At 37.2% G+C, this 576716-nt stretch overlaps 1 protein-coding gene and 1 non-coding gene across 2 annotated transcripts; both read right to left on the bottom strand.

Annotated features, from left to right (window-relative positions):
* Window positions 1-33959: 33959 nt before the first annotated feature.
* Window positions 33960-34123, bottom strand: LOC133074829 (U1 spliceosomal RNA). The gene has a single exon (XR_009697237.1). It is a non-coding gene; the product is annotated as a U1 spliceosomal RNA (small nuclear RNA).
* Window positions 34124-332164: 298041 nt separating this feature from the next.
* Window positions 332165-576403, bottom strand: LOC133074640 (catenin alpha-2). Its single transcript, XM_061168566.1, has 11 exons — window positions 576329-576403; window positions 550360-550512; window positions 431133-431225; window positions 430383-430539; window positions 423864-424064; window positions 404971-405122; window positions 396739-396852; window positions 389024-389205; window positions 379653-379758; window positions 375604-375738; window positions 332165-332710 (listed from the first exon to the last, which is right to left on the bottom strand). Exons 1-11 carry the CDS (start codon window positions 576359-576361, stop codon window positions 332423-332425), a joined length of 1614 nt encoding a protein of 537 aa, XP_061024549.1. The 5' UTR covers window positions 576362-576403; the 3' UTR covers window positions 332165-332422.
* Window positions 576404-576716: the final 313 nt, after the last annotated feature.

The following is a 576716-nucleotide window of genomic DNA, read 5'->3' as shown; positions in this document are numbered from 1 at the left end:
ATCCAAGGAGAAACACGCCAAGACACATCTTAATCAAACTGTCAAAAATTAAATATAAAGAAAACATATTAAAAGCAGCAAGGGAAAAACAACAAATAACACACAAGGGAATCCCCATCAGGTTAACAGCTGACCTTTCAGCAAAAACTCTGCAAGCCAGAAGGGAGTGGCAGGATAGACTTAAAGTGATGAAGGAGAAAAACCTACAACCAAGATTACTCTACCCAGCAAGGATCTCATTCAGATTTGATGGAGAAATTAAAACCTTTACAGACAAGCAAAAGCTGAGAGAGTTCAGCACCACCAAACCAGCTTTACAACAAATGCTAAAGGAACTTCTCTAGGCAAGAAACACAAGAGAAGGAAAACACCTACAATAACAAACCCAAAACATTTAAGAAAATGGGAATAGGAACATACATATTGATAATTACCTTAAATGTAAATGGATTAAATGCTCCCACCAAAAGACACAGACTGGCTGAATGGATACAAAAACAAGACCCATATATATGCTGTCTACAAGAGACCCACTTCAGACCTAGAGACACATACAGACTGAAAGTGAGGGGATGGAAAAAGATATTCCATGCAAATGGAAATCAAAAGAAAGCTGGAGTAGCAATTCTCATATCAGACAAAATAGACTTTAAAATAAAGACTATTACAAGAGACAAAGAAGGACACTATATAATGATCAAGGGATCGATCCAAGAGGAAGGTATAACAATTGTAAATATGTATGCACCCAACATAGGAGCACCTCAATACATAAGGTAAATACTAACAGCCATAAAAGGGGAAATTGACAACAACACAATCATAGTAGGGGACTTTAACACCCCACTTTCACCAATGGACAGATCATCCAAAATGAAAATAAATAAGGAAACACAAGCTTTAAATGATACATTACACAAGATGGACTTAATTGATATTTATAGGACATTCCACCCAAAAACAACAGAATACACATTCTTCTCAAGTGCTCATGGAACATTCTCCAGGATAGATCATATCTTGGGTCACAAATCAAGCCTTGGTAAATTTAGGAAAATTGAAATCGTATCAAGTATCTTTTCTCACCACAACGCTATGAGACTAGATATGAATTACAGGAAAAGATCTGTAAAAAATACAAACACATGGAGGCTACACAATACACTACTTAATAACGAAGTGATCACTGAAGAAATCAAAGGGGAAATCAAAAAATACCTAGAAACAAATGACAATGGAGACACGACGACCCAAAACCTATGGGACACAGCAAAAGCAGTGCTAAGAGGGAAGTTTATAGCAATACAAGCCTACATCAAGAAACAGGAAACATCTCGAATAAACAACCTAACCTTGCACCTGAAGAAATTAGAGAAAGAAGAACAAACAAACCCCAAAGCTAGCAGAAGGAAAGAAATCATAAAGATCAGATCAGAAATAAATGAAAAAGAAATGAAGGAAACGATAGCAAAAATCAATGAAACTAAAAGCTGGTTCTTTGAGAAGATAAACAAAATTGATAAACCATTAGCCAGACTCATGAAGAGAAAAAGGGAGAAGACTCAAATCAATAGAATTAGAAATGGAAAAGGAGAAGTAACCACTGACACCGCAGAAATACAAACGATCATGAGAGATTACTACAAGCAACTCTATGCCAATAAAATGGACAACCTGGAAGAAATGGACAGATTCTTAGAAACGCACAACCTGCCGAGACTGAACCAGGAAGAAATAGAAAATATGAACAGACCAATCACAAGCACTGAAATTGAAACTGTGATTAAAAATCTTCCAACAAACAAAAGCCCAGGACCAGATGGCTTCACAGGCGAATTCTATCAAACATTTAGAGAAGAGCTAACACCTATCCTTCTCAAACTCTTCCAAAATATAGCAGAGGGAGGAACACTCCCAAATTCATTCTATGAGGCCACCATCACCCTGATACCAAAACCAGACTAAGATGTCACAAAGAAAGAAAACTACAGGCCAATATCACTGATGAACATAGATGCAAAAATCCTCAACAAAATACTAGCAAACAGAATCCAACAGCACATTAAAAGTATCATACACCATGATCAAGTGGGGTTTATCCCAGGAATGCAAGGATTCTTCAATATACGCAAATCAATCAACGTGATACACCATATTAACAAATTGAAGGAGAAAAACCATATGATCATCTCAATAGATGCAGAGAAAGCTTTTGACAAAATTCAACACCCATTTATGATAAAAGCCCTGCAGAAAGTAGGCATAGAGGGAATTTTCCTCAACATAATAAAGGCCATATATGACAAACCCACAGCCAATATTGTCCTCAATGGTGAAAAACTGAAACCATTTCCACTAAGATCAGGAACAAGACAAGGTTGCCCACTCTCACTACTATTATTCAACATAGTTTTGGAAGTGTTAGCCACAGCAATCAGAGAAGAAAAAGAAATAAAAGGAATCCAAATCGGAAAAGAAGACGTAAAGCTGTCACTGTTTGCAGATGACATGATACTATACATAGAGAATCCTAAAGATGCTACCAGAAAGCTACTAGAGCTAATCAATGAATTTGGTAAAGTAGCAGGATACAAAATTAATGCACAGAAATCTCTTGCATTTCTATACACTAATGATGAAAAATCTGAAAGTGAAATTAAGAAAACACTCCCGTTTACCATTGCAACAAAAAGAATAAAATATCTAGGAATAAACCTACCTAAGGAGACAAAAGACCTGTATTCAGAAAATTATAAGACACTGATGAAAGAAATTAAAGATGATACACATAGATTGAGAGATATACCATGCTCTTGGATTGGAAGAATCAACATTGTGAAAATGACTCTACTACCCAAAGCAATCTACAGATTCAATGCAATCCCTGTCAAACTACCACTGGCATTTTTCACAGAACTAGAACAAAAAATTTCACAATTTGTATGGAAACACAAAAGACTCCGAATAGCCAAAGCAATCTTGAGAACGACAAATGGAGCTGGAGGAATCAGGCTCCCTGATTTCAGACTATATTACAAAGCTACAGTAATCAAGACAGTTTGGTACTGGCACAAAAACAGAAATATAGATCAATGGAACAGGATAGAAAGCCCAGAGATAAACCCACACACATGTGGTCACCTTATTTTTGATAAAAGAGGCAAGAATATACAATGGAGAAAAGACAGCCTCTTTAATAAGTGGTGCTGGGAAAATTGGACAGCTACCTGTAAAAGTATGAAATTACAACACTCCCTGACACCATACACAAAAATAAACTCAAAATGGATTAAAGACCTAAATGTAAGGCCAGACACTATCAAACTCTTAGAGGAAAACATAGGCAGAACACTGTATGACATAAATCACAGCAAGATTCTTTTTGACCCAGCTCCTAGAGAAATGGAAATAAAAACACAAATAAACAAATGGGACCTAATGAAACTTAAAAGCTTTTGCACAGCAAAGGAAACCATAAACAAGACAAAAAGACAACCCTCAGAATGGGAGAAAATATTTGCAAATGAAGCAACTGACAAAGTATTAATCTCCAAGATTTACAAGCAGCTCATGCAGCTCAATAACAAAAAAACAAACAACCCAATCCAAAAATGGGCAGAAGACCTAAATAGACATTTCTCCAAAGAAGATATACAGATTGCCAACAGACACATGAAAGAATGCTCAACATCATTAATCATTAGAGAAATGCAAATCAAAACTACAATGAGATATCATCTCACACTGGTCAGATTGGCCAACATCAAAAAATCTAGAAACAATAAATGCTGGAGAGGGTGTGGAGAAAAGGGAACACTCTTGCACTGTTGGTGGGAATGTAAATTGATACAGCCACTATGGAGAACAGTATGGAGGTTCCTTAAAAAACTAAAAATAGAACTACCATACGACCCAGCAATCCCACTACTGGGCATATACCCTGAGAAAACCATAGTTCAAAAAGAGTCATGTACCAAAATGTTCATTGCAGCTCTATTTACAATAGCCAGGACCTGGAAGCAACCTAAGTGTCCATCATCGGATGAATGGATAAAGAAGATGTGGCACATATATACAATGGAATATTGCTCAGCCATAAAAAGAAATGAAATGGAGGTATTTGTAATGAGGTGGATGGAGTTAGAGTCTGTCATACAGAGTGAAGTAAGTCAGAAAGAGAAAAACAAATACAGTATGCTAACACATATATATGGAATCTAAGGGGAAAAAAAAAAAAAAAAAAAAAGGCCATGAAGAACCTAGTGGCAAGACGGGAATAAAGACACAGACCTAGTAGGGAATGGACTTGAGGATATGGGGAGGGGGAAGGGTGAGATGTGACAGGGTGAGAGAGTGTCATGGACATATATACACTACCAGATGTACAATAGATAGCTAGTGGGAAGCAGCCGCATAGCACAGGGAGATCAGCTCGGTGCTTTGTGACCACCTAGAGGGGTGGGATAGGGAGGGTGGGAGGGAGGGAGATGCAAGAGGGAAGAGATATGGGAACATATGTATAACTGATTCACTTTGTTATAAAGCAGAAAGTAACACACCATTGTAAAGCAATTATACTTCAATAAAGATGTTTTTAAAAAAAAATAAAATAAAAATAAACAAAAATAAAAAAAAAAGAACATAGGTCATTCATGAACACATGCATTTTATATTCAAATTATTTTTTGTTTTACTGTCATTGGCCAGTTTATACAATGGACATTGCTAGAATGACAACTATGGCCAAATAGCAAATCCACGCTCAAAGATGGAGCTTTAATGAGGAGTATATGCATGAAAAAAAAAAAAAAAGTTGGAGCTTTAATTCAGTTTAGCACATTGAAAAACTGTCTCAGACTTTGAATGTGATTCCCCATAGAGACAGCTCTCCAAATATTTTGAGTCTCGCCAACACCACCTGGTTTATATGGCCCTTGGTGATAGTAATAGTGTATTTGTTAAATTATTATTCTCATTACTTGATCAATTCACATACCACTTCATCTTCATGATAAAAGGATGTTCAAACCCTACTGACAATAGTGTTAAATTCTCTACATCCATTTCCTTATCTTTCCAATAATGAATGGCATGCTACTGTTTAGGGGTGTGTGTGTGTGTGTACCCATGTGCTCTATCTTTGAACATATTTCACATAACTAAGAGTGCCATATAAATGCAAGGTTTGCTATGACTGGTTTTGACACAAAATCAAATCCAAGGGAAACTCCTTAGATCTCTGAACAAGCTGATTTACAAGAAGGAAGCAACCCTGCCAAGAATTAGGTACAAATGACTGGGAATTTCTGCAAGTGAAATTCTTTCTTTTTGTCCTCTTTTAGTTAAAATAAGAAAGCAAACAAATAAAATCCTGTATATTTAATTATGATTATATAAATTACATAATTGCAATAAAAAGTAAAACAGTACAAGAGCTAAAACTGGAAAGTAAAAGTACTTCAACCTCCTCCTTCCTACCTCTCAGCAGAACCATTATAAACTGTTTCTTGCATATACTCCTTATAACTTTCTTTGCAAAAGCAAGTGCACATATTTACATATATATATATACATATATTTATAAATCTTTCCTTTACACATATAGCAGGATGCCTTAGCAGAAGAAGCACGTGCCCAAATTTAAATTTGGTATTTTTATTCTTATTTGGCAAGAGAAATACACCGGTGTAAACAGATAATCACCTTATAATTACAAACAATAGGTAAATGCACAGTGACTCATCTCATTGTCCAAGCAAGCGGGGTATAGTAAGACTTCTGATGCCCCATCACCTTAGTAGTCATGAAACAAGATTGGTTTTCTAGGTCCATGAGATGGCAAACTCCAAAACCTTTGTCAGCATAGCCCTCTGAGTTTGGCTTATTCCTGAGGAACTTGTAGTGAATTTAAAAGAAAAGAGCTAGACCATAATAACCGCAACTTGGGGAAGTCCGGCTTATCACTGTTGAGGAGGAGGGACTGGCTTTCGTGAAGACCTCTGGGGCTGCTGCAGGTATCCACACAAGCTTGTGCTCATAGATGCCATAGGCAAGCTTTGCTTGTTGAATTCTGCTTGTCCAGCCTTTAAGTGTGATAATAACGAACTAAATGAACTCATGTTTTCACGGTCTGACCCCTGTAGACTAAATCAGCTCAAGTATTCTTAGGACTTCAAGTTGGGGAGGAAGAGAGAAGAGCAAAGGCATTCGAAAGGGAAATCTTGAACCTTATTCTTAGAGGATTTGTGGAGGGCTGCACAAATAATTTATATAAATGAAATAAGATTTCTACTTCACTGTTATGTTACAGAGAACTCTACCATGAATGTAAGTAACAACAGGGATCTGTTCATTTTGACCTATTGTTAATTCTCTTAACAAATTACATGCACGTTAGCTAGTTTAAAATTTTAAAGTTCTATCCATGTTTGTATAACAAATTTGGGTTATTGTATTCAGATCATATCAACTTTCTTTTCTCCCTTCAAACATCTCCAGTATCTTTTCCCATTAGCACATGCTGCAAAATATTCTCAATTGCTGCAAAATATTCACATTTTACAAAAGTATCATGAATTACTTTAAAAATGTCTGACTGTCATTTTCTTTGCGCATACAAAATAATGCGGCAATAGCTATGCCTATACATGTGTTTACGTCAATGTAATTCACAGGTCGAATCCCCAGCAGATGAATTCTTGGTCAAGAGATGAGTCTCTTTCAATTTGATAGCTATTGCCAAATGGCACTCCGAATGCTATCCATTTATACACCTAGCAATGATGTATGAGAATCAGGATTTCTTTGTAAGGAAAATGACCCATTACAGATGTGTCTCAAAGTTCTGGATGATGTTACTCAAGGTCAAGACCACCCATCTTAAAAACCCTCCACTCCCACCCCCACAAAGCACTAACTCAAATCAATTATTTCTGCATAGTAAAGAGACTAAGTGGACATTTTCTCCTTAAGTCCCTACCTCTGAGGGACAAATTTAGCTCAAAAGTATATTTTTTTCATATAAAAGCAGTAACCAATTTTCTTTTGAGCACCTCACACTCACAATTTCGCAGGTACAAATGTCAAGGAGGTGTGTGGTACACCTGCTGATTCACACCTCTGTCAGAGAAAAGCACTTCAAAGCAGCCAAAGGTGCTGGCCCAGTTTCACTTGCACCCCACCACTTTCTCCTCTACTCCCCCCTAACACCTCCACACACAGATGCTGCTCACACCTTCTAATTTGTGACACCTCAATTTAATCCTGCCAATTCATTTACTTTTCACACAGGCATGAGATACTGACATCACCAAGAAAGAAACAACTCTTGGAGAGGTGATGTATTTCCAGAGGCTATACAAACAGGAGTAGAGGACAGTTTCAGAATACTTGCACAGACAAAACTTTTATTCTTTAGATCAAATTTGACCAAAATGACCTTCTTCAAATCCATCCACATTTACCTGCTTCAGCTCTAATCATTGTCCATGTCACATGCTTTCTTTTCCACATGGGATCTTCCCCTTTCTTGATGATAATCAAAAGAGTAGCTATCATTTGTGTAAAAGAACGTATAAAAGAGATTTGGGGCAATGCTACTGGGCTTTCTGTTTAAGAAAGTGAGTCTGGAATGAAGATCATTTCACCTGTCTTTGACTTGAAGTTTTTGACATCATTGTAGCACTATTGAACTTTTTACCAGATTGCTACACCAGAATTCTGGAGTCTGATTGCTAGTGTTTGAATTCATAATAATCCTTACTATACCTAGGATATTAGGGAGTTACTTTATTCGTGGTCAGACAAAACTTTCGGTATTGGGCATATTGAATGAAATATACATGTTTGCTGCTCATGTGGAATTTATGTCATGGGAGTGAAGGCATAAAATTAATGAGTAATTAATACAGAGAAAAGAACATGAAGAAAATAAAATAATATAATATGATAGTTTGGTCTAGGCTCTGTAGAGAGAAACATTAGAGTGGTAATGGAAAGCATCTTTAAAGAGGTACCATTTGAGCTGATGCCAGAGTGATGAGGCATATGAAGAACATGGAAAAAAGAATACCAGGCAGATAAAATACCTCTAAGCTGGGAATGAGCTTGGTATATTAAACATATATATTTTTAAATGGCCATTTCAACTGGAGTATGATGAGCAAGGGTTAAAGGGAGAAGGCATGATATCATGTCCGAGGAACAGTTGGGCCAGCTTATAGGCCGCAGTGAGGAAGATGGGCATGAGCTATTAAGAATACAGACTCATATTATCAGCTCCAACTGGAACAATTTGGTGAAACCTGCATTTTCTCTTGCTTTAGAACATTTTTAGTCCACATTCTCCATGATTAATATGGAAGCTTTCTGCCTTTGAACGTTTACCTTCCTTACCTATTTATTCTAGACATGGGGTCTAATCCAAGTGAAGTTTTAGTACCAATGGATGATAGATCCCTCTGGAAAGTCTTCCTCTTCATTGGCTGATACCATAGAGCACAATATGCCAAGAATCTACAAAAAGTTAAAAATTTTTGATGATACTTCTGAAAATGTTTTTGCCAAAGAAAAACACATATCCAAGCCCAAGTTCAAGTGGTGGAGAAATAAATTCTACACTCCACATCTTAATGAAGGGAACTACAAAATCACATTGCAAGGAGATCTGCATACAGGGATGAGATAAATTTGTGGCTATTTTTCGTCATCTGCCACACTTTTAGAGCAATAATGTCTAATAACAAAAATGATAGCAAATGGCATTTTCCTCATTTATAACTTTAATAATAATTATTTTAATTTTAACTATAGTGTATGATGTTGGCTACAGGAGAGAATATTCACCTTTAAAATATCTTTTCTTTGTGTGTGTTTTTTCTTTTACAATTCTGTTCTTCTCCTCCTTCTATGATTACTATGTCTTCTATGGCTTTTATGTTTCTAAATTTGACTCTTTATCTCACTCTTCCTTCTACTTCACTAAATATGGATATCTACTTAATTCTTTTCTTGGCCTTCCCCCTACATATATTTTTTGAAGAGTTCTGATACACCTCAATGCTTTACATATCTTATCTATGAAATAATTTCTAAATATTCACCTGCTTTTTCAGATATACTCTGATATCCAATTTTCTAAATTACTTGATAGACATTTCCACTTGTGTAGTGTTCTATTAATTAAAACTGAACAAGTATAAAAAATATATTCATTTACCTTACTCACTTTGTTCTGGGTCATTATGTCCAGAAGCTGAAATTTAAACTTTACTCAAATTATTTTCTCTTCCACTGTAGAAGCTATTTTTTCTGTCCTTCATTTATATATAAATTCACCTATTAAGAACTGATCAAAGGACCTACTTCTTTGTGTCATTATTGGAATAGACAGCCAATGGAGCTGAACTACATTAGAACAACAATATATGAGGTCCTGAATTTGATATCCTCAGAAATTTTCTGGTCTAAATTCTAACCAATCTTTTCATATTTAACCTTCTTTTCATTTATTGGAAATACCACAATACCTTTTGAATAATATCTATTCCCACTTTTTACTTTTAACCTGGTAAGAGCTTGTTTCTATTGTTTTTAACCTAAGAATTCTAGCTGATTTAACAATTATTACTAAACAAATGGTACAGTCAATAGATTCTCAGAGACAACATAATATATTCTCTTAGGTTGGAGTTTAAAAATAGGTGAAATGCAATAAGAATCTTATTTATATAGCAAGGATAAGAAAGTGATAGTCCATGATCAGTGACTCTTACTTGTGTGAACCTAAGATAAGGTCATCACTGGAGGTTAAGACCGAGGAGATAAGGTGGGTACTCCCATACTACCAATTTAAGGACAATGAGGAGAAAAAGGAAAATAGAAATTCAAGATGGAATGGCTGATTCTAAATGGCATTGGATAACTGGACAAGAGAAATCTAACTTTAACCTCAAATCCTTCCCTCAAGTCGGGAACTGAAACTGAGCAAGTATGTGACATTACTAAAATAATTTCTTATTTCTTACAACTACAAAGCTGACATTCCTGAAAACCAAGGTCACAGAGTTGTTCTGTGGGTTAATGAATTATAACTCCAGTTGAATGCACAACATTGTCAGATCTCTTATATGAAAGTCAAGATCCTGAATTTTTTTTAAAGTTATAACCTAATAATTGTGATCAGGATTTCTAGGAGGACCCAGAGGACTTCTAAAATGTTTTCCAAAAGAATTGCCTTGCTTGAGGAAGTCATGACCCTCTTTTCACTTGGAAACAAAAATTTGCATTCAAAATTGTGTGCAGAGTGAAAAGCAGAATCAAACCTCTATCCAGAAAAAAATAAAGTAATTCACTAATTGTATGATTTTAAAATAGTGGATAATTGATTTAGTGGATGATTAATCAAGGAAGAAAGGGCATAATTTTTAATCAGGCTCAATGTATTGATATATCTGCACTTATAGGAGATTCTACATTACATAAGGTGCTGAGGCATTTGGTTGTTTTTTAACAGTTTGCTATATCATAATTTATGGTTAGCCAACATAAGTGACTTATAAGGCCAGAGATAAATTGGCATAATGTAGGCAAAGATATTTAAATGCTTGCAAAAACAGGAATGGTGTGCTTCCTGCTTTCTTTCACTTTTTTTTCACTATGTTATCTGACAGTTTTCAGAACACTTCTATTTTCCTTATCATCAGGAATAAATTGATGTAGAAAACACCAAAATGTTTATAAAATTATTTTTAGCCATTTTCTGTTGGCCAGAAATTTTGGTAGGAAGGTTTGCAGTTAAAATTGGACACCTCTTTTCAGTAGAACTGAGAGAAGATTGTGAAATGGAGGTGGAAGCAATTAACCTGCAGAAAGAAAATGGATCTTTTCAGCATTATAGGCATAGCTGATAATGGGACTTAACTATGGTGTTTAAGTACAGATATGATCACATAAATATATTTTAGGAAATAGTTTGATCCATGGAAATCTCTAGCTGTGGTTAACGTATCATAGGTAACTGAGGAAGAATATTAACAGACAGCCCATAAAGGTTTTACTTAATTTATTCATCTAAAACTACTTTGGTTACAATACTCAACTAATTCCTAAGCCTGAGTAAGGTCAAAGACACTGAGCCTTGAATGAAGTTAGTGTTTGTCACTTACAATCAATGACCCTCATTTGACATAATCACCTTATGCACCATTTTTGGCTGAAAAGATATTTCCTCAGTCTCATCTGGTGATTCCCACTTGGTCATCTGATGAATTAGTCATCCACAGAGTCTTCTTCTGCAGGGTCTGAATAGGAAGTGAGGAGCTGTCTATTCCACTACAGAATTATCATACAAGAAGTACATCATTAGCCTAAGAAACCATAGAATCCTAGGATTTAGAGAAAAAAATAATTAGATCATAGATTTTGGTAAAAATTGGTGTACTTGTGTGCAAGAGATGAAAATTAAACTGTACATGCTATCAGGGAAAATTGCCAACATTTATTGCTTCTTCTAGATACTGGAGAATAAACAAAGAAATATATTAATACTTGGTTTCACTGTAAGCAAGTAATATGGCTGACAGTTATTTGTGAGAACTATTTACTATTAGTAGCATATTACCATATGCACAATAACTGTTATATGTAATATGAGTATGTGCCAGATTAATTTTGAAAATTTTTATTTGATTATAATTCTAAACTCTGCTCCTTGTGTTCAGTTTTCTGTTGCTAGGCTGGCATATCACCTGATCACAGTGTAAAAAACAGAAAAGAACATTGAATGTAACATTTTATAAATGTTTGCTAAAAGAAATATGCCTTTTTTCCCCACAACATAGACATCAGAGGTAGTTTTCATTTTTTATATCCTATATAGATCTCTATGCTGAAAGCTCTGGAGGAAATAGAACAGGAAAGACAGAAGGAAGGTTTCATATGTCATCTATCCAGTGCAGGCTAGGTGCAGGTATATTTGAGATGGGTCCCTGAACGCTATGGTTGATCAGGTGGGAGTTAGCTGAGGTCAAGAAAGATTAAGGATAAACTCATATTTAAAAAAATATGAAGGGGATCAAAGCTAAGAAGCCAAACCTATTGTCAAATCCATAGGGGAAACATAACTGAGATTAGACAAGCAGGTCAAAAGTTTAAACAAAAGTGAGATTGGCTTATCAAACATTTTGAATGTCTGCAGTGTTCTTTTTGTCTTGGGATACGTACCCTGAAGAGTTTACAGCCTAGTGGGCAAGATGTACATATAAATAGATCATTATAACACAACAAAGGAAATTTAATCTTAGAAAATGGCAGATAATATTATAGACCCAAAAGAAAGGGTCATTTAAGGTAGTTGAAATGGAGAAGACAAAATGCTTTCTGGAAAAAAAAAAAAAAAAGGCACAAACAGAGACTTAAAGAATATGTTTAGGAGTTAGATATATAACTGACATCTGTGGGATGATTTGGGGACCCTTCAGGAAGGAGAGTTAGGATACCCGAAGAATAAAAGTCAAGAACAAAGAATGCTGAAAATTATGGGCAGGTAAGTGCTGCTAGACTGAAGTGCAAGGGAGAATATGGCAAGACTTGATGGTGGAGGTGGTGGAGGCCAGAGGAGGTGGGCAGAAGAAGAAGGTGATATCTGATATGCCATGATGAGGAACTCAGGTAATAACCTGTAGGTGATGGATCATCATTGAAATATTTGGGGGATTTTGTTAAAGGATAAGTAACTTTCTGTAGTCTAGGACTTCCATTAAATAAGCATCCTTTGCCTCTCTCCTTATCCCTTACTCACTACTTCCCACTGGGTATAAATGGAATTATCTAACAGATGAGTCTAAGGGAAACTGATCTGCCTCTTCTAGGTTATCTCTTAGGAATGCCTGTCTACTGAGAAGGTGTTTTCTGGCCTGCTCCTCTGTTGAGTGATTAGCTTAGAAGGAAAAGATTTGACACTATGGAGGAGACCAATTTATCCCACTGTGCCTCTGACTTGGAGGAGTTACTTGCCTAATTTAGAGGAGAGTGTTAACCTGCCCTTTTACTCTGGATATGAAACCACATTCTATAGTCAGCTTTTTTATAATAAAACTAACATTTTTATCTCTAACTAATTTGTGCTAACACAGGTAGGGAAAAAATAGTTTACTGACATTAAAAACTTCAATAATTTTTTTCTTTTAGGTGGATCATTGGTAGTTAAGTAGAAAATGAGTTTTAGAAGTACTAAGTCTGTCAAGAAAAATCAATAACTTCTTTTAGAGATCCAGGTGAGACATGAGGTTTAGTCATGTGCATAACAAGGAAGAGGTAAAGTTGAGAAACATTTAGAAAGGAAAATAAGATTCAGTGAATAATATGTGACAGTGTAGGAAAGGACATATTAAAGATGGCATCTGAATCTTTAGCCTTAGTGACCATGTGAATAGTAGGACCACCAACTCATAGAGTAACCACAGGAGATCTAATTTAAGAAAGAATTTAGGTTGGGATTTGAGTTTACTTTGTGATATCCAAGTGGAAATGTCTGATTGAAATTGGATATATGAGCCCAAGAGCCCAAAGGAGGTGACTTGGTTGGGAGGTGGTAAATGAAATAATGGAAGTGAGTGAAGTTACTCAGAAATACTCTAAGGAGTGAGAAGAACAGTGGAATGAGGACAGACTATGGACAAAAACAACATTTAAAAGACATTTTGTAAAATATGAAACAAAGGTCTACAGAAGGAGGAAAACCAAGATAGTGTCACTTAAGCAAAGGGAGTAACATTTTTAAGAAAAAAGATAACCAAAGATATCAAAAGTTACAAACAGGTTTATTAACAGAAGTATTGAAAAACTGTATTGAATGTAATACCTAGTACCACCAGTGATATTACAGAGTAGTGTTAATCTATTGTTAAAGATGAAATGACCAAACTCCAAAAGAATGTAGAATATAATGGAAAATAAATTCACTTATATTAAAATTAAGAACTTCTGTTAATTAAAAGATGCCATAGTGAAAGTGAAAAGGCAGTCTACCTTCTGGAAAAAAGATATTTGCAGCACCCACAACTAATAAGTACCATATACAGAAGTTCTATCATCATCAACAAAACGTGTAATGACTCAAGGGAAAAAAAGGGGGAAAAAAGTGAGCATTCAATTACAGGAGAAAAGCATGAATGGTGGATAAACAAATGAAAGGATGTTCAATCTCCCCAGTAACTAGGGAAATGCAAATTATACTCAAAATAATACACTCTTTTTATACTTACCAGATTGACATAAAATTAAATGACTGATAAAATTAAACATTGGCTGGGATACTTAGCAAATTAGGGACTCTCATTCACTGCTGACAGGAGTATAAATTGGTAAAACTCTTTTGGAAATATTTTGGGCTTTCTAGGAAAACTGAGTATGTACAAGCCCTAAGATCCAGCTATTCCATTCAAAGGTTATCTCAGTGTCTAGAACAAATCTTATACGAGAAGATGTGTTTAGAAGATATGTTTATATCATCATTTTTATAATTGAAAAATACATATAATCATAACTTCCTTTAATAAAAACTGATAAAAATGATATATGGTACCCCAGCTATAAATCACAGCTGTGCATAACAACATGAGATTAAACATCTTGGTAATGTTAAAAAAAAAAATCAAGAACTAGCACAGTTAGATAACACATTAGCAAAACTAAACAATACATTGTTTAGAGATACACACACAAGTGGTAAAACTATAAAGGAAAGGCAGGGAATTATTAATTTAAGAGTTAGAAGAACAAGCACCTGATAGATGGAAGGCTTTGGAAGAGGCTATGATGATTGAGAGGCATGGAGGGACTTCTGAGGTACAGGTTATGTATGTTTATTGATCCAGGTATATGGGTACACAAGTGTTAACCTTATTTTTCTTTAAAATGTACTGCTACACTTCATATACATACTCTTATAATGTATTCCATAATTTAAAGAAAAATTTTAAATAAAAATGAATGGGATCTTAGAAGCAGCTCATTGCTTTATAATAGCTTGAAATTATTAAAAGAACTATTTTAAGAAAAGTCATAGTAAATGGGACTTCTACATTTTGCAATATGACAGATGAGATATTTTGGAAACAAAAAGCTTCTGAACAGTTAGAAATACAAATGCAACAACATTATTTTACACGTGTAGCTGAGCTTGCAAAAGAAGTCAAGAAGGATTCATGGAGGCCTAAAACAAAGCTGGAACTGAAATCTAGAGTAGTAAGCATAACTTAAGCCAGAACTACGGGGCTACTGATAGCAGTGTAGACTTAGAATGGTTGCCACAGGGGACAGGAGACAAGTCTTACAGCCAATACAAAAAGGGTGGTGGAATTGAGAACCCTGCATTGAGTTGGAACTCTCAAAAAGCTACAGTCTCGGGAATTCCTTAGCAGTCCAGTGATTAGGACTCCCCACTGGGGGGCACAGGTTCGATCCCTGGTCAGGAAACTAAGATCCCACAAGTAGCGTGGCTCGCCAAGAAAAAAAAAACAAAAAACGGCTACAGTCTCAGTGAAAATCCAAATGAATGGAATAAAAACAAAACAAACCAAAAACACAGTGACGTATAAATTCTTTGTCTCTGACTTGGGTCAATGTGGGATGATTATATCAAGAAATGTTGCTGTAAAGAGAACAGAGATTTAGCTCAAGAGAAAAAACCATAAGCAGTAAAGAAAATAATATTGTAATACATTATTTACCTTTCTCTTGTCCCAGGTGATTTTACAAGTAGATTCTAGCAAAAGCTCAACAATACATATAATCTCAATTTCATACAAGCTGTTTCAGGGAAAAAAAAGTATGGTAGTCTTAACCAATGCAGAAAATGTATTATCTGAAGTTCAACGTTACTTTGTGATTTCAAACTCTCAAAAACCATGAATAAAATAAAAATCCCTTAACTAGAAAAATGCCATGCAACAAAAACAAAAACCTGTTCAATGAAGAATAGAGCATTTGCTGTGTATCAGAAATAAAGCTTGGGATGCTTTGTTATCACCATAGGGTTCATATTTCCTTTATATTATGATAATTCAAGAGAAAATATAAAGGATGAGGTTTAAGAAGGAAAAATAAAATTGTCCATATTTTCAGACAATGCAATCATCTACATAGAAAATCCAGCAGAATCTACATCAAACCAGAAATTTTCAGTGTTCTGGAATCCAAGCCAAATGTTTCAAAAAGAGAATAATCAACAGAATCTAATGTTGGGAGGCTAAGTGATATAAAGTATAAACAATGTTTGACTTGGCATTGTGCAAATGATTGGTGTCCTGGACAGGATTAATTTCTGAGGAGTGGTAGGAATAAATAGATCAAGAAAGGCAAGAGAAGAAGTGCATAGAGTGAGTTTTCTCAATTCTCTCAAGGAGTATTGTTGTACAGGAGAGTAGAGAATTGTGGAAGCAGCTGGAGGGAATATGAATTTGTATTTTTTTAAAGATGGGAGTTATATGTTACAGATCAAAGTTCAAGTAAAATGAATTTGTAGTGACACAGATCTGCTTGGTTTGATGCTTTGCCCCAGCAGGTACTCAGAATGAAGAAGGGTGGGGGGGTTAGACTGTACATTAATCAGGGCCCTTCTCCATGCTGAGCAATAGAGCAAGGCTCATTAGTTTACCTCATGTGAGAATATAATTAGTGACATACCATCAAGGGCATAAGAGTGAAAAATTATAGAAAATTTTGAGTACTATTTTACCCTTATATTTATAATGTAGTTTTTAATTCTCTTTATTTTTAATTATTAAGGTAATATATGCTCGGGGTGGTATGCATGTAAGTATTCCCCCTAATACATATGAAAATCATAAAGTCTTTACATTTCTTCTAGTTATCTCTCTTTTTTTTTTTTTTTTAAGCGATTATTAGCCAGCTAGGTAGCTATCCTATATGGTTTTTTTTTTTTAATTAATTATTTATTTACATATTATGATGTAATCTTAAACTCCAGTAGCATTTTGAAGAAATTGAGAAGCTAAATATCAAATGTATATGAAAATGCAAATAGATTTTAGGTTTTGGTATAGGTGAAATATTTGTGTGTGTGTGTGTGCAAATAGACACATCAATTTTGAAAAACAACAAATTTTGTCTCCCTGATTTCAAGGTTTACTATAAAATCACAATAATCAATTCAGGGTGGCATTGACATAAGGAAAAATAAGGAAAAATCAGAGAAACAGAAATATACCCACAATTGTGTGAACAATTGATTTTTAAAAAATTATTTATTTATTTATTTTTTTATACAGCAGGTTCTTATTAGTTATCTATTTTATACATATTAGTGCATATATGTGTCAATCCCAATCTCCCAAATCATCCCACCATCACCCCCCCCAACTTTCCCCCCTTGGGGTCCATATGTTTGTTCTCTACGTTTGTATCTCTATTTCTGCCTTGCAAACCAGTTCATCTGTACCATTTTTCTAGATTCCACATATATGCATTAATACACAATACTTGTTTATCCCTTTCTGACTTACTTCACTCTGTATGACAGTCTCTAGGTCCATCCACGTCTCTACAAATTGAACAATTGATTATTTTTTTAAAATATTTATTTATTTATTTCATTTATGGCTGTGTTGGGTCCCCGCCTCTGTGCGAGGGCCTTCTCCAGTTGTGGCAAGTGGGGACCACTCTTCACCGCGGTGCGCGGGCCTCTCACCATCGCGGCCTCTCTTGGTGTGGAGCACAGGCTCCAGACGCGCAGGCTCAGTAATTGTGGCTCACGGGCCTAGTTGCTCCCCGGCATGTGAGATCTTCCCAGACCAGGGCTCGAACCCGTGTGCCCTGCATTGGCAGGCAGATTCTCAACCGCTGCGCCACCAGGGAAGGCCTCTTCTAGTTATCTCTTGTTCCATTTTCCTTCTTCCAATGAATTTTCAACCTTAGAATTGTAGTTATACGTTCTGCATATGGCAGGTTGAAAATAAATTGCACCACTTGGAATTATATACTGTAGCAGCCTTACTTGTTATTGTTCTTTTTCTAGGTTTGTCCACTATAGACTTTATCCTGACTTCTTTATCTAAGTTCTACTGCCATAAGCCAGTTGTAGAAATAAGAATTTCAATGAAGATTTCATTTCACGAAGGAGGACTGCAACGGAAGCAACCTCTTAAAATTGATTAATAAACATATTTACTCTAAAAATTCACCTGCCATTTCCTCCAGTGAGAAATGATTACCAACTCTGCCCAGAGCGGCTTTTGTACATGGTGAGAGAATAAAAAATATCATTCACCGAGTGTTTTACCAAACAGAGGACCTCCCAAATAAGACCTCCACCCAAGAAGCTTTAACCATTCTCAGCTTATTTAACATGAAATATTTTATGAAACATAGTCAAATCTTATGCAGCAATCCCTCTTTCTACTTTTCTCTGAAAGAAGAATGGGCAATATTAAAATTTATTCTCCTAATGTCCAGAACAAATCTACATACATTATGATTTTTATTTCTCTTTATTTGAATCTTATATATGTGCATGCGTGTAAAATTTTTTTAATGTGATCGGTATATTCATACCATGTGTCAAAGTTTTGGACTTGATTTGGTTGTTGTGGTTTAATAATATATTATGACTATCCTTCCATGTCGGATTTATATCAACCTGTTATGATGACTATAAAGCATTCAATGTGATATATAACAAATTTTTAAACAATTTAGTAATTAAGGTATTTTTCCTCTAACATTTTTCTAAATGCAAGAATGGCTGCAAATGGGTTCCTTGAAAATATATTTCTGAAGGCTTATGAAACACTATCATGAATCTATAAGAGACCAAGTGTGTGGGGCTTTGTCCTTGCCTACCCCTAGCTTTAACCAAAGGAGCTCCACTTTTGTCTGTTGTACACATTGAGCTTCCATAAAAGCTAGTTGATAAAAAGTTTCTGCAGGTTGAAAATTAGATAAACAATAATAAAAGTTAAAATAACTTTATTATAATATGCCATATCTGATCTTCATGTTAAAAGGTAAGAATGGGACTGTACCAAAGTAATTCCAATGCTTTCCCGAGAGATGTCCCATAGACTTCGGGAAGACTTTGTACCTTTATTATCCCACGGTTGGCTGTTTTTTGGTAACATTTTGCATAAAGCCCCCATTTATCATTCTTCCCAATTTGGTTGAAGACTTTTCCAATCTCAAGTAACACATATTCTTTTGTTAGATGTAATCAGAATTTGGAAGCATCAAAATGATCTAACTGTTGAACATCTAGAACGATCCAGGTCAATGTAGTTTGAGAAGGAATCCATCCTTGGAAGTCCACTTAAAAGCATTTTGACACAGTTGGATACCGCATGTGTGATCTACCTCTAAGGGCTGTTTTCCACGTACGTGTGTGTGATAGTTACGTTTGCACAAAAGACCTTTTGGTCAACAATACTAAGTGACCTTATACATAAAGCTATTCTCTTTGGACCCTAGCATCTCACTTTTTGAACCACAGGATTTGGCTTTAATGGTCTCCCCAACCACTTTCAGCTGTTACCTGGCAATGATATTTGAGAAAACACAGGCAGAATAGGGCTCCAAGTATATCTCCTGCAGAAGAAAATAAGCCAACTGTTGAACTGTCCTGGGCTAACTCTGCCTTGACTTTCTCCAGATCATTCTACCTTCAGCTGTTTTAAAATATAACCTTGGCAATCAACTATGATCTTGGTAGTATTTTAGTATATAAGAAATTGCTGGAAGCCACAGAATAACTTGAATTCTCCTGGCCAGAATCTTTTCCTGGATCTCAGGACATGTTTTATCTGCTCAGTATTTTGACAGTTCTTAAATCCAAACTCTCTTCCCAGATAACAATGAGGCTGCATAAATCAGAACACAGTTCTCTCTGTTTTTCCCAGCATGCAGAATTCACTCTTAATGAGCAAATTCTCTTGGGGGAGGGAATAGTTTGACATAATTGACACCAACACTAGGACAAAGTTGTGTCCTAGAAGCTGTCTTGGAATTCAAATGAGAAGACCTGTTTTCTAGCCAAGAGTTGGCTGCTTGCCAACTGTGAAACTGAGTTTTTCATCTCTGGAATGGAAAGGTTCTCATCGCCTTGCCTCAAAGAACTATACAACATGGGGCTCAACAAATGGTTTGTAAACATGGACGTATTCTATAAACATGAGAGGTGGATTTTTTCTTTTTTTCCCTTTTCTTTTTCAGTTTCCCCAATCATGTTCCCTAGAATAGTGGTTTGCAAGGTTTCAGTCAATGGAGATTTATAGTCTTCATTCTTTGAAATGGTCATCTTTATTAAGGCTTGAATAATCGTATATAGGCAAAGGAAGGCTTTTATTCCTCCCAGGAATTGTTTTCCCTTAACGTTGGTCTGGGAAGTGCTGTCATCAAGAAAAGTCCTAATCAGATGAAGCAGTGAGAGCCCATCTATAAGAGGAAGGAAATCATGATAAAAAAAAAAAAATAAGAAATACAACTTGATTACATCAAAGTCAAACCTACAAGCTTAATCTACCAAAATCTAGCTCAGTGGCAGACATGAAGTAGGTGTTTGAAGAGTACTAAACAGTAAACCAAATAAAAAGATGATCAAAGGTGAACTCTGTCATTGGGAAGCTCTGAGAGCAACCAGGACGGTTAACACACAAAAACACAAGATATGCAGTAGCTATAATATTATTTATACAGATTTATATGATGTAATATAAGAGAAATGTGACAAACATTATGAAAGCAGAAAAGAATAACTGATTGGCTCTGCCCACAGAAATTAGACACACATTCACCAAGGGTCAGTCATTCCTTGTGAGAAATAAAATATTGCCTGCTATATCAGTAAACAAAGGATGTCATAGTCATCAGCAATTGCAACCACCTCCTAAGGTGAGCTGGTGAGCCCTGAGGGAACTCAGGAAGGAAACAAAGAATACCTGTCATCTAGCAGCCATCAGACTACAGACATTCCCAATGGTAGGCCCTGAGGAAACTCAGGATGTGAAAACACAGCATACTGGCCCCAGATAGCGGAGGTGCATATGAAAGAAATGATTTCAGTGGGCCCAGACTCTTGCATCTTCCCATACATAGAAAAGTGCTAAATTCCTTCACTTGAGATATCTAGTTTTCTTTTATTGATAGTAATTTTTTCTCCTACTACCCATCCTTTGTTGCAAAACTCCTATATATCCTAACTCTCTTCTTGCCTCCTCAGAGCAGTTTTCTCAGGGTCACTTGAGATGCTGCCTCCTCGGTTTGAAGTCCTCAGTATGTCCTCCAAATAAAACATAACTATCAACTTTTAGGTTGTGAATATTTTTTTAGTTTACACTTGGACCAGCTGTGGGTCTCCTAATGGTGACCTCAAAAGGCTGACTGCAGCTTCCCATATACCCTCATGCCATTCAGTTCTCTTTCTCTCCAGATAGGAAAAGGAAAGAACAAATACTGGATGAGATTTTGGATGGTAGCATTTGGAATAAGTTTACAAGGAAACTCTCTTCTTATATGTTGGAAAAAATGTAAGACCCAGATTCAGCTAACCTAGTGTGTCCTTGAGGACGTACATGTTCTCAGCAAGTTATTCCTATTACTTACAAGAAATCCCACAGGGACAGCTACACTCCTTCCAGTTATCACTTCTGATCAGAGTGCCTAACTGTCCATTGATTTGCTGACAGCTTGTAATAAAAATTTAAAAATCTACCACATGTCTTGAAAGGGAAAAAATATCGACATTATATCTTTATCTTTTTCAGGCTTGAAGGGGATACATTTAAAAAATATAAACTTTAGACACCAATGAGCACTACAAGGTCATAGTTTGGCTGCTTATGCATGTGTTGTGAGATTAATAAGGAGAACTCATCCACAAAAATCTCTATGACCAAAAGAAAATCGAAAATAATTGCCTATGACAACGCATTGTAGTTCAGTTCTTTAAGTTAAATGTTGCCACTCTCAACTCTTTTTTCATTTTAAAGTGCAAGATGGGAAGAAAGAATGTTTTGATTACATTTTCTAAAGGGAATAAACTTATTTGCTCACCTAACATTTATAATCAGAGAGAACCCTCTCTGTATTATAGGTTCCATGACAGTCCAGAAGCTTACCTTTCTTCCCCTCTCTGTTTACTTTCACCGGAACCCTGTATGCAGTCTGCATTTTAATAGGCACCTAAAATATGCATAGTATGAATAAATAAATGCAGGTATTATCGATGGCATGCACAAGAATGTTCATAATAGCAAACTTTTTAAAAAACAGAGAAACCTCCCAAATACCCGTCAACAGAAGAATAGATAAATGAACTGTATTATACTGACACAGTGGAATATTATACAACATTCACAACAAATCATAGACACACATGACAATATGGATAAATCTTAACAATGTGATACAAAAAGGTAAATCTCAAAAGATTACATATAGTCTAATATCCTCTTGGTAAGATTAAAAGAACTAAAGTAAAAAATAAATAATTTTAGGGACACATAGGTATGCAATTAGAAATTATGTACATAAAAATGATATTAGGTACAAAGAAATATAAGAGAAAGATGAACATAGGCTTTGGGGTGATTGTTCTCTCAGATAGGGAGGGGCCTGGGGGATAAGCTGCTGAAGGAGCATCACACAGCTATATATTTATAGATTTTTACAAAGTTGTAAGTTTTTGTTTTGAATGGTGAGTTATAACAACCAATTAATTAAAAACATAAATAAATGTGCATGGTGAGAATGCGTCATGAACCAAGGACTATTACTAATTTAATTATGTGACCTGAGGTAAGGTAATCTCACACACACACACATGCACATGCACACACAAAGAATGGTGATTGGATGGTGGACAGACAGCATGGATACATGAATTCATGCATGAATAATGCATGAATTCCCCTTACAATATGAGGGGAAAAGGGATGTCACCAAAATTGGGCAGTGGGGTGAGGCGAGGTAATAAAAAGTGGAGGGGGAGAGAATCATATTCCATGGGGCTGCTGATTCCTTCAGAAACTTGATTTCAGTAAACCAGAGCTATGGTCAGAGACTGTGGCCTTGAAGAGAAGTCATATTGTTAAGCATATTCAATTTCCATTATATTAATCTCCAAATATTATGCTTTGTAAATCCTCCAAGATCATATAAATTTTTATATTCAACAACAAAAAAGAAGATACCTAGTGGGGTATACAAGGAACAAATAAAAAACTATATCTTTAAGAAAAATATAAGCCAGTAGTTAGTACTAGACAGAGAATCAAAGCAGAGTAATATAATAAGGAATGACCACATTATGACATCTTTGTATGTGTAAATTTCTTTTTCTCAACCATTTTTTCCAACCATTACTTTTCATTTTCTGACTGTTCTCTTATAGTCTAGTTCTATAATAATCATAGGAATGTGGAAATATTGGTTTTGCCAGATTCCACATATCCAAGGAGACAAGAAATTAATTCATGGTTCAATATTTTCCCACTAAAACTGAATTCAAAATACTACTGCACTGAATTTTAACTAGAACCTCCTTAGCCAGTCTGAACCTAGAATGATTGTCTTCTGGTGTAAATGTGAGATTTGGAGTAGTATTTTGGGGTCAGGAACACTGCAGGCATCCCTCTTTCAAAGAACATTTTATATCTATTCCTTCCCTGGAAGACAAATATCCTCAGTAAATATTTTACCTAGAGTTTTAAAAATGAAAGTGTAAAAATCCCACCGTTAAGTTTGTCTTTATTTTTCCTACTCAGTCTCAATTTTCCTGATGTATTACTGAACTTAAAAAAAAAAACAAAAAAAAAAAACAAAACAGGTTTTCATAGGTATTTAGGATTGATACAATAAAAAAAAATTAATAGTTGTGCAAGGTCTAAACAGAGTTCATCCTTTAATTTCCAGACACAATCAAGTAGGAGTGACTGTCACATCCAATCCAACACTCCCTTTGAGCATAATTTAAGCTAGACTCCAGCACCAAATATTCTCTAGCTGACTCTAAAAGGTTGCAGGGAATGGCAGCTCAAATGCCTGCCTAATCAGGCTGTTTTTCAATCTAACTGTTGTTATCTTTTTCGGTTTTTATTTCCCTATTTCTTCTTTAAGCCACATTTCCTTTCATTGCCTTAAAGTGATTGCACTGATGGTATCAGGCTTTCTGTGGTAGTAAATAGGGTATCATCTCAGGTTACTTTGGTCTTGTGGATACACACTTGCCTATTTATTTCACTGTCCTGTTTCCTCCACCCTGATGTTTCCTAGCTCAGTTCTCTGATGCAACTCCTCATCCACCTCCCACAATCTGTGAACTCAAGAGTGTCATTGGTCTAGTTATAACTGTGCTTGAAATGATCCATCAACTGTCTCAGCCTCCTTTCTGACCAGCAATCTAGAGTTCCATCCATATTACCTGCAGTCTTCATTACTGACCAGTCCTGTGTATCCTGGTGCTAAACTTTGGTGCTAAACATAGGTTTCTGGGGAATCCTAGCCCTTAATATTCCTAACCATGTTATTCAGTCAGTTTTCTCCCTACTCCCTCATGCTAACATGATACAATGTATTTCTTAGTCTGGCATTAAACATTTTACAATCTGGTAAATCATAACAGATTAAAATCTCATTTCACAAGATGTATCAAAATGAAAGTTTCTCTCTAGCCAGGTTAGACTCATCAGCTCCAAAACCACATTATAATTTCCTTTCTTTGTTTAGACTGTTCCTTTATCTAGAACACTTTTGACTATGGGTAGTTGAGTGTCTGGATCATGAGAATTACTGAAGAAATACTTGTTGGTTTACTGCTGTGTTCTGTGAATTCATTGGTTCAATAATATATTGAATATATTATTGGTTCAATAATATATTTAACTATATATATGTATAACTGAATCACTTTGCTATACAGTAGAAATTAACACCACATTGTAAATCAACCACCACATTATAAATCAACTATACTTCAATAAAATAAAAATTTTAAAAAGGTATATATTTAACATTGATTATGTGTTAGGCACAAGGATACAACAGTGAACCAAACAAAGTCCTTCTTTTTAAGGAATGTATACCCAGGGGAAAGAGACAATTAAAAACAAGTTTACAATGTGTCAGATGCCTATAAGTAAAATGGATCAGGCTAGAGGTGGGAGAAAAAGGAAGAGAGTATTATTTTAGATAGAAAGGCCAAAGTTCTATGATGAGGGGAAACAAGCAGAGACATGAAGGATACAGAGGAGTGAGCATATAAAAATACAAGGGGAGAACCTCCCAGACAAGAGAAAAGCAATGGAAAGGCCCTGAGATGAGTGGTCATTGTACTTGATAACAACAAGGAGGAGAATGAGGAGTGAGAAGAAGGGTTGTTATTTGGGGAACCAGCTATTGTAGCCCAAAGAGTCATGTGGCAAAAAGGATGTTCCCCTCTGCATACCACCTCTTAGGAAAGACAAGTGGATATTTGCTGAGGAAGAAAGAAAGGAAGAAAGAAAGGAAGAAAGAAAGAAAGAAGGAAAGAAAGAAAGAAAGAAAGAAAGAAAGAAAGAAAGAAAGAAAGAAAGAAAGAAAGGAAGGAAGGAAGGAAGGAAGGAAGGAAGGAAGGAAGGAAGGAAGGAAGAAAGAGAGAAAGAAAGAAAGAAAGAAAGAAAGAAAGAAAGAAAGAAAGAAAGAAAGAAAGAAAGAAAGAAAAAAAGAAAGAAAGAAAGAAAAAGAAAGAAAGAAAGAAAGAAAAAAAGAAAAAGAAAGAAAGAAAAAAAGGAAAGAAACTGGGAAAGAAGAAGGGGAGGAAGGAAGGGTGGGAGGGAGGAAGGAAGAAAGAGAGAGGAAGGAAGGAAGGAAGGAAAGAAGGGAGGAAGGAAGGATGCAGGGGAGAAGGGAAAGAAGGAAAGAAGAAAAGGAAGCAAGCAAGAAAAAAAGAAAGAAAAAAATTAGTTTGCCCTCATGTATAAGTGATTACTTAAATGAACCTAAAATTTTTGTCACAATCTTTACCTGGCAACTCTTAAAAACTCTTCACATTGCTTCCTCGCTTCTGGCATTTAGTTATTTTATGATTTAACCATTATTTTTTGTATTCCAGAATTTAACTAAGATATGTGTAAGTTAATATTGTCTGGCATGCAGTGAATATTTTAGCTCAGGGGATATTAATTCATATTATTAACACAATAACAGTATTTTCTTTTCACTTTTCAATTTGGAAATTTTTTATTATATAGGTATATGTTGTGTCACTAAATTCATCTACCACATCACTTTTTAATTTTTTTATTGAGGTGAAATAACTGTAACATAAAATCAATCCTTTGAAAGTGAACAATTCAGTGGTATGTAGTGTATCACAACACTATGAAACCACCACCTGTAGTTCCAAAATTTTTTCATCACCCAGAAATAAAACCTCATAACATTAAGTAGCTATTCCCCATCCCCTCATTTCCATAGTCCCTGGTAAGCACCAATCTGTTTTCTGCCTCTCGGGATTTAGCTATTCTGACTATTTCATACAAATGGAATCATACAATATGTGATCTTTTGTATCTGATTTCTTTCACTTAGCATAGTATTCTTGAAGTTTATGCAAGATATAGCATGTACCAGTATATCATTCCCTTTTTTAATGATTGAATAATATTGCATTGTGTGTATATAACATAATTTCTTCATCCAGTCATCCCTTGATGAACATTTCATTGTTTTAATCTTTTTATTATTGTGAACAGTGCTTCTTTGAACAATCAGGTACAAGCGTTTATTTGAGTACCTGTTTTTATTTTGGGGGGTATATACCTCGGAGTAGAATGACTGCATCTCATGATAATTCTGTATTTAACTTTTTGAGGAACTGCTAAAATATTTCCACAGTGGCTACACCATTTTACATTCTTGCCAACAGTGTAATAGAAGGGTTTCAATTTTGCAACATCTTCACCAATACTTATTTTCCATCTTTTAAAAATCATGATTATTATAGCAATCCTAGTGTCTGTGAAGTGGTATCTCAGTGTAGTTTTAATTTGCTTTTCCCTGGTGACTAATAATGTTGAGCATATTTTCATGCACTTATTGGCCATTTGTATATCTTTTTTTAGAGAAATGTCTATTCAAGTCCTTTGATCATTTTTAAATTGGGCTGCTTGTCTTTTTGTTGTTGAATTGTAAGTTTCTTTTATATATGCTCTGTGGTACACCATTATCAGATACACGCTTTGCAAATATTTTCTCCCGTTCTGTACATACTCTTTTTTTTTCTTGATGATGTCCCTGATGCAAAAAAATTTAATTTTGATAAAATCTAATTTATCTAATTTTTATTTTGTTACTAGAATTTTTGATGTTATATCTAAAAATCCATTGCCAAATCCAAGGTCATGAAGATTTACTCCCATGTTTTCTTTTAAGCAATTGTGGTTTTAGCCCTTAAATTTATGTCCATAATCTATTTAGATTTTATATTTGTATATGTTGTGAGGTAGGAGTAAAACTTTATTATTTTGCAGATGGGCATGCAGTTGTTCCAGCACGATTTGTTAAGGAGACTATTCTTTCCCTAGTGATTTGTCTTGGCACTCTTGTTGAGCATCAGTTAAACATAGATGTATGATTTTATTTATGGACTCTCATTTTCAATCTATTAGTCTGTATGTCTACCTTACCCCAGTACTACACTCTTTTGATTGCAGTAGCTTTTTAGTACGTTTAAAAATAAGTGTAAGTTTATTCTCATTTTTCAATATGGTCTTGGCTATTCAGGGTCCCTTGCAATGCCTTATGAATTGGAAGATTGGTTTTTCAATTTCTGCAAAAAGAGCCATTGGAATTTTGATAGGGGTTACATTAAGTCTGTAGATCACTTTCAGTAGTACAGATAAATAACAATATTAAATCTTCCAATCCATGAGCATGGGCTACTTTTCCATTTGCTTAGGTTTTCTTTAATTTCTTTCAGCAATATTTTATAGTTTTCAGTATATATGTACTTTATCTTCATGGTTAAATTTACTCCTAAGTATTTTTTTCAATACTATTTTAAATGAAACTATTTTCTTAGTTTCTTTTTAGGATTGTTCCTTGTTGATATATAGAAACACAACTGCTTTTTGTGTCTTGATCATGTACACTGCAACTTTGCTGAATTTGTTCATTAGCTCTAGCAGATTTCTTGTGGATTCTTATGGATTTGTATATATAGAATCATGTCATCTTCAAATAGATTTTTGCTTTTTCCTTTCCAATTTGGATGTGTTTTATTTATTTTTCTTACCTAATTGTTCTGGCTAGTATTTCTGATACAACATTGAATTGCACTGGTGAAATATGTGCATCCTTGCCATGTTCCTGATCTTAGAAAGTTTTAGACTTTCACAATTGACTATAATGTTGGCTGTAGACTTTTCATAAAAGTCCTTTGTAATGAGTGCTTTAACTATGGAAGGATGTTGGATTTTGTCATATGCTTTTTTCTGAGCCAATAGAGATGATCATGTGAGTTTTTTCTTCATTCTAAAATGGGGGCAGGGTATTACACTGATTGATTTGCTTATGTTGAACCACCCTTGCATTCCTAAAATAAAACTATATTTATAAAGGTATTGGTCTTTAGTTTTCTTTTATTGTGGAGGAGTCTTTATCTGGCTTTGTTATTAAGGTGATTCTGGCCTCATAGAATGAGTTATAAATTGTTTCCTCCTCTCTGATTTTTTGGAAGGGCTTTAGATAGATTGATGTTAATTCCCCTTTAAAAATTTAATAGAATTTGCCACTGAAGCCATCTGGTCTTGGATTTTCCTCTGTTGCGAGATTTTGATTGCTGATTTAATCTCTTTACTTGAAATAGACCTGGTGAGATTTTCTATTTCTTCTTGAGCTATTTTAGGTAATTTGTGCTCCCAGGAATTTGTTCATTTCATCTAGATTATCTAATTTGCTGGTCTGCAATCATCTGTAGCATTCTCTTGTAATCATTTTTATTTCCAATAGTAATCTCCCCACTTTTATTTCTGTTTTCTTATTTGTGTCTTCTCTCATTTTTAGTCATTTTAGCTAAAGATTTTTAAATTTTGTTGATATTTTCAAAAAACCAAACTTTGATTTCATTAAATCTCTCTATTGTTTTTCTATTTCATTAATTTCTAACTTTGTCTCTCCTTTTGCTAGCTTTGGGTTTAGTTTACTATTCTTTTTTCTAGTTCCTTAAATATAAAGTGAGGCTATTAATTTGAGAACTTTCTTATTTTTTAATGTAGGCATTTAATCTGTAAATTTCCCTTTGAGTACTGCCTTCACTGTATTCCATAATTTTAGTATGCTGTGTTTTCATTTTCATTTATTTCAAAGTTAGATTTCAAATTTCACTGTGATTTCTTCTTTAGCCTATTGGTTGTTTAAGAATATATCATTTAATTTCTACATATTAGTGAATTTATTTCTGTTATTGATTTTTAGCTTCATTCCATTTTGGTCAGAAAAGATACTTTGTATGATTTCAATCTTTTTAAACATACTGAGACATTTTGTTGTATAATATATGGTTTATACTGGAGAATATTCCTTGTGTACTTGAGAATAATGTGTATTCTGCTCTTTTGAGTCAAGTATTCTATATGTCTGTTAGGTCTAGTCAGTTTATAGTGTTGTTCAAGTTCTATATTTCCTTACTGATCTACTCTTTAGATTTTCTATCCATTACTGAAAGTGGAGTATGGAAGTTTCAACTATTATTTTAGAGTTGTCTGTTCTTCTCTTTAATGTTGTCAATGTTTGCTTCATATATTTGGGGCCTTTTGTTTGCTACTCATATGTTATAATTGTTGTATATTCTTGATGAACTGACCCTATCATCAATATATAATGCCCTCCTTTCTCCCTTATCATTTATCAGAGCTCTTAGCATATTAATGATAGTTGTTTTAAATTTCCAGTCTGATAACTCCAACATCCCTACCACATTTGAGTCTAGTTCTGAAAGCTGCTCTGTCTCTTCAAACTGTGTTTTTTTACCTTTTAATATGCTTTGCAATTTTTTTCTTGATAGCCAGACATAATGTATGAGGTAAAATGAACACAGGAAATAGGCATTTAGTAATGTTAGTTATGTGATGGTAAGGTGTGGGGGAGGAGAAGTATTCTATAGCCCTACGACTAGGTCTCAGTCTTTTAGAGAGCCTATGCCATTGTACTGTGGACTTCACAAGCACTTCTCAGTTTTTAACTTCTGTAGGTAGCGTAGAATGGCTAGAAAAGGCTGGAGTTTGATATTTCCCTTCCCCCACATGGAAGGCTAGAGTGAGCTGGAGTTGGGTATTTCCCTTCCTCCAGTCAGTTAAGCTTGGATAAATCCCAACTAATTTAGTTTCTGATAAATTTTCTCTTGAGGGCCGTCCTGGTTAATGATAGAATATTCTGCACATTTCAAAGTGGCTCATTTCCCCTTGTCCTGCTGGAAGCACAAAGGGCTTTTTTATAATATTTTTTGTGAGAATGCTGTTGCGCTCCTGGAGTTAAAACTCACAAAAGTGTAAGAGTCCCCCTATGACTGGGTAGCCTTGGAATTTTTACCTCTCAGACTTGTCCACTCTGTGCCTCTTACAATTCATCAATTATAGTTCAGGTTTTACTACCCAGTACTGGTTCTTGCAGAGGTTTCTGCTCAGGGGTTTCTGCTCCAGTAAGCTGTGAAAATCTGTATTCACTTGTCTGTCTCTCCAAATTTGGAGACATTGGTTTGCCCTGTGAACTCACTTCTTTGATGGATCTTACAAGAGTTGTTGATTTTTCAATTTATTCAGCTTTTTACTTTCTTACTGAGATAGAGGGACAACTTCCAAGCATGTTACATGCTGGACCAGAAACCAGAAGTCCTCTTTTGTTTCTAGTAACAGTTTTTGACTTAAAGTCTATTTTGACTGATATTAATATAATCATTCCAGGTCTTTTTTGGTTGCTATTTGCATGGAATATAATATTCCATCCTTTCACTTTCAACCTACTTCTGTTCTTGGATCCAAAGTGAGTCTCTACAAAGACAGCATATAGTTGGATCATGTCTTTAAATTCATTCGCCAAACTTTGCCTTTTGTTTGAAGAGTTTAATTCTTTTACTTTTAAATTATTTTTCTACAAGGAATGATTTACTTTTGCCGTTTATCTGTTATATTTTTTTGTTCCCTATTTCTGTATTCTTTACTGTATTCTTTGGTGTTTAATTCTTTTTCGTGTTCCATTTTGATTCTCTTATTCACTTAATGTATATTTTTTTAGATATGTTCTTAGTCATGATCATAAGGATTACAATTAACATCTTAAATTATAAAACTCTAGTTTGAATTCATATCACCTAAATGTCAATAACATGCAAAACTCTGTTCTTACCATCACCCATCCCTTTATGTTGCTTATTTTCACAAATTATATCTTTATACATTGTATGTTAATTAACATAGATATATAATTATCATTTTATGTACTTGTCTTTTATCACATAGGAAATAAAAGAGAAGTTAGAAGTCAAAAATACAATAACACTGCTTTTTACATTTACCTATATAGTTATTTTTATGGGAGTGCTTTTTTCTCCATGGTTTCCAATTACTGTCTAGTGACATTTTTTCTCAGCTTGAAAGACTCCCTTCAGCATTTCTCACAGGGTAGGTCTATTAGGGACAAACTTCCTCAGCATTTGTTTATCTGGAAATGTCTTAATTTATCCTTCATTTTTGAAGCCAGCAGAGTTTTGCCAGGTATGGACTCCTTGGTGGACAGTTTTTTCATTTAGCACTTTAAAAATGCCATTTCTCTCCCTTCTGGCCCCCATGGTTTCTAATAACACTACCTCTGTTAATTTTATTGAGGACCACTTTTACATAATTAGTCAGCTCTCTTTTGCTACTTTCAAGATTCACTCTTTGTCTTTAGCTTTTAACAATTTGATTATAACATGTTTGTGTGTAGGTGTCTTTAAGTTTGTCCTTCTTGGAATTCATTGAATATCTTAAATTTGTATATTCATCACTTTTTTTGTCAATTTTGGGTAGTTTTGTGGCCATTATTTCTTAAAATATCCTTTCTGCCCTTTTTCTCTCTCCACTCTTGGGATAACTGTAATGCATATTTTGGTATGCTTATGGTGTCCCACAAGTCTCATTTTTCTTTATTCTTTTCTCTTTCTGCTCCTCAGATTAGATAACTTCAATTGAATATAGGTTCTATACTCAAGTTCACTGGTTCTTTCTTTAGCCTGCTCAAATCTATTATTAAAATGTAGTGAGTTTTTCATTTCAGGTATTATTCTTTTAAGCTCCAGTATTTCTGTTTGGGTTCCTTTATAAATTTTAACTCTTTATTGGTATTCTCTGTTTGTTCTTACATTGTTCTCCTGGCTTCTTTTAACTCTTTGAGCACATATATTAATGATAGTTGATTTAAAGCTTTTGTCTAGTAAATGTCTGGGCTCTGTCAGGGCCAATTTCTGTTAACTTCTTCAGTGAATGGGCTATAATTTCTTGTTTATTTATGTGCTTTGTATTTTGTTATTGCTGTTGAAAGATGGACATTTGCATAGTGTAATATGTATATAATTCTAGAAATCAGATTCTTTACTCTCCTCAGGGTGTTTTTGTTGCTTGATATGGGTTGTAGCTCTTTCTTGTTTAATGATTTTTCTAAACTACAGTTGATTCTTGAAAAACGTGGGGGTTAATTTGCATATAACTTATAGAGGACCCTCTGTATCCATGATTCCTCCACATCCATGGATTCAACCAACCAGAGACCATGTAGTACTGTAGTATTTACTATTGAAAAATATTCACAGTGGATCCATAACAGTTAAAACCCTCATTGTTCAAGGGTCACCAGTACTTCTGTAGTCTCTATTCTTTGTCACATGAGGTCTCTGCAGTCTCTTTTCCTTTAGTGATGCTCAGTGTTTTGGAAGAGAGAGAGAAATAACCTCCCAATTCCTCACACTGTGCTGGAGTACTGCTTCAAATTAGCCAGGCAGTTTACAACTCTGCCTTAGCTTTCCCTTCTTGCTTGCACTGAGGCTAGGGATCAGGATCACTAGAGGTGAAAGCATAGGGTCTTCTCAGATTTTTCTAAGCATGTTGCCTGCCTTGGGCATGCATGTGACTTTCTAAATTCCCCAGTATACTTGAGTCTTTTTGAATGCCTTAATTTCCCAAAGACTCTATCCCTAGCTTTTCCTCCCAGGATTCAGGCACATCATGTTTGTCTCAAATGAACCACCCCACCCATCCCACCCCCAGAGTTTTGGCTTAGGTGCTTGTCTTACAAAGTTTTGGAAGAATGCCTTCTGCTTTCCTCTCAGGAATAATGTTCATAATTTGAGAAACAAAGGCATACACTTGTCTCAGCCCTGCAGCCAGTCTCCTTCCGGCAGTCAGAACAGACACACACAATTTTTTGTATAAATAAGGTCTCTCTACTCCCCCTGCTCCCTCAGAAATGAACAAGACCACTGCTGAGCCAGGGTGGGGTTGGGGTTCAGGCAAGTAAAAATGCCACAGTTTCTCTACCACTTACAAGTTACCTTTTTCTTCAGCATTCACTTTGTTACTTTAAATCTTTCTTTGACTGGTTTCCTGAGTTCTGATAAAGTTGACTGTCACAGTTTTTGCTTGATTTTTCAATGTTTCTGTGAAGGGACCGCCCCTTGGAGTTACCTACTCCACTATTTTAGCTGATGGTCATTCATAACACATCAGTTTTTGCACTTTATATTAATCTATTTTTACTTTTTTTCTGAGTTCTGGGAGATTTGCTCAAGCTAGTAAATATGTCTATATATCTATATCTAGATACATCTATATGTATATATATCTCTATATTTATAGATATATAGATTTTACCTTTTTTATTTCATTTTCTGTCTGTGTTTACCCCCTCCATTGTTTTTGTTTGTTTGTTTGTTTTTTAAACACGAGGGGAAAGCGCGAATGCAGTCCTCCACTACCACAAATTATGCAGTCGAGTTTCCCACATTTGGGGAAATTGCAGGGGTCAGCACATCCAGAGTGCAATGGTTAAGACTCACTCGGGGAAAACCACCTTCATGATCATGTTATCTCCCCCAACAGGTAAGTATATCCATTGAGTTTTTAATTCAATCATCTATTTCATATTCAGTCAACCTTTTCTGCTCTCAGATTTCTTGCTTTGCTAGATATAATGACTCATGGAATCCACATGAGACCACCAAATTAAATATTTTCTAAAAACTTCTCTTATGCTTTTGCCATATTAAAGACTGGTCCCTGATTTTGAACAAGGTAAAATTTTCTCACTCCAAATTCATTCTCAGCATAACGTGGCAGGAAGGGGGACCCCTTTCAGGGCCTGAGAGTGGGCTCTTGTCTAACACTCAGAAATGAATTGCCCAAGGAGACACACATGCTGACAAAGCAAGAGACTTTATTGGGAAGGGTTCCCCCCACCGGCAGAGAGCAGTAGGGTAAGGGAACCCAGGAGAACTGCTCTGCCATGTGGCTCGCAGTCTCTGGTTTTATGGTAATAGGGTTAGTTTCCTGGTTGTCTCTGGCCAATCATATTGCTTGGCCCATAGTCTGACTCAGGGTCCTTCTTGGTGGCATGTGCATCTCTCAGCCAAGATGGATTCCAGTGCAAAGGATTCTGGGTGGTTTGTCATCTTCTCCCTCTTTTGGCCCCCCCCAAATTCATGGCAGCAGTACCATGTTCCTTATCAGGACCTCCTGCTCTGAGACAACTGAGGCAAGTGGTTATCATTGTGCCTTGCCAAGGTGGGTGGTTTCAGTCAATGGTTCCCTAACAATAGTTAATAAAAATTTTTCCAAGAAGGCAATGTTGCATTTTTCTGTCCGTTTTTGTTTTTTGTTTTTATTCAGTTTTAAAAGTTTCTTTTCTTAGGTCTCCAAGGCTATCTTATTAGATAAGTGAAAGATTTTCATGAGTCCATCATCAAAAGCTATTTATAATGATAGTCTGTATATCCTTAGCTATTTTAATGCTATACATTATGTCTCTTGATTTTCCTGATTTTAGTTCAGGAATTTATTTTTCTCTAAGGTACTAGATATAGCTATTACAATCATTAAGATTCCATTATATTATTTTAATCAAGTAATTAAAGAGAGAGAGAGAGAATCCCTATCTATCTCTGTCTATATCTACACCAGCAAAATTTTCTGAACTTTGAAACATGAGGAATTACTGAAAGGTAGAGAGAGGCAGCATTTCTAGAAGCACTGCAACTGCTTGGGTGAATATGGGAAGGGGTAAAAAGAACTCCTGAATACCCAAAGGGGAGAAGATAGAGCCTACAGAAATATGGATTTGTAGGAAATCAACTGGACCCAAAGGTTATTTGTTCCACTTCACTTCCTCCAAATAGAAAACATGCAAATCCCTCTTTTTTAAAAAATAGTTAATTTTAATGAAATAATAATTTAAAAGGAATTCTACATAAATACAAGATTTTACATGTCTTTTTGTAAGTTGTTCAAATGTTTCATTATGTTTGGAGACAGGAAATTCCTCCTGAGATCTAAGTATTACACTCTCATGCTGCTAAAACACACACGCACACACACACACACACACACACACATTTTAAAAAAATATCATCCAGTACTTTACTTTTTCTGCCTGCTCTGAATCAGTGGAAGGTTTGAATGTCCCTATCAGTAAATTAAGGGAATTAATGTAAAATCCTGGGGCTCACATGACAATGTTGTAGTTGTCCTTGCTGACTTTTCGATTCATGTCAGAAAGGCTCAAGATCAACTAAAATTCCAATTAAAACAAAGTGTAATAAAGTTCTGTAAAAGGCTGATTTCATTAAATGCCAGCAATAAATACGTATTTCTTTTAAGAATGAGGCTTCTCTACTTCATGAAGAGAACTTTTATTTTCTTAATTACTGAATAAACAAGGCAATTTTAGGCGTGACATAGTTTTAATTCATTCCAAACCTGAATTCTGAGATACCTTGGGGATTTTTCATCTTGCTTGGCTATTATAACAAACAAGTCTCTTTAACAAAGTTCTAATTTTATTTCCCAGATGCTTGATTTAAATATTGTTTAGAGCAGTGGTTCCCAAATTTTGCTGCACATTAGTATCACCTGGGGAAATTTTATAACTCCTGATGCCCTGATTGCACCTCATACTAATTAAATCACAGTATCTATAGGTAGAAGCAAGGTATCAGAAGTTTTTAAACATCGCCAGGTGAATATAATGTACGGCAAAGTATGATAAACACTGGTTTAGAATTTTCATATGTTAGTGTAGATAAAAATTACTTTAAATATTATCATTAGATTCCTGGTTCCCTCTCCCCAATAGTCTGATTCAGTGGGTCCGATGTGGGGCACTCCAGGTGATTTGGATGTGAGTGAGCCACGCGCACAATGAAGAAATACTCTTATAGAACAAAGAGCTACTCAAAAAGCAGTCCTTGGAACCACAGCATCAGGATTAACTGTGAGCTTGTTAGAAATGCAAATACTTAGGCCCTACTGACACCTACTAAATGAGAATCACTGAAGCTGAGGAACAGGAATCCATGTTTTTTTTCTTCAAGCTTTCCAATTGATTCTTATGCACATTTAAGCTGAGAACCACTGGTGTAGAGCATATAAAACATAAGTATGTTCCTTTTTCTCAGGTACTTTTCCTAATCTGAATTACCTGTCTTACCAAAGAATGGATAATTGGAAAAAAAATAACTTATTAAAATGTGTTGTAACTCAGATAAGCTTTGGCTCTGAGGGATGTTGATAATCCAGATGAAGCCAATGAGAAAAGCAGAACTTAATTTGGGGGATAGAACTAGCTTCAAAGGGATGTGGCAAAATTAGACTTCTTGTCTAAGCCAACATAGGTTCTAGGCAATAAAAATCTTCCATCAACAGTGATCACAGAAGTCTGTTATGAGGCAGGGTTAGTGACATCTTTGGAGCAAGTCCCAGTCATGAATGACACAACAGATTTATAAGTCAAGCTCTTATCTTGCTATCAAGCTCCATCTATTCACAGCTTTACTTCTTTCCCCAAAGAAAAGACTTTATTAAGACTAAAGCCCACATTAGGAAAGCAAAGAGGGGTTATAACAAGGTCCTGTCTTTATGGGAATGCAGATGTTGAAGATTAATCCAGATACTCCCAAAACTAACTAACTAAATAATTATTTATGACAAGATTAATTTAAAATTCCACTTGGGGCATTTGGACTAAATCTCTGGATTTAGTTTCAACACCTGTTTTAGAAAAGTATTAGAAGAAAAAATCTCTAAGTTTTACTCCTGCTATGAATAATTCTGGTTATGTTTCCCCAAATTCTATTTTAACAGGAGAAGAGATCCTAGGAAAATAATTCATAGGAAAATAATGTAGATATAAAGGGAATTTTAAATAGCAAATGATGGTTTTAAGTATCTATGCTAATTCCTTGTTGCTTTTCATTTGGGGAGATGATGAGGGTGAGGGTTTCATTTAGTTTTCAGATGGGTAATATTTTCATAAGGTCAACATTTTAAAATGTATTAAAGGGTGTAATAAAGGGTCTGACTCCATCTTTTTGATGTATGACTGCTGCTTTTAAGCCTGGCCCTCTTCTTCCTCTTTATTCTACATCTGAATAGGCTGATGAGAAAGTTTGTACTGTCTCCTCCTTTGGTGACTGTGGGAAGTTCAAACCTGATAAAATCCCAGCCCAGGCACATATGCTAACCACCATAAAAGCCCAATCCATTCTTTCTGCCTTGCTCAAGTCAGCTTTTGCCTTCCTGCTCTCCCCAGGAATTCCTTGCATGAGTAATAAATCTTCTTATAACCCCTTGGTGTGTGGTGTCATCAGTCTTGGCATACAAACCAAAGTTTGGGTGGGACCTATCTTCTTTTCACTGAATGTCCAAAACAGTGGTTCTGTCAGCAGGATGTCTAGACAATAACCACCAGCAGCAGAGGTCTCTTCTCTTGCTTTAGTTTGCTATCTGGCTCTGCTGCCTGCATTTGAGCCATTATTTTGAGTAGCTGCTTACTTTGACCTGTGTTGCTGACTGCTGTTAAGTTTGTGTTTTGAGCTGTGCTGCATTGTGCTGCATTTGCTTAGTTCTATGGAGCCTCTGTCATACACCACTATGAGATTGAAGCTCTCCTTACAGTGGCCCTGGGTTGTGTGTCACAGCTAAACCTATTGTGTGATTTGATTCCAGCATAAGCTGTGAGAGGTGTTAGGCTCAAGAGAATGACTTTTACCCTGTGACCCTTGGTTTTGTGTCCCAACCCAGCATTGTCTTCTGTTCAGTAGAGGGTTCAGGGAAAGACTCATACCCTATACAATATGTGGACTCACTCGCATTGAGGAAAATCCTGTTTCTATCTTGAGTTCCCTCAGGGCTCACCTTTGGGATGGCTGTAATGTGATGGCTTGATGGCTGCAACATCCTTTGTTTACTGATATGGCATGCAACAATTTTATTTTTTCATTGATAGAAGGAAGGACAGAAACCTAGATGCAAAGAGAAAAAGCTGAAACAAATGTCCATAATTTAACCCAACTGGAAATCCAAAATTTACCAAAATAATTTATTCAACAAAAAGATAAAAGGGTACGAATTTCCTGTTATGCCTCCACATCATAGATTCTGAATTAACTTCAACATCTCCTAAAATGCATCAGTTGGCAAGTGTTCATGGCCTTAATCAACACTGGAGCTCAAACTAGAGTTACATCTGGCTATCCCAGTAAATTTAAATAGGGTATCTTAGGGAAGTTACCAAATATTAAAGAGAGAACAAATAGTTATGTTTCACCTTAACCATCAGAACTATCATCTTGCTTAAATTTCCTGTGATCATAGAACATGTGGATGAAGAATGTCACCTGCCATATCAGCAAACAAAGGATGTTGCAGCCATCAAGCCAGCAGCCACTGCAGCCTCCCCCAATCGGTGCACCCTGAGGGGATTCAGGATGGGAAAGAAAAGGATACTGGCCCTAGATAGTTAAGGTTAATATCAGAGGAATGACTTCAGTGAGCCCAGACTCTTGAATCTTCCCTTACATAGAAAAGTGCTAAATTCATTAACTTGAGATGTCTGGTTTTCTTTCATTAACTGTAATGTTTTGATGTTCCAACTACCTGTTTTTTGTTGCAAAAACCCCTATGTATCCTGGTTCCTCTCTTACCTCTTCAGAGCAGTCCCTTGGAGCTATCTGAGAGGCTGTCTCCTGGGCTTAAGTCCGTTTTGTCTGCCAAATAAAACATAATTCTCAACTTTTACGTTGTGCATTTTTTTTCAATCAACACACATATGCCCTAAAATATCCCAAAGTTAGAATGGATGCTCTGAGCTAATGAATAATAAAATAAAATAAGTTTTGATTTAAAGTTAAATTAAGTCTTTGGAACTTACACATTGGCTTGACAAAATGGGAACCCACGGACCAGCCCCCCCCTTCCTCAAGTAAAATACTTAATATGTCCCAATATAAATTAAAACAGACTTTCAGGGATTAAAACTCATTATACAAGAACTATTTAGTGAAGGAATGATTATCCTCACTGCTTTTCCATTTAATGGTCAATTTGGCCTGTTCTTAAACTTGAAAAGAATGAATGGTGGATTTTACTGTAACCTTAATTCTGTGGTATCACCGACATTATTAAAATTACTGACTACATCCAAACAGCAATTGATGAATATTTTGCTGTCATAGACTTGGCTAAAATGTTCTGTTCATGCATATTTCAATATCCTCTCAGCCACCGCTTGCCTAATTTTCAGTGTGATATATAACACCTTTACCTGACTTCCCATGAGGTACCTCAACAGCCTTGCCATCACACACAATCTTTCCAGGCAAGATCTTAACCACATCCCACTTTCTCTGGGAGCACAGGTATGGCCTCACATTGATGACATCCTCCTCTGAGGAAATCCATTTTGAGGCCGGAAAAAGATGGGTTCCAGACTGGACATTTACAGCTAGCTTCCTGTTTACATTTCCTGAGGCAGGAGGCAAGTGGACTCCAGGCTTAATATTTACAACCGACCTCCTGTTTGCACTTCAAGATGGAAATAACAACAGGAACAGGTTAAATAGCTGGACTTTGCCTCCTGTGTACACTTTAAGATAACAATCATGGCAGGGACAGAGAGGGGCTAAACCCTGTTTGAGTAAAGGATCAAGAGGTCACATATTTCCCATCCTTGGGGCAAGGGAGACATTGCACATGTGAAGGAAGGCTCCTTGTGGGTCAAAAAGGAGGGGGTGCCACCCCATAATAGGTGATGTCAAGGCTCCCCATAGGCCTCTGGGCTGGAATCCATCTTGGGAAAAAAGTTGCACATGCATGTTGGGGAGGGTCCTAGGACAGGTAAGGTGTGGAAAAAGAAACCAGATAATTGGCCAAAGGTAAACAAAGACCTGGAAGAACTGCCCTATATAAATGATTTAACCACCTCTTTACTGTACTCCCCTTCATTAGGGAGGACGCACACACCCTTTCTTTCTGGGTGTGTGTTTCTGCTTAGCATCTGTCTTAAATAAACAAATTGTTTCTCTGTGTGCTCTCCCACTTGTTGTGCTGTATCTCTAATAATACACTTTGTACCTATTTTTACAGTTTTTGCCTCCTTGAAGTATTCTTGTTTTCAAATGGAGGCAAGAGCCAGGGAAAATTTGCTTCTGGCCTCTAGCCCTTGCTGGTCTAGGGGCTAGGAATCCTGGTTTTCATCCAGGCTAACCAGGTTCAATTCCTTGGCAGGGAACTAAGATCTCACTGCAAGCCACTGCTCACTGTTATCTTTCCGAGATCAATTTGACACACTCATTTGGAACATACAAATACTCACAAAAGAGCATACGTACCAAAAAGTAAATAAACTACTATGCCACACAGAGTGCAAGGGTTTAACTCTGGAAAATTACTTGGTAAACCAAGGACCACTCAGTCCCTGATACTTATGTTAAGGAACAGCTGTCGACTCTTTCAGCATACGAGATGTTCAAACAAGCTCAATATCTTTTAAACATTTTTAGTTTCTAAGTAAAATTTACAACTTTACAAATAGATTTTACATATCTATTGATGATGTTATCTGCAAGTTGTCCCAACTTGAATGGGGCCCCCTCCAACAAAAGGTTCTAGAATCTGTCCAAATTTTATTACAATAGGCACTCTTGTTAGTACCCCCATAACCTCCTTTATGGAGGCTTAGCAACTTTGTCTAGGTGACCCACGATGGCCATACATTGCCTTTTTTGTCCCCATGCTATATACCATTAGCTGGCCACATACTGACTCTCCTGGAAATAGAGGCACTCATAGTCCTTGAACCTGTGACCCTTCCTGATGCCTGATAGCCGAACACAATTTTATGAATAGTCTTTCATTTCAGAACTGATTTGTGATGCCTCATTTATTGAATACTAAATTTCCATGTATATCTGGATCTGTGTTTAGACTTTATTTTTTCTATTGATATTTATATATCTATTCATGAGTAATGCCACACAGTATTAATTATTGAAGCTTTATAGCATACATAGTACTTAATACATAATAGAGTTAGTCCTCATTCTATTTCTGACTCCTGATTAATACTAGAGCTTGCTAATTTTTCAGCCCCAAATCTCTTCCTAAACTTTACTGCATATTAGAATCTTCTGGGAATCTTTTAAAAACCTCAGTGCCCATGTCTTATCCCATACAAATTATATCAGAATATCTTGTGGTCAAAGGCATGCATTAGTATTTTTTTAAGTACCCAGTTGATTTCAATATGTACTAAGTTGTGAACCACTGCCTTAGGTAGATTCAAAGAGCATAGAGGCCCAGATTGCTCACCAAGTCAATCATGATGCAGATAGTATGTCCTTTGGTCCAGGTGCTCTGAGATCAAGCCCTTTGGTATGGTGAGCAAGGTTCTCTATGACACCTACTTATACAAATTTACTTGCTTTTGTCAATTTCCTGTTACGGCTTAGAGTTCCACCACCATACACACTTAACAGATGCCCACTTGTGTCATCTTATTGGTATGCTTATTAGGTAAACAACTATTGCTAAGGACATGTTGCCACCATATCTTCAGATACTGTTCTTAATCTGCTTTATTTCATTTCCTCCAACTGTCTGTTGTTGGATGTTTCTACCACCATAGCCATTCATATGTAGGTCTATCTAATCTTGAGTTCCCAGTGTTCCTGTCTAGCATAATTCAGAGAGACCAAGCCCTTAATCCCAATGTAATTGAGACCAACTCCCTTACTCCTTGCAGGATTATATTGGAGTACTCACTACTTTGATTTAAGTTGGGCGATGCTACCGTGTCATATAACCTAGAAGAAACATTCAAACAAAAAATGCATATCTGAGAAACAGAAGTAATACTTTAAGAATCTCAAAAGAATTATCAGAACAACTCCTTTGGAGGCTTGTTTATTTCCTAAGATCCTTAACAAGAGTTAAAACATTTATATTTCACAATAAAGTTTCCTAGTTTTATTTTTTAATTGCATCTTATCTCATTCAAGACTTGGCATAGCTTCCAAGTTTACTAATTTGTGATTGGTGTTCTAATTATTAGTGCACTTTGCTGAACCTCTCCAGAATGAAGCCAACTCCCCACATTTGGTCAGGATTCTTGTAAGGTAAGTATGTCAGGTGGACATAAGTGTAAAGAACTCAAAATATTTTTTTAATTAAAGCCAAGCAATCTCAACAGCTGTTTATTTTTTATTTGTTTGGTTTTAATTAGAACAAGGAAATAAAATTCCATTTGTTCAAATTAGTCTTAATTGCACTTCCTCAAATTTATTTTCCCTGATTTTATTTTCCTGCAGTTAAGTACTCTGTGATAATACACAGTGGTATTGTTTGCTTTTATCTGTTGCCTACAGTTTAATTTTATACATGACTTTCACATTAAGGGATCTGAATTTTATTTTATGGGCATTTATTTATTTACCTAGTTTGCTGCTCTTTTTCACTGACTGAAAATCTTCCCACATTTATTGTTTAAGGTAAAATATCGCAATGCACTGTTTAATAAGATGGAGCTCCTATTATTATTATCACTCTTCCCTTCCCCCATCTATAAGTGAACAGTAGTCAGCATCACCGGGCGCAGGTGAGACATCTCTGGCAGAGGATCACAGATATCCCATTCTCTTGATCACCTATCGATAAACTCTCTTGATGTGGGAAGTAGCTTGATGTATCCATAGTGATGTAGTTTCAAGAGAGGGTTCCAAGTGCCCACTGACCATCCTGCCCTCATTCCCAGTCTACACTACATGACGCTTGTTGATATATAACAGAGACTATTACACCACATTCACCAAGGCATATCTCATGCCCCTCTACTGCAATAGTCAATTTAAACACAGCTCTTCAAGGAATTCCCTGAAAATAATGATTATATCATCTCTGTTTATTAACATACTTAATTTATCCTTGGTTCTGTGTAATCACATCTTACATTCAATGCAGTTACTTCAATATAATAAAGGCCTAAAGACACCAGGATAATTGGGAAGACCACAGGTTTTACAGTGAGGCAGAAATGGCTCCCATCTGAGCCATAGCACTTAAGAGCTGTGTGGCTTTGGACATATCACTTAAACCTTCTGAGGTGTAATATCATCACCCATAAAATAGGAATATAGGACAATCCTAGTTGGTTATTAGGAAGATTATATATGAGAGTTGTTTTTAAAAATTTCTTCTCAGCAGGATAATTTCTAAAAATGAAATTATCCATCGAATTTGTAAACAGAAACCCAACATGGAAAATAGATTTTAAAAACTGAGCATCTTATCAAAAATTTGGTGTCGTTGAATAATTTCTTAAAATCTTTAAGAAAGAAAACATAAAGTATAGAGAAGCTGTAAATGAATCAGACTCTACTTTGTTCATTCAAGACACTTCTTTTGAATGCCATACCTTGTGTTTGACACCGTAATGTGTGCTGGGGATACAGTGGTGAGCAGGACAGAGCAAATCTATTCCCTCAGGGATTTTAAACTCTAGTTGGGAAGAATGACAGGTGACAGACAAACAAATGTATTTATCATATCTATCTGAGAGTGATAGATACTTTGATGAAAATAAAAGTGAGGTGATGTGATAGAGAATAAAGAGATTTTCATTTATTTGTGTTATTTGTCCTTTGATTTTCATACTTTTTTAAAATATTGAAGTATAGTTGATTTATAATGTCACATTAGTTTCAGGTGTACAGCACAGTGATTCAGTTATACAAATATACATATATTCTTTTTCAGATTTTTTTCCCTTATAGGTTATTACAAAATATTGAGTATAGCTCCCTGTGCTATACAGTAGGTCCTTGTTGGTTACTTACTTTATATATAGTAGTGTTTATATGTTAATCCCAGCTTCCTAATTTATCCCTTCCCCCTGTTAAATTGTATCTTTTTTTTTAAGATTCCACATATAAGTGATATCAAATGATATTTGTCTTCCTCCATCTGGCTTACTTCACTTAGTATGATAATCTTTATATCCATCCATATTGCTGCAAATGATATTATTTCATTCTTTTTGATGGCTGAGTAATCTTCCATTATATATAAATATATATATATATATATGTGTGTATATATATATATATATATATTATATATATATATATATATATATATAATCTTCTTTGTCCATCTGTCAATGGACATTTAGGTTGCTTCCAGCAATATCTTTTTAGATCTGTCTCCTAGAGTAATGGAAATAAAACAAAAATAAACATATGGGACCTAATTAAACTCAAAAGTTTATGCACAGCAAAGGAAAGTATAAACAAAATGAAAAGACAACCCACAGAATTGGAGAAAATATTTGCAAATGATGCAATAGTGGGAATGTAAATTGGTACAGCCACTATGGAAAACAGTATGGATGTTCCTTAAAAAACTAAAAATAGAGTTACCATAAGATCCTACAATCTCACTCCTGGGCATATATCTGTAGAAAACTATAATTTGAAAAGATACATGCACCCCAGTGTTCATAGCAGCACTATTTATTATAGGCAAGACATGGAAGAGATTCATTTCTGAAAGGATGGAAAGATAAGACTTCAGGAGGTGAAAAATTTGAGCAGAAACTTCCTTAAAGTGAGGGAGGTATGTTAGTATGTGGAAAAGAACAGTATATCAATATTTGGAGAAAGGATGTTCAAAGCGAAAGAACAACAACACACATGTGCTGAGGCAAAGTTATTGTTTTCCATTTGAGGAAAATCAAGAAAACCAATGTGACAGCAGAGGAGGAAGCTAGTGGAGAGTGACAGGAAATACAATCAGAATTAACCAGAGGCTGTACTAGGTAAGGTCTTTATAAGTCATGGTACGGGGTTAGGATTTTATGCTGAAAGAGATGAAATCCCATTGAGATGTTTTAAGAATAGAAGTGGCATGATCAGACTCATGCTTTTGGAAGATCAATTGGCCTGTTTGAAAAGAGTCTGTACAACACAGTGTAGAAGCAGGATTATCACTAATCCACTAATCCATGTAGGAGATGATATTGAGCTAGTGAGTTAACACTGGAGACCTGTACAATGACATGATTTGAGATATATTAAGAAGGAAGAACAACTGATTTGCAGATGGATAGGATATAAACTCAAGGGTATCAACAGAGTTTAGAACCAGAACAAAAGAGAACCAAGCAATGGTGGGGAAAAAAGCCACCACTCTTCCTTTCCAGGAGGATTGCAAAGAAAGCTTGAAGAAAAAGAATATTTGAAAAGTCTTTTACATGTTGCCATGTGATAGCTATAGGGATGTGGGTCACTGGAGAAAAATTAAATGTTAGGGCATGAATCTCCCTATGAAACTGTGATTTTGTGTGCCTTTGGGAGGAGGTGTGGAGATAAGAACAGAACTAATAAGTCCATTTGCCATCATTTATTTTACTTCACTTCACTAGCAATGTCTCCAGAATGTTTGTTATTTAGAGTCAGTGGTCTTGGATGTGATTGACAAAGGGATTCTTGAACATGGTTTTGAATGTCAATACGCAGTTTTTGATACATATTTTATAGTTTAAAAAAATAGTATAGGTTTATAAAAAGTGTATAGCACAACTGAAATAATTAAAGGCATGGTCCCCTCAGAACCTCCCAAATTTTATCTCCTTACTTCATATCACCCACAACATTGCTACCAGAGTTCTTTGTCCAAAACACATAAATCCTGTGTGAAACTACTTGTAAGAAAATCACTCACAGATCAATGGGTACAACCACCATGGAAAACACTTAAGAAAACACCTCTTTAAATGGATTCTTCACATACCCTGTGATCCAGTATTATATTTATTCGAGAGAAACACTTACTTAATCAGGAGACATGTACACAAATGTTTTTAGAGCTACTGATAACCATAGAAGAAACCTGAAGTCACTGAAATGCCTATTATTGTGAGAGTAAATGAAAAACTGTGACATATCAAACAACATAACATTTCTGCACTCAAAGCAAATGAACTACAGAGGCATGCAGTGATATGGACTTTAATAGCACAATATTAAAGAAAAAAAGTAAGTCCCCAAATAAACCATAAGTGTGATACCTACTTTCTAAAGTTAAAAACAAAGTAAACTTTTGAAATTAAAATGTAATTTAAGTAAAATCACATTAAAAAGAAAGCAAGGGAATGATGAACACAGGATTTAGGATATGTGCCCCATGGGTGTGGGAAATCAGGGGATAGGTTAGTAGAAGAAATATAACTCAATGCAGGTTATTGTTAAGGTCCTAACTTTTGTTTGGGATGGTTGGTCCATGAATAATTATAACATTTTTAAAATATCTAATTAAATATCTTAAAAACTTAAAAAAGAGAGGAGGTCACTTATGGACCAACAGATAGAATATTTCATGGATCAAAGATTATGTTTTATCCAAGTCAGTGTCAGATCCTTTTTAGAAAACACAGATGACTCCTATTCTCCACAGGAACAGAATCCAAACATTTTTATTTATACAGGCCTATTTATGCAATATTATTGCAAGCACACCCAAAATTCATACAAATAATGATTTAAAAATTATATACATATTTATAAATATGTTGACTTACAAATTTTAAATAATTTATACACTAGAATTATCTCATTTATAGTTATAAGTTTACCTCACTTTACATAATGTGTAATTTATACCTCAAAACATTTATTACCTCATAATTGACATTTTTAAAAAATTAAAATAAAATAAACATATTATCAATGTACTTTTTTTTTTTTTTTTTTAAACATCTTTATTGAAGTATAATTGCTTTACAATGGTGTGCTAGCTTCTGCTTTACAACAAAGTGAATCAGTTACACATATACATATGTTGCCATATCTCTTCCCTCTTGCATCTCCCTCCCTCCCACCCTCCCTATCCCACCCCTCTAGGTAGTCACAAAGCACCGAGCTGATCTCCCTGTGCTATGCGGCTGCTTCCCACTAGTTATCTATTTTACATTTGGTAGTGTATATATGTCCATGACACTCTCTCACCCTGTCACATCTCACCCCTCCCCCTCCCCATATCCTCAAGTCCATTCTCTAGTAGGTCTGTGTCTTTATTCCCATCTTGCCACTAGGTTCTTCATGACCTCTTTTTTTTTTTTTTTTTCCCTTAGATTCCATATATATGTGTTAGCATACTGTATTTGTTTTTCTCTTTCTGACTTACTTCACTCTGTATGACAGACTCTAACTCCATCCACCTCATTACAAACACCTCCATTTCATTTCTTTTTATGGCTGAGTAATATTCCATTGTATATATGTGCCACATCTTCTTTATCCATTCATCCGATGATGGACACCTAGGTTGCTTCCATGTCCTGGCTATTGTAAACAGAGCTGCAATGAATATTTTGGTACATGACTCTTTCTGAATTATGGTTTTCTCAGGGTATATGCCCAGTAGTGGGATTGCTGGGTCATATGGTAGTTCTATTTTTAGTTTTTTAAGGAACCTCCATACTGTTCTCCATAGTGGCTGTATCAATTTACATTCCCACCAACAGTGCAAGAGTGTTCCCTTTTCTCCACACCCTCTCCAGCATTTATTGTTTCTAGATTTTTTGATGATGGCCATTCTGACCGGTGTGAGATGATACCTCATTGTAGTTTTGATTTGCATTTCTCTAATGATTAATGATGTTGAGCATTCTTTCATGTGTCTGTTGGCAATCTGTATCTCTTCTTTGGAGAAATGTCTATTTAGGTCTTCTGCCCATTTTTGGATTGGGTTGTTTGTTTTTTTGTTATTGAGCTGCATGAGCTGCTTGTAAATCTTGGAGATTAATCCTTTGTCCGTTGCTTCATTTGCAAATATTTTCTCCCATTCTGAGGGTTGTCTTTTTGTCTTGTTTATGGTTTCCTTTGCTGTGCAAAAGCTTTTAAGTTTCATTAGGTCCCATTTGTTTATTTGTGTTTTTATTTCCATTTCTCTAGGACCTGGGTCAAAAAGGATCTTGCTGTGACTTATGTCATACAGTGTTCTGCCTATGTTTTCCTCTAACAGTTTGATAGTGTCTGGCCTTACACTTAGGTCTTTAATCCATTTTGAGTTTATTTTTGTGTATGGTGTTAGGGAGTGTTCTAATTTCATACTTTTACATGTACCTGTCCAATTTTCCCAGCACCACTTATTGAAGAGGCTGTCTTTTCTCCACTGTATATGCTTGCCTCCTTTATCAAAGATAAGGTGACCATATGTGCGTGGGCTTATCTCTGGGCTTTCTATCCTGTTCCATTGATCTATATTTCTGTTTTTGTGCCAGTACCAAACTGTCTTGATTACTGTAGCTTTGTAATATAGTCTGAAGTCAGGGAGCCTGATTCCTCCAGCTCCATTTTTCGTTCTCAAGATTGCTTTGGCTATTCGGGGTCTTTTGTGTTTCCATACAAATTGTGAAATTTTTTGTTCTAGTTCTGTGAAAAATGCCAGTGGTAGTTTGATAGGGATTGCATTGAATCTGTAGATTGCTTTGGGTAGCAGAGTCATTTTCACAATGTTGATTCTTCCAATCCAAGAACATGGTATATCTCTCCATCTATTTGTATCATCTTTAATTTCTTTCATCAGTGTCCTATAATTTTCTGCATACAGGTCTTTTGTCTCCTTAGGTAGGTTTATTCCTAGGTATTTTATTCTTTTTGTTGCAATGGTAAACGGGAGTGTTTTCTTAATTTCACTTTCAGATTTTTCATCATTAGTATACAGGAATGCAAGAGATTTCTGTGCATTAATTTTGTATCCTGCTACTTTACCAAATTCATTGATTAGCTCTAGTAGTTTTCTGGTAGCATCTTTTGGATTCTCTATGTATAGTATCATGTCATCTGCAAACAGTGACAGCTTTACTTCTTCTTTTCCGATTTGGATTCCTTTTATTTCTTTTTCGTCTCTGATTGCTGTGGCTAACACTTCCAAAACTATGTTGAATAATAGTGGTGAGAGTGGGCAACCTTGTCTTGTTCCTGATCTTAGTGGAAATGGTTTCAGTTTTTCACCATTGAGGACAATGTTGGCTGTGGGTTTGTCATATACGGCCTTTATTATGTTGAGGAAAGTTCCCTCTATGCCTACTTTCTGCAGGACTTTTATCATAAATGGGTGTTGAATTTTGTCGAAAGCTTTCTCTGCATCTATTGAGATGATCATATGGTTTTTCTCCTTCAATTTGTTAATATGATGTATCACGTTGATTGATTTGCGTATATTGAAGAATCCTTGCATTCCTGGAATAAACCCCACTTGATCATGGTGTATGATCCTTTTAATGTGCTGTTGGATTCTGTTTGCTAGTATTTTGTTGAGGATTTTTGCATCTATGTTCATCAGTGATATTGGCCTGTAGTTTTCTTTCTTTGTGACATCTTTGCCTGGTTTTGGTATCAGGGTGATGGTGGCCTCGTAGAATGAGTTGGGGAGTGTTCCTCCCTCTGCAATATTTTGGAAGAGTTTGAGAAGGACAGGTGTTAGCTCTTCTCTAAATGTTTGATAGAATTCGCCTGTGAAGCCATCTGGTCCTGGGCTTTTGTGTGTTGGAAGATTTTTAATCACAGTTTCAATTTCAGTGCTTGTGATTGGTCTGTTCATATTTTTTATTTCTTCCTGGTTCAGTCTCGGCAGGTTGTGCATTTCTAAGAATCTGTCCATTTCTTCCAGGTTGTCCATTTTATTAGCATAGAGTTGCTTGTAGTAATCTCTTATGATCGTTTGTATTTCTGCAGTGTCAGTGGTTACTTCTCCTTTTTCATTTCTAATTCTATTAATTTGAGTCTTCTCCTTTTTTCTCTTGATGAGTCTGGCTAATGGTTTATCAATTTTGTTTATCTTCTCAAAGAACCAGCTTTTAGTTTCATTGATTTTTGCTATTGTTTCCTTCATTTCTTTTTCATTTATTTCTGATCTGATCTTTATGATTTCTTTCCTTCTGCTAGCTTTGGGGTTTGTTTGTTCTTCTTTCTCTAATTGCTTTAGGTGCAAGGTTAGGTTGTTTATTCGAGATGTTTCCTGTTTCTTGATGTAGGCTTGTATTGCTATAAACTTCCCTCTTAGAACTGCTTTTGCTGCATCCCATAGGTTTTGGATCGTCGTGTCTCCATTGTCATTTGTTTCTAGGTATTTTTTGATTTCCCCTTTGATTTCTTCAGTGATCACTTCATTATTAAGTAGTGTATTGTGTAGCCTCCATGTGTTTGTATTTTTTACAGATCTTTTCCTGTAATTGATATCTAGTCTCATAGCGTTGTGGTCGGAAAAGATACTTGATACGATTTCAATTTTTTTAAATTTACCAAGGCTTGATTTGTGACCCAAGATATGATCTATCCTGGAGAATGTTCCATGAGCACTTGAGAAAAATGTGTATTCTGTTGTTTTTGGGTGGAATGTCCTATAAATATCAATTAAGTCCATCTTGTTTAATGTATCATTTAAAGCTTGTGTTTCCTTATTTATTTTCATTTTGGATGATCTGTCCATTGGTGAAAGTGGGGTGTTAAAGTCCCCTACTATGATTGTGTTACTGTCGATTTCCCCTTTTATGGCTGTTAGTATTTGCCTTATGTATTGAGGTGCTCCTATGTTGGGTGCATAAATATTTACAATTGTTATACCTTCCTCTTGGATCGATCCCTTGATCATTATATAGTGTCCGTCTTTGTCTCTTGTAATTGTCTTTATTTTAAAGTCTATTTAGTCTGATATGAGAATTGCTACTCCAGCTTTCTTTTGGTTTCCATTTGCATGGAATATCTTTTTCCATCCCCTCACTTTCAGTCTGTATGTGTCTCTAGGTCTGAAGTGGGTCTCTTGTAGACAGCATATATATGGGTCTTGTTTTTGTATCCATTCAGCCAGTCTGTGTCTTTTGGTGGGAGCATTTAATCCATTTACATTTAAGGTAATTATCGATATGTATGTTCCTATTCCCATTTTCTTAAATGTTTTGGGTTTGTTATTGTAGGTGTTTTCCTTCTCTTGTGTTTCTTGCCTAGAGAAGTTCCTTTAGCATTTGTTGTAAAGCTGGTTTGGTAGTGCTGAACTCTCTCAGCTTTTGCTTGTCTGTAAAGGTTTTAATTTCTCCATCAAATCTGAATGAGATCCTTGCTGGGTAGAGTAATCTTGGTTGTAGGTTTTTCTCCTTCATCACTTTAAGTATATCCTGCCACTCCCTTCTGGCTTGCAGCGTTTCTGCTGAAAGATCAGCTGTTAACCTTATGGGGATGCCCTTGTGTGTTATCTGTTGTTTTTCCCTTGCTGCTTTTAATATGTTTTCTTTATATTTAATTTTTGATAGTTTGATTAATATGTGTCTTGGTGTGTTTCTCCTTGGATTTATCCTGTATGGGACTCTCTGTGCTTCCAGGACTTGATTAACTATTTCCTTTCCCATATTAGGGAAGTTTTCAACTATAATCTCTTCAAATATTTTCTCAGTCCCTTTCTTTTTCTCTTCTTCTTCTGGGACCCCTATAATTCGAATGTTGGTGCGTTTAATGTTGTCCCAGAGGTCTCTGAGACTGTCCTCAGTTCTTTTCATTCTTTTTTCTTTATTCTGGTCTGCAGTAGTTATTTCCACCATTTTATCTTCCAGGTCACTTATCCGTTCTTCTGCCTCAGTTATTCTGCTATTGATCCCATCTAGAGTATTTTTAATTTCATTTATTGTGCTTGTCATCGTTTCTTGGTTCCTCTTTAGTTCTTCTACGTCCTTGTTAAATGTTTCTTGCATTTTGTCTATTCTATTTCCAAGACTTTGGATCATCCTTACTATCATTATTCTGAATTCTTTTTCAGGTAGACTACCTATTTCCTCTTCATTTGTTAGGTCTGGTGTGTTTTGACCCTGCTCCTTCATCTGCTGTGTGTTTTTCTGTCTTCTCATTTTGCTTATCTTACTGTGTTTGGGGTCTCCTTTTCACAGGCTGCAGGTTCGTAGTTCCCGTTGTTTTTGGTATCTGTCCCCAGTGGCTAAGGTTGGTTCAGTGGGTTGTGTAGGTTTCCTGGTGGAGGGAACTAGTGCCTGTGTTCTGGTGGATGAGGCTGGATGTTGTCTTTCTGGTGGGTTCGTCCACGTCTGGTGGTGTGTTTTGGGGTGTCTGTGGCCTTATTATGATTTTAGGCAGCCTCTCTGTTAATGGATGGGGCTGTGTTCCTCTCTTGCTAGTTGTTTGGCATAGGGTGTCCAGCACTGTAGCTTGCTGGTCGTTGAGTGAAGCTGGGTCTTGATGTTGAGATGGAGATCTGTGAGAGATTTTCGCTGTTTGGTATTACGTGGAGCTGGGAGGTCTCTTGTGGACCAGTGTCCTGAAGTTGGCTCTCCCACCTCACAGGCACAGCCCTGATGCCTGGCTGGAGCACCAAGAGCCTTTCATCCACATGGCTCAGAATAAAAGGGAGAAAAAATGGAAAGAAAGAAAAAAAGAGGATAAAATAAAATAAAATAAAGCAATTATAATAAAAAATAAGAAAAAAAATATTAAGAGTAAATTTATTAAGAAAAAAATTTTTTTTTAATTTTTAAAAATAGATTTATTAATTTTTTATACTAAAAATAAGAAAAAAATTATTTAGAAAAAATTTATTAAGAAAATTTTTTTTTTAATTTTTTAAAATAAAAAATATGAAAAAACTTATTAAAAATTTTTTTAAAAATAGAAAATAAGGAAAAAATTATTAAGAAAACATTTATTAGGGAAAAAAAAAATTTTTAAGCCAAAAAAAAAAAACAAACAAACAAAAAAAAAACGGACGGACCTAACCCTAGGACTAACGGTGAGAGCAAAGCTATACAGACAAAATCTCACCCAGAAGCATACCCATCTACACTCACAAAAAAAAGGAAAAGGGGAAAAGTTAATATATCCTGCTCCCAAAGTCCATCTCCTAAATTTGGGATGATTCGTTGTCTATTCAGATATTCAACAGATGCAGGCACATCAAGTTGTTTGTGGAGCTTTAATCCGCTGCTTCTGAGGCTGCTGGGAGAGATTTCCCTTTCTCTTCTTTGTTCGTACAGCTCCCGGGGTTCAGCTTTGGATTTGGACCCGCCTCTGCATGTAGGTCGCCTGAGGGCGTCTGTTCCCCGCCCAGACAGAACGGGGTTAAAGGAGCAGCTGATTCGGGGGCTCTGGCTCAGTCAGGCCGGGGGGAGGGAGCGGTACGGAGGAGGCAGGGCGAGCCTGCGGCGGCAGAAGCCGGCGTGACGTTGCAGCAGCCTGAGGCGCGCCGTGCGCTCTCCCGGGGAAGTTGTCCCCGGATTACGGGAGCCTGGCCGTGGCGGGCTGCACAGGCTCCCGGGAGGGGCGGTGTGGAGAATGACCTGTGCTCGCCCACAGGCTGTTTGGTGGCGGCAGCAGCAGCCTTAGCGTCTCATGCCCGTCTCTGGGGTCCGCGCTGATAGCCGCGGCTCGCGCCCGTCTCTGGAGTTCGTTTAAGTGGCGCTCTGAATCCCCTCTCCTTGCACGCCGTGAAACAAAGAGGCAAGAAAAAGTCTCCTGCCTCTTCGGCAGCTGCAGACTTTTTCTCGTGCACCCTCCCGGCTAGTTGTGGTGCGCTAGACCCTTCAGGCTGTGTTCACGCAGCCAACCCCAGTCTTCTCCCTGGGATCCGACCGAAGCCCGCGCCTCAGCTCCCAGCCCCCGCCCGCCCCGGCGGGTGAGCAGACAAGCCTCTCGGGCTGGTGAGTGCTGCTCGGCGCCCAGCCTCTGTGCGGGAATCTCTCCGTTTTTCCCTCTGCGTCCCTGTTGCTGTGGGATCCGCGCTGATAGCCGCGGCTCGCGCCCGTCTCTGGAGCTCGTTTAGGCGGCGCTCTGAATCCCCTCTCCTTGCGCGCCGCGAAACAAAGAGGCAAGAAAAATTCTCTTGCCTCTTTGGCAGCTGCAGTCTTTTTCCCGGACTCCCTCCCGGCTAGCACCGAAGCCCGAGCCCCAGCTCCCAGGCCCCGCCCGCCCCGGCGGCTGAGCAGACAAGCCTCTCGGGCTGGTGAGTGCTGGTCGGCACCGGTCCTCTGTGCGGGAATCTCCGCTTTGCCCTCCGCACCAATGTGGCTGCGCTCTCCTCCGTGGCTCCGAAGCTTCCCCCCTCTGCTACCCGCAGTCTCTGCCCACGAAGGGGCTTCCTAGTGTGTGGAAACCTTTCCTCCTTCACAGCTCCCTCCCACTGGTGCAGGTCCCGTCCCTATTCTTTTGTCTCTGTTATTTCTTTTTTCTTTTGCCCTACCCAAGTACGTGGGGATTTTCTTGCCTTTTGGGAGGTCTGACGTCTTCTGCCAGCGTTCAGTGGGTGTTCTGTAGGAGCAGTTCCACGTGTAGATGTATTTCTCATGTATCTGTGGGGAGGAAGGTGATCTCCGCATCTTACTCTTCCGCCATCTTGCCTCAATGTACTTTTTTTCTTCCTTTTTTTGTAATTAGAGGCTTAGAGGTCCAATTCCAATCATTGTTTGATAAACAGAGATGGCAGTGAGAAAACAATCAAATAATGAACATAAAATCCATCATCAATGCACAACCATATTGTTACTCATTTTATTGTCCTCTCCTAGCAGTCTCCAAGTAAACTTTGAGCTTGTGAATAAGAGAGATTGTTGACAAGTAATAGGAAACAATTAGGAAAGTGTTTTTTTCCTTGTCTTATTTCTTCATTAGTGAATTGGAAGCACTGTAAGTTGCATAACTCATATCCATTCCTCAAGATTCCTTACTAATATAATCCTGATTTTATTTATTACAGCAATATAATCAGCTCCAATACCCCTTACAGGTAGGCATAACATTAGATGTTCAATGAGATGACCTGGATCTTCCTGTGAAATCTTTCTCTTTTTTAATAAATAGGTTCAGGCATATCTCACATCTACCTTCCTTTCTATATTTACTTTGAACATGATGTCTGAGGTTGTGATAATGACACAACAAGCATGATAGTGACATCAACAAAATAGGCATGGGAAAAGTAACATACTTGGTTGCCAGATGACATCCTTGAATGTCTCAATCCAATACCTGTAAATGTCTACCTATTATTTTGAAAAAAGGAGCAAATAACACAAACAAACAAAAAATCTGTTTGCTTAAGCTATAATTTTTCTGTTAGCAGGTTAATACAAGCTACGTGAAAAATATGGTACGAACCCTGATAATGGCATTGAAGTTGAAATAATTGATAATATGGTTCTTTAAAATGGCATGTGGATATGAATTATAATAGAATAATTTTAAAATTACAACATTTGCACATCTGAACTTGTGGACTATAATTCATTAATTCACTTTTTAATACTAAAAATTGTTAATAATAGAACATGATTCATATAAATACATATATAATATAAAGAGACATATATAATTGTAAATGGTTTATTATTTCTGAAAATTTTTATTTAACCCACTAAATTACTTCAAATTAAAGACATGGTTCTAAACCCAATACATTGTGATAATTTTAATGATCATATATTTAAAAATCTAACTCATGATAAAAATGAAGAATTAAATGGAAAAACTGGATCCATGGTTCATGTCATGAGCCACATTTTGCAGTCTTATCCACCTATGAAGCAAAAGTTTCTTATTGCTATTGAAATTTGATAGGCAAATTTCCCTTATTACACTTAGTTGTTGAAAAAGTTGAATACTTTAATCTTTTACAGAAGTTGGAAATTCTATTTCCAAGTTCTTTGAGAGGGCAATTTTGAAAAAATTTCTAGTTGCTATACATATTTATTGTTTTCAGAGATAAAAATCACATGACAATGAAATATTTCCAATTACTTTTATCTTTTCCATGTTGAGAATGTTAGTTTTGCTTATAATTTTAAAACATCTTCTTTATATTCAAGGGTGGTATTTTGGCTTCCCTTTTAAAAATGCAGCTAGATAGAATACTATTGAAAATACCTATTACATAAAAGTACAGCAAATTTGGTACTACACCTTCTTTTTTAAATATTTAACTTTTTTAAGCTCAACAACTCTGTAGTACTCTGTCCCAAGATAGCCAGTGAATTGTGTGTAGAGCAAAAGAATTTTTAGTTCAAGTACTGTACTTTGAAGATGAAGCGCCTACAGGACCACCTCCAAAATGACTCAGTAGAGCTTGTAAGACCATTGTTTCATTGGTCCCAGCCTCCTTTTTGAGACATACATGGAACCTTTCCTCTCTTCTAAATGCATCATATATCTAAACTTCCTCCAACTTCCATTTATTTTCCTAAACGTGGTGAACTGTTTGTAACTCCATCTATCTGGAAAACTCTCACTGTTTCACCAACATTCAAAATAAATGACACCACTTCTTTGAAATATTTCTTGAAGTTCCTATGCAGAATTAATCTTTGCATGGTTTGTATATTCACAGTTACTGACTAATCTCTAAGATTACATATTACAATATATTATAGTTATCAGTACAAATGGCTGCTTCCCCTGCCAGACAGTGATCAATCCAGAGGAACTAAAACTTTCTACATCATGAACTAATTTTATTTAACTCTATGCTTCCTCTATAGCATCTGGTACATAGGAGGAATAAGTCCTTGTTAAATGCCAAATAAATGAATGAACGAGTGTTTAAATAAATCAGTGAATGATTAAATGGAATTTAAGAAAGGAACATTGAATTCTAGTGAAAATTCTGATGAAGTTAATTCAATTTTAGCAAGTTTGGGCACTTGATCTATGTAGATAGTTGGTACCAATAAACTCTCTGCACTCCTCCCTGGGGTATTTCAATAAAGAAGCAAAATAATCTGTCTCATTTCAACTTCTCATCAACATATGTTTAGAGAATCATCCTGTTATTTGTTCTGAGGTTTGAAAACTGAAAAGGTAATGGGAGAAATTAGTACTAGATTTAATAGAGATATAATATACATGTGACATGGATACTGGTTTCCAGAACCTATTCTTTTTATAGGAAACATCCAGCAAGCACCCAGTTAATGACAATCAAGTCAAGACATGCCTGACACATGTCCCAAGAAAGCTGTGGAAGAAAATAAGAATAACTGACTTCTGATTCTTTTAAAGATTATGTTTTCAAAAGGGCTTTATAAATTTAAAAACACCATCAATGGTAAGAGATTGTTCAGAGTGTTATAGGGGGAAAGTTTTGGCAGGCCAATGGAAAGAAAGATCACTTCTTGAAAAAGTTCTAGGGGGTAAGTGGATAGCAGTTGAGCTGGGGCTGGAAATGATTTCATACTCTGTAGCCACACACATAAAGCATCACAGTTGTGAAGTTGCCTCCTTGACATGATGGATGTCACGACAGCTTTCATTTGGCCATAATGGTCAACATTAGAGCATAGAATCCTACCTCATGCCATTATTTAATATCTCTCTGAAAATTATAAGTCCTGAAGGCCCACACTGTTGTTTTATTGAGAAACTTTTAATGCATTGACTCATCTTCGAATATGATGGATCATTTTGTGTGCCCAGCCATGACATCATTTCCTAATTTGATGTATTAAGTAATGATACATCCAGCCTTCTTAAGTGATCACCTTAATTATGACAATGTATAACTATGATCATTAAACTAATGACAGCTGTCACCATCAGCCACAGGAGTAACAGATGAGTTACAAGATCAAATTTACATCAACTTCATAATGTCTGGTGATTGAGAGTAAGGAATAACATAGCAGGATTAAGAATATATCTCAGAAGCTTTAAATATAAAACATAAGATAGTGTTTGTCCTAATTCTCCAGAACAATAATGGAATGAGGCAATTCAGCTCCCAAAGTTAATTCAGTGAGCAAAATGTTCATGAACAATCCAAGTCAACAGATTCAACCAATCTTTTGTTTTTCCACTAGAGAGTTAGACCAAGTGAAAAATCAGAATGTGACAATGGGATGCCTGAATATTAACATTTGTTGTACATAACCTGCCATTCCCCATTACCTTTGTAGATGTCATCATTCAACTCCATCTTTTCAAGCAAAAGATATGTGGCATCCACCCCTCTTCCCAGGGCCTAGCCTCCCAGACTGCCTTACCTTTGCTCAATACCAAAACTAAACTTCCCTATCCTGTGTCTCCTAACAGGACCTGTCCTCTTCTTTTTAAGGTTATCAAGAACTAATTTGTGTTAATAGTCAATGAAATATATTTATCATATTTGGTCAGAACTGACTGGGAATAGAAAACATACTATTATAGAGTTAGTCTTGAATTCTGAGCTGAACCACTTCTAGAATCCTAGAACCCTTTCTTTTTTCTTGGCTATCAGGAAGCTCAGAATAAGCTGCTTGGTCAGTTCCCCTGATATCATTATTAACTTATCCCTCCAGAGGTTTTGGGTTTTGTTTTGTATCATTTTTTTCAAGTTTTATATTTTAACTCCAAATGCAATTTTACACTATTTCTTCAATTTATATACATGTTTTGTTATAATTATACTCAAATCAGTAGAATATAATTGAATATTAATAATGAAATACAGAACTAGAATAACTTGGATGCCTATGGAAAATTCACAGAGTTAAGTACTGATGGCAAATTGATGGGAATCAAAGTATGCCTAACTCTTTAAAATTATAAGTATAGAGTTAAGTGTATAGTTCAGAAGGAATACTTTTACTATATTCTGTACTTATCAGACCATATTTAGAATATTGAATTTGAATCTGAAAACCATATAAGAAGACTGCTAACTATTGGAGATAAATTTTTACAATCAGAGAAGCATCATGAGAAAAAGGGCTGTCTTGAAAGGCCTTGGAATCTTGTTGGCAACTGCCCCACTTAACCCCCCAGGAGTCCTCCATCTAAATAAGTTAGATTCAGGAAAATGCACTGGTTCATAAGCGCCAATGTATATTTGTCTTATATGCCTCTTCAAGTATCAGCCTTCTTGCTGCTTTTGAACTTGTCAGATGTGACAGGGTGACTAATGTTTGTAAAATATTCCAAAAAATTTAAACAAACACAAGCAAAGCATGCATGTAGTAGGTCAGCAAACACATGAATACCCAGTTGAAATGACTGTCTCTGAGCTAGGGTATTCTCTGTATCTGGAGAAGAGTTGATAAACTTTACTCTGGAAGGTAAAACCCTCTGGAGGTTTTAACCATGTGAGTAGCAGGTTTGTTTTTTATTTTTTATTTTGATTTTGTTTTAAATCAGGAGGTTCAGAGTAAGTGAGTAGAGGGACTTAATGTCTTCTAATTTTCCCAAAATTTAACTTCAGAGTGTGATACACAGGTTACTACTATGGCTTTTCCCAATACAGTAACCCCAAATTTTTTCTATTACCTTTAAAGTATGATTTAAGTTCTTCAGTCTGGTAATCAAAATTCTCTAAGATCTGTTCTCAAGAAAATTACTCTACTGTCTATATTTCTCACCCAATATAAAATTGGGATAAAAATATGTACTGATTTCCTCAACTGTAGATTGAGGCTTAAACAAGTAAAACAAAGATTAAATAATACAACATAAAGAGAGGGCATAGTCATTGAGAAACAGCCATCATCATCATCTTCTTCATCACTATCTTCATTATCAGGTATTTCATCATTCCACAATATTTATTGATCTCTTTCCTCAGAACACACACAATTCTGGGTACTGGAGAGAGAGAATATTAATCCATTGACTCTGAGTAAAAGAACCATAACATTCCCAATAAATTTTGTCATAGAAAATAATTTTAATGATTTGCTACTCTTCACATTTCAGAGAAAAGGTGAGTCACAAGAAAACCATAAACCATCAATATTAACGATTACAAAAGAATAAACTACTCAACTTCTTTCAATGTTCTGAGGCCAATGTCAATGTAGTCTCCCACACCTTCCCTCTCTCTCCGATCTTGAGCAGTCTTTAAGAGAGGTAGAATCACAGAGTGGTCAGGTTCTCATACTCTGGGGTCTAATGACCTCGTTTGCATCCTGGTTTAGCTGCTAACTATCAGTGTGACCTGGGTCAAGTTACATACTTTCTTTGTGCCTCAGTTTTTTATATTGTAAAATGGAGATTACAAAAATGCGTTTACCTCATTGGGTTGTTGTGAGGATTAGTGATGTAAAATACCTAAAACAGGTCTTAACACACAGTAAGTTTGAGATGGGATGATGATGATGATGATGATGATGATGGTAATGATGAAATGATTATGGTAAAGTGAGAATTTATCTTCAAAATGATTGCTTGCAAGATTTTCCCTCATAAATACAAATCTAATGACATTTACTAGGCGGAGATTACTGAGACTAAATAATGGTGTTAGATATTTAAAGCAAGATTAAAATAAGAACCACACAAAAAGCTATTTCTCAGGTGAGATTTTAGTTAAAAATAAATTACTAAGATCACTTCTACCTTCTCCCCAATTCCTAAAACGTCAACTAGTGAAAGTATATTAGATAACTATTGCTGTGTAACAAATTAATCTGAAATTTAGCAGCTTAGAAAAACACACATTTATTATCTCATGGTTTCTGTGGGTCAGGAATTCGGATAAAGTTTATTTATTTATTTATTTTATGGCCGTATAGTTGATTTACAATGTTGTGTTAGTTTCAGGTATACAGCAAAGTGATTCAGATATATATATGTTATATATCAATATACACATATATGTGTGTATATGTATATATATATTCTTTTTCAGATTCTTTTCCATTATAGGTTATCACAAGATATTGAATATAGTTCTCTGTGCTATACAGTAGGTCCTTGTTGGTTATTTATTTTATATATAGTAGTGTGTATCTGTTAATTCCAAACTTCTAATTTATCCCTTTCCCCGGCTTTTCCCCTTTGGTAATCGTAAGTTTGTTTTCTATGTCTGTAAGTCTATTTCCATTTTGTAAATAAGCTCATTTGTAACATTTGTTTAGATCCCACATATAAGTAATATCATATGATATTTGTCTTTCTCTGTCTGACTTACTTCATTTAGTATAATAATCTCCAGGTCCATCCATGTTTTTGTAAATGGGATTAGTTCATTCTTTTTTATGGCTGAGTAATAATCCATTGTATATAAATACACCACAACTTCTTTATCCACTCCTCTGTTGATATACATTCAGGTTGCTTCCATGTCTTGGTAAATAGCGCTGCTATTACTGGGGTGTATGTATGAACACTGGGGTGCATGTATCTGTGTCCTCCAGCTCATGGTCTCTCACAAGGTTTCGTTCATGTTGCTAGCCAGGGCCACAGCCATCCTGAGGTTCAACTAGAGCAGAATTTGCTTCAAAGTTCACTCAGGAGTTGCTAACAGGATTCAGTTCTTTGAAGATGTAGGACCGAGAGCCTTAGTTCTTACTGGTTGTTGGCTGGAGGCCAGGAGCCTCTCCATTAGACCCTTCATAACATGGTAGCTGGCTTCCATCAGAGCAAGCAGAGGGCAAGTGAAGATGAGCAAAATAGAAACCTGAGTCTATCACAATCTAATCTTGGAAGTGCCATCTCTTTACTTTGGTCAAATGCTATTCTTTGGAAACAGGTCACTATGTCCAGCCCGCACTCAAAGGGAGGAGATTCCACAGCTGTGAGAACAATGTATATGTATAACTGAATCACTTTGTTGTACACCTGAAACTAATACAACATTGTAAATCAACTATACTCCAATAAAATTTAAAAAAAAAAGAATAATGGAGTGGATATCACTGGAGACCACATTAGAGACCACTTACACCAACCTTATATAAAAGATATTTCATTCATGAGTTGCCTACTGTAGAAGGCTTGATATTCTATGCAGACTAATGTAACCTGGTCTAGAGGGTCATGAAGTGTTCTGACTGCAATCTTTTAGCTGTCAAACTTAGGAAAGATGGTAAATAAGAATGTTCATTTGTTTGCTTGTTGAATGCTTTTGTTTTTTATATTTTGAGGGGAAGAAGAAAATGCATTTTCAGGTTGGACTAAACTCAGAAATGCTTTCTTTCCCACTGAAAGCCAGAGAATTATATAATAGTCTTCCCACTGTTGTGTTACAAATCAGAAAAAGAAGGAGAGGGAGAGAAAGAGTGAGAGAGAGAGAGAATCAGAACTGAAGAGGCAGAGAGCAGAGACAGCACAGCTTAAGAGAAGACCCTTCCAGGGTAACACACAGTGTAGCCAGAAATCTTCAGAACCTGACAAAGGAGAATGCACACTCAGATCCAAGCATCATACAGACATATAAATCAGATAGGTCTCTAATCACAATCAATAAGAACAGTAATTAAAACTCATGGATCATTCAGTTTGTGACAGACACTGTTCCCATTTCATAATTTTTAACTCAGTTTAATCTTTACAATAACCCTATGTAGGTCTTATCATCATTCTCTTTTTGTAGATGAGGAGACCTCTGCATAAACAGGTAAAGGAATTTGCCCAAGGTCATACAGCTTGTTAATGGCAAAGCTGGTATTTGAACAGAGACAGCAGGTTCCAGATCCTGTGTACCAAACCACTGGTGAAGATGCTCTACTTAAAATGTGGCAGTACCAGTTACGGTCCTGTCCCATGTGCATGGAACAAGAACAGCATAGGGCAGATGTAAAGTTAATGGCCTTGAACAAGAAAAAACGTTCAAATAAGCCAAAGCAGAGTTGTTTTTTTTAGCTGCACTTGGTTATAGTTTCACCAATCACCCATGACAACAAACACTGTTCAGGTGAGTAATCTGTTGATATATATAGTTACATAGTTATGTAATACAACAAATTTAAATATATAGTTTATCATTCTCGTTCTATGGGGTGAGTTCAGTTATTCTCAAGTAATCTTTTCATTGTTATGATAAAGCTCTTATTAATGATACTTTAGTATTTTAACTGATGATTAGACAAATCTTGACCATAAAATATTATGTTGTTGTCTGTAGTGGGCAAAACTTATAATCAGTAATTCATACATAGCAATATCTTTAAAAGGCTTATTCTCTCCTTAATGTATAAACATTACCCATCTCTTCTCTCCTTTTCTCTGTCTCTGTCTTACACACACACACACACACACACACACACACACACGCTTCTTCTCATCTGGCAGGGGAGTGAGAGAAGGAATAAGGAAATTTGCAAAGTCAAATTACCCCCAAAGAGTGCACTGACTTTCAGTTATATTCTCCCTAAATTTATTGACCACCCAGCATGTTCCAGGAAACATTCTCTTGATATCCTAGCACAAACACAGATCCTTATTTTCACAGTGAAGTCACAATAACTCTGATGCTTTAGAAGTCCACTGAACCTGAAAGGAGATGGTGGCCATGACCAATGTTCCCATACAAGGTACAACACACAACAGGTGATTCTGAGAAAGAAAATAACTGAAAAGCAGGTTGCTAAGCAGATAAAAGAGGGTGAAGGCAGGGGAGAATAGGACTAAGTCACCTCACCCCGCTGCTTCCTGTGTTTCCCTTCCCTCCTCCTACAAATGATTACTTGTTCCTTGGGGATTTTCGATTAAACAGGAACCTGAATACATTAACCTTTTCTGTTTACAATACATTCATCAGAACAGCCTTGGCATGCCCTTGAATTCCAGGGCTGGGCTCAGAGGGAAGCTATCATGATATCCAGCAAACCCTGGGCAAAATTTATCCAGTGAGACTTGGAGAGCCTATACTGGGGTACATAAATGAAATAATTTGTTTAAAAAGGGATCTTTTATAATTGCAATTTTGAGTTGGAGTGAAGTTCCAGAACTATGTTTATTTGATTAACTCTTCTCTAAAATAAGATTATACTAAATAGCCTGATATCCATATTTTAAATACTTAATACATGTGGGTAAAGCCTTATTATATACACAGAAATTTCACATGTATTATCTCATCTGATCCTCAAAACAACCTGTGAGGTAAGGAAGAGAAAAGAAGGAAAAATACAAGAAAATATTATTAAATGAGATATATACTAGGCACTATGTTAGGGGCATATATTTTTAATATTTTCATTTTTATAGGTGAAAAAGTCAAGATCCAGTAAAGCTAAAATGACTGGTTTCAAGATCTCTTAGGGTAGACGTTCTTGGGCACTGTGAATAAGACTATTCTTTGATATATGGGACCTCCCTGGATTTGCAGCCCATTTGGGGTTTCTGGCCCTACATGTGAAGCAGCATTGGTACTCCCCAATCAATTTGACAATTAGAAATGCCTCCACACATTTTCACTTGCCACCCATTAGAGTAGGTGTGGAGAGAGGGGCATATATACAACCTCTGAGAATTGGGATTACAGCCTGCACTGGCTGATGCAAAGATCTGTTTGCCTATATCTGCTGAAGAGCTTTCCTCACTTTCTTGTATTAATATGGGCTGAGTGGGCAACTTTGGCACACTGGAAGAATTGAGACCTAGTCCAGAGTCAGAAAGGTCAGTGTATGTATGTATGAGGAACATGCTTTAGGGGCTGATAATGTGGGAAATGGTGAAGTAGTAGGAGAAAGAAAGTTCTGGACAGGACAGGTGGCCTGGATAAGGAGTTTGAGTGTGATTCTGGAAAGTGGGGCAGGATTCAGTAATGGTGTCAGTGTAGGTCCAAGATACCAAGACAGACATAGAATGGAGATGTTTCTTGAGGAAATACCTATGAAGTTAGAGGAGAAAGAGCAAGAGTAGGCAGGGGAAGCTTTCAGACCTCCATGAGAGTCTTAAGTCCCAAGAAGGGTGATGGAGAATGAGGAGGAAGAACCCCAGACTACAGAGCAGTTCTGAGAGTCTCAACTAGCCAGGTAGGGGGTCCAGAGTGCAGTCGTCTCTTAGAGGAGTTGGGAGAGTCTCAGGCAGAAATGTCTCTGCTCTAGTAGCCCTCCTGTGCTCAGCCATGGGCTGGGAGTATCCGGGGAGAGTGCAGCCTAGGTGGGAACGCTGAGGCAGATCCCAGGGGTTCAGCACCGGGCTGTCAGCACACTATATGGCTCACAGCAAATTCTCTCTTGAAGGGGATCTGAGCAGCACCGCTATGGCTGCATCCATCATGCATCAGAGGGAGGGTCCTCCAAGGAAGGAAGGGGTGAGATAAAAATGTCTCTGGGCATTGCTGTAGCAAAATTAAGTGTGCTCTGCCTCTATAAGTAAATGAAAAATGAGGGCAATAAGGGAAACTCTAAATGGCCACACCTGTGCAAACAGGACTACCTGCTAGCCCTCTCTGTCAATCTATGCATGCAAGACCAGTGTTACTTGGAGGCAGAAGATGCAGTCAGATACCAGGGAGGATTTTGGAAACTTCAGAAAGAGGGGATGTGATCCCAAACCAGCTCCTCCACTCACATCTTTACTTCTACCTTGCAGTATTCTGCCTTTTGTTAACGGGGTAAGATGAGGCTGTCAGCCCAATTCCATTCAAGAACATTTTTCATTTTAAACTTATTCATTGATGTACTTATAACCAGAAGTATTTTCCCAAAGTATTTGAGGTAATATATGGCCAGCGGCACTATAACACACATGGTAAGAACATGGGACACTCTGGTGAAACCGTCTGTAGGGGGCAAATTACTATTCTTTAAGCAAGAAGGAGGATCTTGGGTAATAACTACCTGTAGCTGAAAAACTGGGTACTTGTTAATAGGGGCAGAAATAGGTGGGATAATTGCATAAGAAAAGGCAGGTAGAAGAAATGGACACACATCACATTTTTGCTGAGCTCCAATACTACATATAAACTAGGCAAAAAAGTGTGGCTGAAACCCACGTTGTCCCCTGATCAGCAGTACCAGCATCATCTGGAAACTTGTTGGAAATTCCACATCTTGGGGACCACCTGAGAAATCCTGAATCAGAGATTCTGGGATGGGGGCCAGCAATCTGTGTTTGAACAAGGCCTCCGGGGAATTCTGGTGTACAGGCAAGTTTGAGAACAACTGGCCTAAATAATGTTCATACAGTGACTTTCACAACTTGACATCTCTGCCTGTGTTACTGTTACTCAGTCCTTGAGTTAATTTTTCCTTTTTCCTTTCCAGTTGCATGTGTCCCAGACTCTTATTCCCTGCATTTTACTCCCATCTGCATACACACACACACACACACACGTATGTAAACACACATACACACCCCACATGCACATTCAGGGACCACACCCTTGATTTTTAATTTTCCATGTATAAAATATGCATCCATCTGTCTTCAGAAAAAGTTCATAGACACCTCAATTATCCTCATGGTCTGGACCCCAAACTAATCCAACAGCTTTCCAAGAAAATCCTGTTTCCCCAAATGAAAGGAAATAATATTTGACTTCTCCCCTACAAGTAGAGATAGATCATATCTGTGTCTTCATATTTTGATGGGTCTTAGAAGAAATATAAGGACTGTTTTTGGTTCGGAGGTGGTGGTTGAGGGAAGGTGGATAATGTTAAATCCATTCCTCTTAACACCTGTTTTTTCCTAAAAAGTATGTGTGTAAGACAATCCCCAAAGAGGTTTGGCTACTAGAAGGGAAGTGAAACACTAGAAGCCATCCTTGGGTGAAACTTTTCTTACAAACAGGAGGTAGAGTGGGGTCAGTGATACGAGGTAAATTCAGAGTTCTTTATGTAGTGAGCTAGATAACATTATATTGCATGCATTTTCCTTTTTATTCCCATTTGGTTCTCTGTTGGTGTTCTTCCTTAAGTCTTTAGTGAAACCTTAGCCTCCTGTGGCTGTTAGAGAAAACAAGAAATTGATTTGGTATAAATGCTTGGATAGTTTTCAAGAAAAAGAAGAACACATTTGGGGGCCAGCATGGTTGTGGCAACAATAAATACTGTGAGAGACCCCAAGTGATGGTAAACCTCGCAAAGAAAGTAAATTCCTTTTAGTATATTTGCCTTTGGGTTCTCTTTCATGGTCCCCAAGTCCAGGAAATTCTAAAAGCAGTGGAAATTAAAGTCCAAAATATAATTTTAAGTCATTTGCATGGTCTGTATGAGGCCCATAGCATGTACTGCAAATTGCTTCTGAAAAGCAACTTTCGGTCCTGCAAAAATACAGTCGTGAATTGTTGGCTGAAATTAGCTCCCTCACTTAGCTACAAGAGCATAATTACTCACATCAAGGAAAAGCAGACCAGACAAGCAAAGAACTTGCTGGGAAAAAGAAAAAAAAATGTACCATTGAGCCCTGGTAGACTGAAAACTGCTAAATGGTTTGTCGGATCCAATTTTGATGATTATTTAGCAATCTCCTACCTGCAGCATCAAAGTTCCCAGGGCATATCCTAAATTGAAGGATATTTGTAATAAAAAGATAGAAGCCTCCAACTCTCATTTTTACCAAACATTAATAAAAATCAAATTAGAAGCAAGTACCTTGAAAGGCTACCGGCAAAAGGTTTTAGTATTGTAACAGTGTGAATCTGATAAGAAAAGGAAATGCTCTCCTCTCTTTTTTTTATTATACGAATAATATAAATACCACTTTTTTTTTAAAGTTGTGAAAAAGACCAAAAAAATCCCATATCCTAATACACCTAGAAAGCATGGATTCTATTTTTTTTTCACTTTGCAAAGAATACATAAATATGAAAAGCAGCCACCGTGATTAAAAGCTGCACAACTACCTCAAACCACAATAGATAATCTGACTCCAAATGCCCTTTTCATTATTCTTAATGAAATGCGACTTCATTTTCCTACACACTCGAAACTGTGTTAGCTGAGATTTCAAACATGTAAATGAAGCTGAAAGCTCCAAAGAAAACCTCCATTCTCTGTTTCCAAAGGCCATGTGAGGACACCAGCTTGTACCAAGTGAACACATGGGAGGCATAGAAGGGAGATGGTGGGTTATTAACTTTTTACTTTATCTCTTTTGTACTTAGGCTTGTTCTCTGGTGGATTTTGTCTCATATGCTCTCATGAGTACAGTTAAAACATGTTCTAGGTCATATTGAACTAGATATCATTTCAGAAAGACTTCTATTTTAAAGTGACACCCTCCAGGACCAATGCCAAGGTCCTCAGAGGTCCCTTTGTGCTCTACTCTTTTATTATCTAAATACAGGCACCATGGTACTCCCAGAGGTTCAGTGGAAAGATCATTGGATTGGGTACAGGAAAACTTGAAGCACAAGTCCAGTCCAAATTTTTCTTTAATATATGTATGCTGTTAACCAAAAAGGACATAAAATAAACAGGCAAATGCTCTATTACCCTTTTATGGGTAAACAGCACCAGAAAATCTGATCCCCTTGTTTATTCTATCCCTCCTGTTTCCTTGCTTTATTTCTCAGTGGAAAGGGAGTTTGGGGTTATGGGCAGGTAGGATTAAGAATGTAGGGAAGAGGGTTTGGGAAAAAGAGTTTGGCATCAAACATGATGAGAGTGACTTGTACCCCTTACAAGCCTACAAGACCACACATACCTGACTCCTGATTCTTCTCTCATCCCACTCTCCCCCTAGGCTTACTGTTGATAGAGCAGGCTTCTTTCTTTTCCTTGATATTAAGATCATTTTTTTTAACTCTTTGCTGAATACCATAATTGGAATGTTCTTTGCCCAAATTTTCATGTAAGTAGTTAAAACCATTGTTCAGGTCTGAACTTTGATCTCACCTTCTGAGAGAATCCTATCTGATCTGCTTATGTAAAATGACACCTCCACATACATGCACACACCCTCTGTAGCCTGTTCTCTTCTATTATTTTCTCCATAGCACTTACAGTTCTCTAATTTTATCTGGTGTGTTTAGTTGTTTCTTTGTCAATTGTCAGGCCCTCCCTAATCACACCAGGATGGAAGCATCATTTGAGCAGGGATCTTGTCTACCGTGCTCACTGCCCCATCCTGTGGTCTAGTATAGTGTAAGAGCACTGTTTCCCTTACCACTAAATTCTCCATATTGCCTCCTCCTCAGTTGCTCAAAATATGTACATTAAAAATTGAATTGTCTACTGAGCCTGCGCGTCTGGAGCCTGTGCTCCAGACCTCCAGGCCTCTCTGTGCAACAAGAGAGGCCACGATAGTGAGAGGCCCATGCACCGCGATGAAGAGTGGCCCCTGCTTGTCACAATTAGAGAAAGCCCTCACACAGAAACGAAGACCCAACACAGCCATAAATTAATTAATTAATTAATTATTTAAAAAAAGGTTTAAAAAAAAATTTGAATTGTCAGAAGAGTTAAGCATGATCTCTACCCCTGATTTGCTTATAATTAACTTGAGGAGATTTGTATTAAACATACACAAAGCTTAGTAGTAAAAGACTCACATAAGATTTCAAGAAAAAGCCAGAGAGCCATCACAAAGCCTAATGAGGCAGCAGAGCATCCAATGAGGGTCTTTTGTCTTCTAGGATCAAAAGGCCACTAGAGAATTTTTTTCCCTTATTTTATTTTCATAGGCAAATGGGAAATATATTTATAAAATCATTTTCCTGAGGGTGGATTTCTTCACATGTCTTTAAACTTTTTATTCTGCTTCTGCACTGTTCCTTAGCTTATTCTCTCCACTGAAGTGAAAACACTAATAAGGGCTGACATGCTCAATGCCATTTTAAAGATACTTGGAATTACAGGATTCAGATGTGTCTATCTACTGCTTTCCTCTTGCTACACGAAGTATTTATTTATTCAAGTCTATTCTTCACTGGCCTGAGAAATCAACATTTGGCACCTTATGTGAAGTAGCCCAGGGCTCACTCAGAAAATTGCTTTTTTTTTTTTTTTTAAGAAAGTAGGAATAATCTCAGGGTTACATCCAACTCTTCATTGGACACTTTCTGGATGTATTAGATATACACAGTTATAGTTTCCATCTGAGAGAAACACTCAGTGTTTCTGAAGAAGTCCTAGGAGGTTCCTTATTCATAGGCAGATGTGTTCTGTAATGCAAGATGTTGGTCCTTTTCCCACAGCTGATTAGATGGGACCAATTTAGCTGTGGCCCTAGCCACAGTTTAGCTGACCTCATCTAAGCTTTCTGAGCTTCATATTTGTGTTCTCTAATGTAAAATGATGACCCTTATTTTCTTCATCAGGCTGTACTGTCCCTGCATAATGAATGAATGTGAGTCAGAGAGATCTAAGGATATCTACCCTAGGATTTCAAAACTTTCAGTGGATCCAAAAGAAGAAAAATGACTACTTATACATTTACAGCAATTTTAGTCTAGTTCTGCTAGCAAGCAAAATAATTCAGTTTGGAGAAGGGGGTAATAATTCCCTTATTTGAGGATCAAAATTTTTTGGTTACCCAGAAGTAATGTCTAGAGCCTGGATTAGACTGGAGTGTTTGAGAGAAATAAGACTTCATTAATGCTGCTTTTAAAATGTTAAAATGCTGCCTTTAATAGGAGAGGGTATCCTGTTAACTATCTTTCTCTAGTGGGGACTGAAAAAAGTTTTTAGCTGTTTTTTTTTTTTTTTCTTTTTCTCTTGTTTTAGATCTAAAGGTGGAAAAAGATACAGAAGCAGAAACTAAAGAGAATTAGGTGGATAATATGCTAGAAGGTCCTCAGAAGAAGAACTAGTCCTCAGGAAGTCCCTATGAGGGTAGATTTCTGTCTAATGAATTCTAGGAGAAATTCTATCTGGTACCAAGTCTTAATTTCTTTTCATTCTTTCTCCATTAGTAAATTCATGTGTTGCTGCCAAGACTTCAGCAAAATCTACAAGATACTAAAATTTTGTGTTAATAGTGCCACCTTAGTGACAAATGTTTATGTGGACACTTCAGTGGTATGGAGAAGCCATGAGTCAGTAAGAGGTAACTCAATTCAGCCTAGATCATCATAGGATCATGTGACAGCATAGGCACTCTCTTGGAGTGCGAGGTTTCCCAGAGAGGAACTAAACATCCTGCAATCACAACATGGAGTTAAAGCAAAGGTAGTCTCAGAAGGTGGGGCAACTTGATGGAGCACAGGTTACATAGGTGAAAGTGCTTCAGAGACTTTATTACAGGAGTATTTTAAGAAATATCAATCCTTCAAAGATGAATTTAAGGGCTCATAGCCATCTATCCATATGGCTATAATTTTTGGTAAAATTTGTCTTATATTTTAACTACATTTGGCTGAGGTCTTTGTCCTCTCCACTCTGATTTCTCCCCTCATTCTACTCTCTGTCTTGTAGAGTGACATTGGAAAGAATGGGCATCTTTAGGATATCACTAAGGGAAAATTGAATTGGGAATATTACTGCGATATGGAAAAGCATTATGAAACTTTATAACAAATCAATGAAGAAATTAGAAATATCCTAAAGATTAGCAGACATCGTGAGATTATACCCATTTCCCCCCAGTGCCTGAAGCTGCTGTCCAACTGCCACTATTTTCATATTTTTCCTGGGATCTGTCATTCATAGCCAGAGAATATAAACATCTGCCCCCTTACACAGAATGAATCTAAAAATGACTGAAGATGTTGGCATATCAATTCTCCAGCTCCCACACCCCTCATCAATCAAGTTGGATACATCTGAAGCACCATTTACACTGGCTCCCACATTCCCAAATTAGTTTACGCTCAGTAACCCATAATGGTTAGTTGCTTGATAATACACCCTATCATTGTCTCTTTATGATTCTCTGTCTCGCTTTCCATTCCTTACTGATACTTCCAAGAATCATTTCCCAAATTAAACTACTTACACTGGAATTCTTATTTCAAGTCTGCTTTTAAGAGAAGCCAAACTGAAATGGGTACTTTCTTTTGTCATCTTTGTATCTATTTCTTTTTTTACTTAGAAAACAATCAGATAAAAAATAATGGAAAATGAAACAGAAGCTGTAAAGATGATCAATAAAATCAATAGAGATTTGAATTGCAACAAAATTGAGAAGTGAATTATAGCAAAAAGATTTTTCAGATCATGCCAGAGCAGTATTTCTTTAGGAAGAATAATAATAGGTTCTTGGATTTTTAGGAATCTAATTAATGAAGGAGATTTAATCATAAGAACACCTTAGAAAAATATAAATGTTCTGCTGATTTCACACGGAACACTAACACAACACAAGACTAAAAATAAACCACCACAATGATGACACAGTGACACGTGGGTTAATGTGCATCATCAATTCAAAGAGTGTTGAAGATGAGCACAAAGAAAATTTGAAATGCCCAGATACTTAACAGTTCCTTGATGGGAGAGGCAATCTGCCATGGACACTGTGCATCCCCATATATTCTTGCTGGGTAAAACAGGAATGAAAGGTCCTGACTCTCTATATGGGCCATTTCTCAGGGTTGTGTTTGCAGTGAGCAAACTTGAGGGGTGAAGTAATGTCTCCCCTTGGACAAATAGTGGGCTTACTTCCATGTACTATAAAAGTGGTGAATCTCTCAAGCTTTCCTATAACACAGCTCACAGCATGTTCATGCAACCATGATAAGATCTTTGCATAACCCGCGTGGAGGGTATAGTGAACCTGCCCAAATCTGTACAAACCTACATTAATCTCTAGCTGCTGCTTTTGTTGTGAGTAATAAAGTCCTTTGTCCTTTGTCTCTGACCCACCATAAGGTCTCTGTCACAACTACCCAACTCTAGCACTGCAGTGCAAAAGCAACCACATTCAATGCAAAAATGAATGTGTGAGGCTCTATTCCAATAAAACTAATCATGGACACTGAAATTTCATTCCATATCATTTCGATATGCTGTGAAATATTATTTTCTTTTTGATTTTTTCAAGCATTTAAAAATGCAAAAACCATTCTTAGCTTGCAAGCCATAATTTGTGAACTCCTGCTTTAGACCTGAAAAAGAACTAGATAAACTAGATTAATATGGCCATACAGTAGACAAAACTCAAAAATCAAAAAGATGTAAGGCAAGAATATGAATGCTATCAAGAGAAGCGGGGAAAGGAAGGGGTTTTATTCTATAAATGCATGTTTTCAGGACCGCATGCTTGAAGACTTCTACGTTCTGAGCATATCTGTTATTTCTATTCTCAAGGATACTGTAATAAAAATAAATCAGACTCACATAGCCTCATCATTTCCAGTTTTGGGACTCACTGCTGGACTGAGAGGTGGAGAGATGCACTCTCTCGTAGGTATTTGATCAATAGATGAGTATTGTAGTGGCTGGCGTGACATATTATCTCAGCTGTCCCATGATGTTACTTCCAAAGAGGCTAAAGGTTGTCTTGAGTAGGGAGTAGAAAGGGGCATCTCTATGTTCTATATATCAAGGATCCTCCTGATATACCAAGAAATTGTACAGTACAAAAGAAAGCATGACTAAGTTAACATTCTAGTTTTACTATTAGTTGTATGATTTTGTACAAGGTAATTACCCTTTCTGACCTTCATTTGTTTTCCAATCTGGAAGATGGGGAAAATAGCAATATCTATTTCACCAGACTCGTGTGGAGATTAATGATATGACATATATAAAATGTCTAACCAACTTCTAGACCCTAAGCAAATGGTTAATAAGTGTTAGAAATATCTACCACTCCTTTCTTTCCCATGTCAAGTCTTTGCCCCTAATGAAAAACATCTTCAGTTTGCTTCAGGACTGGTCCTTATTCATGTTTTCTTTTTTCAATTTAGTTAACTGTATTCCATGCACTGTGCCAGGTGCTGGGATTACACAGGTAAAAAGCACTGTCTTGCTCTCAGGAGGCTCACTGTTTGCAAATAGGAGTGGGAGAGGATGGAGAAAAAAAAGGTAAGCAGATAGATGCATACACCATGATTTACCATCAATGTAGACATGGTATTTTAAATATATCTGGGGAACAAATAATACTGGACTGGGGAATGAGACAAGAAGAGAAGGGAAAGAAGGAAATCAGGAAGCCAACGTTCCTAATGTCCTACTATGTGCCAAGTATTCTACCAAGAGATGTATATATGTTAGCTCACCTAAATAGTCGATTAGACAGGGAAAGATCTTGAATTTTTCTGAAGATTATAAGCTATAGTTGAGCTGAAAGAGTGCTAGGAATGTGCCTGGTGGAGAACAGGAGTGTTCAGACCTTGTGCAAACTCCAGAGTGGCACAGGGAGCTAGAGATGAGCATTTAGGGAGTGGAGGGTTTGGCAGGGGGGAAGCTTTTTTAAAAATACAATACTAACATACAAAAATTCTTTAAGAATAATAGAAGGAATGTCTATGTTCCACCATTCAATTTAAGAAATGAAATTTTGCCAGCAAAGTTATAACATTCCTGGTTGTACAGCGGTTCTCAAGCTAGCTCTGAAAGTGTCCTTACCAGCTCTCAGAAATTGTTCAATGGCTGCAATTGTAGGAAGGGGATCAACAGAACAGGGCTCCAGATCCCTCACATTAATTTCAGCTCTGGCTTCATAGATATGACTCCAAGTTCTGCAATTAAAAGATTTCAATGTATCATTTTAGCCAAATAGTGTGCAAAGCTATTTTAAAAAGGTGTCAAAATCTCCTTCTCTAGACGTTATTAAATATAATACAGAAATCCTTGTTCCCTGAGATAGTTTATGTGTGGAGCTGCCTGCAGACAGGGCTTTGGTCTGAATGATCCTTTTATTCAGTTTTCCTTATTTTAATCTTATTACTAAATCTCTAGTTTAATGCTCTTCTGTTTGCTGTGAGAGCAGGCAAACTAAAGTGTCAGATAAAAACTGAAATTCCTAGTCTGATGCATTTTATTGAAAGAGAAGAAAAATGTTAAATAGGATTTTATTATGGTAAGAAAACTTGTGCAGTGGAATTATGTCTACATAAGAAAAGAGAAATGGGAAATTGAAGTTGTTAACTAGATCATTCAAGTACCTCTCAGATACTTTTTCTACTGTTAACTATTTCAAGTCAATAATTTTTGGCCACATTTAGCTGACTTCAAGTCTTTGTTTTGAATAGAATGGACCTATTTTTTTTTAACTTAACTGCCAGACAAATGTGCCTTACTTTGGCATTAAACCAAAGGGTACGGATATAATCATTGTGGAAATGATGTATCTTCAGTGTTTAACTTTGCAATCAGCATTGCTGTACGTACTATAGCACATGATGGAATGCTGACTTGAAACAGAGTTCACCTTTCAGGGGTGGACACACATCGGCCTCATTTTTCCCAGGCCAGGAGTGTAGGAGTTCACAAAGGAGGAACTGTCTGTCAGCAGGAGGCAGCTGTGAAATCTGTTTTAAGTTATTAATTAGAAGTGACATTTGGCCTTCAAGTGAACCAAGCATCTAACTGCCACAAAATCAGCACAGTGAAGGTATGCTTGCCAAACATAGCTACCCTAGGTCCTGAATATGTCAGCAGGGTCCTCAGGTTCTTAAAAGTTTATGTAAATTATTTCAGGCCATTTGTCCTGATTTTTATTCCAGAATATATGTTACCCATATCCACAAGAAATCCAATATTAGGAATGGCAGATGCATTTCTCAAGAGCTTTTTTTTGGTCTGTTGGGACCTGGTGAAATACACTGGTTTTAGAGCCAGAACAAGCAGGATTTAAGTCCTGACTTCATGTTGGTTGGTAATATTGAGTGGTTTACTTAATAACACTCATCCACAGCTACTCATCTACAAAAGGGGGTTAAATACCCTTCTCAAAAGCCTGTTGTGACAACCAAATGAGATAAAATATAAACAACATCTGCTCTCATTAAAACCAGGAGCAAGTTAGTTAGCTCTCTATACCCAGTTTGTTCACCTATAAAATGGGTATAATATTAGTGCCTAGCTCACAAAGGTGATGTGAAAATCAAATTAATACACACACACATACAAATACTTATGTTAATGTGAATATATAGCATATTTGTATATATTTGTATTTGTACATATGTGTGTATACTAATTTAATTTTCACACCTTTGTGAACTAGGCACAAGTTAACCCCATTTTATATATTTATAAAATACATATTTTTATAAATTATCCCCATTTACATATTTATATATGTAAGCATATATATATACATATATATTCTCTGAATATGAAGTAAACTTATGTGTCATATATATAAATACCTCAAATGAACCTATCATATTGTAAGGGCTCAATGAAGGAGCCTAACAATGAAGGTAGCTGTTATTTAATGGTAATCTTATTGTTTACACTCCATAAAAGAAATTATTTTTATTATTATTATTAATAGTCTTGGTCTAAGAATTGACTAGCATTCTTCTATAGGCTGTCCTGTGATCAATGGTAAGTTTTTTCATGGTCATAAAGAGTTAATCAAATTCAGTCTCTCTAGATCCACCATCTTTGACAAGAAAAAAAAAAGGGATACAACAGTTTCCCTTGATGAACCCTCAAGACGAACTGTGTTCACAATGAATTTTTAGGTAAATTTTGGAGCAGGTAAAAGTCGACATTTTCTGCCTTCCAAATCTCATTTTGCTTCTCAGATTCTCCTTTTGCTTTTCCACCCTCTATGGTCAATGCTCGGTCCTTCCAGTTACCTGGGAAACAGCTTATGTATTTCACCTCCAGTTTCCCCTGCCTCCCTGCCTTGGTCCTTTCAGACTTAAGTTCAGCACTTAAGTCAGCTTTGCTTGGATGCAATTTCTCCTTGTCTTTGATCTACTAATTAGCATGAACAGCTTTTCCACTTAGATGTCAAGGATATATTCGATTCTCACACCACTTACACAGTGCATACTGTCCATTAGGATCTGCACTAAGCACTAGCAAGATGGAATGATTTGAGATGACTTTCCAACCCTAACATCAAGGAGCTTAAAGTTTAGTTGAGGAATTATGAAACAAACAAGTTAAACAATTAGGAGAATTTAACAGAACAGAATTGAAAAAAGAGAATTGAAAAGAACAGAAACATGTTAAACTGTTGTGTCTCTAAGATTCTTATGAGAGACAATTGTTTGGTATTGAGGAGACTTCTCCCATTAAAAAAAAAAAAAGAAAAAATCTAAAACCTATGTTATTAATGGTAATTTGCAATTCAGTGGGAAAAAAAACCCTCTATTCAAACATGAAATGTCTGTAATCTAACACCTCTGGATAATTTTAAACATACCTAATCAGCATAAAAACTGTTGCTAAGAAAAATGTTAAAATGAAATTCCTAATAACTATAAACTTTGTTAAGGGCTTACAATGTGTTAGCACTTCACTGGAAAATAGGAGAAACAAGGGCTGCTCCTCATAGTAGGGAGACAGCAGGAAACCAGGGACTTATTCACTTCCTTTCTGTGTAAGAATAAGAGGAAGATTTTTCCATTTACATAAAGGATGACACCTCTAAGGTCAATCAATCCCCAGGTGCTCAGGAGTAGAGAAAAAAGGAAAGAAAGGGTTGTCCCTTTGAGGGTGCAGGGATTCAATGCATAAGAACAAGTCATTCATAAGTCAAGTACTCCCCAAGTATGGAACTGCAGGTGAATGTAATAAATAACAATGTCCTCCTCTGTACAGTGAGGGCTTTGAACTGGATGATTTCTCATTTTCCATTCAGCTCTACTATACTAAGTCTCCTTGTAGGACATTCTAAGACTGAAATGGTTGGTATGGATCCTTCATGCATTATGAGTTGGGAATAGGGAGCGTCAAGAATGATGCCAAATGTTTTCGTGAACAGGGAGGAGAGTACACTGAGTCTTGAGAGGGTCAAGAGCATTTGTCTATGTGCAGAGGAAGCAGCAGGAATTCATGAGAGGGCAACCACAGGAACTAAGACTTGGGGGTGCATTCAGGAAGATTAAAACTGACACAGAAGATCCAAGGGAAATAACAGGAAAAGAGCTTCTGGAGGGGTCCGGAAAAGAAGACAGCTCTGTTTATGGGAGAGCTGCTCACCCTACAAAGTGCTATGGAGTTTGTGCCAACATCATAGAAGTTTCACCCCAAAGGACCCAGCAACGTGATTCCTTCAAATTGAGGGATTTTCAAACACTTTTTTCTCACTCCAATTATGACAACACTAGGCATCCTGTTGTTAAACAATAACTTTCAAAAAGTGGTAAAATCATGGCTTTCATACAGGTGTAAAAATAAACATGTGTTAAAAGTTTTATATAACTCATTATTAATGAAAGAACTTATAAAATATCACAAACAGTTCACCAGATGTATTTATAGATCCACAATTTTAAATGAATGCACAAATGGAGGCAAACTGGCCTCTTCCACAGTGAGGGAGGGAAGTCAACTGATAAATCTGCCTGTCTGTAGACAAGAATTATTTTGTATTGTTATCAGCTACAATCCACAGAGTTATAAAATAACTCAAAGACAATGAAAGAATAAGATGAGGTAGCCTGGAAAGGTATAATCTTAAAAATGCATAGTTTCCTTTGAAGCATGATTTTTTTCTCTAGGCAGCTCTGACTATTTTTAATGTAAATTATGTTTATAATGCTGGAACCTCCTCTGAAAAGCCTTGATTTCAATTATCCATCCATAGACCTAGGTCTCCATTGTAGAATTTATATGCCAAGATAAGAATAGCTAACAGTTTGCAATTATTCAATGAGTTCTCTATTTTAACTATAAATAAATGTCAACACTTTTCAGAGAGTTGTTTTGACAGTAAAACAGAGGAGAAAGAAGTATGGTAGATGATAGATTCCATCAGAAATGGAGGAATAAGACAAAGTGGAGAGTGGCAGGAAATGAAGGAAAGAGCAACTCTGATGAATTTATGAGGAAGTAATGTCTAATCTGGGACTAGAAAGATGAGTGTCTGACTGGGAATTCAGGAGGTGAGTGGGCTTTAGACAGAGGAGCACGATTTTGAAAGTTCCAGAGTAAATGGGAGTATGGACCAATGAGGAACCCACGTGATGTTGTCAGCATACAGATGTAGCCAAGGAAGGGAAAGATGTAACATGGAAATGAGGCCAAAAAGATTTTTTTAAAACAAACCATATTCAGAACATAGTTATTTCATTTATATTTGAATTGTGTTCTCTCTAACGTATAGGGCTGTTGTGTTTTTTTCTTTCTTGAGACTTTATTTTTTAGAGCAGTTTTGTGTTTATAGCAAAATTGAAAGGGAAGTATTGAGACTTCTCATACACTCCCTGCCTCTGCACATGCATAGCCATTATCAATATCACTCACCAGAGTGGTATAATTTTTCCCAAAGATAAGTCTACATTGACATAACATAATCATCCAAACTCCACAGTTTACCTTAGGGTTCACTCTTGGTGTTGCATATTCTATGGGTTTGGACAAATATATAGTGACATACATCATGCATCATAATATCATACAGAGTATTTTCACTGCCTAAAAACCCACTATGCTCTGACTATTCATTCCCCTCACCCCAGCAACCACTGATCTGTTAATTTCCATGCTTTTGCCTTTTCCAGTTCATATAGTTGTAATCATACAGTATGTAGCCTTTTTAGATTGGTTTCTTCACTTAATAATACACATAATATCTATGTCTTTTCATGGCATGATAGCTTTTTCTTTTTAGTGCTGAATAATATTCCATTATCTGAAGGTACCACAACTTATTTATCCACTCACCTAATAAGGATATTTTGGTTGCTTCCAAATTTTGGCAGTTATGAATAAAGCTGCTATAAACATCCCTGTGCAGGATTTTGTGTGGATGTAAGTTTTCAACTCCTTTGGGTAAATACCAAGAAGCTGGTATTATTGCTGGGTCCCATGATAGGAGTATGTTTAGTTTTATAAGAAACTGCCAAATTGCCTTCCAACATGGCTGTACCATTTTGCATTTCCACCAGCAATGTATCAGAGTTTCTGTTCCTCCACATCCTTACAGGCATTTGGCATTGTCAGTGTTCCAGATTTTAGCCATTCTAATGGGTGTGTACTGGTATCTCATTTTTGTTTTAATTTGCATTTCCCTGATGACATATGACATGGAACATCTTTTCATATGCTTGTTTATGGAAGAGATGAAGGGAATCACTGGCATTGAGCATCTATGTGATCCAAAAATAAACATTCAGTGTTGAAATTCAATAATATCATTGAACAAATAAGAATGGAAAAATAAAATCAATTCAATTATGTAACAGAACCCGGCCTGTTACATCTGCTAACAAGATGAAACCCTTAACTATTTGCCTGGAAATTAAGTAAAGGTAAAAAAAAAAAATCATGTTTAGATTTATATTGTCCAGACAATATATTTATGAATTCAAAAAATGCTAAAATTTGTTTATAATGAAGAAAACTGCAGACCCAAAGGGAATTAATTTGTCTGAAGTCATATATCTGAATGGTGGTATAGTAGGTACTTCCTAGACTTCTAGTCTCATACACCCATTCCAAGCCCACTCTGCTACCTAGGGAAACACTGCATTAAAGACGTTTAAACTTTTTGTAGGGGCTCACATAGTCTTTAAAATGTGACTGGACATCTCTAACTCAAGAAATGCTGTGAAGCATTTCATAAGCACTTTGACTGTTGAACCAATAGAGGATGTAACGTTCCTGAACACAAACATTGGAAAATGTCGTTTTGTGCTATGCTTCCTCTTTATGCAGTCCTATTTGTCCTTCGTTTCTCTCCTGTGTATGTTAATACATGTTGTCTTCTAAGAACAAAGATCATAATAAGAGGTATAATGAATAATGAGTGGTAGCAGCAGTAGATTGATACTCCAAAGAGTAGAGGAGATAGTAGTAGTGTACAAAAGTAACACTACTGACCCGCACCCATCAGCAGGGATTTTGTTGTGAGTTACTTTCAAGCTAAGCAAACAGCTCTGAGCCTTGAGCAATGGCTGATTAAAGGTAAATAACAGAGATTATGGCAAAAGAAAATAAGACACTCACCTCTCATCAATTTTTAAAATCAACACATTCTTGGTACCCACGTCTCCTCCATTCTGATTGCTTTTTCTCCTTTAAGTATAAGAATATCAAACACATCTGAAATTATGAAGAATTTATTATATGCCAGACCAAATTTAAAGCACTTCCCATCCACTCAAGCATTTATTTCACACCACAGTCCTATGAATTAAGTGTAAACATGACCATATGTATTATATAGGTGAGGAAACTGCCAGCTGTGGACCTATGATTTAAAAACTGAGAGTCTTGTCCTTATGTGTAATACTCTTGTTCCCAACTAAGTCATCTCCAAACATGTTTCCCTATCAAACCTCCAGAAAAGCAAGCTAAATCTCATTCACACTGAAGCTGGGGGGATCATCATTGCCATGAGATTAAAGGTCGAAACCTTAAAGACATGATGAAGTGAGAAGGCAAAATCAACATTCAGAAACACAAAACAAAGGAGGGGTTTTCTTATTGCTGGAGGTCTGGTGGTAAATGGGATAGAAAGATGCAGGGTTGGAGAGAAGGAGTCAGAGAGGTTTTTTTGCCCCTTAAATAAAACTTCAAATAAAAGAATAAAGTCCCTTTGACACATATAAAATAATGAAACAGATTCACAGACAATAAAGAACAGATTTTTGTTTGCCAAGGGAGAGGGAAGGGGAGGGAGGGATTGGGAGTTTGAGATTAGCAGATGCAAACTATTATATGTATAATAGATAAACAACAAGGTCCTACTGTATAGTATAGGGAACTATATTCATATCCTGTGATAAACCATAATGGAAAAGAATATGAAAAATAATGTACATATATGTATAACTGAATCACTTTACTGTACAACAGAAATTAACACAACATTGTAAATCAACTATACTTTAATAAAATAAATATTTTAAAAAACGAATGAAAAGTTGTACAGGAATCCCTGCTCTCTTTAACACCAGTATGCAAACTCAGTTCCACTTATTTTTTTTTTGTAATGAAGAAGCCTAGGCGCTGTCAAAGCCAGCAGGAAATGAGAACACAGTGTTTCCACTTTCTGCACCTAATCATGACACCCAGGCTGAAAACAAAAGTTCCAGGTACTGTCACTTGTGATCACAGCCATCAGGACCAGAGGAAGGAAGCTGAGACCTCTGATACTGACCAAATTTGAGACAGCAGTTGTTTCACATCTTTAAGACGTGGATGTGGTTGCAAAGCAGTGCTTGGGAGAGAAAGGCAGTCATGGTTCTCTGGTTCATCTCGGATCCCGTGTTGTCCAAGTTGAACCCCTGTCCCTTTCCATTTACCACGCCAGTCTTGACAAAGCTGAATGTTGCTTTCCTCCTGCTTTAACCTGCTTCAGAAATGCTGACCTTGTTAAGGCAAGTCCTTCTCACATTTTTTTTGACATTTATTTTTTTTTATTCCAGTTGACAGAACAAAGTGTTAGGTACAGACTTAATAGATATCCAAATTAGTCATTCCCAAAATAATTTCTTGCTAATTGGGTAATTATTTTATTTTATATTGATGGGGGAAGGATAAATGCACTTCAATTACAGGGCAAAAGAAAAAATAGTCAAGTCAATTAATACATAACTTCAATATTCATTTATGAAATAACCAGGATTGAGTGTCCCCTACAACCCCCATTCATACCTACTGGGGAATGGAAAATAGGTAAGGAGGGGGTTGGTGTTCAGGCTCTGTTAATTACGTATACCAAGAGCTAGAATGGGGGATCAACAATCTTGGAAAGAGCACATTTCCAAGGGATGGAATGATCAAACTCTTTTTTGGTTAATTTGTATCTTTCCCTTAGATTTCACATATACTTCTTTGCTTTTGATTTTTAGGATTTTTTAATAATAATTTTTATACTGTTAAACTACTAGTTTCCTGTTGTTACTGTAAAAATTTTCCACAAACTATGTGGCTTAAAACAATTTATTATCTTACACTTCTAAAGGTTAGAAGTCTTAAATGGGTCTCATGAGCTCAAATCAAGGTGTCTGCAAAGTCATATTCCTTCTGGAGGCTCTAAGGCAAAATTCACTTCCTTGCGTGGAAAAGGCAAGCTTCCAGAGGTCACTTACATTCCGTTGATCATGGCCCTTCCTCTGTCTGTAAACCCATCACTCCAACCTCTGCTTCCATCATCAAATCTCCTCCTAGACTGGAACCTCCTGCCCTCCTCTTAAAAAGACACATGATTCTGTTTAGCTCACCCAGATAATCCAGGGTAATCTCCCATCTCAAGACCCTTAAGTTTATCACATCTGCAAAGTCCCTTTTGCCATTTAATGTAACATACTTACAGATTCTGGGGAATAGGACAGGGACAACTTTGGGAAACCGTTATTTTGCTTATCGTAGTGACTTTCCTTCAGTTAGCCCAAGAACTTGCTCACCTATTTTATACACTGATGCTCTTCTATCCATCTTTTCCTTCCTCTGCTCAGCTCTGTATCACAGGAAATTTTACTTCCAAGTTACCGTGTTCTTCCAGTTTCAGGTAAGTTTAATTATGAAATGGGAGGCAATGATGCAAGATTAAAGAGCTTGGGAGAGGGAGAAACAAGGGTATTTCTCCCCCTCTGTTTCCTGTGAGTGTTCTGGTATTGGTTGCACATCCTTTATCTCCAGCCCCTGTACTCAGATATCATTATCATCCTCCATCGTTTGCCAGATGATCCTGTTGTCCCTCTTGCTCTAGGATTAATGGCAGCTTCTTGACAATTGATAATGTCTGAGCTTTATCCCATCCCCTGTATGGTTTCTTAGCTCTGTCGTACCTATAATAACCTTGAGTTAAAGTTAGTCTGTCTAGGATTAACCAAGATGGCAGAGTAGAAGGACGTGCTCTCACTCCCTCTTGCGAGAACACCAGAATCACAACTGGCTGCTGGACAATCATCGACAGGAAGACACTGGACTTCACCAAGGAGGATACCCCACGTCCAAGGACAGAGGAGAAGCCACAGTGAGATGGTAGGAGGGGCGCAATCAGAGTAAAATCAAATCCCATAACTGCTGGGTGGGTGACTCACAGACTGGTGAGCACTTATACCACAGAAGTCCACCCACTGGAGTGAACATTCTGAGCCCCACGTCAGTCTTCCCAACCTGGGGGTCCAGCAACGGGAGGAGGAATTCATAGAGAATCAGACTTTGAAGCCTAGTGGGAATTGATTGCAGGACTTCGACAGGACTGGGGGAAACAGAGAACCCACTCTTGGAGGGCGTACACAAAATAGTGTGTGCATCAGGACCCAGGGGAAGGAGCAGTGACCCTGGGGGAGACTGAACCAGACATAACTGCTGGTGTTGGGGGGTCTCCTGCAGAGGCGGGGGCTGGCTCTGTTTCACCGTGGGGACAAGGACACTGGCAGCGGAGGTTCTGGGAAGTACTCCTTGGCGTGAGCCCTCCCAGAGTCTGCCATTAGCCCCACCAAAGAGCCCGGGTAGGCTCCAGTGTTGGGTTGCCTCAGGCAAAACAACCAACAGGGAGGGAACCCAGCCCCACCCAGCAACAGTCAAGTGGATTAAAGTTTTACAGAGCTCTGACCGCCACAGCAACAGTCAGCTCTACCCACCTCCAGAGCCTCCCATCAAGCCTCTCAGATAGCCTCAACCACCAGAGGGCAGACAGCAGAAGCAAGAAAAACTACAGTCCTGCAGCCTGTGGAACAGAAACCAAATTTACAGAAAGATAGACAAGATGAAAAGGCAGAGGGCTATATACCAGATGAAGGAACAAGAAAAAACCCCAGAAAAACAACTAAATGAAGTGGAAATAGGCAACCTTCCAGAAAAAGAATTCAGAATAATGATAGTGAAGATGATCCAGGACCTTGGAATAAGAATGGAGGCAAAGATTGAGAAGATGCAAGAAATGATTAACAAAGACCTAGAAGAATTAAAGAACAAACAAACAGAGATGACCAATACAATAACTGAAATGAAAACTACACTAGAAGGAATCAATAGTAGAATAACTGAGGCAGAAGAACGGATAAGTGACCTGGAAGACAGAATGGTGGAATTCACTGCTGCGGAAAAGACTAAAGAAAAAAGAATGAAAAGAAATGAAGACAGCCTAAGAGACCTCTGGGACAACATTAAACGCAACAACATTCGCATTATAGGGATCCCAGAAGGAGAAGAGAGAGAGAAAGGACCAGAGAAAATATTTGAAGAGATTATAGTCGAAAACTTCCCTAACATGGGAAAGGAAATAGCCACCCAAGTCCAGGAAGCGCAGAGAGTCCCATACAGGATAAACCCAAGGAGAAGCACGCCGAGACACATAGTAATCAAAGTGGCAAAAATTAAAGACAAAGAAAAATTATTGAAAGCAGCAAGGGAAAAATGACAAATAACATACAAGGGAACTCCCATAAGGTTAAGAGCTGATTTCTCAGCAGAAACTCTACAAGCCAGAAGGGAGTGGCATGATATACTTAAAGTGATGAAAGAGAAGAACCTACAACCAAGATTACTCTACCCGGCAAGGATCTCATTTAGAATTGATGGAGAAATCAAAAGCTTTACAGACAAGCAAAAGGTAAGAGAATTCAGCACCACCAAACCAGCTCTACAACAAATGTTAAAGGAACTTCTCTAAGTGGGAAACACAAGAGAAGAAAAGGACCTACAAAAACAAACCCAAAACAATTAAGAAAATGGTCATAGGAACATACATATCGATAATTACCTTAAATGTGAATGGATTAAATGCTCCAGCCAAAAGACACAGGCTTGCTGAATGGATACAAAAACAAGACCCATATATATGCTGCCTACAAGAGACCCACTTTAGACCTAGGGACACATACAGACTGAAAGTGAGGGGATGGAAAAAGATATTCCATGCAAATGGAAATCAAAAGAAAGCTGGAGTAGCTATACTCATATCAGATAAAATAGACTTTAAAATAAAGAATGTTACAAGAGACAAGGAAGGACACTACATAATGATCAAGGGATCAATCCAAGAAGAAGATATAACAATTATAAATATATATGCACCCAACATAGGAGCACCTCATTACATAAGGCAATTGCTAACAGCTATAAAAGAGGAAATTGATAGTAACACAATAATAGTGGGGGACTTTAACACCTCACTTACACCAATGGACAGATCATCCAAAATGAAAATAAATAAGGAAACAGAAGCTTTAAATGACACAATAGACCAGATAGATTTAATTGATATTTATAGGACATTCCATCCAAAAACAGCAGATTACACGTTCTTCTCAAGTGCGCACGGAACATTCTCCAGGATAGATCACATCTTGGGTCACAAATCAAGCCTCAGTAAATTTAAGAAAATTGAAATCATATCAAGCATCTTTTCTGACCACAATGCTATGAGATTAGAAATGAATTACAGGGGGAAAAGCGTAAAAAACACAAACACATGGAGGCTAAACAATACGTTACTAAATAACCAAGAGATTACTGAAGAAATCAAAGAGGAAATCAAAAAATACCTAGAGACAAATGACAATGAAAACAAGACAACCCAAAACCTATGGGATGCTGCAAAAGCAGTTCTAAGAGGGAAGTTTATAGCTATCCACCCTACCTAAAGAAACAAGAAAAATCTCAAGTAAACAATCTAACCTTACACCTAAAGAAACTAGAGAAAGAAGAACAAACAAAACCCAAGGTTAGCAGAAGGAAAGAAATCATAAAGATCAGAGCGGAAATAAATGAAATAGAAACAAAGAAAACAATAGCAAAGATCAATAAGACTAAAAGCTGGTTCTTTGAGAGGATAAACAAAATTGATAAGCCATTAGCCAGACTCATCAAAAAAAAGAGGGAGAGGACTCAAATCAATAAAATCAGAAATGAAAAAGGAGAAGTTACAACAGACACCGCAGAAATACAAAGCATCCTAAGAGACTACTACAAGCAACTTTATGCCAATAAAATGGACAACCTGGAAGAAATGGACAAATTCTTAGGAAGGTATAACCTTCCAAGACTGAACCAGGAAGAAGCAGAAAATATGAACAGACAAATCACAAGTAATGAAATTGAAACTGTGATTAAAAATCTTCCAACAAACAAAAGTCCAGGACCAGATGGCTTCACGGGTGAATTCTATCAAACATTTAGAGAAGAGCTAACACCTATCCTTCTCAAACTCTTCCAAAAAATTGCAGAGGAAGGAACACTCCCAAACTCATTCTATGAGGCCACCATCACCCTGATACCAAAACCAGACAAAGACACTACAAAAAAAGAAAATTACAGACCAATATCACTGATGAATATAGATGCAAAAATCCTCAACAAAATACTAGCAAACAGAATCCAACAACACATTAAAAGGATCATACACCACGATCAAGTGGGATTTATCCCAGGGATGCAAGGATTCTTCAATATACGCAAATCAATCAATGTGATACACCATATTAACAAATTGAAGAATAAAAACCATATGATCATCTCAATAGATGCAGAAAAAGCTTCTGACAAAATTCAACACCCATTTATGATAAAAACTCTCCAGAAAGTGGGCATAGAGGGAACCTACCTCAACATAATAAAGGCCATATATGACAAACCCACAGCAAACATCATTCTCAACGGTGAAAAACTGAAAGCATTTCCTCTAAGATCAGGAACGAGACAAGGATGTCCACTCTCACCACTATTATTCAACATAGTTCTGGAAGTCCTAGCCACGGCAATCAGAGAAGAAAAAGAAATAAAAGGAATACAAATTGGAAAAGAAGAAGTAAAACTGTCACTGTTTGCAGATGACATGATACTATACATAGAGAATCCTAAAACTGCCACCAGAAAACTGCTAGAGCTAATTAATGAATATGGTAAAGTTGCAGGATACAAAATTAATGCACAGAAATCTCTTGCATTCCTATACACTAATGGTGAAAAATCTGAAAGAGAAATTATGGAAACACTCCCATTTACCATTGCAACAAAAAGAATAAAATACCTAGGAATAAACCTACCTAGGGAGACAAAAGACCTGTATGCAGAAAACTATAAGACACTGATGAAAGAAATTAAAGATGATACCAACAGGTGGAGAGATATACCATGTTCTTGGATTGGAAGAATCAACATTGTGAAAATGACTATACTACCCAAAGCAATCTACAGATTCAATGCAATCCCTATCAAATTACCAATGGCATTTTTTACGGAGCTAGAAAAAATCATCTTAAAATTTGTATGGAGACACAAAAGACCCCGAATAGCCAAAGCAGTCTTGAGGGAAAAAAACGGAGCTGGAGGAATCAGACTCCCTGACTTCAGACTATACTACAAAGCTACAGTAATCAAGACAATATGGTACTGGCACAAAAACAGAAACATAGATCAATGGAACAAGATAGAAAGCCCAGAGATAAACCCACGCACCTATGGTCAACTAATCTATGACAAAGGAGGCAAAGATATACGATGGAGAAAAGACAGTCTCTTCAATAAGTGGTGCTGGGAAAACTGGACAGCTACATGTAAAAGAATGAAATTAGAATACTCCCTAACACCATACACAAAAATAAACTCAAAATGGATTACAGACCTAAATGTAAGACTGGACACTATAAAACTCTTAGAGGAAAACATAGGAAGAACACTCTTTGACATAAATCACAGCAAGATCTTTTTTGATCCACCTCCTAGAGTAATGGAAATAAAAACAAAAATAAACAAATGGGACCTAATGAAACTTCAAAGCTTTTGCACAGCAAAGGCAACCATAAACAAGACGAAAAGACAACCCTCAGAATGGGAGAAAATATTTGCAAACGAATCAACGGACAAAGGATTAATCTCCAAAATATATAAACAGCTCATTCAGCTCAATATTAAAGAAACAAACACCCCAATCCAAAAATGGGCAGAAGACCTAAATAGACATTTCTCCAAAGAAGACATACAGACGGCCACGAAGCACATGAAAAGATGCTCAACATCACTAATTATTAGAGAAATGCAAATCAAAACTACAATGAGGTATCACCTCACACCAGTTAGAATGGGCATCATCAGAAAATCTACAAACAACAAATGCTGGAGAGGGTGTGGAGAAAAGGGAACCCTCTTGCACTGTTGGTGGGAATGTAAATTGATACAGCCACTATGGAGAACAATATGGAGGTTCCTTAAAAAACTAAAAATAGAATTACCATATGACCCAGCAATCCCACTACTGGGCATATACCCAGAGAAAACCGTAATTCAAAAAGACACATGCACCCGAATGTTCATTGCAGCACTATTTACAATAGCCAGGTCATGGAAGCAACCTAAATGCCCATCGACAGACGAATGGATAAAGAAGTTGTGGTACATATATACAATGGAATATTACTCAGCCATAAAAAGGAACGAAATTGAGTCATTTGTTGAGACGTGGATGGATCTAGAGACTGTCATACAGAGTGAAGTAAGTCAGAAAGAGAAAAACAAATATCGTATATTAACGCATGTATGTGGAACCTAGAAAAATGGTACAGATGAGCCGGTTTGCAGGGCAGAAGTTGAGACACAGATGTAGAGAACAGACATATGGACACCAAGGGGGGAAAACTGTGGTGGGGCGGGGATAGTGGTGTGTTGAATTGGGTGATTGGGATTGACATGTATACACTGATGTGTATAAAATGGATGACTAATAAGAACCTGCAGTATAAACAAACAAACAAAACAACTAATACTAAACTTTCATTGGGTTATTTGTATGGAAATATGTTAATATAAATGTTTCAGACATTACATGAAATTTCTAAAAATCTTATATGTTCTGGTATAATGGTATAAGTCATAATCCTAGTTATTACTTTAAAATGTATATCTCAGAAATAACTAATTTTCTTGTCAACTGCATTATTATGAACTTTCATCAAATCTTTAACCATGGTCATTTTTAAGTCTTTTGTCATTTACAGACAGTTCTGGGTGTACTCTGATGCTTTTGTAAATATGTTCCTATAAAAGGGTTTCATCTTCAGGAAATTCATGGAAAAGACTCTGACAAGTACGGGTTTCTGGTACCTGACTGTACTGCTGAACTGAATGAATAAGCATTTTCAGAACTCTAATGAAAAACTGATGAGCTCATAAAAGTGCTAACAAAAGATCAAGATGAAAAAAAAAAATTAATTACATGGGACTGAGTGAACTGATGAGGATGAGTATAATTTTTGTGACTTTCTGGTTGAATTTAAAAAAAGAAAAAATCCCACAAGAACTCAGAGGCAAAGAATATACAAATCAATTTTCACTGCAAAGTAAAGGAGCTGTTGCAGTGGAGGATTACTGGACTGAATGTCAATATTATGACATAGTATGAGTGTGTTTCATGTTTGGTAATTGCAATCATTGTTGCTTTTGTTGTGGTCATCCATGTACAAAAAAAAAAAAAAAAAAAAAAAAAAAAGTTAGTCTGTCTAAAAGACCTAGAGTAGTTTCTGTTTTATGAACCAAACCCTGATTTGTATACCAACCTAGGATGAGCTGCAATTGGTGAATTTACCCATGGATTAATTAGCTCTGAGATGGTGGCCACAGTGACTCTGCCCCACAAGGTAGGAAACATTATGCTGCCAATGCATAGAAGAAGCAGATGGCAAGGCTTGGACTCCATTGCATTTATACTTGACTCTTCCTTACACATCTCTACTACCCATGAAATTAACATGCTGTAGTTTGATCTCTTATGTCAGATTGTCTGAAGTCTGCAAGGCGACCCTGAATCATACAGCTAGTTTGACAGTAGCGTTTAAATGAGAGCACTTCAACTGGTGGCCAGGTAGGAGGTTTCCTTGCTCATATCCATGAGATCTGAATGAGTCCATCTACTTTTTCAATATCACTTCAGTTGTAAAAGAAATAGGGATTATTTTGAATGAAAAAAAAAAGGCCCACTTGGAATCTAAAAGCATATTTTTCATTAGATTTAATGTCAAGATTTTCCAAGGCAAGCCAAAATAGCCAATGAGGTACATGATTAGACAACATTCTCAACATGGGGAGACAGTTCTAAATTAATCGTGACTTTCTGGCCCAATTTCCCTCTCTCCTGGCACTCAGACTCCTTCTTTGAAGCCTTGTAATGAGATATTTTGTAGAGGTAGACTTCAAGAAGAATGGATTCCACTAGTTAATGGATCTTGTTTCAGCCAAACAGTCAAATGTGGCACAAGCTAGGATTAGGAATACTGAACTTTCCATGACCCCTTTTACATTGTCAGCATAATTAAGGACCATGGTGGAAGCATAACCTCTGTCTACCAAAGCACAATCAAAAGATGTTACCTTTCCACTAAGACGTTGTAAACCTGCCTAAAACTGTCATTTGCCAAATGTAAGCTGGTGAGTACATTTGGCAAATGAAAAGCCCTCAGTGACTATAACAAATATATTACAAGTAAGAAATTATGAAGATAAAGTTTCACACCAATTCTAGGTTCTTAGATACCTAGCCATAATGAAGGAAGAGGAGGAGATGGAGGAAGGAGTGGAGGAGGAGGTAGAAGAGGAGGAGGAAGAAAAGTAAGACACACATAAACAAAATTGGTCACTCACTTGGAATTCATACAATTGCTTTACTTTTCTCCCTGACCCCACAGCTCATAAACAATAATTATGGTGGAAAATTTTTCTCTCTCTCTGAAGGACCACATTTTACATTTAATATTGAGAAATCATTTAAATGATTTTTAAAAATTAAAAATTGGAAGAGACCTTCAAGATGGCAGAGGAGTAAGACATGGAGATCAACTTCCTCCCCAAAGATACATCAGAAATACATCTACATGTGGAACAACTCTTACAGAACACATACTGAACGCTGGCAGAAGACCTCCTCCTGCCCAAAAGATGCCCTCAGGTGACCTACATGCAGAGGTGCGGCCAGACGCAAAGTTGAACCCCAGGAGCTGTGGGAAAAAAGAAGATAAAGGGAAATTTCTCCCAGCAGCCTCAGGAGCAGCGGATTACATCTCCACAATCAACTTGATGTAGCATGCATCTGTGGAATACCTGAAGAGACAATGAATCATCCCAAAATTGAGGCAGTGGATTTTGGGAGCAACTGCAGACTTGAGGTTTGCTTTCTGCATCTAATTTGTTTCTGGTCTTATGTTTATATTACTTTAGTATTTAGAGTTTATTATCACTGGTAGATTTGTTTATAGATTTGGTTGCTCGCTTCCTTTTTTTTCAATGTATAGATTTTTTCCCCCCTTTTTCTCATTTTGTGAGTGTGTATCTGTATGCTTCTTTGCATGATTTTGTCTGTATAGCTTTCCTTTTACCATTTGCCCTAGGGTTCTGTCTGTCCCGTTTTTCTTTTTTTTGTTTGTTTGTTTTTAGTATAGTTCTTAGCTCTTGTTATCATTGGTGGATTTGTCTTTTTGGTTTGGTTGATCTCTCTTTCTTTCTTTTTTTTATTATATTTTAATTTTTTAAATTTTTAATAATTAAAATTTTTTTTATTTTAATAACTTTTATTTTATTTTATTCTATTTTATTTTATTTTATGTATTTCTTTTTTTCTCCCATTTCTTCTGAGCCGTGTGGCTGACAGAGTCTTCGTGCTCCAGTCTGGTGTCAGGCCTGTGCATCTAAGGTGGGAGAGCCGAGTTCAGGACATTGGTCCACCAGAGACCTCCCAGCTCCACAGAATATCAAACGGAGCTGGAGGAATCAGGCTCCGGAATGTCAGACTATACTACAAAGCTACAGTAATCAAGACAGTATGGTACTGGCACAAAAACAGAAATATAGATCAGTGGAACAGGACAGAAAGCCCAGAGATAAACCCACGCACATATGGTCACCTTATCTTTGATAAAGGAAGCAAGAGTATACAATGGAGAAAAGACAGCTTCTTCAATAAGTGGTGCAGGGAAAACTGGACAGCTACATGTAAAAGAATGAAATTAAAACACTCCCTAACACCATACACAAAAATAAACTCAAAATAGATTAAAGACCTAAATATAAGGCCAGACACTATAAAACTATTAGAGGAAAACATAGGCAGAACACTCTATGGCATAAATCACAGCAAGATCCTTTTTGACCCACCTCCTAGAGAAATGGAAATAAAAACAAAAATAAACAAATGGGACCTAGTGAAACTTAAAACCTTTTGCACAACAAAGGAAAACATAAACAAGATGAACAGACAACCCTCAGAATGGGAGAAAATATTTGCAAATGAAGCAACTGACAGGATTAATCTCCAAAATTTACAAGCAGCTCATGCAGCTCAATATCAAAAAAGCAAACAACCCAATCCAAAACTGGGCAGAAGACCTAAATAGACATTTCTCCAAAGAAGATATACAGATTGCCAAGAAACATAAGAAAGGATGCTCAACATCACTAATCATTAGAGAAATGCAAATCAAAACTACAATGAAGTTTCACCTCACACTGGTCAGAATGGCCATCATCAAAAAATCTACAAACAATAAATGCTGGAGAGGGTGTGGAGAAAAGGGTACCCTCTTGTACTGTTGGTGGGAATGTAAATTGATACAGCCACTATAGAGAACAGTATGGAAGTTCCTTAAAAAGCTAAAAGTAGAACTACCATACGACCCAACAATCCCACTACTGGGCATATACCCTGAGAAAACCATAATTCAAAAAGAGTCTTGTTCCACAATGTTCATTGCAGCTCTATTTACAATAACCAGGGTATGGAAGCAACCTAAGTGTCCATCAACAGATGAATAGATAAAGTAGATGTGGCACATATATACAATGCAATATTACTCAGCCATAAAAAGAAACAAAATTGAGTTATTTGTAGTGAGGTGGATGGACCTAGAGTCTGTCACACAGAGTGAATTAAGTCAGAAAGAGAAAAAACAAATACCATATGCTAACACATATATGGAATACATAAAAAAAAAAAATGGCTTTGAAGAACCTAGGGTCAAGACAGGAACAAAGATGCAGACATAGAGAATGGACTTGAGGACACAGAGAGGGCGAAGGGTAAGCTAGGATGAAGGCAGAGAGTGGCATGGACGTATATACACTACCAAATGTAAAATAGATAGATAGTGGGAAGCAGCTGTATAGTACAGAGAGATCAGCTCGGTGCTTTGTGCCCACCTAGTGGGGTGGGATAGGGAGGGGGGGGAGGGAGATGCAAGAGGGAGGAGATATGGGGATATATGTATATGTATAGCTGATTCACTTTGCTGTAAAGCAGAAACTAACACACGATTGTAAAGCAATTATACTCCAATAGAGATGTTAAAAAATTTAAAATTAACAAACCAGAAATTAAAATATTGGCTCTATTTGAAGAGTTATATTATTAGTTACAGTGGGAAAAAAATGATTATAAAGGTTCTCTTTGAACACTTTCATTTTTATAGACAAGGAAACTACCATAGCAAGGTGATCTGATTGGCTCACTGTTACCCAATACACATGGCAAAGCTTGAGGAGGGCTGGGATTCATACTGCACTCATCTAAATCTTCTTGCTGTAGTCTTTTCACTATACAAAGATTTACAGTATGATTCCATATACAGATTTCAACTTTCAAATAAGAAAAACTAGGGAAATTTTGTTGCTATTGTCCCAAATAAAGTAGACAAACTGGATGGATTTGAGAGGCACAAAAGAAAATCAAGTTACCTGTGAATTTGTGACAGATGGACTTTATTTCTTCTAGCCACAGTAATGAATCCTCCAACTTAACTTCACACTTGGGCAATTACCCACGAGCATCACAACAGTGAGCAGAATAGTGTTAAGGAAAGTTGAACAAAGAATATTCCATGTGCTGATTGATTTAAAGAGAGCCATACAACTGGAGCTGAAGGGAATGAATGGCTCCATTGCTGCATTCATGTCCCAGGACACTGTAAACCCTTCTCAGCCAGGCATCTTTAAGACCTGACTCAAGTACGTGAAAACCGAAAAAATGTTGATCCTATATTTAAGGATAAGAAGTTATAGGGTTACTGTGTATCTAGAACACAGTAGGCACTTGAAAATTATTTGTTGATTTAATTTACAAAATAGTTTATAATCTTATGATTATTAGAATTTTTATTGCTATAAAAATCATTTTATTTCATTGGTCTTCATGTTTTAAATTTCTATCATTTGCACTAAATAAAGCATTTTAATTATAGAAAAACTAAAAATATAACTTAAAAATAGGAAACAACTCTTAAACCTACTAACCAAAGATAACCATTAACATTTTGTTACATATCCTGTCTAGGTCCTATTCTCTTTTGGTACCAAACTATTTTTTTTGTAAATAATCTTATATGTATATTTGAAAGTCTTGTAGGAAATCATTTAAAGAAACAAGGCAAATTTTCTCTCATTATTTCTCCTAAAAAATTGCCAATTATTCTTGTTTCATTTTTCAGAAATGTTTATAATATTTTTTTCCAATTTCTAAAATAATGACATCGAAATGTAGTTGAGAAATGTAATAAATTTATAAATTAATTTGAAAGATAAGTAAATGTTTAAAATATGGAACCATTCCATGAGGGAATGTGTCATTGAAACAAAAGATGTAGTTGTTGGTTTGTCTATATTTCTAAAAGGTTTCCTACAAGTAAAAAAAAAAACATAAAGAAGATGTGGTACACATATACAATGGAATATTGCTCAGCCATAAAAAGGAACGAAGCTGGGCCATTTGTAGAGACGTGGATGAATCTAGAGACTGTCATACAGAGTGAAGTACGTCAGAAAGAGAAAAACAAATATCGTATATTAACGCATATTCGTGGAACCTAGAAAAATGGTACAGATGAACCGGTTTGCAGGGCAGAAACTGAGACACAGATGTAGAGAACAAACGTATGGACACCAAGGGGGGAAAGCGGTGGGGGGTTGGGGTGGGGGTGTGATGAATTGAGAGATTGGGATTGACAATATATACACTAATATGTATAAAATGGGTAACTAATAAGAACATGCTGCATAAAAAAATAAATAAAATTAAATTTAAAAAAAAGAAAAAATATAAGCAAGAAAACACATAGTTGGCATGTATTTTATTTGTCATACATACACTGATTTAATTATATATATATACTGATTTATATATAATAAAATCAGCATATGTATATATACATGTATATATTAAAAGTATATATATATATAAACGTTTATAAGTTTATATATATATAAACGTTTGCATATATAAGTGTATATATACAAACGTTTATATATATAAGTTTATATATCTAAACATTTGTATATATACACATATATGTGTGATTGTATGTTTATATATATATATATATATATATATATATATATATATATATATAAACTTTTTGCTTCCAAGCAAACTTATTTGTGTAATGACCAAGACCTCCCACTGTTTGGACACTTTCTGACAGTTCAACAAAAGAATGTGTCTGTGCTGGACTTGATCTCACCCATAGAGAATACGCCATGAAAACATTCCACTTAATACTTGTCTGTTTTTGCCACCACGTTGATTAAGAGGCACCAAGTTTTCATTAAAGAAACGTGCTAACTTTTAGGTTACCAAAAATTCCTATTGCCACAAAAGTGATGAGAAGCTCAATATCTTCTAATTTTCACTATGTGATGTTTAGTAATGCATCTATTGGGCATGTAATGTAAACAATTAGAAGGTTACATTTAGTCAATCAGTGGTGAAAGAAAGAGGAAGCAGCATCAAAGTTATCAATAAGATAATAATCAAAGTTATCATCTGCCCCTTGCTTGGGTCAGAGTCTGTGGCTAAGGGATCCAGTCCAAATTAAGTATTTTAACAATTTCTTTCCTTCAAGTCATGTACTTATTCCTACTTTTAGGTGTTTTTGAAAGCAAAAACAATCCATAACTTGTATACATAATTAAATGGAAGAAATTTATTATTCTTAAACAAAAGAATGCTTTTTTTTCCCCCCAAGTGTGATAGCTTTTGGTGGTACACCCTCTTCCTGCCATTTGCCCTATAGTTATAGATATATCTTGCATTTGACCCAGAATGTGCTCAAGACTGTATTATTTCTAAACTGGTGCTGTGATAAGGACAAAATACTTGGATGTATACTCCCTGGCTCTGATGATTCTAACAGTTTCTTTGTTTAGGTCAGCTATACATAGAGCTAGAAGAATGTTACTTGAAAAGAAAGAAATCTGACTTTTTTTTTTTCAACTAAGTAATGAAATTGCTCCTCTAATTACTTAAAAACAAGGAAGATGAGGTCAAGTCTACTAGTGCTCAGATTTTAAGCTTCAGGGAAATTCTAGAACCGGCTGCTGCCTTTTAAACAACAATGGACATCCAAAGCAAACATCTCAGTCTAGAGTTAAGATCATCCAACAATGTAGAAATTTCAGGGTAAAAATACATCCAGTTTTTTCTTGCTGAGCCATTTATTCTACATTTATTTGGCCTGTGGACCAACCAGGCCATATTTCTAAATATAAAAGTAGGATGGAAGTAGGGAGAGAAACCTTTTTGTTCTAGTTTCCATAAGGATTCTCTCAAATATATCTCTGCTCATTTATTTCCTTCGCCATTGGGGAGGTGAAGGATATTTCTGATTGATAAATTTGGTGAATGCTATTTGACATGCTTAATGCAATTCAGCCCTTCTTCTTACTGGGTGGAGTTAACCTCAGACAGGGATTATTTTTGACCATTTCTCCAGGGCCAATCTTATCTGTGGGCTTTGGGTACCTATGTCTCCTTTGAAAAATCTGCCTATTCCTGGAGTTCAAGTAAATGGCCCATTTGGCTATCACATCAAGATACTTCTTCCTTAGCCTTTCCAAAGAATAAAACTGATCTTTAATATCTTAGCTCTTTTACTCTTTGTCCTTCCTCTCAATATGTTCAGAATCCAGAAAAGGAAAAGGAAAAAGGAACCCAGGTTATTTTTGAACTCCAACAAGGGATGTGCCACACCAGTCATTAAAAATGTTAATATCAAGGAATACTCTGAGAGCATTAAGTCTTATACCCTGAGCCAGCAAGCATGTACAGGCTGAACATAGGATATAGACATTGCCAAGAGCTAAACCCACAGACACCATGGTCCCCTCTGGTACATATTTAGTCTCATTTCCCACCATCTCAACAGTTAGGAATTTTGTCACTCTCCCTACAGCATGACTCAAATGGAGAATAAAGAGTTTAGACAACTCATTTTCTGACTAGTTTATCTATCAGCTAATGACCAGATCAACCCTGAAGAGTGTCAGGAAACTTTAAAACCATTGCCAAATATTTGAGTTTAGCTCTAATTTGAGATAATCAGATTACATTAATCATTATTTTATTTAGAATCCAGTTTCATTTCCCTTCTATGTCATTCAAAATCAATTAGGATCAATCAAAGCTTTAAAATCCAACAGAAATCCTCAAACATGTTCTGTTTTTAGGGATTCATGTTTTTATAAGTCAAATTTCCATTATAATCAACTGTCTCTCAATTGTTTTGTTTTTAATGATTTTAATTTTCTCTTTATACATGAATTTTTCAGAATTGTTCCTTTTAGTAAAGACATGCCTTTCTCTATAAGTGAGTTTCCACCCATAGAAAATAATCTGTTGGTTAAGTATTTGGTCAGTAACATTAAAAATGAAACCATGAAAACAAGATCTGGGTTAAAAGCAAACTCCAAATAACCCAAGAAATTATGGTAGAAACAGTAACTCTTACTATGATAAGAATTTTTAGTACAAATATTTACATGATCCTTTCTAAACATCAGGCTTTCAGCTAATTCATAATTTGCAAGAGCTTCATGCAAAAGCCATACAATGCCATACATATAATTTTTTAAAATGCTGATAAAAATTTCATTACTTGTAATGAAATAGTAATTTCATTACTATATTCTTGTATAGAAAGACTTGGTAGGCCAAAAGTGTCAATCATCTCTAAGTCATTCTAAAAATTTACGTAATCCAAATAAAAATACTAATACTTTTTGGTAACTGGAAAAGTAATCCTGAAGTCCATATGAAAATAAGCAAATATAACTTAGAAAATTAATGTATTAAAATATAATCAAATCTATTGTAAAATAATTAAGGCAATGTAATACTGGTACATAAATAGACCAACTAATCAATGCAACTAGAAAATCTAGAAGTAATGCCCCCAAGTATGTTGGATTTTAGTGAAGATTATATGAATAATTTATCAGTTCTTATTGAGGGAACTTGGTAGCCATCTGGAAAAAATAGATTATTGCCTCACATCTAAAACCAAAATAAATTCTAAATAAATTTTAGAGTTTAATGAATAAAAACAACAACAAAACAATATAAAACAAAATAGTGTAGGAAACAAATACGTATATATAGCTTATAGCAAATAAGGCATAAATGAAAGATGTTTAACCTCTTAATAAAAGTATAGGAAAACATATAAGTATAAGTATAAGTATATAAAAAGTATATAAAAAGTATATATAAGCATATAAAGTATATAAGTATATAAAAAGTATAAGAAAACATCTCAGAGTTTTTTTTCACCTATTACATTGAAAATGTTCAAAATGCTTGATATTCATGGTGAAGGTAAGGAAAAAGATACATTCATAAAATGAAGATAAAAATAAAATACAGCCCAGTCCCCATCACTTCGGTACAGCATAGGCATAGAAAAGAGTCACACGGTAAGCATCATTTAGTCCAAGGCAGAGCTCCATGCCTCCCAAAACAGCAAGTCCACCTTCCCCAGAGACTCAGGCTCAGAGCCAAACTGAACACACAAAGCAGCAAGCCCAGAAAGAAGTCTGCCCCAAGCCTCAGCATGTTTCCCCCACAAAGCTTCAAGCTTCCTAACTGCAGCCTTCTACACCCTCCACTCACAACGAGGCCAACTTCCAGGCTCTGAGCCACCCGGGATCTTCATTTTATGAGTGGGAATGTGGGAATGTAACTTGGTCTAACATAATGGAGAACATTTCACCAATATATCAGTATTAAAAATGCACATATTCTTTGCTCTATAATTCCTTGTATTTTACTATATCATATGGAGAAATAATATATATATAACAAACATTCATATAAGATTATTCATTGTGATTTTGTTCATAATATCAAAGGACAACATATGCTAAAGGTTGGGCTCTGTGATATTTTTATGGTGTGACTGAGTTCTGTAAACCCAAATTACTAAAGAATAGATTGAATACATTACCTTTTTGAAAAGTAGTAAATAATTTACCTTAATATTTTAAACTTTTACCTTGGTGCAGAAACATGGTGTTGTCAGAGGGGGAAATTTCCTCTTTTATCCCTCTTGAGTTCTTGTGCAGGGACCAATTATAAAATCATGAAATTGACATAAAACAGATTAACAGGAGAAAAAGAAACAAATTTTAACTTTTGCTCATGAAGATCTCAAAGCTAGGACCTAAGAAGTGGCCATAGCAGGCAACATGTATACTTTTTAGACAAAGAAATAATGAATTTATGAGGAATTTGACAGGAATAAGAAACTTAGACTTTGGGTATCCAATAGTGAAGAATTTAAATAGGGTTTGGGTGGGGTAGTAAAATAAAGAAGTAATATGGTTTGTTTATACAGGCTTCTCAGACCCCCAAATTTTCTATCTCTGGTGATAAGGGTGTCCTTCTACCTCCAGATGCCAAGAGGGCACCTTTCATGTGAGAGATTTATTTCCTGCTTTCAGGGAGACAGAGAGAAGGGTTAACATGTCCCTCCTGCATCCTCTCTTTCTTAAGTTACTTTAATTCAAAATAATCAATATGCCATCAAGGAACATTTGGGGGCAGCCTTCCCTGGACCCCAACATAATTAAGATACTTAGACCTCCCTGACTCTTCTCAAATTAGTTTTTACCTCACAGACTGTTCTCTTGCATGGAGTCATTAGTTCCTATCCCCATGATCTGAAGAAAGTTAGCTTCTATTTAATCATGTGTTCTAGAAAGGTGAATGCACTGAGTTATTTACATGTTGGGAAACTTTTAGTGTACTATTTTCCAAAATGTACCCTACGGAACTTTAATCCTTCAGGATACTTTAAGAAAAGAGGCCACCTGAGTAAAATAAAGTATGATATCTATTGCATAAACCTCCTCTTGAGTTCAATTGGACACATTTACACATTAAAGGCTTTGAGAAGTTCTGTAATAAAGAAACAAATGTAATCATGTTTAATTTAGTCCTTTCTAAAGTTATCTGGTGACAGAACCTTCTTTTTCTTGGTAAAAATAAATTTAATAATCTATGTAACATACCCTTTGGAAAACCTGCTTAGTCTGTAAGATTTGACTTCAGAGTCCTCATGATGGTAAGATGAAGAATGTGTGGATTCAGAAGCAGGAGAGCATGAGAGGTGAAGTACTGGGAGTGATATCCAGAGTCAGTGACTTTTGGGTGGTGATGGGGTGGGAAAGGGAGGACCCGGAGCATGAAAAGGATATTAGTAAACCATGGGATATTCAGAGAGGAGAGAGAAAGTGCAAAGAAAATACTAATTTCTAACTTCACATTTTATCTACTTATTTAGTTTACTACTTCAGAACTGATGGGGACAACCACCTCATGGGGACAGTAGGCACAATGCTTTAGGGTAGTCAAATGGTCTCCCACCTGCTCTGTGAGAGATTCTGTCAACTCTCCCACATCACTGTGGAGGTGCTAATCAGGTGCTGAATTTGGGCTTGCATGGTGATTGTCTGGTCCGAACTCCATTCCTTTTATCTACTTCTTAAGGATTACATAATCACAGACTGTCAGAGCTGGAAGGAGCAGTAAAGATTATGACATGTAATGCCTCATTTTTATAAAAGTAAGGAAATTGCAAATGGAAAATAAGGACAAGTTTGTCCCAGGGCACCCAGTGAGTTAATGTTGAAGCCACAACTTGTTAAGAATGCAAATTGAATCAGAAGACTGGATTCAAATATAGGGTGTGACTTTTATTAGCCTTGTAAGGTTAGGCAAGTTACTATTCACTGAGCTTTAGGTTTTTTCCTCAAATTTTTTTCAAAAGCAGTGAATGAGATAAAGTGGGAAAAATGGATAGCACATCGTTGGCAGAGAGTGAACAATAAATGGCAACTAAGAGTAGTGGTAATTATTATGAGTGGCATCAAAGGAGAAAGGAAACATGCAAAATGCAAGTTCAAATTGAAAAGCCAGGAGGTCCTCAATCTCTATTTTGTCTCCTTGCTTCATTTATTTGAGTCACTATCCATATTAGTCAGAGTTCTCCAGAGAAACAGAACCAATAGACATGAGTAATGTAGTGTGTATTATGTGTGTATATGTTTATCTATGTCTGTATCTATATATAGGGGTGGGGGAGAGTGACAGAGACAGAAACCCAGAGAGAGAGAGACAGAGAGAAAGAGAATGAGAAAGAGAGAGACAGAGTGGTTATAAAGCATTGTCTCACAAGATTATGGAGGCTGACAAGTTGCAAGGTCTGCCGAGTGAGATGTCAACATGGAACCCCAGGAGATTCAATGGTGTAGTTCCAGGATCAGTCCAAAGGCTCGAGAAATAGGATAACCAGTAGTTCCCACCTGAAGGCCAGCAGGCTCGAGACACTGGAAGAGACAATATTTCACTTGAAGTCCAAAGGCGTGGAAAACCATGGTCTCAGTTCGAAGCCAGTCAGACAAGAGGAATTCTCTCCTTCTCAGGAGAGGGTCAGGATTTTTGCTATATTCAGGCCTTCTACTGATTGGATGAAGCCCATCCACATTAGGGAAGGCAATCAACTTCATTCAATCTAAAGATTTAAATGTTAATCTCTTCCAAAAACACTCTCATGGAAACAACCAGAATAATGTTTAATCAAATATCTGGGCACACTGTCTGTGGCCCAGTCAAGTTGATACATAAAATTAACCATCACACAATGTCTCAATTTATAAGTGAGATAGTATAGTAACAGTTCTCATATGCCCCATCACAAATCATGAAAAGTACTGCTTACTTATTCATTCTTTCATCCACCCATCCTTCCATCTATCTCTCCATTCACACATCAGTTAACAAAATTTACTGACCATCTGTCAGTTTTAGGCATTGTTCTGGCCCCTTGATTCAGTGTTTTAGCAACAAAACAGAGAAAGTGAAATGGGCTTTTGATAGCCCATTTCAAGGATTTGAAAACAACTTGAGGTAACCAGGGGGAGGAATTACTTGGGAACATTTCTTAGGTATGTCATAAGGAACAGAAAGATAATTACTGGGCTTGAAGAAAGCCTAAAAGTTCATTTATCTCTACTCCTCTCTCTAAGGCTGTTATACTGCAAGACAAAGAAATTCAATATAATACTTTGTGAAAACAAACCTGTGCAGAATGCCTTTGAAATGAACACTGACTTCCATATCTCGGTCATTTTCATGGTGTCAATCCTACATATTCTCTCCCAGGTATTTTCTCCTGAACATTTATATTATGGTGCATAATTAAAAAATGCAATTTTGGTGTTGTAGGAGTATGTAAATTTTAATCATTTGTGCATACAGACGGCTATTTCTTGAGTTCACCTTGAATCTCACTCACACACTGTGAATAATATTTTGTTTTGGAAAATGAATGAGCACATGTAAACCTGGTGTTAATAATATATATTTTAAAAACTATGCCTTAATTAGAATCATATCATTTTTACATCTGCTATGTGTCTGCATCAAGTCTTGGTGGGTTGAACTGTAGAAAGTAGGAAGCTCTGGAATTGATCCCTGTGAGTCAATTATGGTAAGAGACGACTTTGTTATCTCTTATCTGGAATTCAGCAATGACATCTCTGCTTTGTCAGCTGGCTCTTTGATGGGTCTTATCAACATGGGTAGTTAGAGGGAGGTTCAGGGATGGAAGAGTGACTGCTTCTTCCTGTTTGATTCTTCTTTGCTTTCTGTCCCTGTCGGTTTAACCTGAAAATGCTTTGTTACCCCAATAGCAGCAGTTCCTTCCCATCATAGCAAATGAACTCAGTTTGCAGGGCTTTTTTTCTTTACTTTTTTCATTTATTTATATATTTTTAATAAAATATTGTATACACTAAAGTTGTATAATATGATTATTTGATATACATACACATAGTGAAATGATTACTACAGTCAAGCTAATTAACATAACATCATTTTACATTGATACTATTTTTTTGTTTGATAGTTACTCTCAGCATATTTCCACTGTTCAATACAATATTATTAAGTATAGTCATTATGCCTAGACATTAGATCCCTACGTAACTTCAACTTTGTTTCCTTTGACCAACATCTCCCCATCTTCCCTGTCCCAGTCCCTGTTGACCACCATTCTACCCTCTGCTTCTATGAGTTTGAATTTTTTTTTAGATTCTACATATAAGTGATACTCCATGCAGCATTTGTCTTTCTCTTACTTACTTCACGAAGTATAATGTCCTCCATATTGATACATGCTCTCATAGAAGGCAAGATTTCCTTCTTTTTCATGGCTAAATAATATAATAATTATATAGATAATGTATTCTTTATCCATTTACCAATCAATGGAAACTTGGGTTGTTTCCGTATCTTGACTACTGTGAATAATGCTGCAATGAACATGAGAGTGAAGATATCGCTCCAAGATCCTAATTTCACTGTCTTTGGGTATATACCCAACAGTGGGATTGCTGGATCATATGGTAGTTCTATTTTTAATTTTTTGAGAAACTTTTGTACTGTATTCCATATTGGCTGTATCAATTTACATCCCCATCTTTTCTCTACATCCTTACAAACACGTGTTATCTTTTGTCTCTTTTATAATAGCCATTCTCACAGGCATGAAGTGGTATCTCATTGAGGTTTTGATTTGTACTTCTCTAATAATTAGCAGTATTGAACACTTTTCCATGTACCTGTTGGCCATTAATGTCTTCTTTGAAAAATGTCTATTCATGTCCTTTGCCCATTTTTTTTTTTTTTGGCAAAATGTTTTTTTTATTTAAGGCATGGTTGACCTTCAAGGATGTGGTCATCGAATTCTCTCCAGAAGAGTGGGAATGCCTGGACCCTGCTCAGAGGGCCTTGTACAGGGACGTGATGTTGGAGACCTGCAGGAACCTGATCTCTGTAGGTGAGGATAACTTCACTCCAAAAGTTGGGAGGGTATCTTTGCATTTACCATTGTTTGCCTTTTGGGATCACCTGCCTTCCTTAACTGAACTCAAAGCCATGTTGACTGGGCAAGAAAAGTTTTGTGATGTAGCATCAGGAGTTTTTGGGGGTTTTTTTTCAATTTTATTTATTTATTTATTTATTTTTGGTTTCGTTGGGTCTTGGTTGCTGTGCGCGGGCTTTCTCTAGTTGCGGCGAGCGGGGGCTACTCTTGGTTCCGGTGCGCGGGCTTCTCGTTGTGGTGGCTTCCCTTGTTGCAGAGCACGGGCTCTAGAGCACAGGCTCAGTAATTGTGGTGCATGGGCTTATTTGCTCCATGGCATGTGGGATCTTCCCAGACCAGGGCTTGAATCCGTGTCCCCTGCATTGGCAAGCAGATTCTTAACCACTGCGCCACCAGAGAAGTCCTCATTTTGTACTTTTCTATGCATAATAAATGGTCTTGATTTTATTTCTTTAATCATCAGGTCTATGTATTTGATGTTGCTCTTAGTGGTTTTGTTTCCTATTTTCCATGTATGGTTGGTTGATTGGGGAAGAGCCAGCCCCCTTATGGTAGAATTGGTGATTGGTTCTTTTTAGAGTTCTTTATATAGTCTCGATATTCTACTATGGTGTAGATCAGTTGTAAATATTTTCTCCCATACAGTAGATTACTTTTTTTTTTTTAAACATCTTTATTGAAGTATAATTGCTTTACAATAGTGTGTTAGTTTCTGCTTTATAACAAAGTGAATCAGTTATACATATACATATGTTCCCATATCTCTTCCCTCTTGCATCTCCCTCCCTCCCACCCTCCCTATCCCACCCCTCTAGGTGGGCACAAAGCACCGAGCTGATCTCCCTGTGCTATGCGGCTGATTCCCACTAGCTATCTATTTTACATTTGGTAGTGTATATATGTCCATGACAATCTCTCACCCTGTCACATCTCACCCTTCCCCCTCCCCATATCCTCAAGTCCATTCTCTAGTAGGTCTGTGTCTTTATTCCCATCTTGCCACTAGGTTCTTCATGGCCTTTTTTTTCCCCATTAGATTCCATATATATGTGTTAGCATACTGTATTTGTTTTTCTCTTTCTGACTTACTTCACTCTGTATGACAGACTCTAACTCCATCCACCTCATTACAAATACCTCCATTTCATTTCTTTTTATGGCTGAGTAATATTCCATTGTATATATGTGCCACATCTTCTTTATCCATTCATCTGATGATGGACACTTAGGTTGCTTCCATGTCCTGGCTATTGTAAATAGAGCTGCAATGAACATTTTGGTACATGACTCTTTTTGAATTATGGTTTTCTCAGGGTATATGCCCAGTAGTGGGATTGCTGGGTCGTATGGTAGTTCTATTTGTAGTTTTTTAAGGAACCTCCATACCGTTCTCCATAGTGGCTGTATCAATTTACATTCCCACCAACAGTGCAAGAGTGTTCCCTTTTCTCCACACCCTCTCCAGCATTTATTGTTTCTAGATTTTTTGATGATGGCCATTCTGACCGGTGTGAGATGATACCTCATTGTAGTTTTGATTTGCATTTCTCTAATGATTAATGATGTTGAGCATTCTTTCATGTGTCTGTTGGCAATCTGTATATCTTCTTTGGAGAAATGTCTATTTAGGTCTTCTGCCCATTTTTGGATTGGGTTGTTTGTTTTTTTGTTATTGAGCTGCATGAGCTGCTTGTAAATCTTGGAGATTAATCTTTAGTCAGTTGCTTCATTTGCAAATATTTTCTCCCATTTTGAAGGTTGTCTTTTGGTCTTGTTTATGGTTTCCTTTGCTGTGTAAAAGCTTTTAAGTTTCATTAGGTCCCATTTGTTTATTTATGTTTTTATTGCCATTTCTCTAGGAGCTGGGTCAAAAAGGATCTTGCTGTGATTTATGTCATAGAGTGTTCTGCCTATATTTTCCTCTAAGAGTTTGATAGTGTCTGGCCTTACACTTAGGTCTTTAATCCATTTTGAGTTTATTTTTGTGTATGGTGTCAGGGAGTGTTCTAATTTCATACTTTTACATGTACCTGTCCAATTTTCCCAGCACCACTTATTGAAGAGGCTGTCTTTTCTCCACTGTATATGCTTGCCTCCTTTATCAAAGATAAGGTGACCATATGTGTGTGGGTTTATCTCTGGGCTTTCTATCCTGTTCCATTGATCTATATTTCTGTTTTGGTGCCAGTACCAAACTGTCTTGATTACTGTAGCTTTGTAATATAGTCTGTAGTCAGGGAGCCTGATTCCTCCAGCTCCATTTTTCGTTCTCAAGATTGCTTTGGCTATTTGGGGTCTTTTGTGTTTCCATACAAATTGTGAAATTTTTTGTTCTAGTTCTGTGAAAAATGCCAGTGGTAGTTTGATAGGGATTGCATTGAATCTGTAGATTGCTTTGGGTAGTAGAGTCATTTTCACAATGTTGATTCTTCCAATCCAAGAACATGGTATATCTCTCCATCTATTTGTCTCATCTTTAATTTCTTTCATCAGTGTCCTATAATTTTCTGCATACAGGTCTTTTGTCTCCTTAGGTAGGTTTATTCCTAGATATTTTATTCTTTTTGTTGCAATGGTAAATGGGAGTGTTTTCTTAATTTCACTTTCAGATTTTTCATCATTAGTATATAGGAATGCAAGAGATTTCTGTGCATTAATTTTGTATCCTGCTACTTTACCAAATTCATTGATTAGCTCTAGTAGTTTTCTGGTAGCATCTTTAGGATTCTCTATGTATAGTATCATGTCATCTGCAAACAGTGACAGCTTTACTTCTTCTTTTCCGATTTGGATTCCTTTTATTTCTTTTTCTTCTCTGATTGCTGTGGCTAATACTTCCAAAACTATGTTGAATAATAGTGGTGAGAGTGGGCAACCTTGTCTTGTTCCTGATCTTAGTGTAAATGGTTTCAGTTTTTCACCTTTGAGGACAATGTTGGCTGTGGGTTTGTCATATATGGCCTTTATTATGTTGAGGAAAGTTCCCTCTATGCCTACTTTCTGCAGGGCTTTTATCATAAATGGGTGTTGAATTTTTTCAAAAGATTTCTCTGCATCTATTGAGATGATCATATGGTTTTTCTCCTTCAATTTGTTAATATGATGTATCACGTTGATTGATTTGCATATATTGAAGAATCCTTGCATTCCTGGAATAAACCCCACTTGATCATGGTGTATAATCCTTTTAATGTGCTGTTGGATTCTGTTTGCTAGTATTTTGTTGAGGATTTTTGCATCTATGTTAATCAGTGATATTGGCCTGTAGGTTTCTTTCTTTGTGACATCTTTGTCTGGTTTTGGTATCAGGGTGATGGTGGCCTTGTAAAATGAGTTAGGGAGTGTTCCTCCCTCTGCAATATTTTGGAAGAGTTTGAGAAGGATAGGTGTTAGCTCTTCTCTAAATGTTTGATAGAATTCGCCTGTGAAGCCATCTGGTCCTCGGCTTTTGTGTGTTGGAAGATTTTTAATCACAGTTTCAATTTCAGTGCTTGTGATTGGTCTGTTTATATTTTCTATTTCTTCCTGGTTCAGTCTCGGCAGGTTGTGCATTTCTAAAAATCTGTCCATTTCTTCCAGGTTGTCCATTTAATTGGCATAGGGTTGTTTGTAGTAATCTCTCATGATCGTTTGTATTTCTGCGGTGTCAGTGGTTACTTCTCCTTTTTCATTTCTAATTCTATTGATTTGAGTCTTCTCCCTTTTTCTCTTGATGAGGCTGACTAATGGTTTATCAATTTTGTTTATCTTCTCAAAGAACCAGCTTTTAGTTTCATTGATTTTTGCTATTGTTTCCTTCATTTCTTTTTCATTTATTTCGGATCTGATCTTTATGATTTCTTTCCTTCTGCTAGCTTTGGGGTTTTTTTGCTCTTCTTTCTCTAATTGCTTTAGGTGCAAGGTTAGGTTGTTTATTCGAGATGTTTCCTGTTTCTTGATGTAGGCTTGTATTGCTATAAACTTCCCTCTTAGAACTGCTTTTGCAGCATCCCATAGGTTTTGGGTCATCGTGTCTCCATTGTCATTTGTTTCTAGGTATTTTTTGATTTCCCCTTTGATTTCTTCAGTGATCACTTCGTTATTAAGTAGTGTATTGTGTAGCCTCCATGTGTTTGTATTTTTTACAGATCTTTTCCTGTAATTGATATCTAGTCTCATAGCGCTGTGGTCGGAAAAGATACTTGATACGATTTCAATTTTCTTAAATTTACCAAGGCATGATTTGTGACCCAAGATATGATCTATCCTGGAGAATGTTCCATGAGCACTTGAGAAAAATGTGTATTCTGTTGTTTTTGGGTGGAATGTACTATAAATATCAATTAAGTCCATCTTGTTTAATGTATCATTTAAAGCTTGTGTTTCCTTATTTATTTTCATTTTGGATGATCTGTCCATTGGTGAAAGTGGGGTGTTAAAGTCCCCTACTATGATTGTGTTACTGTCGATTTCCCCTTTTATGGCTGTTAGTATTTGCCTTATGTATTGAGGTGCTCCTATGTTGGGTGCATAAATATTTACAATTGTTATACCTTCCTCTTGGATCGATCCCTTGATCATTATATAGTGTCCTTCTTTGTCTCTTGTAATAGTCTTTATTTTAAAGTCTATTTTGTCTGATATGAGAATTGCTACTCCAGCTTTCTTTTGATTTCCATTTGCATGGAATATCTTTTTCCATCCCCTCACTTTCAGTCTGTATGTGTCTCTAGGTCTGAAGTGGGTCTCTTGTAGACAGCATATATATGGGTCTTGTTTTTGTATCCATTCAGCCAGTCTGTGTCTTTTGGTGGGAGCATTTAATCCATTTACATTTAAGGTAATTATCGATATGTATGTTCCTATTCCCATTATCTTAAATATTTTGGGTTTGTTATTGTAGGTGTTTTCCTTCTCTTGTGTTTCTTGCCTAGAGAAGTTCCTTTAGCATTTGTGGTAGAGCTGGTTTGGTGGTGCTGAACTCTCTCAGCTTTTGCTTGTCTGTAAAGGTTTTAATTTCTCCAACAAATCTGAATGAGATCCTTGCTGGGTAGAGTAATCTTGGTTGTAGGTTTTTCTCCTTCATCACTTTAAGTATATCCTGCCACTCCCTTCTGGCTTGCAGAGTTTCTGCTGAAAGATCAGGTGTTAACCTGATGGGGATTCCCTTGTGTGTTATTTGTTGTTTTTCCCTTGCTGCTTTTAATATGTTTTCTTTATATTTAATTTTTGAGAGTTTGATTAATATGTGTCTTGGCGTGTTTCTCCTTGGATTTATACTGTATGGGACTCTGTGCTTCCAGGACTTGATTAACTATTTCTTTTCCCATATTAGGGAAGTTTTCAACTATAATCTCTTCAAATATTTTCTCAGTCCCTTTCTTTTTCTCTTCTTCTTCTGGGACCCCTATAATTCGAATGTTGGTGCGTTTAATGTTGTCCCAGAGGTCTCTGAGACTGTCCTCAGTTCTTTTCATTCTTTTTTCTTTATTCTGCTCTGCAGTAGTTATTTCCACTATTTTATCTTCCAGGTCACTTATCCATTCTTCTGCCTCAGTTATTCTGCTATTGATCCCGTCTAGAGTATTTTTAATTTCATTTATTGTGTTTTTCATCGTTTCTTGGTTCCTGTTTAGTTCTTCTACGTCCTTGTTAAATGTTTCTTGCATTTTGTCTATTCTATTTCCAAGATTTTGGATCATCTTTACTATCATTATTCTGAATTCTTTTTCAGGTAGACTGCCTATTTCCTCTTCATTTGTTAGGTCTGGTGTGTTTTGACCCTGCTCCTTCACCTGTTGTGTGTTTTTTGTCTTCCCATTTTGCTTATCTTACTGTGTTTGCGTCTCCTTTTCACAGGCTGCAGGTTTGTAGTTCCCGTTGTTTTTGGTATCTGTCCCCAGTGGCTAAGGTTGGTTCAGTGGGTTGTGTAGGCTTCCTGGTGGAGGGGCCTAGTGTCTGTGTTCTGGTGGATGAGGTTGGATCTTGTCTTTCTGTTGGGCACGTCCACGTCTGGTGGTGTGTTTTGGGGTGTCTGTGGCCTTATTATGATTTTAGGCAACCTCTCTGTTAATGGATGGGGCTGTGTTCCTGTCTTGCTAGTTGTTTGGCATAGGGTGTCCAGCACTGTAGCTTGCTTGTCATTGAGTGAAGCTGGGTCTTGATGTTGAGATGGAGATCTCTGAGAGATTTTCGCCGTTTGGTATTACGTGGAGCTGGGAGGTCTCTTGTGGACCAGTGTCCTGAATTTGGCTCTCCCACCTCAGAGCTTTGCCCATTTTTTAAACAGGTTATTTGTTTTCTTACTATTGAGTTGTTTGAGTTCCTTATGTATTTGACACATTAACCCATTATCAAGTATATGGCTTGCAAATACTTCCCCCCAGTCTGTAGGTTGTCTTTTCACTCTTTTGATTGCAGAAGCATTTTAGTTCGATGCAATCCCATTTGTCTATTTTTGCTTTTGTTGCCTGTGATTTGGGGATCAGATCCAATATCAAGAAGAGTTTTCCCTATGTTTTCTTCTAATAGTTTTATGATTTTGGTTCATATATTTAAGCTTTTAATTCATTTAGAGTGCTTTTGTACATGGAGTGAGATAAGGGTACAATATCGTTCTTCTGCATATGAAATATCAGTTTTCTCAATACCATTTATTGAAGAGACTATCTTTTCCTCATTTTGTGTTCTTGGCAACTTTTGTTGAAAATCAACTGACCATATATGTTTGGATTTATTTCTGGACTCTCAATTCTGTTCCACTGGTCTGTGTCTATTTTAATGCCATTGTTATGCTGTTTTGATGACTATAGCTCTGTAGTATGTTTTGAAATAAGGTAGTGTGATACCTCCAACTTGTTATTTTCTTTTTGCTCAAGATTGCTTTGGCTATTCATGGTCTTTTGTGGTTCCATATGAATTTCAGGGTTTTTTTCTATTTCTGTGAAAAATGCCATCAGAATTTTGATAGAGAGTACATCGAATCTGAGATCACTTTTTTTGATTACTTATTGTAGTATGGACATTTTAACAATATTACTTCTTCCACTCCATGAACACAGGATATCTTTCCATTTATTTGTGTCTTCAATTTCTTTCATCATTTTTACAGTTTTAAGTGTACAGATCTTTCATCTTGACATATTTATCCCTAAATATTTTATTTTTTCTTTATTGATGTTATTGTAGATGGGATGGGATAGTGTTTTTTGTTTGTTTTTTTGTTTTTTTTTTTCTTCTGGGTAGTCTGTTGCTAATGTGTAGAAATGCAATTGATTTCTGTATGTTAATTTTGTATCCTGCAACTTTACAATTCATTTATTATTTCTAATAGTTGTTTTGGTAGAGTATTCAGAGTTTTCTGTATATGAAATCATATCACCTGCAAACAGACAATTTTACTTCTTCCTTTCTAATTTGGTTGGCTGTTATTTCTTCTCCTTGGCTAATTGCTCTGTCTAGGACTTCCAATACTATATTGATTAGAAGCAGAGAGAGTGGGCATTCTTGTCTCCTACCTGATCTTCAAAGAAGAACTTGAACCTTTTCACCACTGAGTCTGATGTTAGTTGTGACTTGTCATATGTGGCCTTTAATATGGTACATCTTTCAACATTTAATTGTTGAGAGTTTTTATCATGAAACAGTGTTGAATTTCATCGAATTATTTTTCTGCATTTATTGAGATGATCATGACTTTTGTCATCCATTTTGTTAACGTGATGTATCATATTTATTGCCTTACATATGCATCCCAGAGATAAATTCCACTTGATTGTGTTATATAATCCTTTTACTGTGCTGTTGAATTTCATTGGCTAGTATTTATTCAGGACTTTTGCATCTATGTTCGTCAGGGATATAGGCCTGTAATTTTCTTTTCTTGTAGTATCCGTTTCTGGCTTTGGTATCACAGTAATGCTGGCCTCATAAAATGAGTTTGGGAGTGTTCCCTTCTCTTTAAATTTGTAGAAGAATTTGAAAAGGATTGGTATTAATTCTTATTTAAATGTTTGATAGAATTGACCTGTGAAGTTGTCAGGTCCTAGGCTTTTATTGATGAGAGGTCAGTTTGCAATTTTTCAGACACTACCCAATTAACTTCATTGTGCTCACCTCAGAGACATTAGCACATCAAGCCAGTATGTCCTCCTCAGAGATATGAATCCCAACCTCATGAGGTCCCTTCTCCAAGATCAGAGATGCCAACCCCAGCTGAGCAGCACCCCATCCTCTGTTGTCTGAGTTTCAGCTATTAAGCTTCTAAGTTTTAACAATCCTAGTATCTCCCCTTCGTTATCTCATGCTTAGTGATGGAAGCTGTGCCCTATAGCTGCTACTTCCTTGATACCTTAGATGTCCTCATGTTGCCTTTTCAGTTACCTAGCTAACAACTGTTTACCTAATTAAGAATTATTTATATTAAATTCTCTCCATTAAAATAATGTGTGTGTTTTTTATCTCCTGAGTGGATCCTGACTAATGCCTTAATCATCTGGAAGAACTAACCTGGCATTAGGACTAAGAATGTTCTACCTTGATCTTAAGTGGTAAAAGTTAGGGACCTGTATATCTTACCAGGATGGCACTCACAGGGAAGCACAGAGTCAAATAAAGGAGGGAGGAATGAGAATATTTTGGTGAATGTTTTGGCATCTTCATTGGGATGGGACCCAACCAGTAGAACTGCCATAAACTCTCCCCTTCTAGCATCTGAGAGTCTCTGAGTTAACGTATGTCAGTTCCCAAATTGGCACATAGGTAAATAGTGCCATTTCCCCCTTTGACTACAAAGAAAATTGTACCATCCAAATGATGAAATCGGCCTAGTTTACCTTCAATGCATTCCCATTTCCTCTTGCCCTACTCACCTTTCTACTCACATGTAGATGTCCAATACTCTAATTTTCTTCTCTCCCTACCTATCTTTACCTGCTTTCAATTAGCCATCAAACTGAAGAGCACAAGAGCAATTCATTAACAGATCAGAAAGGCTTAAGAATGGTATAAACACAATGCTACTCCTTTCAGTATTATATGTAATCTGAAAGGGGGAAAGCTTTTATTGGAAGAAACATATTCCCAGAAATTGAATCTGAGGTATAAATAATAGATATATGATCAAGTGGAGTAGGGTGGATATTTTAAGTAGGACTATGAGGAAAATTCCTTCTAGCCCGCACATCATAAGGAAAGAAATTATTTTACCTTACAGCACTCATTGGTCTTGAGTGTCATTTCCTCTTAAAGAATCTTCATTAATCTATTTGTTGACATTCTTCATCAGTGCCTTAGGTACTGAAACAGATTCTGAAAGCAGCAAGTATCTAATAAATATTTTTTTTCTGGATAATTATCAAGGGCTAGGCTACAAAATAATTGTATTGTCTTCTCATTATGAGCAGGGACTACCATCCCACTCTCTGTGCTGCTCTTATCCATCTAAGGTCTACCCTGAATTTTCCCCAAACTTTCAAAGAAATTTCTGAACAGAGACTTCTTAGGAACCAGCAAGCAAATATGGCATTAAACACTTGATTTCTTGTCTTAGGTTTCATCCTCATACCAATATTGAATCAGTCAACTTTGAAGAGAAGAAAAACCTATAGATTCGAATCGAGTTGCAGAATAATACCAGTTCAGCATGTGCCAAGAAAGATGAAAATCTTTGTCCTTAAGACAGTCAGTGAAGGTTGAAAAGCTAATGACTTTCAGTCGGATATTATTTTTTTTCCTGTTGAGGTACACTGTTCTAGTCTCAAGAAAAAGAAGAAGGAATAAAGAAGCCAGGAACCCCTGGATTGCTAGAGATTTATCTCATAGTCCAGGACTCAGCATTTGTAGCATACAGCTACAGAACAGCATAATTAAGGAGAGACCAAGGGCCAAGTTGCACAGTGAGTAAAATGACTGAGCTGATGTGCAGGTAAGAGAACAAAATAAAAAACAATTTATATGGGGAAAAAAGTGAGTCAAAATTATGGAATGAAGCTGATATCAGAATCAGAGTATCTAACCAAACTGGAGGGCACAGTAGAGTCTACCATACAAATAGGCTGGCCAAAGTAGGTGTGAAGAAGTCCCTGCTGGGCAAGACAGTAGAGTTTCAGAGCCTGACAGCAAAAATTTTCAGGATAAGCCTTTCAAAATTTTAGCCTAGAAAGAAGAAATAGATACAAAGTAAAGAAAAAAAAGTATGTCTGGAAACAGAACACTAACATAATATTAGTACTAAGACTATAGTTAGGTGTCATACAAATATGGACACAACAAATTTATAAGATCAGCACTCTCATTGTACCCATTTTATAGACAAGAAAACTTAGTTTACTCAAGTAATTTGCCCAAAATTAAACTTTTATTAAGTGTCATGGGATAAAGTTAAGCCTGGTCCTGTTTAATATTAAAGATCACATGTTTAACCACTATGCTAGTGGGTCCATTTCCAAAAACACAACTGGGGTATGACTATGATTGCCAGAGCAGTTATCATCTACTGTCTGCTATGCATGAAAATTCTACATTTGCTACCAATTTTCTGATTACTGTTTATGGTAATGGTTTCTGGAAGAGCCCATTGAATCCCAATACTGGGGAAGACCCAGCAATGTCGAGAGAAGTGCAATCAGAATTAAAGAAAAGAAACACTCTTTAATTCAAACAATTGAAAGTAGAGAGCATCTAAATAATGAAAGAAAATGGGCAAGAATAAGAGCATACAACTTACTCCATTCCCATCTCAAGTTTGATGGGAGGTTGTTTCTGTACAATATTTACATAATGGAACATCATCAAAAATAATGTTAAATCTTTACAAAATAGGTTTTGAAATGGACAGAGTGATGTAGCCTGATATTACAAGGGAACTAGGCCAGAGTTTCTGACATTGATTTTCTGAAGGATGGAGCCACTGAGGATGCCTTCAGAGTGCCTTGTGCAGATGTGTTAAAAAAGATAATCTTAGAAATCAAAAGTCATACCTTAGGATTCTAGTCAGAAATGGAATTGTGAGCAGGCTTGACCCAACTTGCCTAGGATGACATGTTCAGTAGCTTATGATATCTCTACATAGAGGCCAAGTCCCTTAACCCATGATCCCAGATCCACAACTAATTAACCCGAATGTTATCATTGTTCCACTCTGTGCCAGCCGAGGAACCACATTTTAACATGATCTTCAGATGACTGGAAGGAGAAATCCAAATTGAACACTCATTGGCCTAATAATCTCAGAGTTGACTAAAGCAGGGATACTCAAATTCTTCCAATGAAGAATTCCGAAGAGCTGCAGAGAGTTGATTTTTAACCTAAGACTCTTGGGAAGAAAGAGGAAATGGCTAGTGTAAATGTAAAATTTCTATGAACTCTGATGTGTTGTCCTAAGATATATACTATTGTAACTTTCTACTCCACACTGTATCTAGACTTCAATGAAAAATTAATATTTAAAATTACCTAACATTTTAGAAAATAAATTATGCTTGTCCTTTGAATTAATATTTTACTCTGGTATATGTTTGTATGCCCCCAGGAGTACATGAACCTGGGTATGGAGGAATTAAGGTTCTCTTTTTAACAGAGAGAAAAATGTTAGAAATAAGACCATGAGATTAGGGTTTGCTTCTGAGTGGTTCAGTGATCAACACAAAACTCATGACTGTAAATGGGATTCTGAACACAAACATGCTGACAATCTCTAGGGAGAGAGGGTGGATGGATTAGTGCAAATCCTCTTCTACTATAAGAAAAAAAATCATATCACATAAACCTCTTCAAAACAGACCACACATCTTTCACCACTTTATATATTTATTTCCTAAGTGCCTTGCTCATAGCAGATATCATTTGTTCAGTGATTGGTGATGATGAATGCTTATCAGTAATAGATTATCAATAATGCCAAAAATCTTGGCTCTCTGTGCACCAATGCCTAACAGAAATATGGAGACAGAGTTTTTGGAGGAAAAGAAAGAAAGCTTTATTTCTTTGCCAGGCAAGGGGGAAAACACAGCAGGCTAGCACCACAAGAACTGTGCCTCCTTCTCTGAGGAATAGGGAAAGGTTATATAGCCCAGGGCTCGTGGTCTGGAGTAGGTGATAAGGCTCAAAGTAATAAAGATCTTGCATGTTTTTTCTTCGGCAAATTCATGGCCAAAGCTGTCGTCCGGTGGCACAGCAACCGGGTCTGGTGTCCCTGAAGTTATCATCCCATGACCTTATTTCTGAAATGAAGAGTACTACAAGGGAGTGTAGGGGGAGAATAAATGCCAGGTGCAAAGAGTAATTCATATGGAGTCAGAGAGTAATAAGCTTTGTGAAGGACAAGTCTAGCTACAAGTGTTTGTTAGTAGTAACAGCTAAAGAATAAACAAGATTGTTCAACACTTTCAGGCCTATTTATGTTGTTTCCCCAGCCTGTTCATTGTTTCCTTATTTTCCTTGTTTATCAGAAAAGTCTCATTTCTATTTTTGCTGCAACATCAGCATTGTTCTCTCATTTCTCATTAGGAAAAAAAAAAAAAATTACTTTTAATACCACCACATCTTGGTCTCTTGTGCTCTTATTAGATCTATTATATATCTCCCAACCTAAATAATTCTTAACCCTTCAAGGATCAAATCAAGTTCCATATCCTCAAGGAAACATCTTGGTGAGAACTCTAATTTTTTTTTGTATTTTGGAAGATGAAAAGCAGTTTAAAAGCAACTCTAATTCAAGTTAGAAATGATAACATCATCAGTGTCACAAATAAAATGCTAATGGTAAATAATGGAAGGAGAGTCCAGATGAGAGAATCTGTGAAGGCTTCAATGGTGAGGTGGTCTTTGAGGTGATTTCCTAGAATGATAGGTAGAATGCAGATTTTTGGTAAACATTGAAATGTGAAATGGGGTCAGTCTAGGAGAAAAAAAATGCAAAGGCAAAGCCCAGAGGTAAACACAAGCTCAAACTGTTTTGGTCCAAAAGAGTGAGAAAGAAAACCATCCTTTTTTTGTGCTGCCTTTTTGTGCCAAGCTTTGTACATATAGAATTTAGTTACTTCTTAAAACAGACATGAGTGGTAGGTGTTAGTGACCCATTTTGCATATTCTTGTGATTAGAATACTGACACTTAAAAGGAATAAACAATTCAAATGTTACATCACAAGAAGTTTTAAAAAATCTGGTGAACTACAATATTGATAAAAGTCCATTTTATACATTATTTTGTGTATCCTGAATATTGAGGATTTCTCATCAGAATACTGAGAAGATCTTTTCTGGCCCATGTCTTCTGCTGGATAACACTAGTCTCAATAACTCCATACCTATCCCACAAAGGTTGAACTTTCTTCTGAGCAAAGGATTCCTCTCAAAATATCTGCAACAATCATAAATAAAACAACAGCTATTCACAAAGATTCTTCCTAAATTGTTTTTCCCTAACTACTCAGCTGAACTTCATTCCTTTGTCTCCTTGAGTTTGCAGAGGTTTTATGAATAAGTTTCAGCCCAAGCAATGAAAGTTTAACTGATCTGTTCCTCTTCTGGGACAGCCACCTGTTAAGAGAACCACATATTGAAGTTGCCAGAGCTTATATCAGGGTCCTTGAATGACTGAGTGAGTAGAGATATATACTAATTTACAACACATACCATAGACTGTTATGTGAACTAGAAATGAACTCTATTTCTTAAGTCAATGAATTGTTTTTATGTCTCTTGTTACCACATACTAGCCTTTACACTAATAAAACCATAGTACTTGAAGGCAGACAAAAGCATTCTGTTTTTTCTAAATGTTTACCCATTTTTGGACTGACCAAGGAGAATTAAAGCAGCAAATTGAGATTCTTTCTCAAATAGCCCTATCTACATTATGTTCAGGTTGAGTATTGCGAAGGTATGAATCATCCACTTATAAGTTTCAATTTCTCCCCCCTTTAATCTAGAATATGGGCATTATCTTACTTAAAAAATGAGATCTTCAGTAAAGATAAAATGATACAGAATAATTTCATACACTGAGATCATTGAAAGTGGCTTTAAAGTCGTTTTAATCTTATCATGCATTTAATTTGACATCATCTTTTCAAATATACTTGGCTAGAAATTTTTTAGTTACTGTTTATTCTCCACTGGGGGATAATGAGATAGTTCTTCAGTGATCACCGAAGACTTAACCATTAAAAAGTACTTATATGTTTCTCTAGTCTGTTTGGTGCATTTTATTCTGGAAACTATCAAATGCTGTTATACACATAATGTTAAGAAACAATATTCTTGATTATATTTAAGGAGATTTTTTTCCCTTCAACATAAAATCATCACCCTCCCTCCTAACAGGTTGAAGATTTCATTAATAAAACTACTCTAGGAACCACCTAAGAAGTAACTATTCTTAATTGCTTATGACTTCAGTTTACATCACAATAAGTGATATCTCCCTTTCTTTTGTTTTGTTTTTCTTTTTTTTTACATTTTTTTTAGAGTATAATTACTTTACAGTGGTGTGTTAGTTTCTGCTTTAAAAAAAAGTGAATCAGCAATACAAATACATATATCCTCACATCTCCTCCCTGTTGTGACTCCCTCCCACCTTCCCTATCCCACCCCTCTAGGTGGTCACAAACCACAGAGCTGATCTTCCTGTGCTATGTGGCTTGCTTCCCACTAGCTATCTATTTTACATTTGGTAATGTATATATGTCCATGCCACTCTCTCACTTCGTCCCAGCTTACCTTTCCCCCTCCCCATGTCCTCAAGTCCATTCTCTAGTAGGTCTGCATCTTTATTCCTGTCCTGCCCCTAGGTTCTAGATGGACTTTTTTTTTTTTTTGATTCCATATATATGTGTTAGCATAAGATATTTGTTTTCCTCTTTCTGACTTACGTCACTCTGTATGACAGACTCTAGGTCCATCCACCTCACTACAAATAACTCAATTTCATTTCTTTTATGTCTGAGAAATATTCCATTGTACATATATATCTTCTTTATCCATTCATCTGTCAATGGATACTTAGGTTGCTTCCATGTCTTGGCTACTGTAAATAGAGCTGCAATGAGAATTGTAGTACATGACTCTTTTTGAATTATGGTTTTCTCAGGGTATATGCCCAATAGTGGGATTGCTGGGTCGTATGGTAGTTCTATTTTTAGTTTTTTAAGGAACCTCCATACTGTTCTCCATAGTGGCTGTATCAATTTACATTCCCACCAACAGTGCAAGAGGGTTCCTTTTTCTCCACACCCTCTCCAGCACTTACTGTTTGTAGATTTTTTGATGGTGGCCATTCTGAATGGTGTGAAGTGATACCTCATTGCAGTTTTCATTTGCATTTCTCTAATGATTAGTGATGTTGAGCATCGTTTCATGTGTTGTGGCAATGCGCATGTCTTCTTTGGAGAAATGCCTATTTAGGTCTATTTATGTCTATTTAGGTCCATTTTTGCTTTGGGTTGTTTGTTTGTTTTTTTGATATTGAGCTGTATGAGCTGCTTGTAAATTTGGAGATTAATCCTTTGCCAGTTTCTTCATTTGAAAATATTTTCTTCCATTCTGAGGGTTGTCATTTCATCTTGTTTATGGTTTCCTTTGCTGTGCAAAAGCTTTTAAGTTTCATTAGGTCCCATTTGTTTATTTGTGTTTTTATTTCCATTTCTCTAGGAGGTGGGTCAAAAAGGATCTTGCTGTGATTTATGTCATAGAGTGTTCTTCCTATGTTTTCCTCTAATAGTTTGATAGTGTCTGGCCTTACATTTAGGTCTTTAATCCATTTTGACTTTATTTTTGTGTATGATGTTAGGGAGTATTTTAATTTCATTCATTTACATGTAGTTGTCCAGTTTTCCCAGCACCACTTATTGAAGAGACTGTCTATTCTCCATTGTATAGTCTTGCCTCCTTTATCAAAGATAAGGTGACCGTATGTGCATGACTTTATCTCTGGGCTTTCTATCCTTCTCCATTGATCTATATTTATGTTTTTGTGCCAGTACCATACTGTCTTGATTACTGTAGCTTTGTAGCATAGTCTGAAGTCCAGGACCATGATTCCTCCAGCTCCGTATTTCTTTCTCAAGACTGTTTTGTTGGCGATCCGTATATCTTCTTTGGAGAAATATCTATTTAGGTCTTCTGCCCATTTTTGGATTGGGTTTTTTGTTTTTTTGTTATTGAACTGCATGAGCTGCTTGTAAATTTTGGAGATTAATCCTTTGTCAGTTGCTTCATTTGCAAATATTTTCTCCCATTCTGAGGGTTGTCTTTTGGTCTTGTATGGTTTCCTTTGCTGTGCAAAAGCTTTTAAGTTTCATTAGTTCCCATTTGTTTATTATTGTTTTTATTTCCATTTCTCTAGGGGCTGGGTCAAAAAGGATCTTGCTGTGATTTATGTCATAGAGTGTTCTTCCTATGTTTTCCTCTAATAGTTTTATAGTGTCTGGCCTTACATTTAGGTCTTTAATCCATTTTGAGTTTATTTTTGTGTATGGTGTTAGGGAGTGTTCTAATTTCATACTTTTACATGTACCTGTCCAGTTTTCCCAGCACCACTTATTGAAGAGAGAGAGTGGCATGGACATATATACACTACCAAATGTAAAATAGATAGCTAGTGGGAAGCAACCGCATAGCACAGGGAGGTCAGCTCTGTGCTTTGTGACCACCTAGAGGGGTGGGATAGGGCCAGTGGGAGGGAGGGAGATGCAAGAGGAAAGAGATATGGGAACATATGTATATGTATAACTGATTTACTTTGTTATAAAGCAGAAACTAACACACCATTGTAAAGCAATTATACTCCAGTAAAGATGTTAAAAAAAAAAAAAAAACTGTTTTGGCTACTCAGGGTCTTTTTTGTCTCCATACAAATTGTTAATTTTTTTGCTCTAGTTCTGTTAAAAATGTCATTGGTAGTTTGATAGGGATTGCATTGAATCTGTAGATTGCTTTATGTAGTATAGTCATTTTCACAATGTTGATTCTTCTAATCCAAGAACATGGTGTATCTCTCCATCTGTTTGTATCATCTTTAATTTCTTTCATCAGTGTCTTATAATTTTCTGCATACAGGTCTTTTGTCTGCTTAGGTAGGATTATTCCTAGGCATTTTATTCTTTTTGTTGCAATGATAAATGGGAGTGTTTCTTTAATTTCTCTTCCAGATTTTTCATCATTAGTGTATAGGAATGCAACAAATTTCTGTGCATTAATTTTGCATCCTGCTACTTTACCAAATTCATTGATTAGCTCTAGTAGTTTTCTGGTAGCATCTTTAGAATTGCCTATGTATAATATCATGTCATCTGCAAACAGTGACAGCTTTACATATTCTTTTCTGATCTTGACTCCTTTTATTTCTTTTCTTCTCTGATTGCTGTGGAAAAAACTTCCAAAACTATGTCGAATAATACTGGTGAGAGTGGACAAATTTGTGTTATTCCTGATCTTCTTAGAAATGGTTTCAGTTTTTCACAATTGAGAAAGATATTGGCTGTGGGTTTGTCATATATGGCCTTTATTATGTTGAGGCAAGTTCCTTCTATGCCTACTTTCTGGAGGGTTTTTATCATAATCAGTGTTGAATTTTGTCAAAAGCTTTTTCTGCATCTATTGAGATGATCATATGGTTTTTATGCTTCAATTTGTTAATATGGTGTGGCACATTGATTGTTTTGCATGTATTGGAGAATACTTGCATTCTTGGGATAAACGCAACTTAATCATGGTGTATGATCCTTTTAATGTGCTGTTGGATTCTGTTTGCTAGTATTTTGTTGAGGATTTTTGCATCTATGTTGTTCAGTGATATTGGCCTGTAGTTTTCTTTCTTTGTGACATCTTTATCTAGTTTTCATATCAGGGTGATGGTGGCTTCGTAGAATGAGTTTGGGAGTGTTCCTCCCTCTGCTATATTTTGAAAGAGTTTGAGAAGGATAGGTGTTAGCTCTTCTCGAAAGGTTTGATAGAATTCGCGTGTGAAGCCATCTGGTCCTGGGCTTTTGTTTGTTGGAAGATTTTTAATCACAGTCTCAATTTCAGTGCTTGTGATTGGTCTGTTTATATTTTCTATTTCTTCCTCATTCTGTCTTGAAAGGTTGTGCTTTTCTAAGAATTTGTCCATTTCTTCCAGTTGTCCTTTTTTTTTGGCATATATTTGCTTCTAGTAACCTCTCGTGATCCTTTGTATTTCTGCAGTGTCATTTGTTACTTCTCCTTTTTCATTTCTAATTCTATTGCTTTGAGTCTCCTCCCTTTTTTTCTTGATGAATCTGACTAATGGTTTATCAATTTTGTTTATCTTCCCAAAGAACCACCTTTTAGTTTTATTGATCTCTGCTATTGTTTCCTTCATTTCTTTTTCATTGATTTCTGATCTGATCTTTATGATTTCTTTCCCTCTGCACACTTTGGGTTTTTTTTTTGTTCTTCTTTCTCTAATTGCTTTAGGTGTAAAGTTCGGTTTTTTATTTGAGATGTTTCTTGTTTCTTGAGGTAGGAGTGTATTGCTATAAACTTCCCTCTTAGAACTGCTTTTGCTGCATCCCATAGGTTTTGGTTCATTGTGTTTTCATTGTCATTTGTTTCTAGGTATTTTTTGATCTCTTCTTTGATTTCTTTAGTGATCTCTTGGTTATTAAGTAGTGTATTGTTTAGCCTACATGTGTTTGTATTTTTTCTCCTGTAATTTATATCTAGTCTCATAGCATTGTGGTTGGAAAAGATACTTGATATGATTTCAATTTTCTTAAATTTACCAAGGCTTGTTTTGTGACCCAAGATATGATCTATCCTGGAATGTTCCATGAGCACTGGAGAAGAAAGTATATTCTGTTGTTTTTGGATGGAATGTCCTATACATATGTATTAAATCAATCTTGTTTAATGTATCATTTAAAGCTTGTGTATCCTTATTTATTTTGAATTTGGATGGTCTGTCCACTGGTGAAAGTGGGGTGTTAAAATCCCTTACTATGATTGTGTTACTGTCGATTTCCCCTTTTATGGCTGTTAGCATTTGTTGTATGTATTGAGTTTCTCTTATGTTGGGTGCATAGATATTTACAATTGTTATATCTTCTTGGATTGATCCCTTGATCATTATGTAGTGTCATTCTTTGTCTCTTGTAATAGCCTTTATTTTAAAGTCTATTTTGTCTGATATGCGAATTGCTACTGTAGCTTTCTTTTGATTTCCATTTGCATGGAATATCTTTTTCCATCCCCTCACTTTCAGTCTGTATGTGTCCCTGGGTCTGAAGTGGGTCTGTTGTAGACAGCATATATACAGGTCTTGTTTTTGTATCCATTCAGCCAGTCTATGTCTTTTGTTTGGGGAATTTAATCCATTTACATTTAACGTAGTTATCGATATGTATGTTCCTATTACCCTTTACTTAATTGTCTTGGTTTGTTATTGTAGGTCTTTTCCTTCTCTTTTGGTTCCTGCCTAGTGAAGTTCCTTTAGCATTTCTTGTAAAGCTGGTTTGGTGGTGCTGAATTCTCTTAGCTTTTGCTTGTCTGTAAAGGTTTAATTTCTGTGTAGAATCTGAATGAGATCCTTGCTGGGTAGTGTAAACTTTGTTGTAGGTTTTTCCCTTTCATCCCTTTAAATATGTCCTGCCACTCCCTTCTGGCCTGCAGAGTTTCTGCTGGAAGATCAGCTGTTAACCTTATGGCAATTCTTTCGTATGTTTTTTGTTGTTTTTCCCTTGCTGCCTTTAATATTTTTTCTTTGTGTTTAATTTTTAATAGTTTGATTAATATGTGTCTTGGCATGTTTTTCTTTGGACTTATACTATATGGGACTCTCTGTGCTTCCTGGACTTGACTGACTATTTCCTTTCCCATATTAGGGAATTTTTCCACCATAATCTCTTCAAATATTTTCTCAGTCTCTGTTTTTCTCTTTTTCTTCTGGGACCCCTATAATTCAAATGTTGGTGCATTTAATGTTGTCCTAGAGGTCTGTAAGACTGTACTCATTTCTTTTCATTCGTTTTTCTTTTTTCTGCTCTTCAGTAGTTATTTCCACTATTTTGTCTTCCAGGTCTCTTATCCTTTCTTCTGCCTCTGATAGGCCAGAACACCAAGAATCTTTCAGCCACACAGCTCAGAAGAAAAGAGAGAAATAAAGAAAGAAAAAATGAAAAGAATAAAGTTATTAAAATTAAAATTAAAAAATAATTATTAAAAATAAAAAAATAAAAGTAATAAAACAAAAAGAAGAAAAAAAAAGAAAGAAAGAAGAGAGTAACCAAACCAAAAGACAAATCCACCAATGATAACAAACACTAAAATTTATACTAAAACAAACAAACAAGCAACAAAGAAAAAAACAGACAGACAGAACCCTAGGACAAATGGTAAAAACAAAGCTATACAGACAAAGTCACACAAAGAAACATACACATACACACTCGCTAAAAGAGTAAAAGGAAAAAAATACATATATCTATATATTTAAAAAAAAGAGGAATAGGGCAACCAAGTCAATAAACAAACCTACCAATGATAATAAACTCTAAATACTAAACTAAGATAAACCTAAAACCAGAAACAAATTAGATGCAGAAAGCAAACTCCAAGTCTACAGTTGCTCCCAAAATCCACCGCTGACATTTTGGGATGATACGTTGTCTACTCAGGTATTCCAGAGATGCAGGGTACATCAAGTTGATTTTGGAGATTTAATCCACTGCTCCTGAGGCTGCTGGGAGAAATTTCCTTTTCTCTTCTTTGTTCGCATAAAGAAACTGGGATTCAGCTTTGGATTTGGCCCCTCCTCTGCATGTAGGTCAGCTGAGGGCATCTGTTCTTCTCTCAAACAGGACGTGGTTAAAGTAGCAGCTGATTCAGGGGCTCTGGCTCACTCAGGCTGGCAGGGGAGAGGGAGAGGTACAGAATGCAGGGTGAGCCTGTGGTGGCAGAGGCTGGCATGACGTTGCAACTGCCTGATGTGCACCATGTGTTCTCCCGGAGCAGTTGTCCCTGGATCACGGGACCCTGGCAGTGGCAGGCTGCACAGGCTCCTGGGAGGGGAGGTGTGGATAGTGGCCTGTGCTTGCACACAGTCTTCTTGGTGGCTGCAGCAGCAGCCTTAGCGTTTCATGCCCGTCTCTGGTGTCTGCGCTGATAGCCACGGCTTGCGCCTGGCTCTGGATCTCATTTAGGTGGTGTTCTGAATCCCCTCTCCTTGTGCACCCTGAGACAATTGTCTCTTGCCTCTTAGGCAGTTCTAGACTTTTTCCCAGACTCCCTCACAGGTAGCTGTGGTGCACTATCCCCCTTCAGGCTGTGTTCACATAGCCAACCCCTGTCCTCTCCCTGGGATCTGACCTCAGAAGCCCAAGCCTCTGCTCCCAGCCCCCACCCATCCCAGCCAGTGGGTGAGCAGACAAGCCTCTAAAGCTGGTGAGTGCTGGTCAGCACTGATCCTCTGTGCGGGAATCTCTCTACTTTTCCCTCTGCACCCCTGTTGCTGTGCTCTCCTCTGTGGCTCCAAAGCTTCCCCCACCACCCACCATCTCCACCAATGAAGGGGTTTCCTAGTGTGTGGAAACTTTTCCTCCTTCACAGCTCCCTCCCAGAGGTGCAGGTCCCATCCTTATTCTTTTGTCTCTGTTTTTTCTTTTTTCTTTTGCCCTACCCATGTACGTGGGGATTTTCTTGCCTTTTGGGAAGTCTGAGGTTTTCTGCCAGTGTTCAATAGGTGTTCTGTAGGAGCTGTTCCTCATGTAGATGTATTTCTGATATATTTGTGAGGAGGAAGGTGATCTCCACATCTTACTTCTCCACCATCTTGAAAGTCTTGTTCTCTCCCTTTCTTTATACCTTTCAAATTTGCTGAAGTGAGGTAGTCTCTCTTTCATTTTCTTTTAGATACTTTTCCATGTGAAAAAAATTGCTTAAAGTTACTTAATTATTTTTTTTTATTAAGCAAGCATGTGTCTCTATTTTGATCTATTTTCTTGACACTTTCCCCATAATGACTGATCCCTAATGAAGTGACAGTGTTAGTCAGTAGCACTGTGCCTCCTCTCTTGTTTTCTTTTATCCCCCTTTGTAGGTTCCTGGAGTACTTCTGTACTTGATCCTGATAGTGGGGATGAAAGATAATTTGAGCATTTGAGTAATACCATGTTTGAGTTATTCAAGACCCATAATGCCTATAAGGTACTGTTTACAGAAGTATGGGCAAGATTAAAAATGACATCAACATGACATAGTACAGTACTCCAAAGCTACTTACAGCAGAGTTGCCACTTTTGGTATAAAGGAGCACGGAGAGGGAGAAGTTACCAGATCTAAGACATGAAAGGAATAGGCAGAGGGCTTACTAGTAGAAGCTATGACCTTTGGTAAAAACACATAGTCAATTCACTGCAACCTGTCAAAGAAGGAGCTGAAGAAAAATACACTGAACTCATCGTCATCCCAACCTCCACTGCTCTTACCAGAGCCTCTCATTGGATAAACTCAACATGGTCCATTAATGAATACTCTAGGTTGGAAAAAATCAGGTTGGAGAAGTATAGAAACCAGTTTGTGTAAGATGCTTTGCAGATAGCACAGAAGCACAACAGCAGCTGTGTAATATACAAAGATATTTAACACAAAGGGTCAGAGAGAATAGCTTCTAGATGATGGCTTCCTAACCCACCCATTTAATAGAGCTGTGGTGTAATCTATAATATGGTGACTAGTCAATAACATGGTGTTGCAAATTTGAAAGCTGCTAAGAAAGGAAATCTTAAAAGTTTATACCACAAGAAAAAAGTTTTTGTAACTTTGTGTGGTGACAGATAGTAATGACATATTGTGGTGATCATTTCAGAATGTATACTAATGTTGAATCATTATTTTGTATACCAGAAACTAATATAATATTGTATGTCAAATATATATATGGTACTTTTTAAAATAACCAAACTTTTTCATATTTTCCTCTTTTTGTCTGAATTATTTCATGTCTTTTAAAGAAGGGGAATACATGTGGTACATGATTAAAGGTTTCAAAGGGGGACTTAAATTTTACTTGTGGTTAAAAACAGGGCTTTTATTACTACTCTAAGTGGGATTACAGACCCCCACATACAAGTTAAAATAATATTAGAGGGTCTTGTTTTTGTATCCATTCAGCCAGTCTGTGTCTTTTGGTTGGAGCATTTAATCCATTTGCATTTAAGGTAATTATCGATATGTATGTCCCTATTACCATTTTATTAATTGTTTTGGGTTTGTTATTGTAGGTCTTTTCCTTCTCTTGTGCTTCCTGCAGGTAGACAGAGTAAAGTGAGTTTATCAATAAAGTTCACAATGTACCTAATCATATATGAATTATAATCTTCAGTGTCCTTCAGTGCACAAGAATTATAGGCTCACGAAAGACTTTGTATTGAAAATCCTTGAGGACACTAGGTAATTAAAGATTTTTTTAAACAATTTAAGTAACAGGGACTATGTATAGACTTTAGGAAGTACCACAAATTTTGAATCAGAGACAACTAAATTTTATACCTATTCCATCAATCAAATCTTCACTTCTCCATGAATGGGTCCCTAAATATTGACATGATATGATAAACTGCAAGGAGTTATCAAATAATGTCTTACTTATGAAAGCTAAAACACCAAAAATCACAAGTTATTTTCTTTTTATGTTTTTTTATGGAAATGAGAGAATTCAGTTATACCTATGTCATCCAGATCACTTTCTGGCTTTCTTAATGAGAATGGAAGAACTGAACTCTGGAATTGTAGATAACCTTGGGAGTATACATAAGAGTGGCCCAATCCACCTGAGTGTCATCAGTCATGTGACAAAGAGGAACAGAGACTGGAAACCATTGCTCTTATTAGAAGTAATTTGAGAAAAGTGCTTAGTATTCAGCCTTACTGATAAACTACAGAAGAAGACTAGGCAGATAGAAAGAAAAGTAACCATTATTATTTCATACCTTGGAAGACCTGCCAGCATACAGGTCTCTATCAGGATGGACATGTCAAATCCCATGACTTCAAAAAGAGGGGCAATCAAGCACAAGTATTATCTCTATAGAAACTCTTGTTCTAGGTAATTTCCTTCATCAGCTGTAATGCCAATCCAGGCCAGTCATAAACAAGAACCAAACACATATATCTTTTCTGACATTGCCCTTCATCATGGGAAAGAGAAGTGCCTGTCCTTGATTAACACTGCATTGTTGAATTTGATCACAGAGCAATCTTTTTTTTTGTAGATATTAATGGACTAGAATATGATGCTTGAATTTTTTCTTACATCAAAGAATAAAAGTGTAGAGAAAGGAAAGAAAGTTTTCCTTCAGAGGAGAAGAAACGGTCTTAGAAACGTAGAACATTTTCATGCTGAAGAAAAATCACAAAATTTCCATGTACATGTTAATAAAAGCTTTGGATGAGGGCATGAGTACATTTAGGTCAGGAAGGAAATACTTCAGGGAGAAAATCAGTGAGAATGTAATTGTTTGGTGCACTAAATATTACCCTGACTGACCTGAAATAGTTAATATAGCTCTAAAATCGTAAATTATTTCCAAGGAGATGATTTTAAGCAAATGTTCTCTGAAAATGCAATACCATATACTCTCCACCTTCATTTATCACACAATTTATGTAGAATCACTTTATAATGAAATCCACAAGGCAACCAAATAGTTTGATTGCATCATAATTTTGTGATAATAAATTTGCTACTAGACGTTACATTTCCAGTATGCTAGAGCTAGAGATAAAATTCAGCTAATGCAAATGCTGCTGTCGTGTATATGTAAGCAAAAGGAAGTGTTCAAAGGAGAAACAGAAATGTGGCATGCACACATTATTCTTACCCACTGATTCTCCAAACATCTTGTGTTCTAAGTCTTGGTGGTTTTATTAGGAATTTTGAAAATTCAGGCAGTTGGTGACTAGGCTGCTGAAAGCTTAGAAATACATAATGGAGAGGGAAGTTGAATGATAACTGCAACCTCATGGCAGGAAAAAGATTGCAAAGAGCCCATTGTCCCCTCCCTGCTCACACTGTGGTCCACCTGGTCATGCAATATTATGTATAGTTCTATGACTATTACATAGGCAAGGACCAGAGAAAGTACTATATTATGGAGAATTCGCCATATGCAAGGCATTATAACCAGATACCATTATCATGAATTGCCACTTGGAAATTTTCTAGCAGATGCTCTGCCTGTAAAATGAAAATGTAGTGGCTATAACAGATATTATAGAAAGCAAAGACATCCTAATGCAGAGTAAAAGAAGCTGTCATTAGGAATCACAGGTCTGGTGAAACTTAAATATATTTTAACTGCAATTGTTGCAATGAATTCAGTTCTAGATGGAGGCTGATCTCCTAATGGAAACATCCTTCCCACCCCCATCCCTTCCACACTCCATAAATTGCTTCCTCCTCTGTGTTTCTGTTCTGTTTCTGTTTCATATGTATTCATATGGCTACTGTTGCATTTGTCCAACTCTACTATCATTTTATGTATGTGTGCATAATGGTTATAAGCAAATGGAGTACAATTATTGGTTTTATTGATTAATGTACTTCCCATCAGCCCAAATTATGTCAAGGGTTGAACCAAACTCTGAGTGGACTCAAGGAACTTACAGCCTATTGAAGGATGCAGGAACATAGGGATATAATGACACATGCTAAAGGAAATAAGGAAAAATTTGAGGTATTAAGGGAGCATAAAGGAGAGTAACAACACCCTGCCTCAGAGAGTCAAAGAAGGCTTCCTGGAGAAGGGAACATTTGCTTATTTTATAAACTAATAGATAAATCTAACTAGATTACTAGTCTGGAGAAGAGATGGAAAAAGTCAGTCTAGACAGAAGGGAAAGCACAACCATGTGTAAAGACCAGAATATTTTCAATAATGCTAAATTATATTGAAAAGCTGAGTGACAGGAAATGAGGCTGTGCATCATCAGATAGGGGTACATGGTAGAAGATGCTGTAGGACTTGTTAAAAGAGCTTAGACTTTATTGTTTATTGATGGGCAGTCAAGGAGAGATTGTTTTTCAAGGCAGAGAAATGTCATATACCTATAGTTACTAGAGAGCTGTGCAAAGGATGAATTTGAAGTGAATAATACTGGAAACCAGGACCCGAACTGGTCTTAATAATCACTGTACTAATTCATATGAGAAACTGTGGGGACCAGAAGGAAGGTGATAATGGAGGTGAAAAGACAGATGGGGCGGTGCCTGGTTCTCCACTTCCACTTCACTTTAGAGCACCTACAGAGCTTTTAACTATCCTGATGCCCAGCGCCCCGCCTCCCCCACCACAGACCATTTAATTAAAAATTTACACTGAAGCATGGGTCGTTTTAAAAGCTGTCCATGTGATTCCAATATGCAGCCAAGGCTGCAAACTCCTGACTAGAGACACTTTTAAGAGGTAAAATTAGCAAGTTTTGGTGATTGATGTAGGACATAGAGAGAGACAGGTGTTAAGTATGAAACTCAGATTTCCAGCTTGAGAGACCGGGTAGATGTTGGTACTAGATAGGGAACACAGTGAGATCAGTTTACGTATGATATCTCCGGAGTGATTATAAGGGATGCAGGTGATGTTCAGGAGGCAGCTGGTGGTATAACAGAACAGAGGGAAGGGGTGTGTGTTGCAAGTTTGCAGATGAGCAGGAAGGCTCTCTCTGAGCAAGGGCACTATGTGGTTCAGAAAAGCAGAAGACCCTTGAACCTGTTGAATACTTCCCAGAGGTATATGGTACCAAATGAACTACAACTGAGGGACTTCCCTGGTGATGTAGTGGTTAAGAATCCACCTGCCAATACAGGGGACACGGGTTCGAGCCCTGGTCTGGGAAGATGCCACATGCTGCGGAGCAACTAAGCCTGTGCACCACAACTACTGAGGCCGCATGTCACAACTACTGAAGCTCACATGCCTAGAGCCCACGCTCCAAATCAAGAGAAGCCACCGCAATAAGAAGCCCGCACACCAAAACGAAGAGTAGCTCCTGCTCGCCACAACTAGAGAAAGCCCGCACGCAGCAACGAAGACCCAACGCAGCCAAAAATAAATAAAGTTTTTTAAAAATTAGCATTCAAAAAAAAAACCAAAACTACAACCGAGTGTCTGAAAAAGTTATATTTACTACCACCTCTCTGAGCAAACCAGAGAACATTGATGTAGGATTTGACAAGCACGCAATTCAAGGATTGCCCCAATCACAGAGATACAAGTGTTTCGTGATTGATTGGTTAGTATTTAGCTGTGGAAGCATGATTATCAGAGTGTGTCTGTTGTTGGTGAGCTGACTTTCAGAAGCAAATTAGTGAAGCAGCTGTCATTCATTGACTGGGTTCCAAAAGAGTTCTGGTAGTAACTTTCTATTGAGGGTACTGAATAATTAATTACTTTCCAAAAAAAAAAATCTTTTATCTCCTTGTTGACACTCGTTACTGAATACTCATTTCCTATTATATTAATTTAAGCATTGATTTTATTATTTCTTTTCTACTATACTTAGACATTTTTGTTTTGTTTCCTATTGTCTAATATTTTACATCTTTTATTTTCAGCCTTTCTTCTTTACAACTAGAAGCATTTAAAACTGTAAATGTCACTCTAATTATCACTTTGTGCCCCACAGTTTTCTTTTTTTTAAAGATCTTTGTAGATGTTAATTCTTTCATTAAATCAGGTTTATTGAGTTTCAATTTACAAACAATTATATTCACTCTTGTAGATGTATAATTCAACAAGTTTTTGAAAAATATATTCAGTCATGTATCTCCACCATATTGTCGATGGATACAGAATGTTTCCATCAAACATCTCTCTGATTTCTTGATACATATTGCATATTCTTATTTGAGAGTCTCCATTAAATGCATTAAATAAATGGTATCATTGTGTGACTAATTGTACTTTTTATTTTCCCCTTGACTTTTCACTTCCTCAAGTCCTGACTTTCATTTCATCTTGGCCTCTGCAAAAATCTTAGTCTTCTCAGCTCAGTCAGTCATGAATTTAAAAGTATTGTTTTAATACTTTACCAACCTTCATAGTTTGTTGTAATCAAGAATGTCATTCAGAGTATCTATTCCATTATACTGTGGGAAATAGAAACCAGCTTGTGCCTTTTGAAAATGATCTCAGGAAAATCTATTTGTATAAAAATTCAAAAACCACTGAACTAAACCTCATAAAGTTTGTTACCAAATGCTTCAATGTAAAGTAGCAAGAATTTAAACAGAAAGATAAAAAAACCAACGCTAAAACATTTTAAAGTGTTAAGGTAAAAGCTAATGTGAAAAAAAGCAGTCATTTACATAGATTCAACCCAAATCAATTTAGCAAGAACATTTAGACTAGACACTCTTCACACCTTCTATTATGCTAAGGAGATTTAAAAAAAGTGTCAATCACAATTCCTGCATATGACTAACAATCATAAAACTATTAAACTTAAATATGTCAGTGCTCACGTATCAAATGAGCTAACGAGATATCAGGACTCTACATGCAAGGAAGGTGTAGTTGCTGGCAGTAAGTAACCCACACATCCCTCCTTTTCATCTCCCCTGCCTCCATCCCTCCAGCTTCACTGAAGTGGATTGAACCAGGTCTTAGAAGTTGAGAGAAATTATTGAGTATGTGGTGGTGGAGAAGGGGTGATGGGACTCTAGGCAAGGGCAAAGTTGAATAAAAATCCCAGAGGTGAGAAGGGACATGGAGAGTCCAGGCTGGATTGGGATCATATGTGGCATCATGACAGCCCATATGGCATATTGATACGGAGTGAGAGAATGTGAGCTCAAGTCCTGTCTTAACTACTGTTATTACACACACACAAGGGAAATATAGAGCTGGATTGGAAAAAGTCTTGGGCAATTACCTAAACTGTTCAACCTTTGTCCTTAAATAATTACAAATATAACTCATTAAGCAGGGAGTTGGCATGATGCACAAGAACAAAAGCAAGAAGACCAACTCAGAGGGAAGGGAGGTATTCTGAGATATCCTGAGATCAACTAAATTTCATGTAAGAGACTCCTGTGCAACTTCTCATTCCAGAATATATACATATTTCCTAATAATTGATGAGTCTTATTCAGACATATTTTACATCTGAAGTTTAAATGCTATTACTTGTCTAATTCAAGCAGGACTCATACATTAAAAATGTTTTGCCTTACTTGCAAGGTTTCCTTATATGTGTGTTTTGTGAGATCCACTTCAGCTGTGATGAGGAATAGGCACGAATATCATGTATTCTTATAAATAATACACACAATATTATTTATTGGCACTAGTGTTATAATAAACCTGCTAGTAAACTCACAATGAATTATGTATAATTCTCTTGAAGTACAATTAACCCATAGATTTGATGTTGATCACCTTTTTTGTTTGATTGTTTGATTTGTTTTTTTTTTCCATTTTCATTGTATGGTTTAGCTAAACACTAAGACAATGATACATGTATTTGCTTTCTGCTGAAAATACATAGTATCTTTGATGTTCCCTGATTATGGCTGCCATTCCTTTAATCAACAGCAAACAAACTAACAATTTATTGAAAACTAGACACACCCCAGGCTCTTCACATATGAGGATCAGGATTCATAGAAACACTACTAAGTAAATACATGCACACTCCCCTTTTTGAAACTGCTTTGGACTTCAAATAACTTGCTCAACTTTGCATAGTGGAAGAGAAAACTGTTTGGGGAAAATATCAGATGTCTGAGCCTCTCTACTCCAATCACTAACCATGGCACTTTATAGTGGTTAAAGCTCTGGTTCAGGAGTGCAATGGAAATATTGTTTATGAGTATGAACATGAGAATGTGAAGACTGACAGGCAGGAAGTCATTTGTGTGTGTGTGAGTGCATACAAACATGTACACACATACATACACAAACACACACACAAGTTGGTAGTCTGAACAGCTATTTAGAGACATCTTTGAAATCTTGCTTGTACTACTAAATAAAATATTTTGTCAACATTGAGAGGCAGAATACAGAGAATATGGGAGAAGTAAACCTATGATGGAAATAAGATGGATGGAAAAGAAAATCTCCTCACCTTGGGCAGACATTCTGACAGGTGAGAAGGATAATCCAATTCTCTTGTTCTTCATGGTCTAAGTCATGGCTGCACATTAAGTGGATGTAAAAACTGAGCATCCCAAGATAGGAAAAGTTCCCTGTAAAACTTCCAGGGTTCTAAAGGTTTATCCCTATTGACCACTACTCTACCCACAAAGCCAGAGCCGCCCATGACTTTTCTTGCTACCTGTAGGAGAACCCTTATGTCACCAACACCAAATGTTTATTTTTATCTTTACTTCTTTTTTTGTACATGAAACAAAGACTTTCAAGCTGCATTCAATAAGACTAAAGGTTGGTGGGCTGCTGAGATGTGTATTTGAACAAGGAATTTTGAACAGATGGACTAGTGGGCTTCTACTACCCTTCCCTCAGTGAAGCAGAACAACTTCATTTTATTTATGTAGATATTGAGATGCTGTACAATATTTTATTTTTTAAAAAGTTGTGATGCTAAAATTAGTTGAAAAACATCTGTGCTAGTAGATTAATCAGATACAGTAAATGCTATTGATTTTAGTGCCTTAAAGTTTGAGGGAATTATTAAAATGATTTTCAAATTGCCAAGACAGGCTGAGTCACACCCTGGAGACAGCCATATATGTTGCCTAAAATAAGACTGGCTGATGCTGGAGCAGACAGTTGGTATTCCTTGATTTAGCTCTTAAACTTCCTTTTTGTTCAGTTTTCTGGCTCTACTCCTGACTGGTAGCTCTACTCCTAGCTAGATACCTCGTTTCTCTAAACTTCAAATATGATTCTCTCCCTTGGTACCTTGCCTCCATGACAGATAGATTGATAAATCTCCACACATACTTTTAAAAGGTTTAAAATAAATTGGTGTTTTTGGAACAGATATGCAATATAACAGCAAAAGGTACAAGAAGGTATAAAATAAAACATAAATTTCCTTTCAACTGAATCTCCCAGCAACTGAGTTTTCTTCTCCAGGAGCTGCCACCAGAGTCAGATTCTCATACCTTTGTACAGAGACATTCTCTGCATGAGACAAGTGAACATGTGTATTTTTTTCCCCTTTTTAACAAATACACAACATGCTCTTCTATACTTTGCTTTTGTCACTTAGCATACATTCTGAAGATTTTCTAAATCCATATCTGATTAATTCCCTTGTTCTTTTTTTAAAACAAACACTTCCATTATAGAGACGTTCCATAACCTATTTAAACAGTCCTCGTATTTAGGATTTTTTTTTTTTTATGTTGTGCTATTACAAACAATGCTGCAATGAATATATGCATAAATTTATGAAAGTATGCACATAGAACAAATTCCTAGAAGTGGAATTGCTGCTTCTGTGTCAAATTTTCATAGATACTGCCAAATCATTTCTATAAATATAGTACCATTTTAGATTCCCAGGAAAATATATGAAAGTGCCTATTTTACATACCCTCACCAACACAATGTGTTTGTAAACAGTTTAATATTTGTTAATAGAAAAATAATGTAGTTTTAACTTATATTTATCCTATTATGAATGGGTTTGAGCATATTTTCACATATTTAAGGGCCATTTATTTTTACATTTCTCTAACCTGTCTAAATTTTTGGCCCATTTTAACTTGGGCTGCTGTTATTGGTTCTTATTGATTTATAGAAAACTTTTATCTATTAAGAAAATTAATCCATTTTCTTTTATATGAATTGAAAATTTTTGTTTCTTACTTTTTTATTCTTTTTGCTATGTAGGATAGTTTTAGAACTATATATCAAAATCACGAGTTTTTTTCTTTTATGAAGTCTATTTTATTCCATAATTTAAAAGAACTTTTCCATTCCAATATAAGACAAAATTTTTCCAATGTTTCTTCTTGTACTTTAAGTTTTATTTTTCACATTTAAGTCTTTAATGCACCTGGAATTTATTTTTTGTATAAATTGTTAAGAAAGGATATCTCTACTTAGTTAACTTTATCATCTATTTTTCCACCTATGATTTCAATATTAACTTTATCATATACAAAATTCCTATTTTTTTTCTCTTTCTGAACTTTGGGGGCTACTCCATTAATCTATCTCTTAATGTACAAATTAATCACTGTTTTATCAAAAGATATAGTATAATATCTAATAGGACTATCACCCATGACAATTCTTTTTGAAAATTTTCTGGGGTTTAATTTTTTTTTTTTTTTTTTGCTTTTTTAAATATAAAATTTAAAGTCATCCTGTCTAATTGCTATTGGTATTTTTATTGAAATCATATTAATTTTATAGAATGATTTAGAGAGAACTGACATTTTTATGGTATTTAACATTCTTAATCAGAAGCACAATATGTTCAATAACTTTCTATTTTCAAGCCTATTTTTAAGTCCTTCAGCAACATTTGAATTTCTTAATCTAGAACTTGTCCACTTCTTAGCAAGTAAGTTCTTGAGTAGTGTGTTCATTTTACTTTTTTAAATTGCTTCAGTATATGGGGTCCTTTCTTCCATTGCATATAGTCTATCTGGATGTTTCTATCTTTTACATAGTTGTTTGATGATTTCCCTTTAGTATACTCAAGTAGATATAGTTAACTCAAGTGATGCACTTGAGATATGTTTGTGCATTCGTGTTTGTGTGTGTGTGTATTTATTTTAAGTTAATCTCCACCATAGGGGTAGTTTATTAGCACTTGATGTACAATTATCAGAAATATACGCTCAGGAGATTGGTTCAAGATGGCGGAGCAGAAGGATGTGAGCTCACTCCCTCTTGCAAGAGCACCAGAATCACAACTAACTGCTGAACAATCATCAAGAGGAAGACATTGGACTTCACCAAAAAAGATACCCCACATCCAAAGAAAAAGGAGAAGCTGCAATGAGATGGTAGGAGGGGTGCAATCACAATAAAATCAAATCCCATAACCTCTGGGTGGGTGACTCATAAACTGGAGAACACTTATACCACAGAAGACCACCCACTGGAGTGAAGGTTCTGAGCCCCACGTTAGACTTCCCAACCTGGAGGTCCAGCAACGGGAGGAGGAATTCCTAGAGAATCAGATTTGAAGGCTAGCAGGATTTGATTGCAGGACTTCGACAGAACTGGGGGAAACAAAGACTCCATTCTTGGAGGGCACACACAAAGTAGTGTGCACATCAGTACCCAGGGGAAGAAGCAGTGACCCCATAGGAGACTGAACCAGACCTACCTGTTAGTGTTGGAGGGTCTCCTGCAGAGGTGAGGGGTGGCTGTGGCTCACCATGGGGACAAGGACACTGAAATCAGAAGTTCTTACAAGCACTCATTGGCATGAGCCCTCCCAGAGTCTGCCATTAGCCCCACCAAAGAGCTGGGTAGGCTTCAGTGCTGGGTTGCCTCAGGTCAAACAACCAGCAGGGAGGGAACCCAGCCCCACCCATCAACAAACAAGTGGATTAAAGTTATATTGAGCTTTGCCAAACAGAGCAACACCCAGCTCTACCAACCACCAGTCCCTCCCATCAGGAAGCCTGCACAAGCCTCTTAGATAGCCTCATCAACTAGAGGGCAGACAGCAAGAGCAAGAAGAACTACAATTCTGCAGCCTGTGGAATGAAAACCACATTCACAGAAAGATAGACAAAATGAAAAGGCAGAGGACTATGTACCAGATGAAGGAACAAGATAAAACCCCAGAAAAACAACTAAATGAAGTGGAGATAGGCAACCTTCCAGAAAAAGAATTCAGAATAATGATAGTGAAGATGATCCAGGACCTCAGAAGAAGAATGGAGGCAAAGATCGAGAAGATGCAAGAAATGTTTAACAAAGGCCTAGAATAATTAAAGAACAAACACCTAAAAGATTTAAAGAACAAACAGACAGAGATGAACAATACAATAACTGAAATGAAAAATACACTAGAAGGAATCAATAGCAGAATATCTGAGGTAGAAGAACAGATAAGTGACCTGGAAGACAGAATGGTGGAAATCACTGCTATGGAACAGAATAAAGAAAAAGGAATGAAAAGAAATGAAGACAGCCTAAGAGACCTCTGGGACAACATTAAACACACCAACATTCACATTATAGGGGTCCCAGAAGGAGAAGAGTTAGAGAAAGGACCCAAGAAAATATTTGAAGAGATTATAGTCGAAAACTGCCTTGACATGGGAAAGGAAATAACCACCCAAGTCCAGGAAGCACAGAGAGTCCCAGGCAGGATAAACACAAGGAGAAGCACACTGAGACACAAGGTAATCAAACTGACAAAAAGACAAAGTATTGAAAGCAACAAGGGAAAAATGACAAATAACATACAAGGGAACTCCCATATGGTTAACAACTGATTTCTCAGCAGAAACTCTACAAGCCAGAAGGGAGTGGCAGGATATATTGAAAGTAATGAAAGGGGAGAACCTACAAGCAAGATTACTCTACCTGGAAAGGATCTCAATCAGATTTGATGGAGAAATCAAAAGCTACAGACAAGCAAAAGCTAAGAGAATTCAACACCACCAAAGCAGCTCTACGACAAATGCTAAAGGAACTTCTCTAAGTGGGAAACACAAGAGAAGAAAAGGACCTACAAAAACAAACCCATAACAATTAAGAAAATGGTCATAGGAACATACATATGAATAATTGCCTTAAAGGTGAATGGATTAAATGATCCAACCAAAAGACACAGGATCACTGAATGGATACAAAAACAAGACCCATATATATGCTATCTACAAGAGACTCACTTCAGGCCTAGGGGCACATACAGACTGAAAGTGAGGGGTTGGAAAAAGATATTCCACACAAATGGAAATCAAAAGAAAGCTGGAGTAGCAATACTCATATCAGATAAAGTAGACTTTAAAATAAAGAATGTTACAAGAGACAAGGAAGGACACTACATAATGATCAAGGGATCAATCCAAAAAGAAGATATAACAACTATAAATATATATGCACCCGACATAGAAACACCTCAATACATAAGGCAACTGCTAAGAGCTATAACACAGGAAATCGACAGTAACACAATAATACTGAGGGACTTTAACACCTCACTTACACCAACGGACAGGTCCTCCAGACAGAAAATTAATAAGGAAACACAAGGTTTAAATGACACAATACACCAGATAGATTTAATTGATATTTATAAGACATTCCATCCAAAAACAGCAGATTACACTTTCTTCTCAAGTGTGCACGGAACATTCTCCAGGATAGATCACATCTTGGGTCACAAGCCAAGCCTCAGTAAATTTAAGAAATATGAAATCATATCGAGCATCTGACTACAACACTATGAGATTAGAAATCAATTACAGGGGGAAAAAAAACATAAGAAACACGAACACATGGAGGCTAACAGTACACTACTAAATAACAAAGATATCATTGAAGAAATCAAAGATGAAATAAAAAAATACCTAAGACAAATGACAATGAAAACATGATGGTCAAAAACCTATGGGACGCAGCAAAAGCAGTTCTAAGAGGGAAGTTTATAGCAATACAATCCTACCTCAAGAAACAAGAAAAATCTCAAATAAGCAGTCTAATATTACACCTAAAGGAACTAGAGAAAGAATAAACAAAACCGAAAGTTAGTAGAAGGAAAGAAATCATAAAGATCAGAGCAAAAAAAAAATCAAATAGAAACAAAGAAAACAATAGCAAAGATCAATAAAACGAAAAGCTGGTTCTTTGAGAAGATAAACAGAATTGATAAACCTTTAGCCAGACTCATCAAGAAACAGAGGGAGAGGACTCATATCAATAAAATTAGAAATGAAAAAGGAGAAGTTACAATGGACACCGCAGAAATACAAAGTATCCTAAGAGACTACTACAAGCAACTCTGTGCCAATGAAATGGACAACCTGGAAGGAATGGACAAATTCTTAGAAAGGTATAGCCTTCCAAGACTGAACCAGGAAGAAATACAAAATATGAACAGAACAATCACAAGTAATGAAATTAAAACTGTGATTCAAAATCCTCCAACAAAAAAAATCCAGGACCAGATGGCTTCACAGGTGAATTCTATCAAACATGTAGAGAAGAGCTAACACTGATCCTGCTTAAACTCTTCTAAAAAATTGCAGAGGAAGGAATTCTCCCAAACTCATTATACAAAGCCATCATCATCCTGAAACCAAAACCAGACAGAGATACTACAAAAAAAGAAAATTACAGGCCAATATCACTGATGAATAGAGATGTAAAAATCCTCAACAAAATGCTAGCAAACAGCATCCAACAGCACATTAAAAGGATAATACACTATGATCAAGTGGGATTTATCCCAGTGATGCAAGGATTCTTCATTATACACAAAGCAATCAATGTGATACCCCATATTAACAAATTGAAGAATAAAAACCATACGATCATATCAATAGATGCAGAAAAACTTTTGACAAAATTCAACACCGATTTATGATAAAAACTCTCCAGAGTGTGGATAAAGAGGGAACCTACCTCAACATAATAAAGGCCATATATGACAAACCCACAAAAAACATCATTCTCAATGGTGAAAAACTGAAAACATTTCCTCTAAGATCAGGAAGAAGACAACTATGTCCACTCTCACCACTATTATTCAACACAATTTTAGGAAGTCCTAGCCATGGCAATCAGAGAAGAAAAAGAAATAAAAGGAATACAAATTGGAAAAGAAGAAGTACAACTATCCTTGTTTGCAGATGACATGATACTCTACATAGAGAATCCTAAAGATGCTACCAGAAAACTACTAGAACTAATCAAAGAATTTGATAAAGTTGCAAGATACAAAATTAATGCCCAGGAATCTCTTGTATTCCTATACCTTAACAATGAAAGATCAGAAAGAGAAATTAAGGAAACAATCCCAATCACCACTGCAACAAAAAGAATAAAATACCTTGGAATAAACCTACCTAAGGAGGTAAAAGACCTGTACTCAGAAAACTATAAGACACTGATCAAAGAAATCAAAGATAACACAAACAGATGGAGAGATATACCATGTTCTTGGATTGGAAGAATTAATATTTTGAAAATGACTATACTACCCAAAGCAATCTACAGATTCAATGAAATTCCTATCAAACTACCAGTGGCATTTTTCACAGAACTAGAACAAAAAAATTTAAAATTTGTATGGAGACACAAAAGACCCCGAATAGCCAAAGCAGTCTTGAGGGAAAAAAACGAAGCTGGAGGAATCAGACACCCTGACTTCTGACTATACTAAAAAGCTACAGTAATCAAGACAATATGGTACTGGCACAAAAACAGAAATATAGACCAATGGAACCAGATAGAAAGCCCAGAAACAAACCCACGCACCTATAGTCAACTAATTTATGACAAAGGAGGCAAGGATATACAAGGAGAAAAGATAGTCTCTTCAATAAGTGGTGCTCAGAAAACTGGGCAGCTACATGTAAAAGAATGAAATCAGAGCACTTCCTAACACCACAGACAAAAATAAAGTCAAAATGGATTAAAGACCTAAATTTAAGGCCAGACACTATAAAATTCTTAGAGGATAACAAAGGCAGAACACTCTATGACATAAATCACAGCGAGATCCTTTTGACCCACCTCCTAGAGAAATGGAAATAAAAACACAAATAAACAAATGGGACCTAATGAAACTTAAAAGCTTTTGCACAGCAAAGGAAACCATAAACAAGACAAAAAGACAACCCTCAGAATGGGAGAAATATTCGCAAATGAAGCAACTGACAAAGGATTAATCTCCAAAGTATACAAGCAGCTCATGCAGCTCAATATCAAAAAAATAAATAAGCCAATCCAAAAATGGGCAGAAGACCTAAATAGACCTTTCTCCAAAGAAGATATACAGATTGCCAACAAACACATGAAAGGATGCTCAACATCACTAATCATTAGAGAAATGCAAATCAAAACCACAATGAGGTCTCACCTCACACCCGTCAGATTGGCCATCATTAAACAATATACAAACAATAAATGCTGGAGAGGGTGTGGAGAAAAGGGAACCCTCTTGCACTGTTGGTGGGAATGTAAATTGATACAGCCACTATGGAGAACAGCCTGGAGGTTCCTTACAAAACTAAAAATAGAATTACCATATGACCCAGCAATCCCACTACTAGGCATATTCCCAGAGAAAACCATAATTTAAAAAGACACATGCACCCCAATATTCACTGTACCACTATTTACAATAGCCAGGTCATGGAAGCAACCTAATGGCCCATCGACCGACAAATGGATAAAGAAGATGTGGTACATATATACAATGGAATATTACTCAGCCATAAGAAGGAACAAAATTGGGTCATTTGTAGAGACGTCATGGACCTAGAGACTGTCACAGAGAGTGAAGTAAGTCAGAAAGAGAAAAACAAATATCGTGTATTATCGCATTTATGTGGAATCTAGAAAAATGGTACAGCTGAACCTGTTTGCAAGGCAGAAATAGAAACACAGATGTAGAGAACAAACGTATGGTCACCAAGGGAGGAAAGTGGGGGCTTGGATGGTGGTGGGATGAATTGGGAGATTGGGATTGACATATATACACTAATATGTATAAAATAGCTAACTAATAAGAATATGCTGTATAAAAAATAAATAAAATAAAATTAAAAAATTTAAAAAAAAGAAATATACACTCAAAATATATTAGTTGATCACTTTGAATATTGTTATTTAAATAGCCCAAAGCTTTATAGGTTAGTAAAATAGATGTCAGAAATGTGTATTACCTAGTTAGATTAATGGCGTTTGAGAAAAGTGATCTGGCTGTGAAGCTCTTTAGGAATCCCGCTGCCTTAGCAGAAATGAAGTAAGAGATTCTCAAGAAAAGTGAGCCCTGTTTCCCAAAGTTTTGTAGCAGCTCCTGAGATGTAGGGCCTTATTCACCTTATGTTCCTCTCCTTGATGGAGCTCTCCGTGGAATGACCCAATTGACTGGCCCTCCCACTAGAATGCCATTATGTCCACTTCACATTGAGCCTTTTGAGGTAGATATTGGTCAGCGTGTTTCTTGCTTTGAGAAACAAAAATAGTACCATGACAACTTTTTGAATTATTGCTAGTAACTGTTTATATCTTTGTCAGAACTTGATCTAAGACCCAATTTCACTGTTGAGAAACATGAGGTAACAGGAACTGATCCAGGCTAGCGCCCTGATGACCTTGGACAAATCCACAAAGGCCACATGAGAAAGGGCTTAACCACAGCCGAACTTGGCAGAATGACCTGTGATCCTCCTGGAACACAAGAGCATCCGGGTCTTGTGAGGAATTGCTATAAGGCCATTTCTCACCTACCTATGTCTTAGAATCAATCTATGAGATAGTTTCTCATCCTCTCCCAGGTTCCGATGAGGTATGAAGAGTTTTGCCTTGCCCGCATCCTCATAGTACAGTTGCAAACTATAAAACTGGTGAGCTGCAGCATGTAATCAGCAACTCAGCAGCAGGGTGCCCTAGCACTCATGTTGCATTGTCATCAGTCCCCTTTGGTTTTGGTGTGGTCCTGTGGAGCAGGAAACATAGTGAGCTAGTACCTTTGTTTTTTGTGTTTTTATTGTCCATGTAAGCAATAAAACATCTGAATCTGAAAAGGGCTCATTGTTCTTTACCATCCAAATCTGTCAGACTTGCTGGGAAGGTGTCAGGGGAGTGAAGTTCTAACTTCCAACTACTGCTAATGATGAGAGGCTACTGCTATTTCCTGATATAATCTAACACTTGTTGAATAGATAAAATAGTTTTAGATCCTAATATTAGTATATGTGAAGGATATTGATTTTTATACAGTTTTGGTCCAGCCACCTTACTGAATCCCCTTAACATCTATAATAGATTTAAGTGTTTCTCTTGGGTTTTCTAGTCTCTGTTGCTCCGAGATGACACTGGAATCCCTGTTAAAGTTTTTCTTTAACCAGTTTGGTTGGAGTTAGCCTAGATACTGTTGATTCTCATTATTTGCACTAGTTATGCTCTATACAGCTCTCCGGGTAGATTCTATTTTCTTTGTTTTACAAAAGAGAAAAGGAGGTTCAGAAATGTTAAGTGACTTGCCAGAGGCCACCCTCTAACAGGTGCCAGAGTTGGGATTCAAACCCCATTCAACTGGCCCAGGACTAATGTTTCTTGCACTACACTGCACTGTTCTGTACCACTTCTATAATTGGTCATCTCTGAATGGGAACCAAACAAAAGGCAAAGCATTACCTTGTTCAATGTCAGCTGGGAACCTATGTGTCAGGCAACTTAAAATTTTTACCACTTTGTGCATGTCTGCAAATGACTGGGGAAATGCCAGTAGTATTCATTTTGAGGTTATAAACAAATTATAGTAAGTAGGTAAATTCACAAATATGGATATGTATTCTGATTCCAAGTAACATGCTAGTCTTCACATTTATTCAGGAGATTAAAGGCTAAATGCTATCAGAAAGAGAAACCCAATTCTGAATTTTGTCTGATACACTTGGATATTAGTGCTGCTAAAAATTTAGCTGCAGAATATTAGTAACTGATCCCTGAACTGATAAGGTAAAAGTCTAGAACCAAAGTAAAGTGTTTCATTAACTTAGTGTTATGACTTACAGGATTTGACCAGGGGGAAGCAAAGGTGTTTCATGGGACAAAGACCAGGTATTGTGCAGTAATACAACTCACACAAAAAATATCTAAATGAAAGGGGCTATAAAATAATTTTAAAATTCAAGGGGAGAAAAATAAAGATAGATATATATAGTTATATCTATCTATCTATCTATCTATCTATATATATATCTTGCCAGTAAAACTGAAATTAAAAATCTCAAAAGAAAATATTTTTGTTCAGCATTTCAAATGAATAAAAGTTACCTAAGAGTCAATTGTAATTATCAATGACTTCGGATAAAGATTTCTAGTACCCCACACCCAACACAGTCCAATCACCCAGGATGCCATTCACAGGCAAAGAAATAATCTCCTGTGAGTTATGAGGTATATAGTTATAGGCCTCCTGTGGGACATTTAGAAGATTCCTAATAGTTTAAACACTTCATTACCTAGGAGGGGTAACTCCTTAGTAAACATTAGTGTAGTAATCCCCCATAATCTGTGGTTTCAGTTACTCACAGTCAATCATGGTCCAAAATATAAAATGAAAATTCCAGAAATAAACAATTCATAAGTTTTACATAACGTGCCATTCTGAGCAATCTCGTGCTGTCCACCCCATTTTGCCTGGGACATGAATCATCCCCTTGGCCAGCATATCCTACACATTAGTCACTTAGCTGTCTGGGTTATCAGATCAACTGCTGTGATCTTGCAGTGCTTGTATTCAAGTAACCCTTATTTTACTTAATAATGGCCCCAAAACACTGGAGTAGTGATATTGGCAATTTTAACATTCTCTTACTGTGCCTAATTTATAAATTAAACTTTATCATGGGTATGTATGTATAAGATAAAACAGTATACACAGGGTTCAGTACTATCTGTGGTTTCTGGCATCCATTTAGGGTCTTGGAACATATCCCGTAGAGATAAGGGGGGGATTTCTATAAGCATTTATTTGACTAACTTATTCAGTCTCTATTGTTGTGTTTCAGAGAGAAGGATCCTATGCTATTATGCTATTGGACTATAGTTAGTGTGAGTGCATTTTAATGCAATTGAGAAGATAATAATATTTAGCCATCATTGGCTACCCAGTTGAAGTTTTAGTGGCCAAAAAAGCAACATGAAAATATTTTGGCAATATTATGACAAATTCAAGAAATTACCTTGTTCCTGAATTCATAATATTCCCTAGGACTTGATTATGGTAAATGGCAACAGCTCTTGCCTTAGTTTCTAGGCTCCCAGACTGTTCTTCTTTGGCAGTTTTGTCTATTCAGTGCCTAAGGGAAACCCTGCATCCCTGCATTTTAGGATTTTAAAATAGAGATGAAGACCCATAAAAACCATAAGACGACCAACAACAGGTTTAAAGGCCTAATAAGAGATATAGACCATAGTGCTTTGAAACTGAAAACCAGATTTTGTACAGTAATGTTGTAGTGTCAGGATGGGCATTATTTTCTGGAAAAACAAAAGGTTGAGTTTTAAGAAGGATCTTAAAGGATTCAGCTTTGAAATAATAAAGGCCTGTTGCTAATAGTCAATTTTTCAGTTGAGGGTAAATTCAAGTTTCCTTTAAGATCTTCCCTGATGCTTTCTACCCCATGAACACCTTCTCAGAGTCTGCTATGATAGCCGGAAAATGCTGCCATCTGGGTCAAACAAGTAAAAATGAGACCTACTCTGACCAGTCTACTCTGACTGATATAGAAGGCGGGGGCAGGTTTTTTGTACTTAAATGAAAAATACAAAGTAGCTCTCCCTTCCAAGAGGAACTCTAGGTCAGATAAACTGGATGGTGCTGAACATGTAATAGAAAGCAACAAGAAAGCACAAGCAGCAGAATCCAAAACAGAACTACTGGCTAGTCTATCAAATGTCTGCAAACCAACATTGGTGATTCTTTGGTTCCTATACAGGCCAAAAAGTATCAGAAGATGAGTTAGAGAAAGTTCCAAGAAACAAATTATCCTGGTTTCCAAGGAAGCAAAATAAAATATTTAATTAATAACAATTAAAGACCAAGGGAACACTAAACATGGCATCCACATTTATTGCCAACATAAGATTTTAAAGTCTCTGAAATTTTCTATCTCTCAGGTTGAAAGAATGGAAACTTAGATGTTTAAATAAAGGTCAGACAAATTTAATGGGAGACACCACCTAAGTTAAAATTTGAAATATTCATAACCCTTACAAAAACAAAATAACACATTTTAACATAAAATAGAGAATCAAGTTTCTATAATCTCTCTTCTCTCTCTCTTTCTGTCTCTCTTTTCTCCCCTCTCCCTTCTCTCCTCTCTATTTTCTCTAGTTGTTTTTCCCAGAAAGTAACCTGAAACTTACTACATTCAAGCAAACCAGAAATTTCTCTGTGACTGTCATGATTTGTTCCTCCTAAAAAGATTTCTAAAAATAGAGAAATCTGAGAAGGAAGCTTAGTGGATTCTTAAATAGGCTCTTAAAAAAAAGTATCTGAAACTTAGAATTAGGCAAAAGAGAATATTGGATGTTTTTTCAGTGCAGTGATGGCCTGTATGTTTGATTGACACTCTCTTGACTGTGTTATTTACAACTCTGTAAGGCCAAGATTAACTTGTAACTTTTAGTTCAGTAAACCTGCAAATAATTTTTGTCTTTGTAAAAAACAAAACCTCTAATATTGCAGTTTATTATTCTCTAGGACTTTATTTTGTATCAAGTCCAATTGTCTTTTCCTAAAATCCCTTTACTAAATTGCTTATGAATACCAAGTTCCTCAAATTCTCATTTCAACTGATCTTAATATCTTACTGATTACCTCATTAATTTCATATGTTCATTTTACATTTGTATGAGTCATGATTTTACGTTGTGGAAAATTATAATTTAACAAGGTACTGATAGGTGTTTATTAATTTGGTGAAACCAACTCACTAAAGTTTCACGTCTTTTGTTGGAAAGTAGTACCCAGAGGTGACCAAGTTCTTGAGGAATGATTCACGCTAACCGATCTTAAAAATAGGCTAATGGATAAGCCAGTTATAAATATATTTATAGACCACAGGAGGTAGGTTGTACTTGTGTTCAAAAGACTTGCACTGGCTAATAAGACCCCTTAAATCTGGCTATCAAGAAACACAAAAAGTCATGTTAATTTATTAAAACACTCCTTGGGGAGACAAAAAAAAAATCAGAACTACAGGATTTGGAAGATCTTGAATGAAATATCTCTTTGTCTATGGAAGAGTCAGCCAACTATTTTTTCTTCCCAGTCTGTTGTGCTTGTTATCTCCATTTGCCACTGGCCCTTTTCTTTCATGCTTTTTCTACCTTGTTCTCTTGCCCCAGGAGGCTGATCTGTATGGGATAAATCAGCTGGGCAGCACTTCCAGTTAGTTTTAAATTAAATTCACCAGTGGGAGGCACTAGCAGGAGACTGGAGTATGAGAGGAGAGAAAAGCTGCAGTATTTTATCCCTGTGCCCTCCCTGCTTTGGTGCCAAACCTCACCACCACCACCACTCCCACCATGAGCCCTTCCCTCTATGAGTCCACCTGTCATCAGGATCCTGCATAATTATTTCCTTCTCCTTCCCTTTCCTGTGGGCAGTAAACAGTAGTCTCTGGATGCCTCAATATTACTTGTCCATTCCCTTAATCTGGAATGCTTCTAAGCATTTATGTAAATATTTGCTTCATTAAAATTTCTTTATTTGAACCATCTCTCCTCCTTAACAGCGCTCCATGAAGAAGCCAGAGTCAGTTCTTCATCCATACCATTTGCTCATATTAGTTCTCTTTTTATAAACTTTATGACCCACCTTACTGCTATCTTTGCCTCATGTATTGTCTGTCTCCCACCATCCCAAAGTACTAAGCAATATTTCCTCCCTCAAATCACATATTCAGTTGAATTCGGTGTCTCCAAAACATTCCATAACCTTTCATACACATTCTCTTCTGCCTTTCTTAAACACCCCTTTCCCTATATTTCCCAGCTGTAAAAGGACTAATACCTTTTTTTATATCAATCTGCCAATCCCAGATTTTCAAAGAGCGTCATGGTCTTTAAGTGCAATAGATTTGGAGGGGGAGGAATGTTAATACCTTACCTACCTCTGTGCACCAAAGCACTCCTTGAATATCAACTCATTATGAAATTGAACAGCATATTATACAGCCCCAGCACAGCATCATCTATATCCCTTGTGCTTTCTAAACATTGAATGTTCCCTAGTCAATGGTACTTCTAGTACACCTACTACATTTCATTAACATTGTGCAAAAATAGCACCTTTACATTCAAACCGTCTAAACTTTTGCCATGTCAACCTTTTTTTTGTCATTCTTTAATGTTATTCTTGTGCCACAAGTTTCAGTGCACCCAACCATCCCTCAGACCTAAATCACAACTCACTTTTCTATGGTCACTTTTGATGGTGTGTACTTTTTCTACCTAATCAACACCTCTGAGGCCTCCTGCCTGCTTGGAAACAGTACCAACTCTAAATTATTCTTATCATGTTAAAAATGAGTGATGTCTGCATTATAAGGCATTTTCATATCTCTTACCATTAATTGTGACACCTGCAACACTTATCTTGAAGAACCAGCTCAAACAGAACCTTCTCTGTAAGTCCCTTCTTGACTGCCTTTGGTTCTAGATAGTGTTTGCTTTCTTCTCTGTGTTACACAAACTTTGTAAATGTCTCTGTTATAACACTCTTACATAGCACTGTCATATGTTTACACATCTGTGTCTCTTGCTATATTACAAATCTTTAAAGACTAAGCCGTGTCTGAGTTATTTTGCATCTATAATTCCTAACCCTGTGAGGCCTGCCACTTAAAAATGTGATCAATAAAAAATTTGAATAGATTTAGGGAAGGCCTAAATGGTATTGATTAGGTTACCACTTGCTTTAGTGGTATTCAGCTTGAATATATAGCTTGGTTGCATTAATTGGACTTGGGTATGTTCCAGGTCTCTTAGTCACAGGGATACCTCCAACTGATTGATCTTTTTCCCATTCTGAGCTTATACTTGGTGGTTTGACACTTAGAAAGTAACTTTACCATTTACTTTGAGGGCATATTTTTGTAGCCAAGCTAAGCTAAGTCTTAGCTTGTCAGTGCAACTGACAGGGAGCTGAGCACGTTAATAACTACCTTTGTGAAGTGGGAATCCTCAGTGAATCAAATGGGCTATTACAATCGTTTGTCATTATCAGACAACTCAGTTATTTTCTTTGGTTCTGAGTTGAGGGATACAGCTGATCACTCTTATTTATCTAGAACAAACCTTCCTGACTGGGAGAACATATGCCTGTATCCACAGAGATCATCAGTAGAGGTATTTCCTTATGGTGACCACTAGTAGCATCTATAGTGCTTTGCAAACAGTGAAGTGTTGCCTCAAGATAAAAAGCAATGATACTTGTATCACTTGAATTATTTTTAAAAAGTCATTTTAAAAATATACCGTAATGTGACACTCTTCAGAGTAAGGCTGCATACATTCCAGGCTGCATGGGTCCCTCTTCGTTTAGACAGATCTTCTCATTGGTATATTGTGGATAACTGCTAATAATATGATCTTGCCTTCCAGGGAAGGTGTGAAAAAATAACTAATTAAGAAAGAATATATCTTTGGTGGGGCTAATGACAGACTCTGGGAGGGCTCATGCCAAGGAGTACTTCCCAGAACTTCTGCTGCCTGTGTCCTTGTTCCCACAGTGAGCCACAGCCACCCCCTGCGTCTGCAGGAGACCCTCCAACACTATCAGGTCTGGAGAAGATGCTCAGAATTTGCATTTTTATCAAGTTCTCAGAGAAACTTTAAAAAATAAGTAAAAGAGACAAGCCTCATAGATAGCCTCATCCACCAGAGGACAGACAGCAGAAGCAAGAAGAACTACAATCCTGCAGCCTGTGGAACAACAACCACATTCACAGAAAGATAGACAAGATGAAAAGGCAGAGGGCTATGTACCAGATGAAGGAACAAGATAAAACCCCAGAAAAACAACTAAATGAAGTGGAGATAGGCAACCTTCCAGAAAAAGAATTCAGAATAATGATAGTGAAGATGATCCAGGACCTTGGAAAAACAATAGGCAACTTTCCAGAAAAAGAATTCAGAATAATGATAGTGAAGATGATCCAGGACCTCGGAAAAACAATGGAGGCAAAGATCAAGAAGATGAAAGAAATGTTTAACAAAGACCTAGAAGAATTAAAGAACAAACAAACAGAGATGAACAATACAATAACTGAAATGAAAACTACACTAAAAGGAATCAAGAGCAGAATAACTAAAGCAGAAGAACAGATAAGTGACCTGGAAGACAAAATGGTGGAATTCACTGCTGTGGAACAGACTAAAGAAAAAAGAATGAAAAGAAATGAAGGCAGCCTAAGAGACCTCTGGGACAACATTAAATGCAACAACATTCGCATTATAGGGGTCCCAGAAGGAGAAGAGAGAGAGAAAGGACCCAAGAAAATATTTGAAGAGATTATAGCTGAAAACTTCCCTAACATGGGAAAGGAAATAGCCACCCAAGTCCAGGAAGCTCAGCGAGCACCATACAGGACAAACCCAAGGAGAAACATGCCGAGACACATAGTAATCAAATTGGCAAAAATTAAAGACAAAGAAAAATGATTGAAAGCAGCAAGGGAAAAACGACAAATGACATACAAGGGAACTCCCATAAGGTTAACAGCTGATTTCTCAGCAGAAACTCTACAAGCCAGAAGGGAGTGGCATGATATACTTAAAGTGATGAAAGGGAAGAATCTACAACCAAGATTACTCTACCCAGCAAGGATCTCATTCAGACTCAGTGGAGAAATCAAAAGCTTTATAGACAAGCAAAAGCTAAGAGAATTCAGCACCACAAAACCAGCTCTACAACAAATGCTAAAGGAACTTCTCTAAGTGGTAAACACAAGAGAAGAAAAGGACCTACAGAAACAAACCCAAAACAATTAATAAAATGGTCATAGGAACATACATAGCGATAATTACCTTAAACGTGAATGGATTAAATGCTCCAGCCAAAAGACACAGGTTTGCTGAATGGATACAAAAACAAGACCCATATATATGCTGTCTACAAGAGACCCATTCATACCTAGGGACACATACAGACTGAAAGTGAGGGGACGGAAAAAGATATTCCATGCAAATGGAAATCAAAAGAAAGTTGGAGTAGCAATACTCATATCAGATAAAATAGACTTTAAAATAAAGAATGTTACAAGAGACAAGGAAAGACACTACATAATGATCAAGGGATCAATCCAAGAAGAAGATATAACAATTATAAATATATATGCATCCAACATAGGAGCACCTCAAAACATAAGGCAACTGCTAACAGCTGTAAAAGAGGAAATTGACAGTAACACAATAATAGTGACGGAATTTAACACCTCACTTACACCAATGGACAGATCATCCAAAATGAAAATAAATAAGGAAACAGAAGCTTTAAATGACACAATAGATCAGATCGACTTAATTGCTATTTATAGGACATTCCATCCAAAAACTGGAGATTACACTTTCTTCTCAAGTGTGCACGGAACATTCTCCAGGATAGGTCACATCTTGGGTCACAAGTCAAGCCTCAGTAAATTTAAGAAAATTGAAATCATAACAATCATCTTTTCTGACCACAATGCTTTGAGATTAGAAATGAATTAAAGGGGAAAAAACGTAAAAAACACAAACACATGGAAGCTAAACACTACGTTACTAAAAAACCAAGAGATCACTGAAGAAATCAAAGAGGAAATCAAAAAATACCTAGAGACAAATGACAATGAAAACACGACAATCCAAAACCTATAGGATGCAGCAAAAGCAGTTCTAAGAGGGAAGTTTATAGCTATACAAGCCTACCTCAAGAAACAAGAAAAATCTCAAATAAACAATTTAACCTTACCCCTAAAGGAACCAGAGAAAGAAGAGCAAACAAAACCCAAAGTTAACAGAAGGAAAGAAATCATAAAGATCAGAGGAGAAAAAAATGAAAAAGAAACAAACAAAACAATAGCAAAGATCAATAAAACTAAAAACTGGTTCTTTGAGAAGATAAACAAAATTGATAAACCATTAACCAGACTCATCAAGAAAAAGAGGGAGAGGACTCAAATCAATAAAATTAGAAATGAAAAAGGAGAAGTGACAACAGACACCACAGAAATACAAAGCATCCAAAGAGACTACTACAAGCAACACTATGCCAATAAAATGGACAACCTGGAAGGAATGGACAAATTCTTAGAAAGGTATAACCTTCCAAGTCTGAACCAGGAAGAAATAGAAAATATGAACAGACCAATCACAAGTAATGAAATTGAAACTGTGATTAAAAATCTTCCAACAAACAAAAGTCCAGGACCAGATGGCTTCACAGGTGAATTCTATCAAACATTTAGAGAAGAGCTAACACCCATCCTTCTCAAACTCTTCCAAAAAATTGCGGAGGAAGGAACACTCCCAAACTCATTCTATGAGGCCACCATCACTCTGCTTCCAAAACCAGACAAAGACACTACAAAAAAAGAAAATTACAGACCAATATCACTGATAAATATAGATGCAAAAATCCTCAACAAAATACTAGCAAACAGAATCTAACAACACATTAAAAGGATCATACACCATGGTCAAGTGGGATTCACCCCAGGGATGCAAGGATTCTTCAATATACGCAAATCAATCAATGTGATACATCATATTAACAAATTGAAGAATAAAAACCATATGATCATCTCAATAGATGCAGAAAAAGCTTTTGACAATATTCAACACCGATTTATGATAAAAGCTCTCCAGAAAGTGGGCATAGAGGGAACCTACCTCAACATAATAAAGGCCATAAACGACAAACCCACAGCAAACATCATTCTCAATGGTGAAAAACTGAAAGCATTTCCTCTAAGATCAGGAACGAGACAAGGATGCCCACTCTCACCACTATTATTCAACATAGTTTTGGAAGTCCTAGCCACAGCAATCAGAGAAGAAAAAGAAATAAAAGGAACGCAAATTGGAAAAGAAGAAGTAAAACTGTCACTGTTTGCAGATGACATGATACTATACATAGAGAATCTTAAACATGCCACCAGAAAACTACAAGAGTTAATCAATGAATTTGGTAAAGTTGCAGGATACAAAATTAATGCACAGAAATCTCTTGCTTTCCTATACACTAATGATGAAATATATGAAAGAGAAATTAAGGAAACACTCCCATTTACCATTGCAACAAAAAGAATAAAATATCTAGGAATAAACCTACCTAGGGAGACCAAAGACCTGTATGCAGAAAACTATAAGACACTGATGAGAGAAATTAAACATGATACCAACAGATGGAGAGATATATCATGATCTTGGAGTGGAAGAATCAATGTTGTGAAAATGACTACACTACCCAAAGCAATCTACAGATTCAATGCAATCCCTATCAAATTACCAATGGTATTTTTTACAGAACCAGAACAAAAAATCTTAAAACTTGTATGTAGACACAAAAGACCCCGAATAGCCAAAGCGGTCTTGAGGGAAAAAAACGGAGCTGGAAGAATCAGACTCCCTGACTTCAGACTATACTACAAAGCTACAGTAATCAAGAAAATATGGTAGTGGCACAAAAACAGAAACATAGATCAATGGAACAAGATAGAAAGCCCAGATGTAAACCCACACACCTATGGTCAACTAATCTATGATAAAGGAGGCAAAGATATACAATGGAGAAAAGACAGTCTCTTCAGTAAGTGGTGCTGGGAAAACTGGACAGCTACATGTAAAAGAATGAAATTAGAACACTCCTTAACACCATATACAAAAATAAACTCAAAATGGATTAGAGACCTAAATATAAGACCGGACACTATAAAACTCTTAGAGGAAAACATAGGAAGAACACTCTTTGACATAAATCACAGGAAGACCTTTTTTGATCCACCTCGTAGAGTAATGGAAATAAAAACAAAAATAAACAAATGGGACCTAATGGAACTTCAAAGCTTTTGCACAGCAAAGGAAACCATAAAGAAGACGAAAAGTCAACCCTCAGAATGGGAGAAAATATTTGCAAATGAATCAACAGGCAAAGGATTAATCTCCAAAATATATAAACAGCTCATGCAGCTCGATATTAAAAAAACAAACAACCCAATCCAAAAATGGGCAGAAGACCTAAATAGACATTTCTCCAAAGAAGACATACAGATGGCCAAGAAGCACATGAAAAGCTGCTCAACATCACTAATTATTAGAGAAATGCAAATCAAAAGTACAATGAGGTATCACCTGACACCAGTTAGAATGGGCTTCATCAGAAAATCTACAAACAACAAATGCTGGAGAGGGTGTGGAGAAAAGAGAACCCTCTTGCACTGTTGGTGGGAATGTAAACTGATACAGCCACTATGGAGAACAGTACGGAGGTTCCTTAAAAAACTAAAAATAGAATTACCATAATATCCAGCAATCCCACTACTGGGCATATACCCAGATAAAACCACAATTCCAAAAGACACATGCACCCCAATGTTCATTGCAGCACTATTTACAATAGCCAGGTCATGGAAGCAACCTAAATGCTCATCGACAGATGAATGGATAAAGAAGTTGTGGTACATATATACAATGGAATATTACTCAGCCATAAAAAGGAACGAAACTGGGTCATTTGTAGAGACGTGGATGGATCTAGAGACTGTCATACAGAGTGAAGTGAATCAGAAAGAGAAAAACAAATATCGTATATTAACGCATATATGTAGAACCTAGAAAAATGGTACAGATGAACCCCTTTTCAGGGCAGAAATTGAGACACAGTTGTAGAGAACAAACGTACGGACACCAAGGGGGGAAAGCTGTGGTGGGGTGGGGGTGGTGTGATGAATTGGGCAATTGGGATTGACATGTATACACTGATGTGTATTAAATTGATGACTAATAAGAACCTGCTGTATAAAAAAAATAATAAGTAAAAGAAAGGAAAATAAAAAATTAAAAATTAAAAAAATAAAGAATACAGAAAATTGTCAAGAGCAACAAAGCTATTACTCCTGGGCAATGTTGAATACCAAATAGAAGAGAGGCTTAACATTTTCCAATTCTCTCCCTGGAAATATCCAAACTTACTTCTTTAATCTTAGTTCTAGCATTTTATCTCTTGTTCCACAGGCAAAAAGAAAAAAATATATATATATTAGAATCACCACATGTTTTTCTTGTTTTGCTTCCACCACCCTTGTGATTTCTCATTAAAGCCAATACAAAGTACTTGCGCCCAACTCTCCCTCATTCCTGAAATGTTTGTTAAGAAAACTTGAAATTTCTCTAACCAGAAACCCCAGTACTGTGCTAGGCTCATCCAATACACATTTGAATATCACATGAAATCTGCCTTTAGACAATATACAATGCAGTTGAAATTACACATTGTTTTTAATGCATGTTAATAATGTATGGCTTGTTTATGATTACAAATTAGGTTTTTAGGTCTATATAAGTATACTGAGGGGGAAAATCCATGGTATTCTTTATTATCTAGCTAGGAATTGAGCTTACTTTCTTTTTAGGTCCCTTCCTTCCTTTCTTCCTTCTTTCCTTCTTTCTGCCCACCCTTTCTTTTCTTTTTGTACTCTTTTGTTTTTGCTCTAAACTCTCCACTCCAGCTCATACAATTACCTTACTCCACTCACCATATGATCACCGGTTTCAATGTGGAGATATTGGTCATGTCTGGTACTGGAAGTGATTCTTGTAAGAAATTAGTGTCATGAACTCTCAGGATGATAGGTAGTATTAGGGTTATTTGACCATCCTCTCATCAGAATAAGTGAAAGTAGGTATTGACTGAACAACCAGAATCATCCAAGAGGTGGTATCCTTCTTATCAGTTAGATTACAAAGGGTAAATAAAATTTTCAAAATAAAATAATGCAAAGGCTTCAGGCAATCCTTTTCCCATGTCTCAAATCTTGGGTCAACATTTGTTCAGTATCGATTCCATTCTCAAGCAGATATCTCTCTGTGGTTCCCAAGTGATCATCAGCAATCCTTGGATTATGAGATTGAGGATATATCCCTGCACCCCAAGCATGAGAGCTGCGATTCACTCCCAGCAAATGTTCCACCTCACCCAACCACTGAGCCATAAAGTCATAAGACACACACTGGTTTTTCTAGTCTGTATACCTATAATCACAGGTGGAAGGAAGAAGAGAAGAATGAATGCTGGGAAGACAATAAAGATATCACAGTGCCTGGTTGTAGTGGCTATTTATTCATGCCTCAATGGACCTAATCACTCTTATTTGTTTTTACACATAAGGGACTCTCCTCTAAAGATCAAGAACAAAACAGTATAACTGTTTTGATATTCTTGATGCTACATTATTTTGCCATTTTGCCCTCCTGACGAGGCTGCTTTTGTGCATTCAGCAACACTGTCAGTTTCACAGCATCATACATTTTTTTGTATCTTCCTTCAATACACTGCATGGGGCTAAGCACACAATAAATATGTAGTAAATAGGTGGTGAATTGGTGTAAATTACTATCTAGCAGATTCTTTTTCTCTACCAGAAGGCAGTGTATCTTTTTCAGTTTATTCATCCTGTACCAAGCAAAGATATCCAAGATCTGTGATGATTTAGAGCCTGTTCTAACTGCTTGACTTTGAATTTATCATTTAGTTTGGGGCTTTACTTTTTTGAGAAAAAAAACTTACATTTGGAACATCATTTTTGTTCTGCTTGCGTAATTAAAATTTAAGTGACAGTAATTTTCATTTGGACTTTGTCAGCTCAAAGTATTCATTTGTGTGATTCTATGTTTGCAGGCCTGGTGCAGATTGAATTTGCAGGTTAAGATCACAGATTCACTTAATAATGTAGAAGTCATAAGAGTAATAACATTAGGAATTATAGATGCTCAGGAAGGAGAAATGAGCTTGTTTTATAAAAATAAGCTCCTGAATCTCTATCTTTGAATTTTTTTTCTTTTCTTCTCCTTCCTGCCCACACACACCTGTTGGTAACTGTGGGAACATACTTAACAAAAAGGAAGAAACCAGAATCTCTTTGAGCATTCGTTTATTCAGTCACATTCAGCCATGCTATAATATTTGTTGCATGGGTACAACTTTGACTGAATTGGCTTTCAACATCTGGATGAAAAGAGGAACATTCATACAGTAATAACAATGCTACCTGGACTGCTTCTCCAGGGTCATTTGCATGCCACACTCCCTGGACCCATACGCTCCAGCCACACTGACATTTCAGTGCTTAGAACACATCTCAGGCCATCCTATGTGCTGTGGCCTCTGCCTGGAATGTTCTTTTTCTTTCTTTTCACATGACTAACTCCAACCTGGACTACAGCTCTCAACACAAATATCACTTGCTCAGAGGCTTTTCCTGACCCATCAGTCTAAGTCAGGCCATTGTGCTTTAGCATGCTGTAGTTTTCCTTCATAGGTCTTGCTGTGTTTATAATTAAATGCTTCTCTGTGTATTCATTTAGTTGATATCCACCATTTATACTATCACAAGGAAGAAAAAAACACCTGCTTTGTTCAAGACTATATACTCACAGCATAGAACTGTTCTTCTATAACAGGTACCTAATCATTATTTGTGTTTGAAAAAAAATGTAACTTTAGGTCTCTTACTGAGTAATCTCAACAGCCATCTAAGGCTGATGGTGGTATACTTTCCAAAGGTGAGTGCCATTATTATCTTCCTTCCCCGTATGTGCTTACTGCTCCAGCCATCAAGAGATGAAATGTATTTTCCCTTCTTTTGAACCTGAGCTGACCTTGAGACTTGGCTTGGCCAACAGAATGTTGAGGAAGTGATTGTGTGTCAATTTCAGGCCTAGCTTTTAAGAAAATGACATCTCCCTTTTCCTCTCCCTTAGAAGCTAGCCACATAATGAAAAGACTAAGAAGGACTATTGAATGTTGACACATTACACAGGAAGAGACAAAGGCAGAGACAGACAGAAACAGAGGCAGAGGCCACATGGAGGAGTACTGAGGTGCCAAACATGTTTGGGACTCCTTCTTGGACCTCTCAGCCCAGCCCAGCTTCTAAATAAATGCAGCCAAGATAATGACCCCAGTCAATGCCTAGAGGGGCAGAAGAATTTTCCTGCTGAATTCTGCTTGTAGTCCTAACAGCAGAATCATAATAAATAATGATTCTGTTGTTCTTTTAAGTTTGAGGTGTTGTGTTGTACCACAATAGAAAACTGAAACTGTGGTCCACCAGGAATCTTCAGCATCTCTTTCAAAGAAAAGAAAAGTGAATATCAGAGAAATTTAGGTTATCTACCCAAGGTCATATAGCTAGTAGAAGGTAGAACTCAGATAGTGTTATACATATTTTTAATTCTTAGTCCAGGATTTTATCTTCAGTATCACTTGTACTTTACTGACAGTCAAATATATTCTCTGAATTCCTAAATAACTGCAATGTTGGAAATATGTATTATATTTGGTAGCATACATACTATAATAACAGTGTGATTGAGTGATCTGTAAAAAGGAGAAACAAATAGACTGGGAGTCAGAAGACCTGGGTTAGGGACCTAAGTTACCACCTTCAGCTCTGAGTGCAGTTACCTCCTCTGTAAAATAAAGATCATAGAACTCATCTTCAAGGTCTGTGATGAACCTTAAATAAGAGCTTATATTTTAAAGTCCTTTGTAAGCTGTAAAGAGCTATAGACATATTAACAAATAATCATCCATAAATTTTAGAATCTGATTCAGAACACTTTAAATTATTTAAAGGTTTACCCATTTTGCAATTACCATTAACCTTTGGGGTATTATGTTTATACTGATTCATTAGAATGAGAATGACACTGTTTCAGTTATAATTCTAGAGGAAACTTATGCTTTGAGGAAGACATAAATTATTTGTCTGAACTTTAGTAATGATTAAACAAAATAGCCTGATTTTTAATTAGGCACAGTACAACTCACTGAATTCTGAAAGCTACCCAACACCTGGATGGACCCCCATTCTCTATATGCCATAGGCTCAGGGATAAAATTCATTGACAGTTACAAACCACTCATATCTAAAATCATATTCCAATAACTGATACTGAGGGTCAGGGCCATCCATTAATCATATGACAGATAAGATAGATTTTTGCTTACACCTGAGGGAAGAAGGGCTAGTATGAATACTAGATGATTTAAAAAAAAGGACCAATCCCCCAATGCTTGGTTGTAAAGAGAAAATGAAGAAAGGTAAAAATAGCTGGAAGAAGAAATATCTTTTACCAATTTCATATTTTGGCCAAGCATCAGAGCATCTCAGGGTTAATTAGGTGAAAATAATCAGTATTATATTTTCATTAGTCGTTGGCTTCACCTAACTTTGTCTGACTCCTCAAATACTTCTGCATAACCATCTAATTATCTCTGCTTCCCTTAAACATACGACACAAAGTGGAAGGCAGTGTTAATCAATTTTGTCGATAACAAAACCAGATAATTCAAAAATAGTTGTAGCTGACCTTGATGCTTTTCCTGCAGATTTGTGAACTGAAACAAATAATGGCAGCAGCTGCAATAGACTAACTAGTCTTCCAGGATATGAATCTCTGTTGATTTTACAACTTGCAGCCATATATCACTTCCGAAACCCAACTAATCCTACTACTCTTACTCCTGTCACCTCGATGAGTAGTTCATCTTCCTCCATAACATTAAGGGAGAGAAATCTTCTAGACGGGCAGAAAACAATTTAAGCTCAGTGATACCTAAAAAAAGAAAAACAAATTGACTCTAAGCCATCTAGACTGCAGCCCAGAGATGAGGGTGGAGTAGAAATTAAAACAAAAAACCTCCAGCCATAGTTTATTTTATATATATGAAGTTTCAAAGAAATATTGCAGAAAGGAATGGAATCCTGCAAGACACAGAATCAAATCTAAACCCAAAGTTTTCTTATTTGACTCTGTTACAGATTGAGGTATAATTGGATATATATACCTCTTGCCAATCAGGCCATTCAAGTACCTGAAAAGTAAGACCAGTCCAGAGATTTCCAAAATTCTCTATTCATCAAAAGCACCAAAGGACTCTGTGAAAAATATAAATTTGTGGAATCTGCCCTAGGCATTTTGAGTTTTAGCCAAGTAAACAACTGGACTAAAAGTTCCCTTACAAGCCCCAAGGTCTGTGTGTTCCATTCACTGTCTGCACAGAACCCATTATCATAGACATACAACCAAAACTCTGTAAAATCTAGAGAGGAAAACACTCATCAAGTTTTCTTTTATAAAATAGGAATTTTGACAACATATAGAGCACGTGGGAACAACTTGAGAAAGAAGTCACCATGGACTAACTTACAAATGTTTTTCCTAAAAATTAACACACTGTTGTCTAAATTAAGGGATGGAGGACAACATCTGGAGGCAAGGGCAGGGCATGGAAAGTGAGATCAACCTCACTCTCTTTGGGCACTTTTATCTTACAAGAACTGAGAACATTCTGACTCAGCAACAATGGGCCTATAAGAATAAGTGTTAGCTTGTGTAATAAAAAGCTTGGAATGATGCTTGATGTGAATTCTCAATAGGATAACTATATAAATTGTAGCCCCAGTCAAGTTACTTTTGAAAATAAAAGTGGCTTTATTTATACTATTTATTATATTATAATTATATTTCTTTGCAGCATGAAAATAAATATAAACCAGGAGTATCATAAACAAATTTAGGTTCAGTCACCCCTACTTCTAAATAATAAGTACTTACTTGTAAATAATAATAAGGGTTTCCTTCAGCATGAGAGATTATTTGCAAAGTCTGAGGGAGAATTTCCTAATTTGGAGGAGCAAGAGCATGAGACAAATGCTCAGGGTTCATAAGGTCATAATGAATCCATTTTTGTCATTCCCAGCCAACAGACATTGAAGGAAATACTGGGGAAGTACATGCAGCCACATGATTAAGAAGTCTGTGGACAACTGACCTGGGTCCATCCAATCCTCACCAAGGTAGCCAATATATTCCAAAGCCAGAAAATTCCAAACTCTAGGAGTACTATATATCATCCCCAGAATGTAGCATTCCCCCCAACTCTAGTAGGCAAAATTCTAGGAAGAATATCAGAATTACCAACAGTATACCTTGAATACAAGATAAACAGAACTCTAGTGCTGAAAATTTTGTTTTTAGTGTAATAATTTCTAGTAAACAAAAGAAAAATAATTGTGTAGAGACAATGCTCTCTAGTTAGGATTGCTCATAACCATAGTTCCCCCCTTACCCTCTTCAGACTAAGTTAACAACTGAATTGGTGATAGATAATTATACAATCTCCCAGTTCAACTTACTTTGAAAGAATCGAAAAATGCTGAGTGAAAGAATGCAAAAAGAACCTCCCCACACTGGGGAGGGGTGGGGGGGTGGATGTTAGAGTTGGGGATTGGTAATAGTCCTGGAGACATCTGCTTTGAACAAGGTATAAACAAGGTTGAAAGAAATAATAAGATTACAGTAATGGTTGTACTTTATGGTGAACAAGAAAAAAAAAGACTATTTTTATTTTCCTCCAGCTATTGCCTTTGACATTGCCCTGGTACATTTCCTTTCTCTGTCTCTTGGTAATACTATAAGCAGATCTCATTTCTGACTGATCACTCTCCGGTTTAAAACAAATTAAAGTCCAACAAAGTTTAATTTAAAGCAGCTGACTCCTATAAATCTAAAAATTTCTTTTCTACCCCAAATTCATACCTGACTCATGGCTTAGGGAATTTCTATGGAGAAGAAAACCATGATCTGTCCATGTGCCTTTCCTTCATCTTCTTCTGCTGCTGAATCTTCCAGGGCCAAGTTAGTGGAAGGAGGTTTCATGGGAAAAGAGAGAAAAATATGCTTCACCAGTATTGATGTAACATTGTCAGTGTCCTATGTGGCAGACACTCAATTCCTGGATAAAGTTATTGATATCTTGTGTAATGTATTTGTGGGTTTATTTAGAAGTACCATATGGATTTCTGCACAATAGAGTTTCCTGATTTGGGGGATAAGTTTTTTGAGTGAATCCTCACAGTCTCCATGTAAGTGCTGCTTGTAATAGTACAGCCCATATCCTCTTACCATTCAGTCCCTTTCATCTTGACAAACCATCTTGGGTTGAGTAATCTTCAAGATGACTAGGTAATGGATAACCTCCATGGAAAACTCAGGAGATTCTTGGCTTGCCAAATGGTTGGCAAGTGGTACAGTGCTAATGACTCCTCTGTCAAAACTTTTCTTCCTGTGCTGTTGTAGCCAGAAGCCAGACTTTAATAAGGAAGGGCAAAAATAGTCATTTTGTTCATATAGTTCTCTAAATTCCAAGGATACATGAAAGGCTCTCCCAAGAAGTTTGTTTGTTTGTTTTTGTTTTTTGTTTTTTTACCACAGGGTGGGTCAGTTTGTTGCAGTTCTTCAGCAGGCATGTAGACAAAAGATGTCAGTATTCCATTCTTCCCCAAATCCCCAATTTCTATAGGTAGTTTTCTGGGAGCTCTCCTCACTTGAATTGGTTGTGGTTGGAACAATTCTTCTCTCTTCCACCATAAAGAAGAAGATAAGGTCCAAGGCTTACACCCACTAACTAGTGCTATATCACATTATCTTAATACTTCTCTCTGGTTTCTAGTCTCCTCATCACTATAAAGATGGTTGGAGGTGGATGCTTGTGTAACTGACAAAGAACTCAATAACTATATCAGTTTTCTATTACTGTATAGCAAATTACCAGAAATGTGGCAGCTTAAAACAATATCTATTTGTTATCTCACAATTTCCTATGTATCAGGTGTCCAGGTATGGCTAACAGGTCCTTGGCACAGGGTCTCACAAGACTACACTCAAGGTGTTGGTTAAGCTGTGTCCTAATCTGGAGGCTCAATTAGAAAAGAATCTGCTTTCGTGCTCATGCAGACAGTTGACAGAATTCATTTCCTTGCAGCTATATGACTGAGCACACCAGCTTCTCACTGGATACAGATTGGAACCTGTCATCAGGTAATAGAGGCTACCCACAGTTCCCTGATGTGTGACCCTACTCATAGGTAGTTCTCAATATGGCTATTTGCCTTGTTATGGCTTGGAGAAAAGTGTCTCTCTGCAGTTGGTTAAGATGCAGGCTTAGAAATGGCATCTTACATATTTTATATACCATACATAGATTAGATTCAGTCATTCTGACATATAATGTAACCAAGGGAATGACATCCCATCACCCATGCTATATTGTCCCGGTGAGAAACAAGTCACAGGTTCCCCTCAAATTTAAGGGCAGGGAAATATACAAGGGTGTAACATATTGGGGATCTCCTTAGGGTGTGTCTGCCAAAATAGTTAAACCAGCCCTGCAGAGATTTGTCTAGAAACTCCATTTAGAATGTGCTAGTGCTTATCTATTTATTTCAGCTTTGAGCTTTACCTGAAATTCAAGGCAAAAAGAAAGGTCTCAGACAACTTTCTGTTACAAAAGACAAAGGCATTAAAACTTGTCTATGAAATGAAAGAAAAATTTGAACAAGACATGCAACATATATGGGAATTGCTTATGTTTGAAAAAGATTTAGTCCAAGTATCAACAGCACATTAGATATAAATTTATTTGTGATCTTAAAGAAATTAAAACACAGCTAATGTAAAGCAAGGAAAAATAGAAGATAAGAGAAAGCATTACAATAAGAAATAAAAATGACCTAGTTAAAGAAAGACTTTAAGGAAAGAAAAAAAAAAAAAAGCCAAAGCAAAATTATAATATTATTAGTAATAAAAAGGGAATCAACATTGTAGAAAATACAGCAAGTGAAGTGGACAACAAGCTTATGAATGATAATTAAAAGTAAGCATAAGTAAATAGAAACAAAAATAAACAAATGGGACCTAATGAAACTTCAAAGCTTTTGCATAACAAAGGAAACCATAAACAAGATGAAAAGACAACCCTCAGAATGGGAGAAAATATTTGCAAACGAACCAACGGACAAAGGATTAATCTCCAAAATATATAAACAGCTCATGCAGCTCAATATTAAAGAAACAAACAACCCAATCCAAAAATGGGCATAAGACCTAAATAGACATTTCTCCAAGGAAGAGATACAGATGGCCAAGAAGTACATGAAAAGCTGCTCAACATCACTAATAATTAGAGAAATGCAAATCAAAACTACAATGAGGGAGCACCTCACATCCGTTAGAATGGACATCATTAGAAAATCTACAAACAACAAATGCTGGGGAGGGTGTGGAGAAAAGGGAACCCTCTTGCACTGTTGGTGGGAATGTAAATTGATACAGCCACTATGGAGAACATATGGAGGTTTTTTAAAAAACTAAAAATAGAATTACCATATGATCTAGCAATGCCATTACTGGGCATATACCCAGAGAAAACCATAATTCAAAAAGACACATGCATCCCAATGTTCATTGCAGCACTCTTTACAATAGCCAGATCATGGAAGCAACCTAAATGCCCATCGACAGATGAATGAATAAAGAAGTTGTACATATATACAATGGAATATTACTCAGCCATAAAAAAGAATGAAATTGAGTCATTTGTTGAGACGTGGATGGATCTAGAGACTGTCATACAGAGTGAAGTGAGTCAGAAAGAGAAAAACAAATATCATATATTAACGCATATATGTGGAACCTAGAAAAATGGTACATATGAACCAGTTTGCAGGGAAGAAGTTGAGACACAGATGTAGAGAACAAACGTATGGACACCAAGTGGGGAAAACCCCGGGGGGAGAGGAGGTGGGATGGTGGTGTGCTGAACTGGGCAATTGGGATTGACATGTATACACTGATATGTATAAAATTGATGACTAATAAGAACCTGCTGTATAAAAAATAATAATTTTTTTAAAAAGTAAGCATGAGTGTGCCTAATATGTTCATCATTTCCATGTAATCAAATGATAATTTCATTCTCAATGCTGATAAATTGAGAAATATAGACTTAAATGCTTTGTAGAGAATTAAATATAACCATAAGGAGAATGAAAATTCATCTATAACATATCATTTTACCAGAGGAAAAATATTCCTGGCTTACACAATGCATAGGAAGAAAATTGAAACAAGGAAGTAGAAAACAAAATAATGTAGCTGAAATAATAGTAATAAGCCTACTATGATAATAAGTTTAATGTGATTAACCTTCCTATTTAAAGAAAAAAATAATCCATCTATATTGTGCAAAATACAATCCCACCTAAAACGTGGATCCGGAAAGTGCAATACATTTAATAAGACTGACCCATTTCAAGGCTAGGAAAATTAGATGCCACTTTTGATAGGAGTAATATCAAATGATTTGCAGATCGGTTTTACTACTGTTACACATATCTCATGCTCCTGTTACTGCATCTTCCTGGATTGTATCATAGGAAGAAGGGATTAGAGAAAATAGAGAGTCCTTATAATCTGGCTGTTTATAATTTCTTCCATGGCAAACATCCATCTTTCATGAGACAAACATCTTTCAAGTGTGTTTGTAGTATCTTTGGAGATTACTTCTGACGCCACCTTCTACATTGCTAATTCCCTGAAGAAGTATTGCAGTTTTGGGCTAAACCCTCGCAAGCTTCCTCTCTGTGTCCTGACTATATTCTTACCACCGCCCACAGGCTCCTACTATAAATCTCTATTCATTTAGGCAAGCCACTGTATTGGGAAGGCACACTAGTGCTCTGTAGGAGTTACTTCTGCACTGGTAACAAATGCCTCTGCCTGGCAAATGGCAGAAGTGATGCTTGCCCAACACTCTCTGCTCTTTCCTTGGCTTGCCATCCCAGGCAGATCCAGTCTGCTTCCTTCCTTCGGTATTCTCTGTGGAAGAAGTGGGTCCCATTGCCTTTGTTCTGTTCTACCCTCAAAACTCTTGGGACACATGTAAGTTTTTCCCAAATCTCTTTCCCCATGGTTCCCTCAGTCTCATGTACATGCTTGGAGTAGGGGACAGGGAGGGAAGCCAAATATATCTATACTTGTACAAACTCCTTTCAAAATATCAAACATTATGTAAATCTAGTGTTTTCCATAGGCTGGAGTTTCACGATTGTGATAGAGTGAGGCAGAACCAGTTCTGATATCTTTTGTAAGTTCTGCATGGATGTGTCTAGCACTTATCTTTAAAATATATAAAAATTTCTCAGCTCACAAAGCTAATCCTGAGCCAAAAGCCTGAGTAAAGAGAAAGTTATTTTTTAACATCTCATTATAAAGTAATGACATTTGTTAAGTGTTCATGTTACATACACTCTATATCTAAAACCTCACAGTATGCTCACAACAACTTTAAGAGGTAGGCATTATTGTTATGCCAACTTTACTGGCTTAGGTGGGGTAAGACAGGAAACATATTCTGACAAGGAGATTTTCCCACAAGAGGTTCACTGGGGCATGCTTCTAGGAAAAATATCTGTGAGCCGTTGATGGTAACAGGACTGGTCAGGAGAAAAGTTGAACTTCCAGGCATTTACAACAGAAGCCTCAGCTGATCCCAGATGGAGCTCCAGAGCCAAGGTTATTCTTCAGATTCATCCTGAATTAAATCAAAGGGACCTGGACTTTGTATCTGCACATTGACCACTCATAAGGTCAGGGAGTTCCCTATGATTGAGGGTAATTCCTACAAAGGGACTCAACTGTGCATCATTGTCAGATGGGGGAAGGAGTGCCTCAGTCCTGAAAGCATGGCCTGGGTACTGGCCCACATGATGTATTACATTTACTGACAAAAATTGAGGTTTAGGGAATTTAATCATATTCTTCATTTTTACACAGCCGACAGTTTATAGACACAGGAAATCAACAGTGCACTAGCTGACTGTATATATTCTCCTCAGGTTGGCAACTTTGCCCAACCTAAAATCAGGTGTGATGGGAGAAGAGGAAGCAAACATGAAGACACATACAGTAAGAATAAAGGACATGTAAAAACAAATGAGAAAGAAACAGAACAAAAAAATGTACCCTAGAAGAAGTGGGAAATTGACTAGATCATTGACATTGAAGAAAATTGAAAAGTGAATAAAGATCTCCTGAGGAAAAAAGCACAATGACCAGATGTGTTTAGAGATGAAGTTCATCTAACTTCTAAAGATTGGATGATTTCAAACTTTTTTAGAATCTATCAGAATTTTCAAAGTTTAAGAGCTTACTTAGTTCATATTTTGAAGCCAGCCTACTTTTAATACTGAAATCTGACAACAGTACAAAAAAGAAAGCTCTAGATCAATTGCATTTATGAGATGAATTGCAATTATGAATGTGTAAACTATACATCCAATTATATTTTAAAAAATACTATCTAACAAGTAAAATATTTTATGGACAGGTAAAGTTTATTTCACAGACTCAAAGAGTAGTCAAAATGTTAGGAAATTTATAATATAATTCATTTTTGAGAACTGAGGCCATCTGTGTCACCATGACTTAGGTAAGACTAGACCACCTATGCCAACATATCTTGGCTATTTGTTCCAGGAAAACTTGGCCCAGGAAAGATAAGACTATAAACCAATAAATTATTTCACTATCTGTCTGCAAAATTCCCTCAGAACAAATTATCAAAGACAGGGTCTGCTGACTTGGCCAGTTTACATTTTTTTTTTTTTTTAATTTTATTTATTTATTTATTTATTTATGGCTGTGTTGGGTCTTCGTTTCTGTGCGAGGGCTTTCTCTAGTTGCGGCGAGCGGGGGGGCCACTCTTCATCGCGGTGCGCGGGCCTCTCACTATCGCGGCCTCTCGTTGCGGAGCACAGGCTCCAGACGCGCAGGCTCAGTAGTTCTGGCTCACGGGCCCAGTTGCTCCGTGGCATGTGGGATCTTCCCAGATCAGGGCTCGAACCCGTGCCCCCTGCATTGGCAGGCGGACTCTCAACCACTGTGCCACCAGGGAAGCCCGGCCAGTTTACATATTAAATGACATTTTACTTACCAAACTTACCTTAAAGCCATTACTTTTCTATGACTACCAATCCAAAACTATTATATCTTAAAATGTACCTGATTCCAATCAGCGCTCCACCTTGAAAGAGCTACCTTAAACCAGACAACAAAGCCCTATAATTAACCCACTTCTGACGAATTTCTTCTGAGACACTGCTAAATCTCTAATAAGCGGTTTTCTCCCTTAATGCAGTGAACTTAAATAAAACCTGTAAACATTGCAGCTTATTTGTAAAGCTTTATTTGTAAAATTGTCAAAACGTGGAAACAGTCAAAGTGCCCTCAGTAGGGGAATAGTTAAACAAACTAACAAATCTGTACAATGGAATAGTATGTAACAAAGTAAACAAATTATTGATATACTTTAACTGTCTGGAAGGAAATCCAGAGCATTAAGCTGAGTTAAAAAAAAGCCAATCTCAAAAAATTACACACTGTATAATTGCATTTACAAGCATACATCAGAGATATTTCAGGTTAAGTTCCAAACCACTACAATAAAGCAAATATTGAAATAAAATGAGTCACATGCATTGTTTGGTTTCTGAGTGCATATAAAAGTGATGTTTACACTATACTGTAGTCTATTAAGTGTGCAATAGCATTTTGTCTAAACAAAGTACATAGCTTAATTAAAAAAATACTTTATTGCTAAAAATTGCTGTCATCTGAGCCTTCAGCAAGTCATAATATTTCTGCAATAGTGACATCAAAGATCACTGATTACAGCTCACCAAAACAAATATAATAATAAAAAAGTTTAAAATAGTTCTAGAATTACCAAATGTGATACAGAGACACAAAGTGAGCAGATGCTATTGGAAAAATGGCACCGACAGACCAATGCAGGGTTGCCACAAACCTTCAATTTGTAAAAAATGCAATATCTGCAAAGTCTAATAAAGTGAAGCAAAATAAAATGAGATGAGCCTGTATATAATGTTTTTTAAATGACAAAATTATAGAAATAGTAAACAGAATAGTATTTGCCAGGATCACAGGAGTCGGATGGGTACAACTATAGAGGGGTAGCAGAAAGGAGGTCCCTGTGGTGATGGAACAGTTGTATATGTTGACTGTGGTGGTGATGGCATGAATCTGAACTTACACATGTGATACAATTACTTAGAAACACACACAGGCACAAACGCAAAAACCACTATTACCTGCTAAAAGGGCATTTGATAAATTTGGCAGTCATTCCTAAGAAAAATTCTAAGCAAGTAAAATGTAAAGACGGTAACTAACTATAAGAATTCCATCTAATGAAAAGAAATAACAAATCTTACCCAAAATAATAAAACAGACTTTTTCCATTAAAACAATTTATTTTGCAAAATGTTTAGGAGTAATTGGACAATATGTAATTTTCTATTAAAATAGTGTGTATTACTATGCCATATTTTGATACACCAGTGAATTGACAATCAAAATGATGAATTATTGATTAAAAGTAAAACAATTGACAACTTTTAAAGAAGCAATAATAATGAAGACAATTTAATTGCTGGTCCACTATGCACTAAATCAAAATAGTCAAGTGAGTCTCAAGCAAAACACAGAATATACAAATACATTTCTATTAGTAAATTAAAGATTGCCAATTTAGCTTCAGGAAAACAATTTCAGCCATCATATTAATATATTTGTTTAAATTTTAATGGGATTGTAATTTATTTTGAATTTTACCCTTTGCTTTGAGTTTATGATCATAGGGGTGCCTACTTAAAGACTTTAATGGAAATACGTATTTAAATGAAATTATTAAGAATAATTTAATTTAGCACTAGTACTCATGAGGATTTTCTCTTTTTTTAACATCTTTATTGGAGTACAATTGCTTTACAATGTTGTGTTACTTTCTGCTGTATAACAAAGTGATTCAGCTATATGTATACATATATCCCCATATCCCCTCTCTCTTGTGCTTCCCTCCCACCCTCCCTACCCCACCTCTCTAGGTGGTCACATAGCACCGAACTGATCTCCCTGTGCTATGCAGCTGCTTCCCACTAGCCATCTAGTTTACATTTGGTAGTGTATATATGTCAATGTTACTCTCTCATTTCGTCCCAGCTTACCCTTCTCCCTCACTGTGTCCTCAAGTCCATTCTCTACCACTGAATCGTTATTACTGTCCTGCCCCTAGGTTCTTCAGAGCCATTTCTTTTTTTTTTAGATTCCATATATAAATCCACATAGATTCCATATGTGTTAGCATAAAGTATTTGTTTTTCTCTTCCTGATTTACTTCACACTCTATGACAGACTCTAGGTCCATCCACTTCTCCATAAATAACTCAATTTCCTTTCTATTTATGGCTATGTAATATTCCATTGTATATATGTGCCACAATTTCTTTATCCATTCATCTGTCGATGGACACTTAGGTTGTTTCCATGTCCTGGCTATTGTAAATAGTGCTGCAATGAACATTGTGGTACATGACCCTTTTTGAATTATGGTTTGCTCAGGGTATATGCCCAGTAGTGGGATTGCTGGGTCATATGGTAGTCCTATTTTTAGTTTTTTAAAGAACCTCCATATTGTTCTCCATAGTGGCTGTATCAATTTACATTCCCACCAACAGTGCAAGAGGGTTCCCTTTTCTCCACACCCTCTCCAGCATCTATTGTTTGTATATTGTTTAATGATGGCCATTCTGACGGCTGTGAGGTGAGACCTCATTGTGGTTTTGATTTGCATTTCTCTAATGATTAGTGATGTTGAACATCCTTTCATGTGTTTGTTGGCAATCTGTATATCTTCTTTGGAGAAATGTCTATTTAGGTCTTCTACCCATTGTTGGATTGGGTTGTTTGATTTTTTGATATTTAGCTGCATGAGCTGCTTGTATACTTTGGAGATTAATCCTTTGTCAGTTGCTTCATTTGCAAATAATGTCTCCTTTCTGAGGGTTGACTTTTTGTCTTGTTTATGGTTTCCTTTGTTGTGCAAAAGTTTTTAAGTTTCATTAGGTCCTATTTGTTTATTTTTGTTTTTATTTCCATTTCTCTAGGAGGTGGGTCAAAAAGGATCTTGCTATGATTTATGTCATAAAGTGTTCTGCCTAAGTTTTCCTCTAAGAGTTTTATAGTGCCTGGCCTTACATTTAGGTCTTTAATCCATTTTGACTTTATTTTTGTGTATGGTGTTAGGAAGTGTTCTAATTTCATTCTTTTACATGTAGCTGTCCAGTTTTCCCAGCAGCACTTATTGAAGAGGCTGTCTTTCTCCATTGTATATTCTTGCCTCTTTTGTCAAAGATGAGGTGACCATATTGCGTGGGTTAATCTCTGGGCTTTCTATAGTGTTCCATTGATCTATATTTCTGTTTTTGTGCCAGTACCATACTGTCTTGATTACTGTAGCTTTGAGTATAGTCTGAAGTAGAGGAGCCTGATTCTTCCAGCTCCATTGTTATTTCTCAAATTGCTTTGGCTATTCGGGGTCCTGTGTTTCCATACAAATTGTAAAATTTTCTGTTCTGGTTCTGTGAAAAATGCCATTGGTAGCTTGATAGGGATTGCATTCAATCTGTAGATTGCTTTGGGTAGGATAGTCATTTTCACAATGTTGATTCTTCAAATTCAAGAACATGGTATATCTCTCCATCCGTTTGTAACGTCTTTAATTTCTTTCATCAGTGTCTTATAATTTTCTGCATATAGGCCTTTTTTCTCCTTAGGTAGGTTTATTCCTAGGTATATTATTCTTTTTGTTGAAGTGGTAAATGGGAGTGTTTCCTTAATCTCTCTTTCAGATTTTTTGTCGTTAGTGTATAGGAACGCAAGAGATTTCTGTAAACTAATTTTATATCCTGCTACTTTACCAAATTCATTGATTAGCTTTAGTAGTTTTCAGGTAGCATCTTTAGGATTCTCTACATATAGTGTCATGTCATCTGCAAACAGGGACAGTTTTACTTCTTCTTTTCCGATTTGGATTCCTTTTATTTCTTCTTCTCTGATTGCTGTGGCTATAACTTCCAGAACTAAGAGTGAGCACCCTTATCTTGTTCCTGATCTTAGAGGAAATGTTTTCAGTTTTTCACCATTGAGAATGATGTTGGCTGTGGGTTTGTCATATATGACCTTTATTATGTTGAGGTAAGTTCCTTCTATGCCTACTTTCTGGAGGGTTTTTATCATAATCAGTGTTGAATTTTGTCAAAAGCTTTTTCTGCATCTATTGAGATTATCATATGGGTTTTATCTTTCAATTTGTTAATATGGTGTGTCACATTGATTGTTTTGCATGTATTGGAGAATACTTACATTCTTGGGATAAACCCAACTTAATCACGGTGTATGATCCTTTTAATGAGCTGTTGGATTCTGTTTGCTACTATTTTTTGAGGATTTTTGCATCTATGTTGTTCAGTGATATTGGCCTGTAGTTTTCTTTCTTTGTGACATCTTTATCTAGTTTTGGTATCAGGGTGATGGTGGCCTCGTAGAATGAGTTTGGGAGTGTTCCTCCCTCTGCTATATTTTGAAAGAGTTTGAGAAGGATAGGTGTTAGCTCTTCTCTAAATGTTTGATAGAATTCACCTGTGAAGCCATGTGGTCCTGGGCTTTTTTTTTTTTTTGAAGAATTTTAATCACATTTTCAATTTCAATGCTTGTGATTTGTCTGTTCATCTTTTCTATTTTTTCTTTGTGCAGTCTTGGAAGGTTGTGCTTTTCTAAGAATTTGTCTATCTCTTCCAGGTTGTCCATTTTATTGGCACATAGTTGCTTGTAGTAATCTCTCATGTTCCTTTGTATTTCTGCAGTGTCATTTGTTACTTCTCCTTTTTCATTTCTAATTCTGTTGATTTGAGTCTTCTCCCTTTTTTTCTTGATGAGTCTGGCTAATGGTTTATCAATTTTATCTTCTCAAAGAACCAGCTTTTAGTTTTATTGATCTCTGCTATTGTTTCCTTCATTTCTTTTTCATGTATTTCTGATCTGATCTGTATGATTTCTTTCCTTCTGCTAACTTTGGGATTTTTTGTTCTTCTTTCTCTAATTGCATTAGGTGTAAGAATAGGTTCTTTATTTGAGATTTTTCTTGTTTCTTGAGGTAGGGTTGTATTTCTATAAACTTCCCTCTTAGAACTGCTTTTGCTGCATCCCATAGGTTTTGGGTCATCGTGTTTTCATTGTAATTTGGTTCTAGGTAGTTTTTATTTCCTCTTTGATTTCTTCAGTGATCTCCTTGTTATTTAGTAGTGTATTGTTTAGCTTGCATGTGTTTGTATAATTTACAGTTTTTTTTGCTGTAATTGATATCTAGTCTCATAGGGTTGTGGTCAGAAAAGATACTTGATACAATTTCAATTTTCTTAAATTTGCCAAGGCTTGATTTATGACCCAAGGTATAATCTATCCTAGAGAGAGAATGTTCCATGAGCACTTGAGAAGAAATTGTATTCTGTTATTTTTGATGGAATGCCCTATAAATATCAATTAAGTCTATCTGGTTTAATGTGTCTTTTAAAGCTTGTGTTTCCTTATTTATTTTCATTTTGGATGATCTGTCCATTGGTGAAACTGGTGCGTTAAAGTCTCCTACTATTATTGTGTTACTGTCGATTTCCCTTTTTATGGCTGTTAACATTTGCCTCATGTATTGAAGTGCTCCTATTGGGTGCCTAAATATTTACAATTTTTATGTCTTCTTCTTGGATTGATCCCTTGATCATTATGTAGTGTCCTTCTTTGTCTCTTGTAATAGTCTTTATTTTAAAGTCTACTTTTGTCTGATATGAGAGTGGTTACTCCAGTTTTCTTTTGATTTCCTTTTGCATGGAATATCTTTTTCCATCCCCTCACTTTCAGCCTGTATGTGTCCCTATGTCTGAATTGGGTCTTTTGTCGACAGCATATATACAGGTCTTGTTTTTGTATCCATTCATCTGGTCTGTGTCTTTTGGTTGGAGCATTTAATCCATTTACATTTAAGGTAGTTATCGATATGTATGTTCCTATTACCATTTTCTTAATTGTTTTAGGTTTGTTTTTGTAGGTCTTTTCCTTCTCTTGTGTTTACTGCCTAGATAAGTTCCTTTAGCATTTGTTGTAAAGCTGGTTTTGTGGTGCTGAATTCTCTTATCTTTTGCTTGTCTGTAAAGGTTTTAATTTCCCCATCAAATCTGAATGAGATCCTTGCTGGGTAGACTAATCTTGGTTGTAGGTTTTTCCCTTTCATCACTTTAAATATGTCCTGCTACTCCCTTCTGGCTTGCAGAATTTCTGCTGAAAGATCAGCCGTTAACCTTATTGATTTTCGCTTTTGCCTTATTTGTTGCTTTTCCCTAGCTGCTTTTAATATTTTTTCTTTGAATTTAATTTTTGATAGTTTGATTAATATGTGTCTTGGTGTGTTTCTCCTTGCATGTATCCTGTATGGGACTCTCAGCGCTTCATGGAATTGACTATTTCCTTTCCTTTTTCAGCGAAGTTTTCAAGTGTAATCTCTTGAAATATTTTCTCAGACCCTTTCTTTTTCTCTTCTTCTTCTTGGACCCCTATAATTCTAATGCTGGTGCATTTAATGTTGTCCCAGAAGTCTCTGAGACTGTCCTCAATTCTTTTCCGTCTTTTTTCTTTATTCTGCTCCCTGGCTGTTATTTCTATCATTTTATCTTCCAGGTCACTTATCCATTCTTCTGTCTCAGTTATTCTGCTATTGATTCCTTCTAGAGTATTTTTAATTTCATGAATTGTGTTGTTCATCATTGTTTGTTTGCTCTTTAGTTCCTCCAGGTGCTTGTTACACATTTCTTGTATTTTCTCCATTCTATTTCCGAGATTTTGGATCATCTTTACCATCATTATTCTGAATTATTTTTTCATGTAGACTGTGTATTTCCTATTCCTTTTTTTTTGGTCTGCTGGGTTTTCACCTTGCTCCTTCATCTGCTGCATATTTCTCTGTCTTCTAATTTGGTTTAATTTGTTGTGTTAGGGGCCTCTTTTTCACAGGCTGCAGGTTTGTAGTTCCCATTATTTGGTGTCTGCCCCCAGTGGGTGAGGTTGGTTCAGTGACCTGTGTAGACTTCCTGTTGGAGGGAACTGGTGCCTCTGTTCTGGTGGGCTGGGCTGTATCTTGTCCTTCTGGTGGACTGGGCTGCATCCAGTGATGTGTTTTGGAGTGTCTGTGAACTTAGTATGACTTTAGGTAGCCTCACTGCTAATGCGTGGTGCTGTGTTCCTGTGTTGCTAGTTCTCTGGCATGGGGTGTCCAGCACTGGAGCTTGCTGGCCTTTGGGTGGAGCTGGGTCTTAGTGTTGAGATGAAGATCTCTGGGAGAGCTCTCACTGATTGATATTACATGGGGCTGGGAGGTTTCTGGTGGTCCAGTGTCCTGGACTCGGTCCTCCCATCTCAGAGCCTCAGGCCCAACACCCAGCCAGAGCACCAAGACCCTGCCAGCCACACAGCTCAGAAGAAAAGGAAGAAAGAAAATATAATCAACAGACAGAATCCTAGAGCAAATGGTAAAAGCAAAACTGAACAGGCAAAATCACATAAAGAAACATACACACACACACTCACAAAAAGGGAAAAAAAGAAGGAAAGAGAGTAAACAAACCAATAAACAAATCCACCAATGATAATAAGAACTAAAAACTAAACTATGATAAACATAAAACCAGAAACAAATTAGACACAGAAAGCAAACCCCAGGTCTACAGTTGCTCCCAAAGTCCACTGACTCAATATTGGGAACATTCATTGTCTATTTAGGTATTCTTCAGATGCAGGGTTTATCAAGTTGTTTTTGGAGATTTAATCTGCAGCTCCTGAAGCTGCACAGAGAAATTTCCCTTTCTTTTCTTTGTTCACACAGCTCTTGTGGTTCAGCTTTAGTTTTGGCCCTGCCTCTGTGTGTAGGCCGTCCTCAGGAGTCTGTTCCCCACCCAGACAGGAGAGGGTTAAAGCAGCAGATGTTTAGGGCTTTCTTGCTCACTCAGGCTGGGGAGAGGCAGGGGTACGGTAGTCATAATTGGAATGCTGGGTGAGCCTGTGGCGCCAGAGGCCAACATGACATTGCAACAGCCTGAGGCATGCTGTTGTTCTCCCAAGGAAGTTGTCCCTGGATCATGGGACTATGACAGTGGTGTGCAACACAGACTCCCGGGGGGTGCAGGTAGTGAGCTGCACTTACACACAGAATTCTTGGTGGCTGTGGCAGCAGCGTTAGCAGCTCATGCCCATCTCTGTGGTCCAAGCTGACAGCCATGGCTTGCGTCGGTCTCTGGAACTCACTTAGGTGGTGCCCTGCCTTCTGTGGGCACATGAGGAAGGAATCCCCTCTCCTCGCACACCCTGAAACAATGGTCTCTTGCCTCTTTGGCAGGTCCAGACATTTTCCTGGACTCCCTCCCAGCTAGCTGTGGTGCACTAGCCCCTTTCAGGCTGTCTTCACGCAGCCAACCCCAGTCCTCTCCCTGGGGTCTGACCTCTGAAGACTGAGCCTCGGATCCCAGCCCCCACCTGCCCCAGCAGGTGAGCAGACAAGCTTCTCAGGTTGTTGAGTGCTTGTGGGCACCAATCCTTTGTGTGGGAATCTCTCTGCTTTGCTCTCTGCACTCCTGTTGCTGTGCTCTCCTTTGTGGCTCTGAAGCTTCCCCCCACCCACGCCCCCATCCCCACCAGTGAAGGGTTTCCCTAGTGTGTGGAAACTTTTCCTCCTTCACAGCTCCCTCCCAGAGGTGTGCATTCTGTGCCTATTCTTTTGTCTCTGTTTTTTCTTTTTTCTTTTGCCCTACCCTGGTATGTGGGGATTTTATTGCCTTTTGGGAAGTCTGAGGTCTTCTGCCAGCATTCAGTAGGTATTCTGTAGTAGTTGTTCCACATGTAGATGTGTTTTTGATGTATTTGTGGAGAGGAAGGTGATCTCTATGTCTTACTGCTCTGCCATCTTGAAGTCTCCCCCTCATGAGGATTTTCTAGAAGTTCCCTTCTCTATACAAGTTTGATGAATATTATTATTTTTCCAGCATATACTCTGGGGAACTATCCATCACACAACCAGAAAAGATTGAAACTTTCTTGTAGGATTATACTATAATAAATCATCATAGGTCCAATTTTGTGTCATAAAACTATAACAAATACTTAAATGCTAATTTGATAAGCATGCCATAAACACACTACAAAATAATTTCGTATCAAATGATTGAAGCCAAGAAATAAAATTTGTGACCAATAGATTTACAAAAGAAGGGAAACACACAATCAACATAATTTATTGTAGGAGTGTGAAACGCCATTTTATAAAAGCTTTAAAGTGAGAAGCAGTGTGCTGAATATTTTCTGTAACTATGCCATTAAAATACAAGCTTTTAAAAATTAAGTTCTTTTCTGCTTTTTTATGAGATTAATAACATGAAGAAGAATTAAATTACACAACTTTTAGTTTACATCTACATCATAAAGAATAAATTTAAAATAAACATTGTCACTGGTGGTCATGAGAGACTTAAGGTCTGTGATAGGTGATGAGATACAAAGGAAGGATCCACTCATTTTCATTTTATTTACATTTTCAATTCCAGAGAAGTTATGTTTGAATACTGAAGTAATTGCCAAATCTAAAGTCACTATTGGTAATCTCTAAGATATCATGGATATTGAGAAAGGTAAAATAAAATCTTTTGAACATGAAAAATTTGTATCTTGATTTTGATAGGATAAATTTAGTTTCTCAAAACCATAAATCGATAAAATTGACATTAATTAACAGCAAAATTCTGAATTACTATTTTAAAGAGAGAAATTGACAATGTAGAAAATAGCAATTACAGTGCACACATACAGATATCTGTATTATATTCCTTCTATTTGCTAGACTACTGAAGAGCTGAAGCCATTTAAAACAGGGCAGGAGAATGAGGAAGAATATCATATGGATAAACTTCCTGATCACCATTGTCAAGATTAGGTCACCTTAGATTGAAGGACAAAACTAGGTTTGGATGCAGTTCCAGGGAGGTAGTTGAATGGACAGAGTATGACAAGCAGTATGTGAGTGACTATGGAGGAAATACTCAAAAGGGTGAACTTAAGTTCCAATTCTTAAGAATATTTCATTCTCATTGGAACAAACACACAATTTTTAAAAGATTGTTAGTTATTCTTTTGTGTCCACAATATGCTGCTTGGTGTTTTGTACATAAAGCCAACAAGTTATTCTGAGGATCCAAGTGAGGGTTCATAATTAACATGCCTACGAATACAAAATAATAGAATAGGTTTTCAACCTAATATACCCAATCATGTACCTCCCCTATCTTTATTTCCATTCATAGTTACCATTCCATAGAGACTTATTTATAGTCTCTACTTTAAATTCTTTATATTCCATAAATTCTTCCACTAGCTCTTACCTGGATTTGTGCCATTATTCTACAAAAACTGTTGCCATCGCAATCATTAATGACATTTACATAGTTAAATCCAACAGGTACTTTTCATTTATTTATTTGCTTGACTCAGAAATATTTGACATTACCAACCATGTCATCATTCTAGAAAAACTCTTCTCCCTTTAGTTCTGACAACCAGATCTCCTGATTTTCTTCCTACCTCTATAATCATACATATTTAACTAGTTGGCTGGTTTCCGACTTCTGCTCAATCTCACTGAAACCTTATCTTGGAAATTCTAGAGAAATTCTATCCCACTCATCTCATCTCTCTCATGGCCTCAATTACCATCTATTTGCTGATGACTGAAAACTTCCAAATCTATATAGACCAAACATATAACCTGTTTACCAGATCCATAAAATGCCAACTGTCTACATGACCTCTCATCTTAGATGCATAGCAGACATCTTTTTTTTTTCCAGGATGGAGTTTTCCTTTGGGTTTTGAGCACCCATTAATTAATTACGTTTTTTAAACATCTTTATTGGAGTATAATTGCTTTCCAATGGTGTGTTAGTTTCTGCTTTATAACAAAGTGAATCAGCTATACATATACATATATCCTCATATCTCCTCCCTCTTGCATCTCCCCCCCACTGTCCCTATCCCACCCTTCTAGGTGGTCACAAAGCACCGAGCTGATCTCCCTGTGCTATGTGGCTGCTTTCCACTAGCTACCTATTTTACATTTGGTAGTGTATATATGTCCATGTCAATCTCTCACTTGGTCCCAGCTTACCCTTCCCCCTCCCCGTGTCCTCAAGTCCATTCTCTATGTCTGCGTCTTTATTCCTGTCCTGCCCTAAGTTCTTCAGAACCTTTTTTTTTTTTTTTTTTAGATTTCATACATATGTGTTAGCATATGGTATTTGTTTTTCTCTTTCTGACTTACTTTATTCTGTATGACAGACTCTAGGTCCATCCACCTCACTACAAATAACTCAATTTCGTTTCTTTTTATGGCTGAGCAATATTCCACTGTATATATGTGCCACATCTTCTTTATCCATTCATCTTTCGATGGACACTTAGGTTGTTTCCATGTCCTGGCTATTGTAAATAGAGCTGCAGTGAACATTGTGGTGCATGACTCTTTTTGAATTATGGTTTTCTCAGGGTATATGTCCAGTAGTGGGATTGCTGGGTCATATGGTAGTTCTATTTTTAGTTTTTTAAGGAACCTCCATACTGTTCTCCATAGTGGCTGTATCAATTTACATTCCCACCAACAATGTAAGAAGGTTCCCTTTTCTCAACACCCTCTCCAGCATTTATTGTCTGTAGATTTTTTGATAATGGCCATTCTGACCGGTGTGAGGTGATACCCCATTGTAGTTTTGATTTGCATTTCTCTAATGATTAGTGATGTTGAGCATCCTTTCATGTGTTTCTTAGCAATCTGTATATCTTCTTTGGAGAAATGTCTATTTAGGTCTTCTGCCCATTTTTGGATTGGGTTGTTTGTTTTTTTGATATTCAGCTGCATGAGTTGCTTGTAAATTTTGGAGATTAATCCTTGCCAGTTGCTTCATTTGCAAATATTTTCTCCCATTCTGAGGGTTGTCTTTTTGTCTTGTTTATGGTTTCCTTTGCTGTGCAAAAGCTTTTAAGTTTCATTAGGTCCCATTTGTTTATTTTTGTTTTTATTTCCATTTCTCTAAGAGGTGGGTCAAAAAGGATCTTGCTGTGATTTATGTCAAAGAGTGTTCTTCCTATGTTATCCTCTAAGAGTTTGATAGTGTCTGGCCTTACATTTAGCTCTTTAATCCATTTTGAGTTTATTTTTGTGTATGGTGTTAGGGTTTGTTCTAATTTCATTCTTTTACATGTAGCTGTCCAGTTTTCCCAGCACCACTTATTGAAGAGGCTGTCTTTTCTCCATCATATATTCTTTCCTTCTTTATCAAAAATAAAGTGACCTTATGTGCGTGGGTTTATCTCTGGGCTTCTTAAGTTCAATATATCCAAACTGAACTTATCATCTCTCCACTCACAAAATATACCATCCTTTGGTGTTTTATAATTTGATCAACAGTACAAACAATCCTCACACTGCTTAAGCCAGGAATTTAGAAATCATACTTGATCTCTTCCTTATCCTCCCTGCCCACCATGCATTTCTTCAACTTTCAGTGCCTGAACACATTGTATGTGTACATATATACTTATATAGTAAATAAATGAAACTTTCATTTATATCTTGAGACTAGATGATACAGTTTCACAAGCTCAGAGGCCTTTCATGTTGCTTAGATGAAAGCACATAATTTAGCCACACTAGTATATATCCTATAAATGTTGTGTGTTTAAGGGCTATGCTGAAGCTTGAAATTCCATCATTACATATGTTCCTATATTCTAGGGTAAATACACTTTTAGGACTTATTTAAATGTAAATAAATAATACTTATTTAATGTAATGTTTTAAATGTAATTGTAATACTATTTAAATGTAATAGTTATACCTTTTTAAATGTAATAGTTAATGTAATAGTAATTATTTAAATGTAATAGTAATACTTTTTTGTGGGGGGTGCAAGGAATAGTGACTTATTCAGAAAGTCAGCAGACCAAGAAGATGGTAGACTTGTGTCCCCAAGAACCATCTTGCCCGAGTTAGTGGAGGGAGTAAAGTCAAACTTTTCCTGGTTCTGGTCAGCCTCCAGAGGGGATGTATTAATTTCTTCCTCCCTGCAGTCATTCACAGGTGGGACTGTCAGGATATTTCCTGTGGACAGGAACCATATCAAAGATGGCAACATCACCAGATTTCAGGAATTTGGGGCCATCTTCCATCTTTTTCCCAGAACTATGATCAATTTGTGCTCTCTAGTCACAGAATGTAGCCTTGAATCCAAACCACTTTTCGAGAAATGCATTCAGAACCAGAGTGAGAAGCGTACAGATAACTGGATGCATTTCTTCTCTAATGTTGGAGAAATAGGTAGACTATTTTCTATATGGTATGAAATCAGGCTGCACAAATGTTTTTAGGTCAATTCTTCTTCCCCTTAAATTATATTCTTCTAATATATTTGTAAAGAGTAATGGCTAAGTAGGCAGGTTGGTTTATGTATGTTGCTGGGCCACATGCTTAACCACAGCTACTATGGGTGGTGGCATTCTCTTCCCCTTTTATCTCTATCTTGATTGGTGGCTGGTGACAATGTACGTTCAGAGATTACAATTTTCCCCAGTATGTTCTTGTTACCTTCAAAAGGGCAGAGCCCATACCTCACTCCTCCTAACAACACTACCACCCTAATTTTATTTGTGTAGTTACAAAAATTTAAGGGAGAACTAAAGAAGAAGACAACAAAAGAGAAAATATACTTAATTTTCTATGCTAATTATGACTTCTACCATAACCCAAGGTAAAAAATCCTGTTTAGTTTGTCTAACTATGCATAACAGGTTACACCAAACCTCTTATTATCTTTGAATATATCTGGTTTCATATGTGTTTCTAGAAAAATGGTTTTTGTTTTTAATGATGAAATTCTTTGCTTCAGAATACCCTTTAAATGCAAAACACATTTTGTAGGATACGTCCCACATTCTGGTTTCATCTAAGCAACATAAATGATTTCCAAATGTGTGAAAATATATCATCTGCTTCCTTGAGATATACTTCAAAGTTCCATTTATTCATTATATATACATAAATATGTGTATGTGTATATATGCATGTATGTGTATATATGCATATAAAATACATATAAGTATAAATAGAAATATATATATCTTATTATGCTCAGGAATACATTGAGATTTGAATACATTGTGGGCAGTACAAATGAGGGAGGAGTCAAGCATGATTCCCAAGTTTCTGGATTAAGCAACATGGTGATTATTTGTGTTGTTTATTGAGCTTGTTTTTTTATTATAACACAAATGTCTAGAGTCTTTGAATTCAGCAGGGGGATTCTTTCTTGGAGTCCCTCATATGTTTGTAGTCAGATGGTGACTGAGACTGGAGTCACATGAACATATGTTCTTCAGTCATATGTTTGGCATCTGGACTAGGATGGCTGGAACAGCTGAAGTCTATTCTGGCATTTCTACTCATGCATAGATTGAGCTTCTTCACAGCATGACAGTCTCAAAATATTCATTTTTCTTACAAGGTAGTTGGCTGCTCCCGTTTCAAGCATTCCAAGGGACAAAGTGGAGGCTGCCAGTCTCTTATGTCCTAGATCTAGCACTTGATACAGGACCATGTCTGCCATATTCCATAGGTCAGAGCAATCACAGAACTTACCAGCTTCAAGAGGACATTCCATATGTCACTGGGAGAATGAAAGAATTTGTGTCCATATTTAATCGACCATAAGGCTCAGTAAGGTAAAACATTCATAAAGTATGTCAAAATGGGCTCAACCTGTTTTTAAATTTTCCACTCTGTCCTTAGGTCTGCAAATTTTCACATGCAAATATTTAACTACTCTTCTGAAAATTCCATTCCTTACCCAAAAGTGTTGGTTTTGTCTTTGATCCATCATATTTTCCTAAAAGTACATTTCCCTTAGTCCAAGTCACCCACTCTAAGATAAACCTTCAAGCTCCAGCAAGACAATCCAGGGTGGGTATTGGTACTCAAAATCCTATAGAACAGGATCATTTCAAAATGTGTTCATCAGCATGAATTGCTGATTTTTAAAGAAAGAAACTCTTTTCTTAAAATTAATTTTTATTAGAGTATAGTTGATTTACAGTGTTGTGTTAGTTTCTGCTGTACAGCAAAGTGAATCAGCTATACATATGCATATATCCACTCTTTTTAGATTCTTTTCCCATATAGGCCATTACAGAGTATTGAGTAGAGTTCCCAATACTATACAGTAGGTTCTTGATAGTTAACTTTTTTATATATAGTAGTGTGTATATGTCAATCCCAATCTTCCAATTTATCCCTCCCACCCTTTCCCTCTTGGTTACCATAAGTTTGTTTTTTACATGTGTGAATCTATTTCTATTTTATAAATAAATTCATTTGTACCATTTTTGTAGATTCCACATGTAAGCAATATCATATGATATTTGTCTTTCTCTGTTTGACTTACTTCACTCAGTATGATGATCTCTAGGTCCATCCATGTTGCTGCAAAGGCATTATTTTTTTTCTTTTCCATGGCTGAGTAATATGCCATTGTATATAGGTACCACATCTTCTTTATTCATTCCTCTGTTGATGGACATTTAGGTTGCTTCCATGTCTTGGCTATTGTAAATAGTGCTGCAATGAATGTTGGGGTGTATGTATCTTTTCGAGTTACGGTTTTCTCCGGATATATGCCCAGGAGTTGTATTGCCAGATCATATGGTAGCTCTATTTTTAGTTGTTTAAGGAACCTCCATACTGTTCTCCATAGTGGCTGTATCAATTTACACTCTCACCAACAGTGTAGGAGGGTTCCCTTTTCTTCACACCCTCTCCAGAATTTAATGTTTGTAGATCGTTTGATGATGGCCATTCTGACAAATGTGAGGTGATATTTCATTGTAGTTTTGATTTGCATTTCTCTAATAATTAGTGACTTTGAGCATCTTTTCATGTGCTTTTTAGCCATCTGTATGTCTTCTTTGGAGAAATGTCTATTTAGGTCTTCTGCCCATTTTTGGATTGGGTTGTTTGTGTTTTTGATATTGAGCTGCATGAGCTGTTTGTGTATTTCAGAGATTAATACCTTGTTGGTTGCTTTGTTTGCAAATATTTTCAACCATTCTGAGGGTTGTCTTTTCATCTTGTTTATGGTTTCTTTTGCTGTGCAAAATCTTTTAAGTTTAATTAGGTCCCATTTGTTTATTTTTGTTTTTATTTTCATTACTCTAGGAGGTGGGTCAAAGAAGATCTTTTTGCGATTTATGTCAAAGAATGTTCTGCCTATGTTTTCCTCTTAGAGTTTTATAATGTCTGGCCTTACATTTAGGTCTTTAATCCATTTTGAGTTTAGTTTTGTGTATGGTGTTAAGGAGTGTTCTAATTTCATTCTTTTACATGTAGCTCTCCAGTTTTCCCAGCACCATTTATTGAAGAGACCATCTTTTCTCCATTGTATATTCTTGACTCCTTTGTCATAGATTAGGTGACCATAGGTGTGTGGGTTTATCTCTGGAATTTCTACCCTGTTCCAATGATCTATATTTCTGTTTGTTTGCCAGTACAATACTGTTTTGATTACTGTAGCTTTGTAGTATAGTGTGAAGTCAGGGATCCTGATTCTTCCAGCTCCCTTTTTCTTTCTCACAATTGCTTTTGCTATTACTTTGGTATTTTGTGTTTCCATACAAATTGTAAATTTTTTTGTTCTAATTCTGTGAAAAATGTCATTGGTAATTTGATAGGCATTGCATTGAATCTGGAGATTGCATTCAATCTGTAGATTTTCACAATATTGATTCTTCCAATCCAAGAATATGGTATATCTCTCCATCTGTTTGTGTCATCTATGATTTCTTTAAACAATATCTTAATTTTGTATCCTGCAACTTTACCAAATTCAGTGATGAGCTCTAGTAGTTTTTTGGTAACATCTTTAGGATTTTCTATGTATAGTATGTCATCTGCAAATAGTGACAGTTTTACTTCTTCTTTTCCAATTTGGATTCCTTTTATTTCTTTTTCTTCTCTATTGCCCTGACTAGGACTTCCAAAACTATGTTGAATAATAGCGGTGAGAGTGGACATCCTTGTCTTGTTCCTGATCTTAGAGGAAATGCTTTCCATTTTTTACCATTGAGAATGATGTTTGCTGTGCGTTTGTCGTATATGGCCTTTATTATGTTGAGGTAGTTTCCCTCTATGCCCACTTCTGGGAGAGGTTTTATCACAAATGGGTGTTGAATTTTGTCAAAATCTTCTTCTGCATCTATTGAGATGATCATATGGTTTTTATTCCTCAATTTGTTAATATGGTATATCACATTGATTGACTTGAGTATATTGAAGAATCCTTCCATGCCTGAGATAAATTCGACTTGATCATGGTGTATGATCCTTTTAATGTGTTGTTGTGTTAGCTTTTCTAGTATTTAGTTGAGGATTTTTGCCTCTATATTCATCAGTGATATCTTTATCTCATTTTGGTATCAGGGTGATGATGGCCTCATAGAATGAGCTTGGGAGTGTTTCTTCCTCTGCAATTTTTAGAAGAATTTGAGAAGGATAGGTATTAACTCTTCTCTAAATGTTTGATAGAATTCACCCGTGAAGCCATCTGGTCCTGGACTTTTGTGTGTTGGAAGATTATTAATCGTAGTTTCAACCTCAGTACTTGTGATTGGTCTGTTCATATTTTCTATTTCTTCCTGGTTTAGTCTTGAAAGTTGTACCTTTCTAAAAATTTGTCCATTTCTTCTAGGTTGTCCATTTTATTGGCATATAGTTGCTTGTAGTAATCTCTTATGATCCTTTGTATTTCTGTGGTGTCCATTGTAACATCTCCTTTTTTATTTCATCTTGAAAAGTCTGAAAGAAACTCTTAATTCAGGCCCACCCACCCCCATCCACTCTCTCACTGACACATACATACACATGCATCTCCCACCACCCAAGGGGAAACATTAGTTTTTCAAATTGGTACAATCAAAGCTACAGCTGATAAGTTGAATGACATTAAAGATCCAGGAAATAAACATTAAAGATTTGGATGGCCCAGTCTAAGAAACAGGGAACATGTATTATAGAAAATAAGATACTTTCATTTCTTATCATCTAAAAAAGATCTTTAATAGTGCCAATTATTACATGGTGAAATATAGGACTAGCATTATTAGAGATTCCATGCTGCTAAGAATGAATTGTACCCTTATCTTCACAGTATGCACTTTCTTTTGGATATAATATGGCCCCTGATATTAGCTTATCTTTTATCTTCCCACGTAAAATTTTTTCATCCATATCTCTTACAGGTTATATACTCAAAATGGTTAAAAAATACTTATAGACATGGATGAAACTATGCCAATGTTTATTATAATATTTAATTTATTAATATAGTTATGTATGCATATTTAAAATACATATTACAAACAATAATATATTAATCTAGCAAGTTTTTATTCATATTTCATGAATAAAACAATTTTATTCTAATTTTTCACATGCATCTTCAACTTTAGTATAGGTATAGAGTCTAGTTTTGAGTCATCACAGATCTCCAGAATATAACATATTCCCTTCTTTCTAAGTTGTTTGAGATACAGCATTTTTTATAATCTGAGCTATAGGGGTTTTTTTTCACTAAAATTGTTGCTGTAAGTAAGAAGTAACTGCTTAATGATATACAGTTGTTTCTATTTATCTCATTAATTTTGTGTCTTTTCAAAGTCATCACTAATATATTCCTGTTTATAGTGGTCATTAAAATCTTTCAAAACACCAGCTTACAAGGATATCCAACATTTGCAATTGTGAGTTCATATCCCTAGGAATAATTACTAAGTTTATGTTAACTTTATACGCTTCCTTTTTAATCAGTTCCCTGAAGTTAACCCAAGAGACATCCAAAATTAGACTTGTATGATTTTTTATTTTTACCAAACAGTAACTATTCTCTCAAATTAAGTAATTAAAATAGCACTCTAAATGGGAAAAGTTGTAAGGACTTGTATATATAGTAATTTTGGATCAGTCAACTTTTGCTGTGTTTTGCTGAGGTAACAACCTTATAATCCTAATGGCTTACAACAACAGGTTTTATTATTCACATTATATGTCAGTTTCATACCATTCTATTTCATGTTTCAATATCTTCTTTATCCTGAAATTCAAGCAGAAGAAGTATGCCCTACCAGTGAAATGTACTCACATTTCATTGATCAAAGCAAGTCAGATCACCATTCGCCACATCATTGGAATAAGGACATACATATACATTCATCCTGCAAAAAAGCACTACAAGTCACATAGCAACTAGTGGGGATATATAATCCTATCCCAGAGAGGGCAGCAGATAAGTAGGATCAAGAACAAAATCTAACACAAACTTTTCTGAGAACTGTTTTTGAGGAGCAACCTTGTCTTATATTTATGCATTTATTGAATCTCTTAATATCTGCTCTTAGCTACACAAAGATCCAGCTGAAGCACTGACCTGAACACTTCTTAGGGATTACTTAAATTCTTAGTAAAAGTATTATCCTCTTCCCTAATCTGGCTGGATGTGGTAGAGTTTGTTGATGAGAGAACAGTACAATTTAAATACAAGGAACACTATGCTGTCATTTCTATGGCTATAAACTTATTTTTGTACTCCCAAAGTTGCCCTTCTCAATTGAATCCTTTGCTTACCAATGTTAGAAATTAATTACATTTAGTATCTTAGTGGAATTTAGTTGTAATTTTGCTGGAGTAAAAAACTGCAAAATCTGCTCTTGGGACATGTTTTTACTGTTTTTTTTTATAATTAATTCTATCTGGATCTCATAACATTTATTATTTAACCATAAAAATCATACAAACCAATATAATTGCTTAGGTGCTGGTCATCAATCTTTTATGGAACTTTGAGAAAACATAAAGAGGCATAGAATTTAAGTGGTGTTTCACAGATTATTTTCCCCATTAACACAGCCCTCAAAGTTTAGCTCAAGTATAGTATGGTGATTAAAAATACTAGTTTTGTTTCATACACGCTGGATTGGGATCACTAATCAGGTGATATTGAGACCTCTCATTTAACTTTCTATGCCTCAGTATCATCATGGAAAAAATAGTTTGTGTCTCTTGATGCATTGTTAGGATTAAAAGAGACACTGCATATAAAACTCCTGGCCTATCGCAAAATAAATATCTGATCATTGATAGCAATTTCTGTACATGGCAATTATTACTAACATCATCTGAATGATTCTAAAGATTGAGTTAATAGGTATTTGTAAATCACTTAGAGCAGTGTCTTTTATATAAAATAAGTACCATTGAAGTGTTAGCTATAATATATCATCATGTATTTTTACCATCAAAATATATACACTCCTCTTTCCTGGAATTTTCTACCTCATGGGTAACTAAAAATACTCGTGGGGAAAGATCCAATCACCATCACATTTCACCTCAACATATTGAGACATAAAATATTGACATTCTCAAAAATCTACTTTCCCATCACACCATTCTCCCTTTGTCCTTCTCTAGCACTTCTCAGCCTGGCAGTGTGGGAGTCCAATTTTTCAGGCATTTAGTTTAGAATTAGATAATATTAAGTCAAATCCCAACACTGTCACTTAATATTTCTAACATCTTGAAAAGTTATTTAACTTTTTGTAGCCTGAATCTGTTCATATTTAAATTACAGATATCATTTATTTCATACGGGTTGTTGTATGGTTTAAGGGAAATTATGAACTAAAGGAAACTAACATCTCTTGAATATTTACTATTGGAAAAGGAATGTCCATACATGCTAACAGAAGTAATTCAATTTAAAAATAATAATGGACTACAAAAATTCACTCAATGGTAAATACTCCTACTTCCCAAAATTCTGCAAACTAAAAGTGACACTTTACATATTTAAGGGATATTTCAGCCTTTGATACTTATCAAGGTAACCTAGTCCTAAACCAACAGTATAGACTGTGTTTAAGAATATGTTTCCTTAGTATGCTTATCCTTCAAGACACTTTATGAAAAAGGATTCCTGGGTCATATAAGTTTGAGAAACAGTGTACACTATACACACTTTATCATGATTCAAAGTAGTATTTTAAAAGCTCTGAGAAATTCTGCCAAGGAAATATTTACATGTAGGAAAATTCAAGTAATAAACTTTATTATGATCCTAACTACATTTTACATATAATCATTATTAATATCTTTGAGTTCTGTAAAAGACACTTGGATATATGCCTATTCTTCCACCTTATTACTTGAAGTCACTAGCATACATTGAAAGAGATGTGAGATTGGGAAACACAAGGAGACAGAAAATGTCATTCCTCACACAGGAAAAATGGCATAAGAGAAACTCCTGTTTTAAGGTATCAAAATTATGCAAAAAGTGTGTGAGAATATACTAAAGAAGCCAGGGTTTTTTAGCTTGTAATTGAAAGACACAGCTTTGGTCAAAATAATTGGACACCTGGGAAGTGAACACTTGTTTCTTAACTCCTTTTGAAAATTATATTTCCAAATTGCATGAAGAGACTTCTGTGCTGTCTATAATGGAAAAGCTTGCAGCAGTTATCCAATCAAAACCAATCATATAAGTCAGATTAAATTAAAAAGAAACCTGATCAAAGGCCTCAGAAACAGCCAGGACTTGAGGGACTAGGACCTGGAGAGAAGGAAATATCATCAAAGTGAGCCTAACTTTCTAGGTGTTGCTCTTTTCCTCAGGGCTTTCTCTCATTTATGAATGAAGAAAGAGGCTGACCAGCCAGGCAGAAAGTAGTTACTGAGATACGGAGAAGCTAACAGAGCTTTAGCAAAACTCACAGGGCTGAGCAGAGAAGATTGCCAAGGCAGGCAGGACTGAAGGATCCAGGTCCCAGAAGGAGGGAGACACAAAGAAGTGAGCCTGACACTAGGCACAGGACAGGTTCCAAATTTCCCCTCAAGAAATTTGCTTGTAGAGCTTTGCAGACACCAAAAGAAAGTGGCTGAATATCTGAGCAGAGATTCTTATCATCTTTTAGTCCCAGGGAGGAAAAAATGAAGTTCAGGACCCACAGAGAGGGAGAACCCTGGATAACAATGCAAGCTCTCAGTTTGTATCTCTGCAGGGCTATCCCTGAGAAATACCATAGAACCAGTATTATAACAAGTATCACAAATACTGCAAAGCAGCCTCATGTCCCTGAGTCCATCAAGGTGATCTGTCCCTCTGCTGCCTGCCAGAGAATAGGATGAACCCCCCTGAAAAAAATCTAGCATCATCTTAAGACACTACAATTTTATATATATGTAATTCAGCATTCAATTAAATTTAATTATCAAAAATTGACCAGGATTAAAAAATCAAACAGATATAGAAACTGAACTATAGCTGACCCAGATATCAGTGTTATTAGACACGGACTTTTTATTAATTTTGATTAATATATTCAAAATAATAGATGACCAAAATTTAGACTTTCTTCTAAGAACTAGAATCTATAAAAATGAATGGAATGGAAATTGATTCTGCAACTGAAAAACACAATAGCTTAAATTAAGAACTCAATAGATGGGCTCGATAACAGGTTGGATACAGCTAACGAAAGGTTTGGTGAGCCAGAAGACAAGCCATTTGAACATATCCCTCTGAAACACTGAGAACAAAAAGGATATAGTCTTATGAGGTGAAGATTTGCTGAGAAGAGAAACTCAGGTCCCTGGCCTTAGAACACACTGATTTAAAACATGGGTTATGCTAAAAGTCTTTCAGTGAACTTGAGGGCATTTACTTTACAGAGGGCATCTTGTTGTGTTATTATTGTTGTTGCTATTGTTATTTGTTTCTGCCTTCACTTATGATTCCTTCCTTTGAAGTTGCAGTAGTTTTTGGTTGTAAAAGGACCACCTTCCCAAAACACTGAAAATTGCCTGGACCCACCCATTATAATAAAAAAGATAAGATAAACATGTTTAGACAACATGGGTGAAAAATTGGTTATAAATAAGCCATACAATTACTGCTTAACACTAGAAGAAACTGGTGAGAAGTGAAGCTAACTCATTGATGTTTTATATATTTTTTAATGTTCTTCATTAAATTCCAAAAATGAGGATTATAAGAAGGACACCCTTGCTTTTTCAAAGTTATACTTGACCTAAGTAAATCTAACTTTGGTTATAACACCCACTAGAAGACAGTAGGAATTACTCCCAATTATTAACTTTCTTTCTACAGTGGAAATCATAAACTCTACGGTATTATGTATACCCTCATCTAGGTTTCTGTGTAAGTTTTCCATTCCCTTCACTCTATCTTCTAAAGGGTGAGGTAGGTAAATAATATAATTTATTATAGTTTTCATAAAGCTGGCAAACTGCTGTTTAAAATAACCCAGGAATTACACTCTATTTCTTTCTAAGCAATTAAAATTATTTCATAGAGTTGGATTGTAGATTGTAATTTGGGAGGAGTGGGGGAGAAATCAAGAGTTTTCGTAAGGTGTTCTCAGAAAGAAACATTGAATTAATTATCTAATATTTCCCAAGTATAGATAGGCGATGGTCTTCTTTCTTTGGAGAACAAAAAGACTGACCTGTTATTGAGTATCTGGAGTTTGGATGTAAGAAGAATTAATATAAAAGTGAAAGATGCCAATAAGATGTTTGGATCAAAGAAGTAATGAAACCGTGCACCTCACATTGGGCCTTGAACCCACGTGCTGGGACTCAAACCCAGCCAAAACCCAGATTGGGACTCGAACCCAAGCAGCCAGGACTCAAATCTGGCCAAAACCCAGATTGGGACTTGAATCCACATGGCTGGGACTCGAACCTGGCCAAAACCCACAGTCTTCCAACTGAGATCACACACTTGGTTTCAGGACTTAATGAAGCTCAGGTTCTTTCACATCGCAGAAATAATTCAGTGAGAGACAAAGTGATAGGTAAGAAGTGGATTTATTTAGAGAGAAACACACTCCACAGACAGAGTGTGGGCCATCTCAGAAGGTGAGAAAGGCACCAGGGTATGGGGTTGTCAGTTTTTATAGTGGTGGGTAATTTCATAGGCTAATGAGTGGGAGGAATATTCCAGCTATTTCCAGAAGGGGCAGGGATTTCCAGGAATTGGGCCACTGCCCACTTTTTGATCCTTATGGTCACCTTAGAACTGTCATGGTGCCTGTGGGCGTGTCATTTAGCTTGCTGATGTGTTACAATGAGCGTATACTGAGGCTCAAGGTTTAGTGGAAGTCAACTTGTCCACCATCTTGGACCCATTTGGTTCTAATCCGTTTATGTCATGTCCTCAGGCTATGTCATTCTTTCAAAGGTTATGCCTTGCCCCCTTCCCTCCTGTTTCAGTAATAGTTAAGATGAGTGCAGTGTATATGACTTCTACATTATGAACTGAAACAGTAACCACATGCATCATTTTTTCCCTGCAACTCTGTGCCTTGAGATGGCATTGTGTCCTAGAAGCCTCACATAGCCAAGCCACTGAGAAATGGGATTAGGTAACTGCACATGAAACTGAACTGGAGCCCGGAGGCAAAAACTCCAAATGACAGTAAACAGTGATGTCCCCAGAAAGTGACTGGACATTTATTCACCCAGTGAACTGTAAAGAAACAAATCACTTTTCTTATGGTGATAGAACCAGGGAACTAGAAAATCTGATTAAATAGTTCACAATCAACAGAATGCAATTGGCTAGATCAACAGAAATCTTTGAAATTAAAAAGGCATATATACTTCTTTTTAAGACTCAAGACTCAGGATAGAATGGAAACATTCAAGATGCATAAGTTCTCTTTCCAATCTTGTGATATGAGTTAAAGACAAAATCCCATCAGTGTATTAGCGTTGTTCAAGCAATTCATAAAGGTGCATTTACGCTCTGTTACAGGAAAACCACTGGAGAAATTAGGTTAATCTGTGCTCAGGGTATGCTAGGGGAAAGTATAAAATATATTCATAGCTCTACACATTTTTCCCAAGAACTTCAAGCACTTTATAGGCTCTAGAGCCAGAGCTGAGGAGCTTCCCCTGGTCCTTTTGGCCACCATCTCAAGCTGCTGTTGAACTGAGCTTCTGCTATTTCGGGAAGGGGCAGGGATTTATAGTAGGCACCGCTAAAATTCAGATTCTAAGGTGTGTCCGTTGGGTTCTTCACCAACATTGCATTTCCCGAGGAGACTCTCACAACTGCAATGATGCAAGGACCTTGCCATAATTGATTATCAGGGAGGCAGACCATGTTTAAGATGGACTTTTATTCAGCCTTATGCAGAAATTCCATTTCAGCACTGTGATAATCCAATGTACTCCTCCTCAATCATCTGAAACAACAACTGTTTCTCTCTGAAAATAGGTTGTGAGGACAACCAGATCTTCCCTAGGACAATCTCTTGGGTTGTTGTGGGTGTTTGTTTCTTCCCCATCCTGTTGTTTGTTTCTTTGGAGCTGCAAGCAGTTCATAGTTGAAGTTTGTGTGTTTGCAGATCTGATGGGAAAATCAGGTATTGGGGAAAGCAGAAAATGGGAAAGCTGAGAATGAAGCTTAAGAAGCTGGCAGTGTATAACAAGTGCCTTAGGGGAAAAGCTCAGCCTACTTCAGGATTGGGGGATCATTTTAGAGCACACAGGTTGGGGAGGGAATTCAGGTGTGTTGCTAACAGATTACTCTCCTCCATGCCTTTGAGGCAGGGCAAAGTCCCAAACAAATCCATGTGGTCAAGTAGAGGACCATGAACATTCTCAAGAAATCTGTCTCAGTCCTAGAGATTTCAATCTGAAAATGCTGCCTTTTCTAACCAAGTTAGAAACAGCAGCTTTCTCCCATCAAAGATTAGCTCCTTGCCGTATGGGAAACCCTCCCTCAGTCTTTATGTTAACCAACTATTATTCTCATCCTTTCACTACAGACCAACACCGAACAATCCCACACAGCTGGGAGTGCACTTTGACAAGGAGAAAATATAGAAGGGAGGAAGAAATGGTTACAAGGAAACATTGTTTAAAATATTTCAATACTCCTTGAAAGCTAACAAGGAGCATTGGTGTGTGGTGAGAAGACTGCAGCCTCTCACTCCCATTTGCAAAGGAGAAAAAAAGGGGGGGGTGGTGGTGACTAAATTTATTGAATGAGAGATGGAGTTTTCAGAAATTGCAAGATATTACTTTAGACTTCTTCCCTAGTAATATGAGTGAGCACAGGATCAGAGATCTCAATGGACTTAGATGAGGTATTTAGCTCAGCTGTAGGTTTGAGAGATCATTAATAAGCAGCAAAGAGAAATTTTTGTAGAGGAGGAATGGAAATAAGTTCCAAATACAGTTTTGTACTAGAATGTGGAGGACTCTGAATGAAAGTCTATATATTTGGGCTATGACCTCAGCAGGTAAAGAGGAGGGTCTGAGCTAAGACTGTGGCCTGAGAAAGGCAGAGAGAACATTGGGTGTGCAAGTGAATTACTTGGGACTCCTTTGGATGCCAGTGGCAAAATCCTAGCTCAAACTGGCTTAAGGCAAAAGGGAAATGTGTTGGTTCACATAACTGAAAAGTATAGGGAACACAGAATCTAAAACATTGCTTGAAAAGACAGCACAACGCACTGATTAAGGCAAGCACTCCGAAGCCAGATGGCCTGGGATTAAATCCCAGTACGGTTATGTATTTGGTGTGGAACTCGAAGCTACTCATTCAGCCTTTCAGTGAATCAATGTTTCCTCTTCTCTAAAATGGAGATATTATTAATAACTTTCTCATAGAGTTTTTGAAAAGTTTAAGTAAATTTGATATCCAGTGCCTGGCACATTTGCTGTATTCACCTCAGGACTCTTTCCCATCTCTCCTCTCTGCTTTCCTCAGGTGGCTTCATTCTGGCAGGTTCTTCTCATTAGGTAGCCAGCTGTCAGTTTTCTTCCTGTCCTCACAGCAACCCCAGTAGAAAGCTTCTTTCCCCAATAGTTACAAGACCTTTGACTTGCTCTGATTGGACTGACTGGTGAGTTAGAATTAAATTCCTGGGGATACGGGGTGTAGTTGGGTGTGGGGGTGACAGAGGGTGGACAATTCTGACTTGTTATGCCTCAATCAAATGCTTGCCTTGCAGCTGGGAGTTCGGCTCAACTCTTCACCAACTCTGTGGACTAAGTATAGAGTGAGATGCTTTCTCTAGGAAAAATTGAGATGTGGTTACCAGAAAAAGAGAAAGTAGATTCTAGGTAGATTTAAAACAACAGATGTGTGTCATAGCCCTGAGAAGGAAGTCCTGACATGATTTCACACTGGTTGGGAAGCATGGGGTGAAGAACAGGAATAGACTTTTAATAATTTCACAACTGAGCCTCAGTTCCTCTTTCATCAGTGCTAAAGTTGTCAAAATTGTCAAGCTGGTTAAGTTCCTTGGTGATGTTCCAATATTTTTCTTTAAATTAATAATTACTACCATTTATTCAGTTCCTGTTGGAGCCAGGCATTGTGCCATAAGTTTTACTTACACACTCTCTAATTCTCTAACCTAACATAAATTTTGCCATCTTTATTTGAAACCTGAGTACTTGCTGATCCCCCGAAGTTGACTGTCAGGACTTAAACTCAGGTCCATCTGAACCTTAGAGCCTTGCTCTTTCTCCCACATCAGGAGGTCTCCTTTTATGCATGCTTTTCTTATTTTTTTATAATTTTTATTGCAGCATAGTTGATTTACAATGTTGTGTTAGTTTTAGGTGTACAGCAAAGTGAATCAGTCATACAAATACATATATCCACTCTTTTTTAGATTCTATTCCCAGATAGGTCATTACAGAGTATTGAGTATAGTTCCCTGTGCTATACAGTAGGTCCTTATTAGTTACCTATTTTATATATAGTAGTGTGTATATATCAATCCCAATCTCCTAATTTATCCCTCCTCCTGCCTTTCCCACCCTGGGAAGTTTGTTTTCTACATCTGAGACTCTATTTCTGTTTTGTAAATAAGTTCATTTGTACCATTTTTTTTAGATTCCACATATAAGCAATATCATACAATATTTGTCTTGCTCTGGCTGAAAAATATAGTTCAAAATGATACATGCACCCCAGTGTTCATTGCAGCACTTTTACAATAGCCAAGACATGGAAGCAACCTAAATATCCATCAACAAAGGAAAGGATAAAGAAGATGTGTTACATATATATATACAATGGAATATTACTCAGCCATAAAAAAGAACAAAATAATGTCATTTGCAGCAACATGGATGGACCTAGAGATTGTCATAGTGAGTGAAGTATATGCGTCCTTTCTTACCGCTCATCACCCCACCAACAAAATGTGCCACTCCCTCTATCACCTCCTGGCAGTCAAGTCACACCCTCTTTCCCTCTCCACTCACCAAACTGTCTTCTCAGAAAAGCCTCGGCCATCAGTCACATTCAGTGACTGTCCATCTCTATGTCTCCTCTGTCAAGGTCCTTGGCATTTGAAACCACATTTCTCATGGTAGACGGAAAGGCTTTGCTCCTGGTTAGATGACCTCAGAGTTCATCAAGCAGATCAGGGGACAGATTTGGGGCCAAGTATTCCACCTAGCTAGCTCCCTACTTCAGCCAGGTAACAAGCCTTATTTCGTGTTGCTGAAAGAGGGCTGTTATCCCTGTTGATAAGTCAGGATGAGGACCTTCAGAAAGCCTTTAGCAGCTCTGTCTTTGAGTGACTAACATTTATGGCCATCTATCAGCAACATTCTCACACAGACCCTCTGCTTCAGACTAGTGAGTCCCTTCAGTGCCCCTTCCATTGTTCCAACCTCAACTATATCACACCAGACTCATCTCCTGAGACCCCACCCCTTTCCTGCTTCTCTCTATCAGTTCAAATCTTCTCTCCATCAGTTCAAATATTCTCTCCATATCTGACTTGTGCAAGAAACATTCTTAGATTTCTCTAACTCATACCTGCCTTTTCTTTCTTCAGAGTCATGTAATTTTGTTGAACCACACAACCTAGTCTTTGATTCTAAACATCTTTTCTGTTTTCCAAACTAAATTACATACAAACAGGACCAGGTTTGTTTGATTGTTTGTTTGTTTGTTTTTCTGTTTTGTTCTCATTCTACTCAATGTCCCAAAGAACCTAGCCCAGGGATGGGCACATGGCTGTCAATGAATGGGTGAAAAGCCTGTTAATTTTTCTAATACATAAAATGTTAGTTTCCTCGCTCTTTTGTTTCTCAGCCTGTAACTAAGTTGGCTGGGGCTGTGACACCACCATTCTATGTCTTCCCCCTGCTTTGCTGTTGCTCTCCACCAGCATAAAAGCAATTAAGTCTCAGGACTGAGTCTTATCTAAAATATTCTGGTGCCATAAAGCAAGGATCTCTTTTATTGCCCTGTCATTTTTCTATAGAGAACAAACTAAATCTACTATTAGAAAGAAAATGCAATAGATTCTAGAAGTTTTCCCAGTATATATAAAAGAAATCATAAATTCTCTGTTTTCAGAGTCACAGTTCAATTGCAGTAGTCCAAAATTTATGGCTCTGAACAGAAGTACAATTCCCATCCCCATCACTTCATGTCTTTTCTGTTGCCCTGCTTAATTTACAGTTATTCAATAACAATTAAAATGATACTCTCATCCTGCTCAGTTACAACTGAAAATCATTATGTGCTGATGGCTTCTGGGTGATGCTGTTGGGAGGAAAGGTGGCTGTAATCCCTAGTCTACATCAGGGCGATTATCCAGACATGAAGACTGAAGAGCTGATGGGACATGAGCCTACAGAGTAGAAGAGGCCAAGATAAGGAATTTGGTACAGGGGTGGGGGAGAAGGAACAGACTTGAACAGCTGTCTCTATCATGTTGCCTCTCTTCAGTGGACCTGAAACAGTAATTGAATTTTGGAGCAGTCCATCTCAGTTTGCTCCAAACATTCTAAAGCCTGTCTGAGATTGCTTCATTGTCTTACTCACCTGGGAAAAGGAAAAAAGCAGCAGAAGGGGTAGGAGGTGTGCTGAGTGACTAAAGCAATAGACTATGGTCATGTACTGTTTGGAAACTGATATTCTGAATAACCCAAGAGAGACATTTGGGACTTGACTCATTCTCCATGATTACACAGAATGGTAACAGCTCTGATGTGAGTGAGCTAGACAAGGAGTAAGGAAGCCCAGGTCCTAGTCCTGTCTCTGCTCCTATTCAGCAGTGAAAACAGAGGTAAATCCCTTACCCTCTCTCATCCTCAGTTTCCGCATCTGTAAAACTAGGAGATGTGCAGGAGTTGCAAATTCAAATGCTTTCAGTGACAAGAAAGCATTTCAGGAAATTCAATGGCTCAAGAATAAGAAGGGCTTAGAACAAAGGCAACTGGGATTTACATACCTAGTCTAAAAGCATTTAGCTTTCAAATTCAAGTTTTAGAAATAAACAGTGCATATCTTCAGACCTCTGGTCAGTTTTTGCCTCTAGACTAAATCATCTCTTAATCCTTTCCTACTCAGGCATTCTTTGAACACAAATTCCTGACAAAGCAAGATCTCATGGTCTGACCAACTTACCATGTTTGTCCTAGCATCTGACAAACCCAGCCTGAGACACATTAGTTGCAAATCATAATTTGTTGAGTGGCTGGCCATTTTCCTGTAACCTTTACCTTAACAGAGTGAAGTTTTGTTTTGTTATTTTTAGACTGCTTCCTCATTTAATAGTTCTTGGCTTTCATCTGTTTAATCACTTTCCTTGCCATCCATCTAGCTTGCCCTCAGCTAAACCTTTCCTGAACTGTGAGGAGCACAGTTGTTTATGGTTTTATCTGCAATACCTAAGGTGACCTTAGTAACAACAATCCTTCCATAAGCAAAGAAGCTGGCAGTTATCTAGTAGCCCTGGCAGAAAGATCATCTTCAGCCCTGCTGCAAAACTTCTGCTCCCTCTTTTAAGAAGCAACCCTTTTCCTGTCTTGCCCCCACCCCTTTCCAAATTCCTGATTCAATAATCCATTCAGCTCAATGGCTGATTCTCTTTGTCTTCCCTACAGAGCTGACCAAAACTCTGAGCTGCTTCCAAGTTATTTCATGAAGACTCTCTAGATCAGCTCCTTGAAAAGGTTGCAGAGCAGATCAGGAGCTCTCTTAAAATTGGGCCAGACTTGCTTCCTAAACAGCTCCAGGGAAATTTCCCTTATTTGCACTCCAACCACACAAAATGCTTACTCTTCCTTTTGGCCTAAAATGCTTGCAAGACAATCTCAATATTCTTTTTTTATAAAGCCTCAAAAGTTTTCCATAGAATCCATCGCAAGGAAAAATCTTAAACCTAATCCCAGAAGTATCTGGGTGACTCTTCCACATTGCAGGTGAAGATTGAGTATTATACATTTTGGAGGTGAGTTCTCATACATTCTTCTGTGACTGAAAATACATAATATGTTTGAAATTGGGGTGCTCAAAGGAATTTTCTTTTGTTACTTTCCTGCACTTAAGGCCCAGAGCAATAAACAGAGTTCATTAGTGATCTCCTGGTTAAAGAAACAAAGTCTCAGAATTACAACAGGTTGTCTCTCCATTTTGGAGCTTCTCCTTATTGCTTTGCCTGAGATGTGTTTTGTGCAATTACATTGTATTTAGCAAGCTGTTAAGGACTTGGGAAACCTATTCTTTCCCTTAAATGGATTGAAAACCAATACATGTAACAGTTTAGGAAAGGAAGATGGCCCAAAAGGATGGGGACAGTGGGGTTCTTTGGGAGCAGAATAAGGTGAATTCCCATGGGACAATGAAGTATGGGTGGAATTTGAATGGAGGGATACAGGCATTGGTTGAGCAGAAAGAAGTGATGGTGAGAGAAGTGGTCTGACTCTAAGGAGGATGTGTGTTGAGACCAAATGATAATACAACAATTTCTGACAGGAAGGAATATATTTAGAATAACTTCAAAGGCCAGAGAAAAGCAGAGAAGATATGATGTAGTAAGCAGAAAGTGGTGAAGTATCTTGAAGACAGTGGTAATGTTATGAGAGAAGAGTTGTTTATAGTTGGAAGTGAGCTTACTTCTGGTATTTGAAACATGGCTATTTAGATCTACATTAAAGTCCTTCTTTCCTTCCCCCAACCTCTTGCTTTTTATGATTGAAGACAAGGAAACTTGAATGATCACTACCTTATTGAACTTCAGGGAAAAAAAAAAGTTTTTTAGGTTTTGTTTTTCCTTATGATGGGATGATATAAAGTGGTCATACTAATGAAAATAAAGTGTTCCCTAGGATTTTCAGTTTCTAAGTAATGATTTCATACCTTGAATGGTATCTAGAAGCGTCCACTGACTATGAAGTTAAAAGGACTCTTTTACTGACGTGGTCTTTTGCAGTCCATGTCATACTTGGGTTTTTATACAGTCCTTTAATCCAACTCTCAGTATTTCCATCTGTAAATGGGGTTAAATATGCTGACATTTCAAAATGTTGTGAAGAATCAATGAGATAAGCATATGAATGTATTTTTCCCAGTGCAAATGATTATGCCATTAGTTAATTTCAAACTTGCCTCAGAAAGTTGAAGAGAAGTCTCCATCTGTGTGTACCAATATGCTTTGTACAGTGAGAAGCATAAGAAGACAAGTAAACAGCAGCTGAATCATAGTCTGGTTCTCTCCTGGGAGACTCATTCAGGCCTGTAGTATCAGAGAGTATACAGAGTCAGGGACAGATGCGTTCTCCCTGTGCTATTAAACCAAACAAAGGGTCTTAGGTAGGATTCCTCCCAAACCTAACCTGATAAATTATCTGGAATATTAGGTGGTTTATTTTGGATGTGATTTCAGGAAGCACAAGTAAGGGAGTGGGGAAAGTGAACCAAGGAAGGGAAAAAAATCAATAGTGGGTGTGCTATTGAACAAGCCCCCATTGTGGACAATTAAGACTCATTCCAACTGGGTCCCTCTTAGGAGTCTGTAGAATGTGTTTGTTTCAATATTTTCATATGAGTAATGGGAAGCTGGGGCATTTGTCCATCAACTCCAGTCCATCATCTGTTGACAGGCACTCCTGGAAGTGTTAGATCTCTGGTCATTCTGGGCAGCCATTATTGTTGACCATCATTCATTCACAGTTCTAGAGCAAAGCCCTCAAAGAGACACAGGCCTTGAAGAGGAGGCTTTCTTTCATGACACTCTCACCTCAGCTGTAGGTGAATTCAAGGGTGAGGTCAGGAGACATGAGGGATCCACAGCTTCTGTTACAGGAAGTATGATTTGTTTAAACATGGGAGGCAGCAATATCACAGAAAACACAGTTATTCACAAAGAAATTAATCAAAGGAAGTTTCACACAAGTGTTGGGAATGGATGGTGAGATGAAGAAATAATATTTTGGACATGAAACCTCAGAACTACTGACATACTGACTTCAGCTTGCTCAGGGTCCCCCTGGAAACAAGGACAGGATAAAGAACACTTTAATATAAAGTTTAAGTCTCTGTCAAAATGGAGCTGACAGGCTCAATGAAAATTATGGCTTAGCAGTTCCTAACTATCAGCTAGAATTTGTAATTTCACCCAGTAAGAAACTTGTATATATTCCAGGTTGTGTTAAAACTTTAAACAGACATCTTTCAGATGATCAACAATAAGGTAAGGGAAAAAAAGCCAGAATGGTTAGAAATGTTTCACATAAGTTTCTGAAGGAATTGGAAGAGAGAAAGATCAAAATATTTACATTACCAAGGGCATGAAAATGGAAGAATATGAAAAGTGCCTCAGATCTAGAGGAAAGAATGCAATAATTCTTTCACAAAGTCATAGGGCCCAAGACTGAAGCAGTTCATACAAAATGTGGGATCCTTAACATAATTACAAAAGACAATGGTGTAAACCTTAATCACATCCTGTATTAAGATGCAAAAACAAATAAAAAAGAACCTCAGACTGTTCAGAAGGTTTGGAAGGAAGGAAGGAAGGAAAGAAAGAAGGGAAAGAAAGAAAGAGAAAGAAAGAAAGTGAGGGAGAGAGAGTCAGGGAGTCAGAGAATAAGAGAAAGATCGTAGAGGGCATTAACTGCATTTTATGACCGTGTCTTACCCTTAGGAGTAGCTATGTCTCACATTTTAAGTATCAAGTTAATTAATTAAATGACTTAAAGATTGATTGAATGTCTAATTAATTAGTTAATTACTTGACCTAACCATCCATTCAGACAAAATAATCATGGTAACAGTTATGTCTAAACACTGCCTGATTTTGCCAAGGTCAATGTGTAGAAGTCATCGCAAAGCAGATTCCCAGTGCACACTGCAGAGTTCACAGTGGCCCTGAGGATAAAAGAATCATTTGGAACTTTTCTCGGTTGGCACATTCTTTCTCAACTGACACTGGGCTCAATTCCTGCCCAAAGCTTCCAAAGTTAGGTTGAACTTAAAACATTAGGACAGAATATTCCAATTACTAATTTTCTGACACAGGAGCTGGTGCAATTGGAACCAACCTCAATACCTACATAGTCCCACCCACACCTTCACTGGGGGCATGACAAAAATGTCAAAATTTGTCTTCAAGCCAGAATGTGAAGAAGTACATGCTTACCGATTATATGAAGATTTCAAAGTCCACTGGAACTTATGCCTGCTCTTCTTCTACACTTCCATTTAGAACCACTTATAAATCTATAAAGCCCTGCATTTGTTAAATGCTTTGACTAAAGTAATAAGAAAGCGGATATGCTACTGTGTAAATATTATTTATAGGAAACTCTCCTAAAAGGAAGTAAAGTGTACTAAAATATTCTAATTTTTTCTTAATATCATGACCACATTAATATTTTTAAGTACTCCAGATTATCAATGTATAAGTGAACTTCTTTAGTCTTTGTAAACTTATGATCTATTTGATATTTAACAAAAAGGTGAAGTTGGTAAAACTGCCTTGGTATTTGAAAGAATACTTTTTTAGGACAAATTTAATGAAATACAAAAGCTCTCTTTAATCATAGTATAGTAGAACCAGAAAATTGCTCCAATTCCTTTAGAGCATGGGTTGGCAAATGACACCTGGAGCTGGCTGGACAAATCTGGTTTGCTGCCTGATTTGGTAAATAAAGTTTTATTGGAACATAGCCAAACCTACTTGTACATATTGTCTGTGGCTACTTACTGGCTACACTAGTAGAGATGAGTGTATGAAATGATGATCATTACAACATCAGTTACAACAGAAATCATATGAACTAGAAAGCCTAAAATATGTACTATCTGGCCCTATAGAGACAAAATTTTGCCAACACTTGCTCTAGACCATCATGGTAGCCACTAGCCACCTGTGACTAATGAGCATTTAAAATGCAACTGGTGTAACTAAGGAACAGAAGATTTAGTTGAACTGAGATGTGATGAAAGTATAAAATATAATGGTCCCCCAGAGAAACAGAATCAATAGGATGGATGGATAGAGAGATAGATATATAGAAAGATAGATGATAGATAGTAAGTATATATATATACATATATATATACTTACTGTGTATATATATGTATATGTGTGTATATATATATATATATAGATAGATATAGTTACTGTGTGTATATATATATATATGTATATATATACAGATGCATGGGACTGAATTCTTCTGGAAACTTAAATGCACTTGCAAGAGGATTTGTCTTCTGATCCTCAGGAAAAAGACACAGCACTGCCAAAAAACTTGATTTCAGCCTTATGAAAACTGGTATAGAAAACCAGGGAGCCACTCTGTACCTGGACTTCTGGCCTACAGAACTGTGAGATCATAAGTAAGTGTTGCTTTTGAGTTTCTTTTTCACTCTATTTTTGTGTATATGTGTTTTATTTCATTGACTTCTGATCTTATGTTCCTTTTCTATTGTTTACTTTAAATTTAATATTCTTATATTTTCCTATCTTCTTAACATGAAAATTTATATAAATTATTTAAGCTTTCTTTTCCAGATACCTGTTATTCATTTTTAGCTTAATTTGCCTGTGATAAGAAAACATATTTTATATGACTCTTTTAACTTTATGGACTCTTGTTATAACCCAGAATGTTGTCGAATATGGTGAATATTCCATGTGCACTTGAAAAGAATAAAAGTGTTGCAGTTGTTTGGTGGGATGTTCTATAAATGTCAATTATGTCAAGATATAGAGGATATAGGTCCTCTATATCCTTATTGATTTTCCATCTTTTTTTTCTATAATTGCTGAAAGAAGTATTGAATTATCTAACTACAATTGTGGGTTTCTAATTTCTTTTTGTTCTATTAGTATTTTGTTTCATGTATTTTGAAGCTCTGTAATTAAGAGCATACACATTTGGTATTTCTTTCTTTGTTGAATTAATCTTTTTGTTACTACTAAATGTTCTATTTTATCCCTGTGGCATTCTCTATTCTGAAATCTACTTTTTCTCATATCAATATAGCCTGCTCAGCTTTCTTTTTATTAGGGTTAGCAATATATATATTCCTCTTACTTTCACCTACCTGCAAATTTATATTTAAAACAAAATGGATTTAGTTATGTCTTGCTTTTTTTTTCTGGTCTGTTTTGACCATTAACTTAGAATGTGTATACTATATTTAATGTAATTATTGACATGCTTTTGTCTAAGCCTACTATCTGTTTTTGTTTTATATTCTCTCTTGCCTTTTTCTTTTAATTAATTGAACACTGTTATGATCATTTTGTCTCCTCTTTAAAATTTTTCAGTGGTTGCTCTGCATTTACAAAATAAACTTCTAACTTATCACAGTCTACCTTGAATATTATTTCACTTCCCACATGGTCTAAGAAACACAATAAGTATCTTTCTATTTTTGCCATATTTAGTCCTATTGTTGTCATACATGTTACTTTTCTCTATATTATAAACTCCTCGATACATTATTATTTTTGCTTTACATAGTCAGTTATATTTTACTATTTTACTAAATGATAGGAAAAAATCATCTATAATTACTCACATTTATACCACTTCTTGTGTTCTTCCTTCCTTTGTGGTGATCTGAGATTCCTCTGGGTAATATTTCCTTCTTTGTGGAAAAAAATTAACATACTTATAGTCAGAATTACTGGTGACACATTCTCTCTGATATTTTTTTTAATATATTATTCACCAAAGCCTCGGTGTGAACTCTCTGCATACTTCCAGACCTCTTTCTCTGTACCATCCTCTTCTCTAATGCTCTGCCCTATGAAGTCTAGTTTCTTCAATCCCCCCAAACTTGGATCTTTTTTTCCTCAGTTCAACAAGACCACTATGCTCTAATGGGGTCACCTCTCCCTGCACAAAAGTTGAGGAAGAGCCTCTAGGCAGAAATACAGGGCTCACCTCTTTTTTTTCCCCTTCTCTCAGATATCAAGGTACTGAGTTGCCTGTCTGGCCAATGTGTGCTTCATTTGTTTCATTTATTTGTCCAGTGTTTTACTTGTTTTCAATAGGTGAAAAAATTCTATACTAGTAATTCTACCATAGCCAGAAATGGAAATTTCTGTAGATGACTCTCAAAATTTATTTCCAAGTACGACCTTCCCCATTTTTTATGTTAATATTTAACTACATTTGTGAGAGAACTATTTTATTTTATTTGTAGAAAAACAGCACTGTGAATAAGTATTTCTGAAAACTCAGTGAGAAGATTTTTTTAACTCCAGGATATTCCTGAGATGAAGCATCTGTAAAGTCTTAGATAATGAGGTTAAGTGATTACATGAGAAAGAGCAGAGTAGGTGAGGTCAGAAGCTTCAATGATTTTACACATAGAGCTACAAGATTCATATTCCTTATACAGTAGTTAATGTATTCTGTGTTTATTGATTTGCTTGACCAGTACTTACACAAGGGGCATAAAAAAATACAACAGACAAGGAAACAATACATCACTGTGTCATCTCTTTATGCAAAGACACCCCCCCAGATGCAGAACTTGGAACAAAGTAGGCATACTAAAATAGGTATCTACTGTGTCAAGTATTTTATAGCTGTTGCTCCAGTGCATGCTGAGGTTGTATACTCCTGTATAAAGTGTAACTGTGTCCTATGATTTTGAACAAGTCTGCATGTTACATTTTTATTTAAAATATCCCACCTTGGAATTTCAAAACCAACTGCCTAAGTAAAAGTTGGGAGAAAATGAAGCTTGAAACAGATGTATATGTAACACTAGTTTAAGAATAGATTTCACGGCAAACTAAGTATGGATTAATTGTGGTTGTGACCATCAAAAAAGCTGAAACAATCTATGACTGAATCTATAGATCTTAGAGTTTGTCATACAGGGTGAAGTAAGTCAGAAAGAGAAAAACAAATACTGTATGCTAACACATATATGTGGAATCTTAAAAAAAAAAAAAAAAAGTTCTGAAGAACCTAGGGGCAGGACAGGATTAAAGATGCAGACATAGAGAGTGAACTTGAGGGTACGGGGATGGGGAAAGGTAAGCTGGGACCAAGTAAGAGTGGCATGGACTTATATATACTACCAGATGTAAAATAGATAGCTAGTGGGAAGCAGCCGCATAGCACAGGGAGATCAGCTCAGTGCTTTTTGACCACCTAGAGAGGTGGGATAGGGAGGGTGGGAGGGAGACACAATAGGGAGGAGATATGGGGATATATGTATATGTATAGCTGATTCACTTTGTTATAAAGTGGAAACTAACACACCATTGTAATGCAATTATACTCCAATAAAGATGTTAAAAAATATATATGTATAAGTAGATTGAAAGTTAAAGGATGAAAAATATATCATGCAAATGTTAATAAAAAGAAAGGAAGTATATCTACATTAATATCATACAAAGTAGACATCAGAGCAAAGAAATTATATAATGATAAAAGGTCAATCCCCTAAGAAGGAAAAGCAAACCTAAATTAGTATGCACCAAACAATAGAGCTGCCAAATATGTGGAGCAGAAACCAATAGAACTGAAAAGAGTATAAAAAATTCACAGTAGTGGTTTAATATATTAACACCACTCTCAGAACAACTGATAGAACAGCTAGATAGAAAATTAGAAAAGATAGAAAACTCAGTAACACCAGTAACCAACAAGATCTGATAGACATTTATAGAACACTCCACCCCACAACAAAAGATGATTATACACTATTTTCAAGTGATCCCAGAACATATACCAAAATAGACCATATTCTGAGTCATAAAATAAATTTTAATAAATATAGAATAGTTGAAATCATGCAGTCTAGTTTTCCATCCACAATGGAAGCAAACTTGAAATAATAAAAAGATAACAGGAAATCTCCAAATACTTCAAAACTAAACAAGACACTACTAAACAATCCATAGATCAAGAGAAAGTCTCAAGGGAGATCTAAAAATTAAATTTAAATTAATGAAAATGAAAATAAAACAGAATATGTGTGCCAAAATGAAAGTTGTGTTGAGTAGAAAATTTACGTCACTAAATGCCCACATTTGAAAAGTGAAAAGATCTCAAACGAATAATCTAGGATTCCACCTCAAAAACCTAGAAATAGAAAAGCAAAATGACCTCAAGAAGGCAGGCAGAAACAATAAACAACAAAGAGGTGCAGAAATCAATGAAATTAAAAATAGAATAACCTCTCACTGTTTGCAAATCACAGAGGAGACTGAAGCTGGATGAGATTACCTTGACCATGATGGGGCAGTGTTTCTATGTGAAGCTTTGAGGCACCTGGACTGGGCTTTACAGATGCTTAAGATGGACAAATCTGCATTTGATTTGGAAACTCAGATGCAGCTGACAGTTGTGGAAGGGAAAAATCCTCACCTGACCATTTCACATCAACCTTGGTTTGACAATGAGTATAAGTTCGAGGGTGTGCTCATCTGATAAGGAACACCCTGAAGTAATCTTCTCACAAAGTCTTCTCCTTGGTCACAATGTGTGTTTATACTCCTGGCACAACCTGTACTATAAATTATACATCATGGCAGAAGGCTGTGATTTCCGCCACAGCGTTTTAACAATATAATTGTGGAATGTGATTCAAAGTGTATGTGCTGTTTGTGCGTAAGTGCTCTATCCACCATCATTAAAATTCCCATCCTCTCTGGCAATATTTAGAAGAATGAATACATTAAATGGATAAACACTTTACAAAAAAAAAAAAAAAAAGAAAAGAAAAATAGAGAAAATCAGTGAAACAAAATGCCGGTTCTTTGAAAAGATCAATAATTGCAAAATCCTCTAGGAACACTGACAAAATAAAATGAGAAAAGATAAAAATTATCAATATCAGCAAAGAAATGGAATATTACTATAGATCTTGCAGACAGCAAATGCATAATAAAGGAACACTACAGGAAATGCCCTCCAGTACCAACCATGTTGTTGCAAATGGCAAAATTTTACTCTTTTGTATGGCTAAGTAGTATTCAATTTTGTACATGTACCACTTCTTTATCCACTCATTTGTTGATGGACACTTAGGTTGCTTCCATATCTTGGCTACTGCAAGTAATGCTGTAATGAATATTAGGGTGCATGTATCTTTTCAAATTCATGTTTTCATTTTCTTTGGATATATATACACCCAACAGTGGAATTGCTGTATCAAGTGGTCAGACCCAAAAAATACTGCTATGATTTAAGGGAATGAGTGTTCTACCTATGTTATCTTCTAGGAGTTTTATGGTTTCTGGTCTTACCTTTGGGTCTTCAATCCTTTTTCAGTTTATTCTTGTATATGGTGTGCAGAAATGTTCTAATTTCATTCTTTCTTTTCTGACTACTCTATCTAGGGCTTCCAATACTATGTTGAATAAAAGTGGCAAGAATGGGCATCCATGAATTTTCCTTGATCTTAGAGAAAATGTTTTCAAATTTTCACCATTCAGTATGATGTTAGCTGTGTGTTTATAATATATATGACCTTTATTTGTTGAGGTATGTTACCTCTATACCCACTTTCTGGAGGGTATAAATGCATATTGCATATTGAATTTTGCCAATAGCTTTTTCTGTATCTATTGAAATGATCATACATTTATTTTTCAACTTCTGAATGTGGGATAGCACATTGATTGATGTGCAGATACTGAACCATCATTGCATCCTGAGATAAATCCCACTCAATCATGGTGTATGACCCTTTTAATGTTTTGTTGAATTGATATGCTAATGTTTTGTTAAGGATTTTTGCATCTATGTTTATCAGTGATATTGGCCTATAATTTTCTTTTATGTGATATCTTTCTCTGGTTTTGGAATCAGGGTGATGTTGGCCTCATAGAATGAGTTCAGAAGTGTTCTAACCTCTGCAATCTTTTTGGAATAAATTGAGAAGGATAGGTGTTAACTCTTCTCTAAATATTTGGTATAATTCACCTGCGGTCCTGGACTTTTGTTGATTGGGAATTTTTTTTTTACTAATTCAATTTCATTACTGGTAATTGGTCTCTTCATGTTTTCTGTTTCTTCCTGGTTCAGTCCTTGGAGATTGTACATTATAGGAATTTGTTCATTTCTACTAGGTTGTCCATTTCATTGGTGTATAGTTGTTATAGGAATTTGTTCATTTCTACTAGGTTGTCCATTTCATTGGTGTATAGTTGTTCATAGTAATCTCTCATGATCCTTTGTATTCCTGTGGTGTTAGTTATAACTTTTCCTTTTTCACTTTTGATTTTATTGATTTGACCCTCTCTCTTCTTTTTCTTGATGAGCCTAGCTAAATGTTTATCAAATTTGTTTCTCTTTCCAAAGAACCAGCTCTTAATTTCATTGATCTTTTATATTGCTTTGTTATTCTCTATTTTATTTATTTCTGCTCTGAGCATTATGCTCTCTTTCCTTCTACTATCTTTGGGTTTTGTTTGTTCTTCTTTTTCTAGTTCCTTTAAGTGTAAGGATAGGTTGTTTATTTGAGATTTTTCTTGTTTCCTGAGATAGGCTTTTATCACTATGAACTTCCCTCTTAAACTGCTTTTTCTGTGTCCTATAGATTTTGGATTGTTGTGTTTTCATTGGTTTCCAGATTTATTTTTATTTCTTCTTTGATTTCTTCAATGATCCATTGGTTGTTCAACAACATATTTTTTAACCTCCATATGTTTGTGTTTTTGCAGTTTGTTTTTTTTTTTTCTTTCTTGTACTTTATTTCTAGTCTTGTAATGTTTTGGTCAGAGAAGATGCTTGATAGGATTTCAGTTTTCTTAAATTCACTGAGATTTGTTTTGTGGCCTAGCTGCAGTCAAACCACTGTTCCACAGGGCTGAGGCCCAAGAGGTTCTAATGAGAGTGCTGTCTCACTGGTGAGCAGAGTGAGGTTACCCTATTCATTTTATGAATCTAGTATATCCCTTATACCAAAACAGAAAAGACAGAAAAAAAAAAAAACTAAAGAAAAATATCACTTATAAATATGAGGCAAATATTCCTAAAATATATTAGCCAATAAAATTCAGCAATATGTAAAAATAATTTTAAGCCATGACCAAGTTGTATTTGTTTCATGGTGCAAGTCTGGCTAAATACTCAATAATCAATCTATGCAAACCACTATATTAATAAGCTAAAGAATAAATATCATATGTTCATATCAATTGCTGCAGAAAAAGCGTTTAACAGAATACAATACTTCCTCATAATAAAAACTCTTGAAAACATAGAAATAGAGGGAATTCAACTTGATAAAGTGCATCTACAGTAAACCTAGAGGTAACATTATATTTAACTCTGAAAGACTGAATTCTTTCTCCTAGGATTGTGAACAAAACGATGATGTCTGCTCTCACTGGTCTTATTCAACATAGTGCTAAGAGTTTTAGTCAGTGGAATAAGCAAGAAATAAAAGATTTCCAGTTCAGAAGGAGAGAAATAAACCTGTCCCCATATGCCAATAGCATGCATAATTCTTGGAATAAAAAAATCTCAAGCAATCTATAAAAATATTTCTAGAGCTAATAAGTGAGTTCAGCAAGGTTTCAGGATAAAAGTTAAACACAAAGCCATCAGTTGTATTTCCACATACTAGGAAAAAAACACATAGACAATGAAATTCAAAATGTAATACCATTTATAATAGCTCCCAAAATGAAATTCTTTTGTGTAAATCTAAAAACAAACAAATAAAGAAAAAGCTTGTATAAGACTTGTATGCTGAAAACTATATAATGCTGATGAAGGAAATCAAAGAAGATGAAAATAAATAGGGAAACATACCATGTTCGTGGATTGGGAAAATTAACGTAGTAAACATGTCAATTCTCCCCAAATTGATATACTTCTTTGACACAATTCCTATCAAAATCCCAGCAGTCTTTGGTAGATATATAGTAGATTATCCTAAAATTTATTTGGAAAAGTCACAAAACTAATATAGCTAAAACAATTTTTAAAAAAGAATAAAAAGTGAAGAATCAGTATACCCAATTTCAAGACTTGTGAGACAGCTATAATAATCAAGAACAGGTGGAACTGGCAGAGAGACAGACACATGGATCAATAGAACAGAATAGCGAGCTCAGAAATAGACCTGTATAAATATGTCCAACTGATGTTTGACAGAAGTGCAAAATAATTTTAGATACTATTTTTAACAAATGGTACTTGAGCAATTGGACCTATATAGGCATTTTTAAAACCCTAAAATTTGACCTAAATACATAAAATTTAACTAAAAATATATCACAGACTTAAATAAAATTTACAAACCACATAGCTAACAAAGTAGAAATATCAAGAACATATAACTTAAATCTCAATAGTAAAAAATGAAAAAGTCTGATAGAAAATTGGGCAAAAGATATGAAGATACATGCTACCCAACAGGATTTACAGATAGCAGCCAAGCACATGAGAATATGTTCAACATCATTAGCCACTAGGAAAATACAAATTAAAATCTCAATGAGATATCGCTAAACATCTATCAGAATGGCTAAAATAAAAAATAGTGATGGCACCAAATGCTAGCACTGATTCACAGAAAGCAGATCACACATAATTTACTGAGTGGAATGTAAATTGTACAATCACTCTCAAAAACACTGTGGCAGTCTCTTAAAAACTAAATATTTAACTACCATAGGACACAGCAATTACACTCCTGGTCATTTATTCCAGATAAATGAAAACCTATGTTCACACAAAAAGCTGTATACAATGTTTATAGAAGCTTTATTCCTAACAGCAACAACAACAAGAACAAATGTTCCTCAAAAGGTGAATGGGTAAATGAACTGTAATACATCCTTACCATGGAATACTATTCTGCAATAAAAATAAATGAAAGTATAGATACCCATAACAACCTGAATGAATCTCTGTAATATCACATTGTGTGAAACAAGCTAGTCCCAAAAGGTTATATATTGTATGATTCGATTTACAAAACATTCTTGAAATGACAAAATCATAGAAAAGAAGATGGTTCTTGTCAGGGGTTTAAGGAGGGGTTTAGGGCTGAAGAGAAGAGGATTTGGCTACAAAAGGACAACATGACAAATCCTTGTAGTAATGGAAATGTTCTTTATCTTGACTGTATCAATGCCAATATCCTGGTTGTGATAATAGTTTGCAAGGTTTTACCGTGAAGAGAAAGTTGTAAAGGGCACATGAGATCTTTGTATTATTTCATTCAACTACATGTGAATCTATAATTATCTATGAATGAACAGTATAATTTTAAAAAAAACCAAAAGTGTATTAGGAGGCAGAATCAGATTGCAGTGGGTTAGAGCTAAGGTGAGAGGAAACTGAAAATGGGGAAATATTATGTTGTCACCTAAGGAAAGCCTGATATTTATTGGTTAAATTTATATGCTTTTCTTTATCTCACACTACTTAAATGTAGTTATTCACCCTGATTCAGTGCTCAGTTCTGTGTTCTTCTCCTTGAGTGACCTCATACATTCTCATGATTTTAACTGCCTATATGCTAATGATTTCCAAATTGACATTGTCGGCCCTTTCTCCTCTAATTTCCAATTCATGCAGTCCATTGAATATCAGACATACTCATGTGGACGTTCTGCAGACACCTTACTCAGAGCAGAATTCCTCACTTTTCCTCTCTTGCAATCTCTTTTTCATTTAGTGTCACCACCATCCAACTGTTCAGCTTAATTAGTAACCTGGGAATTATTCCTGATTCCAGTATAGCTTTCAGACCCCTTGCCATTCAAACATAAAGTTTAGACACTTCATTTTCATGTTTATTTTTGCCTTGTTCATGTTCTCATAGTTCTCTACTATAGGGTACTACTATTTTTCTCTAACTGGTTTCTCTTCCTTGAGATTTTCCCACCTCAAATTAATCCTTTATACATCTCCCAGAGCTTTCTAAATTGCAAATTACCTATGTCATCCCCCACAACTCACAGAACAACACTTAAGATCCTTGTCAAAGTATAAAGCCCTTTATGATCTGGTCCCTTCTACCTCCCCAGTCCCATTCATGTCTTCCTCTGCCTGGAACTTTACACTCCAGTAACATTTAAATTGCAGGTAATCATCCTATATTATATTTCTTGTCTTTTGTTGTAATAAACCTCTGCTAACAATGCTCTATATCTGTCTCTACCCAACTCTCCCACAGAAACTATTGCCCACTCCTCTTCATCTGTTTACTTACTCTTCAAGGTTTTTCTTTTATAAATTTATTTATTTATTTTATTTTTGGCTATATTGGGTCTTCGTTGCCGCACGTGGGCTTTCTCCAGTTGCGGCAAGCATGGGGCTACTCTTCGTTGTGGTACATGGGTTTTTCATTGCAGTGGCTTCTCTTGTTGCGGAGCACAGGCTCTAGGTGTGTGGGCTTCAGTAGTTGTGGCTCGCGGGCTCTAGAGCACAGGCTCAGTAGTTGTGGCGCATGGCCTTTGTTTCTCCACAGCATGTGGGATCTTCCCGGACCAGGGTTTCAACCCGTGTCCCCTGCATTGGCAGGAGGATTCTTAACCACTGTGCCACCGGGGAAGTCCCTACTCTTCAATATTTAAAGATCACATTAGGTGTCATTTCCTTTTCTTGTCCCTAAAAGATTGCAGAGTTGTTCCTCCACCTTTCCACAGAACTCTATATACACGTTTATCATAACCTCTCATAGATACTATTTATGTATCTGGTTTTCCCAATAGACCGGGAGATTTTCAAGGGCAGGAAGTATGTCCACAACTCCAGGATAATGATGTGAAGTGAATGTAGAACTTTTAAAAACTATTCCAGCTTTTATTTCATAAAGACAACCTTTTATAAACTCCCAGAGCCCACAGTATGAGGAAGATGCAAACTTGTCATTCATTCATTCAACCAGTATGTACTGACTACCAAACACTGTGTCAGGGACCAGAATACAATGAGGAAAAATCATGCTTTATGGCCTCAAGAAGCTTATGGTTAAGTGTAATGTTACTCTGAAAGATACCATGAAATGGAAAAGATATAATTCTAGAATAAGTTTCACAAGATCAAAACGATGATTGGGTAAGAAGGTATCAGTGATACTATGGAAAGCCAAAGACCCAAAAGTTAGAGTTAGGCCAAGAGTCAGATCCACCAAGTGAAAGAGTAATCAGGTGAAAAAATAAGTATCTGGAATGAGTGTGGTGGGAGGAATTGAAAGAGTTGAGTTCTAAGCAAAAGGATACAGCATGATGATTAAAGAAAAAAGTTTTCTGACATACATGGCTTGATTTTTATGGATGGACTGAAATACAAGACGTAGGTGGTGCTAATTCTGAAGACGTAGGTGGTAACATTGTGACCTTAGAGGATCTTACCTGCACCCCACATCAGTGAGACTTGGCCCCACTGAGTACAGGACATTCTGATCCCTATTGTTTGAACTATTTTTCTAATGGGGTGCAGTTTTCTTCCAAAAAGCAGATATCTCTCTATATACTGTCAATCTTGACTCTATTTACACTGTTAAAATAACGAACAAACAAAACACTTGGTCATCTCATTCCAGTACTAAGCCACCAGCAGGTTATATAGCTTCTTCTACAGAATAAGAGTATCAGGAACTTCCTTTTTCCTAGGATGAGGTCCTATTGAGCCCCCTTGTTAAGAATGAATTCATTATACCAACAGGGTAGAGTGGAGGAATCTTGTCCAAAGTACCTGCATCTCTTCAAGAAATGTCCATATCCATCCTTTTAAGTTCTTTTCTTTTTTAATGTAATTAGGAATTCTTACAGTGGCTCCTGTCTTACCTCACCTTCCAGGTAAACTCTACTTCTCCATAGCAGACTTTCTACATTTTCTTTGGAGAAACTATTCTCTTCCAGAATTCGTAATGTTTCTCTGCTCCTGTTGCTGCTAGAAAGTTTGAGTTTCATGAGATACATACTTACTATAACAGAATAAAAGTGGTAAGAAAAAAATCAGAAAATAATAAAGAACCAGCCAATGAAGGATGACCCCTGACCCTGCTTCCATGTTCAGAGTCTGGAAACTCTGCAAGTGACAGAATTCACTTGATTTTTTTTATTCATTAATTCATTCATTTTCATTCAAGAAATATGTGTTAAGTACCTACTATGTGGCAGACATTATTAGGTTCTCGATTCCCACCTCTGTAGACCTTTCAGTCTAGTGGGCTCTGACCTTCTGGCAACAAACTGCCTCTTAATTCTCAAGTCATTCATATTCACAAAGGCATACAAAGGGGACCGCAGAGCAACCTATCATTATCTAAGGAATGAGAGCACTTCTTTTTTTTTTTTTTAAGATTTTTTTTTTTTTTAATTTATTTATGGCTGTGTTGGGTCTTCGTTTCTATGCGAGGACTTTCTCTAGTTGCGGCAAGCGGGGGCCACTCTTCATCGCAGTGCACGGGCCTCTCATTAGCGCGGCCTCTCTTGTTGCGGAGCACAGGCTCCAGACGCGCAGGCTCAGTAATTGTGGCTCACGGGCCTAGTTGCTCCGCGGCATGTGGGATCTTCCCAGACCAGGGCTCGAACCTGTGTCCCCTGCATTGGCAGGCAGATTCTCAACCCCTGCGCCACCAGGGAAGCCCCAAATGAGAGCACTTCTGGCTTTATCGCTTCTCACTCTCTTGCCTTGATGTCCCAGGTTTAGGTTTTTCCTGTCAAGATCCCCAGCACCTCACTCATTTAATCCAAATGGTCATTCCTTGCCCCCTGCATCCAGTATATGAGGTAACCCAAGATGACATGAAAGCAGGTAGCATTAGCAGTAACCAACAATAGACTACCAATTGTCCAATTAGGGTTGATAATCTCATTGCTTTGATTCCAGTATCAAATACACTTCAAAGTGAACTATAACATCACAATGTCCAAAAAGCCTTAGCTTTTCCCCAGTCCCTGCCTTATTGGTCTGACACATCCTCCCTTGGTTTTCTGCTTTATACTTCAGTTCATCCTTAAAAGCAAGAGTGCTTTCCTGAACTTCAGCCCTTTTGCCTGGGGCCCTAATACTCTTCCAAGCTCTTGCTAACTTCATCCCCAGGAGGGCTACTGAGTCCTCTTCACTCTCTCTCACTCACTTGCTAGACTCTCCTTTCAATAGTCCAATCTCCTGAAACACCACTATTCTGCCCACCACCTGCTTCCACCCATCTGATTTCAGGTACTTCCACCATCTGTAGCCCTGCTGTTATGTCCATCTATGAGCTCTGTATTTTGCCAAGTAGTGGCATACCTCCAACAACAATTATGATGCACAGATGGTTCAAGGGTGGGTTGAGATGTCCATTTTGTTTGTGATATTTCTTTCCATAAGAGAGCAAAAAATTCAAAATTAAGCAGTGGTACAATGAATTGAAGTAATTTACAGATATTTTTAATGCTGGAGAAAAAATAATGATCCGATTAAATCTTCCCCTAAGAAATCATTATTCTATTGCATTCATCCAAATAGCAGTGTGTGATTTTAATTATTATAATGGAACATAATTGTCACTAAACTGAGGAGTTAATTATTCTGAAAATAATTGTGTCATTCTTCTACAAATAAAGTTATACAAAAATGTATTTTGTGGCTCTGAGTGTTGAATAATACCAACACAGCCAATATATTTACTCATGTGAAACCTAAGCAATAGTCACTTGTGATTCACCCAATTTTCTCCCAAGAGTTGATTTTGCAATTTTAAACTTGCAAATTAGATGGTGGCTGCATTATTTCTCTAACGGGAGATACAAAATTCTTACAGAAGTGCTTCAGAATTGGCATTTGCCATCTCTCTTAAATTCCACCATCCAGTTGGAGCATTGTTATGGGTCTCATTGAAGCTGTCTAGTTGTTTGTCTTTTCTTTCATAACTCTTGATCCATGGGATGATTTCCAGACAATACAGCAGAGACCCAAAGACATGAAATTATCAGACAACAAATTACTCTCAAATGAAGGCCAAAATTGTATCACTAGGGAAAAATTGTGAATAATTTCTAGGGTTAAGATTGAATTAATGACTCTCATCGAATAAATTAAAAGAGTCTTAGGGGAAAATAATGTAGAAAAAATATTCGGTAGCTTAACTCTACCTCCTTCTCTGGGAATTACTTCAATTATTTAAAGCATCATTGCATAACTTGTTTCTAGGTTTCTTTGTGTTGGTGTGACTTACTTGGCCCCAATACCACCACACATATCACCCCTCCCACAGCCTATATTCTGGGGCCTTGGGCCTCTTTGCCTCCAATATTAAGAGTTTAATAAGAGCCCTAGTCTCTCATGTAAACTGTTCTCTGAGTACTTGAATCCATTAGGGACATTAGAATGACTTGTTATCATGAAAGCCTTTTAGCTTAAAATTAGTCTTCAGTTGTCAGTTAAGTGTCCTAAAGTCAAGATAAGGAGAAGGGAGCTACATAATCTGGAACTGGTCCCAACAAATGTGTCAGAGGTCAGAGAACAGATGAACTGAGTGAGATTCAAGCTTTAGGGGAAGGAAGAGTCAGGTAAAGAGTAAGTGAATATAAAATACCCTTTGGGCTCCACTGATATCAGCATTTGCTATTACTGAAAAAAAACTACAAATTCAGAATTTAAACACAAGATACAAAGAACTGCAAAGCAAGAAGAAATAAGGGGCCAGGGACTACTACATACCACTTCTTTAACACAGCAAAGTTACAGACTTTCTTTTATACCTGATTATATTCTAAGATTTGCCTAGTGGTTAGCATGAAATGTGAGACTCATGACACTCAGGTGGTAAAGATGAGAAAATATAGCATGCAACAGGGCACTGTGAGTAGCAAGAGAGAAGACAAAATTCAGGAAGAGGTTTGTCATGGAAACTCAGGAAGTAGAGTATTTTAAGAAAGAAGGAGAAGTCAACTATATCAAATGTTGTTCAGAATCAAGTGAACTGAGGAGAGAGAAATGCTTATTGAATTCAACAACCTATATGTCACTGGTGACTCTAACAAGACTTGATTTAGTGGAAAGATGAGGGTAGAAAGCAGATTAGAAGGGCTGAGGGGTAAGTGGCATGAAATGGAGATAATTAGTATAGACATGGGGGAGTAAAAATATGGGGAGAAAGAAGAGTGGAAATGTTGGTTTATTTTTGGTTTTCTATTGCTTGGAAGAGACCTAAGTGTGTTTAAAAATAACAATTCAGTTCAGACGAAGTAGTTGTATATATAAGAGAAAGAGAAAAGATTAAGCAATAAGGCATGGTTCCTCAGCAGGCTAGCATTCAAGGGAGCAAAGCATAGGTATAAGGCTTGGCCCTAGATTTGAGGAGGGGCAGTTCTTGGCTCTGTCATTAACTCTTCAGAAGAGTGCCAGAGGTCAGTAATTCCATTCTCTCAGCTGAGACCTGCTTCTCTCTTCCTGAAACACCAGCAGCATATTCAAGGTTTATTCCTAGGAGCCTTTTTCCAATTTGAGATGGGGATTACATTATTTTTACAGTGATGAGAAACCGGTAACTCCACCTGCTGCCAGATAGAAAGGCAAACTTGAGGTAAGCCTGAAAGTGTGCAGCACATGCATGATGGTGTGTCCCTAACCACCAGTGACAGCTTGTGTTTATATTGCTTACATATCTTTATCTTGGAAGCAGGAGCCTGAGCTACTTACTAATGGAGAATGGAGAAAAACAAGGTCAAGCTACAGACTAAGTGTCATTTCTGAGATTCATGGGAAAAAAAGATTGGAATGAAATTTTTTTCTTCTTTCTTTATGGCACATGTCACACCTTTGGCACAATTAGTGGCCCTGGGTTAGTTACTCCTCAAGAATAAAGTAAACTAAAAGAAGAGCCCATCAGTGGCCTAGGACAGGGATCCAGAAATGAAACTAAGCACACAGGCAAATTTTCCACACTTCCTGATTTGTAAATAAAGTTTTATTGAAACACAGCCATGTCCATAATTTATGTATTCTCCATGGCTGTATTTGTGACACAATGGCATAGTTGAGTAGTTGTGACAGAGACCATATGATTCTCATAGACTAAAATGTTTATTCAGCCCTTTTTATAAAAAGCTGGGGAGTCCTCTGGCCATGAGCAAGGGGAGAGCCATGCAATGCCCAAGATCGTTGACAGAGAAGTAAGCAAGAGTTCCTACTTTGCTATGAGGAGAAGCTTTCAGACAAGTGTCATGGTTAGAATCCACAGATTCAACCAGGAGGGCTGGGACTTAGAGATAGGGCCCAAGTTCTATAAGTGTTCAAATAGGTCTTGCTCCTCTCTTCTATTAGAGGGCTCAGTTTTCTGAGAAGGATGTGGGTTATGAGAACAAGACAAAATCCAAGAATTAATACAGGAATACAAGGCTAAAGTCGAAGCAGCATAGGGCTGGACCAAGGTCACTTTTAGAAAAGAGTCTGGTGGCACTGAACCTAAGGCAGAAGGGGCTGGGCAAAGTGAGATGGTCACTGTGTTGAAATAGGCAGACATCCAAGATCCTTAGGATCTGTTAGTTCTTCATAAATGAAAATGATAAAACATAACCTTGACTTCCTCAATATTAGTGATAATAATTGCTAACATTTGTCTAAAGCCAGGAATATATACATGAGATATATATCTATAGATATATAGATATATAAAATTTCTGTATCCATGTATCCATTGATGGATGCTTAGGTTGTTTGCATACCTTGGCTATCATGCTGCAATGAACATGGGAGTACAGATATCTCTTTGAGATTATGATTTCATTTCCTTTGGATGTATACCCAGAAGTGGGATTGCTGGATTATATAATGCTTCAATTTTTAATTTTTTTAGGAACTTCCATACTGTTTTCCATAATGGTTGTACCAGTTTATATTCCCACCAACAGTTGAAAAGGATTCCCTTTTCTCCGTATCCTCCCCAGAACTTGTCATCTCTTGTCTTTTTGATAATAGACATCTTAAGAGATGTGTGATGATATCTTGCTCTATTTTTATGGGTTCAGGACTTACATTCAAATCTTTAATCCATTTTGAATTGATTACTGTGAATATTTTAAGGTAGAAGTCCAGTATCATTCTTTTATATGTGAATATCCAGTTTTCCCAACACCATTTATTGAAAAGATTATATATTTGTTCTTGGTTTCTTTATATATTTGTTCTTGGCTCTTTTGTAAAAAATTAATTGACTCCATTCTGTTCCATTGGTCTATGTGCCTTTTATATGCCAGTGTCATAATACTTTGATTACTACAGATCTGTGAAATAGATTAAAATTAGGAAGTGTGATGTCTCCAGCTTTAGTCTCCTTTCTCAAGATTACGTTGACAATTCAGTGTCTTTTGTGGTTCCAGAATTTTAGAATTGTCTGCTTCTATTTATGTGAAAAATGCCATTGTAATTTTTATGGGGATTGCGTTTAATCTGAAGATCACTTTGGGTGATATGGACATTTTACCGTTATTAGTTGCCAATCAATGAACATGGAATATCTTTACATGTATTTGTATCTTATTCAGTTTATTTAGTCAGTGTTTTATAGTTCTCAGTGTACAGGTCTTTCATCTCTCTGGTTAAATATAGTCTTAAGTATTTTACTCTTTTTTATCTCTTGTAATTGGGATTTATTTCTTAATTTTTCCTTTGAATACTTTGTTGATAGCATATAAAAATACAACTGATTTTGCATATTGCTTTTGTATTCTGCAATTTTACTTGACTTCTTTATTAGTTCTAAAACTTTTTTGAGTAAAGTCTTTAGAGTTTTCTGTACATAAGATCATGCCATCTGTAAATGGAGATGATTTTACTTTCAATTTGTATTACTTTTATTTCTTTTTCTAGTCAAATTTCTCTGGCTAAGACTTTCAGTACTATTTTGAATAAATGTGCAAAGAGTGAACATCCTTGCCTTGTTCCTGATCTTAGAGGAAAACCTTTTATCTTTTCTTTTTAACATCATTGAGTATGATATTAGCTGTGGGCTTATATATGGCCTTTATCATGTTGAGGTCTTTTCCTTCTACATACAGTTTGAGAGTTTTTGTCATGAAAAGATGTTGAATTTTGTCAAATGCTTTTTCTGCATCTATTGAGATGTTCATATATAATTTTCTATCTTTCATTTTACCATTATTTTACATGGTATATCACATTGATTGATTCTGCGGATGTTGCACCATCTTGCATCCCTGGAATGAATCTCACTTACTCATGGTGTACGATTCTATCAATGTACTGTTAAATTTGGTTTGCTAATACTATGTTGAGAATTTTTGCATTTATGTTCCTCAGGAATTTTGGCCTGTAATTTTCCTTTCTTATAGTGTCCTTGTATGATTTTGGTATCAGGGGAATGTTAATGAGTTTGGAAGTGTTTCCTCCTCTTCTATTTTTTGGAAACACTTTAGAAGGATTGGTATTAATTCTTGTTTAGAAGTTTAGTAGAATTCTCCAGTAAAATCATATGGTCCTGGGATTTTCTGTATTGAGAGGTTTTTGATTGATTCAATCTCCATATTAGTAATTGGTATGTTTCAATTTTCTGTTTCTTCATGATTCAGTCTTTGTGAGCTGGATGTTTCTAGGAATTTATCCACCTCTAGGTTTTCCAATTCATTGGTGTATAATTATTCATACAGTTTCTTATTATCTGTAATATTACTGTGTTACCAGTTGTAATGTTTCCTTTCATTTTTGACTTTATATATTAGAGTCATCTTTTTTTTCTTACTTAGTTTAGCTAAAGGTTAGTCAATTTTTTTCCAAAAAACAAACAAACAAAAAACACCTACTCTCTGTTAAGTCTCTATTTCATTTATTTCCACTCTGATCTTTGTTATTTCTTTCTTTCTACTAACTTTGGGCTTCATTTGGTCTTTTTCTAGTTCTTAGAGGTGTAAATTTAGGGGTACGTATTTGATGTTTTTCTTAATGTAGATGCTTAATTGTATTAAATTTTCATTTTCATTTGACTCAAGATATTCTTTGATTTTTTTTTCTTTTGGCCTTTGATCCATTGGTTGTTCAAGAGCATGTTGCTTAGTCACAATATGTTTGTGAATTTTCCAGAATTCTTCTTGTAATTGATTTAAAGTTTTGTAGCATTAGAAGGAAAAAATGCTCAATATGAGTTAAAACATCTAAAATTTATTAAAGTTCATGCCCCAACCTATGCCAAGAGTCCAGGCAAACCTGCCCTGCCCTGGGGTGGGGCTCCACAAAAGAGCAGGGGTGGTGGAGGCTGGGGGAAGTGGTAAGCTTTGAGGGGCAAAGGAAGCTTGCACCTGAGGCTGCATCTGAGCAAAGTGAGGGAAAGAATTGAGGGCACCTGCACAGCAGCACATTGGAGATAGCTCAGACATCTGTCTATGGCCGATACAGCCAAGAGCCCACACAGGCTACACCCTTGCTTTGGCACTCCTCCCAGCCTCAGCAAAAGGGTCCCAGTGCAGGGAGAGAGGAAAATAACACTCTTAAGGGGAACAGAGCCAGCTCAGACCTGAGCAACAAGATTTAAGATCCAACTTGGGATAAGACCCCAGCCCAGATAGGGCAGTGAGGGTCACTGAGTAGAGGGGAAGTCCTGCATCACATCCAGCTCCAGCTCTAGCCACTCCAACTCCAATCCCACACCCTGCCAAGGTGATAGCACACCTTGAGGAATGACGTGGCTTACCTCCAAGTCAAATCCAGCTCTCCCCCCAAAGGCATTGAGTACACCAAGTCTGTATAGGGAAGTTCCCACATAAGAACACCCCTTTAAGACTGCAATAGGTAAATGTTTCACAGAAATTCATAGAGTCAGAAAAAGCTAAACAAAAGGAAAAGGAAGAAAAACTGCTTGCAACTGAAGGAACAAGAGAAAAACCCTGAAAATATAATGCAATGAAACAGAAATAAACACTTTAGCAGATAAAGGATTCAAAGCATTGGAAATAAAAATGTTAACTTAATTAGGGAAAAGAATGGATAAACACAGTGAAAATTTTAACAAGGATCTACAAAATATTAAAAAAAAAAAGACCCAATCAAGAGAAAAGTATTCAATAGCTGAGATAAAAAACACACTAGAAGGAGTAAATAGTTGAATAAGTGATAAAGAAGAACACATAGGTGATCTGGAAGATAGAATAATGGAAATCACAGAACCAGAACAGCAAAAAGAAAAGCAAATTAAAAAAAATTTGAAACCATTTAAGGGATCTCTGAGGTAACATTAAGTGTACCAACATTCACATTATAGAGCTTTCAGAATGAGAAGCGAGAAGGGGATGGAAAATGTACTTGATGAAATTATGGCTGAAAACTTCCCAAAACTGAAGAAGGAAATAGATATCCAGGTACAGAAAGCACAGCGGGTTCCAAACAAGATGAATCCAAACAGACTCATACAAGATATATCATAATTAAAATAACAAAAAGTTAAAGAGAGAATTATAAAGGCTGTAAGAGGAAAAAAAGATTAATCAATAAGAGAATACCCATAAGGCTACCAGCTGATTTCTCTGCAGGAATTTTACAGGTCAGAAGGAAGTGGCATGCAATATTTAAAGTTGTAAAAGGAAAAAACTGCAACCTAGGATACTCTACCCAGCAAGACTATTATTTAGAATAAAAAGAGAGAAAAAGAACTTATTAGACAAGCAAAAACTAAGATTTCATCAATACTAAATCTACCCTAAAACATATGCTAAAGGGCCTTGTCTAAGTGGAAAAAAAAGTGAGAATTTATAGGAAAGGGGAAGTCCCATTAGGAAAGGCAAATATAGTAAGGACTGAGGATCAACCACATAAATAAACCAGTAAAACAATTGAAAGACAAAAAATTGTAAAAGCAACTATAACCAAAATAAATAGTTAAGGGGTAAACATGAGGATGTAAAATATGACATAAAAATATAATTTATGAGGAGGAGAGTAAAATAAATGTAGATCTTTTAGAATATGTTGAAACTTAAATGACTACCAGTTTGAAACAAGTATATACATTTATAGGTCAACATATATGAACCACATGGTAACCGTAAACCAAAAACCTACAATAGTTACACAGAAATTAAAAAGAAATGGACACAAGCATACTACTAAAGAAAATCGTCAAACCACAAGGGAAGAAACAAGAACAAGAAGAAATGAACAAAGAAGAACTACAAAATCAACCAGAAAACAAGTAATAAAATGGCAATAATATATACCTATCAATAATTACTTTAAATGTCAGTGGACTAAATTCTCCAATCAAAACACATAAGGTGGCTGATTGGTTAAAAAAAAAAAAAAAAAGACCTTTCTATATGCTGCCTACAAGATACTCACTTCAGATCTAAAGACACACACATCCTGAACGTGAGGGGATGCAAAAAGATATTTCATACAAAATAAAACAAGAAGAAAGTGCGGGTAGCAATTCTCTCATCAAAACAATAGACATTTTTTTTTTAAAAAAAGGCTATAAAAACACAAAGAAGGGCATTATGTAATGATAAAGGGATTAATACAAGAAGAGGATATTACACTTGTTAACATACGTGCACCCAATACAGGAGAACTTAAAAGTATAAAGCAAATACTAACAAACATAAAGGGAGAAATTGAAAATAATATGATAGTAGTAGGAGATTTAAGACCCCACTTACATCAATGGACAGATCATACAGACAGAAAATCAATACAGCAACAGTGGTCATAACTGACACATTAGACCAGTTGAACTTAATAGATATCTACAGGATATTCCAACCCAAAACAGCAGAATACATATTCTTTTCAAGTACGCATGGAATGTTCTCCAGGATAGGTCATGTGCTAGGCCACAAAACAATTCTCAACAAGTTTAAGAAGATAGAAGTTATATCAAGTATTATTTCTTACCACACCAGTATCAAACTGGCAATCAATTACAGAAAGAAATAGTGGGAAAAGAACAAACACGTGAAGACTAATCAACATGCTACTAAAATAACAATGGGCCAATAAAATCAAAGAGGCAATCAGAAAATACCTCAAGACAAATGAAAATGAAACACAATGTTCCAAAATCAGTGGGATCTAGCAAAAGCAGTTCTAAAAGGGAATTTTATACTGATACAGAGCTTCCACAAGAAACAAGAAAAATCTAAAATAAACAACCCAACCTACTACCTATAGGAATTAGCAAAAAGAAGGACAAACAGAGCCCAAACTTTTCTTCCTAACAATGTGATTAGAACATTTTCTTACACCATATACAAAAATAAACTCAAAATGAATTAAGGACCTAAATATAAGATCAGAAACCATAAAACTCCTAGAAGACAACATAGGCAGAACACTCACTGACATAAACTATAGCAATATTTTTTTAAGATCCATCTCCTAAGGCAAAAGAAATAAAAGCAGAAATAAACAAATGGTATAATTAAACTTAAAAGGTTTTGCACAGCTAAGGAAACCACTGACAAAACAAAAAGACTACTTATGGAATGGGAGAAAATATTTGCAAATGATATGACCAAAAAGTGGTTAATATCCAAAATATATAAACAACTCATGCAACTCAATATCGAAACAAACAAACAAACAACCCAATCAAAAAATGGGCAGAAGACCTGAATAGATATTTTTCCAAAGAAGACATAGAGACAGCTAACAGGCACATGAAAAGGTGCTCAAAATATATAATTATTAGAGAAATGTAAATCAAAACCATAATGAGTTATCACCTCACACCTGTCAAAATGGATATCCTCAAAAGGTCTTCAAATAAATTTTGAAGAGAATGTGGAGAAAATGGAACCCACCTTTACTGTTGAAGGGAATGTAAATTGGTGTAGCCAATATTGAAAACAGAATGGAAGTTCCTCAAAAACTAAAAATAGAACTACCATATGATACAGCATTTCCACTCTTGGGTATATATATCCAGAAAAACAAAAACACTAATTCAAAAAAGATACATGTACCCCAATACTCACAGCTACATTATTTACAATAGCCAAGAAATGGAAGCAACCCAAGTGTCAGTGAACACACAAATGGATAATGAAGAAATGGTAGAATATGTATTCTGTTGCTGTTGGATAGAATGTTCTGTAAATGTCTGTTAAGTCCATTTATCTAATGTGTATTTTAAGCCCAACGTTTTCCTTACCCATTTTCTGTCTAGTTGATCTATCCATTGTTGAAAGTCTGATATTGAACTCTCATACTGTTATTGTATTGTTGTCTATTTCTCTCTTTAGATCTGTTAATATTTTCTTAAAATATTTAGGTGCTCCAATGTTGGGTGTATAAATTTTACAATTGTTATATTCTTTTGTTGGCTTGACCCCTGTATTATTATATAATGACCTTCTTTGTCTATTGTAACAGTGTTGGCTTAATGTCTATTTTGCCTGTTTAGTTACCCCTGCTTTTTTTTTTTTAATTTCCATTTTTATAGTATATCTTTTTCCATTCCTCACTTTCTGCCTATGTGTGTTCTTAAAACTGAAGTGAATTTTTTGTAGACAGCATGTAGCTGGGTCCTTTTTTTTTCAATCTTTTCAGCCATTCTATATTTTTTGATTGAATAATTTAGTCCATTTATATTTAAAGTAATCATTGACAGGTATGGATTTACTATTGACATTTTGTTAATTGTTTCCTGGCTGTTTTGTAATTTGTTTGTTCCTTTTTTCCTCTCTTGCTCTCTTCCTTTATAATTTGAAGATTTTCTAAAGTGGTGCACTTTGATTCCTTCCTTTATATCTTTTGTATATCTAACTATAGATTTCGGTTTGTGGTTATAATGAGGCTTACATAAAACATTTTACAACAGCTTGTTTTAAGCTGATAAGAATTTCAAATGCATACAAAAGCTCTACACTTTTACACTCCCCACATTTTATGTTTTTGATGTCAATTTACATCTTTTTATATAGTGTATCCATTAACAAATTATTGTAGTTATAGATATTTTAATACTTTGCTTTAAACCTTTATACTAAAGTCATAAATGATTTACACACCACCAATAAAATATTAGAGTATATGAATTTAACTATATATTTACCTTTACCTGTGAGTTTTATATACTTTCATATATTTTCCTGGTACTAATTAACATCCTTTTATTTCAGCTTGAAGAACTTCTTTTAACATTTCTTGTAAGGTTAATTTAATGGTGATTAACTCCTTCAGCTTTTGCTTGTCTGGAAAATTATCTCTCCTTCAATTCTGAAGGATATTTTGCCAGATAGAGTATTCTTGATTGGCATTTTTTTTCTTTCAAGACATTGAATATATCATCCCACTCCCTTCACCTCAAAGTATTTGCTGAAAAATCCACTGATAGTTTTACTGAGGGGCCTTGTACATAACAAGTTGCTTTTCTCTTGCTGCTTTTAATATTCTATTCTTGTCTTTAACTTTTGGCAATTATAATATGTCTCCTTAGGTACCTCTTTGGATTCATCTTCTTTGGAACTACCTTGGATTTCTGGATCTGGAAGTCTGTTTCATTTCCCAGGTTGAGGAATTTTTTTAGCCATTATTTCTTTGAATAAGCATCCTGCCTCTCTCTTTCTCTCTTTCTCTCTCTCTATATATCTCTATCTCTTGCTCCCTCCCTCTCTCTCTCCTTCTTGACCACCTAAAATGCATGTTGCTCTGCTTGATGGGACCAATAAGTCCCTTAAGCTAGCTTCACTCTTTTTATTCTTTTCTTTCCCTCCTCTGATTGAACAAATCCCATTGTCCTGTCACTGATTCTTTCATTCACTTGATCAAGTCTGCTGTTGAACCACTTTATTAACTTTTTCAGTTCAATTATTGTGTTCTGCAGCTCCATGATTTCTGTTTGATAATTTTTTGTATTTTTCTGTCTCTGTCAAAATTCTCACTTTCTTCCTTCTTTGCCCTCCTGACTCAGTGAACATATTTATGACCATTTTGAACTCTCTATTAGGTAAATCCCCTATCTTTTTTTCACTGAGATCAGATTGTAGAGGTTTATCTGTTCCTTTGTTTAAAATATATTCCCTTGTTTCTTCCTTTTTTCACTCTTTGTGTTAGTTTCTGCACATTAGATAAAATAGCTACCTCTCCCAGTCTTGACAGACTGGTCTTGTGTAGATGAACCTTGGCAATCTGCCCAGCCTGAGCTTCTGGTAGTCTTTCAAGTCTTTGCAATTGTCCAAACCACCATCTTTGTTCTTAGTGGCTCCCAGTATTTGAGGGTGTGCCAAGCCCTGTCAGGGTCCCAAAGTGGAGGATTACATTCAACACCCAGATGTAGGCTAATTAGAAGCCAGACCCTCAAGCAGCAGCTGGGAAAGTATGTGGTTAAGCCCGTTCCAGGAAGAAACTGGGAGAAGGGCATTTTTGCTTGCTCCCTCTGTGCTGAGCCTGAGCATAAGGTCGTTAGGGAGGGGGTGCTCTTGTGCTTGTTTTAAAACTGCTTCTTTGTTTGCTTCTTTGTCCTTTGTTTGTCCTTTGGTACTTGTGAATGCAAACCCCTTTGGAATCAAAGGCCATAGTCCACAAAATTTGTGGTGCCAGATGTATATACAAGCTCCTTCCATAGAGATGCTGGCAACCTGGTTTTATCATTGGAGCAAGATGAAGGGAGAAGGCAAGGAAAGTGTCCATCAGCTCCCTCTGCCTCTGGAGAGGATTGCAGCCAGACCATAGATACATGCTATATTAACAGTCTGACCCTCAGGCAGCAACTAATAAAATATGCAGTCAAATCCCTTTCATTGAAAGACCTGGAGATTAGCATTTTTGTCTGTTTCTTCTGTGCTAAGCCTTGGAGGGATAGTTACAGTGAGTGCTCACATGCACGTGCATTTTAAGTTTGCTATGGTCCTCTGGATCCCATGGACGTAAGTTATTTTGGCTTTAAGAGTTATGTGTTTGTGGGCCCTGCTCCCTGCATAGGAGCCTTAAAAGTTGAGACACTATATGTGTGGTCCAAATCCTTCATTCCTCAGGGAGAACCTGAAAGTTAGGAATTCCCTCCTGATGGTATGGCGCTGTATCAGAGGTGGAGTTTATAAAGAGAGTATGTCTCAGTTTTTCCTACCCATTTTGAAATGGGTATTTTCTTAATCACCCAATGTATAGGAGTCACTCAGCTAATTTCTGGATTTCTTTCAGAGAGAATTGCTACATGCATAGCTATAAATTTGGTGCATTTTTGAAAGGCAGGAAGTTCAGGAGCTTCCTCTATTGTCATCTCGGTTCCTCCCTTCTAGAGATATTTTTTATACTTTACTTTTGAACAATCATCAATGCATTGGGTTCCAAGTACTCTCCTAAAAATATGAACTTTTCTTCTGGCTTTCAATAACATATCTTAATAGATCTCATTCACATCTTGATACTTATTTTTCTAAACCAGCTACTTCATGTTTTAACTTCTCATGATCCACATATAAGTCTCTCCCTTTCTGTGTTTTCCAACATGTTGGTTTATCTCCCCTGGACACCTTTTCTTCACCTCCTTGAGTCCCACCATTGTTCTCACCATCCATTTGCCTTGTGATGCTCAATGAGGAAGCTGTTGTTATTCTCTTTGGACTGAGAGAGATTTAAATCATTGAATATCAGCTAAACTAATGGTAAAGCCAATTGACATATGAATAGTTCCAGGATTTGGGCATTTATATTGAATTTATACTATGTGTCAGCTATAAATTTGATTAACATTCTTTTATATTATTTTGACTTTTATTTAAATATTTACTGATCCATGACTGTTTACCAAATACTGTTCTTTGAGCATGCTGGTATGCAGCAGTGAACTAGATGGACAATGTTATTCTTGTTCTATCTATAAATATAAAAGTGATGTGGATCACCATGTCAAGTGTCACTTCTCCCTCTGGAACTCAAGATTTATGATGTTCTCACATTTGAGAAGAATATTTAACAACTTCTTTTAAATCAATGGAGTTTTGTCTTAAATTCCACGTTTTGGGTTTAGAGGTTTTACAATGTTCTCATTGGCCTGGGTGCCATGGTAGAATTCCTGAAGTGCAGAAAGCAGCATAACCAAACTTCTTGAACTTTGTCCAAGGGAAGTTATTAATAAACTTTAGGAAAATGTTTTTCTTGGCCCTCTTATTACCGTTTAATCCTTAAATGTCTTAATGACATTGCAGGTCATAAATGATTCCCCAGGAGATTTGTATTCATTGCAGGTTGAGAAAGAGATTGTTGGAGTTGTGATAACATTAAAGGTTCTTTAGAGGTTCTGGAACATGATAGAGAAGATGACATAATGTAAGAATCCTGAGCTTTGGCACCAGACCAAATTGTATTTGAGTGCTGGTCTTTAAGTCATTAGCTGTATGATTTTGAAAAACCACTTAATATTTTGGGTATACTTGTCTTCATCTGAAGAATAAGGATAAACAATAACTGCATTTCAGGTGTGCTGTTAAAATTACACGGAATGAAAGTGATTGCAATATATTGCTGCTTTGTATTTTGAAATCCCTCTCATTTGCGATCAAATGGTTCTAACTATGAAGAGAAGGTGGTTACAGAGGAAGAAACAGTAAAATCATAGAAAGCATCATGGAAATAATGGGTAGTTGTGTTAAGCGGTAGATAAGTTAAGGTAAGGCCAGCTGTAACAGATAAATTCCCAGAAATCTTAGTGGTTCACTATAATAAAACTCAATTTCTTGCTCAACTAACAACCCAACGAACATGTTCAGTCTGTAGCCTTCCACATGGTGATTTAAGGGCCTAATTTCTTTCCATCTCATGGTCCCACCATCTTTTAGAGCATCTGAGTCATTTACTTCTAGCCAGCAAGTAGAAAAGAATGAGGATGGTGTGGTAGGTCTTTTAGGCTAGGTCTGAAAGGGACACCCATCATTTCCACCACATTTCAATAGCCTCTGTCATATGATCACACCAAACAGAATGATTGGGAAATACAATCAACCCCTATGCCCAGGAAGAAAGGGAAATAAGTGTGGTAAGCAGTTAATTTCTGCCAAATTGGTAAATACTGATCACCAGGGGAATTTGATTATGGGAGAGGTGTGCCAACATTATGTACTTAAATTATTAAATTTAGGAAAAATTGTGCTGGTTGTTGGGATCTTAAAAGAAAGAAAGACCTTGTGGAGACAGAAGAAAAACAAAATTGGATAAAAAATACACAGAACTTGAAATGGTGTGCATTCTTTTAACCGCAAGAGTAAAGGTAACCAAAAATCCAGAAGAAATCTGATCAAATAGAATTTAAGTTTTCATTCAAAGCTTTAACTTATAATATTGACATTCTAATAAAAATAAATCCATGCACACAAGTAAAAATTAACTAGTTGTAAGGACTGATATTACTAAGTTAGTTCCACCTGGGAGAAATTCTGGATAGAAAGATAAGAATTGAGGGAGTTATTTCAAAAATTTTTTTGAAAAAAGGATTGTGTCATGTTGAGGAAAATTAAAACTTAAGGTTTAAAAGTTACTAAAAGTTAAATGAGTATCAAATTCTTCAGGCAATTTTTGGTACCACTCACTTTGAGCTTGGTAAATGTTCAATGATATGACATACAGCTGCATATCCACCTTATTTTTCCTAAGTCTACTCTGGGATAGCTCTGGGGAAGGAAATCCCCTATAACAGAAAACTTGACCTAGGAAATTTACACTCAGATTTCCTGTGGTTCAGAACAGTCTAGACAGTCTGCTTCTTGGGTTGCTTTTCCTACCTATCAGTGTCCTGGAAGGTTGAGAGCAAGAGCAGCAAGTTCACAGAAATGAAAAGGAAGTTACATGTCAGGACTTCTTCCTCATCTTGATTTCTTTCTTCTTGCTCAGAGGGTTTTACTTTTCTCCTAACACTGGAGGTTTGGGGGACATTAAACTGTCTCTGTTGCTTATTTCTTTTTCATGTCCGTGATTATTTTTATCTATAATGAATAAGAAAGTTCCCTTGTTTTAGGAAGAACCTGGGTTTGACCCAAGTTTCCCTGGATCTCAAAGAAAGAATTAGAGGAAGATTTCATTTGGCAGAGGTAATCCCTTTCCTTGGTGTTCCAATTCTCTGGCCATAATGCCCTGAATGAAACATCTAATTTTCTTCAGCTTTTTTAGTCTCCAATCTCTCTCCCCTGCCTATTTCAGTATTATATCAAAAATTACAACTTTGCCAAAGAAGTAAAAAAATCAGTGAGAAACTCAAGTAAGATAAAGACAAACATGGATGAATTCCTGAATGGGGAAAGCTTTGGAGCCCACAAATAATCAAGATGAGCAAAACTTATGGACTAAATCCAGCCTGCTTTGTGATTTGTACAGCTAAGGATGCAGCCACACCTATCTATTTAGGCATTGTCAATGGTGGCTTTCTCACCACGACAGAGGTGAATCATTTTGACAGAGACCATATGTGGCCTCCTAGACTAAATTTTTAGTCTTGGACTAAAATATTTACTATCTAGCCCTTTGGAGAAAAACATTGTTGATCCCTGAACTAGATTGTCATAGATCAGGGGTCCCCAACCCCCGGGCCACCGACCGGTAGCAGTCGTTGGCCTGTTAGGAACCTGGCTGCACAGCAGGAGGTGAGCAGTGGGAGAGGGAGCAAAGCTTCATCTGCTGCTCCCCATTGCTCCCCATCACTCCCCATCACTCGAATTACTGCCTGAACCACCCCCACACACACAACCCCCCACTTCGTCCGTGGAAAAATTGTCTTCCATGAAACCGGTCTCTGGTGCCAAAAAGGTTGGGGACGGCTGTCATAGATGGAATTGAAGAATAATCCAGGTATAAAAGAATAGAAGCTTTATGGCAGAGAGGGAAATTTGAGCATGCAGTCTATCTTTATAGTAAGTAAACAGCAAAAAATACACAAATATATATATACATGTGTGTATATATACATGTATGTATATGTATATCTATATACTTGTGTTACCTTTTAGTTATTTCATTTATATATTATATGCATATATATGTATATTATGTATATATGTACATATAAAAGTATATTCAAATATAAATTCATATATATGAAATGAACATCTGCTCTTTGAGAATAGTGATCTTATGTTTTAATTTTTTTTTTAATCCTTTCCAGTACTTAAAGTAGGTCTAATGTAGGAAGTAACAACATTTCTGGCTAACCAAATGCACTTAACTTCAAAAAACTTTATGACTACCCATGTCTCTATCTCTAGGCACTTATCTTTGTTCTTAGTTTGGGCAAATATTGACTGTTTTCAAATGGAAATTCTTAGAGGAACTTGCATTTATCCTTGCTCAGTTAATGAACAGAGGACATTCTCTATTCTTCTTCAGGGTCACTAAACTGGAACTTGTCTTGAGAATTAAATGGACTTTAATTAAAGCTTAAATATAACAAGAATGTTTGCCACTTTTCATATTTTTCTTGTGGCCAGGCTTCAGTGATAATGCGACTAAGGTCATGGACCTGATCCCCATGTGGGCCACTTAACTCTGATCTATTCCAAATTTTAAAACATTATGAAGCTTCTACAATGTGCCAGGTACTGTGCAATTCATTAACACTATAAAACTGAATAAGACACAGCTACTTTCTTCAAGGATCCTAGAACCTGGTGGAAAAGATTGGATAAATCTGGTGCATTAAATGACTGAAGTTATAAGTAATGTTGTAAGAGATATAGACAAATTGCTGCAAATATTCAAGAAGGAAAGAATAGGAAGAATTATGAAAAAATTTATAGAAGAGCCTGTATTTGCAGTGTGCCTCAAAGGCAGATACTATTTCATTTTTAGGTAGGAAGATGAGGCAGGGAGCTTTGTAAGTAGAGAGTAGCTGAAAAAATATGTGATATATTTAGTAAATACCACCAGATTCCAAGTTTCTCAGTGTATGGGCTATACATATGAGAGTAATGAGATTAAATGTTTATGAAAGCTTTGTGGAGATGTTTAGGGAACTATGGAGAATTCCACAATTTCCATGTTGGTTTTAAAGTGCAGGTAAAATCTCCAATGAATTTATCTGGTAGGACTGGAATTGGAAGAGAGATAAGGGATGAACAGACAGACCTGAAAGTCTTCTACATAGAAGTTGTTTACACAGATATTATTGTGACGGACCCAATACATCCAGAGATGCATGTATAGAAAGAGAAGTGATGAGTTCTTACAATAGAACCTTGGGTCATGAATATGTTTGAGAAAAAGTGAAGTCATCTTTGGAAACAGATACTGAAAGAGCCCAAGAAATAATGTGGATCTCCAGGATAGTTTCATGTCCAGGGAGGAAGAACACATTTCAGGCAATCTTATCACAAATAGCAGTAAAGAAGCCTGGGAATATGCATAAAAGCTTCCATTGTAAAACATGCAGCCAAGATAACATAGTAAATGACAGTAAAATTAATAAAAATGTAGAAATGTCACCCTAAGTATTAACCAGAAATCAGAGGCTTAAGAATTTTAGGAGCATCCAGAGCCAGCTAAGTGTTACTGGTTTTGTTTCAAGGGAACAAATTTGGGTCAATCCTTCTAAACCAGTCATAGCAAATGGGAAAAACTAACCTAATCATGTATACTTTGTCAGGAAGAAAACAGGTAGTAGGCAGCATGAAGCCTTTAAAAGAGAGATCAGATGGCTTTATTTAAACTTTAATTAAGTCCATTTATGTCTCAAGATCAGATGGCTCAAATTTGTCAATGCCTATATATGTCCTGGACAGAGAGGGCTTTCAGAGGAGCTGATATGTGTAGTCTCTCCTCCTTATCAGGTTTATCCCACTTAGATGGCTCTGATTATCCTAGTTCTGTAATTTCTACAATTAAGAGCATAGGGATAACTCTTCACGTTGGGTTTCATGGCCATAATGCAATGTTTTGATGATAAATTGGCCATTTGTTTAGCTTGCAGAATAGAGGGTAAATTTTGCTGACTAGAATATTACAGTTCACGTCACATAATATATTAGTAAATTGGCATTCTGATTTATACAAACTATTAATCTCTGGATATATTGTTGAATATGAGTGTCTGGATCTGCCTTCATGAGAACCAGACATGAAAAGTAATACACTACCCAACGATTTCCATTGAGCTCTTCAGAGCTAGGGATACTACTCTTGTGCTACTGCTGCTGAGTTAATAGCACTGTTTTGGTTACTCACCGCTGTTTAACAAACCATCCTAAACTTCAGTGGCTTAGAACAACAATTTATTACTTCTTAGAAATCTGCAGTCTGGGCTGGATGCTGCTGGGCAGTTCTACTCCACATGGTACCTGATAGGGTTGGCAATGTAGGCTTGTGTCTTCACTCATGTGTCTGGGATGGTTAGAACCAGGAGGGACCAGATGAGCATCTCTCTCTTCTTCATGTAGTCTCTCTACATGTCTGACTTGCACTTTCTCAGAGTAGGTTGAGTCTCAGCTTAGCTGAACATCTTACATGGAAGCCAGTTTCCAAAGGAGAGGAAGCAGAAGTTGGCAGTTATTTTAAAAGCTAGGAGAAACTGGCACAACATCCCTTCTGCTACATGTTATTTGTGAAAGTAAGTCAGATTCAACGGGAGGTGAAACAGACTCCAGCTTTAATGTGAGGAGTGACATGCACATATAGTATAGAAGGAATTGATGGCTGTCATCTCATATACACAGGGCAACAGGCATGTAATAGACACTCAATAAATGTTGAATAAATGTGAATAAATGAGTCAGTGGCTTGCAACAAAAGAACTCTTCTACTTAGAAGAAGGTCTAATATTCTTTTTTGGAATTTATATATGTCTCAAAGGAGCCTTATTTTTGTATTAAATACAGTTGAAAATTTAATTTTTCTGGATGACAGTATATTCTTTAGCTATTTGTAAAAAAAAAAAAAAAGAAAGAAAGAAAGAAAATCAAGAGAGACCTTCAGAATAACTCTGAAATTAAAACATTAATAATAATAGTAGTAATAACTAATACATAGAGTGATTTCTATGTGCTAGGAATTATTATAACTCTTCTATGTTTAAAAATTATAAAAATCCTACTTTTTGGATAAGGAAACCAAAGTACAGAATAGTGAAGTCAAAATCACTTTGCTGGTAAGTGACAGAGTCTACATTCAAACCTAGGTCTGAACCACTATGCTGTGCCATCTCTCCTACCTAAAGGAAATAATAGGTTTTACATTGGAATAAATTATTTTCCTTTCCATTCATCCTCATCATCTTCCTATCCTTGCCTCCTAGCTTCTCTGTCCTCAGTAACAGTAGAATTTTAATTATTGTATAATGGTGAGAATAGTGATAAATTGTCTTCACATGATACTTTGAAATACATGAATACATGTTTACTAATTATACCTCTCTACATAACTGGGAGTATTTGACTGGGGAATAGGACCCAATTAGCTGACTAATGTATGCCAACTTTCAACATACCCACCTTAGAGAACAAAGGAGGAAGAATGGAATATATCAATGAGAAATTGTTAGGATTTAGGTAGTGAAATAAGTTTATAGGAAGATTGGTATTAATACATTTCATTTAGGACTTCTGATGCTCATTTCTTCAAACAACACACAGGAAATCTAAAGAGAATCAGACCCAGAAAACCCCTGGGAAGATTTTCATTTGTTGAAGATGTCTTCCTCAACTCTGAATTCAGATCATAATTATACAAGTACTTACTTTAACCAACATGTCCAGTCAAATCAAACAGTTATTTTACTATGTGTCTTGTTTTTATATATAAACAAATTTTGGAAAACAACCAAGTGCTTAGATTTGATTGATGAACATAAATTTTAACTTTATACCATGGGTTTGAATTCTAAATCCTGCCTTCTCTCTAACTGGTTAAGTGAATTTAAGAGTACTAGTTAATATCTCAAAGACTTTCTCCCTCTATAAAATAAACAAAACTGTACTTATCTCATTGTGCCTTAAAGAAAGTTAAGAAAGAGAACTCATTTAAATATCTATTTCTATGCCTGGCATATGTAGTGTGAGTACTTTATAAACGGCCATTTCCTTAATTTAATTTCAAATTATTACTTATAAAATTACTTGCTACTAACATGTTTTAAAATATGAATATTTTGAGACCTTTTGTGTTAGACTTTTTTTAAATTATGTAGTTGGTCATAATGATAGTAATACCACATTTTATGTAGGTTTTGCAGTTTAAAATATGATTTTATATTTCCTGGAATTTTTGCAACATACTTTTAAAAAGCAATAATTGATATCCCTATTTTCAGATGACAAATATGAAGGCCACTGAGATTTAGTTATTTGCCCAGAATTCAGGTCTTTCTCTAGGACTCAACCACGTATAAGGTAGACATAACCTTTAAGAGTGCTTTGAAAGGAAAACCTCTTATGATGAATGTGATATTGAGAAATTTTACCAAAGTGGGTTTTGAATCCCAGCTCAATCCTCAAGCTACTGTCTCATCTGTTTCCTTTCTCCAAATTATAAAATTCTTAAAAGTTCTCTCTACTAGACTACCTCCACTGCTTCCTCCTCCTTCCTTCTTTACTTTGTGCTAATCTGTTCCTATACCCATCACAGCAAAAAAATCTGATATAGAAAGTTAATTTCCAATTATTCCATTCCAGCAGGACTTTCCTGAGTCTCAATCTTCCTTGATTTTTCTATTGCAATTAACCCTAAAGATCACTTCCTCCCTGTGCTTGCTTGTTCTCTGACTGCTCTTTCCCTTTCCACGGAAAAATATACAGGTAGTCTAGATGGCTTTTCCTTCTACTGTATTCTTCTCTTGATTGAATTCATCCATGCATTGCTTCTACTCTGATTCTTATATTGATGACAAAAAAATCTACATCTTTTGTCAAACCTTCTTATGTAGCTTCACTTCCATAGTTTTAAATGTTTCTTGCCCGCCGCCACCAGGGTGGCCAACTGAAAGAGAGATTTAAAACCGACTCAGAAATTTTAATGATTCTACAAGGGCAGTACTGAAGGCCTAAGGAGAGGTGAGCATATGTGAAAGGCACGGAGATGACTCCTATTTTGACTGAAGAATAAGAGGCATGAAGGCAAGAAGTTGGAGATAAATTTACCAAGAAGTTAGAGTGAGATTATGATGCCACTCCAAAGATTTTGGACTTGCTACTGCAAGAAACTGATAGAAAGAACCTCTCCTTTCCCCTTTCTTTCCTGCTTTCTAACCTTGGATCTCTGCTTTTAAATCTACCAAACTATTTGAATATACGGTGGCAGCACTTAATAAGAATGAACCTGTAGCCCCTTAGTTCTGTTCTTTAATTATGTCTCAAGTAATTTAGAATTATTCTGTATTGTACCATACTTACCTTTCAACTCCTGATCTCTTGTCTCTTTTCCTGCCTTTGACCTTGTATCAGAAATGCAATGCAAGCATTGGACTTGGGCTGGACGTGCTCAAGTGCATGCTTTTATTAGGACATTACACTACCCTTTGTTGACCTCAGTATACATGGGAACTAAATAATCACCTATGCTTTTTCTAATTTTCTAATTCCTGGGAGCAAATGCATTTTGATCTCATGTGAATCAGACAAAACAAAGTGTTTGGCTGAACTAAAAATGTTCTGTTTCCCACATATGTAAGCACAGTATCTCTTGAAAATCACTTCTTGAGTAAGGCCAAAGAACATTTCACCTGCAAATCTATCAGGTCTCTACTCAAAAATCTGTGTAATGCATACAGTGGAGTCAGATTCTGCGAGACTCTGAATTTGCCCAGACCTTAGTTTCATCTCATTCAGATGCAAACAAAAAGTCTGTAATGAGAGAACTCATTTGCAAGGAGCTTTGTGATCCAGAGTTGTCAGGGCAAGGGGAGAACCGAATGTTATTACTGATTCCAAACTCAGTCCTCTCTCCCTCTCAGTCCTTTGAATCCAGTACTAATTTCCAGCAAACTCAGGATTTGAAGCCTCATTGTCTATTCAGGCAAACTTTCCACCTGGTTGTCATCCACTTGAGGGCCTGACATGCCTTTATTGAATGAGATATTTTGCTTTGGGCAAATAAAAATGCCTGAAAGATTTAAATAGAACATTAAATTAGTTTCAACTGCTTTCTTCAATGCCACCAGAGTCTTGGAGAAAACAGAGTGAAACAACAAATCTAGTTCTGCCTTTTGCAAAATGCGTCTGTGTATACAGACAATTCTGATTATCCTCCTGATGAATTAACCCTCTGGGTTACTAAGCTGCCTTGTCCTAAAGCTAAACAAGAGCAGTTCTTGGCTCTTGTTGCCCTCATAGCAACTCTTTTCATTAATAGGAAAAGTTACTATTTTAACAAGTATTTGTTGAACAACACATATCAGGAAACGGAACATGACTGAGTTTCTACCATACAACTCTCACTCTGCCAGGGTTAGGGAAAGATGCTCTGCTAAAAAAGCTGCTTTCTAACTGGACAGAAATTAAACATATCATGGGGACATAATAATACATAGAAACCACCAGCTTAAATCCAAGACCAGAAGAAGCTGGTGTTAAACAGAGGTGCAGCAGAGTGCTGTGGTAAGTACTTAGGAATAATCAGTTCTGTACAGGGGCTATGAAAGACCTTTAGAGACAAGGAGCATTTGAGCTGGTTTATGAAGACCATATGGAATCTTAAATGTAGGCAGATGGGACAAGTGTTCCTGATTGGGGAAAGAAAAGTCCAGAAGCATGAAAAAACCTGCCACATGCAGGGATTCCCCCTCTGCAGCCAGAATATCCCTCATTGAGGGAAGTAATGAGGAATGAAGCTGCAAAGACGGATGCCAGAGTGATCTGTTTCAGTGGATGGTGAATACTTGCAGATTAGGGACTTAAACGTGAGGCAAAGCAACTCTGAAACTTTATCTCCATGAATCCTCACAACAGCTGATATCACTGGTGATGAGAGAAAACAAAAATATCATTTCACTTGATATTCTATTCCCTAAGGGAGAGTGTATTAACTGGGAGACAAAATATTGGCCAGAATTAAAGTCTATTTAGGGCATGTACATATTTTGCTGGCCCTACTTCTGATTTGAAATCGAGAACAACTTAAATTATAATAGTTATTATTTGTGGTGCCCTCTCTCTCTAGAGAGAGAGACAATGTGTGTGTATATATGTATATATAGAGAGAGAAAGAGAGAGACAAAAGTTGTGTGTGTATATATATATGTGTATATATAGAAAGAGACAGAATGTGTGTGTGTGTGTGTGTGTGTGTGTGTGTGTGTATATATATATATATATATATATATATATATATATATATATATATATCTTCCAAAGTGGTAGTAATAATACTAAGTATCATTTATTGAAGAGTCACTGTGGGCCAGGTACTTTATATTGTTCTCATTTGAATGCTAACAATTACTCTGCAAATTAAAATTATTATCCCAATTTTCAGGGGAGAAAATGGAGTAAATGTTTAGAAAGTTTAAACATGTTGCTCAGGACACACACTATTTTGTGATGGAGCTACAATCTAAACAAGAGAGCCTCTGATACATTGATAGAAGACTTTCCATTACACATGCTGTTTGCAGAAATAAGTGGTGCTGAATAGTTTGGATGTTTCAGGTTGTTAAGTTATAAGTCTACAAATATCAGAACTTTCTAAATTTTTATTTTTTTCAAGGAAATTCTTTGAAAATGTGCTATCTTTTACTTTGCCTTTTATAGCAGAGTTTTGAACATAACAATCCTTTTCTTCATGAACTCTCAGAAATCTTTTAGTGGACAAATATATCAAACAATAGTTCCCTCCAATCTTCCTTATTCTTCTTTCTTATGATCCTCTACTAAGGCCTCTTTCTTCTATTGCTCATTAAAGGACAATGTTCCTCAAATCATTATCTTCTCACTCTTCTCTTATTGGTCTACACACACTCCTTGTATAATATTATAGTCTCACAGTTTCAATTCTCCCCTGTGGTAGCCTGAACAATGGCTTAATCTCCAGAACCTGTTAATATGTTACCTTACATAGCAAAAATGACTTTTCTGATATGAATAAGTTAAAGATCTTGAACTAGGGAGCTCATCCTGGATAACCTGAGTGGCCAAATGTAATCACAAGGGCCCCATGGGAGGCGAGAGGGTCAGAGAGAAAGATGTAAGGACAGAATCATAGATAAGAAAGGAGAATAAATGCTATGCTGCTGGCTTTGAAGATGATAAAAGGGGCCACAAGCTAAGGAATGTAGGCAGCCTCTCTAGAAGCTGGAAAAGGGAAAGAAATGGATCCTCCTCTAGAGCCTCCAGAAGGAATGCAAGCCTGCCAACACCTTGATTTAGCTCAATAAAACTGACTGTGAACTTCTGACCTCCAGAACAGTAAGGCAATAAATTCATGTGGTTTTAAAACACTAAGTCTGTGGTGATTTGTCACAGAGCAATTGGAAACAAATATAGTTCCCATATACTAAGAACTTCCAAGTCATTGAGTCTAGTTCACATCTCTCTCCTGAACTTCAGAACTTAATATAAAACTACTTGCTGATTATCTCAACCCAAACATCCCACAAATACATAGTCACACTGAGTCCAGCCATCACTGCCACCCACCCACTGAATTAGCAAGAAACCTTAGGAATCCTCTTTGACTTCTTCTTTGCCAATACTCAGAGCCAAGCTTTGACTCAAAGACGGTCTTAATCTACCCTAACATAAACTAGTGAAAGATTAAGCCACAGCTTTGCTTCATAGAACAAATCATAATTTTAGCATGACATTCATTCAAAGCTTGCTTGCCATTTATCTACCAAAATGTTAAAATGTCTCAATAAGGCACGGATAGTCTCTAGCTATAAGACATGTAATTCATTGGTGAACTTTGAAATATGAGCTGGCTCCAATGGGAAAAAAACCCATAGAGATATAGACTAAATGTAGAGAAAAAAAATAGAGTGGTAAATGTAATTTTCTAAAAGAGTCTTTCCGCATGGTGACTAAATGAACTTACATTCAAGAAATGTCAGTCAAATCCACACATCACACTTCAGCTCATACCTAGGGAATCATATTCAGTTCTTGATGACACAGTTTTTTGAGTGATACCAGAATAACTGGGTATTTAGAGGAGAATGACCAGAAAGGAGAAGGAAATCATAAAATTTTTATATGAGGAATGAAAGAAAAAATAAAAAAGATTCAGTGGGTCTAGAATATTAAAGTGTTGACATGGCATGAACTCAGAGGTTCAAACTAAAACAAAAATCTGTAAATGCATTTTGGCTTCCCAATAGTTGAGGACGGAAAGATTACCAATAGTAGTTAGATATTCATTATCATCCATATGGAATGACTTATATGGAAAAAGAGGAAGCCTGGCATTTTTATTAGCAATTAAGATTAAGCTGAATAACCATTTGGTACCAAAGCTATTGAGAGGAAATACTATGCAGTAGGAACAAATGGACTATAAAGTGTAAAAAAGAAAGCCTTGATTTGCATTCTGATTTTTCAACTGCTTCATTGGCATGTGAACATATGCAAGTCATTTTCCATCTCAGAGCCTCATTTTTCTTCTCTATATATTGTAAATAATTTCTTTAAAATCAGTGAGTTTTTTGTAAGAATAAGTTAAATAATGCATGAAAGCATTTAGTAAACTCCCTGTCACACACATCAAATTTCAATAAATGGTGGTATTACTAGAAGTGGGAGAATTCAAACACTGGATAATACATTAGTCTAGATGACCTTTAAGATATTTCTTAAAATATGTTTCCAACAAAATAGATCACTAGAAAAAAATTTTCTCTAGAAATAACTGTGAAATGCTGAAGAAATATAACTAATACACTTTAAAATGTAGATCTGAGGAAATAGGAAAACTAGGGAAATGTCCAAGGACCAGCACTCAAAGGAGAATGGAAACCAGAGTGGTTAGGCTAAAACTTTGGCTACCCTAAGAACATATGCCCATCTCACTAACCATGAGGTTTAGTTTATATGGCCTCAAAATGACAGGAGATAAATATTAGGCTTGTGTGAAATGGGGAGATAAAGTATGATCTTATGTCAAAATCCTTGATGCATTGAATGAGAAATAAATTCTCCACATAAGAGAGAGGAAAAGGAAGATTGAAGATCTCAACTCAGACTCTAATAAGGAAAAACAAAATAAAGACATTCTCTCCAGAGAAGTTATAAACCTAGGCCTGACATCACTCAGGCAAGTGAGTGATACAGGACCTACCCCACTGAGTTGTCACATAAAAGGAGACCTAAGCAACCTAGGCAGAAACAAAGACAAATCCATCAGGTCACATTTGACCTAGAACACTTAAGATTCTCCAAGGTAAGTATCATCCAAAATGAGTTCAAATTACAAAATTAAAAACCCATAAACAAATCACCATAAATGACTAGGCAGAGACCATACTGAGTAAAATTAAATTTGAAAAAAAATCACTCATAATTAGATACAAAATATAAAATAATTATGTTTACAATGATTTAACAACTAAAATAAGAAAGTAAAATATGAGGGGAAAATCCACTGTTAAATACATAGGCATACTTGAAAATCACCTATTAGAACTTCTAGAAATAAAAACTAAGGTCTTTGACATTTTAAAACATCAATGAATTCTTTAAATATTGCATTAGCACAGCTGAAGATAGATTTAGTAAACTGGATATTAAATTTAAAGAATGTACCCAGAATAAGCCACAGAAAGATAAAACAAGGAAAATAAAAGTTATATTAAGAAGTACAGAGAACATAAGAAGGTTTAAAATACGTAATTTGAGATAAAAGAATAAGAATAAGGAGAATATAGAAATATCATATTTGAAAAAGGCTGAGCCTTTTTCAGAATTTATGGAAAATAAAAATACTCAAGTTCAAGAAACACAAAATGCTCAAATAAAACAAATACAACTAGATCCACATTTAGGCATGTTGTAATGAAACTGCAGAACATTATTTAAAAAAAGAAGATTTTTCAAAGGTGCAAGAAAGAAAATGTGATGTATTCATATTTTTTAAATTGACATGTAACATGACCACAAACGTAGTGGCTTAAGACAACACACATTGTCTCAAGGTTTCTATGGCTAGGGGGTCTGGGCAAAGCCTAACTATATCCTTTGGTTAGGTCTCAGAAGGATGCAATTAAGTTGTCAGCTAGGCAGTTTTCTCACCTGTATCTTGGGGTTCTCTTTCACGCTCATTCATATTGTGTGCAGAATTCAGTTCTACACGGTTGTAACACTGAGGCCATCAGCTCCAAGAGGACTGCCCTCACCATACACAGTTCACAAATGAATTTTTTGCTTCTTTAAGGCCAATGGAAAAGCATCTCTCTCTTCAGGAATGTCCCAGTATGTCTTTTGTGGACTTTCACCTCATTAAATCAGTCTCACACAGGATTAATCTCACTTTTATTTACCTTAAAATCAACACACTTGTCACTTTAATCATGTTTGCAAAATCTCTTCAAATTTGCCATGTAATGTAATCTAATCTTCAGAGTGTTACCCCATCTTAGTCACAGAACCTATAAAACCCAAGAGGAGGGGATTATACAATGTGTGTACATCACGGGTGGGAATCTTGGAGGATTTTTCTGGAATGGAGTTACAAGTATAATAATAGTAGTTCAACAGCAACCACAGAAACCATAAGACAATAAAACTCTATTTCAAAACATTGAGAGAAAATAACTCTTAATATAAATTTACCAGGGTAAAACTAAGTTTTCACCTAATCACTAAAGTAACTCATAAAAATGTATATTGAGAAGGAAATGAAACACTGAAGGAGGAACTAAAAGACTAGAAACAAAGGTAAGCAACAAAATTATAAAATGTATGGGTAAATCAAAAAAACTTTTGACTAGACAATAACATGTAAGACAGGATGGAGATGATTAAAATAAAATCCAAATTTCTGAGTTCAGGGTGAGGAAGTGATATTGACTAAATTTAGTATCCTTAAAATGACATATACATGTTAAAACTGTAGACCTATTCACTAAAATAATAGAATTTTATTGCAATAGTTGTAAATAAGTAGAAGCAGAAAAATAAGGGAGAGGACATAAATAATCCTGAGGAAGGCATTCAACGAAGGAGTAGGAAAAGAGTCATAGAAGAAACCACACACACAGAACCTACAACATCATATACAACACCTGGAACCAGCTTGCTGACTGATACACAGGAGCTCTGTAAAAACAAAGGTAAGTAGATGTAGATTCTTGGCCAGGTATAGGTCTAAATTTTTTGGTAAAAATGCATCCTGTAGGAATAGTCATCAGATGCTTAAGAGAAGTAACTTCTTAACAACTGTACCATATTTATATACCTCCCTTCAAGCTGCGGGCTCCAAGGCAAATTCCAGGAACAGGAGAGTCTTGGAAATTCACACCAGGTGTCCACCCACAGTTCTCTCTGATCAGAAGAATTCGGATAGCAATTAACACCAATAGCAGCAGTAAGGAAGGAAGACATCCCAGACATTCTAGAAGTGCTCCCACCTCGTGTCACTCACTCCACTCTGCTAGAGAAACCCATGGAAGGAATGACAGATGCACCATTGATGATAAGAAGTGGGGGAGCCTCATGGACCAAAAGTATGTCCTTAAGTCTTTGAACTTTCTCTAAGGATAGCTTTTTGGGTGGCCTTATACTCTAGAGATTAACATACTAAGTGAAGGAAATCAGACAAAGAGAAATATGATATGATATCACTGACATGTGGAATCTAAAAAAAAAAAAGTTACAAATGAACTTATTTACAAAACAGAAAAATACTCACAGACTTCAAAAACAAACTTATGGTTACCAAAGGGGAAATGTGGTGGGGGAGGGATACCTTAGGAGTTTAGGATTAACATATACAAACTACTGTATATAAAATAGATAATCAACAAGGAACTACCTTATAGCACAGGAAACTCTACTCAATACTCTGTAATAACCTATATGGGAAAAGAATCTGAGAAAGAATGGATATATATATAACTGAATCACTTCTGTACACCTGAAGCTAAGACAACATTTTAAATCAACTATACTTCAATATAAAATAAAAATTAAATTTAAAAAATATCTAAAGATGCTTTCAGTTTCATTGTTTTAAAATTCACCTAAGACTATTTACTCTTAAAAGTCTCCAAATAAAATTCATGCCCTATACTCAGAATACAGATAAACCTCCCCAGCCCTCCACCTGAGGTTTTCTTTCTCTACTGTTTTCTAGATAAATCGATTTCTCTATTTATAGCCATATTCGTATATAAGGATATAACCATATGTCTTTATATATATATACATATATACATAAACATATATATATATATATAGCTACATTCATATTTATATCTATTTATAAATTCTTTCTATTCCTATCTTCTCACTCAAAGCAGAATCATCGATTTACTTGCAGGGTCCATTTAACTAAATATATTTTTCTCTTCCCTGTTCCCAACATTTTGTCCATTCCTGAAAGGCAGGACAGTCTTTGCCCAAGGCTTAAACAGATAATTTTCTCTTTAGCCAAGGAAACTGGAGAGTCAGTTGCCTCACAATGTAATCAGCTATTAAAGGGTTAGGTGTCCCCTTTTCATCACAGGAATTGATATTTTGCTACCTGCCACCTCCAAGGGACCATTAGATAAAAGTTTCCCCAGTAATTGCTGTAGGGTCTACAGGATTTCACAGGAGATGAAATTATTTACCTGACGATAAATCAATACCCTTCTCAAAAGAGTTTCTTATACATTCAGCAAAGCAAAGGTGACTTTTTCTTTCATCTTTATATTTTCCTTTCAAATCTTCTGTGCTCACAGGTAGCTTGGTTTTTTAAAAGACATGGAGGAATGTGCATGAGATTTTACGTGTGTGTATGATATGTAAGAGCGTGTGCATGTGTGTGTGTGTGCATGTGTGTGTGTGTAATTGTGTGTGAGTGGAGAATACTATGTGTGCTGTGTGTTTCTGAATATTAGAGTATATTTTCTGGCCCAGAAATACATCCCAAATGTGCTGTTGCTCCCTTATACTCTACACTGCCAGGTGATGTTTTGTCAAATATTCTCAGCTATCAACCACCACAATGAACACATGCAAAGAAAATCTTTGCTTTCCAAGGGACTGTTGGCAAAGGAAGGTCATGGGAGGATAGTGCTGGCTTGTACACTTTTCTGGCATCACAATATAAGCTCATGCCATGAAGGATCATTGATGCCTTACACTATGTCTCTAAACTGGACTGCTGTCACATAACCTGAAGTTAGAGGGCATTATATGATGATGCTTACCTGCCCCGGGTCTCCTTTTTTGGGGGGGGGGGAATAAAAAGGGAAAAAATAATCTATGTTATGTTTCCTCCTCTTTGTGTAAGTTCTTTAATCTAACTCTTCCCTTTCGAAGATGTTCATATTCCCACCACCACCCAAATCTAGGCCCAATTATCTGCCTGACTGTTTTGTAGCCACCTTTTCTTCCAACTTCCCTCCAATCCATCATGTCTGTGTTGAACACATAATAATATAATGTTCTAAAATAGCACTGAGTGCTCACAGAACAACACACATACTCTTTTGCCTAAAATTCAAGGGCCTCCACAATCCAGCCCCAAGACCACTTATCTAGTTCTATCCATCAGCACATAAGTGACCCTCAGCTGTGGCTGCACATAAGAGTCATCCAGGGTCCCCAGACTAGAGCAAGTATATCAGAATATCTGCAGAAGATAAGGAGACCTACCATCCCTCTCTTTCAAAGACTGAGGGTTTTTCTGGGACTCAGAATTTTCAGTGCTAAATTCGAGAAAGTCTTGGGCAAACTGATGAGTCTGGTGGACCTGAGCCTTTCCATCAGAATGTTTTCCTGTTGTTTATGAGGCTCCTCAAAAGGATGTTTGCATGTTCCCTGTGTTCAACCAGCTTCTCCTCACCTTCATCAGTTGACTCTGTCCTAAACTGATCTTTTCTCTGAGTCTTCTGCATGTTGTTCACCTTCTCATGACAGTGTTCTCTCTCTACCCGGGTTAAATGCAAGGTTTCTCCACAGTTAGTAACAGAGTACAAAAGCCCTATACTTCATATTTGATGCTTCTGCTTTGCTGTCAATTAGCCTCCACAGGAGAGATAAAAGCCCTGCTCTCCAACACCAACAGAGAGCATCAAAAACCTCCATACATAGAGGTTCAACTTTCACCACTGAGAAGTCCTTTATAAAATAATAGTTAACATTCCAGTTGAAAGCTTCATACTTGGCATCAATCCACTATGTAGAGTCTTCACTCTGAACAATGAATAAAATATTTCTTCTATACTGAATGACTAGACAGTTATTCTGGTGGCTATTTCAAAACAAAATGATATATTTCAAAGTAATTTGCTTTCTTTATCTATAGAAACTACTAGAAACATTTAAATTTAGTCCTTTTGAAAAGTCTATTTCCAAACACCTCACTACAAATACTTGCTGTATATGAAAATATATTTTTCTATTTATGTATCCATGTCCTGACATCTCTCTATCTACATATAGTAGGCATAATAGAGATCGTGTGAGTGTATGTATTTTTGCATTTTCTCCCCATTTTTTCTTACTCTTCCACCTTTCCCTATTTATTTTGCCAGTTTTCCAACTAAATATCTCCGCTAAGAAAGAACACAGAACAAAGCAAGAGAATAAAATACATTAATTTTTCACTCTCAAAATTTCAAATATATATTTGAACTCACAAAAAAAGTATTTGAAGTGTCCATACTTTTTTAAGTTTTATTTTAATTGAATGAAGGAGTCTTTAAATTCTCTGTTGCTTTACAATTTTCAAAAGTTTCACACACATGATTTCATATAATCCCATAATAACCTTTTTTTAACTCCTGTATCCCTATATTGCCCCTTCCCCCTTCCCTCTCTCCACTGATAACCATTAGTTTGTTCTCTATATCTGTGTCTCATTCTTTTTTGTTTTATTCACTACTTTGTTGTATTTTTTAGATTCCACATGTAAGTGGTATCATACATTACTGGTCTTTCTCTGTCTGACTTATTTCACTTAGCATAATGCCTTCCAAGTCTATTCATGTTGCTGCAAGTGGCAAAAAAATTTTTTTTATGGCTGAGTAGTATTCCATTGCATATATATACCATATCTTTTTTATCCATTCATCTGTTGTTGGACTTTAGGTTTCTTCCATGTCTTGGTTATTGTAAATAATGCTGCTATGAACATTGGGGTTCATGTATCTTTTCAAGTTAGTGTTTTTGGTTTTTTTGGATATATGCCCAGGAGTGGAATTGCTGGGTCACATGGTAGATTTGTCAAAAAATACCTAAATATAGAAGTGTCCATACCTTTTGAATTTGAAGAGTTTAACACCTGAAGGGGCTCTGAGTCCTTGCATTATGTGGTTGGGGCAAAAAGACAATGAAATTTAAATAACTACTACTGATGTAATTTCATTCGTATTCATAACATGGTGAAATATTTAAGTTCTACAAATACACATTATGTAGAAGAAAAGAGGGGGAATAAATAAAAGAAATATATATACCAGACCAAATTTGCAAAGAGTGTTTATTTTTCTGTTTCTGGATAAAATCACAATGCCTTGAACATATTAAGTGTTTGATTAATATATGTCAATAATAAAAGCAATAATGAGACCCATATAGAAAAATTCATCTCTGCTGTTTCTAGATTGTTGAGCTTGAAACTTACAACTTGCCCTGTTTTAAATTATTAAAAATTATCTCCATGTGCTAAACCTATTAACACTTGTATTTTGTTTAACTCTCACAGCAATCCCATGAATTACTTATTATTTACATATTTTATACAGAGATAAACTCAAACCCATAGAGGTTATGTAATTTTCCAGGGGTCAAAGACTAAGAAAGTTGTAAAAATCAGACACAGACTCACATTTTTGGGCTCAGAGAGTCAAGTTCTCTTCACAACACCACATGATCTCTTGCAACTCTTCTTGAACTCATATATTTCCAGCTCTGTCTTCTCTGGATCCCAGTAAGAGCAGAAGCCAATATCCCTGGTAAGTTGTAAAATGGTTTGCTGGTTAGAAACAATGTTGTGGGGAATTCCATGACAGTGAACAGGGAACCTGGTACATCTACATGGAGAGTCATTACATAAAGCATACAGGGAAGATAAATCCATATTCTTTCATAGTGTAAAGTTTACTATTTATTCTAGTGAGAATACTTTCTCTTCCATTAAAAAAGAGGTTTCATTGACCTGCCACGAGTTGCCCATTAAGTGCCTTGAGACATGAGACTTTATTGTGACGTAACATTAATTTTTGCTGCTGGCAGATGAAGTACTCAGCAGTGGCACTTACCTGATTAGCCTAGTGAGAAATCCATGTTTTTAAGGATTGACTTAAAACTTTCCTCACTATTACCAGAGCCACTTTTATTCATGAATCCATTGAGCAAATGTGGAGTGCAGAGAATAGTGGCTGAATAATACCAACAGAGACAATTATCTTGTTCACATGATTACTGAAAGCCGTGATAATCATGGGACGCATCCCCTTAAGGCACAAATATCCTTACATTCTGGACAATTTTAAGCAATGCATCCATGAATCTCTTACCAAAACTCCCTTGTCAATGTTATTCCAACATTTTCTTTAATTTCAAGTCTCTGACCATCTTTGCAAAACATTATCTACCCCTACTACCCATGGAAGTGATATGTATCCATATCACAATGACCTCTTCTTTAAATAAAGGTGGCTATCATATTTAGCACTTATGTTAGTCCCAATAGGAGGATTACCACCTCTACTTTTGTACAGGGGTATCCCTGAATGGGACTACAAGAGTGAAACAATCCATGTTTGGCTGATGCCAACACATTAGATTGAATCTACTGTTAATAAAGTTTAATTTTTTTCCTCAGTTGATTGATAATATAAGAACTCTTTTTGAATCATAGTTTGGTTAGAAATGACAGTACAGTCACAGAAGTGGATGTGTTGGGAGTGTTAGTCATCTGATAAAGCAACTTTTTTCAGCCTTTAGACACACTAGGACCCAATCCTGTATATTTCATTTCCTATTGATAGTGATGTCCTCCTAAGCACATTCAAATTTAGTGGCATACGCGTTCATGATAGCAACTTAGGTAGCATATATGGTAACTTGACCCACTGTATCAGTTGGAGTTCAACAAGAGAAACAGAACAAGTAAGAGATATATGTATATCCATGCATGCATACGTATGTATATATATACATACATATACACACATACATGTGTATATATGTACATGCATATATAGAGAGACAGAATAGCAGAGAATAGAGACTAGATTATATATTTATATTTATTATTTTTATATTATATTACATTTATGTATATAAAGGGAGAGATACACACACACATACACACACACAAACACACTCACATATATAAAGAGTGAGAACTCTGTTACAAGGAATTGCCTTACATATGGTATGGACTGTCTACACAAAAGGAAAACCACAAGGCTGGAAATCCACTGTCTGCTTTGTGAATGGCTAGGAAGAGATTTATATAAAATATATATGATATTATTTGCAGTCTCATTTTTTTCAGATATCCAGGCTGCCCTTCTTTCTAGGGCTTCTGAATACCCAAGAATAGGGTGAAGAGCCAATTGCATTGCAGTTGTGGTTGACTGAAGTCTGTCTACCATTTCTGAGAAGCAGATTTTTCATCATGATAATGTTCAAGTAGAACTCTAATGTATTGTCCAACTAATTCAGTCCTAGGGACACCGTGATCAGTAGCCACTGCCAAAGCTACTTGTTTGCCAAACCATTTTGATGATCACTCCAGCCTCACTGCCTATTGAGTAATTACTCCTAACTTGTTTCCTGGCCGCTTCCACTCTAAGACACAATCAGTCCCATTGCCATCAGAGAGCCGAGTTCAACAGCAACACCTTCCACCTATTCTCTTGCCTTATTGCAGAGTCTCTTTGCTACAGAGCTTTACAAACACACTGATGCATTCATAACATGACATTTCTCAAAGTCATAATAAATGGATTATTTTATTACTGTCTTTATGGATATATTTAAACATAACTGAGCACTTGATAAGCTCATTCCACCTTTTAAACCTCTATTAGCTTTTATATTTTTCCTTCTATAAAACTAAGGAATTTGGGGGCATTTCAACTTCATTTAACATAAACCACTCTTATGTCTAGTTTTTAATAAACAAATTCCAAGCATTTGTCAGTCTAAATGAGAAAACTTTTATTCTCTTGGGCTTGACTATCTGTTTCCTTTGGGTCAAACTGAGGTATATCTGTAGTTATATAGATGGCAGGATGGAACACAGAGAAAAATTGCTATTCCCTTGCAAAATAACTGAGTACATGGTTTTCAAATGAAGTAGGAAGAGCCTCATTAGCCCAGGGGGAAAACATGGCTGCTAGTGGTCTCTGGTAACATTCTGTAAAATTTGGGGGTTCAGAATATTCAAAGTCAACTAAGTCATCTCAAATTCCCACATTAGAATTTTTTAGGTTTAACTTTTTTCCTGTCAATACCTATATTTTTACTCAAAACCTGGCAAAGATCTGAATTCTGCCTGTGCTTTTTCGTCAGCTTCACCACCAGTCTCTGGATTTGACTCTTAATTGTATATACCCAATACCTAAAAGAAGTATAAGATATTTTTGACGGTAGTTGTAGAAACTTCTTGGTTCTTTGACCAGGATTTGATAACTTGCCTCTATCATTGTCTTGCCTTATGCTTTCCAGTTCAGTTGGAAGCAATGGCCCATCCCACTGTCATTAACTCTTCACACCCTTCAACAATTCCATCTAAAATCATATCCTCTGCCTTCCATAGATATGTTATATCTTTCCCAGGAACAAAAGGCCATAATTTAATAATTCTTTTGCCATTAAGTGTTACAGACTACCAGCGTTCCAATCTCTACTGTCAACTATACCACCCTTACCTTCAACCCAACCAGGTCAGATAAACAATCCCAACTCCCATTGCCTTATCTGAAGCCATTCTGATATTGGTTACTGTACCTTTCAAGGTTCTTAGCAGCAAATGCCATAATCTCCTGCAGCTCTATTAAGCAGAAAGGGGTTTATTACAATTATCTTACAGATTTTCTAGTAGTCCAGTTGTTAGATGATAGGGACAGGAAAAAAAGGCTTTTAGCAAAACAGGACTCAACAAAAACCCATAGTCACTTTTGTTCTATGATGACACCCATGCCACCTAATTGCCTCCAAAGAGTCAGTCTCCATGCTTGTGGCTGCCCTTCATATTGTTGACTTCCCCTTTCCAAGTCTTATATAGTGCATTTTCTTAGTGGAATTTAGGCCACACACAAAATCCATGCTGAAAATTTTTAGCTTTCTAACCTCTACAGGGTAAGAAGATACACTAAAGGAGATTTAGAGTTGGCATTAAGCCAGTAGGCACAATCTAGGTAAAGTGCTTTGCAAGCAGAAATCTGTCAGTCAGTCACACTATATTAACATTAATAAACATTATTGAAATGAATTAAACTCCTTTGAGAAGTCCTCCCAATACCATACGTGGTTAAATTTAATTTATCACTCTTCTATGTGCTATCTTTTATTATTTTCCAACACTTCTATATGTGTAAGTCTGGCATTTTCCTTGGCCCCTTCAAATTAATGCAAACTATTTAAAGACTGTGTGATGGACTTCTTTTATGCCCCACGGCTCTCTCCTGGGCACGTTCAGTAACGTGCTAAGAGGAGCATAGCTACGACCTCAGACATCTAAGTTGAAATCCTGACTCATTTATGTTAGTAAATGTGTCATCTTGAGTAAGTACTCACTTCTCTGATTTTAGATTGTGTTCCCTTACAAAATGGTAAATTTTCAACAAGATAATATTTTTAAAGCAATTAGTATAGTCATAAGAATTACAAAATATTTTATTAGCAGGCCAGAGAATGGGCCGATAGAGAAAAAAAAAGTTTTAGTTTTTTCATTTCTTTTCCCTCCTCCTATGCTAGAGAAATGCCGTATTTTTCATATCATAACCTAAGATATAATATTACTTGGAACTATTGAGAGGTGCCACCCTTAACTGGTAGGTTTTGTTTGAGTAAGCCCTAAACTGTCCAATTGTTCATGGAGAGGACTGTACATACCCTTTGATTTGTGAAGATTTAAAGAAAATGTACCATCCTTCTTGGAGAGGTAGTCACCAGGTGGAAAAGCAGAAGATAGTTTTCCAGGTGTGAAAGGAGTAGACACAAGCATGAGTCCTGATCCAATACTTTGAGGCTGAGACTGGATATATGAACTTAAATAGCTGATTATCAGAAGCCGTCATCCTGGGAACCCAAAGAAAGATGATCTTTACACTAGAGGATCGTTCTCATTTAAAAACTGCCTTTCTGACATAATACTGAAGATGGCGGAAGAGTAAGACACGGAGATCACCTTCCTCCCCACAGATACATGAGAAATACATCTACACGTGGAACTGCTCCTACAGAACACCCACTGAACGCTGGCAGAAGACGTCAGACCTCCCAAAAGGCAAGAAAATCCCCACGTACTTGGGTAGGGCAAAAGAAAAAAGAAATAACAGAGACAAAAGAATAGGGACGGGACCTGCACCAGTGGGAGGGAGCTGTGAAGGAGGAAAGGTTTCCACACACTAGGAAGCCCCTTCGTGGGCAGAGACTGCGGGCAGCAGAGGGGGGAAGCTTCGGAGCCACGGAGGAGAGCGCAGCCACAGTGGTGCGGAGGGCAAAGCGGAGATTCCCGCACAGAGGAGCGGTGCCGACCAGCACTCACCAGCCCGAGAGGCTTGTCTGCTCAGCCGCCGGGGCGGGCGGGGCCTGGGAGCTGGGGCTCGGGCTTCGGTGCTAGCCGGGAGGGAGTCCGGGAAAAAGACTGCAGCTGCCAAAGAGGCAAGAGAATTTTTCTTGCCTCTTTGTTTCGCGGCGCGCAAGGAGAGGGGATTCAGAGCGCCGCCTAAACGAGCTCCAGAGACGGGCGCGAGCCGCGGCTATCAGCGCGGATCCCACAGCAACAGGGACGCAGAGGGAAAAACGGAGAGATTCCCGCACAGAGGCTCGGCGCCGAGCAGCACTCACCAGCCCGAGAGGCTTGTCTGCTCACCCGCCGGGGCGGGCGGGGGCTGGGAGCTGAGGCGCGGGCTTCGGTCGGATCCCAGGGAGAGGACTGGGGTTGGCTGCGTGAACACAGCCTGAAGGGTCTAGCGCACCACAACTAGCCGGGAGGGTGCACGAGAAAAAGTCTGCAGCTGCCGAAGAGGCAGGAGACTTTTTCTTGCCTCTTTGTTTCGCGGCGTGCAAGGAGAGGGGATTCAGAGCGCCACTTAAACGAACTCCAGAGACGGGCGCGAGCCGCGGCTATCAGCGCGGACCCCAGAGACGGGCATGAGACGCTAAGGCTGCTGCTGCCGCCACCAAACAGCCTGTGGGCAAGCACAGGTCATTCTCCACACCGCCCCTCCCGGGAGCCTGTGCAGCCCGCCACGGCCAGGCTCCCGTAATCCGGGGACAACTTCCCCGGGAGAGCGCACGGCGCGCCTCAGGCTGCTGCAACATCACGCCGGCTTCTGCCGCTGCAGGCTCGCCCCGCCTCCTCCGTACCGCTCCCTCCCCCCGGCCTGACTGAGCCAGAGCCCCCGAATCAGCTGCTCCTTTAACCCCGTTCTGTCTGGGCGGGGAACAGACGCCCTCAGGGGACCTACATGCAGAGGCGGGTCCAAATCCAAAGCTGAACCCCGGGAGCTGTACGAACAAAGAAGAGAAAGGGAAATCTCTCCCAGCAGCCTCAGAAGCAGCGGATTAAAGCTCCACAAACAACTTGATGTGCCTGCATCTGTTGAATACCTGAATAGACAACGAATCATCCCAAATTTAGGAGATGGACTTTGGGAGCAGGATATATTAACTTTTCCCCTTTTCCTTTTTTTTGTGAGTGTAGATGTGTATGCTTCTGGGTGAGATTTTGTCTGTATAGCTTTGCTCTCACCGTTAGTCCTAGGGTTAGGTCCGTCCGTTTTCTTTTTTTTTTTTTTTTGGCTTAAAAATTTTTTTTTTCCCTAATAAATGTTTTCTTAATAATTTTTTCCTTATTTTCTATTTTTAAAAAAATTTTTAATAAGTTTTTTCATATTTTTTATTTTAAAAAATTAAAAAAAATTTTTTTCTTAATAAATTTTTTCTAAATATTTTTTTTTTATTTTTAGTATAAAAAATTAATAAATCTATTTTTAAAAATTAAAAAAAATTTTTTTTCTTAATAAATTTACTCTTAATAATTTTTTTTCTTTTTTTTATTATAATTGCTTTATTTTATTTTATTTTATCCTCTTTTTTTCTTTCTTTCCATTTTTTCTCCCTTTTATTCTGAGCCGTGTGGATGAAAGGCTCTTGGTGCTCCAGCCAGGCATCAGGGCTGTGCCTCTGAGGTGGGAGAGCCAACTTCAGGACACTGGTCCACAAGAGACCTCCCAGCTCCACGTAATACCAAACGGCGAAAATCTCTCAGAGATCTCCATCTCAACATCAAGACCCAGCTTCACTCAACGACCAGCAAGCTACAGTGCTGGACACCCTATGCCAAACAACTAGCAAGAGAGGAACACAGCCCCATCCATTAACAGAGAGGCTGCCTAAAATCATAATAAGGCCACAGACACCCCAAAATACACCACCAGACGTGGACGTGCCCACCAGAAAGACAAGATCCAGCCTCATCCACCAGAACACAGGCACTAGTTCCCTCCACCAGGAAACCTACACAACCCACTGAACCAACCTTAGCCACTGGGGACAGATACCAAAAACAACGGGAACTACGAACCTGCAGCCTGTGAAAAGGAGACCCCAAACACAGTAAGATAAGCAAAATGAGAAGACAGAAAAACACACAGCAGATGAAGGAGCAGGGTCAAAACACACCAGACCTAACAAATGAAGAGGAAATAGGTAGTCTACCTGAAAAAGAATTCAGAATAATGATAGTAAGGATGATCCAAAGTCTTGGAAATAGAATAGACAAAATGCAAGAAACATTTAACAAGGACGTAGAAGAACTAAAGAGGAACCAAGAAACGATGACAAGCACAATAAATGAAATTAAAAATACTCTAGATGGGATCAATAGCAGAATAACTGAGGCAGAAGAACGGATAAGTGACCTGGAAGATAAAATGGTGGAAATAACTACTGCAGACCAGAATAAAGAAAAAAGAATGAAAAGAACTGAGGACAGTCTCAGAGACCTCTGGGACAACATTAAACGCACCAACATTCGAATTATACGGTTCCCAGAAGAAGAAGAGAAAAAGAAAGGGACTGAGAAAATATTTGAAGAGATTATAGTTGAAAACTTCCCTAATATGGGAAAGGAAATAGTTAATCAAGTCCTGGAAGCACAGAGAGTCCCATACAGGATAAATCCAAAGAGAAACACACCAAGACACATATTAATCAAACTATCAAAAATTAAATATAAAGAAAACATATTAAAAGCAGCAAGGGAAAAACAACAGATAACACACAAGGGCATCCCCATAAGGTTAACAGCTGATCTTTCAGCAGAAACGCTGCAAGCCAGAAGGGAGTGGCAGGATATACTTAAAGTGATGAAGGAGAAAAACCTACAACCAAGATTACTCTACCCAGCAAGGATCTCATTCAGATTTGATGGAGAAATTAAAACCTTTACAGACAAGCAAAAGCTGAGAGAGTTCAGCACCACCAAACCAGCTTTACAACAAATGCTAAAGGAACTTCTCTAGGCAAGAAACACAAGAGAAGGAAAACACCTACAATAACAAACCCAAAACATTTAAGAAAATGGGAATAGGAACATACATATCGATAATTACCTTAAATGTAAATGGATTAAATGCTCCCACCAAAAGACACAGACTGGCTGAATGGATACAAAAGAAGACCCATATATATGCTGTCTACAAGAGACCCACTTCAGACCTAGAGACACATACAGACTGAAAGTGAGGGGATGGAAAAAGATATTCCATGCAAATGGAAATCAAAAGAAAGCTGGAGTAGCAATTCTCATATCAGACAAAATAGACTTTAAAATAAAGACAATTACAAGAGACAAAGACGGACACTATATAATGATCAAGGGATCGATCCAAGAGGAAGGTATAACAATTGTAAATATTTATGCACCCAACATAGGAGCACCTCAATACATAAGGCAAATACTAACAGCCATAAAAGGGGAAATCAACAGTAACACAATCATAGTAGGGGACTTTAACACCCCACTTTCACCAATGGACAGATCATCCAAAATGAAAATAAATAAGGAAACACAAGCTTTAAATGATACATTAAACAAGATGGACTTAATTGATATTTATAGTACATTCCACCCAAAAACAACAGAATACACATTTTTCTCAAGTGCTCATGGAACATTCTCCAGGATAGATCATATCTTGGGTCACAAATCAAGCCTTGGTAAATTTAAGAAAATTGAAATCGTATCAAGTATCTTTTCCGACCACAACGCTATGAGACTAGATATCAATTACAGGAAAAGATCTGTAAAAAATACAAACACATGGAGGCTACACAATACACTACTTAATAACGAAGTGATCACTGAAGAAATCAAAGGGGAAATCAAAAAATACCTAGAAACAAATGACAATGGAGACACGACGATCCAAAACCTATGGGATGCAGCAAAAGCAGTTCTAAGAGGGAAGTTTATAGCAATACAAGCCTACATCAAGAAACAGGAAACATCTCGAATAAACAACCTAACCTTGCACCTAAAGCAATTAGAGAAAGAAGAACAAACAAACCCCAAAGCTAGCAGAAGGAAAGAAATCATAAAGATCAGATCAGAAATAAATGAAAAAGAAATGAAGGAAACAATGCAAAAATCAATGAAACTAAAAGCTGGTTCTTTGAGAAGATAAACAAAATTGATAAACCATTAGCCAGACTCATCAAGAGAAAAAAGGAGAAGACTCAAATTAATAGAATTAGAAATGAAAAAGGAGAAGTAACCACTGACACTGCAGAAATACAAACGATCATAAGAGATTACTACAAGCAACTCTATGCTAATAAAATGGACAACCTGGAAGAAATGGACAGATTCTTAGAAATGCACAACCTGCCGAGACTGAACCAGGAAGAAATAGAAAATATGAACAGACCAATCACAAGCACTGAAATTGAAACTGTGATTAAAAATCTTCCAACACACAAAAGCCCAGGACCAGATGGCTTCACAGGCGAATTCTATCAAACATTTAGAGAAGAGCTAACACCTATCCTTCTCAAACTCTTCCAAAATATTGCAGAGGGAGGAACACTCCCCAACTCATTCTACGAGGCCACCATCACCCTGATACCAAAACCAGGCAAAGATGTCACAAAGAAAGAAAACTACAGGCCAATATCACTGATGAACATAGATGCAAAAATCCTCAACAAAATACTAGCAAACAGAATCCAACAGCACATTAAAAGGATCATACACCATGATCAAGTGGGGTTTATTCCAGGAATGCAAGGATTCTTCAATATACGCAAATCAATCAACGTGATACATCATATTAACAAATTGAAGGAGAAAAACCATATGATCATCTCAATAGATGCAGAGAAAGCTTTCGACAAAATTCAACACCCATTTATGATAAAAGTCCTGCAGAAAGCAGGCATAGAGGGAACTTTCCTCAACATAATAAAGGCCGTATATGACAAACCCACAGCCAACATTGTCCTCAATGGTGAAAAACTGAAACCATTTCCACTAAGATCAGGAACAAGACAAGGTTGCCCACTCTCACCACTATTATTCAACATAGTTTTGGAAGTGTTAGCCACAGCAATCAGAGACGAAAAAGAAATAAAAGGAATCCAAATCGGAAAAGAAGAAGTAAAGCTGTCACTGTTTGCAGATGACATGATACTATACATAGAGAATCCAAAAGATGCTACCAGAAAACTACTAGAGCTAATCAATGAATTTGGTAAAGTAGCAGGATACAAAATTAATGCACAGAAATCTCTTGCATTCCTGTATACTAATGATGAAAAATCTGAAAGTGAAATTAAGAAAACACTCCCGTTTACCATTGCAACAAAAAGAATAAAATACCTAGGAATAAACGTACCTAAGGAGACAAAAGACCTGTATGCAGAAAATTATAGGACACTGATGAAAGAAATTAAAGATGATACAAATAGATGGAGAGATATACCATGTTCTTGGATTGGAAGAATCAACATTGTGAAAATGACTCTGCTACCCAAAGCAATCTACAGATTCAATGCAATCCCTATCAAACTACCACTGGCATTTTTCACAGAACTAGAACAAAAAATTTCACAATTTGTATGGAAACACAAAAGACCCCGAATAGCCAAAGCAATCTTGAGAACAAAAAATGGAGCTGGAGGAATCAGGCTCCCTGACTTCAGACTATATTACAAAGCTACAGTAATCAAGACAGTTTGGTACTGGCACAAAAACAGAAATATAGATCAATGGAACAGGATAGAAAGCCCAGAGATAAGCCCACGCACATATGGTCACCTTATCTTTGATAAAGGAGGCAAGCATATACAGTGGAGAAAAGACAGCCTCTTCAATAAGTGGTGCTGGGAAAATTGGACAGGTACATGTAAAAGCATGAAATTAGAACACTCCCTAACACCATACACAAAAATAAACTCAAAATGGATTAAAGACCTAAGTGTAAGGCCAGACACTATCAAACTCTTAGAGGAAAACATAGGCAGAACACTGTATGACATAAGTCACAGCAAGATCCTTTTTGACCCAGGTCCTAGAGAAATGGAAATAAAAACACAAATAAACAAATGGGACCTAATGAAACTTAAAAGCTTTTGCACAGCAAAGGAAACCATAAACAAGACCAAAAGACAACCCTCAGAATGGGAGAAAATATTTGCAAATGAAGCAACGGACAAAGGATTAATCTCCAAGATTTACAAGCAGCTCATGCAGCTCAATAACAAAAAAACAAACAACCCAATCCAAAAATGGGCAGAAGACCTAAATAGACATTTCTCCAAAGAAGAGATACAGATTGCCAACAGACACATGAAAGAATGCTCAGCATCATTAATCATTAGAGAAATGCAAATCAAAACTACAATGAGGTATCATCTCACACCGGTCAGAATGGCCATCATCAAAAAATCTAGAAACAATAAATGCTGGAGAGGGTGTGGAGAAAAGGGAACACTCTTGCACTGTTGGTGGGAATGTAAATTGATACAGCCACTATGGAGAACAGTATGGAGGTTCCTTAAAAAACTAAAAATAGAACGACCATATGACCCAGCAATCCCACTACTGGGCATATACCCTGAGAAAACCATAATTCAGAAAGAGTCATGTACCAAAATATTCATTGCAGCTCTGTTTACAATAGCCAGGACATGGAAGCAACCTAGGTGTCCATCATCGGATGAATGGATAAAGAAGATGTGGCACATATATACAATGGAATATTACTCAGCCATAAAAAGAAATGAAATGGAGGTGTTTGTAATGAGGTGGATGGAGTTAGAGTCTGTCATACAGAGTGAAGTAAGTCAGAAAGAGAAAAACAAATACAGTATGCTAACACATATATATGGAATCTAAGGGAAAAAAAAAAAAGAGGTCATGAAGAACCTAGTGGCAAGATGGGAATAAAGACACAGACCTACTAGAGAATGGACTTGAGGATATGGGGAGGGGGACGGGTGAGATGTGACAGGGTGAGAGAGTGTCATGGACATATATACACTACCAAATGTAAAATAGATAACTAGTGGGAAGCAGCCGCATAGCACAGGGAGATCAGCTCGGTGCTTTGTGACCAGCTAGAGGGGTGGGATAGGGAGGGTGGGAGGGAGGGAGATGCAAGAGGGAAGAGATATGGCAACATATGTATATGTGTAACTGATTCACTTTGTTGTAAAGCAGAAGCTAGCACACCATTGTAAAGCAATTATACTTCAATAAAGATGTTTAAAAAAAAAAAAAAAAAAAAAAAAAAAAACTGCCTTTCTGGGACTTCCCTGGTGGTGCAGTTGTAAAGAATCCACCTGCCAATGCAGGGGACACAGATTTGAGCCCTGGTCCAGGAAGATCCCACATGCCGCGGAGCAACTAAGCCCGTGCCACAACTATTGAGCCTGCGCTCTACAGCCCGCAAGCCACAACTACTGAAGCCTGAGTGCCTAGAGCCCGTGCTCTGAAACAAAAGAAGCCACCACAATGAGAAGCCTGCGCACTGCAATGAAGAGCAGCCCTCGCTCGTCACAACTAGACAAAACCCACATGCAGCAGTGAAGACCCAAAACAGCCAAAAATATAAATATATAAATAAATAAATTTATAAAATAAATAAATAAAAATTAAAACTGCCTTTCTGTCACAGAAATCTGAAGGAGTAGAAACACCATCAGAGCAGAGGGCTGGCATCATCCATCAGACTAAAGCAACAGTCATCAACTGTTACATACTATAACAGCGAGAAACCAGCAACTGGACTCAATCATGCTAAAGCTCCTTTAGACTCAAAATTTTCCTAGAATTATCTGACAATTAAATAGAAACGGAAGGAGATACTGAAATTCCTGATATTAAACAGGTGGGAGACTGCAAAATTTATCTGAAAAAATTAGAAATGTGAGTGGGCTGATACCCTCAAGCCTGTGGAGCAATTCATACTATTCATTTACACTTAGTCTGCCTCTCTTCTCTTCCACAATTTCTGTCTTATCGCCAATAAATAACTGCGCTTCAGATGTGTCATCAAATATTGAAGGGTAATGCTAAGAAATATGCTATAATTTTACAATATTCTGCAAAGTTTTCTGCTTTTTTCTTTGGGAGGGGGGAAATAGGAGTAAATTCACTAATATTGGGAAAAGCCATTTATTTTGCAACTGTTCTTTAACATCTTCCTAGCTCAAACCTATGGTTATTTCTTTGTGTATTAGTTATTTGAAACATTTTAGATATATCAACAAAATAAAAAAAACATGGACTTTCAAGGCCGACTATTTCACCTCACGTTGTGCTCAACATCTAGCACTTTTGCGTAACTGATGGGGTTGGAGTGATTTAACAAAAAAGGCTATTGGCAGTTTTCAGAGTCCTTTAGCAAGCTGTTGAAGAAACCAAGAGAGATCATAAAACCTTAATGAATTTTATATACAAAATTAGGATATTGCCTCCTTCTCAGACTCAATGGATTGTCCAATGGATTTGCATATATAGATAAGTCATTTGTGAATATCCATCTATTCAGTGATCTCTCTCCCCCTGCTTGAACTCAAAGAGCTTATTACTTGCACTGTTCATTAGGTGAAAAACATTCTAAGTGCCTTGAGACACTGTGTTATAAAACCTTGATTGCTTCTCTCCTAATATAATAAATTCTCTGAGGAAGGCCAGTACCTGAATCAGAAAACTAAATTCGGGGAAAACAAAATATAATATACTGCCCACTGCAGTAGTCTACCACAATGGGGATATAAAAAAGCAGTGCGAAAATTCTGTAGTAGTCAAACTAGAGATGTAATTATTGTCAACTGCCGTGTCCATTGATTCCTTTTTTCTTGTTCTTCTCTCTTGTGTGACTCATCTTCTGGTAGGAAGAACTCTACCCCTGTTTCTTCTTGGGCTTATTACATGGCAGTTTTCTTCACTGCTATTTCATGGTTTCATACTGATTCTAAACCAAGGCTGTATGGTGATTTTATCATCTAGATACTCTTAATACTGTTATTAGAGCAATTAGGGCTGATCCTGCTAGAATCATTCTCTGGCCTCTGAATTCAAAACATGTTCATGACATCTGTTTGTATCATCTTTAAGTTCTTTCATCAGTGTCTTATCATTTCCTGCATATGGGTCTTTTGTCTCGTTAGGTAGGTTTATTCCTAGGTATTTTATTCTTTTTGTTGCAATGGTAAATGGGAATGTTTCCTTAATTTCTCTTCCAGATTTTTCATCATCAGTGTATAGGAATGCAAGAGATTTCTGTGCATTAATTTTGTATCCTGCTACTTTACCAAATTCATTGATTAGCTCTAGTAGTTTTCTGGTAGCATCTTTAGGATTCCCTATGTATAATATCCTGTCATCTGCAAACAGGGACAGTTTTACTTCTTCGTTTCTGATTTGGATTCCTTTTATTTCTTTTTCTTCTCAGATTGCTGATGCTAAAACTTCCAAAATTATGTTGAATAATAGTGGTGAGAGTGGGCAACCTTGTCTTGTTTCTGATCTTAGTGGAAATGGTTTCAGTTTTTCACCATTTGGAACGATGTTGGCTGTGGGTTTGTCATATATGGCCTTTATTATGTTGAGGTAGATTCCCTTTATGCCTACTTTCTGGAGAGTTTTTATCATAGATGGGTGTTGAATTTTTTGAAAAGCCTTTTTTGCATCTATTGAGGTGATCATATGGTTTTTATACTTCAATGTGTTAATATGGTGTATCACATTGATTGATTTGCGTATATTGAAGAATCATTGCATTCCTGGGTAAACCCCACTTGATCATGGTGTATGATCCTTTTAATGTGCTGTTGGATTCTGTTTGCTACTATTCCAGTGAGGATTTTTGCATCTATGTTCATCAGAGATATTGGCCTGTAGTTTTCTTATTTTGTGACATCTTTGTTTGGTTTTGCTATCAGGGTGATGGTGGCCTCTTAGAATGAGTTTGGGAGTGTTCCTTCCTCTGATATATTTTGGAAGAGTTTGAAAAGGACAGGTGTTAGCTCTTCTCTAAATGTTTGATAGAATTTGTCTGTAAAGCCATCTGGTCCTGGGCTTTTGTTTGTTGGAGTATTTTTAATCACAGTCTCAATTTCAGTGCTTGTGATTAGTCTGTTTATATTTTATATTTCTTCCTCGTTCAGTCTCAGAAGGTTGTGCTTTTCTAAGAATTTGTCCATTACTTCCTGGTTGTCCATTTTATTGGCATATAGTTGCTTGTAGTATCTTCTCATGATCCTTTGTATTTCTGCAGTGTCAGTTGTTACTTCTCCTTTTTCATTTCTAATTCTATTGATTTGAGTCTTCTCCCTTTTTTTCTTGATGAGTCTGGCTAATGCTTTATCAATTTTGTTTATCTTCTCAAAGAACCAACTTTTAGTTTTATTGATCTTTGCTACTGTTTCTTTCATTTATTTTTCATTTAGTTCTAATCTGATCTTTATGATTTCTTTCCTTCTGCTAATTTTGGGCATTTTTTGTTCTTATTTCTCTAATTGCTTTAGGTGTAACGTTAGATTGTTTATTTCAGATATTTCTTGTTTCTTGAGGTAGGATTGTATTGCTATAAACTTCCCTCTTAGAACTGCTTTTGCTGCATCCCATAAGTTTTGGGTCATTGTATTTTCATTGTCATTTGTTTCTAGGTATTTTTTGATTTCCTCTTTGATTTCTTCAGTGATCTCTTGGTTATTTAGTAGTGTATTATTTAGTCTCCATGTGTTTGTATTTTTACAGATTTTTTCCTGTAATTCATATCTAGTGTCATAGCGTTGTGGTTGGAAAAGATACTTGATATGATTTCAATTTTCTTAAATTTACCAAGGCTTGATTTGTGACCCAAGATATGATCTATCCTGGAAAGTGTTCCATGAGCACTTGAGAAGAAATTGTATTCTGTTGTTTTTGGATGGAATGTCCTATAAATATCAATTAAGTCCATCTTGTTTAATGTATCATTTAAAGCTTGTGTTTCCTTATTTATTTTCATTTTGGATGATCTGTCCATTGGTGAAAGTGGAGTGTTATAGTCCCCTACTATGATTGTGTTACTGTTGATTTCCCCTTTTATGGCTGTTAACATTTGCCTTATGTATTGAGGTGCTCCTATGTTGGGTGCATAAATATTTACAATTGTTATATCTTCTTCTTGGATTGATCCCTTCATCATTATGTAGTGTCTTTCCTTGTCTCTTGTAACATTCTTTATTTTAAAGTCTATTTTATCTGATATGAGTAGAGCTACTCCAGCTTTCTTTTGATTTCCATTTGTATGGAATATCTTTTTCCATCCCCTCACTTTCAGTCTGTATGTTTCCCTAGGTCTGAAGTGGGTCTCTTGTAGATGGCATATACATGGGTCTTGTTTTTGGACCCGTTCACTCAGTCTACGTCTTTTGGTTGGGGCATTTAATCCTTTTACATTTAAGTTAGTTATCAATATGTATGTTCCTATTATCATTTTCTTAATTGTTTTGGGTTTGTTTTTGTAGGTCTTTTCCTTCCCTTGTGTTTCCTTCCTAGAGAAGTTCCTTTAACATTTGTTGTGAATCTGGTTTGGTGGTGCTGAATTCTCTTAACTTTAGCTTGCCTGTAAAGGTTTTAATTTCTCTGTCAAATCTGAATGAGATGCTTGTTGGGAAGAGTAATGTTGGTTGTAGGTTTTACCCTTTCATCACTTTAAATATATCCTGCCACTCCCTTCTGGCTTGCAGAGTTTCTGCTGAAAGATCAGCTGTTAACCTTATGGAGATTCCCTTTTATGTTATTTGTTGCTTTTCCCTTGCTGCTTTTAATATTTTTCCTTTGTATTTAATTTTTCATAGTTTGATTAATATGTGTCTTGGCCTGTTTCTCTTTGGGTTTATCCTGTATGGTACTCTTTGCACTTCCTGGACTTGATCGACTATTTTCTTTCCCATGTTAGGGAAGTTTTTGACTATAATCTCTTCAAATATTTTCTCAGACACTTCCTTTTTCTCTTCTTCTTCTGGGACCCCCCCTTATTTGAATGTTGCTGTGTTTAATGTTGTCCCAGAGGTCTCTGAGACTGTCCTCAATTTTTTTCATTCTTTTTTCTTTATTCTGCTCCCTGGCAGTTATTTCTATCATTTTATCTTCCAGGTCACTTATCCGTTCTTCTGCCTCCATTATTCTGCTATTGAGTCCTTCTAGAGTACTTTTAGTTTCATTTATTGTGTTGTTCATCACTGTTTGTTTGCTCTTTAGTTCTTCTAGATCCTTGTTAAATGTTTCTTGTATTTTCTCCATTCTGTTTCTGAGATTTTGGATCATCTTTCCTATCATTACTCTGAATTCTTTTTCAGGTCGGTTGCCTATTTCATCTTCATTTGGTCTTGTAGGTTTTTACCTTGCTCCTTCATTTGTAAAATATTTTTTTATCATTTCTTTTTTTTTTTTTTTTTGATGGGTGGTGCTGTATTCCTGTCTTACTGGTTGTTTGGCCTGAGACGTCCATCACTGGAGTTTGCAGGCGGTTAGATAGAATTGGGTCTTTGTGCTGAGATGAGGACCTCTGGAAAGCCTCATTCTGATTAATATTCCCTGGGGTCTGAGGCTCTATGTTAGTCCAGTGGTTTGGACTGGGAGCTTCCACCACAGGAACTTGGGCCCAACCTCCAGCCTGGGAACCAAGATCCCACAAGCTTCATGACATGGTAAAAAAATAAAAGAGCAGTACAATATCAAAGAATAAAAAACAAAATTAGATAGATAAAAAATATATTAGGAAAAATAAAACTATAATTGAAACAACTGCAACAAGGTAAAATAAAACCACAACAGAAAAAAAAAAAAAAAAAGTGGGGGGGAACAAGCCAAAAGTAGAGAACAATAGCAAAGTATATAGAATATAATAAAATTAGAAAATTAAAAGATTTATTAGGAAAAATAAAAATATAAAAGGATCAACAACAATGAATCAACAAGGTAAAATAGAACCCCAGTCTAAAAGAGGAAAAAAGAAAAAAAAAAAAATACAAAGCTTTGGCTATGTGGGCAGAGTTTAGGCAGGAGTGGTACTTTGGCAGGGGTGGGTTTTAGGGTGGGGCAGTACCTAGGCGGGTGGTGTGGTGACATTTGAGCCTGGAGCGGGGCCTAGGCTCAAGACCTACGTAGCCGGAAAAGCCCCTGGGGGCAGGGCCTAGGCAGGTGGCGTTCAGGCATGGGGCAGGGCCTCTGCTTAGGACCTGTGCAGAAGGGGAGAGGCAGCATGTGGAAAGGAGGGCCTCTGGAGTGTGGAGTTCCAGAGTTTGGAGGTAGGACCCTGAGTGAGGGTGTGTGGGTGGAGTTTAGGCCCAGCTTGTTGGAGGGGGTCTCCGAGTGTAGAGGTAGGGCCCTGAGTGGGGCTGTAGGGGCGGGGCTTGGGCTCTGCACGGCAGAAGGGAGGCTCCAAGGGCAGAGGCTTAGGCTCGGGAGCCCAACAGGCTTCCTGGTGCCTAAGTGGATAGGGAAAGCACTGGCCGAGTTCCTTTCTGTTCCTTTGCACCCCCCTCCACTGTCTCCCCCAGGGTCTCCCCTGTCACTGTTGCACCCCTAACTGTGGATTGGTCCCGCTGGGTGTAGGAACTCCTCTCCTCACCCACCCACTCCTCAGGGGTGCTGGTCTCAGAGGTCCAGCCTTTACTTTTGCTCCCCCTTCCCTCCCTCCCACTCGCTCAGGACCTGCATGGCTGGAGGGGGCCTAGGTGGACAGAGGATCAGGCCTGGGATCTCAGCAGGTTACTGGGGGCCCAAGTGGGCAGGGGAAACCTGGCCATGCTCCCTTTTGATCCTCTGCCCTCCAATGTTTCCCCAATTTCCCCCTTCAGGCATGGGATCCCCTCCCCTCCCCCAGCCACCCCACAGGGGTGCCAGTCCCATCCCGCCTCCACTTCTCCTCCACCTTCACTCCCCCCATGCCCCACGTCCTACCCGGTCACTGGGGGTTCCTCCCGTCCCCTTAGGTGTCCGTGGTCCCCCACCAGTGCCTGGTAGGTGCCCTAGCTGTGGGGAGATGCAAATTCTGCATCCTCCAAGTACGCCATCTTGACTCCACCCCTCGAAACGTCTCACTCTTGATCTTTCTCTAAACCTTATCCTGTTTTTAATTTTCCATCCACAAACCTACAGGTCCTTTTCCTGGCACCCCCATCCATGTTCCACATGACCTTTAGCTCTTCCTCTCCATTCCCATGACATGCCTCTTGAATATAATCTGTCCACCAAGTCTTCCAATAACATGACCACCAGGCTCATCCTGTTAAGAAACAGCCCTTGTTGTGACATTTTCCCCAAAAAATGATTTGAGAGCTCCTTTTTGCCCACAGGATAAACTTCAAACAGAGACCTTTCTTAGTCTACCCCCTGTTGAGTTTTACACCCTCAACTTCTGCTCTCCTCCCCCAAACCCTATGGTCAGCCATATTATTTCAAATTCTCTAAGCATGTTCATGCCATTAAGATTTGAAAATACTGCACATTCTGTCCAATCACTTTTGCCCCCTTTCTGCATGATGCATTGTTTTATCCTTCCAGACCCAGCTCAAATGTGTTGTGATCTCTTAGTTCCACTTTGTTTCTTCCCGGGAGCAATTGATCCCTCCCTCTGCTGTGCTGCAGGAGAACCTCCATAATTCCAAATTTCTCCAGGAGAACTTTGCCCTAATTTCTACTTTGGCACTGAACAGATACGCTATAATCATTTCTCCCTGTTAAACAGTGCCTCAGGTGAGAACACTGCTTCACTTATCTTTGTATCACCAAAATTTATCAGAGGGTCTGGCAAATGGGAAGTGTCCCAAAATATTTGGTAAATGAATGAGGGATCACTGGTTTGATATACCACCCTGTACCTGGTGCCTGAAGAGCTTTTCTCCTGTGGATAAATACGTGTGGTCATACATAGTATGAACTGTGATCAGAGTCCTGGGAGAGTTATGTGACCCAGACAGGCATCCCTTCTGTGGAGTAGATGAGAGATACAGTGCTGATTCAGATGGACAAAGTTGTCACCTGCATTGAGAAGAGTACCTACTGGTGTCAACATGTGTACTGAACATGGGAAGTTCTCTTTTGTGTAAAAGCTGGTCAATCAACTGGCAGAAACTTCTCTCATAGGCTCTTGGACAATCGAACCATCTTCCTCATGCCCCTTCAACAGATCTTCTCACCTCTCTTACATAGGATTGGACTCCTCTCTACTGGACTTACACCAGCAGCCTGTTTTCTTAACCCCATCTGGTTAGCCTACTGAATTAATCCTCTACCCTCCTCAGTCCCTGCCCTTCTTTCTCCTTCCATTCCCTCTCTTCTCCAACTTTCAAATAAAATTCTCCTCTTTTTCTTTCACAACATACTTTGGAAGCTTATTTAACACAGCACCCATATAATCAGCAAGTGGAAAACAGATTCCCTTTTTTTCCACATTGTATGTAGATGACTTATTTTCAAAACATATTGAGTGAGAATAAATACTTGTTTTTTTTCCCCCTAAAGCAACAAATAAAAGGAAGTAAAACAAATCGTGTTTCTGTATTAAACCAGGTTGAAAGTTCATAACCCATCATGACAGCTTTACCTAAGGTCAGTCATAAATGCAGAGTCCCCTTCTGAACTCCTGTCACTGAGCAACTCCCTGTGCAGATAAGCTCAGCCCTCACTAAGCAAAGCCTAGTTTCCATCCAAACAAATAAAACTCAATATGTACCATTACATATTGAGTCTTATTTAAGTCTTTAAAGCTTCCAAGAGCCCCAGTTTATATGCAAATACTTCTCAAATGGGTTTTACCTTCATTGTGTAATACCTTAAAAGATAGTTAATACTTTAGTTCACAATCCTCTGAATGTAAAATCTATTTAAAAAATGCGATAAGAAAAGGCATCTACCTGGCATTTAGATGTGGGCAGGAGTGTTGTTAAGTTAGGTTAAGGTGTCTCAGAAACTTGAACAACTTCACTGTTTCACTAAAGGATGAAGTTGAACATAATTTTTTTTTTGTAGTTGACAACTGCTAAATGTGTTTTCCTCTTCCTCTCCCTGCCTTCCCCCCACATCTTCCATTTGCTGAAAATTTAGAAGTCCTAGAAATCATATATATGTTGCTCTAAGCATTTGATAATTATTTGGGCCAGTTCTGTTCGTGAGGGAATTACAATTCTTTAGGCGATGACACGGGTTCTGGCTAGTGTATAAAATCTGGGAAAGTGTCTCATTATTTCAAAATAGCTGGTGTTTTCTCTTCCTCAATTCCAAAGTAATTTGAACATGTATCAATTAAAAATTCCCCATGAACATAGCAGTGAAGGTCTCAATTGAACAGAATGATTGTCCTAATTCTTTGTATTTTTATAGGCCTGGTATACAATGCCAGGATCTCTGGGGCTGGATATATTTCAGAAAATAAACAAGCTACTAAAGAGAAATTTCTTGACAGGATTGCAGAATGACTCATTTGTTTTAGGCCAAGACAAAAAACACATCATCCAAATAATGTCTCATTTCTCTCCCCCCACCCCAAAAAAAAAGTAATTAAAAAAAAAAAAAAAGTAATTAGCTGCCATAACCTCATCTTTCCCAGAGCACACTGGACACAGCAAAAAATTAGAATATCTGCAGAGGAACTCAAGAGAGTGATCAACATTAATGTGTCAGAAGGTTAGCCCATTTTGTTTCTAACTATATTTCAAAAATGCTGGAAATAAAAGGGGAAATGTCTTACTGTTGTATTATGTCCACTTACTCAAATTTCACAAAGTTTCAGAGGAGAGTGATAAACAGAGAAAATCAAAATCTAGTTTTATCACTTACTAGAATTTAAGTGTGAACAATTAAATGTAACCTATTTGAACTTCAGTTTCCTAAATTGTATTGTGTGATGCTAAAAATGTGGCCAATCCCTGATAGGTAACAGCAAGGTACTTCTCAGAGCTTAGGGATGAGTTTACCCTCTGAGAATCTAAAAAGGAAGTAGCAAAAGCCAAACCTAAATAATAATTAATTGATAGAGTGTAACTAATTGATACACTTTTACATATAGGTCTAAGACTCGTATGTAAAAATGACAATATACCACTGGATGGTTTTTGTGTGAGTTAAATGACTTGATTCCTCATAAAGCTTGGTTCTCTAGACCAAGAATTTTAGATGCTCAACAAAGCTTAGTTACATCCTTTCCCCTTCCTGTGCAGTAGTCTTAGGAAACCATGATAGCATTAAGACATCAACAGTATATTGGTATTGATATGTCAATAGAATGTGGTACTTGAAAGTGAAAAGACAAGAGAGGAGAAAGTGGTAAACGGTTTTTGCGACAGCCTTGAAGAAGACATCCCCAATGCCTGATGAGCCTCAGGCTATTGTAGCCAAGGTCGTCTAACAAGCATCCAATCATGCCCTAACTATATATTTACTACACAAAGTTCGTATTATAATTTTGCTTTTCGTGTAGGTCTTTGAGTGATCTTGAATATTCTAAGCTTTTTGGCAATTTTATTTCAGAAACTAAACTTGTGGTTTGGATTTCAAACTAATTCTTTAGACTTTTCAACTTTGGTTGACATGAGACAGACTGTAGAGCAATAAACACTTGCATATGTTCTTAAAATTTGGAGCATCTGAGTCTACTCCACTCAGGACCGAACCCATATCATGGTCTCCTAACCAAAATACTGAATTTCATCTCAGTATCATAGCTTTCAAAGTATAACAGATATGTCACAACAAAAATTTTTGAATGAAAATTTTATTATTAAGGCTTCCCTGATGGCGCAGTGGTTCAGAATCCACCTGCCAATGCAGGGGACATGGGTTCGAGCCCTGGCCCGGGAAGATTCCACATGCCACAGAGCAACTAAGCCCGTGCACCACAACTACTGAGCCTGAGCTCTAGAGCCCACAAGTCACAACTACTGAGCCCACTTGCCACAACTACTGAAGCCTGCACTCCTAGAGCCTGTGCTCCGCAACAAGAGAAGCCACAACAATGAGAAGCCCACGCACCGCAACGAAGAGTAGCCCCCGCTCACCGCAACTAGAGAAAGCCTGAGCACAGCAACAAAGACCCAACACAGCCAAAAATAAATAAATAAATTAATTAATTAATTTTTAAAAACTTATTTTTAGATAATTATGGATTCACATGCAGTGGGAAGAAATAATACAGAGAAATCTGGCATACTCTTTAAACAGTTTCCCCCAATGGAAACAATTTCAAAACATATAATATCAAATGGGATGCTGACATTGATACGATCAAGATACAGAATACTCCCATTACCACAAGAATCCCTTTTGTTGCTCTTTTATAGCCTTACGTACTTCTCTTTCATCCTCATTGTCTGCTTAACCCTCGGTGACTACTAATCAGCTCTTCGTTTCTATAATTTTGGCATTTCAAGAATGTTATATAAATGGCATCATACAGTATGTAACCTGTGGCATACAGTGACACCCAAAGGAGGAACTCCTCAGTACTGCTCAGTTGGTGTGGGAATTATGACTCCTCACTAGACCTCCACTCATATCTTCTTGGTTGAAAATGCTGGAATGTCTCTTGACTGCTCCCTTCATGGCCTCCATTGACCATGGTAGAAGGGGAGAGGTGTATGCCTGCATACCACTGGAAGTGATGAAAGTCCTGACTCTCCATTAGGTGACTCTGATCCTCTAACATGAGCCCAAAGGAGTAGAAGGGGTTGCCTTACTACTGACATTTGCAGGTGGAAATCCAGATTCACTATGTGGGCTCCAATGACACTGCCAGGAGTGCCTTGTTCCTACGCAGTGGGGATGAAGATGCTGAGTCCCTTTTCAAACTTCTCTGCCAGCTCCTTAGTGGGGTATTGAGGCAGCTCATTAGCCTCACAAAGATGGAAGGCTAAGCTCCCTACTTTGGCTTTTCTGGTATGGGTGTGAGTGGGCCTACAGTCTTATCTGTTTGGTTGGAATAGAGTGATTTTTTGTTTTTTTAACATTATATTGGAGTATAATTGCTTTACAGTGGTGTGTTAGTTTCTGCTTTATAACAAAGTGAATCAGCTATACATATACATATATCCCCATATCTCTTCCCTCTTGTGTCTCCCTCCCTCCCACCCTCCCTATCCCACCCCTCTACGTGGTCACAAAGCAGGGAGCTAATCTCCCTGTGCTATGCGGCTGCTTCCCACTAGCTATCTATTTTACATTTGGTAGTGTACATATGTCCTTGACACTCTCTCACTTTGTCCCAGCTTACCCTTCCCCCTCCCCGTATCTTCAAGTCCATTCTCTAGTAGGTCTGCATCTTTATTCCCGTCTTGCCCCTAGGTTCTTTATGGAGTAGAGTGATTTTTGTGTAAAAGTTTCATACTTGTTAGACTGCCATTTTCTTGGAGCAAGGTTTTATCTGGGTTGTTTGTTTGTTTGTTTGTCTATGCCCACTGGAATTTCTGGGTTTCCAGCTTCTTCAGCTCCATTTTGAGATTTTAAAAAAACCCAGGAACTCAACACCGTGTTGTTCTCTGGGTCCTGAGGTCCAAAGCTTGTCTTCTTCGCTCAAACATGTTTTGTAAATAATGCCTGGGGTTTTTAGTAGTCCCATCCAAGTTTTTTGTTTTAATAAGTATGTGAAAATATCATTCAGCCCAGAGTAAAGCATCAGTGAACATTAGTAAAGTTAATATTTGGATTTACATAAACTCTACAATTATATATCCTAATATTCTTCCAGACACAATTCAGTGCCCACAATTGAATAATGACTTCCTCAAATACTCAAACCCCCTGATTTACCCCTCCTCGAACTCACAACACTTAATTCCTATTCTACTTGTTTAGTAAAACCTATATGTGCTCAGATATAACATGCCATAGTGGAAATAAACCACCATTCATTTACTAATTTTGATACATTAGGCAAGTTTACTCAATCTTCCCAAACGTCAAGTTCTTCATCTGTAAAATATTGATAATAACAACCAGCAAGTGACAGGAATGGGACTCTACCCCTGCCTAAGTCTAAAACTCTATCATAAAATATCTTGAAGAATTGACAGATTGGATCCAAAGCTGGAGGGCAGAGTTTTCTCTATAAGGCTAATTTAGTAGACACATAGTTTTAGAATATACTTTTTATTATAGCTATTGATGTTGATTTTAAGCATTGCATATTACAGTAGGGTTGTTCCAAGGTTACCATTACCCTGAGAGACAGTTTAGAATAGTGACTAATCCTAGGGGTTTTGGAGCTGTGGCCACTGGAAAGATGTCCACATTCTAATGTGTGGAACATGTGAATATGTTACTTTACAGAAAGCAAAAGGAGCTTTGTTGATATAATTAAACTAAGGATCTTGAGATAGGGAGATTATTCTGGATTATTCAGTGGGCCTTATGTAACCAATAGGGTCCTTATAAGTAAAAGAGTGAGGAAGAAGAGTCAGAATTAGAGAAGGATTTTAAAATGCAGTGTTGCTGGTTTTGAAGATAGAAGAAGGAACCACAAGACAAGGAATGTAAATGACCTCTAAAAGCTGAAACGGCAAGAAAGTGAACTTTCCTTGAAAACATCTAAAAAGAATTCAGCCCTGCCCATATTTTGATTTTAGCCCAGGAAGACCCATTTTGGATTTATGACCTCCAGAAGTGTAAGATAATAAATTTCTGTTGCTTTAAGACACTAAATTTGTGGTAATTTGTTATAGCCACTATAGGAATCTAATACAGGAGCCAAATGCTCACTCTATATTCTACCTCTGCCATTTATAATATACCTAGTCTTGAACAAGGAATTTAATTTCTGTGCCTTAGCTGCTTCATTTTTAAAATGGGAGTATGCATAGTTCCTACCTCATAGAAAGAAATTAACATATATAAAGCTATCAAAACAATATTAGGTAAATAATAAGTGCTCAATAAGTCAACTATTAGTAGTATAGTAGTAATAACTATTCCTCTATACCAAGAATGTGATTAAAAAGACAATGAGCACTTTACAAAAATGATATCACCTACATACTTTCCTGCAACCTGTTTTGATTTTACCAGTAGATGGATAGATAGATAGATACATAGATAGATAGATAGATAGATAGATAGATAGATAGATAGATAGATAGATAGATAGATAGATAGATGATAGATATCTACATACATACATTCATACATATACATATATGGATATATAGACATCTCAAGAATCAAGGCAACGGTAAACAAAAAATAATGCAGGACAGTGCTTATATCCAAAGAGGAGGCTAGATGTTGAGATGGAGGAGGAATCTAAAGAAAGTCTCCAACAATAGAGAAATATTCTAGTTCTTAAGTTGGGTGTTAAGTTCATGGGTGTTTACTTCATTTTTATGCTTAGTAACTTACATGCACAATTCATACATACTTCTTTTGTGTCAAATGCTAAAGAATACATTTTTTCCAAAGACTACTAATAAAACTTGAAAAACTTCTCAGATCTTTACTCATTGTAATTCAGTTAGGATAGCTCTATTATGCTGTGGTAATGAACAACTCCAAAAATCTCAGTGGCTTAACAAAGCAGATGTTTATTTCTTATTCATACTACATTTTCTACATAGATCAGTGGGCAACTCTGCTTGTGTAATTCCTCACACCCCCAAACTGACCAAGGCTTCATTTTGCCAAGTGATTTTGATTCATTGAAGTAGTGCAAAAGGGAAGAGAGGCAAATTGGGCACTTGCTTTTAGTGTTCACTCCCAGAAAAGATACATGTCACTTCTGCACATATTTTATTGGCCAAAATAAATCACATGGCCATGTCCACATTAAAAATAATACAGATGTATAATTTTTTCATGTGACTATAAAGTAAAAAAAAACACAAATGTTTTGTGAAGAGCATTAATGGTTCTCATAGTCTATCCTTCCAAGCACCAAATATTAAGCCCTTCCTTCATCAGTATGCAGATTTAAACACAGGCTCTATCTAATATATATGGTATGTGAATTTTTTTTTGCATACACAGGGCAACAAATAGCAGTCTTGTGAAATTCAAATAGCAGTTCTAGGAAATATACAAGAGATAGTAAAATAATGGTTAATGACCCTGCCTTGAAAATTAAGATCGCTGGCATAGGGAAGGCATTGCTCCTGGTATAAGGGGTGAAAATAAAAAGGTAATAGGTTATCTTACAGGGCCTGGAAAAGATTACCTATGAAAATTCTAGGGTGAAATACTAACTGGTAGTTAACTGTGTAAGTTGGTATCAGTGTGAAAAAACTAGATTTGATTTAAAACTGATAAGCCAGTGTGACAGTATACTTCAATTCATGCCCAAGAGCCTATTTTAAATCATATTCATTAAATATACACATGGAAGTATAATTTAAGTACTGTAGTACCATACTATAGGACAAATGCCCAAATTTTTAAATGTTTTATAACTTAAAATGATTCAAGATTTGCCCCCTCCAGTAGAAAGTCAAATACAATTTTAAAGGAAGAATATTTATAACAATATGAAATAGAATGCAGCTATCCTGAAACTTAGCCTGACAAATTTCCGTAGTGGTAGAGCCAACCTCAAAGATTCTCCCCCTTATTACCTTATTCTCCTGCTGATGGCTCTCTGGACATTCTGATAAATCACAATACAAAGTTGCTCTAAAAAGCTGGACAGGAGCCTTCTTCCTGGCTTTTCTCCCCAGTATAACAAATCATTCTTAGGTGGTTTGGAGAAGCTACATATTAATTTGCTCTGTGGAGCAGAGAGGATGGTGGAAGCAGAGAGCTGGAAAAATGTGTTAACAATGTGTAAAGCTACATGAGTCAATGTTGAAGTCAGAAGAAAGGAGAGAGAAAAGGTCTTTAAAGGAGTTTGTGGTAGGCCTGCAACCCTTATACCCCCTTTCCAATTTCTGTCTCCAATATCTTGTTGTCAACATTCTTTGGTTAAGCTGCCATCTTAGGCTTCTGGGAAATGCCTATCCTTGAAGTGATTCAAAAAAATGTAATACATCTCTCATCGAGGTTGTCTTGATTTCATGTTACTGCTTTTCTTTAAGACAATCTCTGATTGCTTTATTCATTATAATTCTTTTCATATGCACAGTATCTGTATTACAAAAACAATATAACATTAAAGGACATTTTGAAGAAAGAATTATCCATAATTCTATCACTCTGGAACAGCTATTTTGATTTCATGTATCTCATGCATACTTTGTCCAAATGTATACCTGTTTTTTATAGTTGTAATTCTAGCACACAATTTTTCTTACTGTTTGTTCTTAATGCTACATACTAAGCATAATTTTGCATTGCTCTACATGTGTTTCATGAATATTTTAATAGCTGCATAAAGTTCCCTAAAGTTGATATACCATAATTTATCTTTCCCTAGTTTGGAAATTTTGCTTGAAGTTTGTTTTTCCCTACTGTACATAACAGACAAAAATGAACATTTTGTGCGTTGTTAACTTTTTCTAAACATTTCTACATTCAGCCATTATCTTGTTTTGTATAACATTACATGAACACAAGAGCTTGGTTGAACACCTACATACATATTACGCAAAGACCTTTATCAGCGAGCTTTCCTAGAGCTAGAATTTGCATTAGATATTATCAACTCCTGTTTGGTAACTGAAACCCAATGATGTTAACTGCTGTTATCTGGTATAACTAACCACATTTAAAAATGAGAAAATGGTAACAAAGAATGGTTATATTTTTTATAAATTTATTCATTTTATTTATTTATTTATTTTTGGCTGCATTTTGTCTTTGCTTGCACGCGGGTTTTCTCTAGTCGCTGAGAGTGGGGGCTACTCTTTGTTGTGGTGTGCGGGCTTCTCACTGCCGTGGCTTCTCTTGTTGCAGAGCACAGGCTCTAGGCCCATGGGCTTCAGTAGTTGCGGCACACGGGCTTCAGTAGTTGGGGCTCGTGGGCTCTAGAGCACAGGCTCAGTAGTTGTGGCGCATGGGCTTAGTTGCTCCGCGGCATGTGGGCTCTTCCCAGGCCAGGGCTTGAATCCATGTCCCCTGCATTGGCAGGCAGATTCTTAACCACTGCACCACCAGGGAAGCCCAACAATGGTCATTTGATACACAAAAGTTACATCAACAAATTAGAAGAGAAGTTGATTCTACCCCACCCTTATACACCATATTGGACCCTCTTGCCTCCTATTTCTGGGTCATTACTAACCAAACTATTGTCTTAAAAGCTACAATTTGGAACTATTAATGGATGCTGTTTGTATTGGGCAGTGTAGGCTACTCAATAAATGCTATTACAGCTGAATAAATATACTTTCTGGATCCAAGTATCTTAGCAAATTTTTTTCAGATAATTTCCCCAAATGTAATGAACTATTACACAAACCACACGCTCCTATTCATTGAAAAAAAAGGGTCCAGTGCATGCTAGAAGAGAAACCACATATTTCATCACAAGATACTGGACAGTCACATGCTTTCTAGGGACTTACACTATACCTGTAGTCACCCCAGATAAAACCATACAAATAAAAGAAGATACAGAAGTAAGTAAGGGGGGTCACAGACTGAATGTCTTCAGAGTATTGTAAGTAATAAAAAACTAGTGAAGCTGATGAATATAAGACAATATGAAGTAGTGGGATTCATCATGAACTGGACCATGCATACCACAGCCAAGTCATTTAACTCTAAAATGTAATAAAATAAAGTTCAAGCCAATCAAAACAAATTTGAGGACCAGATGAACCTAGCAGACCATGGTATGCAACCATTGAAATGTATGTTAAATGGTATGATAAGGACTGCTGGTATCACAAAAGGTAAAATGTGAACTGGGAAGAGTCAAGCGAGATGTCTCAGGAGATGCAGGACATAAGCTGGATTCTAGCTGCAGGCCAGGTTCCCTTGAAAGCCAACTCTGAGATGGAGGTTAGCATGCAGGAATTTTATTATGGAGTGCTCTTGGAATTAATGCTTGAGGAATTGTAGTGGAAGAAGCAGGACTGGACAGATGGAGAAACTGAGCTACAGAGAGCCTCCACTAACCCTTAGGCTGCTATGGAGCTTGGATGATCCTTTACAGTTGTCACAATTTGGAGTGAGAGAGCTGTACTTTATACCCTCATGTTAATCAGTCACTGGATGTGGGCCATCCCAGGAAAAGGTGACATGGGTCTCCTCAGCTGAGATAATTCTTGAGGAGGCTAACACCTGAGAGTTGTCTTTAATGGAATTCTCACCTGCTAGGGTGCTAATGTCTTCATTTCTGAAGGGAGATCTTAGTGCACCACGGCAGCTACCATATCCACTTTAGGAAAAAGTAAAATCATCCCAACCTACTCATCTCTTCTTACACTGCAATTCCCTACTGTATTAGTCATGATAGAGAAACAGAACCAATAGGAGATGTAGATGATATAGATATAGATATAAATATAGATATAGATATAGTTATAGATTTATATTTTTATAGTTATAAAAGCATACCTCATTTTATTGTGCTTCACTTTATTGTGCTTTGTAGATACTGCATTTTTTACAAATTGAAGGTTTGTGGCAACTCTGCACCAAACAAGTCTATCAGCTCCATTTTTCCAACCACATTTGCTCACTTCGTGTCTCAGGGTCACATTTTGGAAATTCTCACAATATTTCAAACTTTCTCATTATTATTATATTTGTTATGGTGATCTTTGATGTAAACTACTATGATTCACTGAAGGCTTATATGATGATTAGCATTTTTTAGCAAGAAAGTGTTTTTAATTAACGTATGTACATTTTTTTAGACATAATGCTATTATATACTTAATAGACTACAATATAGTGTAAACATAAATTTTATATGCAGTGAAAAAGCCAACAAATTTTTGTGAATCACTCTGTTGTGATATTCACTTTATTGTGGTAGTCTGGAACCAAAAACCCCCAATATCTCTGAGGTATGTCTCTCTGTGTGTGTGTGTGTGTGTGTGTGTGTGTGTGTGTGGAATATTACTCAGCCATAAATAAGAATGAAATTTTTACATTTGCCATTTCCAACAACATGGATGGACCTAGAAGGTATTATGCTTAGTGAAATGTCAGACAGAGAAAGATAAATACTGCACATTATCACTTACATGTGGAATCTAAAAAAGTAAATGAATAAATATAACAAAACAGACTCACAGATATAGAGAACAAAGTAGTGGTTATCAGTGGGGAGAGCAAAGGGGAGGGGCAAATAAGGTTATGGGATTAAGACAAAAACTATCAATACTATGTATAAAATAAGCTACAAGACTATATTGTACAGCACACGGAATATAGCCAATATTTATAATAACTGTAAATGGAGTATAATCTATAAAAATATTGAATCACTATGTCCTATACCTGAAACAAACATGATTGTAAATCAACCATAATTCAATAAAAAATAAAATAAAAATTCCTGATAAATTTGTCGCTGAGGTAATGCTAATGCTGTAGTCACTCAACAAAAGTTTATTGAGCACATCCTTGATATGTTATGGGGGGCATGAAGGAGAAGCACAAGACTTTGTTACTACCCTCCAGGGAGGTCATGGTCTTGGGGAGATGAGGCTTTCTTTTTTTTTTTTTTTTTTTTTTTTTTAAACATCTTTATTGAAGTATAATTGCTTTACAATGGTGTGCTAGCTTCTGCTTCACAACAAAGTGAATCAGTTACACATATACATATGTTGCCATATCTCTTCCCTCTTGCATCTCCCTCCCTCCCACCCTCCCTATCCCACCCCTCCAGGTGGTCACAAAGCACCGAGCTGATCTCCCTGTGCTACGCGGCTGCTTCCCACCAGTTATCCATCCTACATTTGGCAGTGTATATATGTCCATGACACCCCCTCACCCTGTCACATCTCACCCCTCCCCCTCCCCATATCCTCAAGTCCATTCTCTAGTAGGTCTGTGTCTTTATTCCCATCTTGCCACTAGGTTCTTCATGACCTCTTTTTTTTTTTTTTTTTTTTTCCCTTAGATTCCATATATATGCGTTAGCATACTGTATTTGTCTTTCTCTTTCCGACTCACTTCACTCTGCATGACAGACTCCAACTCCATCCACCTCATTACAAACACCTCCATTTCATTTCTTTTTATGGCTGAGTAATATTCCATTGTATATATGTGCCACATCTTCCCCATCCATTCATCCGATGATGGACACCTAGGTTGCCTCCATGTCCGAGGCTTTCTTTAACACTATGATGAAGAGCAGGTCAGCTCTGATGAACAGGCTGAATCACATGTAGAGAAGGCTTGCTGAGGCTAGCTAAGGGAGCACAGAGTAGATGGGGTTGGAGCACAACCTTAAGAGACAGTTACCATTTAGGAAGAGGCACAAAAGAGAAGAAACAAAAAACCAAGATGAGAAGAAGGCAGACAATATCAAAATGTCTCCCTTCAGCACAGAAAAATCAGAAAACAGCTGAGGAAGGGTTATAGGTGATGCCTGGTAACACAGGTCTGGGGAGGCCACCACTTCCTATGCCATGCCCTCTTTTCATGAAGAATTCCCATTGCTCTGGCCCAATGAGTTAAATGATTATACGTAAATGAGAAAATTTTAATTTAGAGAACATATGTTACTTTTGGTTAATTCTAGGACAGTTAGGACAAAAAGCAATGTACCAGGTAATCTGAGCTAGTCCCAAAAGAAATTTTAATCTTGGGAAAGTCAACTAACATTTCTGATTGACCGTGCCTCATTTCTTCATTTCTTCCTTATGCTACTCTGAAATCTCTTCATGCTGAAAGACTCTACACATTTAGAACTGACTCATTAAGGGTTACATCTTTGTTTATATCTCTTTCCAAATGAGTGCCAGCTGGCAGGGACTGAGATCTATTTAACTCAGCAAGATATGGGGTTACAGAAACATATCATGGATTAAATTTTACTGAGATTCCTTCTTTCTATGCAACCCTCCCTGACCACACAGCTGGCCAGCACTCTAGCTGATAATCAGTCTCTCTGTCCTCCATGTGCTCGGTTGTATTTTCTTCCTCCCCTCTAGGTCCTTAAAAATCATCCTTTCCCCACCTTCTCTTTCCTCTTTGTCTCTTGGAATTGACTTTAACCATTTAAATATACACAAACAGTAAAATGTCATTCTCCTTCCAAGGGTCTGCTCTCTTAATTTAGCTCAGGATAGAAACTTCCACCAGTTTCTGTATCTTTATTTCCAAGCATAGGACCAAGTCTTCTGCATTTTAGGAGATTAGCTAAAGCACACGTTTTCATGTTAAATTTCTGCATTCAAATCCAAGTTCTGCTATTTACTACCTACAGGACCTTGAGCAAGTCACTGATATGAAACAAACAAAACCAGTTACTTCAAAGTGTTGATTTAAAAATTACTTAGATAATGAATGTAGGATATTCGGCATATATTATGCACATGGTGGATACATAATAAATGAATATGCTGTTATAAAATAGTCACAGTGTTCATATTATTCTGAAGGTTTTTAAGGGGTGAGATGAGTAGGCAGGAGCATAGATGTTTTATTACCTAGGAGATTTGTATATACAGGTTCATTGTCTGCCAAGCTCCTTGCTACCAACCCCAATAGAAGGTGGAAATGAAAGTGTTTTCATAAGTAAAAAGCAACGCACAAATGTAGGTAGAAAGCTGGAACTATTCTCATCTCTACAAATATCTCCTTTCTGATCTATTGCCCAGCAGTTCCCTTCTCAGCTTCCTTCACCCCATCTAGGCTGGAACTGTAATAAGTAAGATTTGAAAGCACAAATGTGAAGGAGCAAAGCTCCCAGTATGGTGGGATTTAATAATGCAGCAAGTCCTCTTTGAATAGAAAATAACTCTTAAAAGTTTCTTTTCATGTAATTCCAAGCTCAGTTCAGTGAGATACTCTTGCAATCTCTTGAATTTATGTCTTGCTTCTCCTTACAGGCTCACGAGGCTTGTGGTATTTGGGCTCCTAGAGCGTGGCTGGGAGATTGCAGTCCTCCATGTCCCCACAGAATATATGACAAATAGATAGCCTGAAGAGAGGGGAGAATAAATTCATACAATACAGTCATCCCTCAGTATTTGTGGGGAATTGGTTCCTGGCCCGCTGCAGTTACCAGAATCCTCAGATGCTCAAGTACCTTATATAAAATGGTGTTGTACAGTTGGCTCTCCCTGTGTGAGGATGCGGAACCTGTGGATACAGAGGGCTGACTGTAATTTAAAAAATGAAACTCCTCAATTATATAGTGGATCTTTTCTAATAGCAAAGTTTATTCAGTATTTTGGACCAGATACTAATTACATATATTATCCCATTTAATTCTATATCACCGTGAGAAAGCTACTCTTATTATCCTCGTTTTACAGATGAGGAAACTGAGTCTTACAGTGGTTTAACAATTTGCTGCTTGTCTTACAGTTGCTAAATGGTGGAACCAGGATTGAATCAAAGCTAAAATTAAAAACATCCTTGTTCTTTCCCTTGAGTGGGAACAAAAAGAGCCTCCTACATAGGTGTTTGGCATAAGAAAATCTTATTTTTATTACATATTTTCAATCAAATAGGGGATTACTTACAGTTAGCTTTGAAAGGAACTGCACTGAGCTTCCACTAGACATATGAACCTCTGAGTAAATAACAAACCAGATTCTATCCAGATGCCATGTTTAATTATGGGAAGAATAGGGGCCTTAAAAACCCATAGCCTACGGCTTTATGGATGGGGAAGGGGCCATTGCCACAAGGTATCACCTGGGAGTACAATTAGTTTCCCTGATAATGTTACCAGGATCAAATCCTAATGTTAAATATGATTGTGGACTATTGTAAGGCTAAGAAGCATTCATTTCTTCATATCCCTATAACATTTTTGGCATACCCTGTTGAAACATATCAAGCCATGTTTTACTGAACTAATAAATAAAGGATGAGCAAGATCTCTCCAGGTTATCTCTGGGAGAGGCCTACTGGCCCAGAGCCCAAGGAACCATAGCTTAAAGGGTGATTCCTGCATGGGAAAGGAAGCTAGATCAAATGAGTTCCATAGTCCTCTGTAATTAAGATAGTTTGTCCTTCTATAAATGACTCAGTCTAGAAATAAGCTGACCCTTAGACAGACGGTGTGCTCAGAGCAACTTGCTTGAATTTGTGTATAAATCTACATTCCTCTTGTCCTTTATATATCTGGAATAATGCTACCTTTGCTTAACATGTATAATCAGCATTTCTTATATTGTCAAAAATAGGAGTTAACATCATGAAGTGGACAACTGCGTTGTGCTGGAGTCCTTTTCATATTCTAATCCTCACAATATACTTTCATTAACTGTATTATTCAAATAAAGAAAAAGGTACATAACCTATTGTGGAAATCATCTTGCAATATATATGTTTATCAAATCATCACATGTACAGCTTAAACTTACACAATGTTACATGTCAATTATATCTCAATAAAGTTGGGGGAAATTTTTAAAAATCACTTAAAATCATGAAAAAACTGAGACACAAGAATTTTTTAATGATTTTTTGCATAACATTGGCAGTGATTCTCAACGTTTGATGTGTATGTGTGTGTGTGTGTGTGTGTGTGTGTATTATCTAGGAATATTTTTCCCTATGGGCCATTTTATGACTGGCAGTGGTTCTCAAACTTTGAGTATATATACAATAACCTAGAAATATTTTTAAAATATAAATATATAGGCCCTTTGACCAACATATCTTGGGGTGAGGAAAGAGGAAGTAGGGAAGTATACATATTTTGAAAACAACAAAAAATGGCACACGTCGATACTGATCCAGGGCAGAGATGAGATTCCCTGTACCCTGACATGACACCTCTAACTAAACAGATGGGAAGAAAAAAAAAATTGAGACTATATTGCAGGTAACCATAAAAAGTTGGCAATGAAATACGTGGTAAGGGTTTTGGAGTAGACTCTTTTTCTGAAGCTTCAAACACAAGCCAGATCACCAAACACCACATGGAGGGAGTGTGGATTGAATGGCTATATCAAGGTGGGAGCCTTCTCAGGCTACCATTTAGCTTGAGGATTGTGTACAGTGGGGATGAGAGAATAAAACTGGATCACTTGGAGGACCTGAGAATTCCTCCCATAACTCACTGACAGACCCTTAACCCTCAGTAGAGATTGAGGCAAACTTCTGGCCCTAGATGTTCAAACTTAAAATCTACCCTTTAAATTTTAATCAAATCACAAGAGGAACCTGGCAGAAGAGGGTGAACTGAACTACACTCTCTCATCCTTATAGCAAAATAATCCTTTACAAAGCCCAGCAGTCTTTATTCTATGGTTCATTTGTTAGTGAATCTCACAAATAATTTTATTTAAATGTTCACAATTCCCCATGTTTAAAGCAATTCATAAAATGTTCACTAATGCAAGTGTTTCCTTCAGCAAACTGTTTAGCTATCTTTCATTTAAATATTTTTAATTAGCAATATGGAGCTGGTGGAAAACCCATGAATCCTGGTCTAGATGTTTCCCCAAGGGCCAGGAATTCTGTGTCTGGGTGCCCCTCTCTTCCTATCTCTTTAAACTGACAGGAACAGGAAGGCAAGACTGACATCTTCACAGGAATTAAGTCAGCATTGCCTGTGAGATCAGAGGTAGCTCTTTGTTGTTCTTGGAAGCTTACACTTAAAAGCTCTCCACACCTCTTCCCCAATAGCCCACCTCAGAATCCAGAGATCATTACTGAGTGCCTACTAAGCTAGGATTTCTCACAAGCATTATGCAATTTAATATTTATAACAATACTCTGAGGTACTCATTATAATTCTCATTTTGTTTCCTAACATCTTTAATGGAGGACAATTGATTTACATTGTTGTGTTAGTTTCTGCTGTATAACAAACTGAATCAGCTATATGTATACATATATCCCCATATCCCCTCCCTCTTGCATCTCCCTCCCATCCTCCCTATTCCACTCCTATAGATGGTCACAAAACACGGAGCTGGTCTACCTGTGCTATGCGGCTGCTTCCCATTAGTGATCTATATTACATTTGGTAGTGTATATATGTCAATGCTGCTCTCTCACTTTATCCCAGCTTACCCTTCCCTTTCCCTGTGTCCTCAAGTCCATTCTCTAGGTCAATAACTTTATTCCTGTACTGCCCTTAGGTTCTTAAGAACCCTCTTTTTTTTTAGATTCCATATATATATATATATATATATATATGTCAGCATACGGTATTTGTTTTTCTCTTTCTAATATACTTCACTCTGTATGACAGACTCTAGGTCCATCCACCACACTACAAATAACTCAATTTTGTTTCTTTTTATGGTTGAGTAATATTCCATTGTATATATGTGCCACATCTTCTTTATCCATTCATCAGCCAATGGACACTTAGGTTGTTTCCATGTCCTGGCTATTGTAAATAGAGCTGGAATGAACATTGTGGTACATGACTCCTCTTGAATTATGGTTTTCTCAGGGTATATGCCCAGTAGTGGGATTGCTGGGTCATATGGTAGTTCTATTTTTAGTTTTTTAAGGAACCACGATACTGTTCTCCATAGTGGCTGTATCAATTTACATTACCACCAACAGTGCAAGAGGGTTCCCTTTTCTCCACACCCTCTCCAGTATTTATTGTTTCTAGATTTTTTGAGGATGGCCATTCTGACTGGTGTGAGATGATACCTCATTGTAGTTTTGATTTGCATTTCTCTAATGATCAGTGATGTTGAACATCCTTTCATGTGTTTCTTAGCAATCTGTATATCTTCTTTGGAGAAATATCTATTTAGGTCTTCTGCCCATTTTTGGATTGGGTTGTTTGTTTTTTTGATACTGAACTGCATGAGCTGCTTGTATATTTTGTAGATTAATCCTTTGTCCATTGTTTTGTTTTCAAATATTTTCTCCCATTCTGAGGGTTGTCTTGTTTATTGTTTCCTTTGCTGTGCAAAAGCTTTTAAGTTTCAATAGCTACCATTTATTTATTTTTGTTTTTATTTCCATTTCTCTAGGAGGTGGGTCAAAAAGGATTTTGCTGTGATTTTTGCCGTGGAGTGTTCTGCCTATGTTTTCCTCTAAGGGTTTGATAGTGTCTGGCCTTACATTTAGGTCTTTAATCCATTTTGAGTTTATTTTTGTGTATGGTGTTAGAGAGTGTTCTAATTTCATTTTTTTACATGTAGCTGTCTAATTTTCCCAGCATCATTTATTGAGGAGGCTGTCTTTTCAGCATTGTATACTCTTGCCTCCTTTATCAAAGATAAGGTGACCATATGTGCATTGGTTTATCTCTAGGCTTTCTATCCTGTTCCATTGATCTATATTTCTGTTTTTGTGCCAGTACCATACTGTCTTGATTACTGTAGCTTTGTAGTATAGCCTAAAGTCAGGGAGCCTTATTCCTCCAGCTCCATTTTCCTTTCTCAAGATTGTTTTGGCTATTCGGGGTCTTTTGTGTTTCCATACAAATTGGGAAACTTTTTGTTCTAGTTCTGTGAAAAATGCCGTTGTTAGTTTGATAGAGATTGCATTGAATCTGTAGATTATTTGGGTAGTATAGACATTTTTACAATGTTGATACTTCCAATCCAAGATCATGGTATATCTCTACATCTGTTTGTGTGATCTTTAATTTCTTGCATCAGTACCTTATAGTTTTCTGCATATGGGTCTTTTGTCTCCTTAGGTAGGTTTATTCCTAGGTATTTTATTCTTTTTGTTGCAGTGGTAAATGGGAGTGTATCCTTAATCTCTTTCAGATTTTTCATCATTAGTGTATAGGAATGCGAGAGATTTATGTGCATTAATTTTGTATCCTGCTACTTTACCAAATTCATTGATTAGCTCTAGTAGTTTTCTGGTAGCATCTTTAGGATTCTGTATGTATAATATCACGTCATCTGCACACAGTGACTGTTTTACTTCACTTCCAATTTGGAGTCCTTTTATTTCTTTATCTTCTCTGATTTCTGTGGCTAAAAATTCCAAAACTATGTTGAGTAATAGTGGTGAGAGTGGGCAACCTTGTCTTGTTTCTGATCTTAGTGGAAGTGGTTTCAGTTTTTCACCTTTGAGAACGATGTTGGCTGTGGGTTTATCATATATGGCCTTCATTATGTTGAGGTAAGTAACCTCTGTGCCTACTTTCTGGAGAGTTTTTATCATAAATTGGTGTTGAATTTTGTTGAAAGCTTTTTCTGCATCTATTGAGATGATCATATGTGTTAATATGGGATATCATACTGATTCAATGTGTTAATATGGGATATCATACTGATTGATTTGCATATATTGAAGAATCCTTGCATTCCTGGGATAAACCCCACTTGATCCTGGTGTATGATCCTTTTAATATTCTGTTGGATTCTGTTTGCTAGTATTTTGTTGAGAATTTTTGCATCTATGTTCATCAGAGATATTGGCCTGCAGTTTTCTTATTTTGTGACATCTTTGTCTGGTTTTGGTAACAGGATGATGCTGGTCTCTTAGAACGTGTTTGGGAGGTTCCTCTCTCTGCTATATTTTGGAAGAGTTTGAGAAGGATAGGTGTTAGCTCTTCTCTAAATGTTTGATAGAATTCACCTGTGAAGCCATCTGGGCTGGGCTTTTGTTTCTTGGAAGATTTGTAATCACAGTTTCAATTTCAGTGCTTGTGATTGGTCTGTTCATATTTTCTATTTCTTCCTGGTTCAGTCTCGGGAGGTTGTGCTTTTCTAAGAATTTGTCCATTTCTTCCAGGTTGTCCATTTTATTGACATATAGTTGCTTGTAGTAATCATTCATGATACTTTGTATTTCTGCATTGTCAGTTGTTACTTCTTTTTCATCTCTAATTCTGTTGATCTGAATCTTCTTCCATTTTTTCTTGATAAGTCTTACTAATTCTTTATCAATTTTGTTTATCTTCTCAAAGAACTAGCTTTTAGTTTTATTTATCTTTGCTATCATTTCATTCATTTCATTTTCATTTATTTCTCATCTGATCTTTATCATTTCTTTCCTTCTGCTAACTTTGGTGTCTTTTTATTCTTCTCTCTATAATTGCTTTAGGTGAAGGTTAGGTTGTTTATTTGAGATGTTTCTTGTTTCTTGAGATAGGATTGTACTGCTATAAACTTCCCTCTTAGAACTGCTTTTGCTGCATCCCATAGGTTTTAGGTTGATTTCACTGTCATTTGTTTCTAGGTATTTTTTGTTTTCCTCTTTAATTTCTGCAGTGATGTCTTGGTTATTTAGGAGCATATTGTTTAATCCCCATGTGTTTGTATTTTGTACGTTTTTTTTCCCCTGTACTTGATATCTAGTCTCATAGCGTGTGGGTCAGAAAAGATACTTGATATGATTTCAATTTTCTTAAATTTACCAAGGCTTGATTTGTGAACCAAGATATAATCTATCCTGGAGAATATTCCATGACCACTTGAGAAGAATGTATATTCTGTTGTTTTTGGATGGAATGTCCTATAAATATCAATTAAGTCCATCTTGTTTAATGTGTCATTTAAGGCTTATGTTTCCTTATTTATTTTAATTTTGGTTTATATGTCCATTGGTGAAAGTGGGGTGTTAAATTTCCATAGTATTATTGTGTTACTGTTGATTTCCCTTCCTATGGCTGTTAGCATTTGCCTTATGTATTGAGGTGCTCCTATGTTGGGTGCATATATATTTATAATTGTTATATCTTCTTCTTGGATTGATCCCTTGATCATTATGTAGTGTCCTTCCTTGTCTCTTGTAACAGTTTTTATTTTAAAGTCTATTTTGTCTGATATGATTATTGCTACTCCAGCTTTCTTTTGATTTCCATTTGCATGGAATATCTTTTTCCATCCCCTCACTTTCAGTATGTATGTGTCCCTAGGTCTGAGGTGGGTTTCTTGTAGACAGCATATAAAAAGGTTTTGTGTTTGTATCCATTCTGCCATCTATGTCTTTTGTTTGGAGCCTTTAATCCATTTACATTTAAGGTAGTTACTGATAGGTATGTTCCTATTATCATTTTCTTAATTGTTTTGGGCTTGTTTTTGTAGATCTTTTCCTTCTCTTGTGTTTCCTGCCTAGAGACATTCCTTTAGCATTTGTTGTACAGCTGGTTTTGTGGTGCTGAGTTCTCTTAAACTTTGCTTGTCTGTAAAGATTTTACTTTCTCCGTTGAATCTGAATGAAATCATTCCTGGGTAGAGTAATCTTGGTTGTAGGTTTTTCCTTTTCATCACTTTAAAGATGTCCTGCCACTCCCTTCTGGCTTGCAGAGTTTCTGCTGAAAGATCAGCTGTTAACCGTATGAAGATTCCCTTGTATGTTATTTGTTGCTTTTCCATTGCTGCTTTTAATATTTTTCTTTGTATTTAATTTTTCATAGTTTGATTAATATCTGTCTTGGTGTGTTTCTCCTTGGATTTATCTTGTATGGGACTCTCTGTGCTTCCTGGACTTGATTGACTATTTCTCTTCCTATACTAGGAAAATTGTCAGCTATAAGCTCTTCAAATATTTTCTCAGTCTCTTTTTTTTTTTTTTTCTGTTCTTCTTCTGGGACCCATATAATTCGTATGTTGTTGCATTTTATGTTGTCCCAGAGGTCTCAGAGACTGTCCTCAATTCTTTTCATTCTTTTTTCTTTATTCTGCTCTGTGGTAGTTATTTCCACTCTTTTATCTTCCAGATCATGTATCTGTTCTTCTGCCTAAATTATTCTGCTATTGATTCATTCCAGAGAATTTTTAATTTCATTTATTTTGTTGTTCATCATTGTTTGTTTGCTCTTTAGTTCTTCTAGGTGCTTGTTAAGCATTTCTTGTATTTTCTCCATTCTATTTCCAAGATTTAGGATCATCTTAACTATCATTACTCTGAATTCTATTTCAGGTAGACTGCCTATTTCCTCTTCATTTGTTTGGTCTGAAGGGTTTTTATCTTGCTCCTTCATCTGCTGTGTATTTCTCTATCTTCTCATTTTGCTTAACTTACTGTGTTTATGGTCTCCTTTTCACAGGCTGCAGTTTCATAGTTCCCATTGGTTTTGTTGTCTGCCCCCAGTGGGTAATGTTGATTCAGTAAGTTGTGTAGGCAGCCTGGTGGAGGAGACTGGTGCCTTTGTTCTGGTGGATAAGGCTGGATCTTGTCTTTCTAGTGGGCAGGACCGCATCTGGTAGTGTGTTTTGGGGTGTCTGTGAACTTATTATGATTTTAGGCAGCTTCTCTGCTAATGGGTGGGGTTATGTTCCTGTCTTGCTAGTTGTTTGGCATGGGGTGTCCAGCACTGGAGCTTGCTGGCCACGGAGTGGAGCTAGGTCTTAGCGTTGAGATGGAGATCTCAGGGAGAACTCTTCCCGACTGGTATTATGTGGGGCCAGGAGGTCTCTGGTGGTCCAATGTCCTGAACCCAGCTCTCTCACCTCAGAGGCTCAGGCCTGACACCCGGCCGGAGCACCAAGACCCTGTCAGCCACACAGCTCAGAAGAAAAGGGAGAAGAAAGAAAGAAAGAAAGAAAGAAAAAGAAAGAAAGAAAGAAAGAAAGAAAGAAAGAAAGAAAGAAAGAAAGAAAGAAAGAAAGAAAGAAAGAAAGAAAGAAAGAGAAAGAAAGAAAGAAAGAGAAAGAAAGAAAGAAAGAAAGAAAGAAAGAAAGAAAGAAAGAAAGAAAGAAAGAAAGAAAGAAAGAGAAAGAAAGAAAGAAAATAAAGGTATTAAAATAAAAGATTTTTTGAAGGCTTTGGTAGAGGAACCAAGATGGCAGGGTAGAAGGATGTGCCCTCACTCCCTCTTGCGAGAACACCAGAATCACAACTAGCTGCTGGACAATCATTGACAGGAAGACACTGGAACTCACCAAAAAAGATACCCCACATCCAAAGACAAAGGAGAAGCCACAATGAGATGGTAAGAGGGGCGTAATCACAGTAAAATCAAATCCCATAACTGGTGGGTGGATGACTCATAGACTGCAGAACACTTATACCACAGAAGTCCCCCCACTGGAGTGAAGGTTCTGAGCCCCACGTCAGGCTTCCCAACCTGGGGATCTGGCAACGGGAGGAGGAATTACTAAAGAATCAGACTTTGAAGCCTAGTGGGAATTGATTGCAGGACTTCAACAGGACTGGGGGAAACAGAGACTACACTCTTGGAGGGCACACACAAAGTAGTGTGTGCATCAGGACACAGGGGAAGGAGCAGTGACCCCAGGGGAGACTGAACCAGACCTACCTGCTAGTGTTGGAGGGTCTCCCAGAGAGGCAGGGGAGGGGGGGGCTGTGGCTCACCATGGGGACAAGGACACTGGCAGCAGAAGTTCTGGGAAGTACTCCTTGGCGTGAGCCCTCCCAGAGTCTGTCATTAGCCCCACCAAAGAGCCCAGGTAGGCTCCAGTGTTGGGTTGCCTCAGGCCAAACAACAAACAGGGAGGGAACCCAGTCCCACCGATCAACAGTCAGTGGATTAAAGTTTTACTGAGCTCTGCCCACGAGAGCAACAGTCAGCTCTACCAACCACCAGTCCCTCCCATCAAGCCTCTTAGATAACCTCATCCATGAGAAGGCAGACAGCAGAAGCAAGAAGAACTACAGTCCTGCAGCCTGTGGAACAAAACCCACATTCATGGAAAGATAGACAAGATGAAAAGGCAGAGAGCTATGTACCATATGAAGGAACAAGACAAAAACCCAGAAAAACAACTAAATGAAGTGGAGATAGGCAACCTTCCAGAAAAAGAATTCAGAATAATGATACTGAAGATGATACAGAGCCTCAGAAAAAGAGTGGAGGCAAAGATGTAGAAGATGCAAGATATGTTTAACAAAAACCTAGAAGATTTAAAGAACAAACACCTAGAAGAATTAAAGAACAAACAAATAGAGATGAACAATACAATAACTGAAATGAAAAATACACTAGAAGGAATCAATAGCAGAATAACTGAGGCAGAAGAACGGATAAGTGACCTGGAAGACAAAATGGTGGAATTCACTGCTGCGGAACAGAATAAACAAAAAAGAATGAAAAGAAATGAAGACAGCTTAAGACACCTCTGGGGCAACATTAAACACAACAACATTCTCATTATAGGGGGCCCAGAAGGAGAAGAGAGAGAGAAAGGACCTGAGAAAATATTGAAGAGATTATAGTCAAAAACTTCCCTAACATTGGAAAGGAAATAGCCACCCAAATCCAGGAAGCACAGTGAGTCTCATACAGGTTAAATCCAAGGAGAAACACACCGAGACACATAGAAATCAAATTGGCAAAAATTAAAGACAAAGAAAAATTATTAAAAGCAGCAAGGGAAAAATGAAAAATAACATAAAAAGGAACTCCCAAAAGGTTAACAGCTGATTTCTCAGCAGAAACTCTACAAGCCAGAAGGGAGTGGCATGATATGCTTAAAGTGAAGAAAGGGAAGAATCTACAACCAAGATTACTCTACAGGGCAAGGATCTCATTCAGATTCGTTGGAGAAATCAAAAGCTTTACACACAAGCAAAAGCTAAGAGAGTTCAGCACCACCAAACCAGCTCTACAACAAATGCTAAAAGAACTTCTTTAAGTGGGAAACACAAGAGAAGAAAAGGATCTACACAAACAAACCCAAAACAATTAAGAAAATAGTCATAGGAACATACATATCAATAATTACCTTAAATGAGAATGGATTAAATGCTCCAACCAAAAGACACAGGCTTGCTGAATGGATACAAAAACAAGACCGATATATATACTGTTTACAAGAGACCCACTTCAGACCTAGGGACACATACAGACTGAAAGTGAGGGGATGGAAAAAGATATTCCAAGCAAATGGAAACCAAAAGAAAGTAGAGTAGCTATACTCATATCAGATAAAATAGACTTTAAAATAAAGAACGTTACAAGAGACAAGGAAGGACACTACATAATGATCAAGGGATCAATCCAAGAAGAAGATATAACAATTATAAATATATATGCACCCAACATAGGAGCACCTCAATACATAAGGCAACTGTTAACAGCTATAAAAGAGGAAATCGACAGTAACACAATAATAGTGGGGGACTTTATCACCTCACGTAGACCAATGGACAGATGCTACAAAATGAAAATAAATAAGGAAACAGAAGCTTTAAATGACACAACAGAACAGATAGATTTAATTGATATTTATAGAACATTCCATCCAAAAAGAGCAGATTACACTTTCTTCTCAAGTGCGCACGGAACATTCTCCAGGATAGATCACATCTTGGGTCACAAATCAAGCCTCAGTAAATTTAAGAAAATTGAAATCATATCAAGCATCTTTTCTGACCACAATGTTATGAGATTAGAAATAAATTACAGGGAAAAAACGTAAAAAACACAAACACATGGAGGCTAAACACTACGTTACTAAAAAACCAAGAGATCACTGAAGAAATCAAAGAGGAAATCAAAAAATACCTAGAGACAAATGACAATGAAAACACGACAATCCAAAACCTATGGGATGCAGCAAAAGCAGTTCTAAGAGGGAAGTTTATAGCTATACAAGCCTACCTCAAGAAACAAGAAAAATCTCAAATAAACAATCTAACCTTACCCCTAAAGGAACCAGCGAAAGAAGAGCAAATAAAACCCAAAGTTAGCAGACGGAAAGAAATCATAAAGATCAGAGGAGAAAAAAACGAAAAAGAAACAAACAAAATGATAGCAAAGATCAATAAAACTAAAAACTGGTTCTTTGAGAAGATAAACAAAATTGATAAATCATTAGCCAGACTCATCAAGAAAAAGAGGGAGAGGACTCAAATCAATAAAATTAGAAATGAAAAAGGAGAAGGGACAACAGACACCGCAGAAATACAAAGCATCCAAAGAGACTACTACAAGCAACACTATGCCAATAAAATGGACAACCTGGAAGGAATGGACAAATTCTTAGAAAGGTATAACCTTCCAAGACTGAACCAGGAAGAAATAGAAAATATGAACAGACTAATCACGAGTAATGAAATTGAAACTGTGATTTAAAATCTTCCAACAAACAAAAGTCCAGGGCCAGATGGCTTCACAGGTGAATTCTATCAAACATTTAGAGAAGAGCTAACACCCATCCTTCTCAAACTCTTCCAAGAAATTGCAGAGGAAGGAACACTCCCAAACTCATTCTATGAGGCCACCATAACCCTGACACCAAAACCAGACAAAGATACTACAAAAAAAGAAAATTACAGACCAATATCACTGATGAATACAGATGCAAAAATCCTCAACAAAATACTGGCAAACAGAATCCAACAACACATTAAAAGGATCATACACCACGATCAAGTGGGATTTATCCCAAGGATGCAAGGATTCTTCAATATACGCAAATCAATCAATGTGATACACCATATTAACAAATTGAAGAATAAAAACCACATGATCATCTCAATAGATGCAGAAAAAGCTTTTGACAAAATTCAACACCAATTTATGATAAAAACTCTCCAGAAAGTGGGCATAGAGGGAACCTACCTCAACATAATAAAGGCCATATACGACAAACGCACAGCAAACATCATTCTCAATGGTAAAAAACTGGAAGCATTTCCTCTAAGATCAGGAACGAGACAAGGATGTCCATTCTCACCACTACTATTCAACATAATTTTGGAAGTCCTAGCCATGGCAATCAGAGAAGAAAAAGAAATAAAAGGAATACAAATTGGAAAAGAAGAAGTAAAACTGTCACTGTTTGCAGATGACATGATACTCTACATAGAGAATCCTACAGATGCTGCCAGAAAACTACTAGAGCTAATCAATGAATTTGGTAAAGTAGCAGGATACAAAATTAATGCACAGAAATCTCTTGCATTCCTATACACTGATGATGAAAAATCTGGAAGAGAAATTAAGGAAACATTCCCATTTACCATTGCAACAAAAAGAATAAAATACCTAGGAATAAACCTACCCAGGGAGACAAAAGACCTGTATGCAGAAAACTATAAGACACTGATGAAAGAAATTAAAGATGATACCAACAGGTGGAGAGATATACCATGTTCTTGGATTGGAAGAATCAATATTGTGAAAATGACTATAATACCCAAACCAATCTACAGATTCAATGCAATCCCTATCAAATTACCAATGGCATTTTTTACGGAACTAGAACAAATCATCTTAAAATTTGTATGGAGACACAAAAGACCACGAATAGCCAAAGCAGTCTTGAGGGAAAAAAACGGAGCTGGAGGAATCAGACTCCCTGACTTCAGACTATGCTACAAAGCTACAGTAATCAAGACAATATGATACTGGCACAAAAACAGAAACATAGATCAATGGAACAAGATAGAAAGCCCAGAGATAAACCCACGCACCTGTGGTCAACTAATCTATGACAAAGGAGGCAAAGATATACAATGGAGAAAAGACAGTCTCTTCAATAAGTGGTGCTAGGAAAACTGGACAGCTACATGTAAAGAAATGAAATTAGAACACTCCCTAACACCATACACAAAAATAAACTCAGAATGGATTTGAGACCTAAATGTAAGACCAGACACTATAAAACTCTTAGAGGAAAACCTAGGAAGAACACTCTTTGACATCAATCACAGCAAGATCCTTTTTGATCCACCTCCTAGAGTACTGGAAATAAAAACAAAAATAAACAAATGGGACCTAATGAAACTTCAAAGCTTTTGCACAGCAAAGGAAACCATAAACAAGACGAAAAGACAACCCTCAGAATGGGAGAAAATATTTGCAAATGAGTCAAGGGACAAAGGATTAATCTCCAAGATATATAAATAGCTCATTCAGCTCAATATTAAAGAAACAAACAACCCAATCCAAAAATGGGCAGAAGACCTAAATAGATATTTCTCTAAAGAAGACATACAGATGGCCAAGAAGCACATGAAAAGCTGCTCAACATCACTAATTATTAGAGAAATGCAAATCAAAACTACAATGAGGTATCACCTCACACCAGTTAGAATGGGCATCATAAGAACATCTACAAACAACAAATGCTGGAGAGGGTGTGGAGAAAAGGGAACCCTCTTGCACTGTTGGTGGGAATGTAAATTGATACAGCCACTATGGAGAACAGTATGAAGGTTCCTTAAAAAACTAAAAATAGAATTACCATATGATCCAGCAATCCCACTACTGGGCATATACCCAGAGAAACCATAATTCAAAAGGACCCATGCATCCCAATGTTCATTGCAGCACTATTTACAGTAGCCATGTCATGGAAGGAACCTAAATGCCCATCAACAGACGAAAGGATAAAGAAGTTGTGGTACATATATACAATGGAATATTACTCAGCCATAAAAAGGAAAGAAATTGAGTCATTTGTTGAGACGTGGATGGATCTAAAGACTGTCATACAGAGTGAAGTAAGTCAGAAAGAGAAAAACAAATATCGTATATTAACGCATGTATGTGGAACTTAGAAAAATGGTACAGATGAACCGGTTTGCAGGGCAGAAGTTGAGACACAGATGTAGAGAACAAATGTATGGACACCAAGGGGGGAAAACCACGGTGGGGTGGGGATGGTGGTGTGCTGAACTGGGCGATTGGGATTGACCTGTATACACTGATGTGTATGAAATTGATGACTAATAAGAACCTGCAGTATAAAAAAACAAACAAACAAACAAAAAAACCCAACTAATACTAAACTTTCTTTGCGTTATTTGTTTGGAAATATGTTAATATAAATGTTTCAGACATTACATGAAATTTCTAAAAATCTTATATGTTCTGGTATAATGTTTAAGTCATAATTCTAGTTATTACATTAAAATTTATATCTCAGAAATAACTAAATTTCCTTGTCAATTGCATTATTATGAACTTTCATCAAATCTTTAACTGTGGTCATTTTTAAGTCTTTTGTCATTTACAGACAGTTCTGGGTGTACTCTGATGCTTTTGCAAAATGTTCCTATAAAAGGGTTTCATCTTCATGGAATTCATGGAAAAGACTCTGACAAGTACAGGTTTCTGGTAACTGACTATACTGCTGAACTGAATGAATAAGCATTTTCAGAACTCTAATGGAAAACTGATGAATTCACAAAAGTGCTAACAAAAGATCAAGATGAAAAAAACACTTAATTACATGGGACTGAGTGAACTGATGAGGATGATTATAAAATTTGTGACTTTCTGTTTGAATAAAAAAAAAAATCCCACAAGGACTCAGAGGCAAAATATATACAAATCAATTTTCACTGCAAAGTAAAGGAGCTGTTACAGTGGAGGATTACTGGACTGAATGTCAATATTATGACATAGTATGAGTGTGTTTCGTGTTTGGTAATTGCAATCGTTGTTGCTTTTGTTGTGGTCATCCATTTACAATGCTTGGTGTCAGTTTATTTATCTCTTGTAAAAATAAAATACAGTGTGTGGTGTGAAAAATTAAAAACAAATTAAAAAATTTAAAAAAATAAAAGATTTTTAAAAATATTATTAAAATAAAAAAATTTAAAAAGTAATTTAAAAGAAAAGAGAAGAGAGCAACCAAACCAATAAACAAATCCACCAATGATAACAAGCACTAAAAACTAAACTAAGGTAAACATAAAAATCAGAAATTACTCAATTGTATACAGCAAACCCCAAGTCTATAGTTGCTCCCAAAGTCCACCACCTCAATTTTGGGATTATTTGTTGTCTATTCCAGTTTTCCACAGATGCAGGGTACATCAAGTTGATTGTCGAGATTTAATCCACTGCTCCTGAGGCTGTACAAAGGAATTTCCCTTTCTCTTCTTTGTTTGCACAGCTCGTGGTGTTCAACTTTGGTTTTGGCCCCGCCTCTGCATGTAGGTCACCCTCTGGCGTCTGTTCTTCACCCAGACAAGAGGGGGTTAAAGGAGCAGCTGATTAGGGGGCTCTGGCTCACTCAGGCTGTGGGGAGGGACAGGTACAGAATGCGGGGCGAGCCTGTGGTGGTAGAGGCCGCCATGACGTTGCAACAGCCTGGGGCGCACCACCGTATGTTCTCCTGGGGCAGTTGTCCCTAGATCATGGGACCCTGGCAGTGGCAGGCTGCATAGGCTCCTGAGAGGGTAGGTGTGGATAGTGACCTCTGCTTGCACACAGGATTCTTGATGGCTTCAGCAGCAGCATTAACGTTTCATGCCCATCTCTGGTGTCTGAGTTGATAGCCGCTGCTCACGTCCGTCTCTGAAGCTCGTTTAGGCAGTGTTCTGAATCTCCTCTCCTTGAGCACCTCAAAACAATGGTCTCTCGCCTCTTAGCCAGGTCCAGGGTTTTCCCGGACTCCTTCCCAGGTAGCTGTGGTCCAGTAGCTCCCTTCAGGCTGTGTTCACACAGCTAACCCCAGTCCTCTCCCTGGAATCTGACCTCTGAAGCCCAAGTCTCAGCTCCCAGCCCCCGCCCAGGAGGGTGAGCAGACAAGCCTCTCAGGCTGGTGAGTGCTTGTCAGCACTGATCCTCTGTGTGGGAATCTCTCTGCTTTACCCTCTGCATCCTTGTTGCTGCACTCTCCTCCATGGCTTTGAAGCTTCTCCCCCTGCCCACCCCCCATCTCTGCCAGGGCTTCCTAGTGTGTGGAAAGTTTTCCTCCTTCATAGCTCCCTCCCAGAAGTGCCAGCCCTGTCCTTGTTCTTTTGTCTGTTTTTTCTTTTGCCCTACCCAGGTATGTGGGGATTTTCTTACCTTTTGGGAAGTCTGAGGTCTTCTGCCAGCATTCAGTAGGTGTTCTGTAGGTGTTGTTCCACATGTAGATGTATTTTTGATGTATTTGTTGGGAGGAAGGTGATCTCCACGTGTTATTCCTCCACCATCTTGAAGGTCCTGTTCTCATTTTTTTTTTTAATGAGAAAAGACATTGAAAGGTAAAAAGTCCCTTGTCCCCAATCAAAATGCTCATTTATGGCAGTAACAACAGTTCAACGCAGGCCATCAGTCACTGCCTTCCAGATTAAAAATTATTTCCCTGCTCCACCTTACCTGAATTTCTGACATTGAGGATTTATTTTCACAAGAACGCAATTACTGATTAAGTCCATTGAGAAATGTAGAGAGAGAGATCAACAACAAAAATAGGCATTTTGTTAAAATGGTTATGAAGAGATTTCCTCCCTGAGTTTTAGGGCACTCTAGGGAGAGTCTGGAGCTCTTTGAGGCCTGAAGCTCCACAGGGTTAATGCTCATCTTTTTGAGTCTTCCTTCTCATTCCCCATGACTGATGAGTGGAAGGAGTACATAAAATCACTATATATGAATGGCTAGAAGGGAGTCAAACATAATCTAGAGAAGAAAATTGAAACACAGAGACATCTGTGTCATGCCTTCCAGGAGACAGGGTTAATGTGGACTAAGCAGGAGACACATCAGTGAACTTATTTTTCAGTCAAAAATCTATGATCTCAGCTTCTTTGGGCATCTTTCTTCATAAGTAAGGTAGCTGGAGAAATGGAGAGTGAAGCTTTCTCTATTATGATTTCCAGGTATTGAAATTTTATCGTAGACAAAAAGTTCCTGTCACAATTGTGTCTGTTAGTGTATGGTTCACTGATTCCGGTCATAAGTGTTATTTCATACCTGTTATTTTCATATCTGTTAATAACATCTGAGTTCTTTTTTATAGGTTCCTGTGGGGATTTCAGACATATCCAGAAATTATAATGAAAAAATACTTTAACTAAATTTAAATGAAATAGAAACTGAGAGATATATTTGGGACTCAGAAGAACAAGTTTAAAATTTCTACACATCAAGCTATTTGAAGAAGAAATTACTTGCAGTTTCCCAGAGTTTAGCCTTGACTATGAGAGAATTTCCCTCTCCCTTAAGAGCTGCCCAATATATGATACTGAATATCATTAAAATCAGATATCTTTCTCCTAAATTAGTTCATTATTTTGGTAATCTAATATTTAGGGTTACTTCAGGCATTACAAACACACGATCATCCAATTTTAAAAATAACTTATTTTCCCTTATGTTTCATGTTAGAAAAATGTGTTTATTAAAAGCTACAAAATTTCATAGCTGGTGGATCAAATCCTTCTGAACATACTTGTTGGAAAAGAGAAACAGTCATTTTGCCAAGGACATCTTCATTAGGATTTATTTCATTTTGAAGATACTGATTAAGATTCATGAAATACACTGCAGTGAAAATGAATAAATTGCATCTACATGCAACCACATGGATAATCTCTAGTTACATGATACTATGTGAGAAAAGTAGGTTCTGGGAACTACATAGAGCATGGTGCCCTTTTTATGAAGTTCAAGAATAAGAAAATCAACTGTTGACTGAAAAAAAATGCACAATGTGAGAGTTGAGAGTTAAGTTTTATTTTGGGCCAAATATGGACTACAGCCCAGGAGACAGCCTCTCAGATAGCTCTGAAGATCTGCCCCAAAGAGGTGGGGGAGGTCAGAATATATGAGATTTTAGTGAAAGGGGGGATACATGCAATCAGGCACACATTTTGGCAGAAGGTTGCTGCTAGTCACGAGGAGCAGTGTCTCCATTAATGGTTTTAGTGCTTTTCTGGATATGAGAAGATACAAGAAATTGAGCTCATAAAATCTCTTTCCAGACACCATGTTGAAGATATTTCCTGCTTTTATGGCAATGGCATCTATCTATGGCAAAAAAGATACTAAACAAATACTTGTGAATATTTAATTGTAATAATTAAAAAATAGCTAGGTAGGAGTAGAAGGCAGCATAAACCACAAGTAACTAACCATGGATTGTACCTTTAAAGAAACTCACAGAGGACTTCTATTTTATTTCTCACTTTTAATAAATTTTAACATACAACCTGTTTGTATAAAATTTAGAAAATATTTTTAAGAAGAAGAAAATTAAGTACCTAAATTTCTACTACCTTGAGATAAATACTGTTAGAATTTTGATATAGTTCCTTCCAGTCTTTTTTCTCTGTATATACACATTACAAAATTATGACCATGTGTATATTCAATTATGCATCCTAAAGGCAAGAGACTGTCATGTATATTGAATTAACCCATATACCTGATATACGTTGGCAATGCATTTAATCGCCAGCACTGAGGATGGACTACACTTATCCATCTGCATTCTCATGTCTTCAAAACTTCTGGGAGATTATTGTTCTCATATTGCCTAGCCAGCAGCACCATGGCAGGCAGGCAATGTTTTGACCAAATTCTATTCAGAGAAAGAACTTTCATAAAGATTTTATGATCAAGGTTTTGCCCAGTTGCCTTTCAATTTTCCCCCCCAATTGTATTGAGACAAAGTCCTATATTTCAAAAATATTATGCCTAAAGAGGTGGGTTAGAAAATTCCTAGTGTTTATTTTGAATTTGAATTTTTATGACCTGTAGACATCGCTTATTATTGAACTGTTCTATATTTCACACATCAGACTGATTCCTGGATAAGCACTAAATGAATGAAATCCAGTTGTCTTAATACGTTTGGGCTGCTACAACAAAATATTATAAACTGGGTGGCTTCTAGGCAACTGATGTATATCCCTCATTGTTCTGGAGGCTGGGACATCCAAGATCAAGGTGCCAGCAGATTTCATGTCTGGTGAGTGCATTTCCTGCTTCACAGATGACCATATTTTTGCTATATCTTCATATGGTGGAAGGGACAACAAGGAAATTATCTGGGTCTCTTTCAAAAGGGCCTTAATTCCATCCATGAGGACTAATCACTAGTGATTAGATCATGATTAACCTCATGATCTAATCACTTCCCAAGGACCATGCCTCCCATACCATCACATTGGTTGTTGGGGCTTAACATATATATATGAATTTTGGGGCAGCACAAGCTTTGAGTTCTATAGCACCAGTAAATCAGAACAAAGAAAAGTGACTATGCTCAGACAGAAAGTTGGCTTCAACTCTGTAGGAGAGTTGGGGCAGGAACAACATCAAAGGATTTTCTTGTCTTTCAACTTAGTTCAGCCCCTTCCTGTCCAAGCTTCAGTGGTGTACCAGCACTAACTCTCGTGAGTCATATTGACTCTTGTGTCAATACGACTGGCAAAAGCCAACTGTGTGTTTATCTTCTCGGTGCTGCATTCAGTAATGTTATGTAGTAGCTTGAAGTCATCCATGATGGGAGTATTTGTGCCAAGCAAAAGAGCAAACACTGTAAACCATGTTGTTTTTCCAGACAGTTAGTTGCTAAGCATTTATTAGCATACCACATCCAAGCTACACTTCCTTTCATTGAACAGCAGAAACCATGGGTTCTTTGCCCCTTCAATACAAGCCATTGCTATTCCCAAAGCCAGATTCAATGATGTTTGGTATGTAGGTTCATCTTATAAGAATTAAACAGCAGATCACCATTCACAACGTACGTTTCCAAACATATTCTAATGTCCCATCTAACCATCTAGAAGAACATCTTGGTAAGCATATACTTCCTTTTTAATTTTTTTTTTTTCTGTAATACTTTCCTCCCAGAAGAGTCAGACTTTTCCAAGGCTCCACTTCTTTCTTCAATAGTAAAACCATGGGATACCATCATGGCTTGACAATTGTACAGAGGGGGGAATTGGAAGAATTATGGAACTTTATGCTCCAAGATTCAAGTCTACTATAATACAAACAAAGTTTTAAACTCTAATTTATGTAATTGATGTATTGACTTAAGAATCCTTCTTTCCAATGATTTGGAAGCTATCAAGGGTATGATAAACACTTTTCTGTATGTTTGTTTAAAGGAGAACAGGTGAGTTCCACATAAGAAAGTCATAAATACAGCATTTTACACACTCACACACATACACACACGCACACACACACATTTTTAAGGTAAAGTGTTATATGGCATTCATGCTTGATGTAGCCACATAGATTTCTTCCACTGGCAAGATAATTGGAGATTAAGTGTGTCTATATATCTGTTATGTTTTTGTGTGATTATGTGTGTGCATGTGTAGAATATACAGTTTTGTTTCTGTTATTGTGTTTTTTACCTAAATGATTTCAATCAGAGCTGAATTTCCCACATGTTTTTGGTCATGGTGAAAGAGAGTAAGTGAAATAGTGTTCTATTTTTTCTGCCTGACTACTGTATTTTAAGTGCTGGCAATGTTGCAGCTTCCTTTTTTCCCCATAGGGTCTATGTAAGAAAAAGAAGAAATTACCTGTTGACTGATACGGAGGCAGGAATTGACATACGAATAGAAACAGACAAGTTCAGATACCCACATTGTTGTGAGGCTACAATAAAAAGGCCACTAATGATCAGGAATTGCCATGAGCTGAACAAATATGACTTCAAAGGATGCTTTAAGGGCTAAATTAAATAAAAATCCAGTGAAGGATACCAGAGTAGCAGAGTCTGAATCAAAATGAACCCATCATATTCTCTGCCAAGGGCATTACTTCTGTTTCTGACACTTTGGGTTTTTAGAGGTAGAATCTTTACAGTTCTTGGGAAAGTTCACATTTGAATGCACCATTTTTATGGTTTGCACTCTTTCTTCAAAGAAAGGAAGTGATGCTCCTTACACTGACAAAGATTTGATAATTGCCATCTTTGGTGTGGCTGTCAGGCAGCAGTATCAGCCTTGATTGTGACAACTGTAACAATGATTTTATGTTGGAGGCATTCTACCTGCATCAGGCCAAATTTTATTAGTAGATAGACTATCTGGAAAGATTAAAAACCTGTAGAGGAGGAGAATGGACATTAATGCTTACTCTATAAAATTTGAATAAGTAGGTGGTATTTTTGTGTTTCTCAGTTTAGAAAAAAGACGCAAAAATAAATTTCCTAATAGCGTAAATAATACAAAAAAAACCTTCCTTTTTAAGGAAGAGAAGGAGGGAGAGGGAGAATGGGAAAGGAAAATTAACACTTGAATCCATCTTTCAACTGGCTATTCCCTCCTGACCTTCTATTTTCTGTGAAAGGACTTCCTTGATATCCAATCTCCCTCATTCTCCACATCAAGAGCCAAGTGCTGCTGCTTATACTTCAAACAATATTAGCATGATATGAATAATTTTAATTACACCCTAATTAGGCAGTAAGCTTCTTCAGAGGAAAGAATATCTTGTATAGAAACTTTCTTAACTAAACTGTATAACTTGTTCCAAACCTAGTGTCAGTTTATGAGCACTAACTCCCCTGTACTATTCTCTTTTCCCCATGCCCATCATCCTTCCAAAATGCCAAGATCAGATTAATAATCCTGGAACAGGTTTGGCTGTATGTCACTTACCTTCTCAAAACTCTCAATATTCTCACATTAACCCGAGACGTGATTATTAACATTTGGGGAGTCTGGTCACTTTGAAAATATGAGCAAAACCATGAATTCTCTCACTAGAAAAAAAGTCATCAATTCAGCATTCAACATCATGACCACCACCAGTGATGCCGTCTTCACTGGTGGTGGTAGCATCATCATGACTACCATGAGCATCATTATTAACAGGGGACTATTATGTGCCATAGCTGTTGACACATTTTACACTATAGCAACTTAATAAGGTTAACACCCTCCATTTTACAAATAGAAAAACAAAGCTCCTCAAAGAAAATATAGACATATAAGGTAATCAGAATTTTAACCCATCAGTCTGGGAGCTAATATTCTTAATCAGTATGTCCAATATAAAACACATCCATAGACTTGACATTACAATATGAATCTTTAATAAACACTATTATGTTAAATCACATATTTAAGGTTTAAATTTGTCAATTATTCAATGATTGTTGCTCAGCCCCATACCTACCTTTCTATACTCTGATCTGAACTGCTGAGACTGTGGTTTGAAAAGCTCACTTCCCAGACTCTTTTAACCCCTCATTTCTTATTAAATTCTGCCAATGGAAAGCACTGGTAGGAGATTAGAAGGCAAGAAGAAGGGAAAGGCTTCTGCTCCTGTCTCCTAAACAGTCTTACCCTAGTACAGCAGGAAGGGCAAGGTGACACTGAGCTTGTCAGCAACATTTCAGTAATTCTTGCACCTCCAAAAATGCAAACTTGTAGGCAACAGCCCAGTGACTGTATCACTTGATCTAGGAGTGCCACACAGAGAAATTATTTTTCTCCTCTTCTCTCCTCCTCATTTTGTACCTTCCAACATATTTGTAAGCAAGGGTTGATGTAAAGGATCCTTTCTTTATACTACCCAATATGAATATATTTTCCTAATTGGATCCATACTGAAACAGGAATGGGCCCAGATAACTGACTCTCAAATATTGGAAAATGGGAGTAGTTATCTCATCTCATTGGATTTATAAGTAGAGGTGACTTCACTGACAACGGTAAATGGTTTTTTATAATTCAAGGAAAGTAGTGGTTTTCCAAATACTTAAGTTATTGTCAGTGGTGACTTGGAATAGAGCATATTTTAAAGGTAAGAGAGTAGATCTGAAGTGTTCCCACCACACCAAAAAGAAAAAAATAGGTAATTACATGAGGTGATGGATATGTGAATTAACTTGATTGTGGTAATCATTTCACAATGTACATGTATATCAAACCATCACATTGTGTACCTTAAGTATATTTACTTTATTTATTAATTATATCTCAATAAAGCTAGAAAAATTTAATTAAAAAAAAATAAAAGAAAAGTAAGGCTTTGGGAGAATAAGTGTTAATGCACTTGACCATTATGATAGTAATGATTACAATAAAGACCATGTGACTTATGTTATTTCTTACCACATTATAGAGATTACAGAAAGAAATGACAGGCTTAGAGCCCTAAATTCTGAACTCAAGACACAGAACTAGATATATTCTATGGTGTTCCCAAAGCAATATTTTTTTTTATAGACGGGATTGATATAGTTGCAAATAAGAACAAAAATTCAATCTAAGTTGAGTTGACATCTTTACCAAGCTTCTCATGTTTAGTGCAGTGTATTGGATGACAAGAAATGGGACCCAACACTTGGGGTAGAGACATTTAGTTGCACCTAGATAAACTTGACAACCTTGAAACCCTGAATTCCCTTGAGCCTCTCTTTCCAGAAGAATTCATCTCTCCTTTTCTTTCTGATGAAACTAGTCTTCCATCTTTAAAGACATGTAATCACCTCACTTGAGACAATAGTCTCTGAAAGGGATCCTGAATCTTTTCACAACTACTCTTTATAGTACTTAAACTGAATGCTAGAGTCAAAGTCCATTGTGCTTCAAGGGGAAAAAGGGGAAAATCTGACCAGGAGAAGATGGCTTATACTTAAAGAATTACAGGGTTTTACTAAGTTGTATGAAGAAAAATGTGTGGTATATGTGTGAAAATTAATTCTAAGAAGAGGAAAGAAATAATGTTAGATTTGAGCTATGATGTTGACAGAGATACATATACTTACTGGAGGTTGTGGGTTCAATATATTATACTGAAGAACTGGAAATAGTTCTAACAGTTTTCTTGATTGGTTGAAAAAAGCCTAAAGTCAATGGTGATTTATTGTCTATGAAATTTAGATGCCTGAACTTCCCTGATAGAAGGAATAAATCCCCAAATGTAAGGAGACAGAAATATTGGAGTTGATCTTTCATGGAGCAACCTCCACCCTGTCTCCCCTCATTCTCCAGTGTGTCTCCCGATAGATCAAAAGGATATTCATTTCACTAAGACAGCCAAAAATGCATTAATGAGTGAAATATACCAGCATCCTTGTGAAACTTAGTATTGGCTTTCCTCCATATGATGGGATGATGGTTGGGGATGGTAATATTGAAATAGGCTTCCTGATTTCATTGGGAATAATAGAATCCCATACTGGCAAACATTCTGGCTCCCAGCTTAATTGTCAGACAGAAGGTGATTACAATTAATACAAGGTGGAACAGGGCCTGAGTAATCATCACCTTTAGATATTTTATGTTGGCTAACTTATCATGGTGTCACTAGGAGTAAAGTGGATAGATATCCTACCAAAGTATTACTTGATCTATAAAATCAGAAAAAAAACTTTAGATCTGGTAAGTAGAGACAAGACTTGAATTTCCACAGTGGAGTGTCATACTTCTCAGATAGTTCCCAGAACTAAGTCATTTCAGACTTGGGTCTGTCTCCATGAAGACAAAACTGGGACCCTTGAGGAAGGAGATTATGACACTGTCACAATTAAATACTGTTAGTTATCCTCAAAAGTCTCTCAAAAAAGATCTGTGTCATAAGGAGGCCGTCTGAGCACTGGTCAAAGAGAAATTATCAGATATTTCAGGAATTATTAGACACTGCCAAGAGGTTGATGTTAATCCTGGAGGTCTAAAATAATACCATGCTCCTCTGGTCAGAGTGAGGGGTGATGAATATCTAGTAAAAAATGGATATTTGACCTAAAATTAGCTATGAGTAAGTAAGGTGGTTCTACAGATTCACCCTAGTTTCTTAATGCATGGTTGGTACAAATACAATATAAAACTGCCTGAATTGTCACAGAGGCTCACTGATCAATGAATGTGGGACATATTGCAGAGGAAGAAAGACCAAGTAGAATGCTAGAAGCTTCCCCTCCATTACAAAATAGTAAATCAAAGTCAATAATGCAATGCTAAAAAAATACAACCTACAGAATGGGAGAAAATATTTGCAAATGTTGCGACTGACAAGGGATTAATTTCCAAATATACAAACAGCTCATACAGCCCAATATCAAAAAAACAAACAACCCAATCAAAAAATGGGTGGAAGATCTAAAAAGACATTTCTCCAAAGAAGACGTACAGCTGGCCAACAGACACATGGAAAAATGCTCAACATTGCTAATTATTAGAGAAATGCAAATCAAAACTACAATGAGCCATCATCAAAAAGTCTACAAATAATAAATGCTGAAGGGGGCGTGGAGAAAAAGGAATCCTCCTACGCTGTTGGTGGGAATGTAAATTGGTACATCCATTATGGAGAACAGTATGGAGTTTCCTTAAAAAACTAAAAACAGAGTTACCATATGATCCTACAATCCCACTCCTGGGCATATATCTAAAGAAAACCACAATTCAAAGAGATACATGCACCCCATGTGCATTGCAACACTATTTACAATAGCCAAGACATGGAAGCAGCCTAAATGTCCATTGACAGATCAATTAATAAAAAAGATGTGGTGTATATATACATATATATATATATATATACACACATATATATACACACACATATATATATAATGGAATATTACTCAGCCATAAGAAAGAATGAAATAATACCATTTGCAGCAACATGGATGGACCTAGAGATTATCATACTAAGTGAAGTAAGTCAGACAAAGAAAGATGAATATCATATGATATAATTTATATATGGAATCTAAAAAAAAGATATAAAAGAACTTATATACAAAACACAAATAGACCCACAGATACAGAAAGCCAACTTATGTTTACCAAAGGACAAAGGGGAGGAGGGGTAAATTAGGAGTTTGGGATTAACATATACATACCACTATATATAAAATAGACAGCCAACAAATACCTACTATATAGCACAGGGAACTATATTCACTATTGTTTAATAACCTATAAGGGAAAAGAATCTGAAAAAGAATATCTATAGATAAATAGATAGATAGATAGATAGATAGATAGATAGATAGATAGATAGATAGATAGATAGATAGATAACTGAATCACTGTGCTGTACACCTGAAACTAACACAATATTATAAATCACCTATACTTCAATAAAAAAACTTACCATCTTAAAAAAATAAAAAAGAAAATAATAAAATCATTACAAACTTGAAAGATGCAAGGGTGGTGATTCTTAATATATTGTCTTTCAATATGCCTGTCTGACCTGTGCAGAAGATGATTGGACCTTGGAAAATAAATTTTAGTTATAAATTGAATCAGATGAAGACTCCAATTTCATAGAGGTAGAAACTAAGGCTCAAAATGGCTGGGTCTCATTGTTAGTGAATAAGGTAGTGAAGATTGAAATCCACATCTATTTAATGAAAGACTATTTATACAGTCAGTATAATATGTCTGACTATCACTTATGGGTTCCAGGGAATAGACAAAATAGATAAACTTTAATCTGTTAAACCTCTTATTAAGACCTGGTAAAAGCAGAATTATAGAATGATCTCTCTCTCTTCTTCTCTCTCTTTCTCTCTTTTTCTCACTCAAACCACTCTTCTGTGATACAGTTAAAATCTATCCTTTCTTATCCTTTCCTACCAAGACAGCCACTGATATCTTACCCTCCTTTTTTGTTTAATGTCTATTTCCTACTTAAATATGTACGTCTTTGTAGCATCTTTTACATTGTTATTTAACTCCTCTTATTATTTTGTTTTCATGTACTTATAAATATTTGGACACTGAACACAGTATATGTCTTTGGATGTTATGAACCTGAGGGAGATAACAGACACATGGAAAGAAGGCAGGGATCTAAAATACCACAGACCTAAATTTGAATCTTGGCTTGCAGATACTGGCTAAGTTGTTTAACCTCTGAGACTCAGCTTTGTCGGGTGGGAGAAATTTCCCCCTCTACCTCTCTTGAGTTTTTGTGGCTGAATTAATAATAAAATAGACACAAGTCAGATTAATAGGAGAAAAAGAAACAAATTTTAACTCATGCCCTTGGAGGTTCCATAGAAATGGGACCTAAGAAGTGGCCAAAGCAGTAACTCTTACACTTTTTGGACAAAGAAACAATAAATTTGTGAGGAATTGACAGGACAAAGCACCTTAAGTTTTGTGTGCTTAATTAGGGAAGAATCTAAACAGAGTTTGGGCCTGAGGTAGTAAATTAAAGAAGTAATAGGGTTTGTTTATATAGGATTCTTGGCCTAAATTCCCAGTCTTTGGTGATAAGGGTGTCCTTCTACCTCCAAATGTAGGGATGGTATCTTTCACATGGGAGATTTATTTCCTAACTTCTGGGAGACAGAAAGGAGGTTCAGAGTGTCTCTCTTGCGTTGGCCATTTCTTAAGTAACTTTAATTCAAATTAATCAATACGCCATTGATGTACATTATGGGGCAGCCTACTCTGGGCCCCAAAAGCTTCATCTATTGTATAAAATGGAGCTACTAATAACTCTTGGGGTTGTGGTGGAGATTGTACATGACATTGTAAGTGAAAGTGCCTCATGTGTAAAATATGTTTCATAAATTCTCTTCCTGACTCTTTCTCCTAATCTGTGTATCTCCTCTTTGTGTGCTCCTTTAGCACTCAAAAGGAGTCATTGTAAAGTGTGGAATAACCCAGCTTAAAGAGCTTTTGCTAGAAGTCTGCAGTCACTATTAAATCCCCTAAACAAACCTCTCGCACTAGCACATTATAATTTCATTTTCTGTTCACCTGTCTGTCATCACATGACTAGAAGTTTCTTGAGAACCAGCAGTGAATCTTTAATCTTCATTTGCCAGCACTTAGAAGAGTGCTTGGCATAAATGCAGCTTTCAATACGTAATTGCTAAATGAATTAATGTTGCGAAGTTTAGAACTCACAGAATACCCTGTTTTCCTATCATGGGTTACCTCATATTTGTAAAGGGACATCAGAAGGGGGAAAACTCCCAAATTAAACAAATAAAATCACTAATGTGAAATGTTAAATGTCAGGAGAGTTTGTGGGAGAAAGAGGGAACAGGAGTTGGCAAACTATATCATGTAAGGCAAATCTGGCCTGCTCACTGTTTTTATAAATAAAGTTTTATTGGAACACAGTTGTGCTTATTTGTTTATGTATTGTCTATGGCTGCTTTTACACCACAACAGCAGGGTTGAATAGTGACAGAGTTCATATGGCCAACAAAGCTGAAAATATTTACTACCTGGACGTTACAGAAAAAGTTTGCCAATTCCCACTTTAAATCATGTAAACTGCGTTCACATATTTTTGCCTCATATGAGGTACTAAAATCCTTACATTTCCCTTTGAGGTAATTATAGAATATAGTTGTTTGCAGAAGCTGATTCTGAAAATTATTGCTGGAACACATGAGATTCTAAATAAATATTTCAGGAAGAACAAAAGTTTCTAGGTACTGTTAATAAATTGAGAGAAAATGTATTCTGGTCTGATATGAATAATGGATTCAGGCTAAAAGGATAATAACATTCTGTTAAATCTTATTTTCATGTCTTGAGAATAAATGTTAATATGGTGATAGATAATCTTTCCCACCCACTCTTATGTACCTTCATGTCGGGGGATTTGCCTGTTTTTCCCACATACACGTAATTCCTTCTTGGCCTCACACAACATGGCAAGTACCAGCCCAGTCACCTTCTCTCCCTCCACTCAACACAAAAACATGAAGGCACAACTAGATTCAGATGCATTTTATTTTCAGTAGCTGTTTTCCTCCTTTTTGTTCATTTGTGGGATAAAGCTGACCCTCCTTTACATCTTCTCAATACATCATCAATATTCAATTGATTTATGACCCTAGGTGCTCTCAAATATTTTTAAACATCTTTATTAAGGTAAAATTGACATATAAAATGCTGTACGTATTTAATGTATAAAACTTGAGTTTAGGGCATAAGTATATACCTGTGAAACCATTACTACCATCAAGGCCATAAACATATCTATTATCTTTCAAAGTTTCCTCTCATCCCCTTTATTATAATTATTTTGTGTGGTAGGGACACAACATAAGCATTACCCTCTTAGCAAATTTTATGTATATAATGCAGTATTGATAACTATAGGCACTATGCTGTATACTAGGTCTTCAGAACTTACTGATCTTACTTAACTGAAACTTTTACCATTTGACCATCTCCTTCCCATTTCCACCTTCCCTTAGCCTCTGGCAATCACCATTCTACTCTCTGTTTCTATGAGGTTGACTATTTTAGATTCTACATATAAGCAAGATCATACAGTATTTGGCTTTCTGTGTCTGGTTTATTTCACTTAGCTTCATGTTTTCCAGGTCCACACACTCCCCCAAAATCTATTACATAAACATACATTGTAGTGTTCCGTTTTACAAGTACTCCAGATAATTAGTTTTTCAGGATTCTTGTATTTTCCAGTGCAATCCCATCTCCTGGCATTCCCAGGATGATTGCTACTCAAAAGAGGAGGCATCCCAATCCAAAAATGGGCAGAAGACCTAAATAGACATTTCTCCAAAGAAGATATACAGATGGCCAACAAACACATGAAAACATGCTCAACATCACTAATTATTAGAGAAATGAAAATTTAAACTACAATGAGGTATCACCTCACACTGGTCAGAATGGCCATCATCAAAAACTCTACAAACAATAAATGCTGGAGAGGGTGTGGAGAAAAGGGAACCCTCCTGCACTGTTGGTAGGAATGTAAATTGATACAGCCACTATGGAAAACAGTATGGAGGTTCCTTAAAAAACTAAAAATAAAACTACCATATGACCCAACAATCCCACTACTGGGCATATACCCAGAGAAACCATAATTCAAAAAAACCACATGCACCCCAATGTTCACAGCAACATTATTTACAATAGCCAGGACATGGAAGCAACCTAAATGTCCATCAACAGAGGAATGGATAAAGAAGATGTGGTACATATGTACAATGGAATATTAGCCATAAAAAGGAATGATATTGGGTCATTTGTAGAGACATGGGTGGACCTAGAGAGTGTCATACAGAGTGAAGTAAGTCAGAAAGAGAAAAGCAAATATCGTATAATAACACATATATGTGGAATCTAGAAAAAATGGTATAGATGATCTTATTTGCAAAACAGAGATAGAGACACAGAGGTAGAGAACAAATGTATGGATACCAAGGGGGAAAAGGGTGGGGTGGGAGGAATTGGGAGACTGGGATTGACACATATATATTATTGATACTTTGTATAAAATAGACAACTGATGGGAACATACTGTACAGCACAGGGAACTCTACCTAATGCACTGTGGCAACCTAAATGGGAAGGAAGTCCAAAAGTGAGGGGATAACTGTACATGTATGGCTGATTCATTTTGTTGTGCAATGGAGGCTAACACAACATTGTAAAGCAACCATACTCCAATAAAAATTAATAAAAAAATAAAGAAGAGGCATGGTCTGCTGCACATTTTTGATAAGACTCTTGCTTAGGCACTTGGAAAACAAGCTTATTAAAATGTAAACAATATCATATATTTCCTATGAGCTCATTAATGTGCATAAATGTAAAGAAAAATACATTACTCATTATTACCTCACACTAGCAGGTACCTCTGTGGAGGAAAGGCACAGACATGGACCGGGTCAGAAATAAAACGGATGACAGCTTGAGCTTTATCTGTAATGATCTGAATATGTTTTTTAAAGGAAGAATTTATATATGGTTTGTGTAATTGACAGTTATTTAACCTCCTCCTCCAAATAATTCTAATTAACACTAAGCAACATGTGATAAAATTTTAATCAGGTACATAGGAAGTTAGACAAAGTTACCTTTCCTGTACCACCAAATCTCAAACTTTGGATTACCTTTTACCCCACTCTCTATGGCAGACAAAGGTGTGAATGTGGGCAGGAAGGGCCTCCATCTCTGAACTCTATCACGTGATCCTGAGCTACTTATTCTTTCTTACACTTGAAGTCTCAAATTAGGTCATTAAACAAGATCCACAGTTGATTCTGCCACTTCATCCATGTTCTTGGCCAGATGCTCAGTTTCCAGGATTTCATCCATTCATGGACTCATAAATTTTAGTTATTTGGAAAAAAAACGAGGATAAATCAAACATATTTCTCCCTCTGACTACATTTCTCTGATGACAAGTTTTACCTATCTGTGATTCTGTGTCCTTGCAGGTTTTTTCTTTCCTCATGAGAATTCATATCCCTGTGTATGACATTCCCTCTGAAATACCACCATGCCCACTCCTATGACAGAGTCTTCAGAGCAGACACCTTTGGACCCCAAGCATATGCCTTCAGCCTTTTTGTCTGATTTAATCCACAGCTGTTCAGACTAACTTACTGCTGACAAATCCCATCTTGAGTGTGTGCCACGCACCTATATTCTTTCTCTCTAAGATCTTCCCCAATTCTTCTGAAACCCTTCTAGCTTAACATAAAAGCTCAGCCCAGAAGTGTGGGACAGTTATTGTACCTGGATATTGTTCCAGCCTGCTGTCCTTCTGGTGCACAATTCTAAGAAGGATACTGAGGGTTTTTTTCTGGTATAATGGAGTTGAACACTGTCGACATTATATTACCTAAAGAAATAAAAGGAGGTGATGGAGTGGGGAATACCAACATCTTTGATTATCTCAGTGATAACTATACTCTGTAGGCCAGCTTTGATAGTAGGAAATGCTTCTATGTATCAGTGGGGATGATAGCTTTCCAGAATGGCACAAGCCAGGTGGGAGCACATAACCACCAGAGATAAGATGAATACAATTATGGTAATAAGCAACTAGGAAGGTAAATAGGGAGCCCCAACTACAGGGATCTGAGGCAATGTCTAACAAATAATGTGTTACTAGAGACAAGATAGATGAGTAGGAAACAAAGATATTTTTTGACTTACATACTCAACAATATTAAGAATAAGTGAACCAGAGATTAATGGAAAAACATAAGCCTTCATACATTTTATAAATGGAGTCAGTTTTTAGTCCCAGGAGCAGGATCCACTTGAGGAGAAACCCTAATGGAGGTACACACTAGCAAGCAGAAATATATGAGCTATTGAACTGAAACTGATACCCAGGGACTCATATCCCATCATGCTCCCATCCCCATTCCCATCCTGGCTATGGTGGAGACTTATGAAGGCAGGAGAAGACAAGGAGTTCTAGCTCAAGTTTTACAGTATATCCAGTGGGCATATAGAACCCCATAGTTGTTTCCCTGGTCCTTTAGTGCACAATCGCGATCCATATTTTTCATAGCTGGTAGAAGCCATGATCACATTGGTTCTCTAACCTGTGGGGTAGAGGTCATTAAGGTAGAAATGACCAAGTGAAATCCCTGAAACTGCTCCTCAATCCATGATAGTAAGTCAGAGGCAATATCACAACCCAAGTGGAATTATTAAACTTAGATTAACCCTCCAAGACTTAAAAGATATAGAGGAAGTCATTGAATGGAGATATCCTATCTCTACTCTGTTAATTATTATGTTCTCTGAAAAAGCCCAAGTTGGATGTTCCAGCTTTATTGAATAAGATTACCAGAATCTGACACATGTTCTGAGGCTATTGATCTGAACATAAAATTATTTTCAATCTCAATTAATAAAGAGAATAAAGGGCAAGTTGCATTTATGTTTGGATAATGGCAGTATTTATTTACTTATATTAGGATTATAATTAATGTCTTAATCTCTGAGAAAATATAACCTAGGGTGACGTTAATTGTTTGACATCTACAGAACATAATCCTTAATCATACCATGACCTGGTAAATACAAAATGACAGATACTTATGATGCCTTAATAAAACTTAAGTGTCAGAAATTGTGAGATTAAACCCTACAAATATTCATAAGAGAGCCTTGTTGGTGAAGGGTTTAGAAGTTCAGTGGTCTGAGCATGCCAGAACATCCCCTCTTAGGGTATCCCTTGACACTAAGAAAGATGCAGTGTTCAGTAGGCATCTTGAAATTTCGAAAGCAGCATGTACTCCATTTAGGAATAATGTGCAGACCTATTTGACTGGTGACTCAGGAGACTCCCAGTTTCAAGCAGGATCCAAGAGAAGGCTCCACAACCGGTCAAGGCTGTGGCAAAAATTTCTCTGCCATTATCAAATGTCATAGTAATAGAGAATCTATAGCAGATATGGATGATTGGTGGAGTCATTGGCAAGTCCAAATTGGAGAGTTCCAGTAGAGACCCCTAATGTTCTAGAGCAACATCATGCCTTCTGTATCAAAAACCAACTTCCCATTCCAAAAGTTGTTCCTGGTAAGTTACTGGGCACCAGTAGGAACCAAAGGATTTACCAGAACTGCTAATCACAAAATGGGTATGTCTTGTGCACTAAATCTTAGCATCAGCAGGATGCAGCAGCAATCCAGCGTACAATGAAAATGATTCAAATGGGCTTAGGCATGGTAGAACTAGAGAATACAAGCAAGGCACCATGCCCACAGCGCCTACCTCTGCTTACCTCACCTCTTCCTCAACTCATACCATTGGCCTCATGGAGAAGTTCACCATGGAGGAGGAAATACATTTGTACCTGGTTTACAAATTGATCTGTTTGATACATTGGTGTGAGCAAAAAATTACTGAGGCCATACTACAGCCCAATTCTGAATTTGTATTTCTCATCTCCCTGATCTTAGGCTCTGCTGGATTCAAAGTTCTAATTCCCATGAAAGCAAGTTTTTACCAGTGGCACAGGAATGTTTCCACTGAGCCAGTAGCTACAACTCCCACGTAATCACTTTGGGATCTTTATGCTGGTTGAACAGAAGGCAAAGAAAGAGGTTCTCAACTAACCTGATTATCATTAGGAGCTAGGATTCCTGCTACATGCTGGGAATATGGAGGCATATGCATAAACTCAAGAAATTTGTTTTGGTATCTGTTGGTTCATCCATGCCTGGAGATGACATAAATGGGCAATTGAAGCAACCGTGACTTATAAAGTCTGTCAGGGCCCAGCCCCTTCAGGCTTGAAGATCTGTGCCATACACTGGAAGTGGAAGAGATGGTGAATGTCAATTATAAACTTGAAAACAGTTGTAGGGACTGAGATTGTAGCTCATGGTTATGTTAAATCTTTCATAGATATTTTGGCTAACTATCGTCTCAAAGAGTTGGTGATGGGAGTTACTTAAGAATCATAACTTTATCTAAGCAGTGCAAGGTTTGGACTGTGGTAAAATCTCTAGTGCTCATATTCACATCTTCTTGGCAATTCTGGTTTATCCACAACTCTGGAGCTCTTTATGAGTTCATAGTACCTTTATACTGATAGAGTCCTGCATCAAGCACACACAGCTTTCCCTTGACCCATGGAAGATCAATAGGTTCAAGTAAGAATGCTGTGCAGGACGTATCAGCAGAACTGAGCCCCTCTACCCACGTGAGTGACAATGAGAAAGCACTTTATGTTGGATTTTTCTCCTTCCCTGATCCTATTATAGTATTCCTGCTTCCTCAATACTAATTATTGGGATTAACACCCAAATAAATTATCTGCATCCAATTCCTTGTCTTAAGGTTCTGTTTTCAGGGTACTCCAAACTAAGACAGTCTCTGATCCAGAACTTTCAATCTGTTATTTCATGCTACAAATGCTCAGTGCAGTTACACTTCTCAACCTCATTCTGTTTAGAAGTCAGACCGTCTCCAGATCTTCAAATAATTAACTGGATACCTTGTTGAAAATTTTGATTTAGGCTTGATTTGGTAAAATATTTTGTGTGTGTGTTCTAGCTCCTGCCTGATCTTTACCCCTGGTTCTGAATGTAATTCAATTTAGACAATAAAGACGATAAATTCAATTTAGATCTTCCATAATATTCTCATTCACCAGAAAAGAGCTATAGGTAATTACCCTGAAATGACCTTCACTTCCTAATCCTTCCCCAAATTTATGAGGTTTTGCTCAGGCCAGTATTTCTTTGAAGTACACCCTTCCATAAGTACCAGAATAAACAGTTTTGCTTTTTACCTCAGTGAAAAATTGTGAACAATTTTTTAAATACAGATTTAAACCTTCTAGTGTTCTGCATATTACTGACCTAATTTGATAGGCATGAATCCAAACCAGAGATCAGAAATGGCTCTTATGAGAGAGGGTATAAGACCTCAAATATTTGGCATTGCTAAGAGTATCAGAAGCCCTAGTACTATTTTTTTTTATTGTAAATTGTGGTAAAATACAATATAGCATAAATTTTATTATCTTAATTTTTAAATATAAAGTTCATGTAACAAGTACATTCACATTGTTGTGCAACCATCACCATCATCCTTCTCCAGAATTCTTTTCATGTTGTTAAACTGAAATTCTATATTCACTAAACAATAACGTCCCACTCCGCCACTCCTCAAACCCCTGGCAACCACCATTCTCCTTTCCATCTCTTTAAAGTTGACTACACTGTCCGTATACCTCATATCAGTGGAATTATATAGTACTTGTCATGTGTAACTGGCTTATTTCGCTTAGCATAGTATGTTCAAGGTTCATCTATCTTGTAACGTGAAAGAATTTCATTTCTTTTTAAGGCAGAATAATATTCCATTGTACGGATATGCCACATTTTGTTTATTCATCTGTCAGTGGACACTTGGATTATTTCAAATTTTGGGCTATTGTGAATAATGCTGTGATGAACATGGGAGTACAGATATCTCTTTGAGACCTTGCCTTCAGTTATTTTGGGTGTATACCCAGAAGTGGAATTGCTGGATCATATGGTAATTTTGTGTTTCAGTTTTTGAGGAACCATCATACTGTTTTGCATAGTAGCTGCAACATTTTACATTGCCACCGGCAAAACACAAGGTTTCCAATTTTTCCACATCCTTACCAACACTTGTTTTTTTTTTTTTTGATAGTAGCCATCTTAAAAAATGTGAGATGATATCTCACTGTGGTTTTGATATGCATTTCCCCATTTGAACATCTTTGCATGTGCTTATTGGCCATTGTATATCTTCTTTGGAGAAATGTCTAAGTATTTTGCCCATTTTAAAAATCAGATTGATTGATTTTTAGTGTTGAGTTGTAGGAGTTTTTATATATCATGGATATAGACCATTTATCATATATAAAATTTGCAAATATTTGCTCACATTCTGTGGGTTGACTTTTTATCACTCTTTTGATTGTGTCCTTTGATGCACCCAGATAAATTTTTTCTGAAGTTCAATTTATCTGCTTTTTTGTTGTTGTCTGTGCTCTTGGTGTCATATCCAAGAAGTCCTTGTAAAATCTGATATTCTGAAGATTTTCCCATATCTAGTAAGATGTTTACAGTTTAGCTTTTATGTTAAGGTCTTTGATCCATTTTCAGTTAATTTTTGTATATGGTGTAATATAAGAGTCCCAACTCTTTATTTTGCATGTGGATATTCATTTTTCCGAGGATTGTTTGTTGAAAAAAATTGTTCTCTCCCATTTAATGGTTTTGGCACCCTGGTTGAAAATCATTTAACTTTATGTGTAAGGGTTTTTGTTTTAGTTTTTTTTTTTTCTGAACTCTCTACTCTGTTCTACTGTCTATATGTCTGTCTTTATGGTAACACCACAATGTTTCAATTACTGTAGGTTTGTAATAAATTTTGAAATCAGGGATTATGATGCTTCCAACTGTGTTCTTTTCAAGATTGTTTTGGCTACTCGAGGGTCCTTTTAGATTCTATGTGAATATGAGGGTGGATTTTTCTATTCCTGCAAATAAGCTATTGAGATTTTGACAGGATTTGCTTTGAATCTGTAGATAGGTAGTATCAACATCTTAACAATATTAATTCCTCTAATCTATGAATACTGGATGTATTTCCATTTATTTATGTCTTCAATTTCTTTCAGTGTTTTGAAGTTTTCAGTGTATATGTGTTTTGTTTCCTTGGTTAAGTTTATTCCTGTTTTTTTTTTGCTGCTACTGTAAATGGGATTGTTTCTTAATTTTTTTTTTGATTGTTCATTGCTAGCATGTAGAAAAGCAACAAACTTTTATTTGTTGATTTTGTATCCAGCAAATTGGCTGAATTTATGCACTAGTTTTAAATGTTAAGGGGGAATCTTTCTGCATATAAGAATCAACATTATGAAAATGACTGTACTACACAAAGCAATCTACAGATTCAATGCAATCCCTATCAAACTACCACTGGCATTTTTCACAGAACTAGAACAAAACATTTCACAATTTGTATGGAAACAAGAAAGACCCCAAATAGCCAAAGCAAACTTGAGAAAGAAAAACGGAGCTGGAGGAACAAGGCTCCCTGACTTCAGACTATACTACAAAGCTACAGTAATCAAGACAGTATGGTACTGGCACAAAAACAGAAATATAGATCAATGGAACAGGATAGAAAGCCCAGAGATAAACCCACATACATATGGTCACCTTATCTTTGATAAAGGAGGCAAGAATACACAGTGGAGAAAAGACAGTCTCTTCAATAAATGGTGCTGGGAAAACTGGACAGCTACATGTAAAAGAATGAAATTAGAACACTCCCTAATACCATATACAAAAATAAACTCAAAATGGATTAAAGACCTAAATGTAAGGCCAGACACTATCAAACTCTTAGAGGAAAACATGGGCAGAACACTCTATGACATAAATCACAGCAAAATCCTTTTTGATCCACCTCCTAGAGAAATGGAAATAAAACCAAAAATAAACAAATGGGACCTAATGAAACTTAAAAGCTTTTGCACAGCAAAGGAAACCATAAACAAGACCAAAAGACAACCCTCAGAATGGGAGAAAATATTTGCAAATGAAGCAACTGACAAAGGATTAATCTCCAAGATTTACAAGCAGCTCATGCAGCTCAGTATCGAAAAAACAAACAACCCAATCCAAAAATGGGCAGAAGACCTAAATAGACATTTCTCCAAAGAAGATATACAGATTGCCAACAAACACATGAAAGAATGCTCAACATCATTAATCATTAGAGAAATGCAAATCAAAACTACAATGAGATGTCACCTGACACAGGTCAGAATGGCCATCATCAAAAAATCTACAAACAATAAATGCTGGAGACGGTGTGGAGAAAAGGGAACCCTCTTGCACTGTTGGTGGGAATGTAAATTGATACAGCCACTATGGAGAACAGTATGGAGGTTCCTTAAAAAACTAAAAATAGGACTACCAAATGACCCAGCAATCCCACTACTGGGCATATACCCTGAGAAAACCATAATTCAAAAAGAGTCATGTACCACAATGTTCATTGCAGCTCTATTTACAGTAGCCAGGACATGGAAGCAAACTAAGTGTCCATCAACAGATGAATGGATAAAGAAGATGTGGCACATATATACAATGAAATATTACTCAGCCATAAAAGGAAATGAAATTGAGTTATTTGTAGTGAGGTGGATGGACCTAGAGTCTGCCATACAGAGTGAAGTATGTCAGAAAGAGAAAAACAAATATCGTATGCTAACACATATATATGGAATTTAAAAAAACAAACAAACAAAAAAAAAGGTCACGAAGAAACTAGGGGAAAGATGGGAATAAAGACACAGACCTACTAGAGAATGGACTTGAGGATACGGGGAGGGAGAAGGGTAAGCTGGGACAAAGTGAGAGAGTGCCATGGACATTTATACACCACCAAACGTAAAATAGATAGCTAGTGGGAAGCAGCCGCATAGCACAGGGAGATCAGCTCTGTGCTTTGTGACTGCCTGGAGGGGTGGGATAGGGAGGGTGGGAGGGAGGGAGATGCAAGAGGGAAGAGACATGGGGACATATGTGTATGTATAACTGATTCACTTTGTTATAAAGCAGAAACTAACACACCATTGTAAAGCAATTATACTCCAATAAAGCTGTTTTTAAAAAAAAGAATATTTCAGTTGCACTCAGAGAAAATATGTGACTTCTTCATTTCCAATTTGGATGCTTTTTATTTGTTTTTCTTGCCTAATTTCTCTTGCTAAGACTTCAAATACTATGTTGTAGAAAAAAGGTAAAATCTGGCATCTTTGTCTTCTTCCTTACAGGAGAATTTTTCACTCTTTCACCGTTGATAAGATGTTAACTGTGGGCTTTTCACTTACATTGTTTAATATTTTGAGGTAATTTCCTTCTATTCCTAGCTTGTTCAGTGTTTTTATCATGAGAATATTGAATTTTGTTAAATACTGTTTCTTAATCAATTTAGATAATCATGTGTTTTTTTTTACTTCATTCTGTTAATGTGGTGTATCACATTGATTGATTTTTGTATGTTGAAACATGCTTGCAGACCTGGAATAAATCCCACTTGGTCATGGTATGTAATCCTTTTAACGTGCTGTTAAATTCTGTTTGCTAGAATTTTGTTGATGGTTTTTGCATCAATATTCATTAGTGATACTGGTCTGTAGATTTTTTCTTGTAGTACCTTTGTCTGGCTTTAGTATCAGTTTTACTGTGGCCCCATAGAATGAGTACAGAAGTGTTCCCATTTTTAAAATTTTTTTGGAAGAGTTTGAGGAGGATTGGTGTTAATTTTTCTTTAGATATTTGGTAGAATTCATCAGTGAAGCCATCTGCCCTTGGGCTTTTCTTTTTTGGAATGTTTTTGATTACTGATTCAATATCCTTATTGGTTATGGGTCTGTTCAAATTTTCAACTTCTTCATGCTTCAGTATTCTTAGGTTGTGTGTTTTTAGGACCTTATCCATTTCATCTAGGTTATTCAATCTATTGGGGTACAGTTGTTCTAGTACACTTTTTTATATTGAAGTATAATTGATTAAGAATATTATATTAGTTTCTGATGTACAACTTAGTGATCTAATATTTTTATAGGTTATATGCCATTTAAAGTTATTACAAAAAAATGGTTATATTTCCCTGTGCTGTACAATATACCCTTGTTGCTTATTTATTGTGTACATAGCAGTTTGTGTCTCTTAATCCCATATCTGTATCTCATCTATCCCCCCTTTCCTCTCCCAACTTGTAACCATGAGTTTGTTCTCTATATCTGTGAGTCTATTTCTGTTTTAATATATTCATTTATTTTATTTTTTCAATTCCACATATAAGTGTTAAAATAGAGTATTTGTCTTTCTCTGTCTTATTTCATGAAGCATAATACTCTTTAGGTCCACCCATGTTGTTGCAAATGGCAGGATTTCATACTTTTTATGGTTGAGTAATAGTCCATTGTGTGTGTGTGTGTGTGTGTGTGTGTGTGTGTATTTTTTTTCTTTATCCATTTATTTGTTGATGGAGACTTCACTTACTTCCATATCTTGGCTATTGTAAGTAATGCCTCTATGAATATTGGGGTAAATGTATATTTTTGAATTACTGCATTCATTTTCTTTGGATATATACCCAGGAATGGAATTGTTGGATCATACAGTAGTTCAATTTTAAGTTTTTGAGGAAGCTCCATACTGTTCTCCATAGTGGCTGCACCATTTTATAATCCTACCAACAGTATGCTAGGGTTCCCTTTTCTCCACATACTCACCAACACTTGCTATTTGTAGACATTTTGATGGTAGCCATTTTGACAGGTGTAAGGTGATATCTTATTGTAATTTGATTTACATTTCTCTGGTGATTAGCAATGTTGAGCATTTTTTCATGTGCATGTTGGCCATCTGTGTATCTTCTTTCAAAAAATGTCTATTTAGGTCTTCTGCACATTTTAATTGGGTTCTTTTTTTTGATATTGAGTTATATAAGCTATTTATAAGATTTTTGTATTAATTCTTTATTGATCATATTATTTGCAAATATTTTCTCCCATTCAGCAGTTGCCTTTTGTTTTGTCAATGATTTCTTTGTTGTGCAAAAGCTTTTAAGTTTAGGTCCCATTTGTTTATTTTTGCTTTTGTTTCTTTTGTCTTAGGAGACAGATCCAAAAAATATTGCTACTATTTATGTCAAAGAGTGTTCTGCCTATGTTCCCTTCTAGGATGTTTATAGTTTTAGGTCTTACATTTAGGTCTTTAATCCATTTTGAATTTATTTTTATATATGGGGTGAGACAAGTTCTAATCTCATTCTTTTACATGTAGTTATCCAGTTTTCCCAGCACAACTTACTGAAGAGATTGTCTTTTCTCCATTGTATAATCTTGCCTCCTTTGTCACAGATTAATGACCCTAAGTGTGTGGGTTTATTTCTGGGTTCTCTATTCTGTTCCATCCATCTATGTGTCTAGTATTAGGATAGCCACTCTTGCCTTCCTTTGGTTACTATTTGCATGGACTATTTTTCCCATCCTTCCACTTTCAACTTATATGTTTCTTTAGATCTGATGCGAGTCACTTGTAGACAACATATAGTTGGGCATTTGAAAAAACAGCCACCTCTGCCAGTCTTTACAGACTGGTTCTGTGAAGGGAAAGGTCTTCACTAATCAACCTAGCATAAATGCTTATAGTCTTTTCAGGCCTTTCTAAGCATGCCTGTTCCCTGGGCATGTGTGCGTGCTTTTCCCACCCAATATCTCCAGTCGTATGGTTTCCTTTAAATGTTTTATATTCCCTAACAGTCTCAGCTCTGCTTCTTCTCAGAGTCTTAAATGCTCTATTGTATTCCTCTGCCCATAATTTCTTGCCCCCAATAGCTCACAGGTTTGTAACCCCCCTACAGCTCTTAGATGCCATGGTGACTGCCACTGTTTTCAGTGAGCTCCAACCTGATATCCAAACTATGTCATCATTTCCACCATAGCTCCTTATTAGACAAAACAGAAACCAATCACTTAGGAAGCTGCAGACAAGCCAGAACAATGCAAACAAGTTTGACTCTTTTTTTCCATTGCATGGGAGGAACCAGAAATTGGACAGCTTCTTCCTCATGCTTTGCCAGGGAAGAGGCAAGATATGGGTGAGCAAAGATACCCACAAATTTCCTTCCATAATAAGTGTGACTTTATCTTGGTTAAACATTTGTTTGGCTACTACAAATATGTAACTGGTTTCTATAGTTCCTACAAAGCTACTTCAGTTGGTGTTTTGTTGTTTACTTTGTGTTTCCATGGGTGAACAAGGGCCTGGAGCTTCCTAGTCCACCACTTGCCATTGGCACTTCTTGGCACTAGCGTTAAAAAGAAATCATTAGCGGCCTTCTGTAGTTAATTCACTTCCTTTCATTACCTTTAAAAATTCCACAATTGTCAAGTGAAGAGTAAGTACTGACCTCTTCGATTTGGTTAGTAGGCAATGACACAGCAACAGAGATCAAATGACTTATTATCTACTACCAGCAAATTTAGTGACTACAATTTATCAAATCACAATATTTTGAAGGCTTATTTTTCTTGATTCAGCTGTACACAGTATTTTATAGATCTTTATACTTCTAGTGTCTGAAAGGTGCCCTACATGTAATTGATGCTCAAAAATGACGATGTCATCATAATGACACATATAGCCAGTTTATCCATGAGCTAAGCCATGATCCAACTGATTATAAAAGTTGACTTCTAAAATTAAAATTGGCTTCACATTCTTCAACACTTAGTGGAGGAAAAACTAGAGATCTTCTAAAGGTAACCTATGTTTCCCTGGATATTTTAGGTCCTTAGAGAATATAAAGATTTTGTCTTTTGAACCATCAATCCTAGCACAAAGGAAGTTGAGATTTATTTAGTTTCCACCCATCAGGAATATTCATCATCCATTATTCCAAGGTGCTACTTTTGTAGGAAATACCCCATGTAACTCCATTTGCTTGGGATTAATTACCTATTCCCTGTCTTCTCAAATATACCATATATTTTGTTTGTTCTAGCCCATGTTCACATACTATGTTGTAGATATTTTTCAGTTTTCTGACTCTTTAGTCTCCCTGAATAAATTATATAGTACTTTAATCATTCTTACTCCACATCTAGTTATTCAAGGAGTGACTGCATTTTTTTCTTACATTTCTATCACATATGTCCCTTTTAACTAATATTAGCCCCTTTCAGGTCTCACTTCCTCATAGATTATCAGTTTCATCTTATGTAGGAACTGCTTGCTTGTGTCACCATTCCACTTAAAAACTCCACATTTCCTATTGATAGTGTCACACTCCTTCATGACCCACCTTAGTCTAGCCTCATACTACATTTCCACATTTATCTTCCCCCAATCCACATTATGTTTCCTGTGACAGCACTTGTTTTCAGACCTTAAAGTATGCTGTTCTTTTTTCCTTGAATGCTCACCCCAGTCATCCCCCTTACCAAATGTATTAATTTATACATTTCATTCATGTAGAATATATTTAATTATTGTTTCCTCATTTCCAAATCCTATCTCTTCCATTAATCCTTCCCCAAATACTTTAGTTCCCAATGTGTTCTGACAATTTTTGTCCTACACAGTAGTCATTTTTTTTACCTTATTCATTTGGCACATTGAACATGATTTCACGACATATTTACTTATCTTTTTTCCTTCTGTATCCTATGTTCCCAGCTAGACTGTATTTTCTCGAGGCCAGGAAACAAATGCTAAGCTTTTTTATTGCTGGAGTGCTCTCAGCACAGTGTTTATATTTAATTATGTATCTGAATAGTTATTATTCTCCTTGATCACAAGAGAAACGATGGGCAGTGATGACTTTTATTCAGTAAGCTTTGGTTAAAAAAAATAAAATCAAGGACTGATTTCTAGAAACCACACACATAAGACATTGCTCACACTCATGTATTAAAACATTTAACTCAAATTTAAGGGCAAAATCAATGACATTCTCTAGATGCTCCTCTGATGCCTGCTGACTATTTTTCAAGATTTGCCAAGAAGCCTTTGAATTTTAAAAGTTTCTTGGCTAGTCTGAAGAATACTTTCAACCCATTAAATCACAGAATGTATAAACCCAGAGAGTTACTCAATGTTGCCAATAAGTGCACACAGTGGTGTGCTCAACTTAGGACCTGGCTCAGAGGATGCATTCCATAAATAGTTGTGACAATGTCAATAGTTGCTTTTCTCAGTGTTTACGCAAATTAAGGGAGCAAGGTAGTTGAAATAGTGGTTTAATGATTAGTGTTGAAAATCACTCTACAGCTTTTATCGTGGCTCCTCCATCCGTAGATCATTCTCAGCCTGAGTGGTGTTTTCATCACGGGGTGGTGGTGAGCAGTGATTTGAGCAGAACCATCTCTAAATAACATTTTGAACTGTTTCTTCTTCCACAACTTCTCAATCTCTTCTCTTTGGGACTTTGTACCTAAGCTGACACAAAACATAGGTGTCCATGTCTCCCAATATGTTATCACATTGCTAAGAAATACACACGTTTTACCAGAAGTCTTCTGGAGACATACTATAACTTGCAAACTTGTAGAGATCATTCAAATAGGAGGAGTTTCGAGAACTCAAATGAATATTTGTTTTTTTATTTCCTCACTCCTCAAGCTATAGTTGAAAGACTACAGCCCGCTCTTTCTTAGTAATGGGACGGAGACCCTCTTTTTTACAGTTTATATAAAAAATATTTTGAAATGAATAAAATATTTTGAAATTAATGGACCTCTCTATAATTTTTTTTTTTTTTGATTCAGTTTCTCTCTGAGAACACATTAAGTTTCTTAAGTTTAGCCCAGGGCTAAACATGGCCCAGAAAATTCTAACACATGAATTTCTCATTTTAGATTCAGTTTGAAAGTGAATAAAAACACATGGGAAAACACACACACAAAAAACAACTCCCGGACTTAAAGATGTCCCAGAGTTTGCTTTACATATCACCTAGCTACTTTTACCTCCAATTTCTAAAAATGAACACAAAACATTTTTAATCAGTTTTCAAGAAGATGAGTTAATCTTTTATAAGCATGCATTCAAAGAAGGAAAGCATTCTTCAGATGTCAAGATTAAATGTGTTTATTTCGAGTTAGTGGATACAATGGTATATTAGATACCAGCACTCCAAGCTACACCTATGTATTTGCCTCTAAATCTTCACACACTGTCAGTTTCCATTCCTCTAACATTCCATCACTGGACCTCCTATTTCTAGCAAAATCATAGTTCAAATTTTTTAAAAAGTAAAAGCAAGATGATCACCACATTGTGCTTCCAGTGCCCCCAGAAGGATTATAATTGCTTTAAATAAATGTTTATGTTTTCAGTAAAGGGGGAAATTGATAACATGAGCACTAGTAATGGCACGACTAGAAGAGAAAGAACAGAATACAGATTAAAAGAAACATTTTAGGCTGGACGAGTTAGTTTCCCCTTAGTAAAAACTCCACATAATATCATCGATATGATGTCAACGTTAAATTGCTCAATTTGTGGGCCACACACTTAAGCGTATTGGCTAGTACATTTTTGCACTGAAACAGAAGCAATACAAGCTTTATGTTCTACCATTACACTTCCAGATTTTTCACTTATTAATATACCTGCCAACTTAATGATTCTTGCATGCATTAGAGTTTGCTTTTGTAGAGTTAAGTTTATTTTCCCCATCCCTCCCGCTCCCGTAAACATTGTAATGTGAACTCTTTGCCCAATTTTATGAGAATGTTGCAAAGGACAGCTCTGTGCCACCTTGGGACAGGAACTCCCTGTCCCCTCCCTGGGCTACAGATGGATCAGCAGTATTGATCACATCTTATCTTACATGCAAACAGACACTGCTCCCTTATTTCCCCATGCCAGAGGCATATGAGTCAGCAGGTATACATACAAAAATGGAATTAAAAAGAAAAGAATAGAAAAGAAAAAGAAAGAAAAAGCTTTCTTGTTAAAGCCTATCGTCCTAGAAGGAATCCATTGCTTTGAATTCACTTAAAGCCTGTACAGGCGAAATGTGTTTCTTCTGAGAACCTCGTCTAACTCGCGTCTGGAATTCTTCAGGCTTTTCTCTCTTCACAAGGGGCTTCTTCTCTGGAGCCTTCATCTTCCAAGACACAACAGGTGAGTTGACAGCTGCTGTCCCATAGACCTTCTGATATTTTGTTGAGGCCACATAAGATGCTTTCACCGTGAGGACAACAGCATTCATCAGATTTTTAGCTGCCTGGATGAGCGATGTGGCACTGTCCAGCTGGAGTGGAAGAAGAATGAAATATACTTGGGTTAGCCAAGGCACAACATTCAGAAGATGGAGGTGCAATTTCTCAGTTAAAACAATGTTGTGTTTGTGCAAGTATACAGTATTGACAAAAAAGGAGCAAATTGTTACATGATAAGGAGAATAGGTTACAAAGCAGTCACCTGTCTTCTAACCCTAATCCCAAAATAAAAAGAGAAAATAGAGGATACTCGACGATACGCAGTTTTCTAAAATCCCAGTACCTCTAAAGACAAAACCCTCTTTTTGGCATGTAAGAATTCCAACATAACAAAAGTTTTCCAAAGTGGAACATCTCATGTTATTGCGTTAGGCTGATTGGTAATAATGACAATTATTTGAAAAGCATTTGGTAGGCACTAAAGAATAAAACGTTATAAGGGGTTTTATGGCTCTCCCAGTGGAAGTATCTATTTATAGACTATTTCTCCATCTTGAGCTCAGGATTGGTAGGGATGCAGGCAGCTAAGCAGAGGAATACGTCCATGGGTGCGCTGACTTTTTACTTAGGTGTTTATTGTGCTGCAGTATCTGACTATTCCCAGGTCTTAAATATACCTCATATAAAATATCAACAGTTGTGTCAGGCTTGCATAGGTCAAAGAACATTCAATGAGACCCCCCTTATCCATGCACTAATGAAATATTGATTTCTTATGATGTGCCAAATGCTATTTTAAGAACTTTGTTTTCCCCACTTAACTCTCACAACAACCCTGTGATGTAGGTATTACTGTCATTGCCATTATATGGTGAGAGATCTGGTGCATGCAGAGGTCCAGTAATTTTCACAGGTTTATACAGCTTAAGTGATGGGGTCCTTAAAGACTGTACTACTGTACCATACTGCCACCCTATTGGGTAGAATGGCTTTAAAATTGCTAAGACCAGTCACAACTTAGAGCAGAGTAAGTGTAGAAGTTCATCTCCAGACTCTAAGGCCAAGTATTTTTCAAGTTACCTCTTTTCTGCTTTTAACCAGTTAGGCAGTGTGTTATAGACTGTATACTAGACCATTCAATATCTGTTTCAAACTTCTGGACCACAAAAGCTGGAAAAGTTCAAAACTGCATTTCTCAGACCCCCTTTCACCCAGGATTCTACATGTCACCTAGTGAAAGGAAAGAATTAACAGCTGGACTGCAAATATTACTCCAGCCTCAGGGATGCCTGAATGTAGTCTGTCCATTAAACCTGTAATATCAACTAAAGAAATGTATCCATTGCAGTTAAATGAGGGATCCAAGAATGTTCCTAAGTAATGCGTTCCTAATTGCTGAGATTGTTCATTGTATAACTTGTAATCGGTGTAGCTATATTAGAGAATAGGAACTAGGCATACAACCTTCCGGGTATGAAGTAATTAACAGTGTTTATGCCCAGTGACCCCAAACACAGTGACTCCACTATGTGATGTGACCTGATTTCACTTAACTTGTCATTTCTTGTGACCAAAGCAAGTCCCAAGCAGTGACTGGGGACATCAGAAGTTATATCTAAACCTAGGAGCAGGACAGGAATAAAGACACAGACATAGAGAATGGACTTGAGGACACGGGGAGGGGGAAGGGTAAGCTGGAACAAAGTAAGAGAGTGGCATGGACATATATACACTACCAAATGTAAAATAGATAGCTAGTGGGAAGAAGCCACATAGCACAGGGAAATCAGCTCAATGTTTTGTGACCACCTATGGGGTGGAATAGGGAGGATGGGAGGGAGACACAAGAGAGAGGAGATATGGGGATATATGTATATGTATAGTTGATTCACTTTGTTATAAAGCAGAAACTAACACACCATTGTAAAGCAATTCTACTCCAATACAGATGTTAAAAAAAAAAAAGAAATTATATCTAAAGACTCTATTATGTTGTTCTGGCTGTTATCTGTTCCACATCCTTTATTAAAGCTAAATAAACATTATTCTGAGTTTAAAAATTCTATGAGAAATGAACTCAATTCTACCACAAAAAAGCTCATAAAATCAGATTGAGAAAACAATGGAAGACGCTTTCTATGTATGAATTTCTTGCAATACCATAAAACTGAGGCTTCACCACACACACACACGATTAAAAGTCAGCATTACGTTGACACCACAATAATATAGAGAAGCTGAGATTTGTGGATTAGAGCCATGACTCAGCGAATATATAATTGATTGCTTTGCAAATTAAATCAACCAATTGGATAGAGTAACTACTTATGTTACTAATTCTATTACACTGTATAAGGTGTCCATATACCAGAATAACTTGTTAACCCATATTTTTTACTTTATACAGCGTAAGTTTCTAAAGTTAGCTAAGGAAAAGCAAATTCTAGATTATTCACGTTAATAGAAGGGAAGCCAGGCACAGATTGGTCCAGTGATTCTCTAAGTACAGTCTCTGAACCAGCAGCACAAGCATCACCTGGGAACCTGTTAGAAATGCACTCTCTCAGGCCAATCCCCACATTTCTGAATCAAAAAACTGGCAATCCAGGGGATTCTGATTCATGCCAAAGGTTAAGAACCACTGGATTAATGACACCCAAAGACTCTCTCAAGGCTTATTTCAACCAATGATTTCAGGACTTCCACCATCCACAAGTTTGGTAACATCACAGCTAATTATCCAACTGAATCTCACTTTTTCATCTTTCCAATTATACCCCCAGGTAGAAGTACAAATAATGAAGAAAAGAGATAAGATAGCAAAATGCTGGGATGATTAGATCAGTCATAGTTTCTCTAGGAGCTAGATACCATACCCCTTGACCACTCAACAGTTCCCTGTAAAAGTCTATAAGGTTTCAAAAAAGAGTAAAATTTGGTCATAAAGTTAGTTACTTCTGTTGTGTGCTATGGGTAAAGAGAGAGTAGAATGATATTATATCAGGGACAGTTCTGTTGATTTGCTTTGGGGCAACAGAATTAGCAGAAGTAGATTAGGGCAAGATATTTCTATTGTATTTTAAATTGTCCCCCAAAAAGCAAATCTTGGGAGAATTGAGTTGGGAGAATTGAGTGGATCCAAAGAGAAGAATTACAAATAATTTGGAGATTTTTACCACAGATTCCATTTTCAGATAGATGGTGTCTAATTCTGCTGCAAAAATATGATAGCCTGTTTCTTCTTCAGAACCCCTTTGCTCTCCCAGCCTGACACAAGAATCCTATGAATAAACCTAACACATTGGTTGACAGTGAGACAGCTCTAAATTATAAAGTCAATGATTTTGTTCAAGCCACCTGGTGGGGCAGGTACTGAATTCATGGCAAGGTAAAGCGAGGAGGTGAGGGCCAGCTAAGCCTGAACAAATATACTCCAAGGCAATAAAGCCAATCTAAAATTAATACAAAATTTGACTTTTTCTTAAAACTTGAATTCCCCGGGATAAGTTTTACCATTTGCCCTATACCCACTGTAATGATTTAGATCATTTTCAGCACAATCATAATTTGTTTTATTTAAAAATGGGTCTCCTTTATACTTGTCCAAAATAGCACGGAGACCTGGTTTCCAAGTGGCACATCTTGCTAAAAATTCACTTCCTAAAGAAAATACATTAAAAAGAGTAAAGCTACATGGAAAGAAGATTTTTAAATGGAAGGTTTAAGAAAACTTATTTCACATAATTGTATTCTATTTTGTAGTGTATACTGTAACTAGGGCATTTTCAAACAAGACGTGTTAATGAAATTCTAATAATAATAATACCCAACATTACTTGAGCACTTACTAGGTGCTTGGCATTGCCTTAGTCCTTTGAATTAATTTTCATGACTCAAGTTTCAAAAATCCTTGTAGTAGAAACTGTTACCCCCATTTTAAAGATGAGAAAAGGAAAGCTTAGAGAGATAGGATAACTTGTCCCTGTAGTAACTGGCAAAGTAGGATTTAAGACCTGTACTCTCTCTCTCCAAAGCCCAACATCTGAACCACTACATTGCATTACTTCTCTGAAGCATCATTTAATCTCTGGGGTCTTGTTTTTCAGTGACTAACTATCATTCGAAACGAACCGATCTCAATTATTAACTCTGTCTGGGCATCCTATAAACATCATGACTAAGTCTAGTGAGAGCTTCCATCTCACCTGGTCTGTGATTTTTAGTGTCATCCTCAGAGCCTGAACTCTTTCTAACTAAATCTCCTGGCTTGGGATGTGCTACTGCCCAGCAATCCTTCCTGGCCTTTTGACTGGTCTCCTGGCTTGGATGCACCTTGACGGCAGCAGTTCCTTGGATCTGATCCCGGCAGATTTTTCTTGTACTTGCTCTGTTTCTCTGAAGTACATTCAATATACAGCAGTAATGACTGGTTGTACCCTCAGGTGGGGCTCAGCTACTCTGGTTAGTGTTCTAAGCCTTTATCTGGTCTGGTCTTGCTAGCTTAAATAAGTCTCAAAGGTGGGCTGTAGCCAGCCATTCCTCAAGCTGGCTTGCATATACACTGACTAGACTTATCCACAGAAAGAGACTTGTATCTTTTCCTGCTCAAGGGCCTTTCTATTCCTATGAGGCAGCCCATTAAATTCTTACATCAAGTCTAAGAGAAGTGGCTACTTAATTAAAAAAAATAATAATAGCCTATGTTTAGCAAATGTTACCATGAGCCAGTCTCTGGACTAGCTTCCCAAGTTTCCTTTCTCTCATTCAATCTCACATCCACCCCTCAGACAGGGAGTACTATTATGCTCAGTTAAGTGGGAAAGCCAAGATTTAAACCCAGGAAGCCTAACTCCAGAGCCCATGCTCTAACAATTGCTCTATGATGCTTCCCAGAGTCGAGCATGGCAGATGAATCCATAGCCCCCAAATTTATCAAGCTGTGCTAGACTAATTCTCTCTATTCCATTCCATAGGTGTCTGCTGTCCCTAACCACGGAAATTAGGCTTCTCCTAATTCTGTCACTATTCTTTTTAAAATATCAAAGTACTATTTTAAAAAGGCAACAGATGTTCCTCACATCTTGTTCTATTACAGTCCATGAAAAGCAAATAAGGCGGGAGAGCTGTTTTACAGCCAATTCTATAGGGTTTTTCTGGCTCTTTTTCTGCCTCTATTACCACTCTCTTCTTCTTAACCTCACTTAACTTCTAATAGACAGATTTCTCTTTCCCTACACTTTCCTCATTTTGCGTTTTGAGTAGAGAGAAATATTAGAGGGAAGACTTCCTGAAATGTGATTCTTCCTTTAATTGATATTTGTGCTGCCTAATTCCTTATGAATTGTGAAAAGTGCTTACAATGACTCAAAATTTACAGGATCATCTGAAGATTTCTGAAACACCATGTCATTATGTTTCATGCTATTTCATTAACATGGGGATTATACTGCAAGAGGTGTTCAGTTTCAATAGAAACAGAATTTGACAGAAATGTGACTGCATGACTCAAATCACACTCTTTCAAATGAAAGTGCAACTGCATTTCTTGAAATACCAATTGTCATTTACTCTCTACCCTACAGTCTATCCCTCCATTTTTCTAGTACTTTTCTAATGGGTTAAATAGAACATTGTTCATGCCTGGATGGTTAAGGGTGCTGAAGAAGGACAATTCTGAATTTCCTAGCTAGTACAATTTGGTATATATGGATGTATTCACCCAGGTGATAGAAATAAGAGGGAAGCTGAAGTGCTGAACTGTTGAGTTTAACTTTGGACATACTGAGTGAGGTGTGTGTGCGCTACACGTAGGTAGAGTGAGTTATCAAAGGAAGAGTTGAAATTCTGGGAGTGAAATTCAGGGAGCAAGATGTAAGAAACCACGTTTTGTTTATATTGGTCTTCCCAGTTCTGCATACAGTAAGTATATAACTTATGTCAATTTCTGCCTGATTTTTTCTTCCCTTCACATTTCTTATTTAGTGTTTCTACAGAGAGAGCTAAATAGAATGTGGAATGAGATATTAAATCCATATTCTTCCCACAGGTCAAAAAGTCCAATAAATCTACTAAAATTTTTCTCTGCATTATACTTTCAAGATCAAAATCAATATTCTTTTAATAATCTAAGACATAACATCATCAAGAAATATCTTAACTATTCTCTTGACAGCCAAGGCTACTTTCAATTCTGTTAGGTAATTAGCAATCCTTCACCCTTGATAATAATGGTGATCCTCCTGGGGCCAACCAGCAATAAAGCAAATGCAGTTTAGATTTAACTGGCTTTAAAAAACACCCCCACCCCAAAGGAAAAAAAAACATAGCATTGTCAAAAGTGCAAAGTAATCTGAAAGAGGTGGCGAGAAATGCACTGGATTAACCACGTATGACATAGTGAACATCTTAGGATGTTAATTTGTGAGGGTCAGGAATACAATTACAGAAGAGAATTAGGATTTCACTGTGCTCCACATTAATCCATTTAAAATATGCAAGTAGAGATAGAAATATAACCTGGAAATGAATCTATTTCCAAAAAGCTGATTATCTATTACCACAAAATAATGAACCATAAATGGTAGTTCATGCAAATCCCAAGTACAAAGCAATCCGTCCTTGCGTTAAAAATAATGCAAATGTCATTGGACTACTGGCTAGGCTAAATTGAATAAAATAAACCAAATCATTTTGAAGGTGATTTTGAAATATAAAAGCCAAGGAGTGATTACCTTGAAAAGCTTAGAAGTGCCTGGGAGAGGCAACCCAGTCCCATTTGGACCTAGGCTCTTTTATTCTAATTTTCTCAAATAATAACTGATAGTGCTAATGACTTTGAGAATGCTAAAATGAGTAGAGTCCATTTTAACCATGTGCAAGATCTTTTAATGGGACTAACTTAGTGTTTAACATATAAGAACAAGAAATATTTTAATGGACCTACACTATACATATTCAGGGCTGGGGTAGTGTTTTGAGGGGAGGAAGTTGTGCTGGAAGAATTGATAATAAATTGAAAGTAAATACCCTGAGAAAACTGGAATCTCTCTACTGGAACTGGCCATTTATTTATATTTAAACAGTTATCTCTCCAAAAGGAGTCACAAATTACCTGCAGGAAAAAAAAAAAAAAAAAAAAGAGACTTTGCTACAAGTCAGTTTTGCTGTTAATGAATGGGAGGTTAGAAACCCACAGCATTGCAGCCTATTATCTGCCAAGAAGAACATTTCATGTTTGAAAAATCCATGAGGCTTTGAAGAGATATTTGATCCCCTTAGAAACTGTGATACATTTGAAATACCTTGAAATATCTCCCTACTTTTTCCAGAGTCTATATCAATAACACTTTTATAAAATGCTAGCAAGTCCAGGGTAATAAATAACTGAATCAAACAAAGATATGGTGAAAAGGTTCAGCCTAATCACCTTTCCCCACTTCATGGATGTTTACATGCTTACAAAAAAGATTATTCCGGTGTGGTAAACCCTCATTTCAGTGTCCTAGTCCACACACTCTTCCTCGTCAAACATCAACAATGAAATAAATTAGCAAAGCTGAATTCCTTCTTGTTAAGACAGTGACAGTGGTGAACATAGGGCAGCAATTTGCACTCACCCTTATGGTGTCCATGGCAGGCATTACTAGTCAATCACAGCACCTTGCTCCTTGAGAATATGCTCAGTGGCATGAGAAAGGAAACTTCTTTACCTCCCTCCTCCAAGAGGTTATGTTTTGAAAAAGTTGTCAAAAACAACTTGATATAGTTTATAACACAGATACATCATCTACTGTATCTCTACTTCTATATTTAAATTGTTTAATACTTTCTGTTTCGGTTACTACCAATCAGACCTCAAACAAGTATTTTTTTATTTAAATCATGTGGCATTTAATCTTTTTTCCCATAGTTAACTTTAAGGGACAAATTGTGAACTTTGTACTGACACCACAGTATGAGTTGCTAATTAATGAAATCATTAAGCTGAAGACATAAGTATGAACAGAAATGCAAAGCATTTTGGGGATGATTTTAAATCATAGGGTAAAAATTAGCTGAATATACTAACAAGTATGATGTCTGAAGTGAAAATGACCATCACAGGTATGGCTGTGATGATCATTAAAACAAAAAATAAACTGCATTAAATCTATTAATATTAGAGCATGTACTAATCCTTGATAACCGAGAGCAAGAATACTGTAGGCTAACTCCTGAAGCGTTGGCTTAATCCCAAGGGTGTTCCCATTTGATTACAGGATCTTGAAAAGTAAATGTTTTACAACTTTACGTAGTGGCTCAATCACAGCAGAAAGGAGGAGAAAAGGTCTGTTATGTTTTCTGCAGGGATTCCTTGAGTGCTGCCAGGGAGGCAGCTGGTGCTCTCCCAAGGCTGAAGGCCAGTTGTTGGGAAATATGTCTGTAATGGCTCAAGAGGAAGTTGGCAAAGGCCTTAGCAGACAAGCACTGCAATCTCAGCCAGGCTTTAAAAAAAAAAGCTCCAGTGTTGCTGAGAAATTTACCAATTGGTTCTCAGGTAACTTTCTCAACTGGACATATTTGTGTTTTCCTTTCTAATTCATTGAGGTAGGTAGTACTTCTTAGTCAGCCAGTCCACTAATTAACTGTCTTCATTTGCATTTTTTCAATTATAGGTAAGTAAACCTTGGGGATTCCCATGAAGGCTTAATTACAGTCAACAAATTTCCTAAATACGGCTTAGAGCCCTTTTTTTCTCACCATTTAAGGTAGAACAGTTTTTGCTCAACCCCAAACAAGGCATTTTTGCTAACCTTGGAATCCCAAGGAGAAATGGGAGTATTGGGATGTGTTACCCCTTGGAAAGTTATGAACAGGCATCTCTATTCCTCCAGGCAGTCCCCACCTCCCTTTTCTATATTTCTGCCTTCCCATACTGTTCCTTTTCCTACACATCAGGATCTCCTGGCCCAGAGGTTTTCTCTGGGTTGTTTTCACATAACAACGGAAGCACAGGAAATAAATCCAACAAGAGAAGATGTGCCAATGGATGGAGATATATATATATTACAAACTAGAAGATATTCCTGGGCAGGGAGCCAATCTTTATGTCACATACATATTCCATGCATTGATTGTTGATTTTGTCATCTCTGATCATGAGAATCAGCGTGTCTTCACCATCCAAGGCTCAGACCTTCAAAGGGCTAAAGCTCCTTTTTGCCTTCCCTATGGGGCAGCCAGCTAGCAGAAGATCACCACGTTTGATCCCTTTATTTCCCTCATTCTCCCGCACTATTCTGCATTACCATTACTGGGAGGCAAATTTAAGACAAGCCACTGCCCAAGAATCCAAGAGAAATATGTCTTCACAAAATGAATCAAAGAGCCACCAATGGGCCCAGTACTCTCAGAAATGCTGAACTTTGCATGGTCATGGTATATTTGTTGATAAGTGATAAAGGTCATTTAACATCTTACAAAATGGCTCCTAGGCTCCAGGATGCAACGTGCAACTACTAAGTGAAGAATAGATCCAAAGAGTCAAGGACCACAGGTTTGGGTGCTGGTTGATGGAGGGTTGTGCCTGGGAAGGGAGCATAATCTGGAAGTCTGGATTATTTTTCTCCATCCGTTCACTCCTCTCCACATTCAATCACTAACAGTTGTATCATGTGGCATTATTCATATGTGGGGGAAGCTAAACTCCCATCCAGCCCATAACTCTCTCTTCATCAGGTGTGTAGAAAGAGCTGGTCAAAGCCTCTGTTGCTACCTGAGTCCTGGATGAAGAGAGTAAAGAGCAGCAGAAGAGACCCCTTCCCCAAGGAGTGTTTGCTACCCCTCCTCAGGATTCTAGTACCCTCTTTCCACCCCATTCTTCCAAGTCCTGTACATTCTCTCCCCTCTGGCAATGCGTTCTTACATTTCATGCTCCACTTCCAACTCTCCCTGTTACTCCATCCTGTCCTATCTTTTCCTCTCTTACAGTGAAGAAAAGCTTGGACTTTGGACTCAAAACCTGAGTTCAAACCTGATGGGACTAATCACTGGCTATGTGATCTTGGGAGAGCTACTTAACCTAGCCCTACCCGAAACTCTTTATCTTATCTTTCTCTAAAGTAAAAGTGAAAAAAAGCACTTTCTAGGATTAGTAAGTATTAAATGAGATAATACCCTTGAAGTTGAATGCCTGGCACATGGAGGCCCTTAGCAAATCATAAGCTTTTATTATTACTGTGATCCAGCTTTCCTTAAATCACCATTTGAGTCCAAAAAGGGTCTTTTTAAAATCATATTTTCCATTTCCACCTCCTCCTCCTCTACTTTCTCCTTTCAAGGTTTCTCCACACCCCTCCATCCACCCAATCCAGCATTTTGGACTCTCTCTAACCTTCTTCTTACTTAAGCTACTGCCACCTTGGCTTGTTCTCAATGCCTGATTATTACAGTTCTAATGTTGTAGTGATAAAGGCATGGAGAAGTTCACAAGGAGAATAGAAAAGCACCATAAGTTGTATCTTTGGTAGCACTACTGAATCTTTTAGATGGAGGAAAGGAGGGCTCAAGATTCAGTGTAAGAAAACATGGGGGATTTATGTATGGCACCCAAAATATCTAAGAACATTTAGGGCTTATAGGGGTTGGAGAAAGACTTGATAGTTGAAAAGTCAAGATGGCTCTAGTAGGAGATGGAGGGAAGCCAATCTGGTCTTGGAAAGTAATGTTTAATGATCTTATTTGAGAGGCATCAAAAGAAAGAGTATAAAATATTTTATCCAACCACATATAGGGCCTAACATTTCAAAAATTCAGGCTCTTCAAAAAAAAATTCATGCTCTTTGTTTTGGTTAAGATATTATTTCTAAATATTTCTTATTGAAAAGCATAATAATGTTACCTGGGAAGTTCAACATCCTAAATAATTCAAATCATATTGTTGTCAGAACCCAGCTGAGAGTGTCCTAAACTACCTCAAACACAGTTCCCTCTTCTGCGCATCAAACACTGAAGATCAACCTCCCAAGCACTGTGCTTCAACTCCATCAAAATACAGTTGGGTTTCCTAGATTTGTTTCCTAAAGTCTTAAATCTATTGTTCTATAAAATGGGCTATTTTAAATTTTTAGGCCATTGGACCTAACACGTGCTGTCTTCAACTGAGATCAGCTTATCTCATTATCTTAACCCATCAATAGACTCACAGTGTTAAATCTACATATTCTTTGGGGGGTGCTTGAAAGTTTCATCCACCCAGCTTCCCAAAACATAAGCATACCAATCTTGCTGCCTTTGGTTATATTTTGCCCATATTTATTAACCAAATTAATTAGCAAAGGCCAGGTCTTGAGAATAGACTAACCAAAAAATCCAGGATAATTAAAAGTCAAACTATAAAGAGAGGACATTGCCTAGGCTACAGTCTGGAAAGGCCAGGAGGTACCAAGAAGTAGGTTAGGTGCAAAAGAAACAAACAAACAAACAAAACAAAACAAAACAAAAACAGAATGGGTAACCTTTAAACAAGCCATACTTGTCAATGCTCCAAGCCTCTTCCAGAAATGCCTCTTTTAGTGAAGGCAAGGATGGTTGAGATGTGACATACTTGCTACCATTTCTTCATTGGTACCTTTATCAGGCACATCCAGTCAATAACAGTCCTTTGTTCTATTGATCCTAGACAAGATCTCAGAATTCTTCTCAAAACACACTGCAGTCAATCACTAGCAATTGATGTGAGTGAGCAATCAAGATTAAACCCATTTACCATATCCACTATGGGCTTTTGAACCCTCCCCGCAAAGGCTATGCTTTGATTAACAGGGGTATATTAATATTGTTTCTCCCTCATTAGCATATTGTTCTCCTTGTATAATTCATAAAGAATAACCTCTTAAATATAATGCAGAAAACTGATGTGAAATCTTAGACATATATGTAACTATATAAAATAATTCACTACATCAACCTAAAATTTAAACTCTTCTTTTATTAGAGAAATGAGAATAACAACAAAAAGAAATGGATATCATTATTCAAGGGCTCATAAGAAGTCTTCATTATAATGCATCTTTTAAAGCCAGTAATTTTAATTAAATTAGTTTTAAATTTGAGCAGTTGACCCATGGCTTTTCATAATTGAATACATTTTTCTGCCTACTTTGAAACATTCTTTGAGTAGACATAGAATAATAATCTCCAAATACTTTTCTTTTTTCCTGGCCACTACTTTTCTCATTGTGAAATGTAAACTCACTACCAGTTTCATCACATATTTAATTAATTTCCAAGTGTTCACTGTGTACATTGTCACAGATTCAGGTAAAGTTTTCCTATCTCATTTAGAACACAGTGAGTTGTAAGTATTTAACTTCCATCTGGATCCTACTTCAGGTTCTTGCAAAAGTTGTTACTTTCACAAAGACCTCTCAACATTTAGAGAATAACCTAAGCTTCTGCAGACTTTTCTTAATGACTCTTCCCAACATTCCAGAGACAAGTATGAGCTACCTGCTCTTCCCACAGTCTTCTTAGTCTCAGATATTGACAACACAATTCTTCCAACTGTTTAGGTTAAAAACCCAGAATTTTATATTACACCTTGTTCTCTCTGACCCAGCATCCAATCTGCCATCATAGTCTGTCAGCAGCATCTTTGAAATATATCCAATATTTGACCTTTTCTCACCTTCTTCACTATTACCACCATGGCCAAGCCCCATCAGAATCTCTTGTTAGATTGTTTCAGTATCTTCCCCTAACTAGTTTCCTTGCATCTCACTCTTTCCTACCTTTAACAGGAGCCAGAATAGTCCTGTTACATAAACTCAAATAATATCTCTTTTCTTCTCAACATCCTCCACTGGTGCCCCATCTCAATCTGAGTAAAATCCAAAACTATCAAAGTGGCCTTCAAGGTCATAAAATCTGGTTCTCAATAGTTCTGATTTCTCTCTTGTTCACTCCACTGCTAAATATTGGTCTCTTGGGGACTCCCCTGCTGGTGCAGTGGTTAAGAATCCACCTGCCAATGCAGGGGACACGGGTTTGAGCCCTGGTCCAGGAAGATCTCACATGCCGCGTAGCAACTAAGCTCATGTGCCACAACTACTGAGCCTGTGCTCTAGAGCCCACAAGCCACAATTACTGAGCCCATGTGCCACAACTACTGAAGTCCGCGTACCTAGAGCCCGTGCTTCACAACAAGAGAAGCCACCGCAATGAGAAGCCCGCACTCTGCAACGAAGAGTAGCTCCTCTTGCCGCAACTAGAGAAAGCCCGCACACAGCAACAAAGACCCAACGCAGCCATAAATAAATAAATAAATAAATAAATAAATAAATAAATAAATAAATAAATAAATAAAATATTGCTCTCTTGGTTATTGCTCAGACAGACCAGTCATGCCTGCCCTTCAGTGCCTTTATACTTTTTTCTTCTGCCTAGAACGCTCTTCCCCCAGATACCTGTAAAGCTTGGTCGCTAAACTCCATCAGATATTTAATCAAATATCAGTATCTCAGTGAAAACTTCTCTTTCCAAATTGCAATTCCATTCCCACCCTTAACTCCTCCTCTTTCCATTTTAATATTTCTTCATACACTCGTCGCCATCTAACAAATATTTTCTTCATGGGTTTATTGTCCTTCACCCCCAGCTATATCCCAAACACCTAAAACAGTGTCTAGCATATGGGTCTCCCATAAATATTTGCTGAATGTTGTTGAATAATTGCAACTTTACGGATGAGGAAGTAAGAGACGACAAAGCTTGTCCAAAGACGGAAAGGTAGGGCACAATGCCTAGTCCAGTACCCAACTCCCTATGCCATCAATCTGTTTATTCTTCCATGGAAGAGTACCCAAAGGCAAAATATTAGCAGGACAGTGGGATTTAGGGACATAATATACAAAGTCAATGTTATCTAGCTACAATACAAATCTTATGACCTCTTCCTCTCACTGTGCCCTCAGTGGTATAGCTTTAGGATCATCCTTTGCTCAGAAAACATCCATAATTCAATTATTTGTGTTTATTACTTTCTGTGTATAAAATACTGGGCTTTCTTTAAGAATCTTCTCTCTCATTAACAGTACCAGCGTCTGTGAAGCACTGAGCTGTGTTTGCTAGGTGTAGTTCTGGGGTCTTAATAAATGATCTCTAAGATGTATAAGATAGATACCATCATTCGTTCTTTACATACAAGGAAATAGAGAAAAATTAAGTTCTTCATGAACTTGGGTTCACAAACTCATATCTGGTAGAACTCAGCTTCAGTTTACCCATGTGACACACTACATGCAATCTTCTTTGACCAGGCAAATCCACCTTAGTGTTTTCCTGCCCTGAACTCTCTATTCCTGGCTCTTGGTTCCATTTATCTGGAGCTCAGTATGAATTATGGTGGTTTTTAACTATTCATAAATGTGAATCATGTGACCAAGCAGTAATGAGGTGGATTTCCTTAAGTCATAAAGGAATAAAAGGTCACACCAACTTCCAGTCCTGCAATCACGATTCACATGAGATATGAATTAGGCACATAGCAAGGACTTCATCTTCTACTTACTCGTTTTCTTGCCAGCCACTAAAAAGTCACCCAAATTTTCAAAGAAGACTTGATCAAATACAACATCTAATTCTCCTTCCCACTAGCCACCACATACACCACTTGCTATTTACACAAAGTTTATGAAAAAACTTTTTTAATCTAAATTTCTACAACAAAGCCTTTTACTCAACCACACAATGGGCACCATGATATGATGTAAGGCTGACATAGTTTTTAAGAACACAACATATATTAGTTGTTACCATCATGTATACTATCTGACTGATACTATATCCTGTATTTCTTGTTCAACTACTAGTCTAAGGGGGACAGGGACAAGCAACATCCTTCATATGCACAAAGCACAACAGCACAAAGAGAAATTGGTCCTAATCTTGGCTGTGCTAGTTGTTGACTAGGAAAGTTTGGGGTACTCTTGTAACCTCTCTGAGCTTCTGCTTCTTCAACTGTAAAATGGGGTTATTAATACCAATATATTTTCACCAGTTTTAAAAGTTAACTTTTAAAATTTTAAATAAGTATGTCACTATAAAAGATTATTACATAAGTTCTGGGTACCTTGGGTGAGTCCTTTTAGAATCTTCATCCTAATTTATTGGACCACCTGGGTAACTCAGGCCCAAGAAAGTCTGCACAGGGAATGGTATTCCAATAGACGTCCAGGGTGAGAGTACCATAAGCCTTAACAAGACAAGAGCAAGGTACCTCCAAAATGAGGAAAGCTTTCTTTTTCCACCTGACAGTGGGGATGACTAGGGCTGAAATATGGGTGAGGTGGTCTAGTTACAATCTAATTTTTTCCCTTTTTGGAGAACGATCAGGAAATACGATTCTCAAAATAAGTGTAACAGAGGAACCTGCTACTGGGGACCCAAAAACTGACTGTGGAGTGCATTCCTAAAAGAAATAAAGGTCAGCCAAAAAATAAAGGTAAACCATTCTTGTAATATGAGCATCCATGGAGCTATCCTTGGTGATTGCAGCTCAATTCCTGTTACATTTCTTGCTAGCATGAAATAATTAGTTACTTATTTGCTGCTTTGTCTTCAAAGACTTTGTGTGCGTGTGAAAGTCTTGTCTCAGAACTAGACTTCTTGCTATTTATGAACAAGTACTTCCTGGCCCTTTATTGTCATGTTCTCCACAAAGGCTAGCACCACATAAGCCACAGTAGGATTGGGTATATACGTCCCCAGTGTTTAGTCAGCTGGGTGATGGATTCTTAGTTCAGGCTGCCTCTTAAACTGATCTGTAAGAGCAGCCTACTGATAAAATTTGACTAATACTTCTCTGTATTGGGTTAATGTACTTTGGATATTTTCCAGATTCAATACATATTGAGCATCCCAGCCAATATTTTACATCACTTAATCTTCACTCTATCCCCCCCAAAAAATGATACATCCCTTTATCCTTACTGTTCGATACATGAGGGAATGGAGGCTTAAAGAAAAGTAACTTGCTAGCTAATAAGACAATTACCAGGAATTTTAAGTGTATGACTTTTGTTCCCAGGTGTAGTGTATTTAATAACACACTGCAGCTCCAATTGCTTTTGAATAAAATAAGAAATAAAGAGCATTTAAGGTGGTTCCCCTGAGAAGCTAGAATATGTCCCCTTACAAGTGCCTGCCAGGGCTTGGCCTGGTTTGGAACCTTATAATCTGTTTCTCCTGGAGTGAGTACTTTACGAAAAATACAGCAAAAACATCAGAGGGTTCCCTTCAATCTAAAACTGGAAATATTATTTCTTTGGTCCAACAAAGAACCTCTACGGATGGACAACATAATGTCTGTTCTCTTGCAAAAGAGGTTGAGCTATACAAGAAACTTTCAAAACCACAGATTAAAGGACAAAGTATCCTCAAAAGACTGGACATGCATAACAGTATTGCCAAAAATCATAGAAAAGATATTAGTGGTTCCTTTGAAAGCAAGCTTCAAATCTATGAAATTGGAAAACTTCTTTGAAAAAAAAAAAAAAGCACTTTGTAAACTTCCAAGAAAATGACAACTTTTAACCAGTGAACAAAGATAAACATTAAAGTGTTGGAGAGAGTCTGATACAGCATCTTGCCCCTACTGAAAATCATACTTAATATTAAGATGAAAGTTTCTTCAAGGCACAATCCCTATCTTGGAGTCCCTGTGAATCTAGCCTTTGACAAAGTTAAATCACCTCCATATTTATTATAAGATGTAAAGGCTACCTCATTATTTCTTTACCTGATACACTAAAAAATGCCATGGTAAATATTTCAAATACACTACAACTACAGCTTTGAAAGAAAGAGTGATCTCTGTTTCATCTAGAGTCACCACCTGTTACAGCTCTCCAACCTTCTCTTTAAAAAGAATTAATGCTAAACTATGAAATATATTCAATGTCTACCTATAATTTGCTTGGTTTCAAGGGCTCAGCTAGCACTAATTTCAGCATTGCAGTTACTCATCATAAATATTACCTCAAAAACAACCACATAATTAATTTGAATCTCAAGGAGACCATTGGCCTGATGCATTTCTTAATATTATTTTTAAAGGAAAAAATATAAATTATCACTTTGTTTTTTTTCCTTATTTTTAAAAAGGTACTTATTATCTATCTCATAATACAAGGATTAAAAAGTATACAGAGAGAATAAAGTAATATGTGATATGTGAAAATGTTTTGTTTAACAAAAAAAGGTGTTATAAAAACAATTGAATTGTTTTAAAGTCAATACCCTTGTTTGTAAAAAGCAAGAAACTGAAGTCAATTCACTTAAGTTTCTTTTAAACACATTCTTATCAGAGCCCTTAATTGCCTTTGAGAGTAGAAATGCCTGTATCTCTAAGACAGGAATATTTGGGGTAACCAAGAAGGAAGATGGATGGAGATCTTTAAAAGGTGTATGAAGGTTATGGCCAGAGGATGACCGTGATGGGTTCTCAGGAGTCTCGCTTCTAGAAAAGTGCACATCCACACCCCGATGCCAGGCTACGAATGGGCATTTGGCAGATGAATCTGGAACCATTGTATCTGCCATCTTCCACCCTTCCAGAGGGAAAAAATAAAAGGCTCCATTTCAAATAGTATGTATATTCTAGGTGAAAAATCGAGATTTCAACCAGACCTATGGTTCTCATCTGGGGCAATTTCCCCACTACAGGCATCTAGTGGGGAAATTCCAGTGATCTTGCCAAACATCATATACAGCGGACAACCACAACAAGCTTCTCACAACTAAGAATTATTTAGACTAAGCTAGAATGAAATAGCCTAATGAGACAAGCCATGAGGCCTAAGAAAGGGTCAAAACTGACTTAAAGCCCTGGGAAGCTCTCACCATAGCCTCACTCCTCCCTCCTCCCTAGACCAGTATTTTTCAAAGTGTGATCCATGTGTATCTGCATCCAGAACGTTTAGAAATAGAATACAGATTCCTGATCTCAGGCGTGAGCTTCAGAACTGTGAAGGGAAAGCCTAGGAATCTCCATTTTTATTTGTTACCCATGTAGTTCTTCTACAGATTGAAATATAAGAATCACTACTTCACTTCTCTGTTGAAGTCATTCCCTTCTGTATTTTCAGCTATCACCTCTCTGTAGTGATTCCTTCAGGACTCTCAATGACAAAAAATTGCAATTTCTATGAGGGCAGAGACTTTGGCTGGTTGTTCACTACTGTATATCCAATGGCTTGATTGGTAGACATGATGAAAGAGGGCAAGAGGGCACCTACATCATCAAAAAGACCATCATCTTTGGGAAGAGACAAGGTAATGAAAAATAAAGTTAGCTACCAATTTATTTGTTACTTCTACATTCTGGGCCTTGTACTAGGTCTGTGGCACACATTAACACATTAACACTAAAAACAATGCAATGAAGTAGATACTAATGTAATTTTCACTTTACACTTGAGAAAAATGGGGCTCAGCTGGATCAAGCAACTACCAGAAGTCAGAATTCAGTTTGTGTGCCACTGAATGGAGAGTATAGACGGGTAAGAACTGTCACTCCATGCCCAATTCTCCCCATTTTTTTCAGATTTGTCATATGATATACGTAGACATACTTGGGGTAGGGGTACAGATGTTCCTGGGAAATATTTTAAAGGGTGCTAACACAGCTAGGAAGCACACCATTTTGCCCTCTCACCTCTTTTCTTCTTCTTGTATGGGAAATGGGAAGATGGAGCACTAGCAGTCAACTTGGACCAAAAGATGAACTTGAGAACAGAAGCCTCATACCAAGTGGAGCAGAACATAAAGTCAGAAGGAGTCTGGGTCCTTGATGACTCTGAGATTACTATACCAGCCCTGAACCACCTATAGACTTATTCTATGAGAGAGAGAAATAAATATTTGATGTTTTATCATATGTAGCTGAATCTAAGTTTAATTAAAATACATGAATTATAAATACTATTATTGGGCATTAATAATTTAGGATACTTAATTAAAAAGTCATATTTCACATCTAATTATAATTAACATTTTAATATATAATAACCTTCACGTGGGAGGGCAAATGAAACAAGCCATGTCACTTTGGCCCTTATTTTAAATTCCTTTTTTAAAATAAATGATTAATTTGATTAATTCAGCTGTTTTGAAAGAAATTCTATATGTTTCCATACCATAATCTTTTTTAATTTTGTTAGTCTACTTAAAGTACTAGGAAATATAACAAAGTAAATTACAAGAATTAAGTTAGCTAAAAAAATTAATTACTTGATTTTGGGCCCTAAATCTTAGGTAGACAATGCACTTTGAAATCTAGTATTTAAAATAAACTCAGGTGTTTTCATGTGGGAATAAATGAATGCAAGCATGAATGAATGACAGACTTCAGAATCACTTACTAGGATTTTTCAGTGTGATAACTTACTACAATGGAAAAAGGAATGGTCAAGAAGCTAACCTATTAAGCACACATTATGTGCTCATTGTGCAAGAAATCAGGGAAAAAATTAAGAACATTCAGACACATTCCTTATCCTTATGGAGCTCACAGACTAGCTAGGGATATATATATGTATAATTAAATAAGTTCCTACACTGCATTCCATACTAGGACTGATAGAAAACATATCATGCTGTGGGAGAATATCAAGAGAGGCTTCCTGGAAGCACTACAGTATATCACCCACTAACTTTGTAACCTCCAGGAAGTTACTTAAATTCTCTGAATCTCGTTTTCCTAATATTTTTAATGGGGATGACAGTATCTCTTCCACAGAATGATTTTGAAAACACATTGCAGAGTGCATTTCAAATGCTTAGCACAGTGCATGGAACATACTAAGCCCTCAATGTATCTTAGTTTAATAATAATTGAGGCATTTACTACATGCAATCGTCTTGTTGTCCCTCTAAGTGGTATTACTATTCCAATTTCTAAATCAAAAGCAAAAGCTCAGAGATTAGCAATGTTACCCTATATCACCCAGATGATAAAAGACAGACTTGGTTTCCAAATTCACATCAAATAGCAATACCTTGCTTATAATTTTAACATCTACCTTAAGAGAACATGATATTATTTTTTTTAACATCTTTATTGGAGTATAATTGCTTTACAATGCTGTGTTATTTTCTGCCGTACAACAAAGTGAATCAGCTATATGTATACATATATCCCCATAGCCCCTCCTTCTTGCATCTCCCTCCCACCCTCCCTATCTCACCCCTCTAGGTGGTCACAAAGCACCGAGCTGATCTCCCTGTGCTATGCAGCTGCTTCCCAATAGCTATCTATTTTACATTTGGTAGTGTATATATGTCAGTGATACTCTCTCACTTCGTCCCATCTTACCCTTCACCCTCCCTGTGTCCTCAAGTCCATTCTCTTTTTCTGTGTCTTTATTCCTGTCCTGAACCTAGGTTCGTCAGAAGCATTTTTTTTTAGATACCATATATATGTGTTAGCATACAGTATTTGTCTTTCTCTTTCTGACTTACTTCACTCTGTATGATAGACTCTAGGTCCATCCACCTCACTACAAATAACTCAATTTCGTTTCTTTTTATGGATGAGTAATATTCCATTGTATATATGTGCCACATCTTCTTTATCCATTCATCTGTCGATGGACACTTAAGGTTGCTTCCATGTCCTGGCTATTGTAAATAGTGCTGCAGTGAACATTGTGGTACATGTCTCTTTTTGAATTATGGTTTTCTCAGGGTATATGCTCAGTAGTGGTATTGCTGGGTCATATGGTAGTTCTATTTTTAGTTTTTTAAGGAACCTCCATACTGTTCTCCATAGTGGCTGTATCAATTTACATTCCCACCAAAAGGGCAAGAGGGTTCTCTTTTCTCCACACCCTCTCCAGCATTTGTTGTTTCTAGATTTTTTGATGATGGCCGTTCTGATTGGGGTACGGGGTACCTCACTGTAGTTTTGATGTACATTTCTCAAATGATTAATGATGTTGACCATCCTTTCATGTGTTTCTTGGTAATCTGTATATCTTCTTTGGAGAAATATCTATTTAGGTCTTCTGCCCATTTTTGGATTGGGTTGTTTGCTTTTTGATATTGACCCGTATGAGCTGCTTATATATTCTGAAAATTAATCCTTTGTCAGTTGCTTTGTTTGCAAATATTTTCTCCCATTCTGAGGGTTGTCTTTTCGTCTTGTTTATGGTTTCCTTTGTTGTGGAAAGGCTTTCATTAGGTCCCATTTGTTTATTTTTGTTTTTATTTCCATTTCTCTAGGAAGTGGGTCGAAAAGGATCTTGCTGTGATTTATGTGATTTATGTCATAGCCTATGTTTTCCCCTAAGAGTTTTATAGTGTGCAGCCTTACATTTAGGTCTTTAATCCATTTTGAGCTTATTTTTGTACACGGTGTTAAGGAGTGTTTTAATTTCATTCTTTTACATGTAGCTGTCCAGTTTTCGCAGCACCATATGTTGAAGAGGCTGTCTTTTCTCCATGACATATTCTTGCCTCCTTTATCAAATATAAGGTGACCATATGTGCGTGGATTTATCTCCGGGTTTTCTATCCTGTTCCATTGATCTATATTTTTGTTTTTGTGCCAGTACCATACTGTCTTCATTACCATAGCTTTGGAGTATTGTCTGAAGTCAGGGAGCCTGATTCCTCCAGCTCCCTTTTTCTTTCTCAAGATTGTTTTGGCTATTGGGGGTCTATGTGTTTCCATACAAATTGTGCAATTTTTTGTTCTAGTTCTGTGAAAAATGCCATTGGTAGTTTGATAGGGATTGCATTGAATCTGTATATTGCTTTAGGTAGTATAGTCATATTCACAATGTTGATTCTTCCAATCCAAGAACATGGTATATCTCTCCATCTGTTTGTATTATTATAATTTCTTTCATCAGTGTCTTCTAGTTTTCTGTATACAGATTTTTGTCTCCTTATGTAGGTTTATTCCTGGGTATTTTATTCTTTTTCTTGCAATAAATGGGATTTGTTTCCTTAATTTCTCTTTCTGATTTTTCATTGTTAGTGTAAAGGAATGCAAGAAATTTCTATGCATTAATTTTGTATCCTGCTACTTTACCAAATCCATTGATTAGCTCTAGTAGTTTTCTGGTAGCATCTTTAGGATTCTCTATGTGTAATATCATGTCATCTGCAAACAGTGACAGTTTTACTTCTACTCTTCCAATTTGGATTCTTTTTATTTCTTTTTCTTCTCTGATTGTTGTGGCTAAAACTTCCAAAACTATGTGAATAATAGTGGTGAGAGTGGGCAACCTTGTCTAGTTCCTGATCTTAGAGGAAATGGTTTCAGTTTTTCACCATTTGGAACAATGTTGGCTGTGGGTTAGTCATATATGGCCTTTATTATGTTGAGGTAGGTTCCCTCTATGCTTACTTTCTGGAGTACTTTTATCATAAATGGGTGTTGAATTTTGTTTAAAGCTTTTTCTGCATCTATTGAGATGATCATATGGTTTTCCTCCTTCAATTTGTTAATATGGTGTATCACACTGATTGATTTGCATATATTGATGAATCCTTGCATTCTTGGGATAAACCCCACTTGATCATGGTGTATGATCCTTTTAAGGTGCTGTTGGATTCTGTTTGCTAGTATTCTGTTGAGGATTTTTGCATCTATGTTCATCAGTGATATTTGCCTGTAGTTTTCTTTCTTTGTGACATCTTTGTCTGATTTTGGTATCAGGGTGATGGTGGCCTTGTAGAATGAGTTTGGGAGTATTCCTCCTTCTGTTATATTTTGAAAGAGTTTGAGAAGCATAGGTGTTAGCTCTTCTCTAAATTTTGATAGAATTCATCTGTGAAGCCATCTGGTCCTGGGCTTTTGTTTGTTGGTAGATTTTTAATCACAGTTTCAATTTCAGTGCTTGTGATTGGTCTGTTTATATTTTCTATTTCTTCCTGGTTCAGACTCAGAAGGTTGTGCTTTTCTAAGAATTTGTCCATGTCTTCCAGGTTGTCCATTTTATTGGCATAGAGTTGCTTGTAGTAATCTCTCATAATCTTTTGTATTTCTGCAGTGTCAGTTGTTACTTCTCCTTTTTCATTTCTAATTCTGTTGATTTGAGTGTTCTCCCTTCTTTTCTTGATGAGTCTGGCTAATGTTTTATCAATTTTGTTTATCTTCTCAAAGAACCAGCTTTTAGTTTTATTGATCTCTGCTATTGTTTCCTTCATTTCTTTTTCATTTACTTCTGATCCGATCTTTATGATTTCTTTTCTTCTGCTAACTTTGGGGTTTTTTTGTTCTTCTTTCTCTAACTTCTTTAGGTGTAAGTTTATGTTGTTCATTTCAGATTTTTCTTGCTTCTTGAGGTAGGATTGTATTGCTATATACTTCCCTCTTAGAACTGCTTTTGCTGCATCCCATAGGTTTTGGGTCATCATGATTTCATTTCCTCTTTGTTTTTGTCAGTGATCTCTTGGTTATTTAGTATCATATTGTTTAGTCTCCATGTGTTTGTATTTTTTAATTTTTTTTTCCTGTAATTGATATCTAGTCTCATAGTGTTGTGGTCGGAAAATATACTTGATATGATTTCAATTTTCTTAAATTTACCAAGGCTTGATTTGTGACCCAAGATATGATCTATCCTGGAAAATATTCCATGAACACTTGAGAAGAAAGTGTATTCTGTTGTTTTGGGATGGAATATCCTATAAATATCAATTAAGTCCATCTTGTTCAATGTGTCATTTAAAGCTTGTGTTTCCTTATTTATTTTCATTTTGGATGATCTGTCCATTGGTGAAAGTGCGGTGTTAAAGTCCCCTACTATTATTGTGTTACTGTTGATTTCCCCTTTTATGGCTTTTAGCATTTGCCTTATGTATTGAAGTACTCCTATGTTGGGTGAATAAATATTTACAACTGTTATATCTTCCTCTTGGATTGATCCCTTGATCATTATGTAGTGTCCTTCTTTGTCTCTTGTAATAATCTTTATTTTAAAGTCTATTTTGTCTGATCCGAGAATTGCTATTCCAGCTTTCTTTGGATTTCCATTTGCTTGGAATATCTTGTTCCATCCCCTCACTTTCAGTCTGTATCTGTCCCTAGATCTGAAGTAAGTCTCTTGTAGACAGCATATATACGGGTCTTGTTTTTGTATCCATTCCACCAGTCTATGTCTTTTGGTTGGAGCACTTAATCCATTTACATTTAAGGTAATTATCAATATGTATGTTCCTATTACCATTTTCTTAATTGGTTTGGTTTGTTTTTGTAGATCTTTTCCTTCTCTTGTGTTACCTGCCTAAAAGAAGTTCCTTTAGCATTTGTTGTAAAGCTGGTTTGGTGGTGCTGAATTCTCTTAGCTTTTCCTCGTCTGTAAAGGTTTTAATTTCTCTGTCAAATCTGAATGAGATCCTTGCTGGGTAGAGTAATGTTGGTTGTAGGTTTTTCCCTTTCATCACTTTAAGTATGTCCTGCCACTCCCTTCTGGCTTGCAGGGTTTCTGCTGAAAGGTCAGCTGTTAACCTTATGGGGATTCCCTTGTGTGTTATTTGTTGTTTTTCCCTTGCTGCTTTTAATAGTTTTTCTTTGTACTTAATTTTTGATAGTTTGTTTAATATGTGTCTTGTCATGTTTCTCTTTGGATGTATCCTGTATGGGACTCTCTGCTCTTCCTGGACTTGATTGACTATTTCCTTTCCTATGTCAGGGAAGTTTTCAACTATAATCTCTTCAAATATTTTCTCAGACCCTTTCTTTTTCTCTTCTTCTTCTGGGACCCCCATAATTCAAATGTTGGTGTGTTTAATATTTAATAAGTTGGTGTGTTTAAATATTTAATATTTAATGTTTAATATTTAATAATCTTTAATAAGACTGTCCTTAATTCTCTTCATTCTTTTTTTTTTTTATTCTGCTCTGCAGTAGTTATTTCCACTATTTTATCTTCCAGGTCACATATCCTTTCTTCTGTCTCCATAATTCTGCTATTGATTCCTTCTAGAGAATTTTTAATTTCATTTATTGTGTTGTTCATCATTTTTTGTTTGCTCTTTAATTCTTTTAAGTCCTTGTTAAACGTTTCTTGTATTTTCTCCATTCTATTTCCAAGATTTTGGATCCCCTTTACTATTATTACTCTGAATTCTTTTTCAGGTAGACTGCCTATTTCCTCTTCATTTTTTTTTTTTTGGTCTGGTGGGTTTTTACCTTGCTCCTACATCTGCTGTGTATTTTTCTGTCTTCTCATTTTGTTTAACTTACTGTGTTTAGGGTCTCTGTTTTCCAGGCTGCAGGTTCATAGTTCCTGTTGTTTTTGGTGTCTACCCCCAGATGGTAAGCTTGGTTCAGTGGCTTGTGTAGACTTCCTGGTGGAGGGGACTGGTGCTTGTGTTCTGGTGGGTGGGGCTGGATCTTGTCTTTCTGGTGTGCAGGACTGCATCTGGTGGTGTGTTTTGGGGTGTCTGTGAACTTATTATGATTTTAGGCAGCCTCTCTGCTAATGGGTGGGGTTGTGTTCCTATCTTGTTAGTTGTTTGGCATGGGGTGTCCAGCACTGGAGCTTGCTGGCCCTTGGGTTCATCTGGGTCTTAGCGTTGAGATGGAGCTCTCTGGGAGAGCTCTTACCAATTGATATTATGTGGGGCTGGGAGGTTTCTGTGGTCCAGTGTCCTGAACTTGGCTCCCTCACCTCAGAGGCTTAGGCCTGACACTAGTCCGGAGCACCAAGACCCTGTCAGCCACACGGTCAGGTCAGTCCAATGGCTTCTCATCATACCTGGGAGAACATGATATTCTGTAACGTATTTTTCAGATCTCTGACATCAAAACCATGTGGCTATCACTGTTCTCTGGCTTGGTTTTTACTCAGGTAAAATCCTAGGCCTTAAGGTAAATAATTTTGCGTGGCAGATTTCTAAGAATGACCCAAGGTTATGTTTGGCTGGGTTGGTGTAATAAAGACCCAATGACAGAGCTACATGTCATTGGTTTAAAGAAATCTGTAAGAATTAAAAAAATCATTTTTTTCTTTTAAATCAACATGCTGAAACTAATTTGCTCAATTAATGGCAGGCACTGGCATCCTACCCATTAACTGCTTCTAGAATTTGACAGTATCACCAGCTCTACCAAAGCAGTTATTGCTATTACTTGCAGAGAGATGTATATGAAGAAAAAGCAAGATTCTCTATCATTTCTCAACTTATAAACAATGAAATTCTCAAATTAAAAAACAGAGAAGATTCTGGCAATCTGGAACAGGAGAACTGTATGCAAAGCAATTAGAGGATTAAATCCAGAACTGACCCTCCTTGCTGTGATAAGAGGGCTACCTTCTTCCAGACCAGGATTCATTCTCATGTCTTAGTCAAATGTAAAATACATCTCTAGTGCCTCCCTCTTCTTTCAACATTTGTATAACTCTCTACACAGACTGGTGGTTGTAGGATAATGGCTGTTGTCCATGAAGAAAAAATATATAGAAAAAAATGAGCACTTCTAAAAGACTGTTTATTGAAATATATATTTATGATATTAATATTTTTCAACATAGACCATAGACCCTACATTGGCTTGAAAGCTTGATTTTTCTCATCACAATGGGAATATATACATATATAAATATTTTTTAATGAGTTCACCTAATTAATATTAAAAAGCAGTCAAATAGCTCTACCAAAGAATACCAAGCACAAATAAATATTGTTCTGCACTGTTGTCTCTATCCCTTCTCTTGACACGAGTTGGGCGCTATAGAACAACTTAGCTCTGAACTTGATTAACTCCTTGCATTGGACCATGATGATGAAAGAACTAGATGGTCCCTTAAATGTTTATAGTTGCATGTCTTTTCTTCAAGCTATATTTAATAGCATCACTTAGTAATTCTTTATACTTAAAACCCACTATTCTTAGAAAGTTTTTTTTTACACCTAACAGAAATTTAAACCAACTTTCTCAAGAACATTCTTATCTTACCTTTATCCTATTTTCCCAAATCTTTTATTCTTAATATTTTAATTCTATTTTTTTTTTTGATTCTTCTTCCAAGAACATAGAAACCATGAGTCAATTCTGTTGCCTTGTAGAGATTCTGAAACTTTGGTGTGAAAATAGATCACCTGGCATGTCGAAGGTGTGGTTAATTACAGTTTCCAAGAACCTACATACTCCCTACAGTCCTGATTCAAGGGGTCTGCAGCCTGGTCCAGGATTCTGCATTTTAACAGTCTCCTCCCACCTCTTTCTGCATTTGGCATGCAGATGATCCTCTGACCATTTTGAGAGACACTTACTAAAATGAGAATAGGTCATAAAATTTTCTTTGATATCCAGTGCCCACCTACCTTTCTTATTTCACCTTTGATTCTTCTCCATCTTTCCACCCATCTCTGACATTTTCAGGTCTGGTCAGCATAGACTACATCTATACCTCAATATTATGGACATTCTGTTCCTCTTCTGGGATAATCATTTCTCTCCTTCTCTACTTTAAGCTCCAATCCATTTATCTGTGAAGACTCAAAGATATTGTCCCATTTATGAAGCTTCCTCTTCCCCTTCTCTACAGGAATGCCCATATCACTTTGTATATATTTCTGTGGGAGTGATTATTATAATCTATCACAGTTACTGATTATGTGTCTGTTTTCCATTGCTACTTCCATGTCCATCCATAAGACAGTGAATATCACATGTTATTTACTCAATAAATGTTTGTTGAATTATAAATCTAACTGAACTTCTATTTCTAAAATTACCCCTAGGGACATTTCGGGGGAGGAGGTGATGAGTTGCCATCCTTGTTGTTGTTCTCTTGGGATAAACTTAATTGTAATATCTTTAACTTCCTTTAATAGTCTAGATTGTTCCACAAAAATTTATGGAAGTTCTACTTCAACTTTTTGGGGAAAATTAGTTCTAAGAGAACACTCCTTGCTTTGTAAAACTGACCTTGATCATACTACTTCATTATTCCCATATAGACAATTTAGCTTTTGAAAGTGATTTCCTGAGATAATATATTCTAGAAATTAATTTTTATGTCATGATAGAAAATTACAAAACATTCACTGGATGATATAAACCAAGTCCTTAGAATCTGGGATAGGTAATAAAGCAGGTCTACTCAAAGAATTTCTGTCTGTTAGAAAGGCCAAAGTAGTAACTTGGAAGGAACTTGGATGGCAAGAAATACAAAAACAGTGCCCTCTAAGTGATACAAAGTATACACTGAAAATCATCTATGAATCTACAGCAACAGAGAGGCTTTCAAACCTAAGTGTGCTTTGTCAAAGTGGGTAAGTCATGCCCAAATCAATAACCTCTTTCCAAGTGTATTAGGGAAAGAGACTTGCATAATCATTGTCTCTTTGAGAGTAGAGTCTGACATGATTCCTATTCAGTGCAAGAAACTTCTATTGGCTTTGGAAAATCACCCTGGTTACATGGATTCTCATTAGCTTATGGGCATTTCCATGACCATCCAATGTTTCTAAACCTGTCAGTGATAATCCCTTTGATTGTCCAAATGATAATCCATTTCCACATTTTTCAGAAAACCACAATGTCCCAGGGCTAGAGCCTCCTTCTGTCCATAATTCCTTCCTTTTATTTATTTATCTTCCTCAGTTGTGGCTGTGAGTGATCATGTGACCCCTTGTGTAACTAAGAAAATAGCTGCCTGATTATATTTTAATAATCATTGCAAGTCAGTCACTTGCCGCCTCCTCTTCATATATTATAAAGTCAGCATATAATTAAGGGTAGAGGGGCTCTGGGAAGGTATGGGGCTGGACTCTTAGCAAAGACTTTTGATTTCGATACGTGGCATTTCTAAACACAAGATAGCCTCTGCAACATTTGCAATTCTGTGGGCTTGCTGACCTGAAATACTTCCCTGCCCTCATTATGTACACACAAACAACACAAATCTAAACCATGCTGTTCAAAGTTAGCTGAAGACCTCAGCTTCTCACAAAGCCTTCTCAGTACAATCCAGTCTACCCCAGACCACTCTGACACTTACTGTCTTCACTTTTAAGTTGTCACTTGACATGTGTCCAGACTCCCAAAAAGGTTGCACATTCATCAAGAGTAGGAGCCAGGGCTTACATGTCTTTTATCCTTCATAGCACATAGCTCAGTAACCACCAATTCCCTACTCATGAACTCTTCCCAACAGCGCAAGGGAATTCCTGCAATACTGCATAAGTAATTTTGAATTTGAGAGTCCCAATGAGGCCTAGCTCCATCTATTACCTAGTGGATGAGGATATTGTCTTTACCTCAAATAATCAGAATAACATAAAATTATGGAGTTAAAAAACAAATCAGTCTTCCAAATCAACACACAGCTAATCATCATGTGCTTGATATTGTCAACTTAAAAGAACAGGACCCACTAACATCATTAACCAAATAATACTACATCAGATATAGAGTACATTTTAAGACTAGTTTGGACTGAAATTTTCTTTCTAGTTTGAAAAACTAACTGTATGTCAACTACAAAAATTAGGTCTCATCAACTATACAATCTTTTTTCCCCATAAACCGGTTCTTCAAAAATATATCATTTTAGGGTTTCCCTGGTGGCACAGTGGTTGAGAGTCTGCCTGCCAATGCAGGGGACATGGGTTCGAGCCCTGGTCTGGGAAGATCCCACATGCCGTGGAGCCACTGGGCCCGTGAGCCACAATTACTGAGCCTGCGCGTCTGGAGCCTGTGCTCCGCAGCAAGAGAGGCCGCGGTGGTGAGAGGCCCGCGCACCGCGATGAAGAGTGGCCCCCGCTTGCCGCAACTAGAGAAAGCCCTCGCACAGAAACGAAGATCCAACACAGCCATAAATAAAAAAAAAAAAAATCATTTTATGATAGAATTTTAGAGCAGGATTACTTTAGAATATAACCTTTAAATCATCTATCATCATTTTAGAGATGAGAAAACTGAGACCCAAGAGATCTAAGTAATTTACTATGAGTTAACCTAATTAGCCACTGACAGAAATAGGACTAGTGCACCAGTGTTCAGACCCCAGATTAAGCAACTTCTGTTTTATCTCACTCTTTTGTTTGGAGCACAATATATGTATGTATTTTAAATTATAATTCAAATACATACAAAATGGATATAAAAACACTGAACACCACTATAAATGAAACATGCACATGAGGGTATACAAGTGTATGCACAATGCATTCCATGATAGATTCTCTGAATTTGCACAAGCACACAACACAACCATTCTTAACTCATGAAGTTTAAAGATGATTGTATTCCAAGGGTTTGTAAAATATGAGCATTTCTTACCTGGCAGCTGTATGAGGGTTTGACAAAAGACATTAAAAACTTGAGCTATGTTTAGATATCGGATTTTTCTGGCACTGAAGGTTAACTTCTACCTGGGTTTCCGGGGTCTAGCACTTTTAATGGAAGGTAGGCCAGAGATTGGAGAGGGATCACCCAACATGTGAGACTTTGGCATTGTTACCCACATTGCAATATTAAGTTGACTGCAGGTGATTATCACCTAAATCTTCCTATGGGCCAGTTATGACTCTATTTCTCCTTATTGTGCCTGAAATCTCTACCGTTACAGTCACTTCTTTAGGTTAGAAAGCTTAAGTGGGAAAATAACTTCAGCAGTCACGATACCACTCCACCCCAGGTAATGAAAAGGGGGAGAGCCCTTGTGGGGGAAGGATAGAATCTCTACACGTAACAGAAGAGCTACTGATGAGAAAGGACTCCTCCTTATGGTGTCCAAGAATTTTAAATTTGGGGGCAAATCTGAACAGCATTGACTATATGCGGTTTGGTCCCTTCACTGAGCTTAAGATCTAGCAAGGTGGTAAAACATAAACAATTTAATACAATCCTCTTGAGTAGAAAAGTTGGTGTGGAGTATACAGACTGAGATACAAGTAGCATTTCTCTTTCTGAACGTTAATAGATAATGTAATCTAATATATGCTCTATGTGCATAATCTAAAGGCCATTAAAACATTTGAACATTGGAAAAAAAAAGGACTCCTCCTTTTAAACTACCCCAGTTCTCCAATACCAATATCCATACATACCTAGTTAACTAGGGATTTGAAAAAATGAATGATACCCGCTTAACACATTTCATAATACCTATGATTCAAACTAGAATGCGTTTCACCCCACCCCATGAAAAGTAACGGGCCTCACATTCTGATGGTCAAAGCTTTTTATAAACACCCACCCTGATGCTTCAACATCCCTTAAAGATGTAACCATCTCCATGAACCTTCTTTGCCCTCTAATATAAAAGTTGACATTTTAATAGGTACCCAGGAGAGAACAAGGAAAATGAAGGAACACGCTCACTCCAGTTGATCTTTTCCTTCTAAATACTATGGCATATAAAAGAATTAATCAGTAATAATAGAAACCCAAATGAAACAAAGAACAGTGGTTTTTCACAGCTCTTTACCAAGAAATCCTATAAAACAGCATCATTGTTATGACATGCAACAAAAAGGTAGCAAATTTGGTTGAGACACATTGAAATGGATGCACCCTTAATCTTGCAAGAGTGGTGACATTTTTTTAAAAATAAATATTTTTGTTTCTGTATTTGAAAGTTTTCATTTGTTTATATCAGAACCAAGTTTGTTGATAATTCTCATGTATCAGTTTCTTCACAGTTTTACTCTACAATTTTAGAAGAGCAGATTGAGTCTCTGGCTAAACATTAATAAAGGATATTCTGTGATCCTGAAATCGGAAATCTTTCAAAAGAAGAAGAATACACTTTCCTAACTAGCCTTCCTTTATAGAAAGCTCACTAAAAGACTACAGAATGGATTCATTCCACATATGCAATGACTTTCAGTCCCAATGGGAAGAAAGAATGAGAAATAAAGGAATGAAAATACCATTTTCAACTTCTCAAGTTTAGACCATGCTTGAAGAGGACATCTGTGTTGTGGAATTCTTGACTTAAATAAAGAATAAATAAGTAGATCCTTTGCCCAAAGTTGGTTAATAGTAAGTAAAGAGGGCTTGATTGGTCACATCTTTACTTCCTTGAAACCCCATCCCCCTGCTGTCAAAATTAATGCTTACAATGAGACAGGTTAGATCAGAAAGCAAAGTTACTCACCATGGAAGAATCACTGCTTCCACACCCGATCGGAGCTCCCTCAGCACAGGTTGGGAGGTGGGTAGAAAGTTGACTAGCCCTGCCCCCATCTATGACATCACAATCTACCTCATAAAAGGTAGTGAAAGTGCTCTGAACTCCTGTCTGATTTCCGAGAGATACAGAAAAGAGAGAGTGAGAGAGAGAGCAAGAGAAAAAAAAAAAAAAAAAAAAAAACGTACCCTATTGGGAAGGGATTAGGGAGGTGGAAGAGGGAGTGGGTAATTGGGAGAAAGAGGCCTATGAAGGAATTACGTACTGAAAGAGATATGGGTGGGCCTCCGTGATATTAAGCAGTCCGGCCATTTGGATTCCTCATTGGCTCTCTTGAACAGATAAATGGGCCATCTGGGAGAAGGAGGATGAAGCAGCATCCCGCCTTGTCAGGCATTGTAAGGGACAATTGTAGTGGGGTTCAAAGGGGATGAATCCTCTATTTAAAGCATTGAAGATCACCAAGAGAGAAAGCAAGGGCTGAAGCTCTTAACGCCTGGAACGGTACATGGGGAATGTCAGATGTCTTTCTAGGAAGTTCCATTGCCCTGCTGTGTGACCTTCAGCAAGCTCTCGGCCTCAGCACACTCAGCCAGTACATGGTGCTAAAGGGATACTTACCTCTTCCATTGGGTTCACTGAGGAATTAACACACTCATTGTTGCTAGAATGGCAATTCGTTTTTACTGTTCCTTTTTGTACTCAAGCATGAGTTGTGTGATAGGCACAATTTAAAAGATAAGCCAATAACCAATGTCTAGTTCTACCCTTGGAATTTCTACCTCTTAAAATGTTATTTTTGACATAAAATATTACTGACAATCTTGACTAAGTTTTTCTATGTGTACCAAATATAATATACACCTAAAGGGGATAATTAGATCCGACCTTCAAACCTGGAGAAAAATCAAATGGCAATATTGCTACAATCACAAGATCCACTACGATGCTACTTTTAGAGGTCAAATTTAGGTGACCCAGTAATGCTCAGTGACCAAACATTTTTGTCACATGCAATTCTGCTATAGTCATAGCGTTATAGCTTTGTTTAAAGCCTGATTCCAAATTTTTTTTTTTTTTTTTTTTTTTTTTTGGAAATCAGGCAAGATGGGAGAAAAATGTGGAGAGCACTAGGTCTTTTTTTCTTTTCAAATGTAGATTTAGAGCTTTAAAAACTGAACTGGTCAAAGTTGTCAAGTGAGTATTATGACAAAACAAAAGGAAGAGCAAGCAGGTCCTGAAACCATCCACATGGAAGCCAGATCTTTATTTGCCCAGTGGAATATACGAAAAGTGAACCTTTTTCCACAGAAAATATTTTAGTAAAGATTCAAAATGATAGCTTACAATTCACAGCATCATAAATGGGTAAAGCCCAGAGCCTGTTTCTGTATGCAGATAAACAAAATTCCTAATTTGGATTTTTTTCTGGTGTTTTAAGCCAATACAGTTCTATCTCTAGTCCTGTCATTCTTAGCTCACTAAATATCTAAGTGTATTAAATAATCATAATTTTAAACTATACAAAATTGGTAGATTAGGGAGCATTTTGAAACACAGAAGCTACTAAATTCAAACTGATTATGAATTTGGCAACATTACTCCCATCTTTTACTTCAAAATAAATGTTAAAAGCATTTAAAGAATGTCTTTAGAGAATTAAAGACAATAAAAAAGAAAAAAAATTGGCATGTGAGAAGCAAGAATGAAATTGAAAATTTTCCTATATTTGGGTTTTTTAGTACTTACTAGAAGAAGCAATAATACTGTGCGTATGTTTTCCTTGCTGAATTATTCTCTTTTTATGTTCAATAATTCTAAGTCTAAATTCAAATTCTATATTTAACAGCTTTTATTGTGTGAAATTTCACAATTAATTGTCCTATAAAGCTATTTTCTTCCAATTTTTACATATTAGATCATTGACTAGTTGGCTTATCCTTGCTTTTTTATGTTTTATAACAATCCTGTTTGGCTTTAGAAATTAGCCATCTCCTGATTTTTCATTTAGGGAAAGTGTTATTATTTTACCAGTTCTTTTATCAATCAGTTTCAAAAATGATTATTATGTATTAGAAACTTATCTGTGTCATCTCAACTTTCGTACAAAATACAAAAGTCACTATTTAAGATTAATGATGCAGCTGTCCATTCTTCCAATAAGCACTTTAAAATTTTTACTACCAAACAAAGGAGGTACACTTTTGCCAGCATTAAGATATTAGAATAAAATGGAGTTAAACACTTTATAATATTGAAATAAAACAAAGTGGACTTAGATTATAATCTATTGGTATTTTTAATTAATTACCTATTGCTTATCTGGAAATGGAGCATGTCTTCAGGAACCCAATGCAAAACTAGGCTGCATCAAATGGATGCAGAGTGGTGAACTGTGCTGACTTTTTAGGTGAATTTAGTATGATTGATTGCAATAATGTCTATAATTATGATATTAGTTAAAATAACAAAATTTTCTTTGACACAGAATGCAATGCCTGGATCAAATAATTTCCAACTCTTCTTAGGATCTAGCCTCTTGACATTTTTTATGAAAACTAAGTCTTATTATAATTATGGATTTGATGCATACTTCCTATGACATCACATAAATGGATGAGATAGCCCTTCAAGGCAAGACATGAAGTGATTGCAAGATTTCAGTCAAGAGACCTTGTTATTGAAGTCTTGGCTATAATTTTGTTTGGACCAGAGAGATGTAGGGTTGGTTTCAACTTTTTGTTTGTTTGTTGAAACAAAAAAGTTTTAATTCAACTTCTTAGTGCAAAGGATTGAGAAAAGTCAGGTGGAATAATTTGTACACTCCAAAAGAATAATCCACAGATGTATTTACCAAGTAATTTATCATGGGAGAAATAATCAGGCAGTTGGCATGCACTGTGACCAAAATGTTATTATTAAAGAGAAATATTACAGTAAGAGAGAATACGATTAATTTTGATAGCAACAGATTTGAATTGGGAGTTCCCAGATAAAGAGATCATGTTTGAGTTTGTCTTAAGATAGTGTCTCACATACAGAACCTTGGGCTTAAAAGAGTACATGGTCCTTAGAAGATGATGCTGACTTCTCAGCATCTGATATCCTGGAACTTCTCCAGGATATTCTCTTTCAGTTGCAAAATAGATTTGCAAAGGAAAACATATAAAACAGGTCAAGAGACAGATTGTAGAGATTTGACAGAACATCTAGCCAGACTTCCAGTTAAGTTCATTATCAGCAAGGCATCTGTACAGATGAAAGTATTCAGAGAAAAGCAATAAAATAAGATACAGTATTGATGATGAAAGAAAAGATTAAAGTCTAAATTAAGTTTGCCTTCAAGAAAATAAGATTAGGATGAAATATTTGAAATATATTTATTGCCCAGAAGGAAAATGACTGTTCAAGATAGAGTAAGACGATGTATTGTGAAGCAGTAAAAGAAATCTGAGCTAAAAATCCTTCACATTGCCCATCCAGAAGTCTTTCCTATTTGTAAGTTACATGGGCCATAACACGGAACATATTTCTCTTCTAAGGGTTGTGATCAAAGACATATTTTATAAATCATTTAAATTAATCTGGAGAAAGTATTTGACATAATCTGTAGGGACAGAATGTAGACAATAGTAAATTAAACACAGTTTTATTTCTAGAATAAACCAAGAAAACCAGTGAATACAGAAGTAGTTCAACAGACACCCTGCTATTCCAGCTGAGAATGCTAAACAGTAAGATGAGAAACTAAATGGGGAAAAAATGAAAACAATAGACTCCACAATCTAACAAAAGCACAATGGATGGAAAAATTTATCCTTTTCACAAAAAAATATTTGCCATTAGAGATAAAGAACTTTGAATTCTGTCACCCAACCAATATTTAGCACCATGCCTTTTACATAGTTGAAACGCAATGGAAACATTGAATTCAACGAATTAAAATATCCTTATGAGAACGAGCAATAAATACATCTGTTTGAACTCTGATTGTTATTTCGTTGTTAGAAATTAGGAACGGATTATGGAAACACTGATCTTTTCCTAGAAAAACATTACTCCTGTCTCAGTTTTGCTATGGGGGTCTTTTTATTTCCTTTATTTTGAGTCATCTGAGGTCATGCAAGTTTGGGCAAAATCAATAATGAAATTCCCAGATAATGTTTGTATATGGTTTTAATATTCATATTCTCTTTTTTACTTATTTATATATTTTATATCAACTTATTCATATTTTATCTTCTCTTGAGGCATGTCCAAGTAGGAACAACAACAACAACAAAAAAGAATAGATTTAGGTAACTCGTTCAAAATAATGTATTTCTTGACTAGAGCTGACGAATTGAAGTGTATACAGGAAAACCAAAAAAGAGGAAATGAATTACAGATACTGTGTCTAAATAAATGTATTCACTCAGCGCTTTGGCTTCTCATAATTATTTGGTTCAACTGAAGGGAACAGATAGATCTGGGTTGTTCTCACACATCCAAAACTACTTTAAAATGGGGGGGGGGGATGTAGTTCTTAAGACACTACTACAGACATTAATTATTAAAACTATAGATTAATAAAGAACATTTTAGAATGAACTCAGACAATTATCACATATTGACAATATCTCAAAATTAGAACTTGTCTCATGGGAAAATGGTACAAACTAGTATATCTTAAATAGGTTTGCCTGTGTTTCACAGATGTCAAAAGATATATGCAATCATTGTCTCTCATCTAGGTACCTCCCATGTGTCTAATTTCCAAGTTTTCACAAAATATTACTATTCATTTGATGCCAAATAATCCTCAGAATATTAACTAAAATCTAAGGCATTAATTACTAACCAATAAAGTATTTGCCTTCCTTCTTTTAATTCGAGGCTTTTGAAACTTGAAAAAATTCTAAAACCTGAAGGAAGGAAAGTTCATTGATTCAATGACAGGTAATGGCATTGACATTTCTGACGCAGAGACACTCTTCCTAAAGCCATTAACCCCTTCTACTCTTACAAGCAATGATGCCCTCAAACTAAAATAGAAACTGCTCAGCTCACAAGTTCAGGTGATGCTATCAAATCAATCCACTGAGTAGATCCAAGTTAGTTCAATCCATGTCTCCAGTCAAGGTCAAAAGAGTTACTTGCTTGGTTCACATACCAGTTTTGCCACAATAGAGTCTGTTTTCTTATTTTAGGATGAGAGCATTAGACTATAAAGTCTTTTTCTATGCATAAAGCAATTCAGTAAGATAACCAATTGGTTTAATTTCATCAGTGGATAACTGATTTTTTTTTTCAATGAATGGAATTGATCATCTTGATAAGTTTAGAATCAGTATCTTCAAGTATGTAACTGAAGAGTTACTTCTTATAGCAGAGTAGTATACTTTCCTCATTTGTGCAAGATTATTTGAATTCAGGGAGACAGCTTGCGCTGTGGTGCTACAGACATAAAGCTTCCTATGATGCCTGACACCCAAGGAGATTTTTTACTTTTCTTATAAAAATTCTTATTTCCAATTTCTTCCAAAAATAATACCTTGAGTTTGTTAAATGTCACTTTTGTAACACTGGGAAAATGGATTTGCACTGCAAAAACACTTAAGTGTTATTTTTCTCTGAAGGTTTGCATAATTTGGGTTGTGCAAAAATCAATGACAATGTACATTGACACGGATGTAACGGAGGAAGACTTAATGCGGGAATCAGAATTTAAGTGGCTATAGTTTTACCATCATAACAGATTAGGGGGCAGGTTGTTGGGAGAAAGATTGAATTATGCAACAACCCATCATACTAACAGATTAAGTGCAAAGAACTACTGCCATTCTGAAAATGATAAATACCTGTTTAATTTTCTTATCGGTACAGAGTATCTCCACTACCCCTCCATTCAGATTTATAATCTGAAGTTTGTTTTAATTTTACTTCCCTGGATCTGGATTCTCCTACTCTCCCCCGATCAGAAAAAGTCCTTTAAGCCCAAATACTTAATGGCTTACCCTCTGGAAGGTCTGGATAAAATTCTTTGGAACTGCTGTGAGTTGTCTGAACACATACCCTTTTGTTTAAATGAAGCACAGAAGTGGATTCCAAACCCAAACTGAAAACTAACGATTTAGATTTTTTCCCATTACTACTATACTTTGATCAGTGGAGATAATTGAGAATTGACAATAGACAGAATCAGAAGATATAACAAAAATGACTGTTTCCCCAAAAAGGGTTGTTTAAAGTACAAGTCTACACAACTAAGTACAACGCTTGTTTCAGTGAATGTTTCATTCCATTACAAAATACTGACACTTTTTTACAGAGTGAACACAGAAATTTTCAAGTAAAATGTAATTCTCATCTCAACAAAACACAATTATATCTATATCTATATCTATATCTATATCTATATCTATTTATATATACACATATATATGGCATTGTACAAATATATATATATATATAATGTATATATATATATATATATAATGTATATATATATATATATAGCATGGTACAAATAAACAGCATATTTTCCCCCAAACTGTATTGTATTGAATCAGATATGTCACAGCTGTCAACCATTTGTTCAGTTCTTGATTATTGCTTATTCAGGTAACAAGGAAGTTAAGTGTCAAATCACATGTATTTGTTGTGTGCATACATGTATGCATATACATATAGAATATATGTATCTTCGATCATATGCCAGTGTCAGGTAGGATTGGTTTGAATGTTCTCAGTTTCCAGCATTTTTATGAATATTTTTCATTTATCATCATGAATATTCATGTTAATTTTAATTTAGTCCAAGTTTTTTAATGATATGAAACATAGGCTATAAGAGTAACTATAATTGACCCTTATTCTACAATTTTCTCTTTACCAATTCAAATCCTACTGGTGTTGCAAATTATACTTGTTCACCTTGTCAAACTTCTCTCCATAACCCAATTGAGAGGAATTCAAATTTGGAAAGGAGAGATTAAAAGACAAAGAACAAAAGTGCACATTAGGGCCAATTACTCAGTCCCTCGGGAATAGGTCAGCGCTCCATTCAATCAGCCTGAGGACTAAGGGAACTAACATTCCTCACCTCTAAACTCTGTTCCTATATTTTGTTTGCATGAAAAAAGGCATTTATATGCAATAAAATGTATTAACTTTGTAACACTTTCACGGGGAGTCAGCTATAAGTTATATCAGCATCCCTCCATCTCTGACCTGAACATCAAATTCCTGTCCAGAGCAGGGTTATTGCTCCTGTGCTCTGGCTTCATTGTTATAATGGGGATCCTGTTGTATTTGAACTTAGAAAAAAATAATGTAGGTGGAATATTTCCATTTTATCAGAATGCTTGATATTCAGTATTCTATGTTCTAAAACCCTGCGTTTGGATTTCCAATCTCATTGAGAATAATGTGCAAAGTATAAATCTTTGGGTAGCTAAAGATAATCAAAGGTTATAAAATGGTTTTCATTTCTCCAGTTCCATGTGTATATCTCCATTTTTAAATTTAAAAGAACCTATTAACTCCTCTGAAACCTAGTGAATAAAAATTAATTAAAATACAGGTAATTTCCATAGCATGATATTGGAACTTATTTGTATCCAAAATATATCTACATACTGAAAAAAGTGTATACATACTCAACTTTTCTCTCATGATGAATATAACGTTTTCACCTTTAATGGATATTACTTGCACTAAACTAATTTATAATACGCTATGGTTAAGTTTCTCTTTCCTTTATTTTATCTTTTTCCTTCTTTCATGCTTTTTCCTTCCTATCCTCCATCCTTTCCTCTTTTTCTTCTTTTCTTCCTTTAATGGTCCTTTTTCCAAAAATCATGTAAACCGGCTTAAGAGATTAAACTACTAAACACTAAACTAAACAAGCAAATAAAGCCAGTATATAAACTATCAGGCTGTTTAATTGTCTGGGCTTTAGTTTCTTCCACTTTCTCTTTAACATTTATATTACTCTCTTAGGTTTTTTTTTTTTTTTTTTAATTTCCTTTCCCATTACCTGCTTAGCAACCAGGTTGAGCTGAATTGGCTCACAAATATGCCTCTTATACTTTGAGATTTAATAAGAATGGCACCTTTCCGCTGTTGAGAAACGTTTAAGCCAATGACTTTAGAAAATTGATTGCCAGCCAGAAAGCTAATGGTGCTTCTTAGACAGCAGTTGTGTGAATGAGCATATGTAGGCATATTTTTTTTTATTTGCTTTATTTCTCTAGTTCCCATGACTCGTGAAGAGCTTTGGCACCCACTGTCCCCATGACCTGTTGAAATTTCCTGAGCTACCTCTCAAGCCAAAGGCAAATATAACAGAAGAATCCTTTCCCAGTTAGAACACACAGACTCACATAAAACATATACATGCTGACATGGTATATGTGCATTTTGTTTAACATAAGTTCATCATGCCAGCATGAGACTATAAAAACATGGTGCTCAGTTTTGAAATCCAAATCATTTTCCTTAGCAAAATGGAAACAATCTACCCAAATCTCTTCTGTTTTAGTAGAAGCTTTGACTTCTAACAAATATACCCTTCTGTGGGCTTTTGAGTATTTCAGGGAAGAAGCCACAGCTTTGAATCCCATGTACATAACAATGCAGGGAAAAAGGGAGGAAGATTCAAGTATTTCTCTTTTTTGATTGCATTTTATACTATGGTAGCTTCTCCTAAAAAACAGAGTAACTTTGTCATGCCAGACAACAAAATAAATGGGGCTCAAAGCATGGGTGCACTTTCTTGGCAAAATCATTGAAAAGTTTGTGTGTATGGGGTCTCACATTCTTGACTCTTTCAGAACTCTGAAGGCAGTCATTTGTGGCTATTTTGCAAAATAAATATATTGATTTTTTTCTCCATTGGCCATCAGTGAAGGAGGATGAAGAATAAGATGGAGGCAGAAGTGGCAAAGACAGCAGACTACACAGGCAGGTATGGCACCAAATAACAATCAAGCTTGGAAAAAAATCATGAAGAGACCAAGAGCAGGCCCATAACTGAGCAATATAAGCAAACCTTTATAATGCGTTTGACTCAGAATTATTATAAAGTTGTATAACATTCCTCTAAAAGAAGCCTTCTCCCATGCAAGGATTTATGAACATTGCCAATAAGACTCAAAGAAGGAAACAGGCTTCTTGATGGTGTTCTCAATCTCAAACACCTCTGCAAATGCCAACAGTGCAAGTGATAAAAGCCAGTGATGGTTTGGACTACATCTAAATGAGGAAAAGACAATGGAAATGAAGCTCTGGAGGCAGTGATGAACAATGGGTACTGAGAGGATGATGGAGAGTAACTCTGCCAGTAAAACTCACTTAGATGAGGTTGTGGAGTCTGAGATCCACAAAGATGCTCTGTGCATCCATATGAATAATAAGATTTGGAAAGTAACAAATGAAAGCACACAAGGCAAGCTAAACAAAAAGCACTCGGTTCCACAGGTGCTATATACAGATGGACATGAAAGCTGAATGGTATGGGAAACTATACCATTGAGGCTGAAGATAAGAAAGGAAGCAAGGGAGATGCAATGTTTTGATCACTTCTTGGCAGAGAGAATCTTGGTAATTACCAACTTGGCAGAAAGGACACACTGCAAGACAGATTGCTCTTGGTTGTTGAAGAATGTTGAAGCAGGATCATTTTGGAAATGCAAAGAGGTGACTATGCTTTGGGAAGAGGCACAAAACAGCAATTTACTGGGCTCTAGGTGAGACTGCATGGAACAGGCTTTCCAAATGGCATCTCCATGCAAACCAGATCAGCTCTTTTCCCAGCTATGTTTTCTGCAAGCCAAACAATATAGGAACTGAAATCTTTGGGTTCAAGAATGATTTTTCCACATATTTTTTTATCAAATGGTCAACCTGCTGAATTTCTGAAAATGGCTTGAGGAAGAACTGAGCTTCATTACCAATCTGATTTACACAAGGCATTCACCATATTGATAATGCTCTGTTCCTGGTAATGCCACACTTAAAATGGCAGCATCATGGTTGACTGGGAAAAGAACTAAAGGTAGCAGAGCCACACTTTGGAATTTGCAAATAGTTTACAATAGATGGCACCTTGTGTTGAAAGAAAGGGACTGAGGGAGGAAAAGAAGCCAAGGTGAAGAACCTCAACACATACATTTGGAAATCTTGCCAAGAAATCATGATTCTTCTATTCATTGAACTTCTTGTTTCTTTGCATTTGATTAAAATGGACCAGATACTTATATTTTCATGAGAAGGGAAACACTGAAGTGATTGAACAAAGGATATATAATTGTTAGTGTTTGACAACCATGTTAGTTTTTGGCAACAGCACATCAACCTGTGTTAAATTCAAACATTTTCTGGCTTTTAAGGGTTACTGATAACCTAGTATGCATTGGAACCTGATGAATGAATTCCTATTGTTTTCATCATCTCTAACATGTGAACACAATCCACACATAGAGAGGCTTGCTCCTGAACAGAGAATGAAAATTGCTAGGACTAACAGAGGGAAGTAGACTTACAATGAGTAAATATACAAAAGCCCCAAATAATTATAATAGTCACAGCTTGGCAATGAGTTTCCAGACTATGAAATTAGTTTTCTTGTGAAGAGTGGAGATTTTACAAGGCTAGTATAAACATGGGGTAATTGGAAAATCAAACTGTTCTTCGTGAGTTATTGTAAGGTCTGGAATAATGGTGATAATATTTATTTTTTTAAAAACACCTCCCTATGAATCACTGTAGTTTGGTGTTTTTAGCAGTACTGTTGCCAAGAATGCTTGCCTTGGAAGTACAGCAGTGGGAACTTGAATTGTGAAGCCCAGGTCCCAGCTTACCCCTGACACAATGAGCTCTCCTCCCAGATTCTGTACTTCAGCTTTCACCTTGCTGCAGATATTAAGTTGATGGCAATACAAGGCAATTCGTTGAAGGTAGGCTAATAAATCCTGCTTACATGCTGAATCAGGACACTATAAAACATTAAAAAAAGGTCATCTCAATTAGTAAGTACTCTTCAGTTTCTAATACTTGCTATATAAAAGCTGTGAGAAGAAAAGGTTTCACTGTCATATACCTTAATTACAACCATTCAACTTAACTTCTTTATAGTGTATTTTAGGAAAGCCACAGCCAATAGGTTAGAATGGTTAGCTCTACTTTGATAAATTCTATACAAAAAATATTGATGATCTCCTGGAAAGTCTTACTGGGACTTCTGGATACATTTATGAGTATTTTACCAATTATCTTCTAAACTGCTAAGAAAACAATATTCCATAGGTTTTTCCTGAGTGGCCCAGTCAACGTTCACTACAAGCAAAGTTATTTTAACACAGAGAACAAAGCAACAGATGCTAGAAGGAAATCATCCTGTGTGGCAGTCTCTCTGCCATAGTGCAAGATAGAGTTTCAATTCAGTTAGTTGGGGGAAAATGCACTTGTTTCTTTTTGCTTTCTAAGACATGTATCATTCACTAAAGGAACTCTATTACACTTCTTGGAATTCCATGTTTATCCAAATTTTAGCAACATGATAAACTTCCTTTAAACAAGAGACTCTGAGAAGGATCAAGACAACTGTAAAAGAAAAAGATTTGAGTGAAATGAATTTGAAGCCAATTGAAATAAGCTCATAAGTGTAACAATAAGACCCTTCAAAGGATGCACCAAAGATTTTGAATTCTCAAAACACTTCTGGTGACCATAGATTTTTAATTCTCTTTGTAACTTAAGTGGGTAGATGTCCATCAAATACACACTGAGCAGAGCTGAACACTTCTACAGACATTTACATGATTCCCTAAAGCGTTTCTGAAGCTTCAATGCCAATGGCTATCCAGTAATTGAAATATGTTTCTATTGCTATCCAAAGTTCAGCTCAAAATTCTCCAGGACATTCTATTGTTCTGACTCAATCTGGCACTTGCAAAGGACATATAATCACCAGATCCTTGATGAAACATTGTAAGAAATGAGTACCTACAGCCCAAACCGAAGTATGTTATTTAGAATAAGAGTATGAGACAAAGACTCCAGCTAAGTTTCCTTCAAGCTCAAGAAAGGGAATTCTTTCATTAATACTGTGAAGCCAGTCATTTGACATAGCCATTTATTTAATAAATGACAAAGGGGTCTTTTGTATACATAACACTTACCATTGTGGTATTTTTTTTCACTAACTGCATTTATCAAGAAAGAATCCCACAGAGACTGTTTTTAGCTTCCTACAAGTACTTAATACTGTAATATTTATCCTACTCCAGAGACTCATATACTGAAAGGAATTAACTTTAAAATGATATCTCCCTAGAGGACTGACAAGGCTTTTGATACAAATACCTTGTAGCAAATTAAAATGGAAGTTCTATCTCAATGGAACAGTAATTTAAAATGCAACAGTCCGTAAAACGTTTATATTGTGTGAATATCTCAAATCTTCATAAAAATATTTTCCGGCAAGATAAAGGTAAGCAATCGACATTTTGGAAATGCTCATTCTATTCTATTATTTAAACTGAAGTATTTAAAACACACATAAAGGCATGTGGACCAAGAAAAATAACTCTTATACCATGGAAATAGTAGAAATGGGTGCAGAATTTGAGAAAGAAATGCCCCATTCAGATAAAGCATTAGCAAAAATTGCAAGTTGCTTCACAACTGATGATAAGAAGCATACCACAAAGAGAGCGTTATGTTTAACTTCATCTATTTTTGTTGTTGTTGTTACATCATCATTAAAGAGCATTTTAATATTTTGTCACAATCTCAAAATACATCTAGAATCCTGGGATATTTGTGTGTGTACATGTGTGGTGTGTTTTCCAGATACCAAAACTGTTTGGGGCTATGCTTCATGTTACATAATTGTTGGAAATAAGGATCCAAAATTACAAAATCAAAAATAAGAATCACAATAAAAAAATATTGAGCTCAAGGAGCCTAAACATATTGAGAAATAGTTTCAGCCACTGAGATTCAGAGTATAATGGAAAAGCCATCCAAACTCCATCCACTTTCACTCCTAAGAAGGAGTCTGTCCAAACACAACCTGGTTTCAGAACCACCCGCCAACCTCTGGTCACTCCACTCATTCCAACATTTTGCAAAAAATTCCCTCAACATTTGCAGAAAAAAATGCAGCATTCTTTCCTGGCTGGTGCATTTCTGTATGTTTGCGTGTATGCATGAATATTTTCAAGTAAGTTCATTGTCTCTCCTCTCTTTTATTTTTTAAATTTTTTTAAAATTAATATTATTATTTATTTATTTTTATTTTGGTTGTGCTGGGTCTTAGTTGCCACACACGTGCTCCTTAGTTGAGGCCAGCAGGCTCCTTAGTTGTGGCATGGGAACTCTTAGTTGTGGCATGCGAACTCTTAGTTGTGGCATGCATGTGGGATCTAGTTCCCTGATCAGGGACCAAACCCATGTCCCCTGCAGTGGAAGGCAGATTTTTAATCACTGCACCACTAGGGAAGTCCCTCTCCTCTCTTTTACATGAACTTTCTGGGTTACATATGGAACTCAACTTATGCTGCAAACTGTAGGAAGCTTGGCATTTGGCATTGTCCTGAAATTAGCAATTTAATAATGCTACAAATTTCAATCCCTACAAATTTCAGGAAATTCTCAAATTACGATAATATTTAAATGAATTAACTTTACTATTGAGTATTTCTCAAAAATTCAAAAGAAAGCAAAAAACATTCCCTCAGATTAGCCATCATATGTATAAAAAAAGTTAAAGTGAGACAATCTGTAGGCTTATTTTAAATGTAATCCTAATAGCTTAATCATGTATTTTTCTTTTCAGACTTTGGAAGATGAGTAAATCTAGTATTGACTTGAAGGATTCTAAAATCCGGGATGCTGAAGACAATAAGGATTTAGAGAAACAGTCCTATTAAGGAATGAGGGAGAACAATTATAGTAAACAACTCAAAAATCACAGGAGACTAGGACCATCTAAGGGGGAGGAAACAATCCTAAATCTTCCACTGTCTCCAGAGAGCATGATTGTTTTGTAGTCTAGTAGGCAAATTCATGCTCATAATGTTTTCTCCATGTAAATAACAGTTTTTATAATATTTTCTATTTCAGAATCTTAATTTATATTTTAAAACATTTTCCTTTTAAAACAGTTCAAACTGTAAGCCACTGGTTGCTTAAAGAGATGAGCATCAGCTCTCTGGAAAAGTATATTGCCTAAAGTACCCTTAAAAGAAATGGCCCATTATTGCAACAAGACATATTTAGAACAGGATTTTAGAGTTCCAATTCAGCAAAATAAGATGAAAAGTGTGGAAATAAGATCAAACACTCAACATTCAGATTGAGAACTATTTTAACGTGTATCTTAGTTCAGTCTAAAAGCATAAAAGATACTATTGAGAATTTCATTAATCTCTGATGCCCTTTGAGTCTGGATGAAAATAAAGCTGAAATCTGGATGTTCTTGACTATGTGGGTTCATCCCATTTATTCTAGGGCATAAATTATTATGAGAGCATCATTACAGTGAGATCAATTATAACAAGAAGTAAAGTTCTTTCTTTTGCTTCCCCCTTGTGCAGTGTATTTGACTTTCTGAATGAGGACAGCTGGGATCCATGATTCCTTGGGGATTATGTCTCTTAAAAAGTGGGTACTCTTCTTTCTCAAGGAATTTTGATCATTGAATTTACTAGTCCCTCCTGAACTGAACCCACCTTTGGCATCAACTCAGTCTCCACAGAGTTAGAGGCCAGTTTGTAAAGTGGTAGCAATCCTCTACAATTCATTCTTCAGGGGCATTTTATAGAGTGCATAAAACCCATTACAGAACGCAAGAGCTAGTTAATGACCCCACTCAGTATGTGCTTGCTCTTCTCTCTTATATTACCTGATCAGCTACAGCTCGGGCTAATTTGTCCATTCGAGAGCCTGCTTCGGCAATTTTCTTGGCGGCATTAATCACATCAGATGTATTTTTCAACGGGCCTTTGCCTCTGAAAAAACAGACACAACATAATTAGAAATCCACTTTATGACAAGAAATAGACACACCTACCATATTGTTTGTCCAGGACTCTGCTTTTGTATTTGATTTGGCTCTGACCACGTTAGAGGAAATTTGAATGTTTCCTTGATTCACTTCAATTTCCATGTAAATAATTCACTTTACTTGCATTCATTTTTAGGGAATATTTTTCCCTATTTGGATGTGCATGCTCACATTTTATTCTTTACATGCATTTCTATATATTTTAAACAGTGGTCCTTTAAAAAAGATGATCACCACAAGAGCAATGGGAATTTAATATGTAAATGCTTACCCTGTGTCTATGCTGTTGTATATACATTTGTCTTCATAACAACCCTAACAAGTAGGCATCATCATTCCCATTTTAGAGAAGAAAAAAATAGACTAAAGTGAATAACTCATCTAAGCTTATGTAAATCATGTGATAAATTCTAAATTCAAATCAGAGGCTAGCCAAAATAAATGCACATGCATTGTCTTTCATACCATGCTCAGCACTATTATTATGCTAATTATATTTTTAAGTCCACTTTGGCTCTTTAAGAAGCCACTGTCTCTTGTCCATAACTGGGAACTGTTTGGCCAGAATTTCAGAAATCTGCTGAGCTCTTACTCTTGCTGGTTTATATGTTTCTGGGACTGACTTACGAAGGAAGACACACAGAACACTGTGTGACAGTAGATGTCTTTATGTCGAACCATCTTCCCAATATTTTCACATAAGGCTTTCAATTAGGTGAATTGTTTTATATTACTTGTCTTTTAAATATTTATTAGAAAGGAAAAGGAAATTATGCTGAATCATAAATCTTTAAACAAAATGTTGCATATGATATGATTTTTCTTCACTTTTCTTGAGAGGTAAATAAAATAATAGACTAAATACGTTCATTCTTATATTTTTAGCATTGTTACTGGTCTCCTTATATGCATCTAAAAATCAATGCATTTTTTAGGCCTACAAAATTATAAACCTATAGTTAAGACATGTGGTGAAATACAGAGAAAAACACTCGAAGTGATTTATTTAGAATGCATAGAGACTGGGCAATGATTGCCATTGTTATATAATAACATTTTATAAAATGGAAGACTTAAAATGACTTTAGAAAATAAATGTAAATGAAGGGCATTTTGTTTCCCTCTTAATTTTGCCTCTGGCATTTTCAGGGTTAGTAGGTAAGAGTAAAATATATTGTGTTCATGTCAGTGCTTAAACACATACATAGGGAAATTCAAAACAAGCTATTTCATTTTGCTGTGGTAACATTAACTCTTCCACAAAAGACACTGACTTTTTTTCAGTTGTTGTATAGATTTTTAAAATATGGACAGAGATTTTACATGTGAATTTGATATAATATAGATGAATTAAAGAATCTGTGACAATTGGGCTCCCGTTCTCTCACATTATTTTTTTTAAATTATCTCTAAATAAACTTTTATTTTGTTTTTGGTTTATATTTTTAAAGGAAAGGTTAGTTGCAGAATCTGTTAATATTTAATATTACTCTCATTATTATTCATTTCTCTGTAACTTCCAAACCTTAGAAAATCCTTTTTGCAAACTTACTCTGACAAAATATCTGTTGTTACTTTTTGCCTTCATCTTAACCCATTCACAAAGGGCTGCACTAGGCTTGATTTTTCATTACTAACAATCTTGGTGTTTGTTTGCTCCAAGAATTTCAAAAAGGATTTGAGGAAATGCTTTCTCATGAACCTTTCATGATAACTTTCAACAGTTGATTGACTCTGACAAAATGTGCTAAGTTAATAAAGAACATTTATAGAGGCTTGAATTTGTTTGAGGCTCAGACTCCCATACTGCAGATAAAGCATGATTAGAAGCATGTCTTTTGTGATTACACCAGAGGCTAGAGTACATAGACTCACTATTATATTGTATTTAAAAATTTGAGACTTTAGAGTTCACATTGCAGACTCAATTAAAATACTTGGGGTCACAAGTTGATGACAGGGATGTATTACATGAAACTAGAGAGCAATGTAGAAATTTGGGGATCATCAAATATTTCCTCATTTTCTAACTGAGAAAGCTGAAACCCAAAGAGGAGGCTAAGTGACCTGCCCAAGATGATAATGCAGAGAGTGATAAGGAGAGAGAAAAAGGACTGCAACCTCTGTGTCCCTAATCACAATTTAATACTCTTTTTGCTATATTCTGATGAGATAGCTAAAGTAGTAATCTCAGAGAAACACAAATAGCCATAACTACAGATATTAATATGCAAGAAATAACAAAAACAATAATCATCTGACTCAAGAATTTAGAAAGTAGGAAGAAACTAATAAAAATCACTAATATGTGGAATCTAAAATATGGCACAGATGAACCTATGTACAAAACAGAAACAGACTCACAGACATAGAGAACAGCCTTGTGGTTGCCAAGGGGGAGGGGGTGGGGGAGGGGGAGGACTGCGAGTGTGGGATTAGCATATGTAAACGATTACATATAGGATGGATAAACAACAAGGTCCTACTGTATAGCACAGGGAACTATATTCAATATCCTGTGATAAACCATAATGGAAAAGAATATTAAAAAAAGAATGTCTCTATTACAGAGTCACTTTGCTGTACAGCAGAGATTGGCACAACATTGTAAATCAACTATACTTCAATAAAAAAATAAAATTAAAAAAATAAGGAGAACAGATTTGTGAGAAAATAATAAAACACAGAAAATAAATAAATCGATTCCAAAAAAAAAGAAGGCAAAACTGATACAGAAAATATATTTAGTTTGCTATCAAGAAAAAAATAGGAGAAAAATATTCTAAAGTAAAAAAAGGTAAGATTTAAATTATCTTAAAAAACAGAAAATTTGAAGTATTATAATGCTAGTTTCCTCAAATACATGTAAAGAAATTTGAGAACCTGGATGAAATAACTTTCTAGGAAAATATAATTTACCAACACTGGCTAGAAAGTAGATTTTGAAAAATCTAAAGAGTCTGATTTCCATGAAAGAAATAAGTAAGGCTGTCAGAGAGAAAGCTGGTCAAAAAATCAGTAAATCCAGATGGTTTCTCAGAGGAATTTACTAAACCTTTACAACAGGGGTCCCCAACCCCTGGGCCACACAGCAGGAGGTGAGTGGCAGGCAGGCAGGCAGGCAAGCAAGCTCCCCGCACCCCCCACCCCATCGTCTGTGGAAAAATTGTCTTCCAAGAAACTGGTCCCTGGTGCCAAAAAGGTTAGGGGCCACTGCTTTAAAAAGAAGATAATCCCAATGCAATTTAAATTCTTCCAGAATATAGGAAAAGAAGAGAGACTTCAAAAACAGTTTCATTAAGTAACATAATACTGATATCGTCAGAAGCACCTAATACAAATTATTTATTTAAGATTCTGCACAGCAAAGGAAACCATCAACAAAATGAAAAGGCAATCTACTGAATGGGAGAAAATATTTGCAAATCATAGATCTGATACGGGGTTAATATCCAAAATATATAAAGAACTCAATTAATAGCAAAAAAGCAAATAATCCAATTTAAAGACAGGCAGAGGGCCTGAATAGACATATTTCCAAAGAAGACATACAGATGGCCAACAGGTACATGAAAAGGTACTCGACATTACTAATCATCAGGGAAATGCAAACCAAAACCACAAAAAGATATCACCTCACACCTGTCAGAATGGCTTATATCAAAAAGACAACAAATAACAGATGTTGGCAAGGATGTGGAGAAAAGGGAACACTTGTACACTACTGGTGGAAATATAAATTGGTGCAACCACTATGGAAAACAGTATGGAGTTTCCTCAAAAAATTAAAAATAGAACTGCCATATGATTCAGCAATTCCACTACTGGGTATTTATCTGAAGAAAATGAAAACACTAATTTAAAAAAATATATGCACCCCTATGTTCATTGTAGCATTATTTACAATACCCAATATATGGAAGCAACCTAAGTGTCCATCAATGGATGAATTAATAAAGACACAAATAAATGGAAAGACATCTCATGTACATGGATTAGAAGACCTAATATTATTAAGATATCAATACTACACAAAGCAATCAATGTAATCCCTATCAAAAACCCAGCAGCAATTTTGCCAAAATAGAAAAATCTATCTTAAAATTCATATGGATTGTCAAGGCACCCCAAATAGCCAAAACAATCTTAAAAGAGAACAAAGTTGGGGGCCTTACTACAAAGCTACAGTAATCAAAACAGTGTAGCACTGGCATAAAGACAGATATATAAAATAATGGAACAGAATAGAAAGCCCAGCAGATTTTTGACAAGGTTGTCAAGACCATTCAACAGGAAAAGGACAGTGTTTTCAACAAATGATGTTGGGAAAATTGATATATACATGCAAAAGAATGAAGCAGGACCTTTATCTTATACCATATACAAAAATCAACTGGAAGTGGATCATGAGAGCTAATCTGTACATATCTTACAAGAAAAGTTAAGGGAAAAACTTCGTGACATTGGATTTGGCAATGATTTCTTGCATGCGAAACAAATAAAACAGGCAACAACAAAAATAGACAAATTTGACTATATCAAAATTTTAAAAACTTCTGTGCATTGAAGAACACAATCAACAGAATAAAAAGGCAACCCACAGAATCAGAGAAAATATTTGCAAATCCTATATCTGACAAGGGGTTGATATCCAGAATATAGAAAAACTCCTAGAACTCAACACTAAAAATTAATCAGCCTGATTAAAAAATGGGCAAAAGACCTGAATATACATTTCTCCAAAGAAGAATACAATGGCTAATCAGCACATGAAAAGATGTTCAACACCACTAATTATTAGGAAAATGTAAATCAAAATCACAATGAGATACCATCTCACACTCATTAAGATGGTTACTATAAAAACAAACAAAAACAGAAAATAAGAAGTCTTGGCGAGGATGGGAAGGAGTTGGAACCTTTGTGCACTGTTGATGGGAATGTAAAATGGTGCAGCTGCTATATAAAACAGTACAGTGGTTCCTCAAAAAATTAAACATAGAACTACCATGTGATCCAGCAATTCCACTCCTGGGTATATATTCAAAGAATTGAAAGCAGGGTCTCAAAGAGATATTTGTACACCCATGTTCATAGCAATATTATTCACAATCCAAGTGCCCAAGAATAGATGAATGGATAAACAAAATATGATCTATACATTCAATGAAATATTATTTAGCCTTAAGAAGGAATGAAAGTCTGACATGTACAATATGGATGAACCTTGAGAACATTACGCTAAGTGAAATATGCCAGTCACAAAAAGACAAATGCTGTATGTTTTCACTTATATGAGATACTAGAGTAGTCAAATTCACAGAGACAGAAAGGAGAATGTGTTGCCAGGGATGTTGCCCAGAAAAGATCAAAAGTCTGAGTCTTCCTATTAGTGGAAGGCAGTATGGACAAAGGGACTAGTTCCACTGGCTGTAGTTCTCAGTCTCAAAGTGATGGTTTATACCCTTTGTCTTTCCCTAACTTAATCAGATTCTCTACTTTGGGCATTTTGAAAGGTGCTTTGAGGAATCTTGTGACCTTAAAGACAAAAGCCATCTTATCGTTCCATTTGGAACATGTTTTTAGTTTTCTTGGAAAAATATCCAGCCATAGAATTGGCTCTACTATATAGGTAGTAACCTTCTCTATTTTGCTAATAGGTGATTCTTATACAAGGGTCAATATTTGGAAGCTTTCCCAGGAAATGGTCACTTCAAAAAAAAAAGAGAATCATGGAAAGCTATTACTACATTACTGTTATCCACAATTTAACAAATAATTCATATTTATTTCATGAAAAGGTAATAGGTATTAATGAGAAAAATCAATGTGTGAGTGCATTCTGAGTCAATGTACTCAGTACCCAGAATTCATAAATTCTGAGTTAATCCAAATTAAAAACATTTATTTACTATAGTTTTCTCAGTACCTCTAACAGATCAATATATGATGTGACTCTCCAGTAATGACATATAGTAAGTAAGGAGTATATTTGTAAATGTACTGAATCATAGAAGCCCCTTTTCAGGACCACAGTCCATAAAACATAGTTGGGAAATACCACTTTCACCAATTAGCTGAAGCAGTCTAAAGACAGCACAGTGGAAAAGTTGTATTCATCTGGGGATTAAAGATAAATCAGGTGAGACTGTAGGACCATAAGTTGAATTATTCAAGGAAGTAACATTTATATGATGATCTTGAAGTTGAAATACAAATATGTACAAAATTGAGAAGGAATCTAAGGGTCAATAAAGGTAGGCCTTGGATAGCAAACTCAAGATTTTTATATTATTCTATGAAAAGAGGAAAGAAAGTTTTGGTGCAAAGGGAGCTAGATGGATGCCCTTTAATGGCCAGATATGGCATGGCATGAACTGACAAGAGTCAAGAATTGGAACTGAAAGACTAGTCAAGCTGTCACTTGGCCTGAAGCCCTGAGTTTCCATACCAAGGCAGGAATGAAATTTGGGAATAGCGGGGTGATTACATGATTCTTTACTGTAGTACAGTAGATTGTACCCTGAAAGCTTTTTGTTTTAGCCTGAACCCAGTTCCTTTCAAGATCAGAACTTACAGTTGATCTCAAGAGACAGCTTTGTCCCTTGCTGTACAATTAAACTTGGGTTTCTTTCCTGAACTGCTGCCCTCTGCACACCTTTTGTTATTGGGATACAAGACTGGCCCATGCTATTTTTTTCTGAAAGTGACATGAGAGGTATGGATTCACCCTATGCAGGACAGCATTTCTGCCATCACCATGAGATGATGAACTGTTTCCTGTTCAGTTCTTGGAAGTCAAGAACTGAACAGGAAACAGCCATGAGGCATAATCAGTTTTACCCGCCATGAAGAAGTTATTACACAAATAATGAGGCAGAACCTCTCCAATTTTAATAATAATGGAGTGGATATCATTGAGATTACTGAATCAAATTAATGAATTAGCTACTGATAAGAATAAAACAACAAAATAATAAATGTAAGGTTTTTTTCTTGCACCCAAACACCCTTTAAATGTAAGATCTGAAGAGGGTAGTCAAGTTTCAATTCCTACTCAGCTATATCCTTTCCTTTAAATAAGGGAACATAATACGTAAGAGCTATTAGAGGTATAGAGCTGAAATTATTCCTCCTTAAAGTGGAAAATGCAAGGATAATAATAATAATGCATAGGGTCAAGTGCAGTGAACTTATGTGAGAGGCACAAAGAAAGACTCAAATTAGCTACCTCTTTGTACGGCAGATGGGGGCAGCAGCAAAACTTCAGCTTCCTGTGCTCCATTTCCAATTCACACTCTCTCCTGTTTCTCTGGTTATTAACTGTATCCTCCCTTTGCCCTCACAAAGGGGCACAAAACTACTCATCAAGCAGTGGGAAAAAATGATAACCAGTAGCACTCTAGACATTTCATTATTCAAATCAGCATAAAGTGATTATACAAAATCCCTCAGGAACTGAAGTGGCCCTCTTTTCACTTTTAAAACTATACTTTGACTGATAGAAAGTCTGTCTTATTTAACATCATCTAACAAGACCCCCTCAAGTATATCTCTCTTCCTTGACACAGTTGTATATAATCTAGAGCATTATAAAATGTCTTCCTGATCTAAACTAGCAACATGACTTGATTCATCATTCACTTTAAATTAGTGATGTTATTAATGGATTGTATAATATCCATCAGATAAAGTATGAATACAGTGTTGAAAGCAAGCAAGTTAAGTCATCACAGGCCTTGAAAAGCAATGACTGTGGGCTGCCATGATAGCCTGATTTGTAGGAAATTCAGACTTAAATAATGGTTCAGACTGAGTTATCTTACTATTATTTTTTGTTTGAAATAAATCTGTGAAACCGACAAAGACCAGCCAAATGTACAAATTTGAACTCCTAATGAATACAATGACATTTAAAATCTCGAAGGTCACCCTCATAACTTTAAAGACATTTCACTAAAGTCAAAAACAATTTTTAAATATTTGGAGAAAGGACCAAGCGATGTCATTAGTACATATTGGCCAGAGGCAAAAGGTAAAGGGAAAAAGGCAGAGATGTGCCATATTTTATTATAACCTATAATTAATTGTAGGCTTTTCTTATTAAAAGCACTCAACAATCACTTAAAAAATTGTCATCCATAAGGTAGTGTCTTCACATTGCCACACATTTTATATAACTTTAATAACAAATACTGTGTTGAATCATTAAAACATCTTTGCTCATGTGTCTGTGTGTGTCTGTGTTTCTCAGAAAAAGAAATCTACAGAAAAATGATAGCTTTCATTCATATGGCAGCATAATTTACAACTTCATTACCTCTTTGGATTTTAAAACTCTCCTGTGAAAGTTGATAAGAAGAGTATTATTTTCCCACTTTACAAATGAATAAAGACAGTACGAGACAGGTCCAAAATCACCTGGTATTTGGACTAAAAATCCAGGGATCTTTCATTGAGCTTTGCTCTCCCTTTGTCTGCCCTTTGGGTGGTAGGAAGGGCAGAAATGTCATCTCCCTTTAAAGAGGAAACTAAAAATGCAATGGCAGAAACAGCAATGACCCCTGATGAGGAAAAGGCTCCTGACAAAATTCTGACTGGTATCTTGATTTATTAAAAGCACTGCTCAGAGCAAAAGGACCTGAAACTTATACAATGTTTAATTTCCCTGTCAAAATTACAGAATCAGATAGTTGAACCTGATTCTTTGTATGTAAGGATAAAATATGAGCTGAGATTAATGCTAAATCATGAGCTAGCATTAAACCATATTACATGTCTACATGTGCACACACACATATATATATATATATATATATATATATATATAGGTATATATTTTTTCCAAAGGGGTATTAGCAAATCATACACCTTATCTTCAGAATAATACTTAAACACACTGCAAAACAGCATAGACCAAAAATGAGTCACCCAAGCCCCAGGGGTTTGATTTTATGACTGACTTAGGATGGATAATTAAAACAATAATAATTACAGAAATGAATCTGTTCTTTTTGACCAAAAAGACCTATCTGCTAAGAACCAGGTCCAGATCATTTTGACTTACACATGTAAATTTTATAATACCACTACCTTGCTTTGATGTAGTCTTTTAATTTTTCAGCAGGCTTTTCACATGCTAATACACACTGTTATGCTTCTGTTATTTTTAATGAGAAAATCTTCCTCTTCCTGTCTCCAGGCCTCACCTTGTGAAGTCTGTCATTTCCATCATGATCATACACATCTGCTTGGCCAGCACAATGATATCATTGCCGCTGTCGTCCCATTTGGCCACTTCAGCATCCAGCTTGCTTTTCTCTTGGTGGAATATCTCCACCTGCTCAGCTATTTTTGCCTTCTCCTCTTGCGGTAGTTGTGCCATGATGGCCTGTGTGGGTTACAGAAAAAGTGTGACTAATGGTGACAAAGAAGCACAGACAGGAGGTTGACTCTGCCTCCAGTTAATGGCAAAGCCAGACCCTGACAAGGATGATAGGCTGCCCCACTATTCTGGAAAGTACTTTTTCTCCAGCCCCAAGAATGCAAAAGCACAGACTGGTAAGGTCCCCACATTCCCTGTCCCTGTTCCCACATACAAAAAAATAAGAGATCCAAAGGTACGTGCACATTGACAGTAACAGAACTTCTTTGTCTCTGTGATGACATATGTTTGTTCAAAAGAATCTATTCCTGACGATTTTTATATTTGGTCTTGGGAAACTTTTACCAGATGAAAGAATGCACCTCTTTCAACACTGAAATCTGTTCAGAAAAAAGAAAACAGGCCTCTGTTGCTGGGAAGGAAAAGAATTTAAAAGAATATCTGAACATCCCAAGTGGAGTGGGGAGATGTCCTGTGAGTGTTAATGAAGCCATTCATGGTTAGATGCCAAACAAAAATCCCTTATGCAGGGCACATCAGGGATGGCATACCTATTCCCAGTCCTCCTCTATGGAAATCCTGGGTCGAACATGGCTCCCTGGAGAGCCTATGAGTATGTAGAGAGAAGCTGTGATGGGATCAAATTTAGGATTAAGAAGCAAAGGTTGATTTTCAATAGTTGCTAGGTAAGGGAATGTAGAAAAGGAAAAACTACAGTTGATTCTCACTATTCACGGGTTTTTTATTTGCAAATTTGCCTACTCTCTAAAATCTATTTGAAATCCCCAAATCAATATTTGTGGTGCTTTCAGACATTCACAGACATACACAGAGCTACCAAAATTTTGAGTCATCTGACAACCATGTTCCCAGATGAGGCTGAACAAGGGTTTCTCTGCTTTCTTGTTTCAGCACTCATACCATAAACAAGCGTCCTTTCTGCAATCTATTTAGTACCACATTTTCCACATATTTGCACTCTTTATTGGTGGTTTTGCTGTTTAACTTGGCCCCCAATCCTAGTGCTGTCTTGTGTCTAAGCACAAAAAGGCTGCGATGTGCCTAATGGAGAAAATACATGTATTAGATGAACTTCGTTCAGGCATGAGTTTTAGTGCTCCCAGCTGTGAGCTCAATGTTCATGAACCAAAACTATCTAATAAGATATCTAAACAGAAACACTCATTAAACAAGATTACATATTGATGGGTTGAAGGAAATATTAAGACTAGCAGCTCTCAGTAAGCTAACCCTGTATTTCCCCTAGGAGCAATGATTCCGTAGTTGCTAATTAAGCATTCATGGTGACTTTATAGAACATAAAGGCCATGAATAAAGAGAATCAACTGTATTTGTTAGACACTATTTATGTAGCAGGCACTGAATGAAATGTTTGACATCACCTCACTGCCTCCTCAAAGAACCATTTACAACCTGCTTCACTGAAAGGAACACGTGGATCAGTGTGTCAGCACTGGTATCCCTCTCATTCTGGGATGCACATATTCTCCAGAAGAGCATGATTTGGGGTACCGACAGCTGTTGCAAAGGACAAGTAAATAGCACAAAAAAAACCTTCTTTCTATATTGTAAAGTTCCTCCCAATGTGAGTGAATTGTTCAAAGGAGAGGTAGGTAGCTGGTATCTAATAGAAATATCAGTGGATATAAGCTCAGAAAAACTGGGCTCAACCTGGCTCTGTAACTGACTTGGCTACTGGATCACATCCTTAACGTTCTATAATATAAGAATAGTAAACAATTACCTCAAAATGTTATGGTGCACAGAAAATGAAATAATAAATGTAAATTGAAAGTAAGCATGTGTGGGATTATTGTTAACATTATATTATCATTATTTCTGTATGAGTTTTCTTCTAGCTGCTCCTCTAGCTTATTACTTAGTTGCCATCAAAGAGAAGGGATAGGCTCAGAGACTATGTGACTCTCTATAAATAGAAGATTGACATGATTCCTTGAACACAAGCATGTATACTGGGTACTGTATTAAAAGGCTTATGAATGTCAAAAATTTAATCTACTTAATTATTCTACAAGATTAATACTATTATTACCCTTATGTTATTAATGATGATACCAAGATCCAGGGAAGTTAATTAAATTTTGAATATTACACAACTAATGAGCTATAAGAATAGGATTCAAACCCAGGTCAGCTAACACCATACTTAACCATTGTGCACAATGGGATCACCATGCAGGACCATTCGGGTTAGACACTGCCCCGTGGTCCCAGCCCAGTGGGGCAAAGGTCACTAAAACTCTAGGCTCTGTCCACCAGGCTGAGCATCCTAGACAAGCCTTCATCTGCCCAGGGTAAAGGGGTGACTTTGTCTGATTTGCATAAAGGTGTCCTTGAACCAGCAGCTTCCCAGATGCTACATCTTACTAATAGACAGCCATGTCTATGAAATCCCATGCATGCATGTGTATGACTTTATACAAATAGCATGTGAGTGTGTGTGTATGATGTATGTATATACTTATGTAGATAAATATGTGTATGCGTGTGTATACAAAAATTACAATCCATATTTTGAAAGCCAGACTGGTGTAAATACAATAGTTAAGGTATTAAAATACTAATATTTGAAAAATATTTTACAGTACTTTTAAAATTGAATTTAAAAAGATAGGTAATATACAAAAGAGCTTGTTATAAACTCACATATGCAATATCGTACTAATTGCAAGGCAGCTAGCTATTCCAATACCTTTTGAGATAAGTTTGAATTTGCAGAAGTTTCCTAAAGCATCCCTGTCTGATGTTCTAATGCTGTCTTAGATTCATTTGTCCTCCTCATACAAAATTGATAATCATGTTTTACTTAAACCTCACAAGTCCTAACCAGCATCATTTAAAGCATCCATTAGGTGCTTCTCTGTAAAAGAATCTATAAAACTACCTGACAGACCTCCATACTCTACATTCAATCTCTAGATTCTAGCAATAAACCTGTCATTGTCCCAAAAGGGTTAATTTGTGTATTAAAGGGTGTACACGTGTCTATCAACTGTATCACTTGAGTTTCAATTGTGCAGTTTAGCATTTGAATGTTTACTCTCTTGCTCTAACTCTCTAATTTCGAGTAATGCCCTACCTCTGACTTCTCTTTGAGCTTCCTGAGGGCAGAGGCCTCAGCATCCTTCACAGTGTAGAAGCTAAATACATATCTCTTGATTGACTGCTTACACATTTTTCCACTCACTGCATCAATGTAGTTTGAGAGAAGTTAACAGAACTGACATACGTTTTCTAAGGGCACGATTCCGAAGAAAAACTGGCTCCTTAAAGCAGATTTGTGTAAGAAGATGTTATTTTGACTCTAGGGGCGCTCCGCCCGCATAATGCACTTAATGGTGTGTGATTTGGGTGTAAGAGTCATTATATTTGCTTCTGCTTATGTAGCTATCGATGAAGTAAAGTTGTTTCCTAAATATTATTAAAATGCTCTTAGCTTTTAAAAATTCATAATTGACCTTTTCTGAAACTGGAATTTAAAAAAAGGTTATCTATAAACAGTAGATCACAAACTGTGAAATTTGCAAGTTAATCAAATTAAAATTCAACACATGAGTTTTAATTAGGTCTTATCAATGTAACTCAGCAGTTTGAAATGTTAACACATTAAAGCCGTTCTAGCTAGGAAAACAAAAATTAGAGGCTGGCTACATTCAAATCAAGTTGAATACAAAATATATGACATGCAATTGTTCTTTCCCTCAAACTAAGGAAACATGAGAAAAATGATTTTCATGGCCAAAGGGAAAGACAACAAATCAGCTTTTCTGTTTGTGTCATGTGATCACCTGGGGCGGTCTGAGATTTTTGGCTGCTTTCTGTGTAGCTAAGCACAGCTGTCCAGATTGTTGATCTGAGGCCCCAAGTCAGTGGCATCAGAGACTTGAATTCACAAAGTTTTTTAACCACCCTGTTCCATGCTCCTAGCCTTTCCTTTGAACATCCAACCATTTTTTTGTGATTGTTTTAAACTTTATTTATTAAATGAAAGTGCAAATCACTGACACAAGCCAACAACCACTCAGCCCAGAATCTTTTTCTTCAATCTAAATCTCAAGGAGCATTTTTCCAATCTCAAAAGGATTATTTTTCCTATCCCAAGATGAAAAAAGACTTTTAAAGTCTATGGACCTCCAAACTGATATGTTAGTTTCTTAAACACAGAGCAAGAGTCTAACATTTTAAGGCTTTAAGTACATAAATGTTTATAAATAATGATTTAAAAGGTTAAAGCTTAATGTGCCCATTTCTACTTACTTGGTTTTAAAGCAGGATAATAAGCATAAGTAATTAAGGAGTGGGTGACTTTTACCTGTCTCAGGCTGTGAAGTGAATTGGAAAATTGAGGTTCTTGTCTCATTAGTTCAAGTAAAAACTTTCACGATGGTCTGAATTATCTAGCTCTTTCAGGTTAAATTATTGGTCAGCCTTCTAATGAATGACTACCTTGTGCTACAAGCATCATCATCTTCTTCTTCATCAACTTAACATTATGTAATAACTCGTGATACATTTCATCATGCATTTCTCCTAATAACATTATGAAGTAGGATGCTGTATATATATATATATATATATATATATATATATATATATATATATATATATACACACACACACACACACACAAGGAGATGGGGCAGGGACAGGTTAAGAAAGTTACCTCAAAGCCACACAGCTTGGCCAAGTTCATATTTAAAATCAGGTTTGTGTGACTCCAAACAATATATTTTATCATGAAGGTTAAATGCCCAAGAGTTGTTGCTGATCAATTTTAACTATGTCAGCTTGTGAGGAAAGAGTTTATAAGATGTCATGTTTAGGAACAAAGGGCCTGATCATTTCTATATTTCATCAGATCAGGGTATGATTGTTCTCATTCATTCTCTCTCTCTCTCTCATTAAGTATTGTAGACAAGCAGCAGACAGGAACACATAAAGGAAAAAAACATTCACTCTAATTTCAGAATTTGAGAGCAATGTTGGAGTGGGTACTAAATTCTTTTCTCCCACCATAACCTCCTCTTAGATTAATTTACCATTTTCAGAGAAGAATTTCTCTGAATGAGAACACAAAGTAACAGGGGCGAGCAGGCTGCTGGAAAGAGCAACTGCCTCTGTCAGAGACAACTTTTGCCTCCTTCACAATTTCGACCAAGTTAACACACGTCTCTGGTCAAAAGTTCGACCATCTGTCATCTCAGCAATTCAGTGCACCCTCTTATTTCCAATTTACAGCCATAATTCTATGTCTCTGATTTGTCATCATATAATTATAGGCTTAAATAGGCTGACTCAATAACTAATGCTGTCTGCTGCAAGTTACTCACACAAACCTCATGATAGATCGCAAAGACAAATCAGCAAGTGCTGGATTACAGGGGTACTTTGTTCTTATTATCCTGGCCCATGTTCATCATTCATGCTGAAAAATCTTTTGAAAAAGACTATTATTGTCTTTTCACCCACTGGGTGAAGAAATAATAAATGATGTAGAGAGGTGCCACCTGACTTTTGTTTCCACCCATCATAACAGACTTGATGTCTAATGTAATGGAAGTACAATGGGACTGTATTCTTCCTTGTAAAAAATGAGGCTAATCATGCCATTTTGACAAGATGGTAATTAAAAGATTAAGATAAGGGTTGTACAATATGCCTTAGTCTTTGAGAAAACAAGTCAATGGATACTTGGGCTGTATCAATACTAAGTTGCAGTCAGTCAATTAAATTGACTTTGAATTGATTAATGTTTGGGTGAACTACTCAAACTTGCCCTTTGTCATTGACATAAAAATGCTGGTTTTAGTTAATTTTGAAGATGAATTGACTTGATTGATGCATTAGTTTAGCATTATGCCAGCATAGGCTCAGAGGACTCTCAGCTTAATCAACTTCCCTATTTTCAACATTTTAGGGGGAGTAAATAGAGTCTACAAGGTATTTTTTAAAGTAGGGAGCTTCATACTCTTTTGTGCACTTTTCTACTGTCACCAGCCTGTGATTAGAAGAGATTTCTCTGCCAAAGGATGACAGGTCATCCCTTATTGAGCACTTAATATATGTCAAGTATTTTGCTCATTATTTTAATATATTAAGTAATTAGAACCTCAGAAGAATCTTATCAAACAAGTCTATTATTTACATTTTACAGATGATAGGACTGAAGCTCTGAGAAATTAAGCAGCATGTAACATAGTCCCCTCTCTACTCTTCACAATTCAAAATGAAGTCTGTCTGAAATCAAAGCCAATGCATCTTCAATGCTCTGCCTTTTACTCTCACATTACCCTTATCAATGTCCATATACAACTTCTGTATCATTTAGTTGTTGGATGAGACTATCAGGAGAAATAAGATTTTAAGTACAAAGACTTTCTTGACTCAACATAAAGCTTCGTCTGAGTTCTCTTTATTTTAACCTTTGATTGGCTATTATTTCCTACTCTTCTTTCACAATTCCTAAGCCACTGTGAACTTTCTAAGGTTTCTTAACCCTATGCTAAATTACCATCTCTTTCTCATGCTTCCTATTCATTTTCTTTTCTTAAGTGAAACTTAACAAAGAAAATTAGAATATCTAATTCTCAGTTATACTCTACTTTGATTATTTTTGCCCTATGGAAACTGAGCCTTTAAAGGGAGGAGAATCTCGCCCTCTTGCAATGCCTAGGAATTTTATCTCCTGCCACCTGCCTTGATTACCAGCATCTTACCCTCAAGGAGCTCCAGCTAATAAGATTGGTCAGATTCCAGAATCTTCTTTGGAAGACTTGTGTTGGTGGACAATGTCACAGAGTGTTCGAGGGTGTTCAAATGTCAGCCAGAGTGGTGATCTTTCTGTTGCTTCTTGGTCCACACCTTAAGCTGGTATATTTCTCATATGTCTCTGTAATTTCTTTTTCAATCACATGGTAGACAGATCTGGGGCTACTGCCTTGGCCATAGGTAGGTATCGGGGGAAAAAAGTTCTCTCTCTACTCTGATGGTCTTGAACGAATTTCAAAATATGTGGTATTGTTTATCAGAGACCCTAGGCCAGAGTATGGAGCAACAATAAGCCCACAAATAACAAAGTAGTACTCTAATTCTCCATTTGTGGTTTCTTTTGTGTGGTTAACAAGCTTGGAGACTTCAAGCAGAACCATGGTGTCTGTGCCAAAGTAAGATCTGAGCATTCCTGTATCCCCTGGTCACTGAATCATCTAATCATGATCCCCAACCCCCAACAAATCCACCATACACATAAGTTTTGCTGTAATGTGTCTGCTATGTTTTGAGTTATGGAGAGAGAATGGAGTTAGAAGGAATCAGAATCAGTGGTGGTTACTTCCAATGTGTAAAATGTGAATTGCTAGAAACAACCCCAGATGAGGCACAGATTTCTGAGCCCTGAATCTCTGCGATTCCAGGTCCCTGGAAATCAAAAATTCCCTCAAACCAATTTGGTGAACACAGCCCCTGTGCACCAAACCAAAGTCCTGGATGTCCACTCACCCGTGCACTCTGCCCTGCAATGAGCTGGTCATCCTCCGTCTGAACACTTGTCCGGCTACGTACATCATAATCTTCCTGCTCAAAGTCTGAATCATCCTCTAGTTCTTCTGGGGTCTAAAAATACAGAGGAAAAGAGAAAAATCAGCATACAGATCTCCCTCGACTTACAATGGGGTTAAGTCCCAATAAACCCACTGTAAGTTGAAAATATCATGTCAAAAATGCATTCAATACATTAACCTACAGAACCTCATAGTTTAGTCTAATTTACATTAAACATGCTCAGAACACTTACATTAGCCTACAGTTGTGCAAAATCATCTAACACAAAGCCTCTTTTATAATAAAGTGTTGACTACCTCATGCCATTTATTGAATACTCTATTGAAAGTGAAAAACAGAATGGTTGTCTGGGTACAGAATAATTGTAAGCAGATTGGTTGTTTACCCTTGTGATCGCGTGGCTAACTGGGAGCTGCGGCCTCTGTGCCTATACAATAATAATGGATAACATGCTTTAAGTGCCTTCCATATGCCTATCAATCACTTTTCTAAGTGCTTTACATACACTAACTCACACAGTTTTCTTGACAGTCCTATGATGTAGACACCATTTTCTCCATTTGACACATAAGGAAACTGAAACATGAGAGGATATACCTTGTTCAGAGTCTTCTAGGGCAGGCAGTTTGACTCATGTACTCGAAACTACCATGCCTTGTTAATTCTAAGAGGATAAACACAGGAGGTGGCAAGGATGGTGCAGGAAGGGAAAACAGTGCATTAGAGTGACATTCTCTGTTCAACTGCCTTTAGCCAGAAAGCTGATGGTCACCCACAACCTGCCTCTTGGCACATAGGAGCACCACCTCCCAGGGCTCTGTCTTTCAAAAGGAAGGAACAGATCACAGGCAGCACTGATGATGCAGTTGCCCATTCCCCATCTAAAAGGGCATATTTTAATTAATTCTGCTGTTTTATTTGGCTACCTCAGTGTAATTAATCAGGTGTGGTTATTGATGAAGTCTTGAGATTGGTCAGACAGGCATAAAATGGGGTCCTTGGTGCCAATATCACATTATGCTTAGTAATTTTCCAAGCTTTAGCATATCCCTCTTGTTTTCCTTCTCTCTCACATCAACCTTATTAATATTTACTCAGTCATCTACAGATGTTCAATATTCTTTCACAGGAATATTAAAAGAAAGAGGTTTTGTTCCCATGCTTTATTAACTCAGGCATGGGTGGGGTGGGCAAACCCTGGTTCCCATAACTGGTGGTGTTTTCATTGTGGACAGAGACAAGAATCTCTGTTCATTTCTCACTCTTCTGGAGTGTGTCGAGGAACAGTTACAGCAGGTTGGTAAATTCTGCTGACAGATGAGATGACAAGATTGTAGACACTTTTCATCATTAGTTTTTGAAAAAGACAGAGAAAAATAAAATGGAAAACCTCACTCAACAGAAAAAAGGAGCAAATGACAGTACCTATAGTACTGTGTCCAAACATTGCAGTGATTTGCACATTCAGTAGATGAGTCAATGGCAAATGTAACCTGGCAACATAAGGCTCATAACGATGAGCTTGTATTCAAGCGGCTACAGCTCAGGAACCAAAATACAATTTAAAAATGAAAAAATGTCATTATTTCATTTTTTTTTAATGTGTAACTGATTCACTTTGCTGTACACCTGAAACTAACACAACATTGTAAATCAACTATACTCCCATAAAAATTTTAAAAACAATAAAATAAAAATGAAAAAAAAAAAATAATAACCTGGATGTGGACCCAGGGGACCTGAACATTTGGGGCCTAACTCTGCCGCTGATAGACTGTGTGTCTTTCACAAGCCACTTAGAGCTTTTCTACCTCCACACTCATAAAATGGAGATAATAACTGCTACTTGCCCTGCCTGCCTCACAGGATTCTAGGATCAAATATATATGAAAATGCTTGTTAAACAATAAAAGTAAACTAAAGTAATAAGTGATAGTGATCATTATTATGCTTAATTATAAAATATACACCTAGTAACAACAGCTACAATCATCATCATCATCATCGTAGCAATCATTTTTTACTAACCACTATGGGTCAGGCATTCAGCTAAAGGATTTAATCCTTACAATGACCTAATGAAATAAATTTAATCCCCATTTTATAGATGTACAAACAGGTTCAGAGTTGTTAGGTAAATTTTCCAAGGCACCACACCTAGCAAGTCGAGGGTTCCAGAGCTTTTAACCATCACAAATACCACCAGACAAATGGATGAGATTAAAATATTTTCTTGTGCCTAAACCGTGCAGCAAACCCATCCAAGCCACCTATATACATAGTTCTGTGCATGTGAAGTTTCCTAATTTCATGTAAATGTGTCTCCTATCCATGCTGTTATTTTTTTTTTTAACTTATTCATTTTGAGTGTTAATTTGACTGGTCAAGGACCTCCACAAATTAAAGGAGACATGGAAAAATATTGATGGCCTGCAAATGGGCCAGAGATAATTAGACTTGTATCATTAGATAGTGTCATAGGGTAAAAGGAATAGAAAAAATATGCAATTCACTGGACTGGAGGCTGGAGAGTGAAGGTCAAACCTCTCAGTTCTGTCCTTATGTGCTCTCAAGGAAGGCCTTTTTATAAAAATAAAGAACCACTTTAACCTACCCTTGGCTCCATGGTTCTACTAATAAAGTATTTGGCCTGTAAAATATCTCCCTTTTAAGAGTCTATCAGATTAATTTGTGCATACTACAGAAGTCCAAGTATATCATGTGACTTTTCCAGGGTCACACCACATGTCAGCTGCAATACAAGATCAATCTACCTGCCTCAGTTTCCCAATCAAATGCTCAATCTTCTCTACAACAGCTTCTGTAAAGAAGCAAAATGAGAAAAAGCTGAAGAATTTACAGTCATTTCGCCAGGACATGTGAAAAATGTAGTAAGGACAATTTAAATGAACAGCTCAAATGTAAATGAGTTTCATTGGGAGCAGAAAGATGACACAATTTGGCAACTGCAACAGGAGAGTTTGGGGGATGCATGAAGAAGGATTTCCCAACAGATCTCTAATCACTGGAATGGATTGGAAATTAGAAAGTAGAACTGAAGATTTCCTAAAGCCAATATAGAACAAAATCTCCCTCATCAGGACTGATTGGTCACTGGCATCTCTATTCTGTATTACTCAGGAGGCTACCTAACCTAGCTCCTTTTTTCTGCCCTTACCCCACACTTTCTATTCTCACCAGTATAACCAGGATGTTCCACTTAAGATCTAACTCAGATCATGTTATTGTCCTGCTCAGAAAACTTCAATGGCTCCCATCTCTCATTCATTGGGGTTCTTAGGCCACATGTGCCATTCTCTCTGCCTGGAACACACTTCCCCTAATACTCTTATGGCTTGTTTCCTCCTCCTTCTCCAAGTATCTTCCCAAATGTCACCCAGTGGTCACCCTTCATAAAACCCACACCCATCCTGTGCTCTATCCCCTTTATACTGCCTTGTTTTTCACATTAACTAGTATGTTATATCTATTTTTTTGTTCTCTGTCTCCCACCAAAGGAATATAAATTCTTTGAGGATTGGAACCTTTGTTATTTTGTTCACCTCTGTATTCAGGGCACTTCCAACAGTAGGACATCTAGTAAGAATTCAACAAATGAATTAAGTCATTAAATGAATGAATGACTAAGATCCAATTACAAAAAAATTTTAAAAATCATACTAAATTATTTTTAATTGAGTTAAGAAAACAAAACTAGGGATGTTATGGGACCATGTTGATAACAGCAATCTGTAATAGGTAAATCAGTTTTGTCACATAAGTTGTTTCTAAAGTCCCTTCAATGCTTTATTTTCTAGCTATGACAAATATTCTGACTCCAATCTTTGCAATTTTGATAATATTGCTGACTAATTTAACAAATTCTATCTCATTAATTGATTGTATGAAGATAAGTTTCATCCAGAAGGTTGAAGAAGGGAAATATTTCTTGGGAACCTACTAAGGTCAGGCCTATACTAGTGCTTTATAGCTGCAGTAATATTTGTCCCCATTTACAGATAAGGAAACTGAGGCATAGAGAAGGAAATTAGCATGCCAACCACTCCAAAATAGTTAAGCCATAGGTTCCCAAACTTTATTGCTTCAAGCATTGTCTCAGTAATTTTTTCATGGTGTTTCTAGGCTAAAAAACAAAAGAAAACTAATGGTTCTGCTTCTTAAGCAGTTAGATCATAAAAATGGATTAAGTTGATTGGCCCTAACAATTTAGTGCCTGTTGCACACTGCATTACTTCTCAAACCTTGGAATACAGTTGAACATCCATTGAGCTTGCTTTTTATCACAGCAACCACCAGAAACCCTGCATCACAAATACATGATATGATCAATATATGATCAAAAGGAATGTACCAACCTAATGTTTAAACTCTGAACCACCTTCAGCTACTATGTCACACAGTATCTGAGAGATGTTTATGTGTTTCCCTTGACATTTAAAAATATCTTGCAATGCTCCAGGGCATCTTCATGCCCATTTTGGGGGGTGTGAAGTTAAGCTATAGAATCTTATCTGAACCCTGTCCTAAGCCCTATTGTTTCTCATCCCTGCTTTCAAAAGTTTCATATGCAACCAAATTAATGGGTTCCAATTACAAAAGTTCAATGTACAGATATCATTTGTTGTCGTGGTCATTCTATGAGAAGCAACTACTGTTTTGCTGAATACAGATATTCTGACACCAAGATATTACCACCTTCTATGCTACTTTAATTTCCAATATTAAATGTTTAACTCCTTGTGTCTTAAATATACACTTGCTCCTCCTTATTTGCAGATTCTTTATTTGTGAATTTGCTTACTCACCAAAGTTTCTCATAATCCCTAAATCAATACTTTTGTAGTTATTCACAAGCATGTGTGTGCAATGTGGCAAAAACTTTGAGTCACCCAACGTGCAAATTTCCAGCTGAGGTCAAACAGCACAATGTTCCGCTTTCTTATTTCAGCTCTTGTACTGTAAACAAGTATCCTTTTTGCAGTCTATTTAGTGCCACATTTTTGCATTTTTGTGCTTTTTGTTATTTCTCTGCTTAAAATGGCTTTCAAGTGTATGTGCTGAGGTGTTGTTTAGCATTCCTAAGTGCAAGAAGGTTGTGATGCACCTTCCAGAGAAAATGCATTGGTTAGATAAGCTTCCTTCAGGCGTGAGTTATAGTGTGGTTGGCCATGAGTTCAATGTTCATGTATCAACAATATATATTAAATAAAGTGTCTTTAAACAAAAACATAAAACAATCTAATATATTGATCAGTTGATGAAATTGTGACCAGAGGCTCACAGGAACCTAACCCTGAATTCCCCCTAGAAGCAGTGTTTCAGTATTCTTTAATTCAGGGTTCACTGAATGTAACTACTGCAAATAATGAGAATCAAATATATGTTGGTGTGCCAGATTTGTCTATTCATTTTTTAAACTACCATATTAGGGTAATCAGAAAACTCCTATATAGCTGATAGATCACCAAAGACAAGCCTTGGCAAGAAACAAACAAAAAACTGTTTTATGGAACAGAGGCAGAGTTGACCTGCTCCCAAAGAGAAGTAGGAACCTGAAAGGTGAGGTTGGAATACAGGAAGGACAAGCTTTGTATGCTTCAGAGGGTTGCCTGGAGCTGGCCTGGAATGCCTACATACTAACGTCACCATTAAATATGTATTGATTGCTGAGAGGCAAGGTGATGGAGAATTTGACCTTTTAAGGTCCTTTCTGCATTTATTTTTGGGAAAAAATTCTTATTTTTCCAAAGCATAATCAATACTTTGAGAGAAAGGAGGCATGGCCAGGTTTGCTGAGAAAGAGCTCTACTTGTCTTACTGTCTTTCTTCCTGACAGTGTAATGGTTATTTTTTTTAAGCAGACTTAACCATCATACACAGAAAGCAAACCAAGAATTTAAGTACAAAATGAAGCCATTCTGGTGCTGAATGGAGAATGATTTTTAAAATAACAATTTGCACATACTGTACATTTCTCCCTTCCTAAGTTTTAAGTGGTGTGAAATCCATCTGACCAAATCACTTAAAATGTCAAGATGGAGGAATGACACTTCATGTAACAAAGATATGGCATTTTTATCTAAAATCATGGTTTTTTACAGCTCATGAATGAATAAATGAATGATGGCTATAAACTTCCTCAGCCTCCCAGATGAATGGTTGTCACAAAAATGTGACGGCTAACAAAGCAGAAAAATGGCAACAGAGGGAATATGTCTTGAGAATTATAGTGGAATTTAGTGCCAAATGCTTTGAAAACATAACTCTCATGGTCTATTACTTTATTTCACAAGTTAGTATATAATGGGAAAAAATGATATAATTTGTTACAGGCTTAAAAGGCTGACTATCCTTCCTTTACTTCTCCTCCAGTTCTCATACCTTTTCTCTCTGTCACTTTCCCATCTGCAGAGTTATCTCTTTTTCTTTCCCCCAACACACACAGTATTAAGCACTGTGCCAGACAACGCACCACAGTGAAGGGAAAATAAAAAATACAGTCTTTGCTTTCCAAACTTTCTGTCTAAAGAAGGTAATAGACATTAAAAGAAATAGTGTAACGATTATGATCACAAGCAGAAAGAGTTATAGATAGCTAAAGAATAGGCTCAGTATTTTTGAGGGAGAAAATTTAGAGCCAGGTCTTGAAAGATGGTAAGAGTTTGACAGATCTAAAATGAAGGAAGTTAGAAGAACAGGAAATATATTTGACAGTCTCCAAAGTCCAAAGTTGAACTCCACATTGTTACGTATAACTAGTATTGTCTGATACAACTTATGCAATGTGTAGGTGTGTATTATAGAGAGAGAACAATAAATCACAGATACTTCTTGAAGTATTGAGGGACCACACACAGAAAATAAATTGATTGTTACTGTTTTGCTGTGTTTAAGGGGATGTCGGTTTAGATGCTCAGTGATCACCCTGAGAGAAAGTGTTTCAAGATGCACTCAGCAGTTAACTCATGGTTTCACTGAGCAGCCTCAGAGACAGCCGTGGAGGCTGAGGATGGAGATACAGTCTAGGGCTCCCTCATCCAAAATGGTGGCCACAATCTACATGGAGCTATTGAACACTTAAAATGTGGCCAGTGCCACATGTTGAAACGTTAGTTTTGGATACATTTGAGTAAATAAAATATGTTATTAAAATTAGTTCATCTGTTTCTTTTTGCTTTATTGACACATCTACTAAGAAATTAAAAATTACAAATGTGCCTCACATTATATTTCCATTGGACAGCAGGCTTTTAAGATTAGCACCACAGACGCATCTTCTCTGCCTCAATCCTAATACCCACAAATATATCTGTGTCATCAATTATGCTTTTGAATACGTATTTAAGTTTACTAAGGAAGAGTTCTGTGGCTAAGAAAAGTGTTTGAAACCTACTGTGCCAAATTGTTGATAAGGCAAGGAGAAAAAATAGTCTCTACTCATGATGGAATATTGTGCAGCGGTTAAATGGGATGAGGTAAGCTATGTATCTTCATAGAGATAGAATTGGGTGAACAAAGCAAGTTGCAAATAACACTTATATGAGTTTTAAAATCTGCTGTATTATGTTTTCTAGTGTGTGTCTATATATAATTACTTAGACAATGGTTTGGAAGGCTCACAGCTACCTGACATCAAAAGACTGAGGATGGGAAGATAGTAGGGTAGGTGATAGGGGAGGTTTGCTGAAAGATTATTTAGCCTTATTTATAATGTCTTAATTATTTGTTACAAGAAGAAGGTAGCTCTGTATCACTTTATTGTCATTATCAATATCATTATTATTATCATTATCACTAATACTACTAAGCTGGGTCATCTTCATTTCTTTCCATTGCATGGCTTTCTGATTCTAATGGGAAATAGTGTTAGCAATGGGGAATGGAAGGGGCACCCCTAAGTTGGTATCAAATTTAGGCAACAATGTGTGTAAGAAGTAGGCAGGACATCACCCTTCAGGATATTCAGTGCTGATCTAGGCTTGTTGGGATCACTCATCCCTTTATAAGTAAAAAGTCCCCATTGTCTGACTAAATGAGGAGCTAAACAGCTTACCAAGTTAAACTAAATAATTAAAAAACAAAGAGTAAATTCTTTGGGACCCCTACTAGAAGTTCCATTCAGCTCCGAGCTACAGAAACCTCACATACCCTGATCATCAGCACAGCCTTTCTGATGTCCCGAACGCCATCGTATACCAGGCGAGAAGCATCGATGAACTCGTTCTCTTCAAATGGTTGAGGGACGTTGGCACTCAGGGCTTCAATGGCAACCTCCACTTGCTCAGCAAAGCGTGGCATCACTGTGGTAAACAAAGTGAAAAGCAGTGAATTAGACAATCTTTCTTTCATGCTCCCTTGTTTCAGCCCTTAGGGAAGATGGCAGGCTCTGGGTATCTCAACATTTCAATGAAGCTGGGTGCCTGCCTGTCCATTTTGGAGTGGATCCAATTTAGTGATCTTTGTGTCACTTACCTTCAGCAAGAAAAGCAAACCGTTACTCCTTGAATGGTGATGGTATGCAACAGAGCAAGTTTTTGAAACCTGCCTAAGGTAATGTGGAATAGTGTATGTGAGTACAGGTTTCATGTTATCCTGAGTTGAGTTCCAATTCTGCTAGTTCCTAGCTGTGAAACCTTGGCCACATTTTCTTAACCCTTCTAAATCTGTTTCTTTGTATATAAAATATGACAGTAAGCTCCTACCTTGGGGTTCAATGCGATAACGCATACAAATGCACTGGATGACATCCGGCCTTTAGAAAGCCTCAATAAATATGGACCTAACATTAGTTGCTAAAGTCATAGCCGGTTGAATAGCAGACTTTAATCTATGTTGTTTCTTAGTAAAATGTAAATGAAATGATCCAATCCATTCCACTTCTGTCTGGAATGCAGGTCTTGAGACACTGGAGGTGGGGAGATGGCTGTGGAGGGAGGCTTGTGAAAAGACTGTGTAAGAGGGGAGATGGAACACCCAGAACATTCCATCAGAAAGGCTATGAAAAGAGACCAATGGACTCAAAGATAATTTGATTTTGTTCCATTTTCCCAAACCTTGTTGATGTGCAAGAGGATACATATGAACTTTTTAAAATGTGGGCACCTCTTTCCTTAAATAAGGACACCTACATACACACTGGAAGTTTGTGGAAAGTAAACTTAGTGGCTACTTAAAAATTGCTGCTGATTCACTGATTCTCGAAAATTATAATTCAATTTTTTCAGCTGTTATCTTGTAACAATCAATTCATATGGCAAAGGAAAGCCAAAAGCACAATTATTTTTATTTACAAGGACAATAAAATAGAAACGTCATTCATCTATTTCCATTTCTGAATTTTCAGGTCTGATTCATCGTTATACTCATTTTCAAAGTCTGTGGATACTTTAACATCCATTCTAATCCCTAGTGGGAGAAACTCTGCTAAATTACTTTACTCTCTAAGGTCAGAGTATTCAAGATAAAACATTCCTTAAAAAATGTATTTGTACTAGGAAAAGTTAAATGTTATTTTAAAAAAAAAGGAGGGTGAGAGGAAAACAGAGTAACCACTCTTTCAATAGAAATTATCAAAACCAAAGCATGGCAAGGGGTGAATTTCCTTCTGTGAGTAAATTGCTATGAATGGTTCTCTATACTACTTGACTTTTTCATTTGGACCTTTAAACTGCTTTTATATGAAAGGAATTTGGAAGATATTGAGAATATTGCTGCAAATATGAATCAAATGAAAATATACTTCTAAAACCCACCACATTAAACTAAGACCATTGCAGCTATATACTTGTGGTGGGAATAAAGTGTTTTACATTTCTAAATAATCTAGATAATTGAAACTGATCTCCTTAAGCATGAAAACATTTTTGTATGTGTCATTTTCACGTGAGTATCTTTCTTAAGTGAAATTACAAATTCCTTTCCTTTCCTAAACTCAAAATTCTAAATAATATTAATTCCATTTGATATCTAAGCTGCCATAATGACCATCAACAATTTTACAGATGTATATGATAGCATCTGTAGCACTTAGCTGCACAAATTTTTGTCCCTTTTTTATAACTGATAAATGACTGGTACTCCTCCATGTATGTAAGATAAATACTCTTACAAATCAATAAGGAAAAAATAGAAAAATAGACAAAAGTTTAGAAAAGGCAATTCACAAAAAGGAAATCCCATATTATTGATAAATAAATAAGATGCTTGACTTCACTAATGAGTGGAAAAATTACAATGTAAATAATGAGATAGTTCATACCTGTTGGGGGATGAGCAAACAAATTAAAACTTAAAATATCCGTCTTATTGAGCATGTGGAAAAAAGGGAACCCTTCTACTATAGATGGAATGAAAAATGGGAACATATCATTTTGGAAAATGCTTTGTCAAAATCTAGTAAAATGATGCTTTCCAGAGCCAGTCAGTGAGTTGCGAAATTAGCTAGGGCATAGCCAAATGCTGACTTCTGAGGAGATACTGATTAGGAGACTGAGTACACTGGGGGCACAGGAATGTCTTTGTGTCTCTAGAGTTACAGTTGTTTTTTGTTAGGTTGAATATTTCAAGAATTAATAATAACAAGAGTTACATTAAACCTGAGGATAATAACTGCTTTAAGGGAGCTCTTTCAACTGACTCCAACCCAGACCTATTCTGAGTCCTCTAACTCAGGGGGGAACCACCGTGATCTGTGCACCCCAGGTTCACAGACTATACATATGGATGGGACAAAATGAACTTAAGGATGTAAATCAGGAAATAGCCAGTATATTAAATCGAGTAAGTCCTGAGGTCTAAGTGTTTACTGGGAACAGAAAGCTAAAAAGATATGTCATTTGTGAGAAATTTTTAAATGCACAAGAATACTGTGCATAATTTAAACATCTACTCATTTTTATTACACATGTTCTGAAAAGATGTATGTAAACTTAAGTTATAGTGGTTACCTTTGAGAGCAGGAGAGGCATGGAATTAGGTAGAGGTCTTAAGGAGGCCTCAGGTGTATCTTATTTTTGAAATAATAATGTGAATCAGATATTGCCAAATAATATTTGTTATACCTTGGGGTACAAGCTGCGTGTCAGTTATATGAGTCTCTGTTCCTTTTGTATTTGTGAATCTTTACAAAATTCAAATTTAAAAAGAGATCAACATATTACCCTGAAGGATTTATTTCTCCTTATAGAATAAGGCTCTGAAAAAATAAAGTTCTAGCTCATGGCCCAAACATAATAGAATCCAATTTGATCCATAGTATTACGAGAGGAAGACCCTCAGAAATGCTGACTGTGATCAAATGCCTAATATTCCACTAAGATCCACCAGCTGGAAAGCTGAGTCGAGTAGTCCCTATCCTCTAGACCCTCCGGGTGAAAACCTTTGATGAAGTCCAAAAGGGAAAGTGGGGTTGTCTTGCTTTGTTTTATTTGTTCAAGGTCACCCTGAGGAAGAGGTGGGGAAGAGGAAAATGCAGGAAATGACATGCTCTCTTTCTCTACCTGCCTCTAGCCCTGATTCTCTCAAGGGAGAGAGTAGAAAGCTAGACTCTAAAGGGACCATTCTCATAAAGGATGCTCTGGGGCCCAAAACATACCCAGTACTGCTCTGAAACCCAAAGTTTGGCGGAGGGCATTCTGTTTGCTCCAGCGTGGAGTACAGAATCTCCCTTGGGAGATTTAGGAGGTGCGGTTTTTGAAGGAACAACAGTGTTGTGGATGTGGCATTGTCAGAAGAGGCAGAAAGAAGAGATTGGAACAGAAAATACCATCAATTTTCCAAAGAGGAAAAATGGTAGAGGAAGTGGTGTGGAATCCTTACTTTTCAAATAGGGGCTCAAAGGGCAGTTTAGCATTAATATTCCAATGACCTTATTTTACTCCTCAAGCTGATAAAACCTAGAACTTGAACACATTCCATTTGATATTTATTTATTGTAACTGAGAAGACATCCATTTCTCTTACCACAAGTCAGTGTTTTTCTGACCCTTAAGAAAATTTTCTTCCATGCTCTGTTCCTAAGTGCATTCAATACTTATTTATTCAGGGCTTGGTCAACTGCTAAAACTCTTTAACCAACATACCTTTGCTCTCCACACTGATGCTCTCTTTCCTGTTTTAGTTTTATCCTCTCTGGTTTTTAAAGTGATAAGATAGAAAAACAAAAGTTTATAGAACAATAATCCATCCTGACAGAACCTAAGATATTAGTTTAATTATGAATTCTTCCAACACTTTAATAGGGTTTGAAAAATGAAATACCTCCAAAGTAATACTGAGATAGAAACAGTCTCAAAGTACTTCAAATATGATACTGATTCTACTTCCCACTAATTAGGACAAAACACAGCATTGCCTTTGTGATTCACACATTGTATATTAACAGAATTTCTGATATAGAATTATATAAATAGAAGCTTCTTTCTGCTTTCCGAATTACATCCAAAAATGTAGACACCACTTTACTGTTATTTATCAGAAATCCTGGATTGCTCTTAATAGCTTATGTCCTGAAGGGGTGATCAAAGTTGGAAATAAACTTTTAAATTCTCACTGTACTTTTGTATGCAGAGTGCACACTAAGCCACAGAATGATGATATTCCAGGAGTAATGAAATCAGAGTTAAGTATGCATATAAAAATCAAGATCACCTGTTCTAGTGTTGATCAAGATCCTAAAACAGAGGTGAGGAAGATCTGCACTGAATCCTCCTGAGAGACTTCAGAGGTGAAATTTTAGAGCACAGGGTGAGTCAGTAAAATGAACAAAACATTGTGCTAAAGATGCAAATAGGACTGCCGACAACCATAAGAACTGAATCCAAGGTTAAATAGAGGCAGTAGAAATGACCAGCCAACCAACTCCATTGCCTCTGAGTAACCACCTAAAAAGTCCATGCCCTGCTGTAAATGTTCCAATGACTTCTTTTAATGTAGAGAGGACTATAAAATCTCTTTATCAAGATAGAAACACAAACATCTGACACCTGACTATAATTCCTATCTGTCTCTGTCTCCCCACTTATTCCTACATATATTCAAATGTTCCAATTAGACTGAATTACTTCTATGTCTTCAAATATGACAGAGACACACCATTTCATACCATGTCCATGATCAATTTATTCTCTCCTACTAAAATGTACTTCTTTCTTTGCCCCTGGTGAATACCTCCTCAATCTTCAACAACCAGTTTAGAATTGACTGCCATTGTGAAGCCTTCCTTAATCCCAAGACACTCCAAAGTTGGCCATTCTCTACAATTTTATAGGATCTTAATTATGCCTGCACTATTATAGTACTTAGTACACTGTATGAGGATTGTTTGCCATTTCTGTATGTCAGCTGTTTCCCACAGGAGTCACTTTTAGGCAGAGACCATCTCTTCTTCATTCATTGCATCTTAAGCCCATATTATGCTTGTGGCACAGCTATATACAGCTGGGAGAAGGATGGGAAGTGAAAGAATGGGATGTAAGAAGGAAATAATTTGTCACCGAGTATTTCAGGGACAAAATGAGAAGTTTCACATTCCACATACTAAGTCGCTCTCTTTCTGCCCATCATTTCATATTAGTTCAGTAATTTTATTAAAGAGTTTCATGAGTCATTAACCAAGTTATTAGTGGGCATTCTAGGTTTGGTCTCGAGAGACCTTTCAAAAACCTGAGCTCAGAATCCTTTCAGGACCATTTGAGTAGAAGCTTCACCACTGAGCATGGAGAAAGATTCATTATTGTATCCTTGACTAGTTGACCAAAGCCAAACTAGCATATCTGCATGCATAGGGGTCATCCAATTGTGGCGGTGCAGTCAACCAACATGCTTTCTTGAGTGTGTTCCTTACACAAATTTTATTACTGAGGATAAAAAAGAAAAAATAGACAAGGTCTCTGTTCTAGAGAAAGAACCAGTCTAATAAGTGTTAATATAAAATAGAAAAATAAGAATGAGGACATTTGAAAATAATCTAAAAAGAGAATAAAATATTAGGACCGGGATAGAATTGTGGCCAATTCTAGTACAAGAATCAGTGTAACCACACCCTCTCCATTACAAATAGTTATGATGCTTCCATTTTAACAGTTGAAGTTAGGCAGAGAATTAGGTGTTAATCAGGGTAACTGGAGCCAGAAAGTATTAATTTGGGGAGACTCTGTGGGGGCAGCTCTAGTATCCCCCTACATCAGGAAAATACTACTTGATGATGTTTCTGTAGGTAATGGATTCTTTCCTATAAATGGTTTCTATCAGACATTTCTAAGGAATTTTATTCAAACAGCCCCCAATTAGATGTCAGGTTAAGAGGAGAAGAGAATATAAAGGAGAGAATTATGTAAACCATCATTCAGGCCTGAATTTGGCCAGAAGAAAGTCTGACTGGCATTTACAAGACTCTGTGTGTACCTTGATAGTTCAGCACATCCATGAAGCATCATCAATTAGAAAGGAGCCTGTTTGAGTCTGAAGCTCCAAGTCTTACTAGTGTAGAAGTAGGAACTAACACAAACTGAAGCTGTAACACATTTGTTGCTTTGGTAACACTTAAAAATGATGGAGGACAAACCATAGCCACTGGTCATTGTTTCATATTGATTCAGTAACTTTAGTAAAGAACTTCATGACCTATAATTAAGCCATTAGAGAATGTTCTAGGGTCCCCTCATCCCAAACAGGGACCTTTCAAAATCTTGAGCTCAGAATTCTTTTTAGGGCTGCTTATGTTTCTACCTATTGGACAAGAAATAATCAAGTGGATCTATAAGTCTACCTCATGAACAAAGGTTATTTCATTACTGTATGTAATTTATAGACCCATGCACTCCCAGTAGATGTAGAGGCTTTCCTACAAGTACAAGAGTGGCCATAATCTTGTTGAAACACTTGGCTAGCATTTCCTGCATTATCCAGACCTTTACTTCTTGATTTTGCACACTCGCTCTAATACTGGTTATGATTTTCATCACCACTCAGCTTCTTCTGAGATTAAAGTTTGAATCTCTGATACTAAGTCAAATGAAATGTTCCCTAGTAATGTCATTAGATTCTTTCTTCCATTTGACATGTACACTGTTACCTTTGAATTATGTACTAGCTTTATCTTGTTTCTCTGTACAATTTCTCAAATCTGTCCCTCTCTGTTCCAACTCTCCTCTCCAATCACCTTGTGCCAATCTTGGCTTTTTTTCCCTCACTATCTAGCTCTGTTATTATCCTCTCCCGTCCTGACCAGATACTGCATAGCTCTGTCTAGACACAATGGAAGGCACTGCACGAAGAAATAGGTACATTATGGCAGAAGTTAAACACGTCCCTATTAAATCCATGTTGTGGGATCTGTTCATATGTCTTAATATTCTATCTTAATTATGCTAGTCATCACCCTTATTGTTCGTCCCATTTTTATGCATTTGCAAATATGTATGTGTGGTAGTCAGCTTCTGAGATGGGCCATTCTTTCCTGGTATTCATGCTATTGTATGATCCTGTCATCTTGAATGTGGGCTGGAACTAATGACTTGCTTCTAACCAATAGAATATAGAAAGGGGGATAAGGTGTCATGTTGGTAATCAGGTTACAGAAAGGTACTGGCTTCCCATCTTGCTTGCCTTTTCTTCTCTCTCACTTGCTCACCCTGATGGAAGCCAGTTGGTCTATGGAAAAGCCTCCATGGCAAGTAATGGAGAGAAGCCTCTGGTGAACAGCCAATAAAGAATTGAGGCCTTATGTCCAATAAGAAATGAGCAACTGAGGCCTTTCAACAACAATGTGAGTCAGCTTGGAAGTAGGTCTTTCACCAATTGACCCTTGAGATGACTGCAGCCCTGGCCCATACCTTGACTGCATCCTTGCGAGAGATCTTGAGGCAACACCACCCAACTAAGCTGTGCCGGTCTCCTGACCCACAGAAACTATGAGATAGTAAATGTTTGTAATGTTAATCCATTAAGCTTTGGTATGATTTGTTACACAGCAATAGCTAACTAATAGAATATGCTATGTCAGAAGTAGAAATAACAGTAAAAATAGTCAGAAGGACATATTAAAATTTCTGTTCATTAATTTGTAGCAGCTATGCTGGTCTAGGTTTCTGGTATATTTATTGCACTTAGGCAGAAGCTTAATTGAATCTTGATATTTGATTATATTTATTTACAAGTTAACCAGTTTGAGCCTCAGTTTACACAAGTGTAAAACAGCTGGCCTTCTGGTTTTACATAAGGTTTAAAAATAATACATTCTACAAATTTTATATACAATTTTAAATATAAACATAGGTAGTACTTAGTCACTGGGGATAAAGTGGCAAATAAAATAAATATGGTCTTGCCTTCAAGGGACTAAAAAGTGGGATGTATGTAAGATGCTTCTCATTGTGCCAAGCACACAAGATTCACAGTAAATGTTTCTTGTAATTGTCGTCTTCACACCATGACCCTTTGTATCTACCCATCCACACCCCCTTTTTCTTTGTTTACAGCAGGCAAAATCATCCGGTCTCTTTTGGATGGAGCTTGGAAGTACAACTACGTGCATGATTCATCACCAAAAAGTGGGCCTTGTGGGAGTGAATTAAACTGGAAATAGCATACAAATTAGTGTTGAAATCTCTGAAAATTGGGAAGTTGGTACAATTTATCTGAAAACTGAATTTCCCTGCTTTTATGCCCTTCTCTCTCCTTGGCAGGACTACATCATCCTTCTGATGGTTTTGCATTTTTAATAATGAATTTCCTATGAAATCTGCCCTCAGGACAAGATTTTATAAACTCACTGTTAGAATTTTCATTTTATCTTCATTGACAAGAAAGCCAGTGTTAAACACTGTATTACAGTATGACCTCACCAGATCCATGAAGAAAGGAAATCTTTAAAAGTTAGAGACTTTACCAAAAAGCTCGTAACTGGAAAAAAAAAAAAATCAAACCCAGCTTCCCTATCTCAAATTAGACACTATTTCTAAAAAAACCTCTCAGTTTAACCTAATATTCTTGTGAAAGTGTTTTCCTTCTACCTCAAATGCATACTACTATTTTATATTAGCTGATTGATTGGATGTGAATCTTGAGTAAAGTATCCCCAAATGTTTTTTAAATGTGGAGGAGAGAGTATGGAAATAATATTTAAACTCTCTAAATTGAAATCATTCTCTGTCTAGGCCAGTGATATACTAGCTTTCACTGTGCTTTCTCTTGATAACTCTTAATCAAGTTAGAAGATATTGAGCTCTGGAAGCTAGGAGCCAGGACAAAAGAAGCCCAGTTTAATCTGCTCCCTATTCCCTGGTGACTATTTGTCAGCTGTTTTTACCTCTCCAGACAACCATCAGCATCCTCCTGGCTAGTCCTAATTCTTCCATGCTGTGTATATTCTTGGACTTTCTTTCGTCAGAGTCAGTCATCTGTTCCCTCTGTGGGAGTTCCTAAAGGCTGCCATTTTCATAAACTCATGTTTGGAAAATTATAATGTACATTTCAAACATCAAAATCAAACTCAAGCTCCAGAAGGCCATACATAACCCATGAGCTGAATTGTTTGATGAAAGATGAAAAAGGACTGCTTAGAAGAAGGAAAAAAAATCTTCTAAATTCTGTCCACGATAACTACCCTAAGAGAATCAGGCAGCATGCATCTGCTTTTGTCTAGACACAAATTCCTTTCCCCAGGGAAAGAAAATGCTTGCTTGGAAAGTTCTTACATTTTAAAATCAGCATTTCAGAAATAATCACAAATCATTTATAAGTTAAGAGGAAAGGATGGCACATTTCATTCTGAAACTTAAGGAATGAGTAAAGAATTGAACATGATGTCTTATTTAGCTTACAGTGCTTGTAGAAACCTAGCTTGATAGATAGTTAATTTTGGCATCAGTGAGATTTTAAATTTTAAGATGTAATAAAATAATTGCTAGGAATTTATTGCTCTTAGTTTAAAAGATTCTGATCTTGATCATTAAGTGTGTAATTTTTAGAAAGGGAAAAACCCCTAAAATAAGGTATTATTCTATGTCACTTATGTTTTTTATTTATATTAATAAACATTTTTGAGCTTCAACTCTCATCAAGGCTGGAGGAAATGAAGAGGTAGTCTCAGATCTCAAGGGGTTAAAATTAAATTAGGAAGAAACACACACACACACACACACACACACACACACTCCTGGATAGAAAATAGAAGGGGGACAGAGAACAGAGAGGTACCTTAAGACAGAAAAATGGGCAAACACAGAGTTTGCAACACCTGGTAGGAGCTTAATGAGTTACAGTGAGTAATGGGGCACAGAGGAGTGGGATTGGCTGGTATGGTTACAGAAGACTTCGCTTCTTCTCTAGGAAGAAATCAGCTAGTGTTAGAGAACAGGTAAAATATAGAAAGGCAAACCAAGTGGGGAGGTAATTTTGTGGTCAATTTGACAGGAATATCCAGAATCTTTCTGGTTCTTATGTCCATATGTTATCCCAACTACAAGCATAGTTTCTTATTTTTCCTAATCAAACTATTTCTGGAATATTCTATGATGTTCCCATTCAAGTGATTGTTGACGTATTCTTCCTTTCTTTGATTCCAACACCTATTGCTGGCGTGGTAGGGATTCTGGGTAAAAGGAACTTACTGCTGCCTCACTTGTGCCTAGTTAATACACCCTGGCCACCAATTCCTGTGGACCCCAGCACTGGCCCTTCTGCCATTCCATGGCCACTACCATGGATGCTGATCCCTCATATCCTTGAAGTGACAAAGAAGTATCATGTCCTTTGCAGTCCCCAGGATTCTGAGTCTATGATGTGACTCACACAGAACTGGAAATTCATGTCTTCCTTTTAGTTTTACTTTGAAAATTGGGCACTAGAAAAGTGCTGTTTCTTCCACTATGTTGCTCCATAAATGTGTAATTGTGAGCCTTCCTATATCCATCCTATCCCACCTCCACTTCCATGTTAGAAGTTTATTATCATGCTAAAATTGTTTCTCTTGGGACTTCTCTGGTGGTCCAGTGGTAAAGAATCCGCCTTCCAATGTAGGGGACACGGGTTCGATCCCTGGTCGGGGAACTAAGATCCCACATGCCGTGGGGCAACTAAGCCCACACGTCACAACTACTGAGCTTGCGCATCTCAGTGAGAGATCCTGCGTGCCTCAACGAAGATCCCGCATGCCACAGCTAAGACCCGAGGCAGCCAAAAAATAAAAAATAAAATAAAATAAAATGATGAAAATAAATAAAGTAAATAAATATTTTTTTTAAAAGTGTTTCTCTTATTTTCTCAGGTGGTCTTCAGCCCCTCACGCTGTGAGAGCTGGTCATGTGTGAATTCTAGCAGAACATATTACTTACAAACAAGCCAGTATAGAGAAGATATTTTCATATTTCTGCATGGCCAGGACTTTCTGAGCAGAAAATGACTGGTAACCTGGGTCAAGGTATGACTCAATAGCAGTCTTAAGATGGTGAAATGATCTGGAAAGAGATTTACGGGTTTATCTCCCCAGAGATATGTGTTTACATTTCAAAAGGGAATAAAACCAGGATCCATTCATTTATATTCTAAAGAGTTGTAACAACCTGGGGACCTTTCCTGGAGAGAGTTTATTAACATTAAAGAGTGAAGGTTTTTCTCTCCCTCTCAGGAGGGGAGTGAGACAGCTGAGCACCAATTGCTATATAAACTCTCAGATTCATAATTTCATAATTTCTTGGAGGTAGTATGGACCTCCTTCGTGTGGGCAGACTTTATCTGACCTTATCACACTGCCTTGAGAGGTAGAATGAGGTATAGGGAACTGGCAACGTTATTGTTACTAAGAAAGAAGTTTGCTCTCTGAGCAAGAAACCTTGCATTTGCATTCAGGATAAAACAAATAAATACCGATATTAAAAACCATCAGCCAGATCTGTACAATACTTCAAGTATGTAGGTTTCAGACATATGGAAGAGGCTTTGAGACAAACTACATGTTGCCTGTTTAAGGGCTATTAAGTGAATGAAATTTCCTTCTCGTTCCTCCTACACTTCTGACTTCCCACCTCCAAGACTAGCACAACCACCACTTAGTAAGACATTTCCTCCATATTGTAATCATTTTGACCTTTCAGGGAGAAACAAAATGCTTTACACCAATAGTAAGGGTTATATTAAAATGTATTTAAAATATATTAGGAAGTCTAGGCTGAACTGAATCTCAGTCATTACAGCTGCTGTGGAAATTCATTACTTTCATAATTTAATTTCAAGGTCAGTCACGGAGAAGTGACAGACTGTAATAGTCCTTCCTATCTCTAATATCTAATATTTCTGTCTTCCCAATAATCTGTCCTTACCGCCTTCTTCTGATATTGATCTTACTTCTGTCCATACCCCTTGCCTCTGGTCACGGGGATAGGCAGGTCACCCAGACATGTCCAATGATAAAACTTGATCCTGCTAGCAACAGAAATCAGTCCAAGTGAAATAAGCATACCCCCAAGTGACCAAGAAGATTGCTCTTCTTTGATGTGTAGAAAGTAGGAGGAAAACAAGCATCTCTACTTATCCTGGAATCTTGAGCTATAAGCCTAAGGCTGCTGTTAGTGGACATATTCTCTACTGAAAAAAAAGGTCATATCTTAATTTTTCGTATTCATTTAATCAATGCATACATATTAAAGGCTAATGATGTGATAATACTTGTCTAGGCCCAAGGCATGTACAGGAACGCCTGCCTCTAGGAAGTGACAATCTATCTGTGGACCATTGACACTGAAGAGGATGTACTAAATGTCAACAGACTCATAGAAATAGATCCCTGTTGTCTCTAGCTGAGACTTGAGTCAGATCTTAAAGGATAAGTTCAATACACAGATGTAGAGGAGGAGGAGAAAATGGGGAAGATGACAGGAAGGAGAGTGGGAACAGCATGGATGTGTTTTAACTGGAAAATAATAAATACACACGTCCGGATGGAGCAGAGGGTTTATACAGAGGATTCATGGGCAGTGATTGTCCACGTTGAGTGCAGTCATGAGGAAGCCAAGAAACAGTGAAGCATTTATCCCAAAATCAATAATATTGAGCATACTTGGATGATGAAACATCAGGCAATACATGAGAAGCTTGAGGCTCAGGGGCATTAACTAATTTGTGTAAGGTCACATTTAGAAGTCAAGGAATTGAGTTCTTCTGATTCCTTACCTGTATTCCATCTATACATTGTACTGACACAATGGTACCCTTCATTATCATTTCTAGTTTGGGTGCTTTCTATTTGTTCCTCTTACTGGGCAAAATACATAGGAATGCTGTAAAAAAAACCTCTTTTATGAAAACTTTACATAACAGAAGCAAGAAATTACAAATTATACCATCTCTACTAAGTGAAAGAAGTCAATCTGAAAAGGCTGCATACTATTTGATTCCAACTATATGACATTCTAGAAATGGCAAAACCATGGAGACAGTGAAAAGATCAGTGGTTACCAGGGGATTGGGAGGGGGAGAGGGATGAATAGATGGAGTACAGTGAATTTTTAGGACAGTGAAAAATACACTGTATGAAACCATAATGATGGATACATGTCATTATACATTAGTCCAAATATAATAGAGTATACAACACCAAGAGTGAACCAAAATGTAAACTATGAACTTTGCGTGATTATGATGTGTCTGTGTAGGTTCATCAATGGTAACAAATGTACCACTTTGGTAGGGGATGTAGATAATGGGGGACACCATGCATGTGCAGAATCAAGGGAATTGATTCAGAATCATGGGAAATCTTAGTAGCCTCCCCTCAATTTTGCTGTGAACATTTAACTGTTCTTTAAAAAAAAAGTCTTGAAAAAATTTATACCATCTGTTTGGCCCACGTGTTCTCCAAAATAATGGAATTTTCATTTTCATTTACAAAGTGCTTAATAATAGAATCCTCATTAAAAATACTTTATTTTTTTCTATTCTCTTTGGGTTCCCTCTGAAGAAAGAACTGCCGGCATCTCAAAGATCTCTCAACCTGATGATGTTGACATTGCCACAAATTTGCATCAGCCATCAAATTTACAAAAATGGCATTTCAATGTAATCTGTTCTGTGAAGAATGAGCTACTTTAAACATAATATCATTGAATGTACTTTCAGGGCCCTCAACTTTCCACAGCAATCTGACTTTGCAAATGAGATCTCTGAAAATGGGTCTCGTTGGGTGCACTCGCTACCAAGCTATTGGCAGTTTGCTATAATTCAGGTTTTATTGAAGATCCTATCAAATATGTAAGTATTTAATGAGTCTGATGTACATCAAGTTTATTGTGCTTTCATCTGCCTAGATTAGTTTTATAAAAAATAAATAGGTAAATTTTTATGTAATGTTGCCCTAGAATTTTAACATACTAATAACCCACAAAATTGCGTTTTCAAATTAACTCAGCATTCATATCAAGACAAAAAGCACTCTTCAAAAAAATTTACTTACTCTTTACTAAGTAAAGTAATTTATGGAAAATTAACTACAGACTGTTTCATCACTCTTTGGATCTCTCTCAATTTCTAGCCTCCCAGTGAAGGTAAAGTGGGAGTTCTCTCTACAGAGACCCACCCCTGCATCATTTGCATGTTTAAACAGAGGTTGGCCTGTATTTGAAAACCCCATTAGCAGCAAAGTCTGGTCTAGTCAAGACTTTTTGAGCATTCTGCCCCTTTTTTTTCATGCTTGGTAATAGACTCTCACTCCACTCCCTTCACCGTACCCTATGGCCATCATGCAGAGGCTCCATTTAGTCTTGTTTAAAGTTGCTCTTATTTTGGAATATTATTTCTCTTGTGGCAGCTATTTTCCACGGGGGTTATTCTGTCCACCCAGGAACATCTAGCAATGTCTAGAGACAATTTTGATTGTCACAACCTGAAGTGGGAAAGGGAAGAGGTCCTATAAGCATCTAGTGGGGTAAGTTCAGGGATGCTGTTGAGCACCCTTAATGCACAGGACAGCTGCCTCCACCCCAAGAAAGAATTACCAAGACTCACATGTCAATAATACAGAGGTTGAGAACTTCTGCCTTAGGGTCTTTAACAACTCAGATATAAAGCTGGGCAGAACCTGGTAGGTTGGTGGCAAGGCAAAAGAAAACATGATGCTTTGTCTTCCATGTCCTGGACTCTTCCTTTTTTTTTTCCTTCTTCTTGTCACCTTCCACTCCTTGCCTACTGCTCCGTGTTCTCTCCTCAAAGTAAAATGTACTCTCAGGACAAAGTTTGATAAACTTGCATAAAAAAGTGACCAATTCAACGTTGCACTAAGATTTTTTTAAAAATCAAGAGCAAAATATTAGCCCAAAGGTAGAAATTTGGGTATTAGCGATCTGTATATGAGTTTTTATTTGAAGAACGTAGCCCTCCTTAGCATAGCCAGACACTGACAAGGGGACTAATCCATTTTATAAATTCTATATAACCTACAAAACTCTGCATAACCATAATCACAGAACTGATCTTATGTTCTTCCTCAAACTCCATGTGTGTAGTACATCACCCAACAATTCCAATTAGCAACCAGTGAATTTTAACAGCTAAAGCTTTTTTTTTTAGTTTGTTTCTTATAGAGAAATTTCTTTTTTTTTTTTAACATCTTTATTGGAGTATAATTGCTTTACAATGGTGTGTTAGTTTCTGCTTTATAACAAAGTGAATCAGTTATACATATACATATGTTCCCATATCTCTTTCCTCTTGTGTCTCCTTCCCTCCCACCCTCCCTATTCCACCCCTCTAGGTGGTCACAAAGCACCGAGCTGATCTCCCTGTGCTATGAATTCTTATTGAGAAATGCTAGGTATTAAGTCACCATAGAGATCACACATTTTAAACCTCATGTTCCACATGTTCAGATGACCAGTGGGATTGTGACAGAGCACCATCCTTTCTTTTAAGCCCTGCTGGCTTCAGAGCAGAGGCATTCTCCCTCCATGAGGAATCCGTGTGTGTATGTCAATTGTTTTACTCACAGCTAAAGTTTTTGCTTTCATTTCTTTGACAACCTCTCTACTTACCCATAAAGAAACTATATTGTTCCTGTTTAGGAAAGAGAAGAACCATTGGGGACAGAAGCAAAATAATTTATATACCTTGTATATTTTAGTTCTTAGCCCACTAATATCTACTTTTCCTTGACATGTATTCCATTTTCTACTAGTTATTTATAAACTGTTTATTTCACTCTCTTCTACCTGGCTTCTTTCCTAGTGATCTTCAATAGATGCTGAAAAATAGAAAGAATCTAAATGTCTTGCTTATCTTTTCTGTTCAATTATGAATTTGATGTGGACATCAGAATCAGGAAGGTACCTTTAGTTAAGTAGCCCAAGTATTCAATCGCTGCAAGGAAGGGTTGAGATGAGAATTTTTAAAGATCTGAAAATTGATAAATAAGAGCAAAATCTTCATTAGCAACAACAATCCAGGATGGATTGCTCTGTTTCATTGATTTTTTATTTTTCAGTTAAAAAAACTTCAACTAGAATATCATTTACATTTCAAGACTTTGGGTGAAAATTATGTTAAAATATTTCCATCAACTAGGCACACTGCCCTTGCCTTTATGTCGATTTTGACCCAATGGGCACCACTCCTTCTATTTATTAAAGCACCCCTAGGCTCAATAAGAAAGAAATCTAAAATGTCTCTTGAACAATGCTGAAGTCTTTGTGTGCACAAAGTCACCTATAAGTTGGCAATATGCTCTGCATGTCACCTGCGGCAGTAATCATTCCAACCAGTCATGAGTTGAAACTTCTGTCTCCATGTCCTCCACCCTTCTCTGACACTCTTCACTCAGTGTCAGATCCAAGGAAATGCTATGCGCCAGATATACCACAGGAAGCTGAGACTTTGTAACAAAATCGAGGTAATGGGTCAGTAACTGAGAGCTACAAAAATGTGACAGGGTTTCCTTAAGGGTGAAAAAAATGTTCTTAAATTGGAGGGTAAAATAACTGTTTCTAATTATTCCAAATGAGAAAAGAAATACTGTATGGCTTGCATTGTGTTGCTCTATTGAATGCAAAGGGCAAGCCTATTTGAAAAAAAATTAAAAATAGTGCTGAATTTCAGCTAATTACAATGTGGATATATCATATTTTTTTAACATCTTTATTGGAGTAGAATTGCTTTACAATGGTGTGTTAGTTTCTGCTTTATAACAAAGTGAATCAGCTATACATATATATATATCCCCATATTTCCTCCCTCTTGTGTCTCCCTCCCACACTCCCTATCCCACCCCTCTAGGTGATCACAAAGCACTGAGCTGATCTCCCTGTGCTATGCGGCTGCTTCCCACTAGCTATCTATTTTACATTTGGTAGTGTATGTCCATGCCACTCTCTCACTTTGTCCCAGCTTACCCTTCCCCCTCCTCATGTCCTCAAGTCTATTCTCTTCATCTGTGTCTTTATTCCTGTCCTGCCTCTCGGTTCATCAAAACCTTTTTTTTTTTTTTTAGATTCCATATATATGTGTTAGCATACAGTATTTTTTTTTCTATTTCTGATTTATTTCACTCTGTATGAGAGACTCTAGGCCTATACACCTCAGTACAAATAACTCAATTTCGTTTCCTTTTTATGGTTGAGTAATATTCCATTGCATACATGTGCCACATCTTCTTTATCCATTCAGCTGTCGATGGACGCTTAGGTTGCTTCCATGTCCTGGCTACTGTAAATAGAGCTGCAATGAACATTGTGGTACATGACTCTTTTTGAATTATGGATATATCGTATTATTATTGTTATTATTTCTAATTCTAAGTTTGTGAGGATTCTCAAGAGCAACAATCCCTAGATGTGCTCTTTATTATGTGATATTACACTAGTCATTTTCTGCTTATATTTCAGAGAGCAACCAATGTCTGTTTATCTGTTGTTTTTCCTTGCTATTCTAGACTAACAAATAGCTACAGAAGTCTTTGTAAATAACCTTTTCCCTGTAGAAGGAAACATGTTTCTACTAACATGTCTTATTATGTAGAACTTGGAACACTGCTATATCTGACCTTTCAGAGATATGTCTATTTTTAAAAGCCTAGTGGGTTCCAAATTCCATATATAGACCCATGAAAACTCCCACTGATGCTGAGGTAAGTTTCTTCTGTGCATACAGAGGACCCGATTCATTACCCATTCATAACTCCATCTAATATAGAGTTAATTCTATTTGTCTTCTCTCCATCCCTGGACTTTCTCTCTACTCTCATTCCCCCATATATACAAATACACAAGGCATGAGGGACTTCAGAAAGGGTCTGAAGCCAAGAGACACCAGTCAAGAGAAAAAACTACTAAAAATAGGCTACTCTTTGACACAACTATCCAAAGTTATGGGTTGTTGTGCTAACTCAGTAGAAATAAGTCTTTTTTCCATCTCAGTGTACCAGAGAGCTATGACAGGCTCCCATAAGTAACTGTGTCTCACCACGACCGTGGTTCCCCCGTGGGCAGCCGCATGCCCCTGGAAGAGGGCATGCAAGCCTTTGCTAGAGGAGCAGGGCATATATTAAAGTCTAACCCTTTTTCAGTAACCACTACCTCCTTTGATTACTTCATGTCCATGTACTACCTAAAGCCTTTATGCTTCTCCCTGGTTGTCCATGGTCCTTTCTTATCTTCTCAAGAAATAGACAGGGAAATGTTTTTCAAGTTCAAGATTCCAAGTTCCAATCACATATTCACTATTTTCTAGACTTGTGACCTTTTTCCAGTCTCTTAACTGATTCAGAACTCCATTTTCACATTCATAATAGGAGATAATAAAAATCTGCCTATTTCATAAGGTCCTTGTGAGAATCAAATGCTTATATATAAAAACTGTAGAGTAGTATACACTGCAAAACAATAAATTATTATTCTGCTAAACTATTCCAATTCAAACTCAAGAAATAAAGAGCACCCTTTTTATGATCATGTGTAATTTAGAAGCAGAAAGACCTATGGGAAACAATGAAACAGATTGATTCAGGTATGGAAATTAATCATGGTGCTGACATTTTGGTCAAACCTAATATCCATGGTTACCTGTCTCAGAGAGCAATTTTGTAGCTTCCAGCACCTTCTCAGTATAAACTCCAGCTTCATAGTTCTCCATCTCAGCATTGATGATGTGTATGACTCGAGCTGCCCGGCCCCTGATAGCCCCTGCAGTCCGGTCCAGAGTGTCCACATCCCCCTCTTGAAGGGCTATCACACACTTGTTCACGTCCTCCAAGATATGATTTTCTGTGGAGAGGACACATACACATTTATATGATTTTATACCACTGACACACTTAAAAACCTATTGAAGATAGATTCATTAGCTCACAAGCCATCACCTTGTACATCTCAATACATGCCTAATAACATTGAAATTATATTTAAAGAACATAGTTTATAATTACAATAGTGGTTCTCAAACTTGAACATCAACTGGAGGATTTGTAGCATCATAGAGACTGTTGCGTGACTATCTCAGGGTTTCTGATTCACTAGGTCTGGGGTTGGGCCCAAGAAATTGCATTTCTACCAAGTTCCCAGGTGATGGTAATGCTGCTGGTTTGGGGACCACACTTTGAGAACCACCAACTTTAAAAATATCTCTTTCTTTGTTTCAGTGTTTAAGATTTATTGGGTGAAAAGGTCTTTTAAGAGTGGTAGTGGCAGCGAACAAGAAGTCACCAAGCAGCAACGTTTCTAAACATGTCCAGAGTTGCACTTTGGGTTGGATCATGTTCTTATTGAGGAAACATTTAAGGGAGACTTTAAAATGAACAAATATCACCCTATCAGTCTTCCAATGTTGTGTCATGCATAAGGTATATGCAATGGAAACTGGTCAGGTGAAGAGGATCACAGAGTTCCCCACAATTGAAATACAATCCAGTCTGTGGCTGGTTCCCTCAGATTGGAGTCAAGGTCAGGGATCACGCTCCATCATTGTCCAAAGCAGAATCCAAGCAGGCAGGATGACAGGCTTTTCTCTCTACCAGCCTAGAGGAAACATGCAATCTGGTCCCTTACAGTTTTGCAAGTGTGCAATTTTGTATTTTCCATGTCCAATGTGAGATCTGTTATTATGTCCCTTGAACATTCTTTAGAAACAGAATTCTAAGGAAATGTTCAAAAAGTTCAGTACTCTGAGAAAAAAAAAAAGAACTTAAGCTGAAAATATACATATACACACACAATAGAATAATAGAACAAGCTTGGAAGTAGTCTTAAGTAATCTGGTAACCCTTAAGAAAGTATAACTATTCAATGAATAGTTAATAAAGGACTAAATTGAATGATTACCTCTTTAAGAAGTTTCTAGAGCTAGTTCTGATTTATAATTTCCTAAAGAAGCAGAGATGGGAGGGTACTCAGCAAATCCCAATCTCTCCCACGGATCTCTCCTTCTTTCATTAAACAAATCACTCAGAGAAAATATTTGTTTTTATAGGACATTGGATAGAAAATTGCAAAGTATAACACGTTTCATAAAGGAACATCTGTTTGACCTCATACAATATGATTTCCTCACTCAACTATTTATAAATTTCTGATTTCTACATTCTCTAGTTTCACATAGAAATTAGAACAGAAAAAAAATGAAATGTTTAAATTTTAATATTTAGATATCTTAAACTCACAAGAAGTTATTTCCTGAATGCTGATATCTTCCTGAGAAAATGAGAAAGACAGTTGTGAAAATAGAGACTTAAAGGCTTTCATTTTGATTAAGGAACTTCTGAAATCACCTCTATGAGATCTTGGATTGGATCATGCAAACTCACCTAAAAGGACACCTTAAAAAAAAAGGTTTACTCAAATGAAACTTGGCACAGGATTTTAAATACAGAAGTTTGATTCAAATAGGTCTCTCTTACTGCCCTGCTGGATTCCTCCAGACAATTAAAATATGTCGTGGTCCCCGAAAATGGGCAACTGCGAGGGTGTTCATGTCAAAAACAGGCATTTTCTTTGAATGACATAATGTAAGAATAAGCATAGCTACCATTTTTCTGTGCATAGTTTAAAGATGGAATTGAATGCAAAACAGAGGAATCTGTCAATTACATTAGATACTAATGTCTCTGGAATTAACAAAATTTAAAATGTAAGAAGCCCATTCATGACCTAATATCCTAAAATGAAATGATAGTTTTTAAAATCTAATTTCCAAACTAAAATATGCAACTAATTTAATTAGGAGGCAAGAAAAAGAATATGCTCTCATAGGTATAACTACAGTTGACCCTTGAACAACAGAGGTTTGAACAGTGCAGGTCCACTTATACATGGATTTATTTCAGTAGTAAATACTACAGTACTACAGAGCCGAGGTTGGTTGGATCCACAGATGCGGAACTTCCCATCTATAGGGGTCACTGTAAAGTTATGCCCAGATTTTCAGCTGTGTGGAGGGAGGGTCGGTGCCCCAAACCCTCAAGTTTTTCAAGGGTCAACTGTATACATTAATTGAAGGAGGCCATGATATCAAAAGCATTGCTCTTAATTGAATTGCCAATTAATTTGTTCAATGGTTAGTCACATTAATCATGTGTGAATAAAATATTAATTTTACTAATTTGCCTTTTACTAACTGACTCAGTTTTCTTCATCAACTCTTTTTATGAAATGTTGAGATAGTTTACTCTGCATTTCCCAACTTTACCCAATTAGAGGCACCCCTCTTATAAAAAAATGAATTACAATTCCTTCATGATAGTAGTTATACCAGTGGATGATATATATGTAAAAGCCACTATGAGAATGTTTTAAAATAAATTTGTGCTTTATTAATCTAAGTACCAATAATGCACTTGAAAAGAGTTATATTGTTCTTGTAGACATATTATTTGATGAAAAGATGACACTTGGTCTATATATGGTTTCCCTGGACCCCTTGTAATAACTTCTCCACTCTTAGTCCCTACACCCTCAGGTCTGGGGTTCACAAGTTTGGAATTACTCTGGTCTAGTATCTAAAAAGGGCAGTGAATTATTCAAAGGCAGAATCCACACTTAACTCATATTTTCATGCCTGACAGCGCCTTACAGCAGACAATCAAAGAAGAAATCCTGAATAAACATGCCCATTGAAGAGGGACAATCAATTATATATTTTTATCCTAAGGTATTTTCAGGAGAAAGAATTCATTAAGTAAGGAGATAGAGGAATGATGTTCCAACTAGAAAATAACATATAAGAGAAAGTAATAATAAAAAGCACCTGTATTCCAGAGATGATTCCATTGCTGGGATAAACCCCTTAGGTACTTCAGATGCCTGAATGTAAAGTATGGTTTTTAAACATCATAAAACATTTGACTGCAACGTATTTTGTGGTAAACTTCCTTGAATTTTTGCAACCTTACAATTTCAGGAAAGATGTAATCTTGTTAAAAAATCACAGATGACCAAACTACCTGATTATTATAAGCTTTAAAGCTATAGTTTCTAAATTCAAAAGCAAAGTTCAGTCTGTGGATTTTTTAATGAAACAAACTCAAGACCCTGTAGTCAAAAAAACCAAACAAATAAAAGAGGAAAAGGCAAACAAAACAAAATGTAACTTTTAGACATTATGGGATTGAGTTAACAGCTTTTTCAGATCTTAGATGCCTGCTATTTTGTGAGCCAAACCCAAGAATTCAACTCTCAAGTGATTAATGCCAAGATGCTCATTTTAAGACACTATTAAAAATTTTAGTTTTTGCCCAGTGGGAAAAGTTTAAGTGTTCTAATACAGCCATTTCATTTTTTTTATAAGCCCAGACCACATCTGAAAATTGGTTTTGCTCCTGTAATGTTAATAGCTCCCCAAACTTGTTGCATTTCAAATGGACAAATTAAGCACTCAGACACACAAGTTCAGGTAGCATGAAAAAAAAAAAAAAAAGAAAGAAAAACAAAACTGTCCCTTAAAAAAAATCTTTTCTGTTGTTGTTTTCAAAATAGAGCTTCCTGCTAGAATAGATATTCCCTTAAGAAGACACTGATACATAAAATGTCATTAATGCCATTTCAAAATATCTCCTGGGCCAACCTTGCAATTTACTGATGCAAATGTTTTGGCTCCGGCTCAGAGAGGAGATGAGAAGTAGTTTCCCCAACTATCGGGCTGTATCTACAGCCTACCAGCAGGACAGAGTGGGCTATGTCATTATCTGTCAAGCCCATCTGTGGAAAGGTGCCTGCCGCCGTCGATTGTCAAGTCCAAAGGCATGCTCTAGCAGGTCCTTTCAAGGCTGGCTCCCTGACAGCGCCTGTTCATTTTCCTGTCATAGCATGCCGCCACGCTTGTACCACTGGGGTTGGACTGTACTGTGTTATCAGCGGAAGCCAAAGTCTTTTCTTGTTGCTGGTAATAATGAGATGCACAAAGGAATGGCAGGGAGAAAGGTGGCAGAGAGGCAGACCCGGTGGAAGTAAATTAAGAAAAGCTTTGCACTACTGAAACAGTCTGAGATAAGACCTCCTCACCTTGCTTTTCTCTACCCTCAGAAATTTTCATACATGCATTTAAAGAAAAGGATAAGTTGGGAAAGCTTTAAGTTCTGAAATGATTCCTCTTTGAAAAAGGTACTATATGGATATTTTCTATTCATTTGTAGATAGAAGGGGAGTAGAGTAAGATTTCCAGGGGCTGTTAGGATTGCTGTGTGAGATCTGAGGCTGGTTGGAGAGTCCCTCTGCCCCTTTTGGGGACCCCTATAGTCATCCTGGCAAAGACTGACTAGATACAAGAAAGATGCTCAGTCCTGGTGTCCATCCTTCTGTTCCCCACCACTCAAATCCCCAATATGTCTATCCAAACAATTTCTAAGCACCTTATGAAAGATGCATTTCTTGCATATCTTTTATGTTGTTAGGGCTCATGCATCAGTGAAGCAAAAATCCCAGGAATGGCAACACATTGAGTTCTTTATTATCCAACCCTTGGATATGGGTATGTTTAAATGAATAGTTGCTTTGACAAGTCATCAAAAACAAAGCACCTTGGGAATGAAGAATAAGACAGGTTTCCAAGAGGGAAGAGAGAGTGTGGAATGGTGGTACCAGAGGGGATGGCGAAGTGTGAGGGGGTGGGGAAGGAGCTGCAATGAAAGCTGGAAACATCAAAGGCAAATTCCCTTCTATCTAGACTTATTGAGAACTATATAGATTCTGGAAAGAGGATAATCTGGATTTTAATTACACCTCTGCCAAGTTACCTACCTCTCAGTGACTTGCTTTTCTCAAAGGAAGACTCAGAATAGTGATACCTATCTTATAAAATTTTTGTGTGAATTAAAGCAAATAGCAGAAAGTCAGACAAATTATAGATACTGAGCATGTGTTCACTCATTTTTCCCGTCTCCCTTGCCCTGCCCTCCATGATTTCAAAGTTGGCTTTTCCATCATCCATCAGATCTACAGATTCAACTATGCTGTTCTCAGACAAGCTTTAAACACAAGCCCCCAGTGGGAATTCATTGTCAGTTTCTTGGTAAAAGGAAAGATTGCAACTAGAGAGAAGTTTCTAAATACACTAAGCCTCCTGCAGAAATCCCTTCCACACTGTTGCAGTCAGAGGCCCTGTCTGTCTGGATCTCACCAACTGTGCTGCAACCCCTCCCTCTCAGACCTCAGTAAGTCCTGGTCAAGCCTAGGGCACACCTGAGCTGGCAGGTGTGAGTTCCATAAGCCTGTGGGTAGAGTCAATGGTCAATTTGAATTTTCAAGAGTCACTTGGTTATTTTAATGCCTCGCAAGGAGGTTGAGGTTTCTGGTGACCTCCTCCCCCATGCCTCCCATAGAGACTTTTCTAGGTGAATTGGGCCAAATGTGTCTAGTCAAATGTGTTTGGAAAAAGGTCCATTAGTTGGCTGGTAGCCAAATTTGAAACAGCATGATGTGCCCCGTTAAAGTTCAAATTGACTACATGGTTATTCAAATGTGCCAACATCCTTCAGTCTGGCTTCATCTACAAAGAAGAAAGTTACAATTTCCAGTGATGACTAGTTACTTTCTCTCACTTCTTTTCACAGCCTCATGGTCAAGTGCTCAAAGCCTCAATAGCTCCCAAGTGCCTTCTAATGGGTTCATTCTGTGGCTAACATTTCTTCCCAGCTTATCACAAACCTGGGTAACTTCACTTATTGGGGAAAAAAACCTTAATGCAGCCACATTGGAATAACTCATTGGTTTTTTGATTTTTAAACATAACCAGTCTCATATCCCATACCCTTTTTTAGATGGATGATTCAGATGCATCAAAGGCCATCCTATTTTAAAAACTCCAGGAAGTAAAAAGGAGCCTAACTCTACTTAAATAATCTGTTCAGGTTTCTAATATCTTGATCAGAAATTTGTGTTTTCCCCCCGAATGCTTTGGCTCAGTGTCTTGAAATAATGTGCACAGCAGAGAAGAATTTTCAAGAGGGTGTTACAATCACAGTTGCAGAGATGATTGAAAGCTCAAAGGGCCAAGGAGAGCACTTGAAACACAGACCCATGACATTTGCAAGATATTCCTCATCTCATCTTGTTCTCTTCCTTCGGCTGCCTTGTAAGGGTCCCATTTGTGATTACCTGAGACAGAAAGGAAGTCATCCACTGAGGTGATGTCATCCACAGCCTCTGTCAGCACTCGGACCTGCTTTTCCCACTGGTCTTTGAAGACATCCATATTGTCCTGAGCAACTTTGCTCTGTGGCCGGGCAGCCAGTGTGAGAGCGGCATTGATGACCTATTTGTTAGAAACAATCCAGGGACATATTGACCACACTCTTCAAAAGAGGAACAAGCAGGTCAAAGACCATGTTGAAACCCTGGACCCTGCAGCTTCCACAGATAAGTGGGTTCCCAGTGTTTGGAAGGACAATCAAAACATGAAAGTTAAAGTAGGTTATCAACTACTACTAGTTTTTGTTTGCTTTTCTTCTTTTTTTAAGATATAGGTTTCAAAAAGTGTTTACTGGACAAAGCCTATTTAGCACAGATGTGGCAGAAATAGAACTCTTGTTCTACATGCGCAAGCATATAATTTAGTGGTTGACACACTAAAGGTAAATAGATATGGAGCATTGAAATAATAGTCCAAGACAAATAGAAGAAAGTCAATAGAAGTGGAAAAGAGAATAATTGCCACAGTAATTCTGAAGAGACTGGAATAGCTTGAAGTTCTTTTTGAGAAAGGCAGAACCTGAAATGGCCCATGAATGATAGGTAGCACTTTTCAGTGAGAGGAAAGAGGGCAAGGCAAGGAAATGAGTGACATGAGGGCTGGAGCATAGACGATCTGAAATATCAGGCTTTGGAAACAAAGTAAATGAGGCTTACCTGGGGACACAGGCTGTCAATCTGGGTGGCTGCCATCCGAACTAATTTCACCCCTTCTTCATTGTTGGAGATGGAACAGGCCAAATTGGCAACCTGTATTGAAGAGGATTTGAATGAAAATGATGTTGGGACCAAGGGAAAATACACTGTTGCATGACCTTGTACCTTCCCTGGAGAGCGCCACATCCAGGAGAATCCTTTCACAAATGAGATAAAGGGACCCTTCTGTATTAAACCAAATATTACTAAGTCTTCTGTCAGTAGGCATTTCTATCAGAAAAGCAAGGTGTTAATAACAAATCATTGCTTCAAGATTCTTGAGCACACACAATAATGCATTTTAACTGGGTTCTTCTGAACTCTTTTCCCCTCCATCTACACTCTCACTTGAACTCCCTAAGACTCATTATTGAATGCAAAGCACTGTGATTTTGGCCACATCAGTACTAAATTCTGACCAGTGAGAGAGATGCCACAGGCAATGCTTTTGATTTTAAAGAGACCCATAGTAAACTGAAAATTAGAGTCTGTTACCCCAAAGAACCCAAGATCTGCCTGTCACAGTCTGTCAGGAAGATGTCAGTCCACCAGTAGTCAACTCAAATGTTTTCAGGGGCCAGGCAGTTCTGAAAAGTGTGTAGAAAAGCCTGGTGTAATCCAGTAGGCAGTGGGGGAGTGTGCAGCCAATGAGGACATGCAAGTCCACTATAAAGGCATTCAAGTTTGATTTTTAAAACATACTATACCAGCCAAAACAGCTGAACTGAATTCAAGTTCCCAAGTCAAGCATTTCAATGTTATTCCTTCTCTTCAAGAAGTGAGAATTGGTAATACAAGGCCAGCCTGATTGGCCAAGGTCAACAGCACACAAAGTTATAATCTAAACATTGATCAGTCCCATCAAGCTGGTGTCAAGAGGACAGGAGGATGGGGATTAGAAAGGGCAAAGGAGAAGAGAAGGGCTGCCAGGGCTAGGAGCAGTAGAGCAAGTAGAGTACATGATTAGCAGAGAGAATCCCTAGGAGCCCTGTGGCCACCTGCCTTTTTGTATCACTTTTTTGTTCACTTCTGCTCTCTAAAACAAGATTGCCTCCCTACTATGCCTTAACACTCTGGGAGATTCAAATGTACTGCGTATGTGTATAGTTCCTAATGTGAAAGAAACCTTGGTGTGGAACAGGGAGAGCAGCACAGAGCTGGAGATCAGGAGGCTCAACCACTAACCCATTCTGTAAGTCATGTCACATTTGGAGGATTGTTTCCTTATCAGCAAAAGGAGATGCATAGAGGGTGATACTAGGGATACTTTCAAAGATGACTTCAATAAATCATTAGTGCAAAGAATCCCATTTTGAAGCTTTTAAGGATGAACATATTAAGTCTATTACAGTGAGAATATATATTATGAGAAACCACAGATTGAGTTCCAAATGTTATCATGTAGTTTCTTACATTTTATAGTTTACCTTTGATTCTTCAGATAATTTTCACTATGTAATTTAGTTTTCAAAGAGAAAGACAAACATGTCTTATTATACCCATTCATAGGATACTAAACGCCCAGGGGTATGAGGAGGCTCCTTGGAGGGAGAGCAAGAACGCAGGTTCTCAATTTCAATATTGTCTCCACTCTGCTTTTTTATTAATCTTTGTTATATTTGTATTTCTACTGTATTTTATATTCCAAACGCCAGAATAAGTATGTGGCATAGAATCGGTGCTCAATACATGTGTATTGAATTAAAGAGTAACCTTTTAATAGCTTTTTAAAATGGCATATAGTGATTTGGAATACATAATAAGTTAAAGATACTCTTAAAGATAAAGTTGTTAGTCCTGTAATTTGGCTGGACAAATTTTCACATTACGTTCTAGCAGATGTTTGCTAACGTCATGGAGCTAAACAATAGTTCTTATATTCTAGTCCATTATTTGAGTCCAGAATGCAGTGGCCCCTGTCCATGGTGGCATGTGAAATCAGGATGGTGTGATGAATTTTTGAGAAAGATATATGTATTTAATTTAAAATTCTGTCTTTTAATCTTAAATTCTTCCCATTTCTGCTGTTGAAAACCTTTCATTTTATGAAATGATGATTTCAGATGATGGTTTTGTTTGCTTTTTATCATCCTTGCTTGGTATGTGACAGAGACTTGAGGTCACACTTTTCCATTGCAGTGAACAATTGCTAAAGAGTTTGGCATATGACTCTATATAAGTTCAACAACATGAAAACTTTAAAATGCTCCAGGAATCAGATCTTGGGTAATATTTGCTTGCATCTTTGTAAGATGAAAAGTAAGAAAATACCAGCACTCTCAATGAGATAAAGGCTCTAGACCAAGTATTAAATGGCTGTTGACATAAAAATATTTATAAATAAGAAAGAGAAAGAGAACCATATATTATGTATCTTTTGATAGAATGACAGAACACTACCTATGAAACGTTCTTGCCAAAAGCAACAACAACAACAAAAAAACAAAACATGAAAATGATCAGCCTTAGGATCGATTCTCAATTTACAGAAATCCAAGAGACAAACATGTAAAATAAAACCACATGGATGCCATCATGAAAATCCTGATGGTGATAACTAGTAGAAAAAAGTCAGACCTTTATAGATCCTAAATAGACAAATAAACCATTATATATATATCCATAAATATTTAAATGAATTTTTATACATATGTACATTGTAAAACAATAAAAGAAATTTAAAATTCACTAAATATTTGATGGTATTAAGGGGTTAATGTTTAAAATACCCTAGTAATAATTAGGTTATTTTATTTAAAGTGTCCACAGCTTTTATATATGTTTTTATGTAATGTTTTAAAATACCTTAGTAATACTTCAGTTAAGTGTCCATAGCCATATATATATATACACACACACATATATATATATATATATATATATATCGAGATGCTTATGGATGAAACTATATGTTTGGGATTTGCTTCACAGTTATTTAGGGTAGGGGAAATGGGTGGAGGTATAGAAAAAATGACTGGCTATTAGTTCATAATGGTCGAAGCTGTGTGATACTATACGATGGTTCATTATACAGGCTTTACTTTAAGATATGCTTGAAATTTTCCATAATAAAAGTTTTTTTTTTAATGCAGTAACTACAATCTATTATATCACCAGCTTTGATAAAATACTTTCTCGCACTTGTACGAGTCTCATGGGAGCCTAGCATAAGTCAGGGAGAAGCCTGAGTATGGTTTGGAGGTAAGGCTTGCAGACAGCAGAAGAGTGCCAGCCTAAGAACAGAAGGGAATACTGTAATGGCTTGTATAAGACACAGAGGTGGCTCTCCAGACCACACAGTCTCCTGCACATGCTGGTGGCAGGTCCCCAGGCAGAAGCTGATCTTGGGAATGCTGGGGCTGAGAAGAACTGTGCTCTTGTGTGAGGGAGATGCCAACCAGTAACTTCCACATTGTGATAAAAAACAAACAAACAAACACTTTTATGTATCTTTTGAAATGTTTCTTCATCCTTTGCTTAATAAACTCTATTATGGCTCAGATCTAGTATGGGAATCTCATTGCCCAACAGAATCATAGTAGGGGAATAGCGCTAGCAACACTTAGCAAAAATAAAGAAGTGACAACTCCCAATAGTTCTTCAATTATTTATTCTCTTTAATTTATGGATTTATAAATCCTAAAGCCTGGCAGCCTCCACTCTGAAATGTACTCCTGCTGTTTAAGTCCACTTAAAATCAGAATTTCATTTACCTTGTGTTATATTCTACAACATTCTGAAAATATTTCCAACATGATGCTAAGGATTTCACTATCTCCAAAGGCAGGATTCTGTATTTTAAATTGGTCATGGACACAATCCAAGTTCCTATCTTCCTTATTCTCCTTTGGCTTGCCTTTGTGCTTCTCACTGGACTCACTGACGTTGTGGTGACTCTGAACATGGTTTTATATATTGTGATTTTGAGAACTCTGGCAGCAAACACTAAGTTTCAGTCTTGAGGCAGCTCCTAATCAATAATGCAGCTTGAAATGCCGGTGAATATTTCAACACCAGTACAAGGCTACTGCACACAGTAGGTACTTAATGATTGATTTCAACTACCTGTTATTTAACTACAGCTCTTATGTTATGATATCAGAAACTCTTTGGTGAAATAAAATGTCTTATGTTTCAAATCACAATATTTTCTCCTTTAAAAAAAAAATTTGGCATGATAGTCTTCCTAAGGGGGGAAGGAGGGGAAGAGAATAGTAGAAGAGAATCATGAGACATTAGAAAAAAATTAATTGGAGTAAAAAAATGAAAAATATACCATTAATAGATCAGTGTTACGAGACTGCAAACCAAAATTGAGTGATATGATTATATTTACTAGAATTTTGAAACAACTGCTTGAATCAACTAAATAGGTAACATTTACGGGCTGGTGCTGACCTCTGCTTTCTCCATTCTTGAATTGTTTACAACTTAGCTCAGGCAACAAGAGTCAATTGCCTTCCTGGGGGCTCAAAAAACAATAAAGTCTATCATTAACTATTAAATGTTGGGTTATTTAGATTGATTTATGATTACTGAAAGTGACTAGGCCATGAGTAAAGGTGGCATAGCTCCTTGGTGAGCTAATTGCACTAAATTTCCCAAGACTCTCTCAGGAAAGGAAGCTCTCCTCCATGACTTCTGAGAGCATAATGGATTTGGGGAAGTAAAAGCTAAAAAGACTGGGCAAAGTCTTCTATCCTTGACTTAAATGCCTTAAAAACTGGTTATCTTGGGGGAAAGAAGGAAGCTTAGCAGCCTTAGCTAAGTTGTATGCTGCTGACTACAAGAGTTTTAAGGGTTCAAAAAAGAAATGATCAGTACTCCTGGCTGGGAATCAGTAAACACATCATGGAGAGGTAAGATATCCATCTTATAATGCTTTTCTGATTGCCTGATTAGAACAATTTTCTGGATTCTCAAAGACTATGATATTTTTCACTCTTCTGGAGGCACACTGGGTAAATAGATAAAGCAAACAATAATATCATTAGCAGTTTTAGAAAGACAATAAACTAGCAGGGAGAGCTGATGCTGATTCTCCTAAGAAAGTAACTTGCTACTTAAACCGAATCTGTACAATTGGCATCCATTCCTGAACCCTTTAATCATCACCTTAGCTGACCAAAAACAGATAGAGATATTCCAGGGACACTGATGGTAGGGATAAAATTGACAAATCGAGAATGCGTGGAGCCCTCATAAAAATACATTGTGATTACTTAAAATGCAAGATGTTTTCAATCAAACACATGTACCAAAAAACACTGCACAGCTCAAAGTTCCTGATGAACAGAACATTGTAGCTATCAAATTTGTCTGTTTTTTCCTCGCTGTTGATCTATTTTATTTTGTTTTTTATTATTTTTTAGATTTTTAAAAAATTTTATTGGAGTATAGTTGATTTAAAATGTGTTAGAAAAGTATAAAATACCTAGGAATAAACCTACCTAAGGAGACAGAAGACCTGTATGCAGAAAACTATAAGACACTGATGAAAGAAATTAAAGATGATACAAACGGATGGAAAGATATACTGTTTTCTTGGATTGGAAAAATCAACATTGTGAAAATGACTATATGACTCAAAGCAATCTACAGATTCAATGCAATCCCTATCAAACTATCAATGGCATTTTTCACAGAACTAGAACAAAAAATTTCACAATTTGTATGGAAACACAAAAGACCCTGAATAGTCAAAACAATCTTGAAAAAGAAAAACGGAGCTGGAGGAATAAGGCTCCCAAACTTCAGAATATACTACAAAGCTACAATAATCAAGACAGTATGGTACTGGCACAGAAACAGAAACATAGATCAATGGAACAGGATAGAAAGCCCAGAGATAAACTCACGCACATATGGTCACCTTATCTTTGATAAAGCAAGCAAGAGTATACAAGGGAGAAAAGACAGCCTCTTCAATAGGTGGTGCTGGGAAAACTGGACAGCTACATGTAAAAGAATGAAATTAGAACACTTCCTAACACCATATACAAAAATAAACTCAAAATGGATTAAAGACCTAAATGTAAGGCCAAACATTATAAAACTCTTAGAGGAAAACATAGGCAGAACACTCTATGACATAAATCACAGCAAGATCCTTTTTGACCCACTTCCTAGAGAAATGGAAATAAAAAGAAAAATAAACAAATGGGACCTAATGAAACTTAAAAGCTTTTGCACAGCAAAGGAAACCATAAAAAAGACAAAAAGACAAACCTCAGAATGGGAGAAAATATTTGCAAACAAAACAACTGACAAAGGATTAATTTCAAAAATATATAAGCAGCTCATGCAGCTCAATATCAAAAAAACAAACAACCCAGCAAAGTGTACAGCAAAGTGAATCAGCCATACATATACATATATCCACTCTTTTAAAATTCTTTTTCCATATAGGTCATTATGGAGTATTGAGAAGAGTTCCCTTTGCTACACAGTAGGTCCTTGTTGGTTATCTATTTTATATATAGTAGTGTATATATGTTAATCCCAAACTCCTAATTTATCTCCCCACCTCCAGCTTTCCCCTTGGTAACCGTAAGTTTGTTTTCCATGTCTGTGAGTCTGTTTCTGTTTTGTAAGTAAGTTCATTTGTATCATTTTTTAGATTCCACATATAATTGATATTTTATGATATCTGTCTTTAAGAAAAATTTGGTTTTGTGTGGACATCACATACAGAAAGTAGCTCTGTCTCAGTAATGCCATAGTCTTGTTTGAACACTTACAAGAAAAGCCAAAAATACCTGGAAGGCTGCTCCTTAATTAGACATTAAAAATCTCAGCTAATATAGTATTTAGGCATTTAACTCCAGAGTGATATGAGGCAAGAACGTTTTCTTCTTTTCTGGTCCTAGAAATCAAATTACATTTTTAAATATTTGCAGTTCTGTTCAGTTCCAGACACCAGCACATATTCAGTGCATTCAACCCCCAAACACTTTATCATTTCACTAATTTTTACAGCTTCAGGTATCATATGGGTGTTTTAAGAAGAGCACACTATTGAAATAAAGCAGAATAGCAATTCAGAGATTTATAAAGCACTTGCTTCTCATGTTAATATTTCATTATCATCATAAATTTGAGGATAAAATGAACTTATTTACTATTAAAAGGGAATTTATGGAATTTTCAATCACCGCAGTCACAAGGTCATATGAAACCATAAGGACAAGAGACGATGCCATGAATTCCAGGCAAATGTTATTCTCTATGATGATCATAGCAATGAAGAGAGCTATGGTCTCAATCTGAAGATTTATTCAGTTACCTGCACTGATACAATTAGGACACAAAATGGTGTCAATATGTACATGCGTGTCTGATACAGAATTTCAAGGTTTCTACAAAACATACTTCCTATATTACAGATGGAGAATTTTTTAATTCAGTAAGAGACAAAGCAGTACACTTCCCTGAACTCTTTGAAAGGCAAGACAGAAGCAGCCGATGTTATGCCAAAGGGATTCAACCTTAAGAAGACAATGAACTTCCACAGAGATGGACATAGGAGTAAATTTAGTGACCACCTTCACAGCTTGATTGGAGCAGAGCCCGAAAGGTCTGGCTGCCCCCAAAAATGTTTGCAACAGTGTCTCTCTTTCACTCTGAGATATTATGAAATCCTTTTAAAATGCAGCTGCTTATGGTGATAATAAAATGAGCTAATGTTTGTAAAAAAAAAAAAAAATGTAGCTGCCTCAGACCGAGACGAGTTTATCAACCTGATTACCAGTAACTGAGGTTCTGAAGGACTGAAGAGGCTTAGACAACAGGGATAATTTGATCAGGGAAGGATGGCTTAGGAGAGGTTGGCAGCTAGGGCAGCGGGAAGACGCAGAAGGAGAGGAAAAAATGAGAAACACTTTTTCTTGCTTTTGTTTTAAAGGACCTCACTGAAGCATCTGACATTCTTGATTATTCTATATGTTTTAATGTTTAAAAATCATATGATGGTCAAGAGGCAAGCAGCCTGGGGTTTACATCTTGCCAGCCAAGAAAGGTGCTTTGTCTCTGTGAGCCTCAACTTTTTCAACGATAACACAAACTGGTACTCACAGATATAGAGAACAAACTAGTGGTTACCAGTGGGGAGACGGAAGAGGAAGAGGAGCAAGATAGGGGTAGGGGACTAAGAGGTACAGATTATTAGGTATAAAATAACCTACAAGGATATATTGTATAACACGGGAAATATAGCCAGTATTTTATAATAACTATAAATGAAGTATAACTTTTGAAAATTGTGAATCACTATATTGTACACCTGTAACTTATATAATATTGTACAGTAACTATATTTCAATTAAAAATGCTTCTGTTTTGTAAATAAGTTCATTTGTATCATTTGTTTAGATTCTGCATATAAGCAGTATCATATGATATTTGTCTTTCTCTGTCTGACTTACCTCACTTAGTATGAGAAACAGACTCACGGACTTAGAGAATGAGTTTATGGTTACCGGGGGGAATGGTGTGGAGGGATAGATTGGGAGTTTGGAATTAACATGTATACACTGCTATATTTAAAATAGATAACCAACAAGGACCTACTGTAAAAAAAAATGCTTGTAAAAACAAACAAACAAACATACTGATGATAAGGTTGAAATGAAAATCGCTACAGTTCTTAACCCAGTACCCAGCAAGGATTTGAGAGATATTATTTTCGTACTGTGCATTTTATTTAAAGGTCACTATAAAATAAATACTTTAATAATATCAATCACTGATGCATTCAGCCATTCAAATATTGAGTACCTTAGATGTACCGTATAGTGAAGATACAGAGGAGATCAAGTTAAGCATGATTTATATTCCTTAGAGAAGCTTATATTTAAATTAGACAAGTAAATGCATTTTTATATTCCACTTCATGAAGATTACTACAAAGGAAATAAAATGGAGGCAGTGACAAAGAATAAAGGGAGGTCAACTTTATGTGTGATTATTGCCTCCTTCAGTTACAATTTTTATAAAGTTACAATCTCAGTATGTACCCTTTTGTTACTGCTTAATCTCTTATATCGCAAATATTTCCAGTGTCTATATACTTGTAGTCAATTTTTTATAATAGAATAAAATTACCAAATGTTTTTGCTTTATTATTTGGCAAGTCAATTCCCTGTTGCCATACATTTAAAGGACTCTCCAATGTTTGCTGTTACTAAAAACAGAGTAACATACATCTTTAGGCATCCAGTTTTCACTTCTGTCAGAAGTGGACTTTCTGGGTTAGGGAAAATGTTACGGCGCTTGTTTACATATGGCCATGTGCTTGCTGAAAGGTCCCCAGCAAGGCATGATTTATTAACTCTCCAGTGTCACCAGCATTAGCTCTACACTCCTGGACACTGTTTCTCCTTGTCTTCTCGGCCACCTCCTCATCTGAATGCCTTTCCAGCCTTCATTCTACAAACCACAAGTATAAATCAGGATTGCTTAAAAAGTCACTTCATTTTCCCAGCTAGACTGTGAATTCTTGCAGGACAGAGGCCTTCACTACACCTAGTACATAGCTGGGATCACGGGTACTCAATTCTAATTTTTTGAATTTAAATTCCCACAAATTGCCTTTATGCAGTATAAAGTAGAACACCATTCAACTTGTCATAAACTAGTCATACAAACTAGGAGGGTCCCAAGTTCTACAATCTGGAGTTGCAAGCAAGTATATGTTCTCCATGCCATCCTTTCCACAGTTTATCATCAAATCAGCTTTCAGAAGCTAAGACCAAATGAAACCTATACAACATCTTGCCACATGGTGCTGGGGAACAGTTTCTTTCTAGTCCCATCAGTCTTCGTACACTTGCCGGTACTTATACACCTGTGAGGACACAAATCTGCATTCTTAGGGCTCCTCAGGGATGCTGAACAGCCTGTGCTCTCAGGTACACACACACCACTAGCCAATAACTGTTTGCATGCCTCTGCCCAAATTAAAGTGATCAGTCTGCCCTGGTGACTCTAATGAAGGTAATCACCAGTTCACATTCATGAACAAATTAATGTGCCTGCGTTGTAACTGAATCACTCAGCATAAATCTATACCCTTCATATATAAAAACCTCAGTGGCTTAAAATAATGCAATAAGGCATCACCTAATGCCTTCTTGATGCCTGTTCATCAATAATGTGGTTGTGTGAAAAGGATAGGAGGGACTTAGCATGTGTTATCTAAAATCATGCAATGAATGTAATACCCTTTTCATTACTATAGACCTTCTGGGATTTTGTTTTCTCCAACCATTCACTGAGGAATTAAGTTATTACTCTCCACTACTATTTGGTCTCTCAGAATCTCATGTAAGTAAATAAAATCTTAACTTATTTCCACATAAAACATGTTGACCTTCATATATGTGAGATGAATCCTCCGGTGCCTATGAATGGAGCCAGAGCTTCAGGTTCTGGCTCTAGCAGTGAAGAAGGGATGCACTGAAACACCCAGTGCTTGACTTTTAGCAGGAGCCAGGGAAGGTTTGAAGAAGATCCAGATAATAAATGAGTACAGCCACTCTCTGTAGCCTGGTCTTAGACATTTCAAGATGACAAGTGGAGGGGTGGAGTCAAGGCCATAACCACAGTGAGGAGGAAGGACTCTAAGCATCCTAACCAATACTGAACCTGTGACTTCAGCCCTCTTTGCACAGAATTCCAACTTGATGAGGGAAATAGAAATCCCTACTTCCTCCACTTTATACTCCAGGGTTTGTTTTTTTTTGGGGGGAGGTGCCTCCACCAATTAAATGCTTAGCAATCAGCCAAGGTTCAGTTCAAGGTCCACAAGTCCATGAAGACGTCCCATTCATACTGGCCAATAAAAATAGATCTCTCTTCCAAACCTTTTCAGGCTTACTACATGCCCTACTGGTGGCTACTTACTGCAAACTGTTGTTTAATTCATTACTTGTGGTATGTGCAGATGGATGGATGTATACATACAGAATTAAATGTGCAGATACACATAGATGTTGTACACCTTCAATTAAATTTCAACCTCCTTGAGAATAATGGTTGTGTTTTATTCATCCTCGTGGTCCCTCTGGTTCCCTGTACAAGATTTCACACACAGCAGGTATGAATGTGGTTCCAGGGCAGCCTCCCTATCCTGAATGTTTTCTTAACTCCTGCCTCCACCTGCACTTACCTCTATTGAGTCCTATACCCTTTTATCACTGTTAACCCAGCAAAGGATGCTAATTGATCACAGTATTCACTAAAGTAGTATTTTCTCCTCCTAGGGAAATATTCTCTAATATATCCCTCCTAACATAACACCTTAACCCAATTAAGATACTCCCAAGTCCTGAAGAACTTGAAGGAAAAATGTACAGTGTAGAAACTTCAGGCTCCCCAGGTAAGCTGTTGGGGAAATATTTAAGGATAGGGAGTTTTCTGTAAGCTCTGTCATCTTTATCTAAAATTTCTTCTGTCTTTTCTTCCTCTGACCACCTGTTTTTGTAAATAAAGTCTTATTGTAACACATCTTTGCCTATTCACTTATATATTGTCTATGACTGCTTTTGCACTACGAGGGAGAGTTGAGTATTTATGATAGAGACCACAGGACCCACATGCCAAGAATATTTACTATCTAGCCCTTTACGAAAAAAAGATTGCAAAGTCCTAGTTTAGGTGAAAACCTGGGCAGAAAAAAACAGTCACTTTTATTAGACCTGTCAAATATGCCAAAGCAACTTCATAGCAGGAAATGGGAAAGCTATCATACTGTGGTATTTATGGCACAAGTGCCATCAACAAAATTAAGTAGGTCAGGAAGGGGCACATATTCGTAGCCTATAAAACCACGTGCCCCTCCCAGGTCTATTTATCAGTGTTAAGTTCTGAGACAAAAAATAATAATAAAATAAAAGTAAAAGGAAAACAGGAAGTTGGAAAGAGAGGGGAACAGACACCCAGAATGACTTCTAGGATGTTCTCCACTACCCATGCTAAGTTTGCTGGTGAATAGAGTCAAAAGAAGCAAATATGAGTCAGTAATGCCATGTGGCTTACCTCCCAGTATAGCCTCATCAATCACCCATTCCTGAAGCTAGAGGATCACGCTCCACTCTCTGGGCTTCTTTGAACTAACCAAGATGATCAATTTTGCAGTCTCTCATCTACACTTATATTCTCTTTGAACATCCACTTCATCTTTCACTACTCCTTCTCCACCTAACCCCTTGCAAGTCTTCACCCTGGGCTTCACCAGTCTGCACAGGTAGCCCAGTCAAAAACCTAGGGTATATCTAACGGAAGGTACTGGTCCTCCCAGGGGCTCCTTGGCAGAAACCTGTGCTTGGTCACTGCAATGGGCGTTGTCTGGAGGAGAAACCCCAGAAACCGGTTTCACAACTTCAGAGGGTTCCCAGGTAGACTAGAGTAATGTGTATGGGGGTGGGGGAGATGACCTGACTCTGACCCTAGGCTACACAAGGAAAAAGACTGAAGAAATGACCTTCAAACCAGCCCCATACCCTTATCAGCTCCTGCCCAGCCCTCAAGCATCTACAAAAATTCTTCCTCCTCCCATTTTCATTGCCTCCCGGAATCTTTCTAGGCTCAGTCCCTCAGATCTGCTTTCCCCATTTTACCCATCCTCCATTACTTACCAGCTCTTCCTTTCTTCAGTTCAGATCTGTTCTTGCATTCTTCCCTACGTTCTCTCGTGAAGCTTCAATTCTCCCCCTAGTGTCCAAGTCCCAGCTTGTTTGGGTGCAGACCAGAGTTCCCCTTTTCCAAGGTTTTCCCCACCCATTTCTTGCCCAAACCAGGTGGCAATCCAGGTCCCTCAGTCATCACAGAGGAGAAGACAGAGAGCTCTCAATGGCAGCTCTACCTCGTGCTCATTCAACAATGTAGACAAAGCCATCCACGTGTAGCAGCACGCTCTGATAGTCTCCAAACCCCTCTCCCCCTTCCGTGTGTTTATGCTCATCCTTGTTCTACTTTCTTTACCTGCTTTCATACTCTGGTTCCTGATACCTGCTTCCAGTTCTCCTTTGTATAACAACACCTGTGAAAATTTTTTCCTGGCTATCCAACATCATCAACCCAGTGGATACACTCTCCTTCAAAAGTGAAAGCATCATAACTGCAGCTATGAGAGCATTTTCTTACCTCTGTCCTGTGTGACACACACACAGCCAAAGCCTCTTGATTTCATTGACAACCAAAGCTTTTACAAGTCTCCCCCAAGGTGGACAGTCCCTTGTGGAGTGCCCTGCATCCCCTTCCTTCTATGGGCCACAAGCCCTACCAATACTTGCAAACATACCAGTGTTTTTCTCAGCTTTGAAATCGAACACATTTCTATGATGCCCAGAGAACAGGGCAGAGCCGTGCCAGAGGGTAAGCAGCAGAGTTATTTCATGTGATCTGGGAACCATCTCTGAAAGGGCCCTGCCACATGGAGTCCCGTGGCTTCCAAGGTGACCTTCAAGAAGCCACCTCCACCTTGTTGGGCAACAGATGCTGCCATCACAGTCCAGCACGGTGGCCAGGCTTGGACCCCAGATGCATCCTGGTTTCATCTGCACACCCTCAGGAGACCATAGCCACATCTAGATGGAAGGAGCAGCTGTGCTTGCAAAAGCGCATGTCAGCTCCCAGCCAAGGTCATGCTCATAACCAATACTCGAAGGAATAGACTGAGGTCCACAATGCCCTTCACGTGTGCCTCAGCTTAGCAACTTTCTACAAGAGAACTGTTTTTGCTGTCATCCTCAGTGGGTCACCTTTTTCCCTAGCTGAATCAGTCGTCTAGGTGAATGGCCAGTCAGCCTGACCTTTAATCTGCTATGTAATAAAGACGGCCTGCTGACGAATAGTCCCAGAGAAAAGCAAGTCATGAGGACATTCTATGCATCTTGTTTCTGTTTAGCTGTGTGCTTTCCATGCTAGCTGTTTACTTAACTGTGGCCTTTTGCCTCAAATAGGCTCCACATTATTTTTCCCCATGGGATCCAGGTTTAGCAAACATACTCATTATGGAAACACCAATAATATTGTGTGTGTACACATAGAGAAAAGGAGAGAGCTATGAAGATATCTGGGTCTTTTCATCTATGAAAATGCTCTTAGTTAAGTAAGCGATAGTTATGATTATTGTTTTAAAATTCCCTGAAGCCCAGGGAAATTTCTAACTTTTGAAGAGCTTAATACCTATATCTCACAGTAGAATACATTATACATACAGATATATAGGTGTACATTTTTTCATTGGCAATATTTAGTGATGAAATATGAGTGACAATCCATGCCCATGGGCCAAATGTAGCCCGTGGCTTGTTTTTATATGGTCTTCGAGTTAAGAACGGTTAATGTGAGACATTATCTGTTCCACAGAGCCTAAAATATTACTGCTCTTAATAAAAGCTTGCTAACCCCTCTAATATGGTAATATTCTGGTGTTTGTCAGGTTGTAGGCCAGGACATGAATGGTGCCAAGTACCCCAGTCCTGAAAGTCTTTGCCTCTGTTCAGTGAGGCCCTCTGTACTCCCATCATATCCCAAGCACTTCTCCAGTGATGTTCTTCAAAGGCAAGGACCTTTTGATTCCTCATCCTTTCATGTATTTATACTTACCTAAATTCTGTTACATCATTCATCGTTTCACCAGATGTAACTTTTCCAAAAACCCAGTCTATCCTCAGGGACTAAAGAGCTACTAAATTTGAGAACGTTCCAAAGAATGCGTCCAAGACTTTTAATGGAATTCACAAAGAATCAGTGCAAAAAACATGTTGGAGGCAGTATGTCTAGAATATGGGCAAAACTCCCAAAGGGTCTACTTGGAAGAAAACAGCACTCTTTGGGTGAATATACTTTGTGTGGCAGTTGTACCTTGTATGTACCAGGACACATTAGATCCAGAACAAGGCCTGAAAGGTGGGGTGCCACCCATGGTTCCAGAGTGAGAGATGACAAGGTAAAGTTTTGCTCCTCAAACCATTGTCCACAGGCTAGTACACTTGTTTTGCCTTCTTTAAAGACAATATACGTATATATATAATCTCCCCATATCATCACTTTTTGAAAATCTATAGAAATAAACAGTTTGAGAGGGTTTTTTTTAACACTTTTTAATTAGAGAGGCCAAATTACTATCATTATTCATTAATATTCTGGGTACAAGTGAGATCCTGTGATTTGACACCAAAAGCACGTTTTCGTGGCCACTCAGGGTGCTGAAATCAAGTGGGTCATATTTTTTGCAGATTCTTTCCCCTAAATGCAGACATGTGCACACACAATGACCATCTTCTGTTACTCTCCTCCTGCAAAGTTATAAGGGTGACAGGAAGAGGATAAAACTCATGTAGTTCTTTATATCCAGGATTCTTAGAGAAGTTTACATTCAAGGGAATCCTAGGTACCTGAATAGTGCCTAAGACACTTTCAACGTTTCTAATTTCATTCAATTCTCACAATGCTTAGAATAATACAAGAAGAGTTAAATGTGTGAGTATTAATTGTGCAGTTTCTTAAGAAGATTTACATGCATTTTCTCATTATATCCTCACAAAACTCTATGAGGTAGGTACTATTATCATTCCCATTCTATAGGTGAGTAAATGAGGCCCAAGGAGGTTCAGTAGTTACCTCATGGTCACACAACAGAAAGCAGGAAAGTCAGGTTTGAACTCCTGCAGACTAACTCCAGGGCATATTCAACAAAACCCGACATGATGTTTATTTATTGATCACCACAAACCTTAAAGATGGGTAACCATTTGTTTCCATTTTACAGATGATGAAAAATGAAGTTAAGAAGCTAAGAGAGAGAATAAGTAGCTTGCCTAAGTCATACAGCCCATGATGGCAGAGCCAGTGTTTGAACCTGGAGTCTGTTTCCAGGCCCTACACACAGACACACACAAACTCTGTATATATAAAATATATACCACAATTGCACCCTCTGTAATTCTACCAGTGGAAAAGACCATTATTATAATTACAGATAATTGAGAGTCAATGAGGCAGCCTTCCAAATTTAAGTTAAAGTCACTTTAAGAGGGATGTAGGAAAAGCTGACGTGATAAGGGTGCTGAATGCTCCTCCATCATACAACCTCTGGCAGAAGATGCGCTTTACAAGCAACAGGCTACAATAGGAGAGAAAACACAATTTGATACTGAGGGTAGACAGCAGATTGGAGAAAGGAGATCGGAAACTCAGCCTTGGTTGACTTTAGTGTTTTGCCTGAGGCCAGTCCTGCTCCTGAGGTTTACCCAGACACAAGAGTCAGAGTCCCTGAACTTGACAATGGTATCAAGTTATTTCCCTTTTACTTCACAGACATGAGAAAGGGGGTCACCAACACAGGATGAAGGCGTTGGCCTGAATACAGCACATTCAGAGTGGAAAAGGCATTCACCAATCTAGTCCCCCAACAAAGCCTTCAGGGACCTGCCTAACCAGACTCCTGCTCCCAGGCAAGGGTTCGCCTGTGGGCACACTGAGCCCATCTAACCAGGCCAGGCAGGAGAGGGTTCCTGAATGAGGGTTCCAAAGTATAACTCAGGAAGCTGAGAAGCAAGTCTCTGGATTGGTTCCTATCTCTTGCTTCTCTAGGTGAAGAGAACGAAGATGGCAAAAGTCACTCTAAGAAATCCAGCTGTGCATTTCTGACCCAGCCCAACCTGGGACCAGAAGAGGAGAGTTAGTGAGAGGACACTGCCTGGCTTTGGCTTCATTCACTTGCTCAACACATTCAATTAATCACCACAGCAGGCTTTGCGAAGTCAAGCAAAAGAAAAGAAAGAGACATCATCTCTGCCTTCAAGCAACCCTCAGTCTCATTGGATGAGGCAGCCAATCACGGAGCAAATACAGAGAAATATAAATTGTGCTGCAGTAAGAGCCTCTGCCAGCTGGAGTGGAAGCACAAAGTCGGGGGAGATTATTTTTAGGTGGGAGGGCTTGTAGAGCTAGGGGTTATTCAGGAAATGCTTCAACAATACAAGTCCGCAGGGAACTCTACTCAATATTCTGTAGAGTTTACCCTTGTATGGGTAAAGAATCTGAAAAAGAATGAATATATGTATATGTATAACTGAATCACTTTGCTGTACACCTGAAACTTACACAACATTGTAAATCAACTATACTCCAATAAAATTATAAAAAAAGAAATTGGAATATATTTCAGATTGATCAAAAATAGGAAAACAAACAAACAAACAAACACTATAAGTCCAAAGTCTTACATAAGGCAGACCCTAAGGTGGGAGAGAAGGAAAGGGCAAGGGCAGAGGGAGGGCATTCCAGGAAGAAGGAACAATGTGAGCCTGGTCCAAGGAGCCTGGGGTATTTGGTGATTGGCAAGCGGTCCATTAAGACTGTGTAAGGAGAGGGTCAGCAGGTAATACAGCTAGATATGGAAGTCAGAGTCAGAGATGGAATAACTTTGACTTTCCCCTCTAGGCAATGGATAGAGCTTTAGGCAGGTGAGTGATGACTGGACAGATGTTTTAGGAAGAGCATTTGGGCACCTGTTTGGAAGATGAACTGGAGGAGAATGAGACAAAGCGGGGGTACGCCTATAGAATTGGATACTTATGGAAAGGAAAATGTGCACCTATTTATACAAGATAAGGGAGAACAAGGTGCATGGAGGTCAGTGTGTAAGATACAATTTTGTGACCCCTATTTTACAGATGAGGACACGAGACTCAGAGAGGTTAAGTTCATCTCCCATAATCACCCAGTTTGTCAGATTGAGAGCCAGAAATAATCTGTTGTCTGTTTCCCTGCAGGTCCATCTCTTCCTGAAGACCTGCAATCCCCATGAACAGGTACCCTTTTGCTAAGACAACGCAGACAGGGATCGGCAACTCCTGACCTGAGGGTCAAGGTCAAAAGGCCCTATTCTATGCTTTTGCTCACCCTACTTCATCTCTCTCTGTACCTTGCCGAAGGTCAAGTTCAATGATCCAGGAAGCCTTCTCTGACCAACACCACATAGGCTAATATGATCTTCCCTCTCTTCTGAAATCTTAATATATTAGTTTTAAAAATTAGTCTCAGGCTTCCCTGGTGACGCAGTGGTTAAGAATCCGCCTGCCAATGCAGGGGACACAGGTTCAAGCACTGGTCCGGGAAGATCCCATGTGCCGTGGAGCAACTAAGCCCATGTGCCACAACTACTGAGCCTGTGCTCTAGAGCCCGTGAGCCACAACTACTGAAGCCCGTGTGCCTAGAGCCTATGCCCCGCAACAAGAGAAGCCGCCACAATGAGAAGCCTGCGCACTGCAACGAAGAGTAGCCCCCGCTCTCCGCAACTAGAGAAAAGCCCGAGCACAGCAATGAAGACCCAATGCAGCCAAAAATAAAATAAATAATAAAATAAATAAATTTAAAAAAAAATCTATGCATTAAAAAAAAAGAATTAGTCTCAAGTTTGATTATATTAAAACTGCTCTCTGTGAAGAGCTTGCCTCCCCAATTATATCATCTGATTCTCAAAGGCAGGGACCAGCCCCTCCCTCCCTTGTACTGACCTCAGTAGGAAATACGATGCTGACAACACAATAGGTAACGGAACGAGCCTTCCTGCCTGCAAGCGTCTGGCTACCGGGCCTTGTGCCACTCACACCCTCACAACAGGCGGGGGGAATTCACCTTGGAGTCCAGCCCCTTCACATAATCAGAACTGCAATATAAAAAGCCCTGCTTTGTCATGAACACTGTCACTGAAGTTTAAGTTCAGCAGTAGGAATTGACATCGCCTATCTTCCTCTCTCCATCTTCCACCTGGTAACTTGCTCTTCACGCAGGCCTGCCATTATCAACAAATCACTAACATTTTCCTCCTTTTGCTTCTCTTTCCCACGCTCCAGTCACTCACACTGAGTTTCTCCTCTCAATTTACAGCTCTGATTTATACATCTTTTTTGACTCTCTTAAAAGTTGCTTTTCTCTGCTCACTGCAACCAACCTAATATTTACTCAGCCTTTGTCACGTTTACACCTCCTTCCCTTGATGGGACTATAGTAAGTGAGAAGGCACTCGCTTAGCTTCTCTTCTGTTCCTTCAATTGGCAGCTTTAACTCCTGCTTCCCTAACTTGCTAATAGGGATTTTCAAGGCCTCCGGGGGTCCGGGGTTGGGGGGCAGGTGTTGGGAGAAGAGAAAGGAGAAACAGGAATGTCCTTGCTCCCTGCACAGTGATGCTGCACCAAAACTCATGCTGTCCGGGGGTGGCAGGTGTTCACAGCGGCTCTGCCATCAATGGTTTTCCTCGCTGAGAATCAGTGCATCTTCTCCCCACTGGTCCTTTACTCCTACATCAGTCCCTAGGAATCAATACCTCCAGTTTTTCCACTGAGGTTAATTCACTCTCCAAACAGCCATCTTGAATAGGACCTTGGCTCACTCCACACCAAATCTCTCCACCCACAGGAAATGCCAATCCTTCTCACGGATCAACTCTGGGAGTGTAGGCCAACTCCAGCACAGCCAACTTTCCTCTGCTTCACTGTGGAAGCAACTGCAGCCTGATTCTCTCTTTAGATTCTCCCAACCTGATGAGACCCTCACTCCTCTGTGTTCTTCACCGTCATGTGGAGGACTTTTCCAGCTCTCCTTGGGCTTTTGTCAGAGCCTGTTTCCCTTTGTTAAAGATAAGGGCTGGTATAACATACCAAAAGCACCCCTCTCCAGAAATGTCTTCCCTCTGATATCTATGTGTTCATCCTTTAGACCTCCAGAGTAGGTGAGGGTATTAAGAGTTTGCTAAACCAGCTTTCAGTCAGCTGCTTAGAAAATTGTACCTCTTTGTCCTACACCTCAATTTGGAAAATGATGCAGAAATTTCTACTTTATTAGCATTCCTGGTGGAGGTGGGATAAAGAAACAGGGGAGGGTCTCCCTATGTGGGTGAAAGGAAAGGGCTTCTAAGCAATAGTGGATCAATAATAAGACTGCATCCTAGAAAGAATGTGGTCCGTGAATAACATAACAGGACCAGTCTCCCGGACTGTCCAGTACATGTTATTCCTTAGGGTGGTCCATGGGTGTCAACTTCCCCAAGTGAAGACACTGTTCATTATGGGTCTGAGCAGCTGAGACTCTTGGGACTGTTATTTTAATTAATCCATAAGAGCTATTCCCAGACTTCTGTGCTATGGGCTATTTTGGCAGGACAGGAAAGATACCAGCATGTAGTTGCTTCCCACAATTTAAAGGAAATATTACCAAACAGATAATTCACCCTTTGAATAAGTGTAAAATTTTCTGGGACGCAGAGTCCAGGGGAGGTCAGAACACACCAGGTCAAGGGATCAGTTCCAACCTATTATTATCTATAGTTCAGAGCTGTGGTTAGGCCACATGCTGGGAAGTGACAATGTTGTTGCCAACACTCATGCAATATGGAAGCATTTTTTAAATGATGTTAAAGCTAGAAGGAGATTTACAGAGTGTCTAGCCCGTATCTCTCACGTTAAGATGAAGAAACAGACCTAGAGAGAGTGGGATTTTCTCAAAGATGCTCTGTAAATTAGTGGCCAAGCCAGGATTCAAAAGCAGGTACCCTACCTACTAATCTAATGATCTTACCATTTTTGCAGTCTGGATTTGGCAGTGGTTTCTGTGTTTTATTGTTTCATTAGCACAAAGTGTAGGATAGCACTCAGAAAAGGTTTCTAGGTCTTCACAACACTAATTTGTTTCCTTCCGCATCTTCCTTTCCTTTTCCTTCTCAGCACGTCTTCTTTTCCATCTTAGATACTCTGATTTTATAAATGTTGTAAAACACACACACGCACACACACACGATACTGCTATGTGTATTTTGTATATTTCCTCCTCAAATCAAGCTCCAGATATTTCTTTCATATTTTCCACTGTCCCATTAGAATGTACTAATTGTGAGTTCCCTTCTCTCCTCTAAGTGATAACAAATGATGCTGATGTGTTCAAGAGAAAAGCCCATTCCTATTTATGCTAGTAAGTAAATTATCATACCCTCTCAATTATCCAGGGGCAGAAATGAACAAAAACCAGGATGAGTAAGTTCACAGATAAGCCTATCACCTATAAATGGATACTAAATTCAGTTTTAGTTTCTTGAAAACTAAATCTGAACCAAGGCCAAAAAAGCAAATACTGGATTGCATAAGTTTTGTTTGTTTGTTTGTTTTTTTAACAAAAAGATGCTTGCTGATTCAACTTCAGAAACCAAACTTTTCTTGAAATAAAATAGCATTTACTCATGTACAGAGTCAAGGCAAGGATATTTAAGAATCTAATGGAAAAAACCCCACTAAGTATGTTTTAATGTTTAATGTAGATAAAAACATTCCGCTCCAGATAATGATTATTGATATTATCTTCAACAGTGAAAACAAAAAGCCTGACACTGCAGACCATCTAAAGACTGAGAAGTAAATACAACCAGGAAGTAGAGTCAACTGAGTTCAAGGTTTAGGCAGAAACTTGATCAAGAATAGCTTCTATATATTTCAACATATCTGATAATTATGGTGTGTGTGTTTGGGCAGGGGTATTATCCTCTATCCAGAAAGACAAGAAGGGCATGGAATGTTCTTGGACCATTGGAGACTTCCCAGTATCATAACCAAAATCTGTGCTTCTGTGGGTGTCAGAAGAGGGGAAGAATGTGACAGACTGGGAAAATGATGTTCCAAAACCAAAAGACCAGATTGATCCAATTATGCCACGATGACATTCCACACCTACCCAGAGATCACCAGCTCACAATGTCTTTAAATGATATTTCATCTTGTATATTAAACTAAATGTACAAGACGTTCTTTAGGAATCACCAAAACAAAACACTGAAGTTTTAAACTATCAAACCACATGTCAGAGCCAATGTTTTTAATATGAATTTCCTTAAGTAAAGCATTTTTAGCTCCACAGTCTAAACCATTCTCTAATGTCTTGCCTTATAACCAATTGACTCTTTTATTATCCTGTCACCTGAAAGTATTTTACTTGTACTCCCCAGAAGTAGCACACTTTAGGGAAGTGAATTCTGGCAAGTATCTGGTTAGTACGATCCATATAGACAAGCCAAATTTCGCAGTACACCCTGATCATAAAATAATTCAGTTACCTGGATAAGTAAAGTAGCTATCCAGAACCAATTTTAGGCAACAAAGAGTAAGACAAATATCATCCAGAAAGTGATTCAGTGTTAATGCAAAGCATAAACCTCCCATCCTTATTAATACTTTGTGGTCATGGGACCCAAGGCTTGCACCAAGTGGCCTTTTGTGGCAGGATTCCCCTATGCTACTCTCAGCTAGAGACATTTTCTCAACAAAACTTACTTGACATCACCCATTTCCTAGGAGGCTTTTCTTTGCCCTATGACTGACCAGTTAGAGGATGAACAGGTGCCTGTGAGTAATCCTGTCGTTATTTAACTCAAAGGAATAACTGCTGTCAGAAATTTTAAGGACTGGGGCAGCAGGTCAGTGAGCCCCTGGGCCCCGGGTCACCTTACCCATTCTCTACACGGCAGCAGTAGATGATTGTGATTACAAACAAAGCAAATTCTTGACAGGAACGGTGAAAGAAAGGTGCGTGCACCAGCACTGGTACGCGAATCTTTGGTGGTCCCCACCTTCCCCCAATCATTACAAGTGAACTGCTCATTTGCCTCCTGATGCGGCCGATGGGAAATGAGCCTCCAGGGCTGACAGCTAGAAATTAATTTGATCGATTTATTTTCTGTGTTTCATGTTTTGGGTGCAAATGCTTTCTCCATCCTGATGGAGAACATTTATGCTCTCCCATTCGCAGAAAACAAATTTATCGTGCCTAACTAACGGAATTATTTTGCTGAAGGTCAGAAACAAATATTCCCATCCATCTCCCTTTACATTTCTGAAAAGTACCAAGTTGTTTCCCTTTTTAATTTCAGACTAAAAGGAGCATTGTTTTCTAAGGAGGGGCTGGCTTGAGAGAAAGAGAGCAATTGGAACCGGAGTTTTCTACTGAAAACAAAACTTAGCATACCCCTCAAGAGAGGAATGAAGCAAAGAAATAAAAACCTCTCCTGCTTTTCCATGGAAGAGAAAATTTCAGTTATACCTTAACTCAAGTAAAAAGAATACCATTAGGTAAGGACTGTTAATTTACCATTTTTAGACAAGTGGAATCTGGCACCTAATTTGTCTGTATTTCTTGCTCACTTGAGACCAAATTCTGTCCTTGGCAGGTAACTTTCAAAGACGGCAGAGGAAACTAAACATGCATGATCGGAACTAAACAGGGTTAGTCCTATAAACTAACTCTTCATTAAAGACGAGTAGTTTTCAGCTTTTAGTTAACAGGGGAAAAGTTCACAGGTCCCTGAGAAAGGAAAGCTGATGTTCACTCAGTGTCCGTCACTTGCTCAGTTGTATGTGACAAATGACCTACTCCGGTTGGGCAGAGTTAATCATGGACATCCTTGAGGTGCTATTAGGACCAGAGGGCTAGCTTTAAGGGGTGGGGCAAGCAGGAGGTTCACAGCAGAGAGCCACCTTGCCCTCACCACAGGGGCACAGCTGAGACAAAATGGTAAAGGGAACGAAGTCTGTGTCTAGGTCACGTAGCCCTTGCTTCATTTACCTAAAATGCATCTTTCAAACAGGCCTCCAATCCCCTTTCTGTCCAACCCTCTCTGCTCCTGCTCTGTGAGAATACTCTAATGTTGCTCAGATATTCATGGCCTCAAGTGATCAAAAGGGGATGCATAAAAGCTAATCAGCTCAGTGTGGAAACAATGCTTTCCTGAGCACATCTTTGTTAGGGGCAGAAAGGCAAACCCTCCTCCTGCCCCAGACAGGTTCCACTAAGGTGGCTCTCACACTGCCTCGTGGACAGTGCTCTGGGTGATGAATTCCATTGGCTGTTTCTAATGAGAAGGACCTCATCCAAACACCTGATCTGAAAGGAGCACCGTGAGAAGGAGGAGGAGAAAGAAAACAGAGAAAAGTGCAAAGAAAGGTGAGTAAAGAGAAAACACACCCAGATTTTAGCAAAAAAAAGAAGTCAAATTTGATTCCTTTTATCTGGATTTAAGAATGTGTTTGTGCCCGACTATAAAGAAGAAATAAATAGAGGTGCATTTCAGTGATGTCGAGGCTTTTGCCATTCATATGGAATTAGAAGCCTCCATTGATTTTGGCTGAAGCCATCAGACCTTGGCTATTATCCTCTTCTGCTTTGTTTTCCACAAAGCAGAACAAGGAGTAAATTAGGTCTTCAGTTTCTTTGTCTCTTTACAAATCTGAGCTCATGGGATGAATAATGGAAAACACATTTCAAATTTAAAGAACACATAACAAAAGTTTCTTTTCAGAATTAGAGAGGGATAAATGCTTTCTCACCCTAATGCAGCTCAAGAGAAAAAGATTCCAACGTCAGCCCTTGGCAATTGAAATAATCAGTTTCTAGAGAAATACAGAGGCAATAACATTATTGAGGTATCAAAAAGTTATCTAAGGCTTGGTACTCCTTTTTGAATCTCAGCTTTAGCTTCTGAGTCAGAAGTACTATTATGGTTTTCTGACCCACCCAAAGGTATAAAAGAGGAGACTGTCAAAATCTTCCTTTTGTTCTTTCCCATTAGCCATTAATTTATCATCTTATCTCTTTTTTTTCATATTGGAAGCCCTGAGACACAGGAAGAGAAATTACTATCAGAGGGGAACAGAGCTGGGCATCATCCTGGTGATGAGAGGAGCAGTTGGTAGAATCCTGGGGGGGGAAATCCTATTTGAAACTCATAAGAATGGGCCTGAAAAAGAGCAGTTTCCAAGTGGAAATAGCAAAAAGAATGTCAGTTCACCTAGAAATTATAGGTACCATGAGATTCATTTCATATACTTCAAGACTTTTTGTTCCCCTAAGAATGTGTGCTACAAATCTCCCTGCAAAAGGAAAAATCAAAGGACTTGAGGCCCTTCTCTCCATAAACCACTCACCTAACAGAGTGAGTACTGAAATGGGCCAGAAATTCACAATTTGGCTGGGAAATCAAGTATAAATTCACAACAAACAAACAAACAAAACAAAAATAAGGATTATGAAGAAGTAGAGAGAAATTAAAATCAAGTGGCCAGTAGTTGATGAGAAAAAGGATGTGATTCAGGGGAAGAGAGAGGGAAGGTAGCTTTGTATTATGGAATAATAATAAATAAATTATAAATACTGAAGAAGAAGCACTCATCTATGTATGGAGGAAAAAATCCAGGAAATAGAGAAGTCCTAGAACCACCTTAGGGTACTCATCAGTTTTTTTTTTTTGTTTGTTTGTTTGTTTTCACACACACACACTGTATTTTATTTTTACAAGAGATAAACTGACACCAAGCATTGTAAATGGATGACCACAGCAAAAGCAACAATGATTGCAATTACCAAACACAAAACACACCCATACTATGTCATGATATTGACATTCAGTCCAGTAATCCTCCACTGTAACAGCTCCTTTACTTTGCAGTGAAAATTGATTTGTATATTAGGTACTCATTAGTTCTGCTCACCAAGATCTGACTTTTCTCTTCTTTCAGAGCATAGTAGGATTACAGTGCCTCCTTTCTTGTGGTTGGGGGCCATGTGATTAGTTCTAACTAATGAGTTGAGAAAGGAAGTTATAAGTGTTACTTCTGTGCTAAAAGTGAGATCCTCTAAGGCTTTCTTTCCCTTTCGGGTATGAGAAGCAATTTTGGACATAATGGCGCTGAGATTTTGGAAGGTGTTTTGTTAATGCAACACAACCTAACTTATCCTGACAGATACACAACCACAGATTCAATAAAAGAAATACAAATCTGTGCAGTGGCCAAGGAATCCCTCTTGAGGAAAATGGAAGAAATCATATGCAAAACTGATATAGTATCTAATAGGAATTCTTGTCTTCCTGGAATGTATACCTGAGGTGGTACAGAGAATCTGCAAGAATGAGCTCACCAACAGTTGCTAAAGCACAGCTAAACAACTGCAATCTTCCGAAAAATAAAGAAAGAAACCTGGGCTATATCTCTTAGAATTAAGTGTTGGGAATAAAACTGAAGGAAGAGAAGAAGCCAGATGGTATTTTTTTCTATCTACTTTACATTTATGTTCCTGAAAGAGGAGCTAAGGGGGTGTCCATAGTTATGCAGAAGGGATCATATGAAGTACCAGAGGATACTGCAATGCAAGGGATGCATCTTCAACTAATCAACAAAGCAGCACTTGTGGGCATATTCTCTTATGTAAACAAGGGAGTTAAGAAAGAAAATGTAAGGGAAAGAGAAAAATGACCCCCAAATAGCTCAAATCTATATATTGTCCTCAGAGGAAAAGAGTTGCAGCAAAAGTCATGCATTTCTAAAGGGGACAAAAATTGCCTCCTGGTGGGATGGGAGCAAAAAAGTATCAAATATCAGATATTAGAAAGGTACACGGCCTTCCACAGTGCATAAACAGATATACAGAATATTTGTGGTATTAACATCATATGTAGGAGGTAATTAAGAAAAAAAGTCTTAAAAAGGTTCCTAAGGGGGACAATAATGAATAATAATTTTTTAAAAAGGTTAAGAAACTCAAGCATAGATGAACAAATACAGTGATTTTTAGAAGAGAAAAAAAAAAAAAAACAAAGGGGAAAAGGACCAAGATAAATATTTATAGTCATGTATATGTGCCAAAGCAGAAAATGTGTATACGATAAACCAGGTCACTCCGAAATGGCATTCAGAATTAAAGGCAACTTTAAAATTTACCCTGAGTCTTAGTGGAAAAGAACCATTTCTCATCTTCTATACATGCCCTAGAAGCTCATCAGAGAATGCCTACCCTGTTTTCACTCATGCAAACTCTTTGCAGCAATGTAGTCCAAAAGTTTATATTTCAAACCTACACAGCCTCAGTCATGGAATTATGCCCATTTTTTTTCTTTGAACTTTTACTTTTAAACTTGCTTTTGAGAACTCTCCTTCCTGTACATATGGTTCTATGTCCTATTTTCCTTTTCTTCATTATTAAGAACTCCAAGGGGTTATGGTCAGATTTTTCCAAGTCCTTTTATTTATTTTTAATTCTAACATTACCTAACAGATGAGAATTAAATCCAGAACAAAAGCCACCATTATGATTTCCTACCTACTCTTCAACACAGCCGTTTTGGTAAAATCATTCTAGCCTGTAGTATATGCTATATTTCTAAAAGATATGGATATACAGTTGGTATAGGAGAAGCTGAAATACACTATCACTATTAAATTTGACCTTGGTAACAATTCTGTACTTTGTATTAGGGATCTAGTACTCTATCCCCTACTAGGTTGAGCAAACTACAGAAAGCAACTGACCAACTCTCCTTTTAATCCTTACTCAGATTTTGTCCAGTATGTTCCCACCTTGAGGTTTAAAATTTTTTAAATTAACATATAGTTGATTTACAATATTATGATAGTTTCAGGTGTACAGCAAAGTGGTTCAGTGATATATATATATTTTTTTTCATTAGAGGTTATTACAAGATATTGAATATAGTTCCCTGCACTATACAGTAAATCTTTGTTGCTTATCTATTTTATGTATGGTGGTTTGTATCTGTAATCCCATACTCCTAATTTATCCCCTACCCCCACCCTTTCCCCGCCGGTAGCCGTAAGTTTATTTTCTTTTCTATGTTTGTGATTCTGTTTCTGTTCTGTATATAGATTCATTTGTATTATTTTTTAGATTTAAAAAAGTGATATATGATATTTGTCTTTCTCTATCTGACTTACTTCGCTTAATATGATATCCTCTAGGTCCATCCATGTTGCTGCAAATGGCAATACTTCACTATTTTTATGGCTGAGTATTGTTCTATTGTATATATGTACCACATCTTCTTTATCCATTCATCTGTCAGTGGACACTTGGTTTGTTTCCATGTCCTGGCTATTGTAAAAAGTGCTGCTATGAACATTGGGGTGCATGTATCTTTTCAAATTAGAGTTTTCACCTTTTGGGGATACATGCCCAGGAATGAGATTGCTGGATCATATGGTAGCTCTATTTTTAATTTTTTAAGGAATCTCCATACTGTTTTTAATAGTGGCTGCACCAATTTATGTCCCCTCCAACAGTGTAGGAGGGTTCCCCTTTCTCACACCCTCTCTAGCATTTATTATTTGTAGACTTTTTGATGATAGCCATTCTGACTGATGTGAGGTGATACCTCATTGTAGTTTTGATTTGCATTTCTCTAATAGTTAGTGATGTTGAGCAAGTTTTCATGTGCCTGTTGGCCATCCATATGCCTTCTTTGGAGAAATGTCTATTGAGGACTTCTGCCAGAAGATAACATAGGCAAAACATTCTCAGACATAAATCATAGCAATATTTTCTTAGATCAGTCTCCCAAGGAAAAATAAATAAAAGCAAAAATAAAAATGGGGCCTAATTAAACTTAAAAGCTTTTGCAAAGCAAAGGAAATCATCAACAAAAAGAAAAGACGACCTACGGAATGTGAGAAAATATTTGCAAGCTATGCAACTGACAAGGGGTTAATATCCAAAGCATACAAACATCTCATACAACTCAATAGCAAAAAAACCAAACAACCCAAACAAAAAATGGGCAGAAGAGGTTTAAGAATTTTGACAATAATATATATTTTGTCAATATACAAGGCCACAGGCTCATGGTATAAAATAGAGAGTCTTGGCCCATAGATGTGTTAAGAAAGAGGTAAGAGTACCATCTGTTTGAAATGGTGCCCCCTGTACTGGAAAGAAGCTGTACCAGATACAGGAGGTATGCTTTGCACTTACCTATGACCATGGCAGACAAACGAACATCCCCAGCATCTTGCCCATGTTGCCTAGATGTGGCTTCACAATCATTTTAAACAAAAGCCTTCAAACCATAGAACCGATGTTAGTAGAGAAGGTAAAATTTATCCTGGAAGAAGGATCTAAACTGTGATTTTACATTATATTTCTGCTTTTAGATTGGCCCAACCCGATGCACTTGAGGATTCATGTACAGTTCAGCAGGCATAAAAGAGGAAGAATGAATATTGCAGGTGCTTATTAGTTTACTTTCCAGTGAATGACTGGATACCCAAAACAAAAACTGTGGCTTTTCATATGAACGTCTGTACTTACTCACTGATTTTTGCAATTATTTTATGAGTAGCCTCCAAAGCCTTTCCTTCTTTGATGATGATGAGACTAAAATGCAAGTGTCTCGGGAAAGACAACATAGTGGGTTTTGCTAACAAAGATATAAATAACCATGAGCAGATTCATTTCTGTGAGTGGATTTGATAAAGAACATGCAGAGCAGAAGCCTCTGCTTTGGACACAGAGAGCATAATGGAAACAGGGTGGTGGAGACACACATGAACATTTAGCAGAAGTTCAGGATTAGCTCCAGGATTACAGATGCTACTGTTTTATTTTGTAACTCTTACACCATAATAACCCTATATTCTTGCACTGAACCCTAAAATTTATTCTTTCTCAGATTTCTTGCCTAAAAGTCAATTTATTTTTGATGACCCAAATGCCATTATAAATAATGATCATTGATAAATTGCAGGGGATATGACCAATTTTACAGCAGACATACAGAAGCAAAAACTAAAGCTCATGCCTCCTCCTAGGAGATAACTTAGAAAACCATTGGCAGGCATGGTATACAAGGTGAAGACACCTTGATTGTTGAGTTGAGCCTTGAAGGAGGACTGGGGACACTCCATCAGATGTGTTTAGGGTTTGACAGGTAGGTCAGTAGGAGTGGGAAACAAGGTGGAAGATAGAAACATTTGGAATAGGAGAGAGATAAATAAATAAGGAAACTTCAGATAATAGTATAATATTTCAAATGAAAGATGATGAGGTGTGAAGTGGGAGGGAATAGAGAGATAATTGGAAGGGCATCTAAATAGGCTCAATAATCAACAAGATATATCCAGTTTTGTGGGTTTTTTAGTACGAAAAGTCAATAAGTAACTGGACACACAAAAAAATCCTTTAAGCATACCAAGGAATTCATTACAAAGTTAACAGGGAGTTATTGAATTCATAAGCTAAATATTTTTTTATTGAGTGTCTATCGTGTGTCATAAACTAAACCTTGCAAGCTACTAAAATTAATAGGACATAGATATTGCCCTGTAGAGACTCACAATAGAGTCATCAGGGATGGAGGGGGAAGAAATACAGGTGGGTCAACAAAGGTAATAAAAGATTCAGTGCAATGAGCAGAACCGAGGAAATCATTATTTCTGTCCTGAGAAGCTCTGTGGGCAATACTGCTCTTCAGGCCTGCACAGCCCCAGCCCTACAACCAAAGTATTGTGATAGTGGAGAGAAGAGTGTATCTGAAGTCGGAAGGCCTGGCTTCCAGTCCAGGAACTATTACCCTATTACCCATATGTGGAGACAAGAAGGCCTATCCAATAATTGGCCTAGTATGTCTTGTGCATTGCCCATCAATAAGCTAGGTGGACCTAATGGCACCCATTCTCCTAGGAAGAGGGACCACATCTTCCCAGGGGCCTGGGCGCCCCCAAGCTGTGCTGAATATGGCTTCCAAAACCTGGGGGCCCCAAGGTTTTCAGGTGCCAAGCAGCTGGCATCTCCCAGCACTCCCTTAAACAGAAGACATCTATGTTCAGTCTGCCTTTTTTCCTGAGCCCCATATGTCGATTTCCCTACAGAAAATTACTCCACACTTATCCCATAAGAAGAGAGCATCAGCAGGACAATGTCCCACCCCAGGGTCCTCCTGCATGGTGTCAGCATTGCTCTGGCCTCAGCACACCTCTCTGAGGGCTAATGAGGGAATAGGGCCAACAAGCCTTCTCTTGCTGGACCTTGGCTGACAAATGCCCCAACTAAAGCCTGTTCCTAAACCCAGGCCCTACACTCTGGTAACCCCAAGCAACATGCAGCAAATCACCTGACCTCCCCCAAGCCTCAGTTTTTGCATCTGAAGAATGAGGAAAATAAAGACCTCCCCCATGCACTTCACAAGGTAGCAATGACAATTCGAGGAACTTTGTAAATTGAAATGTGTTATACTCATGTGGGGTGTTATTTTATTTTATTTTATTTTTTATTTTTTGATGTGGACCATTTTTTAAGTCTTTATTAAATTTGTTACAATACTGCTTCTGTTTTCTGTTTTTGGTTTTTTGGTTGCAAGGCATGTGGGATTGTAGCTCCCAGACCAGGGATCGAACCCGCACCTCCTGCATTGGAAGATAAAGTCTTAACCACTGGACCACCAGGGAGGTCCCCATGTAGGGCTCTATTTTTATCACAGAAGAGTGAACAGTCACTGAGCACAGACTCTGTGGTTGGCACCTAAACCTTCTGTTTACCACACACTGCTGCTTAGTCTGATCCACAGATAATTAAATGTGGATCAGAGGCATATGCAAAATAACATGGAGAAACAACAAAGGCAAAAATAAAGATCAGAGAAATGAAAGCAAACAGGAACATTAAAATGTGGATGTGTCATCCATGAGCATGATGAGTCACCAGTCTGGCCCTGAGCTTCCTGGAGTGCAAAGTCAAGGGGAAGCATGTCATCTACATGTTTGTCATTGACAGCAAGAAAGACACATATCATGCCTAAGGGGGAACGTTGTTTCATGGAAGGAACTCAGTGTGAAAAGGTCAATGGTTTTCTCCCCCACTTCCCACCGTAAATGTAATCTTGAGTTTCTTAACATAACTCCTATTGCTCAATTCAAGTTAATCTATTCCACAGAGAACATAGCAATTGTGGTCTGATCAGAGTTGATCCAGAGATAAAATACAGAACAGGGAAAGTTTATATTTTGTAAGGTAAAGATATGAATCTTTCAAAAAAAAATCTGCATACCCCTAAGTCTCACTTCTTTAGAAAGCTTCTAGAAAATCCCCAGCTCACGTTTAATCATCAAGTGTAAAAATTGGGAGTGGACTTAGATATCTTTTAGTGCCACTCCCATTTTACTGAAAACAAAACTGAGGCCACCAGATGGGAAATGTCTTTTCTAAAGTCACAGAAGCCTTTGTTGCCAAGACTGACCCAGGTCTGGCTCTCTCTAGGGTGCAGGAAAGTGCTGTCCCCCCAGCTCTGAGCAATGGTAGCACCTCTACTGTTGCTCACAAGAAATGGTGCTCATTCATCGTCCCATCACTGTCAGTTGGGTCTTCCTACCTAGATAGCAAGCTCTTCGAGTCAAATTCCTTTCTATCTTCACAGCACTTAGCCCAGAGCTGGCAACCCAGTAGATGCTTAACATTGCCTGAGTAAGGGATGTGAGTTGAAATAAATTGAGCGCTTTCCATTAAAATTTGAAGACCCAGCCCAAATGACAAATTCCAGGCTGTTCCTCACTTCCTGGCAGTAAGCAAGCCTACTGGAGGACAGCAATGACATTTCCTACAAAATAAATTGTGTGAATACCAGAGCCAAGTGATATTTTTCAATAAAACTTTGGCCAAAATTAAGAAAACATTAGCACTTTTACCTTCACCTCCCTCTCTTATGGGTCAGAGGTGCTACAAAAATACAAAATTATAAGATTACTAAACTTGTTATAGGTTTTTTTTTCTTGAAACATTAAGGTTAATTTACCAGGCAAAGCAGTTTTATATTATGAGAACTTTTAAATACACACAAGAAAAAGTATGTGGGGAATATTTCAGTTTACACAGAGTTAGCAAACATCGATTCTCAATCTAATACCACCAAAAAAATTAAAAGGATGAAATGAAAGAGTTGCCTAGATGATGACGATGATGATTAAAAAAAGTCATTGGGCTGCATGAGCTGTTTGTATATTTTGGAGATAAATCCTTTGTCAGTTGCCTCATTTGCAAATATTTTTTTCCCATTCTGAGGGTGGTCTTTTTGTCTTGTTAATGGTGTCCTTTGCTGTGCAAAAGCTTTTAAGTTTCATTAGGTCCCATCTGTTTATTTTTGTTTTTATTTTGATTACTCTAGGAGGAGGGTCAAAAAAGATCTTGCTATGATTTATGTCAAAGAGTGTTCTGCCTATGTGTTCTTCCAAGAGTTTTATACTGTCTGGCCTTACATTTAGGTCTTTAATCCATTTTGAGTTTATTTCTGTGTATGGTGTTAGGGAGTGTTCTAATTTCATTCTTTTACATGTAGCTGTCCAGTTATCCCAGCACTACTTATTGAAGAGGCTGTCTTTTCTCCATTGTATATTCTTGCCTCTTTTGCCATAGATTAGGTGACCATAGGTGCGTGGGTTAATTTCTGGGCTTTCTATCCTGTTCCACTGAACTATATTCCTGTTTTTGTGCCAGTACCATACTGTCTTGATGACTGTAGCTTTGTAGTATAGTCTGAAGTCAGGGAGCCTGATTCCTCCAGCTCCATTTTCCTTTTTCAAGATTGCTTTGGCTCTTCAGAGTCTTTAGTGTTTCCATACAATATCAAAAAAACAAACAACCCAATCAAAGAATGGGCAGAAGACCTAAATAGACATTTCTCCAAAGAAGACATACAGGTGGCCAACAAACCCATGAAAAGATGCTTAACATCACTAATTATTAGAAAAATGCAAATCAAAACTACAATGAGGTATCACCTCACATTGGTCAGAACAGCCATCATCAAACAATCTACAAAGGATAAATGCTGGAGAGGGTGTGGAGAAAAGGGAACCCTCTTAAACTGTTGGTGGGAATGTAAATTGATACAGCCACTATGGAGAATAGTATGGAGGTTCCTTAAAAAACTAAAAATAAAACTACCATATGACCCAACAATCCCACTCCTGGGCATATACCCGGAGAAAACCATAGTCCAAAAAGATGCATGCACCCAATATTCATTGCATCACTGTTTACAATAGCCAGGACATGGAAGCAACCTAAATGTCCATCAACAAAGGAATGGCTAAAGAAGATGTGGTACATATATACTATGGAATATTACTCAGACATAAAAAGGAATAAATTGTTTCCTTTGCAGAGACATTGATGGACCTAGAAACTGTCATACAGAATGAAGCAAGTCAGAAAGGGAAAAACAAATATTGTATATTAACACATATGGAATCTAGAAAAATAATATAGATGATCTTATTTGCAAAGCAGAAATAGAGACACAGACGTAGAGAATAAACGTATGGATTCCAAGGGGGAAAGGGGGTAGTGGTGGGCTAAATTGGAAGATTGGGATTGACATATATACACTACTATGTATAAAATAGATAACTAATGAGAACTTATTATATAGCACAGAGAACTCTAGTCGGTGCTCTATGGTAACCTAAATGGGAAGGAAATCCAAACAAAGAGGGGATATATGTATACATATGGCTGATTCTACGCTGACACAGCCATGTAAAGCAACTATACTCTAATAAAAAAATAAAATGAAATGAATAAAAAATATATTTACTGAAAAAAGTCATTGGCATTTATTACATATCAGGTACTTCCTAAGTACTTTACACATATTTCCATGTTTAATCCTTACAGCAACCCTAGGAGGTAGATATTATTGTTATCAACATTTACAGATGGAGAAACTGAGGTGCCGAGTGGTTAACTTGCCATGGTAACCTAACAAATATCTGGCCCAGGACTCCTGCTCATGGAGTCTAACTGGGAACTGTAAGTTCCTAGGCTAAACTCTCTCCTAACAATCATTAACATATATTGAGCATTTATGATCTTCTTACTAGTCTAAGTGCTTTTACGTGTATTAACAGATGTGATCTTATTATAATCTCATCCTTATTTTACAGAGCAGGAAACTAAAGTACCAAGAGGCTGAGAAGTTTGCACAGATCACATAGGTAGTAATGGAGCTAAGACTTGAACTGGGGCAAACAGGTTTCTGCACCCATTTTTGTAACTGGTATGCTATAGTCCTTTCCCCAAGAGGGAAACAAGTGAAAAAGCTATGTTTTAACTCTTGTCCATCCCTCCCACATTAAACCTCCTTAGGACTTCCTCATCTCTGGCCGAAATTACTTCCACTGCCTCCTAATTGGCCTCCTGCTTCCAGGCTTGCCCTTTAAATCCCTTCCCACACATTAAGTATGTAAGGTAGATACTACTCAGCACCCAAATGCTGGAGAGGGTGTGAAGAAAAGGGAACACTCTTACACTGTTGGTGGGAATGTAAATTGATACAGCCACTATGGAGAACAGTCCATACTGTTACTGTGTTTAAGGAACCTCCATAGGTTCCTTAAAAAACTAAAAATAGAGCTACCATATGACCCAGCAATCCCACTCCTAAGCATATACCCAGAGAAAACCATAATGCGAAAAGATACATGCAACCCTATGTTCATTGCAGCACTATTTACAATAGCCAGGACATGGAAGCAACTTAAATGTCCATCAACAGAGGAATGGATAAAGAAGATGTGGTGCGTATATACAGTGGAATATTACTCAGCCATAAAAAAAGAACAAAATAATGCCTTTGCAGCAACATGGATGGACCTAGAGATTGTCATACTGAGTGAAGTCAGACAGAGAAAGACAAATATCATATGATATCACTTATATGTGGAATCTAAAGAAAGGGTACAAATGAACTTCTTTAAATAACAGAAGTAGAGTCACAGATGTAGAAAACAAACTTATGGTTACTAGGGGTACAGGGGGGAGGGATAAATTGGGAGATTGGGATTGACATATACACACTACTATGTATAAAATAGATAAGTAATAAGGACCTCCTGTAGAGCACAGGGAACTCTACTCAGTACTCTGTAATTGCCTATATGGGAAAAGAATCTAAAAAAAGAGTGGATAAATGCATATGTATAACTGATTCACTTTGCTGTACACCTGAAACTAGCACAACACTGTAAATCAACTAGACTCCCATAAAAATTTTAAAAAAATAAAAGCAGTTCTACTTTCAACACGGCCCTGCCCAAAACCCTTCAGTCATTCCCCACCCGCACAGCTAAGGTCTGGACTCCTTAAAGTCACCCAGCAGGCCAGTCATGATCTATCTCACCCTTTTCTCCTTCTTAGGCTTCACCTCTCTCCACCCCTTTCTCACGTCCTCACTGGTCAGCCTCCAACAACCCTGAACTGCTGGAAGTTTCCCCTTACACTGTATCTCTTGCCTGAGGACTTGTGTTCACATTGGTATTCCTGTGTGGAATGAGTTGTCCCAGGATCATCTTCCATTTTATCTGGCTTCTACCCATCCTTTAAAGACTCAGTTCAAGTGCTGTCTCCTCCTGGAAGCCTCCCCTGCCTCCTCTCACCAGTAACAGTTGCTCACAGTTGTCTGATTGACCCCACTGGACCCTCAGAGGAGACAAAGCCTATTAGTGACCACTGATGCTTCCATGTTAATTCTTCCTCAGGAAATGGTTCATGTACCTACAAAGTCCCACTGAAAATCTTCTGATGGCTCTTTGTTTCCAAGATGTTTTCAGTTGTGCACTAATTATAAGGCTGAAGCTGACGCTATTGTCACTTTTTTTGTGAATACGTGACATCTAGTAGGAACCAAACAGAACTATAAATTACCTAGCTGATGAAAATTCTCCATATATCCCTTGAGAATGTTTTACAGATCTTTTATAACTGGCTCAAACAGCTGCAGCATTCTCAAAAAAGGCATTGCACTTACAGTTAACTTTTTAATTAACTTTAATAGCACAAATAGCTAAAGAAAGCAAGCACCTGGAAATTCTCCCATCCAGGTACATTTGTGGGGTGGGAAGTGAGTTAGCAAGATACCTGCAAAGTTGTGCAGTTGCATTTTATGCCAAAAATGGAAATGTACATGGCTTACTGGACTTTACAAACACTTGAATGCCTTCCTCTACATTTGAAGTGCACATAGGCCCACTGTTAAGTGGCTTCAGGCATCACACCCACTAGGATTATCCTTCATCCTCCCCACTGAATTAACGCAGAGCCTTGAATCAATGTAAGAAAGACACATACTTTCAGATTTGAGAAAGGAGGTGACAGTTGTTGATATGCTGGGTCTCCATTTATACTTTGTTAACTATGGTGCATACACTTTAGAGACTATGGACAGGCTTAAGGGATATTAAATGAGATAATTAGGTTTTAATTAATTTTTTAAATGAGATAAGAGCTTGACACCATATATGTTAGTTACTTGCTCCCAAAGTGTGAGAAGAGAAGAACAAGCCATTCTTCAATGCATGAGACAGGCCAAGTGCTACACTGGGGCTTTTCATTAATTATGAAGAACACCTTACTCCTGCCTCTCTGAAAATCCAAATCCTGCCTGCCTTCAGGTTTCAACTCAAACCTCGTGTCATCAAGAAACTCGAGCCAACTCTGATGTTCTCTCTTTGGCTTGCGGCTGAGTCTTCATCTTTTTCTTTGCCCCTAAGCTCCATACGGCATCCACCCAGGACAAGCCATCAGACAAGGACTTGATGTTTCCTTTTGAGGATTTCGTGAGGCATTAGGAATGCCAGACCTGGAAGTCATATTATCTCAACAAGGTTCTGAGCTGCTTTATGACCTCCGATTTCTGCCCTGATCCTGGACGCTTAAGCCAATACCATCCACCAGAGTACTGATGGTTTATAGAAGGCCAGCCATGGGCCACCTGTTTAAAAAGCTGGTATTCATTAAGCAATGGTCCTAGACTAGGCACTTATCCATGAGTTTTAGCACATAATTCTATTGAATCTGTACCATAACTCCAGACATAAGTATAATTACTAGTCCCATCTAACTGGTAAGAAATAAAGGAGATTTAGAGACAGTTTCCTAATCAAGGTCTTACAGGTTCTATGTGGTAGGGCCTGGATTCAAAGCCAGAAGTTACGTCCTTATTTTCCCTTGCTTTGTTCTTGTTGTAGGCAGAATTCTAAAATGGCCCCAGGATTCCTACTCTCCGATATACACACCCTGTATAATCCCCTCCCCTTGAGTATGGGAGAGATTTGTGAATATGATGGGATTGTCACTCTCAATTTTAGGTTACTAATAAGCTGACTTTGAGTTAATCAAAAAGAGATTTTTCTGGGTAAGCCTGACCTAATCAGTCGAGTCCTTTCAATGAAGGTAAAATGTCAAAGACATACTCTCTTGATGATCTTAAGGAAGTTTAAGAAAACTACCCTGTTGTAGAGAGGGCCATGTCCCCTGCAGGGGACAGCAGGGGATCTCTAGTTACTGAGAGTGGTCCCTGGCTGGTGGCCAGCAAGAAAGCAAAAAATATCAGTTCTACAACCACAAGGTACTGAATTCTGCCAACAAGCACATGGGCTTGGAAGAGGACCCTGAGCTCCAGAAAGGAACTCAGCCTGGCCAATGCCATGATTTAAGCCTTGGGAAGCCCTGAGCAGAGATGCTCAGACTTTTGACCTACAGAAATGTTGATATAATAAACTTGTATTGTTTTAAGCCACTAAGTTTGTAGTAATTTGAGCGACTGTAATAATTTTGTTCAAATTATTAAAAATCTGCAACAGAAAACTAATACAATTCCCCTACCTTTTCTTCCATCTAGCTCCCACCCAGCTCCTGACCCTTGTTTCAGCTTCCTGACTTCAGCCACTCCCAATTGGCCTTGCAGACTATTTCCTGGACTCCATCTTCTTGGCCTGGAAGAGCTGGGCTCAAATCGGCCACTACTTGGTTCTTTCTCCTGCTTCCCTTATCCTCCCTCCAGGCTCTGAACCCAATCCTGGCACTGACCTGTGGGGTCAGGGCTTCCCTTTTTGAAGGGGCCATTCCAAGCTGGAAACATATGTTGAATGCAGGAGTTTCTAAACAATATTATAAAGAGATCTAAGGTCTCTACAGGCCACCAAAGGTTTTGTTTGTTGTATGTATGTTAGTCTGGGAGGTTGGGCACAGAGCTGCAAAAAGGAGAAAGGGATGCAGACAAGTTTCCCGTTTCCCCATCCCCCACTTTATACAGATTAGCTCCAGCCAGAATACTTAACAGCACGATTTTGTTCAAGACAAAGATTATAATGCTAATAAATAAATAAAAGTTTGGTAACCACTGGCATCATAGAAGGGTGGTCCTAGCTCTGTGTACTGTGTGATCATGAGAAAAACATTTAAGCTATGTGCACTTCAGTCCATTTTTCTCTGAAATGAATACATTGGAAAAGATGATCTCTAAAACCCCTTCCAGCTATAATATCCTATGATTGAAAGATTGTTAAGCCTAACATTTTGCAGTTGGCAGAATCTCTTGACCTGCTGAGCTAATGACTGACTCAGGTATAAGAGTCTCACCCATCCAAGACCTGGAAGAGCCAGACCCTTCCATCTGGTTGCCTGGTTCCCAGACGGCCATTTACCTTCCTTCCAAAATCACCAGGAAGGGCTTTTGGTGATACATATGGAGGGCTTCAGCAGAGAGGTCCAAGAGGTAACCTGGATCCTGACCCAAATGACAGGTTATTGGCAGAGCCTCTTGGACTCAACTGCCAAATACCCTGGGATCTGGGAATGCAGTGGGAAAACTAAAATCAGCTTCAGGGAGGAGGAAAGTAAACAAAATAATAATTGTAGATCAGAGGCTTGATTAGAAAAAAATGAAAGTAAATGCAGCATCTTCTTGTGACTTGTCTTTGACTTTAGTCTTCCTTGGAGAGTTTTCTTCCAAGGGAGTATGAAAAGGGGCCAGCATTGTGAGCTGGCTGAAGGGGGAGAACCAGCAGTAGAGAGGACACTGGGAGGATGAAAGAATTTCTGTTTCCACAAATAAGCATGCCATGACCATTTCTCTGATGTCAGGAATCCCTTTAAATTGGGTTAAATCCCATTATTTTGCAATAAGATGTAAGTTTGAAAATTAAAAAAAAAAAAAAAAAAAAAAAACCCTGGAGAAGAGAAGTCAAAACTAAGGTTTAAATGACTTAAGATGGAAAAGTTCCAAATTTCAAATTTTACAAGAAGCAGATGTACCTATGAAGGGGCACTGCTCATTTGTACATGTGTGTATTTTGGGATAGAGCAATTTATTCTAGGCCAGGCGTTTCCTCCCTACTAGTAAATAACAGGGTTAGGACTCAAGCCTAGGGTCTCTGACTCCACAGTCATGTTTTCCTTTGCAGTACTATTCTTAAGGGCCCCATAAAGAATGAGTTATGAAAAACTTGGACAATTTCACAGAAACCAACCTCTAACAAAGCTCTCCAGTCTTGACATGAGCATTTGAGTGCAGGGGACACTGGTGGTACTCCATCCAAATTGCTGCAGATTCCTTTCCAAGCTTGATGTGTTCATTACCCATCTTCTGCATGCTTGGAATCTGCAACCCTCTGAGGATGGTCTGGTATAACTTATGCTTTCAGGGTCAGGCTGTGTTTGGGTAAAATTGCACCTTTGCTTGATCTACTCCAGTTTCCTCTTTTGTTTCTCCTACTCCCTTGGGGGTTCCTTTTGAAAACCCTTTCATAATAAATCCCTTACATGCAACTCCTTGACTTAGGGCTGCTTCTTGGAGACACCAACATACAACTTTATGAGAGCATTTTAAATGAGTGATATTGCAGTTTTCTCTCCATTTTACCTTGTTTAATGAATTTCTCATCCATCAATACTTTAGGGAGCTTCTAGCTCCAGTTCATATTGTTTATGTTCTTGAGCTAGTACAGAACTAAAGCAGCTCTCTAACAATGTCTTTCAACGTGCCACACTTAATTCTATAGCAAATGTCTAGGGGACTGGTTAATAATACAATGTCAGCTTTTCTCATTGCAGTTATCTGGTCAAAAGACTATAGCTCTATCTTTCAAAAAGGAAGAGTTACAATGACCTATTTTTGATTGTGCAGAACCAAGTTATTCTCTTTCTGAGATGGTGAAAGCATTCTGATTGCTTCAAATAATGGGACTGATGCTGGCCTAAGCAATCAAGTGTATAAGGGATATAATAATCAAGATGTAATTGATCCTTGTATCGGCGTTACTCCAAATAAAGCAGAAATTGCAATCTTTGGACCTATTCAGTTTTCCATTAAGTAGAAGACTAAACTGAAATAGAGGATGTAATATTTAACAAGAATCCCTGTCTGGCTTAAGAGATTCATTACATTTGAATTCATCTTGTAAAGAAGGAATCAAAGTGAATCTGACTAAGAATATAGACATTCACTCCTTTTAACTATAAATAAATAACTAAGAAAAAATATCTAAACTTCTTAGAAAATGAGCCTCCAGGATTAGAGAATAAGCTTTAAGTTTTAATGGAAAATGCTTTATGAAGATAAAAAACAAACAAAAATCTATACTGTGAGACAAAGTTTCTGAAGTCTGAGGGCCACACTGCATACCTTGAAACTATAGCCTGTGTATTTGTACCCATCACAGCTTAGTCTTGGACCCTTTGGGTATGCTATGAGGAAAGAAGAGGGGACACAATTGCAAAAGCTATTTTCAAAGATTTGGGTGTATTCAGCTGCACATAACTCTCCAATTTCTTAATGACAGATAATGGTCAAGTTTTAATTGTTCTCCTTCCTTCTGCACCTTTGAGGTGTTATGTAAAGAAATTCACATTGGCTATTGAATCACCCATAATGTTTAACACAAACGACAGGCACTTAACCAGCATTTGTTGGAACGATGGATAGATAGATGAAGGCGTGAATGGATGAGTGGGTGGATGAATTGGTGGATGGATGGATGATGGTGAACGGATAATGGAAGGATGGAAGGAAGGATGGATGGACTATGGTGGAGAGATGTTGAATGAAGTAGTAGGAGGGAGAGTTCTCAACAAAAAGGTGAAGAAAGTAAACTTTTCTCTCTTTCCTGTACCTTCTCCTGGAGTCCATTCCCAGATATTCTCTGTCATTTAGATCTTTGCCCTCTTTCTGATCAAACATTTTTCAAGAGAGGAGCTAATAAACCCATTCCCAAGAAAACATAAAATTGACAGAGCTCCACTGAATCACACACTTTTTTTTTTTTGAGTAATGCACAAGCTACTTAAAAAAACAATTGCAAGATCTTTTTTTTTTTAATTAACTTATTTATTTGTTTATTTTTGGCTGTGTTGGGTCTTCGTTGTGGTGCGCAGGCTTCTCATTGCGGCGGCTTCTCTTGTTGCAGAGCACTGGCTCTAGGCGTGCAGGCTTCAGTAGTTGTGGCACGTGGGCTCAGTAGTTGTGTCTCACAGGCTCTAGAGCACAGGCTCAGTAGTTGTGGTGCATGGGCTTCGTTGCTCCACGGCATGTGGGATCTTCCCAGACCAGGGATTGGACCCGTGTCCCCTGCATTGGCAGGCGGATTCTTAACCACTGTGCCACCAGGGAAGCCCCAATTGCAAGATCCTGAAAATCCATCCATTAAGTTCATTGCAGCGTGGATGTTGCATAGCACCAGGGGGCACTATTCACATAGAACAATGTGAGAACTATGCCCTGAGAGGTGTAAAATATGATGACTTGGTTTACAGTTTCTCAAACTGAGTTTACACTGGGTTACACCTTTCCCAGGCTTAGTTTCATTTTTATAGGGGCCAGAGGAATCATTACATAATTAGGGAATACTGACAGAGTTGGTGAATATTATGGAGACGGTCCCTCCTAGCACTCTTGAAAAATGTCCCCACATAGATTTGTCTCAATCTAAAGAATGGGCAATTGAGAAATCACATTACTTAATGCTTGATGGACACCTTTATTTTAAGCGCATTTGGCTTTTGTCTGAATGCAAATTGACTAGCCTGAAAGACTGGGATGCTGTTCTTTTAAGTTCTGAATTTACATACCACACAGAGCTGTAACTATGAGTCAGAAGCCAAATCACACACACACACACACACACACACACACACACACACACAAAACCCTTGCTATTTAGCAAGAAAAGTGTTACATACTAAAATTCACACCCACAAACATATCAGACATATTTGGAATGCTGTGGAAAACATTAATTCAAATATATCGAGACATCAGTGAAAACATTTTCCCAATTAAGAAAGAGATGAGGCATGGGTTGTTGATGTCCATTTGTCTGAGTAAGAGCCACTTCTTTCCAGATGGGAAATCAATATGAAATTTTGACTAGATGGTCTTCTCTTCTCCCCACTCATGTAAAAAAAAGCATCTTCATATATTCACTCCCAATTAGCGATATGCTGAAAGGGCCCTTGAGAATACACATTTGGGAGAAAGGTGGGAGCAGCACGAAAAAAAGGAAGCTTCAAGATCAAGATATATTTTTAGTGGGGAACAAATATGAGATTGTAATTTCCCCTAAGAAGATCATTTATAAGGACATATAACAAAAGTGTGGAACAATGGGTACTTAGTCAGTCACAAGTCATTACACAAAATGATTGCTCTGCTAAGTCAGCAAAACTCAGGTAGACTGATCTTAAAGTCATGTAGAGCATAGCAGTGTCCAAATTATAAAGGCTGCGATGGTTTTGTGAATGTCTATGCTAATGGGAAGAGGAGGAATATTTTGTGAATTACTTGAACAAAGATAACTTGGTGATGTGGTTGCATGAAGAGTATTTTTCTTGCTTATCAGTTTACTCAGAAACTGGGTACCCCGTATCTGGAAATCAAAATTGTGTTACTTTTCTACTGATGCATAACAATAACCACAGACATAGTGGCTTAAAACAACACACATTTATTATCTCACAGTTTCTGTGGGTTAGGAGTTCAGCACAGAGGAGGCGGTCTCTCTGCTCAGGGTTTCACCAGACTGGAATTAAAGTGTCTGTTGGGGTCTGATTCCATCTGAGACCTCTTCCAAGTTCACTGGTTGTTGGCAGAATTCTGTTCCTTGTGCTTGTAAGACTAAGGTTCCCATTTTGTTGCTAGCTGTCAATCAGGGGCTATTCTTTGTTATTAGAGACCTCCCACTGTTCCCTGTCCTATGGACTTCTCCACATGTGGCAGTTTGCTCCTTCAAGACCAACAAGAGTCTCTCTTTTTCTCTCTCTCAGTCTGCTAAGATGAAGTTTAATATAATAAAACATAACATAATCAAGGAAGTGACTATACCCCGATATTCATAAGTCCTGCCCACACTCAATGGGAGAGCATTATTCAGGGTATATATTCCAGAAGACAGAGTCTTGGGTGCCGTGACAGAGTCTTGGGTACCATCTCAGAATTCTACCTACAATCAGCAGTTTCAGCTACTTGAAGTAAAAAGAATGCTCATCTCTTGCCATGGGAAATTTTGTGTGATCTATTGCCATTTCCATAACCACAGTGTTCTGTATAGAGATTAAGAAAGGGGGGATTTGATTGTGATCATGTGAAAGATTCTCTTTGAGATTTCTGGAGCTAAGAAAGGAACTAGCTTCTTGTCTTTCTAGCACAGGCACAGGTAGATTTCTCTCCCTTGCATTAGTCACTCAGAAATATGGCCTCTGGTATTTCAGAAAATCAGTGTCAAAGGAGAATTTCCTTACTGTCCTGAACTCCCTTGTGCTCACACAGTTTAGCGGTTCAATAAGCATGTGTTGAATGAAAAAGTCACGCTCCCTAGTCCCCAGCCCTGCATATGTACATATGTGCACAAAACAATACCCAAGTGGGTGCATATATGTAGCCACATCCTCCCCATAGATTGTCTTCACACTGCCCTCTCTATCCACCGTAGTTCAGTGGTGAGCCATTCTCTGTGACCTTCTGCCATCTAACCCCATTCTTTAAGCGCTTAATGAGAGAAACTGCCTCCAGAGCTTGCCACTTAGCCCCCATTCTTTAGGCTGGCCAAGTGCTACAAGATGTTATTCAAGGCCATGGATCAAGAGTTAGCCCATGTCTGCCTTAGGAGGGACTAAGGTGATGGAAAGAAGGTAAGAAATGACTTTCATGTGGACTTTCCTTAATTCCTAGCTGCATTATTTATACAAGAGTGGGGTATGGGGAATATGGATTTCATTTCAATAACTGTTTCTGATAATTAAAATCAACTGCTTTTGATGTTCACATTTAAAAAGGAAAATAGCACATTATTAAAATAACCCCTAAACTGCTTTACACATTTTCCTTCCTTCTTATACAGGGCCAATATAATGTATCATTTTCTCGATGACTTGGGATCATCTTTACACACTTAAGTGGATATATTCAGTTAAGACTGAGGTAAATAGGGCTGCTTTTACTCTACATGGCCACAATCAGCAATTTTTTAAATTATATTTTAAAAATAATCCTTTTTATTACTCCTGTCACTGGTTCAGAGGCTTTTGCCCTGGATTCATCTGTACTTTGGTAAAGTTCTCACGATTCCCACTGTCTCTTATTGATACATATACAGCATTGACTGTCTAGATAATTTTGGAAGGTAGAGAGAAAAGCTAAATCAAAAACAGTTAAGGCAGTGGCAGTGTTGTTTGGCATCAATGCTGGCAGATTGTGTGAGAGTAAAACAAGGAGAGCTTGAAAAACTAAGTTTAAAATCCACTGAAAATTAATGAATCAAACTCCAAACATGTGCTCAAATATCTTTATCTTCAGCAAAACTTTTCAGCTTCCACTTTTCAAAGGAAAATTAAACCTAAGCAGCCATCCTCCATCCCCAACACAACTATCGCCACCTCCAAGTGCTCTAAGGAGCTCAGTTCATGCTTCTCCTGAGTCACATATTGTTTTAAAAGGCATCATGTTGATGATGAATTGGTGAGTCATAAACATGGGGGATTAATAGTCCTCTCAAATTAGTAACAATTCAAAAATAAAACTGTAAAGCACTAATTTTTCAAGTCTCAAAATGTCTAGGATATAAAGAGATTTTTAAAGGAAGTCAGATTTCCCTTTATCATTTATATGCAGTTATTATGAATTCAACTGTTTGAGCAAATATAAAAATTAAAAAACTCTCTAGCAGTAATGCAAGTCATGAAAAACTAACATAATAAGAAGAATCACGCAAGACGAACAAAATTATGAGTCACTAAGTATTGGGTGCCTACCATGTAACAAGTGATCTGCAGCCATGGTTTCTCATCTTTACTCTGAACAGAAAGATTGTTTTATCATCCACATTCTACATGTGTGAAGACTAAAGCTCAGAGAGAAAAACTAGCTAGTGGTGGAACTGTGATTTAAACTCACGTGTGATTCCAATTCATGCTCCTTGCGTTACTATTTGGTACTGTAGTCACTTCATTTATGGATTACAGGTACTCAGATTAAAAAAGATGGTGAGGGGGACTGATATTTATTAAGTGCCTTATGTCTTCCTGGTATACGTGTTTAACACATCACACTGGGCTCTTCACATTTAGTACCGCACAGAGACAGCCCATGGCACAGAGGCTTATGTCCCTGTATTAGTTTCCCAGTGTGGCTGTAACAGTGCATCACAAACTGGATGGCTTAAAACAACTGAAATTTATTGTCTCACAATTCTGGAGGCTAGAAGTCCGATATCAAGGTGTTGGCAGGGCCATGCTCTCCTTTGGGGTAATCATACTTCTGTGTTTTTAGTGGTTTTCCCAAAATCTTTGGTGTTCCTTGGCTTGCTGCTGCATTACCCTAATCTCTGCCTTCATCTTCACGTGGCCTTCTCCCTCTGCATCTCTGTCTTCACATGGCCATCTTCTTACAGGGACAACAGTCATATTGGATTAGGAGCCCACCTTACTCCAGCATGACCTCACGTAACTAATTACATCTACAACAACCCTATTTCCAATAAGGTCACATCCTTACAACAAGGTAAGAACCTTCTTTGGTAGCCCTAGAGAATCCTGCTTCCTTCTTACCATGCTGGAATGAACAGCTGTTGGAACACAAAGACTTATGCTGATTTAGCCCAATATAGGTTTAAATAAAGTTAGAATGCCTTCTACATAGATTTCTGTGTCTTCCTAAAATCTGTACACCATCATCTGCACGTCATGTTTTTCCTCCCAGAAATAACATTCCTTTCTCATGGAGACTACTTATTCTTTCATTCATCCAACTTTCATCCAACTTATGGACTATTCCACTGTTTGAAGAGGTAAAAATTATGGCCTCTGCCTCCAAGAAGCCAATAACCTAGAGAGGCAAAAAGGAAAGAAAACTACCAAATGAAACTCAGGGCCCTAAATTTTAGGATTAAAGTGCACCTAAGGAATTATGGGAGCAAAATGAAGCCAACCTCTGCTGTGATTCTGGAAAGACAAATCAGTGCAATTCTGGTACAGCAAAGTACTTCAGGCAGAGGAAACAGATGCACCCAGACACAAAAGGGTGAGAGCATGGCACAGCAGAGGGACTGCAAGTAGCTGGATATTACGTTGAATCTGCAGGCTAGGGTGTGTATGGGGATGTGAAGAAAGATAATGAAAGATAAAAAGACAGGAGCTAGAGCATCCCGGACTTTGTATGTCGAGCTAAGTTTTATTTTCCCTCTAAGTAAGTGAGGAGTCACAAAGGTTTTAAAGAGAATCATGTTTAAGGAAGCCATCTCCAGGGACAGAGCATAAAGACCTGAGACCTGATATCATCAGGTTTGCCCACTTCTCCACCTCTCCTTCTCACTCCCGGTGGATGGTTCAACAAGAACCCACGAGGTGGTTCTGGAACAATCTAGAATTGATACTGGAGTACAAGGCTTAGCCTTGGACATAGTGAACAAAACCAGATTTCAAAATGTGAGGAAGCACAGGACCACCTGTCAGTCAGAAGTGATAGTAAACTGTTGAGTCCTTTAAGGTGACAATGTAATTTGTAAACAAAGACACATTCTAGAGTGAAAAAAGGAGCTTTGAATAACTATGCCAGTACAGCTGGTATAAATCAGCACTCTTCCAGGCAAATTGAGATTGGTGGCCCTGGAAAGCTGATGGCCTATGTGTTTCCCTGGTTTCTGTCTTCCCTCAACCAGGTATTTTAATGTTTCCTTTGTTTCTGTATGCCTTCCATATGTTTTCCGATATATCCCTTTTGGATCATATTACTCAATGTCTCTGCTTGTAACCAAAGAACCATAAGTAATCTGCCCTCATTTTGAACTGATGCTGCTAGGAAGGTTTACAACCAAGGAGTGGAACTGTGGCACCTGCCAGAGAGATACTTTTATTTCCTCCTCCATAGAATCCAGTTCTATTAAAATATTCAAAACACATTCAAAACCAACCTACCAACATTCACTTTCAGAAACAAGAAGTGAAGTATTCATTTAAATATCAGAACATCCTTATATAACATGGTCCCTTCACAATCACCATGCCATTATTTTGATTTCCAGCAACCTGGGGTTAATATGTTCAGGATGATGGACTGAAAAAGAGAGAACTAGAATACATTGGTCAGCTCTGCATCTATAAGGTAGTTTATGTGGGTTTTTCCCCCCAAAACTCAATACACCAGATCTCCTTAGAATTTAATGATGGTTTATCTCTTTTGATTGCCAATCGTTAAAATGAACTGATTTTTCTCTCCAAAGATTTCTATCAAATGCAGCTTATAAACTCCTTGGATTATAATCCTTTTTTTTTTTTTTTTGAGAAAGCAGTAATTTTGCATATAAACCCCTTGGATTATATTCCCTTTTTTTTTTTTTTGAGAAAGCAGTAATTTTAAGTCTCATTGTGAACATGATTTAAAAGATTTCTGTGGGAAATGTATGGAAAAGAATTGCAGAAATATCCATTTCAGGGACTTATAACTTGCTGGATGTTGCCACCTCATCCAAATGGGAGATCTGACTAGCATAAAACTATCATATACATATCACAAAGGTACATGCTGTTTTCTGGGGTCCGAGACACCAAACCCTATAGCCAACTCTGCATAAACATCCCCCAAAGAAAATCAAAACCAAAACATGCATCCAGTAAAGAGAATAAATAAGGTACCACAATGGTTGGTAGAGGGGGCCAAGGGTATGTGAACTGAACTGCTCCTTCCTCGTTTTATTCCACTAAGAGACCTGCATTTAACAGTTGATTTATTTCTAATTCTTTGTATCCATCTTCTGTAGGCATTTGTACAGATACAAACTGGGACTTCATTCTATGACTACAAACTGAGATTTATTTAGTTATCTGGGGTCAGTGGACATGTAACATGCTTTTATAAACTGATATTGAGCAGGGAAGAAACTGCATAAGAATGGAAGCTGAATGACAATAAGCTGAACTCAGAGGTGGCTCCCTCAGGATCCTGCCCAGTTGTGTTTGCCCAAGTGGGAAACAGGGCTGATTTTAACCCCTTGCCTACTCTTGACTTCACAGTGGACATTAGACACATAGTCACAGCTAATGCGCGTACATTTTCTTTTCTCTTTGGTTTTCATCTATCTCATCATATTGACAGTACCTGTCATAAACTGACTCCTGAAAGACTGCATAGATTATAGTAAATTGAGGGACACAGGGAATCTTCCCTACCTGCATACAGGTGTTAACCACACATAGACCCTATTACCAGGCCAGATGGAAAAAAAAAACAAAAAAAAAACGAATAAGACAAATAAACAAAAGAACCCATTATCACTTTTTGTTAATTTATGGATATATGGAATAAAATAGGCTTTGGGGAACAGAGCCTATTTTATTTATAATATAATAACATAAATATAATATTTATATAATATAAATAATATAATAATTTTATTTATAATCCTGTGCTGGTAAAGCCATAAGGGGTAAAGCCATCGCTGATGGCTCATTTTTTGACTACTGTCTCAGAACTAATTCACTGGCCAGTTCAGGATCTCTGCTAGTTTTACTCAACAACTGGAAAACCACAAATAAGGCATGGATTGCGAATACTTGTCTTAGCCATTAAAACTGGGTTATTCCAATAATTTCCTCCTCTTTAAAGCAATGAAAGTCATCACAAATGAAAAGATCTACAAATGTGATCATTCAGAAAGTAAAAATTTCTATGGAATGAAAATTAGCACAACTAAAATCTGAAGAGATCAATTGTCACAAGAAAAATACATAAAAAATAACAAAGTGGCATTTATTATACAGGGAACCACTGCAGGATAGATGAAAAAGCCTTGGTTTGGCATCCCAAAGTTACAGGTTGTGGTGAAGATTAAATCACGGAATACATGGAAAGTCCTGACACGTTAGTTCCATTTAAGATTCATATGAAAAAATATCAACACTCAATGGAGGGTTAAATAAATTATACTCTGTGGACTAAATTGATTTAAAATATGCACTTCTTGAAAACAATATGGCAGAACTGTATGTACAGATATGAAAAGATGTCCAGAACACTTTGTTAGACAAAGCAAAACCAGCACTGAATGCAATGTGAGATCCCACATCGGATCCTGGATCAGAAGAAAGACATTGGTGGAAGAACTGGGGAAATCCAAATAAAGACAGGCATTTATTTAAGAGTAATGTACTAACATTAACTTCTTTGTTTGGGTAAATGTGCAGGTTATATTTGGTGTTAATATTAGAGGAAACTGGACAATGGGTAAATGGGAATCTATTTTTGAAACTTTTACATAAACCTAAAATCATCCCCCAAATTAAAAGTTTATTTAAAAAACCAAGCAAATTCCTAAATAGTATGGATAAGAAAAATAAAATTTACACAAAAATTAATACTATGTAAGTATATACATAGTATATACATTGTATATAGTATATAGTATATACAAAGTACATACATTGGAAAACTTTCTTGGAATATATACACCAAACTCTTCATAGTAGTTATTTCAGGATTGGAGATAAGATAGCAGTGAATCTTCTCTTATTTTATTTTATTTATTTCTGTCATAATTGAATTTTTACCAATGAACATGTATTACTTTTATTATCTGAAATATACTATATAATAAATGTGTTTCCTTGGCTATTATTGTTCCCATTTAGTAAAGAAGAACACTATATTGTAGAGAAATCACAGGGCTTGTAGGTAGTAAAACAAAACAAGATTTGAACATAAGTCCTAATTGCAGAGTTTAAACATTAGTCATTACATGATACTGCCTTCTGGACCCTGAACTCCTAGGGGAGGATGGTATTTTATTTATCGCTGTCTTCCCCGCAATGTCTAGTGCAGCACTTAGCATGTCCTAAGCAATCAATATGTGTCTATCAGCTACAATTGAATTCCAATATGAACATTCTGTTTCTAACACAAATGTAATAGACTTTCCATTTAGAAGAGCTTAACTATGTACAGCTGATTTCTAATATGCCTCTTGATTGCACTTAGGAACAAATGCATCTTTACAAAGTTGGAGGGTGCAATTAGGAGCTGGAAAAAGAATAGAACTGAATTCAACATGAATAATGCCACACAAACACAAAAAAATATTAAAATCAAATTTTAAACTCCCAAAGCTTAACTGGCTTTGCAAAATACACTCATGAAACTCAGATAAAACACCATTAAAAGAAAACTCAAACCCAATGCTCTAAATAATAGGTAGTGATTGAACATATATTGGCTGATGTATGTTTAAACTGCTTTTATCCAATTCTGTGAAACTAGAAAATGCCCTGGCTGATTTTTTTTTTTTTTTTTTTTTTGGTTGTTGTTCACTGAAATGAACTAAAAACAACATTTAAAGTACCAAAATGTTTCAATTTTTTATTGGAAATATTTATTAAAACTAAAGGTTAAAACCTTGCTTTCATTCTTGTTCTCCTGAAACACATATGGATTCTGTCACAATAATATGGCATCTTGAAATCTGAAAAATGTTATTACTTAAATGGACTGTCTGACCTTTTCATTCATTATTCCCATTCACAAGATGTTTAACGCGGCTGTCAAGCTGGAGGTCTTGGTTCCAGGCTCCAGGGTGAATAAAATCCAGCCATTAAATAGAATCTCAAATTGTTAGGAATGCAAATGGAACAGAGAGGTTCAGAGAAACCTTGCATGGTATTATCAGAAGGATAGTTCTTGGAAAGGTCAATGCAAGAGTAAAGGTATTATTTTTTCCTTCCTGGTAAGGAGTGATGATTGTAGTTGGGTCGAGAAGAAGAATGATGTTATCTACTTTCCAAAAACATAGATGCTGATAAAAGATACCTAGGGGATTTCACAGAAACTATGTTGTCAGTGGATGACAATAAGAATTGAATCTATATACACATTCCTTTTGTATTTTAAGACCTTGGGAAAATACAAACATACACGATTATAAAATACTATGCAAAAAAAGAGTAAAGCATTTTCAGGAATCATTCACGTACCTGGTCTTCTATTTGTTTTGTTTAAAACTTCCTGTCTTTGCAAGTATGTAGATTATCACAGAACAATGAGTTTCGTGTTTATTATATGGTATCAAAATAGTACTTCCTTATATCTTTCCTTCAGCAGTTTCCCAGATTTCCATTCCTCTCCCCCTTTCCTTTCATTGCAATGGACTGGACAAAGGGCGTTTTCTGATCCACATGCACCAGGGTTTCACATATTTTAATCATATTCCTTTTAGCCTAACTACTTTAAGTCATTTTTTATTATTATTTTTAAGGAACTAGTATTGTCTCTTTATTTTTGTTCTTACTCTTCCCTAATGATTCTCAGTTTCATTCTGCCCATATTCACTTATTCAAAGGCTCTCTAATGCACACCTACTGTATGTCAGGAACCATGTGTCAGGAACTTATTCAACTGCTTTTATTGAGCATCTGTTAAATGTCTGGATTATCATAGGTGCTAATTACAAAGCAGTATCACAAATCTTGACTGAAATGTATTAACCACAAGTGCATTCAGAATTCTGACTTAAGTGAGCCTGATTAAAAATTAGAAAAAACTTTAAGCAAATATTTGGTTTTCTATATATTTCTTGGTGCTCCCCAATACTCTAGTGTTATTTTATTTGCAACGACATAATGGTCTAATGTCATTTAATGAACATTCCTCAATGACTCTTTTTATACTTCATTACTGACAGCTCAGTGAACATTATCTCATAATAGTTTGTATTATTTTTCCTTCAGGTAGCTACTTTGTATTGACCGGTGATGAAGTTCATTTCTTGCCTTATACATCCCTGTAAGTTATTCTTTCAGTCTATTTTTATCTGCTTGGCACCCAGCTATTCTGTAATCCTGTGTAAGTCTTTAAAAGATATTGAAGTCTCACTATGTATTCTCAAGCACAGACTAGTTTTGCAAATGTTAAACAAAGCACTGCCATGCTGATTTCATCTGTCAAACCACAGAATTTCCCATTTATCCCAAAACTTTGTTTCCTGGACTAAATAAATCCACCTTTAAATTTTTTTTTGATAAATAATTGTGTTTTCCACAGTTCTCATTAGTTCATGTATGTGCTTACTCATACATTCAAAGATCTCTGTAAAATAAGATTCTCCATTTGGAAGTTTCATGATTACCTGCTTCCCTCTCCATGACAGACACTCTGACTACATTTCAATCCGGGCAGAGTGCCTGGTACATAGTAAGTGAGAAATGAAAAAAAATGAAATTAATTAAATGATGCAATTAACGATCCTACCTCCAGTGCAGATCTGAGCATTGTTGACGCACAGCAAATAAGCTACTTGTATGGAAAGATTATAGTACAATAAATGGGATTCTTTAGATGGACAGGAGACTGAACACTCACACAGCAACCATATGTAAAACACTGTAGGGCATGAATAGGGACACATCCCTCTTTCTGGGCCATTGCATGGGGGTAAGAAAGAGGGGAAAGGAGAGACATGATACCTGAGATACTCTTTTAGGATGGACATAGGAAATAAGCTGAAGTTTCACTGCTTCCTCAGCTCTGCTCCTCTGCTCTCTCAGAGACACTGATTGTGTTGTACAGCCATATATCAGTCTCTAATGTACCCCCAGCCCTCAGCCTCAGTGAACCAAAATGAGATAGCTTTCAGGAACCGAGAATAAAGGAGAAAGAGAGATAGGATCTACTCTAAAGTGTTCATGGAATCAAGTTCTTCCAGGAGCAGCATAAGAGCAAGAAAGGTTATGTAAACGAGGGAAGTGAGCCTGAATTTCTGGAAAGCACCAGGGAAAAGTGAGTAAACCAGCAAGCAAAGGCCTGTTCTGAAGGGAGAGCCTTTACTGGGGCCAGAGAGGAAGAGAGATGAGTGTTACCAAAAAAACACTTTGTTTTTCAGAGGTCAGATTCCAAATCTGTATGTAAAAATCTCCTGATGCTTAAATATTGGCAGCTAATGGGAAAAATATCATGCAGACAAATGCTATGGAGTCAAAAAAATCTTTTAGCCGAATTTGGATGGTGGCTGCCAGCTGGTGGCCTCTGAACCAGCAACCATTCCTTTAAATGAGGGGTCAGCAAACTATGGCTGGTGGGTCAAAGCCAGCTCCACTAACTCTTTTGGAAATAAGCTTCTCTTGGAATACAGCCATTCTCATTCTTTTATGTTTCATCTACAGTTGCTTTTGCATGACAATGGCAAAGTTGAGTGGTTGTGACAGAGACTGTCTGGCCCACACAGCCTAAAATATTTAACATATGACCCTTTACAGAAACTTAGCTGACACCTGCTCTAAATATTCTTTTTCCAGCCACCACCTACCAATACCAGGAACTGTTTTCTTATAAATACCATGCATGGCAAAAAGACCCTCTTTGAGACTTAGAGCTTCCTCACTGAAGGGATTACATGAAGCTCACACCCAGACACTTAGATTTCAAGGTGGTCCCAAAATAATTCTGGGTCAGGACAGTTCCACAAACCTGTGTGAGAAACACTAGGACCTGATCCATCAGAATGATAGAAGACTATTACCTTTATTTCTAAAGAATATTATTTTAGTGAATTAAATTAAAAGATCTTGGCAAATGTAATTCTAAGTCTTAACATTTTGTGTATGTTGTTATTAAATGCCCATGTTTCATAACAAAGAAGATCTATTTGGGGAGGATAATATTCCCAATACTGCTATCCAAACTTGGTTCTCCGTCAGATGTATACTTTAGAATTTACAGTTGTTTTTTCCAACAAGTAAACACCTGTTTGCCTCCAGAGTTGGTGGAAGGCATGAAGTTTTTTTTTTTTTTTTTTAAACTTTGGGTTTATGTATTTATTTATATTTATTTATTTATGGCTGTGTTGGGTCTTCGTTTCTGTGCGAGGGCTTTCTCTAGTTGCGGCAAGCGGGGGCCACTCTTCATCGCGGTGCGCGGGCTTCTCACTGTCGCGGCCTCTCTTGTTGCGGAGCACAGGCTCCAGACGCGCAGGCTCAGTAACTGTGGCTCACGGGCCTAGTTGCTCCGCGGCATGTGGGATCTTCCCAGACCAGGGCTCGAACCCGTGTCCCCTGCATTGGCAGGCAGATTCTCAACAACTGTGCCACCAGGGAAACCCCAACATGAAGTTTTTTGATGGTACCATTTTTCTTAATTTTTTCCTCTCACACAACTACAGACTTAACAGGAGGCTTTTTAACCCAGGTCCTTAATTATAGTCCTTGACCCATGGAAGCTGTGAAGCAAAAGCTCAACAAGTATGCAGTAGTTAATTATAGGCTATTGCTCTGTGTTCTTCTGAAAGATGAAGTCCTCTATACCAGGAAGTAGAACAAGAGTGAAAATTCTACGAGCCTTTTGTTGGTGGCACCAAAAAAGAAGGTCAAGCTTAACATCCCTCTAGTTCCCATCCAGTCTATCTTTACCAAGTGATGGCACCACTTAGTATGAAGTGCTATAGTATCCTGAATAATCAGGCACTTCTGTAAAAATGGACAGTATTAAGAATAATAATACTTGTCATTTATTGAGTCCTTCTCAATAAATTGTGTGCCGTGCACTTCTAAGTGCCTAACTGAATTATCTAATTTATTCCTTAACAACAATCCTATGAAGCAGGTACTATTATTATCATCTCTATTTTACAAACAAGCTTCTTGGGAACAGAATGTTAAGTAAAAGTACATTATATCCCAAAGAAATGAGAAGAGACAGATTTGTTCCATAGCTTCTCCTCCACAAGATATTTAAACGTGATTTGACTAGAAGGAAGCACAAAAGAATAGAGATTATTCCCACATCTAACTACACCCTTGGTCTAACTTAGCCACCAGAGTTACTTTCACCCTCTCAGGCTATGGTATCTCTAGGTATTAGAGATACCATAAGGGAAAGATGTAGGATGCTTTTATGCCCATTTGGCAGACGAGAAAACAAGATACAGAAGGGAAAAGTGAATTGCTTTCTGTCATGTGATAATTTGGGTAAAAACTAGCAATGGAGGCTCAGACTTCTAATTCCCAATCAAGCATCCTATTTTTAGATGGGAAGGGCTCTGAATTATTAAAGATATCACATATAAACGCTGGATTGAAAATTCAAGTTACCACTCTAAGATTGTGGGATTTTTCATCAATAGTTCTCTTAGTTTTGGCCTCGGTTTTTTCATGGGCAACAACATTAACTTCTCATGATTCTTTTCAAAAATGCACTCAGAGTGGCTTGCAGATGAGAGATAGTCTGCAAGTACAAATTCACGATGAGATAAACATAGAAATTCAGAGTAAGAATTTGGAAACTCTTATAGGAATTTGAGAGAGTAATTACATGTCTGTTAAATCTAATTTTAAAAATTGGGGCTTGGGGAATTCCCTGATGGTCCAGTGGTTAGGATTCCATGCTTTCACTGCCGAGGGCTGGGGTCCCCTGATTAAGATCCTGCAAGCTGTGCGGTGTTGCCAAAAAAATAAGTAGATAAATAAAATTTAAAAAATAAAAAATTGGGGCTTGTATTTTATTTGTGGGACTTTAAAAAATTTATTTTACTAGTTATTAATTCAGATTTTATAATAACTAGAAATTATATATTTTTTAATTTTAAAAGTAAAACAATGGTCCATTACTTTTCATAGGTGAGAAGCATTAATTTAGAGACATTTGGTCAATTCCATATAAAAATTTTCTTTTCCTCATCTTTGAAAATTTCCATTTGTGAGAAAATACATTTTAAATTACATATATATGCAAATAATGGGTAAAGATTGAAAATTTTATATTGATTGGTTACATGATCAATTAAATTTGGAGGTTGCTATCTGGGAAATTATATAAGGCAAGACATATGAAATTGTTACATCTATTTTTAAAACCTTACAGAAGTAAAGAGTTTATTAAAATAAGTCTATATATCTTTCTTAAATGCTACCTATATTTATTTATAAAGCTATATATGGAGCCAAGCTTTCTCCAACATTAGTAAAAATGGAATATTTCAAGTTTTGCATTTGCAAGTAGTAGCTTAGGTTATTTTATTTAAATAGCCTCTGCAGTACTGGACCCTGAACCTCCAGCACATTATCTGGAATAAAATTGTTTTCAATAAACCAATTTTGCATAATAATTAGATACTGGACATCACTTTCTAGTGACAGTTCAGTTTATGTTTTAGTCACCTATGGATGAGAAACTCACCAGTTCTCAAGGCAGCACATTCTAGCCTTTTAGATATCTGTTAGAAAGCTTTTCTCTATATCTGCCTCTACAGTTTCCACCTGATGCTTCAAGTGCCTGGCAAAGAATAGGCAAAGCCATTCTTACCCTCCTTACTCCTTAAAGCCCCTCCAGAAATTTGAAATAAGCTATCAGGTCTCTCCTTTGTCTTCTCTTCATCATACCAAATACCCCATTCCTTCAATGTTCCCTGTAGGGTTTGTCAACCTGGGAATTATTGCCATTTTAAGCTAGATAATTCTTTGTTTCAAGAGGCTGTCCTGCACACTGTAGAATATTTATCAGCATCATTGGTCTCTACCAGTAAACACCAGAAGCATCTCCTTTCCATCCCTAGTCATAACTAAATACGTCCCCGTATATTGTCAAATGTCCCCTGAGGGGTTAAAATTGCTTCTGTTTGATAACCACTGCTCTAAAGCACTTTATGAGTAGATACAATAAAATCTAGCCTACTAATGGTCATAAATAATAAATAATTATTTTTTTTCCAAATTAAAACTAACTTCTATTTACCAGGGACAGACTAAAGACAGAAATCAATTCTTATTAACCATTATTAAAACCACTTAAAATAATCAGAATCAAAAACAAGTATCAGGCATGTAGGTTTCCTTCATGTCTTTTCATCACTTGATAGCTCATTTTTTTAGCACTAAATAATCTATTGTCTGGATGTACCACAATTTATTTATCCATTCACCTACTGAAGGAGATCTTGATGGCTTCAACATTTTGGCAATTATGAATAAAGCTTCTCTAAACATCGTGTGCAGGTTTTTGGGTGGACATAAGTTTTCAAACCCTTTGGGTACTACGGAACTCAATTGCTGGATCATATGGTAAGAGTATGTTTAGCTTTGAATCCAAAAATGCTACATATTGTATGATTCCAACTATATGACATTCTGGAAAAAACAAAACTATGGAGACAGTAAAAAAGGTCAGTTGCCAGGGGATGGGGGGAACAGAGTGGAGTACAGAGAATTTTTAAGGCAGTGAAAATACTCTGTATGATATTAAAATGGTGGAATCATGGCATTATACGTTTTTACAAATCCATAGAATGTATAACACCAGGAGTTGAAACTTAATGTAAACTGTGGACTCTGGGTAATTATGCTGGATGAAGGCAGATTCTTAATTGTGATAAATATACCATTCTTGTGGGAGATGTTGATAATAGGGGAGGCTATGCATGAGTGGGGAGAGGAGAGAATATAGAAAATCTCTGTACTTTCCTCTCAGTTTTGCTGTGAATCTAAAACTGCTTTAAAAAAAAAGTCTTAAAAAATATATTGACTTTTCAAAGCCTGCTTTCTTCCTAAATAGTATATGTGTGCATGTGTGTATGTATGCACATGTATGTATGCTACATAGATACAAATATATTCTATTTCTTATCAGTACCATGACATCTACATATTCCTTACTGAATTATCCAGACTGATAATGATATCTACAAACTGTAGACTAGTCATTTTACAAGTCCAAACTGATCTGGTCTAAATAGTAATTATTCCATCAAAACAAATAACTTTTTTTGTCTGTGAGAAATGCATGGCTTTTGCTTCTTTTTTGCCTGGTGGTAAAAGGCCTCCTTACTCCAAAATTAACAGATAATCATCTTCCTCTTATGAATCCTGATAGCACAGCCACTGCTATCAAGCAATTTTCTTCTTGAACAAGCACAAATCACAAGTCCACCCTCTGAAGCTAAACAGGTGAATAACATATAATAAGCTGAATTTCATTTTCGGAGAACATATTTTTTTTCATTCCATGGTGCCCTCACTTAACTCCTGAAGAGGCTCTGTCCCTTTTGTCTGAGGCCATAAAATAAGAGGGAAGGGAGCAGGGGAGCAGTGTTGCAGCTTTGTCAATAAACCCATTTGTGTGTCTACCTGCCTGGTGGGCATCTAACTGAGTTTCACTTCTTATAAATGGGAGAAATACAAAGAAATGAGCCAAGGCAGAAAATACATATTTAATAATTCTTAATGCCCTCATTACATGTAAATAATTTAGTTGTAAAACAATTACTCAGGGAAAATAGTCTTTTTACTTCTTGATGCCAAATTATTTCTTTGACTTCTTGTTTTCTTGGAATTGACTATCACACTCTGAGTCAAAGCCCAGTTTCCTATAACTAGTGTACTGAATCATTATTTCATCTTTTTTCCTAGAGAAGTAATTTGAGAAAGAGAAGAAATTGGTAATTTCGTAATGCTCACCCAATTTCTGGGTTGTACGGAGTGCATGAAATGTGTTTCTGACAAGACATATTCAAACTGACGTGAAGATGAGAGATAGTGTTCTGTTCCCGAGTGAAAGAGTTTCAGCCTGACTTCCCAGCTCTCTTAACACATTTGCTTCTGCATCCTTGGGAGTGAATCAGACATTGTCTGTGGTCATGGGTTCAGCTATTTTAAAGGATGCAGGTGCTGTGCTCATGAATGGCATTTAGCTCAGTTATCACAAGGCAGGTAATGTGAATCAATGAACAGAAAGGTGACATCCAACACAGCCTTAGTATCAGGAGGGCTGGTGACTTGGTATCAGGACTGGTGACTCAGTATCAGGCAGGCTAGTGACTTAAGAAGAGCACCTGTCTCATGCTCCCTGGGGTGGCCCCATCTCTGCCATAACATTATCATTCTAGTCTATAAGAATGAGGCCCAAAGTTGCCAGAGCTGATTTTTTAAAGACAGTTACAAAATACAATTTCTTTTTTTTTCTTTTAGGAACTCCTGAGTGTTTATCTCCAACAAACTCCATTTTTTTCTCCCGAATAGCATATGGGATAATACCTCGTGAACAGTGCATATTTCCTCGACAGGCTTCATGCAGTCCCCAGCCTGGCAGTTTGACACCTCTCCCAGGAGGTTTGATTAGTAAATAAGATTATTATGTTAAGCTTAAGGCAGCTCTGCAAATGCATATCTGAACAAAGTCATCGCATCAGAGAATGGCAGAGTCTGAAATGACCTCCAAGACACCTAGCCTCCCACCTTCACTTTACAAGGTTTCATAGGTGTTTGGTGGTAGGACAGAGGACTTCCTGACTCTCTCACAAGAGGTCTTTACATTCCATCACTTCACCTCAAAATTGTAATTAAGGTTCCAGTCTTTTTCTTACCCAAAATGAGTAAATACATAAATGCATGGCTATTATTCCCTTTTTAATAAATTTAAAACTCTCCTCTTTCTGCAACATCTCTCAACTTCTTTATTACATCTGTAGCTGCAAACACATTTATCAACAGATATTACCATCAAAGAAAAGAAAATTGCCAAGTTCTTATATGTACCAATTCTTGTTAGGTCAAAATGCACAGATAAAACTTATCTGTTATACTGTTGTCTATTCCATTCATTGGCACATGTATTTATTATTAACACAACAGAACTCATGAATAAAATCATTAATTTATTTGAGGAAACATTTATCATATTTGCCTAGAAAAGGGTGATGATATTCCAGAGTGACTTCACACAGTAAAAAACTGGGCATCATTTCTAAAGTTGCAAATAAATAAATAAATAAACATGCTGAGATATCGAACTTGGAGATATCTCATTTGCCCAGGCTTCTATATATTTGAGATTTGGGCCTGTCACATTATTTTTTTGGCCTTTAGAATGAACGTTTTGCTAAGTCATCTTAGGTTTGACCTTCTGATAAATGACAAACTGTGTGCTCTTCAATTCTATATTACCAGGGAAGAACGCTACCAAAATCTTAATATTCAATTTCCTTGCTTTTGTCCCTGAACACAAAAATTCTACCATGGTTTTACTCCTGTTTTGCAAATTTAATTTCCTGCTCATACTTCCAAGTAGCTATCTAACCAGCCTGTCTTCTGTTGATATTTACCCTAATAAAAGAGAATTCATAGCTCTTTAGGAAATCTGAATAAAGAGCACCGGGAAAGGCCCTTTGGTTTTCCACTAAGTCATTGTTTAGATAACATAAGGACTTTGCATTTTACTCTTTTATAATGAACATTGGAAGGAAATACTTCAATTTGTGTTGGAAAATGTAGGCATAGTATAAGTGACAATCAGTAGGCAATCCCAAATTCTGTCTCTTAGCATTCCAAGCCAGGAACTTCCCAACTCTTGTTTTGTTGTTGTTTTGTTGTTTTGCAGGTGGGATAGGACATGGTGGAGGTGGAGGTGGTCTTCAAATGGAGAAGAATGCTTTGAATATGGAACACCCACCCACATTCTCTCCATAAAGTCTTCTTTGTTGGCACTCTAGCCTCATGAGGAAGATCTTAAAACTTAGGGCAAGAGTCAAAAACTCAATGCCAATAGAAGCCAGCCATGTCACATGGGTATCTGCATGCTATTTGAATATTCTTCGCTGCCATAAAGAAATATGCTTGTTCTCATTTTCTTCTTAATATATACGGCCCTCTGGTATACCTTTTTATTTGTTACCTTTGATAGAAACATAGATAAATAGGACTCTGCCATTAAAAAAAAAGGTAACTGGCAACTGCCTTTGGCCTCAGATTGGGAAGCAAAAGGGAATTGTCGGGAGTATAGAGAACTAATCATCCAAAGGGGCAACCGTGCTTGCACTGGAGCTGATCGTGGCCCTGCAGAAATGTGAGCCAGGTGGTACAGAATACCTGGGTTCTTAAAGAGAAAACAGGGATTCAAATGCTTAAACATAAACTCAATTTTTAATGTTAGCTCAAATTTTTTTAAAAATTCTACAATGGCTGGAAACTACACAAAAACAAATAAAAACATAAACCCACATCTGTGAGCCTCAAGTCAGGGACCTCCAGATTAGAAAAATCAAAGGTCCTTCCCTGCAGCATCTGACCTGTTATTTAGAAACAGTTTTGATCACTTAGGATTTTCAATTATCCATGGTCATGATTCTGAACATATTCTGTTGCTGTGCTCCAAAAATGGAGATGGATGTTCATTCCAAGTTTAAACTGAAGGCTGAGCAGCCTTGGACACGCCTGGGCCTGGAGTTGGCTCCCACAAAGAAACTTCTAACATATTTTTATACCCAAACTTCTATGACACTGATAGTCCTGCCTTGATTTCTTATAATTGATTTCACCTCCTTAATGCAGAGAAATTACTCCCCCCAGCACACATCAAAATAGAATATCCTCATAATTCTATATTCATCATAAAGTAAGCTTCCACAGGTGAGGTGGGTTCCAGTGAGTGCAGCATCTATAACCTCTTCAATCTCCAGATGTTCATCTCAAGAAGAATTCATTACGTACCTATATTTTGTAAAACATATTACAAAAGTCATATATCTTCCTTTTAGGAAAATTAGAAATATACATGTAAAGGTAAGAAGAGGAAAAAAAAAAAAAAACAAACTAGAAATCACCTGTTATCTAAACACCCAAAGACAATCAACATTTTGGAGAAAGCCGTTCCATACATACTTGTTTCTTACAAATATTAGCTCATACTATATATTCTATTTTGTAACTCACTTGGCAATGTGCTGGCTGCTGAGGACACCATATCCTGACTTCCAGTCTTTTGCTCTTCCCTTCCCACCACTTGGAATGACCTGGCATCCAGCTCAATAGCTGAAGAGCCTGAGGCCTGAGGAGCCTTGGGTCATGACTGCCAGTTCACACAGAATCCCCCCCACTCTGAGCAGCATAGCCCTCTCCAACACTCAGATAAGGGCTCAGTTTCTCCCTATCTTTATTGTTCTCAAAGAGTACTAAGTGCTTAAATTCTATCTACATAAACTCTAAGCAGTTGTATATACCAACTTGGTGGCTGTGTGGTACCTTTAAGGGGGTCCAGCAGAGGAATGGGCATCCAGTAGGTGCTTAATACATTTTTACTGACATACTGAACAAGAAGATAAGATGGAGTGAGTCAGATCTCATTCTCTCCTAGCCTAATAGTACGGGTAATGGCAGTAACTGGAGGTCTGTACATTGAAAAAACAAGCCAGTAATCACAAAAGATGATGCAGCAGAAGAATGTGTCAGCAAACCTCCTACCCACTTAGCCCGCAGTCATTTGTTTCATTTGGCTTATGCTTGACTAGCCCTGAGAGGCTCCATCCCCCTTTACCTAGTTAGTTCAAGAAAACCATGTCCCCTTGGGGCCCACCTCCTCTCTAGCATTCCACCCCATGACAGAGCTCCTTCCTCCTCCAAGAGGTGTGGGAATACATCCCTAAGAAAGTACATGAACATCGGGTATCTAATGGACACAAGCTTTAGTTTTTTGAATCAAAACCTAAACTAAAATTGTGGAAAATGATCCTTTCTTTCAAGAAATTTAGGTGTTTAGACAATGGGAGTGGAAGCTGCTTACTTGGCCCTGGTATGTGGGTGCAGAGGTCTCGTCTTCCCACTTAGAGTTGCTTCAGGTGAAATGGAGTGCAGGATTCATGAGGGCATGACATGGCATCCTTCTCCCCTGATTGCCCTTCAAATCACTCTCCACTTGGGTAGTGTGACTGTGAGAGATCACCATTCCTTCATGCCCCGGCAGTCCATGAAGTGTGTGGGCTTTTTGGTGGCACTGCAGCTGCCAGGATCCTCAAATAATCCCGCTCATGGCCACTCTTTCCTTTCATTTTTCTCCCCCCAAATCCCAACCTTATCTGCTGGTCCTCTAGCTTTTCAATCCTAAATTCCTTTTACCCATTTTTTAATAAATTTTAAAATATACTTTAGGAGGAGGAAGCCCCTTTCCCCCCAAAATACTCAGTTCTAATCTATCCTCTCTTTTTAACCATTCATTACAGGAGATCAAAGTAAATGTAGAATCAACATTTTAAAATCACTCATAGTCCAGCAATGCAATAACTGGCTATGGTTAGATCCTATCACAGGGCCATATCCATGAGCTAAACTGGAAAAATAGGTAAATCTTTGTTTTGATTCCACTGTCTTTAGTGATAACTACCTCATCTTGGTTCCTTCCCCACTCCTGCCCAACCCTCCCCTCCTGCCTCTAAACAATGTGGATCTTTCCAGGAATTCTAAAATTAAGGACTGTGCCTCCAGATCCTCAGGATTCAAGTGGGCTTGAAACAGTATGTGTGCTTAATAAGCATGTGTTGGCTGAATGAATAAAGGGAGCATTAAATTCATGCCTTTCTTCCTCCCAGAGTAAGAGTTTCAGCCTTTAAGATTTAGTGAGTGCCACTGGTCAGAATGGCCATCATTAAAAAGTCCACAAATAACAAATGCTGGAGAGGGTGTAAAGAAAAGGGAACCCTTCTACACTGTTGGTGGGAATGTAAATTGGTGCAGGTACTATGGATAACAGTAAAGAAGTTCCTTAAAAAACTAAAAATTGAGCTACCATATGATCCTGCAATCCCACTTCTGGGCATATATCCAGAAAAAACTATAATTCAAAAAGATACATGCACCCCTATATTTATAGCAGTGTTATTCACAATAGCTAAGACATGGAAACAACCTAAATGTCCACCGAAGATGAATGGATAAAGAAGATGTGGTGTATATATATATATATATATATATATATATATATATATATATATATATATATATACACACACACACACAATGGAATATTATATATGTGGAATCTAAAATATGACACAAATGAACTTATCCATGAAATGGAAACAGACTCACAAACATAGAGAACAGACTTGTGGATTGCCAAGGAGGAGGGGGGTGGGGGAGGGATGGAGTGGGAGTTTGGGATTAGCAGATACAAACTAGTATATAGAGAATGGATAAACAACAAGGTCCTACTGCATAGCACAGGGAAATATACTCAATATCCAGTGATAAACCATAATGGAAAAGACTATGAAAAAGAATGTATGCATATGTATAATGGAATCACTTTGCTATACAGTAGAAATTAGCACATTATAAATCAACTATACTTCAATAAAATAAATTTTAAAAAAAGATTAGTGAGATCTATCTTGAGTGAAATAAGATACCTTTGTGTGGAAGCATCCTGCCTTTCTCATGGACAAGACTCATCACCATCATCTCTTGCCTGGATTCTTACAAAGCCCTCCCTAATTAGTCCTCCTGCTTTCATTCTTCCAGACATTTTCCACATAGGATTCAGAATGATCTTTAAAAAATATAAATCATATTATGCTTAAGACCTCCATGGCTTCCCATTGTAATAAAGGTAAGATACAAACCCCACATCCTGGGCTCCTTGCAAGTTTCTGATCTTACTCAGCACATAATCCCAAGTTCTTTCTTGCCTCACAGGCTTTCCTCGTGTGGTCTCCTGGGCTGGAAACTTCCTCCCCAGGCATGACTCCATTCTTGCATGGCTGGCTCCTTCTCTCCCTTGAGTGCTCTGCTGAAATGTCATTTGCTCAGAGAGACTCAACTTGAACAGCTCATTTCAAATTAATTCCTTCCCCATGTTTTCCCTGTCTCTGCACTCAATCCACTTGTTTCATAATTTTACCACAATTGGAAAGTAGTTATTAATTTGTCTGTTTACTAGTTAATCTTGTACATTTTCTCTACCTCCCAAATGCCATGATGTAGAGGGCAGGTCTGTCTTGGTCATGTCTCCCTAGTGTCCACTAGAAAACCTGGTCCAGAGTAGGTATTCAGTGAATGTTTGGTACATGAATGAACCAGCATTGATAACTGCCCTTCTACCTGTCCTCATTGGCATGGGCAGCCCAGCTAGCTGTGATCTGGAGTGAGACTTGGCAGGATGGGAGCTAGGATTAGGGGGCACTGTTGCTTTCCCCAGGCTTAATCATAACATTTGGGGATCTGGAGCAAAACTCCAAGTTTAGAATACAAATTTGGAATTCTCTGACTCCCTGGAGTTCTTTACCAGAATGTGAAGGAAGGGGACATCTAACTCGCGACCCTTAAACCTTGGTTTGACTCTTTGTTCCCGTCTCTATCTTCAGCTCTATCTTGCCCTATGAGGAAGAACCACAAACATCTTCCCAACAGCTCCACCTGGCCACCCCTTAGCCTGGAGGAGTGCACACCAGCAACTCAATCTGCCCTCAAGGGGACGGACTAGGAAAGAGGTCCAAGCAGGTCCTAGAACTGTGTCAGGGCTCTTTGGCAGGGATTTCTGGGTGGTCTAAATGGCAGAAGGTGTGGGCTTTGGCTGGACATGCGCCCTTGGGTCTCACTGACTCCTCTCCCTGTGGGTGGAGGGATGCTGGAGGAGGACCACAGCAGAGTCCTCTAAAGCAGAGAGCTCAGGGGAGGGACAGCTATTGTCCATGTCTAAGGGTTGCACTGCTTCTTTCTAAAGGTATATTGACATGGCCATTGCCAGTAATATGATGAAAAGATATTTTGAGGCCAAAAATAAAACACTATGATATGTAGAGAAGTTAGAGAAAGCACCGTGTCTCTAGGCACACCTGCCCTTGTGCCTAGGCTTCGCCTAATGATGCACAACTTGCCTGTGCCATGCCCTGAGCCCCACTGCAGATATGCTGAACTCCGTAATGAAACCCAGGCACTGCCCCTGACAGCCACATCTCGGAGACACCAAGAAGCCAAATTCCTATTAGTTTGGGGATTGTCAGTCTTTCAGTGTTCACCAACGAAGCTACTAGTGTTGACTCTCCAGAAGCTGTGCTTTCCAGATGATATATGTATATATATTTTTTGAACTGGTGGATTAGTGTCAGATATCACTGACCAAATGCAATGAACTCTGAAATATCTGAACTGACTTTTTTCCAGCTGGAAAAGTCTGTCTACCTTTCAAGCAACTGATATTCAGCATCCACTGACCTGCCAGAAACATGACTTTCCACCAGTTAAGCTGGGAGACACGCAAATGTATTTGTTAAACTATTATCAATCACTGGGTGGTTCTGGCCATTCAGGCACATAATGAACTCCTTGGATATTTTTTCTATGATGTTTCTAAGACAAAATATATGTCAGTGCAGCCTGGAGATGTTAGTAAAATTATCAAAACCCAAGAATCTAAAGTAAAGAAAAGAGAAAGTTCTGGCTCTGAGACAAATTGAGGGGGAGAATCGAAATTGCCAGAATAAGACTCCTTTCGGACATCACCCCACCTCGAAAACAACACACCTGCCTGGTCTCCCCTGCACTCTCCACACCTTAGCCCTGTCTCCCAACGCATGCCCCAGAGTGCAAGTCGACAAGTCACTGAATTAAAGAGGTAGAGTATAGGTCTTTTGCCTCCTTAGGTAAGTTTATTCCTAGGTATTTTATTCTTTTTGATGCGACAGTAAATGGGATTTTTTCCATAATTTCTCTTTCTGATCTTTTGTTGTTAGTGTATATGAATGCAACAGATTTCTGTGTATTAATTTTGTATCCTGCAACTTGAGAGGAATGGATAAAGAAGATGTGGTACATATATACAGTGGGATATTACTCAGCCATAAAAAAGAATGAAATAATGCCATTTGCAGCAACATGGATGGACCTAGAGATTATCATACTAAGTGAAGTATATCAGACAAAGACAAATATCATGATATCACTTATATGTGGAATCTTAAAAAAAAATTATGCAAATGAACTTATTTACAAAACAGAAACAGATTCACAGACTTCGAAAACAAACTTATGGTTACCAAAGGGGAAATGTGGGGGGAGAGGGGAGGGATAAATTAGGAGTTTGGGATTAACATATACACACTACTATATATAAAATAATCAACAAGGACCTACTGTATAGCACAGGGAATGCTACTCAATATTCTGTAATAACCTATATGGGCAAAGAATCTGAAAAAGAATGGATATATATATATGTATAACTGAATCCCTTTGCTGTATACCTGAAACTAATACAACATTTTAAATCAGCTGTACCCCAATATAAAATAAAAAATAAATTAAAAAAATAAAGATGTGGAAAAGTTAGCTCTCGTTTTGTTCTATCCCTGTGTTTTGTGGATGACAAAAAAGACTCCAAAAAAGGAAGGTATTTGTCTAAGAGCAAATTCATCATCATAGTCATCATCATTCCCCCTCGTGAGTAAAGCTGCTAAATTTTAATTGATCATGTATTACCTCTCAGGCCCTGTGCTAAGCACTTGATACTTATGATCTCAGCTTGATATTGAACTCTGAGCCCACAGAGGTGGGTTCTAGTCTTAAAAATAGCACATGTAGGAGTAAATTCCATCTCTATAGCCTCAGTGTTCAGGCCTTTCAGTTACATAAGGCTCTCTTCATGTTAACAAGTCAGTAATACTGCATTTAACATGGCTTTCTTGCTGCTTTTGTTTGTTTTCAATGGGGGTCCACACTTTGTGCTATGTGGATACTATGTTCTATTTGGTTTATTTTACCTTATTCACAAGATTTTGTCCCAGACTCTTGGATTTTCCAAAAACCAAACCTGTCTTCAAAGTATAAAATTATATACGCTGGGAATATTCAAAAGAATAGACCACAAGCTCTTCTGGCATTTCCTCATAAAGGAGCTCCATAGACACTGGTAACCATGGAATATTGACTAAGAAAAGTGTAAATCTTTCCATGGGGAATCTAAAACTTATCTGGATGAACATATTCTAGTACCTAGTGTGTTTGTTTTTAAAAAAGAAAAGGTGAATCAGTGTTGCATTGTAGTTTCAACTTCTAGATGTCAGGAAACTCTGATTTCTTAGAAACAATGGACCTCAGAAGGAGTGCCCTAGATTATTAAAGAGAAGGTAGTTTAAAAAACAAAACAAACCACACCCCCCACTTTGACCACTGGTGGCATCTTACAGAAAACTATAATACATTGGTGCTATAACTTTACTTACTTGGTTTTCACCAGTAATAGCATGTACTATTTTCTCTTTCCTCTTTCCTTCTGTTCATTCTTTTCTTTCTTCTTTCTTTCTCCTCTTTCTTTCTTCTTTTCTACCTTTCTTTCTTTTTCTTTCTTTCTCTTCTTTCCTTCCTTCCTTCCTTCCTTCCTTCCTTTCTTTCTTTCCTTCTTTCTTTCTTTCTTTCTTTCTTTCTTTCTTTCTTTCTTTCTTTCTTTCTTTCTTTCTTTCTTTCTTTCTTTCTTTCTTTCTTCTTTTTTTATGTCTTTGTGTATGGAGGTTGAGAGTTTTAGAGGGGAAATGGTATGGAATGTGAACTAAGTAAGTTTGAGTTTGAATCACAGCTGGACTGCTTTCTTACCATTAGACTTATAACCTCTTTGAGATTTTTTTTCTCTCTCCCTGTAAGATGTTTCTTTGTGTTAGGGTATTTGAAGACATTGATGATGAGGTAATGAGTGTCATGGTGTGCCTGGTCACAGGTTGAAGCTCCTTGGCTAAAATGATTTATGAGACCTAGAATTTCCCATCACATCGGCTTGGCTATACAATTACATGTAGTGTTGCAGCCCCATGAGTATCATCTACTTAAAGGATATTCGCTGATTTATCTGGAGGAGAGAAATGCAATATATCCATCATACCAACTGCAACCTTCTCCTTCTTATCTATAATACATCCTTCCTGGAGAACCCCAAATTTATAATCTTATTTTCACTGAGCTCTTTGATGGAAATCCTGCTGGGACCTAAGCAAGATAACATCAAGTAGAAATAACATCCTGGCTGAGCTCATAGACAAATGTTATGGGAACTGTGAGTACTTTTCATGTATCAATCAAATGTTTTTTTTCCATCTGAATCTGAACATTGCAAGTCAAAGTAAGAGTTTCTGAAAAAACTATATGGACAAAACAAATAAGAAAGGAATGCTTAGTTTGAAAAAGGTTTCTTTCTTTTGCAAAAATATTGTTCCTGCCATTTTTTTGAGGCTCTCCTAAATACATTTTAAATTATTTGATATGTTAAAAAATGGACTTGGCTGGTTATATATTATCCATAACTTTCCAGCAACGCAGACATAGTACACATTTACTTACATCATTAACATTATTCATTCATAAAATTAAGGAAGGAAAAAATGAAAAAAAAGAATGACAGATTTCTGTATTCTTGGTGTTTCTTGGGAGACAGGCATAATTTCTTTTCAGTACATCTCCCCTCTTTCTCTGAGCATTTTATTTGGATAGAAAGCTCTCTGTAAATCGCCTCAATGAAAACTAAATAACTCCCTCTAGCAGGACTCATTTCTATTACTTTATACACTGGAACGCCTATGAGTTTTCCAAATCAATATTACAACAGAAATGTGGCAATTACAATATAAAGTACATAGGAAGAACACATAAGAAGTTGCTTTCTTATTCTATTTTTGGAGGAAAACAGCAGGCAGGAGCAACAAAGGAAAAAAAAAAAAAAAACACATACAAATGTGGCAGAAGAACTGCAGGTGACTTGTGGTCCTGCATGCTGATGATGAAAACACAGCACTAAATAACCACATGAGACACATTATTAATATTTCATATTAGAGGGAAGGTACTTGCTTCATTTTTAGATAAAGAAAATAAAAACCATCACACCACATTGGAACAGAATATAACATTCAGGAACACATTAGTGAAGGTTTGGGCTTATTAAACAAATGAAGGGCTCCTTCTAACTGCATCATAAAACAAAAATTAAATTATAAAAATGAAATCCTTTGGTTTAATATCTTTTCTAAATCCCCTATTTAAAAGAAAAGAAGAAGTTAGGAAAAGGGGAGGGAGGCTTGGGGGGAGAAACAAAGGAAGGGGAGGATGACATTTTCTTTTCAGAACTAGCCTCTATGTAGGGCTGTAGGTCTGCTTGGACCTCCAAGTACATCAGCTAATCTGAAAGCTTGGGAGCAGTATTTGAAGGGAGCAGAAGATCCTGTCAGCCTTCTTCAAACCTTCCAAGGTACCCAAAGAGATATCTGCTCCTGGCAATAGGTGTCAAATTTCTTTAGTCTGTAGACATTTATGTCTTTGTCTTCCAGTCCCCCTTTTGTAATGATTCTATAACTGACAATACCATAGGAGGGAATTACACCAATAAACACTGACTACACCATCATTAAATTGGGCAATGCAATAGATATGATTATAATTCATATTTGGGAATTATTCAAGAGCGTATGTGTTAAGATCATATCCCTCCACCACAAAATGCATATATTTATATAACATCCATACAGCCTATCATATGTGAGTCACTGTGATTGGCACTGTGGCTGAGAAGATTCACCCATCCAACCAATATTTATTGAGAGCCTATTTGATTGTAGGCACCAGGGTTCAACAGTAAGCAAGTCACAACAAGAGTCCCTAAGAAACATATAAACAACTCAAAACCATGTTTTTAAGTAGCTCTCATCCCAGGGCATCAGGGTGGAGGGAGGCACAGACCTTAGATAAATTATTAAATGAAGCAAAATGAGTACTTAGGAAGGTCTATGCTATGGATCTGGGGGAAAAAATCAAAACAGAGCAAAGACTCTGGAACCAGAATGCCTGATTGCCAAGCCCAGCTCTGCTACTTACCAGCTAATTGAACAATGGCCAAGTTGATTAACTTCTCTGTGCTTCAGTTTCTTCATCTGTGATATGGAATTTATACTAGTACCTTCTTCATGTGTTTAAATAAATTAATATTAGTAAAGTTCTTAAAACAGCATCTGGAATATAGGAAACACTATGTAAGTGTTTCCTACATAAATAAGGTGACAGACTAAGGTGATATGGGAGTGATACTCCATAGGGGTAAGGTGATACCCTGGTGTGCATGCCAGGGTGGGCATAAGAGGGGGGCGTTAGAGAAAGAGGGAAAAAAATTATAAAGCATAAATTCCTTGCAAATACTGAAATGTCAACAAACATTACAGACGCTACTTATTCCACATATTTTTAAGTCCAGATCTGCCTGTCCTCATTTGATAGTGAGAAAATAAGCCCAGAGAGATTAATAGAGGAGATTCAATTATTAGGGAAAGAGAAACTACTAGAAAAAGAGAATTACTTGAAACACCTGACCACAAGTAGAATTTATCCATTCCATTCCTTGAATCACTTTTAATCCAACATCTGATCCTTCATGGACAACCTGTTGCTGTGATGAAAAGTTCAAGCACCTGTAAGTGCTTTAGCTTAGTATCATTGTCAAAACCCATTCTTGGGGCCCAGTATGTTGAAGAAAGTTCCTTCTTATGGTTCATAGAGGACAGATATAACCTTCTTTCATTGTACGTCAGGCTGGAGCTGCTGGGGTGAGATCAAGGAGAATTCTGGGAGGGCTACAGTGATACCTGAAGACTTGGCAGGGAGAGCAAAGGCACCGATGCTAGGTCAAGAACAGAACAAGAGTAAGCCTCTTGGCCTAGAAAGATGAAAAAATATGAAGAAGGTTCCCAGAATCGTGAAAGGGGGAGGAAGGGGGAGGAGAGAGGAATGAGGAGGCTGAAGAGGAAATGGGAGAATAGGACTTGATCTCTAAAAACCTGGTACATGAGCTACAAGTCCCTAAAATTATAGCTCAATGGTCATTGGTACGTTGAGACAGTGGGGAAAACAGTGGATTCCAGCTCCTCCACTTATGAGCAATGTGTCTTGGGGTAAATCATCCTTTAGGCAAAATGCCTAGAAAATATATGGGGACTTTCCAGTGGTTAAGACTCCATGCTTCCAATGCAGGGGGCATGGGCTCAGGGAAATGAGATCCCACATGCCATGTGGCATGGCCAAAACAAAACAAAAAAAGCCTAGAAAATATGTACTGCATATATATATATATATAAATATATACTTGATAAATGTTTATTTTCTTTCTTCTTTCAGAGCTTGGTTCACTGACTATAAAATAGGAATATTGAGTCCCTACTTCATGGGACTATTAATGTAATTAAATTCAATAACATTGAAAACCTCCACCACAAACTTCATAGAGTGGAATCAGAATTCACTCCTCTTATTACCCAAGTCCAAATTATCCATCTGTGGGGACTGTTGCTCATGAGAGCCGTCTGAACATGAAAAACCCCTAAAAGTTCTAATACCTCTACGAGGATGAGAAAAAAGAGAAATGAGATTGAACACAAGCCTAATGGCTCCCTCCTTGGGCTCCATAATCCATCGAAGAGATATTTCACTCTCACTTCAACTAGTCTAGCTCTTTAAATTACTTGAAAAATTACCAACACCTCAGATGCACAAAGCTCTTGGAATAACAAACGAAGGAATTCAGAGCTGGTTCTGGTGACTATTAAGTGGGTTGTTTTATTTTTATTTTCCCCTGCTCACATGTTTATGTTACTGAATAAAGAAGCGAAGAAAATATGAACTTAAAAGGAACATAAGATAAAGCAACAGCTGAAGGGACCATTAGAGGGATGATGAACTGAACAGCAGATTTGTCAGAGGGCGCTTAGTAAGCAGTGGTATGAAAAGGTGTTGGAAAAGAGGTCAGAGATGGAGGCATAAACCATCAGGTAAGCATCACTTCACAGCACCAACTCGCGGAGAACCATATAAAAGACGAGGAAGCCTGAGAGGATCTGGAACAGGAGCCATAGAATTTGGAATAATTAGTGTGCCAGCTAGGTGGGAAGGAAAAATAGAATGGTGATTTCAGGGCAGAGGTCAAACACTTCCCCAGAAAATAAGCTATAAAAGATCAAAGAAAAACTAGGGTGAAGAGGGTAGGATGGAAATTTTAATAAAAGGGTGAAATTGTGACTCCATGACAAGAAAGTAAACTGAATACAGAAGAGACACTGTTGAGGATAAAATCTAAAGAATGTATGTACTTTAGTTCCTGTATGCCTGCCACTCGTGTTTTTTCAACCAGGAAAACCACTCTCAAGGTTAATAGTGACTTTTTAGGCTGATGACCCAGCAGCTCTTCATTCATAAAAAGAAAAGAGGGAAAGAAAATAAAAATGAGAGAGACAGACATTGTACCTAGATGAAACTGGCATCAGTTGGAAAATCGAATGACTAATCCAGTCAGGATGATCCCGCAAATTGAATGAGAAATTGATGTTGCCCATAACAGACATAAGTCTAGAAACACAGGCTTAAAAAATGTATCGATACCTGCACAATTTCAAAATCAATCATTGTAGCCTGGATAAACAATCCATTTGCAACTCTTAACCCCCCCTCAAATGAAGCCACATAATGTTTCAAGATAAAAATAAATTTGAAGCCAGAAAGTTCTGAGTTCAAATCTCAGCTTGGCCATATACTAGCAGGTACAGACTTAGAAAAGTATTTCTGCCAGCCTGAGACCCATTTTCCTCAATAGCAAGACAAAATGAATTCGTGAAGATTCCCATCTCCCAGGCTTGCTTTCGTAATGCACCTATGTGAGTTGCAAATATAAAATTAGTTGACTGATTTTTAAACAACAATAAAAACATCACCATACCTTTTTATGGAACAGTGGATAGTGTTCTTACAAAGTAGATCTCCAGGAAGGCAATGCCCAAAACTTAACCAACCATGCTGACAATACTCTCAGCTCAAGTCCCTCTTCCGGAACAGCTGTAAGAGCACAGGGCACATTCCTTTGATTATCCACAAAGGTGGAAAATATCCACCTTTTGATCGACTTCTGGAAAAAGTCAGCATCATTTGGATCCAAGTCTGAGGAATAGGATCTAGCTGAAGTGTAACTACAAAGCAGTGAGACTGATCTTTTTCTGTGACTCATAATCTAGTTCAGAAGACATTTTCAAAAGGTTCTGGATCCTATCAAAATAAAAGTGTCAGGGCTTCCCTGGTGGCGCAGTGGTTGAGAATCTGCCTGCCAATGCAGGGGACACGGGTTCGAGCCCTGGTCTGGGAAGATCCCACATGCCGCGGAGCAACTAGGCCCGTGAGCCACAATTACTGAGCCTGCGCGTCTGGAGCCTGTGCTCCGCAACAAAAGAGGCCACGATAGTGAGAGGCCCGTGCCCCGCGATGAAGAGTGGCCCCCGCTTGCCGCAACTAGAGAAAGCCCTCGCACAGAAACGAAGACCCAACACAGCCATAACATATAAATAAATAAATAAATAAGCAAATATGGTTAAGAAAAATATATTTTAAAAAATAAATAAATAAAAGTGTCAGTACATGAAGATAGTCTTATAAGAACATTTATCGCACCACTGAATGGAGAGGTAAAAATTATTGCATGTGTGCCTACAGGGGAATGGCTGAAAAACTCACGTTATAGCTCCATCGTTAAAGATTATGTAGCTACCAAACAGAATGAATTAGAAAAGTCTTTCTTAAAGTGTGTCCCAAGAACTTGTTAGAAATGCAAATTCTGGGGCTCCACCCCAGATCTACTGAATCAGAAATTCCGGGGGATGAGACCCAAACCATCTGTATTTTAATAAGTCCTCCAGATGATTCTGATGCTTGCTAAAGTTTGAGGACTACTGAGTTAGAGAGATGTCCTCCATTTACCTAGAATAGGAATGTTCTAGATCTGTTAAGTAAGAAAAGCAAGTTGCAAACCAATAAGAAACACTTACAGTTGAACTAAATTGTATGTGTGTGTGTGTGTGTGTGTGTGTGTGTGTGTATAGAATAAACGATGTGGTAGGTTATTTGCCAAACTCTTAAAATGAATAAAACTTATGATGGTGGAGTGAGGATAGATGGAGAAAGGGTTTTCGGGGTCAGAGGAGAGAGAGAGAGAGGGAGGGAGGGAAAGAGGTGTGGAGAGAGAGAGAGGAATATAGGTATATACCCTGTATATAATACATAGAAGGATAGGCTTACTAACTGCTTTCTCATTCTCTGGCTTTTACCTAAAGCCAACCTTGCATTCCTTTTGAATCCTTTACTCTTTTATTAGTGCTAACAGTTTCTTTTTCTTCTGGAAGCCTCGTGTTAAGATCTAAAAAGTACTGCCTGTGAGTGTGTGCATAAGAAATGAACAAGATATAGGCATACTTAATATGTGTTATAATTCTCCAAAGACCATGGATATGTCTGCTCACTAAATGGCTGTCAATCAAGATTAGGGATAACATTATGTTGGTTTCTGCATTTCCAAAGAAAGGCAGGCTATGGATTGATAGCTGTTTGCCAGGGGGACCCATTCACAAAGAATTTTTTTTCTTCTATGGACAAAATATAAAGAAGTTAACTGAGCTCAAACCAGCCTCCTTAATGGAGCCATACCTGACTTATCCACAGAGCCTTAACCAGGTTAAGTTGTGGAGGAGAAGTCATTTGCATTCAAAGCTTTGACATCGTCATAGTTGTCTGGGAAGTTTGGACATTTTCCAAGTAAAGTCTGGGTAGAGAAAATCCCTGTGAGTCTTGGAGCAGCCTACAGGCTCACCCACTCTTCCAGCACACTGTGGCCCTATAAGGATGCCCCAAGTCTCTTGCCTGCTCAACCAGCTCTCACACGGTTCTGACCCCCGCATGTTCAGCCAGGCCTACAGAGACTTAAGTACCTGTATGTAGGAATTGAGAGGTGTCTCTTATGGGAATCAGAACAAGGTGTCAAAGGGAAGTCAGCATAACATACCCAAAGCAGACTCTGTTAGTGTAAAAAAGAAGGGGATTGTTAACAGCACAGAAAAGCAAGAGGAAAAAGAAGCAAGATCAAGTATAGGTCTGTGTGGTGTGTCCTGGCACAGATGGGGTACATTCCAGGTTAGGAGCTCTAGCACTTAGCAAGGAAATGAGAGGAAGCTGCCACTTTCACAAAACTTCCTAAACTCCTCCAGTTTTTGCAAGGCATTTATTCCCTGGCTCCTGCCTGAGCCTACATTCTCTGAAATCCCCTTAGGATTAGCAGTGACTGTCCCTTCCTTACTGAAATAAAAAAAAATGTACGTGAATTCTTTAACACCCTCAGATTTGAATTCCTCATCCATGACTTTCAACTTAATCAAATGTCAGAAAGGTCTGTGGTCTTTTTGGCCTATTAGCCCTCTCTCATTAGCACATAGCATGGCAGGTTCTTCAGTGGTTCTCAGCCTGGTAGCACATTAGAAGCACCTGGGGAACTCTTTTAATACCAATGCAAGACCCCACCAATTGGACCAATTCCATCAAAATTTTTGGGAGGTAGGGGATGAAGGGGGTAGGGGAGCAAGCCTGGTCATTTGCAATTTATTTTTAGGTTTCCAGAAGTCTAATATAAACTCAAGATAGACAACTACTGAACTAGCTATTATCTAAGTAGTCAGCAGGAAGATCAGACCTTCCGGTGTGTGGTTAAAAGACATGAACTTCAAGGTCCTTTAAAACCAGGAGAAGGGTCAGTGATTTTCAGAAAGCAGTTGGCTACAGAAATGATTTTTCACAAATATCAGAGGAAAGGCTTCTTCAAGGTTAAAGAGAAAGACTCTTGCAAAATGAATAAAGAATTGAGCCCTCAACCTAGGCAATTCCAACCAACCAAACCTAAATACAAATATGTATTTTATAGTTATATCAATAATCTAATATTTTGGAGAATCTTAATTTCTTTTTTTACACAAGTATATTTTCTATTAGTCTCAAGAGTCCAGAAAATCAACTCTATAATTTGATACAATCTACTTCTTAAACTTTCCCTAACTCCTCTAACTGTGAATAAATTAGGCTCCAGTAGTCCACATCTGATTAATAGACCCTGAGTCATGTTAACTACATCACTCTATGAATAACTGAAGCATCCAACTTTTTCAAACAGTCCGTCAGTTCTACCAGAAGTAAGTTATCAACTGGCCAAAATAGAATTACCCTAAATATTTCTAAGAAAAAAAACAAAGGCTTATTTATTTCTTCAAAGACTTGGAATGAAGTTAGACAAAATGTACAACTCATTTCTGCAGCTTCTGTTCCTGAGTCCTTGGCACTTTCATAGAGATAGAAAGATTCCTTCTTACCCTCTTCACATGCAGCCCAACGCTGACTTAGAAGGAAGTACAAGAGTGAGGGAGGCAGTAGAGGAGAGCATCTTCTCTGAGCTGAAATTTTAAGGAAGTCCCTTTTCACATTTTCAAAAGTAGATGGCCTCTTTAAATCTCCTTCTTTAGCAGGAAGGCAAAGGAGGTGGGAGGGTCCCTGACTTTTAAATAAAAACAATGAAACAAGATCTTAGGGAGCAGAAAACTAACCAAGGGAGACAAGGAGGGGGAATAAGTGTTAAACACTCCTGAAAAATTAAAACGTAGAGCATCATCACATGAAGGTTTATTCTCAAGAGAAAAGAAGATGAAGAGGAATGTGAATTCGTCCATCCAGTGTTTACTCCAATTCTACTTGGAAGAGATACAAGGATGAGTCTGGAAAGGGATTTCTGGGGCAAATAATGGATCTTAGAGAGCCAAGTAAGGAGTTGGTATTTTTTCCATTATCAGTAATACTAATACTAATATTAATAATAAATGCAGGGGCTTCCCTGGTGGCGCAGTGGTTGAGAATCCGCCTGCCAATGCAGGGGACATGGGTTAGAGCCCTGGTCCCGGAGGATCCCACGTGCCGCGGAGCAGCTGGGCCCATGAGCCACAATTACTGAGCCTGCGCGTCTGGAGCCTGTGCTCCGCAACAAGAGAGGCCGCGATGGTGAGAGGCCCGCGCACTGCGATGAAGAGTGGCCCCCACTTGCCGCAACTGGAGAGGGCCCTCGCACAGAAACGAAGACCCAACACAGCCATAGATAAATAAATAAATAAAATTTAAAAGAAATAAGCAAAACATTCTCTCTATAAATTTGATCTTTAAAAAAATAATAATAATAATAATAATAAATGCAATGTATTGTGTACTTATTATGTGTCTGTATTGTACTAAAAAACTTTCACAGACATTTCCTCATCAGATTCTCTCAGGCATGTGATATCTATTGTTTATTTCCATTTTATAGTTAAGGAAACTTAGGCTCAAAGTGTTTAAGTACGTTGTCTGTGGCCATGCAACTAAAATTAATTGGCTGGGTTTCCAAAAGCAGATCTAACCTACTCTAAACGCTGAGTCTTAAACACATAATTGCATTTAATTGCTTGTCAGACATTGAGAAACCAAGAGATAATTTTACAGTGGTAACGTAAATAGCTTTGATAAATTACATGATCTACCTTCTAGTTGAACATCATACAAAGTGTCCTTGCTCTGGGTTCTAGATATCCCTGCCTGCTCCATCCAGTGGCCCCACCTCTGCCTGCATGACTGAGGCTATGCAAGTCTGAACATTGCTGGTGGTTCCCCGGATGGCATCAGGGCTGCTGCAGAGCACACAGAATCCACAGCCATCCTTGGCAATCCAAAGTCCAGGGGGTCCAGGGGATGCTAAAGTGGCCACATTGAAAGGAGAGGCTCCCCCCACAAAACAAAACAAAACAAAACAAAACACCAAATAATTTATTATTACACATAAGAGCATCAGTCTAAACACAGAGCAGGGTAAAATGTCTCCATTGGCTCAGGTGTCCAGCTTATGGCCTAGAGACTAGAAACTCAGTCAGTGCCCACATCTATCCTTGGAGATAGGGAACCATCTTTCCAAATCAAAATCTTCATAGCCCTCAGGAAAATTATGTTATAAATAAGGGAAGAAAGTAACTGCTCACATAATGTGTTGCATAGTAACAGGAGCTGTAAGAAATTACTGAGCCAGCCTGTTCAAGGTCAGTTCCAAAGTTCTCTTCCTAGCCAGGAGACCTTCCACACATGACTCTGTGCCTCAGGCAAGGACAGGTTTGTTTTAATGACTAAACACATCAATGTCCTTAGAACTAGACTTGGCACATAGTATGCATCCAGCTACACAATTCCTCCTCTGCTTGTCTAACATTCTGCTATTCAAAATCCTGTGCTCAATGGAAAGAACTGGCTGTCTCCTTCAATCCCCATTTACAATTCAAAGATCACTTGGAGAGCACGCGTTAGCCACCATCACCTTAGTGTGAATTAGTCTATCATATTGTTTTCTTCACTTTAATGAAAAAAGGATCTGTCCCCACATATGGAAGATATGGAAGAACAGCTACAGATATAAAAGGTAAAGTGGGTTGAAGAGATGAAACACACCATTCCACTAATCTGCAGTTTGTGGAGACCTAATCCTCTGGAGACCTGGATGTTGGTTTCACATCTCTCTGTCCTAATCTCTCCAACAAAATAATTCTTGCTAAATCTGCTTCCCATGCCCCTTACATTGGTTCCACAAAGCTCTTCCCAACCATCCATATAGAGAGATGGCCCTTATGCATAGCCCATTCAACCTTGTAATTACTAACTAACTGGGATAGTTCCTCTTTATGTCTTCATTGCTGCGTCTACCCCAGTGGCCCCACGCCAGACTAGAGTGAGGAGTCTTCCTTTTTTGATGTAAGCATATTGATTACACCATTACAGTTTTCTGATTTCATGTACAGGTGTAAGAAGACTGACTCATAAACCCCTGCCACCTCATGGCTCCACCTAAACATTTTGCCATCCATTTGCCAGGGCTGACAGCCAGTGAGCCGAAACCGAGCAATCACTGATCTGGAAGAAACAGATGTGTCTTTCGACCAAGTTCTGCTGTTCACAAGTGATGTGGCCTCTGCTGATGCTCCCTTTTCTAAGCCTCCAGCTCCTCATTTGTGGAAAAAGGGGGCTGAGCTCCAGTGGACCCAGACCCCCTTCCAGCAGGAACATCCTCTGATTAGATTTCACAGCTTCCCTCTGTTCCTTCTGACCTTTGGCTCCAGGCCTTCCCAGGGCCAGCCCATCATCAGAGAGGGAAGCACGGACTTCCCGCCCGCCCGCTGACCAATCTGTGCTCTGGGCAGAGACTCTGCTGGGAGACTGATGATGATCAAATGCCCAGGGCTGGCCCCGAGCCATATGTCAGCTCAGCACACTGTCTGAGAGGTTGCAGATGGAGACAAGGGAAACCAAGGATGCTGCACACTGCCCTGCAGAATTAATAAGCAGGGACCAGCGTCCAGGGTGCTTGCCCTCAGTCAGCCTCAGGGGGTTCTTCTCATCTGCTTCTCATCTCCCGGGCAGAATCAAAGGATCGCATCTCTGAGTTGAATAGGGCTGAAAAGACCTCAAACATTTGAACATCTCCAATGACAAGGTACTCATGAATATATGATATTAAATAGCTGATTATTACCAAGTGCCAAGCACATACTGTCTCTTTTAATCTGCAAAACAACACTTAGGGTTGGGCTGTGATTTCCCCGTTCTGCACACATAGAAGGTGTAAAGTGGTTTGGGAGACACTAAGTCATACCCTGACACATGACCCCAGGGCTCAGCGAGGTGAACTTTGCACTGTTCTGCCTCTCAGGACCTTCCGGAACAGCTCGTGTTCCCTTTAAAGGAAAACTCTTCCTTACACTGACAAAAATCTATCTTCTTATAACAGCCCCCTCAGCCCTAACTTTGCTCTTATTTGATCCTCTCCAGACATGGATAATGACACTCCATCCAATCAATTGTAATCTTTTAAGATAAAGAACAATTAGACGAGATAACAGTAAACCATGGGCCTGTGCCTTTGTCCTGATACAGCCTCCCTTGCCAATTTGAAGGTGGCTCGATATGTTTTCCTCTCTCCCTCTTTGCCCTTTCATTTTTCTCCAGCAGCACATTAACAGAAGCCAGAGCTTTGACAATTGTGCAGCTAATTTCTAAATGACTGAAATAATTTTTTATTATTCCAGTCAAGGAAAGTTCCTCCAGGAGCTAGGACAGCTGGTAACGGTGCCCATAGAATGGGTATTATTCATTACACAAAAGCTTGACATTCAGCGGAAATCACCATCCAGGAAAATATGGGGGTGGAGAATAGAAACATATCTTTTGATTTACATTCAGGTCAGAGGATCAAATCATTCTGATTGAAATTGCATTATTTCGTTACCCCATCCATCCTAACATTCTCCCGCACAACTCTTGTTTTGTGAGACTGTGTGATCCCCTCAACAGAGCTCTGTTCTCGGATGTTTCTTATTTAAGCAAGTTACTAGCCCTGTGATGGTTTCTCTTCTCTGTCTTGTATTTTTGTTTTGTTTGGGGTTTTTTAACAGCCTCTGTAGACCTAAACAGAATTAACTGAGCACACCTCACACATGGGAAACTCACCAATCATGAAGCCATTACTAAAGCCAGCAGAGAATGCCTGTTCTGAATGTACCATATGAGTGTCCACCCACTGGCTGCCTCCACGGTGAAGACTGGCGCCAATATTGCAAATCAGCATCCTGTTCTCAGACTGACATTCCTGACATCACCCCTCCATAAGTCCATAAGGGGTTGAAGTGTGGGTGGGAGGTTACTGTCAAGCCCTATCAGCCTGGACCGTATCTAGCCAAGGCCAGTAATGACCTGTGCTCCTCAACCTTGAAAAGACCTTGAGCCAGAAAAAGCTGGGCAGGGGGTGTGTTAGGAGATCCACTCTCACCAGATTTGGAATGGGAAATCCAACTGATGGATGCTAACTGCTGTAAATGTAGCCCCGAGTGCCCACAGGAACATTAGGCAACAGCCACTTAACTAATACCCATTGAGTGTAGCCAGTCTGCCTCCTTGACCTTCAGACAGGCTTTCAGTTTCAACTCCAGCTCCACCAGACATAGAACCAACCCCACACCTTCATCCTACCCTCTCCCACCATGACCTGGGTGGAGGACTCTCGTGCTTTCGCCTCATTCTGGCTGACACCTTCCCAAGAGATTGGATGTGCTTGCTCTATCCCAAGAACAAATCTCCCTGATCTAAAAGACAGATTCTCATCATATCATATGCAAACCCAAACCTGTTCTGATCAAACTTCATGGTTTGAACATTTGGCTCTCTCCAGAATGTTTTGTCTGAGTTGGTTTTCCCCAGCCCATTCTGCAAGGAGCACCCACCACTCCTCCAAAGTGAGCTCCATGCCTTTGTGAGGGGACTAACCCAAATCAGGGGTACAATGTGTGACTTGGGCTCTGTGTCAGTTTTGCCTGAGATGTTAGAATGAGGAGAACTGCCCAGAAAACCTCACCCATTTTAGCAATAAGCCCCATGAGACCTGAATGATTTAGGAAGCAGATGGAATTTTATGGACCATTGGGTTTAAAGCCATCAAGTGCATAGCTGACTGGATTATAGCCAGTGCCTCAAAAGCAGGCATCATGTCTGTTTTACTCACCAATGTTTATTTATAGCACCTAGCACAATGCCTGGCGAACAGAAGATGCTTCATGGATGAACTGAGGTCCACAGTATATCACAGTTTTGTGAGCAGAAATAAATTAAATAAACCTAGTTCTTAATAAATTAAATAAACCTAGTTCTTAGTCCTAATAGTATTATGTACTAGCTGCAGGACCATGGGCAGAGAATATAACTAAAGTTCAGCTGCCTCAACTATAAAATGGAAATAATAGTATTTGTCATGAGGAGAAGTGTATCCCCCCAATTTTGTATGTTGAAGTCCTAACCCCCAGTACCTCAGAATGTGGCTATATTTGGAGATAGGGCCTTTAAAGAGATAATTAAGGTAAAATAGACTCTGGCCTGATTTGGCTGGTTTCCTTATAAAGAAGAAGAGATTAGGATGTAGACACACACAGAGGAAAGATCACGTGAAGACAAAGGGAGAAGATGGCCATCCTCAAGCCAAGGAGAGAGGCTTCAGAATGAAATCAACTCTGGTGATCCCTTGGTCTTAGACATCTAGTTTCCCCTTTGTTTATGCCACCCATTCTGTGATAACTGTTATGGCAGTCTTGGCAAGCTAAGACAAGTACTTGTGATATCTGATGGGATGGTTATTATATTCCTATATAGTATCTGGAATAATAAGTACCAAATACAGTTTAAATGTTGTTATAATTAGCCATGTATTCAATATGCTCTGATATATAACTGCCCTCATATTCTGGATCCTGGGATTTTGTCCATGTCCAAATTCCATTTTTTGCCATCCTCTTTATGATTTACTTGAATCTAATCTGGTACATCTTGATTTAAACATACATAAAAATCTTTTTTTTTTTTTTTTTCAAGAGTAATTGTTGGACTGAGAAACTAATAGTAGCATGAAGGAATATGTAATTCTTGAATTTGGATTGTAAAATCTTCTTCTGATTTTGGCTAGATTTTCCTTAATTCACAAATAAGATCCTAAAAATGTTCCCACCTCCTAAAATTATATCATGTATTTTGCTCAAATTGAATTTGAGTTATTACCCAATCCAAGAGAGCAGGAGTTCCAAACTAAAGGGTTGGACCGTATGCTAAGTATGAGTTCCAGTGCAGTGATTCACAGAACTCCATCTCTTGACTGAAGTCCAGTCCAATAAGAACATGGTAGCAAGTGTGATGCAGTATGGATGGGAGCTCAGGGGTCTGCGTCATAAGATGGGCCTTCTGTCCACCTACTCACAGTGGCACATAATAACACAAGAGGGTGACAAGGCCATACAAAGGACAATGACTCACATGTTTTCAGAGAAAGATAAGTGGGATGTAAATATTTCTTCCAAAGCGGGAAGGGGGAAAATAGTTTTGGGTTTTCTTTTAAACATTGACACCTTAATGGTCAGGAGGCTATTAATGAAGACTTGGGTAAGACAAATAGACAAAAAAACTATAAAAAAGAAATAGAAATGCTCCTCTCAGGTTCCATTGCAGCAAATTACCATCCAACCCTGTGATTCTATTGATTTACCTGCACTATATCAAACTTTAATCACAATAAACCATAGACTAATACAGATCTGCCAACAACAAGTGTCCTTAGCAGAAGACTTTGATTACTAGGGACACGTCTGAAAATTTTTTTAAGATTGCCCAGCCTGGAAACTTAGAGATACAAGGAAGCATCTGAAAAGTGTTTCTTCTGTTGGTTTTGCAAAAAGTATGTATGACATTCTGCTTTTTCAAAGTTAGAACTTTCAGAAAATACATGAACAAAAGAAAAAAGAAGTGGTTGGAGGGTTAAGGGGAGGAACTCCAGACAAGGACAATTACCATAAGAAGAATTCCTTGAGAAGAAATGACAATTTGCTTTTGTTTCATGGACTAAATTACAACAGATTAACCGAATGGCCTCAGCACATCTTTATCATTTAGATATCTCTCGATGTTTGTTTATTCCCAGTACATAAAGCCTAACTACATTAAACCAGCATGTTCTTAACTGTGGCCACAAAAAAAGTTTATCAAGATGTTAATAAATGGCCCCCTAAAAGGAAAAAAAAAAAAAAAAACAGAAAACACTGATCTTGATATAACTAGGAAATTTGCATACTATGTCTCAGAGATTTACTATGTCTATAAGAAAATTAAAAACCTGGAGAACTCCTACAACCATGGAATCTGTATGTTTAAATTCGTTCAATCCAGAGTTTTCCAGGAAATATCTACTAACATCTCAAGAAACAATGCTCTTCAAATCAAGGTTTGTGACAGGTTGGCTTAAATACTACTGTTTCTATAGGTTTCCAATACCATAGCTCTGCATTAAGAGAAGATGAGACACACACGTAATGAATTCCCTAAACGATCACTCTATTTTCCTCTGAAATGTGCAGGAAATTCAACCACATGTGCTTTATTTCTTAGCTAATGTCAATAACATAGTTAACTCTCATTTCTCTTAGCATGTGCAGACATGACCACAAATACTTTTGGAAGTATCATTTACCATTAGCGGACTTGGATGCTGTACCAATGTCATAGTGTGGGGTAAACCAGAGGACACATGACCCCTAGAACTGAGCGGCCCTGGATTTTATATCTAGGTCTGTCATCGACTTGTCCAGTGTTAAGCTCCTTAATCTCTCTGAGACTCAGTATCTTTATCACTAGATAAACTGTATAGTCATTTTAATGCCTGATGTTCCAAGAAACTATGAGTTTTGAATTCAAAGGTACAAAGTTAATTAAAAATCTTAATGTTCCTGCCTTAGTCAGAGGCTCTATTTTAAAATGCACCAGGAGACAGATCATTAAACGGCATTTTAAGCATAGGAAGATATTTGAAAACAGAGAACAGAGACAGAAGGAAAGCCAGAGATAACTCAAAGCATATGGCCACGTGGAAGGATTACAGGTGATTTCTAGTTTGTTCTAACTTATCTGTGGTTTCTAATGTTTTGCAATGAACAGGTATTATTGTTGCAATAAAAAATAGACCAAAAAGAATTTAATTTTTGTTTCTAAGTCTTCCAAGTTCTTAAGCAAGCTTCTGCTGATTTGAAAACCCTCATTGTGGGTGGCTAATCAAACATTCTAGACTAAATGTGCAAACCATAATCATCAATATTTGGTACAAGTGGGACCATGCGTTAAAAAGGCATCTACGGGTAGATGATCAAACACATGGTAGGAACTTGAGTGTGAATCTCTTAAGAATTGCTTTTTAAAATTAATGGAAGAAAAGAAGAAATAGAAAGAGGGAGGAGGAGAAGGGGAATGGGGGAAATGAAAGCATTGCTGCCCCATCAATCCACAATTTTAGCATCATTATTTGGGCTCCTGGTTTTCTGGAAACCCTGCTAAATGCAAAGTCCCCTGAAACACATTAAACCTTATCAGCTCCTTGCCTATTAAGAGCATGACCCTGTAAAAATCAGTCCCAGGACAGGAAGTTTGAAAAAAATGCCAGCAGGAAAGATCTTTGCAAATAGTTCAGCCATGGTTCTCAGTCCCGGCAGTACACTGACATCACCTGGCTGATGCTCAGGCCCTATTCCAGAGCAACTGAATTAGAATCTCTAGGGGTGGGGCCCAGGTTTGGAGCTTTTGAAGTTCCCCAGGGGATGCTAATGTGTAGTCGGGCTTCAGAAACATATAGGGTAGGTGAAACACAGGAATTACAAGCAAATCCTACTGACCTTTCAATTTAGCTAAATGCTCCTCAGAAACAAGAGTAGTTTCATTTCCTGAACTATTTGAAAATTTTCAGATTATAACTGACTAAGGGTGAAACTGAGTATAATTACCCTTATTGCTGAACATTGTCCTAAAATGCTCACTTCTCCCTTGCCTAATAAATCCAGGCTGGAGAAGGAAATGGTGTCTTTCTTTAGTGAGTGAGGCTCACTTATACATCCTGGGATCTTTATAAGATCTGAGGACAAAGATGGAGAAGGTGTCAGTGATGGGCCTTTTAAGGAGAGAGACCAGTCTTTCCTGGACAGTTGTTCTTAAACTAAGAATCCGTGACCAGCTTATTCTGCTGTATTTTGACTCTTTCTAGAACACATTGCAGTGCTTAGGGCTCTGGTTAGTTGTGTTTAATTACTTGAGACTTTACCATAAATATTCAACAGGATAATCTATATGTTCATATCTGTCTTGTTCCTTTTTTGAAAAGATAAGATGAAATGGTTAATTGTATCCCGCCCCTGTCTCTTTGGAAGAATGGGCAAACTTGGAAGAACGGGCAAGCTAAGAGGGTCCTTCTTAGTCACATTCCGTCTCCAACCCCACTCTAACTTGCCCTCTCCCCCACCAACTTCTACACAACTTGATAGCATCTTTGGATTTTTAAAACTGAGCTAAAAAATTTTCCCACCCACTCATTTGTTTAGAAGATTGGGGGTCATCAAAGGGTCATCAAACTGAAGTTACCCCAGAGTGGGAGGAGAAAGAAGGAAGAGGCCTGACTAATGGGGGTAGGAAAGGAGAAATTATTCTACCAGTGGCTTTCCGCCCACGGGAACTAACAAACCTCCTCCTCATATACCAGGAGGTATCAGAGCATCTGTGCATATATGAAATTATGCAATAACCTGTACATAATCTGGTATGAATGGAGTAGATGCCTCCCACGCAGGTCTAGAGTAAGAGAAATAAAAGAACAATAATTATACACTGAGAAACTTGCTTCTAGACTTCCATAAGATCCTTAGGACTTTAGGGAAGGGGTCAGCTATATTTATTTGCCTTAGAAAAAATAAAATCAAGTGATAATCTTGTGAATGAGCTTCATGGAGTCGAGACATACAGATTACACATATCACCCAAGAGATTTTTCAGAGGGTAGAAGAATAGATTGACTCTGAAGGAATTTGGTTCACTTGAGAAAATGAATTACAGGAGAAAAACTATACCAGGGTCTCTTGATTCTTGGAGAAGAAAATCTGGACTACCAACCATTCCTTCCTAAAATATCCCACTACATGAACTATAAAAATGACACCAAGCACAGAGATAAGATCCACCATTTAACTGGAAGAACAATTAACATCTATCTATTTTCAGCAATGTCTCTGATTTTGATCGTGAACATATTCATGATGGTCATAATTCTCATCAGATTTACATAGAAAAAAGCTGGAGAGTTTTGAGTGCACATTAAGGGAATTTGGTGCAATCAGAATACATTTGCCTTTTTTTTTTTTAAACAAGAAAAATCCTTGTTTCCCCTGAAAGAACCCTAAGGAGGAAATTCTTTTCTATTCAAAATTTTTTATTTTCACCAAAGAATAGGAAAAAAAGACAAAATGAAAACATATAGTGATAGGCCTTTAAAATTCCATATGACTGGATTCTCACTTGTTAGGAATCTGTGTCACTTTTAGAATTTCTAGAAATTTTCTAGGTTCAAAGCCCAACATGTTGAAGTGTCCTGCTGAAAGGGGTTTTAAGTCTAGATGGCATCTTTTCCAATGTGTCTTCTTCCTCCCTTTAAAAAAATCCTGACATATTTTTTTACTCCAATTATTTTGGTAAAAATTTCTAAGTAAATGAAAGAAAACTAGAAGCTGAAGAGAATGCTTGATAAGTATCAAATACAAACCCAAAAAATGTGTACAAAGTTTTGTAATCATGACTATATGGGGCATTTATTGGGGAACATGTTTAAAGATCATGTCCCAGAATACAGTCTATCACTCTGAGTAGGTCAGTGTAATGAGCAGACCACGTTTGTACACAGTACAGGCTATTCCTTACAAGACAGCGTGTTTCTATGCGTGGTCCTTATGTTGGCTGCATTATACTTACCTGGATCACTTTATAAAAATACAGATTCCTATACCTCGTTTAAGACATACTGAATTAGACTGTCTTGGTGGGAGGGAGGGCTTAGGAACATGCATTTTTCAAATTTCCCAGGCGACTCTTAGGAAATCTGATGTTAGAAAATCCTGTTCTAAGTGCACCACGTATTCTACAAAAAGGTCAACAATGCTCTAGCAGTGCTGTGAGGGCAAAATTCTGCACTTTTTATTTTTTATTAACCTTTGCCACTACCTCTAAACATTTATTGAGCACTTTGTGTAGGAACAATTATAAGAGTCTTTTCATCTATCCACTCACATATAATGCCAACTTATGAGGCAGGTGCTAACAGTATTCCCCATTTTATCGACTGGGAAGTGAAGTCAGAATTCTGATTTATCCAAGGTGACACATCCTGTAACTGATGAAGCCAAGGCTTTGAAACCAGGACATGTGATTTCAGAGACTACATGCTTAACCAGATCACTATAAAATTTCAACTAAATAAAGAAGTCAAGGTTTAAATCTACAATTACTGGTTCCCAAGGCTTTCTACCATACAAACAGGGTCGAGGTTGACCTTGACTAGAGCAACTGGGTCAGTGTTTATCAAAATGGGGCCTCTGGACTGTGTCAGAATCACCTGGGAAAGGGGCAAGAAACAGGGACTGGCTAAAAATCAGATTCTTGGGTTTTAACCCAGACCTAGTGCATCAAGTTTTCAGTGCAGTAAAGAACCAAGAATCTGTATTTTACATGTTCCCACAGGTGATTCTTATACACAGTAAAGTTTGAGAACCACTGTATCAGGTAAATATAAGCCCAAGGAAGCAAGAATAAACTCACAGATGATGAAGTTAATTTTTCCTACCCTTAGATTATGATTTAAATGGTAAGGTTAAGGCAGTGGTTCTCAATAATGGGTGATTTCTCCTCCCAGTAACATTGGGCAATGTGCAGAGATATTTTTGCTTGTCACATTTGGGGGTATGCTATTGGTATCTAGTGAGTATAGGCGAGGGATGCTGCTAGACATCTTATAATGCACAAGACAGGCTCCAAAACAAAGAATTATCTGGTCTAAAATGTTAGTCATGCTGAGGTTGAGAAACCCTGCATTAGGGTATTAGGATGGAAAACAGCCTTGTCTCCTCCTTTCCTCAGCAGCAGGGACAACTTTTTCATTCTCTTCCATGCCTATGATTCCTACTATGCCACCATTGTTCTAGTATTTAAGTCTAGCTAAATTATCCTTTCTCCTACTTTTCATACCACCAGATTCCACTGTTTCTTCATGTACTAATATGCCTAAAAATGTTTCTGTGAATGCTCCCATTCTTATCCCCCTTAACCTAAAATCAAGCTTCACTAGAAGGTCAGTTGACTAGTAATCATAAAATTTAGAACTGAACTCAGAGACCTTCTGATCCAGCCACAAGTTTTCTAAGGAGGGAAAGCTCAGAGAAGGTGTGGGATAGCAGAAAGTGCACAGGCTTTGGGTGCAGACAGATCAGAGTTTGAAGCCCAGTTTTGTCCTTCACCAGACAGGAGACCTTATGAAGCTATTTTAACATTTTTCAAGTCTCCCATACCAACTTCACAGCATCTGTGAGGAGGTACAAAAACGCATATGTGATGTGCCCCATGTGGTCTGGGTTAAAACCCAAGGAAGCACACAACACATTTCTAGCCCCTTTTCTTCCCCAGAGACTTTCAAAGTCTTGCCTGAAATATCAAACTAATAGTATCTCATTCTCAATGTGTCCTAAATGTGATGCTCATCATGTATTAACCCTAAGGTCTCAAGGACTCTGTGAGTTGGGCACTATTATTAACTTCATTCTCACAGATGAGAAAATTGATAAGAAGTATGGAATTTTCCCAGGCTTCTACTGCTAGCTAATGACAGTACTTGATTTTATAGCTCTAAGAGCCCAATTGCTAGACACTCTTGCTTAACCACAAACTATACTAAACAGACTGGGACAAGTCCACATGTCTCCTGTTCCAAGTTAAGAGCTCTTTCTATTAGATCATGAATGTTGGCTTTGTTCCCCCAAGTAAACAATTCTGTTTCCCTTTCAATGCAGAGCTCATAGATGATGCTCAATAAATATTTTTCGATTGACTGATAGAGAAAAGGAATGAATGGCAACCTGAAAAATTAATTTCTTCACTCTGTCAGTTTGAATTAATCCTATTATGGGTTGAAAATTACACCTTGCTCTCCATCGAAAACGTGCCCACACAACTGGAAGAAGGAGGATAGTTCAGCCTCCATTATTGTCTTCTGATCTTATAAAAACAGGTGATATTTCTCTAAATCAACACTAAAGAACATCACTTGTGTACACACAGACCCAAGGCACGATTAAGTAAACTTTGGTTCCGTGGGAAGGCTGTCTCTGTTCCATCAAACAATACTTCTGGACTACAAATTCATCTTTCCTCCAGCTGCAGAGCCCAAAGGAAGATTAAAACAGGTGAACAGGTAAAAGGAAAAGTGTGGGCTTAAGTTCCTTACTGTGGGCCTCTGTCACTGTCAGTCTCAGGTGGGCATTACAGGAGGTGCTGGGAGAGAGAAATGGAAATTCGTGACCCTGTCAGAGCTAAGGTCACTCTGTTTTCTGTTCTGAGAAATCTGGAGACTAATTAATAGGAGAAAATAAGATGTGGATGATGGCAAATATGATGTGAGCCCTTGTCTGGGCCTTTCTCTGAAGCCACTCATAGTTGTGTTTTGTTTGGCAAAGGGAGCGGTTTAAAGACTGAAATTCATTAAACTCTTCTCTTGTCTTCCAGAGGAGGGGACGGTGTTAGGATCTCCGTTTAACAGACAGGAAACAGAGAGAAAAAAAGAAGAGAGTGGATTCACGGCTTGGAATTCCAACACCAACGGATCATCTTGTTGTCCCAAGAGGATGGCGCATGGGAACTCCTTGGAAACAGGAGAAGTACAGATATTAAGAAACAAAAGCAAAATGTAGTCAGGGTTCCACTGAGGTAGGGGTTAGCGTGTGTGTTGAGCAGGTTCAAGTTATGAGAACTCGCTGCGTGGCTCATGGCTGATCTGGAGTCTTCAGCATTTATACTATAGTCCTATCATTCTGACAGGGGCTTCCTGTGTGGTCTGATGGCTAGGCGCTAAAACAAACAAGATGCTAAAATCTATTTCTCCATCTCCCAACCTACCCAGAGAAGTGCACATCAATTAACTGGGAGCTGTAAGAGATGGACTCATTCATGCCCAATGACCACATCACAATCCTGTCCCATAAGGGGGCTTGAAGGAGGATGACTAGGAAGGCTGAGGCTTGTGGTGTAGGTTGATGAGTGGAAGAGATATGCAAGGATGGACCACATAAAGACATGCTTATTTATCTGCTTTTTAGAGAAGTAAACAATTTTTGTGATATTTATGAACCTGTAAGAAGAATACACAAACTTCTTCTGCAGGCTACTTGTCCTTTTGCTGTCAGTCCTCTGAGGTCTTTAGGCAGAAAGATGCCTAAACACCATTTCCCTCCCAGAAGGATAACACCATCTCCCTCCCTGATGACTGCCTGCATGACTGGTGTCTCTCTTTTGTCCTTAATTAGCAATGGCATTTATTCTTGCTGATCCTGGCTCATTCTCTGGCTGATGATATAACTAAGAGAGGTGTAACTCTGAGCTGCAGCTACTAGAGTAACAGCAACAATATCAAAAAGAATATTAGAGATAACCACAATGATGCTGATGATAAAGTTTATAGGGTACTTACTAGTCACCAAAAATGGTTCTATGAATTTACATGATACCTCCACTTATACCTCACTAAAGCCTATGAAACCAATATTATTATTATCCTCATATTGCAGGGGAGGAACCTGAGGGACAAAGAGGTAAAGTACCTTGCCCAAAGTCACACAACCAGCAAGCGATGGTTTTGGAATTTGAACTTAAGCAGTTCAGTGCTGCTGCACAGAAATTAACATAGTGTCTAAATGTCTCCTTATTAGGGAAATGTGTTTTCAGTTTCAACTTCTTGTCAAAGAGAGATTAAGTCCACCACATGCCACGCTATCAGGCAGAGAACACTGACCTCACAGCATGATAGCTGTCAGGGAGAACTTAGTACAGATAATCAAGATGCTGGAGTAGCATGCAACTATTTCCTTACCTTGTAAAGAAACAAAGCCACTTGCTGGAAGTTGTTTCCAATTTAGGCATGGCTAGCATTTAAAATCTGACTCCACCACTTAGGTGGATGTGTAATTTTAGATGAGTTACTTGACCCATTGAGGTCTTGGTTTCCTTATTCCTGGGAAACTACAACCTATCTCCTAGGGTTTATTACAAAAATTAAATACAATAATATATGAAAAGCACCAAGCATAAGCTCTACCATGTAGTCAACATTCAATAATTAGCTGCAATTAGTATCATTAGCATCAAATTAAAAGGGAGCCAAAGTTACATCAAATCAGGTGAAGATGCCTTTGAACAAGCACAAAAGTTTCGACTACAATGCTCAGTGACTGATAATTAGAACTTTGAATGAAGAATTGAGAATTTCAGCACTGATGGAGTGACCAAAGGGAGACTTCATGGGCTCGTCAAAGTCCTGAATATATATAACTTTAGACATACTGATTGAGGTTATTAGCAGTTTCCATAAAAGAAGGAAATGCAAATTGGTCATATAGGTCACCATATAGCCTTTAGAGTTTGTTGGATGTGTGATTGAGACAAAATAAGACCTTAAGTATAGATATTTGCTACTTTTCCCAATCTCTCATCTTCCAAGATGCAAGCTGCTTCAATATGGTGATGGAGTGATAAGCAAAGATACAGAAATGAATAAGCCATGGACAAGTAGAAGATTAAGATAAAGACATAGAGGTCAGAAGAGAGAAGGAGGAGGAGTGGGAAAGAAAGGTTATAGGGGCTGAGGTTCTGAGTATAATAACAATAGCCAATATTTCATTAGAACTTGCTATGCGCCATGTCCAAATCTAGGTTTGTTACATATCAGTTAGCTCATCCTCACAACCACCTTATTGTTATTCCTATTCTACACATAAGCAAATGAGTTCACAGTTTAAATGACTTAAGGACAGCACAGCTAACAAGTGAAGTGGTAAAGCCAAGATTCAAACAAGGCAGTTAGAACTGCATTTCTGCCATTAGTCATTATGCCATATCAGGAGAGCTGGGAGCAGTGGCATAGAAAAAGGACACTTTTGAGGAAAGGAATCATTTACTAAAGAGATTTTTAAAGCAAATGTTGGCTGTGTAAACCCCTTCTCCACCTTATTTACCCTCAGTCAAAACTTCAGTGCAGATCTGTGCTATTATTCAAGGCTTTTTGAGGCAGGCTTAGGCTTCTTTTGGGATATGTCACACCTACAGAGACTGGTCTTAGAGCCAGACCAAGAAAGTCCACTCATATTTGGGTTACAGATACAAATACAAACTACCTGTCACTGTCTTTGTAGACTAAGGATTTAGTCATTTTCAAAAATATATATTTTTTGGACTTCCCTAAAGACCTGAGCTTAAATATATATATCTGGGTTCTCCCACCCACAGTGTGGCTAAAGACAGGTGGAAAAAAGGCAGAACTGGCTAAGTCCATTTCTGCCTAACGTACTATCTGCAAGTTCTGTTCTGGTTTCTCCCCTAGAAAAAGAGCTTACATGGGCATCTCTTGCTCCTCAGTGTTGCTGACTGAGTTCCCTATCTCTTGCTTCTTCTGTATCAGGCCTTTGAGACCTACTTGTCCTCTCTCATCTTACCTGATCCATAGGCTCAACTTATTTCCTGTGTGACCTCTGACATCCATTTGGCCTTCCCAGTTGAGTCTCCATTTCTTAACTAAGGCCATTGCTCATCTTACCTATGATATTTGTCAGACTTTTCTACCCTCATGAGCCCTTCTTAGGAGATGCAGAAAAAACATTTGACGAAATTCAATATCCTTTCATGAAAAAACTACCAACATATTATCTATAGAAGGAATGTACTTCAACATACTAAAGGCCACATATAACACAATATGACATGATATAAGATCAAAAGCAAGACAAGGATGCCTACTCTTACCATTTCTATTCAACATAGTGCTGAAAGTCCTAGCTATAGCAATTAGGCAAGAATAAGAATTAAAATGTATCCAAACCTGAAAGCAATAAGTAAAATAATCTCTGTTTGCAGATGACATGACCTTATTTATGAAAAACCCTAACAACTTCACCAAATAACTGTTAGAACTACTAAATTAATTCAGTAAATTTCCAGGATAAGAAATCAACATAAAAAAGCAGTTGCATTTCCACACAATAACTACAAAATATCTGAAAGGGTAATTAAGAAAGCCAGAGCTGAAGGAATTGGACTCCCTGACTTCAGGCTATACTATAAAGCTACAGTAATGAAAGCAATATGGTACTGGAACAAAAACAGAAACATAGCTCAATGGAGTAGGATAGAAAGCACAGAAATAAACCCATGCCTCTATAGTCAATTAATCTCCTAAAAGGACACAAGAATATACAATGAAGAAAAGACAGTCTCTTCAATAAGTGGTGCTTGGAAAACAGGACAGCCACATGTTAAAGAATGAAATTAGAACACTCCTTAACACCATACACAAAAATAAACTCAAAATGGATTAAAGACCTAAATGTGACTGGATACTATAAAACTCTTAGAGGAAAACATAGGCAAAACACTCTTTGACATAAATCACAGCAATATCTTTTTTGGATCCACCTCCTAGAGTAATGAAAACAAAAATAAACAAATGGAACCTAATTAAACTTAAAAGCTTTTGTACAGCAAAAGAAACCATAAACAAAATGAAAAGACAACCTACGGACTGGAAGAAAATATTTCCAAACGATGAGACCTATAAGGGATTAATCTCCAAAATATAAAAATAGCTCATGCCACTCAATATCAAAAAAACAAACAACCCAATCACAAATGGGCAGAAGATCTAAATAGACATTTCTCCAAAGATGGGCAAAGATACATATGGACAAAAAGCACATGAAAAGATTCTCAACATTGCTAATTATGAGAGAAATGCACATCAAAACTACATGAGGTATCACCTCACACTGGTCAGAATGGCTATCATCAAAAAGCCTACCAACAATAAATGCTGGAGAGGGTGTGGAGAAAAGGGAACCCTCCGACTCTGTTTGTGGTAATATAAATTGGTACAGCCACTATGGAGAACAGTATGGAGGTTCCTTAAAAAACTAAAAATGGAGTTACCATATGATCCAGCAATCCCACTCTTGGGCATATATCTGGAGAAAACCATAATTCAAAAGGATACATGCATCCCAATGTTCATTGCAGCATTATTTACACTAGCCAAGATATGGAAGCAACCTAAATGTCCACCAATGGAGAAATGAATAAGGAAGATGTGTTACATATATAAAATGGAATATTACTCAGCCATAAAAAAAATGAAATAATGCCATTTGCAGCAACATGGATGGGCCTAGAGATGATCATACTAGGTGAAGTAAGTCAGACAGAGAAAGATAAATATCATATGATATCACTTATATGTGGAATTTAAAGAAAATGATACAAATGAACTTATTTACGAAATAGAAACAGACTTAGAAAACAAACTTATGGTTATCAAAGGGGAAAGGTGGGGGGGGGGAGGAATAAACTAGGTGGTTGGGATTAACATATACACACTACTATATATAAAATAGATAATTAACAGGACCTACTGTATAGCACAGGGAACTCTACTCAATACTCTGTAATAACCTATATGGGGAAAAAGTCTGAAAAAGAATAGATATATGTATATGTATAACTGAATCACTTTGCTGTACACCTAAATCTAACACAACATTGTAAATCAACTATACCCTAAAATAAAATAAAAATTAAAAAAAGAAAGAAAACAATCACATTTACAATAGCATCAAAAGCAACAAAATACTTAGGAATAAACTTAACCAAGGAGGTGAAAGACCTATAGTATAACACACTGATGAAGAAAATTGAAGACATTAATAAATGGAAAGCTATCCTTTTTTCAAGGACTGAAAGAATTAATACTGTAAAGATGTCCATATTACCCAAAGTATTCTACAGATTCAATGCAATCCCTATAAAAATTCTAATGGCAATTTTTCAGAAATGGAAAAAAAAACCTAAAATTTATATGAAACCACAAAAGATCCCCCCAAATAGCTAAAGCAATCTTGAGAAAGAAAAAAGCTGGAGGCATTACACTTCCTGGTTTCAAACTATACTACAAAACCATAGTAACCTAAACAGTATGGTGTTGGCATAAAAAGAGACATACAGACCAGTGCAATAGAATAGAGAGCCCACACATATACCACCAACTAATTTTTGACAAGGGCACCAAGAACACATTATGGGGAAAGGTGTCGGGAAAATTAGATCCATATGCAAAAGAATGAACCTGGACTCATCTTACAATGCTCACAAAAATTAACTTGAAGTGGATTAAAGACTTAAATGTAAGACCTGAAACCATGAAACACCCAGAAGAAAACAGGGGAAAAGCTCCTTGACATTGCCATTGGCAATGGTTCATTGGGTAAGATGCCAAATATGCAGGCAACAAAAGCTAAAATAAACAAGTGGAACTATATTGAACTAAAAAACTTTTGCACAGCAAAGGAAACAATCGATAAATTGAATAGGCAACCTACAGAATGGGAGAAAATATTCGCAAATCATATAGCTGAAATATATAAAGAACTCATAAAACAATAGCAAAAAAAAATCTAATTAAAAAATGAGCAAAGGGTCTGAATAGACATTTTTCCAAAGAAGCCATACCAATGGCTAATAGGTACATGAAAAGGTGCTTAACATGACTAATAATCAAAGAAATGCAAATCTAGTCTATTATCAAAAAGACAAGAGATAACAAGTGCTGGGGAGGATGTGGAGAAAAGGAAACACTTGTGCACTGTTGGTGAAAATGTAAATTGGTGCAGCCATTATGGGAAAAGGTATGAGGGTTCCTCAAAAAGTTAAAAATATAACTACCAAATGATCCAGCAATCCCACTTCTGGGTATAAATTGAAAGAAATGAAATCAGCATCTCAAAGTGATATCTGCACACCCATATTTATTGCATCATTATTCACAATAGCCAAGATATAGAAACAACCTAAGTGTCTTTGATGGATGAATGGATAAAGAAAATGTATACATTTATAAATGAATATGAATATAAATATAGAAAATTCGTATTATATTATATATATTATATTATATTACATTATTCAGTCATAAAAAAGAAAGAAATTTTCCCATTTGATACAACTTGGATAAAACTGGGGGTCCTTACAGGACAGGAATAAAAATGCAGACGTAGAGAATGGACTTGAGGTGACGGGGAGGGGGAAGGGTAAGCTGGGACGAAGTGAGAGAGTGGCATGGACATATATACTTACATTACTTATACACTTACTTACTTATATATACTTACATTTGGTAGTATCAAATGTAAAATAGATAGCTAGTGGGAAGCAGCCACATAGCACAGGGAGATCAGCTTGGTGCTTTGTGACCACCTAGAGGGGTGGGATAAGGAGGGTGGGAGGGAGATGCAAGAGGCCGGAGATATGGGGATATATGTATATGTATAGTTGATTCACTTTGTTATAAAGCAGAAACTAACACACCATTGTAAAGCAATTATACTCCAATAAAGATGTTAAAAAAAACCAAAGCTGGAGGGCCTTATGCTAAGAGGAATAAGTCAGACAGAGAAAGACAAAAACTATATAGCATCATTTACATGTGTAATCTAAAAAGAAAGAGCCAATTTCATAGAAACAGAATAGAATGATTTTTGCCAGGAACTGGAGGGAGAGGGAGATGGGGAGATGTAAGTCAAAGGACACAAAGTTTCAGGTATAAGAATAAGTTCTGAGGATCCAATGTACAGCATAGTGACAATATTAACTATATTATTATAGTTAATAATAGGAAATGTTCTCACCACCCTCAAAAAAAGATTTAACTATGTGAGTGTGTAAGTTGATGGTTGTGTTCATTATCTTGATATTGGTAATCATTCCACAATGTATATGTATATCAAATCATCACATGTACACTTTAAATATATACAATTATATTTGTCAATTATTCCTCAATGAAGTTGAAGAAAATAAAAGGTATTGCCAGTTCCTGTGTACCAGGACTCCATAAGAGAAGAGGGTTGGCTTTCTTTTAGTTTCACACTGTCAGTTTTTAGAAGTGAAGGCCAATGCCCATGGTTCTTTTTAATCACTCCATGATTGTTAAGGTACTTAAGAAAATATTTGCAGGCTGTCTGGGTAATTTTATGCTCCAACAAATGTCCAGGTGCAAGGAAGGCACAGTGGATAAATTATTAAATACCAAAATCACTTTTTTTCCAGATTTTGCTCAAATGTCAAGTTCTCACCATAGCCTCTTCTGACACCTCTAAAATTGCAATCCCTTACTCCCGATCTCCCATACTGCACTACATTTTGTTTTTCCATGACATTTGCCACCTTCTAATTGTTAAATAAGTTACGTATTTATTTTGTCTATCATTTATTGTCTGTCTTCTATAATTACCATTAACTCCCCAAGGGTAGAGATCTCTATTTGGTTTACTGATACATCTCACATGTTCCGAACAGTGTCTGGCACATAGTAGGCAGTCAATTAATATTGGCTGATTGGAATTGAAATTAGGATGATGGAAGTTTGGACTCTAGAATCATGCCTGTTACCAACTGGCAGTGTGTCATCTCTTGGGAAAGCAATTTGCCTTATCTTTCTCAGTGGGCTTTTTCCAGAATCAAATGTATATTGATGAAAGTGTTTTTGAAAAATCTAAATATATAAAACATAAAAATATTAAAATGCCATACAAACAGTAGACATTGTTGTCAAGTACAGCTGCATATGATGCTTCATTTATTCATATGACTTCTACCTTTTTTGCAAATCTCTTAACATTATAATTCATTGGTAGAAATGACAAATAAATTGATCATGAAATTCTCCTGACTGTCTTTGTTGTTAGGGTAAATCACCAGCTATAATAAGATACCCTGGGTGCAGTTCATGCAGCTGGCAAAGGGCCCAAAAGTAGTCAAGGAATTATTTAGACTTGGGAGAACGTAGCTCATAATTACATGATGGATTCAACATCATTATTGTCCTCACTTCCCACCCCTACTGTGTTTACTCATATAATTTTCAGTAAATATTTTATTATCCAAAGAGGAAAAGATTTTTTAAAATATATATTCCTCAAGCAGCAGTGGGAACAGCCTGAATCAGAGAACAGCAGCTGATCAGGCTAGGAAATGATATTCCCAAATGGAGCACAGGAGGCAGTGGTCAGCATAATAACCACCCTTCACCCATATCTGAGCCCTTTTAGCAAACAGGGTCTTGTGTGGTTTTTCAGCTGTTGAGAGCACATCTTCAAAAGAGGTCTTTCAGGTTGCAAGTTGAGTGCCTTGTCATGGATGAGCAAGAAATGTATGAAGGGAAAAAAACAAAACATGCAATGGCTTTATGGGTTAGAAGTTAGTGATGCATCCTGGAAGAAAAAAAAATATGGGCATTGGTGAATAAATTATAGCAGAGTGAAAATCTCACACAAATCTGTTTTGGGTACATAAGGAAATGGATAGAATGAAGGATACTACGAGATAGTGACTGACTATACTAGCCTGAAACAGACTTAAAAGTTTGAGGAACTTCCTTATGAAGTCAGGCTCTCTGTGTAACACACTTGGAAAGGTTGAGAATTTTTCTAATGTGTAAAAATCCCTGTCAGAGAAAAAACTATTACTGATGAAACAGACCACTGTAAAATTCATTTCTGAAATAGGCAATCATTGGCTTAAACAATGGGTGAAAATTAAAACATAAATCCTTCAAAACAGACAGATAAAAGTAATATTTCTGCCTTCTTTTTCTCATAAAGAAAGCCAATTGGTATCTTTTATGAACTGAACTGTGCCCCTGCCTCCAAATTCATATGCTGAAGCCCTAACCCTAGTATCTCAGACTCTTGTAAGACTGATGTCCTTACAAGAAGAAGGATTTGGACACACAAGGGAACACCAGGGATGTGCACACACAAAGGAAAGACCATGTGAGGACACAAGGAGAAGGCGGCCGTCTGCAATCCAAGGAGAGAGGCCTCAGGAGAAACCAAACCTGTCAACACCTTAATCTTGAACTTCCAGGCCCCAGAACTATGAGAACATAAATTTCTGCTGTTTCAGCCACCCAGTCTGTGTTATTTTATGTCAGCCCTAGCAATTAATACAGTATCTATACCTTAGAATTGTTCACATTTTATCAAATAAATTTAGAATAAATGCCAGAAAAAATTGTTGCCAACTAAGTAAACAATTAGACTAAGCATTGGGAAATAAGCATTGACTTGATGGTAATTATGCGTTTCTGGACTGCCTTTGACAAGGTAATTTGGAAGCTAATGGTATTTAGTAAGCCGACTGCCATGACATTTGAAAATTTATCCATATATTAGCATTACAAAATAATAAGGTTGATTCAAAGTAATCACACAAAACATTACTTTCATCATGGCAGCCCCTTCAGTTGTTTTCTAACCAAATCTGAATTGTAAAATGTCTGGAATTCAAGCCTCTCCCCAACCCCCAAAGCCTGATGTTATAATTGGGATTTCCAAAGTGTCTTTCTCAGTGTCTGTGAGCATTGTAGTTCTCTAAAAAATGTCTATGAGTAGATTCTCACATATGTATTTGATACTACACTCCTATTTTTCCTGAAAGCATCTCATGGAAACACACTCTAGAAAATGATTTCTCTTATGCCAGAGCTGCACAAACTTGAAGGTCATAGGACGCACCTGGGAATATTTTTAAAATGCAGACTGAGGTCGCCTGAGATTCTGCATTGCCAACAAGCTCCCAGGTAAGGAAGATGCTGTTGGTCCAGGGGCCACACTTTGAGCAGCGAGGTCTTGTGCTTTCTGTAATAGGTATCCGCATGCCCTGGGGAGTGGTGTCTGTCCAAAGCCAGTGACAGTGACTGACGGATGATGGTATTCTTCCTGCCTTTGTGTATTGACCTCACCTTGAATGTGGCTATGTACTAGATCCACAGCACATATTTCCCCTTAACTGCTTGAAAACTATCCTGCATTCTTCCTATCTTTTCACTAAAAAATAAAGTAAGAGATCACTAGGCAGAGAAATGGGAAAGACATTCCCAGAGGAGCAAATGGCAGGTGTTTAGGCTCAGAGGAAGCAAGTGTGAGATATATCAGGGTGCTAAGGAAAGCTGTTAACAGCCGGAAAGTTTTGTGGGTTTTTTTTTTTTTTTTCTTCTTCTTAAGAAATTAATAGAAAATCAGGTTACAAAGGTAGATTGAGATGGGGTCAATCCAAGGAATTCCAACCCAAATTTAACTCTCAACTAATAAGCATTTACTGAGCATGTGTGATGTCTGTCCTGTAGTCTCATTTAATAACTGGTCTAGAACTTTACCGGTGATTAGGGTGAACTTTAGAATCTGCCTTTCTCTTCTTTGCGCACATCTCTTCTAACGTGTTATTATCTACCTTCCCTCTTCTCTGATACCTGCTTCTGTCCTCCTTCCTCGGAGCCTTAGTTTCAGTACTGCCTTGGTTAAAAAACAAAAAAATCAGTGAGAGGATCCTAATTAAATATTTCTATTTGAACAACAGTTAAGCGTCCCCTCCTGGAAGTAGTTTCAGAATATTAAGACATTCTTTAAATATGAGAATTTAGGAAACATTAAAGATCACAGGGGAATAATTTGGAGACAAGGCGTTTTCACCAAATTACTTATGGGGAGAGAAACTGGTGAGTTTTGAGTAACAGCAATTTCACAGAAAATTTCAATAAAGAAACAGAATGTCATTTAGTTCTTCCGTTATCTAGTCACTTTATTCAGATCAAGTAACGTGTGTTACAAATTAACCAATGAGGTATGGGGCACTGAGTGCACATAATTTAAGTTTTATGATATACATGTTTATTTTATTTAAAGATTGTAGAGGAGTGTTCTCAAGTAGGGACGATTTTGTGCCCCAGTGGCTCTTTGGCAATTTCTGTACCATTTTTGGTTGTCCCTACTTGGAGGCAGGGTACTGCTATGGGCATCTGATGGGGACAATCCAAGGATGCTACTAAACATTCTACAGTGCACAGGACAACCCCCCAGAGCAAAGAATTATGAACCTAAAATGTCAATCATGAGGAGGTTGAGAAACCCTGTTGTAAAACAGTTATATTTTCTTTATTAAATACTTTGATCTTCATAATCTCTACCCATGTACCAAATTTCATTCAATGCACAGGAGATCAGCTCTTCCGAAATCCTGATCATCCACCATGTTACTCCAGAATGATAAGCAATCACTAGTACAGCTTCAAGTACACCACCATAACAGCTGAGAGTGCATTGAATTTCCACAAAATTGTAACTTTCTTTGATCAACCAAGAGTTGACTCCTTTGAAAGCTACTGTGGAAAAATAACTTATTGTTATCTTAATAACTTAAGTAATTGTGCCTAGGAACTGACAAGCAACTAAAATGAAAACCTCACTCAACTTCCTTCTTCTAGGAAAACTTTTGATGAAAATAGTCATTTCATACTGAACTGAAGTTCTCCAAGATAGGCTGAAGCAAAAGTAGCTTCAATGTTCTCTTTGTGGATTTATACTTGGACTTTCCAGGGCAAGAAAATCACTTGCACAAAATGTCATTAGTACTTTTGGACCGTGAGAAACTATTCAGAATTCTGAGGCAGCCATTTATTGATGGTATTTGAGCAAAAGCTCTTTCTCCAAAACTCTATTTAAGCAAATGGGACAAAGGATGAATTGTTTTCATTTTGAGAAAGGCAACTGTCACCCTCAAAATTCCAGGGGAAAAAAATCTAACAAAGGAAACTCATTGAATGTTAGATTTTTCTTCCCCAAAAAATCCAATCAGAAATAATGGGCAATTATATAACCAGTATTTGTGTAAATACAAGACACTGAAACTTACAAATATATTGAATGCCCATTTGAAAGGTTTCTGGTGATAGGAGGACCATAAGGAGAAATAACATGGGTTAGACAGAGCCTGTGCAGTCAGTGAAAGGGGAAAATGGTCCTCAAGGCAAAATTCAAGGGCAGAGAAACAGTAAGGGTCTAACTTACTTACAAATTAGAACCACACCAGTGGAGCAGTTAGCAGAGGCAACCAGATTCCCTGCCTCCCTCCCTGCCAGACCTTCCTCTTCCCAATTTCCTCCAACAAGAACTCTCCAGTCTTGCTTCTCCTGCTTCCCTAAGCTTCTCTTCTTGACTTGGCATCCTGAATCACAGCATCTGCCCTCTTCCTGACTGCATTTCCAGTTTCCTCTGCAAGAAACTGTCCTTAATCCCTGACTGCCCCATTAAATGAGAGTTTGGCTTTCTCAACTCTGGACTTTACCTGGATGATTCACCCTCCACAGTGGGTAGTGGTGGGTCCACCTAAGCCTTTTCCCCCAATGGGTGTGAGGCAAAGATGTTAGAGGTCCTCTGATGGGGACAAACGCCTGCCTGGTGTCACATTTATAAAATGGGCACACGAAAAATATACCAATTTGAATGTAAATTGCCAGTGTGTTCTTTTAAAGCTCTGTGTAACAGAAATACTTGAAGGCCCCTACTTGAAAAGACTTGACTTTTTGAGATACTTGATTATGGGGATCCAAACAGCCTCTTTAGCTGAGTGTTGCATTGGGATAGGTCAAATCACCATCTATTTTTAGTTTGTAAAACTACTGATCCATAGGAAACTCAGCTGCCCCACTACCTTTAACAACCTCCAAGTCTTCAGGATCCATGTAGAAACTGTCATGACATTTTACAGAAAATGTGCAGCCCTATTCTTCACACAGACAGCCTGAAATGCATTTCTGCTCCTACATTACAGGCATCACCATCAAAGCATCTTGTGTTTTAAAATTAAGTTATAAACCAATCTTTTAGAAAATTTAAAATAAGAACAAAATTTTAAAAGCTGTGTGGGTGAGGGAAGATGGTGGCTCTGACGTCTTGGATCCTTTCACATAAACTTGGTAAGGGAATCATTCACTTGGGATATTTTAGAGATTCAGAAAAATATGTGTTTGTGTTTTCAGTCTTCCAAGAAAACATTTAGGAAAGATAAGTCATGGGCTCCTATTGTTTTAGCCTAAAAAATAACAACTTGTCAGTCTAAGTAAGTAACTATATTTTGGTGGTAACTGGCATTATGTGAAAATATTGACTCGATTCCCAGGCACCTTGGATGTGTGAAATTCACACTCTGTGGCAGCTCCAACCATCTAAATAGGAGCAGCTGAGGGCAACAATCTGGTTGGAAGTGGCAGTGGGGAAATTTTTGGAGGTGCATTTTTATGACAGTTTTTACTTAGATTTTATACTAAAGGTCAATTAAAACATAAAATTTTTTTCTAAAGATGCTCATATTGTATTTGACATATGATTGAGAAAATCTTGTTCTTCAGATCAAAAAAATGTGTACACAAGTCTAATATACAGACCCCCACACTCACACAAAATAGAGTGGCTGTGAGTGGCAGAGAATGTTTTGGAGACTGTGCTAAAGAATGCCACACTGTCTGCCACCCAGGGCACGGGTGCCATTCACAACAACTGGCTTGACCAGCGGGTACTAGTGAGCTTGCTGAAAAAGAAAAGAACATGGAAGCTCTTAAATCATATAAATAAATGATCTCAGTTAATAATTTAGCTAATATGTAGATTTTTCTCTATGGCAGGATTGACCTCTATTCTCTTTGGTTCTCACATATATAATCACCAAGGTGATTAAGATCCATTTAAGCCCGTCTTTCTGACATTGGGTCAGTCATAGATAAAAGCTACGGGAGTACAATAAATAGTGACAGGATCTATATTTTTGGTCACTTTATGGTCTGGAACAGCTTTGCCACCAACTATACCCCAAGCTTCAGTTCCTTGTTCATGTGAGGCACAAGGGCACCAGGAAACCACTGAAGTGACCTGTCCTTCTTGTAGTTCCCAAATTCTAGTCAACTACAAAAGCATTCTAGAACAAGACAATTATTTGGGTCTTCTCCTTTCCTAGAATCTGAAGTCAGACAAGGTCCTTAGAATACAGAATGTCAGGGATGGACAGCACCTAAACAAAGATGTGCCAGATGCAAAATCTGAGGGTCAGAGGATTGAAGCAATTTGTTCATTCACACAGCCATAGGGGTAGATCATTATACCGTCAACAAAATCCCAGGCATCAGGTCCAAAAGACCCAGTGTTGTTTTTTAAGGTAAGCGTTCAAAGTACATATACACTGAGCCTCAGGCCAGTCATGGGGCTCTGTGAAGTTGAACTCTCTCCCCTTCTAAAGCTGATGGAGTCAAGGTCATCTGAAAACTTGTTTTTAGTTCAAAAGAGTAATATGCCAACATACCATCCCTCTCAAACTATGGCTTCAGGCTGGCTAGGGAGCTTTCTGACAGGATAACGCTTACAGCTAACAAAGATTGAAAACATGAGCATCAAAGGGTTTTTTTCCTTGACAATTAAAAATTCTTGCTCTTGAACAAACCCCATCATTTTTAATGGGGCTTAGTTTTTCATTTTTGCATCGAAGGGATGTGACCTTACAGATGTAAGGTTATACTACGCAGCGAAGTTTGTGAGTTTGCTGGGCTAAAGTATATATACCTTCAAACGGTTATAGAAAACACAAACCACGGGGGAAAACAGACATATACATATAGAGATCAGTCACTCCCCGTGTTGATGATGAAATAGTAAAATAATTATTTAGTACAACAAAAGACCAAATATGCCTTGCTTCTCTGCAGAAGCAACACTGAATATAACCTCTAAAGCCTGATCTGGCAGCACCACAAAGACAGCTTAGAACTCAGGTGCCTTGGAGTCTTTCTGATACACAACACTACTCTTCCTCAACTTTGGACAGTAGACTAAAATAACATTAAGAGAGTGCTGGCTTATGATTTTATTGTGGTGAAGGTAAACTGGTAAGAAGTGTATAAGGCTAATAAATACAAATGTAAATATAAATCTTAATATATACAGAAAGAGAGGAGAGGAGAGAGAAAGAAAGAAAAAGAGAGGTGAGGGAAGGAGGAAGGAAGGGAGGGAGGGAGCATGCAGGGGCTAGCAGAGAGAACACGGACCCTAAGGCATCTGAAATCTGGCTTCATCACTCACCCATCAGCTATGATTTTGGTCAGGCTACATTTTAGTTTCCTTGGGTCTCAGTTTCTTAATCTGCAAAATTATGATATTGATGATTAAAGAACTTACTTGTTAAGAGGATTAAAAGAGATAAGGTGTGGAAAATACTATAATATCTAGCAGAGAGAACAAGCCAAGTGTTGTTATGTACCTTTCCTCTTCTCCTCAGGTATGGGCAACAAAGTTAATTGCCTTCTCTTTTCTGGAAGCTTCTGCAGAAGTGTACTTAATTCACCTATTGGGTGAATTATAGGGGTAGGTCATGGTAGGATACATTTTTATCCAGATGCCAGCAAAGCAAATTTTCATGGAAATTAATAGTCCTTCTTTCATCTAAAAAAGACTTGATTTCACTATATGGCCCTGCACTTTGCATTTTGATTATGTTGGACAGATTGAAATGCAACCTGTAAGTATTTACATTATGTGCACAGTTAACTCAAGCAATGTAGTAGACTTTTGACATGAAATATTTAGTACTCTTAGAATCCACTATTTGCAACCAACCTCAAAAGTCCATGGCACTTAGTAATTTTAAGAGATATGGACCATGCAGGCCGTGCAGATGAAGATTCATGAAGCTAGTGGGTGAGCCCAATAGCAGTACCACAAAGCAGCTTGGATGATCTACTCCACTAGTGGGGACAGGAATTCTTCTGCAGTAATATGTGCTATTCTCTGGGATGTGTGCAGCAAATATAGCTCTTCTCTGAAATGTGATTTGAGAGATAGGGAACTTAATCCCTGTACAACAGGAACCACAGAAACAGCTAACATTTTCCAGCAATTACTTTGGGATCAGGCACTGTACTAAATACTTACATGAAGGATCGGACGCTAGGCTACATGTACCCCTTGGACAAGAGCTTTGGGGCAGTGAGGCACAGTGGTTGACAGCTTGGTCTCTGGAGTTTGGGACACTTGGGTTTGTGTGTGAATTCTGCCTCTTCATATTTGTGTGACATTGGGCGATAAGTTGTGATATTTAACTTCTTGAAATCTCAGTTTTCTCAACTATAAAATGGAGTTAAAAGGAGTGGCTACTTCATAAGGTGGCCAAAAGCACTAAAAAAGGTAATAAAGAGCTTATAAAGAACCCTAGCCCTATATTCAAATAGTTATTAACAGCCTAGGGTAAATCCTTGAACTTTTCTGAAAGCTTTATTGCATGTTATAGGAAAAATTACAAAATATGGTAGAGTTTAGGAATTAGGGAATTTGGGGAGGAGGGGTATTAGAATATATACTTCTTAAAGGATAGAAAAAAAACTTACAAGTTTAACATGCGCTTGACCTGAACAACATAGCTCTTCATAAAATATTATGATTTACAGATTTGTTATGACTCAATTACTTGAGAAATTCCAACAATTCATTTCCAGTTCAAATATGTTAACTGGATTGGGGAGGCAGCATGGAGGAAAAGATGAGAATGTCCAGGACTATCCATATAGTTTTGGTTTTTTTGTTTCTTGTTTTAATTTTAATTTTATATTGGAGCATAGTTGATTAACAATGTTGTATTAGTTTCAGGTGTACAGCAAAGTGATTCAGTTATTCATATAAGTGTATCTATTCTTTTTCAGATTCTTTTCCCATTTAGGTTATTACAGAATATTGAGCAGAATTCCCTGTGCTATACAGTAGGCCCTTCTTGGTTATTGATTTTAAATATAGCAGTGTGTACATGTCAATCCCAAACTCCCAATCTCTCTCTCCCCCTACCCTTCCCCCCGGTAACCATAAATTCATTCTCTAAGTCTGTGAGTCTGTTTCTGCTTTGTAAATAAGTTCATTTGTATCATTTTTTAAAGATTCCGCATATAAGCGATATCATATGATATTTGTCTTTCTCTGTCTGACTTACTTCACTTAGTATGATAATCTCCAGGTCCATCCATGTTGCTGAAAATGGCATTATTTATTCTTTTTAATGGCTGAGTAATTTTTGATGCAACTTTTCTAGATTTTCTTTTTGGTGCATGATTTGAATCAAGACCCTGGAATTGACAAAGTTCTATTATATTTATTTCAACCCAAGACATTTGTGTAAGGTTTACAGGATCGCATCTAACAAACAGCTGCAGCTAGAGCCAATCAAGAAACAGTCTCAGAGAGAAGGTTGTGTTTTTTAAGAGTTCCAAGTGATTTCACCACTGGAGCAGGTCAAGACGGAGCCACCCCAGACTTTTCTCTGTCTCATATCCTAACACCCAATATGTTGGCCCCTAAATCCAACCACTTCCTCCCATTCCACTGTCTCTATTCTGGTAATAGTACTAATCCCTTGCTGGACCACTGGAACATCCTTTTATCTATTCTCCTGTCTTCTCCTTTTGTCACTCCATGGTATATTTTCTGTATAGCTGCAGAGGGACTCTTTCAAAATGGAAGTCTGATCATATCGTGCCTTTGCTCAAGGCCTTCCATCCATTCAAATATCAGAGTAAAATACAAAATCTCTGCACCCAGCCCTCAATTTCATCTCTGGAACTTTTCCTCTCACTCTCGGCTGCAGTCACACTGGTCTGCAGTGTGGTCTCTTTGTTCTTTATCAAACACGCCAAGCACATTGCTGCCGTGGGGGTCTCTTCCCTTTCTGGTCCACAATCTGGAATGTTCTTCACTTCCTTCAGGTCACTGCTTAATAGTGGTCTTCGGAGACGAGGCTTTTCCAGCCACACATGCCCTCCGTCATTCTCTATCTCCCTCTACCTCTACGCTGCTTTAATTTGCTCTACAGCACAGAGTCCTACCTTACATATTATACATTTATCTCACTGTTTGTCTTTCCCAACAGAATGTACTCCCCATGAGAGCAGGAAGTGTATCTGTTTAGTTCACAGTCATATTGCCGACAACTGTCAGCACATGGTAACCACCCAGTAAACATTTGTGGCTGAATGAATCTTCTGTGCAAGTGGAGGGACTGATTGAGAAAAGCAATTTACTCAAGGCTGAAACTAAGGCAGTCTGTGCTTCCCTGATGATCGCATTCGTGATTTTGAATATGAGGGTTTGTCCCTTACTTTCAAACCTTGCATTTTCTAACAGATGCAGCTTCCTACCCTGCATGCGGCGCTGCTACCAGAAGTAACCAAGTCAACAGGATGAAGCAGAGAATCGAGATTCCTTTGTGTAGCTCGTCACTGATATGGCCTCAGTGACATACTTCAGTTTGGCAGAGAGAACCAGCTCCCTCTCTCACATCCTCTGTAACCAAGAATAAGGACAACTGCACACTTATGAGGCAGATGCAGGGACAAAATGACAGCGAAGTTAGAGGAATTAACTCAGGAGCATCCTGACAGAGTTAGTTCAGTGTTCGGTCTCCACACAGCAAGGCCTTTCTACTCAGGAGAAATGGAAGTTCTCCACTTTAGTTCTTTTCAGATTCACAATTCCTCCTGGGTAGTACATTAGGGAATTAAATAAGCACAATGACTGTTTATTGATCCAAGAGGTACCTGTTTAGGGTCTTACAGCTGTGTTGGTAATACCCCTGGCTGCACTTGTTACTTCATTCATTCTTTAGGCAGCATCTGTTTATCGAATACCTGCTCTATACTAGGCACTCAGCTATCTGCTGGGGTAGTTAGGAATCAATTAGACATGGTCTTTTTCCTAAAGAAATTGATAATTTAGCAGAAGAAACAGCATACAGATGTAGAGCTGGATGTGTGCAAACCAAAAGTAAATAGGGTTCCCATCACAAGAAAAAAATTTGGTTTTCTATTTCTTTAATTGTGTATCTATATGAGATGATCGATGTTCACTTAACTTATTGTGATAATCACTTCAGGAAGTATGTATATTAAATCATTATGCTGTGCACCTTAAGCTTATACAGTGTTGTATGTCAATTATATCTGAATAAAACAGGAAGAAAAAAACCAAAAACATGTACACAGTGCTGTATGTAAATTATATCTCAATAAAGCTGGGAAAAAGATTTTTAAAACTTTGAGATAATAAATATTTGTTGTTGTTGTTTTTTGAAGTAAATAGGGTTCCATGAGAGTGAAAACACAAGGAACTAAACCCATTTAGGGATGTGATGTTTTCACTGAAAGCTGAACAATTAGAAATAAGAGGAAGGGATTCAATGGGGAGCCTATCAGGAAAGGGACAACATAAGCACCGGCCCAGGGTGGAGGGGACATATCACTTTCAACAAACGGAAGGTGGCCTGAGTGGCCAAAGCTGTGTAGGAAGTGGGAGAGGACAGGAAGATGAGCCTGGAGGCTGAAGAGGGGGCCAGGTCGTGCAGGCCTTTCACACTTCCTTGAAATGTTGGTCTTTAACCTGAGAACAAGAGGAAATCACTGAATGGTCTCAGGTAGGGAAATTGCACAGTCTGATCTGCATTTTCAAAAGTTCACTCTGGCTGCTGTGTGCAGAAGGGATGAAGGAGGACCAGGCAGAGGAGAATGTCCTGTTGGGAGGGTATTGCATTTCCCCAGACGACAGAGTATGCATCTTGCACTGGGGCTTTTATGGTAGAGATGGGGGAGTAGAAGGAAGAGCAGGCAGATTGACTGAGAATAAAGCAATGGAAGAAATGTTCCAATCTGGAGGTTCTGAAAACAGCTGTATTGATTTTGCATCTCATTTTCCAGATTCGCTTTTACTACTTTGCTGCAATGCATATTTTGCCCCCACTTTACATCCACTCCACCCCTACTGAGACCACATTACTTTGGTACTGAGTTGCCATAATTTGCATTGCATTTCTCCAGAAGGCTTGGGAATGAGGTACGGCAGGAGTGCTCTGATCAGCTCCGCACACCCTCACTGTCGGCCCCACCTTGAAGCTCTGAGCTCACCCTCAGAGGAGATGAGTTAGCTGGATTCTGGAGATGAGGAAAAATGACTAAAATTTTTAAAAATTCAGTTCTATTGGTGCTATTTCCTACAGTGGCTGATACTATAGTTCACAAAGTATCACTGTTGACCTCTTAAATTCTCTAAATCAACAAACTCTGGTGCAAATTTACCTAGTCTATATTAAAAGTTACAAACACTGTGGGGAAAAAACCTTAAAATTTCACTTGTTAAGGCAATTATGAAACTTCAAATTATTTTTTTCCTATTCATGTTTTGCAAATATTTTATTTTCACTTAAACTATCTTGGTTGAAGATTTTCTAAAAACTATAACATTATACAATAGGTTTGATACCTTCCATTTACTTCATCGCATTAATCTCTGAATAGCAAATACCAAACTGGTAGAAAATGGCACACAAATATAAGAAAAAAAAAACATAAAAATAGGTGGAACACTGAATATAAAATAATGAAACTCTATAGTCAAAGGACTAAAACTGCCATCATTAATTTATAGATTGATAATTCCATGTATTCATGCACTCTTCATTCAAAATTATCTGATATATAATTCCTATATGATTTACATTAATGGCAATTTAGAGATCCATTAGAGGTTCCCAAACAGGGATCAAATGTGTTCTGGAAGGATTGTGAGGTTGTGTTTGGTGGAAGCAGTCCTTTGAAGTGAAGGAATTGTAAGAAGTGGGCAAGGCACAGAGATTTCAATTTAGTCAGAACTGGTTTATTGATTATATATTTATTTGAGGTATGGTATTCCATTGAATAAAGAAATCTCTGACTAAAAATATTAACAACAACCAAAAACACCCCACAGATTTATCTAAACTAGCGCTCTCGGGGATTTCCACTTCCAGCCATGAAGGAGAAGCCAGTAAGAGACCCACTTTCCTGCTGAGAACAACTAGAAATGCAGAATAAGAATAATTTCCTTGAAAGTATGGGACAGCAGCCAAAGGAGTTAAAACTTAGACTAGATCAAAAAGAGATGCTTGTTGAGGGGGACCCAATTTTCTGCATTTCACTTTTCCTCCCAGGGATTTGCTAATACTTAGTATGGAAAGAGAAATTGAGATGCCAGGTAGAAGGTAGCTGCTGAGAGGAAGATAATTCTTTAGAGTTTTCAGCAATCTCATAGGGCCGGGGAGGCAAAAACTGGAGTCCAGGACAGCCAAGGGAGCAAAGGCTAGGAGCTAAAGTCCCATAGAGAAGGGAGATTCAAAGACTGGCCCTTTACTGCAAGTTTTCTTCCACAGTTTTTGTCTATTGTTACAATAGTAACAGTCAAGAAGCACATTGAAGGCATACAAAAAGCAAATCATGATGATGGGAAAACAAAAATTGGAGTAAATGCTTCACAGATGAGGTGGGATACTAAATAATACATCTGATTCTCTGTTGGCATCTGGGAAGACAATTCCATAGGACTAGGGAAAATGAAAGGTAGACTAGACCTCAGAAAGACTATATACTATCCTCAATTCACTTCACTTGACTGAATTGAGATGGTTTGCCTCTCTGCTGTCCTTCAGATGACATCTCTGGATTCATCCAAGGATGAATTCTCCTTGGATAGAGAAAACATTATCTAGACTGCTATGGTCCGAATGTTTGTATCCCCCCAGTATTCATACATTGAAATCCTAATGCCTGGTGTGATGGTATTAGGAGGTGAAGTCTTGGGAGCTTCGTAGGCCATGAAAGTGGAATCTTTATGAATGAGATTACTGTTCTTATTTTTTAACTTTTTATTTTATATTGGAGTATAGCCGATTAACAATGTTGTGATAGTTTCAAGTGCACAGCAAAGCGACCCTGACATACATACGTACGTATCCACTCTCCTCCAAACTCCCCTCCCACTCAGGCTGCTACATGACATTGAGCAGAGTTCTCTGTGCTATACAGTAGGTCCTTGTTGGTTATCCATTTTAAATACAGCAGTGTGTACATGTCAATCCCAAACTCCCTAACTATCCCTTCCCCCTACCCTTCCCCACTGGTAACCAACATAAGTTCATTCTCTAAGTCTGTGAGTCTGTTTCTGTTTTGTAAATAAGTTCATTTGTATCATTTCTTTTTAGATTCTGCATATAAGCAATATCATACAATATTTCTCTTTCTCTGTCTGACTTACTTCACTCAGTATGACAATCTCCAGGTTCATCCATGTTGCTGCAAATGGCATTATTTCACTCTTTTTAATGGCTGAGTAATATTCCATTATATATATATGTACCAAATCTTCTTTATCCATTCATCTGTCGATGGACATTTAGGTTGCTTCCATGTCTTGGCTACTGTAAACAGTGTTGCAATGAACATTGGGGTACATGTATCCTTTCAGACCATGTTTTTCTCCAGATAGTGTATAAAAGGGACCCCATAGAGATCCCTCTCCCCTTCCACCATGTGAGAGCACAGTGAGAAGTTGCCAGCTATGAACCAGGAAGAGGACCTTCACCAAAACACATCTATTCTGGGGCCTTGATCTTGGACTTCCCGGCCTCCAGAACTGTGAGAAATATATTTCTGGTTTTACAGGGCATCGAGTTTGTGGTACTTTGTTACAGCAGCCTGAATAGATGAAGACACAGACCCTCTATATTTTTTCATAAGCATGTTTGCCATTCAATCAAAAATTACCCAGTGTACTAAAAATAAATAATAATAATAATCAAGATAAAATCAAATAATAAAAACAGTCACCATAATAAAGTGTCCGTTTTGAAAGCCTCATAAGGCTCCATAATCGCTTATTTAAACAGGTACAAATTCAATTAAATGAAACATGGCACATTCCAGTCATCAGGCAAACATCAGAGGTGAATTATAGTTGAGTCTTAACTCCATTTTGAATATTTGACTGCTGACAGTGTTTAAGTCTCACTCTTCTCCCTTTCCCTCTTGCTCCACAACTGGGCAAACTGATAGGAAAACCCACCTTTTTTTTTTATGTCAGTAGGGAAATTTGAAGAAACATTCAAGATCCAGCCCCTCTGTGGAAATCTTGACTCCAGCCCCACAGCCTGATAAAGACCAAAAGCACTTGTTCTTCTCTTCGCTGAAGCCACTGTGGACTGGCTTGGGCACTTGCTCTGCTCTCCCTAGAAAGTCCCATTATGTGAGTAATAGAGCTGTTCATACCCTCTTGGTGGCTGCTGTTGCATCATCAGTCTTGAAATCCAAGCTGATTTCGGGGGGCAGGGAAAGTTGCCCTCTGTGGGGCAACCACAAAACGGAAACAAAATTGATCCAAATATTGGAGTTCTTTGACTTGGATTTTTAAAATAACTCTGATTAATATATTTTTTAAAGAAGATGACCTGATAATGAATTATACCAGAGAACTGGAATCATTTTTTTTAAAAAAATGAATCAACTAGAAATTCTTAAATAAAAATTGAACTCAGTAGATCAGTTTTAAGCATATTGGACACAGATGAGTGAGCTTAAAATTAGGTCAGTAGAAAATAACCAGACGTAAGTATAGCTTAGGAAGAAATGTATAGCCTTAAATGCACATATTATTAAAATAAGAAGGGCTAAAAATCAATGGTATGATTATCCATTTCAAAAAGTTAGAAAAAGAACAGTAAGTTATACCAGAAAAAAGAAATACAAAGATTGGAGCATAAATAAAATTTAAAGAAAGACAAAATCTACAAAGCTGAAAGCTGTGTTTTAGAAAAGATTATTAAATTGATCAAACTCTTATAAAACTAATCAATTAAAAAGAAGAGAAGACACCAATTAGCCATATGAGGAATGAAAGAAAGAAAGAGTAGTGCAAATTCTCACACATTAAAAAAAATTAGAAGACATGGGCAATTTTATGCAGAAAACTTACAAAATTAAATCAAAATAAATTCCTAGAATACAACTTACCAAAGCTGACCCAAAAAGAAGTAGAAAATTTAAGTAGTCTTAGGCTTAAAAAAAATGAATCTGTACTTTTAAAAATCTCCCTCAAATAAATACCCAGGCTCAGATTGCTATATCAGTGAATTCCTCCAAATATTTAAAAAATATATAATGCCAGTCTTACACATTCATTCACTTCCAGAAAACAGAAAGATGGAATAATTTCTTACTCATTTTTTGAGGGAAAGCATAATTTTGATACCTTTGAAGGAGAATAAAGGAGACAAAAATCATACAACTGTCTCAAAACGTGCAGAAATTTTGTTTGATATAATTTTATACGTATTCATGATTTTTAAAAATCTTAGTGAAGGAATAACAGAAGACAACTAAATTAATCTACTAAAAGTATCTGCAAGAAATCTAGAACAATCAATATAATTAGTGGTAAAATATTTAAATTTTATCACTGTGATCTAAAAGTAACAGAAGGATCTATTACCACAATATCGATCTGAACATCTGGCTAGGGCAATAATGCAAGGAATAAACAAGATACAAGGATTGGAAAAAAAGAAATACAACTGTCATAATTTTCAGAAAACATGATTGTGTATACAGAAAATCCTAAAGGCTACAGTCAAAATTTGGCATTAGTAAGTGAATTTATCAAGTTAATGGATATGAAAATCAATATATCAACCAAATTTTTCATATTATAGACACAGAAACTAAGGCCCAGAAAAGTGCCCAAGTCCATACAGAAACTTTCAAAATGGAAAAATCGTGACTCTCAGCCCAGCACTCAAGTTTTCTTACATGTATGCATCAGCAATGAAGCACTTGTTTGAAGTACATAAGCTACAGAAATGTTTTCAATTCCTGTTCACCTCTAATCAAACAGAGGCCAGCGCAGACCCTAGCCATGGCACCTCCTGGGCATCAAGAAATTCTAAAATGCTGCTGCAGTGACCACACAGGGGGAAGGAAAGGAACAACTAAGGGAAGCAAATCAGCAACGGTCTGAAATGTGGAGTCTGAATGACATGAAGCTGCTGCTTCTGGCACAAGTTGTGAATCAAGGATCACCCAGAGTGGCTGGATTCCCCTTCAGTGAAACGTACAGATGGGATGAGGGGAAATGGTGGGTGTGTCCAGGGTCTATCACAGGAGAAGGGAGAAAGAGTAGATGAGTGGGCTACTTGGTCCTGGCCTCACATTTACACAGGGCATCAAGTTTGAACTTCAAACATCATCTACAAATGAGGTTACACACAGAAAGACACTGCCAGGACTGAAAGTAGGAGATGTTTATTATATAACTTTGAAGTCATGTCCTTTTCTTCGTCCTTAATGCCTATGACACTATGAATTAACATTCTCTATAAATTCTTCAGTTATCATGTAAATACTGTGATTATATATATGGGATGATGTATCTGTAGGTTAATATTATTATTTATTACATACAAATATTTTAAACTTTTGTAGCACTCATTCAGCATTCTTTCTTTCCTCCTCTTCCTCTCTGTATCCTTCTACCCGTTTCTCCTTTTTTACCTGCTCTTTCTCAAAATAACAGAAGGGGCCAGAACTTCCAAGGCAACCTTGGAAAGACTCTGGATTCTTCATTGGCCAATTTGGAGCTTGGAATTTGTGTGTGGAATGTGAAGACTAATGGGGTGCTTGCCCCATCCGTGGGGACAGAGCCAGAAAGACTGTCTTGATATTATAAGTATGACCCTATCTTTAGCTCTAGTCTGGTGTCACCTCAAGACACTGGAGCTATGGTAGGAAGTTCAAGGGTTTTATTTTAGTAGTTTCAACTTTTGCATGTTCAGCTTGCTGACTGCTGTCATGGGTGATAGCTCAGCCTGTGTCCTAGAGGACCAGGGGCCTCCTCTAGGCTTGATGTACGACTTCCTGCAGGCTGAGTGTTCAGCCCCAGAAGTGACAGCAGTGCTGGATTAACCAAAGAGTGAACCAAGCACATGCTTAGGGCACGATTAAATTGGAGCACAACCCCATCACTCACTGCAAGAAAAATGGAGAGCATTTTATATTTGATGAACTTATTCAGAATTTAATTTTGCCATCCAAAGAAAACAAAAAGTAACTTATTTAATTTTTAGCTTGCATTTAAGTTATCTGCAGTTTTGAGTAATTTTGTTTTATTTTTGAGTTACAGTGGGGCTATACCAGAGTTTTTGTTGTTGTTTTTGCTGTTGTTTCTAAGTACTCAGACCCTGAAAAAGTTTTAACCTGGCTCTGATAAACATTCCCTAAATTTGCCAGGACCCTTGCCCTCCTTGACTCTTTTTCTCTATCACACACATTTCCTGTTCAACATCTCTCTTTTCTATGTAGCCTCACATCACTCAATCCAACCTTTGCCAAGCTGTTGGTTTTCAACTCCTAGATTTAGGCAGTCTGGTTATCATTTCACTTTTATTTTGTTTCCCTTGAACAATATTTTTCTCAAAATCACACAGCACAATTTTGTATTTATAAAGCAACTCCCACAGATGTCTCTGACATAGAGAATATACTTAGGACCTGAACTTACACTCTTACTACTGCCCCAAGATCCTTCACCAGGAGTTCAGACATCTCTTATAGGGAGGGGGGATTGATTTTTACATGTTCATAATGTGGCCAGCTAATCCAGGCTTAGGTGGGTGGAGTGGAGATGGGGACGAAAAGGGAACAGTGTTTAAATCTCCTTTTGGCAATTTTAATTCTATTCCCTCTAATCAAACCTGGTCTTCAGCACTTTGGAGGGTCCTTTCTATTGCTCCTGTTTCAGCCTCTGCTTATTGTTCAGGAAAATTAGCAGACATGTTTCAGAACACGTTTAGCATTGTCTGATAGAGAGAGGAGAGAATACTGAAAACCTGTTTCCTTTGCAAGGGATGGAGTCAACAGAAGATAAAAGAAAGATCCAGGAAAACCATAGAAGGACGGCTTGTTGAAATTCCAAGAGACATATGTAGAGATTAAACCCACTGATAAATTCTAATCTTGGGCCTCTCTTGACTTACCTCCACCAGCTTGTTGGCATGCTCACGGAAAACCTGGGCGTATTCCTTCACTTCCTTCTCATTCCCACTTTTTGCAGCCTCAATGAGAACTAGCAAAGGGACGTTGGTTTCCAAGAAAGAATCAGATATGTGATCCATCACTGCTTTCCGAAGCTACAGTGAAAACAAAAACAGAAACACACACAATTAAGAAACAGAGGAATTGTCTATTTGAGTGTATTACTCGTTTAGCCATATGAATTATATCACTGCCTGGAAATAGTTTTTTTAAAGTCCCAGTTCTCATTGTCCACAGGCATAATGTTCCAACACTCTTTTTAATCTTGCTGTTGCTTATCACATCAAAGGAAGGCAAAGAGATATGACTGATGAATGATTCTGAATTAACTATTGCAGGTCAACTTGAAAGTTGACTTACACATGACCTGTAGCTCAATACATTATAGGCTCTCCTTATCAAAGTTCTGCTCTCATCCTTCACTGGCCAAATGTCTCCCTTCAGGTTTTGAATCTTGATTCAGCTCAAAAACTTGGGCTCTTTAGAAAAAGGAGAAATCTAGGCACCATTCAACAGGTGGGGAGAACTTTAGGTGAACTGGGCCTTGAAGCCACCCTAAAACCTTACCACTCTGCAGTCTCCTACCCTTTATAGATCCATTGTTTGTAGTTAATGGAAGTGGAAACATGAAACATCTAATGATACCAAAAATATGTCTGCCCAGGTGCCATGATGATATAGTTGCTCTGCTCCAGAAAGAAGTACTGACAATTATTCTTCAGGGTAAGTTAGAATAAACATACCCAAATTTCTAACAATGCATAATTACACATCATTCCCACATTGTTAAAATGGGAAGCAGGGCAGCTGCATGAAAATGAAATGAAACTGTAGTGAACAATTACCTTAGTGCTGTTTTGTTCATAACTGTCAGAATGTATACAGGGAGAAAACAATACAAATAAATACGAGAGAAGATGATAAACAATGTGTATATTTTCCAAACAAATATTCCTATTCAGGAGTATTCAGGCAAATCTTTTGATAAGGTGATACACATACACATTTATCATTGGTCAGAGGAGAATTTTGCACAAATCTCAGTTCCTTTTTGCACTAATTACCATAAAGTATGTATGTGTGTATGTGTAGCTTAGTTTTGGTTTAACTCTGGATTGAGTTGGACATTTCACCATATAAAATATAACAAAGCCTATGGAAAATTAACATTAATTAGTTACTCATTTAGCAAGGTGTGTTAAATTTCTGCTTGGGAATAATATTTTTATTGGTGAGCTCATATATTCTGGGTATATATGATGTGCCAGACAACTAAGGTTAACCAAGATCTTTACATATTACATTACTTAATCCTCACAACAATACTATGAGATAGGGACTAGTCTTATACCAGTTTTTCAAATGAAGAAAATGGGACTTGGAAAAGTTAAATAACTTGCCTGCCATCATAAGGTGGCAAGTAGCAGAAGCCACTATGAAAAACTCTGAAGGGGACAGTGCAGTGGACACTTGAAACTGACCTGGCTTGGCTCTCTTCCAGGACAGAGACCCTCATGAAGGAGAAACTACTGGGAGTGAAATCAAAATTGAACTGGATGGGGACAATAGTGATAAAAGAAAGAGAAAGTCCAGGTAAAGTGGGGGCAATTGTCAGAGCCAGGCTGTCTCACCTGTCAAGCCACTGTGTTTTTTTTTTTTTAAATCTTAAAATTTTTATTTTGGTAAAATATATATAGCATAAAGTTTTCCATTTTAACCATTTTTAAGTGTACAATTCAGTGTCATTAATTAACTTCACAATGTTGTGCAACACCACCATATAGTTCCAAAATATTTCCATCACCCCAAATAGAAACTGTATAAACATTAAGCAAAAATTCCCCATGCTTCCCTCCTCCCAGCCCCTGATAAATCTACTCTCTGTCTCTATGAATTTGCCTATTCCAGATCATTCATATAAGTGAAATCATACAGTATTTGTCATTTTGTGTCTAAGCCATTGTACTTTTAAATGTTACACAAAAGTGACAGGAGTGGGAGCTCTGTGAAGCTAGAAGAGCTCTTTGCTCTTCTAGCCTCTGTCTAAACCTACGGGAAGATTGAGTTCACATAAAAATGAGCAACTTGAAATTATCAAGGTCAAAACTCACATAAAATTATTATAAGAAAAATATATCATCTCTACACAAACTGAAAGCATGTCAGAAAAATATGCCTGTAAAACAAATTAAAACTGTAATCTACTATTTTGAACATATTAAAATACACTAAAAATTGATGCAAGATATGAAAGAACATAAATTAGAAAAAGAAGAAATTATAGGATGAGGTCATGAAACTCAGAAAAGAATTATAAATAAAAGAAAAATCATTTGAAGACTAAACAAGAATGAATAAACACAATAGCAAATGTCTCAAGAGAAATAAAAAGAGAAAAGAAGGAAAAATTTTTACCCAAAATAAATTTTTTAAAAAAAGATTTAAAAAATTTGAGAAAAGGTGACAAATATTGAAGATAGGCAAAGAAAATTCAATTTATGGCTACTAGAGGTCCCTAAAGAAGAAAATTAAAGCAAGAAAACAGAAAGAATACTAAGAACTCTAATTCATGAAAGTTTTCCTCTCTCTCTATATATATATATATATAATTGTCAATTAAAGTGTTATTATATAATATAATCACTTACATATTTATTTTATATAATTATTAAAAAATATATAAATTATATTCTATATACATTCAATGTAGAAATATATATTCTATATAGAAATATATATTATATATATATAAATTATTTTCTGAAAAAGCATATCATGTACTTGAGAAGAGTGACCTGTACTATCAACCAAGAAAACTGGATTCTAAAGAAAAAAGGGGCAAATCCTTATGTACTTAGGCCAATAGAGCATGTGACTTATAAAGGAAAGAAAATCAGATGATCACCAGACTTTTCAACAGCAAAGCTTTTTCCAGAAGAAAATGAAATACTATATTAGATACTAAAGGGAAGAAAATGTGAGCTAAGAATTTTATAACCAGCAAAACTGACTTTCAAGGATATAAGCCACAGACCAAATTTGATCAACATGCAAGAACTCAGAAAATATTGTTCCTATGAGACTTAGGGAATCTGTTAGAGAACGAACTTTACCTGGGAAAATAACTAGATAAACATCAACATAATATCTACAAAAACATAACATAAGTACTGGCAGTGAGCATTCAATATATACATGTTTATAGAACTAAGAATATAGGATAGTCAAATGGGAGAGAGTATAATATAAAATGGATGTATGTTCTGGCAATGAAGAGGTAAAAATGAAAAGAGAAAGGGAATAGGATCTTTTTGTGAAAAGATTTTAACTATCTTATGTAATTTTAATTATAATGGTAGTATGAAGATTGCTATTCTAACACTATTGTGTTTCAAGGTAAAATAAAGCAAACAGTTATGAAAGTTTATTTCTCATCTCCTGTGTTCTTGCTAACCAGAAGTGTTGGTGTGGAAGAAAGACAATGTAATATAGAAGAGGTTAAGGAAAAACCCTATAATCCTAGATCTGAAGTAGAAATATCAGTATGAACACATGAGATTTTAAAGTGAAAACACACACACACACACACACACACACACACACGTACAATTTCCAAGTTCTGTCCAATGAAAAGGTCTAAGAATAATGGCCAGCCCAGTAGCAATGAACATCTTGAAATACAATTTTCCCCTAAAACAAACTAGGACTTCTTAGAGAAATGGTTGATTCCAATTTCTTTGAGGCTAGAAATATACAAATAGCCTGAAATATCTTATTATACCAGACAGCAAAGAGAGATCAAAGACTACCAGGGTCATGTAAAAATAACTCAGGAGGCTCCCACTTGGTCAAAGACTAGACAATTAAAACATCACAAAGAATAAAAATTCCAGTGGCTTGAAACCCATCAGATATGTTTAAATGAGTTTATAATGACTAAAAAATAATAATAATTAATTGGTCACCTTCAGAGGATGACAAAGAACCAATTCATTTATCTTGGAAGAATCAAGAATGCATCTTGCCTTTCCTACATGAACTGAGATTCTTTGTAACAGGAAAAATGTCTGTCTATAAATTTAGTCCACTTAATAAATGAAGACAAAATGATAGAATATCACCATTTTGCAACCTTTAATGAATTAAGACATCAGACAATGAACAATAGTGGTTGAAAACATCACAAAAAAGATATAACAATTTAAGAATTGTGAATCACTATATTGTACACCTGTAACTTATATAATATTGTATATCAACTATACTTCAATTTAAAAAAAGAGAGAGAGAACCAGACATTATGTGCCTTCTGATGAAACAGCACAATCCCAAGTATGGTGATGCCAAAGGGATCAAACCTGAACATGGTAGAAGCTCTGGATCCCCTTGGTGATTTACACCAAATATAGAAGAAAGAATAACATACGGGACTGCATCACACGTATCTATTCAGCTAAATGCAATCTCTGGAAAACTTACAGTACAAACCATCCGGGTTCTGCAACAGATAGATTATAAGCAAAAGAAAGGGATGGAAGGGATTGCAACAGATTAAGAGACTAAAAAATAGATCCCAAAACGTGGGCAAACCTAAACTATATCATCTGAAGATGCATATCAGAGTGATAAAACCACAAAGGAATACAAGGAAGTGAGCATTCTCAAAGTCAGGATAATGTTGCTTTTTGAGGGAGGCAGGAAATATACAAAGGAGTTTCTAAGGAGGCTGGCAAAGTCTATTTCTTGACCTGGGTAGTGGTTACAAGAGTGTTTGCATAATGATAATGCTTATTGTGTGTGGATTTCTATATCTATGCTTTATTTTATAATTAAAAATTTCAAAACAAAAGAAACATTTCTCATGCACACTTTTCCAATTTTATCTAGATGGAATACAGACATGACTCCAAGGTGACCTGGGAAGCCATGAATTGAAGATGGTGTACAACCCCTGTTCCCCCCAATCAACCTACACCTGAATGCACGGAGGAGAGCTTCCCAGTATTCTGTCGCTGGCCCAGTATTGTTACATGATTAAGAATGAAATTCTATTTTGTAGGAGCTGTTGCACATTTTGAAGTTTATTAGTTATAGTAGTTGGTCTGTTCTAACTTAACTAGAACACGTTGAAACAGATCTCTTTTTTTTCCTGCCAATTCTGTCTTCTTTCAGGCTGCCTTTCCTTCCCTTGATTCTTCCTACTTAAAATGTGGGCTCCAGGCCAGTATCATTGCCATTTCCTGGGAGTTTGTTACAAAAGCAAGCCTCTGGCCCATCACAGACCTCCATTTCAATCAGAATCTGCATTTTAATAAAAAGCCTAGGTGATTCCTATGCACAATAAAGTTTGAAGAGCACTGCCCTAGAAGACCTATTGTATCAGTTAAGTTCTTAGTTGCAAGTATTAGAAACTGATTTTGGAAGGTTTAAGCAGAAAAGCTCTCCTGTTAGTTGAAAGAAAGAACAGAATTCAAAAATGTTAGGACAGGGTTTCCCTGGTGGCGCAGTGGTTAAGAATCCACCTGCCAGTGCAGGGGACACAGGTTCGAGCCCTGGTCCAGGAAGATCCCACATGTCGCGGAGCAACTAAATCCATGCTCCACAACTACTGAGCCTGCGCTCTAGAGCCTGTGAGCCACAACTATTGAGCCCATGCGCCACAACTACTGAATTCCACGTGCCTAGAGCCCATGTGCCACAACAAGAGAAGCCACCACAATGAGAAGTCCGCGCACCACAATGAAGAGTAGCCCCCGCTCGCCGCAACTAGAGAAAGCCCACACGCAGCAACAAAGACCCAACACAGCCAAAAATAAAATTAAAAAATAAATAAATTTATAAAAAAAAAAACTGTTAGGACACTGTGTCTTTATGTCATTAGCTTCTGATGCAAAGTCTTAGGCAAATGAACCTGATTTTTATCTGAGTGAAATACAGACCCAAACTCTGGGTCATGTGTAAACATCTAGTTGCAGGGGTGAAGGAGGAAGGTGTTGGGAGGAAAGCATTTTGTAAAAACAAATGTTCTGGCCGTTTTAGCTTCTTATATACCAAAATTCATATAATGAGGAATTCCCCAAACATAGGAAAGGAATTCAGATGCTGACTCAAAACCAAAAAGTGGCCAATAAAGAATAGATCTGGTAGAACAATAATTCAGGTACTCAAGCATGGGTGGAAGGTGGAAAAAATAAATACATTTATAGGAAAAAATTAAAGGTGAAGGGTTGTCTGTAAGGAACAATATCAGAAACTATGGTCTGGGACAGGAATGGCAAGTATACTACCACATTTCCTTTCTATGCCTACACCAGACGTGACTAATCAATCACAGTGTTCTTTTATTCTGAGCTCAAATACCATTTCATAATCCTTCTTAGGACAGTGTTCCAGATACCTAATGCCAATAAATCTTATTTCTTCTGCAGAAGGAAAGCTTTCTTTCTTTGCTGAATCTTACCTGCAATTTAAGTGTTTTTGCATGCCAACCTTTAGGTGGAATTGTCTCCAAGCATCTGACAATCCAGTGCCATCTTGATTTTCAGAAATAAGAGTTAGCACCCAAATCTAGGCTGGGCTCATGATATTTAACAAATGGCTGATTGTGTTAACATGTCTTGTCATTTAGACAGATGTTTAGAAAAATCTTGTTAAGAATAATAGTATTCACGTCACTACAATGATGTAAGATACACCAATCAAGGTCAAATTCAGGGTAGAGGGTGATTTTAAATGGGCTCAAAACTTTGAACCTTAAATCTTGCCAGCTGCTCTGGTCTCTTCACAATCACTGACATATTTTACCATATTTCCTTAAGCTTTGGGGTATAATTGTTATTAAAAATGAAAAATCAAAACAAAGTGTCTGGGCCAGGAGCCATCTAGCCTAGGGGCTTGACAAGAATTAAGCCTCATTAAGTCAGGCAAATTTTAGTCAGCTTGAAGGTCAATTAAGGTAATCAGTCAGTGCAGTAATCCACCCAAAACCACTTTAAGAAGCTAAGGTGCTGCCAATGCACACAGTCCACTGGTAATGACAGCACTGCTCACAGTTTGGGATGGGGGTGGGGGCAGATGTGGGGGGAGCAGAGGCATACCTATGAAGCTTGTGCAAGAGCATTTAGAGAATAATCACTTTTTTTCCCTTTATTTTGTTTTCTTTATGAGAAACACATAAAATCCTTTGGTCATTCTATTCATTATCCTGATGGCACTATCTTCTGTGAAGCAAAATCATTTTAATTGGGATACTAGCTTCTTTCCTTAATGAAACCAATTACTTCTTAAAAAAAAAGAAAAAAGAAGAACAGTTCATCAGGCTTCATGCTTTTCTCCATATACCCCTCTCCCCAGTTCAGGCCCTACTGGATCAATTCAAAGCACAACTGTCATCATTAGAAACACCAATGTGCATGGCCCTAAATAACAAACACATGATGGTTTAGTTTAGTCAGATAAACAGTCCATGCCCTCTAGATTTCTCCTCTAGGAGTGCTGATGCAGTCAAGATAACAGTTGATACATATCTCGCTGATGGAATAAAAAGCACTGAGTAGATAACTGTAGTAGATTTGTTATATGAATGACCCCATTCTTCACCCTCCTCGTACCCAAGTCCATTGCCCTGTAACTCTGTATTGTCTGCCTTCTCTGGCTCTGGGCTGGGCCATGTGGCATGCTTAGGGTCAATGGATGTTTGACCATCATGATGCATGCAGGGGTGACTTTGCTTGGTCTAGTGGACTTGCTTGGTTTAGTTCTCTGCCATTCTCTTGAGCAGGACATGCCTAGGCTAGACTGCTTGTCCCAGGAGGAGGGAGGCAAACATGTCGAATAGAACTAAGTCACCTCAGTCATTCCCATCAAGACCGTCTTAGGTCAGTGAAGAGCACCTGAGCCCATACACATGAGAAGGCTTGACTAAGGTGACCACCCTAGACTACTGAGCAACAAATGCTATTTCTGCATGCCATTGAGATATTATACTGCACTATTGTGACAACAGATGACTGATAACATACATATTAAACTAGAATAAGTTTTTGTGGTCACTGAACCATTTTTAGGGGGAGACACCATCAAAATAAATTTTTGATCCATCAGTTGACTAGTTGGTGTCATTCTAACTCAGTTCTTTGGCCAAAAGTGCTGGATTAACAGTGGTCTGCTCTACATGTACAATTATAAGCTCTGGGCTATGCTTAAAAACATCACAGCTGCAATTTCTTATTTTTATAGATTTAACAAATTATTTAGTTTGAAATTGTACTGAAAAGACAAGTCATGGGGACCAGGACAGGGAAGGGTTGGTCAGGGATCATCCTGAAGAATAGCAGCAGGTACTTGGCTCCTTCTGCTGGCTCCATTTTCTGTCCCAGTATGCACAGGACTGTACCAAAGTCCCCTTCTTACTCCACAGTAGGCAAGGGCAATTGCTTTCATGGGAAGAGAGAATGAAATATTGCCTTAGGATCCCAGGCAATGCTGGGTCATCATGGATCTCCAGATGGCCTCAATCCAGCATGTACAGCAGCTTTCCTTAGTGCTGGTAAAAATGTTAGCAGAACATGGAGGCCATAATCGCTGGAGGCAATACAAGGAAGCAAAAGAGAGATTGGTGGAATGGAGGGTGCACACAGAAGGCAGAAGCAGATTGCAGCAGTGGGCCATGGAGAAAAGGTGGCAAAAAGGGGAGCAGGAAAGGATTGGGGAAAATTATTATGTCATATTAGCAGACTTTAATGCTTATTTGGTGTCAGACACTGTTCTAAATGCTTGGAATAACTCATTTATTTCTCTGAAAAGACCTGGGTACTAAGGTCTCCATTTTATAGGTGAGGAAATTGAGGCAATTGAATGTTACTTGTCCACATTCACATGGCTGATAAGTGGCAGTGACAGGATTTGAACCCAGGCTGGCCCCAGAGTTCACGCTCTGAACTACTAGTATATGCAACCTCTCCTTTGTCTAAATTTTTCCAGCTTTGTATACATTATTGACTGAAAGCAAAGGTATATAGATACTGATCGTGCATAAAATTCCAGGAACATAGGTGATCCAGCTTTCTGGATGATGAGTGAAGTGCATGAAGAATTCTAGAAGACTCCCCCAGGATAATAAAAGAAAAAAAAAGAAAACCCCTGTAGAGAGGATGGGAAACAGACCCAGGGTCAGATGGATACCCCAAGAGGGAGTAAGTTGTCCCTCCAGAGGCAGAAGTGATGCTGAGTCCTAATGAATCCCCATTCCAGGAGCTGAAAGGGACCTCCTGTATACTCACTATGAGACTCTGTGACTTCCTGGAGCTTTATGAGTCTATAAAGAAAAAAAAATGGAGGACTCATGGGTCAAGACATGTCTACTGCAAAAACATGTCCATGTGTCATACTTGCTTTTATGTAACTATCTTATTAAAACTTATTGGTCAAAGTGTTTTAAAACAGTAAATTGTCAGATTCTCAACAAAGGCTCAAGTCAACAGAAGTGACAGTCCTCCCAGAAATGATTGGGATCCACTTCCCCTGCTTTCAGATAGTAATTATGGTATGTATGAAAATCTATAAGCCAGGTGGTGACAGAGGTTAGAAGGGATCTGCATTATTATAGAGATATCTTTGAAAGGTGCAGATGAAGGTTAGTACTGTGACAATCTAGCATTCTAGTTTTTTTCTCATTCTTAAGAGTTTTAGGATCAAATCATATTCATCCTAAATATAATCTATCTATTACATAGTCCATGAGCAAAGGCACATCCAAAATTGAGAGCCAGAGTCCTAAGCAGCCAGGACCAGGAACACCTTGAACTTGGTATCATCCAGCAAGTGCAGGGACTCATAAATACTGCCTTCATTAGCTCATGAGCCCTGTGATTTGTGTCTCTGATGAATAGGGGCACAATTTTTGACCCCTCCAGTAAACAGGCAATGTAATTCCTCTGCAAATTGACTATTAGAATGGTTTAAATGCCCTTGCCTACAAGCTGAAAGGCATAGTTAACACTTTTTACATAAGCTAGAAGACCAAAATTTAGCTATCAATCAACCAGGGCAGAAAGGAATGACTTGACAAAATCATTCATTAAGTCTGACAGGAGTCAAGAACACAAGGCTTTTGTCCAACTGTTTAAATGTATGTGTGACAAGGGAATATTAATTGCCTAAGACAAGACATTTAAAGGTATTAGCTCAGCACTACCAGTCTATTTTACACAATTAGGGCTATTCATCAATGTAAACAACTACATTTTCTTCAGCAAACCAAAAGAAATACAGTTGATGGATCACAACTATTCTAACAATTCACTTTCTTATTTCATAAGAGGACAGAGTGATTAAAGGATAGAGTTTAACTCACAAACTCAAGAAGAAGAGTAAACTGTCTCAAAAATGACCAAAATGGTCTGCCAATGAGGTGGGACATGAGGAAGGTATGATGTGTATTGAGCCACTTTCAAATAGATACTGCAAAAATGTTTTGCACAAAGTTTAAAAATCTGCAACCATTTGATGAATATGAAACAGTTCTCTGAAAAAGACAGTTCAAGAAAAAATGGCTCTCCCCAGCCAACGAGAATCAGAGAAGCTTAAACTTGGATGAGACTTTGAAGGCTGTATGCCCAATTTTAATCTAACCAATGAAAGGACATCTCTGCAAATCTTTTTAATGGGTAGACATTCATTCTTTCTCTAATTTCAGTTTTATTGAGATAAAATTGAGATTAAAATAAAATTGTAAGATATTTAAAGAGTACATCGTGGTGATTTGATATATATACATTGTGAAAGGATTCCTCCCATCTAGTTAATTAACATATCCATCACCTCGCATATCTTTTTTTTTTTGGTCAGAACTTTAAGTTCTACTCTCTTAGAAAATTTCAATTTTACAGTACAGTGTTATTAACTATAGTCACTTTATTATTTACATGAGACTCTCAGACCTTATTCATCTCATAGGTTAAAGTTTGTACCTGTTTACCAACCTCTCCCCATTCTCCCATTCTCCAGCCCCTTGCAACCACTTTTCTATTTTCCATATTTATGAGTTTGACTTTTTTCTTTAAGATTCCACATATAAGTGATACCATGCAGTATCTGCCTTTCTCAGTTTGGCTTATGTAACTTAGCATAATGCCCTCAAGGCTCATATATATTCACAAATGGCAGAATTTCCTTCTTTCTCATGGTTGAATAATATTCCATTTCGTGTGTGTGTGTGTGTGTGTGTGTGTGTGTGTGTGTGTGTCTGTGTATTTTATATATATCTCACACCTTCTTTATCCATTCATCTGTTGATGGACACTTAGATTGCTTCCATATCTTGACTATTGTCAATAACGTTGTATGGACATGGGAGTTCAGATATTTCTTTGATATTCTGTTCTCATTTCTTTTGGATATATATCCAGAAGGGGAGGAGCAGATCATATGGTAGTTCTATTTTTACTTTTTTGAGGAATCTCCATACTGTTTTCCACAGTGGTTGCACCAATTTATACTCCCACCAACAGTGCACAAGGGTTCTCTTTCCTCCACATCCTCACCAACACTTGTTATCTCTGGCCATCGTAACGGGTATGAGGTGATATCTCATTGTGGTTTCGATTTGCATTTCCCTGATGATTAGCTATGTTGAGCATGTACCTGTTGGCCATTTGTATATCTCTTTGGAGAAATGACTATTTGGGTCCTCTGTCCATTTTTAATGGGATTGTTTCTTTTCTTGCTGTTGAGTTGTATGAGTTCTTTGGATATTTTTGTTATTAACCCCTCATCAGATATATGATTTGCAAATATTTTCTACCATTCCATAAGTTTCCTTTTCATTTTGTTGATGGTTTCCTTTGCTGTACAGAAGGTTTTAGTTTGATGTAGTCCACTTGTTTTTGATTGTTTGTTTGTTTGTTTTTGCTTTTGTTGCCTTTGCTTTGGGTGTCAAATCCAAAAACTCATTGCAAAGACCACTTCCAAGGAGCTTATCCCCTATGTTTTCTTCTAGGAATTTTATGGTTTCAGGTCTTATGTTCAAGTCTTTAATCAATTTTGAGTTGATTTTTGTATATGGTGTAAGACAGGAGTCCCATTTTATTATTCTGTATGTGGATATCCAGTTTTCCTAACAATTTATTGAAGAAACTACCCTTTCCCCATCACACATTCTTGATTCTAGTTGTTCATTCTTGTAAAGGTAATAAAGGCCCCTTAATAATCTGTCTTCAGTTGTGCATTTCAACATCTTTTTCTGATCTCACAGGGGGAAAAAAAGGATCCATAAAGAAAAATCTACACAAATGCCACATTAGTATTAAAGAGATTTAAATGTTAGACCAAAGAAAACAAATAAGAGTAAATGCACAAAAATGAAATGAGGTAGGTAATAATGCAATTAGCTCAAAGGAGGCAGGGACCTTATTATAAGAGTGGTAAGAAATTCACAGAGAGGAAAAAATATGCTTTATCTCTTTCTTTATTCCACTGCCTCTACTCAGTAGTTGGTGTTCACTCATTCATTCCTTCTACTAGCATTTGAAGAGTTCTGGGTGTACCAAGCACTATGTTTGACCAGGGACACAAAGAAAAATAAGACAAATCATCTACTCTCACTCATTGCTAAAAATTCCTCTATTATCTCAATTCCCAATTACTAATAAAGCTACAGTGATCAGCTTAACCACATATACTTGACTGGTTTCATAAACGCTGCTTAGAGGCAAGCATGAGTTCCTCCTATTCAGTGTATTGGAGGCTGGCCTAGGGAACACCCTAAAAGAGTCCAAATTTGTTAATTTCCTTCACATCATATTACTAAAGACTTTTTCTCACTTAGAAAGGTTCTCCCAGGATTTCTCCTCCTCTCCATCAGAACAGACATACTTTCAAATATGCAGTTTGTTAGCCTGGAAGGTTTGGTATTTCAAAAGGGTGGAATTTTAGGTAGCATAGGTGAAGGTGGAAAAGATATTTCTAGTATAACAACTTGTTCAGAGCCCTTAACCCACACTGAAAAGCAGACCGATTATTCTGTGTATTTGGAAGTTCTACTCAGTTTCCGGCTGCTTATTGCCCTTAATATTAATCCTGTGCATGTTCACTTTTATAGCTTGCAGAGAAATTTCCTACACATTATTTCATTTGACCTTATTTATAATGTCATGCTAAGGGTGACAGATGTGGTTTGCAGGGCGAGCATCATTTTCTTTGTTATATCCTGATAGACGAGGAAAGGGAGGGTCCACTAGTTACACATAGAAAATACCAGAGTCAGGTCTTCTGGTCCCAAGAATAGTGCTATTTTACTTAAGGTCTATGTGTTTATGAATCTGGCTGTTCAAATTCACAAATCCCAATTGGACAAAGATGATCTTTTTTTCCATCCTTCACTCCCACACCTAGTCAACCATTTACCCCCAGCACTATATCCCCTCAGGCATTGCTTACCACAAAGGAGGATCTAAGTTTAGATAGCTGGATATTTCATTCTGAGTATTTATTATCTGCCATTGATTAACTGGTATTGAATGGGCATAAGCTGCTTGAATCCAATGTGAGAGAGTCAAGAGTTGTATCAGATAAGTTAACTCTAGCAAGGACTCTTAGGAATTTTATGAAATATTGCTCAAAGAAAGATTTGATGCCCCCCGCACCAACTGAATTGGCAATTGAGAGAGATAATCATTGAATGGATGGTTTTATAGAAGGCTAACAGTAGAAGCCTATAAAAAGTGTATTAAGAGCAAGATACAGAGGAGAACAACTCTCTAAAACTGTATTTCTTTCTAGTGGGGTCAGTTCTAGACACCTGCCACAGTGTGGCAGGATTTGTACCAGATAGAATCATCTGGCCCCATACTTCCATATTTCTGGCCATTCCACATTACAACACTAGTCCTGTGGGTCTCAGAAGAATCCCCAGTGTAAATACAAGAGCCTCTGGGAGGATCCCACGCAAAACTTACCAGTTCCCACTCCAGGTATCAGATGAGTGACACTTCAGTTCACTTGAGCAGGATGGGAAACTTGGGGGGATAAGATGCTGTTGGGTAAGGGAAGATGGATGATGAGCACTTACTGTTGGTACAGATGTCACTTGTAAATGAACCTCTAAAACTTCTGACCATTTGTCGTCATCAAAGAGCCCATCACATTTTCTAAAAGAGAAAGCCTTTCACCCATGCTGTCCTGCTCTAATCCAGTTATAGATAATCGTGTACCTCTGAGCTAACTTCTCTCTCCTGAGCTCTGCCATCGTACATTATACTTCTTCACTTCCTGTCTTTAACTATTGCACAGCGTTTCCAACAGCTGCTGAATTTTTCCCTAGAGGGGCTTCATTTCAGACAGAGCCCTAATGATTACTCCACATTTCTAAGCTTGTGGAAATCCTATAACATGACTGATGCTATCACTGTTTAAGGGAAAGGCAGGAGACAGTCAGACTTCAGGTCTTTCAGTTTTTCAGGAGATCTGGACTCTTACACCATATTTGTTTCATCTCAAGCAGACTTTTACTTCTAGAGCATGGGTTGCCCTACTTTTCCTATAAAAGGCCAGACAATACATAATTTAGTCTTTGCAGCCATTTGGTCTCTGCCACAACTACTCAACTCTGCCATTAGAGAACAAAAACTGACAATACAACTTCTTTACCTAAACAGGCAGAAGGCCAGATTTGGGCCACAGGTTTGCAGGCACCTGTTTTATGTGGTTTCATCCATGGATTTTAAGTCTCGCAACCCTATCACTCTGTCCATGTCACTCTGTTGCTTCACTAGTACTGCAAATCCTTGGCTATTTCAAGCTCCATTCACCCACTTTTTACTTAGAACTGAGCATCTGCAGTACCCAGCAGTTACCTGCTTAAGAAGAGAAATAAGGAGGCTAGAAATGGCCTCAAGAGTCCCCAAGGGGCCAGTCTGACTGCTTTGCTTGACCAAGTTGACTTTTATTCTCTTTGCCTCATGTTCTGCTAGAAAACATAGGTTATTTCAATGGTGTCTAAGAAATTCCGTTTCTAGCAGACACTTTGAGGCAAAGAACAGAGGAATGGTTAGCTGTAAAAGCAGGAATTGTTGACTTTTCCTAAAAATTCTGTGGACTAGGAGGGTATCTGGTTGGGTTGCCCAGCCTGCTCATTACATCAGTAGGTGTTCTGACCTGGACTGGAGTCCAAATCCTGATATTTCCTCCTAATTTGGCAAACATATTGAGAGTACTTCCACAGCCTGGACAAATACACAGAGAATGCACCCAAAGAGCAACAGACAAGCTGGTTGTTATGGTAATTTACAGACACAATGAAAGTCACAAGTGATCTACTTTCACCTGGTTATTATGGCATCTATGGCTACAGCCTCAGGGTCACATTGATCTAAGCTTTCAGATTTCAAAGGAGAGGCTGAGGGAAATCTGCTCAGTTGGCATGGTTCATTAGTGCTGCCTTCTTCCTGCCCCTGTGACTCTGAGCCCTCCCTCGCCCATGTTTACCTGCATGGACCTCCCAGCTCGCCTTGACCAAAGGTACTCTTCAACTTCTCTGTCACCCCCTTCATGCAGCTGCAAATCCGACTGCAGCTACTTAAAGGCAGCTTGATCTTCACTGAAATTGAAGGAATCAAATAAAGGTATAGAAGTACTGCCCTTACGAGTTAACAGGATTGATGTACTCATGAAAAACCAAGAAATTGTGAAATGAGAGAGGAGGTACTGAGATTGGTTATTCACCCAAACTTCTGACAAGCACTTATGGTTGGATCAGATGGAAAATCCCCTCTTATCACCAAAGCTCTCAAGACAAATGGTTTCTCTCTAACCCTAGAACACTGGGGCACAATCCATTCATCTCTTTCTTACTGAATATACCAGGCAGGTCAGCTAGTCTCTCGATTTGCATTTAATCAGCTATCCCCCACTCCAGCTAAAATGAAAGTCCTTTACTTTTTTCCCCTGTGATTAATTAGGAAAATAATTATCAAAATCTCATTCATGGCTCAGTGTCTTGCAAGGGGCTTGCCACAGATATGGATGATTTAAGGAAGAAAAAAAAAGGATGATATTAAAGAGGAAGGCTATTATTTTGATTATTATTGAGGATCTCAAGACATTATTAATTGATATTTACCTTATAGTCTTCCCATTAATGGAATTTTAATAAAAACTAAGACCAAAGTGTATCAACTTTAACAACTACAGTCATTAAAAGGACAGGCTTCAGAATCAGCCCACTTGGGTTCACTAACTTACCAGTTTTATATCAGTAATAAATGTAATTTCACTGTCATAGCTTCAAAATGCAACTCTGTAAAAATAAAATATTTTGATAATAATAGATTGTAGAATCAAATTGTAGATAAAGTGTCAAGGAGAGAATGGACACTTGTTAAGCAAATGTCCAACAGTTTCAGTGGGTTTCAGCTTTGCTTTTTTGACCTTCATACATAACCAAATACAAATAGGAACAATGGATCAGATGATTAAGAGAGTTGGCTATTTCAGCTTTCAATGACAAGACAGCAGCAGCTGCTCGGTTCCTAAGCCTAACCACTCTTAGCATTCAGAGTTATGGAAAGGCAAGCCAAGTGGTTGTGAAGCCATGAATTCATATGCAATAATAATCACTATTTGTAGGTCTTTGAAACTTTAAATAGAGTTCTTTACTGAAGCTTTTATCTGGGCCTTAAACTTAGACAAAGTAGAAAAAAAATCAGTTTTGCAGCACAAAACCAACATCAATGGTTGATAATTACAAAATCACTGATCTTAACTCAATTTCCTAGCTACTAAAATTGCCCAGTAATGGTACCAGATGCTGGGTAAAGGGATAAGCTCCCATATCTAAAGCAGAGGCTGTTGCAGGTGGTAAGGATGCTGAAGAAAGACCTTTTGCCCTGAGAAAAGACCTTAGAGGTCCCTTCTACTTCTAAGAGTCTATGAGTCCAGGACCACTGAATCCATCTCTCTTTTTTCAAAGCTGGTTGAGAAATAAGCTCAGAAGATATTGTTCCTTTCTTTTCCTACCTCTCCTTTCCCCCTACTCCTATCCCCCCTCTGATTTTAGGGGTAACTGTAAATCTTTATACACATATAATCATATAATCATCATTCAGCTTTTAAAATAAGCATTTAAACAGACTGTATCCATCGTATATTAACACATATATGTGGAATCTGAAAAAATTGGTATAGACGACCTTATTTACAAAGCAGAAATAGAGACACGGACGACGTAGAGAACAAACATATGGATACCAAGGGGGAAAGGGGGGGGTGGGATGAATTGGGAGATTGGGATTGACATATATACACAATTGATACTATGTATAAAATAGATAAGTAAAGAGAAGCTACTGTATAGCACAGGGAACTCTACTCAATGATCTGTGGTGACCTAAATGAGAAGGAAATCCAAACATGAGGGGATACATCTATACATATAGCTGATTCACTTTGCCATACAGTATAAACTAACACAATATTGTAAAGCAACTATACTCCAATAAAAAAAAATGAGAGACTGTATCCTACTTTCTGAAGTTAAAGATGGGTGCGATTTTTCTCCTTCTTGTTGGAGGACATTCTTTGTTGAGATGATTAAATTTCTTACCTTTTTTTCTGTATATGAAGGAAATTTTCCATGCTCCAGCCTGACAAAAATACCTGTTCTGGGTACAGTTTCCTGAAATGTGGCACCATATGTGCATCAGTAAACATTATGTGTAGAGTAAATTAAGCCAAGCCTTATAATGAGGCAGTAAGGAAATTACTGTAGACCTGAAAGAGTAAATCAGCAGTATTAAAATGCTCTCCATTTTCTCTGAAGCACTTCAGAGTGCCATAAAAAAGCTCTTATCACTGTGATAAACATCAGAAAGAAATGCATTTGGAGCAAGACAACCTAAAATACACCACAATTCAAATAGGTCTTCAAATCTGGAGTCCAAGGTGTCATCTCATCACAAAATTTAAAAGTCAGCCCTTTTGCCACTAATGTAGGAGAAAAAAGAAAACTGCCTGACATTGAGACTTTGGGGGTAAACTCTCTCATATAGCAGGTGCAGTAAAGACATTAAGAGATAGAAGCTCTGGAGCAGAGCCAAGACTAAGGAGAGTCACCCATCATAAACAAAACAGCAATGCTGTAAATAAAAAGAGGATCAGTATTCCTGGGTTTTTCTTTTGCTTCAGGCTTCAATATAGCTCAGCACTGCCTTGCTACTGATCCTGTCTTTATTTACAATGTTGATAAGATGCTCATCATGAATTTTTTTGCATTAATTTCAATTTTTTTAAATACTGCAGAAAATATTATTTATCTTGATTACTCAGTTTTTTGGTTCTCCCTAAAATTATGTGCCATAGGCTACTGCCTCATTCCCCTTCACCTCCGCTTGGCCCTGCCCCAGAAAGCACAGATCTTGCCAAGCCCTTCAACACAGCACAGTGAACAAGTAGACCATCCATTTCTAATCTTGGCCCATGGGGAGAAGAGGCTCAAGCTTGGATTCTCCCTCCCTCGAAACAGGTATTGTATCTGTGAAGTGGTGAGGTCTAGAAGATGCCAAATGGATTGGCGAGAACTTGGAGGGCTTCTGGAATCCTCAAGTAAATCTTCCAAAGGACTGTAATGAGATCTAAAAGTTCCCACCATCAGAAACAAAGGCAGTGGAATTCAAACCTGCCAGAACATCACAATTACCTAGAAAGCTTATCATGATACAGAGTTTAAGTTACCACCATCTGTACCTGAAATCAGAATCTCTCAAGATGGAGCCATATACAGGTTTCTCCCGCTATCCGAAAGTAGAGCATTCCTATGTAACCTTTTGCAAGCCGAAATGCTGTAAACCGAAGAAGCAACTACCTTATGATGCATCTTGCCAATGGATTCAGAAAATAAACCAAGATAAAACACAGATGCTTATAAACAAAGTTCAAAGCTATGGCAGCTGAATGCTGAGATGTTGAGTGTAGTTCCCGGAGAAGGAGCTTGGTGGCGCCACTCTTGCTACTCGTGGTGCCCACGGCCTGTATAAGAGCTGGCTGCAAAATGCTGGACAGATGTTGCGTTTTACCTTTTTTTTTTTTTTTTTTTTTTTTTTTGTAAAAGCAAAAATCCTCCAGATTTCTTTCAGTTAGCAAAAACAGGAACTAATGTAGGTATTTCATAAAAGCAAAATGACATAAAATGGACTTTCAGAAAGTGGGGGATACCTGTATCTGCATTTTGGCAGGTTCTTAAGCTGACTTTTCTAAAGCCAGCCCAGCAAGAGGAGACATCTGGGTTAAAGCATAGAAGCTCTCTCTTAAAATGGAAAAAGCTGTTATTATCACAGTAAAAATGGACTTTTTAAGCTAACAAATCTTGTTCTTAAAACAACAGAAGCAAAGACATGAGAGTTTAGAACAGAGGGAAGTTGATGATTGGGATATTTTGGGGTGGGATAGCTGCATACAGAGGATTCTTCATCCTTTCAACACCTGTGTGGTAGCAGCTTACTTTATTTTGGGCGCTAAGATATGCCTTGAGGAAACAAAGAACATCAGGACACGGGCACAAGCAAAAACACATAAACAACTTAAATCTACTGCAAAAAGTGTCATACTAGAGCTATTTTAAAATGCTTTAGGAGCCTACTGAATAAACCCTGTTTATAAAAATTGGATACAGTTGTGATGATAAGGTGACATTTAAGCTAAGCCTTGTAGGAAAAATTGTGAATTTTCCTAAAAGGAAAAAAAAAAAAAGGAGGGAGGGAGGACATTTGGAAAAATTGTTAATTTTCCTGGAAGAAAAAAATTAAAAGGAGGGAAAGGGGTCATTCCAGGCAGAAGTAACATCAAGTGCAAAGTCATGAAGATGTGCGAATACTGGTCTAAGAGACTGCTGGAACTACAGTGAGCTGAAGGCAGGGAGCCTGGGATCAAGGCACTGGTTATGAGGCTGTGGCCATCCTTTTCGTGAAAAGCAATTAAGCAGTGCCAATGGCAGTGGAGAGGAAGGAATGCACTCGAAACACTGATAGGAGGTGGAATCAGCTGAACTAAATGATTGCACTTAGGATGGATGTTCTGAAATGTTTGGGTAAGCTGAAAGGACATTCAAAAAAAAAAAAAATCCTTGTTGTTTGAATCATCATCTTTGAAAATCTTCCAAATTTTCCTGCTTAGGAGTTTCATCCTGGAAAATATGATAGAATTTTTTTTATAATCCTATATTGGATCTTCCAGTGTCAGGATCAAGATTCTATGTGGCATTCTCATTGCCTAGGACAGGAGGTGTCAGGGACAGGACCAAAAGCAGACATTCTCTTGAATGTCTCAGACATTCTCTTGAGACTCAGACATTGCTATGTATCCTTCCCCATCCCACTTTTCCTTGAATTCTGGGGACTGGAGAAATCAGCAGAAGAGAACAAGTCGGTAGCTGAAGCTTCCACTTAATTGAGCGGTTTCCTATTCATACATGTGTTACAGATCCCTCTGCTTAGTACAGCGTGTTATTTGATTAATCAATATTGATCAAGCTACTGGACTCCTTCTGTGATCTAGACTCACTAGTGAGAGAGAGGTCAAGCTTGGCATCCTCCACAAGCTTGTGTTCATGTGTGAACCATCGACCACATGCTGGCTCACAGGAATCAATTAAACTACTCCATGATTTGAATAGTGTCTTTGTAAGGAAAGGGCTTGCTGATAGTGATATTTTAAGAACTATTTGCAAGGATAAAATCATGTCCCTTGAACTTGGCCTAATGAGTGTTTTCCAGGAGATAAATAAGTATGTGGTGGCCTGACATTCAGGACTGCTGTAACAGGAATTTCCTAAGGTAGAGATAGCTTGAATATACAACCGTGATCAGGGGGCTTGTCCAAAGATCGCCTTTCAGAGTGTTTTTGAGCTCTCTTCTACCTCTGCTCTTCTCCTTCTGGCCTTTTTGATTCTGATTTTGGTGTTTCTGATGACATTTGTGTTCAGCTGTCCCAGAGTTGCTTATGTTCTGTATTTTAAACCCCAATTGCTCTAAGATAATTTTCTGGTCTCTACATTTCTACAGCAGCACGGCAATCTGACCTAGGGGTAATCTGACCAGGGATTGTTAGCTCTGACATAGGTTTTCAATGTGAAGAACACAAACCTTAACATTTGGAGGAAATTGATATGTTATTTCATAATTTTTAAATTGTAGCCATATAGATAGCTTCATATCCTTATGAGGAAAGCAGCTTCAAGTCTGGAAATAAATGATTTCAAAATGTTTTCTTACAATGAATCTAAAAATAATTGGCCCCATCAGCAGATGTGAGAAAAAGAATTGAATGCTTTAAAATTCCCTTTTTTCTCTAAATGTTTTGGAAAGTCTATAATTCATGCTTTGAGAAGCCAGCTACCTAAACATAATAGCACTTTTTAAAAAGAGGTTCCAGTGAACCATAACAGCTGGAGACCTGAGAGATGATATCCTACCATAAACAAGAACCCTATTTTTGACATGCACCACAGATGTTTTTTCTGTCTGAAGGACATACATGTCACCCATCCCCAACCCCATGGTGGTAAAGGTGCTGTTGAAAACCACAAAGCACCTCTCTATATTACATGAACCCTCCTTCTTCCCCAACTGCCTCCCCCAAAGGAGATTAGTATATGGGTGACCTAACTGTATCCACTGGTTCTATGGATTGGCAGGATGGGGAAGGGTTATGAGCCAAGACCCCACAGCCGGACAGCCTGGGCTGGGACCTCCATGAATCCATACTTTGCATGGCCGTGGGTGCATTACTTGGCTTCATGTCCCCATCTGTAAAATGGACATGGTAACCATCTTTTCTATCTCACAGAGCTGGCATGAGGATTAAATGGGTCCATTTGTAGAGAGAATTTAGAACAGTGCCTGGCACATTGTAAGGACTCAATATATGTCAGCTATTTTTTAGTTTGCATTTTGTGGACAGTGATTTTACAAGGTCTCGCTGATGACTATCCACCTTTAGCCACAGTTCTTATGTACGGAATTGGGTCACAAAGGGGACAGCTGAGGAATCTTCGGCTGTAATTATTTCTTACTAATCTTGGAAGCTTTTTCTGTAGTCCTATCTGGAGGCAGGATCTTGGTAAATCAGCTTTTAATGTGCCACCCAGTGACATGTTTTGCTTGTTTGTTTGTAATCCTTTGCTATATAATCCATTCTATTAAGTATGCATCCCAATGTAAAAGCATTCTATACATGGTTTTGTTGTCTTTTGAAAATGTTTTGATTGTGCTAGCAAAATTGACACTTTTGTCAAGTTGACACACTGAATCTCATTGCTGGAATTATTACGATGGCTATTAAGGGTGAAGGAATAAGAATTAGTCCATTGATTGGTTTGGGGAATGAGAGAGAGTTGCTAAGTTTAGCAACACACTAACATGTTATGATTACTATTTATTAGCTTCTCATAGGAAAGCATCTGGGCCCTGATTTGCTTATCAACTTGGGGGAAAGAAAAGACTAATGCAGGGACCAAAATAATAATCAGGGTAAACCAGCATCACTGTAAGCTTAAGGAAAATCGAGACCATGCCTAGAATAGTTCACAGGTGGCACATAGAAGGAGGACATCGAGGAGCAGCTGGCAGACACCAACTGGGCCCTCTCTAAGGGATGGATAGACCGCGTGGGCTACTAGGTACTCAGGCAGGGACTCGGCCAAAAGCTTTTTTTCTTATAATGGGCTGATTCCAGAATCACAGCAGTGACAGTAGCTCAGACATGGGGCATACTGTGCCCACAGCTCTAAAATTAAAACATAATGCTTAAAGCTGGCAGTTATGTTCCCCTAAATCCATTTTTAATTCCAAACAAAATACTCTTAAAAGGATTCTGTTCTACCACTGCCCACTCTCATGGGTTTAATTGGCAAGATGGATCCATGCCAATCAGTTGAAATAACGCCCTTGGGTTCCTGCAAACTTTTTCACAATTTATGACTCCCCAGTTCCTTGGGACATACTGCCTGAAAAAAAGGGACTTCTACTTGGTTCAAAATTCTACTTAAACAGAAATCTTTTTTATTCAATTTCTTGATTTTTTTTTTCACGTGTTTACAAATTTAAGTCCACTTTCATTAGGCAAGTTCAAAATAATAATCATAATTGACTTTATTTTTTAATTTGGTGACTACAACTTTGCAAGACTCCAGGGTCACCTTCTGAAGGACACTGCCCAACCTTAGGGCTATGAGGAAGAGGGAGAAAATGGAAAGGGTGGGAACTTATGAAAGTCACTAGAAATATTTTTCTTTGATTTCAGCTTTTTTCCCTATGTGATTTAATTTCTCTAAATATTGTATAAAGAAATATAGGTGTACAGGGAAGTGGAGCCAGATAGCTGAGGGTTTTCGTTTTGAATCTTTTCTAACAAAGGCCTGTCTGTAATTGAAGGAACAGAAAGTGTTTCCGTTTTTCATTTATTTGGACCACTAGCATTCACTGGGCCACCACATAGCTGCTATCAGAAACTCAGATAAAACTTTTTTAATCCAATTAACTAGCTACCTAAATCTAAACTGAAGATCCACCTGAGCCAAGCTAATCAGACTCCTTGCATGTTCCATCTGCAGAAATGCTAGGTAGCTTCTGTTTAGCTCAGAGAAGCTTTTGTACCAGTACAGGTGTACATGGAGAAACAAAAGAGATGGGAAAAAAAAAGATTAAAATATTCCAACATATAGGTAGGGATGGAACTGACAGATGAGGACCGCCTTAGTTCTAGAAAGGCATACTGGGGAAGAGAAGGATGTTTGAACCAAATTCAGGGATGTGGTGTGAAATTATGCCATAACTGTTGGATCTGAATATCATAAAACAACTCTCTTTTACTCTTATTCCTCTCAATCTTTGGGAAAGGTGAGCAGAAAAAAAAAAATCTTATACATGGAATGATTTGAGGGGATGACATATTCCTTTTACTGTCACCCTAAAAGAAGCTCCCCAGGAATCTTGTCACCAAAGCATTTACAATTCCACGATGAATCCACCTTCAAATTTTACCACTGTCCGCAGCTAAAAGAGTCGACACTTTATTGATAATTGTAACACCAAGGTGAAAACTACTTTATCCATTCCTTCCTAATGAGAGAAAAAAATTCCTATGATAGGTCCATGAATGCAGAGAACTTAGAGTATTGGCTCCAGCATGTAAAAGAATGGTCTCTACTAAGACCTAGAGGGGGAGGAAAGACTCGTTTCATGGATTTTGCCTCGTTGACAATCTAGCCAAAGGCAAACCTTGGAGGAGATGCCTGATGCCTTCCCACTGCTTTTAAAACCAGCAGTTATCTGGCATTAGGACCTCTGGCAGAGGAAATAAATGGACTCATTCAAAGATAGCTTACAGACCGAGTTTGGCTTCTTACTTTTACAAATAGGAGAAGGAGACCAAGAGATGAAGGAGCCACAGCCGTACAGCCAGTTTAGTGGCAGAGCTGGAAGTAAAACCCTGAGCTCCAGACACCTGATTCACTGTTTTCCACCAACCCCAAGCCCAATTCCTACTAGCAGTATCATTTCATATCAGATGGGGGCTTTGTATGGAAAGATTGTCTAAGAGGGCAAGGAGAAGCAGACCTGGCCATACAGCTCTTTGTGTATTACCTAATAATGCCTAAGAAGGCAATGTTTTATTCTCCCTTTTTTCAAGGTAAAATAAAAAGAAAATGCTTTCCCCAAAAGGGCTTGTTAGCTGGGCAAACTAGAGTCTTCATATCCCAGAACTAATTGTGGTATCTTCTAGAGGACATTAGCTCAAGTGTGTCTGTACCTTCTGGTGACATCCTGAAGAGAGCTCAGAAGCTCCCCAGCAGTGATGTGAAGTGGTGTTTTCCTCTCATTCAAACCATTTTTTAAGATGCTCCTTGGCTATTCTTGCCCAGGCACCTTGCTAATCTTGTCTGTACTTGACAAACTGCAGGACTGAGTGTTAGATGATGCATCCCTGCCAGTCCAGCTTTTCCAGATGGAGAAAGTAAAGCAGGTGTTACCCCAGGGCTGTGGTTGGTTCCAGATGACCAACACAATCAACACTTAATGAGATGGATATATGCACAAGCTACCAGCAGGAGACAGGATGCCTCTCAGGCAGAAATCATGAAGGAATTCTTTGGGAACTTAATGGATGGTATTGTCTCTTCTAGAGAAGAGACAGAATTCAGTGGAGCTCACCACGGCAACATATAAAATAAGACTTACTGTCTTATAGACAACATGTACTAGTGTTCATGTAGCAATTTCAAGATGAAAAGGGGCCCTGACTAGAAATTTCTCACCCCTCCCCTAACATGGACCCTTCAGACAAATGATGCCATTAGCCATTTAAATCATCCAACTGCCTTTCCTTGCTTTGGTTCCGTGCTTCCCAAACAACCATCTGATAAGCAAATTTTCCCCTAGATTTATATCCCTGACGAAATACACTGGGTCAGAGACCTTAATTAGCCCATCAGATTAAGAGTTGTGTTTCTCATTAACCATTGGCATTCTTGTTTATTCACTGATTGCCTTGGGAGTTTAAGTTAAGACCCAGCAGAAATCAGAGGCTAGTTCTTTACACACCTGGGTCTGAAAAACTGAAAACCAGATGAAGAAGGCAGAGAATGCATCACCTCTTCACCTGGGAAGATTGTCTGGCCAGTGAGAGGGCTCTCCCCCACCTTCCCTCACCTCAGGGATTATTTTCATCACCACACCCTTTGCAGCTGTCACATCTCTCTCTGTTCAGCAGACTCTAAGTTGTTGATGAAAGGTTTCTGTGTATATGTAGATGTTATAAAGAATAGCGAGCTGAACATCAGCTCTAACACAGCAGCCTGACAAAGGACATTCTCAGAAACCACCACTAAGTACCATGAACCTAAAATAAAAACAAAAACAGTACCTGTCTCCTTAGATCCCTTGTTTTCTTGGTCATCTTATCAATTGCAATGTTTAGAGGATCTCCTTTTTCTTTTCTTCCAGTCTATTAAGAAAAGAGAAATAATTTCTGATTTAGAAAAATTCAATGTTAGTGACATTAAAGGTTAAAAAGATTCAGAAACACACTTGAGCTGTAGAGTTCAAGCCATTTTTTAAAAATGATTCTCTTCAATACACAACTAATACAACTTGGTCTCTAAAGTTGATTTTCTCTGGAGTAAAAATTGATGAAATCAATACATTCTCAAGATGGTTACACGTATGTCCATATTCAACTCCATGCAAATCTATGTTTTCTTCCCTTCTCCAGACATTCAGCGATTAAGTAAACACAAGGGTGTTTTGTTATT

The sequence above is a fragment of the Eubalaena glacialis genome, chromosome 14 (genome assembly GCF_028564815.1).
Source record: "Eubalaena glacialis isolate mEubGla1 chromosome 14, mEubGla1.1.hap2.+ XY, whole genome shotgun sequence".
NCBI lineage: Eukaryota > Metazoa > Chordata > Mammalia > Artiodactyla > Balaenidae > Eubalaena > Eubalaena glacialis.
This window is presented reverse-complemented; position numbering and strand designations above follow the sequence as displayed.

Excerpts from the sequence above, each read along its gene's own strand:
- LOC133074640 (XM_061168566.1), bottom strand. The coding sequence starts at position 576,361 with ATGACCAAGAAAACAAGGGATCTAAGGAGACAG. Across the intron at positions 424,065-430,382 it reads TGACTTCCTTTCTGTCTCAG|AAAATCATATCTTGGAGGAC; the intron begins GTAATCACAAAT and ends TCCTCTCCACAG. Across the intron at positions 375,739-379,652 it reads CCCGAGCTGTAGCTGATCAG|TGTCCTGATTCAGCATGTAA; the intron begins GTAATATAAGAG and ends AATGTTTTATAG.